Genomic DNA, 576716 nt, shown 5'->3' on the forward strand with positions numbered 1-576716 from the left:
TGCCGCCTCTCCCGGGTTCTCCGGATGGTTTACTGTTTGATCGAAGGGCTTTTCTAAAAACAGACCGTTCTCAGAAGCAAAGTTTGCGATGAAGCGCCAGATTAGCAGAGTGAGGTGATTATAGCTAGCCCAGTTCTCTTGGGAAGAATTAGGGAGGCAGGCACCTGGTGCGATGTCTTTTGCGGACCAGTTTTCTTGGGAAGAATTGGGGAGTCCAGCACCTGCTCTGGGGGAGCTTATGAACTTCCATAAAAGTTTTGTGCTGAAAACCTTCGGCGCGGTGTCAACTTAACTTCTGACTGGGAAGCATCATCGTCTCTTGATCCTGAGCTCCAAGCGGCCTGACGGTGCGCTTACTCTGGAGTAGACCGGGTGTTGGTTTACCTTCTTGCCAAGTTGGGACTGCGTTTCAGCTCCTGAACATCTAGTTATTGCCTTGCCCTGAAATCCTGATTTGGGCATTTATTCTAGAGGACTCTTCTTGCTTCCTGCTCTTTTCCCCACTCAAAACTCAGACGGAGTTTGAGTGTGTTTCTGTTTCTGGATTTTGAACTCTAATACTGGACATAAAACTTTATCTTATTGGACTAAAATTGATCTTTCCTGGAAGGTAAATTGCTACTTTTACTTTGCTGCTTATTTCCATTTGGAACTTTATTTGCTTTAATAAAGATATTATATTGTTATTGGCTTCTGTGTTGATTCCCAGTGTTCGCGCCGCCCAGGAGTGTTACACTACGACAATTGTTCATCAGCATTAGTGGGTGTATGCCCCCCCAGCCACATAAATGGGATTTCCCCCATATGTGTGACCTCAAAATACAATATGCATTGGCATTTTAAATGCCATTTGTTGGGGAATCTGAGCTGTTAGGCTCAAAATAACCCTCAGTTGGTGTGATTCCATCATAAATATAGCAGAGTACCAGAAGTAAACTTCACAACCAGCAGAAGCTTATGTGTGGTGAGCTACCCTGTTTCCCCTAAAATAAGACATCCCCAGAAAATAAGACCTAGTAGAGGTTTTGCTGAATTGCTAAATATAAGGCCTCCCCCGAAAGTAAGGCCTAGCAAAGTTTTTGTTTGGAAGCATGCCCACAGAATAGAACACCAGAGCATGCAGGATTGGGAAATGTACATACCATAGAGTGTTGTACATGGAAATATTGGTAGTAACAAGAAATTCTTGATAGGATTCACAGTTTGTCTGGTTATGCTGGTTTGTGATGACAACTACTGTACAGTATATAATAAATGTTCATTTTTTGTTCAATAATAAATGTGAATTCTTCTTCATGGAAAAATAAGACATCCCCTGAAAATAAGACCTAGTGCATCTTTGGGAGCAAAAATAAATATAAGACACTTTCTTATTTTCGGGGAAACACGGTAGGATAAGCGTCCATTCGTCAAAATGGTTTAGGATCATAGAGTTAGAACTTTGGGTTCAAAATATTTACTGAAGTAAAAGAAATACAGTCTTGATAGAAAAAGTCTTGGAGCTATCTAGCTTACTAAGTCTCATCTTCTAAAGAGCTAAAAGGATAAAAAGTTCATGCAGCTACATTTTGCTTAAAGAGAGGCAAAATGTGCTTCCTTCTCAGGTACCCTGTGAGGAAAAATAAGCCATAACAGGATTCCTAAGCATTTGAGCAATATAAGCCAAACCTCGAAAATAAGACATAGTGATAGCATAGAAGGTTGGCTTCTCCTGTCAGGTCCTGATCATTCTGCGCATGCTGTAAGCTGAGGCATAGAGGGAGACATAGAAAGTGAAAGTAAAAGTCTTCTCAGTGAAGTGAGGAGCAGGACGCTCTGCTTTAGATATTGTGTGTTCTCGGGGAAGAAGTAAAGCTATGGCTGCCGTTTTACTCAGCACTGTGGGTCTCTCTCCCTCAGCACCAACCTGCAATAGTCTGTGGATCTCTCTCATCCCCCACAAAATCAGTAAAGCTGCTGCTCCCCAGCACTGACCAGCAACAGTCTGTGGGTCTCTCTCATCCCACACAAACACCAGGGGATAGAGGAAAAGCTTCAGCAAGCAGGAGGAGTACAAAGGAGGGTACAAAATAAGATTATTATTATTATTATTAGTAGTAGTAGTAGTAGTAGTAGTAGTAGTATTTATAGATCATAGGATGGTTAACAGTCCAAAATAATTATCAAAGTTTCATTAGTTGTTTAGAATAATTCCTTCATAGATGTGGGATAGGTAAAGGCAAAGGTTTTCCCCTGACATTAAGTCTAGTAATGTCTGACTCTGGGGGTTGGTGCTCATCTCCATTTCTAAGCCGAAGAGCTGCCGTTGTCCGTAGAGACACCTCCAAGGTCATGTGGCTGGCATGACTACATGGAATGCCATTACCTTCCCGCCAAAGTAGTACCTATTGAACTACTCACATTTGCATGTTTTTGAACTGCTAGGTTGGCAGAAGTTGGGGCTAACAGCGGGAGCTCACCCTGTTCCCCAGATTTAAACCACTGACCTATCAGTCAGCAGGTTCAGAAGCTCAGTGGTTTAATCCGCTGTGCCACCAGAGGCTCATGTGGGATGTGTGTACTCAAACCACATACTCATCACAGCTGAAGGTGGAGAGCTGATAGTTGCATACTTATTTTTCCGTCTGTGTTTTGAAGACCAGATACTTGAGACTCAGAGGAATGTAGAGAAGAAAACCAAGAATTTCTTGCTAGATTTAGCTGATCCCAGGGATTGAACATTAAAACTAGCCAACAATATTCTATTGCCTGAGGCAGAATAGCAAGTTTTGCCCTTCATCCTAATTCAGGGTGCAAAACCCAAACCCAGATGTTTTGGCATATGGCAAAGAAAATCTCACAGCATGTCTCACAGCATAAATGAAATGATAACAAAATGAATAACTAATAATTTACTGTCCTTTCTTGATACTCCACATCTGGTGCCCAAGGCAATTGCCTCATCTGGTCAAATGGTAAAGCCAGCTCTGCCTTAAGGGGTGCCAGACACTCGATGTGGCATTATCTGCTTAGTGGGAATGCCTTTTTAATTCTGCTTCAGCTACTCTCCTGCCATTATTCTTGTTAATAAAGCAAAAAATTACCCTCTTTTATTCTATGTAATTGGAATCTTGCAACACTGACCCTAAAGCTTCTCGCTGTGCAGGGAAATAATATTAATATTCTTATTATGGTTTCTATAGAAGAAATCTGGATCAAATCAATTTTATACCCAACACTAAAACTACAACCCTCTCTCTCATTCACAACATTCACAAAGCTTTGTAGCATTAAAATGTATTCAGGATTTGAGTGTTTTGTCCAAAAGGTGGAGAAGAAAAGGAGGTAATAAATTAAATTGTTTTTATGACTGGGAAACGGTAACTTTTAGATGTAAGATTCTGACTTGGGTGATTTATGTTCAGCTATTTTCCCTGTACCAGATTTCCTGTGTAACTCTGAAATAATTTTTGGAAATTTTAGTCGTAATCTTTGGCTTCCTTTCTTAGATCCTGCAGTGGTATCCCTTAATCCACACTTAAACTTATATATCGGGACAGATGTTAACTACAATTTAAGAACTCACTTATGGCAAAGTTTGTGGGCTGTGCCTTTTCAGGATCCCCAGGTAGCCATTAAATGTTTTGTATCCATCTATTACAACAGGTACAAAGATGATGAGTCACAATTGTTGCTAATCCGTGTAATGGTACTGCATCATGTAACGGAGATGCTGGAGACAAAGCATCATTGATGAGGGCTTTTTATTGAGTCATTTAATCTGGAGAGCCATTCAGTAAAAACATTAATGCTTCATTGTTCTCTGGAGTGAGGAAGAGGGGAGGGAAGAAACAGCAGGAAAAAGCAGGACAGAAGCCATTGTAGTAACTCAGTGGGAGTGAGTGCTTTATAGGGGTGCTATGATCATTTATTTCACACTTGTTATAAATAAGGTTCATGATGGCAGGCGGAAACATTAACAGTTTTCTTAGTTTTGTTTTTTCTGTTTTGGGGGCAAAAGGAATGTGGGCTTGCTTTTCTTACATCACAAACTGAACTGGATCATAAATTCCTTTGATTTTCCATTTCTAGTAAGAAAATAATACTTTCACATTCCAGAGGAGTCCTTAGAACTTCATTGCACGAGCCTGCTATTCTCCTATAATCATATCACTGATGGTAGATAGATACAAAAATATTGAGCCCTCTTGATATCACACCTCTCTTACATGTGTGCCGATTTGCCAATTTGCAACTGTTGCAAGTTTTACTCCTGAGATTAGTAATTTTAAATCTTTTTCTTCTTTTTTATCTGTGACTTCCTTCTGTTATACATGTCTGTGCAGTAATCTTGTTAGTGTATGCCACTAAAGGCTAATGTTATTTATTTGCCGATTTGTGATCACACCCTTGTAACCCTACCTTCCTGCACTAGTGCTGTTTCTTTGTTTTAGCAAAATTGCACAATTCTAGCATTCTCATACATAAAGCCAAAGATAAAAATAAAAGGCAAGGAAAATAGCCAGCTTGTGAACAGTGAGGGGAAGGTGGAGCGTGTGGGGGAGAGGAATAATCACATACCTTGACATCACTTTAAGACTGGCATGCCAGGACAAAAACAGAATGGATCCATCTACCAAAGCAGGTGATGGAAACATTGCAGGATTGCAACTTATTGACAGGTTTTAGTCATTAATAACTATAAACAGGACAATAGGTGGAGGGAAGACTAGCAGTGGTGTGGTTTAGCGGCAGTACTGGGTTGTTTGCTTCATGTGATAAAGGTATTAAACAGGCAAGAGATTTAAGTACCGTTTGAATAAAAACTCTTAAACATATTATGCATATTAATATATGATTATTAAAATCCTGGTGGCGCAATGTGATAAAGCACTGAGCTGCTGAACTTGTGGACCAAAAGGTCCCAGGTTCAAATCCCAGGAGCAGAATGAGCGCCCGCTGTTAGCCCCAGCTCCTGCCAACCTAGCAGTTTGAAAACATGCAAATGTAAGTAGATCAATAGGTACCGCTCCAGCGGGAAGGTAACGGCGCTCCATGCAGTCATGCCGGCCACATGACCTTGGAGGTGTCCATGGACAACGCCGGCTCTTCGGCTTAGAAATGGAGATGAGCACCAGCCCCCAGAGTCAGTCATGACTGGACTTAACGTCAGGGGAAACCTTTACTTTTACTATTAAAATCCAGAACAACAACAACAACAACAACAATTTTATTTCTTGCTCCTCTTTCCTCATAGCTCAAGGTGGGTTACAACATTGCTAGAACACATAATCATTTGAAAACACTCTGCACAATACACATATTAAAACATATTTCCATAAAATACATATTAAAAGACACAGAACAAAGATTAAACATGAGATGCAACCTTAAAATTCATCATTAAAACTCAGATATGCTATAAGAGGTAGGTCATCCGTTGTATCTTAAATTCTGACAGCTGATTTAGCAGTCAGAGCTCTATCGGCAGGTTGTTCCACAGTCTTCGGGTGGCCAATGAAAAGGTCCTCTGGGTGGTGGTTGCCAGTCGGGTTCTGACAGGCTGGAGGCGACGTCCCTCAGACAACTTCAGTGTTTGGGTGGATTTTACGGGAGAACGCAATCCCGTAGGCAACCTGGACCCAAACCATGTAGGGCTTTACAGGTCAATACTAACACCTTATACTTTGCCTGGAAACTAATTGGCAGCCAGTGGAGTGACTTTAGGATAGGTGTAATATGACCACTCCTAGATGTTTCCGTAAACAATCTAGCTACTTTATTTTGAACCAATTCGAGTTTCTGAACTTGGCACAAAGGTAGCCCTATGTAAAGTGCATTGTAGAGGTTACCAGTGCATGCACTACCATCTTAATATCCTCAAAATCTAGGAAGGGGCACAGCTGGTGGATAAGCTGATAGTAAGTACTCCTGACCATCACATCTACCTGGGCTGACATTTGGAGAGACAGAGCCAGGAGCACTCCCAAATTGTGAAAACAGTCTTTCAGGGGGAGTGAAACCCCATCCAGAACTGGTTGGCGCACCTCCATCCCCAGATTAGGGCCCTTAATGGCACGAACCTCTGTTTTGTCTGGATTCAGTTAAAAAAAAGCAGCTCTCAGAAAGATAGATACTATTTGTAACCCTCCCTATATGCAGCCTTTAAAAACTGAACTAGAAACAAGTTAAGGCTGTAATACTTTTTCTTGAATGAAATTATAGAAATCTCTGTATAATTGAATATGTAACATGGTACATAGTTAAGGCAATTGCTGATATTGATAAGCTTACTCCGACAGTAATTAAAATCCATGTTGAACAACTGCTTCTGCTGATAAGCATTCTGAACAGAGAGCACAGGCTGTTGAAACAAAGACCCAGATTTTTCTTTATGTGAATGTAGTGCCTTCAGTCAATATATCCCTTTATGTTCTAATATGCCCACCTTAAATTCTCCCTCTTCTGACATTTTTGTATTCCCACCAGCATAACCTGGACAAAGTTCCCTTAAAACAGCTTTGCCTTGGATTGAGATAAATATGGGGAAAGCCTGAATCCTGACCCAGGATTTGGGTTTTCATTCGAATCAGGAGAGTGTGACAATAGTGTAAGTTCCAACTGGAAATGAACAGAGCTGCCTTAACTGCCATCCCACATTCCTGGGCTCAGGTGGCTCAGGGACACGGGATGGCAGTCTTCTGTTGATGGCTTACCTACCTTGTTCTTTGGTGCTCTGGCTATCCACATACTGAGTGGAATGGGAGGAGAAAGCATGGAAAGCTACTGATTGACCTTGGACATTTCACATTCTCTCAGCCTCAGATGAAGGCAAAGTCAAACTATCTCTGGACAAACCTTGGCAAGAAAAACTTTGATAGGTTCACCTTAGAGTCACCACAAGTCAGAAACAACTGTGAGGCACATAATAACAAGCAAATGAGAAATAGGACAATGGAACAGACTACTTCAACAGGTAGTAAACATGCTGCATGATCACCTTTTAAAGATACCTTTGATCTGGCAAACTTTGAGGAAACTTCCAATTTTTTTACATATGTGCCAGTATGAATGATTTTGCCTCCCACAAGGATGGTAAAACATCAAAACATCTGGGCGTCCCCTGGGCAACGTCCTTACAGACGGCCAATTCTCTCACTCCAGAAGCAACTCCGGTTGCTCCTGACACACACACAAAAATATTTTGCTGCATAGGCATTTGTAACATTCATTAGATTCATAAAATCCTGCTTTGTTAGCTTGTTTTTGTTTTAAGTTCATTTATATTTATCCTGCTCTTGAAAGCAGAAAGGAAAACTGGGAATGTATTGAAGTCACTTCTCTAAGAATGATTGTAGCAGAAATAATGCAGTGGCAATCATAAGACAGAATCTCCTTTATCTAATAATAATGAGAATAACATAAAGAAAAATAAGGTGTTTCTGCTTGAGGAAGTTTCATCTTTCAGATCTAAAACTATGTCCCACAGAGGATATCGTCTAAGCAGGGTGTTAATTTCATCTCTGTAATTATACACAACCTCATGAAATTTCCTCTGTCATTTCAATTGGATAAGGTATTCTTCATGGCCTATCTTAAGCTCCTGTGTAATATCATTGTGCCCTGATAGGCAGTTTCCAATATCTTTCCCCCTGAGGACAAATGATGAAGTGATCCTTTTGTGCATAGGTTTCCCATCCTGCTCCCCCATCCTTTACTCTGAAAGCATGAATCTCCCGAGGGATGGAAAGAATATTTGCTAGACATTAACTAAAAGTGGTTCACTGCATTCTCTTGTGATCCAAATGCATAAGCAATATCCTTACAACACAAAATCCAGGAAGCAGAGGTACAATTATCCAATATTAAGAGCAGCTTAGTTACAACAAAGAGAGAATAAAAATGGTTGATATTGATGGAGCCCCAGTGGCGAAGTGCATTAAAGCACTGAGCTGGAGACCGAAAGGTCCCAGGTTCAAGCCCCGGGAGCGGCGTGAGTGGCCGCTGTTAGCTCCAGCTCCTGCCAACCTAGCAGTTCGAAAACATGCCAATGTGAGTAGAACAATAGGTACCGCTCCGGCGGGAAGGTAACAGTGCTCCATGCAATCATGCCGGCCACATGACCTTGGAGGTGTCTACGGACAACGACGGCTCTTCAGCTTAGAAATGGAGATGAGCACCAACCCCCAGAGTCAGACATGACTGGACTTAACGTCAGGGAAACCTTTACCTTATTGGTGCTGGAGATTGTGGTACTAACCATTGGAGAGCCTCATTGATAGCTGATTAGTGAGTGGTATTTCAGGAGTATATTCTATCTAGAATATTTGTCACATGATATATATAGTGTGAGTTTACAAATAAACAGAAATATATGTCTTGTCTGTCTCTCTCTATATGAATAAAAACCCTAGTGCAAACACATTTGTATGGATTGAATTCCATTTACTCATCTATTGTATGGAGTTCCAAGGGAGTAGACTGAGGGACAGAGGTTGAGAGTCCAGGAGATGAAAAATGATTGCAGTGTTCAAGTGATTAGTTTCCTTCTGTTATATTGCCATTATTGTTTTTAGCAGAATATATTGCTTTGGCAAACTATTTCATATCTAATGAAGCTGCAGTGATTCGAGATCTGGGTCTTTATCACACGAGGCAGGCAAACCATCACTGCAGCTGGACCTTTGATGACAGTTCCTATCTCATAATGCTATGTCAGTCTGCCTCGTCCTCATGATTCTCCCATCCCTAGCTACTGATGGGTAAAAACCATGAATAGCTTCATCCCACAATGTTCACATGATCTAGCTTGGTGTGATAGATCCCTTCTGCTGCTATGCTGTTATGCTAACAGTAAAGTGATATCAGGTGATGACATTCTCTGTTCTCCCACTCCCTCTCATTGTTCCCAACTGGGTGTTTTTCTTTTATATTTTATAGTTATATTTGCCTTTTTTGTTTTTGTTTTTTACAGCTGGAATTCCAAAATTGTTTAAAAATTCAAAAAATGTATGGAACAGCAATAGTGCGGGAAGGCAGGGCTATTAGGGTATGTAAAAATATGCTTTTGGGACCACAAATTGCCAAATTGGCACATTTATGTGCTTTAAAAGAAAGGTGCTCAACTTGGTACTTATCTGCTATTAATGATAATGTGGCTGTAGTGGAAATAGTGGGTTATTGTGATGATGTCTTTACTTTGGTTTCAATGAATCACTTTTTTATGCTGTTTTGTGCAGTACTGTTGGTTTTTAGCACACATACAATCAACAATATTGCACATAAAAATAGTCACATAGAAACTACTCTTTTTGTGTCCGTAACTAACAATCTTGCACAAAAGACTGCTGGAATGGGGGTTATACAAAATATAAAACAATCTAAGAAAAAGTGTGTTTTTCATTTTTAAAAAAGCTTCCGGGAAGCTATTTTTGAGTACAGGTTTGCTTTTTATGTGTAAAAGAACAAGTAATTTTGCACAGAAAACCATGTGACTACCTAGAAATAGAGTTTTTTGTGCAACAAGTGTCTTTTAGTGCAAACATCCCACCCAATTATTTTCGCACAAAGGACTCATGTGTATTTCTGCACAGAATAACTTTCTAAAACTTATACAAATACTAAGCAAAAAGTATGCAAAATTCTGAGTCACCTCCTTTTCTTTAGTCAGAAAGTGAACAAATACTTAAGGAGGAGAGGGGGAGAGATATATTACTAATCTGATATGCTCTTTGCAATCTTACATCCTACAACATTTTACAGATGAAAACTGGGACATATGTGGCCAAGCAGCATCAGAATGTGGACACATTTATTAATGGGGGGAAACAAACAAACTATGGCAGGCTGCAACAATTTTTGTCCTCAAAATAACTCATAGAATGTGTACATGATGAAGTTTTTGGATCCCAATCATTCATCATCTAACACATCTTACTAGAATGTAGAAAATTATTCTTTGCACTCTTGTCTATAGAGTGAAAAGAATAAGAGTCCAAAAAGGTAACTTTTCCATGCTATACTACTTCCTACATCACCCTATGAAAAACCTTCAGATTTGCCTTCTTTGTATTCTTGCTTTATTTCATTCTCTTCCACAGGACAATTGTCTTATGCTTTTTTAATGTTGTTGTCATCTGTGCTTCATTTATCCATTGTTGAGTGCAGTGATCAATGTTAACATACAGTAAAAGTTCTTAATGGCCATCCGTTCCCATGTGAAGTGTCTGGGCCTTGCTTATTGAATACAACACAGAAGGAGGAAGTAATGCAACCTGCATTTTATTACTTTGAATCAGACACACTGGGGTTTTCCAAACTTCAAATTGAACTGAAAGCAGCTGTTGGGGGGGGGGATATCATTACATTATACCTTAAGCTACAAAACCCCAATTTAATGGTGACATTTTATTTTATTCAGATGGTCTTGTCCTTTCTTCTGTCGAAACCAGTAAAGCTGGTGGAAATTGTATCTGGATGAAATCATGCCAAGGTGAAAGGTCTATGACTGGAAACATTCCTCCAAGATTATACCAGGTTATAGACAAGTGAGAGAGCCACACTAACAGGAGCAAAGGTCCATATAGCAACAGGAAGTAATATTACATCAGTCAGCCTCACATGTAAGAAAACATGCTGACCTCTAACTTAGGGCCTGTTAGAAGTTGATTGAAGAGCAATGAACATAGAGGACTGCTTAAAATAAATACAAGTGTCAACACAGAGAATGTTTGGTGTTCCTCATCTAGTCAGAAAATCAAACTTGCAAAATGAATTAGATATTCGCTCATTTCTCACACGTTCTGTAGTAGGGGTGGGGAGTCTGCAGGTGTTCCTGAACTTCAGTGTCCATGTAGTCAATGGAGACTCAAAATGGGAGCTCTAGTTCGACAATATAGTACAGTAACATTGTACTTTGCCCGTTCTGCGCCATTTGTCCTCCCTTTCCAGGATGGAGTCCATATAACAACACACGTGTACTTCCGGTCAGGCTCCATCCAGAAAAGGGACAGCAAGTGGTGTATGCCACCACTGCAGCAACAGAGATCCTTGGAGTGTGGTGGAGTCTTCTTCTCTGGAGGTTTTGGGACAGAGGTTGGGTTGCCATCTGTCAGCTATGTGGCAGGGCGTTTGACTGGATGGCCCTTGTGGTCTTTTCCATCTGTATGATTTCATGAAATCTGTTTTATACAGTGTAGAGTCTCGTGGTAGGCTTTAATTTCTTTTAAGAGAGAAAAGGTGGGAGACAACAACAACAACAACAATGTTTTTATCTCTCCAGAATGATAGAACAGGAAGGGAGATAACTCCCAGTCCTCCCACAACACTCATGTATCCTCAAAATTGCTTTCATAAGATTTACATACCTTTTGGAGCAGATTTTCAGAATGTTGTGGGCAGGAGAATAGACTTGTGTGTGGATTTTCTTTGGTACATTCAGTACCTCAGGGAGCTCGTAACTGTAACTGCCTCCCGGTACAAAAACCCACCTGCAACAAAAGCAAGCAGGAGCCGATATGCAGGATGTATTTTCATTCACTGGACCAAATGTGGCACAAATACCTGATACACCCAAATTTGAATACTGGTGGGATTGGGGGTTTGATTTTGTCTTTTGGGAGGTGTAGTTCACCTACAATCAAAGAGCATTCTGAACTTCACCAATAATGGAATTGAACCAAACTTGCCACATAGAACTCCTATGATCAACAGAAAATACTGGAAGGGTTTGCTGATCATTGACCTTGAGTTTTGAAGTTGTAGTTAACCTACATCCAGAGAGCACTGTGGACTCAAACGATGATGGATCTGGATGAAACTTGGAACAAATACTCAATATGTCCAAATGTGAACACTGGTGGAGTTTGGGGAAAATAGACCTTGACATTTGGGAGTTGTAGTTGCTAGGATTTATAATTCACCTACAATCAAAGAGCCCCTTGAACCCTACCAATGATAGAATTGGGCAAATTGGGCTTTTGAATGGAGGATTCACCATCTGTTTCCAAAAAGGAAGAGAAGGACAGGCAAAGAGATATTCAGCCTTCTCTGCCAAAGGGGTTCCTAAGATCATTAGAAATATGTTTTCTGATGGTCTTTGGCAACCCCCCAATACCCCCTCACAACCCCCCCAAGGGTCCTGTCCCCCAGATTGAGAAACGCTGATCTAACATGTCTCAGATGTTAGCGTATATTACTGACTCAAATCAATTGTGTATTCAATCATGCTGATGTTGAATTAGTCTGTCTGTCTGTCTTTCTTTCTTTCTTTCTTTCTTTCTTTCTTTCTTTCTTTCTTTCTTTCTCTTTGAGACCAACTCACATCTTTATCTTTTTAATGATAGAGAGAATAATATGGTCATCTTCGGACTGGGAGTATTTAGGTTTTTGTAGAAATGTGGGGGAGGTATTTTATTTCAATCTACTTTTGAAGATTGTGCACAAAATTTAATGGCAATTTCTCTAACAAGAGCTTATTACTGAATCATAGTGTGTTGAAATACACCACAACAAAGACTATTCAGTCCAACCCCATTTTGCTATGTAGGGACACACAATCAAACATTTCTGGCATATGACCACCTGGTCTCTCTTTAACAACCTGCAGAAAGAGACTTCTCCAGAGACAATGTTTTCTACTGTTGCACAGCTCTTACTAAAAGGAAGTTCTAATGTTCAAGTAGAATCTTGTTGGCTTGCAGTTGATGTGAGGTTTAAAATGGGACTTCCCAGTTCCTTTGACTGTAAAGCCTCTTAGCTATGCTACCTCTCTCCCTCTCTTTTCATTGTGAACAAGTCTACTTTGTACTGTTTAGACAGATGAACATCAGGACCTTTAAGCAATATTTCTTATGTAAAAAAAGGGATCAGCCAGAGCATATTGTAATTGAGAATCATAGAAGCAGAAAAAATGCCTTAGAGGTACAAATACATGTGGAATTCAGAAAGGTTCAGCCTAGAGAATAGTGTTAAGGGAATTTCTTACAGAGGGAACTCTTTGGCTTGCTTGGAATAATAAGAGTGCTGAGACAAGTGAATTGTCCTGGAATCCACATTGATCCAGGCATTGTTTCTGTGGCTGAGAGTTCGGTGGAGTGAAGGGGAAAGATGACAAGATAAGAATGATAAAAGCACAGAAGAAATTCTACAATCATCATAAATGTTATAAATTAATTACCTCTCCTGCCTGTATGAAATGTCTAAAAGATATCCAGTGTTCAATCTGGTAAGGCTTTATGAGCTTGCTGTTTTGAAGTAGATCATAATCTAATTTGTTAAAATAAATCTCCTCCAAGAACTTCCTTGTATGGTTTTTGGAATTAGCCAATGAAGTACAGTTTTCTTTTTCATTCTTGTATATGCTGTCTTAGTAGTCTGATTTATAGACCTAAATGCTGGTTTTAATCAGAAGCAGGAGTGGAGGGAGGAAAACCTGTATCTGCATTCACCAAGTCTCTTCTAGTCATATACATATTGGGAAATTAGGATGAAATGTCATCAGGAATCACTCAGATATCAAGTCTAAGTAAATTGCGACCGATAATTCTGTTGTCGAAGACGTCAGCCACAGGTACAGGTGAAATGTCTGGAGAAAATGATGCTAGAACATGACCATACAGCATGGAAACCACAGAACAGCCCAACAATTCTGTTCTTAAGTGCTTTCTCTATATCTGTACGATATTTTAAGAAGTATCATCATACATGAAAAATACACGTTCAGATTCTAACATACAAGGGAAGCAATAAGATACCAAAAAGATAAATCTATAAACATATTTGGCTTCCTTGCATGTCACAATTAGGGTAAATTATATTGCATCTACAGCAAGGGTGGGGAACCTTTGATTTTCCAGAATCTTTGGACAAGAGTTCCGATAATCCTTTTTCTTTGGTCATGTTGGCCATTTTAGGTAGTTCTGAAACAGTAGTCAAAATATCTGAAAGTCTATCTGAAAGTCCAAAGGTTCCCTTCCTTACTCCACAACAACTGACTATTAGACAGACCTAGTTTATACTTATATATGGAGCAGAAAAAAAGTAAAACTTTAATGAACCAGTGTTTCGTGATTCACGTGAGAAGCTGTTTGCCTTCACCCCACTATCACCTTAGCTTGTGAGACAGCAAATGTTGTCTTAATTCTACATGGGATATAATTTTGTTCTTGACAAACATGGGATATAGCTTTGTTCTTGAAGGACAGTGGGAAATTTTTAGTAGTTTTATCCCTATGGTGAGAAAATCTGTGAGACCATCATTGCCTTCGGACTATTTGCAGTTTATGATTTATTAAAACTGGAGGCTGCTGTCTCAGCATTGAGGGGGGAGATAAGAACATCTTTCAAGTTTGTTTAATCTCAAGGTTTTGCCATTCAAAACACAGTAACCATGAAATACCTTGATTTCACTCACCCACGCCTGAGAGGAAATTATCTCTCTGGGCATTTTCTAGGTCCTCCAGCTAATGGGCAGCATGCTGACAGTACTGAGAAGTGGAGAGAAACATCCATGTGAGGAGGTGGTCAGTCATATTCATGGTTTCATATAACCACAATCTGTCCAGGAATGTATCTCCCACATATGTGTTAGGTTTGTTTGATCTTTTACCAAAGGAGCTGAAACAAAATTCTTACTTTACTCTAGAACTGCCACATATTGCAATTTGAAGATGCATTATCTGGTCAGACTCATATGATACAGTTTAACTGCATTGAACTGCATTATATGAGTCTACAATGACCAGGGAGCCCCCAGTGGCACAATGGGTTAAACTCCTGAGCTGCTGAACTTGCTGACTGAAAGGCCAGTGGTTCGAATTTGAGGAGTGGGGTGAGCTTCTGCTGTTAGCTCCAGCTTCTGGCAACCTAGCAGTTCGAAAACATGCAAATGTGTGTAGATCAATAGGTACCAGTCCAGTGGAAAGGTAATGGTGCTCCATGCAGTCATGCTGGCCATATGACCTTGGAGGTGTCTACGGACAATGCGGGCTCTTTGGCTTAGAAATTGAGATGAGCACCAACCCCCAGAGCCAGACACAACTGGACAATGTCAGGGGAAATCCTTTACCTTTACCTTACACTGACCAGATAATGCAGTTTCACACACGGCAGTGAAGATGCCCACATGGTGAAATAGACCATACTGGAAAGTCCAAGCTAAAACTCAACCCCCAGCTTCTCCTATGACACTGGTTAGATAGATCTGGCCATGACCATATTGGTCTTCTTAACTTACATGAGAGATTTTCTAAAGAGAAATAGTCCCTGTACTCTGTCCATCCTGAACTTTTTTTGGGGGAAAAGATAGGTATGTGTTAAAAATAAAATTAAAAAGCAAATACTTTCAAATGCAAGTGTGAGAATAGTAAAAATAAAGGCAGATTTTTGTGGAGTCAATTTCCTAATGTGCTGCAGTTCCTCACAATGCCCCATTGTTGTTGACAGCAGGTGTTTGCTGTTAGACACATGTGAGTGTAGAAACTGTTTTATTCTTGAGATCAAGCTTTTTCACTCTGGGAGCTGGAAAGCAAATTCCTGTTTGCCATCACCATGCTTTTGAAGTGGCATGAATAATTCCCATCTCATAGTCAATGGTCACGCAGTTCCAGCTGTGTGGCCATATTAACGTGATATAGTGGCCCTACATGTTCCAACGCTAACATCAACAGTTGGAGGGGAGCATATGACAGTGGGCAAAGATTTACTTCCCAAAGCATGCTCCTTGTTTGCTTGCACAAAAGGCCACAAAGGGTGATGAGTGACCTGCTGCTCTCTGCTCAGACAAGTTACAAAAGAAAAAAAGAAAAATGGCACACCCGGTCATTGGCAAATGAACTCCGCATTCATCAAGTAAAAGAGATGGATGTTTTGCTACTGTCATCTACAAGACTTTGCAGTGCAATTATGCTTTGCCTAGAAGGGAGAAAAGAGAAAATTCCAGCTGTTCCTCCCCCCTCAGGTATTTCAAATAATTCATTCTTGGTATTAATACATTGCAAGCAAGTGTTATTTATAGTGCATTAGTTAAAGGCAGAACATTCCTCCAAAACAACTTTATAGATCAACCCGCAGCATAAACAAAAAATGGCAACAAACTAAAAACTTTATAGCTGGTTTGGTTTAATTAGATATGTAAAACCAAAGTACCACTACTATGTTGCAACTTTTAATTTTTTATGTTAAGATTCTAAGCAATTCTGTTTATCTATAGAAACGGCTGTGAGTTCTATTGCTATTAAAATTGTATTGCCTACTAAGGACCTTATCACATGGACGTCTTTAAGCCAGGAAACAGAGGGAACATCCAAGGGACAGTGGGGCAAATCCATTGCGCAGCATGGTAAACCATCAGGCAGTGCCACACATTGCCCCCTTACCATCACATGTAGAAGCACATCTGTCCCTGGCTTGATCCCACGCTGTCCCAGGTTTATTCTATGAGAACACACGGATGCCCCTTAGCATGTTGCCAAGAAGCAGCATGCATGGAGCCAGGATAGAGCCCCGCTGGAAGTAGCCCTGCATCATATGATGGGCTCTAGTGGGCTCCATCCTGTCTGGTCTCATCAGTGTCCTAGGATGGGGCTTTTTGCCCATGTGATGGGGTCCTTAAGGTGCTTCTACACTGACACCATAATCCAGCTTGAAGCCAGTTCAAACAAAAAGAGGTTATTTGATTTACAGGCTAAAACTGGTTTAAGGCCAGGAATGTGACTACATTGAATGTGGAACTTTCCCTGAAATCACTTTGCAGGTTTTCCCCCCATTTCCCAAAGAGATGCACATCAGTTCACCGGAGGCATAGGGACTGGAAAAAAAGGGAAAATGACAGGTGGAATCAGAGGTAATCAATTACAATGCCCAGGGGGTCAATTAGCCCCTACTCTAGCCATGCCCTTGGGGGCATTTCTGGAAGCCCCTTTTGGGGATCTTTTACTGCCGCTACAATGCATTTTTGTCTTCATGTAGACTTATCTGGGACTTTTTAAAAGGTGCTGTATCACCCTTGATGTATATTGCCATGTGTATTACCAGTGTGCATTATGTGCACCACGGGCTCGAGTCAGCTTTGAACTGTGTTATAATGTCAGTGTAGAAGGGCCCTAAGAAAATGTGAAGTCAATACAGACCCATAAAGGAAGGCTAGTCAGGGGGGCAAAAGTGGAATAATAGCTTTCGACAACACAGGAGGAGCCAGCCAGCGAGTGGGTGAGCGAGGAGGACTTTTGGAGCCCTCCTTGCTCACCCACCCACCCGTGCCTCGGCTCCCTCGCCATGCTGGGGCCAGCAGCACCAGCGCCCAGCATGGCGGAGGAGCAAGAGAGCGAGCCCACCCTCCATCCTTCCCTCACTCACTCACCTGGCTGGGTTCTGGCAGCACTGGGATCTGGTGGGGTGAGTGGGGGGGGAGCAATTTGGCTCAAATTGCCCGGACGCTCGGACAAGCGGGGCTCGATTTAGCGGGGTTTTACTGTATTTCAAGGAGACTCATTTGCATTGCTGAAAAAGAACTCTATTAGCTGCTAGATTCAAACTACTGACCTGAGCAAGTTCCACAGCTCAGCAGTTTAACCCATTGCAGCCCCTACTCAGCTTGAACAAACACAATATTTGCCATGCCCATAATATTGTAAATAACAGTATATACGAGTGAATATGAATACTACAATCTATCATTTTTATTTTTTCATTGCTCCTCTCAATCTGCTTATAATTTCAATAACAATTGCTAAAAGAGTCAAACTATGTGGCTCATTTTTTATCTTTTATGAACATTTCGCAAGCATACTTCTGTTACATTTTCTAATGATTTGCAAAGCATTGTGCATATAATCTAGTCAGTAATGAAGCAAATGAGATTTGCTATGGTCTAAATCTCTTTTTCTGTCCTGAAATTTAAAAGGGCTGAAGACTGAATTCCCTCTTTAATTTTAATTTAATAACCTTAGTATAAATATTTTCTATATTGTTAATGTTTTAGGGTCTCTTAGAAGATCGTCAGCTGGCCTCTATGACTTTGTTCATATTTAAGATTTAAACAGGATATGTCTCTATTTAATTAGAATTGTATGATGAATTTAAATTAGTTTAACTGCTGGTTTACTATGAAAATATAGTCCAACTAGGCATGCAAACTATATGAAATCTCATGTGAGAAAGAACTTTTACAGGAAATTCCTAAAGTATTATACATTTCTCCAGATTACTATTAGTTAAATTACTATTCAACTAATAGTAATTTGGAGAAATTTTTGCAGACATCTTTAATGAGGGTCTTCATTTCAGATATCAACAAGAAGGTTAGAAGATTTCAGCTAAATGTTATAGCAAGCAAGGTCATCTATTTTTTATCTTCCTTTCTATATTATCTAGTTTAATTTACCTAACACCAATGGCAAAAGGAACATTATTTTAGGGTCTCTTAGAAGATCATCTAGGAGCCCCGGTGGCAAAGTGTGTTAAATCACTGAGCTGCTGAACTTGCAGACTGAAAGGTCCCAGGTTCAAACCCTGGGAGTGGCATGAGCGGCCGCTGTTAGCTCCAGCTTCTGCCAACCTAGGAGTTCGAAAGCATGCCAATGTGAGTAGATCAATAAGTACCGCTCCGGCGGGAAGGTAACGGTGCTCCATGCAGTCATGCCAGCCACATAACCTTGGAGGTGTCTACGGACAACGCCAACTCTTCGGCTTAGAAACAGAGATTAGCACCAACCCCCAGAGGCAGACATGACTGGACTTAACGTCTTCTTAGAAGATCATCAGCTGGCTTCTATGATTATGTTCACATTTAGCCACCTTGAGTCCCCATGGGGATCAAGGTGGGATGTAAATAAAATAACTAAGTAAATTAAAAGAGGGCAGAGGTGAGAAGAAAATGTACAACAGATCTTTTCATTATACATTTTTTTTCAGTGGGATATTGAATGTGTGGCTCACAATCCACATGTAATTCTAAAAGTGTCAAAGACAAGTGGTAACTTTTAGGCCTGTGTGATCAATGGAAAATATTTCAATACTCATTATGAAATTAGGGAGTGGGGTGGGAAATCATTTCTAAAGCATTTCTGAAATTTGGCGGGATCTGTATTGTAACTATAATGAGTTAATCACATTTTTGTTAATTGTACCAATGGGAAAACCTCAGGGGCTCCTTTCTCCATCATTGTTAGAGTTATTTACATGAAACTTGCTACAATTATAGAGCACATTAACCACTTTTAGGCCACCAAAGTTCAGAATGTCTCACACATCCATAGATTTTTGGGGAATTTCCAAAGTTTTAACAAACAACATTTTAAAGAAACAACAACTACAAGAGCTAAATCCTTGAATTCTCTATACAATGACACAAGGTAACAGGGGATCATTCCCCCCAAGTTTCAGAAATATTCATACATCTACTGATTTGGGGGATTTTTAAAATTTTAACAAAAACATTTATTTTAAAAAAGCCACAACAGCTATCTCATGGAATGTCTTTAACCAATATAACTTCAATTTAGGGATTTCTTCCCAGCCCAGCACAGATTTACTGACTAGTATTGAAGTATCACTCAGTCCTCCTCTTTGCAGATTCAACAATTTATTGGAATTCTGGCTCCTTCTAGGAGAGACAAATCTCCGTGCTTTCTCAGTCTCTTTCCCAGCTCACACAACTTGTCCTGCCCTGGTGCTTTCCTCTCCTCATGGCAAGATCCAGCCTATCTCTTCTTAATTTAAAGACGAATAGCAGCCTTTTTGGCTTCTCTTTGCTTGCACTGAAAATTTATTTATTTATTTATTTATTTATTTACTTATTTATTTACAGCATTTACATTCTGCTCTTCTCACCCTGAAGGGGACTCAGGGCGGATCACATTACACATATAGGCAAACATTCAATGCCTTTTAACATAGAACAAAGACAAGACAAACATAGGCTCCGAGCGGGCCTCAAACACATGACCTCCTGGTCAGAGTGATTCATTGCAGCTGGTTACAGCTGGCTTGCTCTCCAGCCTGCGCCAAGCTGACTTCCAAGCATTACAAAATTCAAATGAAAAAATATTGGGTGAGTTTTAATTTTTATTTTTTTGCATGGGCACCCCCATGTTTCTTAATATATATCCGTATATACAAATATTACGAATTAGATACAACTAACGATTTAAAAACAAAGATTTGCACACCTCTAGTAACTTGTATGGTACACAGAACAGGAGAATTTATATAATATATTGCAGTGCTGCAAACTCTGGCCAGGTTAGGTTCAGATTGTACTCAACTGTAGACTCGGTCATGTTGTTCATGAAAGATTGGAAACCACAATCGACTTTTTGCTCTGATGTCTGAAATTTTTGAAGGGCATTTGAAATTTTGATACCGTATATACTTGAGTATAAGCTGACCCAAATATAAGCCAAAGCACTTAATTTTACCACAAAAAAACCTGGGAAAACTTGTTGACTCGAGTATAAGATGAGGGTGGGAAATGCAACAGCCACTAGTAAATTTCAAAAATAAAAATCGATACCAATAAAATTACATTAATTGCGATATCAATAAGTTAAATGATTTTAAATGTTTACAAATTAAGAAAAGACTGTCCAACTCTGATTAACTATATACTCGAGTATAAGCTGACCCGAAAAAAGGGCTGAAAAACTTGATTTATACTCAAGTATATGCGGTAAGTTTTTATTCTAGCTTCACATTGAATTTAATTAGTTTATAGCTGCACTTGGCTCATGATTCCTTTATCAATGAATATACAATATACACATGACAGGAATGTAATATACAGCATTCTATATCAAAACATACACTAAGGAATACATGATTTATTTCTCTGTCAAACTGAAATATATCCCATATATACAATGTGTTTCTTTTGTACTGGCTGATAACTGCCTTAATTCTGTTTTCTTACTTACTTCTCCCCCTAAGTTCCGTAGTTCACATATATTTGTATGAAATTTCTACATAGTAGTTTAATTATGATGCATATCCCATTTGGAATGGGTTTGTAGTCTAATTTTTAATTGGGAAAAAAGACAATATGGATTTCTGACAATCCATTAATCATCAAGATGGAAATAAATACTTTAAAATGTAGAGATGTGTTAGCACTTTGGCTACTGGCAGAGGTTAAACAGTTTTAAGAAGAACAGTTTCAAGATGTGGAGTTGTCACATGAAAAACAAATATAATGGTATGTTTATACATGGAAAGATTCCTGCCCGTCTGCCTCCCCATTGTAGCTTTATCATTCTGATTCATTTCTTCTCATGCTTTTGATTCACTGTTAGATTGTGGAAAGGAAGGAATCCTGGGAGCGTTCTCTCCACCTGAAAACGGTTTTCCCAATTTATGAAAATAAACAGAAGGAAGAAAAGAAAATACAAAAGTGATGTATTGTAACTGTAACATGGATAGAATAGCAAAAAAAAAGAGAGATTTGTGTTAAGGAAGAAAGGAATGGATATGTTAAAGCTCTTATACATGAGAAACAGTGGTATTGAGCAAACTGTACTTGAACCACTTGATTTGAGCACTTAAAGCTATGTGATTTAGGGAATAAATAGGGCTGTTTTGTCATCTCTGCTGTTTAATCTCCTGTAGGCTCCAGTTCCATGCTGCCTAGAGTTTGCAAATTTGGGGTTTTTTAGACCACAAGTCCCAAAATCATCTAGGAAACTGGGACACGTGGTCCAAGTATGAAATTTTGTTTAAACTTTGCGACTGTCTATCCAGTGGAAGCCTAGTGGACATGAATAGGCTTTTCCTGTGATCTGGGACAGTGTTTTTCACCCTCTCATTGTTTTCAGTTGCATGGGCCTGAGTTCTAAATTTTTGTCATTATTTCTGATTTATGGCAACTCAAGGGTTGAATATAACACAGGGTTTTTGGGCAGAACCTGTTCAAAGCAGTTTTGTTATTGCCTTCCTCTGAGGGCACATCCAGACAGCACCTAAAGTGCGTTCCCTCTCGCGGGTTTCCCTGGGGTGTCCAAACGACACTTCAGGTAAAAATGGCAGCTGAAGTAATTTGTCAGCTGGAAAATCCTGGGTATTTCAGAAAGCACGGGTCTTTCAAGCTGTGGCTGCTGTGTGGATGGGGACCAGGGATCATGTCGCATGATTTCAGGTGCCCATCCACACATCTGTCTCAGGTTTCTGTGGCTTGGGTTTATTGGGTAGAAATGATGTGCCAGGAGAAGGGAGGAGAGGAGGAAAATCTCTCCTGCCCCCCCTTCTCCTGGCGAGTCATTTCTACGCACCAGGAGAGCTCCAGAGAAAGGGGAATGGTGGCCGGGTAAGTTATTTTCCTTTTTAAAGGCTTTTCGCGGTGGGCGGGGGTGTTTCGTGTCCCAGTGTCCTGGTCCAACACTTAAACACTGTGTGATACTGGCTCATTTAGAAATATATAAAGTTAATCCCTGAAGCGTTATCCTGTATACATTGTCCCAATACCAATGAGTATGTTCTAAGCACATTTGTTGTTTAAAGAGCTTAATGAAAATAGTATATTCAAGCTGGATTCTTTCAAACAATCTGTAGAGAATAAGCAGGGCAGTTGTTTAGGACAGTGACAGGGATTTTGGATATAGTGAAAATATAGACTAATTCGTGTGTATTTATTAACGTGATCGCATATGCAATGGATGGTGCCATGGAAAATGGACTAGAGCTATACACTAAGTGAGCTGGAGTAGAACAAAGTGTTGAATTTGAATACTGGATCTATGTTTAAGAGTCTTCTTTATTTGTTTACTGTCCCTCTCTTGTCTTGGCTCTTCTTAGAAGAAGGATCTGTGCCTTCCTTTGAATGTTCTTGTATGAATGTGGTTTTAATACCATAATAAAATGAATGGGGCCTAACAACAGATTCTAAATTCAAGGACCATATAGTGTTGTCAAGGAAGAGAATAGAACTTGGACAAAAGAGAGCCCAGAGAATTACTCAGCCAGTGGCTAGGAATTGTTTGAAATTGTAGTTCAAAAATAACTTTTCCAAGCTCTAGAATAGAAAATATGTATGGTGAACTTTGCAATCCTCAGGTGGTAATTCATCATGTCATCTGCAATTGTGCTACAAAGGTACAGGCAGTATGAAGCATTCATTCACATTTGACTGTTATAGTAATGTAGTGCTTGGAAAATGTACACATGGATGTATGCTAAATTGATGAAACAATTTGTACTTAGTTCCCCTGACTTCCTGTTCTCATGTGCATGTAGAATTTATTTTATTTATTTACAGTATTTATATTCCGCCCTTCTCACCCCGAAGGGGACTCAGGGTGGATCACATTATACACACATAGGGCAAACATTCAATGCCCATAAACACATCAAACAGAGACTGAGACAGACAGACGCAGAGGCAATTTAACTTCTTCTGAGGGGATGTTCGATTCTGGCTACAGGGGGGGAGCAGCTGCTTCATTTCTGCATGGTTGTTGAAAGGCCCTTTACAGACCCTTTATTGTGAGGTCAGTTCCGATTGGTGATTGATGGATCAGATCCAGGATGACAGCTCTCCAGAAATTGCAGAAGCCATCCAGTTCAGCTCCTTCTGCCAGGCAGCGAGACATCATCCAAGGCCTCCAGCAGACTCCCGTGTCTTCCTTCCTAGTAGAATGGGGTTGGATGCAAGCCAGGATTGGTTGAGGGAGCAGGAAGGAGGAAGCAATCATGACAGCGGGGTAGTGTCACCTCTGCTTTGAGAGGCTTCCTAGCTGGAGAAGTCACTTGAGTTTTGAGCCAGTCACAACGAACAGCAAAAGTCACTGCTGCTCCAGCAGCAGGAGCTACAGCAGGCAGTGACTCAAGGGCTGGAGGTCTACCAGGTCAAGGTAAGGGACAAGCTCTCTCTTTACCCAACCTGGTTCCCATCCTGTAGTAAAAACGAGCTTCTAAAGTTCCCCCATTGTCACCAATGGGAAAAAAACTAATGAAACAAAACAAATCTTCCAAAATTTGGACTCAAAACAAAATGGACCCCTTAAGATTGTTTAGAAACACGAGATGAAACTGGAGGCATACAATTTTCATATTTTGAAGCTAAATTGATTTTAAATTTCTCACACATCTACCAGTTAGCATTACTCCAGGTGATGACCAATCATCAATCACCATGTCATGCCAGCTGTCCACTGTCCACTGTTATGCCAAGAATAGGAGTGCCTTCCCATGTCCCTGGTTGGCTGAGCCCAGGGAATATGGGATGGCCATGTAAACAGCTATGGATGTTTCTATTTTGGAACCGACTTACAAGGCCAAAAGTTGTGGTTTGCTCTGGATTCTCAAGGATAATTTAGAGCAATCTGCAACTTTTGTCAATGTCTTTCAAGACTACATGAAGCAGGCTTTGGCCCACATTCACTCAAATCAGCTTCATGCATCATCTAGCCACCATGGAGCCGATTCACCTCCCTTTTGGGATAGTGGTTCAGTGTAAATGTGTCCTAGGATATAATCTTGACATACTTGCTGGGATATATACATAGAGAACCTCAAAGGCATGAAATCTGGGGCAGGTTTATTATTGTGTGTAATCTTGATTCATCCACCATCCCCACCCACCAACATATACTTGTCTGATACTATAAAGTCTCAGTTTTTCAGCCATGGTTACCTATAAGCAAAGTCTGAAACTGCTACATAAATTGTGACAGTAATAAACTATCTCAACCAAAAGAACAGCATGCATCATATTCTTTTCCCCCCTTACATCTGGATCCAACTCTCCTTTGGCATATTTGTTTCTTCTTCAATAAAAATTACCATCTAAAACTAGCAATGAAAAGATCTTTTATTAAGCCAGAGCTGAACAGAGTGTTTACAGTATCAGCAGCAAAAGGACAGACTCGCTTTAGAGTGCCTAAATTATTTATATTCTGTTGTCACTGGGTTTGAAGAATGTACAGTGACTAACAATTATTTGTAAACAGGATGGATGATAAAGACCTTTGCAAGAAATACAACAAGACAAGTTTATATAATCAATTCCCAATTGGACTTTTTGTGGTACCATGCAAAGAATGGCATGCTGTACAATTAGTAGACCAAAGCACTGCTGACACATTGCTTTGGGAAGAGGTGGGGCATCTCAGTATAAATCATACTATTTTGATGTAAAAGAAAACATCATTAAAAGTTTTGCTCATGCCGAAGATCTGCAGTTGTGAACTGGGCAGATCCCTGACTTTCTTCGCAAAGATCAAGTTGTACAACAGATAATTGCCTAGAGTTGAAATTGTTTCAATCTGGTATTCGTTAAGCAAGTCATCATTTTTCAGATACAGTTTCATGTACCTAGGTCTTCTTGAAATTAAGATTTAAATTACAAAGACACGTTTGAATGTAATATGCATACTATTATTGTTCTATTATGCTATGCAATATTGTATTATTTTGTGCAATACATATTACCAGTAGCTCTCAACCTAGGGTCTCCAGATGTTTTTGGCCTACAACTCCCAGAAATCCTTTCCAGTTTACCAACATTTAGGATTTCTGGAAGTTGAAGGGCAAAAGCATCTGGGAACTCCAGGTTGAGAACCACTGCATTACACAAAGAAGCTGAGTTAATTTCCCACTGCAACTCCAATCCATAAATTCTGGCTAGCACAAACTGTCTGAAAATCTATACTAACAGTGGCTGTAAAGAAAAAGGAAATTGCCATTCCTAGTTCCACTGATGAAAAAAAAAATTCTTCAGGTGATGAATTCATCAGCTTACATATTTATGCTTCCTAGTCTTCATTTTTTTTTTTAAAAAAAGAAACATTTGCATGAGAAAAATGTATAGGAATATATTCATGAATGTTCTAAGAGTCATCACCCATAGATTATTTGAAGCATAGCCAGAGATCTTTGCCCTTTCAATAGCACAGTAATGTGTCTTCAAGTCTTTTCTGACTTATGATGACTTTATAGCAAACCTGTGATGGTGATTTTTTAGCTGGTGGTGTTCAGAGAGGGTTTGCATTGCCTCCCCTTAAGGCTGAGTGTGATTTGCGGAAGGACACTCGATGGCCTTCCATGATTGACAAGGTATTTGAACCTTGATCTTCTGGAGTTGTAGTCCAGCATTCAAACCACTAGCTGGACTTTAAAAATGTACCCCTAAATTGTTTTGAAACGTTTCTCAAATTCAAAAGAACTTTTTCAAGCAGTTAAGGTAACTTAGTTTGAAAATTTCCTATTCAGATATAGTGTACAAGGCTCTCTGACTTCAAAACACTGCCTTTAGATGGTGGTATATCATTTGAGTAATAAGAAGAGTCAAAGTATTCTTTGGTCCAAGATGAGGAAGTTTCATTTCCGTACTTGATAAAAAAAATCGAATGGCACGCCTGCTAGAGTGTGAAAAGATTACATCTCACATTTTTCTAATATGATTTCCTTATGTAGACAAAGAGGAGGATAGTATATGTCTGGCATGGCAAAAAACTAATACAATGCAAAAAGGATAGGAAATAACCCTCACTCTGAAAAGTAAAATTAAAATGAATGCATTGCAAAAAGGTTAGGAAATAGCCCTCACTCTGAAAAGTAAAATTAAAACTGTGACAAAGTTCAGAGGAGCTAGATAATTCTGGAATATTCATGGTATGTATTTGAATGGTGGAAAAGTCAACATTCCCTTGAGCACATATGCACCACAATCCTATGGATATTGTCATGTGGATTCAGGGTCTAAGGGATTTCTTGTTGGGCATCTAAGAGAAAAGGATAATTGCCAGAAGGATTTAGGATTACTGGACCACCCTCTTATTACTGAAAATGCCTTCATAGTGCCAGCTATATACACAGTAAAGGGCATTGTTCAAGCTCTGTTGTATGATTTCCATGACATTGCTGTTTAAATCAAGGATAAAGACTGCCAAGTAAACTCAGCACCAGATGTATCCTGCTAATAGGGCTGAAGTGTGTCATGAAAATTTAGCCACATGTTGGGTTCAGTTCTTATACTATTAACTGCATAGTCCTGTGTAGTACCCACTCTATCTAGGGGGAAAGAAGGTTCATTTGAGAATTGCTAACTGTCTTTAAAAACATGGGTGAATTCTGGAGCCATCATTATTTTCCAGAAACCACTGCCTTGGTTTCCAGCTCTAGGATTATGAAAAAGGGAGAACATTAATTTAAATGGCAGAAGTTATGTGGCAGCGACAATAGTCCAACAATGAACACAATGTGAAAAGATTCAGCTGACCATTTAGTTTTCTTCTATATGGTGAGTTTAGGTGTGGAAGGACATCTTTGCCATTATTCTGAGGCAGCACAAGGAACCTGGAAGGGTTACAGTAGAGGTGATGTGGTGTTTGTGTGGACTGATGGTGAAATATTATATTTTTTGAGTGTCTTTTCTCTTGATGTAACATAGTTGATACTTTTTATTTTTTAAAAAAACTCCTCAGATTATGATCTATGCAAGAGAAATTGCACCATACAGTTTAGAGCAAGGGCCAAAAAGTAACTCTCCCCTGATGGTAATGCAATGAACCACACAGCATTTGGTTATAAATGCAGGTTATAAATGGATACATTCTTGAAGAAATGCCAGTATTTCATACAAAATAAGACCTTTTATGCTTTGATTTAAGCAACAGAACAGATATGGTATGAAGAAAAGTAAAGAGATGGAATGTAAAGGTCATCCCTCTTGTTCGCTCTGAAATTGTTATAGATTTTCAAGAAGAAGAAGAAGAAGAGGAGGAGGGGAGGAGGAGGAGGAGGAGGAGGAGGAGGAGGAAGAGGAGGAGAAAGAAGAAGAAGAAGAAGAAGAAGAAGAAGAGGAGGAGGAGGAGGAAGAAAAGAGGAAGAATTTTTATTTTTTATTATTATTATTAAACTTTATTTGTACCCCGCTAGTATCTCCCGAAGGACTCGATGCGGCTTACAAAGGCCAAGGCCTCAACACACAATATAACAATACAAAACAAAAGGCAAATTAAAAACAATTAAAACAGTATAAACAACAAGCAATAAACAATACGCTAAAACACAATAAAACTGGGCCGGGCCAGAGTAATGGGTACAAGATTAAAAGTGCTGATGTGACAGGTGATATATAAGGCTTATAGGGCAAGTGCAGAGTACGATATACGATCTTAGTTCTAATAAAGTGCTTATGGGACTTGGTATTACAGATTTCCTATTAATCTGGGAAGGCACATTGGAACAGCCAGGTCTTCAAGTTCTTTCTGAAGACTGCCAATGTAGGGGCCTGCCTGAGATCCTTGGGGAGGGTGTTCCAGAGTCGGGGGGGCACCACAGAGAAGGCCCTGTCTCGTGTCCCCACCAACCGCGCTTGCGACGCAGGCGGGATCACGAGCAGGGCCTCTCCAGATGACCGAAGTGAACGCGTGGGTTCGTAGACGGAGAAGAAGAAGAAGAAGAAGAAGAAGAAGAAGAAGAAGAAGAGAGAATATCTTAGAAGGGTTGGAGAAATTTTGAAATCAAAGCTCAATGGAGGAAATACAATAAAGGCAATCAATATGTGGGCTGTACCTATAGTACACTACACTGCAGGCGTAATTAATTGGGCACAAGCTGAATTCGACACCCTGGACAAGAAAACATGAAAAATCATGACCATAAATCAAGCACTGCACCCAAGAAGTGACATGGACAGACTCTACCTAGCAAGGTCTGAAGGAGTAAGAGGGCTGCTCCAATTCAAAGAAGAGAAAAGGGGCATGAAAAAATACATCTAAGAAAGCCAAAAGCCAGCACTGAAAGAAGTCCATAAGGCTGTGATGCTGAAAGCCAAAGAATCAAAAGAAGAGTACAGAGCCCAACAGTTTACAACATGAAAAGAGCAGTGGCTAAGCAAGCCACTCTATGGGCAGTATTTTAAGAACATTGAAGGAAAGGTTGTCAGCAAGAATATATGGGAGTGGCTTAGAAGGGGTACTCTTAAAAAGGAAAGCGAAGGCCTGATTTTTGATGCACAAGAACAAGCCTTACAAACAAATGCAATAGAAACAAGAATTGAACAGTCCTACAGCGACCCAAAGAGAGTGATGAGTCTGTGGAGCACCTCATTTGCAGTTGCAAGAAAATAGCCCAGACTAACTATATTGAACGTCACAACAAAGCAGAAGCTATGGTGCTCTGGAAACTTTGCAAGAAGTAGGGCATACCCTGCAGTAAAGCCTGGTTATTCGTATAAGCTGGAAAAGACCATGGAAAATGAAGAAGCAAAAATACTCTGGGATTTTAGAATCCAAACAGATAAACACCTGCTACATAACACACCACATATAACGGTTTTTATTATAGACATTGCAGTGCCAAGAGACAGTAGAGGACAAAGAGTTGGAAAAGATTACGGAATATAAGGACTTACAAATTGAAATTGGACTACTATGGCAAGAAAGAACAACAGTTGTACCAATAGGGGTTGGTGATCTTGGAGGCATTCCAAGAAACCTCAAAATGCATTGGAAAAGCCTTAATTTTGACAGAACATCAATCCACATGCTGCAGAAGGCAGAACTGCACACATTTTACAAAAATCCCTCTAATATCTTAAGCCTTTGAAAAAAGCCCAATATTCAGAGACGAACCACAGACCCTTGGACCTAATGTGCATGTGTGCTGTGTTCTTATGTACTAAACTACTACTACTACCACTACTGCTACTACTACTACTACTACTACTACTAATAATAATAATAATAATAATAATAATAATAATAATCGATTTATACCATGTGGCTCAAGGTGAAAAAAAAATTATTCAGTTTCTTAAATTCTTTTTAACTATTCCATGGTGATCACTTCAATCATTTCTCAGCACTTTACAAAAAAAGTTCTCAATTTGTTATATTATTGAAAGAGGAGAAACCAAACCACTACATTGTGCCCACTGTTTGGACCCTGAAAGAAGCCCTGTGAGGACAATGATTCATCTCTGATGAAGAGGTGCATTTGTGGCTTGCAGCTCAGCCTAAAACATTTTTAGTAAGGGAATACAACAGCTTGTTGACAGATGGACAAATTTGATTGAAAAGCAGTATTTGTTTTCTCTGAAAGTTGATTAAAATAAATTCTACAGCCAGAATGTGGATAATGTTTGAAGTAATTTTTTATTAGACAAAACATAGAAAAGAAAAAGAAAAAAGAGAGAAAAGGGATACAAAAGGGGGATACATTTTTTCCCTTAAAAAGACTATTAATATAAAATATTCCTGAAAGGGGAAGGGAGAAAACATATGGGATAAACAGGACAACAAACAAGGGATAGTTGTTGACTTCCAGTCTCTTCTTTTTGGGATTAGTCCTTGGTAGTCTTTCTTTCTTTCTTTCTTTCTTTCTTTCTTTCTTTCTTTCTTTCTTTCTTTCTTTCTTTCTTTCTTTCCGTTCTTCCTCTTACTAATACGTTCTTAATCAAATAAACATTTTTCTATTGTCCTGTTTGGTATATTGTTTGAAACATGTCCAATCTGTTTTTCTGATCAGATTTACTTGATATTTTTTTAAGTGATAGGTCAAGTTATCCATACTCATAATGTCCACAATTGTAATTCAATTTTCCATGCTAGGAATTTATTTTTCCATACCTTTGCATATTCTATTCTTGCTGCCATAGTAAGATATGTAAATAATTTATCTTGAATTTTATCAAATGTCAAATCTGTCATTCCTAATAAAAAGTATTCTGGTATCATTGCAAACTTCACATTTAGGATTTTCTGGATTCTTTCGTGTATATTTCTCCAAAACCTATTTGTTCTTTGCATGTCCACCATTTTTTATTCACCTTCGTAGAAAAGAAATATAGAAAATTACTAGTATACATGAACACTGCAGAAAGAATCACCTGTGCTGAAAGATTAAAAAAAAAACCCAGATATCCCAATGCAAGAAGAATGGCTGATGGAGATAATATCTAAATTAGTAGAGAAAAGTGATATTAAAAGTAGGAGGGCAGAAATAATGTGACATTTAAAGGGAGTAACAAGTAGGAAGTTAAAATCAGCAGGCAATGAGTGTGAGTCTCGTAGATGTGTTTAAAATGTTCAGATGTATGTTGTAGATAAACTTGTTCTAGCTGTTGTAGTTTGGGTTTATATATATAATGAATCATCTTTCTTGTTTCCGGTTTTTATGGTAGTGTTTTTGCTTCATTTCTCTTTGTACTCTTAATTTTGCTTTTAAATATACTCCTTGTTTTGTAAGTCTGTATTTTCTGTTATATGCTGGAATAAATATTATTTCAAAAAAATCAATATAGATTTATTACACTGACCAATATGCATTTTTGTGCCTCAAATGTTAGTCCTGTTTCTGGGTATATTTCACCTGCTGATTCAAAAAAATGGAACCAATCCCCTCCCCACAATCAGCTCTAGTTTTTGTGATACATAACATATGTCATCCAGCAGTCACCATCTGCGTGTCCATATAAAACCATGATGGCCATAGCTAGCTGATGCTGTTAATCCAATGCAATTTTCTGAATCAGTGTCCCATAACCCTAGGAGTAGTCTTAAAAACCAAACCACCAAGAAAACATTTTTCCTTGGGTTGTGTTATAGATATAATATTTGAAACCACATCATTTGAACCTCTGGAAAAACATTTGAGCTTGTTGACTAACCTATCTGAACTATTCACAGCTGTAGAATGGATAGGCAATTAATATGTTTGGACTCAACGACCTTGCAATTGAATTTAATCTTGATTGTTAATTTATTTTGGGTTTTGTTTCTATGCTTTTCCATAACTGTATTCAATATGTGTATTCCTAAAAGTTAAAATAAAAATTTAAAAATCATGTGTATGGAAGGTAAGGTTGTCTGTAACCTAGTGGAAATGTGAATTCACATCTCCTAGAAACCTCTAGGGGAGATAATTTACACCTTTTGTGTCTTAAAAGAGAATGTGAAAGGGTCAAAAGGCACAAAAACAGCCCCAGGGTTGTATTCCCTAATATAGATGAAAACAGCTTGTGCAAACAGGCCCCCAGTGTGCTTATGTTATAGATAAAATAGTTTATTGTGATGTTTGTCACCTGTCTAATATGCACATTTATTTACTAGTATGGTGCTTTGTGTGACTGCTCCATAAAAGGAACTTGTTTCTACCCCAGAATCTGACAATTCCCTTCAAGGGCAAAGTGCAGGGGAAACAGATGTTTACCAAGGTGCTTTTGGTCATGTTAAGCTCCTTGTGGCAGGGCTGTGTTTGCTCATGACCTTTTCTAGTGTAAGAGCATGCTGTTTCTGTTTAGGAAATAATAAATTTGCTATGAGGGACTCAATCCAAAAATGTGTGTGTGTGTGTACACACACAGAGAGATATATACATATATATTTAGAGACTTGGGCCCCTTCCACACCGCTGAATAAAATCCCACATCATTTTATAAATACTGTATATAAATAAATAAATAATCTGCTTTGAACTGGAATATATGGCAGTGTGGACTCAGATAACTCAGTTCAAAGCAGATATTGTGGGATTTTCTGCCTTCATATTTTGTGATATATGGCTGTATAAAAGGAGCCCCGGTGGCAAAGTGGGTTAAAGCACTGAGCTGCTGAACTTGCAGACCGAAAGGTCCCAGGTTCAAACCCCGGGAGCAGTGTTAGCTCCAGCTCCAGCTTCTGCCAACCTAGCAGTTCGAAAACATGCCAATGTGAGTAGATCAATAGGTACCACTCCGGCTGGAAGGTAACGGCGCTCCATGCAGTCATGCCAGCCACATGACCTTGGAGGTGTCTATGGACAACGCCGGCTCTTCGGCTTAGAAATGGAGATGAGCACCAACCTCCAGAGTCAGACATGACTGGACTTAACGTCAGGGGAAACCTTTGCCTAAAAGGCGCCTAGATTAGAATTTATATTAATTCCAAGTATACCTTTAGAACTACAAATGCTCAGTGTCTTAAATCAGGACTGCCTTCATATACTTCTTTTTTTTTTCTTTTAATCCTTTCATCAAAATTACTCTTTTGGAAATAGTTTGGACCAGGAGCTCTAGAAACTGTAACAAGCATCTTATTAAGAAAGGAGGATAAAGATTAGGAGCTTTGTGTCCAAGTGGTCAAAATCCCCTTCTTTTATTCGCTTCCTCTTTAAAATATCACAGAACCAAATCTCCCTCCCAGGAGCCGGCTTCAAGTCAGGGGCTTTAGGGGGATTTCTGAATGACAGGCTTTGTTCTGATAAATTGTTTCAAAAAGTTAAAAAATACAATTCTTCCTCACTTCCCCGGGTGTTTTCAATGACAATGTTTGCAAACTGTCACAGTGTATCAGATTCCTGGCTTTTTAGCAATGCAGTCCACCATGGAGCAAGGCAGTGCTCCTCCTGGTTTCGTTCCCCAGGCTTGTATTGTGCTATGGCATAATTAGCAGCCTTGCATGAAGACTAATGGCAAGGAATGCCACTGTGCCATTTACTTTAGCCAGTGTGACCCTAGCTGATCCTGATGGACGGTGGGTGGGTAGAGGACAAAAACCTTTTGACCTTTTGCTCTTCTTCCATGATCCATACATGTAGTAGTTAGCACACGTTCCTCCCTGCTGGTCTTTTCATCGGCATGCTTTTAAAACCATTAACTTCCTTTGTAGTTTTAGCAAGACATACATTTTTAGTCTATCACCGAAGAAATCTTAGAAGATGCCTTTCAACGTACACCAAATATAGAGTATGTTGAAAGGTCGCAGGAATTGGGAGACCTTTCTGGTTTCTTTAATGACAAGCCGGGGGAGGGGGGAGCATTTAAAGTAAAATGGTTTCTGTTTCTTTTGGTGTATAAGTTTGAAAATAAATGTGTTAGATGGCAAGATTTTACAACAAAGCTATGATTGACTAACTGCTTAATTCATCTGGAGAGGTGGTATTCCTATGCATACTTAATAGAGTTTCCTCTAAACATAACAAAATATAATGCTGAATAAACATATTCAGGGATTTTGTTGTAAGACTATGGTCTGAAAATAATTTTCACCCCATGGTCTGAAAATTCATATTTGGACACTTCCAGACAGTGCAAAAATGCAGGTTTAATAGGGAGAACAAAAAAATCCAGGACCTGAGAGAAGGTCCCCACACAGACCTGTGGGTCCCAGGATTTCTTCCCCTGCCATCCCCACAGGTCTCAAAACAAGATGGAGGGCAGACGGGGGACATCCAGCGAAAGTCTTTTTTTTAAAAAAAAATAATCATTCCGTTATGTGCTGAACAGTATATAGGTAAAGGTAAAGGTTTCCCCTGATGTTAAGTCCAGTCGTGACCGACTCTGGGGGTTGGTGCTCATCTCAATTTCTAAGCTGAAGAGACAGCGTTGTCCATAGACAACGTCATGTAGCTGGCATGACTGCATGGAGCGCCGTTACCTTCCTGCCGGAGTGGTACCTATTGATCTACTCACATTTGCATGTTTTCGAATTGCTAGGTTGGCAGGAGCTGGGGCTAATAGCGGGCGCTCATTCAGCTCCCGGGATTTGAACCTGGAACCTTTTAGTCTGCAAGTTCAGCAGCTCAGCGCTTTAACACACTATGCCACCATGGGCCCTAAACAGTATATGCGCACTTGCAAATATCTTAATATAAATATAAGCAGGTTTGCATCTGCACATATGTCCTGTTTTGTCTTTCAAGAACAGCTTTAAGACACTGTGGTAAATAAATGAAAACTGCTTTACTTCAGCAAAACATAAAGTACAGCACACTCAGTGGAATAATACAAAAAGAAGCAAGGAAGTCTTAGGGAAAATGCAGTTCTTAATCTCTGATACAGTCCCAAATCAAATAACAGTCTTACTTCAGACAAAGAAACAGCAATAAATCCAGATGCAGACTCGGTGCAGGCACACAGGGAGTGAAGGCATTAGAGTCAGTTTCTTACCCCCAAGAGCTGGCTGCACCTGCTTCTGCTGTATAGCTCTGAGTCCCCTCACAGCTGCTAGGGCAGTTCCTAATTACTCAGCTGCATTTCTGGCAGCTATACTAGCTGAACAACGTCTCTGCTCTGTTTCCTTTAGCCCAGGGGTCCCCAAACTAAGGCCCGGGGGCCGGATGCGGCCCATCGAAGCCATTTATCCAGCCCCCACAGCACAAGGGCAGAAGGGGGTTGGACTAAATGACCCAAGGGGTCTCTTCTTCTCTTACAACCCTTTATTATTATTATTATTATTATTATTATTATTATTATTATATTGTATGACACAGCAAACAAGATAGATATGCTGGATTTCGTATCACAAAATCACATTATTATTATTATTATTATTAACATTGAGGCTGGGTGGCCATCTGTCAGGGGTGCTTTGCTAGTGCTTTTGGTGCACAAAGGTAGAAGGGGATTGGACTCAATGGCCCAAAGGGTCTCTTCCAACCCTTATTATTATTATTATTATTATTATTAACATTGAGGCTGGGTGGCCATCTGTCAGAAGTGCTTCGCTTGTGCTTTTGGTGCACAAAGGTAGAAGGGGGTCGGACTTAATGGCCCAAAGGATCTCGTCCAACCCTCTTTATTATTATTATTATTATTATTATTATTATTATTATTATTATTATTAATAAACATTGAGGCTGGTTGGCCATCTGTCAGGGGTGCTTTGCTTGTGCTTTCGGTGCACAAAGGCAGAAGGGGATTGGACTCAATGGCTCAAAGGGTCTCTTCCAACACTCTTTATTATTATTATTATTGTTGTTGTTGTTGGTGTTATTTATTATTATTATTATTATTATTATTATTATTATTATTATTATTCAGTGGCCAACTATAGTCCGGCCCTCCAACGGTCCAAAGGATCGTGAACCGGCCCCCTGTTTAAAAAGTCTGGGGACCCCTGCTTTAGCCTCTCCTGAAAAGTGGGTACTTGCAAAGTCTCCTCCTCAGATTCCAACACACCCTAAGATTCATGAACACTTTCCTGCTCCCCTTCCTCTTCGGAAGAAGAGGAATCCCTAACAACATATGAGGTTCAGCACATAATAGAGTGATTTAAAAAAAAAAACTTCCGCTGAATTTCTCACTATTTATTCAAGTTCTGTTTAATATTATATAGTTAAAAATAAATAGTTCCACAGAGTTCTAATTGCTCTCCATTCACGTTTCCTTTGAATCAGTTGTGTGCCCATTTCACAGCCCAAACAGCTGATCAGCTGTTTTGGGCTTTTAAAAGTAGACTTGTACTGGAGCTGTCTCCACAGGGGGGAGGGCAAGAAATCACATGTTTTTCACAATTGCAGGGATATACAGTGATGCAAATATGTACATTTTTGGCAATAATTGGGATAAAAGGGGAACTTTTTATCCTGTGTTTTTTGGCTATTGCAATTAATCATCACACATTCAGCGTGCTTTACGGAACTGTCCCGTGTTTTAGATACTGCCTGGATGAATTTTGCTAGGGAATATATTTCACTGCATACTTATTCTGGAGGAGCAAACTACAATATTTTCACACATTTTTAGAAGACATGTTTTTTCAAATGGCGAAAGACTTCTCTTTGTCGTAGCAGATGCTTATTTTCCTCTCTGTATTTTGTGTGCTTTTGCATTTTGCATTTAATAACTGGAAGGTAAATGTGGGCTGAACTCACTAGTCTGAATTTTAAGGCTTGTGAATGCTACTAATGGAGGGCAAAAGATAGTAATCACAACAAATAACCATTCTTATTTATAATGCATCAAACGTATATCAAGAATATCACTGAAATTAGATGGGATGGAATGGAGAGGTAGAGTTTGACATCATCACCACATAACTAATGCTGAACCCCAAATCTCCAGACAAGCAATTTCATGCAGATAATTAATTAAAGGAGTGATGGAGGCTCCTTCTTTGGAGGCTTTTAATCAGAGGTTGGATGGCCATCTGTCGGGGGTGCTTTGAATGTGATTTCCTTCTTCTTGGGAGGAGGTTGGACTGGATGGCCCATGAGATCTCTTCCAACTCTATGATTCTATGAGGAATCCTGAGAAATGCCAGAAAGTTAGACCCACTTTTTTTCTAGTTACTTTACAGGAAAAAATGGATGAAAAATAAATAACAAATGGTAAATGTATCATTGGTACCTGTATTTATCTGATATATTTGTCCCTTTGATGTTCCATTAATGTCATTAACACTTCTACTTCTTGTAAATTGGGGCCCATGGCTTTAGAAAACGGTAGTGTTGTGTAATGATTTGAGTGCTGGACTCAAGGACCGGGATTTGATTCCAGGGTTTGGTCACTATACGCCAGGTAGGACCTGAAGGCAATCAACAAGAATTTAGAAACTCTTTTTTTGGGTTTTTTTTTTTTAAAAAAAAATAGAAATATTGATGTCCTCACTGACGCTACTCATTGTTTCAGACACAGTCACTTGTTCTTCCACACATACAATAAGAATAAGAAATTGTGCTTGGGGAGTTATGGGATATTTTACAACGATGGAGAGATTTATGGTGTTCTTGTGGTCTTGGCTAGAAACATCTCCTAACACACATGTGCCTTGTTCCCAGAACATCACGACACGTTTCAAACTCAGACTGTTACAATTGATATAATGAGCAAATTTGTGTAATGTTTGGCCAGAACAGCCACACATTTCTTGCCAATAACCTTATTTGTTTGGGTTGTGTACTACAGATGCACAAAAGCAGCAGAACATATTATTGAACATGGCCCCATTATAAAGAATCAAAATCACATTGTTGTACATTGTTTTCATTATCTTTACAATTTGGAGGGTATCAGACATAGATCCTCCTGAAATAGTTTCTAATGTAGTTTGTGGCAATATTACAGTACTTCGCCGAAGCTTGGGAAAATGGCCTTTTAGCTGCAACTCCCAGAATTTCACAGATAGTGGCTATGTTAGTTGAAGATTTTGTGAGCTGTTGTCTAAAATTAATTTGTCCAAGCTCTTTTACAAAAACAAATGAAATGTTTGCTTCTTGTACTGGGAAAAGGGCAAACTTTACAATGGCCATAACTGTGAACTACAATTTCAGCCTCTTTCCCTGACTAGTATAAGATCATGCTTTGGGCCATGTAAATGAAACTATGCTTGTTTATATGCAAATTGTCTTAACAGGACACAGGAGTTTGTGGATCTCTAGCAGTTTGCAGAGAATTGCAGTCTAAAAACATCTGGAGATGTATAGGATTCAGCCTTAGTAACCAAGCAAGATTTGAACTATATAATCGACTAATATGGTGCTTGCAACTTCTCTTTCACAAAACCCCCCCAGATTTTTAGCATGTATAGGTAAATGAAGCATTGATACCTTATCTCCAGAAAAGGCTTTGCTTCAGTTATGGGCTGACTACTACACAATTGTACATTGTTTCTACTTACCTTTCTTATCACACTGGAAAACTGAAAGATTACTAGAAAGATGTACTCTCTAATAAAAAAAAATGTTGGTGTTTTTATTCATGGTTTTTCCATTTTCTTGGGGGCCCTGCACCCTAACCCAGCTAATCAAACACTACGGAAATCATAAAGCAACATTTTCTGTATAAAAAGAAATACTGTAAGTATTAGCCATCCCAGATTCCAGTGTTGAGAATAAGGATCATGTCTCCACTGCCACTTTAAGGGATTTCATTGGTTTCATTACTTGTTTTAGATTTGTTTCTAAATAATGAGCCACACTGAAAATCATATATGGCATATAGGCACAGACGATTTTGATGGGTTTGGGTATTGATTTTTTTAATTTTAATTTTTACTCCTTGACCTCTTTAGGATCCAACTGGACTCCCCAAAAAAATAAAGAAATAGACCCCATAGGGGTTTCATATTTTGAAAAATGTTTTCTTAGAAAAAGCTTTGAATTAGTACTGAAATACTTCTAATTAACAGGAAAGATTTTCCATGAAATCAACTAAACACATTAGAAACATTAACAAGGACCACCTCCATAACCTGTATATTTATAGATTCTTCTATTGATAATAAGAGTGCTTTTATATTTATGGTATCTTGAGGTCATTCTGTTCTGTGAAGATAGATCTTCAAGAAATCTGGCACAGTGTGACTTCAGCCAAAACCTGATCAGATACATCCAAACACTCACATTAAAGCAGCCCCAGAACACTTAAATCTACATAACTTTATCCATGTGAGAATACATTTCTGAAGGGCTTCTAAATCCAGAAATCCCAACCAAATCCTGAAGCCCATCTGTCACTTTACAAACTTGCCTAGCATAGCTCAGCTTTGAAAGGTGCGTATTTTGAAAGTTTTGGGAGTGGCGGGGGGGGGGGGGGGGTACTAATTCTAAGTCTATTCACAACCATGAAACAAAAGAAAAACAGTCAAATGAAAGCAACACCCCCCCTCCCCCGAAACATAAAAATTCTGTTTTTTCAATGTGAATGTAATTGCAGGTCTGCAATCATTCTTAGGAAAACAATCCATTGTAATGGAGTATGTTATTGGAATTATTCATTAAAAATGGGCTGTTTCTATTGAGCACAGGTGGTAAATCTATTTCTCTCTTCCTCTCGTTCTCCCTCTCTCTCTTATTATGCAATGCCTAAAACGAGTGAGTTCTGGCAAGCAATGTGTAACAGTGTCATTAAACTGATTGTATGCATGCCTGTTGTGGCAGATGTGTGCTTTCTTTCAGCCCATTTCCATTTAGATTTTTGGTTAAGATCAAACACATGCAGACAGAAAAGTCAGAATTCTGTTTGTGAACCGATCAGAGCACAGCCATGAATAACATACCCAGACCGCATTCTCAGGTCCAGTGTCTGTCCTCATTTTCTTTGATTAGAACAAAGCCCGACACATTTCAATTCACCATTTGAAACAAGCCAAGAGATTGTGCATTAAGTGTCACTAGGAGGAAATTTTTCAACAAGCCAGACAAGGTCAAGAAATATGCAGACTTATAGCAGCTCTTGTGTTTGTATATGTAACATATATACTATGTATATACATATATATGTGGTGACCTTTTGGTCTCATCAAAAAATCTTGCTATCTGTTTGAAGTACAATGGCAGGCCTCCCAATGATTGTTTAGACTGCCACACAGAGAGAGACACACCACCTGAGGCATTGTTGTATTCCAGATAACTCATTACTTTCCCACACAGTGATAGCACAATGAAATTGTCATGGAAAAGATGGTTGAAATTCATTTTAAAAATGAATTGCATGATGACCAAATAATAGGAGGGCTCATTACACATTTCTAATTGAAAAAGCATTGTTTGATGATATGAAATAATTCATTCTTTGGTACTGTTGATTATCACAGAGAACTTGGGTCAATTTTATATACATGGCAGTATAAATTTGATTTTCACTGATATAGGCCAGGGGAATTCAAGGCTGAATCCATCCTGTTTTTTAATTAACTTATGTGAAAGGAAAAAATCAAGTATAAACAAGCTGGATGAAGTGGTGAAAGACAGGCTACATGGCACATAGCTCTCACTTCCAGTATTTTGATATTGTGTGCCTTTGCATGTGCTTCCCAAGGAAATATTCTTACTCTGCCATTTGTTGCCTTGGTATGTTTAATATAAGCTTTGTTGCCTAAATCCAGTGTGTGTGTGTCTTCATGTTGCCTCTTGGCTTATGGCGACCACATGAACTTAACGGGGTTTTCTGTGACAACGAATATTTAGACGTGTGAATATCAGCACTCTCCTCTGAAATACAGACTACAGTATCTGGTATTTTTGGTAGTATCTCATCTAAATACTAATTAGCCCTGACTTACTTAGCTTCCAAGATTAGATGGGATCTGGTGCTTTTAGGGTAGTCTAGCATATGGTAGAGATGTGCAAAATGGCAGAAGTCTCTTCTGTTCTCGGTCTGTTTTTAGGTGTGCCCCCCCCCCCCCCGGCTCTGTTTTTGGGAAGATTCCAGGAGATTAGGAAGGGGTCCGTTTGGATTCGGGATCCAGAATTCCATTTCCATTTCAGGAAGAATCATCCTGAAAACAGAACCCGGGGGGGGGGGGCACCCAAAATTTGAAATGGAAACAGACTTAAAGCAGGATGGATCTCTGCCATTTCTTACACCCCTAATATTATACAGCCACCTCCTGAAGGATAATCAAAGTATAACCTGTTGTGAATTTGCACAAGAGACTAATCTTTCTGTGGGAATGGTGAACACAATTGTTCATAAACATTTGTATTTTCTAAAACTTAGCACATGTTGGACAAAGAGCTTCTTAAAGATCAGCATTATAGCAATGATGACAAAGTAAAACAGGCTGTCCTAGGATGGTTCAGGCATACTGATAAATCTTTCCATGTCAAAGTTTTCCAAGTGTTAGTTAAATGATGTGATAAGTGTATAAATGTAGCAGAGGAATATGTTGAAAAGAAAACTCAGTTTCCACTCCTTGAAATTTGCTCTTTTATAAGCTCAAAAGTCCTTCATTAGTTTGAATATCCCTCATAATTCCCTTACTCCAACAGCTCCACAGGCACCCCCTGTAAAGCCCTATACAAGCAGGTCAAGACTATTTAACAGACCATATCAACAGGTATGAGCCTGTGTGAATCAAGATCCTTAGGACCGACAATTCTTTCAATCCCACCACTTTTGCATGTATGGTTGGTGGGATGATGAAATACAGACTTCTTGGTAGCTATTCCTAGATTTTGGAACTTTTCTGTAGGAAGGATAGAATCACACTCTCATTACTGTCCTTTTGTTAGCAGAAAAAGATTTTAAAATAGATTTCATGAGGAAATGATTTTTATGAGGGTGTATTCATTTTTTAAATGCTACCTTTTAAAAAAGTATATGATTTAATATACCAGCATAGTATGTTACTGGTGAGAGGGGCCTTCAGCTGGTGCAAAGGAGACAAGATGGAATAAGAGGACCTAGAGATTCTAAGAGTTGTATTCTTTCATGTAAAAAACTGGGATTTTTTATTTGCATTTTCCACTTTTGTTGCTGCCCTGAAGCCCTAACCCCAGTGAATGTGGAGGACTGGCTTCATGCTAATGACTGAAGCATATTGTTAAAAGTTGGCTAGATTTTTTTAATGGTTCACATTAATTAAAGTGATTTTAAAAGAAAACTAGAAAAGATGAGTCCATTGTGTTTAGCTCATTAAATGCAAGTACATACCACATTGACAGAATTTGAAAATACACAGATTCTTTAGCTAATGCCCTTGTTTACAACTGTAGATTTTGAAACGAAAGCCAAGAATAAAATGCCAAATAAAATTGATAACTTTTAATAGTTCTGAATGTTTTTCTTTCACTTCATTTTATGTGCATTGTCCTTACTTGGCCATAACTACAAGAGACCTAATAAAAGCTAAGCTAGAGCTTTGAAGTCCATTTGGTATCCAAATGGGACAGGCTTGTTTTATATAATTCGGAGCACAATGCGTCTCTCTCCCCTCTCCTGTTGCCAATATTCCCACTTCATTCTAGCTAGAAGTTACAATCTGTGGCTTGTGCTGTGGCAAAATAGTTCAAGGTGATTTATGCTACACTACTTCTGCTTAACTCACACAGTTACACTGCATTTCCAGACAGAGAGATAAAGATGCTGGCAGAAGGAAACTTATTTGATGCTTCTGAGGGCGCATCTACACAACACCTAAAACACGGAAGTTACCAAGTTAAAAGGGGGAGAGGGTACATGACGCTAGCAGTAAATCCATGCTGATTAGCTGCAACAGACGAAAAAACATGGTAAAAGTTCTCCTTTTATCTCGATTCCAGTCAGAAAATGTGCACATTTGCATCACTGTATATCCCCACACTCGTGAAAAATATGTGATTACCTTTCCTCCTCCTCCTTGTGGAGACTGCTCTAGCACACGTCTGCTTTTTAAAAGCCTAGATCAGCTGATCAATGTGATTCCCATTACACTGATTTTCAGTTGTAAAGATGTGAGTAATGTGTGATAAGAGATAGGTGCTCTGAACATGATTGCTTGCCCATGTTCAGAGTTCCCTCCTTTCAGGACATTTCAGCCTCTTTTTAACCCTGGAAGATATGATGAGCTCTATGCCTCTCCATGCTTGAAAAGAGAATGAAGTGTCCTATCAGGATGAAATTTCTCAATGTGATGAGGTCGATTATTTATTATTATTTATTATTATTTACAACATTTCTACCCTACCCTTCTCACCCTAGGGGACCCAGGGCGGCTTACAACAACTGGCAAAATTCAACGCCAAACAATCAATAAAAACAGCAACACATCTAAAATCATTTGCAATAATCCATAAAATACAATAATCAGTATACCAGTGGTTCTCAACCTGTGGGTCCCCAGATGTTTTCTGGTGTCTTAGAATATACCAGTGGTTCTCAACCTGTGGGTCCCCAGATGCCTGGCCTTCAACTCCCAGAAATCCCAACAGCGGATAAACTGACTGGGATTTCTGGGAGCTGCAGGCCAAAACACCCGGGGGACCCACAGGTCGAGAACCACCGGAACATACCAAAGAAACACTGTATATATGTCTAGAGCAGGCCTGGGCCAACCCGCCCCCCCCCCAGGCGCCCCAGTGTTGCCAGTGTTCTCTCCTTTCAGGACATTTCTGCCTCTTTTCAACCATGAAGGGTTATGCATGACAACCAGAAGTAGTTTAACTCATGTGATGAGCTCAGTGCCTCTTCATGTTTGAATAGAGTCCTATGACTGGAAAATGTCTCAATGTTGATAAGGTGGTGAGAGAATATGATTTGCCCAAAGTCACCCAGTAGGTTTCCATTGCTGAGTAGGGATTAGAGTCCTAGGCCAATACTCAAACTACTGCACCACAGTAGCTTATAAATTGTACTAGTAAGGTCTTTTTCACAATAATGCATTCCACTTCAAACACAGATGAACTGGCATTAATTAAGTGAAATTTATTCAAAGTCTAGGCTATCTTTCTACAATCATGATTCCAATAGTTTGCATAAAGAGAGAATTGTAGAGATACTTCTCTCACTAAGTAGACAGTCTAGCAACAGCATATGTTAAGAGCAATAGTTTGGATGCTTCCAACTCACATTCCCCTTCTCCTTTTTGCAGGGGAAAGAATAAAAGGAACCAGACATATGCAGCTATGCTTTATCGTTGGTCCTATCATATACTCAGTGGGAGGCACACAATCCTGAATTTCTGATATATGTTTGGAATGTCTGGTTGGCAACTGTTTGAAGTTGGGCAGAGTAAGACATCCATCTTCAATTCGTATGTAGCTCTTAGTTTGCACCATAATTTAATAAAGGTATTGGCCCACGGTGAATATTGTAATGTTTGTAAATCAGATATTTCTGGTTGTGTTTTTGAAACTCAGCTAAGATTGTGCCTGGAAATCATTATTCAAATACATCATAGAAAACAAAAGGAACTAGGCTAAACAAAAATCTTTTCCATAAATCTATCGCAGTTGTCTAAAACATTTTAGTTATGTATGACTTTTTATTCCAGAGATCTAGATGCGGTTATAGGAAGACATGTTTCCTTCTCTCACAATTTTCTGAATGCCACACTCTTCCAAATGTCCATATTCAGGTGACATCTTCAATTTATCCGGAACTGCAAAGTTGTGATTAATGTTATGGAACATATTGTACTTCCTCTTTAACAGAGAAACTAATATTGTGCATTTTTCCACAAAAAAGGGTTTTTAATGCCAAATTCTTTAGGCAAACAGCTGCTCTTCATATGTGCAGCAGACTACTGAATGTTCAATTCCAGGAATGATGTATAAAAAGCAAACTTTGAAAACATGAATCATTGTTAATGTCACCTGTATCAGGACTGGGGGTGATTTCTTTCAGCTCACTGCATGAGCAGGGAATACAGACACAATAAATGGCTTTGGAATATCTTGGCCACACATGGCGTTGGCACCTACTTTGAAGTAGATGGTATGTTTTTATAACATTCTGCTCCCATTTTCTCCTTTAGAATGCTGCTTTCAAATACCCACAGATATTAGATTTTTTAAATTCGTCCATTGACCTGATCTTAATAAATGTGTGATATTTTTTTAGTGCATCTAATTAAATTAGTTCTGTGTCTGAATGTTAATATGTGGATATCCTGAATTGGCCAGGACTGTGACTGCTTCTCCTCGGAGGCTACACCGCTTTCCTCCACACGCGGGTTTACCTCTCCTTCCGAGGATAAGCAGCCACAGTCCTGGCTGGTTCTGGCTGTTCCTCCTCGCAAGGAGAGATCAACCCACGCCTTTTCCTTGAGCTGACAGGAAGGGAAAGGCTCAATGTTTTGATTCTTGAGATCTTGCGAAAGAAGCGAAAGAAGCGAGAGCGGGTGTTTTGCTTGCTCCTCCCTCCTGCATTCATTCTTCAGCTGGCTGAGTTTCATTACGCGGCGGGAAACTGCAGAGGGTAAAAAGTTTGTAAACTCATTAATAGTTCTGAAAAGGGCCTAATTTTGAATGGGAACTATGTTTAAAGGTACTATTGAAGTATGGCTTTTAACTGCATATGATAAATATTTTATCCTATACTTCGTTAATTTTTAATTCCAAAACGTAATATACTTTCTGGATGGCCCTCGTAGTATAAAATAATAAGTTTCAATGCATAGGATAGGAATAAGAATGGGAGGAGAATCCCAATGCGTCCTGTGCCTTTAAGAAGCAGAAGGAGCAGGATGATTGGAAAGGATGTTCAAGCCCTCTTCCTTCCCTCCCACCCTCCCTTGTCCTGGCACCAGGAGCCAATCAGAAGCCTCTGGGACAAAGGGAGCATGGCCAGGACAAAGCCTTGTCTCCGAAGGAAGAAACGGCAGCGCAGCGGCAGCGATGGAAGGTTTTTTGAGCCGTGGCTGGGGGACAGGCAGGAGGCAAGGCAAGGCCAGCCAGGGAGGCCAGAAAGCAAGCACTCTCTCTACCTCCCTCCCTCCAGTGCGTATGAATGCTGCTTCTGCCCTTCAGCCATGCTTCCCAATGGAACTCTGCTGCAGCCTGGAAGGTCCCATTCTTAGTTGCTAGGTCTTACTTTCAGGGGAGGCCTTTTATTTGCCAATCCCCCCAAACCCCTACTAGGTCTTATTCTTTGGGGAGGTCTTATTTTAGGGGAAACACGGTATGTAGGTCATGGCAGGTGGAGCCTCTTTAGACTTAAGAATTTATTGCATGAAACTGTTATTCCACTACAGTCACACCTCAATATTGCATCTTTCCTTGTTAGTACAATTGCATTGATTCACCAGTCAGTGGTCTTGTGATTGTTTTTCCAACGACCCTCATCACCTTGCTTTACTCTACTGCTGCTGTTCCGTAATTTATTTGTTTCCTTTTTTGTGCAACTGCACAAGTCTAGCATTTAAAAACACAAAAATAGAGAAAATGTAATTATAAAATACAAAAGGAAAGGAAATCAGAAAGTTTCAAAATAGGGGAGCGGAGGTGAAGACAGTTCCACCCCTGAATGCCAGCAAAGAGGCAGAAACATTGCGGGACAGAAGAATTTCAGAAGGAGGCAGATTGGGAGTGGGATTCACATAGTATTTTGTGATAGGGACCGTAGCTGAAATATATGATCCTGCTGCAATGGTCATTTGTGTGCCTCATGTGATAAACTCCAAAGGACTCGCTGTGTCCCAAGGAAGGACTAGCCCTGTTTATGTTTTCCCAAGTCCCTCTTCTATTGGGCTCCAGTTTTTAGAGCCATGTCATCAGACATTTCTCTGTACTCTGTTTTCTTAGACTATAAACACCTGGTCAAGGAATTTGCATCAATATTTCACAATGAGCTCAGTTTGTATTGTGTTAATATGAATGAGCATAATTTTATTTCCTTTATGTGATAATGTGAGTCATTTTTGTCATACATGCCCTATTACTTTGAGATTGCAAAATATTTCCCAATCAGGAGTTCTTCCAAAGCTGTATTTATGGTTTGATGTGAACTGTAGTAACAGTTTCCTAAGAACCTGTCACTAATCAAAACCGAATGTATCACAACAGGGTACAGACAGAGGCCTCAAATGGAAAGAAAGGAAATTATCTGCTCATTTCTATTTGTTTGTCTTGGTTACTACATAATGTCAAACAAGAGAGTCTTACAAGCTGTGTCTGCATTAAATGCTTACAGAAGAGAAAATATTTTTTGCTGAGGAATCATCAAATAGGTTATTTATCTTCATGCTTTGAAGCTCAGCGTAATCTGCAAATGAATTTGGGTGAGCTATGGATATTGAGGTGAGAATATTTCTCAGAGCCACGCTCACCATAATTACATAGCATTCATTTCATAATTAAGAACAAATGCCTGACTAATATAAATAAGCAAGACCTTTGGATTACATTTTTGTTTCTGGAAAAGCAGAGTTGGTAGGATGAGTCAACTAAAATTCTGCAATGTTCATCCAAGATGAAATCTGAATATTGTATTATTTTTCTACCCTTTAGAATAAGCATTTGTTATGTTAAAAGTTTGGGGAGTTGATTAAGGAAAAACCATTCAGCAGAATGTCATCTGACCTCACAATTATGACCGTAGAAGATGCAATATATTGTGTGTCAACATTGTATATTGTGTGATGAGACAGTATATTTTTTGAATTAATACATTTTAATTATTATTCATTAATAACACATGTGGCTACAAAGACTACTAGAATAGATACAATATTTTTCAGTCATCATGAGTTTTTGGCTGCAGGATAAATATATTCCTTGTTTTCCTTCAGTTTCTCCTGTTAACAGTATCCCATTGCTTTTGTTTGGGCAACGGCAGTTCTTTGGCTTAGAAATGGAGATGAACACCAACTCCCAGAGTCGGACACAACTAGACTTAACGTCAGGGGAAAACCTTTAACTTTACCCAAGTTTTCTTGTTTCATAAATATTTTGAAATAATACCATCAATGGTTTTGACCATTCATGTCACAAATGCCATATTTCTGATCATATGGTTTTATTTCAAGAATGTAAAAAATTCTGATTAAATAACTAGATATGCACAGTGGGATAGGATTTCAGGAATGAAAAAAGGAGGGAGGAATAAGGAAACAAACACACTCATCTTCTGGAGTATACAAATTTTCCAGAGCAAGTATATAATGAACAAAACAAAACAGAAAAGCTTTCTTTCAGCCTTTGTTTTGAATCTAGACTTTCCACTTCACAATTTGGAAGACAGGCAGTCCTCAGGTTGCAAACATCCAACTTACAAATAATTCATAGTCAAAAACAGAGGTGAGACAATAGGAAGTGAGAAAAATCTACCCCTCAAAAGGAAAATTCATTCCTGAAAGAATTATCATGGGGAAAAGGTGTCTCATGTGAAGCTTTCTCTCCAGTCCTTGTGTCCACAACAAGCCATTTCTTCAAAAAAAAAATTAACACTTAAAAAGTGTACCTGATCCAACTTATATACAAATTCAGCTTAAGAACAAACTTATAGAACCTATCTTATTCAATTAATTTGAGGACTGCATGTATTTGACAACATATATTTAAATTTAAAGAGAGGAAAAAGAGGCAGGATTGGGAGGCAAGTCAAAGTCAAAAAGTAGGTCACCTTGGATCCAAACATCAGAAATAATTTCCCTCCAATAGCTTATCATGGGAAGAATATAGTTTTAATTGTTCAAGAAAGTAAACTAGGAGAGTGAATACTTCTTTTCCCTCACTTCCACTAGGTTTTGGATACATTTGGCACTCCTTGAAGTATTCTGATTTAAAGGATACAACTGGCCAGTTCACTATTTCCTAATTAAAGATGGACTGAAATAAATTAGATCATATTTAAAACAAAGAAAACAAGAGAACAAGGAGGAGAAAAAGAAAGAAAGATGGAGTTCTGTATGCAAGGGGAAACCAAACAAAAGGTCCTGTCTCATGTCCCTGCCAATTTGATATACTTGCATTTGGGTCTGTGAGTAGAGCATCTATGGTAAATCCCAACCCTCAGACACACTTGGGGAGATCCACATGGGTCCAAATGGCCCATCAAGGAAACTAGGCCAAATCATAGCCACCACCATAACGTGTGCTTTCACAAAATACGACAAATTCAAGAAAATCCCAAATTGGAAACCTCAGTGGGACTGCAAGAAGCAGTCAAATTCTTTCATCCAGATTAAATGGTGTCTGAAGTACAACAGTATTCCTGTCCCTTTTCAACTGCTTCATGTTCCAGAAGAACTATAAAAAAATGTTGATGAAGTGTGGCCTCTAGATGTTTTAAGAAAGTTTGACAAACTGTGGCCTTTAATGGACTCCAACTCTCATCATTCTTCACAATGGCCAATGCTGGAAAGGGCTACCAGAGTTTGTTACTACACATTTATAGGGCAGTGCTTTTCCTACTCTTCTTTTAAATTTTTGACTATCTCATGAAAAATAACCTTATGGTTTAAATTACCATAAGAAATGCATGTTTAACCTATGGTATCTGTCATGAGTATGCTGTTGATCCTTTAATTTTCATCAGTCTGCCAGTTAACAGAAAGCAAAACAAATGCTTTTGCTTACACAGGATTGTCTTGACAAATAAAGTGACATTTATATTTTGCTTTATTTCATGAAAAGTGCTGGTCAATTCCACATACAGATTTCTGAGGTTAATGGTTATTTTTTAAAAAAATTACCATTCCATAATTTTTATTGGATATATTTCATTTCATTTTTTTCCTGGCAATATCACAAGTGAATTTTTCAAGGCTAGGTTCAGTACTTTCCATCTCAGAGACTGTCCTTTCCACACAGAAGAAGACTATAAACATGGTGATGATGCATGGTGGAGAAGTGATGTTTTGCTTTTGTTGCATTTGGCAAAATTACGATTGCTTTTGGTAGTGTTTCTGACATAAATGCAATAATTTATTACATAGATCTTGTTTTACTATTGCTTATTCCCTTGCCCTTCCACGCATTTCAACTCACGATATTATTTCCCCTTTACCTATTTAGTCAGCACTTTCATTTATTTTTCCTCCTCTTAAATCCAGGTTGTCATCAAATCCTATCTGTTATTCATTTATGGCATTCATAACATCTGTCATCTTCTCCTTCCTTCCAACTTGCAGATTAGGCAATACTTTGGTTCTTCTCTCATCCATCCTTTTTGGGCCTCCACGTGTCTTACATCACTATCACACAGCCTCTTTGAAAGGCTACAGCAAAAAGTCACCCACAGAAAACCATACAGTTTTGTCTAATCATCATATTTCCAGACTGCTGTCCACACAATCAACCTATTCATTTAGATAGTCCTTCTGGTTTAAGACTCAATGCCTTGGTTTAGTAGACCTTAATAGCTTTATGTTACCGTTTTGCATATAAATGTAATGTGTTGAAGCCCATTGAGAGCTATTGTGGTTTAGAAGTTAGAGTTTTGAAACAACAAATATATCTAGAGAGATCTCAGGTTCAAATTTCTAACTTGGCCACTAACCAGGCATGCAGTTACAGGGGTGAGAGGGGCAGAATATAGACATTGCCTCCCCAGTAAGAATTCTGCTCACCCAAATGATTTTTTCCTTCATTCTCCAAATTTCTAGCATTGCAGAAATTACAATACTAAAAAGTCATACACAACATTATTCTTCTATTTACTGTGTTTGTATTGCTGGTTCAGGGGTGAAATGGCCTACTCATAAACTGGACAATACACTCAAGTAAAGAAATTGAAATTTATTTGGCCACAACTGCATTGATAATTACAATAATTAGATTAGTCCACATCCAGGCATCAACCAGCTGGCTGATGGCTGATGAGCACAACACTCTGGTATATTGTAGTGAAAGTGATTGATAGCCTCACCTACACAAGTCCCATGCCAACCCCAAGGCCTCCTAAGTACCCCAGATGGAATCCCATCACTGTTCCATCATAGCCGGAATTGTCTATCCCAGATGTAAGGCCTTTGCCCAATCTCCACAAAGGCACCCCTCCACCTAAGAGGGGAGGGGGGATATTCTCTCCAAAAACTAAAGTTCCAACCAATTATACATACGTACATTCCAGCATAACAATCACTATCCAAATGCCATGCTACTAGTTCTCCCCAGTCCTAAGTTGAACGTGATATATTATAACATCCCAACTGCTGAACTCCCCTCAGTCTAATTCACCACGTGGCTTCCCCCTTAAGACCAATGCTTTGTGGATAGTCCAGAAATTTATCAGCCTTCCTACCTTGATTTTGTGATGTTCCTGTTGGCCTTCCTTCTGGCTCCTGTATGCATGCTACTACTTGCTGAAAATGGTTCTTCCTATTCCCAAATGTTTCACATACCTTGCCTCCATTCCTTTTCCATATGACTATGTTCATTTTGCAAACATCCACACCTAGTTCCTTGGCAGTTACATATACAGAAAAAAATGGGTGTGTTAGTTCCATATTTTTTATTAACCACATATGTTTTCCTATAAAACCCAATTTTGCACAAGTGGGGTCATTTATATATAGCATACTAAGAGATTTTACTTGCATGGCCTTTTAAATACATGATGAAATTTCTCTATCTATGTACAAGCAAGACTGATCGTAACAGAATGTATAGATGGGTAAACATTTTATTCTCTTTATGTTTTTTTTTTAAATATGAGTGTTCAGAAATTCCCTTTTTGCATAAACATGATAGAAAAGATTGTCAATATTGGGGAAAAAAATGAAAGAGACAACAAAAGTGAAATATTTGCCCAGGCCTATGCAGAAAACTGTGGGCTCTTAGTTCTGAAATGCCTTCCATTGAATCCTTGAATATTCCACCAATTTTATGGTGCTGAATTGGACTTCTCACTTATTTTATTTTTGTATACTTTTTATTTTTAATGCAAATAACATGGCATCTGGTCTCATGTGAGTGCCAGGGATGGGAAAATTTGTCAGTCACAACATGTTCTTCACTATGTTGGGAACAACTATGCATACAGAATTTGATCAGTACGGATGGGTGAAAAAAGTTTTTGACTAAAATTGTGACTATCTTCATAAATATGATGGAAACATTTTAATTTTTTTACAGAATGAATGAGGAAGAGAACCACCAGACTGACAGATTTTTTCCATCCCTTAGAGCCAGATTTCCAGGACCACATTTTCTCCCAACCTACTACAGTTTTCTATACTTTTCAAGTCCTCCAAACTCAAGAGCGGTTTTGGGGATTGTGGGAGAAAGCCTGCTATATGGGAAGCTTATGTGAAGAAGAATAAATATAATGACATGCCAATGTCATTCTACTGTTTATTTAGGAATTGTGACATTTTGAATTATATTCATTATTTATAAGTAAGTTTTAACTGCAGGATTGGAATAAATAAGCTGAAATGCTCTCCCTTAATAGAAAGTCAAAATAGATAACATCCATTGCTTTGCTGGTTATTTTAAGTGGTATATACATTTAAAGCGGAGTGGAGCGGAGTGAACGTCCGCTGTTAGCTCCAGCTTCTGCCAACCTAGCAGTTCAAAAACATGCAAATGTGAGTTGATCAATAGGTAGCACTCCGGCGGGAGGGTAACGGCGCTCCATGCAGTCATGCTGGCCACATGACCTTGGAGGTGTCTACGGACAATGCTGGCTCTTCGGCTTAGAAATGGAGATGAGCACCAACCCCCAGAGTCAGACATGACTGAACTTAACGTCAGGAGAAACCTTTACCTACCTTTTAACCAGCTCTGTAAAATATCTGCTTTTCTTGTAACATTATCATACAAAGTTCCTAAAACAGGTTTTGCCATCTCAAACTCATGTTCTTTGAGTACATCTCCCTCTTCTTATTACACCAAGCCTAAAAAGGGTGCTTTGGAAATCTCAAAACACATTGACAAAACTAGAGCTACAGGGATGTACCTCCTCTCAATCCATGCATTCCTCCTCTTTGTACATACTCCCCTTTTTATGTGAGAATTATGGAGCTCTAGGAATTTAAAGGTTTGGAGCTGCACATCTTTATATTCATATGAACATTTAAAATATCAATTAAAATAAATTAATTAAATTACTTTTTCTATTGTGCTAATTTTGCAAGTGGGAGGTGCAATTTTCACTTTGCCAAGTTGCCATGTTGAAATAAGACAAGAAATTCATGTCAGCTCAGTGCAGCCATGAAACTATGAAGTTGTTTTGGGGTTTACAAAAAGGAAGTGAACAGGAGCAATAAGGAAGAAAGGGTTAACAACTTGTTTTTCATCGGAAAAAAGGACCACCCACAACATACTTATAATATACATCACTGGCCCTAAAACTCTCTACAAAAGGAGGTTCAGGTTACCACTTGATGGAAATTGCTTTGGAAAACTCTTTGCATTTGTGTTCAGAAACCTTAAAATGGAATTATACCATTTGCATAAAGGATTGACTCAGTGCATATTGAGGATTGTTCTGCAGTGAGTTTAGGATGATGTATTGTGATGATGTCACACGATGGTATTTTTTAAACATTTATTTATGACTAGGGAGCCTTAAACGTGGCTTAAAGCCTCATGTGGTAATGTCCTTGGTAATATCCGACCACCCTATTAGACATATCATTCCAAGTCTGGGGTTTAGAAATATTGCTTGTGTTGAAGATGTTTATGTGGAAACATTAAAAAATCAATGAAAAATGTGACAGTTTTCCTTGGTAGGTCTAAATAGCAGTTATGATAGACAGGACACTGACTTTACATTTCCATTTGCTCAAGCCAAAAAGGGAGGGAAACTTGGAAGAGACAGAGCTGAAGCAGACTGTAGATTTAGTTCCAAAGCTTTTCAGAGTTGATGAAAAAACATCAGGCATTGATCCTTAAAATTACAGAACAGACTAGGAAAAAGTGGTGGTGGTGGCTGAATAAGAGCTCTTTTCATTTGTAGCCCAGCTGTTTGGATGGATTCCTGCCTTTTAGAAGTATCAATAAAAACCCTCTGCTTCCTTCTGAAACCTTTTTAGAGATCCCAATTTCAGCCTATCAACTGAAGCAATTATATGATTCTGACTTTAATCTGCTTTTCATTTCAGCAAATATATTATTATACTAAATGTATACATCTCCTTGTTTCAGTTCCCTGATCCTGTAAAACAGCTGTTGGTTCAGGCAACCAGTGAAATATATTCTTACCAATCAAGCTTGAAAGGCTACCTCATTGGCCATCAGGCAACTATCAAGTATCAACTGAAGAGGGCATTTTCAGTGATAACACGTTGATTGTCTTTTTCAAATAGAATTTTGTAGTTTTCCCCCAGATGCTCCAACCTCTATGAAATTTCAAATTAAATTCTTTACCTCAGCATTTCAGTTACTTGCACGCATATTCAATTGATTATATCCTGCAGGTCAACAGCTGCAAATCCAGGCTCAAATCCAGTATAGTGAAGCAGAGTACCAGCTGGCTCTTCAGTTGCAACACCAGACAAGCATAGGATGGGGGGGAGGGGAATTGTCAGAGGGTACACAGACATTGTCCCTACCTTTTATCCTCCAACGATCTGGAAGCCAAGTCCTATGTGAAGCAGCTTAGGGAGCTGGGAATCTTTCGCCTGGAGAAGAGGAGGTTAAGAGAGACATAATATGTTGTTGAGGCTTTCATGGCTGGGGTCACAGATGTGGGCGAAACGTCAGGAGAGAATACTTCTGGAACATGGCCACACAGCCCGAAAGACATACAACAACCCAGAGACATAATAGTCATGCATAAATGTTTGAAAGACTGTCACACTAGGGAGGAAACAAACTTGTCTTCTATTGCTCCAGAGACTAGGACATAGAGCAATAGATTCAAATTTCAAGAAAGAAGATACCACCTAAACCAGTGGTTCTCAACCTATAGGTCTCAAGTGTTTTGACCTACAACTCCCAAAATCCCAGCCAGTTTAAAAGCTGTTAAAATTTCTGGGAGTTGAAGGCCAAAACATCTGAGGATCCACAGGTTGAGAATCACTGACCTAAACATTAGAAAGAACTTCCTGACCAGAAGAGCTGCCTTGGAGTGTGGTAGAGTCTCCTTCTTTGGGAGTTGTTTAACAGCATCTGGATTGTCATTTGTTGGGAGTACTTTGTGTATTCCTGCATGGCAAGGGTTGGACTAAATGGCCCTTGTGGTTTTTTCTAATGCTATAAGTGGCTTTCCTATAAAACTAGCTGTTGATTTAGTGCTAATTTTTTGTGCAAAATTTAAGGTGCTTCTGTGACTCCATGTTTTGGTCTCGCTCTTATTCCTTCCACCCTCCTTCTTTTGGAAAAAAAAATCCATTGTGTGCTCATGGTAAGATAAATCTGCTGGGAACAAACCATCCTTTTATGGCCCATTTTCTTGACTGCATTCCTTTTGAAGTGGAAATGCGCTTATTGGAAATAGATTGTGCAAAAACATTTAATGAATCAAAAACTACATCAGATTGTTGATACAATCATTGAAAGGAATTCTTTGGTGTTTAGAGATTTCATTGTTTTAGTAATGGCTTTAGTAGATGCCAATTCCAGTGGTGATTTGCAGTTTATTGGTTCAATATTCACTGATTTGTATATTAGAATGGATTTTCCAACCCACATATGCTTCCAACCAAAGCTGACATACTAGGATGACAAAGGATTCTGGGGAAGAAATAACAAATCATTCATACCATCTATTCATATCTGTACTCATGAGTCCATTCTATCCTGTTTCTGCATTTGTATGCCGTAAAAACACAGATAATTTAAATATTTATTTAAGAACATATTTTATTCCAAAATTACATTTAAATGTACTTTTTATGTTGAAATCTAGTCAGAATATTCAGGAAACTCATTGATTGATTGATTGATTGATTGATTATCAATCTATCAACTTAGTACAGTATATTCCAAACTGCACATTTGATTGAGAGGTTAAATCAGAATATTCAGGAAACAGATTAATTAATTCATTCTTAATCTATCTAAGTATTACTATATATTTCAAACTGCACATTAGATTGAGAGGTAAGAACTGGGTCACTTTCTGCCAGTATGTGCAGATGTTGCTCCTCAAGTATCCATATTCTATGGCTTTGCCCCATTTCCAGAAGAAGTAATGTGGGCACTGGGCAGAACCATAGCAAGGAGTAGGCTTCTTATCTTAGCATACTAATAGAAGGAGGTTCCATGCCAACTCTCATGCCACCAATGTACCATAGAAATAAGTTTTCATCTTTTAAGGCACTCTGTATCGAAAAGCACTCTTAGCAACTGAAAAATATATGCACATTTTCTGAAATGTTGTGGAATCTCAAATATTTTAAGCAGAGGGCCTTCAGATTGTTGGGGGGCAGTCTATAGAACAATAGAAACTGTTCTCTGTAGTCTTGGTTTGGGTTAGGTAAGCAAAGGTGTAAGACTAAGATGTTGTAGAGGCATGGCTGCCTGTTTCTGGTTTAGGGGCTATGCAGAAATGGACACATTCATGCAAACCTACAAACAAACTTTTAGTGTGCAAGAGTACTTGAAGTCAGAATGGAAACTGGGCTCCAGAATGCAAACCGAATTTAGAAATATACTCAAGCTACAAACTTTTGTCTTTAAGGAAGAGTTTAACTCCATCTAAAGAAATCTTAAATATATTTCCATTTCTGCCTTCCAACTGGACAGGAGCACCTTTATCTTCTCTAGTTTAATATTCAGCTTGTTTGCCCTTCCTCCAGTCCATTACTGATGATATTAGTTTAGAGCCAAGAAAACCTTCTTGGCTTGATATTATTATTGATAATTTAGAAGTCATCCATATAACTCCAGATGACATTTCCTAGCAGATTCATGCATATGTTTAATAACATACCTGAGGGGCATCACATCCCGGTGGTTCAACCATAATTCCCCAGTGCCAACTTCATTGGCATGGGACTTGCCAGCTTTCAGGGGCAAACTCAGAAGATAGTGCTGGATTGCTCATCTTAGGGCCCTTCCACACAGCCATATAACCCAGAATATCATGGCAGAAAATCCCACAATATTTGCTTTGAACTGGGAAATCTGACTCCACACTGCCATATATTCCAATTTAAAGCATATATTCTGGGATTTTATTCAGCTGTGTAGAAGGAGCCTTAGGCCTCTAATATAGGTTTTTTTTAAAATGGGGTGTGCCAGAACTCTGGGTGTATGGGAGTTTGGTGGGGATCCATATCGAACTTCATCATAGGGCTGCATATGGCATGCAGTTTATACAATCCCCATCCCTAGATAGAAGTCAGTGTACAAAAGATTGCAGCTGTAGGTTGAAATCACTTCGGTGATATATGCTACATATTCAGATATTAAGCTTATCTGTATCATTTTTGGTGACATTGAGGGAGGAGGTATTCAGCACCTCCTTGGGCAACACCTCCCCAAACTTCAAGGCAGAATCTTATTTTCTGCACATGTCAACACAGTAATTTAATTGTTATGGAATGTGGCAGTGCCAAACAGTTCTACCAGGAGTTCTGCACAGACAGTATAGTATAGTTCAAAGCCAGCTTGAGGATTGGGTGTCCACAAACTGTACATCCCCAATGTGTTCTGTAGTGCAGATCAAACCACAAAGAGCATTTGAGAAACCAAATAATGCCTTGCAGTCGATCAGAGTATATCCCACACAGTTCTCAAAACTGGGGAGAGCAAAGACACGGATATGCACATTAATGCATCTCAATGAACTGCTTAAGAAAATACTGAGGTTCCTGGGTTCATTTATGATCTATAATCAGTAAATACTGAGGCCATGGTTCCAGCCACAAACCTGTTCTTGGAGTGTTTGTGTAGGTGCTCCAGTTTTATTCATCTTCCAAGTATCTGTATAGAACCACCCTGTTCTACAATGCCCAGAAAAGAGAAATATTCAATGTGGGGGAGTTGTTTAATGGAACTATAGGTTAATTATACCTTTCCAGAATTCCAAATTCCAAAATATTCCAAAATCGAAATGTGTCCACATGAACAGGGGAGATACTGGCATGTTAGCTTGCCAATGGTTCAGTGTACACAAATCATGTTTCATGCACAAAATTATTAAAACATATTGTGTATAAAATTTGCTACATGTATAAGGTTTACATGAAACATAAATGTCTGTCATGTTAGAACTAGAATCCCATCTCCAATATATGCAAATACTAACATTCCAAGTTAAAATATTTTCTTTTGTTTTATATGGTTCTTATTTTTATGCTGAATAAATCACTTTAATTTTTTAACAATGATAATTATCTGCCTAATCACCAAAAAGCAAAGCATTGATTTATAAACAAGGGCACCACTGATATTAAATTTCCACAACTTTCAAAAGGTTAATAAATGTCTAACAGATGTTATGTCCATGTTTAATAGCTTGCTATTGCTCTCCCGATGTGACAGAATGTTGTAAAGAATTTTATGGATGTGAGTAACACATGTTTATAGTCATGTGACCTCTAGTGAAAAGCATTATTTAGAAAGTCATGATACAAGTAAAGTTGTTGCTCAGGCTTGTAACTTCTCAACTCTCAATGTGTACCTCTACAACCCATAACGTCTGCTATGGGTGAGGTCAACATTTTGGCTCTCTTAATTTTTCTTTTGTAGCCTGGAAGATGCTATCCCCGTCCAATTTCCTCATCCATCCCCATTTTATGGGGTTCCTGCTTAAAGTTTCTTGGAATGAAATTATTTTGTATGGCTCTTTCCCTTTCATTTTTTTCCCCCTTTGTTTTTGTCCTCATTTTCTCTTATACACTGTACTGGGGCCAAATAAAAATAAGGATTTTAAAATGATTACTGATAGATGATGATGATTAATAGAAATTCAGCTTTATAAGCTTAGCTTTTTGGTATAAGTTTTCTTTGTTGTTGCTTCAAGTCAACTCTGACGTCAAAATGATCCTATCATAGTGTTTTCATGGGGGCGGGGGAGGAATCAAAACTGGAGGTTGGGATTGATCTTTATTAGTCCCAGCTGGATTGGCCTTGAGATGAAGGGTCTGTGTAAAGGCTCTCTGAGCCAACAAATAGAAATAGAAAATCTTGAACTATGGCAATTCTGTTGTGACTGCGCCTTCAGGGACTGTGGATGAGAGTGGTGGGATCAGGAGAGGAAGGAAAAACCCTCGTGAGGAGGGCTCGTTGGAGGATTTGCACAGAAAGAGAATTAGGGACCTCAATGGGGAATCTTCTATGGAAGATTCAGATGGGGAGTCTGTGGAAGAAATGGATGCTGGGGAACAGGTGTTGGCTGAGGAAGTGGGCACTGACTGGGCACGGGCACCGGAGATGCCTGGGGAATTGGGGCCCATGGATACTGCTGAAACTTGGGTATCTTCAGAAACAGATCCCACTTGGTCTGTTTGGAGGAGGGAAGATGGATCCACAGGTGTGCATGGTGTTGGGCGTGGGCAGGATGATTGGAATTCTGATGAAGAATTAGGCACACCCGATCCACGAGCTTTAGCTGTGTGAAGTTCTGATTCAGATTAAGGATTTGGGACACCTGCTCTTTGGGTGTTGGTGTTTGGACACCCAGGGAGAATTGGGATAAATTGGGAATGTTTAGTCACTTCACTTTGCATGTGGCAAGGTGTTGCTGGGCCCATTGGGATTCCTGTACGTGTTAAAGAAGATTGGACTGGGACTTTGCTTCAGATGTAAGTTTATCTGGGTTGCTCTGCAACGGAGGGCTGGAACTGTGTGGGTTTTCCTGGACTACACTGTTATTACTATTTTTAGCTGCTGTTGCCTCCGCTGTCTTGGCTCTTTGTGCCATTTTGTGGACCTTGAATTGATGCCTACAACCTCTGGACCTTGGACTGGAATTCGACCCTGTTTCTGCCTTCACTCTCTGATTGTTCTACCCATGGCTCTTAACTTCTGGCTTGCCTCCTGACCCTGCTGCTGTCTCCTGTCCTGACCCTGGATCAACCTGACGACGTCTCTTCGCTTTGTCCCTTGAGCTCCTGGCATTATCTGCACTCTCGAAGCGGTTTGCTGGTGTTCCTGCTATTTCAACTCCGGACCGGTTTGACGACATCTTCTTGCACTGTCCCTTTAAATCCCCAAAGCCTGTTGCTTGCTGCAGTAAGGGCTTGGAGCCATACCTTCCCCTTTGCACCGGCTCCAAGTTAGTTTACAAGCTCCTTTGCCCAGTTTTGGTTTCTGTTTAGAGCTTTGTGTTAAAACTGCTAGCTTGTGACTCTTGGGAGTTTTTTGGGAGTTTCCAAGTCTTTGTTTTGTTTTGGCTGCTTTTCCAAGCCAATTTAGTTTGTTTAGAGCTGAATTGAAGCACCTTTTGTTTAATCTGGATTATTTGCTTGGATAATCCGGTTTGTTTGCTAAAGCATACTTTTTGATATATTTTTGTTTGGACTGCTTTAAAACACTGAAAGTTAAGTGTTTAAAGCCATCTTTTGTGTTTGTGTCTATTTTTTTGGGCTATCTCTTGAATAAACTCTGTTTTGCTCTCAAATTGGCGTCTGACTCTTGACAAATTCAATGTTTTCATTGTCTATTTTGAAGTCTTGTAAATCATCTCTAATCATTATTATGTTTTTTTAGAAATATTCTACTGAAAACTTGAATTTGTGCTTCCTTGATGCCTCATCCAAACCATGCTTTGAAGCCTTGATGCCTTGATGCCTCTTCCAAACTATGATACCTCACATAAAATGGCATTGTCCTAGCATACAGTATCTCTGTCATAGGCAAGAGATGAATGAGTGTTGCAAACAATAGCACCGAGTTATGAAAGAAGAAGTTTTCAGTGTATATCTTCTTAAAGATAATTGGACCAGATACACTACAACAAGAGAGAAGTGAAACACGAGAATACAACAGCAAATTCTTACTGCTCTTTCACAGAAAAAGAATGTTTATTGCTTCCAGAAGACATAATATTTGTTTCCATCTCCTACACCTGGTATATGGCTGTTTCCCATATTCTATACCCAAATGTGATGTGGGTAAACTGTTGTACACTGTCTTTCCCAATTAAATAAAACAAACCAACTTATATTTGGCTAACAACTAATCTTATTATAGCATAGTAACTGCCACATACCCCTAGGACTGTTGCTTTTGAGAGCTAAAAAAGTCTTGATGAGAAAAGCCAGGCCTTTCTGACAGTGCAGTAATTAAAACAAAGCTGTCCACTTAGTTGAGATCAGAAAAAGCAAAGTTTGAAACCTTCCTCTAAGGAATAAATTGGGGGAAATTGCTTTTCAATTGGGTATTGTACTAACCTTTATATACCCTTGTAATAGAGTGCCTCGGTGGAATTGAGGATTGAAGAATAGCCTTGTCCAGCTTTGCTTGCTGGCAACCTGAAGTGAGAAAGACAATAAGCTCTCTCATTATAAACACCAGTGTTTCAACTGGCCTTGTGAGATATACTGAGGAGCACATGGCAGACAACCAAGGCTTGCAGTAACATAATTGCTAACTCCAAACTTTCTGACTCTTTCATAATTGCTTTGTGGGGGTCCAGATTTCACAATTAGTCAAAACAAACTAGGATTCCTTATCTGTCCACTTCATGAAACAAGGTAATATCTTTTTTGATAAAACCTATATGTCTCAACAACCTTCTGTGCCAAGCACTTTATATCTCAGTTCTTTCCTCCCCCCTCCAAACATTCACTTCATCACCTCAAAAAAAAAAAAACCCAAAAAAACCCAGAAAGTACCACCACATAAGTAAATAGAAATGAATATGGAGTTAGTGCTGTCTCTGCCATTAGACATGGATGTTTGTAGATGTTGGGATGATGAAGAATATCACTATGTGACAAACAGCCTTTACTGTGTACCCTTCACTAGTCTGTCCTAATGGCATACTAGAGTATGCTGTCCAATGACACATTGCTGCAATAACAACTGCCCTCTTACCTGATTCTTCTCAAGGCAGAGCACAACACAGTTAAAATACATAATTATAAAACATTATGTAAAATGCATATATTAAAATATACAGAACAAAGATAAAAATGCAGTAAACACAAGACATGAGTTTTCTAGTTAAAATTCCCAGTTACAAATTGACTGGGTATTCCTGCCAGAAGAGAATACCCAACAACTGATTTAGCTGCCAAAGTTCTTCTGGCAGGTTATTCCACAGTCCTGGGGCAGCCGATGAAAAACTATTCTAGATTACTGTCAGCAGTCAGGTTCTGGTAGGCTAGAGTAGACATAGATTATATGGGAAAAGCAGATTGTATGGGAAAGGCGATCCTATAGGTAATTAGATAGGTAACCAGGATGCAAACCATATAGGGCTTTAAAAATCAAAACTAACATGTTGTACTTTGCCTGGAAACTTATTGGCAGCCAGTGCAGTGACTGTAGTATAGGTGTCATATATAATGGTTGTGGCAAGTGTGTTTCTTCTTCAGGAATGCAAAATATAGTTAATCATACATAGATGTATAGTTGATAGCTCCCTCTGTGGGTGTTTTGGATATACATTGCGGATTTCATTATATAAATGATTTGTTTTGCATGGTATGACAGCTGATGATCTTTGACTATGAAGAGTTAGGCCTGGCTCAATGACCAAAATCTCTAACTTCAGTGTAATTACATTACACACACCAACTCAGGCTTAAAAGAGACCTCTATGAAAAACAAGAGAATGATTGGCTGTTGGATTGTAATATGCAACCTCTGAGAAAGTGCAATTGTTTGCATAATGCTTTTTAATATTAATTTGATACCCCAACAAGTTTCTGGCTGGTATTGCAAAAGTGAATACATGGTTAACATCTAACTGTTCAGTCAGTTTCCCTTCTACAACTAGGATATTTTCTTTTAGTTTTATTTCATTAATTAGAATTACTGGATGCATTTAGGCCTGTAATACTTCATTTCATCTTGACAAAGGAAAATTCAGATTGGCCAGGCATTTCCTGAGAGGCCCCAAGCAATTCCTGACTTCAGTTGTTCTAATGAAACAAAGCACAAAAGACAGAGGAGGATGTGGAGGAGGAAAGCTGCACCTAGAAGGGCACAACAAATGGCACCAAGTCAAGTTTCCACATTACAGAGTTTGATCTCTTTGAGGAATATATCTCACCATAATCATTCCCCTGGTAGATCATTATGTTACCAAAGGACAACACTGTCAGAATTCTCGACCCCAAATACTTTTTTTTTTCGTGTCAGGAGCAACAGGAGTTGCTTCTGGAGTGAGAGAATTGGCCGTCTGCAAGGACGTTGCCCAGGGAACGCCCGGATGCTTTGGTGTTTTACCATCCTTGTGGGAGGCTTCTCTCATGTCCCCACATGGAGCTGGAGCTGATAGAGGGAGCTCATCCGCACTCTCCCCGGGTGGGATTCGAACCTGGCAGCTTTCAGGTCAGCAACCCAACCTTCAAGTCACGAGGCCTTTATCCCCTAGGCCAGCGGAGGCTCCGAAATACCCCAAATACTAGCAGAGCATTAATACATAGTCCACAATCAAGCCAATAATCCAACAGAGGTGCAAACATTAACAGGATCACACAATAAAGAAGCCGAATGTCAGTTCCAGTGACGTAAGCAAAATATCAAAATGTCAGAGTGCGAGGTTGAATCAGAATCTGAAACCCAGGTTCAAGGCAAGTTTAGGGTTCAGGAAACATAAGATAACAAAAGCTTAAGGGCATAGCTTCTAGAACTAACATTGCAGCCAGCAATAAGGTGCCAAGCTTGAGTTCCTTAAATCCTATGTCCACAGGTGTTATGTGTTGTTGGCTCTCTTCTCAGCTAGTCTCACAGACCTGTGCATCTGAGACATCTCTCTGCACAGGTTCATGAAAGCTGAAATAGTTAACTCTTCCTCAGCCTGCCCAGAGGAACTCACTTGCATTTGTTTTGTAGGCTGTGAAGTAGTAGCTCCTTCCATGGGTGAGTCTTCAAAGCTTGGACAAGGGAGCTGCTAGGCACTGCTGGGCTCCAGCTTGACCACTGAGCCTTACACAGCATTTCCTCAGCCACACTTACCACCTCGTCACATTTACCTTGGGAGGTATCCTACAGCAGTTCCGGTCCAGCTGGAGGACTGATGGGCACGCTTTCCCCATGTAATGGGAAAACTGTCACCAAGAGACAGCTGCACGAAGGGTGACAGATTTGCCCTGCTGTTCCCTCTTTTCTCCCAGATGCCAAGCAAAATCAGATGCTTTGTCGAAAGATACAGAAGGATGCACTGAGCAAAGGGGAAAAAAATAAGGGGAGTACAAAACAACTTAGGGCCTAGCATGCTCAGTTGACACAGAATGCTCATTTGTAGGAAACAGTGGGAGGGGAATAGAATATACTAGAAAGAAACATGTTAGGACAGCTTAATACTGAACAGGATCACTCCACATTACATTCATTTGCCACTTCTAGTATAATAACAAAGATTTCCTTACCCACCTTACCCAGTCTACTTTTACAACCTCTCCATTTTAATCCATGTTTTTATTAGTTCTTGTCATTTGTTTTTATTGGCTAATGTTTAAAATTTTATAATTGTGCATGTTTTTTGTCTATTGTTGTGTTTTATATTGCTATTGTTTTTATTCAGGCTTGGCCCCATGTAAGCGGCCTGAGTCCCCTTTGGGGAGATAGAGGTGGGGTATAAAAATAAAGTTATTATTATATTATTATTATTTCACTTCAAAGTTTGTGAGAAGTCTGATTTTGATTCAATAATTCGTTTTCCTGATTATGAGTCCAGATTCATTGATACACATAGGTCTAAATCCAATTGCAAGTCTCTACTGGAGTAGACCTATTGAATCAACTTCACAATGTTAAATAAGGGCTTATGTAAATCCTATTACTTCAGTGCGTCTATTATAGTTACGATTTGCAGTTGGCTTTAGGACCATGTAAAACCTTGCATTATATTTTTGCATATAATGCAACTGCTCCCGTCTTCAAAATGTCTTTATTTATTTAGGATAGGTGACTTAGGGTCCTTCCACGCAGATAACCCAGAATATCAAAGCAGATAATCCACAATAGCTGCTTTGAACTGGGTTATCTGAGTCCACACTGCCATATAATCCAGTTCAATGTGGATTTTAAACAGCTGTGTGGAAGCGGTCTTACACTGCCCTTATGCCCCAGGATATGATCCTAGCTTATCTGCTTTGAACTGCCATATAATCTGGGATAAGCAGATAATCTGGGATATAAGAACAATGTAGAATGTAAATGCATCTATGGTTAATTATCTCTTGACTTGTTCAATCTAATTAGCCACTTAATAATTCATAACCTTTGTTAAAAATCAAAACTTGAATATTCTTTCTCCTTCTCTGTCTTTCTCTCCCTCCCTCAGCAAACTTGTTCTGATTTATCACACATGCTCAAATATAGCAGAAGTCAACTGGGCCACTGGTTTTCCTTCAGGATTACAATGGCACAGATTAGAGCCTATAAAAAGTAAAGTGATTCAAAGATGTGCAGTGACCTTTTTAAAGTGTGCAGTGATGTTCCGGGAATATGCACGCATGCTGAATATTTCAGAGTGCTTTGCTGTCCATTTCATAGAATAACAATATGGAAGTTTCAAAGCATAGCCTGTGTTTAAAAATGAGACATGGCAACAAAGAGGGTCAGTGTATAAACCCGAAAGTCACAGCACATGGTAATACATACCTCAGGATAAATCTTAGGGAGAACATGTTTTTACTTCTTTTGCATTCTGGACAGGATCCACATAATTGCCATCATCATCATCATTAGCAATTTTTTCATGTCTTTTCATTTTTTTTCAATTTTTCTCTTGGAAATACTGCAACATTTCTGAAAGTTTACATCAGCTAGCCGTGGTGACTCTAGACCTCCTACATGAGAGGTCGGACAAAGCCTGACCAGTGGTTGGAAGAACCAGTCCTGCAAGCTGTTCTCTTTATAAGAGTCACCTGCATGCCTCACTCTGTATAGTTAAATGTATGTAGGGGCCATTGATGATATGGCTTTTTGAAGTCAAAACCTTAGAGATCCCCTGACAACATTTCATCCTACAGACTGTTCAAACACTAACTTGAAATTACAGTGACACACGCCTTCACACCAAATTCTAGCACAGTGGTTTTCAACCTATGGGTCCTGGAATATTTTGGCCTTCAATTCCCAGAAATCCTAACAGCTGGTAAACTGGCTGGAATTTCTGGGAGTTGTTGGCCAAAACACCTGGGGACCCACATATTGGGAACCACTGTTCTACCATCATTAGAGCTAGACAATTTCAACAGAAAAATGAGAAACAGTGAAAATGAACAAAATCTGGCTAACAGGATTAAAAACTCTAAAATCAGAACAGTAAATAAGGAACAACACTCTGAAAACAGAGGAATTCCAGACATGAATCAATCAGAGGTAGCTAACACCTCAGAAAAAATGAATCCCCCAGGCAGGAATGAAGCTGGCAAGACCATTAATGCTAATCAAGGTGATTACGACATTCACACTGTCCTCCAACAGACAAGAGTTCTTTCTCCTAGACTGAACTTTCCACAGATACATAAACCTTCCTTGCTTAGTTTTTCCAATATACCTCCCAACCTCTGAGGAAGCCTGCCATAGATGTGGGTGAAATGTCAAGAGAGAATGCTTCTGGAACATGGCCATACAGCCTGGAAAACTCACAACAACCCCATGATCAGAGCTATTATTATACTTTCCTCAATTGTTTCTGAAATATCAATTATTTTTCATCGGTCATGAGGTTAGGAGGATGGCTTTAAATGCATACAGATGTAATTTCCTTTTCCTATTTCTGATAGTACAGAATAAGTTTACAATCTGTTCTTGGAATAAAACCATGTGCAAAAGCATGCAAATCCATCTTTTGATGATTTTTTCCAGAAACAGTGAAGTTCTGAAATATAATGTTCCAGAAACAATAGCAGCATCGGATTCTTGCTGAGTGCTCCTGTTGTTGCTTTTGTTGATATTTGGCTTTCTCCGTTAAAACAGCTTTGCAGGTAGCTTTGGAAACCCTGTGTTGATGTCAGACTTTATGAGTTTTGCTAGTCTCAGCCAATAAATATGTACACAGATGTTTTATCACACTGTTCATGTGGTTAGCCTTGTCTGCATATTTTGCTCTGACAGTGCAGTCATTTGGGAAATGTGTCATATGACACATGTTTTTTGAAGATACACCTGTTGTTTTCAGCCATTAATTTGAGACGGGGCACTGTTGCAATTGCTGAAATATTGTACTGATTTGCTTCCATGGAGATTTTGGCTCATATCAGACATTCCCCAAACATAGATGTCCTTAGTGATGCTCAGGGGCATGCAACATCTCATAGTAGGTAAATTGAGCACTTAATGATCCTTGAGAAGTAATATTCCCTTTTATACTCAGTTTTATTGAATTTTCAAAAAGATACAACCTAAATTAATCTGAATTAAAAATAAAAAGTGAAAAACGTAGTCAGAGGTGTCCACAGGTATTTTGCCTCAGTAGGCAAAATAATATTTGCCGCCCCCCGCGCCACGGGAGGCATGGTCGGGCGATGCGGGAGGTGTGGCTAGGTGACACGGGAGGCATGTCCAGACCTAGCCCTGCCTCCCTCGCCATGCGCCCTGGCCAAGCCTCCCAAGTCGCGCAGCCACACCTCCCATATCGCGTAGCCATGCCTCCTGGCGGGGCAAGGGCACGTGGGCCACAGCAGGAAGGTCCAGCCAGCCTGGCTGGGCCAGGCCACATGGTGTGGTGCAGGACATGGGGCCAGACCTGGCACACCTCCCACACTGCATGCCCTGGCCCCACTTCCCGTGCCCTGGCCCCACCTCCCACGCTGGACGGGGCTAGTGTGCGTGAGCCAGGGTGCGTGGGCCTTCTCCTTCAGGCCTGGATGGGCCTTCCCACCGCTTTGGGAAGGCCCAGGCCCGAAGGAGAAGGAGGCGGGGGATGGAGCCATCCTCCTGGGGGCTTGACAGCACCCCCGGGACCATGGCGCCACAGGCAAATGCCTCCCTCCCCAGGTGGTTGAACCGCCTCTGAACACAGTCACTAAAATGAAAATAATCAAAACAATACTATAATAATCCCTCAGTCCTCCCTCCGGATGGTTTTCTTCCTACTCCCCTCACCTCCTCTTTTTAGAAGGAAGGTATAAATGAACTAATAATATAAAAAGACTTCTCCCCCACTCCCAAAACATTTTTGGGCTTTGAAAAGCCTGGAAAAGCAGAATGGCACCCACCCCCTCCCCCCAAGCCCCAAATCTAGCCCCCCAAAAGTTACTTACAAGGACTCTGGCCGCTATAAAGGTTATCTTTGTGTCCCTCTAGTGCCACAAAATAATGCATGAGGAGATGGGGTGTGTGTGGAAGGATTTTCCCTCCTCTCCCCATCTCCTCACGTATCATTTTCTGGCTCCAGGAGGACCCAAGAACCATTATGGTGGGCAGAGACCTTGTATATTTTTGAGGCTAAATTTGGAGCTTGGGGGTGGCTTCAGGCCATCCCAATTTGTCTTGGGATGGTATGTAGCCACCCCCCTCCAGGAAAGCCTGAGGCTTGAGTGGGGGAGTGGGGACAGGAACCCGTGCCAAAGTGGATTATTTAAACCCACTTCAGTGTGGGTTTTGGCACTGTGTGGAAGCCCCCTTATTTCTCACGATTGAAGGGGGGAGCTGGAAGAACTTGATGATAGTACTTCTCATACAAGTGAGACCAAAAACACAGTTTGTACTTTTCCCTCCCCTCCTCACTGTTAATTTTTTTAAGTGACTTCTTCAAAAAGCTGATGATATCAATTATGAATGCCACAAGATGTGGTGTGTCAATTTGGCTAGGTGTTTTGTATTATGGAATATATATTAACTACCGGCATTACATCTTTTCAAAAGACTCACATACACTCAACATATAGGTTGGTGTGAGTTGGGATCAGCCACAAAATGCAGCAGGCTGATCTGGTTAACTTCAAGAAACCTACTTAATCTGGCTGCACCATGGGTTAAAAAAGACTGGGGGAAGCCCAAATCTTGTAATAATCCTATGCAGAACCAGCTACTGGTATTCCCACAGCTGTCCTGCACTTCTCGGACTCAAGCACCCACATTATGTAGCTATGTAGAACTGCCCTAACTTGACGATCACAGAAAATTAAGTCACTGAGAGTTAGTTCTGGTGTGCTATTGTGTGTATCTTTTAGAAATCAGTGTCTTACCCCCTACACTACTAAGTGTTTCAATATTTGTTTCATTCACCAAAATCACACTAATCTTCTATATTTACCTACATATGTTTAGGTGAAAACGAAGAAACAAACATGTTTATGGCTAATTAAATGTCATGGTTTCTGTAATTTCGAAAGCAAATGTTAGTATTGGTTTGGGATAAGCCTGTGAAAAATATATTGCAATAAACCGAAGAGGAAGAAAAGCCATACATGTCTAGATGGAAAGAGAATATAGGCAGGAAGATAAAGAAGGAGGAATGGCAGGAAATATGGGAAAGGAAATTAAAACATAGTTATTCAACAGACTTAAAGGAAAACTGGTTTAAGATGGCCTATAGGTGGCATATGATGCCCCAAAAACTAGCAAAATGTTACAAGAATGTAAGAAATAAATGTTGGAAATGTGAAGAGAAGGAGGGCTCCCATTACCATATGCGGTGGACATGTGGAAAGGCAAAAGCATATTGGAAGAAAATAAGAGATGCACTACAAATGATATTCAAAAAAAACAATACCAATGAAACCAGAACTATTCCTTTTGGCTATACATGACTTGAAAATTGACAAAAACGAAGATAAATTACTCTTCCTCCTAACTACAGCGGCAAGAATATGTTATGCTAGCTTATGGAAGAAGAAAGAGATTCCGGATGAAGAGACATGGTTGAACAAAGCGCAAGATATAAGAAACATGGACAGGCTTACCTTCCTATTATCTAAAAGTAGAGGTACACCAATGAAAGAAACAGATTGGAGTGGAATATCAGAATATTTAAAAAGGAAAAATTACAAAACATTTATATAAACCCAAAATCTAAATTTGTAAATAAATAAAATATAAAGATAAGAGATATTGGAATATAATAGAGTGTAGAAAATTAGGGAATTAGAAAATAAACAAATAGTAAAGAAGATAAAGACGAGATCCAAGGACTCAGGAACAAGGAAAGAAGTCAGGAGAAGAAAAAGTTATGAAGCAGGAATGGATGAAGGAAAAGAAGAGAAATCATATGGAACAGTCCCAGGAAGTCAACGCAAAAGGAAACCAGATGTTTTTTCTTCTTTCTTTTTCTTTTCTTTTTTAAAAAACACTTTTTATCTTTATCTACTGAGTACTTTTGTGCAAATCTTTTCTTTCCGTTTCCCCCCCCCCCCCCTTCAAATCATACTCTCTTTATCCAACATCTATACCTTTCTTTTTCTTTTTGGCTCTTTTTCTTTCTTTTTTTCTTTTAACTTGCTTTTTAAAAATAATTGTAAAATTATAATAAAGAGTATTTCTAAAATATATATATACTGCAATATATGTTAGAAGCAACATGATTTTCAAAGGCATGGGATTTCATCCATAAAATACTGAAGGAGAAGTAAAACGCAAGGCTACTTGAAGCAACACAGATTTATTCCACTGGGCAGATGCGACTCCTTAACACAAGAAAGAGCAATAAAATACTGGTTTAATTATTGAAGAGCTCTTTGCAACTGGGAGTAAACATCACCACATTGTACATACCATGTATTGGCATGTTATTCTGAATTTTATTCTGCCACATTCTTTACAATAACATATCTAGTGAGAATATAGTAGCTTCTGCATACTGAAGCTATCTTCAAAAATCATCCCTCTCTTTCAAAATCCTGGCTGTGCCACATTGAAACTATCCAGGAAAGTAAAATGAGGAGGTCAGAAGAGAAGATCTTCATTCTCTCTTTGTTTGACTTTTCCTAAATTATTCAAGGTTTGCAATATCTTGGGGACGTGGAAGCCACATGTTCTGTCCTTCCTTTCTGATGATTTAAGAAACTCGTAATCATGTGGGAAGAGCCAAATGGTGGAAACTGGGATTAGAATTGATCTTAGAAAATTGGGTATAGTAGAGCCCAAGAATTAACTCTATTCAGAAAGTTAACATGTGTAATAAAAAAAGAGGTTACAGAACACAGAAAGCATTGATACAGTGCACTCCTTAGATGCCTTGCCATCATCTTCCTCTGAAGGTTTATATGATGTGCCATGACAACCAGGGGTAGATTACCCCTTGGTATGACTTACTGGGAAGCCTGGCTTGTTAAAGGTACTTTGGAAAACTATGTCTCTCATGTATATAATTTGCCCTAAATGTTCCATGTTTTTTTCCTATTTTTCCTATTTTGCCTTTATGTTGTGTTAACCTAATGTTTTAGATGAATGGTTAGAAGGCACGATCATCAAGTTTTCAGATGACACCAAACTGGGAGGGATAGCCAACACTCCAGAAGAAAGGAGCAGAATTCAAAACGATCTTAACAGACTAGAGAGATGGGCCGAAACTAACAAAATGAAGTTCAACAGGGACAAATGCAAGATACTTCACTTCGGCAGAAAAAAATGGAATGCAAAGATACAGAATGGGGGACGCCTGGCTCGACAGCAGTACATGTGAAAAAGATCTTGGAGTCCTTGTGGACAACAAGTTAAACATGCGCCAGCAATGTGATGCGGCTGCTAAGAAAGCCAACGGGGTATAGAGTCTAGATCCAGGGAAGTCATGCTCCCCCTCTATTCTACCTTGGTCAAACCACACCTGGAATACTGTGTCCAATTCTGGGCACTGCAGTTGAAGGGAGATGGTGACAAGCTGGAAAGCGTCCAGAGGAGGGCAACTAAAATGATCAAAGGTCTGGAGAACAAGCCCTATGAGGAGCGGCTTAAAGAACTGGGCATGTTTAGCCTACAGAAGAGAAGGCTGAGAGGGGACATGATAGCCATGTACAAATATGTGAGGGGAAGTCATAGGGAGGAGGGAGCAAGCTTGTTTTCTGCTGCCCCGCAGACTAGGACGCGGAACAATGGCTTCAAACTACAGGAAAGGAGATTCCACCTGAACATCAGGAAGAACTTCCTCACTGTGAGAGCTGTTCGGCAGTGGAACTCTCTCCCCCGGACTGTGGTAGAGGCTCCTTCTTTGGAGGCTTTTAAACAGAGGCTGGATGGCCATCTGTCGGGGGTGCTTTGAATGCGATTTCCTGCTTCTTAGCAGGGGGTTGGACTGGATGGTCCATGAGGTCTCTTCCAACTCTACTAGAATAGAATCATAGAATCATAGAATAGTAGAGTTGGCAGAGACCTCATGGGCCATCCAGTCCAACCCCCCGCTAAGAAGCAGGAATGCTATGATTCTATGATTCTATGATTCTATGAGATCTCCATTCCTTCCCTTTGAGGGAAACCTTGTTCCTGAACCCAATGATGTCTTGCATCCCACACAATTGTATAGCCTGGGGAAAAGAAACCAAGCTGGGAACTTCCTCATCAAGTTCCCAGTTTCACCTTTTTTTGGGACTTTATCTGGACATTGCAACACAATACTTCTATTCAGGTGGGGGAAATCATCTCTCCCTGCCCTTGGGGAAGACCCAATTTCACCACCCTGTGCCTTTGATGAACGGGACACTCTCATTGGAAGGAATCAGCATGTCTACAGCCAAACCCCAACCTGTCATTTTGCATGATTATGTCAGAAAATGATGTTTTGTTTCTCTGGGGTCTGGAATCGCCAGGCCAGTCCTATTAATGGGCCATGTCATGTTCATCTCATAAGACAATAGCATTCCTGGGTAGGGCCAGAGACGTCCTCAATCATTTTGTTATTTTTCCTGTTTAATAAAAGGAACCTCATTTATCGACACTTAATCATCCCTTGTCCCAGCCCATGCTGGCCAGTGAGCCAAGCCCCTCTCTGTGACTGGTCAGAATGAGAGGCTTGGCTGCAGCCTGCCAGCTTGTGTATAAAAAGGGCTGTGAAACTGTACTCTGTATGCTATCTACTTTGTGAATGAATCACTAGCCAGCATCTTATCTGCAGATAATAAAATCTTCCTTGGCTGAACATCACCTTCTCTCCTTGCTTGCTGGCTAATTTCAGTTGGGCCTAGTCTGTATGCTCGCCATAGCAGGGACTCACTCAAAATGGGCAGCTCAGGCTGATCACTTGCCTGGGTTTCTGCCAACAGGATTCTCCCTGGTCTCATTGCCAGGGGTTGCCTCCTAAAATGGGACCAACATAGTGATGGAATACAATGGAGCCATGTTATCACTTTGGGTTGCATGAACGTGATGTTATGACATCACTGGTGGGGTACAAAGAGAATATATTCTATGGTGTTCTCATGCCACTGCAGTAAAAACAAAAAGATGCACGTTTCTTAAACATGAAGCTGTAGCAAAAAGCTGAAGTCTGAATAGTTCATTGTTATAAATAAGGAAACCTCAAATGAAATGAGTCATTTCTTCTTTCTTCCTTGAATCTTCTTTTCAAAAGAGATTCACAGCAACAATAAAGCAGAAATGACACACTGGGTACATAGGAATATTGATCACATAAACTGAAATGTAATAACACTTCCACAAAAGTGACTTGTGATATATTTGCTCCACAGCAAAAAGAAAAGAAAAAGAATGACACAATGTTGTTCTGGAAATTGGAGCTGGCTTCTAAACCATCCCCCCAAAAAACGAAACCCCAGTGGGCATTTAGGCTTTATGACAGAGTCCTTAACTGCACACATTAGAAGATATGAAAAAAAAACTTTTAACAAAGAGTCCTAAATGCTCTGAATGCGCCAGATTCCATCTTGTTTTAGAAGTTAAGCAGGGTAAGTTTACATACTTCAATGACAGACCATCCACTGTATTTCAGAGAAAGACCTTGGCAAACCACCTCTGAGTATTTCTTGCCTTAGTATACCACATTAAAGTCATGAGGTCACTATAAGCTGAAGTCACATATACCCATATTCAGCATAGAAGACAGAGAAAAATCATTGTGTTGTTGAAGGCTTTCATGGCCGGAATCACTGGGTTGCTGTGAGTTTTCCAGGCTGTATGGCCATGTTCCACAAGCATTCCCATGCAACAACCCTGTATGGCCATGTTTCACAAGCATTCCCTCCTGATGTTTCACCCACATTTATGACTGGCATTCTCAGAGGTTGGGAGGTCTGTTGGAAACTAGGCAAATGGGGTTTATATACCTGTGGAATGTCCAGGGTGGGAGAAAGAATGAACAAAATCTGGCTAGCAGTATTTAAAACTCTAAAATCAGAACAGTAAATAAAGAACAACACTCAGAAAACAGGGGAATTCCAGGCATGAAACAATCAGGGTCAGCAAACACCTACCAACAAAGGATTCCCCCAGGCAAGAAGCAGTTAGGCTTTGAAGCTGAAAGACCATTCAATGCTAATCAAGGTGGCCAATTGCAACATTCACACTTTCCTCAAAGAGTCAAGAGTTCTTTCTTCCACCCTGGACATTCCACAGATATATAAACCCCACTTGCCTAGTTTCCAAAAGACCTCTGAGGATGCCTGCTATAGATGTGGGCAAAACATCAGGAAAGAATGCTTCTGGAACATGGCCATACAGCCCGGAAAGCTCATAGCAACCCAGAAAAAAATCATTCTTTCCCCCAAAAATATGATGAAAAAAATCCTGTCTCCCCTTTCCATTCAAAATATAGTGTTCCTCCAAACAATGCTTATAGGCTTCCAGTGTTAGGGTTCCAATATACTTCTTTCCTGCTTATATTTGACAGCAAGCAGCCATGTGCTCCAAATCAAAAGGAAGAGCTAATGAGAATCAACTCTCCTCAGATGACAAGTGAGAGAGATTCAATTTCCTTCAGTACACCACAGAGGGGAAAAAAATCTCTTGTGCAGTTAACATACCTATTATTATATCACAGTGGGTTCCATCTGAATGCACATTGTTGAAGTTCTTTGCTTCATGTAGATTATATTAATTTCTTCTGAAAAAAATCTTGTCCCGCAATGCCTTCAGAATCCAGATGTGTTAGTAAAACATATACAAATTCAACCGTAAATAAATACACAACTTATTAAAATTTAATAGACTGTTTGCAGACAAATCTTATACTTGTTCTTTCAGAATTAAGTCCACATATGACTGCGGTTGCCTGTAAAATAAGTCTTGCTTCCATTCTGTCCTGGGATAAGTAACAAAAGCTGAAAGTCTTTTGTGCATTTGGAGCTAATTCAGTGAATCCAATTATCCCTCTAAGGCAAATGAGGAACAAAAGAGGCTAGGGTTTTACCAGATGATGTATGAGGAAATAAGAAGTGTTACTGCAAAAAATTCTGAAGAACAGGCAGTTCCTGAATTACAAACATCCAACTTACAAAAAACTCATAGTTAAGAAAGGGGGTGAGACAATGGGAAATGAGAGGAATCTACCCCTAGGAAGGGAAATCCACTCCTGGAAGAGTTATCATGGGGAAAAGTATGTGTCCATTGAAGCTTTATCACCAATTCTTGTTTTCACAAGCCAAATTTTTATAACTCCAATTCTCATTGGATCAGAAAGAAAGGTGAAATCTTCTGAACAGGAGCACAGACAGCAAAACAAACACCACAAAGTGTTAACCCTTCCCTATGCTATCCAGAACTAGATAGATAGATATGAATTAGTCTCCACTGTTAATATTGTAATTGATGTTTTTATTGGATAACTGTTTTATTGCTGTGTTTTGATATTTGATTGTTTTATTGGGCAAGGCCCCATGTAAGCCGCCCCGAGTCCCTTCGGGGAGATGGGGCGGGGTATAAAAATAAAGTTATTATTATTATTATTAGATAGACAGACAGACAGACAGACAGACACACACACACACACACACAATGATCTTGTCGTATCTTGGGGACTGCCTGTACTGGAAACTGTGCAGAAATGTTCATCTATTTTTTGTGATATTCACCAAAAAAAGAAACCAATAGTCTTCAGTTGAAATTTACCAACCTTTGATTGAGTCTGAAGACTATTATCAATCTGATTTCAGGAAAGCATTTTTAAAATAAGAGCCATGTAAGGCTAAATTAGAATTACAGACCTCTACAAAATTACCTGGAAGTAAGCCTCGCTGAATTATTTAAGATTTACTTTTGAGTGGATAGGCATAAAAATGCATTGTTGGTTTGCATTAGAATCCAAAAAATGGTTTATGGGGTTTCATGCATGAACTGCCATACTTTCAGGTCATCTCAGAATAATCAATTTATCCCTGCAAATGCTTCTGAACGTTGGAACACAGCACAAATTTGCCTGGAATGAGAACTAGAAACTGTTGAAGGCCCAGCTGAACATATGCTCTGTATTGGTCTTATCACATGGGGTAATTGAAGTGTCCTAGGACAGTTCTGCCTCCGTTCACGCATGGAAACTGGGGCTTCGGGGGCAAACTGGGGTGGCAGCATGGTGGGAAGCTGCTGCTGTCAACAGAGAAACCACTCAATGTTTCATTAGAAAAAATTGGGCTTCTGCGGAGTGGTAACACTTTCCCATGTGGGATGGGAAAGCATCAGCTGGAGACCAGGGCACCGGGATTGCCTTCTGTTGCCTTGATATTGCCCCAATTTGCCACAGAAGCTGGCAAATCACAATGCTGGATCTCATCAATGTGATGACATTCTATGTGTGTCATGCACATAAACATAAATTTTGTTAGAAGCAAGTCCCAGGCCCCATCTACACTGCCATAGTATGTAAGTCTGGAATGCAGTTGGACTGCTTTATGTGGCAGTGTAGACAATTATAATCCAGTTCAAAGAAGTTATGCTGCATTCTGAAACTGAAATATGTGACAGTGTAGATGGGGCCCAAGCCATACAAATATTTGCATTCCTATGTGATTTTGACCCCAAACAGACTGTACACAGTGCTCCATGCCTTAGTTACATCCAGACTGGATTACTGCAATGCTCTCTACGAGGGGCTACCCCTGAAGACGGCCCGGAAACTTCAACTGGTTCAAAGATCAGTAGCCAGATTTCTAACTGGAGCTGGCTATAGGGAGCACACAATGCCCCTATTAAAGCAGCTCCTCTGGCTGCCGATAAACTGCTGGGCCCAATTTAAGGTGCAGGTTTTGACCTATAAAGCCCTATACGGCTCGGGCCCTACCTATCTCCGTGATCAGATCTCCTCCTATGAGCCAGTGCAGACCTTGAGATCATCTGGGAAGGCTCTTCTTGCACTCCCACCACCGTCTCAAGTGCAGCTGGTGGGGACGAGGGAATGAGCCTTCTCAGCAGTGCCCCCCCCCCCCCCGGCTCTAGAATGCGCTGCCAAAAGAGATCAGGCAATCCCCTACATTATCCGATTTCCATAAGGAACTGAAGACCTGGTGGTGTCGGCAGGTTTTTGAGTAATTACATTGGAATACCGCCGATTTCTGGGCCTGAATATATAGCACAAGATTTATCTAGCCTAAAATGATACATTTTAATATATTGGGTTTATGGTTCCTGTCCCCTTGATCAGGTCATGTAAGTGTTATTTATCTATATATATAAAAGGGTAATGAAATTTTGGCCTAGGACAAAACAACAAAACTACACATCCCAGAATCACTAGACTTGGCAGCACAACCCCTCATCCGTGCCTCTACGTTCATACAACAAAAAGCTCCAGCTACTCCAGAAAACGGCCAGGCTTTGAGACTGCAAGGCTATTCACTGCTATTCCACCTGGCCAACAAAGGATTTCCATAAGCCACAGCAGCGCGTGGCCGGGCAAAGCTAGTTGCTATATAATTGTATTGTTTTACTTTGCTTAATAATGTGTTATTATGTTGCTATGTAATGTTTGTGTTGTTATTATTATTGGAAACCGCCCTGAGTCCCATCTGGGAGATAGGGAGGTATATAAATAATAATAATAATAATAATAATAATAATAATAATAATAATAATAATACTAAAGTCCAGAGTCTCAATAAATGGGATTGTATCACCAAAAATTCATACCATGTTTTGTGTGTTTAAAAACATCCACCCACATCAAATTAATCAGTTAATCTGGTTTCTTAAGCATCCCATGTTAAAGAGTTTGGAGTGGTTGAATAATTTTTAAAATTAAAAAATAGCCACAATAAAAATAAACATGAATCTAAAACTGCATTTTGCTTTCCATCCATGCAGAACTTTATAAATTAAGGAGCAGAAGTCATTTTTGACTTCAAAGCATTTCATCAGACGTACTGTAAAATAGACATTTCCTCGCAAGGACTTCCTGGCTACATTGAAGGTGGGCAATTTTAGATACAGTTGCTTGTGGCTTGTTTTAGAAAAGCATTATGACTTCATTATAAAGGATCAAGTTGCAGCTCAGTAAATGATAGGAACTGGTGTTGTAATTGCAGACCAAACAATAATTATATATGCTTTCCTGGAGAAGAAATCTAATTTAGTAAATTAACAAAGATTGGGAAATGCTGAATGCTTTGCCATTGAGATTACAGCAATGCCTTTCTGTTTCTCCATTTTAGACACATGTTCCAGGGTTTTTTTTCTAAGTTCATTGGATCTGGCAGATAACGGAATTCCAAAGGAGGCCCTGAATTTACTTTATAGCCGTGACTAATAGAAAATCCAAGCTCCATCTAATAGAAATATTGAGTAACCTTATGCTAATCATGTCTGCATGCCAGCAGTGACTAACTATAATAGCCATGGTAAGACCACTATCCCTGATCTATTTTCTTCTTCCCAAAGATTTGTCTTTGGTGAGGAACCACCCTAGAGATTCCCCACATCCCCTGCTGCAAACTAAACTGGCATGTTAGCATTTTAAAACATTATTCATACCCTGTAATTTAAAAAGTTTTGACTCATGGTGACCAATGTTCAACAAGCCATCAGTGAAAAATGACTCAACATTTCTTCCACAAACCATTTTATATGTTTATAGACAATTTAATGTATTGGTGTCCTGATAATTTATATCGTAAAGAACCTATAAAATTTATTTTCTCATGGATTCTGCAGGATTATAGCATTATTTTAAATACTGTTCAGAGACAAGCAGGAAATAATATTTAGAATGACTGGATTTTATTGTGTGTGTGCATATTCACATGTGTGCATTCAGAAACACATTTAAAAGGAAACCAAATGAACAACAAAAGCCCCATCTACACTGCCATGCAATGCAGTTTGAAAGTGCATCATACAGTCGTCAGCGTAGTCTCAAATAGCATATGACCACATAATGCTCTTTGACACTGACCATGTGATGCTCTTTGAACCTACATTATATGGTAGATAGGGCCAAAATCTTTCAACAGAAAAATTGTAAAAAATAGGTGCACGATCCAACTTAGAGAAGCACATTTCCCTGCATTTCAGTGTTTCTCTAATAGTAATGGAACAGATGTTCATGACTTTTTCACACTTTATCATTGATAGTGGATATTAGGCATGTCCGATCGATGAAAAGAAGTTTCAATTCTCGTTTCTAAAGTAGGGGGTGTTGGTGCTTCGATATAAAAAGTATTTCCGATTTTTTCACCCAAAAATTTCAGATATTTCCGAAAATTCGTAATGATTCTAAATGTTTCTAAAATGGCGGACGCGCATGCGCAATAGCCAAAAAAAAAAAGGAACCGGGGGAGGGGGGGACTTTTACAGGGCTCTCTTGCCCTCATTTCTTGAGCTATCCCCATCAAATTTGCAATGCCCTTGCAAGTTGTGCAAAGATACTTTGAAAACTAGAAATTCCCTTGCTATATTTGTAAGCAAGTAGGACTGGAAATCAATGGTGTCTCTGGCTATGTAATCCCACAAGCCTCAACCCAATGCCTCCAATTAGAAATGGACCAGTGACCACTACGCCAAATAATGCCCTGGCAAGGAGTGTAAAGATACTTTGAAAACTAGAAATTCCCTTGCTAAGAGAAAGAACCAGCAACAAAACCCTAAGCCTTTCTCCAAACCCCTCTGTGGGAACAGCCAGACTGGGCCCCTTCACCCTCTCTCTCTCCCTCAAGAGGCTTGCTTGCTCTCCGTTTGCAGACCGCCACCCTCTCCGCACAAAGCCCAGCCCTAGAATGGCTCACCCGGGCTACACAACGGGCTTGTATGGCAATCTTCCACATGGACGCAGAGGACCCTAGCCCCCACCTTTGCATCCATCATGAAAGCTTCTGATTGGCTGGAGAGCAGCAGCCATATTAGGCTGCGCTAAGCTCCCATTCAAGGTAGATTGCAGAAACAAATTTTTTTTTTTAGATATTTTAAAAAATATATTTAAAAAAATTTTGGGAGGGGAAAAAATTAATGAAACATTAAGAGACAATTAGCGAATGGGCCAACAATGGTTCGAATTACATTGCTGTTTGCGCTGTGATACAATATCTCGGAATGTGTATCAAAAAGCGAGAACAATCCGAAATAATTCCGATATACGATTCAAAACGATTTTTTGGACATGTCTAGTGGATATGGATACATCATATACTGCACTGAACACCCTTGATATCATAAGTCTTTCCATTAGCTCAATTGTGCTGATTCACTTTTCCATGGCCCTTTGATTGTACTTCCACACACCCCTGTAACCCTACCTTCCCACACTAGTGTAATAATATTAATAATAATAATAATAATAATAATAATAATAATAATAATAATAAACAACTTTATTTTTATATCCTCGGGGTGGCTTACATGGGGCCAGGGCCAGGTAAATACAGACAGTATAACAAGCACAACAATATATAAACAAATCAATAAAACATATTAAAATCACATTTACAGTAAGACATACTTGGATAAAAACCTGGGTAGGCTCCTAAAAATCAACTGGGCCAGATAAAGTGCATATAATGTAGAATGTAAACTGGGGGGAGGTAGATACCCGGAACTGTTATCCAGATAAGGTACTTGGGAAGGTGGAAACACAAAAACTAAAACAAGAAAATTGTAAATTGATAATATAATAGTTCATCAAACAGGGATGGAGGAGCCAACCAATTGTCTCAATATAAGTCTTTTTCTTTCCTTTCCTTTTTTAGGACAGAAAGGACACAATGGAGAATAGATAAGAAAAAAGATAAAAGAGCACAGTAGATATTGAGAGATTAATATACGAATCAACACACAATAGATGGAAGTCAATTTTATGTATTTTTGTTGTATGTATGTAATCATGACTTAGACCAGGGGTCCTCAAACTTTTTAAGCCGAGGGCCGGTCCACAATCCTTCAGACTGTTGAGGGGCTGGATTATCATTTGAAAAAAAAAATACAAACAAATTCCTATGCATACTGCACATGTCTTATTTGTAGTGCAAAAACAACAACAAGAACAATGAAAGAACAATACAATATTTAAAAATAAAAACAACTTTAACCAACATACATTTATCAGGATTTCAATGGGAAGTGTGGTCCTGCTTCTGGCCAATGAGATAGTCAAATTAATTAGGGTTGTTGTTGTTGTTGTTGTTGTTGTTGTGTGCCTTCAAGTCATTTCAGACTTTGGGTGAGCTTAAGTCTAAAATTTATTTATTATTTATTTACTGCATTTATTTTCTACATTTGTATCACACCCTTCTCACCCCAAAGGGGACTCAGAGTGGTTTACAAATTATATGTACATACAATATATTATATTATTAGCATAGCACAATATTAGCATTATATATTACTATATTGAACTGTACCACTATACTGTAATATTATTAGTAATATTATATGTAATATAGAATATATAATTAATATTATTATATGGTATTATTATTAGGTTATATTGCATTACATAATAATATTATTATCAATATTATATGTATATACAATATATTATATTATAAAACTGAGGGCAGGGGCCAGGTAAATGACCTTGGAGGGCCCCATCCGGCCCCCGGGCCTTAGTTTGGGGACCCCTGACTTAGACCTTCGGTGGTTTTGTTTTGTTTTATTTTGGGGTTTTTTCTTTTTTCTTTTTTTCCCTCTTTTTAAACTCTCTTTTTAATGCTATTTTTTCTGTCTTTGTTTTCTTTTGTTCTGTCACATACACGTCTATGTTACAAACCAGATGTTATGGTTTTCGATGTCTCACCCATTTCCCCGACAGCTCCCTTTCCCTCAGTGATAATGATTGTGGCAACTTATTTTCCTGTATAAATATTTTCAATAAAAATTTATTTTACAAAAAAAAAGCTATGTCCGACTGAAGGAATGGAATAAAGTGCTACAGAGATGTTGTATATATGTTAATATTTTTTGAAATATTTTTATTTTAGTACAATTGTGCAGTTCCATCATTAAAAGAACAAAAAGGGGCAAATATGAATATAAAATAAAAGGAAAGCAGACAAATTGGGAATAGCAAGGGGGAGGAAGGAGTGGGAGGGAATCCCACCACCTGATGTCATTTTACCGCTGCCATTCCCACATGGAAGCAGAAGGGACTCAGGTCATCAAGGTAGCTGACAGAAATGTTGTGGGACTGGGAGCTATTATTTATGGATTTTACCCATTACTAGTTAGAGGGGAGAGAGTCATGTGGGGCGGCGAGACAGACCAGCCACAGGATGCATATAGCATCAAGTGAGGAACAGCTGCAATGTTTAACTGCATAGACTGTGCCTTGTGTATTTCTGTTTCAAATAATTTCCTTTCAGTATAAATCTGTAGAGTTAATTATCTATGCAGTAATCAGTTCTGATTTATGACAAAGGATGCAATCCTATATGCATTTACCTGGGAATGCAGCCAATTGATCTCAAGTGAACTTCTTAGTAGGCATGCATGTAATTGAGCTGTTTCATAATTCTATGCACACTGTCCTCACTGAACACAAAGTAATATGCTTCTGAGTAAACATGCATTACATTGGGAGACTGCATTCCTAAGAAAAATGTATCTTCCATCCAAATAAATAAGGAATGGGATATATTACATTATGTGCCTTCACTTCAATTGTGCCTTTTGATGATAGTTTCTAAAAACATAGGGTATTCATGGCAAGAGTTGTTAGAAGAAAGCTGCTCTAGCCTCCCTCTGAGGCCCCATCTAATGTATTGAACTGTATTATACTAGTCTACATAGACCATATAGTCTGAAATTGCATTATATGGTACCGTAGATGAAAATATGATTTGCCCAGGATTTCTCTGCCTGAGTGGGTATTCAAACCCTGGACTCCAGGAGTCCCAATTCAGCACACAAACCAATACATCATACTGATCTTATACACAGCATACAGCTGCCTATATTATAGATGATAGAACACTGTAATCATTTGACTTTTTAAAAAAGGAAGGGAGGACAACAGTTTGTAGATTAATGACATAGCAAAACATATTCTATATATATATCATCTTTGCTACTACAGGAGACTCTCCACTTTCATCGGGGGTTAGAGGCACAGGATCCATGCAAAAGTAGTAAAACCATAAATAAAAGTTTTGGATCTGGTAAATTTGCATGGGAAGGTTCTTGAAGTGTATGATATTTTCAATTATATCATTGTGGAAACATACCATATTTATGTGTGTATAAGCTATTTTCATAATTCAAGGATAGGTTTTGAGGCAAAAAATAATGATTCACCACCACCACCATCAACATTTTCTGGCCCAGGCATTCAAAAATGCCAGAGGGAGTCCTGTGGCAGCAGATGTTCCAATGCTTCTGGTAAGTTCTCTTGGAACAGTCTAAATTCTCATTTTTTGCCACTCTTTTCATGATGGTTCCATTTTGGATAGGAGTTATGGTATTGTACTTACATTAACATGTGGATAAGTCAACTGAAGTTTCTGGTCAATATTTGACTAAAATTTCTAGACTTATACATGAGTATATACAGTATGTAATAAGTTAACAGAATAGGAATTAGTATAATTCAATAGAAAGAAGTAAACATAATGAGCAACGACTTTTGTTATTTGAAATATTGTTCACCCAGACTTAATGAAATTAATGCTCAAATTCTTGGTGATCTCTGTTTCAGAGAACCATGTATATCCAATATGGTAGCAGATGCAAATGGAAGACAGCTTTACTAAACATGCAGAAGTGGAAATTTCAACAGGCATTTTGTAACCTCTTGGTGGTGAATTGTGTTGTGGCTCAGCCTTTGCCTTTGTGTAATTCTGAAGTGCCTTTGCATGAGCCTTTGCCTTTGTGTGATTCTGCTGTGCCTTTGCATGACTCTGATGAAGATTCTGGGTTATATGTGCATAATGATGGGATTCAGGATGAATTTGAGGATGACTCTGATGCTGGGAATTATAGGAGCGTCCCAGCTGTGGGAAATGAAGAGCAGGGGGTTGTTCCCATGGGAATAAATCATGATGTTGTTCCTAACGAGGAATTTCAGGTGCAGGGAGTGGAAAGGGAGGATAGCGCTTGCTGCCTGATACCAGTAATGAGCTCAGTGGCCTTGACTCGGGGGATCTCGATCAGGCTACGAGACTGGAATTTAGAGGGTTGCGGAGAAGCCTTCGTATAGCCAATAAATGAGAGTTCAAAGGCCAAAGGAACACTTTTATGTCATGCTTTTAAAACAGTTTGCTCGCAGAGAGCTCTCTGTCAATGCAACTCCATTGCTTGATCTAGAAACAAGTCTGCTTACCTGTGCCAAGTTTGCCTTCCTGTAATATCTCGTGGATATATTCTGTATGCTGGGACTTTTGGGCTTCCACGAAAAGGACCTTGTTCTATGCTCTATGTTCCTATGGACTTATTGCTTACAGCCTTGGTTTTATACCTATCTTTTGGAACTGATCTTTTACCCTTTTATGAACTATTCTTTGCCTATTTTCTAAATAAACTACAAAAGACTACTTCTTGTGTGTGGCTTGGTGTCTTTATCAAGGTGAAGCTAACCTGAGGTGCGATAAATTGAACCTACTAATCTTCCTTTTTTTCACACAGTAATTGAAGACAAGGAATTCTTCCCTTCTTCTTTCTCTCCTTTTCCCTTCCAGTCATTATGGATGGAAATGGCTTTCTAAAGGGAACAATATTTTACATAACAAAACAATTTATCCCATTCTCTGCTGATATAATGTTCAAGCAGCAAATCTAGAGAAAATGCCAATTTATTTCCTGGAGATATCTCTTTGCTTGCATTAATTTCATGTATTTTCTGGAGACAGAGATTTCTGTGGAGGAAATGTTGCCAAGGAAGAGATTTATAAGGGATAGTTAGCAGGTGAGAAAAAGTTTAAATAAGGCTGCTCTTTAGTTCTTGCTTCCAAATGTTCCACTTGCTGACGTTATCTCATGTTTTGGAACTTCTGGAGTTGACACCTTGTTCTTCCTTAATTGAATTGATTTCTCAACAAATATTTTAAGCTTATTTATTATTGCCTGGAACAAATAGCTAGGATTGTGCACAGATTCATTTTCAAAAATGGTTTTTGACTGGCCCAGCTGGTTCGGATACCCGTAATGGTATAGGCTCCGTTGCGATCTTTTTTTCTGGCCGCAACAAAACAGTGGCTACTGAAAAACAGCTGCTTTCAGTTTCTTTCGGCTACACTTGGAATGTGTGGAGGGAGAAAGCCACTAGAAGGGTAAGGATCCCAGGAAGAATGTTCTCTTAAGCCCTTGCTTTAAATCCAGGTCCCCTTGAAAGACAGAAGGACAAACATTCCCAGAAAGAGTGGTAGCTTAACTCTGGTGCTTTTAATTCAGTTCCTAATGAAGGACATAAAGACAAATGATGCCTAAAAGGGGAGCCTGGGAAATCCCCTCTATTGCCGCCAATGAGTCGGATTGAAAACAAATCTTGGGCTTCCCAGATCAAAAACAGATTTCTGTTCTCCCGTATTCAGGAAGCTCCTAAAAAAAACAAATTGGGACCCCCACCGAATTCCAGGATACCGAAACAGATTGCACTATAACTTTTCTGTTATAGTGCTATTTTTCCACTTTAACCATCATAGCAACATTTTGTGGAGCTCTGGGGTTTTGTAGTTTAATGAGGCCCAATAATTCTCTATCTGAGAATATTAAACTCCCCCTGTAAATTGACATCTCAGTTTTTAGTTTAAGTGGAAGAATGGAGTTATAACAGTATATGTGATATTGCCTGCAGGAATATTTCCTGCAGGAATATTTCAAAAGCATTTTATTTGTAAAGAAACTCAATTATCTCATTTACTTATCCACCCCAGCAGATTCAAATATTAAGGTATATGGGTATTTACCACATACATTATGTAACTTGTATGTAATCTCCGCCTCTAGGAGGAGATGAGTTGTACTTGAGTATCTATCATTTTTAATGAAGTGATGGAGATTCACTTTTTTAGAAGAAAATTGCATTTACAGTTCACATGGAAAACTGCAGAGAAAAAGCCTTGTTTTAGGACAGAGAAGTCAGTAATATTTATAGTCATGACTATGTTATGTGGTGACATTTAATGATTCAGCTCTTTGACCAAGTCAAAAGCTGGCTGGCTGAGTCCAGATGGAGATTCTGCTGCTTCCAGTGTGGGTAGTAAAATGTTGTGATATGTGAGGTGTGTTTGGAAGGAGGGCTTGGATGTTGCTATGGTTTTGTTGTGGAGAAGAGATCAAATCATTGAATAGTGTACATTTAGTCAACTGTACTCCTCATAAATTCATTGACAGTCATGTTAGTCTGGATCAATGTGCAAAAGAATCTTGTAGTACTTGGGTTTTTTTTAAAAAATGATTATGTTCTTAATGAAAAACAGAGTGTAATTTTTTAAAAGAAAAGGTTGTCCTTGAAATACATTAGAGGCAGATTCACTTTCATTAAAAGAGGGGAGGCAGCTTATTTTTAACTTCTAATGAAAGTGACTTGCACTTCTGCTCCCTTATATAGTGTAGTCCTGATCCCTCCCTGTCACCACTTCTTTTTAAAAGAAAAGAATTCTGTATAAATATCCACACATAGTATATTGCCTCATTTGGTCCACAGGTAATGAGCATTTGCTATTGTGTAAATAGTATTTGATTCAATCTGTTCAGCATTGCATGCTCTTGAATCTCATGGCAAAGGAATAATGATCAGCTGGGTTACAGTTTCTCATGTCGCTCCTGACATGAAAAAAAAAAGCTGGTTGCTGTGTTTGGTTTTCAAAGAAAGAGAAGCCCAAATCCAACGGAGGCCCAAATCCAACAGTGAGGCAGATTAAATCTTCTTAGCTCAGTATTGGTTTTAAGCCATGGATTTGCCAGGTTTAAGTTTGGAGGTAAAACAAAACCTGTGGGTTGCACAGGGTCAATAATCCCATATCTACAAGGGTTGGTGGTTATGACTGGCCAATGAGACAGACAGGATAATATAACCTCAAGCAACATTACCCCAAAGCTAGTCATCTTATTTACATATTATAATTTTATATTTATATTAAAATTAAAACATTAATTAGAGGGTTCATGCAATGATTACAGGTAAATTTCTGATGTAAAAATCAAATCAGTACTTTGTGTCTCCATGGGAATTTGTGGCAATTTTATCTAGCTCTCTATTTATATTTTACAAGAGAGTTCTGATTTTCATTTGTCGGCAAAGGTTTCAGAAATCTTTTTCTGGGGTCACTATACAGGGAAAAATTGAGCATGTAATTTACAATGTCTTCCACCTGACATTAATTACAAATACATAGTCTATTTTCCAATAGCACCTTATTATCCATCCAACACTGCAGAGATATTACTTAAAATCATAGTTCAGGAAAGTTCATTAAGTAGAATGGCTTAGGTTTGACCAGATATCTGGTTCTAAAATGTTCAGTCTTCAAAAAGGAGAACCATGGAGAGAATTTTGAAAATCTAATTGACTGTAAATCTCTTATTGAATCAATCCAAAATAGCCAATCCCTTATTTGTCTCTTAGGACCTCATCACATGAAGGTCCTTGATGTGGGGAATCCATAGGGCAGCAGGGCAAATTGTGGGTCACTCAGCACCCCACATTGCCCACATCACCTGCTTGCCTATCATATGTCAGAAAGGATATCTTTCCAACTTGCTTCAGCATTTTCAGTCTGAACACTGATAGTCTCCTGTATTTAGAGTTCCCTGTCGTAGAACAGTTCATCAACACAGCCAGCACGGAGTCCTGCTGGAAGTAGCTGTGTGTCATGTAATGGGATCTGGCCAGCTCTGGCTGCGTTTGCAAACTGTTCTACGAGGGGGGAATTTATCAAGAGAATTAGTATTGCAAAGCTTGTACATGGTGTTCCCTTTGTCATCCTGTGCAACTTTCCCTCAGTTTTCTTAATCTTGCTACCCAGTTTTGAAATGTATCAGATTGTTTTCTTTTATTTAATAGTTATTGTTGTAGTGCTCTCAATTTTTTAAATTTAATATCCTCCATATCATCAAGGTCACAAAAGGATCCTGATGTCAGGTTAGGATTTTTTTTTCTTGTTTTTGTATCATCTCTTATTTTGGGGAAGACTCTCTAAGTATAAATTTAAGTCATTAATTAACATGATTAATTAGACCAGGTCAAAGATAGAACAGGGGCCTTTGAAAATATTTTTATCACTCAAGCTCTAGTAATCATAAATAATCCTCTCAATATGGATCTTTAGCATTCATTGTAATCATTTGATGATAATTGTCCTACCGTACTTATCTCATTTCCAAAAGAAATACCTGGTAAGAAGAACTGGATTAAAATATCTCCCAGTTTTTTTTCCCCAAAGCTTTATATTCCTGGGTCACTTCTAATACATTCTACAAAATATCTCAAACTGAGATAGTAAACCTTTATTTATTTATTTGAAACTGAGTGTTATACAGAAGAAAGGCATTCTGATTTCATTTTAAAGAGTTGTGCTGTTTTTGAGTGCTTAATGACCCTTCTTGCCACAAGCAAATTGCATGAATGTACAGACTCAGAGTCATTCATGTTTTTTCAGTTCATCCACACCCTTCATTATTAGAAGTGAAAAAGTGCTGAATTGCCTTATTTACTCCCCAAAAGCTTGACTACATTTCTCTAGAAAATGTGATTTCTATCACCAGTTGTGGCATATATTAACATTTAGATATTTTCAAGCACCATATATAAATCATATTTAATAAATAACTCAATTTTAATTTGAAATAAGTATAAATAATGGATAATTATTTCCCCAATCCATTCTCAAGACTTTATAACACTGGGATATACTCTGTGTTGTGGCCCAGCCTCCATTTGAGCTGTCAGATGATCCTGACGAAAGGCCTGTTCAGTCTGTGATTACTCCTGCACCTGCCTTGCCAGAGGTACAGCCAGAGTTTGTCCCTGCACCTGCCTTGTCAGAGGATTCTGGATTTGGGCCTGAGATGCAACCAGAATCTGTTCCAGTGGATTCTGGGACTAGAGACAGAATGGTTGCAAGTAGACAGTTTGAACCGCATTACTCTAAGCAGTCAAGGCCAGGTCTTCTGATGCCAGATGGACATTTCAGTTCGGATGCTGAAAATGATAACACGGGAAGGGCTAATGAGCTCGACAGGAGAGGAGTGATAACTCAACACCGGACAGACAGGGAGTCTGTGCGAAGGAGTAGACGGCTGCTTTTGAAGTGAACTAATAAGAACTATTCTCATGGTTTGAGGCTTTGAATTTCCTTTAAAAAGGTTTGCTTTCTCTGACACAATCAGAAGTGGCAACATTGCTAATCCAAGAGAGAAAGATCTTTGTTCCATGTTCCTGTGTATTCCTGCAGCCGTGTATCTTGCTTTAAGTTCCAGCCTTGCTTCGGCCTGTGAATCCAGTTGAATGTTCCAGTGACTTTGCCATTTGGATTTCTATTCTAGCCAAGACCCTCACCTTGTGTTTCAGCATTGACTTCATACCTTGGACTATCTTGGAGTTTGATCCTGCATTCTAGTCTTGTTTCCTGTGTTTTTTGTTTGACTCATGCCTTGGAATTAATCTTGTTTGGACTATTCTTGATACCTTTCTTGGGACTTGGGACTTTCTTGGGACTTACTTTGATATCTGGTTTGGACTATGTTCTTTGAGTGACTTTTATAGACTCTTGCTTTGAGATTTTCAAGTACTTTGCTCTTGTGGATTTAAACCCATTTTATTGACTCTGAACTTTGATTTTGCTATTGCTTGCATATAACCTTCGATAAACAGCTTGTTTGCCTATATTCTGGGGCTCCAGTGTGGTTTTGAGGTACCTACATAGCCTAGGAGTGCAATTCAGAATTGGTTCTATCACATGACGTTTGCCCTACCCCATCAGTAATCCATTGGAATCCAATCTGCAAAACATTGCAGAAGCAGAGTAATTGCACACTCTAATCATGTTTTAAAAAAAGATTAACACAGTTCTGAGGTGTTATTTTTACAGGTGTTTAGAAAATCAGGAGGCATCCTGTCATGAAAATGGTAGTATGAGACTTCCAGGCTATGTTACTGTGCAATATTAGGAAACAAAAACAAAAGAAGTGTCATAGGGAGGCACTTGAATGGATTGAGAGGAACCAGTCTTCCATGGTATGATGAGTCAAAGCACAGTACTTTCAAATTGTAAGAATCATAATAATCGGGTGAAATGGGGAGAGTATGCATCCCATCTGAATACGGTATACATCCAGTTATTTAAAAAAAATGGGATGCACACTGATATAAACAGATTATATCCCTATGGGATAAAGTCTTCCATCTGCACTTTAATGTCAAACTTTGGTATTTCTAACACCTACATGAAGAAAAATATGTGTATGGAAAAAAGCTTTCATTCCATTCAAATGCAGGGATGCAGAATAACTTCCCATGTTGCTTTTCTGTCTATCCGCTAACAATATAAGAAGTTTGCCAGAAAATAGTCAGCAGTAATTCAAAACTGATTCAAGTTAATAAAATATTATCCCTGGGAGATGAATATTTAACCATCTTGAGATCTTATGATATAGGGCAGGATACCAAAAAATTTAGAAATAAATAGCTGCTGAGGTTGCCATTCCCTTGATCAGTTAGCCTCTTGTACTGTTTCTTTTTACAGTAATCCCTGGGAGGCTGGGACCAATGAGTCCAAATTAGTCCCAGATGAATGTAACTGTGAACCAGTTAAGGACTACTGATGATGAGTGATACCTGACTATTAAGAAGGTTCAGGAAGAAGCAATTTTTTCCCATGACACTGCCCATATTACCTTACGCATGTTGCATTTTGAAACCAGAACTCAGAAAGCTACGTTTGAAAACTAATTAGTTCTGTTATTCATTACACTGAAAACGTTACCTATTCCTGTTACTCATTATGATGATGAAAACAGTTCACATTACTTGTTGAACTGCGCATTGTTACTTTCAAAAAATACATTTCCAATATAAATGAACAGTGAAATCTATTGCCAAGGCAACAAAATTGATTCCGACAACAAACAATATGCAGCAATACATTTATTGTAAAATCTTTGTGATGCTCAGTCTATTTTAATACTAAGAGGCCGGGGAAGGAGCAAATTTTTCCACAGCAGGTAGAACATCTATAACAATTCTTCCAGACACTAGTATGGTGCAGTGGTGATCTCGGTTGATGTGAGTTTGCATTTCCAAATCCAATAAAAGTTTCCAGGAGTTTCTGCTACTTTTTGAGGAGAAGGTATGCTAGCATTGATAAAGAATGGCACAAATCCTACACAGTGTAAAAGCATTTAGAATTCTGGAAATAACAAGAATGTGTTACTTACATCAGAAAAGTAAATTTGCTCTTACTTATTGTATTACTTTGGGAATTTTTTTGTTATATTTGTTACCCAAAAAGGAAATTTTGAAAAGTTGCAATATTTCTTTCTTTAAAGAAAAAAAGTCAAATACCTTGTGTTAAATTATCCATATGTGGTACCAGGTAATTGGAAATAAAATTAGTGTTTTATTTTGTTTTAGGAAAAAAGTGATCAATCATCCTGGATTGTATTTTCATGGCAATTAATGCATTCTGTCTTTGGGAGTTTAAACATGTTTACAGTTATTACCATGCCAATATTATTTCAGGGTGACTGGAATAATGCAGGGTGCTTTAAAAATAATAATAAAAGTTGCTGCTGCTCAATTATTTAGTCGTCTCTGACTCTTTGTGACCTCATGGACCAGTCCACGCCAGAGCTCCCTGTCGGCCATCACCGCCCCCAGTTCCTTCAAGATAATAAAAGTATAGCTTCAATTTCAGTGTATAACAGAGGTGAGCATCAGTTTTGCTCGCCTGTGGGTTTGAATACTATTTGTGCTGGTGGGTTGGAAACTGCAAAATAGATATGGCTGTAGCCACCAATATACAGGGCTTTTGGAAGACTTCAACACTGTCAATGCCAGCACCTCCTTTCCCCATCCCCTCCCCATTCATTCAGAGACAGGGTATTTTGAATGATTATGAATGACATAATCATTCATATGTACCAATCCAACAGCTTATGAGACCATGATTAGCAGTGGGATTCACAGTAGTTATCAAACCCATTCAGGCTGGAGTGAAAATTTCTAAGAAGTGCATATAGTCCCATTCTGTGTGCTCCAATATTAATGAGGATGATGCAAGGCAGAATAGTTTTGAGGTGTCTGCTGAATTTTAGGAAACACAGTAAATGGATGGCAAATGGCAAGCATTTAGGAAAAGTCTGATGTCTTCAGTCCTTGACACAAGGATTTCAGAAAGAAAGTGGTAGACTAAGGACCTCATTAAATGGACATGAAAATTGCAGACGATAGTTGAAGGATTTGCCATGGAACATGACGAATCTGGCGGGATGCGTGGGAAACCCATTGATTCATGTCCCACATCACTCCTTACTTCATCCCACAGGGGAAGCATCACCACCATCCCTCCCACCCCAGTTATTCTCTTCTTTCTCATGTTCTCGTTGTTGCCTCTTATGACAGTTTAACCTCACTTCAGGGATGGAGCCCTGCCGGAAGTAGATCTATGTCATCTGATGGGATTCGGCGGGCTCCATCCCTGAAGTGAGTAAAATTGTCATAAGACGGGCAATTTTACACTACATTTATTTTACCCATATGTCATCTGTTTACTCTTATTTTAAAAAGTCCCAAAATTGTTATTAACTTATCTATATTTTGCTTCTTATCTTTTAAAAGAGACTCAAAGCAGTGGAGAGACCCAAAATGGCAACATGGTGCCAATCCCCAATAAGTGATCATAGGACAATATATCACCCGTCCTCACAGATTTGGGGGTATTTACTTGCTAGTAAGTTATAAGTAGCACTTTACAGTATGTAGAAAATTGTCTTTTACAGCCTTTTATAGCCTGCCCCTTTGTCACCTGTCATAAGTTAATTTCATAAACTGAAAACTAATAAGGCTAGTCAACTTTGCCATGAGCTTGCTGCTGATAAAACATTTTAGTTGTATTGTTTTGTTACTAAATATCTCAATAATATATCCCTATCCTGGACCAGGTGAAAGACTAATCTATCCCAGTATTCTGTCACTGGCAGTAACCCATTCAGTTTTCTTGGAACAAGTCGCAAGCACAACCTTTAGTATCCAGAAATGTACTCCATCTAACCATGCCTTTGAAAAGTTACTCTTTTCAAATTACAACTCTCAGAATCTCTTTACATGTTTTCCGAAGTCTCTTTCTGGATATGTTTACATACCTCTGGTTACCATGGTTAATTACTATCCTTCATGACTTTGTTTGAAAGTCTTGTGAACTTGAGCCTGCCACCACAACCACCTGCTTTTATGTATCAGGACAACAAGTTCTGCTGTATTTATTTATGTTTCATCTAAATTGCCCTCTGTGTACTAATAAAATGAGTCACATTTTAATGAAGGGCATTTCCCAAACACTAACTTAGAATGTTTTTAATTTATTAAAAGTTGTCGTCATTTCCCCCCAATTTGATTAAAACTCTTTAGTGGTCATTGTAACCTTTAGATATACACCTGCAAGATAAAAAGAGAGAGGTTAAAGTCCAATTTCCAGATAGCAGTGCTTTTAAAAACATCCATATGGCCATGAGCATTAGGTAAACATAATGTTGTCGAATGTGGCATGCAGAGCAAAAACATTGAGGAAACATCTGATCTTATTGTGCTGCCAAGTCATTTCCTATATGCAACTATAGAAGCACCGCCTATAATAAAGAGCCATGTGTTCCTGGATCTGCAAATGACAAAATGTTGTAGAAGTAAGAACTTTAGTTTATCATTGAGTCCTTCTTATGCATTTAGGAACTTCTGGATCAGTGTGGGGAATCAAAACCTAAGACCAAAACTAATCTACCCTGACAAGAGTCTAGTTTTCAAGAAGGGATCAGTATAGAAAGTGATGAGCCACATTACAAAATTGTCAGTTAGAATCATAGAATTAAAAGGGACCTGATTGGCTATCATGTCTAATCCTTTGCTCAATTTGAGATTTCTAGCTAAAGTGTCCTTTTCAAAGACATGTACTTTTTTTAGGCAGTTAGTTTTATTGCTGAACCACTCTTTCATGAAGTTCCTTCCAACGTTCAATTGAAAAGCTACCCTCCTGCAAATTCAAACCATTAGACTAACCCTCTGGAATAGCAGAGAACAGGTTTGCCACCATCTCGTTGTCATAGTTCTTTTGTATTTAAACAGTGCAATCATGACAACCCATAGTCTTCTCTTCACCAAACTGAACATGTCCAACTCCTTCAACCTTTTTTTTCTTTCTCATTGCCCTTCTCTAAAACTAATCCGGCTCATCCATATATTTCTTAAAGTGAAAGAAAAACTACAATACCTTTATTTTTCTGTACACTTTTTACAGCTTTGGATCCTATCCTGTGAGCAGAGTGACTACATCTTTGGATTAGCAATGGAAAAGGAAATAGGATCTTTGTCTTAAACTTTATAATACTAAAGAGAGCTTGAAATAACAACTGGGGGAGTAGAGAGATCGGATGGAAGTATTTTTTTTAAAAAAATCACTCTGCTATGCACTGGACCTCATTGCGTACATGCAAACATGCTTATATTTATATTAAGATATTCACATGTGTATACAGTCCAGCTCATAATGGAGTGATTTGTTTTTATAAAAAAAAAAATCTTCCGCTGGATGTCCTCCATCTGCTCTCCATCTTGTTCCAATACATAGGAACAGTCATGTAGCCGGGGAGGGGGCGGCTTGAGGGGCTTCAGCCCCCCCCCCCCCGAAATTCTCAGAGTGGTCCGTGAGAAGGCCTTACATTTATTATTTAAACTGTTATGTTTATTCATACCATGATCCGATCGCCATGCTCAATATATCCCATATGTATGGGGGCATTTGGATAACTATACAAAAGGTTTGCTAGGGTAGATCCTCTCCCACCCAGACTCAGCCACCCCCCCCCCCCCCCGAAGCAAAATCCCAGCACCCCTCGAATCAAAATCCTGGCTACAGGCCTGCATAGGAACATAGGAAGCATATGAAGATGGAAGGAGATCCAATCCCGGGACTAACAGGTCTATGTGGGGACCTGCAGTTAGGTCCTGGGATTTGCCCCCATTCCATTTAAAACACAGAATTTGGCAATGTAAGTTGCCTTAAAACACAATAAGCTGCCTTATACTAATTCAGACCAGTGGTCCAAGGCTAATGCCAGAGTCATGGTTTCAGTCAGGATTCTTTCCTAGTCCTTGTACTCTCCAATGTTGTCCAACCCTCCGACTATTAAATATGTGTGATTGATTTAACTTCTAATATCAGGAGACAAAGTTAGTAAACTTAGGTTGGTATGGTGGTATATAGTATTTAACTGTATATATTTAGAAAAGAGAATTACAAAAGACATAAATTATCACCAATGAATAAGAAAATTTATGCTGGTTCAAATGTTATTCTTTATAGAAATATATAAACAAGGAGATTTTGCCCTCTTTTGTATCTATTCAGCCTGTCCATACCTAACAGAAAGTTTTGTGTATCGGGATCTGTTTGTAAATATACATAAAATACATCCTGTCTCCATCTGTCCTCCTGTATCCCTAAAGCCCGCAGGAAGAAACAGACTTAGTTTCTGAATGGACGTGTTGTTCCTGTCGGATCTAGATCTAACCATTCTAGTTGGGACTCTATGTCTGGTTTAGAGATATAGCCTTAATAATGCTGCCCAATGGGGCTTATGTTGATATGCACAAAATAGGGTGAACCAAGGTCCAGCTGATTAAGAGTTGCTGTGCTATAAAGTCTTTCCCAGATGTTGAAAAATTAGTATGTAATGAACACATTGTACTCTTGGGAATTCTGGCTAGCAATTAGTGGTGCTCCTATAGACTGATAAGGCCATTAACATGCCAGTCATGACACTTACAAAAAGCATAGTGAAAGTGAGAAAAGAGGTGGACCATAATTCACCCATTTTTCTGTTTTTACTAGTGTAAGATGATGATAATTATTATTATTTTTATAAACAAATGTTATAGTTTACACAGAATTGTAAAACTATCCTCAAAATGGCTGTGCCTAACAAAGAAACCCTTAATGTGGATATCTCACCATGAAGAGTACCTATTATGCATATACATGTGAAACACGATGTGGGAAAGTACACTAAAAGAAAAGTTCCTGTTAAAGGCTCCAAAAAAGGCATTTTGCTCATTGCCATGTGGGTTTTTTTTCTTTACAACTCTTCTTTCATAGTTGCTGAACAATTTTCATTGTATTTTTTTAAAAAACATACATTCACTGTGAAGCCCCACTCAGTTCAGTGGGACTCAATAAGAGGTCAATGTATATTGCAATTGCAGACTAATAAGTAGGTGATCTGTTAAATGCTTCATTCTCAAAAAAGTAAATATCATTTATATTACAAGATAATATAATGTTACATTAGAGTCATAGCTTTCTGAAAATAATAGTTTCTGATTTTAATTATATATTCAAGTGATGTCATTGCTCATTTTTTTTTCCTTTGCACTATTTCCTTTGTGTGGTCTTGGACCAAATTTAGTCTTTGGTTTAAACCTTCTACCAACTAATTATTTAAATCCTTTGCAAAAATGATTTCAACATCTGCTTTGAATGTCCTAGCTGCTTTGGGTCTCCTTGTGGAGAGAAAAGTGGGATATAAGTAAACATATATGTAATAATAAAAAATAATAGTTATATAACTTCAAAAGATTGGATAACTCAAAGTAATACTTGAGAAAATAAAATTTTCTTTTGATGTTATACAAGCTATCTGGTTCTTCATACACTTGCCTTTTATTTCTGTAGGGATCCACATGCTTTGAAATCTGAATTGGACTATCAAGCCTTTTAAGGAACTGAAAACAAAATAAACTTCATATTTTCTTAGATTTTTTTATCTAAGCACTTGGTTTGAAACTGATAGGCAAAAGGTGGGGAAATGTTTTCAACCAAGTGTTGTGAAACCAAGATCCAGCTTGCAAACAAGAGTTTAGTCAAAACAGCAAACAGTCCAAGTTCAAACAGAAGAATCCATCTGAAGAGACATAAATTGAAGGAAAGAACACAAGTTGAACCAATAGTCTGTTATACAAAAGCAGATTTCCACAGATAATGAAGTCTAAGTTTGATCCAAAATCCAAATGCCAAAGTCTAGGAGACAGAACAAAGTTGATGAATTCCAGTATCAGCAACAGTCCAGGGCTACAACTCCAAACACCAACGTTACTGCCAGCAACAAGATGAAACTCTTGAAAACCTTTTATGCTAGGTTCTCAGATGTTGCCTATTGATGTCTCATTTTTCAGCTAATTAGGTGGACCTGCAAACTTGAGCAGGTTCACCCAACTGATTAGGACAGGACTGGGGAGGAATGGCAATGATTTCATGCCAGAATGTAGCCTTAACCAGAAGTTTTTTTATTTACTCATATATAAGTCTAGAAACTTTCATAAAAAATGGAGCCCAGAAGCCTGGGTCAACTAATTCATGTGTCAATATAAGTAATGTACCTTAACTTTTGACAAAAATAAGAAAGAAAACAAAGCCACTCCCATCTCTGAGTAGAGTGACAAAAAACAAAACAAGAACTTAGTTCAACCTGTGGGAACCTAAAGACGCACCAACCCACTCTTCTCTCTGCTTAGATCTGGATAAGGAGACTGTTATGTATTTACAATCACCTGGTCTTTTGGTACCTCTGGTGTTTTTTCTATTGATTTTTTTCTTTGAACTACTGATCACGTCACATGTTGTATCACAAATGTGATCTTGCTCCATCAGAAATACAATATTTTAAAGTCTTACCTTGAATATCTATTTTTGGGAATGTATTTCCCACAATATCATTTTAATATGAAATTACACATAGAGAGTAGGTAAGCCAGGCTAAATGCTCAGAGTAAGGCTGAAACCACATCATAAAAAAGGGAGTGATTAAGTACATATCAGCATTGTCATCCAGCACAGGCCAAACTAATTTTATTCCTTCATTATATTTGCTTCTGTATTTCTTCAGTATAAGTAAAATCTAGAATAGGACTTGTAAAGAAAGAATGTTTTTGAAGAAAGTCAATTCTTGTAACCATTTTTAGGCAGAATGTGAAACAGAAGGCTATCTCACAAGGAAAGTGTTTGAAGTGCGTTCTCCCACTAATTCCAATCACAACAGAAAAGGCTTGAAACATGCCAGGCCTACTTGGTTTGTATCTCATCTAAAATCCAATTTGGTTCATGTCAAAGCTGCATGAACAGGGCAGAACTGGCATCTAGGCTCTAATGTTTCATTTTTAGTTAATGTTTTTGTTTTGTTTTTTAAGTGCCAGAAGCTTGTTAGCCAAGCATAAGCACTGCAGTATGCTGTTTGCATCTGGGCTGAATAAGGTACACTCAAATGACCGGTATATCCTCTGGATTAAAAAAAATCTAAATAATGCATCAAATTCTACATTCATAAAAACCTGGATATTGTGATCTGTCTAGCTTAAGCAGTATTGCATTTTCCTTAGTTCTTTGTATTATACTGAAATATGATTCCACACAGCTAATGATATATGCATACTATTCTCATCCTTTCTTCTTCCTAGATTTTGGCTAAGATAACCTCCACTGTGAAATGCCTGTTGTAAGACTCAAACTAGATACAATAATTAATTTAGGACTGTCCTATATTGAGTTATTCCCTTTTCAATAACTTCTTCGCAAGTTCACCTTTTCCAGTCCAGAAGTCCTATTGTCATAAGCACTATAGAGGAAGGGACGGTTGGACATTAGGTTGGCCTTCTTAGAAATCTCAAATCAGGCAGCACCTTTTGGAGAGGACTTAGCAAGGCAAGTGGGAAAGGCCTTTAGCACAAGTTGGGTAAATGCAGATGTGTGAACCTTACATTGAATCTAATACAAATATCCAGGATACCTTTAACATCCAAATCATCAAAAACACTTAATCCCAATTTTTAGAGTATTAATCATTTTGACTAACAATATTAATCATTGATCTATTTTTTATATTCAAGAACATATGCATATATATAATCTCTGGGGTTGGTAGGGGGATAAGCGGGCCCTGGGGCCGGCGTACCTGAGGGCCCGCTTATCCCGCTACCAACCTCAGAGATTACTTCGGTCCAAAGACCAGAATTTGCTTGAAGTCCCTAACATACGGAATTATCATTTGTCTTCTACTAGGCAGAGAGCCTTCTCGATTGTAGCCCCTCAATTATGGAATGCCTTGCCAGTTGAAACCCGAACTATCTGAGACCTGCTTGCCTTTCGGAAAGCCTGCAAAACCTTTCTCTTCCGACAAGCTTTCGATGGGTGAAAAACTCAGGGCTATGTCTGTTTTTATGGTTGTTTTTATTGTTGTTTTTATTGTTATTTTAAAGCTAATTGTATTGTTTTAATCTATTTCTGTAAACCACTCCGAGCCAAACTGGGAGTGGCGGTATACAAGTCTAATAAATAAATAAATATGTTTTAAAAGATTTATAATTCTTTACAGAAATCCTGAACTGTCATGGATACTGAACATTTTTTGTCAAAGTTGGTGAAGGACCAGATATCCTATTTCACAAGAATAAAAAATGGTCACGATTTTAAGAATTGGATGTAACACAATAAAATGTTATATAATGTTTTCCTTTTGCCCTCTATACCATTTTCCTCACCCTACCCCAATCGATTTACTATATATTTGGCAAGATTTAATTTACAAACACTAATACGAGTACCCTACTATTCCCTTCACTCTACCATACCCTTTGGAAAAAAAAATATTTGGATATGACAAATAAATAAGATTTTTTTTAAATGGTTACTATTCCTTACTTCTACATGTCTAAATGCCCAACATTCAGCTGTGTGATCCTGGCAGCTAAGCAAGGTCAGCCCTGGTTAATTCGTGGATAGTAGACCACCAATGAATACCAAGCATGTAAGTTATATTTTAAGGGAAAGAATTGGGAAAGCCACCTCTTAGTATTCTTTTTGTATGAAATACATGGAGTTGTCAAACACTGACTCCCAACTTGAAGGCACATGCACATTCCTTTATTTTATACCTTCTGTAGAATAGATCTTGTTCTTCCCAAGGATCTTTTTCTGTCCAAGTTCTCTCACTTGTTCAGGCTGTGCAGTGAGTATGACTTACCATTCAGATGATAAAAGTGCTCAGCATCAGGCTAGAACGCTGCCATTTTAAGGCACTCAATGGAAAGAGGAAACAAACTGGAAAAGTTAAACACAGAAAGGACACAAGGGCTCTCTTTTCAAGGAACGTAAGAGAACAAGTCAATTTTCTGTGGATCTGTCCAGGGTTCTGAAGGACTTGTTCTTGCTCTTCTGCATCTTGGTTGTTGATGAGACAGTTTTCATCTATCTGTTTTCTGCTCTGAACATCATCTCAGAATCACTCGTTCTTTTCCACTTCATTTGCTAACCTGCTGATATATTAGCTTACTTATCTAAGTATTATCTATTATGTCAATATATTTACCCCCTTGGTAATCATATAAACAACCAGATCAATCTACAAGTAAAATCAACTGAAAATATTATAAACTGGGAACAATGAATTATGTTGCTTTCTCTTTGAACTAGCTGCAGATCGCATACTTGATGAGAACACATCACAGTTTCACATATTTGGTGATAACATGACAAATTCTAATTCAGGGCTTTCTCTATTTTATTGCAGTCCAATTCTGTCTACATGAACACTTTCCCACTGTTTAAAAAGGCTGGTTGTTGCTTGTTGGTTTTTAGAAGGTGCAATAGTATTTCTAAAAGTTCTCTTCTTATTGACTCAGCCATTGTTTTGTTTAGAGGAGACAGTTTTATCTACACACATATGCATACAAGCAGTTGTAGTTGACAAGTATTCTGTGCTTGCAGTGCATAACTGCAAAAACATTAATACATCATGCCACTTCTAATTTTCTCTTATCTCCCCCATCATCCCACTATTTGTTTTACCTTTCAAATATAAATTACAAAAAGCAGCATTCATTTAGTTTACCAAGTTGGTCATCTAAACTGCAGTGGCAATGAAGGTTACAAAGGACATGAAGAAGGGATTAAAATAAAACCACAATGCAAAAGGAAATAAAGATTGATTTCTTTCTCCTTATTGAGTACTGCAGTTAGGTAAGCTGATTTTGCAGTGAGGTCATCAGTCACAATTGGACAGTAATTTGAAAATGGATTAGTTCAAAGTAGCAATTTCTGCTCCATAGATTTTTCAGCAGAAAGCAATTCAGTGCTGCAAGAGATCTCATAAGAAGGTGAAGTCCAATGATCACTTAATGTGGTGTAATGTATTGGGCTGGGCACACACTTCAGTGACTGCAAAGGCTTGCATATATATATATATATTAGCTGTGCCCGGCCACGCGTTGCTGTGGTGTAGTATGGTGGTATGGGAAATAAAGTATTGAGGAATTGGTGGTAGTTAAGGTCAAGGGTAAAGTTTTTCTCCTGACATTAAGTCCATTATAAATGGGTTATATAGCTGTGTGGAAGGGCCTTGAGTCTACACTGCCATATAATCCAGTTAAAATCAGATAATCTGTGGAAGAGGCCTAAGTGAGGCCTAATTCTGCCTGTCCCCTGGGCTGAGTAGGTTGCTAGGAGACCAAGTGGGCAGAGCTTAGCCTTCTAACTGGCAGCAATTGGATACAAACAATTATTCCTCTCCCTCTAATTAGGACTTTATTTTTCTTTTCTTTTTGTTGTATGAACGTAGAGGCATGGATGAGGGGTTGTGCTGCCAAGTTTAATGTTTCCGGGATGTGTAGTTTTGTTGTTTTGTCCTAGGGCGAAATTTCATTACCCTTTTATATATATAGATGTGTTCTCTATTGTCAGTCCACAGATACTATGTGGTGTAATTTTATTTTAGAAGACAAAACAAATCAGTCCAAATTTCTTTTCAGGAAGGCTGCTTGGCTTTAGAGGACTTAAACAGAAAACAGCTAATGCAAGTTTTGGGCAAATCAGTTGATCTAACACCTCAATTACTTCACAGTTTATTTCACTCCTTTCTATCAAAGCTATTCCCTTCAAAGAACTCTATTTAGGAAGGAAGCTTAGATCAGTTTAAAATCTAGTGCTATAATTTAGCTACCTGAGAGATCTGATCATTAAATAATAACAATATCGGGAATACACGTATATATGCAATTCCTTTCAGGCGAAAAGATTGAAACAAAACACAATTGTGCTATTAGGACAAACAGTGATGCATTATCTACATTCTGAAGTTTTCAACTTCTGGATTTCAAGATGTAGCAGATGCACTATTCCTCACTTTACCTTTTGCAGAACAGATCTAAATATACTTTGTACCTTGTTTGTCCATGATACCTTGTATGCAAACCTGTTGTATCACTGCAACAGCTGAGGTCCCATTAGTTGCCATCTGTACAGTTTACCTACATAATGCAAAACTTTGTATATCCAGATTGGTTTGGTTCTGCTTGTGTAGTTCTACATATGAATTGGGGGAAGGGTGGAGAAATTATAAAAAAGTAATTTCTTTTGTACCTCTCTTCTGGCATAAAAAACAAGGAAAGTTGTCTGCCAGATGGTGGACACTGTTCTTCGTGTACCTTTATTTATTTGACTGTCACTTAGCAATTAGGGAGACTGTCGTTATTAAACTCTGGCTTTGGATACAAACTGTTTCAGATGCCAATCTTATTAAGAGCAGTAAATTCTACTTCTTAACTAGCCCTAGGGAGATTATAGCGGGGAGGGTAGAATAATTAGAAGCTGTTTGTAATGCTTTTGAGAAGACTTGCTTTTAATTGAGAACAGAATTTAGGAACTCGAGAGCTCACCTGCCACTGCTGAAATCGTACAGCTCAGGGCTGGCTTTTATGGCACCAGGGGACTAACCTTGTCAAGGGACATAGAACAAAATCTGATTCCACCCCAGACCTTTATGTCCTTCAATTTGCATCTAATCTGCTAATGATCATTAAACATGGGGTTTAGATTTGCCTTTTTAAAGACTGCAATCAAATGTCTACATCTGAGTTAATAAACGAAGCAACACTTTATATTTATTGAATAACAAATTGCAACTGAGGTACTATTTCCTGGCTTATTGAAAAAAATAGCAACAATGTTTAAAATATTCTATAGGTGATCCTTTCTTCTGTCCTTCCTCCCACCTCCAACCCTGGGAAATGAAAGTGGCTGCTTAAAGGATTTTTAAAAATGAAAATTGGATTATGTGGATCATAGAGGAGAAAGCTGGGTGACGTGTAACATGGCTTTTATTCAATCACACAGTTGTTGGTTTCAATAGTTATGACCTCCAAGGGGATCAGGGAGAAGATTTTTCTTCCAGAGGTGACTATCCCTTGCCTGTAGATATATCTGATATAGAAGACTGGTTTAAAGGGTTCACCAAGGAGACTGGATGACCCCGGCAGTGGCATCACTAAGGATGCAACCGCCAGGTAGGCAGCCACCTTGGAGCAATAATAATAATAATAATAATAATAATAATAATAATAATAATAATAATAATAATAACTTTATTTTTATACCCCGCCCCATCTCCCCGAAGGGACTCGGGGCGGCTTGCATGGGGCCTTGCCTGATACAACAATCAAATAACAATAACAGAGCAATAACACAATTATCCCAATAAAAACATCATTAAAATCAATATGCAGCATACAACGTTAAAAACAGGAGACTAATTCATAGATCCCGAGCAAAGTGCAGAATGTTCCGAAATGGGGAAAGGTAATTTCACAGTTGAAATGAACAATAAAGTGCAGTATAATAATGGCAACACATCAACAATGGGGCTATTATAATGAGTGGTAACTGGAAGAAGAGGAAAATATCCAGGCTTGGTTGTCTCCTCCTACCTGCTACACACACACACACACACACACACACACACACACACACACACACAAACACACACACACTCTGAAGCACAGACAATGGCAGAAGCTACCCCAGATATACTCTTCCAGGAATCTCCCCAACCCTGCAGAAGTGAAGGAGGGAAGAGCATGGAAGATGAGAAGGCGGAGTATGCCAACCTCCTTCCCATACCTGCAAACAGTTACCAATGGTGAGTCGACCCACATTTGTGATGCATAACCCTGGGGAGAGAGGAGAAGGGGAGCGGCAGTGGAAAGAGAAGTGATAGCAGATGGGGAGGAGTATTCCCCTCTGCCTGTCACAGCTGCCTTGCACAACACTACCTCTGACTTTTCCTCCTGCTGCCCTGCCCTATGCTCCTTCCATCACCACAACTTCTCAACATAGTCGCTATTCAAATCTAGGCTCTTATCATAGCGAGGAATGAGCTTGGAAACTCCTCCCCCACCAAACTCTGCCACTTGCATCCTCAACCAGCCGGTCTCCCCTTCCAGCAGCTGCGCATCATCGCCAAAACACTGCGTTGAGGACGCAAGCGGCAGAGTTTGGTGGGTGAGGAGTTTCCAAGCTCATTCCTCACTATGATAAGTACCTAGATTTGAATGGCAACTATGTTGAGAAGTGGTATTTGGGTGTGGCTTTCAACTGCATATGGTAAATGTTTTCTCCTATACTTTGTTCATTTTAAATTCCAAAATGTAATCTACTTTCTTGATAACCCTCGTACTAGGAGTGTGCAGTTTGGGAAAAACCCATCCTGTTCCGTTTCTCAGGAAGTCCCTGAAATTGGGAGGGGGGAAATGCCATTTCTCAATCCAGGGGTCAGGACCCATGGGGGGGGGGTCATGAAGGGAATATCAGAGGGGTCGCCAAAGACCATCAGAAAACAAATATTTCTGATGGTTTTAGGAACCTCATTTGGCAGAGAAGGCTGAAGATCTCTCTGCCTATCCTTCTCTTCAGTTTTGGAAACAGACTACGAATCCTCCCACCAAAAGCTTTCTTCCTGCTGTGATTGGCTGGCCTCTCAGCCAAGGGGAGTGTTGGTTCTGAAACTCCAAGCAGAGAGGGGAGAGTTGGGTGCACATTGCTCTGTTGATGTGGGCGAACTATAAATCCCAACCTCTGAGGTCAGTCCCCTCGAAACCACACCAGTATTCAAAGTTTGGCATGTTGGGTATGTGTGACAAGTTTACTAGTTCTATCATCAGTTTGGTACAGAGTGCTCTCTGAGTGTTGGTGAACTACAACTCCCAGAATTCAAAAACACTCCCCCCCAACCCCACCAGTATTCAATGTTAACCATGTATTTATTTATTTACAGCATTTATATTCCGCCCTTCTCACCCCGAAGGGGACTCAGGGCGGATCACATTACACATATAGGCAAACATTCAATGCCTTTTTAACATAGAACAAAGACAAGACAAACATAGGCTCCGAGCGGTAATGTGCCAAGTTTGGTGCAAATCCATTATGGCCTGAGTGCTTTTTGATTGTACATGAACCCTAAATCCCAGAAACTACAACTCCCAAATGACAAAATCAATCCTCCACAACTCCACCAGTATTCAAAATTTGGCATATCGATTATTTGTGCCAAATTTGGTCTAGTGAATGAAAATGCATCCTGCATATCAGATATTTACATTATGATTCATAATAGTAGCAAAATTACAGTTATGAAGTAGCAATGAAAATACTTTTATGGTTGGGGTCATCACAACTTGAGGAACTGTATTAAGAGGTCACGGCATTAGGAAGGTTGAAAACCACTGCTTTAGGGAAGGGTGATTTGATGGACTTACACTATATATACAAAAGAGACTTCTGGTACTTGTTGCCCTGCTCTTGGTCTCCAGAGTGAATTCTTTATTTTGTTAAGTGGCAGAGAGCAAGCCCAGCACAACTACAGCATAACAAATTCTACTTGTCTCAGGGAGACCCAATGTGATGCTATGGTTGGACTTTGGGATTGGATCTTGGGAGTTCTGGGTTCAAACTGACCCATGAAACTCACCCCCAACTTGACCCTATGCCACAGAGGTTTTGTGTTGATTTTATGGGGATAGGGGAGTCACACACACACTGCTTTATGTATACCCTATGCATACTGGCAGAAAGAAAGAAATACAGGCATATCTCAATGATGTGAACTTCTTGGTCATTACCTCTTGCACAGAAAATTTGGATTCAGAAATGTCATGGAAATCATAGGAATGTTTTAAAAAGAAGAACGAAATCAAGCCTCTAGCGTAAATCACAGTCCTAACTCTTCTTGGCACTTATTTTTCTGCCTAGAGTTATACAGCATTTTGGAGTCCATGTTTCCCTTCTGCAGTAAAAAATATAGCTTCTATAGATCTAAAATATATGTGTGAATATGGGTACTGTGGGCTTTTCAAAAAGCTGTTTTTAATTCAGCCAAGATTAATATATGTTGTATCCAATGTAATAGAAATTTGGCCTGTGTCTTGCCCTGAAAATGTTGCTATTATCATTACAACATACTTGTTCTAAAACATTTCACTTGGAAGAAATTCAATATAATTTCTCTAGCTCTTTTAAAATATACTTTAGGATATTACATTTTTTAACACACCCAAGTGGAATGAAGCTTGCTTTTATTTTCAGTGCATGTAACAGGTAACATAATCTGGAATTTAAAAGGAAGTTTTCAATGCAGTCTATTATCCAAAACTTTCTTAAACTGGCTTGGTTTAATGCATCTCCCTGGAACTTAACACCTGTTATTTCATCATGTGCACTATATGGAATATACTTTGGTACTGAAGCCACTGATGAAATGAGAATTACAGAAATGCAATCTATAATAATAATAATGTTTTCTCTCCCTTTTCCAAAAACCTCTATTTAAGAAAATGGCAATAATTATATTTTAAATCTTTAAATGATGTGAAACATAGAAATCTTAAAAAGGTATTCACAGTTTTACATATTAATTTCAACAATTTTTTAAAAAACAACCCTAAAACAAACATTACTAATATCAATTTCTGTGGGATTGCAGAAAATTCTGTTCTGTTTCTTGGAAGTACTTAAACATTTATTTTATAAAGTAATGACAAGCTTATAGTGTAAGTAAATGTTTTATGCTGCTTTGTTTAGTAAAAATCTCTCTATAAAAAGAACTCATTTGATTTTACTTTGTGAATGTTTTACATTTCTATAAGGTATAATGAAAGTCCCTATGCTCATGTTAGGAAATGGTGATAACACAGGTTTATATGGAATAAATATTTACTGACTGGTTCACTACTATCACAAAGGATAAAAGTGCAGTAAAGGTTAATACTGTGAAAAATAATAATAATAATAATAATAATAATAATAATAATAATAATAATAATAAAAATAATAATAATTTTATTTCTTACCTGCCTCTCCTCATGGCTTAAGGTGGGTTACAACATAGCCAAAAATGCCTGATTATTAAAATACACATGTTAAAATGTATTCCTACAAAATACATAAATTAAAATATACAGAACAAAGATTACAATATAGTGAACATAAGTTGTGTATTTAAAATTTGTGATTATAACTGGCTAGATAGGCCTGCCAGAAGCATTGGGTCTTAAATTGCATTGAAAATCCTGACAGATCATTTAGCTGTTAGAGCTCTTCCAGCAGGTTGTTCCACAATTTTGGGGTGGCAGATGAAAAGGTTCTCTGGTTGATGGTTGCCAGTCAGGTTCTGGAGTCCCCAGATGGCGTAGTGGACTAAGTGACTTGAAGGTTGGGTTGCTGACCTGAAAGCTGCCAGGTTCGAATCCCACCCGGGGAGAGTGTGGATGAGCTCCCTCTATCAGCTCCAGCTCCATGCGGGGACATGAGAGAAGCCTCCCACAAGGATGGTAAAAACATCCGGGCATCCCCTGGGCAACGTCTTTGCAGACGGCCAATTCTCTCACTCCAGAAGCGACTCAAGTTGCTCCTGACATGAAAAAAAAGTTGTGGCAGGCTAGAATAGATGCCCCCCCCAGAGGACATAAGTGTTTGGGGCAGATTATGCTGAAGAAGGTGATCCTTTAAGTAACCTGGACCCAAACCATGTGGGGCTTTAAAGTGCAACAGTTTGTACTTTGCCCAGAAAATAATTGGCAACCAATGGAGTGACTTTAGTATCGGTATAATCTGCTCAACCCTGGAACACTGGGAAACGGAGCCCTAAACCCATGAGATTAGTTCCTTATACATGAGTATATAGGCTAAATGTTTTAAAGGAATTTCAAATAAAAACAATAAAATAATTTAACAGAATAAGAGCACATCAAATAGGTCACCAAGGAAAACAACAGGCAAGACTGCATGCTTCTGCATGCACAAACATCACTAAATTTCCACTGCACTACTGATAATTATTTTATTTTTTATTTTATTTTTATTGTGCAAGTTGTTGTCTATTGCTGTGTTTTATACTGCTACTGTTTTTATTCGGGCTTGGCCCCATGTAAGCCGCCCTGAGTCCCCTCCGGGGAGATAGAGGCGGGGTATAAAAATAAAGTTATTATTATTATTATTATTATTATTATTATTATTATTATTATTATTATTATTATTATGATTGATTAGTGACGTAAGCCAAGAGCAGCAGTCTATGAAGGCCTAAGGCTCCTTCTTTGGAGGTTTTTAAGCATAGGCTTGATGGCCATCCATCAGGAGTGCTTTGAATGTGATTTCCTGCTTCTTGGCAGGGGGGTGGACTGGATGGCCTATGCGGTCTCTTCCAATTCTATGATTCTATACACTGCGATAACAATGCATTTTAACTGGGGGAGGATTGGGTCAGAGCCACAAGTGATGTCATCTGATGGCTGCAATGGTGCTCTGTCCCCGAAGCTGACTCTAAGCATCCTAGGATGCTTATTTGAAACCATATTAAAAGGTCATTAGACACTTTAACTGTCATGTATCAATGCTGTCAAATCATAGGAGCTGAAGTTTGTTAAGGCAGAATAGCTAAAGACCTTGTACAAGTCTTATGATTCCTTAGCATTGAGCCATGGGAATTAGAGTAGTGACAAACTGCATTCATTCTACAGTGTAGATGCACCCATGTTGTTTCAATTTCTTATATTCTTACCTTTCTTCTTTTGGACTTCTTGCACTGGTAAATTTTGAGTGTCAATTATTATTATAGATATAGATCATTTTTTTGTTTATGTTCTCTTGCAAAACTTTATAATTATAGGCATTATTTAATGAATAGCGGTAACAGAAGTCTCACTGTGATGACACACACTGAGATAATTGATAAACAAAGAGCCTTCAATAATAATAATAATAATAATAATAATAATAATAATAATAATAATTTTATTTTTGTATGCCGCCTTCATCTCCCCAACGGGGACTTGGAGCAGCTCACACGGGTACAAGCCCGATACAATCATAGGTGAAAAAGGTTTCCCCCTGATGTTAAGTCCAGTCGTGACCGACTCTGGGGGTTGGTGATTTTATGATTTTATGATATTGTATGATTGCCAACCTAGCAGTTCGAAAACATGCAAATGTGAGTAGATAAATAGGTACCACTCCGGCGGGAAGGTAACGGCGCTCCATTCAGTCATGCTGGCCACATGACCTTGGAGGTGTCTACGGACAACACCGGCTCTTTGGCTTAGAAATTGAGATGAGCACCAACCCCCAGAATCTGTCACGACTGGACTTAATGTCAGGGAAAACCTTTTTTTACCTATGATTGTATTGGGCTTGCTCCCGTGTGAGCCGCTCCGATATCATAAAATCATCAGTTAAAACATCAAAGAATGCATTTAAAAACAAATTAAACAAGTCATGATTTAATTCCTTATTTTTTAAAGTCATTTAATATGGCACAGAAATGCTTTAAATATTGCTGATATAGTTTTCAAAATAAGCTCTCTGTACTGAATGCAGTTTTCCTGTGCTAAGTGCTCAGTTGTAGCTCATTCTCTGGAGTCAAAAGTCCAGCATCTGTTACTATTCTCTTGGTTTTCAATTGCTTTTTTCTTTTCTGGTCTTTTTAACCCAATGAGCAATGCAATGAGTTGTTTTTCTGTGTTAAGAGCTCGACTGGAAATGCAGCCTTCCAAGCATAAATCTGTTCTTGCTGCCAACACCCTGAGTGAGCCAAGCAGTCATAGGCCCAATGCCAGGTGAGAAGGGTTTTTAAAATCACATCTATCATCTCTCAGGCAACAGAGAGACCTTTACTTCTAAATGTGACCCTTGCTTAGCATCATCTATTGTACAACTTAATAAGAAAATTGCAGTGTGGCAATCTTTTTTATTGCACACTTTTTCCATTTTGTACTTACATGCAGAGCAAATAATACGTTAGTTTTGTGGTGATTTGAAGGAATACTTGGCATACTCATTATTACAAATAAGTGGAATGGCTGCATAGAGCAAATTTAAACATGTGTCGGGTAGTCATGGTTCGACTGGAAATCTTTTGGTGTTTTTGCCACAGTGAAATTTTCTAAGAATAGTGCAGAATCAAAATAGGAAAATGGCTTATCCGACTGAAATTGCATGGGGAATTTAGGTAAACACAACATAATTACCAACTTAGGCATCTGGTTAAGGAGTTAACACGCCTATTCGTCTAACAAATGCCAGGGGACCTTAAATAGCTACTAAGCATTTAAGGTTAAGGTTTTAGGTTTCATCTGAAAATGCAGGTAACTCAAGACCATTTCTCAGTGAAAGTCTATCTATGTGTTAGAGAAAATGTTTGTAGCATGTTTAATTCAGTTATGCTTTGCACCATAAAGAGGTTTGAGAAGTTGAAATAGTTGAAGGGTGCATTGCAAGAAAAAAAAGTCACTGTGATAAAAGAGGGGGGCACTTTATAGTAAGTGGCTTTTTATATGTAAATGCTGGTGCATGGATCAAATTAAAGGACCCTCTATTATAGCATCTCTATCTGGGGGGCCCTGGTGGCACAGTGTGTTAAAGCACTGAGCTGCTGAACTTGCGGACCGAAATGTGCCAGGTTCAAATCCCGGGAGTGAAATGAGCGCCCACTGTTAGCCCCAGCTCCTGCCAAACTAGCAGTTTGAAAACATGCAAATGTGAGTAGATCAATAGGTACTGCTCCGGTGGGAAGGTAACGGTGCTCCATTCAGTCATGCCTGCCACATGACCTTGGAGGGTGTCTATGGACAACGCTGGCTCTTTGACTTAGAAATGGAGATGAGCACCCACCCCCAGAGTCGGTCACGACTGGACTTAATGTCAGGGGAAACCTTTACTTCACATAGATTTATCAAAATGCTATGTTAACTGGGAGAGGGGGATTGAGCCTTATTAGAAACATATTGTGAGCCCAACATCATTCCACAGATTGATAAAACGATGTTTATATAATTTTTAACGATGCAATCATACACTTACCTATTCAGCCATGTACACTGAGCCTTTTGGTTCAATGAAACTAACTTCCAGATGTTAGCAGACTTCTTTCCAAAATTTTATTTTTGATCATATGTAAAACTCAGTCCCCCTTGTCCCTGGAGGCTATGGGAAGTGCGGTTCATCTTCTTTTTTTCTGGTTTTATGCGGGACGGGAGTTATTGGTAAGCATCCAGATATCGTAACCATTGTACAGCTCCCTGTATTTCTCTTCCTTTGTCCCTGAATATGTACTGATTGTGCTCTGTTTTATTTTGTCACATTCTTTTTTGACCTAAACACCAATCCGAGAACTGCTTGGCATGCATGCTGCCACAATAGCCAGTGTACAGCTGAATGCATCATGCACACAGGTGTTCCAGTCTATATCCTCTGCCTCGCCAGCAGTTTCTTTTCCCTCCTCAATTGGCAATCAAGATTTTTGGCAATCTCATTTGGATGGTTCACAGAAATGTGGGGAGCAAGTGTGGCCCACCCACTGTGAATGAATGAAGGCTCATTCAGCTTTCCTGCCACTTCCTGGTCATTCTCATTCCTGACAGGATACGTCAAAAGGAGTACGTGAATCATCTTGGAAATATTTCCAAATTAATTTTGTAGGATGGGGGTAAGCTGATGGTGAGAGGATGGGGGGTGATTTAGCTAGAGAAGTGTCATGAACAAGAGGCATGCAATGAGCAGCCTGTTTTTGTAAAACCCCATTTGTTTTCTTACACAGCAAATTGACATTCTTTGTGAAGGCATACAGAAGGGTCAAATGACTTCCTCAAGGTCAATATGAATCAATGCCTGCATTCACATTCAATATCCAGCAGCTGGTTGGCTTCTGATCCTTTGTCCTAACCACTGAATCCACGAAAAATTAATTGGCAGAGCCAACTAGCACATGACAGCAAATGCTTTCTTTAATTGCTAGTGACAGTGTGTAGACCATGTTTTCTCATCACATAAAACATGATCTACATATTTAACATGTTGGCGTGGAACTGAAATGAAGGATAGCATTGTAGAGATTTGAGGTAGGACCACAGATAAGAAGGTCCGTAGTTGGTGAGCTTCCACTAAGCCAGATCAGTACAGGTTGAGAACAAGAGCTCTAGGTTGAAAGCAAAGCTTCAGAGGTTTGTTATGATTTGGCCAAATAGGATGCAAGTACGAGCACTAGGGAGCCCAAGTGGCGAAGTGTGTTAAAGAACTGAGCTGCTGAATTTGCAGACCAAAAGGTTGCAGGTTCAAATCCCAGGAGCGGAGTGAGCGTCCGCTGTTAGCTCCAGCTTCTGCCAACCTAGCAGTTTGAAAACATGCCAACGTGAGTAGATCAAGAGGTTCTGCTCAGGCGGGAAGGTAACGGCGCTCCATGCAGTCATGCCAGCCACATGACCTTGGAAGTGTCTATGGACAACGCCGGCTCTTCGGCTTAGAAATGGAGATGAGCACCAACCCCCAGAGTCAGACATGACTGGACTTAACGTCAGGGGAAACTTTACCTTTTTTTACAAGCACTATGCTTCAAAAGGTACAAGCACAAATTCATAGAAAAATACATGACATTTTATATAGTTCTGACATCTATTCAGTCTTCCTGCTTCTTCCCTTATTTGCTGAAAAGAGAGGCAGGCTAGGATCCATGCCAGGATTGCCCAGGGGTTCCCCTGATGTCACATCCTACAGGAGGAGATTCCTGTAGCGGGAAGAAAGACAGATGGTAGTTAGTCAACTTGAAGAACCACTTTATTGCAGAGACATCTCCTGGGAAGATGCAAACCTGGAGGAAGCGGTGATGTGGAGCCTTTGGATATGCAGATGAATCTTTGATTAACTCAAGTGGATTGTGTTGTTCTTTCATGGTTTCTTTTGGGTTGTTTTGTTTGTTTGTTTGTTTTTGCAGTGCAAATAAGATATGTTCAATTTGCCCAGGAATTCATTCATTTTTTTCAAACTATAGTCTGCCCCCCCCCCCCCAACAGTCTGGGGATCATTAACTGGCCTTCTGCTGAAAACGTTTGGGGACCACTGCTTTAGGATATATCTCTGATTATTTGAGAAAGGGAAAGAGTCCCCTCAGAGAGATAGGGTGGAATACAAATAAAGATGATTATTATTATTATTTATTTATTTATTTATTTATTTATTTATTTTATGACACAGCAAACAAGATAGATATGCTGGATTTCATATCACAAAATCACAAGTCGAACACTTCCCAAGTGTCTAGGACTGTGTGATGTATTTTCGGATGATGCGAGCAGATCCCAGCAGGGTGGCCTTTTGCAGTTGGCAGATCGTGATTTTGTCAATGTCTATTGTTTCCAAATGCTGTCTGAGATCTTTTGGCATGGCACCCAGTATGCCGATCACCACCGGGACCACCTGCACTGGTTTCTGCCAGAGTCTTTGAAGTTCAATCTTGAGGCTGAGTTTTTCCTGTTGTTTTTCGTCAATGCAACTGTCACCTGGGATGGCAACATCAATGATCCAAACCTTTTTCTTTTCCACAACTGTGATGTCTGGTGTGTTGTGTTCCAGAACTTTGTCAGTCTGGATTCGGAAGTCACACAGTATCTTTGCATGTTCATTTTCCAATACTTTTGCAGGTTTGTGATCCCACCAGTTTTTATTAAGAGTACAATGATAATTGTTTATTGCTGTCTTGAGGCAAGAGAATGAGGATCATATTTCCTCTTCCGACTTTAAACAGTATTGTATCCTCATTACACTAATTTCCAGTAGGATTACCAAAGTAGTGCATGCCATTTTACAATGGGGATAGCTTTCAGAAATATTTTACCCAAGGGAAAGGAAGTCTTATATCTTTATTGACATGTAAATAATTGACTTGCTTGCACTTTCATTTGAATTCCTCTGTTGCCAATAATCAAGAATGCTACATGTCTGCAACCTTGAGCCATAGACTGGTCTATAGGTTACAAGGGTGAGCGTTTCATTGCACTGTTCAGCAATAAAAAGGCCAAATGGGTTTCTATATTAGCTGTAATTATCTACTGATGATTCTAGTTTGCCAGCAGCCTTCTAGTGTTAATCAGAGTTCTCCATGAGTTGCAGTTATTCAAGATATTCTCTTCAGAGGAAAATATCTGTATGTTACACAGAAGATTACATGATTGAAAATTGTATATCAGAGTCTTTTTGGTCTCTGTGTTATTTGGCTGTACATTTTCACTTGATCAGCAGCCCATTCACCCTACAGAATTATAGAATATTATTCATCTTAATCTGCTATGCATTGATACTACAAAATCCTGGGTTTCTTTTGGGGGCATCAGTTCATCCTAATGTATTCTGCAAAACATTCCTTAAACTGAAAAATCCCAGGATTCTTTAGGACAGAACCATGGCAGTTAAAGTGAAATAATAGCACTATAGTTCTATAGTGTGAATGGGCCCTAGGTCCTATTCTCACTGCCTTTCTTAGATTCCCACCAGCATTCCTATTCTGTTCCAATTTCATATCCAAGTGTGAAACTTCATTTTAAACATGCCCTTGTGAGTGCCTATGAATATTCAAATAGGAAAATTTAAAATGTCTCACAGTCTTTATATTTAGATTTTTTAAAGGGGGAGAATAAGGTAACTGGGCTATCAGTACATGATAATTCAAGGAAGCTTGAATATGTAAAGACGGATTACGCATTAGATGGAAGTCAGCTTTTATGTTCACACAAAGGGTTTGGAGTTGTGTTTGTGTTTCTGTTTACAATGTGATATATATACATATATATATACCCACGTTTATATATAGACACGTATATATATATGTGTGTGTGTGTGTGTGTATAAATATATATACATCCTTGTGTATCTATTCATAGGATACCTTAGGCAATCCATTCTTATTTTATATATCTGTCTATCTATTTACACATATAGATATATATATTATCTCTTTTCTCTCTTTTTTTTACTGTATTATTATTATTATTTATAATAATACTATTTCCTCCCCTCACCCTTCCCCTCTCCTTTTTTATGTCACTTGGGTCAGCACTACTTCAGTTTGGTCGTCATATAATATGTAGTCTTGTCTGTCTCATTGTCACTATGTTTGTATATCACAACTGTAGAAAAGCACTAATAAAGACATTTCAAAAAAATACTTAGATTTTTTAATATATGAACTTTTGCATTTAGTTTTTCCCACTGACTAAATATATTTGGGTGGACTTTTCAAATGCACACATTAATAGTCTACTCAAATATTCTACTCATTTCCCTCTAAAAACAATTAACAAGCTTCAGAAATGTATAGATTTTCAAAGTGAATAATACAATCCATTCTGTTGCCAGTCTTGGCGAAGTATGAAATGAGAATTTCCATTAGGAAAGGCAACCCGACAGGTTTCTTTTCCTTCCCTATTTCAGAGGATAAGCATTTGATTGCTAGTCCAGTACTAACTACGACATCAATGTTTTTAAGTTACATTGAATAATTATAGTCTACAGTAAAGTATTGGGCTTCTTAACATACAGTAAATAAATCTTGTGGTCGGGTTACTCCTTTACTTTTCTTTGAAGTCTTGTATGTGGTGTGTTGGAGGGGATGAAGTTCAATAGGAATCTCCTTCATTGGCCATCAATCATCAAATGCCCATTTTGCAAAGGAAGTGAGGTGCCGGTAATGGAATGACACAGCTTAGCAAGCAGCACCTGACCCTTGGGAGTATGAAGATACTCTGTCCTGAACTTCTGAGGGTAAAGTTATCACCAGAGGCTCCCACCCCCCAAATATCTTTGCTTAAATGAAGTGCTACATATGACTGCACATGATAAGGGAGTTGGAACAGATTCTTTGCTGACCCTGAGCTAAGGAGTGTTGACAGGCAAGACGTAGAAACTGAGGTTTGAAAGGAAGGGCACAGAGCGTATCTTCCACATCAAGATGGCAACAGCTGCTCTGCTTATCGGGCAGCAGCATTAAAATAGTCAGTGGGCCTTCTGTAGCAGCCAAGTCACAACACAACATGCATGGCTTTGAGATCCAAGGTGTCTCTAAAAAAGAGGATGGCAGATGTACTCAAAATGTTCTGTCTGTGGTGCTGACATAATTAGACTATCACCTTTCTGGAGTTACATCACTTGGCTGGCTTCAGCTGTTGTTGGTTGTTCGAACACCAAATACTTTTATCAGTCTTTGGAAACTTATTCAAAACTTTTAACATCCTCCAAGCTATCCATCATCAACTCCGTTAATAATCAGGAAACATTCTCAACCTAAAGATACAACACATGGATCACTTTTAATGGTTTTACTTTATAGTACAGGCTGTGTATCCCTTATCTAAAGTGCCTGAGACTGGAAGCATTTTGAATTTCAGATTTTTGGGATTATGGAATAACTGTATTTGAATATACAGTAGAGTCTCACTTATCCAACACTCTCTTATCCAACGTTCTGGATTATCCAATGCATTTTTGTAGTCAATGTTTTCAATATATCATGATATTTTGGTGCTAAATTTGTAAATACAGTAATTACTACATAGCATTACTGCCTATTGAACTACTTTTTCTATCAAATTTGTTGTATAACATGGTGTTTTGGTGCTTAATTTGTAAAATCATAACCTAATTTAATGTTTAATAGGCTTTTCTTTAATCTCTCCTTATTATCCAACAAATTCGCTTATCCAATGTTCTGCTGGCCCATTTACGTTGGATAAGCGAGACTCTACTGTATGTACATAATATTTTAGAATGAGATGCAAATCTACACAAAATTCAGCTATATATATGTCTTCTACACATAGCATGACAATCACTTTGAACACTATTTTAATCATTTTGTGCATGAAACAAAGTTTGTGTCCATCAAACCATCAAGAAGCAATTACACTCTCTATGGTCGTCTTGAAATTTCATCACTTTGCAGGCTTCAGTTATCTCAATCCCGCGTGAGGACCATGTTAGATTTTGGAATTCCAGATAAGGGAATTATTAACCTGTATTTACTAGGCATGTCTGATCAATGAAAAAAATGTTTCAATTCTCGTTTCTAAAGTAGGGGGCACTGGCGCTTGGATATAGAAAATATTTCCAATTTTTTCACCCAAAAATTTTGAATATTTCCGAAAATTCGTAATGATTCTAAATGTTTCTAAAATGGCAGAAGCACATGCGCAATCGCCCAAAAAAAAGGAACCCGGGGGGGGGGACTTTTACAGGGCTCTCCCGCTCTCATTTCTTCAGCTATCCTCATCAAATTTGCAATGCCCTTGCAAGTTGTGCAAAGATACTTTGAAAACTAGAAATTCCCTTGCTATATTTGTAAGCAAGAAGGACACTGGAAATCAATGGTGTCTCTGGCTATGTAATCCCACAAGCCTCAACCCAATGCCTTCAATTAGAAATGGACCAGTGACCACCACGCCAAGCAGTGCCCTGGCAAGGTGTGCAAAGATACTTTGAAAACTAGAAATTCCCTTGCTAAGAGAAAGAACCAGCAACAAAACCCTAACCCTTTCTCCAAACCCCTCTGTGGGAACAGCCAGACTGGGCCCCTTCACCCTCTCTCTCCCTCAAGAGGCTTGCTTGCTCTCCGTTTGCAGACCACCAGCCTTTCTTCGCAAAGCCCAGCCCAGAATGGCTTGCCTGGGCCACACAACGGGCTTTTATGGCAATCTTCCACGTGGACACAGAGGACCCCAGCCCCCACCTTTGCTTCCATTGTGGAAGCTTCTGATTGGCCAGGGAGCAGCAGCCATGTTAGGCTGTGCTAAGCTCCCATTCAAGGTAGGTTGCAGAAACAAAAAAAATTTTTTTAAATATTTTTAAAAATATATTTTAAAAAATGGGGGGGGGATTAATAAAACATTAAGAGACAATTAGAGAATGGGCCAACAATGGTTCGAATTACATTGCTGGTTGTGCTGTGAGACAATGTCTCGGAATGCATATCAAAAAGCGAGAACAATCTGAAACAATTCCGATATACGATTCAAAACTATTTATTGGAAATGTCTAGTATTTACCATACTGAAAATATAGAATTTACATTTTAAAATTCTTTTCCAAAACTAGAAAAATACAAAGAAGGGAATTTAGCCATAAAGAGGTATTCCTCCTGCAGATCCTTTTTGCATGAAATGTCATTTACATTTCCTCTCTCTCTCTCTCTCTCTCTCTCTCTCTCTCTCTCTCTCTCTCTCTCTCTCTCTCTCTCTCTCTAAGTGAACTTTCTCTCTTTTTACATTTTTCTAACTTTCACTCCATCCACCCTTCATTCTGTCTCTAAACATCAGAGACCTATATGTGCTTGACTTCAGTACAAGGCACAGGATTTCATAAAATGCATCACATTGGTTAAAGGGGAATCAAAGGACCAGTCTTGCATAGTGTTAAAGACCATTTCTCTTTCTCTATTTTTTATTACAAAAACAAAATTCTAATACAAAATACAGTGTTGTAGTGCTACTGATATATTCATACCAGGTCTAGATGTGATTGGCAGTCACCTGTCTTTTCATACCCAGGTGCTCCAGTCTCCTCAGGTGAGTTTACTGCATATCTGTTTTGAGGCTGGAATGGTAACCAAAGATCAAACCAATTTATAGATTGAATCAAACACAGGAACCGCAGTATCTGCAGCTAGACAGCTGCCAGAAAATGTAGGATTGGTTTTTTTCTTAATCAGTCTGCTAAGATGTGATGATGTGCCTATATTTAGGATTAGCACTGGACCATAGCATGTCCCAAGAAATGATAACAAAGGGGTGGAAAACAAGAGTTTCCTTAGGAATTTCCTCTCCTTATTCTTACCCAGAGGTATTTATCTTTTGGCCAGCCATATTTCTGTGTTTTTTAAAGTGCTTCAGTACTAGTTATGTCCTGGCAAGCACTCCACATTTTCTGATTCTGGTTTTGAGCCATGCATAGGATATACTATGATCAGCTGTAGTGCATAATCTGGATTGATACATCCAGACTTCTAGACTTTCTCATGAGATTTTATGCACCATTTCTGGCTTGATACATGCAACACACATTAGTGGTGTAAGTTTTATGGACATCCCACCCCCAAGTTAGCTTCAAACTGCATGTATATGGTCTGTGTAAGAGGACCCATTGTACATTGACTTTTTTGACAATGTGCTCAGGTCATTGTTAATATAGAAATGGGAAGGTCACAAAAATAACATTGACCAGGCATAGAGAAAGGACAAATAATATCCTTTGGAATTGATGCTATATATGCACTTTTAAAAGTACATATTTTAGAATTCAGAATCTTGCATGTTTTTGCTGTCATATTTAAAAATATAACTGCAAGCTGTTAGCCATCTGTCATTGTCCAGTTTGAGACTTCAAGACTATATAGTTACAAGGCTTCTTTGAACTTGAGATGAAAATCTGTATTTTGCATTCTAGATCAAATCAGAATTGAAAGAACCTGTCACTGCTACACTGTAATATGTATGTTGTGGCATTAGTTCTGCACCATACATTATGCCAAATATTGCCCTTTTATGACAGCTGTAGAGTTTAATTTCCTTGAAGCAGTTGTAGTTGCTGTTCCTGGAATATTTTTTTAAACACACACACCTTTTTTGTACATGTTTTTCCTCAAAGTCACCAGGGAAAAAAAAGCAATGACAAGCATCAGGCCATGGATGAACACCTTGTGTAGCACTGTCCTAACATGCTAGATTACCCCGTTAACACTATCATTTAATATATGTTTTATTGACTGGTTTGTTATAATCATTTTAATTCATATGGTTTCTTGAGTTCTGATCTAGAGGATACTATGAAGAATATGATGGTGGTGATGATGCAGAGGAAGAAAACCTTGCCCATTATATTCTTTCTCATCCCATCCTTCTCTTTCTCTTGTTACTTTTTCCCTCACTTGCTTTTATTATACAATTAAGGTAGATGAGTATAGAGAACAGTTGACTTGTTAGTTCCTTGATAATTTAAACTGAAGAGTTCATAGCTTCAATTTGAGATCCTTGGTTAACAAACAAGCTATTGGAAAAATGAATGACATTTCCATGATGTTATAAGGAAGCAAAGATCAGAGAAATGAAGATCAAATGAAAGTTTTACAATGAGATACGATGCTTTAGGACAGCCTTTCTCAGCTTGAGATATCTCAGACCTGTTCAATTCCCACAATTCCCAGGCAACCATCGTATTATGTCCATGTAGTAAAAAATTCTAGGTTTGAAAGGACAACACTCATTTTGAAAGGACAACGGTGACACCTTTGAAGCAACCAATGATAAAATGTATTGTAAATACATTGTAAAGTCTATTGTAAATCCAGTGAAGTGTCTACAATTTAACACAGTCAACATTGAGTTAACAAATGATAACCTAACAAATTAAACTATGTGGAATATTAGTGTTGTTTCCACTGAATTATTTTCTCAATTTCTCATGTTTAATGTAGTCACATCAATAATATTTCAAGTTTTGCTAATATGCAACTTTAAAATTTGTACTAAAATTTCACATCATTCATGCTAAAGCTACTTCAGAGTCCCATTGTGCCTAAAGGAGATCTCCATCTATCTTTCAGCTCTGCAAAGTAGTCTTCTTTATCCATTTCAAATGAGAAACAGGAAAAGAGACACAAAAGGGGGGAAATTTGCAACAGCTATCAGTCTTCTTTCTTGAAAGCAAATGGGATTACAATACCAAAAGGGTTTATTGCTATTGCCTGCAATGGAGGTAGTTCATCAAAGTAATTTTTGTTTTGTTGAGAACAGTAGGCAGGAGGTTAAAATGAGGTTAAACTGTATTAACATAAATGAAAGCAGCCATACAGCTGTGAGTAACATGTCTTTGTTTCTCTTTCAGTGCAATCCATAAACTGATCCAAAAATGGCTTAAGTCTCCACTGTAATTCATTACAATTAATGGGATTTCTCTGGTGGACTTCAATGCCCATCTTTAAATCCTTCTTAAAGCCTACCTTTTTGGAGTAGGCTTTGGCTTAACTCTTTAATCTTTGTCCTCGACTGAAAGAAGGCCAAAGTATTGGCAGCAATATTTGCTCCTGTTTATCCTTCATCCCTTGTTAATCCTGACCACTCAAATTTTAGCCCAAAATGCTGAATGCATGACCTACAGCTGAAAACTGCCACCATGTGTTTAGATTCCTCAGATCCTTGGCTCCCAACGTTGGGCAGAGGCCTCATTGGGGGGGGGGGCAATTTGAGAATAAAAGTGGGGTGTTTCTTTTAAATTTCTTCTTATGGTTCTTGAGGTCTTTTACACAATATATAGTATATATTGTGACATACACATTTTTAAAAATTAAAATCAGAATGTCCATGGTGGTCAGCTGATGACAATGGAGAGGGAGAAAGCCTGCTAATAAAGAGGAAGGAACTGGTAGAGCATAGAGTGAGTAGAGAGTGTGTGAGCACAGAAAGGTGAAACATCTTTCATTCCAAACACCCCCACTCCTTTCAATGTTCTTTTAACATTACAAGCTATATAGATAAAGGTTTCCCCTGACGTTAAGTCCAGTCATGTCTGACTCTGGGGGTTGGTGCTCATCTCCATTTCTAAGCTGATGAGCCGGCGTTGTCTGTAGACACCTCCAAGGCCATGTGGCCAGCATGACTGCATGGAGCACCGTTACCTTCCCGCCGGAGCGGTATCTATTGATCTACTCACATTGGCATGTTTTCGAACTGCTAGGTTGGCAGGAGCTGGAGCTAACAGCGGCCACTCACGCTGCTCCCGGGGTTTGAATCTGGGACCTTTCGGTCTCCAGCTCAGTGCTTTAACGCACTTCACCACCGGGGCTAATATAAACAAGCTATATAAATATATAAAAATGTCTTCTTGTTCTGCATTTAATGCAGTGAAAAATCTGTGAAAAAAATCCAAAGTACAATTATTACTTTCATAGCTAAGTCACTATTTTTGTATGAAATTTTTTGAAAAAAGATGTAAGAAAATGAATGTCAGGTGACATAATCTTCCCACAATATTCACCAAATACACATTTTAGTTACCCTGAATTAAATGTAGGTTATATTCAAATCAATTGTGCCTTTAATATCACTACTGCCCACATGATCATTGTTTTATTTCATTATTTAACTTTATCAAGTGCAAATGTTTTCATTAACAAAAATCTGTAGCTCGCATTTTCCATTCCTGTGGATTTTTCCTGATATCTTTTTGGCTACTTAAAATACTTGTGTTATTATTTAGGGAAAAGAACATTTTGAATAGATAATGAGCATTAAATGAACGTGCATTGACACATATTAGCAAATGACTCTGACCATACTGTCAGAAAACCATAAGCTGAATTTTTGGACCTGGCTTCACTGCCTGTCTTTATGACAAAAGAATATCAAACATGCCATCTACTTAGTAACAAAAAAGGCTTCCACCATGTGAATAGGAGTTTGCTTTTTGAATAATAAGAATTATATGTCTTTTTTTTTTGGGGGGGGGGGAGAGAAAGAGAAAGCGAGAGAGATAAGGATTTTACAAATGCTTAGGTGGGGCATGGCCAAAAAAAGATTGGGAACTACAGCTCTAGATGCTGTCATAATATCTACTTGTCATGGAATTAACCAACCCGAGTTTAGGTTATATTATTTCAGATTGCAGATAGAGGCTTGTGCAATTTTCTTTTCAGGGAGGGTATTTGGTTTTCCCCCTCCACAATTTATTTTTACAGCAGTTATGTGAGGTAGGCCAAGCTGAAAGAGTGACTGGCCAAAAGACATTTTTTAGTGAGGGCTAAACTGTGGATTTCCCATATCCCAGTCTAACACTCTTGACTACTATACCATGCTAGAGTTGTAGCTTTACAATGCCTTTAGACTTCTCTGTCAAATAGTTCTGGTCTCTCAGCAAATTATAAGTGTTATCATTCTTCAGCATGGAGCCATGACACTTAAAATGGTGTTGAGCTACTGCAGTTAAACATCAAAAAAACCAAGATGATGGCAACCAGACTGACTGATAACTGGCAAATAGAGAGAGAAAACGTGGAGGCAGTGACAGACTTTATATTTCTAGGTGCGAAGATCACTGCAGATGCAGACTGCAGCCAGGAAATCAGAAGACGTCTACTTCTTGGGAGGAGAGCAATGGCCAACCACAACAAAATAGTGAAAAGGAGAGACATCACACTGGCAACGAAGTTAAAGCAATGGTATTCCCTATAGTAACCTATAGATGTGAGAGCTGGACTATAAGGAAGGCTGAGTGAAGGAAGATAGATTCTTTTGAACTTTGGTGCTGGAGGAAAATCCTGAAAGTGCCCTGGACCGCAAGAAGATCCAACCAGGAAATAATGCCCGACTGCTCACTGGAGGGAAGGATATTAGAGGCAAAGTTGAAGTATTTTGGCCACATCATGAGAAGACAGGAAAGCTTGGAAAAGATCATCATGCTGGGGACAATAGAAGCAAAAAGGAAGAGAGGCTCACCAAGGGCAAGATGGATGGATGGTATCCTTGAAGTGACTGGCTTGACCTTGAAGGAGCTGGGGGCGGCAACGGCCGACAGAGAGTTCTGGTGCAGACTGGTCCATGAGGTCGCGAAGAGTCGGAAACAACCGTGTGATTAAAGAAGAAGACTTGCCATATAATCTGGTTCAAATCATATAATCTGGATTTTATATGGCAGTGTACATGGGGCCAAAGTAGCCCCATAGACCAAGACCCTTTTATCCCCCACTCCTTCCTTATTTTCTTTTATTGCAAGTCCAAAATAGAAAAACTGTCTTCACCACCTTATCTTTACAACAAGTTTCAACAGGCATAAATACATTTGGATTGTATTTATGTATTTGTTTGTTTATTTATTTATTTATTTATTTGAAGTCTCACCTGAAAATGGTTTGCAAGACACGTTGTGCCACAACAATCTCAAGTATTTATAAGGAGTGCACAAAACTATTTGATGATCAGATAATTAAGACTGGAGTAATCTACTCTTCAAGAAGCTGTTGCAGTCTTTTTTCCAGATAGGTAAGTTTCAATAAACATCTTGTCAACTTTTGTTTATAGAATTAAAAAAAATTCCATTGTATTCTTCTTTTAAACATTCCACCTTTACAAGGGAAAAAACTTCTTTGATCTATTGCCTCCCTCTCCTTTCTGCCTAACAGCCAAGGCCCTGGAGGGAATTCAATAAAGCTTCCATTTAGAGCCATAATATGCCAGTGTTCACACTTTAAGTGAAAGCTGTTTATGCGACTTCCATTTTTAGAAAGGCAGTGGGAAATTAAACCTTTTGGAGGATAAAATCCCACCCCTCAGCATATGATCCAGGTCACTCCAAGGCCAGTCTTGACAGTTTAGCTATGACACTTGGGGTGAAGAATGTAGGGAGATCCCTTGATTGCTATAATTTTTATTCTTACTAAGAGCTGGTTTTACGTTGCTCTTAGTACAGGTCTTCCACAAGAATTCTGCCTGCCTTTGTAAAAAAAAGGGTAACAAACTCAGAGCTTTGGTTATACTGCCAGCTCAGCAGAAGGCTGACCTTTTTGGGGAATATCGCAAGTTTGCAAAGTGATACCATCAGTTAGAAATTATGCAGGCTTGACAGACTATTGAAGATGTATCCAAGAGGGCAGCTAAAAATAATCCCACCACCTCTTAACAGTCAAGGTATACTTGATTCTATGGATACCATGGCTGAAATGGAAAGCCGTGTTGGATAATTCCCAACCGCTTACATTGTTTCTTTTCATTTAATGTCACACTGAAAATGACATTCTGCAACCTTTTATAATCTGATGTCAAAAGGGTGGGAGTGGACTACAATCCTAATCATTTCCAAGAAACACAGCCACAGGGTTGTAAGACTCACATTATGACAAATGTGGAGGTCTTCTACTTTATACTCAATTGGGAATAAAATAGATTGAAATTAATGGCGATGCCTTTATTTATTTATTTATTTATTTATTTATTTATGTTTTGCCCTTTCCTCAAACTGGAACTCTCTATGGCTTTAAAAATGCAATCCTAAACATATTGTTAAAAACAAACAAAATCTCTTCCCCCTTGTTGATGATTTGCATTTAAATGCTTCTACCATATGTCATTCAAGCATGTGTAGACTCTTTCCAATCTGTCCAACAGCATTGCATAGCACTAAGGATTCCTGAACTGCCTAGTAGACCTGTGCAAAACTTTGGATTAGATAGGAACTCGGATCTGGACATATGATTTTGGACATATGAAGGTGAGTTCCGAAGCATGTGGGAAAAGTGGTGGTGGTGGTTGTGGGGATTTAGAATTTGAATCACTTGCTCATTTTTTAAAAAATGTTCTGTAATGTTTGGATGTCTCCCAAGGTCAATTTAATTTTCACAACCATTAAGCAACTTTGGTAAAGCCAAGGAAACTTAAAGTAAAGCCAAGGGAACTTTTGAAATCTCATTCTTTTGGCCAAAGAAGGGAGGCGGTGGGCATGGCCGATCACATTCATCTTAACTGTAATTTGAAATGGCCAGTCCCCCCAATGATAGAGATTGCAAAAGGCCTTACCATAAACTACATGTCCCAGAATGCAAAGCTACTCAGTAGCCAAATGATGGCTGAAGGACCCAAATAACTGGCTGTAGCAATTTCCATTTATAGTTAGTCTAAATATAAAATAAACTGATTGAATCTGCGAAGAGGTCTAAAGCAAGCAAGCAATAAGCAACTTTTGCAAAACCAAGAGAACATAAACTGTTTTAAAAAAACCAATACTTTTACTTTGGCCCAATTGTCATGAGCAAGACACTGTGGGGGGCAGTCAACCAGCCGTTTAGAGTCAGTAATAATAAAACAAAATGATTGAATCTGCAAAGAGATCAAAAAGTAATAGTATAAATCTGTGCTAAGTTGAAGTTATATGGTGCTAAGGTGAAGTTGTTGTGTGTGATATAGACAAACATTCAAGGGGATTGCTGTTGTCCCTTTTTGGGGGGATAATTGATTTGCTCTAAGCCAACCTCTGTGTTGGGCTGTAAAAAAAGCAATGACCTATATGGATATCAAATGAATATCAGAAGAGTTTGGATGGTGCCTTTTTGCCTGGAAGAAGGGTGTCAGTCTAGATGTCCCTTGATGGTTTCTGTACTATGAATTCTGTTCTCCACCAATATAACACAGTTTATGCCACAAAAACAATGTTTCTGGAGTAGAACAACTACTTTCAAAGTAAAGACCACACAATTAAACAGAAAATAACACTTTCAAACGAGATTTTCTTTATTATTAAAATTGTTTTCATAAAAACTTTGAAAATTCGCCAAAACTCCGTGGATAAGTCAAATGTTCTGAAATTTGGTGTGTTAACAGTGGCAAATGTGTTCTACCGTTATAGCAAATTTCATCAGGATAGCTCAAAAATGAGAGAGAGAAGCCCCTGAAGTTTTCCCATTGACAATGATGTTTTCCTTAATGTACATGAGTAATCACCATTAATGAGTTACTTATAAAGATTTGTAAGTTTCGTTCAAATTTTGAAATTTTTACCCCCAAAATTCAGAAGGAACTTTAGAAATGAAGTGCCAGCGCCCCCTACTTTTGAACACAGTTTAGAACCATTTTTAATGGATTGCACATGCCTACTGCCTAGCATTGATCAACACCACACATATAAAAATTTATTCTCACTGAAAGTACATCCATTTTACCCTTTGCCATGTAGGTCATTGCAATTTTTGTCAGGTGGGAAATAATGGGGACAGGATTTCTCGTCTTGTCTTGTTTCTACATCAGGTGGCAAATTTGCGAGAATGCTGACATTTGAAATGAGGATATTGGTTTTGGTGGTTGCCCTGTAGCCTGAGTATCGAGCAATTCTGCTTTATCTTGGATTTATTCTGAGCAGACAAAACTTCTTACTTTGTTGGAAAGAACACAGGTCACTATACTTCAGACCAATTATACTTTGCTTTGATATACACTGTGAAAATAACAAATTGCACCTGTTGGGTGGAGTCCTACCATAAACTGCCTCTTAGTTTTTATGTCATCTGTTTCAGAGGAAGAAAAAGAATATGGAACTTGAACTTCACTCCACTCCCTTCCTGACAAAACTCTAGCTTGAAACCACAAAGTCTGCAATAAATATTTTAATCACAACCCATCTCTGTCGATCCTTCTGATCTCACCCAGCTATAACTCAGACACATGTAAAGGTTATAACCTCCGTTTACTAGCATTTCTTTTTTTTCTTTTTTATTATCCAAGTCCAAAAATTCTTCAACTGTAAAAAAGACACACATACATACACATATGGACAGATTGTTTCCAGTAAAATATAATTGGAATTGCATTTTACTTGGACTGACAACCAGATGCTGAGAAAAGCATGGGTGCAATTGGAAAATGTTTCTCAGAACATTTAGTGTGTACAGAACTATCAAGAGATAGAATAATGAAAACGTGGGATCTCATCACAATGAGGTCCTATTGCATGGGTCAGCAGGAGGAAAACATTGCCCCGTGCCCCATATTGCTCACTGTATCCCTTACCCCCATTCCATGGGAGGGGGGTTCTCATGTTCCAGGGGAAGCTTCCTTCACACTGTCTGCTTCCTCCATGGAGTCACACCAAAAGTTGCCTGACGTCTTGTGATGCCATCTGGCGGGCTCTGAGGAGGAAGCATCCTGGCAGCATGCTAGGACTCTGATTTTCTACATGTGATGAGGTGATTAGAGTTTGAAGACACCACAAGGGCCATCCATTCCAATCCGCTGCCATGCAGGGACACACAATCAAAGGACTCTTGACAGATGGCCAGATGGAGGGGAGCAAGTAAGACACAAATAGAAATGGTGGAGTTCATTCTAAGAACTTTATTGCACAAACCCGCTACTCCACTGCCATGGCAATGCCATTGCTAACAGATGCATACTAGGTTGAGCACTTTTGATAGCACATCACTCTCTTCAATCATGCAGTTGTGCTAATTCAAGAATTCATGGTCTTGTGATCATATTTCTGTATATCCCCATAACCACACCTTCCTGCTTTGCTTGCTGTTTTGTCATTTTTCCATTATATTTTTGTTTTAGAGCAAATTTGGGATTCTAATTTTGAAAAACAAAAAAGGAATATAACAATTAAATATACAATGTAAAATAAACAGGGAATGGACAGCTGGAAATAGCAAGGAGTAGGTAGAAGAAGAGAGGAAGAAGAAAATCCCATACACAGTGTCACTTTACTGCTGGCACAGAAGCTGAAGGGACCGGTTATACCATGTAAGTGATGGGAATGTCGCAGTACTGGAAAATATTTATGGGCTTTATCCATCAATAGCTAGGAATGCAATAGGAGCTGTCATCAAAGGTAGTACTCCAACTGTAATGCATCATATGATAAAGTTTTAAGTTTGACTGTTTATTGTTTATGTTTTGATTTGCACTTGTATTTTATATGCCACACCTTGAGTCTTCTGTGAGCTCACCGAGTTCCTTTGGGAGAAGGTGATGAGATATAAATAACATTTTATTATTTTTATTATTATTACGTTATTATGATCAGAGATCAAGTGTTCACTCTAAAAATTGATTGCAAATTATAATACTGGATCATATTCTAAGCCAGAAAAGAATACTCACCTGATTTATGCTCCATTGTCTCTGACATGGTGTAGTGGTTTGATCATTGGATAATGACTCTGGAGACCAGGGTTCAATTCCATACTTGGTTGAGAAAACCAGGTAGATGACCTTGGATGAGTCACAATCCTCAGACCAGAAAATGTTGTGATAGCTTTATGGTCACTATAAATGAAAAATATCAATGAATGCAACAATGTGCCCCATAAATAATCCCCACCATTCCATCTCCACCACAAAGATCTTTCCTCTTTCCATTTTTTAAATAACTATGGTAGTATGAGTAGTTGCAGAAGCACATGGTATAAGGAGAAATTACATGGTGCATTTTTAAATGAAATATATAAGGAATGAAGAGCAGGATACACAGCAGCTTCTACATCAACTACCTCTTTCACAAATTGATGCTAGCCATTGCAAATCCCTTCTGCTAATCACTATTGCTAAAGTTGGGACCACAGTTAACCCAGTGCAAGAGTCTTGCTCCTTTAATCCAGGTGCAGGCACAAAAGCCTTTCCACTTGATTCTTGTTGAGTGTATTGTATAAGAGCTGGCATTAGCTACTCATTCCATTTGGGCTCGAGGGGGGAGGAAGCCCCCATCTGACCACAATTGAAAGATTCTCTGTTCATGCATGTTTGACCTAAAGCTGCCCTTAATGCACATTTTTGCCTGCAATGAAATCTATGAGCAGAGCTAACCACAGCAAAATGAAAGAGTACAGTTAAAACCCTAAGTGGAATTCATAGACCTTGGGTGAAATTTCTTCCTTATTGTGCAGTTTGCAGTTTATGTTCAGCTCTAATGTTTGACTTCTCTTGGCAGAGGAATGTAATATGTGCAAGACTTGCTGTCTTTATTCCTCCTCTCTCTCTTCCTTTTTTTTCTTCCTCTCTTGGATGGCTGGACCTGCCCAGTATATGTTGCTTTCATGACATTATTACTAATCTTTTACATACACAGAAGGATGGCAGGACATTTGATGTTGTACTCATCCATAACATAATGAAATGAGCAAAATATGTGACTTCAGCTGAGATTTTTGTGAGGATGAGATAGCAAATGTCCCAGTGGATGTCTTTTATCCAGCTTGAGAGAGACATCTGAGGACAAATGTGTATAATTTGCAAACTCTCTACATTCTGTCCTATTCACACATGCACACATTAGAAAAAGAACTGGTTTACTGAAAGGGTCTTCTTGAATAGCAATGTATGCAATGTTTAGGTATTTAGATTCTAAAGTTTAGAGTGATGCTGCTGCCATTTTCACCAATCATGATAAACTTCTTGCTAGCATTTGTCCCACAAATTTGCAGAGTCCGCTTGTTTACTTGTTCCTATCGGTCGCATCTCTCATTGTGAGTCTTGCTTCAGCCAGGTCACGTTTTAAACTGTTGAGCCAGTGTGTTTTAGGTAAGCTGCATGACCTGACACTTGCAACTTCCATATTTAGCATGGTTTTAACCATGGAACCCTCGTCACTTCATTGTACATGTCCAAACAATCTCAGACAGGATTCCTTCATCTTCTCAGTGATTGGAGCAACTCCGAAGATGGAGTACACTTTCACAATAAACTACTGATCAATATTTTTGTATAACTGTTGTTATCAAGTTAAGAACTTCTTTCAAAGATGCATAATTCCAAGTTGTATGTGTCAGTCTAAAACCAAACATTGCCCTCACTCTAAGGATTGAGATACTGGTTGATTTTAAATCAGGTGCCAGAAAAACATACTTAGATCTTATTTGTTTCTATGTGAAAGTAAAGCGTTGCCAGAGCCGCCCTAGGTATTTTTCAAGTGTAGGAGAACAGAATTTTGGCGCCCCCCCCCCAAACCAATAACTGAAAAATAAAAGCATTGGATAAGCGAAAATGTTTGATAATAAGGAGGAATTGAGGAAAAGCCTATTAAACATCAAATTACATTAAGATTTTACAAATTAAGCACTAAAACATCATGTTTTACAACAAATCAACAGAAAAAGCAGTTCAATACCTTGTGGAGGCAGGCCGCAGGAGACAGGAGTTGCCTCCATGACGCCCCCAACAAGATGGTGCCACAGGCAACTGCCTAGTTGGCCTGGTGGTTGAGCGTTGCTAAACTATATGCACTCTCTCCCAGATTTCCAACTCACATTTTGCTTATAGATTAATCTAGAATAATTTTTGACAATGAAAAAGGATTTTTGGTTTTATCTTATACTCTACTGCATTACTAGAAATAGGAAGCAAAATATGTCTTAGGCAATTATGAATATATGCCAGAAAAAGGGTAGAGAAGTGTGCACAGTACCAAAGAGATGTTCTAACGCTAACTCTGCCAAACCATCAAACAACAGTTTGTCGTGAAGCCAAAAAAGCTCAAGCAAGTGCCAGCTTGGGAAACTACCCACCAAACCCACTGGCAGATTTTCAAATAAATCAGTGTTTCCAAAATTTGATGGCCAAGATCAGCTGCTGGTCCCACCCCAGCAAAGGAGAGAATTGCAGCTCTTTCACTTGCAGGGAAAGCACTGTGCACAGATGGCAGTGCCATCAATATTAATCTGGAAGGCTTTCCTTTGGAAAATAATATGAAGACTTCCAAGCCCAGATGACTTATTTGAGGTTTGGGAAATGAAGTTGGCAAGATACTCATGCACTGAGTCAAATTTGTTTGTACTGCTCTTTGCTGAACATATTGGTTTAGCTCTTTGGGTACAGCGAGTCTATTATAAACAATTTGCACACACACTGAGCAGAATTCAAAGTCAATTAAGGCTGATCAAAGCTGATGTGCAGCCTTAGCCTTCTAGCACTGTGGATAAAAGCACAAAAGGCTCAAATCTTGAGGATGCAGTGTCATCGGAATTCCGCGTTTCCTGTCTTTGACTTGTATTACAACATGTAATTTTCATTATAGCTTTTGATTTGTAAATGCTCTTCCTTTAGGGATTTGCTTTAATGACAGCCTCCATGAAATACTTCCTGGAATGTTCAGAATGTATATTTAAGGTTTGTGTCTGTGAAATCTGCATTTCATTTTTTAGGTGTGCAATTCCACATGTCTCTACTAATAATTCAAATTTGTACAATAATGCAGGCCTTCCCTGCCTCTATAATTTATATTACATAATTGCCTGGAGTCCTCTAGATATGCAGCATTAATTTCATTATGCAAGACTTTTCAAAATGATTCCAAGAAAAACATGCCAGCATTATGAAGCCCATACTGGATTAAAGAAGTCATCCTTCAGAGTTAGCCTCTGGTTTCCAACAGGACTCAGGTATTTTTGGGAGGACCACAAACAGAACATGAAGACTCCCAGGTCTCTCTCTCACATGCACACATCAGCATAGCATCGATATTTCATGCCATGGTATTCAAATGTTGATGGCTCAAAATGCAGAGGTTCATGTCATGAATGGAGAAGGATACATCGATGATTTTTGTCTTCTCACACATTTGATTTGTGTGTGTGTTTTAAAAAAATCATTTTCAATCACCTGTTTAAAGAGAAGGTTTTTTAAAAAATATATTTTTATTGATATTACCTTATATTTCATGTTGTGAGTATATTACACTTTTAATACAAACGTTCATACCTACAAATCGTTTATCTATTATCGCATTTCTCCTCTTCCCTTTTATATTGTCTACTCACATATCTAATATATCATCATTCTATTCATTCTTTTTCCCCCTTTCCTTCCCCTCCCCTCCCCTCCCCCATCCCTACCCCATACCACAATTCCATTTAACTCCATCCATGAGCACAACTTTTCCCATTTCTGTCCAATAGTTATATTGGCTTTGCCTCTTTTTATCCAATCCGAGTATATTGTCCAATTGTCTTTAATTTTCCTCATTTTATCTAGGAGAAGGAATTAGTTAATCTTCATTGGTCTTCTAAAAATACATAATCAGAACACCATTTTATCATCAGAATTTGATTTATTATCACATATGTTAATTCTGAAAAAGAAGAGAGATACCATGCATCTATCACATAAAGATGAAAGTATATCCAAAATCAGAGATGTTGACCTTAAATTGCAAATGGACAAATTATGGATAATTCAGCCATTTACCACATCAGAAGAAAACAGGCATAGTATTAGTAAATTTGTTTATTTCTCGTGTCAGAAGCGAACCGAGGGTACAAGTTGTAATGGATTTGCAAACACAGAGATTTTTTTTAAAAACTTGGCATTAATACTAAATGTCTTTTGCCCAGTAACTGGCCACTTGAAGTGCCTCTGGTGTTGCTGTTAGAAGGTCCTCCATTGTGCATGTAGCAGGGCTCAGAATGCATTGCAGTAAACAAATGGTATAACAAAATCTTAGAGATTATGAACATGGATAAACTAACTTATCTGCTGTCACAAAACCAAGGTAAACCAAAAAATCTAACAGATTGGGAAATAATTAAAAACTATTTTAAAAAGAGAACTATAAAATACTGATATGATTAATACAACAGCGAGGAGTGAACAGCTAAATACTTACCTCAGATCAAGATGCAGAGACAATATTAAAGAAGAAGATAGGAGACTGAAATATAACAGGAGAATATTTCTTATAACACCATACTGGAAGTCATTTTTTATGTTGTTTTTTCTTTCCTGTTTTTTTTCTTTTCTTTTTTCTCTCCTTTTTCCTTTTGATATGTTTTATGTTGGATTTTGAGTGTGGGGTCAATGCTTTTGGGCTCAATTTTCTTATGTGAAGTTTTTCCCCGCACTTCCGGTTTACCTATCCACACGATAGGTTTCGGCCCTCCTCACCCTTGTTTCCCCTGAATGTATTAGCCTCTATAAATAAGTTCTGTATGTTTTTTTTTCCTTCGTTTTGATTAATGTGTTTTTCTTTTAGCAAAATCAATAAAATTTATCTTAAAAAATGCATTGCAGTAGGTGGTCTGTAGTAAATTTGTTATCATCATAGAATAATCATGGTATACTCTAAATCTGCTTTTCAAATTTTTTGCATATCTAAACTGTTATTTCAAGTTGCAAAGTGCATTGACAGAAAGAGTATAAAATAAGAGACGGTGTGTGTGTGTGTTAGAAATATTGTCTGCCAATGTTCAAATGACAACAATGTTATCAAAAGATGGGTGACAGTTATTTATCATTTTCTCACTAGAAACTGTGATCCGTCAAATGCTCTGGTTGTGTACTGTTTGCTGAAATTTGAAAATGTTAGCTGTGCCAACCTGTACAATCATAGCAACAAAGGTTAGACTTTCTTACTAAGACACAATCTACTTTGTTGAGAATACCATCTGGAAATGAAATCTCTCTAAAAATGTTCTAGTGAAATCCCCAGTACTGACAACACGAAAGTCTGGTTTAGAGTCTGCATGTTGTTTTGAAGACTAGTTGGTACAAATTTCAGCAATTTCCTCACCAGTTCTAATATGCTCCCATTGGAATAATCCGACTGCCTGTTTTGTTTGCCTCTTAAATATACTCAAAGGGTGGATTGCTGTATGACTCCATGAAGTGTCTGAGTAATGCATAAATGGGGATGTTATCAAAGTGCCTAGAGAGTAATTTCCAGTCCTTGTGCTGCAATGGGGAAATACTTGTAACACTATGGATGACAAGTCCCTCCTGTCCCAAAGTACACTGAGCCAGTTTGTCTGTGAACTTTCTCATAGATCATCATCTGTCAGAAAATTCAAGAGGTGGTAATTTTGCATCCAGAGTTAGCTTGCTGAGATTGCATTGAAATCATTTGAAACTTGTCCATTCAAGATTGCAGTCTGCCTGCCTGCAGCATAATTCTTTTCAATGTGACTGGATGGGTTGAGATTTAAGTACAACAGGGAACCTAATAGCACACACATTGAATTTTATATACTCAACAAATTATGTCCCCCATTTTAAAAATAAACTCTTATGGAAAATGAAACTTACAGTGGCTTGTAATGATTTCTGGCGGACCGATAAACACTAGCAATGTGTGAGGACTCTGCTTCTGCAGACTCCTTCTTCTTCTTTGCAGACTTTGAAAAATCCACACTCCTCAGGTGGTCCATGAAGCAGATGCAGTTTGCATTTCATAAGCCACTCATGCCCATTGATATGCAATTGTTTGAAAAGGTACACTAGAAAATGTTTACATTGCAAATGCATGTAGAACACCATTTAAACAATCGCTAGGCACTAGACGGTATGCATTCAAGAAAAGAATATCATTTGGAGTCTACAAATAATCATGGATATTGCTGAAGAAAAAGGGATGGATTTCAACTCATTAAAAACCAAGTCAATTAGGGTCTGAATGGCTTTGGGAAAAGAAGAAGAAGAAAGTGCATTCGTGTGCACTAGAGATGTGTGTGAAAATCTTTCCTTTGGTTCCTTCATGCTATTGTTTTGTGTTGACCATTTGTCTACACAAAACGAATGATGACATTTTTGTACGAAACGCTAGGCAACACAATAATGAAAGGGGCACAGTCATTGTGCTAGCTTTCGTTTTCAGCCACATGGCCTCCATGCCTGCAATAATAATAATAATAATAATAATAATAATAATAATAATAATAATTCACTTCCTAATGTGTCAGAAAAGGAGGCAGGGAGGAAGTGATCCTTGGCCAATCGGAGGCCAAGGAATCACTGAAGTGGTCTGGGCAGGGAGGGGGGACTGCCCCCAAAGTAGCCATTGCTGCTGCTGCTGCTGGGTGCTGGGGCTGGCTGGTTGCTGGTTGCTGTGTCTCCATTTGGCTTGTCTTGCTTTTTGCCTTGCCTTGCCTAGCTGCTTGCCTTGTTGGTGAGGGCACTGGTGGGGACTAGGATTTTGGGTTCGGGGTTTTCTTACCCACCCAAAGGAGCAAAAAGTTTTTGAAGGAGTTGTTTGATGATGTAATATTATTATTAAGAAGTGAAATCTTGGGGCTAGGCACTGAGCTGTCTGTGTGGTGTTTGTGTGGACCATCTTTCCCATTTGGCTGGCAGCTCCCCTGGCCTTCCTTCTGCTGCTGCAGAAGTTAAGAGCCAGCTGGGAGGAAAAGAGAATGCTTTTATAGAGGATTTTATTTCTCAAAAGGAAAAAAATCGCTAGAAATCGAGGGAAGACCCAAATGTTTTAAAAGTTGGTGGGCTAAAAGGGTCAATATGCTCTCTGTGTGTGGTTATTTTCACCCCTCTAGCCCTAAATCTGAGTGGGGAGCGAGCCTCTGAAGCCCTCCCATTGCCACTAATGGCACAAAAAAATCATTTTTTTCATTAGCGAGACAAAAATTCTGTTCGTATAGGCACCCCATTTTCATTAGTGGAAACATATACGGAATTAGACAAGACAAAGCAAACAGCAATTTCATACAAATGCACAACACTAGTGTGCACCTCCGTAGTGTGTCTGCATTTGTCATAGTAACCACAGGCCATATCACAGCCAATAAAAACCTACCAAATCCTCTTTGTAATGTTAAAAGATGACAAAGAGAATTCTAAAAGATAAATGCTTACATCAGCATTTTAATACAACCCACCTCTGAAATCAGGAATTTATCAATAATGGAATTTCATATGCTTCCCTTTATTGGCTCATAAGCAGGGACAGAGCAGAAAGGTCCAAGATGGTACACCAAGCAAGTGGAGCAAAGATACCTTAGTCTTGACATAATAGTCAAGTGATTGACATAATAGTATTGGAGCAGGGATCTGGTGGCGGCTTCTTTTTAAAAACCAAAATAGCGCCTAGGCATGGGGGAATTTTTTAATGGATCTCAGAGAGGCAATGAAATAATTTCATAGGCGAATACTCTGGTGATTAATTATAGAAGAAATTATAGTAAATTACTTTCCAGTTTGAGAAAAAAATGTTCAAGACTTATTCTGCATAAAATACAATTTTTTGCACAGTTAAAGAAAACTGTGAATTTTGTGAAAAATGAGTCCTGAGCAAAATCCAAGACTCATTCTTGTCAGTTCAGGATTCTCTACATCAGTGTTTCCAAACATTTAAGAATCACATTTTCCACCACTTTCCAGTTATTTCCAATTATTCTTTCCATCTCTACTTCATAGCGATGTAGAAAATGTTGCTCCCTCTTCAATCTTATTTTGCACTATTTCTACTTTGTCAGGATGAGATTATAGGACATGTTTAATTGGACCTATGTTTCCTTGAAGATGATGGAAGGGTGATTTTGTTTAGCACATCAAGTATTCATACACACACAGTGCTAGGGCAGTCCTGTTTTTTAGAACAAAGGACTGGAGCCAACTTAAAATGTTTAAAGCATCTTTAGAACTGCTGTGCAAGTGGAAGCTACTGAAGTGCTGCTGAGCCATTCTCAGAAGTTGTTTGGCTTGTAATCTATTAAAGTGACAATAGCAATCTCTAACTAGGCACAGAATCAAAAGTTCCTCTCGTGAAATTGCCAGGATCAAAGGGCATGTATAATAGCCTTAAAGCCATCTCTCCTTACACGGAGCACTCTTAGTCCTTCTGTTGGCCTTTGGGGTAAATTAAGCACCTTAGAGTAAATGTTGAATAAAACATGAATTTACAAAGGGTTAGATGAATTACTTGGATTTAAGGCAAGGAAATAAAGAGCCTGGGAAAATATAAGGCATTTACATTTTTATTTTAATAAATAAAAAAGAAACAATGGTGATTATGATATCCAGCTTTGAAATTATTTATCCTTTTTTCAGTCTCAGTTCTATAGTTGTCATATAAGACACTAGCTGCTGTTAAGCTAGACTTTCCTGTTAAATGTCATTTAGAAGTATTCTGTTATACACTTGTTAGAGGGTTGCTATTGTTATTATTTTTAAGGGAAAATGAAATAGAAGCAACAATTTAGACAAATTGCAACCAACCACACTAATCCAGTAGTTTTATATCCACATTTAAGCACACACAAGGTTTCCTTGGAAGACATGAATACTGCAGATAATTACTTCTATGATTTTGTTGAGTAAAGTGCCCACCCAACATTTACCATTTTGGTATTCACTGGTAGTCCTGGAACCAAACCCCAGTGGAGACCAATGACTCATTGTATGGAGGAAATAAAAAATGATACAAGTCTTTCCAAGATCTGAGCATTTAACATATCTGAATCCCTAGGTATTCAACTGAACTAGGGATGATGCTTCTTTTTATAACATCAAAGATCATTTAATACCAAAATAGTAGGGTCTGTTATGCCTACTGGTAATATATACCAAATTTGGTCAGAGAAAATTAGAAATAATTTTGTATCAGATTTGGGGAAAATATTCAAAAATCTTCATTTAGTGGTTGGAAAACATTTGATTTTTTTAAAAAAATGAAATAAAATAATGTAATTTAGGAGAGAATGAAGCCAAAATATTCTCTATTGATGCCAGACTTCATGACCTTTTGGATACAGAACAAACTGAAATAGCACTTTTCCTGGTAAATGCTTTTGCAGCCCAAAATATGGAAATTGGCAAACAGCTTAGCCTAATGACTGTCAAAGTCAATGAAAGGGTTCTTGTTGACATCCACTTGACATATGATGTCAAGGTCATGTGAAAAGAGGAAGGGGTTACCAAATTCCAATTAGTACCAACTGGAGATGAGCATGTTTTGGAAGGTTTGGAGAAGCTCTTGTCAATATATTCAATCCAAGTCATTTCTAACATTCATTAAAAGTGCATTTTTTTCACACATACTCACTACAAGGAAACTGAAGAGTAAAAAGACAAAGAAAGTATACTTGGTGCAGTTAAGGAGCTCCATATGGCAGTGAGAAGCTTATATAACTGATATTAATTTATTTTCTGCCATTTACTAAATATTTCTGCACAGAAAATGCTCTTTCCTATATAGAAAAAGCTGTTTATGAACCAAACAACCAAGCGTGACTATTGCAAAGGAAATGTCCCAAACTATGAATATTCTGTTTGTCCAGGATTCTTCCCATTAAGATTTCTCAACATGAAAAAAACATACTGTTTCCATCCCTAAACCTGGGGCAGAGCAGAAAATGCAACCATCTGCCCATTGCTCTATGTACACTGCCATATGATACAGTTTCATAATGCAGTTTAACTTTATTATATGGCAGTGTAAACTCATATAATGCGGTTCATTGCAATTACTGCATAATGACAGTGCAGATAGTGCCTAATTTAAGTACCTATCACAAAATCATTAGAAAAATGTCTCTCTCCCGCTACCTGCCAATAAAAAATACAGTAAAATGAGTAATTAATCCCTGACCTTTGATAAAATGAAAACTATGATGTTTGTGAAACACCCTTCATGTTGTACAAAAGTATGATTGGCCTTGAAATGCCTGCTACTTTTTGCAATGTTTATTCAGCTTATTTCATTTCATTTCATTTCATTTCATTTATCTTGTCTTTCCAAAATATTTTGTGTCTACAATTTATTTATTCACATCACTTTTACCCCGCCTTTCTCTCCGAGGAGACTCAAAGCGGATCTTTTCTGCTTTGTGCAGATCTTTTCTGTACAGTTCAATGATAGCAAACTATCAATAAGCATGACCAGTAGGCACTCATCTTAAATATCAGGTTAATAAACAGCCTTGGATAGATGCTTCTTTCATTAAACATTCTGATCTCTCAGGGAGAGGTTTCAGGAAGTTGTTTGCAGTGATTGAAAGGGTTGTGAGCCCCCGGGGCCTCTTTAACAAATAGAAGCACCTAGATATCACTAGAAAAAAAAAAACAAGTGTACATTATTGCCACAGAATCTGGGACTGTCTAGCATGAAGCACAAGTTTAGGCTGGCATAAAATAATGAAAATTTCCATCTGAGAAATCACAACACATAAATAAGTCCTTTTAAGTAACTTGGAATGTTCTTGTTCTGTCAGATTCAATATCATTGATACCAACTGTGTTCCCAATCATCAGAATAGGAAAGACATATTTAAGTTTTTACAAATGTTGGGTCCCTCCAGGGGCTATGCTGGGGAGAGAATAAAACCACTTCCTGGTTCTAGTACAGTTCTGCATTCTTTCCTGCTGGTTCAGTCCTTTATTAGTTAGGCCTCTTTTGTTCAATTTCTGCCTCTGTTATCCTGAGAATGCAGGCATTGGATGTTTTCGTAACATGTCTTTATACTTCAATATTGTTAGGCTCCAATTATCAGTAACTCTAGACATAGGCAATGGTGTGGACTGCTGAAAGTGACATTGTTGGCTCATGTTTAACTTGTTGTCCACAAGGACTCCAAGATCTTTTTCACACGTACTGCTATCGAGCCAGACGTCCCCCATTCTGTATCTATGCATTCCATTTTTTCTGCCGAAGTGAAGTATCTTGCATTTGTCCCTGTTGAACTACATTTTGTTAGTTTCGGCCCATCTCTCTAGTCTGTCAAGATCATTTTGAATTCTGCTCCTGTCTTCTGGAATATTGGCTATCCCTCCCAGTTTGATGTCATCTGCAAACTTGATGATCATGCCTTCTATTTATTTATTTATTTCCATCATTTCTATCCTGCCCTTCTCACCCGAAGGGACTCAGGGTGGATCACAATCTGGCAAAATTCAATACCAATATACAATACAAAAAGATAAAACATAAGCAGTTAAAACAATTAGATAATTTAACAAAATACAATAAATAGATTTAAAACCATACATTATAAAATACTTGAGCCATTGTCCATAAGACCTTGTCCATAAACCTTAATCCGGGCCGAGTCGAAGCCAACAGAATTCACTCATCAAACGCCTGCTCACAAAGCCAAGTCTTTACTTTTTTCCTAAAACTCAGAAGGGATGGAGCCTGCTGGATATCATTGGGGAGGGAGTTCCACAGCCGAGGAGCCACCACTGAGAAGGCCCTGTCTCTCGTCCCCACCAGCCACACTTGCTCCTTTGTCTAATCCTTTGTCTAAGTCATTAATAAAGATGTTGAACAGAACCGGGCCTAGGACAGAACCCTGTGGCACTCCACTCATGACTTCTTTCCAAGATGAAGAAGATGCATTGGTGAGCATCCTTTGAGTTCGTTCACTTAGCCAAATACAGATCCACCTAACCATAGTTTAGTCTAGCCCACATTTTACTAGTTTGTTTGCCAGAAGGTCGTGGAGGACTTTGTCGAAGGCCTTACTGAAATCCAGGTACTTTACATCCACAGCGTTCCCTGTATCGACCCAACTCGTAACTCTATCGAAAAAAGAGATCAGATTAGTCTGGCATGACTTGTTTTTGGTAAATCCATGTTGGCTATTAGTAATGACCGCATTTGTTTCTAAATGTTCGCAGACCACTTCCTTAATGATCTTTTCCAGAATCTTGCCTGGTATCGACGTAAGGCTGACCAGACGGTAATTGTTTGGGTCATCCCTTTTTCCCTTCCTGAAGACAGGGACCACATTTGCCCTCCTCCAATCTGCTGGGACTTCGCCTGTTCTCCAAGAACTCTCGAAGATAATTGCCAGTGGTTCTGAAATAACTTCAGTGGTTCTAATTTTGGCAGCTGGTAGTCTGGAAAGTAAGACAGATTCATAATGGAATCATTACAGATAAGAAGTAGAAGATCTCATCAGATGAGGGAAGAATTGGCAGCATGCTCCACTTTGCTGCCCCTTTAAGCATGGAGCCCCCTGGCACTTATTACATGACACACTACTGGTGGGTCTCCATGCTTAAAGGGGCAGTGAAGTGGAGTATGCTGCAGTGGTGACAACATGGGAGGCTTCCCATATTGTCTTGGATCAATGGGGGAAGCCAACTGGTTGATGCTTAACCTTGTGGAATCACTCTACCAGTAAGCTGGAGTTATTTCAGAATGGCAGTCACCAGATTTGCCATGATGCATGGCGATTCCAGTGGCCAGTGTGAAGAGGTCCCTAAAGGAGAAACTCACACTGTTACTGGAGATAGGCAAGGAGCAAAGCATTCTTTGTCTAAGGCTTTTAGGATCCCTCTATACAGCCCACAAAATCTGGGGCTGGTCCAAAGTGGCAATGCACCAAACTGGTTCTGGGGGTTATAACACTGCCTGGTTCATCTCTCTGTGACAGCAGGATGTAGTCCCAACTGTTCTATCAGGCCAAACAGGGTTCAGCCCATTGGATAGTCACCCTTACTGTACTTTATAATCTGCAGCTCCAGCAGTCACCACAGAGCTCTAGCGATCTCCTGTCTGTTTGCTGGGTGCCTTTGCTGATATCAGTAAAGGTGCCCAGCAATAACCAGGGCTCTCTGGAGCTCTGTGGCTCCCACTTCTATAGTGGCAAACAACAACAAAAAAGCAAGTACAACACCCTTTCCCCTGTACCACAGAGTGGTATCACAGACTGACAGCACTAGCCCCTGTGAATAGTTGGGTCAGTTTGACTTAAAACATCAACTCTAAGGTATGGGGCTGCTCTAGAACTTCAGGGAAACAGCAGAGAGTTTCCTGACATCTGCTAGCATGGGGTAAAATTAGAGTAAACAGTTTCATCCCTCATTAGGAACTGGGAGTTCTTGGATATTAGTGATCCATATAGATAAGCCCTTAGTGTGAGTTTTCCTATGTGAAATTTGTGTATTTACATCATCTGCTTTTTAAAAAATGATCCAACAATATCTGAAGGGTCAAGTGTCCTTCCCCCACCACCACCACTATCAGGTTTATAGCACTGCAAGGAAAGGAGAGATTGGCAAAGGACAGTATAGTGCTTCACCTCAACACAGTTGAAGCAAGGCAATTCAAAAATGAATCAAAATACCCTTGCCATCAAAGGAAGCATCCGTTCCTTTACCACTCATATTAGTTTCAGTGGTACAAGCTGAAAATCCATCACAGCTGTAGCAATTTCTTTTGCAATTATTATTGTTTGATGCTTGACTATCCACCCCTTACTTTTGACAGTTTAACATTCATGCCCCTGCTGTTTTGATTCAATTTAATGTGAATCAGATGCCCATTAATTGAAAGTGAAAAGAAGAATGACATCTCATTTATGCCTTTGCCATTGTCTCATTATAAGATTTGTTGCAATGTCAACATATCAAAAATGTCGAGGATATTTGTGTCTGAAATATTGTTGGTGTGTCTGAAAGTTGTTCCAGCTATTATATATTTTCTGGGGAGTTGGTGGGTTTAGTTTTATTTATTTTTGAACACGACTGTTCTTTCAAACTTAGTGTGAATTGCTAATTATAGAAATTTCGTAGTAAGGTTTATTGATCGAGTGTCCTTGTATTCCAAACATGTATAAGATATTTCTGGATTCTTTATGAATGCAGTGTTTATCATACTGCTCAGCTCAACATCCATTTTTGAGATTGCTCAGTATAATTCAAGAGCATGTGTTTGACCTCAGTTCATCTAAGTTTTGGAAGGTTGCTTAGGCAGTAACAACAGCATTTATTGGACACAATTTTAAATTTTTCTCCTTGTGGCTTAGTACTTAAGGAATCCCAGATATGTTCTTCAATCATAGTGCTATATTTAAAACTGTATGGTTGTGAGGGGGATATTCAAAACTAAACTAAAACTTCTTTCTAAACTAAAACTGAAAGTACACCACTTTTAAAGCAAACCTTTCCTCCAAAGTGTAAGAATGTAGACAAGAGAATGAATTATCTAACTTTAAAGGGGCCGGGCTGTGGCGCAGCTGTTGAGCAGCTGCCTTAAATCACTCTGACCATGAGGTCATGAGTTCGAGGCCAGCCCGTGGCGGGGTGAGCACCCGTCAATTAAAAATAAAAAATAGCCCCTGCTCGTTGCTGACCTAGCAACCTGAAAGATAGTTGCATCTATCAAGTAGGAGATAAGGTACCACTTATAAAGTGGGGAGGCAAGATTAACTAATTTACGACCTGGAATGAGGAAGTGCCGTCAGTGTGGATGATGAAGCAGCTGCTCCCCCCTGTGGCCAGAATCGAACATCCCCTCAGAAGAAGGTTAACTTGCCTCTGCGTGTGTCTCTCAGTCTCTGTTTGATGTGTTTATGGGCATTGAATGTTTGCCCTATGTGTGTTATAATGTGATCCGCCCTGAGTCCCCTTCGGGGTGAGAAGGGTGGAATATAAATACTGTAAATAAATAAATAAATAAATAAATAAATTTAAAGTATACCCTCTGCGCTTTTGTAAAACAACTACGGTACCTTGGCTCAAACTAAAGGCTTCTTTAGTTCAGTATTATCTTCTCCACAGTATCCAACCAGATCCATATGATATATCCACAAGCAGAACAGGAGGAGAGTCTTCTCCTACTTATATTCACAAGTGGGTCAGGAGATTCCTCTACTACTGTTATTCCTCAACCATTGACACTCAGAGACAGGAATCTCTCTTGTGGCTTTGGATATTGATTCAAAAAAGATATGTACATATCAGTGACTGATACATACAGACAATGGGCTAATCCTTGTGAGGATGGGTGAATTCTTAGGGCTCAGTTGCAACTACACTAAACTCTGGGGCCAGTGTAGACTAGAACTATTCTGGAGTGGTCTCGGGGCAGTTACATTCTCCAGGTTCATCCTGCAGCAGTGACAAGATGGAGCCCAGACCATCCATTGGGGCTAAAACTGATTCAACCCTGCTAGACTATGTCTTATCTTTTCTCTCCCTGTTGTGGTTGCCGAATAGCTCTAGAGCTCCTAGAGAACTCTTGGCCACCTATAAGTATCTGCAAAGCAATCCCACTTCTTTTCCCTAGTTGTATGGACAGTGGACACCTTTGTTCTCTGGAGCTCTCTGTCCATCTGCAGTGCTAACTCATGCTTACAGTGGGGCAGTTCAGATTAGAATCAGCCCATCTGTCCTGTCCACACTACCCCCAACTGTCTGCAGTTGTAACAGCCCTAAGTAATTAACATCTAGGAAAATTTCTAGTCCAATGTGGGAGACAGGGTCAGTGTAGATAAGTCCTGAATCACATTTCTTACGAAGTTGAAGTAGAATCACTATGTGAGGAGAAAATTTACTGTGATCATTCATCTTTGTTAACTGGTCAGCAAAGGATGTAGAACAGCACTGGACTACAGTGTTCCCTCACGTATCGTGGGGGCCACCCACAATAAGTGAAAATCTGTGAAGTAGGGACACTATTTTTATTTTAATATTTAAACATTATTTTAATAAGTGGCCTTTTTTCCCCTTGCAAGCCCAGGGGAGAGTGAAGCCATTTCTACCAGTGCCAGTGAGCCCCTTGCTCCATGCCTGCCATGTTGCTCTGGCAGCCTCTGCTCCTGCAGCCAGGGAAGAAAGAACGCTGCTCCGCCTGGTGAGCAAGCGAGTGAGGGTGGGTGAGAGAGTGACAGAGTGAGAGTAAGGGCAGGTGGCAGTGGCAGCAGAAAAGGAGCCTGGAAGAGGCGGCCAGGTTCCTGTTTCTGCAGCCGCTCCAGCCGACCACACCGGGAAATGTGGAGGACTCAGGAGAGAGGGCAGGACTCGTGGAGGACTCTGCCCCCTCTTCCAAGTCCTCCATGTTTCCTGGCATGGCCGGCTGGAGCAGTGGCAGAAACAGGAGCCTGGCCGCCTCTTCCAGGCTCCTCTTCTGCTGCCGCTGCCGCCTGCCCTCACTCTCACTCTGTCACTCTCTCACCCACCTTCCCTCGCTTGCTCGCTCACTCACTGGGTAGGCACAAAGCAAGAGGGCAGCCCTGAGGAGGAGAAGCAGCAATGGGATAAATAAATAAATAAATAAATAAATACATTTCCTGCAAACCAGCGAGTCTGCGATAAGCAAGCCACGAAGAAGCGGGGAACACTGTACATTATCTATCTACTCACATAATCTGGTCTCATTTTGAAGCTTTTTATACCTATGACTTACTGCCTTGCTGTTAATTACTTTTTCCTTCTGGATACTAGGAGTGTATTTCCAAAACATTTCAAAGAAGCTTCCCAATCTATAACTCTGTTCAGTGTAACAGTCAAAGCAGGCTGTCAGTAAACAGGTCTTGGGAAGAGACACTTCATTCCTCCCACTCAAAACATGGCATGGCATTGCGTAGGAGGACATAAGGTGTGTTGCTGAGACAGCTGAACATTTTCTCAAGCATTTCTGAAAACAGAATGTGTGTCTTTACTGTATTGATTTATTTTAGTATTAGTGGGTTTTTTTCCCATGAAGCTGAAGATGCCCATCCTATTTATTTTCATAACTACTTTGCAAAGTATGTTAGACTGAGAGGTAGTACACCTTCTTTGCTAAGTGACTTAATTTCATAAGACTTCATTCTGAAGCCTTGTCTGGTAAGCAAATAATGGAATTACTGCTTTAGTTACAAAGGGTCTCTCCCACATGAGAGTGAGTCTGTGTCTACCTACACTTACTGAAAAATTACAGTTTAAGGAGTTCCAGAGTGTCTCCAGAGTGTTTCTGTTGCAGGTCCAGGATCCCTTTGGCCATTCAGAAAGCTGGCTGGACAGGTGGTGCAATAGGGCTGCCAACTCTGCTGCTGCCTCACCACCAGCAAACTGCTGCTTCCCAGAGGTTTGCTGGAGTTGTAATATTTCTTGTCACATGGTTTGACACCTAGCATGACCTTACCAGAAAGATGATGTCACCAGCAAAATTATGGGGGAAAGATGCTTGTAGTGGTTAGGCAGTGACAGACTTTGTGGTGTGGACAGATGATCAGACCAAATCCAGCCTGAGCCAGTTATATGCTTCTAATACTGCTGGATCTCTGAAAAGCTTCCAAGAAGCTCTGGAGTAATGCCTGTGCTACATTATGATGGAGTAATAACTGGATGCAGTGGGTGTGATTCACATCTGGCCTGTGTATCATATGGACTTACCACGACAGGATGGTGAGTCCACATTATTTGGGCTGTGTATACATGGCCTGAATAATTCCAGTCTTGCAGATATCAGATGAAAGAGAGTGATTTCTATATCATATGATATGAGTCTTAAATATACTTGCACTGAAATACTTTATTTTCAACTCCCATCATGAGAAGCTGCCCAAAGAATGGAAGTGAAATAGGAAAACAAATAGATCCTGTGAGATAAGCCTTGGGGCAGGAAGCAAATAACAGGGTGCTGAAGTAGGTAACAGGGACTTGGCAACATTCATTGTTGTTGTATGCCTTCAAATTGTTCCTGATTTATGGCACATTGGTAAGATTTGTTCAGAAGGGTTTGCCATTGCCGTCATCTGAGATCTAATATGAAATGCCCAATGTGACACAGTGGGTATTCATCACCAAGCAAGGATACAATTTCAGGAGATGTAAAATGATTAGTTTCAGCAGCAATATCATAATAACTGAAGTTTGTTTATTCTTTTCTATGTGAAATGATATACTTAATTGTAATGCTTCTGCAAATTAAGTATTTTCACAAATGGGAAAAAATAATAAAGGATTGGGCGAGATATCAGAGAGGTGTTCTACGCTTCCTTGAACTAGAGCACTCCAACTCCAAACACTTCACCAAGGACAGATTCCAGGAGTCTGTATGTTTGGCACATGACAGTTAAAGGGGTATCAAACAGTTGTAATTGCACAGTTTAGATATGTTATGATTATAACAAACAGGACAGACATATGAAATGGACTTCTAACTTAATGGATGAAGAAAAAATAGATAACTGGCCACCTACAGGCCTTTATAGTTTATTCCAACACAGCCCCTATTATAAGTACAGTAGAGTCTCACTTATCCAACATAAACGGGCCTGCAGAACGTTGGATAAGCGAATATGTTGGTTAATAAGGAGGGGTTAAGGAAAAGCCTATTGAACATCAAATTAGGTTATGATTTCACAAATTAAGCACCAAAACATCATGTTATACAGCAAATTGGACAGAAAAAGTAGTTCAATACGCAGTAATGCTATGTAGTAATTACTGTATTTACGAATTTAGCACCAAAATATCACAATGTATTGAAAACATTGACTACAAAAATGCGTTGGATAATCCAGAACGTTGGATAAGTGAGTGTTGGATAAGTGAGACTCTACTGTATTTCTCTTTTATACTTGGGTTGCTTCCTCTCCCATGAGCTAAGAAAATTGCTTTTTAATATTCTTCACTCCTTGTTCAGATCAATTTATATGAATACCATCCACAGAGAGTGAAACAAATCTTCTCATTGTAACATGTAAAATATTGTGAATAAATGCAAAAAGTAATAAAGATTATTTCCCAGTAGGATTTGAAAATAACCCGACAAAAAAACCCCTTTTCTTCAAATATTTCTTTTCTAGGATTCTATGTTGACTTGACTTTGGTCCCATTCACAAATATTTCACTTCAATTGTCATGGCAACATCTTATAGAGTCTTGGGGCCCTTTCACATTACATATAACTTCATCATGCAATCAATTTTGAGTTTCCTAAAACACTTTGCCCATCAGACAATGCAGACAGAAAAAAATTCCATATATATTCACTTTCTTCTGGTGTTGCCTATTGTTTACACCTTATTAGTACTGTTCTCAGCCTCTACTTGTGTCCATCTCTTTTCCACTTTTTCCCCTTCCCTCTCCCATTCACCCCCCTTTCCTGGAGAAATGTGATACATTTCTTCCATTGTTCATTCTGTTTGTTGGATCGTAAGGATCATCTGGTTGAATTTCTTATATTTTCAGTTCTTCCCATTTCTCCTTCCATTTCCATTAGTATATGTTCTATTTTGATATAGACACTCTTTTTATCAGTTTGATTGTTTGGCCATTTATGTCCATATTGGACCCTTTAATGCTGTGGATGATAGTTTATATTTTCTGCTCTCAATTATGTTTTTTAAACTATGACCTGTTTAATTTGTTTTTAAATGTGATGCTTGTTGTTTTAACTGTTTAATTTTATTTTATGTGATTTGTATTGGGCTTGTCCCCATGTGAGCCGCTCCGAGTCCCCGTTGGGGAGATGGAGGTGGCATACAAAAATAAAGTTGTTGTTGTTATTATTATTATTGTTGTTGTTGTTGTTGTTGTTGTTGTTGTTGTTGTTATTATTATTATTATTATTATTATTATTATTATTATTATTATTATTATATGTATTTTTCCTGTCCAAAATGTAATCTTGAAGCATATCGTCTGCTAAATATTCATACCATTTTTGTGTATCCCATTTTTTTATGCTCTTTCCATCCCAAGGCGACTGTGATTGTGTCACAGTTAACATGTTTTGTCATCTCAGCCCAATCTTTATTGCTGCTGATCCCTTCCAATTTCAGGGTAAAAAATGTTTCTTGTTCAACCCTATTTTTTGCCATAATAATTCCTTAATTTCTCCCTTTATTTCCTATCAGCAGAATACAGATATTCATTTTGTAATATGGCTAATTGCTGGGAAGTTCTATACCATTTTGTCAGTATTTTCTGTTGTATTTTTTGTATCTAATATTCTTATGGGAGTCTGGCTATTTTGTTCAATGGGAATTTATTTTGCCATTTTTTCCAACATTCAAATGTTAAAGATAGTGGGCCTACTTTTATTTTTTTTTAATTTTGTGATTGTTCATTCTTTTCTTTAGACCCAATAGTGGTCCAACACATTTATTGATGTCTCTATGCTTTTTGCATCTTTTTTTTTTTTTGCATCATCATAATCTAATTTTAGTAGTTTCACTAGTTTGCATACCTCAAAATAACTTTGTAGGTTTGGGGCTCCCCGTCCTCTGTATAATGACAAATTATATATTCTGCTACTATTGGCTCCTACCACTCAGGTTTTGATTGAGGTGTCCCATTTTATTATTATTTTATGTGGTATGTTGAATGGTAAAAGCTGGAAGAGAAATAGAAATTTTGGAAGAATCGTTATCTTTACTATTTTGATCCTATTTGTTAAATCCCAGTTTCATTTATTCCAATTTTGAATTTGTTCATTAACGTGTTTTCATAATTAATTGTAATTTATTTGTATTATATTATTTAGATTCTTGGGATGTAAACTCCCAAGTATTTAAGCTTATTTTCCCTCAATCTTAGCCCTAGGATTGTTTGGATTTCTTTTAATTCTTGCCAAAAAAGATTTTTATGTATAATTTCTGATTTTTCAAGGTTTATTGCAAGACCTGATATCTATTCAGACTTTTAAATTATATATACTACTTCCCTTATGGAATTCCCTGAAGTCCCTAATATTATCATGGCATCATCTGCATAAAAATTAACTTTGAATTCTTCAGTTATGACAATTGAGGCAGAATCTAAGCACTGTAATTGTGCAATGTGAAATTATTCCTAAGGTTTATAGTTAGTGAAGTGGTAGAGTTCATTGCCAAACATTCTCAATGGCCCTTTGAACTGCCAATTCAAAGACTCCATGGGATGTTTCCATGGCAGTTAAAAAGTAACATATCATTATATCTGCGTACAGTGAATGGGCTTATTGATAAATGTAAAACCTTAGGTCTCAGTAACCTTGCCTATGGCTGAAAGATATGCTCAGAGCTGTCAATTTACAGATATAATGGAGGAGTTGTCCATTTCATCTACCTAATCTGGTTTAGATATCGGATCTCCCCTACTTTGATCCAGGTGCTTAAATAAGCTATCACAACTGTAATAATGAATGTCATTGTTATTAGCCATTAAGAGCATGGAAAATACATTCCTCCCCATGCCCAATGCCCCACCCCTCAAAAACTGAAGATTGCTGATCCATCTTCTTTCAAAACAGCCTGCAGCTAATGGTATTAATTTTTCACATGCCACTTTTACCAAAATTGCTTCATATATGATTCTAATATTCCACTACCATGCTTACTAATACTTTGCCCAGTCCCTGGAGGCAAAATACAAATATATTTGGTAGGGAGGTCTCTGTAACTGGGATTGGGATTTGAAGCAGGTTTCTGGAAATATGGAAGCAGCTTTAGGCAGTTGAAGAAAGATCTAAGCAGTAAGCGTAATGTGGAAAATACAGAATAATGTGGAAATTCTGGAAATGATTTCACACTCTGAAAAGTATGTACAGAACTAAATAACAGTTTAACATATTGCCACGAAATAAGCTTACGGGGGGGGGGGGGGGGTTAATAAAAATTGACAGGTAAAATATAGCCATTTGTGCAGATTCCCCTGAGTCTGATTCGTAATTATTTTATTGTTAAGGTGTTAACTCACCTATCTCCTGACAGGCTGCACCCTATCATACTACATTTTTTCAACTGTACCTCAAAATTTCATTTAGGGTGCATCTACATTGTAGAATTCATGCAGTTTGACACCACTTTAACAGCCATGACTCAATGCTATAGAATTGTGGGAGTTTGAGTTTGGTGAGGCACTAGCATTCTTTGGCAGAGATGACTACAGAACTTGTAAAACTGCAACTCCCATTATTCCATAGCATTGGACCATGACTATTGAAGTTGTGTCAAAATGCATGACTTCTACAGTATAGGCAGGGCCGGCCCAAGGAATTTTTCAAGTGTAAGCGAAACAGGATTTTGGTGCCCCCCCCCCCCAAAAAAAAAACCAATCACCGAGAAATAAAAGGTAGAAGGTAGAGGTGAATAGAATGGATAAAAGAGTTTACCTTACAACCAGAAGTTTATTAACAACATTATGTTCATATAGTAACATTACATAGAATTAACACCAATCTTGCATTTTAATAAATAAATATTTTAATAAACTTTGCAACAATTTTAATTTTTTTGTTATTTCTAGTCTACAAGTACTACACAAAGGTTTCCTGGTCATGATATCTCTTCAGAAGATTTTTCAGACTTCGGACTAGCTTCAGATCAGTTTTGTTTGGGAGAACGGAGCCCCAGGAGAATAGACACTTCCTTTCTCAGGAAGTGAACTCTTGTCCTTCAGAAGTGCCATGCCAGCGTGGACCATTGTAATGGGTGCAGCAAAGCAGGGGAAATCCAGTCATGAATCAATCAGGGCCAGCTAACACCTCCCAACAAAGTATTCCCATCATCAAAGTCTGGTAAATCCTCTGTTTTCTCACGGCCACAGACAGAAGTACATACCATATCGCAAAGAACACCACTCTGAAAACAGGGGAATTCCAGACAGGAAACAATCAGGGCCAGCTAACACCTCCCAACAAAAAATTCACTCAGAGAGGAAACAGCCAGGCTGTAAATCTGAAAAGCCATTACATCCTTATCATTTTTCCTAATTGCAGCATTCATACTTGCCTCTAACAGACAAAAAAAATACAATCAGAAATATTGTATATTCACAACCTTTAAGAAATAATATCCCCTGATGGCACAGCATGTGAAAGCGCTGAGCTGCTGAAATTCTGGACCGAAAGGCCGCAGCAGGTTTGAATTGGGGGACCAGAGTGAGCCCTCACTGTTAGCCCCAGCTTCTGCCAACCCAGAAGTTCAAAAACATGCAAATGTGAGTGCATCAATAGGTACTGCTCCAGCGCTCCATGCAGTCATCCCACATGACCTTGGAGGAGTCTACGGACAACGCTGGCTCTTTGGCTTAGAAATGGAGATGAGCAACAACCCCAGAATCAGACATGACTGGACTTAATGTCAGGGGGAAAACACTTACCCTTTAGGGTTGTTGTATGTCTTTCGAGCTGCGTGGCCATGTTCCAGAAGTATTCTCTCCTGACATTTCGCCCACAACTATGGCAGGCATCCTCAGAGGTTGTGAGGTATCCAGAGGTTGTGAGATTCTCCATTAGTTCCAATTCTCCATTAGTTCCTGGACGCAGCCACAGACCGCCCTGGCGATCTGCGGCCGCGTCCAGGAAGTAAGGGAGAATTGGGCGATCTCTGCTGTGGTGCTACGGGCTGCTGTCGACGCCTCGACAGCGCCCCTAGCGGCCAGCGCCCGAGGCCGCCGCTTCAGCAGCCTCATATATTCAACCGGCCCTGAGTATAGGTGTATCCATCTTTGTTGTCAACTACCCTTCTTTGATTTGTCTGGCTGCCTTTACCTCCTCTGCTATCACCTCTTCCTCACCTTGCTTCATTTCTGTTCCTCTATTGCTTCCCTTTCTCAAAAGAAGTGCTTACATGTCTGATATAATCTGAGAACTCTGCCTGCTGCCTGCGGTTCGTGAAATGTTTCATATCCTTTTAAAGACTTTTTGGCAAATATTAGTGATGGTAGTCAACTTCAGTTATTGAATTTTACTAAAGATGTGCAAACCTGACTTATATTGCAACCAAGTGAGCAGTAGGAGGGGAGCACCTTCAAAACATTGTGGTTATTAGGAGACATGTTGATGACAGATGCTAGACTAATACTTCTATTCTGTTTTTAAAAAAAAAAAAAAAAAGTTTAAGATCACTGCATGATCAGAAACAGCTTATGAGTCACTTTAAATTGAGATGTTAGTCCCAGGTAGGCTATACCTTTAAACATAAGGGGATTCAGTAAATCGGCACATAACATTCCATTAATTCAATGGTTCTATGCCAACTGGAAATAACAATTGGTTATGGCCTTTATTTCCAAATGAAACCAATGTATTTTTGCAACAGCTTCCAATAATATTTCCATTGCAGAGTTGTACCTGGATTTCTTTTCCTTTGCTCATCAAGAATTTTGTTGCAGATAGACAAACCAAGAAGACTCTGATATTATTGAATAGAAATCTGTTCTGCTTTTGTTCTGTTTTCATTTAGAATTTTGGGTACCCACCACCCTTTCTGTTTTTGGGAAGATTCTTCCTGAAACGGAACTCCAGATCACAAATGGCCCCCCTCCTAATCTCCTAATCCACCCAAAAGCAGAACAAAGGTGGGAGAATTCAAAATGAAAACAACAAAAACAGAACAGATTTCTGCCATTTCTCACACCTCTGTTTTACATTTTTAGATTTTATAATCTGAAACCTATGATCTAAGAAACTGTATAATCTAAAAAGTGCTTGTTAAGCATTCACTGGCAATCAGAGGAGCAGTGTAGATGTAAGAAGAGGCAGGTAAGAGATTTATTATTATTATTATTATTATTATTATTATTATTATTATTATTCAGCTGATAACTACATACTACATAAATGTAATTATGTTTTCCCATCTCTATCCTCAGATTAAAGGGATGTATCTACAAGTTCAAGAATTGGAGTCTTAGGCTGCATCTAAACCAGGAGATGTAATCTTGTGTTACCTGTTTTGAAGCTGGTCAAGATATATCATGTACTGTGGTACATACTGTTAAAGAAGTGTCCCAAAGCCATTTTGCAGCCAAGACAGTCCAACAATGTGTTGGAACTAGTGCAACTGATACTGTTTCACTAGCCAGAGGTAGTTCCTTGACAAAGGCTTGTTGGTGATGTCACTTCTAGTGATGTCACTTCTGTTGTTTTTTTTTTTTCATGACAGAGAACTGGCCATCTGCAAGGACGTTGCCCAGGGGATGCACAGATGTTTTTGATGTTTTTACCATCCTTGTGGGAGGCTTCTTTCATGTCCCCGCATGGAGCTAGAGCTGATAGAGGGAGCTCTTCCTGGGTGGGATTCGAACCTGGCAGCCTTCAGGTCAGCAATCCAACCTTCAAATCACAAGGCTTTAACCCACTATGCCATTGGGGGCTCCTTGTCACTTCTGGTGAGGTGTGGAGAGTGCAAACTGTACTGGGTTGGGGGGGGGGGACACACCCAAATAACTCTGTAGAAAATGCTTATAGTTTTTCAACATAAATTTATTTTTTTAAAATAAAAAAATCCCTGTCATTAGATATAACTACAAAAGCATTTTTCATGAATCTAATTTACATCTACTGTATCAATTTATCCTATTAGGTTTGAAACACTAATTTATTTTTTCAACTTTCTAATGTTCATGCACTTTGGGTTGTTGTATGTCTTTCGGGCTGTGTGGCCATGTTCCAGAAGCATTCTCTCCTGACGTTTCGCCCACATCTATGGCAGGCATACCTCACAACCTCTGAGGATGCCTGCCATAGATGTGGGCGAAACGTCAGGAGAGAATGCTTCTGGAACATGGCCACACAGCCCGAAAGACATACAACAACCCTGTGATCCCGGCCATGAAAGCCTTCGACAACACGTTCATGCACTTTGATTGGAGCTGTGATTATTACCTAATTAAAGTGGGGGCCCTGCTGGTGGCGCAGTGTGTTAAAGCGCTGAGCTGCTGAACTTGCAGACCGAAAGGTCCCAGGTTCAAATCCCAGGAGCGGAATGAGCGCCCGCTGTTAGCCCCAGCTCCTGCCAACCTAGCAGTTCGAAAACATGCAAATGTGAGTAGATCAATAGGTACCGCTCCGGTGGGAAGGTAATGGCACTCCATGCAGTCATGCTGGCCATATGACCTTGGAGGTGTCTACGGACAATGGCGGCTCTTCAGCTTAGAAATGGAGATGAGCACCAACCCCCAGAGTCGGTCACGGGGAAAACCTTTTACCTAAAGTGATGCTTCAAATCATGTGGCTTCATTGGCATGTGTTACAACCATACATTGTTTTTTGTTTTGTTTTTTGCTGTTGGTTTTTTATAGTAATTGATTTTATCAAATTTTCTGGTATTTCTGCTGAAATATTATAGTATGGTTCAGCATGGAAGGAAGTCCATGGTGATGGCACCATGGGTTACTGCACTGAGCAGTACCAATCCTAGTGATGCTACTGTATGCATATCCAACTTTGTACTTGTGATTGCAATCACATATTTTTCTGGTTTGCATAAAAAGGTCTCCCAAGTACCCTATAATAGCTGAGCATCCCAGATCAAACCATGGATTTGTCAGAGTAATTCGCAGCATAGCAGCAGTTGTATGTTGTCAATGGAGCGCAGAACGAAGAGATGTCAGAAACGATGTTAAAAATATATATATACAAAGCTTTACTTTACAAGACAAACAGAATTGCAGATGAACACAGGCTTGGCTTTCACTCTAGGCAGACACAAACTCAGAACAGAGCAAGATCTCAACTGACACAATCAGTAATGTACAAACACACTTGAGTCTGGATACTCCCCAGGTTCCAGCCACACATATCAAGGTCAACACAGCTTCTCAATCATTAACTCTTTACAGACTATAGCATACTCTGGATGATGCAACCTGTATGCAATACATGCTAGACACAAATTTCATTCAAACACTACTAATACACAAATCCCACATTAACAGGATTCACCACACACCAAATACAGAGACCACCAGTGGTCTGTGAAGTTTTGACTGCTTTGCTTTGGTAATCTCAATAACTAGTAGGTAAGCTGTATTTAGCTTGACATGTTAGATGTTGTGCTGAGCTGACCCTAAATGGAAATGGCTATTAGCTGGAGGCAATAATTTAAATACAGATCAAAATTGGGTATGTCTGTATGGGTGCCTTCAGATAAATTTATTGTTTGACCCTTCCTTTTAGCCATAAAATTATACAGTATTGCATTGTGATGATCATATCAACTCATACTTTCTTTCTGGCAATAGAGTGATCTCTGGCATTAATAATAATCAATTAGGCATTGAACTTGCTCCTTTGTGGCAAGCTTTTTGTAGAATCAAGAATGTGTGTGTGTGTGCATGGACAGAGAGAGAGAAAGTGAGTGCATGATATATAAACATCTCTATGCCATGGGAACATTTTTTTTCACTGATATAAATTGAATCTTACTCTTCTCCTATCTTAAGGTATTTGCTGAAATACATATCTGACCACATAAAACTCAAAACCCGAGGAGGGTTGTTTAAACATCTTGGAAATTAAATAAAATAAGAAATACAGGGCAAACCCACTCTGCCTTGGCAATTTTCAGCATTGGGGGCAAATACTACAGATTGTATTTCTGTCCAAGAAACTAGAAATCCTGATGTTTCTTATTAGATTTTTTTCTACTTTAAAAATGTCTTTGCATTTCTGTCAAAATATTTAGATCCAACTGACCTGTGTTGTTCTATGTGCTAGAGGGTACAACATATATGATCCCATATTAAAGCTGTTTCGCTCAAATATTTTTAACCATACACACATACTCTCTAAACATATGGTGATTTTTATACCTTTACCCTCCTTCCAATGCCCTTGAAAGACTAAAGATCAGCTATCTTCTATGCTAGAAAAAAAAATCAATTTCTAAGGATGTGTCATTTTTTGTCTCTCTTTAAACCTTGCTAGTGACCTCACTGAAACATCTATATGTCATTAATTCCAAGCTGTCAGATGATATCAGCTTTCTCTCTGGGGGAACCCAATTCCTCATCAGAACTGGAACATCCTTTAGTTCAGTGGTTCTCAACCTGTGGGTCCCCAGGTGTTTTAGCCTACAATTCCCAGAAATCTAAGCCAGTTTACCAGCTGTTAAGATTTCTGGGAGTTGAAGTACAAAACATCTGGGGACCCACAGGTTGAGAACCACTGCTTTAGTTGAAGTCACTTGCACAAATCTTAATGACTTCAGGAAAATTCTACTCTGACCTTTTATTTTGTGTTTTCTCATCCAGAGTTTCTTTCTATCACTAACGGAACAATATTATCATCAAAATCTGCTTTGACTAAGGCAGAGTTCCTCAAACTGTGCTCCTCCAGATGTTTTGACTTTAGCTCCCACAATTCCTAACAGCTGGTAAGAGCACAGTTTGAGGAGCACTGGATTAAGGTATCTAACCCATATAGGGTGTCATATCACTTTTGGCACACACGTGATACTTTCCAGCCAGATAATCTAGAAGCAGATGTGGCTAACCTATCTATTGCTTATCCTTTACAGGTCAGTTTTATGAAATTATGTCTTGTCTTTTGACTTCTCGGATTCTTGGAAACAAGAATCACTAGTGGAAACACTACAGAATTAATACAGTTTGACACTAACTGCTATAGATCAATGCCATAGAATCATGGAAGTTGACATTTTACAAGGTCTTTCACCTCTGCTGCCAAAGGATGCTGGTACCTCACCAAACTACAACTTCCTAGATTCCATAGCATTGAGCCATGGCACATAAAGTGGTGTCAAACTACACTAATTCTACAGTGTGAAGCCAGTCTTGGAAACAAGGAGGCACTACTTCTGTTGTAAAGAAAGACTGCAAAGCTCTTGTGATGTCTTATTACAGGCTATATATTATCTATTTAGAGATTCTGAATATTTACTCTTGTGTTCTGCATGTAAAATACATTAGTAAACAAAATGATTTTTTAAAAAACATAGTAGATCTCCAAGACTGTAATAAGCCCAGTCCAACATCTTACTTTTTCACATAAACAGGGTTTTTAAAAAGTAGGCTGGGAAAAACAGACTTTTATTTCTTTAATTGTAAGAAAATACAGCAAGGAAGATGCATTTATGATCTTCTGTAAGAAGCTTGTCTCATTACATTAGGGTCATTGTGAGAGTCTTACCTTACTCAACTTTTAACTTCTTCATTGGTGGGATACTAAGTTGCATTACCCATCAGGATCTTTGCTAGTAGAAGGCCTCATTGGAGTGTACTGGCTGTAAAGACTCCAAAAAAATTAATATTTGGTTGAAAAGGTATTAAAGCTCTGGAAACAGCAGAAATCTGCGAAAGTTGTTTCAGAGCAGTGTGGTAGAATGGACATACAAACCATTTGCAGAGAAGTCTTTATAACACAAGTTGAGTGTCCCTTATGGAAATACTTGGGTTTATTTTTTTCAGATTTTGGAGTACTTGTATTTGCATATATATTATGAGATATCTTAGAGATGAACCAGCACGAGCATTGAGATCTGCTGGGGAGGTCCTTCTCTCAGTCCCACCACCATCTCAAATATGTGGGGACGAGAGAGATGGCCTCCTCGGTGGTGGCACCCCAGCTCTCGAATGTCCTCCCTAGAGAGATCAGGCTAGCCCCTTCACTTCAGGCCTTCTTCCCCAGCTTAAAAACATGGCTTTTAAAGCAAGCTTTTGATCCTATGCAAGTTTTCAAGGGTTAGTCCGAGGACTTACTGTGGGCATCATGTCAGCACTGGGCTGTGTCAATCAAAACAACTTGTTTTTATCTGCAGCTATGACTGCATTTTATGAATTTTAATGTTTTACATTGTAATCATGTATGTGTGTGATTGTAATTCTGCAATTTTATCATTTTAGATTTATGTATTGTCTATATGCGGCATTTTGCTGTATTTTGTTAGCCACCCCGAGTCCCTTCAGGGAGATGGTGGTGAGGTAGAAATAAAGTTTATTATCATAGAATCATAGAATTGTAGAGTTGGAAGAGGCCTATGGGCCATCCAGTCCAACCCCCTGCAAGAAGCAGGAAAATCTCATTCAAAGCACCCCCGACAGATGGCCATCCAGCCTCTGCTTAAAAGCCTACAAAGAAGGAGCCTCCACCACTGCCCGAGGCAGAGAGTTCCACTGCCGAACGGCTCTCACAGTGAGGAAGTTCTTCCTGATGTTCAGGTGGAATCTCCTTTCTTGTAGTTTGAAGCCATTGTTCCGCGTCCTAGTCTCCAGGGCAGCAGAAAACAAGCTTGCTCCCTCCTCCCTATGACTTCTCCTCACATATTTGTACATGGCTATCATGTCTACTCTCAGCCTTCTCTTCTTCAGGCTAAACATACCCAGCTCTTTAAGCCGCTCCTCATAGGGCTTGTTCTCCAGACCCTTGATCATTTTAGTCGACCTCCTCTGGACGCTTTAGGTTTATTAAGTTTATTATTAAGTTTATTATTAGAGATGGGAATCAAGTCTAAGCATAAAATTAATTTGTTTCATATAATCTTATTTCCATAGCCTGAAGGTGATTTTATACAATATTTTAAATAATTTTGTGCATAAAACAAAATTTGTGTACATGAACCATCAGAAAGCAAAGGTCTCGATAACTAAGCCACCAATGTGGACAATTTCAGATTTTGGACTATTTTGGAATTCCAGCTAAGGGATGTTCAGGCTGTACAATTTCCCACTCTTTTGTTTCAAACAACTATGTGGGGATATCACTACAGCAGATGATAGGAAATCTATGAACTCAATCTGTTCTTCTCTGGCTAATAAACAATTCTCCAACATTTTGCTGTACCAGGTTTTTTTGCATCGCTTCAATTTCTTTATTTTTGCTATCCAAAGATTTCTGTTGATATTATTCAGTTAATTTTTCCATAATATGAACTAGCAACATCTCTTCAAATCCATTTAAAAGTAAGAGAAGGAAGAAGGGGGGGGGATTGTTTGGAAACTCCAAGAAAACTAGCACTTAGTTGTAATGATTTCCATACTCAAAACGTCTGCCCTGATAAAAACTGCCAGAAGTGAATAACTCTCATCAACATTAAATGTACATAAAATTTAAAAGAGAAAGTGGTCACAGCCAACTTTTTCACTTAATACAGATTATAAATATGCTATTAACCATCTCTCTAGAAGTTATTTTGCTTTATGAAAGCAAATGAGTTCAAGACCCTTTATTTGTTTTGGTGCTAACTGTAGATAACTGCCATCAGGTCCTGGCTGCCTAAACTTGGCTACTGAGAGAAAGAGCGCATGATTTAATGGAATATATGCTCCATCCAATTTCAAGATTGCATCATTTGTTTCCAAAGTTAAACTTCTTTGACTGTTGTCTTAATCGGTTATATCAGTAGAATTGGTGTCACCCAGTGTAGTCATTTATGACGTCACCCACATGGACCTCCTCCCATATTAGATCACACCATAATATTATAGCTAAAATATCATAATTTTGTATCTATGACCCAGGTCCTTTTGCATTCTGACATTGTACTCATGCATGTATGTGCACATGTATGTTTGGCAGCCAATTCCTCACTCCTGATGCTGCAGCAGTAGTGGAATGAGGCCAACTCATGAAGATCAGGGAAGGAGCATTAAAAATTCTGGCAATTCAAAATGTATGGCTAGTATAAACAAGCCAATGGATGAAAGTCAGAGTTTACAAACAATACATTGTATACATTAGCCGCCCTGAGTCCCTCCGGGTTAGGAGGGCGGGATATAAATGCTGGAAATAATAAATAAATAAAATACATATTTTGATTCTGCATCTCTAATAGTTTATCTGACAATTAAATGAAAGAGAATACAAATGACAGTCACTGTGGTACAGAGGATGAAGTACTGAATTTCCACTTAAACTTGGGATAAGCCCAGGATTCATATCCCCATTGTAGCTATCAACATGGAAAACTACATTTTGGGACGAAGGTGCATTCCCTGAATTAATATGTTTTTTATTAAGCAACAGGAAATGTGTCTCTACACAATCAGAACGGCACACAAAGCCCCTATTGACCATCACAAAACAAAGCATACTGCCAGTATCTACACATACACCCCATGCACAAACATTTACCATTTAAAATAGAAACAACCATTAGGAGGCCACATATTACATTTTTGGTATGCAGCAAGGGGAAAATAAGTGGCCATTGCTGGAGGTAAAAGTAATTTTAGCAGCCAGAGGAGTAGTGAGGTATATGGAGCCTCCGATGGCCTAGGGGATAAAAGCCTCGTGACTTGAAGGTTGGGTTGCTGACCTGAAAGCTGCCAGGTTTGAATCCCACCCGGGGAGAGTGCGGATGAACTCCCTCTATCAGCTCCAGCTCCATGAGAGAAGCCTCCCACAAGGATGGTAAAACACCAAAGCATCTGGGCATCCCCTGGGCAACGTCCTTGCAGACGGCCAATTCTCTCACTCCAGAAGCAACTCCAGTTGCTCCTGACATGAAAAAAAGTGAGGTATATGCCAGGGAGAAGGAGAATAGCTGGAAAATAAAACTGAGGGAAAAGTGTGTTTTTTCATATTAGTTGATTAAAGAAAAGAGAGGATGTTGATGGAAAGGAAGTGTAATTGAAAAGAGGGGAGTGACTACAAGGAAGGAGGGCATCTGAGCATATATCAGGGGAAGGACTAAGAGAATCTCCTTGGCTCCCCCTGCCCACCCACAGCCTTCAGAGAGCTAAGGGAGGAGGGAACACATATCAGAGGCAGCTTGCTACCTCATCAGATGGGCTACTTGGCCCATTGTACGCTGATTGTTCTCCCCTTTCAGGACGGATCCCATTACATGATGTATATGTACTTCCAGCCAGGCTCTGTCCAGAAAGGAGGGCACAGGTGGCTTATATGAGTACTGCTGCTGGTGCCTTCCCATGTTGCCTTACCAGCAATGGGGGAAGCCGGGTAATGACACTCCCCCCCCCAATGTGATGGGGGCAGGGTTTTCCACATCACCCACCAGGAGCCCATGAATTCACTAATCCATGGGCCTTTGTGATGAGGTCCATAGAATTCCTCAGTTGCTTCCCCTTCCACTTTGCCCATCTCTATCCTAACTGGCACAGTTGGTGTCTGATGATGTCATCTAATATGGCCCAACCCCACCTGGTGATACAACTGGTCTTAGTCCCAGAGCTCCATATGATATATATTCACATTGTTGTGGTAATCTCTGAGCGGTTAGACTCAATTTAACCCTCTCTGGGGGAGATTCCACCAAAAATCATCAGAGTAGCAAAATCAAAAGCTTTCAAGTGCAGCAGTTACTTACACGGGGCGAGCAAAGAGAAGCCTTTGTCCATTTAGTATTGCAATGGACTGCAGAGTCTCAGTAAAAGTTCAAAAAGTATTTATTCAGGTAAAAAGAACTCCATTATAGATAGAAAGGTCTGGGAGCTGTCTAGTCTACTCTAGACTGGTTTCTAAAGAAAAATAAGAAAGGAAAAATAACAAACATCTAAATAGTTACATCTTGCCAGGAGAGACAGCAAGATGCTTCTTGTTAGCTAGAAGAACAAAGGGAGAAGAGTGAACCAAAATGGTTTCAACCTCATGGTCCAGTTTATTGGGGCCATAAAAGACATTCTAACCAATGAGAAGTTAGTGTCCCCAGAGATTCACATTTCTACTAACTTCAAAGTAAGGGATGTGACTTAAACAGGATAGAGTGAAACACAGTAAAGCCTATCTAGGCATGCTTTGGAAACAGGGAAAGGATTCCCTCAATCTAACTCTATCATCTATCTAACTACATCTAGACTTGAATAGTCCAGGGTGATTCCCAACACACATAATGGTGTGTCTTTTTTTTTCTATTGCAGAAGAAGGTGTTCAGTACCACTTCACACAATGTAAGAGAAGGCAGTTTCCAAGTGCCAGAGTGTGATATCATAACCATTGATAGTAGGATGAACCTGGGCAATATAATTCCAACAGGGCTGACATTGCCTTGTCATGTTTTTTGGTTACCTACAATTATAATTATTTATTTTAAAAATGTAACCTCCTTGGATCTTCTTTTTTAATGAAGAACTTTAGAAACTATGTCAGTGATAGACATCAATTTCTATATTTCAGTCCTGTTCATTCTCCAGTCAAATTGGAACATATGTCTGAATGAGCCAACCTAAAACTGTAATGCAGTTGACCTATAACTGTCCCACAATGAAACCAGTTATTTCCAAAAGCTGTTTGCTCATTTTATTCTCACACAGGGGATCTAAAGTTCACAGAATTTTTCAGTTTTCCACATTTTGTGACTTTGAAATTAACACTTGATTTCCACAAAAATAAAAGGTCAACCCCCGGGAGCAGCAGGAGCGGCCGCTGTTAGTTCCAGCTCCTGCCAACCTAACAGTTTGAAAACATGCCAATGTGAGTAGATCAATAGGTACCGCTCCGGTGGGAAGGTAACGGTGCTCCATGCAGTCATGCTGGCCACATGACCTTGGAGGTGTCTACGGACAACGACGGCTCTTCAGCTTAGAAATGGGGATGAGCACCAACCCCCAGAGTCAGTCATGACTGGACTTAACACCAGGGGAAACCTTTACCTTTACCTAAGAGTTGTTTAATACATTGGCAATACCTTGGATGACTTGTTTGGTTGCAGATGAACTTCACAAAAGTCAGGCGACTGTTAACATTAGGACTCCATCGTCAGGCAGCATTAACAAAAGTATAGTTATGAATGTGGCAACATCTTTGATTTTGATTAAATAGTTCTTACACCAGTTGATTACAGCAGGCTCTGAACATTTTCATCAGAATGAGCATATTTCTCTGTGATTTTCCTTCTGCCTTTAAGAGAAAATGGGACTTTGGGGAATAGACCCATTTGCAATTCTTGAAATGCGTAATCAGAAGAAGGTGAAAAAACTAAGTCTGAAACTGACGTTTAAAAAATGAACAAAGTAGATCTCAGTTTCCAGAGATCAAACCAACATCAGAAAAATAAGGCAATTACAGAGCCATTTCAAATGCATTAAAATGTTCTCTTTTATTCTCTCTCACACACATTTTACTTGTATTTGCATAGGCCCTGGAATGTAACACCACTATTTCCTATTGGCTAATAAATGTAATAATGTCACTTTCACTGAAAATACAATTAAAGTTATTATGCCAAAAAAAGAATCATTTCTAAAGAGTATTTTGAAGTGTATTAAGCAGTGCCAAGCAGGGATGCATATCTTTGTAAACCTCATTCTCTTGGGCAATAATGGATTCTTTTCCCATGTTCCCCTCCATTGGGACAATATCTTTGGAAATTGCTGTTTTGGTTTTTATCCCCACCCCCCCACCCCCAAAAAACCCTCCACACACATGCAGTTCTTTCTTTGTGCAGAAATGTGTAGAATCATGATGATCACGATGATTGTATATATATTCCATTTTTTCTCTTAACAGAGGATTCTTTCAGACAGACCTCAATCCTGGGAGGAACTGGGATATTTTATCCCAGTTCCTCCCTGGATTGAATCCTCAGGGTCCTTCCAGATAGGCCCTGGATCCCAGGATCTGATCCCAGGCTGTTTTTCCCAGATTATCTGGCAGTGTGGACTCATATAATCCAGTTTAATGCGGAAACCCTGGGATCACATCCTGGGATATAGGGCCTGTCTGGAAGGGCCCTTAGACCCCTTCTACACTGCCATATAAAATCCAGATTATCTGCTTTGAACTCATAGACTCATATAATCCAGTTCAAAGCAGATAATGTGGATTATGAGCCCTGGTGGCACAGTGTGTTAAAGCGCTGAGCTGCTGAACTTGCAGACCAAAAGGTCCCAGGTTCAAATCCCGCTGTTGCTCCAGCTCCTGCCAACCTAGCAGTTCGAAAACATGCCAATGTGAGTAGATCAATAGGTACTGCTCCTGCGGGAAGGTAATGGCACTCCATGCAGTCATGCTGGCCACATGACCTTGGAGGTGTCTACAGACAACGCCGGCTCTTCGGCTTAGAAATGGAGATGAGCACCAACCCCCAGAGTCAGACATGACTGGACTTAACGTCAGGGGAAACCTTTACCTTTTATCAAGGCAGAAAATCCCACAATAGCTGTTTTGAACTGGGTTATCTGTGTCTGCATTATAGTGTACTCATCAAATATTTGTATGTTTCTATCATATGTATATTTTTATTGTATAGGATTAAAAATATAAACATGAAAGTGACAAAAACAGGAAGGGAGCACAGTACCTCACAGTATTCCCCACATATATGGGGCTGGGGGAGAGAATATGAGTTAATAAATAACAGAGTATTCTTTCTTTATTCGAAGATGTGCTGGCTGAAAGGAGTTGGAAAAAAGCTAAAACCTCTTATGCGAAAAGCTCTTAAAATGGCCTAATCCCGGTCTGTAAGAGGAGATCAGAGTTCAACCAGGAGATGGATCTGCCAGATGAAATGAATCAAGAAAAGGGAAGAAAAGGGAGGTTGGAATGATAGTCTATCTGGCTATATTATTCATAATCAGCTATTACTACTATCACCTCCACCTGACACAGGGACAAAGCCACAAAGGTAGGGCAGGACCAGAATAGCTTTAAGAATTTCCAGCATCCCTAGGCTCAAAAGGGTTTGGATTTGATACAGTTCATTTAGTGTTGGCTCAGATGGCCCTTTGACAACTTGATGAGTCAGAATTGTACTCTAAATTTAAAGGGACTGAAGACTGCACTAGAATGGGATAAAATGTATTGCAAAACACTGCACATATTGGAGGATCCCAGTCATATTATGACATCAATGTATTGATTCATTTTGAGCAGAGGCAGAATTGTTCTATTTTGTTTTAAAGGTGTATCTCACAGGTTGAGCATCCTGTATCTGGAATTCTGGAATAAAGACGTATCCAGAATCCAAAATTATCCATATGGGTGGCTGACACTTTATTTCATGCATAAAACTACAGTAGAGTCTCACTTATCCAAGCTAAACGGGCTTGCAGAAGCTTGGATAAGCGAATAACTTGGATAATAAGGAGAGATTAAGGAAAAGCCTATTAAACATCAAATTAGGTTATGATTTTACAAATTAAGCACCAAAACATCATGTGATACAACAAATTTGATAGCAAAAGTAGTTCAATACGCAGTAATGTTATGTTGTAATTACTGTATATACGAATTTAGCACCAAAATATCACTATATATTGAAAACATTGACTACAAAAATGGTTTGGATTATCCAGAAGCTTGGATAAACTAGGCTTGGATTAGTGAGACTCTACTGTATATATAATCTTCAGGTTATGTATATAAGGTTCATCTCAAGCATTAATAAAGTTGAGTTTAAACTTGGGTCCCATCTTTCATTATGTACTTATATGCATATGAAGGTATTCCAAAATCTACATAATAATAATAATCTGAAATCCAAAACATGTCTGGTCCCAAGCATTTTGGATAAGGGACACTAAACTTGTATTATGTCCAATTATATTCCATTCTTCTATGCAGGGCCAGAAAAAAACATGGTGAAACAGTAAACTGTGTCAAGATCAAGATGGTCAGGGTACAAGACATACACACATACCATAATCTGATGTTCCTCATAATCTGAGGCCAAAATTGTAGATTTCCTTGTTTGTGCTTAAATCCAGCATTGCTTACATGAAACTGTCACTTTCATCAAGCTTTCGATCATGATCCAAATCTTCCTATAACATCCAAGTCTTTAAACAATTTCCTTGGACTTCCAGACTGAGTTTTGTTTTCATGCAAGGGAAATATGAGCCTCTCCAGAACAAATGTTCAGCAATTAGAAATTTCCATGAAGTCTCCAGACAAGGAATTGAAAGTGACTTGCAAAAAGATCTCTCTCAGCAGGAAGAGCAATACAATCAACATGTGTCCTAAAACAACAGGCACTACAGAATATTTATATCAATTTGTTTCTACCCATCTTTCTCTCAGGGTAGGACCTCAAAAATGCCCTGCACTGCAGTTGGATCTACATTGTCCCAGGATCTGAACCCAGATTATCTTCTTATCCCAGATTATTTGGCAATGTATAATCCAATTCAAAGCAATCAGACTGGGATCAGATCCTGGAATACAGGGCATTGTAGAGAAGTTTCATAGGGAAACAGTGGGAAATGTTTTCTGTTTCTCATAGCAAAAAGACTGTGGCGATCTCATTCCATTCTAAGAAGACTTCAAGTTAGGCAAATCCCATAGTTGTTTGGTTTTAAGAGTTCAGGCAATCTACCTTGCCTATTTTTTGTCATTTCAAGACTCACACCTTGGAAGCTGAAAAGCCAAATAGGAGCCATTTAAGTCTCTTTAGCTCAGGTGTTTTCACTTGACCCTCTTCCCCGACTTCTCATTCACTAGCAAACAAAATTCATTTGGCCTTTTCCCTAAAGAGATTGAAAAACAAGATCTTTCTTGAAAAATTCACCTATAATTAGTTCAGAGCAGGTGCAGCATATAATTTGATCTTTGGCATATTCACACAGACCATGAGATTTCACTGTGATATCATTCAAGAATGTTGCATTAGTGGGAGGACTGGGAAAGAGGGAAAGTCAGTCACCAAAAGGAATGGCTTTCAAATAAAGTTATATTGTATCATGTGTTAAATCTTTGTTTGAAATGTTAGAGTAAACTTTAGCAAAACATTGGGGGGAAAGGATAAAAGCATAATTATGTGGGAGATTTTCTTAAAGAAATTATTTCAAATGAGACAGTCACCTTCATATATGCAAGATTAGTGCCTCCAAGTCCCATCCCAGCCAGGCAACCCAGAGGGATACCATGGGTATGGAGAGAACAGAGAAAATATTGATGCAAAAAGTGTTTATAAATACCATATTAATGGATTTTCAGGTTTTTCTAAAATATTTTATTTAAAATAATTATGATGTCGAATTTAAAAACTTCTTTGATCAGACTGTTCATATTATTAGAAATACCTGTCTTTTACCTTGCCAGGAATCTGTAACATAAAATAGTAAAACAGTGGTTCAAAAACTATTAAAGCTTTCTCATGTGAGTTATTCACTAGGAGTGCAGTCTTTTGCACATTTTGCAGAAATTAAAACCAATTGAAGATAGTGGGATTTCTAAGCAGACATACTTAGGACCACGATTTAAGTGAAACTTCAACTAAGGGAGTTTTGGAGGAATGCAAGACACTTCATTCTCTTTGAACAGGTAAGGATGACACTTTTTTGTGAGAGCGTATAGGCAACTTAATCTCAGAGAGCATCCTTAAATGAGAAGGTAAACTTGTTGCCAGTGAAGGGTTTACAAATTAAATAACGCTCCATGGTTCCCTGCATTTTTTACAATAGATGAGAGGATGTTCACAGCCTTTCGATGTTGAAGAGCTTTGCTTTGCATGAATGCAGCACAAACTGTTGACAAATGCCTCTGCCCTCCACGATAAGAACCTTGACAATTCCCCAAAATGACTTCTCACTTCAGTCAAATTGGTAATAGAGATTAAACCTAGAGAAAGATTCTGTTTAGTATACAGGCAGAAAGCTAAGCAGCTTTGCAGCTCTTTCCCCTATCCTCTCTGAACAACCCCTTTTAGGAAGTGATTTCAGAAGGTTAGCAGTGAAATAAGGAGTTAACAATTCTATACTGGTAGTTCAAAGGAACTGCTGAAGTGAAATTAAGGTGGTAATAGTAATCACATGTATCTATTTCTTTCAAGAGACCTTGTAGGTGACAGCAGCACAGTGTGAAGCCACAAAGGGGAACATTGTCACACAAAGAGGAAGAACAGCAGGTTGTAAGAGATTCAGAGAAAATACTCAAGAGAGATTGGGTAGAAGACATGATTGAAGCCAGAAGCTGTTAACAAGTCAACTGTAGGGTTGCCAGATGAAAAAAGGTACAGAGACATGTAGAAGAGGGAACTTCAACTGATGAAGTTTGTATGAAGCCGCCCTGAGTCTCCTATTGGGTGAGAAAGGCGGGATACAAGTACTGTAATAAATAAAATAAATATGGCCAGCAAAACCTGCAGAAATTCATTCTTTTCAATTAATAATGTTGGAAGATGATGCTGTCAAGGTGATGCATGCCATATGCCAGCAAATCTGGAAAACACAAGAATGGCAATCAGATTGGAAAAAATCAATTTATATCCCCATACTAAAAAAGGGAAATGCAAAAAGAATGCTCAAACTTTCATACAGTGGCACTTATTTCACATGCCAGTAAAGTAATGCTCAAGATCCTGCAAGGTAGACTCCAGCAATACATGGAGCGAGAGTTGCCAGATGTACAAGCTGGGTTTAGTAAAGACAGAGGAATGAGAGAGCAAATTGCCAATATCCGCTGGATAATGGAGGAAGCTAGGGAGTTTCAGAAAAACATCTATTTCTGCTTTATTGACTATTCTAAAGCCTTTGACTGTGTAGATCATAATAAATTGTGGCATGTTCTTGGTGGTATGGGGATACCAAGTCACCTTGTCTGTCTCCTGAGAAATCTGTATAAAGACCAAGTAGCCACAGTAAGCTCAGATCACGGAACAACAGATTGGTTCAAGATTGGGAAAGGAGTACGGCAGGGCTGTATACCTTCACCCTACCTGTTCAACTTGTACGCAGAACACATCATGTGACATGCGGGGCTTGACAAATCCAAGGTTGGAGTTAAAATTGTTAGAAGAAACATTAACAATTTTAGATATGCAGATGATACCACTCTGATGGCTGAAAGTGAGGAGGAGCCGAGGAGCCTTATCACCAAGGTAAGAGAAGAAAGTGCAAAAGCTGGGTTGAAGTTAAAATCAAGAAAATCAAGATTATGGCAACCAGACTGATTGATAACTGGCAAATAGAGGGAGAAAACATGGAGGCAGTGACAGACTGGACCATAAGGAAGGCTGAGCGAAGGAAGATAGATTCTTTTGAACTTTGGTGCTGGAGGAAAATCCTGAGAGTGCCTTGGACCGCAAGAAGATCCAACCAGTCCATACTCCAGGAAATAATGCCCAACTGCTCACTGGAGGGAAGGATATTAGAGGTAAAGATGAAGTATTTTGGCCACATCATGAAAAGACAGGAAAGCTTGGAAAAGAGCATTATGCTGGGGAAAGTGAAAGGAAAAAGGAAGAGAGGCCGACCAAGGGCAAAATAGATGGATGGTATCCTTGAAGTGACTGGTTTCACCTTGAAGGAACTGGGGTGGCAACGGCCGACAGGAAGCTCTGATGTGGACTAGTCCATGAGGTCACGAAGAGTCAGAAACAACTGAATGAATAAACAACAATGTTGAATAACCCCCCAGAGATCATCCCTGCTCTGAATGGAATGTTCTTGTTGTGAATTCACATATGGAATTCAGTTAATTGTGCATAGGCTGCTGTATCCAGTTCCTTTATTTTCTCGATGTTGTTGTGTGCCTTTCTGATTTAGGACAGCCCTAAGGCAACCGTTTAGCTCTTAAAATTTCTTTCCCATGATATTCTGTGCAGACAATAACATTCCTTTCAAAAGCAAACCAAAATATGCTTGGCAGACCCAAACTTGAATGAAAATATCTGAGATATTACTCTAAGCATAAACAGTAAGTTTGGTAAAAAAATTATTTGCAAATGTGTATTACTAAACAAACAAACAAACAGAAATCTGAATCGTTTGATCAGGAGATACCAAACTAAGTGATGAATTGGTTCCAAATCCTTTAACAATAATATTCATTTTGGTTCTATTATGTAGTATATTAAGATTGACATTTCTGTGATCAAATCTATGGTTTTGTATAGCATAGCAAACAGATGGTTTAAATTATAGTATAGACCTTATTTTCCATAAATTCCAGCCATCTTCATTTCAAGGATAAGAAGTCTCAGGATTGTCTCAGCATCCAGATAGATGCAACCTACTACTGAAAGTATCCATTACTGTGCTTTATGAACCAAGGATCCAATTTTGTTTCAACTAGTTTCCAGATATTCACATAGAAATAAAATAAGATTGCTTCAAGGTGACTAAAGTTTTTAAATCTTCTCTGCCCACCACTTGTCTTTCTTCATCTGTATTCATCAGATGCATTTTTTCCTCCTCATTGCCTAGTCTGTATTGATGTGTACAAGAATGGAAGTTTTGTCTCTCGTGAGTGTATTCTTGTTCTATTTCACTAAAAAGTGGAGATAAATGTTTTTTAAAAAAATCATTGCGAGGTAGTTGTGATTTAAAGGAAAAAATACAGAACACTTTCTGATATGTAGTAACTGAAGGATGAGTGTGCTTTAAATGGCAGGAAGAGTAAAATAAAACATATGCAAAACAATTTTATGTGCATGTTAAGAGGCTGTCTATAAATTATGAATACTTAAAATACTGATTTGTGTAAATATGTGTAAAAATATAAATCTTTGTAAAGAATGTGCTCAAAGTGCAGCCTTTCATCTGAAATGTTGGATTATAACTGTCAAAATCCATAATAGTGGCTGTATTAGTCTAGCACAGTGATTCTCAAACTCTAGTCTTCAACGTGTTTTGGATTTCCAGAAGCCACAGCTACTTTGGCCAAAGATCAGGGACTCTGGGGGCTGAAGTTCAAAACAACCAGAAGACCATAGTTTAAGAAACACTAGCCTAGCATATCTTGAGAGATTCATAATTGAGGTGGTATGTCACAATATGCTCCTAGATAATTTTAGATAGGATACCAGATTGTGAATGGAGTACACTATGAAAATGTCACACAATATCTATGGTTACCAGTAGGCTTGAGCTCGGATGTTTAGCCTTTTCCTTTAGCCAATCTGGCTTCTTCGGTTTGCTCAAGTGGCCATAACGGCAAGGGCCCGGTCATCACGGATTCCCATCCAAAATGGGACCACGTAGCTCCTCCTTCCCTATTCTGCACCACAGTTTAATCTTGTTTATTTTCCTTTATTTTATATTCTTTTTTATTTAGTGGGACTGACTGGGAGTTGGGGGCATGTAGGGATGGGTGGGTGGGTGTGCACACGCATTTGAGAGCTTGAGAGTAGCCCCTTTAGCTTTTTTCTCCTCCCCATCCTCTCCTTCAAATACTTCTAAAAGATAATAATAATAATAATAATAATAATAATAATAATAATAATAATAATCCCCAGCAAACAAAAGAAAACCCTCTTTCTCTGAAAACTACTACCACCTAGTTACCTTTCCTCTAGAGTAGATAGTAGAAACAGCTTTAAGGAAGCATTAAATCCAAAGCAGAAAGGAGATTGAAGCATGCCCACACCAGACAGGTCCTGCAGTAGTCAAAAAAGAGGGTTTTTAAAAGAAAGCGCAGGGAGGATAGCTCCAGGTCATTCCTTTTCCTTCCCCTGGGCCTCCTTAAAATGCCTTGGAAAGCTGCATGATGTGCTGCAGGGAGAAAAAGTGCACGCCTGCCTGCAGCACCTCTCCTCTAGAGTAGAAATAGCTTTTAGATTTTTTACCCCGTTGCTGACACCCAGGCTTTGAAGGAAAAAGGGAAAGACTCCCAGGAAGGGTGCTTCCTTAGCACCATTGCCAATACCCAAGCTCCCTTGAAAGAAAAAAGGAAAGGCTCCCAGGAAGTGAAAAGGGAATCTCGTAAGTTCCCCATTGCTGCCAATGGGTTGGATCTAGCCAGAATTTTCAGCTACGGACCGAAAACGGTTATCTGGCTACCCACCCATTTCGGGAGGTGCACAAAAATGGATGCAGGGGCCTTCCAGTATCCAAACAGCAGAAACAGATCGAGATTCAGCCAAAATGCACAAGCCTAGTTACGAGGTCAACAGTATCTTATTCCCTGAGATTTGGGGTTCAAACCATGATATAAAGTGATATACCTTTATGATCTCATAGGAGATGTTTCCTATGTGAAAGAGATCAGATAAGGGTCAGGTGATAGTAGAAATTGGCATGAGGCTAATAGCCACAAAGTTTGCACAAACCAGGCAAAGAACTCAAAATTGTTTGTAAAATATATTTCAATGGTCAGGCTGGCAGAAAAATGTGTCAAGTAGTTGCAGCAGTTGCTAACAATCCCACTGGGGCTCACAACTCATGTGGTCTTACCTATAACTGTTTGTTAAGACTTTGCTCAATACTCTCATACATAGAAGCCTAATGTCCTTCTCCATTTCTGTGGCTGTAAACATGCATACGTGTATATATGTATGTGTGTTGTTTAACATACACACACATAAAGATTGAGGATGTCACAGATAGTCTCAGAGTAGCATTTCTAAACTCCCAACTCACTACTCAGTAAGTATGCTCTGCAATTCCTTTAATGAAGGCCATTCTTTAAATTGTTGAAACATGCCTCAGGGAAGGAATTCCAACACACCACACTGCTAGAATTTGCAAGCACTGATCAAATTTGAATAATAGTCTTCCAATCATAACAGTCATTATATTCCCTGGGCATTCCAAGAAGATACAAAAATACCCCCCTTTTTCCTTAGTCATAGTGGTATTGCTGGAAGGATCATAGCAGCTGTGCTGATAATTTTGTCCCCTGAAAAAGCTATGACTGGTGTAACAGAGTGATGTGCAAATACGAGTAATCAGTGGTGTAACTCTTGTTGATTGAGTCATCCATTACTGTAGACACCAGAACAGGATGAGCCATTCATAGTTGCCCTCCAGATTGGCAACTTCATACACTTCTTACTGTTTGCTAAGCTAGGAAGAGTTGGTGAGGCAATATTTGGAGAGTCACAGTTGTCCATTAAAGGATTTTACCATAATGTTTGGCAGAATGTTACCTTGGTCAAAATATCCACAGAATCCAAGAATTTCTAGTTGAAAAGGATGCTATCTAACCCAACCCCTACTCAGCACAGTGATGCATGGAACTATGGACAATAGTGAATTCTATTATTTTCAATGGGATGAATGATGAAGGTACCAAGTAGCTTGTACACAAAGGCCTAAATCAGTGGTTACCAACCTGTGGGCCACTGCCCACTGGTGGGCCACAAGACCTAAAATAAGGTCTGCAAGACATGCGGGGAAAATCAGCTCTAGATTATTAAATATGGTTTTCTGTGGGCAAGCAGATGGGTGTCATTTGTTCTGAATCAGAAACTCGCACTGATGTGGCCTATCCAGTGCAATTTTTTGAATCAGCACCCCAAATAACCAAATGGCATCTAAAGTTGACCAAAAACTGATTTTTAACCCTTTTGGTACTAATGTTGGAGAGTGGTCCTTGGTCAAAGTGGTGCCTGGTCAAAGTGGTCCCAGGACAAAAAAAAAAAAAAAGTTGGGAACCACTGCCCTGAATAGATTATTATTATTATTATTATTATTATTATTATTATTATTATTATTATTATTATTTTATTTTTATACCACGCCCCATCTCCCCGAGGGGACTCGGGGCAGCTTACACGGGGCCAAGCCCAGGCAACAAACAATATAAAACTCAACAGTAAAAACAAATCATAAACAGATAAAATCACATATACCAATACACAATAAACATATAAGCAAATAAGTGAAATTGTTTGTATCTAGTCAGAATCATATTATATATTATTTTTGATGTTTTTATCTGGTTTACATTTTGTCTGTAAGGTGCTTAAGCCATTTTGTTTTAAAGAAAAAGCACCCAAGAAATTAAAATGACATATGTTAGTACATGGCGCCCCTGGTGGTGCAGCAAGTTAAACCACTGATCTGCTGAATGGTCAGTGGTTTGAATCCGGGGAGTGGGATGAGCTCCCGCTGTTAGCCCCAACTTCTGCCAACCTAGCAGTTCAAAAACATGCAAATATGAGTAGATCAATAGGTACTGCTTTGGCAGGAAGGTAACAGTCATGCCGGCCACATGACCCTGGATGTGTCTACAGACAATGCTGGCTCTTCAGCTTAGAAATGGAGATGAGCACCAAGCCCCAGAGTCAGACACAAATGGACTTAATGTTATGGGAAAATCTTTACCTTTACTATGTTATTACATAACTATGTTGAAACAAAATTTGAAGAAAATGTTCCTGATTTGAAAGTGTTATTTTCTGTTTAAATGTGCAGTACGTTCTTTGAAAGTAGTTGTTATACCCCATAAACTTCGTTATTGTGGCTGAGGTTAGTACTTTTTATTTCCTTCAGTCTAGGCACTTCATTTGTAACTTTCCTTAATGAATGTTCAGACCACAAAAACAAAGTTTTTGCAGTTTAATAACCCTTTTCCATGTTTTTATGATTGAACCAATTAGGAAATGACATTTATAACCCAGGAACAAAAAATCATGTTACATAGTGTAATTCATGACAGAGGTTTATATGACAGCTGCGTAAATACTTCTAGTGAAAGAGAGCCCATCTTCAAGAGTCCAAGAGTGCTATGCTCCACTCTTGGATCATTCTTACTGTTTCTTGGTCTTTTTGGAATACACAATTGTAATATTATGATTCCATTTCAACCCATCAGATGTTTGTATATAGCTATTATACTTCTGTTAATCTTTTTTTTCTTCTGTCTTAGTGTACTCACCTCTTTCAACGATTCCTTGTGAGACTTGATTTTCAGGAGCTGTCTTCTGTATTCAGCAAACATCTTCTACAGTGCTTGATTATTTTAAGTACATACTGTGACTTTACTCACACTACCTGCAACTTTCTCATGTTTGTAATAATGATTAGGAGCAGAAATTGAACCTCATGTGTCCAAACATAGTTATATGCTCAACACAGCCAAAAACATGGCAGGAACATGACCTAATTATGATTTTTTTTAAAAAAAATCACAGAGATCTTTGCAACTCCATTCATATATGAAATATTTCTTTTTCTCGTAAACTCTGGAAGTCATAGGCAGAGGAGGTGGGTATATGCCCATGTTCACACTTTTGCAAAAACTGCATTTCAAGCATAGGATATCTGCCATTAAAAAGGGGGGTTAAACTGTAGTTCTACCCCTTCTTTCTCAAAATAAAAAGCAAGCCTAACTGAACTCAGTAGGACTTATCTGAGGCCCCTTCCACACTGCCCTTAAATCCCAGGATCTGATCCCAGATTATCTTCCTATCCCAGATTATCTGACAATGGAGATTCATATAATCCAGTTTAAATCAGATAATCTGGAATTGGATCCTGGGTAGAAGAGACCTGAGTAATCATATACAGGATAGGGTTGTCAGTGATGATAGTGTTATTACCATTTTTTCTCCAATTAGCAAAACCTTAAACATTAATAAATCTGATATAAATCTAGCATGTAGGTCATTTTCTAAATGATTTTGCACACACATTTCTTTTTCTTTACCCTTCCTGTTATATAATATACTTGAAAGAAAACCTGTATTCTTTTGTCACTACAGTAGAGTCTCACTTATCCAACACTCGCTTATCCAACGTTCTGGATTATCCAATGCATTTTTGTAGTCAATGTTTTCAATATATTGTGATATTTTGGTGCTAAATTCTGTAAATACAGTAATTACTACATAGCATTAATGTGTAATGAACTACTTTTTCTGTCAAATTTGTTGTATAACATGATGTTTTGGTGCTTAATTTGTAAATCATAACCTATTTTGATGTTTAATAGGCTTTTTCTTAATCTCTCCTTATTATCCAACATATTCACTTATCCATCATTCTGCCAGCCCGTTTATGTTGGATAAATGAGACTCTACTGTATTTGTTTCCAATATCGTGACCTCTAGTGGTGCCAAGATTTTGTTGCAAAGCCAATCCAGTAGTGATAAAGCATTTCTTTAAGTTTTCTCAAATCTAGAAGCTGCTTACTGAGAAAGGCAAAGGCAGAAATCGTGTCTTATTATTTATGTCTATAGCCGAGCTTGTATTCTTTTTAATCACCCTGTTCTCACTGCCAGCCTACAAGAAAACATCAAAAAGTCAAATTATTAAAAGTTTGCTTTGAGTTCCCTAGAAGAGTCATAGTCCATGTAACATTCCTCCCTTTCACTGAATGCCTCTGTAATGATTAAACTCCTTTCCTTTGCTTTTTAGGCATCAAAATAACATGTACCAACTATTTCGCTCCTATTTTTTTGTAAGATTTCTTTTTTATTTTCAGCAGAACATTGTAAACAAACACCCACACATACACTATGAAGCAGAATCTTGTTTTCTAACTTTCTAAATCAGAAAAGACCTCATTAAAAAAAACCACCCCTCCCCTTGCACACACACACACAAACACACAGTAGCCTGGGAAGGCAAGTGACTGGAGCAGATAGCCACAATCCTGACAACCTGTTATTATAATCTTGTAGTACTGTTTTTGTTACATACTAATGAACCACTCAGAGGTAAAAAAAAGTGTGTGTGTTGGGGGGGGGCATATAAACGGTAATGATAATAGCAGATGTAGTGCTGCAATTCTCCTGTGGATTTAGTGTACAACCTGTTTGCAACATACCTCAATCATTTCAGAGACTTTTAATGAGTGTGTGGCATGGGCAATAGCATTAGTCTCCGTATTTTTTAGAAAATTCTATGTCTTAAAGGAAGGCACTTATCAAAAAACCACTTTTGTGTATTTCATGCCTAAGAAAACCATAAGAAATTAATGGGGATGCCATATGTTGATGGGCAAGTTGAAGGCACTCTCTCTCTCTTCCCCCCCCCCCACCAAAAAAAAAGTTTTGGGGAGAAATCAGGGCATATCAAAGTAAACTGAATGTTGTATTTTCAAAGGCTTTCTGAATGCTGCTGGAACTCCTATCCTTGGAACTGAATTGTCTGTGGCATGAGCAATAAATATTGGAGTCCAAGAAAGTGATTCTGGACCAGATTGGATATGTTGTTCCTATTTTTCAAATTTAATTACAGGTACATGGGGAATTTCCCAATGGTGCATCCGGGGAAGAAGTTTGTCCTCTCGTCCTTCACATTGCCATTTTCCGAGCTGCTGTTTCCTTAGCAATAAAAGCTCTCATTGGAACTAACTGAGGGCAATTCCACACAGACACTAAAACTGAGTTAGGAAGTGGATTAAACCAAACTAGTTCCACCATGGAGCACCTACACAATCGCCTTAGGAACCAATTTGAGATTAGGACAATGACTACAGTATCCTCGGAGTATGGATCAGAACAGAACTCAGGAACCGTAATATTCATGAACTGCCTGAAAATGCAGAGGGTTTTTTTTTCTTACTCACTGTTGCACATATCCAAATTTGTTCAAGATCACTTTAGGTTACAGCCTTGCTTGGAATATACTCTGATGTGCTGTGCCACACTATCTGACCTATTCTGGACTTTCTGATATGTTTTTAAACGTTGTTTCTGGTTTGAGCTGTGCTACAATGTGCATTGAAAGTATACATCTTGTGGACACTCCACCCTTGAGCTGGCTTTGAACTGGATTGTAGTGCTTGTAGTGGAACCATGCTGAGACTTTCCTTCCGGGGCTAAAAACTGCTGGAGAGTAGTGTTCATAGCTGGGAATGAAAAGGTTAACATTTCTTATCCCTACATAATGTAATCCTAAGAAAAACAAATGTCCTCTTTATTCACAAGGTTCAAAGAAGCTGTCATATACAAAGAAAATAGGATGCATCCATTTATTCCTGTTCTGTGTACCCTTTTCTGGATATCATTTGTGAGCAGAGTCCTCTCCCTGAAGAAGTTTAAACCACGGGAGCAACGTTGTCTTAGATATGGCTCCAAAACTCATTAGTAAGTTTAACCAAGTTTTGTACATGGGCTATTTCATTGTTAGAAGAGAAGGGTCTTGTTAGTTAAATAACTTATGTTACCTTTGTCAAACACCCTGAATGTAGCAAAATACACAAATAAGCTCATTTCATGATGCAGAGCCTGAAACCCAAAAAATAAAATCAAACCCTGGTGGTGATGCAGGGTCTTGATCCCTTTCTTTTTGCTTTCCTTTCCAACTCCCATATTTCATGTTGATAGCATGGTGCTAAAATAGCTGACAGATTCCTTATCTCTAAGAGGTTATCTTTTCTTCAAAGAGAATGTGGGAAAGCAATTGGGAATGATTGCCCTGATCCCTTATTTTCTAAAGCCACTGCCCTAGTTACCTTACAAGCATGTTTGAAAACGTTTGGCAACCAACTGTCCTTTGTGTAGCCTAATTTGGAGCAGAGCATCTGCTTAAGTACTTTGGTGTTGTGGGGCTGAAGAAAGAAAACTTTCTGCCCCCCTGTGGTCTAAATTGTTTGAAAACTAAACATAGGTTATCTGTGCTCCTTTGGCATACAATCCACAGCTATTTATTTAGAGAAAGAAAAAGGAGCTTCATTTGGTTTTATGGAGGAACAAAATGCTCCGATGTGATTTTGCCTCATCTTGCTTCAATGGACTCTTCATAAAAGCTGGCATCTTTTCCAAACCAAGGCTTTGAAAAAGAAGATGCTAAACCAGTGAAAAAAGTTTTAAAGTATTTGGTTTTGAAACAACTCTGATACTTAACATGGTATCAGGAACTGAAACAGGTTTGTTGATGTGAAAGGAAAAGTTTTCTCACCAGGTTATTCAAATACTGTGAAGTTGCTTTTACAGGCAGTCCCCAAGTTCTGAACAAGATTGATTCTGTAGGTTTGTGCATTTGTATGTAAGTTGGAACAGACACATTTTAAGTGTAAGATATAAAAGGTAAAGGTTTCCCATGACATTAAGTCTAGTCGTGTCTGACTCTGGGGGAAGATGCTCATCTCCATTTCTAAGCTGAAGAGCCGGCGTTGTCCGTAGACACCTCCAAGATCATGACTGCATGGAGTGGCATTACCTTCCTGCTAGAGTGGTACCTATTGCTGTATTCCCATTTGCATGTTTTTGAACTGCTAGGTTGGCAGAAGCTGGGGCTAACAGTGGGAGCTCACCCCACTCCCCAGATTCAAACTTCTGGACCTTTCGGTCAGCAAGTTTAGTAGCTCTGCAGTTTAATCCACTGTGCCACCAGGAGCTCCTTTTTAAGTGTAACTCCAGCCAAAAATATAATTTTAAAGCTTTGTATAGCATAAAGGTAAAGGTAAAGGTTTTCCCCGATTATAAGTCCAGTCGTGACCGACTCTGGGGATTGGTGCTCATCTCCATTTCTAAGCCGAAGAGCTAGTGTTGTCCGTAGACACCTCCAAGGTCATGTGGCCGGCATGACTGCATGGAGCACTGTTACCTTCCCGCCGGATCAACTCACATTTGCATGTTTTCGAACTGCTAGGTTGGCAGGAGCTGGGGCTAACAGCAGGTGCTCATTCCGCTCCCAGGATTTGAATCTGGCACCTTTTGGTCCACAAGTTCAGCAGCTCAGCGCTTTAACTCACTGTGCCACCAGGGGCCCCTGGTTGGATAGCATAGGGAAGGGTTAACACCTCTGCGGTGTTTATTTTGCTATCTGAGCCTTTATTCAGAGGATTTTACCTCACTTTCTATCTCTGTGATATCTCTTCAATGGAGACACTTTTTCCCCATGATAACTCTTTCAGGAGTGAATTTCCCTTCCTAGGGGAATATTTCTCTTACTTTCTGTTGTCTCATCCCTGTTTGTAACTATGAGTCTTTTGTACGTCAGATGTTTCTAACTCGGTGATTGCCTGTAGTTCTTTTTACTTGTCTCTGGGTAAGAAATTAAAACTTTTGGCCGGATGGCAAGGTACAAAAACTCCCCACCCCAATCACACCCTGTTCAGACCATCCATATGTATCCCCCAATGAACAAAAGTTGAATTAAAATTATGAGGCAGGTAATGTTAAGGAGCCATGTTAAGGACAATGGAAAACCACGTTTGAATCCCCACCGAGCCATGGAAACTCACTGGGTGACCTTGGACAACTCATTCTCTCAGTTCCGAAGAAAGGTAAAGGCAACCCCCATCTGAATAAATTTTCAAAGATATTGTAACACAGTTCGGGGCAGGCTAGCCTCCTGTGGAAGAGTTTCACAGACTGCTTGTTTCCTTGCACCACTGAAGAAATCTCCAAAGAAGATGCATGAATTCAGTGCAAAGAACTATATGTGAGTTTTGTTGCTTCAGATGGACTGAGTTAATTTGAAGCTGCTTGTTTAATTTTCTCCTTAACTCTGCTACTTAAGAGTAAACTTTGATTTTTCAATTTTCCTGGCTTGTTTCTTTTGCTTGTTGTGGATGCACAACTGGGGCTGCATAAGTCTGGACAGGACTGCACACAGTTTGTTTTTCTACAAACCCGTAACAGAGAAAATACTGAGGCTGTTGCTTCATTCTAACTAGTGGTAGGGCAGATTCTGTGGCATACACATATTGAAGAATATCTAAATAGGTGTAATGAAAGTTCCCAGCAAGGCAGCTTGAGATTTGGAAAGCAATGTGTGGCATAAATCGGATGTTTTGAAATCCATGGAATTCCCTGAGTTAGTGTTGTGGGAGAAGCTGACCTCTGAACCACAAAATCTTATTTCACAATCGACTTCAGCTAGGACTTCTCCAATAAGGCAAGCCTCTTATTCATCCACCTGCATGCCCCTCACCTATAATATGAGAATGGTAACTCTGGCCTACCTTATAGAGTTACAGGCTAGATTACTTAGATCAGTGATGGCCAACCTATGACACGCGTGTCAACACTGACACGCCTAGCCATTTTTGCTGACACACTGCTGCATGCAGATTGATTGGATGACTATGTCTCTTGTGGCCAAATCTGGTGTGATTGGTCCAGTGGTTTTGTTGTTTACTCCATGGGAATTATGCACATTATTATTCTATTATTATTGTAGTATATTATCCTTTTATTACTATATTATTATTATTATTATTATTATTATTATTATTATTATTATTATTATTATATTAATTATTCATGACTACATTGAAACTAGAATAGAGATAAATCAGCGTGGAAACTGCAAGAGGTACCACAGATTGTTAAGTCTGGATTCAGCACGCTGATTTTGCATGCAGTCAGTATCAGCATCCACTAATTCTATCACAGTTGCTGTATAGCAATTAACACATGCTATTATCAATTAGGACTGTAAAAAATGTTCATCGGATCACCCCCAGACCCATTTTTGATAATTTTCCTGTTAGCATTCCAAATTGCCTATATTCCCATTGCATTTCAATATGACTCCTGCTTAATTATTTTCTAGTAGGGGTGCCCGGTTGGCCGCCGCCCGTAGCGGTACCTGGTTGACTGCCACCCGTAGGGGTGCCCGGTTGACCGCCGCCCTAGGGGAGCCCGGTCAACCACCGCCCGTAGGGGAGCCCGGTCGACCGCCACCTGTAGGGGTACCCGGTTGACCGCCGCCCGTAGGGGAGCCCGGTCGACTGCTGCCCATAGGGGTGCCCGGTCGACCGCCGCCCGTAGGGGTGCCCAGTGCCTGCCGCCCGTAGGGGTGCCCGGTGCCCGCCGCCCATAGGGGTGCCCGGTAGTAGGGGTGCCCGGTTGACTGCCGCCCGTAGGGGGCCCCGGTTGACCACTGCCTGTAAGGGTGCCCGGTCGACTACCGCCTGTAGGGGTGCCCGGTCGACCAGGCACCCCTATGCGTGCAGGGTTCCTGGTCGACTGCCGCCTGTAGGGGTGCCCGGGTGCCTGGTCGACCACTGCCCGTAGGGGTGCCCGTTCGACCGCCGCCCATAGGGGTGCCCGGTCACCCGCCGCCCGTAGGGTGCACGGTGCCCGCCGCCCGTAGGGGTGCCCAGTGCCCGCCACCCGTAGGGGTGCCCGGTGCCCGCACCCGTAGGGGTGCCCGGTGCCCGCACTCATAGGGGTGCCCGGTGGCGTTCACTGCTTTGCCTCGCCAGGAAGTCATTCGGGGCTTTGCAGAGCAGAGAAGTGCCGCTTCTCTGCTCCCCAAACCGCCGAACGTCTTCCTGGAGAAGTCTTCCCTGCAAGGCCTTCCCCTTCTGCTCAGCACTCTAGTGAGCACTGGGGAGCCCAGCACTCACTGGGTGGCCCTGCACTCGCCACAGTGCAGGGCCTCCCGGTGCCCGCATCAGGCCTCCCAGTGCCCTCACCGGGCCATGCCCTCTGCCCACGCGGGGAGGTGCCCGGTGCCCGTGCCGGGAGGTCCCCAGGAAGGGCTGTCAGGCAGAGAATACAGCTCTTCTTCCTGCTGTGGTCTGTTGTTCTGGCACTCCTCTTCCATCATCACCAAAGGTCCCTCAGGCTACTTCTTGCTTGGAGAAACGAATGTAACCAACATTATTGAGATTATTGGGACAATTTTTGTCTTCGCTGCTCTTTGTAAGAAACAAAAGTCCTAAAAATGCAGGTGTCTGAAACTTAGGGATATGGTTTACAACTCTTCTATCTTATAGGGTTAATTTTGTGTGAATTCTGCAACAATATCCTATCTGCCTGGTTAGTAGACCAAGTTTAGGTGAACACTTTTAAAGACTTCCCCAATGCACACTACATTATTTCTGAATTACCTAAACTCCGCTTTCCTATATCAACATTTAATGAATATCACATACCAATATGTCATTTAGTGAGTTTAATCATTCAAAGCTGATTGATTAATTGGCAGGGGTGAACTTTAAATTAGCAGGACTGCGAGTTAAGGACAGATTTATGTTTTTAGGCTTTTATGTTTTCACTTGTTAACATAACTGAAAATAAAATTGATGTTATTAACAATCTGCTAATAATTAGTAATAGTTAAGGTAAAGGATTTCCCCTGACGTTAAGTCCAGTCATGTCTGACTCTGGGGGTTGGTGCTCATCTCCATTTCTAAGCCGAAGAGCCGGCATTGTCCGTAGACACCTCCAAGGTCATGTGGCCGGCATGACTGCATGGAGCGCCGTTACCTTCCCGCCGGAGCGGTGCCTCTTAATCTACTCACATTGGCATGTTTTCGAATTGCTAGGTTGGCAGAAGTTGGAGCAACAGTGGGCGCTCACGCCACTCCCGGGGTATGAACCGGCGACCTTTCGGTCTGCAAGTTCAGCAGCTCAGTGCTTTGACACACTTCGCCACTGGGGCTCCTATAATAATTAGTAGTAGCTTTTCTTTATTAAACTGTGACCTACTGCACACTTGCTTCAGTATAAGCACTAAACTCAGGTATTGGCAATACAAATATATTACATCAAGATAGATTATTCATAACATTAAATGCTTCAATTGGTTGGTTTAGTTAATCAAAACTGTGCCATGCTATCCAATTTATAGTAAAATCACGGCCTTGCCTTCTAGGGTGCAAATTGTTCCCAGTGGGCAAGGAATACAAAAATCAATTCTTATGCAAATCAATGGAGGGATATTTTGATACTTATAATGTACACATAGGGCCTAAATATCCCAAAAAAACACCAGATCTCTTCTAATCTTGGAAGCCAAGCAGGATCTGCACTGGTTAATAAATGGATGGGAAACTGCCAATGAATACCAAGTGCTGTAGGCTATGTTTCAGAGGAAGAAACTGGCAAAGCCACCGATGAATATTCCTTTTGTAAGAAACCCCATTCTTGGAGTTGCTTTACATCAATGAGCTACTTTAAGACATACATACAATGAACACTTGCTTTTGAATTATTGAAACTTAGTTTTCATATCAGCATTTAAGTTGCTCTATCAAGATGAGCTGGAATATATCCAAAAGGTTCAAGACTTGAATGCCAGTGGTCCCATAGTAGGTAATGAGAATGTTGTGGGATTGGGAACTATTGATGAGTTTGACCATCAATAGCTAGTGACAGGATGTTTGTGAGCAGGAGGCAGACTAGCACTGGGATGCACACTGCATAATGCAATAGGGTCCATCACCAAAGGCGACTGACTATTCAGCTGCAATGCCAATTCTCTCGCCTCATGCAAGAATGAAGACTAATTGCTTATATTATGCTATACGAATAATATATTGTATGTACATATGACTTGTAAGCCACCCTGAGTCCCCTTTGGGATGAGAAGGGTGGGATATAAATGTTACAAACAAACAAACAAACAAAAAAATAAAGCTGTCAATGAGTACTAGTCCTGGATTCCTGAAATGTGCAGGAGGGTGCTGTTACACTCATGTCCTGCTTTTGAGCTTTATAGAGGCAAATAATGAACTGTTTGAGAACCCTGTAATATATAAGGCTTTTGGTTTCATCTGCTATCCCTCTACTTGTATTCTTATAAGATGCCCTCTATGGATGGGAGTCACATCTGCTTAGTTTTCAAGGCTCCCCTGTCTTGCTTAAGACTGACAAGTGTCCGGGTAAATGCACTCACAGTTCACAGGCGAAAACAGTGGAAAACCAGGCAAATCTCAGGTCATACACATTCTGAGTTCCAAACTGGATAACTAGTCCTAAACAGGTCTAAAGTAAAAATGAGAGCTAATCAAAAGATGAATCCAAGCTGCATGCTTATGTTCAGGGAACCATAAAACCAGAAAAAATAAGGGAACGTTAGAGTGATTTGTTTACTGCAATGCAAGTTGGCTGAGCTATTTTGACCGGGGACCACTTTGACCAGGGCCCACTTGAACAGGGCCCACTAGGCTGCAGTAAAGCCGCCTAGCCAGCCCTGTTACTTCAGCATCTTCCTTTTAAAGTTGAGTAGGGTATTTCCTGACACTTTGCAACTGGAATTTTAATGTATGATGCTCTAGTGCAGTGATGGCCAACCTATGACACGCGTGTCAACACTGACACGACTAGCCATTTTTGCTGACACACTGCCGCATGCAGATTGATTGGATGACTATGTCTTTTGTGGCCAAATTTGGTGTGATTTGGTCCAGTGGTTTTGTTTACTCCATGGGAATTATGCACATTATTATTCTATTATTATTGTAGTATATTATCATTTTATTACTATATTATTATTATTATATTATTCATTATTCATGACTACATTGAAACTAGAATAGAGATAAATCAGCGTGGAAACTGCAAGAGGTACCATAGATTGTTGTACATGGAAATAATGGCAGTAAATAGTTTTTGATTTATTAAATACAGTTATATATTACAATTATATATTTTTGTTATTTAAACTATACAAATTGCAAAATTATGGGTTTTTTCTCGAAGTGACACACCACCCAAGTCATGCTAGGTTTTTTGGTGAATTTTGACACACCAAGCGCAAAAGGTTGCCCATCATTGACTTAGATGGAACATGCAAAATGCTGGGAATACTAGAAATCAGTGGCTTTCACTCAGAAGAACCCTGATATTCATTGAAAGCTTGGCAATCATTTACTAAAGATAGAAGGATAGACAAAGTTCTCTAAAAGTCACTTCCACTCCATGGGACTGTTGGTTATGTTATAAACAAGACAAAAAGAGCAGTGAGTTTCAGAGTGAAAATGCATTGAAGTAGCCTGAATGCAATGAAGTTGGCCAGCAAAATTTAATCAAAACAAGCAGAAAAGTACATCTATTTATAGAAGTTGAGCTTTCCTTATCCAAAATACTTGGCATCAGAAGTTTTATCTGATTTTGTAATACCTGAATTTTTATATACATATGACCTCATCAGATGGGGGAAGAATTGGTGGCATGCTTCACTTCACCACCCCTTTAAACACGGAGCCCTATAGCTCCCATTACATGACACACAACTACTCCATGCTTAAAGGGGTGGTGAAGTGGAGCATGCGACCACCACAGCAACGCAGGAGTATTCCCGTGTTCTGCTAGGTAGACACTACATGGTCGACACTTCCCCCCATGGGATGCTCAGCTGGGTGAGTTGGGCAATGCAAGGTGAGGGGTGATGGGTTCCCCAATTTCCCTTATGTGCACTGCTGGAATCACCACAATGTGTGGTGGTTACAATGGCCTTTATGATGAGGTCTCTAGTAAATGAAAAAATTGGGTGTACATTCAGCACATACTGTGTTTTTCTTCAAGGACTATCAGCACACTCTCCAACCTTTTAATAAGATAGCTGGGAAGAGAGGGTAAAATCCACCCCTCCTCCTGTGAGTCTTTTTCATTCTTTTTGGGTTGGATATAGTTGGCGGATGCTTGGGTTACCACCTCTGTGGCCCTTTCCAGCACAATCACCCCACCATTGACTAGATGGAAGATGAGAACTGAAGCATATGGTATTATCTACTTTTTACAAGGGCCTGGTGTAAGCAGAGGTCTATCTCCCTTTTTACTTTTCTCTTTCCCTCATCAGGTCTCCTTGAGGAAAACACCGTACAGTAGAGTCTCACTTATCCAACATAAATGAGCTGGCAGAATGTTGGATAAGCGAATATGTTGGATAATAAGGCAAGATTAAGGATAAGCCTATTAAACATCAAATCTATATATATAAAAGAGTGATGGCATCAGGGCAGCGGACAAAACAACAAAACTACAGGCCCCCACAACCTCAAAATTTGACAACACAACCCATCATTCACGGCTCTAGGTTGATACAACAAAAAGAAAAGAAAAATAAAGTCCTAATTACAGGGAGAGGAATAATAGTTTTTATCCAATTACTGCCAGTTTGAAGGCTAAGCCCCACCCACTTGGTCTCCTAGCAACCTACTCAGCCCAGGGGACAGGCACAGTTAGGCCTCACTTAGGCCTCTTCCACAGATTATCAGATTTTAACTGGATTATATGGCAGTGTAGACTCAAGGCCCTTCCACACAACTATATAACCCATATAAAATCTTATATTATCTGCTTTGAACTGGATTATCTTGACTCCACACTGCCATATAATCCACTTCAGTATGCATACTAAACATAAAGACAACCATACAACAGACATTCAATACCACCACTACCTCAACAATTTCTCACCAACACCACCAGACAACGCCACAGCAACGCGTGGCCGGGCACAGCTAGTTAGGTTATAATTTTACAAATTAAGCACAAAAACATCATGTTATACAACAAATTTGACAGAAAAAGTAATTCAATATGCAGTAATGCTACGCAGTAATTACTGTATTTACGAATTTAGCACCAAAATATCACAATGTATTCAAAACATTGACTACAAAAATGCATTGGATAATCCAGAATGTTGGGTAAGTGAATGTTGGATAAGTGAGACTCTACTGTAGCTGCTTTCCTAAAGGTTGTAATTGGTCAGCTGGAGGTAAAAGGTTTTGGTTTTTTGAGGACTTTGGATTTCCAGATAAGAGAGAATCAACTTGTATAATTGATCAGTTGTAGACCACCACTGGGAAATAAATACATAGGCAGGAAAAGAAAGATTGTTTACTGAAATTTCATCTGGGATAGGATGTAATATCCCCTCCAAGGGTTTTATGATCTTGATATGTTCTGGGGTAGTCTACAGTTAGGACCAATGACATGTTGACTAAGAATGATCGGGTTCTAATTTAGGTCATTTCAGGTTGTGAAAGCTGTTTTAGTTGGTGTGGAGTGCCAATAAAAACCAGTAGGTCTGGCCATCTGTACCTCATGTGACTCAAGTACACACTGGAAAGATGTTTGGTACAGTTCCATTATCTGGACAGACTTGAAAAGGGAGCACTAGACAGAGAAAGATAGTCCATTTTTGGGGGGGCGGTTTGAAGTAGGAAAACAATTTTCCCCGTTTTCACAGGTTATTCACCACCACCCCCTTCCCATTTCATAACGGCCGCTGTTAGCTCCAGCTCCTGCCAACCTAGCAGTTCGAAAATATGCAAATGTGAGAAGATCAATAGGTACCGCTCCAGCGGGAAGGTAACGGCACTCCATGCAGTCATGCCGGCCACATGACCTTGGAGGTGTCTACGGACAACGCCGGCTCTTCGACTTAGTAATGGAGATGAGCACCAACTCCCAGAGTCAGACATGACTGGATTTAAAGTCAGGGGAAAACCTTTACTTTTTATAGATAAATAAGTGTTATTTATAGAACATTAATCTTGATCAGCTTCATTGAGCAGTAGTGCTGGAAAATACTATACAAAATATTTTTGAAACATATGCTAGCACTGCAGCCTAAATCTGATGGGTCCTCAGTTCAGGGAAAGTCCTAATTGTGTGTCATCTTTGGCGTTTTGTTTGCATTGTATGCCTGATTCAAAAGTGTAATTCACTGGGCCACCTCTCCAAATAATCTCATTGTGTCAAGGGGTTGCTCTGTTGAACAAATGTCTGCAGTAAGTAATCCATGGAAAACAGACAGGCGTCTCTTGTCATTTTGGAGTGTTAATCCATTGCCCTCAGAGCATGAAAGTCCACAAGGATAACAAGTGTGGGAATGACCAAAACTAACATTATGTTTGGATCTTATTTTCTCAACAAAGGCACAGATCAATGGAACTGCTGAGTGTGTCAGATAAGATGTGGCAGGATTAATGAATTAAGCTCAGGAAGCAACAGGGTTTGTTAAACAGGCAAAGGGAATCTCCCTTTTTATCTTGCTGGTGTGCTGTCCTGTTCAGGGATGAAAGTGGCAGGGACAAAATGCTTAGCTTGTGCTTCATAACAAGGTTAAATCCTGATTTGGCAATTGAGAAAATACTTCAGTTTGTACTTGGAATTTGGGAGCAAAATAAACGAACCATGTCTGCTATATGGGAACTCCTGTGACATCATAGAAAAAGTATGCCAACAGCATGGTAGCAATGTGTGATACAAGTTAAACATGTCAAGTTCATCCTCTTTTGGTTTGATTTTAGATTCTATAATTTTGAACCCCATTATAAAGAAGGTTCTATCATATATCTTATTATGCAAGATCTTGGAACACCTTTGAGAGTAAGTGAGAGAAAGAAATCAGTAGCATAATCTTTTGCTGACTTAAGTCTACTTCCTCAGATATATGGAATGAGTGAACAACTAGTAGAATAATTGAGAGAATATCTGAAAAAAAGAAGTTGGTAGCATAAGCTTTTGTAGTTTTAAATCTACTTTCTCAGATACATGTGAAATACTCCAAGGATATAAAGGAGTAGTAGACTTAAGTCAAGAAAAGCTTATGCTACTAATTTCTTTCTCCCAGTTACTCTCAAAGGGTCTGCAAAATCCCTTGTATAATGATATTCTAGATTAACTGGACTATGAGTGCATCTACATTGTAGAATTAATACAGTTTGACACCACTTGGCTCAATGCAATGGAATTACAATGGTTGTAATTTGACAACACTTTTAACCTTCTCTGCCAAAGGGTCCTAGTACCAAACCAAACTACAGCTATTATGATTCCATAGCATTGAGCCATGGCAGCTAAAATGATGTCAAACTGCATTAATTATATAGTGCAGATGCACTCTATGCCTTTTAATTCTATCATATATGTGCATTAGTCAGCCTGCCTTAATCAAAGCCTGCTCCTGTGGTGAAAAAGGGCCACTTTTTCATGTGGAAAGTTACACTGGAGTTATCTTTCAAAAATGTCCCCTTAGTTTGATAGTTTTGTTGTTTTGGGGCATTTCCAGCTGTGGAAACTGATGCAGGGATTTGAATTTAGCATATCATGATTATCTTGAAAATTGGCGGGCATTAAGATGCCATCCAGAACAAAGAGACACACACCTCGGATGAAAGTTCAAAACTGGAATTATGATTTTTTGGGGGTTGCTGTATAATTTTACTCTATGCAGTCGGTCCCAAAAAAACTAACACTCTCAGAAAATACTTGTATCAAATCTAATGTGAGGAGAGTGGATACTTGCCTACTGAGGAACATGCTTTGTGGAAATTACTTTTTGGACCATGATGGATGAAGGATTTAGAGATCTGTCATCCAAATATAACTTTTCCAAGCTTTCACTTGATGTTAACAGAAGGGACCTATCTCAGTGACAGAACACATAAATCTCATGCTTAAGGTTATTTCAATGTTCTCCATCTCCAGTTAGAAGGACCTCTACTTATCATGGCTGGGAAAAAATCTATGCTTAAGACCATGGAAAAATTCTGCCAATCAGAATTACACTAAAGCTGTTGAAAAGATAAAGTTAATACTCATGTAAACAAATGGAAATGAAGCTTTGGCCAAAAAGACCAGTTATTTCTCCCTATCTTAAGCAGTTAAAAGCAGAAATGTTTTATTTATTATCTATATTTATTTATTTATTCATTTCATTTATATCCTTCCTTTCTCATAAGCTCTGGTCTTCTGGCCTTTGCCTTCTGTCCACACAACAGGGCATATTGAGCCCAGAACAAGGCATGCCTCCTGAAAAACTGAAATGCCTAGAAATGAAATGTAGATCTTTACGTTTTGTTTTTCTTTTTTCTGTTTTTCATTTTTGTATAGGTTTTTCATTTTATGGCTTTGAGGTTGTTTGCAAGACCGCACAATGCAGAGGAAAAAAAAGCAAAGTAACAGAGCTTTTAAAAACAAACAAATAGAGGTTCTCACTTATGTAAATAACCTTGTGAACAACGTAACGTCTCTGTCCTTGCATTGACTAGTGTAAAACATATGTAGATTCTGGAACCATTTGAAAGACTAGAGGCGAGGAGCAAGGAACCATAAATGCTTTTGGACAACAAGCTTGTTTAGAAAAGGCTGGCTCCTTATAGATTTGATTATATCGTATATGACATGGGAAATTTGGAAATGCAAAATAGGAAGTTCTGCATGAACATTCCTACACAAAACTTTCTTCCGGAAACCAGATGTCTTTATGAAGATATCCTCTATGGTATTCATGATCTCTCAAATAGGAGATCCTATGATCTATCAGAGTTGGGTGCCTCAAGCACAGTGCCCACTTTTTTTTGAGAAACTACAAGTTGCTTCTGGTTTGAGAGAATTGGCCATTTGCAAGGACGTTGCCCAGAGGATGCCCTGATGTTGATGGTAAAATCTTTATAGGAGACTTCTCTCATATTCCACATGGAGCTGGAGCTGAAAGAGGGAGCTCATCTGCACTCTCCCTGGGTTGGCTTCAAACCAGAAACCTTCAGGTCAGCAACCCAGCCTTCAAGGCATCAGTCCTGCCAGCACAGGAATTTAACCTATTGCACTACCCGGGGCTCCTTATAGTACCCACTAAATACAAATAGTGCCTACTAATTTATATCAATCATGCATCAATTTTACAAAATTGATATGTATTTTCAGCCTGAATAAGTTATAAATTAAATTGAAAGCTGTACTAACAACACTTCTTGCCACAGAGGTACTTGACTAGATCCAAGACTACTCATATATTTATTTTGATTTATTTCCAACATTTATATCCCGCCCTTCTTACCCAAAGGGTGGCTTACAACAATGGCAGTAATTCGATGCCTACACAAAATCAAAATCACACAGTACATAAAATCAATTAAAACTATTAAATACAGTATAAAAATTTTAAAACATATAGTCAGGTCAATTCTTCCAAAAAAATCTCGTGCTTTAGCCATAAGTTAGTCCATGTCGTCTTTGCCATTATTATCACCATCAATGACTGCAAGTCACATATAGACATTGCTGGTGTGGGAATAGCTATATGGGAAGGACAACTGTGCCGTTTGGACAATTTAAGAGCCATTCATTGTACAAAATAATATTTGAGTTTATGGTCCAGTGGTTCTTTCCTCTTTTGTAACCAAAATTATCTTTCCAAAACACCCAGGAGGGATATTTAGGCAGAGTTAGGTATAAGAGCCAGCATGGACTTAAATATTACACTATAATTCTTGGCCAAGAAAATCCATTGAGTGACCTTGGGCTAATCACAATCTCTCAGACTTTAAAAAATGGCAAAGGTGTTGAACAAATCTTGCCAATTCCTCCCATTATTCAGTAAAGACTTGAAGGCACACAACAACAACATAGTTCTTGGGGTGTTGTGTGGTTTCCAGGCTGTATGGCCTTGTTCTATCAGCATTTTCTCTTGATGTTTTGCCTGCATGTTCATCTGAAGATTCCAGCCACAGATGGTGAACTGTCAGGATTAAATGCAGCTAAAACACAGCCATACAGCCCAGAAGCACCCCAGTGCTTCTGGCCCTGAAAGCCTTCAACAATATGTTGAACATAATTCTTGTTGATTGGTCCAAAGTTACCTAGTGAGCTTCAGGCTGAAGCAGGAATTTGAAATGAAGTCATTCCAGTCACATATTGCTTTTTTAGGAAACATAAAATTGATTTTTAAATCCACCTCATCACTAAAAAAGAAAAATACCCCTACTTAAGAGTGTCCCAACTTAAAAGCATTTTGCTTTTGCTCGGTCCAGATTTTGCTTTGACATAAGAGCAGCATTTTGAGCTAAGAACTAGTGCCACAGGGAGTGCTAACATGAGAGTACAGGGTTTTAGGGCTTTAAGGGAGCAGCCTCTGTGCCTTGTGCTCTTGTCCGCTTTGGGAAATTGCTGACCACTTTGCCCTTGTCTTCTTTGAAGAACTTTGAATTAGCTGATTTTGTGTGGTTTTTATTCCTGATATGTTTGGCTTCATTAAGGGAGAGCAAGAGAGGAAAGGAGAGTAGAATGAGTACAGTATGAAGAAAATGATGCTTCTGCCTCTTCGCTGTGTGCTTCCTTGCCACAACATTGTGCTTCTACCATTGTGAAGTTGATCTTTCTTTTGTTATTGTTCCACATGAATGTGCATTTATACAGTATTTGTTATTTAAAAATACAAAATTTGGTATTAAGTTCTAGTAATGGTTGTTTTTGGAGCCTCCAGTGGCTCAGTGTGTTAAAGCTCTGAGTTGCTGAACTTGCAGACCGAAAGGTCCCAGGTTCAAACCCGGGAGCGGAGTAAGCGCCCACTGTTAGCTCCAGCTTCTGCTAAGCTAGCAGTTCAAAAACATGCAAATTTGAGTAGATCAATAGGTACCGCTCCGGCGGGAAGGTAACTGCACTCCATGCAGTCATGCCGGCCACATGACCTTGGAGGTGTCTACGGACAACGCCGGCTCTTCAGCTTAGAAATGGAGATGAGCACCAACCCCCAGAGTCAGACATGACTGGACTTAACATCAGGGGAAACCTTTACCTTTACCTAAGAATTGTTTAATAAATTGGCAATACCTCTTTTGGATGACAATCATGAACACAATCATGAACAAAATTAACAAAAATAAAAGGAGTAACACAACATAATAATAAAGTAAATAAAGAATAATACAAAATTAATTTTAGCTGCTTGGTAAATCTCAAGGCTCTCAGCATGTTAATGAACCTCAGAGTCATTTTGTGTGTGTGTGTGTTCTTCCTCTCTATTTAACAGGCATTGGTCTTCCTTTCCCATTTGGAGGCAAAGGTGTGGTGGGAGGAGGGGGGGTTCACTAATGGATTTCATAAAGCCAGACCCTCTCCCTGGGGAGGCAGGCAATGGATATTTTTAACCTATTGGAGGAGGAGACCTTGAGAGAATCCCCTGTATAATTTATTACTCCCATCGGACTTTTATATGTGTCTCAAAATGGAGGAATTTCTCTCGCTGACTTGGAGGTTTCCTAACAAGGCTTTAAATTCAACTCTAGTCGAGGAAAAAAGTTAACTTGATGGAACAACCTTTCATTTTATTTTTTGAAACATAAGCAAGTAAATAAAATGAGTAGGAATGGATAGATAATTACCCAAATACTAGGGCTGTATGATCAATAAAAAAATGTTTCAAAACTCAGGACAAATTTCGGCAATGCTGGTGTTTTGTTTGTTGCAACTGAAATTTTTGTTATTATAATGAGAGTAATAATTTTTTTTTACTTTTCTGTTCTTGTGCAAGCGGGGCAACTTCAGGGGCTTTTTTCTCCCTCATTTGTATAATGACTGGGGCAAATGGTTGCTGAGAATTTTCCAGGATGTATACAATATTCCCTCACTTATTGCTGGGGTTAGGTTCCAGGACCATCCACAATAAGTGAAAATCCGCAAAGTAGGGACACTATATTTATTTTAATATTTATACATTATTTTAGTAGTTATACACTATTTTAAGTCTTTATCAACCAATCGTGTGTTGATAAATCACCTCCTTCTCCTCCTGTTGCCGCTTGGACTCCTTTTCTCTCCCTTTGGCTTCTCCTTCCTCCCTTCCTTAGGCTGTAAATTGTAATTTTTTATGATTTATAATAGTCTTTTAGAGTTCTTGAAAAACCGCGAAACAGCGAATCCGTGAAAAGTGAACCACGAAGTAGTGAGGGAACACTGTATAGCCATGTTCCAAAAGCATTCTTTCCTGACGTTTCATCTGCATCTATGGCAGGCATCCTCAGAGGTAATGAGGTATGTTGCAAACTAGTCAAGTGGGGTTTATATATCTGTGGAATGTCCAGGGTGGGAGAAAGAAAGAACTCTTGTCTTTTTGAGGCAAGTGTGAATGTTTCAATTGGCCACCTTGATTAGCATTGAATAGCCCTTTGACTCCAAGGTCTGGCTGCTTCCTGCCTGGGGGAATCCTTTGCTGGGAGATTGATTCAAGTCTGGAATTACTCTGTTTTCAGAGTGGTGTTCTTTATTTACTGTCCTGATTTTAGTTTTTTTTTAATACTGGTAGCCAGATTTTGTTCATTTTCATGGTTTTCTCCTTTCTGCTGAAATTGTCTATATCCTTGTGGATTTCAATAGCTTCTCTGTGTAGTCTGACATGGTGGTTGTTAGAGTGGTCCAGCATTTCTGTGTTCTCAAAGAATATGCTGTGTCCAGGTTGGTTCATCAAGTGGTCTGCTATGGCTGACTTCACTGGTTGCATTAGTCTACATTGCTTTGATTCGTGTCTAGGCAATGCTGTGATTGGTGGTCCCTATGTAGACTTGTCCACAGCTGAATGGTATACGATAGACTCCTGCAGAGGTGAGAGGATCCCTCTTGTCCTTCGCTGAACGTAGCATTTGTTGGATTTTCTTCGTGGGTCTGTTGATTGTTTATAGGTTGTGTTTCTTCATCAGCTTCCCTGTGTGTTCAGTTGTTCCCTTGTTGTATGGTAAGAACACTTTTCCTCTGGGTGCAGGCATGTAGCTGGGGGGGGGGGGCTTGAGGGGCTTCATTCCCCCCCCCAAAAAAAATTCTCTGGGTGGTCCGCGAGAAGGCCTTACTGGTACTGTCATGTTTATTCATATCATGATCTGATCACCATGCCCAATATATCCCATATGTATGAGGGTACTGGGATAAGGATAAAAAAGGTTTGCTAGAGTAGATCCTCACCCCTCCCCCCAAATCAAAATCCTGACTACTGGCCTGTCTGGGTAGATCTTTGTTGCTACAATGCTAGAACACATTGACCACTGTTAGCCCGTCAAGTTTCAGAACAGGGTTGTTGTATGTTTTCCAGGCTATATGGCCATGTTCCAGAAATATTCTCTCCTGACGTTTCGCCCACATCTATGGCAGGCATACTTAGAGGTTGTGAGGTATGGAGAAACTAAGCTAGGAAGGTTTATATATACAGTAGAGTCTCACTTATCCAAAATTCACTTATCCAACATTCTGGATTATCCAACGCATTTTTGTAGTCAATGTTTTCAATACATCATGATATTTTGGTGCTAAATTTGTAAATACAGTAATTACAGTAATTACTATTGTGTATTGAACTACTTTTTCTGTCAAATTTGTTGTCTAACACGATGCTTTGGTGCTTCATTTGTAAAATCATAATCTAACTTGATTTTTAATAGGTTTTTCTTTAATCCCTCTTTATTATCCAACATATTTGCTCATCCAACATTCTGCCGGCCCGTTTATGTTGGATAAGTGAGACTCTACTGTATCTGTGAAATCCACAAACATGTGGACAACTTCAACAGAAAGGAGGAAGCCATGAAAATGAACAAAACCTGGCTACCAGTATTAAAAAAAAAACTCAAAAATCAGAACAGTAAATAAGAAGCAACACTCTGAAAACAGAGGAATTCCAGACATGAATCAACCAGGGGCAGCTAACGACTCTGAACAATGGATGCCCCCAGGCAGGAAGAAAACCGTGAGGTGAAGCTATTCAATTCCAATTAAGGTGATTAACTACAACATTCACACTGGCCTCCAACTGACAAGAGTTCTTCTCTCACCCTGGACTTTCCACATATATATATATATATATATATATATATAAACCTTCCTTGCTTAGTTTCTCCAGCCCGGAAAACATACAACAATATTGACCACTGTTGGCCCGTCAAGTTTCAGAACGTTTCACTTATCCACGGATTTTTGGAGAATTTTCAAAAGTCTTGTAATTATTTTTTTAAAAAATACAAGAGCTATGATACGAATTTAACAAAGGTTTGTTGTAGGTTTTCCAGGCTGTATGGCCATGTTCCAGAAGTATTCTCTCCTGACGTTTCGCCCACATCTATGGCAGGTGAGAATACTTCTGGAACGTGGCCACACAGCCCGGAAAACATACAACAACATTGACCACTGTTGGCCTGTCAAGTTTCAGAACGTTTCAGTTATCCATGGATTTTTGGATAATTTTCAAGAGTCTTGTAATTATTTTTTTAAAAAAATACAAATTTAACAAAGGGTTGTTGTATGTTTCCAAGGCTGTATGGCCATGTTCCAGAAGTATTCTCTCATGAAATTTCGCCCACATCTATGGCAGGAGAGAATACTTCTGGAACATGGCCATACAGCCCAGAAAACATACAACAACATTGATCACTATTGACCCGTCAAGTTTCAGAACGTTTCACTTATCCACGGATTTTTGGAGAATTTTCAAGCGTCTTGTAATTATTTTTTAAAAAATACAAGAGCTATGATACGAATTTAACAAAGGGTTGTTGTATGTTTTCCAGGCTGTATGGTCATGTTCCAGAAGTATTCTCTCCTGACGTTTCGCCCACATCTATGGCAGGAGAGAATACTTCTGGAACATGGCCATACAGCCCAGAAAACATACAACATTGACCACTGTTGGCCCATCAAGTTTCAGAACGTTTCACTTATCCATGGATTTTTGGAGAATTTTCAAGAGTCTTATAATTATTTTTTTTAAAATACAAGAGCTATGATACGAATTTAACAAAGGGTTGTTGTATGTTTCCAGGCTGCATGCCCATGTTCCAGAAGTATTCTCTCCTGATGTTTCTCCCATCAAGTTTCAGAATGTTTCACTTATCCACGCATTTTTGGAGAATTTTCAAGAGTCTTGTAATTATTTTTTTAAAAAAATACAAGAGCTACCCTGTTTTCCCTAAAATAAGACATCCCCAAAAAATAAGACCTAGTACTGGTTTTGCTGAATTGCTAAATATAAGGCCTCCCCCGAAAGTAAGACCTAGCAAGTTTTTGTTTGGAAGCATGCCCGGCGTCCACCAAACAAAACACCATAGCATGGAGGATTGGTAAATGTACATACCAGTTGTACAGTATATGGAAATAATGGTAGTAACAAGAAATTCTTGGCAGAAGTCACAGTTTGTCTGGTTTGGTTATGTTGGTTTGTGATGACAGTATAGAATAAATGTTCATTTTTTGTTCAACAATAAATGTGAATTCTTCTTCATGGAAAAATAAGACATTCCCTGAAAATAAGACCTAGCGCATCTTTGGGAGTAAAAAATAATATAAGACCCTGTCTTATTTTCGGGGAAACACGGTATGATACGAATTTAACAAAGGGTTGTTGTATGTTTTCCAGGCTGGATGGCCATGTTCCAGAAGTATTCTCTCCTGACATTTCGTCCACATCTATGGCAGGAGAGAATACTTCTGGAACATGACCATACAGCCCGGAAAACATACAACAACCCTGTGATCCTGGCCATGAAAGCCTTCGACAACACATTGAAATGTATAGATATTTGTTTATTATATTCCGACAACACATTGGAATTAACAAATTTGACTTAGAAAAAATTGCACACCTCTACCTCTAACAAATATCCAAATACCTCTAGCCCAAAGTCGGAAGATTCCCCCTACCACAAAAAAATCAGAGAGGAATGGAGGAAAAACTCAGTTCCATTGAAGGCAAAATTTATAGCTCCCTGCTCAGCGCTCAAAGCTTTTGACTAGATGCTTTTTGCATGTGTTTGGGTGACAGCAGGAGGAAGGGAAGTGGGCTGTGCTTCGCTTGTTTCTCCCATTGTCAGGGAGGGGGGAGAAAGGGAGGGGAGAGAAACTCTGCAGATTCCTGTATCATCTCTCTTTCTCTGTCTGAATGAGTACAGGAAAACTCAGGATTGCTGCGCCCCTCTCTCTCTGTCTCTCATTCTCTCCCACCCCTCTTTCTTTCTCTCTCTCTCTCTCTCTCCCTTCCTCCTGCCTGCAATTGAAGCCGGAGGGGATCAAGAGGACGGGATTGGCTTGTGCCAGAAGGCGAGCGCAGAGAGAACATAGCTTAAGAAGAAAGCCAGCCTGGAAAGAAGCAGCAGCAGCCGAGCCGAGAGAGAGCCAAGCTGCCTCTCTTGTCAACCGCTCTGGTCCTTTGATTTGGAGGAGAGGAGCGCTGGAAGTTTGCTGGTCTCTTTGCTTCTCTCTTTTTTTTCCCGGAGATGTTACAGACCTGGTCAAAGCTGCGGCCAGGGCGGTGCGTTTCTGCGCGCAACTGACCCGGCTCACCTGTTACCGGCTGGGTGTTCTTTTTTTTTTTTTTTCTGATCGCTTTTGGGAACTTCTGGACGTCGTCGAAGAGGCAGTGGAGGGGCTTTTGGGAGCAGCAGCATGGGCTGGATCGGCCGGATCGCTTGCCTTTGCTGCTGGGGATGGGGAGTCTTGCTTTTGGCCCGAGGAGCACACAGCCAGCATGCCAAGAGCGACGTGCCGCGGCTAAAACTGTCCTACAAAGGTGAGCTTCTCTCCCTCCTTTCTTTCCCTTTCCTTCCTTCCCTGCCTTGCCTTTCACTCATCCCGATGCGCCTCTCTTCCATGACTTGCTTTGTTGGTCGGAGAATAGATTTCTTTTTATAGATAGCAAAAGGGGAGCAGAGCCAAGGGCTGGTATATTTGGGTCCGAATGATGCGCCCATTTCATCCCGTTGGAAAGTCAACGCGGCGGCTGAGCCCAAGCGAGGAAAGGAGAACGAGCGTTAGGCGTTGAAAGGAACGACAAGGCGCTCTTCCAAGTTCCTTCTGCCGGGCACACCCCCCTTTCTCCCCTTCCCTCCCTCCTCCTTTCCTTTTGGGAGGACTTTAAAAGCGCAAGCAGAGCGGATGGAGCAACCCTTGGCTTTTGGGATAGGTCCCCAAAGAGGAAAAGTCTCCATTGGAGTACGGATGAGCAATTGTATCATTATCATCAATCAATAATAATAATAAAACAACAATGTTCATATTATTACTATTATTACGAACAATATTATTATTAATAATATTAATAATAATAATGTTATTAATATTATTAGTATTATTAATATTGGTATCACTAATATTATTGATATTATTAATAGTAATGATGAAAATAACAATGTTAATATTACAATTATTATCATTATTAATATTAGCAATAATATTATTATTAGTATTATTAATATTGGTATCACTAATATTATTGATATTAATAGTAATAATGATGAAAATAACAATGTTAATATTATTACGATTATTATTATCATTATTAATATTATAGGTATTATTAATATTGGTATCACTAATATTATTGATATTATTAATAGTAATAAGGATGAAAATAACAATGTTAATATTATTACGATTATTATTATCATTATTAATATTATAGGTATTATTAATATTGGTATCACTAATATTGATATTAATAGTAATAATGATGAAAATAACAATGTTAATATTATTACGATTATTATTATCATTATTAATAATATTAATAATATTATTGGTATTATTAATATTGTTATCACTAATATTATTGATATTATTAATAGTAATAATGATGAAAAGAACAACAATGTTAATATTATTACAATTGTTATCATTATTACTATTAATAATATTATTATTGTTAATATTAATATTATTAATATTGGTATCACTAATATTATTGATATTATTAATAGTAATAATGATGAAAATATCAACAATGTTAATATTATGATATTACTATCATTATTATTATTAAAATATTAATAATATTAATAATAGGAGCCTCCGGTGGCCTAGGGGATAAAAGCCTTGTGACTTGAATGTTGGGTTGCTGACCTGAAGGCTGCCAGGTTTGAATCCCACCCGGGGAGAGTGCGGATGAGCTCCCTCTATTAGCTCCAGCTCCATGTGGGGACATGAGAGAAGCCTCCCACAAGGATGGTAAAACACCAAAAACATCCGGGCGTCCCCTGGGCAACGTCCTTGCAGACGACCAATTCTCTCACTCCAGAAGCAACTCCGGTTGCTCCTGACATGAAAAAAATTAATAATATTAGTATTAATATTGATATCAATAATATTATTGATATTATTATTAATAGTAATAATAATGACAATAACAACATTATCAACAATAACAACAATGTTAATACCATGGCCACCTGTCGGGACTGCTTTGAATGGGATTTTCCTGCTTCTTGCAGGGGGTTGGACTGGATGACCCTCCAGGTCTCTTCCAACTCTATGATTCTATGATTATTAATTTTATTATTACTGGTAATAATAATAATAATAATAATAATAATAATAATAATAATTTATTTGTATCCCGCCCCCTCTCCGCAAGGACTCAGGGCAGCTCACAACAAAATCAAATCACAATAGATACATAAGCAGAAACCAAAAAGTTAAAATCTAACAAATATAAAAAAATTAGAAAATGATATCACAATAAATAAATGAATATTTAAATACATATTATTAATATTATTAATATTGATATTAATATCACTACTTATTCATATTGATATCACTAATATTATTGATATTATTATTAATAGTAATAATAATAACAACTTAAAGAGCTGGGCATGTTTAGCCTGCAGAGGAGAAGGCTGAGAGGAGACATGATGGTCATGTCTGAGGGGAAGTCATAGGGAGGAGGGAGCAAGCTTGTTTTCTGCTGCCCTGGAGACTAGGACATGGAACAATGGCTTCAAACTACAGGAAAGGAGATTCCACCTGAACATTAGGAAGAACTTCCTCACTTGGAGAGCTGCTCAGCCGTGGAACTCTCTGCGCCGTACTGTGGAGGAGGTTCCTTCTTTGAAGGCTTTTAAGCAGAGGCTGGATGGCCATCCGTCTGGGGTGCTTTGAATGTGATTTTTCTTCTTGCCAGGCGGTTGGACTGGATGGCCCATGAGGTCTCTTCCAGCTCTATGTTTCTATGATTCTATAACAACAATGTTAATATTATTGTTAATATTATTAATAATATTCATATTGTTATCACTAATATTGTTCATATTGATTCCACTAACATTAGTATTTGTTACATTTTTGTAACATCACAGCACACATGTGCCTTCAGTCCAAGTGTCTGGGATTCGCCTCTGAATATTGGGCTCTTCCCAAGGGCCCAGGATATTAGTGGTATTTTCGTAGTTCGGAGAAGTGCTGCCTTCTGCAGCATGTGACCTGATGTTTTGTCCAAATTAAGTCTTTCCGGTGCTTTTCGAGGTTTCTTGGAATGCCTCCAAGAGCACCAACCATTATTGGTGGTACCACTGTTGTTCTCTTTTGCCATAGTTGCCCAGTTTCAATGTGTAAGTACTTGTATTTCATGATCTATTCCAGCTCTTTATTATTATTATTATTATTATTATTATTATTATTATTATTATTATTATTGCCAGCCATCCCACTGTATTTTGGAAGTGGGGAGGAGACCAAGCTAGCCCCGGAAAATTGGCACTCTGGAGGATTGTGAATGATGAGCATATTATTAAGATCAGTAAAATTAATATTATTATTGCCAGCCACCCCATTGTATTTTGGAAGTGGGGAAGAGACCAAGCAAGCCCAGAAAGCTAGTGCTCTGGAAGATATAAATGATAAGCTGATGCTCTGGAAGAGTGCAAGTGATCAATATTATTATTATTATTATTATTATTATTATTATTATTATTATTATTATTATTATTGCCAGCCATCCCACTATATTTTGGAAGTGGGGAGGAGTCCAAGCAAGGAAAAGCTGCTGCTCTGCAGAAGTGTGGATGATGAGCTGCTTAATAATAATAAAATAATAATAATAATAATAATAATAATAATAATAATAATAATAATATCATTGCCAGCCATCCCACTGTATTGTGGAAGTGTGGTGGAGACCAAGCAAGCCCTGGAAAGCTGGTGCTCTGAGGACTGTGAATGATGAGCATATTATTAAGATCAATAATATTAATATTAATATTGCCAGCCATCCCATTGTATTTTGGAAGTGGGGAGGAGACCAAGCAAGACCTGAAAAGGTGACACTCTGGAGGAGTGTGACTGATGAGCATGTTGTTGTTGTTATTATTATTATTATTATTATTATTATTACTTGTCATCAATTTTTGTAATATGTCATTGATTCCATCACCAACAACAAAAATACATAAGATACACCTGTAATTCTAAGACACACCCCATTTCTTGAGATGTTTATATAAGGGACAAAAAGTGTGTCTTAGAACTGACGAAATACAGTATTATCATTTGCTAGCCATCAAAAACTGTATTTTAGAGGTAAGAAGGAGACGTAGCCAGTCCAGGAAAGTTGGCATTTCTTCCTCTGGGGGGGAAAAATAACAAATTTGTGACATGTTGGGTTATGTCTCTGTGTAGGATGTATGTACTTATTTATCCGTTCCATTCATATGCTGCTCTTCATGCTTCTCTTTATTTGATTTTCCTTTTTTTCTCGTTTTTTGATGTTGGATTTTGCTTTTCTTTGGTCTTGCGAAACAACCTGCTAAAGACCTGGGATGAATTAAGTCCTGACGCACATGGGGGTAGAAGTATTAAAGTGAATGGGGTGCCCTTGAATTACAGGATGTGGAGCAGGACATGTTAACTGCGTGTAAGATGACAAGTTAAGTGATGCCAGAAAGACGTCATTGACACCGCTTGGCTCAGCAAGTTAAATACATGGTGATGTTTTCAAAAGAACAATGGTATAAGTGCACATATACTCCAAAACTAGAGTGTGAGAGAAAGTGCAACACTGTAACAATGTTTCAATATGCTACTGAATTCCCTATGAAAAGATGTCTCAATAATTAATCAAAACCAAAAACAAACAAGTTACCTTTTGCTGTCTACTCGGAGGTGCAACTGTACTGTTAAGACTCATGAGATTCCCTAAATGGATACGTAATGGATTATGATCTAATTAACTTCGGTGTTCTTATTCAAATACAATTACACAGACCGTAAAGGGATTACGGTTGCTGATTGAAAACTTTTTCATTACAGCTGCAGTCCTATGTTGTGTATTGTGTTATACACAGTTACCTAGAGGCACATCCAATGGACTTCCTTCTAAGTCAGGCATTCATTGGATTGCACTGTTAGGCTGAAGTCCTATGTACACTTTCCTGCTGAGTCAGCTCCATGAAACATTAGTATTGGACTAAACCTTTGAGTCAAAATGCTCACAACTACACTGTTAAAACCTAATGGGGGCTGCATATTGTCCCCCTCAAAAAAACCCCCCATGTTAATGTATATTCCTTGGATCTGTGGTATGTAGTCTTGATAGGTTTAGGTGTTGAATTATAAATTAATACTGCTTTATTGCCTTAATACATGCTATTCTTTTTTTATGAAGGCAAAGGCCTAGATGATGATTTCCTGTTTCTGCTTTAATAGCCGTCAAATTAGACATAAAATTGAACACTAAAAGAGGGGTAGCATGACCCAGTGCGTACTATTTGCAATTGTAGTCCAGGATACTCGCTATCTAGTAGTTTATGACAAAAGTCTCAGTGAACTTTGTAATTGCTTCTCAATTTTGCATCTGACTCATCTAAGTATCTTTCAACACAGTGCATCATGTTATTCCATGTTAGTTGTCCAAGAATGAAAAAAAAATGGGGTAGATTAAAGAGGGAGAATAACAACTTGAACATGGCCAGGCGTTGAGCTCCATGGTAGAGTGGAAATGTCAAGTCTTAAGTTTCCTCTTCTTTATCCAAACCCCTGTCTACTACAAAATAAAAGCTATGAATCAAATTCAGATTAATCCAACAACAAAACTGACAACAAAAGAATCATATTTCCTAAAGCCTTACCAGAAACACATATCAACTAAAAGGAATATTTCAGTGTGACTTTAAATTTTAAATCCTGAATAGCAGTGAACACATGTTTTGAATACCTACAGTGCAATCCTGTGCAAGTCTACCCAAAAGTAAGTCCAGTTGACTATAGTGGAACTTATCCAAAGGTAGGAGTGTTTAGGCTTGCAACCATAATGTGTTAAAGAAGTAGGACTAAATATGAGTGATCTGAGTTGCATGCATACTTCTATATGGCTTTTGCTTAGTTAGGTTGTAATATCTGAGGCTCAGACTAATAGTTGGAGTGAGGGATTCAGTTTAGCAGTGGTGGCATTGCTATAAATATCTAGTTACCGGTGGACATGGGAGAAAAAGAAGGAGGGCTAATAAAACTTTGGATAATTAATTGTCCTTCTAATGCCTCATGCTGTGAATATGTCCTCAGTGAAATGAGCACAGCGGTTGCTTTAAGTGCTCTCTGTATATTACCAGAAGGATGTTTTGAGCAGCAGATTAATATGTTGTGAAGACCATAGTGAGTTTTCGCATGACAGCACCACAAGGCATGTTCACACCACTGGGAACAGCTCTGCTGAGGGGGTTGCTGCTGTTTTTAACTGCTGCACAGAACGTGGCAACATTGCCCTTTGGCAGGTTTCTTTTAGGGAGAGGAGGTTTGGTGATTTAACTAAATAAACTGTGAAATGAACAAGTGTTGGTGTGCCTGTGTGACCGTGTGTTTTTATAAAATGTCAAACCCCATTTTCCATTTCTTATTGTACCGATTGTCATGGTAGTTATGTTTTTGTGTTTGAGCAACTGGAATTGTGTTTTGGCTACAGCAAATGCTTTGCGCTCGATTGGCAAAATTGTCTTCCAAAGAATATTAAAGAATTCCTGATACAATGCCTTGTGTGCCCCTCTTCCATGGTGTATCATGACAAATTAGTGGTCGAGGGAAGTTGAAATAGCAAAGAAATAGCCTTTAAAACATTTTGGGGAGTGATTAATGAAATGTCAACCCGTCATTTTCTATGGTCACTTGTTTCCAAAAGTTTGCCTTTAACTCTGTCATTTGCAGGTTGATAGACAGTAGTTTCTCTGGCTTTGCATTTCTTGAATACTCCTCAGTTCCTGTCACTTAGCCAATATACCCAATTAGAATTGCTCTATGTGATGTGAGGAACTGTGAACAACTTCACATTGAGAGGATCTTTCTTCTTGTGAGCAAAGAAATATTTCCTGGAAAGGCAAAGGAAGTGGGCAAGAGCCATGTTAATGGGTTACCCTAAACCTCCACACTTGTTCTTCCCATTTCTAAAGACAACAGGTTCACTCACCACATCCCATAGCAATATATCTGTGTAATACAGATGTGGAGGCTGTAACCAAAGTCTTGTTCAGACATTGGTGTAAAAATAGCTGTACAAGTATTTTAGAGGTCATTATAGGTGACATGGAGCCTCTGGTGGCTCAGTGTGTAAAAACGCTGAGCTGCTGAACTTGCAGACCGAAAGGTCCCAGGTTCAAATCCGGGGAGCGGGGTGAGCGCCCGCTGTTAGCTCCAGCTTCTGCCACCCTAGCAGTTCAAAAACATGCAAATGTGAGTAGATCAATAGGTACTGCTCCGACAGGCATTCCATGCAGTCATGCCGGCCACATGACCTTGGAGGTGTCTACAGACAATGCCGGCTCTTCAGCTTAGAAATGGAGATGAGCACCAACCCCCAGAGTCGGACACGACTGGACTTTAATGTCAGGAGAAACCTTTACCTTTACCTTTACTACAGGTGACAAGTGTATACATTGCGCTTTCTCTTCATTTTTACTTAATGAATAAGGAGTAATGATCTCTGGGTGAACTCGAGGCCTTGGTGTCCTTTGCACAATTGGGATCCAAGGACATATTTACACTAAGCTAAAAGTATATAGGGCCTTGGCTTGCTACTACTTCAAAGAAAACAATGAGGCAAATAGTAAAAAAAAAAAAAAGTCAAAATTGTAGTCCAAAAATTCTGTGTCAACTTATCCACAAGTCAATATGCATAGCATCCCTTTTTTTGAGTAGGGTGGTGAAAGACAAGAGTTGAGTTGGTTCTGAGAGAACCTGAGAAAAGTACCAGTCTACACAACAGGCAGTCCCCAAGTTACAATCATGATAGGTTCTGTTGGTTTGTTCTTAAGTTGAATTCGTATGAATACACACCTGTCATACACACATGTATATTATTGTTCCAATCGAAAGCATCTTCACACACATATATGAACTTTGGATAGCATAGGGAAGAATTAACATCCATGTGGTGTTTGTTTTGCTGTCTGTGCCCCTGTTCAGAAGTTTTCACCTCACTTTTTATCCCTGTGATAATTCAATTTGGAAAATTTTGTCTTGTTGTGGAAACAAGGATTGTGATCAGAGGCGGTTCAAACGCCAGGCAAACTAGGCAGTTGCCTGTGGCGCCATCTTGTTGGGGTGCCATCAGGCAACTCCTGGCTCCACTGCTGTGCCTGCCTCCGCAAGGAAGGAGCCAAGGCATTTGCTGGTTTGCGGAGCAGTTGCCGCTTCTCTGCTCTGCAAAGCGCCACCAGGAAGGCGTTCGGCGCTTTGCAGTGCAGAAATGCGGCAGTCTGCTCTGCAAACCGGTGCCTTCCTAGCGAGGCCTTCCTTCCGGGCCAGCCCTGCCTCCCCTGGTCACCTCCTGTGCATGCGCCATGTGGAAGAGAGGAGAGCCATCCACAAAGGAGAAGGAGAAAGAAAGAGAGAGAGAGCCCGGGCGCTTCAGTGCAGGAGCCAAGCCGGGAAGAAACACGCTCGATCGTTTCCTCATGTTTCCCTCCCTACCTCTCTTTCCTTTGAAGCCTTTGCTTGACAAAAAACCGAGCTGGAAAGAAAGCGGTGGGGAAGGAAGGAAGGAAAGCAGAGAATAGGGGAAGCGCACTGCTGACAAGCAGAAGAGCACGCTCCCCAGGCTGAAGCCGGAGACCTCTCGCTTGGGTCTGTTGAAAGGAGCCATTGGCGACCAGGGAGGCTTAAGTTCATAGGGAGTCATCCCCCTGCCACTTCCCGCGTGCGTGTGCCCGTGTTTAAATCCCCTTTTGCTGGCGCTGGCCTCCTGCCCTCCTCCTGGCTCCCTCTCTCTCTGCCTCGCTCAATGTTTTAAATGTAAATAGGCGGCGGTGGGGGAAGAAGAGGCCTCATCCCCTCTAAGCATATTATCGATGCAAAAGGGCTCCCAGCTTTCCCTCTCCCTCCCAGGCAACACACACACAAGTACAGGCACACAGGCACGGAGTGAGAGGCCCCACGGTGCTCAAAGAGGCTGGGATTGCAAAGGAAAGGAGCCCTCAGTTGGAATGAGGATGATGATGATGACAATAATAGTTGAAATAATAATAATACCCTGTTTCCCCGAAAATAAGACAGTATCTTATATTAATTTTTGCTCCCAAAGATGCGCTAGGTCTTATTTTCAGGGGGTGTCTTATTTTTCCACAAAGAAGAATTCATACTTATGGTTGAATTTTTTTTTAATGAAAATTTATTATCTACTGTACAGTAGTTGTCATCACAAACCAGCATAACCAAACTGTGAACCCTTTCGAGAATTTCTATATTATATTTTATTGCTATACTATTTTTAAATTACTGTTTTAAATTTCTGTTCGTATGTAAATTTATGTTGTTGTTGGGCTTGTCCCTGTGTAAGCTGCCCTGAGTCCCTTCTGGGATATGGAGGTGGGATACAAGAATAAAGTTATTATCATATTATTATTATTATTATTATTTCTTGTTACTACTTTTATTTCCATGTACAACAATCTATGGCACAGTAGAGTCTCACTTATCCAACATAAACGGGCCGGCAGAACGTTGGATAAGCGAATATCTTGGATAATAGGGAGGGATTAAGGAGAAGCCTGTTAAACATCAAATTAGGTTATGATTTTACAAATTAAGCAATTAAAAGAGGCCTGAGGGAAGAAGGAAGAGAAGAAGGAAGGGGAGAGAGAGAGAGAGAAAGAGGAGGAGGAGGAGAAGGTAGGCCAAAGCATGCCTCTGAGCATGGGCAGCGGGGGAGGGAGGTACTCTTTGGGGCCTAGCCACTCCACCTGGGACACTCCACCTTCACACCCACTTCCTGCCATGGAGCACACCCTACCAATCATATATATGCATTTCAAAAGTATGGCATTTTCTTTGTTTTAACTCAGGCCTTCTATAATAATAATGATGATGATAATAATAATGATATAATAAAATAATGATATTATAATTACAAATTAAGCACCAAAACATCATGTTATATAACAAATTTGACAGAAAAAGTAGTTCAATACGCAGTAATGCTATGTAGTAATTACTGTATTTACGAATTTAGCATCAAAATATCACGATTTATTGAAAACATCGACTACAAAAATGCGTTGGATAATCCAGAACGTTGGATAAGCGAGTGTTGGATAAGTGAGACTCTACTGTATGTACATTTACCAATCCTGCATGCTTCCAAACAAAACCTTTGCTAGGTCTTACTTTCGGGGGAGGCCTTATATTTAGCAATTCAGCAAAACCTCTACGAGGTCTTATTTTCTGGGGATGTCTTATTTTAGGGGAAACAGGGTAGTTGTTAAAGATCCCTGAAAGCTGACAGAGCTTGAAATATCTCAGGCCTCTCCTTTGGATTCCCCCAAAGTGTTCCTAAATCTGAGCTCAACCATGGAGAAAGTGCAGAAATGGATGAAACTGCGACATCATCACCATTAACTTTATTTTTACCTTGCCTTTCTCCTCATAAAGATTCAAGGCAGCAAACATCCTCTGCTGGGCCTTTGCGCGGCCATTTTCCCCTCAGAGAGACTTTTCCCAGCCAAACAGGGCCCTTCAGGGGGCGTGGCATGGGGCGGGGCTTCACTCCTATCCCCTCCCCTCCCTCCCTCAACTGTGCATGTGCGCCCTGGGCCTAGCCCTCCTGCATGGAAAAGAAGCCTGAGGGAAGAAGGAAGAGAAGAAGGAAGGGGGGAGAGAGAGAGAGAAAGAAGAAGAGGAGGAGGAGAAGGTAGGCTAGAGCATGCCTCTGAGCATGGGCAGAGGGGGAGGGAGGTACTCTTTGGGGCCTAGCCACTCCACCTGGGACACTCCACCTTCACCCCCACTTCCTGCCATGGAGCACAACCTACCAATCATATATATGCATTTCAAAAGTATGGCATTTTCTTTGTTTTGACTCAGGCCCCTTCTATAATAATGATAATAGTAATAATAATGATATAATAAAACAATGATATTATAATATAATATAATAATATAGTATATAATAATAATATTACAATAATAATAAAACAACAACAACAATAATAATAGAACTTTATTTCTATTCTGCCCTATCTCCCCTCAGGGACACTTTATAATATATTATACAGTAGAGTCTCACTTATCCAACATAAACGGGCCAGCAGAACGTTGGATAAGCGAATATGTTGGATAATAAGGAGGGATTAAGGAAAAGCCTATTACACATCAAATTAAGTTATGATTTTACAAATTAAGCACTAAAATATAATGTTTAACAACAAACTTGACAGAAAAAGTAGTTCAATATGCAGTAATGCCATGTAGTAATTACTGTATTTACGAATTTAGCACCAAAATATCATGATGTATTGAAAACATTGACTACAAAAATGTGTTGGATAATCCAGAACGTTGGATAAGCGAGTGTTGGATAAGTGAGACTCTACTGTAATACTATAATAATACCATATAATATTATATAATATATAATATCATAATATAACAGTATAATAATAATAATAATAATAATAATATAATGGTTGTATAATAATATAATGTTGTATAATAATATATAATATTATAATATCAGAATATTATATCATATATAATAATATTATAAAAATATAACAATGTGATAATATAATGGTAATGTTATAATATGTAATAAAATAATAAACCTTTATTTATATCCCGCTTTTCTCCCATAAAGGGACCCAAAGCGGCATCCAGCTTGTTATAATGCGATTAAATGCAAAATACAACCAACAACAATCAATAACAAATGCAATATAAAATCAACAGCAATCAATAATAAGCAATTAGTAAAACATAAATAGAATCCTACAGTTGGAAGAGACCTTGTGGGCCATCCAGTTGATTCGGCCAAGAAGCAGGAAAATCTCATTCAAAGCACCCCCGACAGATGGCCATTCAGCCTCTGCTTAACAGCCTCCAAAGTAGAAGCCTCCATCACACTCCAGGGCAGAGAGTTCCACTACTGAACAGCTCTCACAGTGAGGAAGTTCTTCTTAATGTTCAGTTGGAATCTCCTTTCCTGCAGTTTGAAGCCATTGTCCTGTGACCTAGTCTCCAGGGCAGCAGAAAACAAGCTTGCTCCCTCCTCCCTATGACTTCTCCTCACATCTTTATACATGTCTATCATGTCTCCTCTCAGCCCACTCTTCTGCAGCCAAAACATGCCCAGCTCTGGATTATATGGCAGTGAGGAATCAGATAATCCAGTTCAAAGCCGATATTGTGGATTATCTGACTTGATATACTAGGTTATACAGCTGGGTGGAAGAGTAAAGGTAGGTAAAGGTTTTCCCCTGATGTTAAGTCCAGTCATGTCTGACTCTGGGGGCTGGTGTTCATCTCTATTTCTAAGGCAAAGAGCCGGCGTTGTCCGTAGACACCTCCAAGGTGGCTGGCATGACTGCATGGAGCGCATGGAGTGGAAGAGTAGGCAAGGATTAAAATCACCACATTGCAGCCAAGGCAAGCAGAGCATCGGTCACTTAAAACCAACAGACAGGTTTGTAGCAAGACTTATCATTAAACATACTTGATCATTAAATCTACTTGTCCGAACGTATCTCCTCCTATGAGCCAGCAAGATCCCTGAGATCATCTGGAGAGGCCCTGCTCTCGGTCCCACCTGCCCCGGAGGCGTGGCTGGTAGGAACGAGGGACAGGGCCTTCTCGGTGGTGGCTCCCCGGCTGTGGAACACCCTCCCAAGAGAGATGTGTCATGGCCAGAAACACTGGGTTGCTGTGAATTTTCCGAGCTGTATGGCCATGTTCCAGAAGCATTCTCTCCTGACATTTCGCCCATATCTATGGCAGGCATCCTCAGAGGTTGAGGTCTGTTGGAGACTGGAAGAACCTACAGCCCAAAAAATCTACAGCAATCCAAAAAATACACTGCTTTCTCAAAAGTGGGGCCCCTGGTGGCACAGTGTGTTAAAGCACTGAGCTGCTGAACTTGCGGACCAAAAGGTCCCAGGTTCAAATCCCCGGAGCAGAATGAGCACCCGCTGTTAGCCCCAGCTCCTGCCAACCTAGCAGTTTGAAAATATGCAAATGTGAGTAGATCAATAGGTACCACTCTGGCGGGAAGCTAATGGCACTCCATGTAGTCATGCTGGCCACATGACCTTGGAGGTGTCTATGGACAACGCCAGCTCTTCGGTTTAGAAATGGAGATGAGCACCAACCCCCAGAGTCGGTCACGACTGGACTTAATGTCAGGGGAAAACCTTTACCTTTACCCTTCTAAAGTTTTAATTTGTATTTATTTTACTCTTGGTAACTGAGGATGATATATACATTTTAGGACCTAAGTACCCTAAAAGTACCAACTCCCATCTGATTTTGGAAACTAAGCAGAGTCAGCCATAGTTAGTACAGTAGAGTCTCTCTTATCGAACCTTCACTTATCCAATGTTCTGGATTATCCAATGCAGTCGGCCTCCCACCCGGATCCACAGCTATTTCTTTAGGCAGCAAGGACTGAAGTTTTTACGGATTTAACTTCTGACAATGTTGTTACTGCAAATTTATTTTATGCAATTCTATCTTTATTTGCAGTCAATTTATTAATAGCCAATGTTTTTGTAGTCAATATTTTCAATACATTGCAATGTTTGGTGCTAAATTCGTAAATATAGTAATTACTACACAACATTACCATGTATTGAACTGCTATTTTTGTCGATTTGTTGTAAAACATGATGTTTGGGTGCTTAATTTGTAAAATCATAATGTAATTTGGCATTTAATAGGCTTTTTCTTAATCTCTCCATATTATCTAACATTTTTGCTTATCCAACACTTTTATTTTTCAGTAATTGGTTTGGGGGGAGGCGCCAAAATTCTGTTTGATTACACTTGAAAATTACCTAGGGCCAGGAAACTTATATTTTCTCTATATATACTCATATACACTCTGTCTGTCTGTCTTTCTATCTAGTATGTCCACAGATGTAGTCCCACATATTGCTATTGATACACATATAGACATTCTATATCTACACACATTATATATCCACACACACGCACATGTAGACCCACATGCACACATGTGCATACTGTGTTAATAATAATAGTGTATTATTGTGAATAATAATATATTATTCATAATTGTCTCATGTACTGTTATTAGTGTTATGAATATGAATATGAATCACTAATATTAGTGATAATATATTATGAATGTGTTAATAATAATAGCATATTGTTGTTGTGATAATATATTATTAATATTTGTCTGTGCACATATTATTAGTATTTTTTTGAGTGATTGGTTTGGGGGGAATTTGGGGGGGGGGGCAAAATTCTGTCTGCCTACTCTTGAAAATTACCTAGGGCCGGCTCTGATTGTGATAAAGCTTCAGTGGAGACACCTTTTCCCCATGATGACTCTTTCAGACATGAATTTCCCTTCCCTAGCAGCAATTTTCTGTCACTTTCTGTTGTCTCACTCCTGTTCTGTAAGATGCATGTTTGTAACTCAAGGACTGCTTGTATTATCTCTCCTGTAGCATCATTTCTGGCCTTTTTCAATGCCTTGATGAGAAAACAGTAAGGAATTGTTTATGTGTGAATGCACTTCACTCGGTTTGTTATCACTGCAACTTGTTTCAAACCTGACTGTGAACCTATCCTATGAACTGCATTGCATATTAGAAAGTAAATGTAAAGGTTTCCCCTGACATTATGTCCAGTCATGTCTGACTCTGGGGGTTGGTGCTCATTTCCATTTCTAAGCCGAAGAGCCAGCATTGTCCGTAGACACCTGCAAGGTCATGTGGCCAGCATGACTGCATGGAGTGCCGTTACCTTCCTGCCAGAGCGGTACCTATTGATCTACTCACATTTGCATATTTTCGAACTGCTAGGTTGGCAGGAGCTGGAGCTAACAGCGGGCGCTCACTCCGCTCCTGGGATTTGAACCTGCGACCTTTTGGTCTGCAAGTTCATCAGCTTAGTGCTTTAACACACTTCGCCACCGGGGCTCCCTGCATATTAGAAAAGCTAATATGAAAAACTTCCCTGTGTGAGTTTCGGATCTGGTCCAAAAAGCTTGCTACCTGAGACAACAGATTAAGGACAACTTCCACATGCACAAGTTGATCACCAGGCACCAAACCTCACTTCAACAATGACAGTGGCAAAGTGGTGATTTTAATTTTAATCATAGGAGTTTTAATAATTGTCCTATCCTGTATTATTGTTTTTAGATTAGCTGGATAAATTTTATATGTATTTATTGACATGTATTTTGACTGATGTGGTGTATATTGAATGGCATCAAATGCCTGCCATATTTTAGTTGAGTCCCCCAACAAGGGAGAGAAAGTGGGATATAAATCAAAGGAAATAAATAAATAAATAAATAAATAAAGTATCTTCTCCATATGTAAAGACAAGCAGACAATTTGGAGCATGCATGAGAGGCTGGGAGACACAACTTTGCCCTTGTAGGGCACATTTACGCTGACCACTGATGTAGGTGTGATAACAGATCAGCCCTGTGATGGCATAACACCACACAAGGATAATCTGTCTTAACCTGGGGAAAGGCCACCTCAACACAACATTCACTTGAGTTAAGATAACTTGGGGAAACATCTGAATCCTGCAACAGGATCCAGTTTATCCCCTGAGTTAGGGGTTGTCAAAGCAGTTGAGCTGGTTCCTGACCAGGAACTGTGGCAGCTGTCTTGACTGTCATCCTATGTCCCTCTTGTTGCTGCTGAGCTCAGGCTGGTATCCTGGATGGTGGATCAGGCCTGCTTTTCTAATCAGTATAGAAGGACCCTTAGACAATGATTATCAAACAACCTGATGTCTCCAGAGTAGGTTTTTTTTCCTGCTCTAAGGGCCAGAAACATAATTGTTCTTACTGACTACAACTGTTCTTTCTTTTCTTGAAACTTGTTGCAAACCAAGGGCCAACAATTTGAGGCCTGGCACTGCTTCATAGACAATCGCTTCCAGTAACACTGTTCTAAGAGACAAAAATACCAAGGGAGGCTTAGAAGGAACATCTGTGTAGGCTTCCAGTGCTTACATCTGTCACCTGAGGTAGCCCCATCTGGCTCTGTTCCATACTGATGTTTATCAAATGATGAGCATATCCTTGTCAAAGACAACTTTCTTGCTGTTAATTCGACATATGGTCACCATTTGAATAAGAGACCTCCCAGATACCCTAGTATTAACAGCCTATTTCAGGTCTTTAAACAATGAAACCATGGCAGCCTGGATTGATTTAATGCAACTGTGTTGTGGTCCTCTTCTTCTTTTTCTATTGCCTTCAATTTTATCTATCACTATTGTCTCAAGAAGTGTTTAAAGTATGATAGCCTTCATTTAGTCATTTTGGCTCAGAGGGGGAATTCAGGCTTAGGCCCCTTCTACACTGCCATATAAAATCCAGATTATCTTCTTTGACCTGGATTATATGGTAGTGTAAACTAATATAATCCAGTTCAAAGCAGATAATGTGGATTATCTACTTTGATAATCTGGATTATATGGCAGTGTAGAAGGGGCCTTTGACAGTCCAATATATCTAATGGAACTTTCCTCCTTGATGATTACCAATTGAACATGTAAGCTGCAGCAGTGATGGAATTTTCCACTTGCAGTGACCACTGTGGAAGTTCTTTCTCTTGTGTTTTTCTGCAATGCCTTGTTTTGAAATGCTTCCCATTATTACTACAACTCAAAAAGCAATAAGTAATATTCTATATATATATGAGAACTGGGACTGATTGTTCATTGCTTTTTTCCCATTGATCCATTAAATAATAAATTTCCCAATTTTTTAAAATCATCATTAAAGTGTGAAGAAATAGGACAATAAATTTCATCTAGTGCTTCTCATCCCAACACTGCACGTGCAGTGAATATTTCATGCTATTCAGTATCATTGTGAATGTTTTCAGTTCTGGCATAGATTAAATTTCTAAATTCAGCTTTAATATCCTGCTCAAAGAGGGTTTGTGCAAATGCGGTGGTGGCTTTTTCACAGATGTGATTAAAAGATTAGTACCAACTGCTGCTTTTTCCTATTACCTCAATTTCAGTCTTTTTATTTCTGCTGTTCCACCATGCCTGGTTGCTTTGTAACATCTTGTCTGATGAAGAAATCGGATCTTTTCCCAGAACTTTTGAAAGTTTTAGTCCTAAGCATTTTAAGTATGTGGATATTAGAATTTCCCTTAAATATAGTTAGAGTATATGATTGTTAGCTGGTGTTAACAACTCTTGCATAACTGTACCCATTCATTAATGTTTCATTTAACAAGGAATTGGTGGTGTCTCATGGCTTCCATGTCACTTGGATGGTGAATCTGCTTTTTTTGTTTTAATCCACACTTTAAAACTGCTGTCCAAAGTGCTGAATATATTAGGGCCGTGTAGTGGAATCATGAATTGCTTGTACTGTGGAACTCTTGTGTTGAATGGTTCTGTTGTATCACTGAATATATAACTAAATGAATACCAGTGTGGATAACTATGTTAAGTTCATCTGCATGTACTTTGGGACAGGACCCAACTCTGCTTCTACAACTTTGAACTGCATGTAAATATTCTGCATCAGACTATAATGCAGAATCTCTTCTATAGGTGGAGTTATGCTAGCACAAGGCACCAATATGGGAATCTGATCAGTGCCTTGTATAGGTTCTTTAAAGATTAGGCTGTAAACTGAGAGCAGATTTAGAAATACACACAGCACATATCTTTACAAGTGCCCTTATAGAGATGATAGGTGAGAAATCACAATCCTGTTCTAACCTAGTAGCCACAGTTAAAACGAAGCCAGCAGCTCCTTTCATATGCAAATGTACTCTTCACCATCCTGGAGATGTTGTTGTTAGTGCTGTCAATAACACAGAGGGTTGTTTTATCAGATAGTGACGTGCCAATTGATAGTGACGTGCCAATTGAATGAGTGGGATTCTATTTTGTAAGTCTATTCTTAAGCATGTACATGGTAAATGAAACAAGACCATATAATGGAAACATGGTTGGAAAGCTAGGATTAATTGCAAATAATTATATCAAATATGTATACTTTCTGTAGGACTTTTGAGATTTGTTTTTCATACAAAAACTGTTCAGTAGCAAAACAATAGAATTATAAAAACAAAACTGATACAGAAAAAAGATCATCATAAGTTCTTAGAGATGCTAGTTACTAGAGCACCTACCTGAATGCTTAAAATTTATAATATCTTAACTATCAAGGGTGAGCAAAGTGGATGATACTGAGCTTCAGCTCCCAGTGTTCTAGTTACACTGGAAAGAACTGCTACCAATTACAGTCCAACAAGATCTTGGAAGGTTGTGTCTTGCCCACTCCTGTCATATATTCCATCCTTATTCCCTGTTCAACAAAGCAAGTTGCTAGAAATTGGATTCTGGGATAAATTTTCCACTGGTCTGGCCCAATATACTGTAGCTGTTTACAAGGCTGATGCAAAACACTGGTGGATCCCATATGGCAGAGGTGTCCAAACATTTTTGCAAAGAGGGACACATTTGGTGAAGTGAAAATGGGTGGGGGCTGACCATTCAGCCTGACATTTTTTAAACCATTAACATTAAATGCAAAGAAACTATTTTATGAATTTTTTTTATTACAAATAGCATACTTTCCCCATTCTTTGCACAGAATAGAAATAAATCTAAATGTTGTAAGTTTATTTTAAGAGAGGAAAAATCAGGATATAAATATCATCTATAATTTATCTGTGTAAGTACATGTGCATACACACACACACACAGAAACATGCACACATGTGTGAATTTTTGAGTTGTATTTTAAAACAGGAAAAATAGGAATCAAGCACCACCTTTGAGACTTGTTCATTTCAGCATGTGCTTCCTTGGCCTTCAATCCAATCCTTGGACATATTGGTAGAGTTAATATTAAAGCATCATGAGGGATAGAAGCATAATAGCACACATAAAGACACAGACAGTGATCATACTAAAAACATCAAATATTTGTATGAAACATTGATCGGTTGAGCTTTTAGTAATCTTAAAATTTGAAAATGCCTAACTAATATGCATACCTAGAGAGAGTTCCCTGGAAGATTGTAACTACAATGGGGAGAATTCACTTGTTATACCTGTGGGTTCACTCTTTACCCCTGTGTTTAGCAGAAAGCAGGGCTATGAGTGAGGGAGCAAATTGGGAGCAGCTATTTGAGGCTCTTATGGTTGGGAGAGCTGGACCATAAGGAAGGCTGAACGAAGAAAGATACACGCTTTTGAACTTTGGTGCTGGAGGAAAGTCTTGAGGGTGCCTTGGACCACAAGAAGATCCAACCAGTCCATCATCCAGAAAATAATGCCCGACTGCTCACTGGAGGGAAGGATATTAGAGGCAAAGTTGAAATATTTTGGCCACATCATGAGAAGACAGGAAAGCTTGGAAAAGATCATGATGCTGGGGAAAATGGAAAGAAAAAGGAAGAGAGGCCAACCAATGGAAAGATGGATGGACAGTATCCTTAAAGTGACTGGCTTGGCTTTGAAGGAACTGGGGGCGGTGACGGCCAACAGGGAGCTCTGGTGTGGACTGGTCCATGAGGTCACGAAGAGTTGGAAACGACTATGCGATTGAGCAGCAGCATTTGAGGCTCTGCCAGAGAATGTACGTGAAGGTGGTTGAGGGAGCACATGCGCACAAAAGTGGATAGCGGATGGTTGGCTGGTTAGTTGAGGAATAGAAAGGAAAAAGGAGGCACTGACTGGCTTGTGTGCCCTCTTCTGGTGAAATATAAAATAGCTTTTTTGTACACATGTACTTTATATTACGTTTAAAATATTTTATAGCTCCCATTGTTAGCCTCAGCTTCTGCCAACGTAACAGTTCAAAAGTATGCAAATATGAGTGGATAAATAGGTACTGCTGTGGCAGGAAGATAATGTCACTCCATGCAGTCATGTTGGCCACATGACCTAGGAGGCATATACAGAAAATGCCAGCTCTTCGGCTTAGAAATGGAGATGACCACCAACCCGCAGAGTCGGACACGGCAAGACTTAGTATTGAGGGAAAACCTTTACGTTTTTATTTTATATTGTGGTCAACAGTGCTGGCGAGCCGCAGGTTACTGATTTTATGACAGAGGTTGGGGCCAATGGAAATTTGAACAAGGGCTGCAATTGAACCCTAGTCCAGACTTTGGACAGGCCTGCCATATAGTATCTGTGGGAACCTGCAAACCTGTCAGTAGTTTTTTGATCTATGTTGTAGAACAAGATACTAGCTGTGGTATAAACCAGTTGAAAAGCTGTAACCATAGCCGAACCAACCTTGGCAGCGGTGTTTCCATGCCTATGTGTTGTTTCCTCTCAGGCTGAGAGAGGCTGACATGCCCAAGGTTACCCAGTGGGTTTCCAAGACTGAGCGAGGAAACAAACCCTTTCCTAGTATACTAGTCCAGTTTTCAGACCACCACACCCTGCTGGTTCTCTCCATGCACAAACCAGGAATGAATACATACGAATTGTGAGATTATCTATATATAAAAGGGTAATGAAATTTTGGCCTAGGACAAAACAACAAAACTACATATCCCAGAAACACTAAACTTGGCAGCACAACCCCTCATCCATGCCTCTACGTTCATACAACAAAAAGCTCCAGCTACTCCAGAAAATGGCCAGGCTTTGAGACTGCAAGGCTATTCACTGCTATTCCACCTGGCCAACAAAGGATTCCCATAAGCCACAGCAACGCGTGGCCAGGCAAAGCTAGTAGCTTTATAAGAGACTGTTGGCTTCCAGTCGAATAGCATCAATACTTGGTTCATGCTAGCCTTCGCCTGACATCTCCATACAAGCCTATGCCTGGATATTTTAGTTTTCTCACTTGAATATGAGAAAAAGAATGAGCAGATGATGCAGAAAAAACCAGTGAGATTTATGAACAGAGAGAAATAAGATTTTGTAATATTTCCCAGCTTTTTCTGACTTCTCTAAGATTTACATGCTTCATCTGCCTCACTCCCATGTCCCTGGTTTAAAAATAGAAGTGTGGTAGTAGGTTATATATTAATTAGTGAAAATTAGCTGGATTAAGTAATTAACTGGGCAGCTGATGACTTGGAATCCTGGAGATCTCTAATTAATAGGGTCACAATGAGTTGTAGTTGACTTGATGGCAAATAGGAACAAAATTGGGACTTTTATCCCTAAGGAATGGAGTAGAAAGCTTCATATTCTGACATGGATGAAGTGGTTGTAGTGAGCATTCCAGTCGTTGTCTGTAAGTTTACTGTCTGAAGCATGAAAAGTAAAAGACCCTTCTCTGTGTCCCTTATTCTTAAGCAGTCTAAAAAGAGCATCTGTTTCCTAAACCTGCAAACTGCCTTTGCTGTAGTTGCCAATATTATGTAACTTGATCTGAGCATGTAGGTTTCTAAGCACACTCATAATTCTCACATAATACCAAACAGATAAAAATCAAACTTAGTTTGAGGATTGTTTACCATGGCACATATATATGTTTTCCATGGCAAAACATACTTGTGTCAATATTTTTGTAAAAGAATGTATAGGGAAATGGCCCCAGAGTGTTCAGTCCAGTCCAATATATATATATTTAAAAATTAACATCACAAAGGTAAGATGAAAGAACAATATAAGACCATAACTAATGGATAAAGGAGACTACATGCTTCCAAAAGTTTTGCAAGTTATTTTCAAAAACTAATTGCTTGCAGCTGTAGTTTCAAGGATCTAGAAACAAAAGTCTTTATTTCCTCTGGTCTCAAAAGTAATTATAAATCATGTAGTTACTTTACAAAAAATCTGTTTTTTTTTTCCATTGAGCAGTATGAGAGACAGCACAAGAAAGAACTTGAACTATGCAACATTCCTTCCAAATATTGTTGTGACCATGTCCTCTAAGTATAAAAAGAAATAATTACAGTTACATTGCAAAAGGAAGTAAAGTTGTTATTGATCATGCATAAAAATAATCAACTGATAACAATCAAATTGTATTCATTACAAGAAATTAATTACTTGTGATTAGGTAGAATTCCTGATGCTTCCATATAGAAAAAAAAAACCAAAAAAGAAAATGGGTTCCCTGGAACTACAAAGACAAGTATCCACTATTACAGTAATACAGAAATCATTAAACCTACATTTAGTTCAATACATCAATATGAAAACAGATACAAAAGGCGTTGCTAAACAATCAAACAAAGGACAATACAATATTTTTCTCTTGAAGGATGAACTTACTCCTCTTCTCATAAACAATAAATGTTTTTTGGTTCTTTAATTGTTTCACATACACAAATTGAGTCCTTTTCTTATATATAATGATTGTTCTTGTTTCTTTGTTATGGATAGTAGACTCCAAAACCACAACCGGTTTCAACTCAAAAGAGTTTTCATCAGGTGGATTGTAGTCCTTTTTTCAGTTGTTTTTTTTAATGTGGATCAGAAAGATCTAAGTTTTAAACACACATACTCTGCAAACAGTTTGATTCCAATGCAAGTAAGATGATTCACTTGGGTTTCGTGTAAACTATTTCTCAGTATGAGGTGGGCTATGGTACAAGATAAGCACCGTCTGCTGCCAGAAAAGCTGCCCCCATCTTGACTCTGGATGGGAAAAACAGGTGAAACCATGCTCAATTGTCCTCCTTTTTATTTCCCCATCACCTTTCATTTCACATGTAATGGAAGGATTATCCAGGAGCTCAGACATAGCAAGTTATAAGCGACATACAAGTATTTATGTCTAACCAGTTACTTTGGGAGGTTAACAAAATCACGATAAAGTTGCATTTCAGAGGAAACAAAGGGAAATGGGTTCCCCATGCCTTCCATCAAGGGCCCATGGATTTGCCACAATGTGTGGAGATTCTGGCAGCCAATATGAAGAGGCCACGAGTGAAGAGAACAGCATCATGTTACTGTCTGAACACTATTTTGAGTGAAAGGAATGAATTACCAAATGGATTATTTTAAAAGTAATTTTTCATGTGCTGCCGCTGAGTGAGGAAAGAGGTAAAGAATGAAGATCATCCTAGTAGTCACCTTCCTGGGTCCCCTGGTATACAAAGCCTCTTTGTTCTGCAATTTACCAATGGAAAATAGGGCTGTTTCTAGGCACATTCTGTCCTTCTGCTGATACTCCATGTTTAGATACACAATGCAAACCACATTAATAATAATAATAATAATAATAATAATAATAATAACAACAACAACTACTTTATTCTTATATCCCGCCCCAGCTCCTCGAAGGGACTCGGGGTGGCTCACATGGGGACCAAGCCCAGCAATACACAATAAAATACAATTACATAAATACATTTAAAACATATAATCATAAAATGATAAAACATATAAAACATTAAAACATACTCAAGCAATAGCTACTAGTCAGACGCAGTGAACATATTCCATTGGGGGTAAAGACAAATGTTGTTCAAAAACAAGCAACATATCTGCAAGGTTAATGTAATATAAGGCAGTTCTTAGGACAATCAATTATTATGTGTGTGTGTGTGTGTGTGTTTGTGTGTGTGTAAGTAATTACTTCTAATAAGGAAATTATCAACCCATCTCTTTCTGTTTTGTAATCCCTTTTAAAATGATACATCTTTTTGAAGGATTCTTTTAGTGCTGCATCATGCTACATTTTCAACATGTATGTATGCATTCTTAGAACTGACTTTTGTTAGTTGCTTGAACATTCCAACGCTAATCTTTTTAGCTGCTACAGGTTTGTTTTTCCTGACTGCGGGCATCTTTCATTTCCTCTTTGGGTTCTCTATTGGTTTCTCTCTCTTGCTTGTGCCCTGGAGGAACCTGGTGAAAACAACAATAGAAAATCAGGACTGATATTTTAAATCAGCAATGGCAATGGCTGTAGTCTTGTGGACAACTCTGTTCTTTTATCGAAAATTTTGCAACACTGAGAAGTGCCTAGACATTTGGATTTACATACATATTGAAGACGATTAAATGCCACAATCTTGAAAATTATTTAGAAACATCAGGGGTGAAGGGTTTTTTTTTCTTTAGGGCTTCATTTAAAGTCATTTGATCAAATTAATTTCTCTCTTTATCTCTCTTTCTCCACCGCACCTCATTATGAGCCCCACTTTAAAATCATCATGAGTTGGAAATGATTTGAAGGCACACAACAACAATGAAAGTTAGTATTTAATAATATTCATGCCATTCATAATGGTGTTACATACATGATTATTTCATTGATCGTTTCACTAGATCCAGTTTTTTTTATCTGCATCTAAAGAACTTTCTCATGTCTCAGTGCTAGTTCTACACTGCTACACTGACTCTTTCCCCATAAAACATTGGTCAAACTAAGAAACTTGCCTTTCCCATACTACTTTTATAGAAAACCATCACAACACTCAGATTCCTGAAAACATATGTTTTACACATATGCTAGAAAGAGTTCCACACCCTTCACCAGATACTTTATTTGCCTTTTCTCCTCTATAATGGCAGCACAAATTCATTGATAAAACAGTTTAGACTGAGTTTACATTCCCAGATGAAACAGATCCAGATTCCTCATTAATTCCACACATTTTAATAGCAAAACTATATGAGGAGCTGCTTTCTTGTCATTACAGATTCAATAATTAGTTAAAATTGCCCCTAGAATCCTTCTTTTTGCATGGGCATTGTTGTTCCATGCCCACCTCTCATTTGCCTCAGCTTTTATTTCTTAGTGCCAGATCATTCAAAATTATAACTGCCATTCCTCTAGACCAGTGGTTCTCAACCTGTGGGTCTCCAGATGTTTTGGCCTACAACTCCCAGAAATCCCAGCCAGTTTACCAGCTGTTAGGTTTTCTGAGAGTTGAAAGCCAAAACATCTGGGGATGCATAGGTTGAGAACCACTGCTCTAGACCTTTCTATTATGTGAGGTAGTGTTTGGACACTAAAAACATCAACTGCTATGATATTTGGATAAATAGGATAACTGGGTGCTGTATACATAGGAGATGCAAACATTTAACCCTACAAAGGGAACAATCCCTTGCCAATGTGTATGCTTGCTGATTGTTCTGAAGTTGATGTCTGAAGTATCTGGGAGACCATGGCACCCCATTCTTGGTTTAGGATTTGGCAATGTGATTTCTATACTTGCTCTCTTCTCTTGCTTGTTGTCAAATTTGGAGACATTTTTCTTCAAATAAGCACACCACAACAGCATCCTAGAAACCTTAGTAACAGGGAACAAGGTGTCTTTATGTTTGCCGGCAATTACTGAACTTCTCATTGAAGAATTCTGGATCATCTTCCAAGCATCCCAGAATTCTAGGAACATAGTATGAGAATCACTGGTTTAGAACTAGAGTTGCCAGGCCCTGAGAGAGGAGAACCAGTATGAGAGATTTTTTGTAATGTGATGTTACAAGAAGTCCCTAGTGATATCCTTAAGCATGATCCATTAAATGTCAACCACAATAATTTAGAATGTGTCATTTTTTTAAATAAAAAACAAACAAACAAACAAAGCAAAACAAATTCATATGTACACAAATACAGTAGAGTCTCGCTTATCCAACGTAAACGGGCCGGCAGAACATTGGATAAGCGAATATGTTGGATAATAAGGAGAGATTAAGGAAAAGCCTATTAAACATCCAATAGGTTATGATTTTACAAATTAAGCACCAAAACATCATGTTATACAACAAATTTGACAGAAAAAGTAATTCAATACACAGTAATGCTATGTAGTAATTACTGTATTTATGAATTTAGCACCAAAATATCATGATGTATTGAAAACATTGACTACAAAAATGCATTGGATAATCCAGAACGTTGGATAAGCGAGTGTTGGATAAGTGAGACTCTACTGTACACACATCCTAAGGACTAGAAAAAAGGCTGGAGGTCAGGTCCTAAAATCTGAGAATCCTACTTAAATCAGGGCTAAAACCAAATCAAAACAAAAAATCTAATTCCTCCAACTCCCTCTTAACCTCTTTAGTAACGGAGCAATGCAAGCTTATATTAATTGGGACTCTAGCCTATTCAGTTCATTATTGTTAATGCAAGTTGAATATCCCTTATCTGAAATTGTTGTGCCCAGAAGTGTTTTATATTGTGGATTTTTCCAGCTTTTTCTATATCTGTATGTGTGTGTAGACACACACACACACACGTATAAACATACACATACCTACACAGACACACATAAGGGGACATCTTGGTGACAGGACCCATGTCTAAACACAAAATACATGTGTGTTTCATATACACCTAGTCTGAAGATAACTTTATACAGTATGTTAATAGTTTAGTGCTTGAAATAAAGTTTCTGTACATTGAATCATCAGTAAAGTATTTTGAAATTCTGTATAAGGGATGCTCAACCTGCACTGATAATAGCTTCCCAGATTTTCATGCAGAATTCAGTGCTATCCCTACCTGGAGGGATTAAACCTGGGACATCTGCATGCAAAGCATGTGCTTTTCCACTGATTTGCCATCACTCTTTAATAAATTGTTCCATTTTCTTGCCCTTCAAGGAACCTTCCTAATTGATAACACCCCTATTCCATGTTTATTAAAAGAAGTAAGGAGGTGGGCTATTAAAACTATAGGCTATAACGGAAGTGGAGGGTGAATCGTCGCATATCTAGCATATTTCAATGTATTGTGAACAAGTACTTGGTTTTAGCTCTGGGAATGAGTGCTGCACACGCCTGAATGAATATAAAATGAATAGCTACACTACCTGAGCAAGGTGTCTATGTGCGTGGGAAGTGCTACATTTTTTCTTCCACAAATACCTGATCTTTCAACAAGTACCAGAACACATCTGTCAGAAAGGATCTATTTTAGATATGTAGGAGGGGAGCACACAATGAAATGCTGCAAGATTTCCTGTCTGTACTAGCTGAAGTTTTCTCATTCTCAGAGTCACCAGAGAAATGCTTTTTGCTTAATAGTTGATTTATTTTCCTAATGATTATAATTTTTAATGCACCCAGTCTAGAGTTATTTTAGGCTGGTTATTAAAAAGTTTACCTTTTTAAAAAATTTAAAAGGGGAGACAAATGTCAAGATTGCAGGAAAGGTTATCAAAACCCATTTCATTTTTGATTGGTATGCAGATTTATACTTGATGCTTTTCATGACCTTTTCATTTGCTAATTCCATTTATAGAGATAAAACATGGCTTTGGAAGTTACAAATTTCAGCAAATATAAAAATAGGAAAGCTTCTTACTGAATCCATGACATCTGGTGCAGCCAAAACTCAATCCTCCTTCTTTTACATGGCAAAACATAAAAATTGTGTACACACACTCCACACTAGATATTATTATTCTGGTATGTGGAAATCTTGTTGCTCGCACACACACACAAAGGTTACACTCACATGCAAGTCATTATTTGTTTTTAAAAATAAATAATGTTAGAGAACCCATTAAATAACACAGTATTACAATAAAAGAAAGCAATGTAAAGCATACTTAAAGTAATACATTATTAATGTGATTCTGTAACAGTCATTTCTCATATATGCATATATCTAGAAATTATGAGGATTTCTCTCAGGATGATATTTTTTGTTTCCAAAATTGGCATTAAATAACACCTTGTGCTATGTGTTGTTCCGATGAATTCCACATCTTTGTTTCAGCTAAGTGCTAATTTATTTCAAGTATGGGAAGAATAACTGGGGGGAAAGTCATTTACAATGATAATACTGAGAGGCAGCTGTACACTTTGGTGAAAGCACCTGCTTTGCAGTAAAACTGGAAACTCGATCTGGTTTATGGTTCCACAGCTTATTTAGAAATGTGAAGTAATGAAGTCAGTAATATTTTATAATACTTTTAGCTCCTTTTACAAATTTTGCTGTTATTTTGGAGTTCTTAGAGTGAGGAAAACCCATGCAATGTTCTTATTATCTGCTATCAAAATAGTACTGAGAATCATGAAAACAGGAGCGCAGTGTTTTAGTTTTTAGGAATCATACTCTCCCCATTTCCCCATTAAGTGCATTAGCTGAAGAAGATTCTGGATTTTTTCCTTCAATAAAGACTTATGTGTTGCTGGACATTACTTCTTTAACACAAATGTTGGTACAAGAACAGAACTGACATGAACAGAGTAGAGACAGTTTCCTAAACCTCAAAAACATATTTCAGCAAACTTAATGATTCAAAGCTAACAATATACACATGTGAAATGGAATATCCAGGTCTGATAAACCTTAAGTATATAACAACTTTTAAGACCACCTGAAATTCTTCCAAAGTGCACCCTTCAACCTGCAGATGCTGTCTTCAAAATGTGGCTTCAAGGTAGAGATCTCAAACCTTTTCGGCCATGGAACCCTTTTTGAAGCAAAAGTTTCTTGTGGAGCCTCAAGAAATGTTTATATATTATATTATATATAATATATATATCAGGGTAGTGGCAGATGGATTGAGAGTGTGTGAACTAATTCACCCAGTGCAAAAAAAAATACAATATCTAAAATGAAGAATTTTAACCAACATAAACTTAACAGTCCAACCCCCTTCAGCCATGCAGGAAAAACACAACCCAAGCACTCCCAACAGATGGCTATCCAGCCTTTGGAAGAAGAAGAAGAAGAAGAAGAAGAAGAAGAAGAAGAAGAAGAAGAAGAAGAAGAAGAAGAGGAGGAGGAGGAGGAGGAGGAGGAGGAGGAGGAGGAGGAGGAGGAGGAAGAGCAGAAACTCCAGAGGATGTGGGACACCCACGGAGCCTCTGAGCACTGCTCATGGAGCCCTAAGGGCTCCCCGGAGCACAGTTGGGAACCGCTGCTTTAAGGAAATGCAGACTATTTCTTTCGGGACTCTAAGCATGACCGAGGAGTTATAAGACAGGTACAGGCTGGCAAAAAGTATATGTCTCTTTCTACTAACTTGAAGAATAAACACACTCTTTATGTGTATTGTTCCTTCCTGGATCAGGACCAGGATTACACAAATTGTGAACATAAGCACAGATGAAGATTCATCCAGCATTTTTTCTCACAGTTGTCAGTTAGATGTTTTTGGGGATTTTCAGGGCAATGGCACCCTCTGCTACAATTTCCCAGCAACTGGTACTGAAGACTTCCGACCTTGTCAGATGGCTGCCATCATTGCTCCGCTTTGTAGAGGAGCGTGGGGAATCTGTTTCCCCATGTCCCATGTCCCATGTCATCCCCATGTCCCATGTCATCTGGCTCCAGACGAGGGTGATCAGATGGGGGAAGCATAAGTGTGTGTGGTGCATGCGGCTTCCCCCCATAGATTATATGGCCACATGGGAGCCCTCCCATATTACCCTAGCAGTGGCATGAGTTGGCTCTGCCTTCCTTCACCCATGGCACCATGTTGGCATCATGTGATGGGAGCTGGACAGTTTTGTGGGTGACCTGGGCTAAAATCAGCACATGCCACTGATTTCAGCCCTTTCTGAAGAGGCAGTTTATTGCTTTCCCCCTCTCAATCTCCAACTAGCCATTCTTTTATTTTATATTTTATAGTTATCTTTTCAATTCTTGTTTTTAAGAAACTGGGATTTTTTCAAATGTGCTAAAATAATTTTTAAAAATAAACAGCAGTGGTATGGGGATGTGGAATTATGAGGTAGGTGGACAAGCATGGGCAAATCGATACAATTGGCAAATCGGCACAATTGGTGAATTGGCAAATCGGCACAATTGGACTACTCACAACATTGAAGGTACTATATATCAATTATAGTGTAACTGTAGTGGAATACTGGGTTCATGTGATAAACTCCTAGGAAACATGATGATTCGAATATCAGAGAAAGGAGAAATCCATAACTAGTAGCCCATGAGTACCCCCATGGAGCCTCCGGTGGCCTAGGGGAAAAAAGCCTCGTGACTTGAAGGTTGGGTTGCTGACCTGAAGGCTGCCAGGTTCGAATCCCACCCGGGGAGAGCGCGGATGAGCTCCCTCTATTAGCTCCAGCTCCATGTGGGGACATGAGAGAAGCCTCCCACAAGGATGGTAAAACACCAAAAACATCCGGGCGTCCCCTGGGCAACGTCCTTGCAGACGACCAATTCTCTCACTCCAGAAGCAACTCCGGTTACTCTTGACACGAAAAAAGTACCCCCATTTCCCAAGATGTTACTTAAGTCTCTTTCAAAACTAATAATTGCTGGTCTCATTACTACATCTTGTGCAGTAAATTTTATAGTTTGCGTGTATGGTGTTTCCATGAAAAGGAATAAAGTAAAGGAATATGTGCATACCTGAAGGAATTGCTCCAGTCCCATCATTATTTGAATTGCTGTTTTCTGCACGAAACTGGAAAGATAGTATCAGTTCCAGGGGACTTCAAGCTTTTCCAAATTTCCCTGAAGCATTTGTCAGTTATGGGAGGAGGAGCACTAGCAGCATATTGGCTTTGTATCTCAAACAATTACTCTCCTTAGGTTTGGACTTTCTTAAAAGGAAAAAACTGGATGTATTTTCATATGCACTCGCCTCATATCCTGCAGTGTGGTGTAACATTCAAAATAATATTGTATGCTACAGTAAACGCATTAGCTTTCATGATCAGTTTTAAACACAGATAAATAAAAATGAACAAAGCAGCCAAAGATACCATATTTTCTGGTTTATAAGACAACTCGGCACATAAGACGACCCCCTTCCACAATTGCCTGATAGCAAGACAATCGATTCTATTCAATGAGGCGTCTTCTTGATCTCCCCACAACACCTCCTCCGCACGGCACTCATGTCACACAACTTTCCTGCCTTCCCCCTCAGCAGCCGAAAGTTCCCTTTCCCCTGCAAGCAAGTCAGCGAGCGGCATTGCTAACCTCCTGAGACATCTCCTGGCTGGGCCAGGTCCCATCTTCCCTTTCCCTTCAGCATTCCTGGCTGGCTACTCCTTTGGGTGGGAAGCTGGGCCTTGGTGGCACTTCTCCCATTAGGTTCTCATCCCTGTCCCTTGCGAGGCGCTGGAGGGGAAACTGGGCGAGGCGGTTTGCACTTGACAAGTGGGCTTGTTTTCTCCGCGCAAGCTTCCCTCTCGCCTGTTTTCTGCCAAAAAGCCAAAATATATAACCGTATTTTTCCAGTGTATAAGACGACTGGGCGTATAAGATGACCCCCAACTTTTGAGAAGATTTTCCTGGGTTAAAAAGTCATCTTATACGCCGGAAAATATGATATCTGTCATATATGTCATTCTTGGGGGTGGGGGGGAATTCTATTTATGGAATGAGATTTATTTGCCTATTTTCAAGTAGGATTTTATTATTTTAAATTCCTTTCAAAATATGGCCAATGCATGTAACAGTGCCACAAGTGGCTTGCAATGTGTTTAGACTCTAACTAGTGCAGCTATTGAATAGCCTCGAAAAAGAATTTCAAATGTGAGACTTGTTTTTAGACAGTGACAGAATAATCACTGCTTCTGCTTAATAATATTATTTTATTCTTGTATCCCGCCTCCATCTCCCCGTGGGGACTCGGGGTGGCTTACAAATGCAGAACAAAAGTACAATAACATCGGGAACCGAACAACAACGTAAATGAAAATTTAAAAAGATATAAATAAAATGACAGCCATTAATAAAACATAGGTTAAAATACAGCAATAGAATCATAAAAATGGACTGGGCAAAAGTCCATACATAGGCCCCTTCTACACTGCCATATAATCCAGTTCATAGCAGGTAATATGGATTTTATATGGCAGTGTAGAAGGGACCTTCCACTTTTTAAAATTGTGACATCTCAAGTTATCCTTATTTTGAATTGAATTTTTCTTTGAATTTGATCATCAGTGGCTTGTATTTGTCAAGGAAACTGCGTAACCACATAGATCATGGACATCCTCAATGATGTATACATATATTAGTATTTTAATCTAAATAAATCTGTATTTATCAAGTACCATAGCAAGGGATTGATCTTGATGGCCTTTTTGGTTGCTTCCAACTCTATGACTCTAAGTAACGCATGCATATTTTATGATAACATGAATACTATCTTATCCTCTTTTTTGATGATGCATAAATGGCTATTCTGCTGCCTATATAGTGACAAAGACAGAGAACCTTTGATAGTACCTTTGAGCTCCATAGATTACAAGCCTACTTGCAGCCTGGTAACATGCCTTGGCTGCAATTTGGGAATCAATGGCATTCCCTGACTGGCACTGGATCTCCAGAACCTTAATCACGCCCAATCCATCTGAATTGCATTAATGGAAGATGTTGGCAGCAGAACCACAGGTCTTCCTTTTGCAAAACATGTGCTTTAGTGCTGAGCTATGGCTCTATTTTCTGTAAGAGAAAACACTTCTAATGTCCTTTTATGTATCTGCACATGGAGTTTGGGGAAGAGCTTGGATTTCATTTTACATTCTCCATGACCAACCCAGCCTACTATTACTGTGAATACACATTAGCCATTTTACCTTCTGCCAAAACATATGGGGATGATCAATGCATGGAAATTATATGAGAAGGTGAGTGGAAGGAATTGCTAGGCAAGGAAGTATCTGGTTATAAGACTTTAAAACCACACCAACAATAGGACCTTATATTTAAAGGCCTGTGTTTTTCTTTTCTTTTCTTTAAAAAAATATTAATGACGAGTTCTTAAAACAATGAAATGCTGTGGCGCTTTAAAGAGGAAGACATTTATTATGGCCTAAACTGCTGTGGACAAGAACCATTTTCAGACAAATCTGGAAAAATGGTCTCTATGTTTTAATATCTTCTGCTTTGATACATGTGGTAATTTTAAGGTGCTACAATACTTTTTGCTGTTTGTGTTTTAGCTGTTTAATACTATTGCATCTTTGGAACTGAATCAATGTATTTTTATTAGTTAACATATATTTGTTATGTTTCTGTTTCTGTCTCTGTCTAAAAAAACACAATACTGGAAATGATAAATGCAATATAGTATGAGTTGTAGTAAAATAACTCTATCAAACTCTGCTAAATATTACACTCAGGGTAAAAAATTAGAAATCACAAAAAGCAAGTTAGAAAATGCAACGTGAGCCAGATAATTCTTTCATTGTTTATTTCCACTTTGATCAGACATCACCAGCTTTGATCAGATATCACCAGAAATACTATGCAGTTCTGGGTACCTCAAATCAAGATAGAAAGAAATCAAGTTGGAAAGAAGGGTCTTTAGAAAAGTGTAACAAAAATGGTAAAAAGTCTGGAAGCCAATCCCTATGACAAGAAGTTTAGGAAGCTGGGTTTGTTTAGCTTTAAGAAGAGTGGGAGAGGACATGATAGCCATGTTTAAGGCTCTCATAAGGAAAAGGGCGAAGTGTGTTAAAGCACTGAGCTGCTGAACTTGCAGACCGAAAGGTCCCAGGTTCAAACTCCGGGAGCGGAATGAGTGCCCGCTGTTAGATCCAGCTTCTGCCAACCTAGCAGTTCGAAAACATGCCAATGTGAGTAGATCAATAGGTACTGCTCCGGCGGGAAGGTAACGGCGCTCCATGAAGTCATGCCGGCCACATGACCTTGGAGGTGTCTACGGACAACGCCTGCTCTTCGGCTTGGAAATGGAGATGAGCACCAACCCCCAGAGTCAGACATGACTGGACTTAACGTCAGGGGAAATCTTTACCTTTACCTTTAGCACCTGGAACAGAGAGCAGCAGAATCAAATTGTAGGAAAATAGATTCCACATAAATGTTAGGAAAAACAGTAAGAGTTGTTTGACAGTGGAATATGCTGCCTTGGAGTGTGATGGAGTCTCCTTCTTTGGAGATTTTAAAACAGGGCCTGGATGACCATATGCTATGGGTGCCTTGATTGTGTACTACCACCATGCAGTCTCTTCCAATTCTATCATTCTTTATCTCATCAGAGTAGTTAATTTCTCAGGATCATCCCCATCTTGAAGATTGGGCCGATAAGGAGAAAGACAACTTTCCACCTTGCTTTGGACCCCAGAAACAATTCTGACAATTCAGGCAGGGAAGCCAAATGCATCTTTTTTGCGAGTTCTCAAATTGATTAGATTGCTGAAGTGTACTTTACATGGGACTGTCTTGAAAAACTGTTCATAAAAATTGGTCCAGAGTGGAATTGAAAAATGAGCAGCTAAGACACACTTCGGTGAAAATACTGCTGGATTCAGTGTCATACAACCTCATCAGATGGGGCTGAATTCGGCACACACGCCAGTTCTCCTTCTCTTTTGCCACAGAGCTTGCCAGCAACCATCCCACAGTGCACAGCTACTTCCGACAGGGTTCCCTGGTAAAAGAGAAAAGGAACCTGCTTATGCTGCCATGGTGGCAAAACAGGAGGCTTCCTGTGTTGCATAGCACACTTCCTCCATGGGATGAGGTAAGGGGGAAGCTGGGCAATCCGGGGCGTGGGACGACGGGTTCCCAGACCCCAGGCTGGGCACCACCGGATTTGCCATGATGTGTGGTGATTCTGGCAGCAAATGAGAAGAGGTCCTTTGTGAGCTTAATAAAAGCTGCTGGGGCTAGGTGATATGAGAGCTTATTGGCTCTGAATTTTTCATGTACATGCTTTTTTGGTGGAGATGTTCAGAGAAGCACCTGGCTAAACATGCCCAATACCATCATTTATTGAAACCTCCACAAGACCCTGGTAGATTACTGTGGAAGATGCCCTCATTTTGTGGCTGATTATTGGAACACAATATTTCCCCAACTCTCCATAGTGTGGCCATTGGCAGAATGCTGAATCCTAGGACTGGCGGTGGTGGGGGGGAGAGCATCATGGAATTCTGCATATGAACCCCTTATGCTGCTCTCAGCCATGTAATATCTTCAACATTAACTACAGCCATAATGATTGATGGCCAAAATATGGGAGTTATAGTTCTGTAGAAGGACACAGATTAATTACCTTGTTTTAGATAGAATGAATGTATAGTGAACAGTAGCTCACAGATAATAATTAGACTTATTGATTTTAAGTTACTGTTTAAACTGAAACAAGGGAAGTTTTAATTTCAGACAAGATGAAGAGTATGAAAATAGGAGGCATGGGACAACAGGTTTTTTTGGATTTCAAGGTGATTGGTAGGTTATACAAAAATATCAAATTTATGAAATTCTTGATTTTCCTGTATGCATCATTTCCCAACAAGTGAATTTTGTAGAAGTTCTGTCATAGGGACAGTTTTAATAATAATGGAATTCTCTTTTGCAATCTCTAAAATGTTTTCTAAGAAAAAATGCCTTTCTGATACAGCCATGATAATAATAATAATACGTTATTTTTATACCCCGAAGGGACTTGGGGTGGCTTACATGGGGCCAAGCCCAAATAAAACAATAAAACATAAAGAAACATCAAAATACAAACACAGTTATTAAAATCCAACATTCCAAACAAAACAAAAGAAATATTAATCATGTTAAAATCATATTAAACGTGGATTTGGCACCCATATAAAAGGATAAAAATGAACTGGGTAAAGTGCAATGATCTTCTATCTTATATGAAGAATCCAGTAAAATCCCTCTCATTCTAAAAATATCTCCTGTAAATCATTTATAGCAATTCTCTCCATCCCTCCTCCATTTAGTTTGTGTGATAATTGTCTTACCTCTAAATCTGATTGAATTAAATTATGTTGAGATAAAAATGACATAATAAAGGTTTATAAATCAATATACAGCATTTTCAGTCTAGATCAGTTTCACGCATGTTCAGTCATTGTCTTTTACAACCTTTTTATCCAACAATCTTTAGTTTTTAAACAGTTTGTTATAAACATATTAACAAACCCCACTTCATATATATTTTTTCCATTCAGTGTTCTGTCATATATAGGAAGAATTGTGTACATGAAGGAAATGCATATATGTTTTTTTAACACATGTATCATAACTTTTGTGGGAATGCAGAGTTTGTGTTCCAAACTGAGTCGTATAGCCTTATCACACAGGGCAAAAAAAGTGTCCTACGACGCTTTTGCCCCAGTTCACCCATGGAGTACCACACCGCCCATCACGTAGAATTCAAGAAAATATAATTTGCATTAACAAATGTTTAAAGGTATAGTTTGGGCAGTCTAAAGGGCTTGAGGGCCAAGGATACACTTTGTCTATTTATGTTCATGGTCCAGTGCTCATAACACTATACCAAATCCCTGCTTATTCATGAAAACCCACTGAGTGAGCCTAGGCAAGTCACACAGCAAACACAGCTCTAAAAAAGTTGCTAAGAAAACCCTGTGGTAAGATTGACTTAAGATCACCATAGATCATAAATGACACTTTTTTCATGTCAGGAGCAACTTTATAAACTGCAGTGGGGCCCTCAGTGGTGCAATGGTTAAACCCTTGTGCTAGCAGGACTGCTGACTTGAAGGTTGGGTTGCTGACCTGAAAGTTGCCAGTGTGAATGTGGGGAGAGCATGAATGACCTCCCTCTGTCGGCTCCAACTTCTCATTTGGGGACATGAGAGAAGCCTCCCGCAAGAATGGTCAAACATCAAACATCCAGGCATCCCCTGGGCAACGTCCTTGCAGACGGCCAATTCTCTCACACCAGAAGTGAAGAAATGACCTGAAAGCACATAATAGCAAAGTTGTAAAAGATTGCTATTCAAAGTGGTGATCCATTGATAGGTACTAATTCACAAGCCATTGGCTATTGTGTCTTTTAATCATGTGTTGGTATAGAAATATATCTTCAGTAACAGTACTTAACTAATTTCTACAGGAAACCACATATACTATGGCTAAGCATCTTGCTGCCACTGTGATGATTTTATGATTCCCACAACATAATTTCACTCCTTGAGAGAAGATTAAAACAATGCAACTATTTTCACTTCAGCTGGAAGCAGGACATGAACATCTTTATTCTTTATTTCTGCTAAGGGTAAACTTGGCCCTGAAACAAACTGATTTCAGTTATAACAGATCAAATTAGTGAATATGACACAAACCTTTACACAGAGTCAAAGATAGTTGTGGGTTTCTTTAGGGCCTTTCTTTCCAGATGTCACATAGATGAGAGCCTGTGCAAATATGTTTCTTGTTGGATTTTGTGTCACAGGTAGTTTGGGTTCCCATATCTAACAGAAAACTTACTTTTCATTCTGTCCATTAGATGCCTTTATCATAGAAAGTGATGGTTTTATGGTGAATGGATCCTTATAGTGTAAGAGATTTGCTGCCATTTGTTTCTATCAGATCAGCTGTAATAGAAATATCCACGCAAAAGGATCCATGTTTGATTGGCCAGGAAATGGGATGCTTCTCTGGCTTCTTTATTCAAGGCATCCAGAAACTTTCTGCAGGCTGTCTGGAACACATAAGCACATGGTTTTTTACTCCATTATTGTCTGGTGTTTGAAAGAATGCTGGTATTTCCTTGATGGTTTATTTAGAAGTTGTTGGGGTTTTTTAGAGCAAGCTCTTAAAATCTTAAGGAAGCTGGTTTTATAGAGTTTCTGCTGTGAGGGGAGCACCAGAGCTGCTCTCCAATGAAGTCATCTGTGAAGATCTGGCCACGGTGAGTTTTCACGTTCGATGAACAAGGCTGCCCACAGTAATGGGTTTTTTTTTTGTGTTAAGCAGTTCTGCAGACCTGGAAACAGCTCTCCAAACGGCCAATGAAATAGTGGTTGAAACAGAATCCATACATAATGGAGATATCAGTATCATTTTGCTGATGTTGCCAAGTGGCAATGAGAAATAATCCTGGTCTCTTGGGTATTTGAAAACACACACACACAGGATTGAGAATGTATAGTTACATTAATATTCTAAATGGAAGAAAAAGAGAAATGGATTAGGATGAAATATGAATTGAATCTTTCAGTACTTAAAAAAAATCAGTCTTGCTATGTTATTCTTATATATGAAACAAGCAAAACAAAAGGTCAGTTTATCACTGTGGATTTTGAATGTTCACACTTTATGCCAAGACTCTGGACCTCTTCACACATCTATCCCCCTTGTGCCGTTTCACTGGCAGTTGCTGGCAAAACGTCAGGTGAGCAAGGCACCTTTCAGAGCCCCATGTGACCTTCCTTCTTCCCCCATCACACTGGGGGAACGGGGCAAGACACTTTGGCACCCTGTCCACATCAAATGGGTGAAAGGGTCGCAGCACACATTGCTGCATTGCCCTTTCCCCCATCAGATGGAGGAAAGAGCAAAAAATGCAGGGAGCTCTGTCGGAGCTACCCAAAATAAAATTCACCTTTTGTTATGGCTGAGGAAGCATCTTACTTTGGCCATCAATGTGGCGGGGGCCAACTGAGTGTCATGGGATGGCACTTGGCAAGCCCCATCCCAGAAGTGGAGAAAGGTGCCAATTTGCCCCATTGTGATGAGTGCCTAAGATCAGATACGACTAGAGCTGAAATTTTATTCTGATATAGTGGCTGTAAGCTGAGAACTAGAGATAATTCTTGGTTGAGAGACAGCTGAAATCATTTTGCTTCCTGGCTCAAAGCAGCAACTCGTGCTCCTATACACTAAGGGTATTATCATATCACTCTGTTATACTGTCAGAGTGATGCATTAGTCCTAATTTTGCACCAGCCTTAACACACAACATAATTGCGCTCTAAACATTGTTGCATTGCATAATCATTGTAAATGGGGAGGGGATGACACTGGAAATTATCTATTTATGATCCCTTTTTTCCTGCAACAGTTCAGTAACCAGTTTGGATGTAGGTTTCTCAGAGTGGTTTCTTGCATTAATGATTCATTAATGGGTGTTACCATGTTGCCTCTTCCTCAAAGATTCCAAATGGAATCTCTGGAATAGAGGTCCCAAATAACTTCTGGTGCTAAGGTGGGGAAGATTATTTTTGTAGCATATTAAAGCCCTTTTAATCATCTCTTTTGGTTTTTTATCTTGTTTTGTTTGCTATCATATCATGATAATGTAATAACATATCCTAGGTAAAGGTAAAGGTTTTCCCCTGACGTTAAGTCCAGTCGTGACCAACTCTGGGGGTTGGTGCTCATCTCCATTTCTAAGCCGAAGAGCCGGCGTTGTCTGTAGACACCTCCAAGGTCATGTGGCCGGCATGACTGCATGGAGTGCTGTTACCTTCCTGCTGGAGCGGTACCTATTGATCTAATCACATTTGCATGTTTTCGAACTGCTATGTTGGCAGAAGCTGGAGCTAACAGTGGCTGCTCATGCCACTCCCAGGGTTTGAACCTGGGACCTACTCTCATATATTTTTGCTATCACTATTACATCTACAATGAAAAAAAAATAGATGGACCATAAAGCAAGGGGTGGTGTACAGAATTGGCAATGATGTCCTTAATGGGGATGAAATACATGCAAATTGTACTGTGAAAGCCTAAATGTGGCAAGGGTGTGATCAAGGCTATAGCCAGAAAAAATATTCGGGGGAGGGGGGGGAGGTGTTGAAACTTTTTTTTTTTTAGCAAATCATGAAGAGTAGTTCCATAGTGCAAAGTAATTTAGAAATCAGGCTCCATCGATAAACTTCAGTGGACACTCAAGACAGATAAACTTCTGTGGACACTCATGGGGACTTGGTTAATCAATTAAAATTTTCCTGAGTAAACCAGGTTTTTTTTAACCTGATTTTTTTGGGGGTGGGGGGGGGGGTTGAACCCCTAACCTCCCCGCTTTGGCTACAGTCCTAGGTGTGATAGAGAACAATTAGCTCTCTATACAAGATTTTTTCTGAAGATTTCAAGCAGTTTAATGTGGCATAAAAGAGTGAAGTGATATGGCCCTAAGTCAAGGGGTACAGCCACTAACCGACCTGAGTACCATCGGGGAGATAGGGCAGGATATAAATGATGATGATGATGATGATGATGATGATGATATCATCATCATCATCATTATCATCATCATCATCATGTTGTGTTGTTTCCAGAGACTGAAAATCCACCAAGCATCTCCCGAACTCTCCTTGATATGTAAAAATAAAACATCACAGCAAATGCCTAATATTTTTATGTTTTCTTATGATATGTATATTATGGTTGTTTGCTTTTAAAAAAAAAAAAAACTCCAGTTTTAATGACATTATACTCTAAATTCTGGCCTATATTTCCCAGAGATAATAATCTGATCAAAATGGGAAAGTGTGTTAATGAGGAAGAATATACAAGCTATAGCTATAGAAACTATAGCTGTTTGATTTTTGCCTGCATCTACAGGAAAGGGTTGGAATCCACTTTTCCTCTCCTATACCTTCAGAGTTAATTGGTATGAACTATTTTTCCACTTTGAATTTAGGAGCCCCTGGTGGCACAATGGGTTGTGCCTGCAGGACTGCTGACTTGAAAGTTGGGTTGCTGACCTGAAGGTTGCCAGTTCGAATCTGGGGAGAACACAGATGAGCTCCCTCTGTCAGCTCCAGCTCCCCATGTGGGGACATGAGAGATGCCTCCCACGAGGATGGTAAAACATCAAAAAACATCCGGACATCCTTTGGGCAACATCCTTGCAGATAGCCAATTCTCTCACACCAGAAGCAACTTTCAGTTTCTCAAGCCACTCCTGACACGAAAAACAAACAAACTTTGAATTCATTTTGCAGTCATTCAAAAAGCTGAAGGGAAAGAGTAGGAGGAGATAATAGAAACCGGTACATTTTAAAAGCAGTTGAAAATGGGACATTCGAGAATTTATCAGGACAGTCCCTGCTGAATCAGAAAGAACAATGGGAACTGCTCATCTATTATTTTATCTTTCTCAGTGTTTTCTATGGGGAACTGACATTCCTGCTCTGGAAGAAATTTGAAAAATGATGTGTACAATCCTCAGGTGTAACAATGGCTATACATCCAATGTTGCAAATCTATACATATATAGACCAATAAGAAAAATACATAGCTCAGGATAATTTAGCTAGGCAAAATCCATTCTGTGTTGATTTCCTCTTGGCAACCTATTATGGGGAAGCTGTGATAGTAAAGGCATATCATACATGTTGTTGATGGTCCTGTTTAATTTGTGGAGAGTGAGATGACATACCTCTTCCTCATTTTCTTCAAAGCAGCAAGCAGAAAATCCATCCAAAAGGCACTGTTTATCTATTATTTAGAAAATCATATATTTTGAAAGTTAAATTGGAGGGTGAATTATGGGTTGCTCTCTATTAACAAGTCACACAACACTTTTCATTAACATCATGACTCATATAGGTATTGCAGCCCCTTGACACTTGAGTTATTGACATAATAACACATTTCTGCAGAACTGTGGATCTTTGCCATATGCAAATCCATCTGTCCATCTATAAATCAATGTAGAAAACAGAGACAGAGTGGCTGAGGGACAGGTTATGGTAACTAGAACCTTTTGCTAGAAGGTCATACATAGGTCAAGATCTGACACTCGTCGTGTATAATGCTTCCTTTGTCGATAATGTGGAATGCCTTTGCTCAGTTTATATTACTCAGTCTACCACAAGCATCTAGTAGGTTTCAAGAATAAAAGAAGTTTGGACTTTTTTTACCTTATACTTGTGTATAATCCAGAAGTCCAGATTACACGAGAATGATTTGTCAAGTGCAGATGGATATTTTTAAAATTTATATTTTACTTTTAACACCAGTGTGGCAATAGTAATGGCGTATGTCAAATGAAGTGTCCTGAGGATTCGGGATCTACTCTTAACTGGCCTAGGGTGATACTGAGGTTCTTCTTGGGGTAACTACAGTTATTTTTCAAGGTAATGTAAAGTCAGGGAGGTCAACATGGAACCTATAAATTGCCTGCAACCCTCCAAGGCCATTTCTGTAGTGCCACAAGGAACCTCACATCCAAATGATACCACTGAAATGCAGCAACAGAGGGCTATAATCTATTGTTTTAAAACAATGCTTTCCTGATATTTTTTCCACTGCTGCAATGTTCCCAGGCATTTGAAAAGGCAAGAAGTGGTATCACAGCAGAGGGAATAGAAAGGATTGTTGCTTCTTTTAGGTTTTCCTGGTGTGGACTAAGGTCTCTCCTTTTGCCATTCTATTCATAGAATGGGATGGTTTATTTTTTGATAAGAGTTGAATTACAGTACTTACACTGACCCATGGATAAGTTGACTCAGGGTTTTTTCAGTTGATTTCTTGACTTGCTACCTCATCACATGGGCCACTGAAAATGTCACATGTCGTGGTGAATCTGGTGACCATAGTTGGGGGTCATGGGGAAGCTGTCACCCCGCAACCCACATCGCCCGGCTTGACAGGAAGCCGATCTTACAGGGGAAAGTGTCAACCACATGGCTTCTCCCCATTGCAATGAAAAAATGTCCCAGTTCTGACTTACAAACAAATTCAACTTCATGACAAACCTACATAACTTGGGGACTGCCTGTGTGTGTGTGTGCTTGTGTGTATACATACACGTATCTGAGTGTATGTGTATGTATGTATGTGTGTAGGTATGGTATGGTATGGTAACACAACTGTAGTGGAATACTGGGTTCATGCAATAACATTCATAACCATTGGTGTAACTGACTAGTTTTCTCTGCCTCTCTCCCTCTCACTTCTCCCACCCTGCATATATAAACCTCCCTTGCCTAGTTTCCAAAATACCTCACAACCTCTGAGGATGCCTGCCATAGATGTGGGTGAAACGTCAGGAGTGAATGCTTCTGGAACATAGCCATACAGCACAGAAAACTCACAGCAACCCAGTGATTTCAGCCATGAAAGCCTTCGACAATACAAACTGTTCTTTCTCTGCTTGTATAGAGGGGAGTCTCTTAAGCTCATCAGTGGTGGAGAACCTTTTGAAGTGTGTAAAGAGTAGCTCAGCAATTCATTGTACTGGGAAGGCCTTGGTTATTTTTTTCCCTTCATTATGTACTCAGCAGGCAGCCTGAAAGCATAATTCTATTCATCTCTGCTCCTAAATAGGTCCCACTGAGTTCAATTGTCTCATGTAGATGTGTTTAGGATTGCAGCCTAACTTAAGCTAATCATCGGCAGCCTTTGTTCCCTGTCATCATCAACATAGGGATAATCATCATCATAATGCTGACTTGCCTTATGGGATTATTTTAAGGATTATGGAGATAATGTATGCAAAATTCTCTTATCAGTAAATAAAAGTTAGAATTTTGGGGAAGTTATAGTCAGCAGGAAGAAATTACATTGTTGTGGAACTTGCGAAATTACCTTTACATCTCAATAAGTTTTTAAAGTAACTGAGTACTTTTTGTGTTGTCGAAGGCTTTCATGGCCGGGATCACAGGGTTGTTGTATGTCTTTCGGGCTGTGTGGCCATGTTCCAGAAGCATTCTCTCCTGACGTTTCGCCCACATCTATGGCAGGCATCCTCAGAGGTTGTGAGGTATGGAGAAAACATACCTCTTTTCTCCATACCTCACAACCTCTGAGGATGCCTGCCATAGATGTGGGCGAAACGTCAGGAGAGAATGCTTCTGGAACATGGCCACACAGCCCGAAAGACATACAACAACCCCTTGAGTACTTTTTGACCATAAATGTCCTTGGGAAACTGTTTGTATTGGAAATACTAGGTTTTTTAAAAGGCTGCAAGTTTTTTGTGTGCTTAAGAATAGCAATAAATTTGAGCCACCATATGTAGAATATTGGATTACTCAAGAACTGCTATTATTCCAAATAAGATGTAAAATCCCCTTGGTTCTAGCATAGCCCTCTTTGCTATTCTTAGATGTGGAAAGCATTTCAATTTTTTATACACAGACATACACATATCCTATATTGTGTGTGTCTGCTCTTATGTTTAAAGAGATCTGCTTGTTCAAATGAATTAACCTTTTCAAACAGTTAAATTTTGAACAAAGATCAAAAAATCCTACATTTTCCATGTGGAATACCAGTAAAGAATTGTTCCTTGACTTGAATTACACTCTTCAGGATTTATGCCTTCAGAGATATAGTGCTTTACTTAAGTGCTGTGCATTTCAGTAATAGCAAGTGACAAGCTGTGTGTTACTTTAAAACAACTTATGTTATGGTTCACCTCAAGTCTTTGGAGACCCAGCTAGTGTGTACCACCAAATGCAAGGGCATGAGTGCTCTCATGTATGAAACTTTCAGGCTGGCTAACAATGACTGAAAAGACCAGCATAACAAACCCCGTTAGATTATTGGTGTGAATGCTGTTGGTTGGGAAACTGTTTGCTTCCATGCCACACAGCCTCTGAGGATGCCTGCCATAGATGTGGGCGAAACGTCAGGAGAGAATACATCTGGAACAGCCCGAAAGACATACAACAACCCTGTTTGCTTCCTGTTTGCACAAACTGTACATCTGCTAGCATACCTCTATGGTTTCAAACTGCATAATCTATTAAATTGTTCTGGCTGCATACGTGATTGAGTCCTATCTACTCAACATTTGTATCTTACCTACTTGCATATATACTTGGTTCCTATTTACTCAACCTGAACACCTGCAAATGCAGTTGAGGCATCATTCCACTCAACCACCTTTATTATTACTATTATTATTATTTTCATCGTGTAAATTGTCATTATCTTGGCATTGCTATCATCACAATTTGTGGGAAGCAGTTGGCATGTGTCCTGGATCCAGGAAGGCAATTACTAGGGATGTGTGAACCATTAAAAAATGCTTCAAAAGTTATTACAAACCTGGGGGACACTGGCACTTTGTTTCTAAAGTGTTTCTAAGGTATACCTAGTGAAAATTTCATTATTATAATGAGAGTAATGAAATTTCATTACCGTTTCGATATAGTAATTCCACATGCACATAATTAAATTACTATAATTGGGGAAAATTCAGAGGCTCCTATCTCCCTCATTTTTAAAGCTGTTGAGGTGAAACTTGCTACAATGGTAGAACACATTTACCACTGTTAGCCCACAAATTTGAGAGCATTTCACTTATCCACAGAATTTTGGAAAATTTTTCCATTTTTATAAACAATATTATTAATAATAAAGAAAATCTGTTCCTTCTTTCAAAGTGTTATTTCCTGTTTAGTTATGTAGTGCTTACTTTGAAAGTAGTTGTTCTACTCCAGAAACTTTGATTTTGTGGAAGAAGCTTTGCTAAATTGATGGAGACTCAACGAAGTGATATATGTGCTATAGGACAATGTCTCATGCTCAGTGACAAAGTTTTTACAGTGTAATAAACTTTTGCCATGTCTTTATGACAGAACCAATTTGGAACAGCCATTTATAACCCAGAAATAGAAATCATAGTACAGACACCATCAAGGGTCATCTAGACTTCGTCCGGACAGAAAAGCACAATCCAAACTCTCATGACATCCAATTAATATGCTTTCCCTATTGAGTTGGAGGGGACCCTCAAGGGAATTTAGGTCATTATTTTTTTCTAGCCCAGCACAGAGATTGGCTTACTTATTAGAGAGAGATGTATCAGTCAGTCCTCCTCTTTGTAGATTCTGTTAGGGAGGGACAGAGCTTTCTCTCTGCTATCCTGATTGGTGCTTTCTGATGCTGATGCAGTCTGAAAAATATAGTTTAGAGCAGGCTTATGGCTCCTTGCTTCCCAAACTACATTTGAGCATGCACATAATTAAATGACTATAATTGGGGAAACCTCCTTCCTCCCTCATTTTTAAAGCTATTGGGGGTGAAAATGGCTACAATAGTAGGAAACATTTGTCACTCTTTGCCCATGAAGTTTCAGAATGTTTCACTTCTCCATGGATTTTTGGCAAACTTTTAAAGTTTTTATAAACAATATGTTTAATAATAAAGAAAATCTGTCCCTAGTTTCAAAATGTTATTTCCTGTTTGATTGTGAAGTCCCTACTTTGAAAGTAGTTGTTCTACTCCCAAAACTTTGCTTTTGTGGCAGAAATTTAGCTAAATTTTAGAATATTAACAAATGTTTTGGAACTCGACTGGGAGTGGCTACAGAGAATTAAAAGGGGTCATTCAGGGGACATAGGTAAGGAAGGTAAGGAAGGGTAGGGGATTAAGGGATGGGGAAAGGGTTGAAGGGGTTGGGGTGGGAAAACGAAAGAAATAGGGAAGGTAAGGGGAAGGGGTGAGTATGAAAGGGTAGGGAAGGGAATTTGTTTGGTCTTCCATCCTCTTTGTCGTGGGGTTATTGCAAATTATAGTCTATATTTATTGTTTTCCTGGACTCTTTCTCCATCCTTCATTTCAAGTCTCCACACTTATTTTTCTTCTTCTTTGCACCTTTTCATGTATTCTTCCAACTGTTTCCAATCCGTGGACCGGATTTTTGTTCTCGCAGCCCACTTTTGTGCTGTGGCCCACAGGTTGACAACCACTGTTGTAGAAAGAAAAGAGAGGTGTGGACAGCTTGCAACTGATGCAGTTGTATGATCAAATCCCATTCTTTAGGACAGCCTTCACCAACCTGATGTTTTCCAGTTGTGCTGGACTCTCAGGCAACAATCTTGTTATAATCTTTGTGATCCATATGTACAAAAATCCTAGGCTGGAGGAAAACAGCTTCTTTTAAAAGGACAAAAATATATTTTGGAGATGCCAGTAACAATTTGTAGGTCTTTAAGATTAATAGTGATTTCTTCTATGTCAGTCAAAAGCTTTCTAATGAGAATTGAAGATTGATTATATCTAGGGATATGCATGGCTGGAGGATTCTGGGCATTGTAACCTGAAAAGTAACCAGTGATTCTGATGAAGAGTGCTTATGCTTGAATAAAGTATGAAAACATGTTTTCCCATCCATCTTCTGCAACTTGCTGCCATATGTGCTCTATCCCCTCCTTTTTCAGTGGGCCCTTCGATCTCCTGGAGCAGCTTTTGCTTGTGTTTGTAGACATTAATAAAGTGCAGCCTTAGTTAATTGTTTTTGGCTTTGAAGAATGCAGGACGGAGTGTTCAATTGACGTCTAATTATTGTACACTCACAGAGGATGACATATCCTTGAAGTGATTGCCAATGGCAGGCTTTAATTGAAACTGCACGGTTGCATGCCTACGTTCTCTGAAACTCCAAACAGTATTTCTTAGTACTAAACCCTCAAAGCAGACTGAAATATCATGGATACATCTGTCCTGGAATCCTGCTTCTGAAGTGTGAGCATGTAGGGACAGGCTGCCAATGAAAGTTTGACTAATGTCCAACTGAATTCACTGGGACCCACATAAATTTGCATGGGATTGATGCCTTAGTTGAGCACCTTTCCCTTGAACTGAAGCTCACTAAGCACAATAGGACTGATTTCTGCATAAACATGTATAGGTTTGCATTCAAATTTTTAAATGTCTTTACTTCTTTATATCCTGCCTTTTTACTGGAACATGACTTAAGCCACTTGCATTAGAGAGTAAAGCAAAGTACATTAGATCACTTGCTGGACTAGTGCGGAGCTTTGGCATAGAGTGCTACCAGTATGCAGATGATACCCAGCTACTCTTTCCTCTTGAACCTGGGACAACCACGATTCCTGAGAACTTTAAGCTGTGTTTGGAAGCAATGATGAGTTGGCTGCGAGCGAGTAGACTAAAAGTGAATCCCGCAAAACTGAGATACTCTGACCTGGCCAGCCACCAGAGTTAACCCAGTCACTGCCTGATGTGTTGGACTCATCGCTGACGATGGAGGCCCAGATCACTGCCATAAGTAAGCAGACCTTTTTTCATCTTCATCAGGCAAGGAAATTGGCATCCTACCTTTCGACAGAAGCATTGGCAACAGTAATCCATGCAACAGTCACCACTAGTTTGGATTATTGTAACGCCTTATATGCCGGCCTTCTGAAGACAAAAACCCAGAAGATCCGAATGGTCCAAAATGCGGTGGCCAGGCTGCTAGTGGGATCATCTATAAGATCCCATATTACACCGATTCTGAAACAACTGCATTGGCTACCAATAGAACATCGGATTTCTTACAAGATACTGATCCTGACATTTAAAGCTCGAAATGGCCAAGGACCATTATATCTTAGGGACCGCCTCATTCCTTATTTCCATCAGTGGGCACCTCGATCAAATGGTCACTGTTGAATGTTTTTTAGGTTGAATGTTTTTATGTTGAATGTTTTTATATTGTGGAATGATATTTTAAATTGTAAGTCGCTCGGACCACTCTGGTGGAGAGCGACTAATTAAGAAATAAAGTGAAGTGAAGCGAAGTGAAGTAAATGATTAATAAAATGTGTTTAAAACATTTAATCAGAAATCTGATTTACATACTAATTTAAAACAGTTTCAAATACATTTTATGACATAGAAATAAGGTAAAAATTCTACACAGCTGTCTAAAAGAGTTCTCTGCCCCCCCCCCCCAAAAAAAATCCTGCTGACAGCAAGAGAGAAGAAAGGGGGCTAACCAAGCTTTCTGTGGGAGGGAAGCTGTTCCAGCAAGAATCCAGCAACATTTTGAATCTGCTGAAGTTCTCAGTTTTGAAAGGCAGCCCCATGGATACACCAAACATGATATAATCAAGACATGTTTTCCCATAACCAGATCTGAGATCAATAGGAATGGATGCTGAAACCTGAGATTCCAGGCTCAGTCTTCAGCCCTATTTACGCTTGGTTTGTAAATATTGATGTAGATGAGGATCAGCCCCACAGCAGCCAAATACCACAAGGGGCTGATCTGCAGTAATGTTGGGCAAGGCCACATTAACACGGGCTTTCCTCCAACCTAAGGCTCGCAGCAGATGTCATAAAATATTCACATGTTGAAACTAGCCTGTCTCCTCTTGAAATGCAGACTATTCATTACAGTCTTCATAGTTCAGAGTGTCTTAATTTTTGGGGTTATCTAGAAGCATTGCCCAAAATAGAAGAGTCACACTTCCAACTTTATAAAAAAAATGAGTGAGGGAGGAAGTCATTTCCAGTGAAAAAGTTGGTTTTTAAATCTTCTGGTTCGGTTTAAACAGAGATGAATGGAATTAGAAAAAATGCCTTCAATTTGAAGAGGTTCCCAGTGTTATCTCTTCATTTATGTTGATTTTTATTGCTGATGGAAGGATGTTTTATCCTGGAGTTCTTCTACTTTGTAGCTATGGAAAATTTCACAGAGGGCTGAAATACCGTAATGACCAGAGCTTCTATCTTATCTGTGACTCCTATCCTTCAGGGCTCACAGATCATGAATGAAAAAATATTAGCTCTGGTGGATCATCTTTCAATGTCTTTTGTATCTAAAATATATAAACTGCCACTTTTGGAGATCTAGTATCATTTTTATTTCTCATTTCAGTTGATTCTTCCTCACAATGAGACACAGTAAGGGAGAACTTTCAATCCAGGCCATACCCCCAAAGTCCCCCTGATCTACCTTTTGATTAACTAGGAGTACCTCTGTTTTGCCTGTTTTCTCTATAGCCTGTGAAATATCTCATATTACTTTTCTGTAGTTTGTCTGACTGTCAGCATTTGAAAAGCATCAACGAATCTATGTGTGAAGTTTCATACTGATCTGAGAAAGGAATGCAACATGGAGCAAATACTGATTTAAAGAGATTCATTGTTTTATCATTCAGTGCGATACCAATATTCTAAAACTGGCAGTCTAATTTATTTCTTACACCATCTGTTCTTCTTTTCTGTTTCTTCTTGTCTGTTGAGGGGAAAATAAATGAATTCTACCCACTGAGTTGAGCTTAACATTGAATATTTGTATCAAGCCAGTTGCTTCTGTTTGTAGTACATCAACTTAAGTAACTAGTTTTTGTATTGGTTATTGTTCCTATGTGCTACCATTTTTGTTTACATCAGTCCAGGCAGATCATGGATTGTACCCCTGTACATATCAGGACTTTATCATATGATGCATGCAAACCAGCATTGTCTGCAGCATATGATGACCCCTATCACACGACTGTGTGTACATCCTGTTACCAGCTTGCCTCCCCTCCCAACAATAGTTCCAATCCTACTGCATTTCCATCATTCTGAGCTGATTGTTTTTTCTATTTTCTATATATCTTTGCCTCTTTTTGTTTTTAATGATGAAATTTCACAAATGAGATTATGATGATGATGATGATGGAGTAGTGCAAGAAGATAGAGTTATGATGGTGTGTAGAAGTATGATTGTGGGTGGGACCATGGAACAGTGAATCAATGCAATTGGGCTACTGAAGGGAGGTGTGATATCAAAGATGCTAAATCCAGTATGTATCCATAATCTCAACTGACTGTAACAGCATAGCTAATTGGTGTGATAAAGTCTTTAGCTTGTGGGTTCCAGATCTGGTTCACTGAGAGAATTACAAGGTAGAGTTGCAGCTGTCTCCAAGTTCACATGACACAATCAAACTTGAGCAGTGTTACTTGATGAGTTTAACTGAACTCTCTGCTAGCAGGAACATCCACCAGCAGGATTCCTGTAATGCCCTGGAGAACTGTGTTTCATCCCTTTCCCCCATTGAAACTGGTCGATTTGATGTTACTAGTTTTGCAGAAGCATGTGAGCCCCTTTTTCATAGTGTCTGTTCTTGAACATTCAGGTTGTGGGAGCCAAGCTGTCTCTGTGTATGTTTTCTTTTAATGATAATGGCCCTGAAGGCTTCTTTCCCTTTTGATGTTACAATGCAAACTTTTATTTACGCAATATAATTTAAAAAATATATATGATTCTGTGCATGTTCAAGTGCAGTGCAGCTTGTTCATTGCTACAAAATGAAGCTGGCCCTCCTACTCCCAATGACTTGTCCATTCTCCTCAAATTTCTTTATACTTTTCAAAGGCTGATTTTTTAATGTTATTGAGCAGCCAAATGAATTGAAAGATCAAGAAAACAGATTAGAATTGTGTTTGCTGTAGGATCTCAGTGACCGTAGTACTATCATAAATATATCCTTGTTTCAAAAATACATTAGTATGAAAGAGGCATTAGTATGGAAATATTTTTAAAATCCAAAAGGCAAATCTTGATTTTATATAAGAGACACCATTTCATTACGCTTTTGTCTATAATGGCTTGAGCATCCATGGATTTTGGTATGCACGGGAGATCCTCAAACCAAACCCATGTGGATACTGAGGGCTCCCAGTAACTTGGAATTACAAAAATAACTACAGTGTTCCCTCACTTATCGCTGGGGTTAGGTTCCAGGACCTCCTGCAGTAAGTAAAAATCCACGAAGTAGGGACACTATATTTATTTTAATATTTATACATTATTTTAGTAGTTATACACTATTTCAAGTCTTTATCAACCTGTGTGTTGATAAATCGCCTCCTCCTGCTGTTGCTGCTTGGGCTCCTTTTTTCTCCCTTCGGCTTCTCCTTCCTCCCTTCCTTAGGCTGTAAATTGTAATTTTTATGATTTATAATACTCTTTTAGAGTTTATTGAAAAACCGCGAAACAGCGAATCCGCAAAAAGTGAACTGTGAAGTAGTGAGGGAACACTGTAAACACAAAATTATACTTGAAAAGGAGTGAGGTTTTTGATAACTTCTCTCTTAACATCATGGCCATACTATAAGATATTCCCTTGATACAACAGAAAATAACAGTTACAAGTAACTTGGTAATAACTTCAAAGTTCAGCTATATTTGGAAGGATAGTTGCTACAGCAAAGGCTGGCAGATTTCAGATCAAATAAGATGTGTTGCCATCCTTACAAGTTCTTCTCATTTTGAAATATCTTACATTTGTTTGTGCCCATCCTCTCAATACAAATGGGGCAAATGGAAGGTTATGTGTATTTCTTTATTTATTAGTGGATTTGTAAACTGGTGAATAAGGTTCTGGGGATTGTCAAGAGGGAATGTATAATTATCATTGTACAACTGTCTAAGGACATTTTCCCACCAGCATTATAGAATAGAAACTATAATCTGCCAATCATTCTAGTTGCTTCTGCAGAATTCTGGGAAAAGTAGTTCAGGACAGAGCCTTTGGAATTCTCAGCTAGAGAGGCCCTCAGCTTCCCTAAACTACATTTCCGAAAATTCTGCAGGAGCAGATCAGACAATGGGAAGCACTTATAAAACTTGGGTTGCTGTGAGTTTTCCGGGCTGTATGACGATGTTCCAAAAGCATTATCTTCTGACGTTTCACCTCCATCTATGGCAGGCATCCTCAGAGGTCTGTTGAAAAACTAGGCAAGAGGAGTTTATATATCTGTGAAAATTCCAGGGTGGGAGAAAAAAACTCTTATCCGTTTGAGGCAAGTAATAATGTAATTACAGTAGAGTCTCACTTATCCAACACTCGCTTATCCAAGGTTCTGGATTATCCAACACATTTTTGTAGTCAATGTTTTCAATATATCGTGATATTTTGGTGCTAAATTCGTAAATACAGTAATTACTACATAGCATTACTGAGTATTGAACTACTTTTTCTGTCAAATTTGTTGTATAACATGATGTTTTGGTGCTTAATTTGTAAAATCATAATCTAATTTGATTTTAATAGGCTTTTCCTTAATCCCTCCTTATTATCCAACATATTCGCTTATCCAACGTTCTGCCGGCCCATTTACGTTGGATAAGCGAGACTCTACTGTATTAGCCACCCTGGTTAGGTTTGAAAGTCCTTGTAGCTTCAAGGACTGACTGCTTACTACCTAGGGGAATCTTTTGTTAGGATTGTTTTCTGTCTGGAATTTTCCTGTTTTATGAGTGTTGTTCTTTACTGTCCTGGTTTTTTTTTTTTTTAAATACTGGTAGCCCGATTTTGTGGACATGTGGACAATTTCAACAGAAAGGAGGAAATGAACAAATTCTGGCTACCAGTATTAAAAAACCGAGAGAGAGAGAGAGAGAGAGAGAGAGAGCGAGAGGGGGGGGAGGGAGGGAGGGAGGGAGGGAGGGAGGGAGGGGGAGGAGGATGATGATGATGATGATAGATAGATAGATAGATAGATGTATGATAGATAGATGAACCCATCTTACCTAGTTTTCAACAGACCTCACAACCTCTGAGGATGCCTGCCATAGATGCAGGCAAAACTTCAGGAGAGAATGCTTCTGAAACATGGCCGTACAGCCCAGAAAATTCACAGCAACCCAGTGATTCCATCCATGAAAGTCTTCGACAACATTTATAAGCCCAAAACTACAAAGTGGACTAGGGATCTCTGGTGCTTAAGGCAGGATAAACCATGATGAATCCTTTGAAGAAAGTTGTGGAGTGCTCTGGGGTTCACCAAACTATGGTACGGTCTCAAACTTCAGGAAAAGTATGGGTAACAGGCTAGCTCTCCAAAGTGAATCTGTTGTCCATACAGGCCAGCACTATTATCTACATTTCCTGGCACTGTTAAAAATATAGTTTGGGCCCATGTTAGCACCATTACTGCTGCAGATGTCTGGAGATCTCTGGGCAGATCCTGTCCATAATAGAAACCCTGTTCTCATCTCCTTCTCCTGGTTGTGTGGGTGCCTTTGTTAATGTCAGCAAAGGTGCCCATGATGGCCGGGCACACTCTAAATTTCTGTGGCCAACTGCTAGTGGTAATGGCAACAGGAAAGGAAAGGAAAAGGAAAGGTTGACAAGCCAGCCAAATTGGTTTCTGTTTGGCATTTGTAGATGAGCTCCACTATGTAAGAGGGCAAGGAGTAACACTAGGAAGTTTCGCAAGCCCTTGGTGGTCTGTCAAATATAACTGTTAGGCTTTATTCAGCTCTATAAGAGACATAGTTTGATGGGAAAGGAGGTAAACTTAGTCACCCCTTCTAAAGGCTTTGCTCTCAAATTCAATCCTTGATAATCCCTTACACCAGAGAGGGTCAGAAAGGACTCTTGGCTGAAATCCTGGCAAAACAACAGCTGTTCGCTGAAGATCACAAATTATTCAAGCCTGCACTACAGAAACAGAATGGTGACTAGTACCCCTCTATTAAAAGTTCTGAAACCAAATGTAACTTACAACATTGTGTAAATTGTGTTGTTTTCACTTGGAAATTCTATTCGGTGTCCCAGACAGAGTGATGAGATTTCTCCATGCTTCCTGTAAATTGTGTCTTTGTTGCTTTTTCTTTTATCATATATCTTCCCTGATATTTTTGTTTCTTTTATGAGATTAGGTATCCTTTGTTAGATCTACAGCCGCCAGAAAAAAAATGAGGGGAGGCCTTCACAGACTCCTGTAATGGATGCTCTGTGTTCTGTTCCACTGAACATCTTTTAAAAAGTATTTAATATAAGCAGTTCAGATAAGACCTTCAACATGAAAGTCTGACATGCAGATTGTATGACATACAAGATCCTCTCCATCATGTAGGGCCATCAGATAAGATAAGATTAGATACATGTCAGTGAAACTATGGGATAACATTAATTATCAAATGTATTAGGTTTTGTAGACATTTGTGCATCAACCCCCAGAGTCAGACACGACTAGACTTAATGTCAGGGGAAAACATTTACCCTTTAATTGGTTTTTATCAGAGGCGTTGGTTGAATACCACCTGTAAAAACCCAGACAGGACCCAGGATATGGACCTGTCTGGACGGGCTCTAAAGTCACTTTGGAGGGTATGCACAAATGTTCTCTCAAATATTCAATATATTCTGTTTGATGTAAGTATTTTTCAAAGTTTATGCTAGGAAGTAAAGTTCAAATGAATGGGAATGAGTGAGAATTACAGTTCATTTAATATTGGATAAGAATTTCCAAAATTCATAGAATTCTTTATATTAAGGATAAAATGGATTGAAATTTAAAACAAAATCAAACATGAAACCACAAGTGGTAGAATAATCCATCCTGCCCAGTGCTTTGAGTGCTTAATTCTCTAAAGTTTGGCTTTCAGTGCCTTTGTATTTCACCTAAATGAGTGAAAGCACCAAATCCTATCTTATCTTAAAAGCCAAGTGAGCTCAACCCTGGTTAGTACTTTGGTAGGAGTCCATTAACAAATAGAAGGTGCTGTAAGTTATATTTTAGAGGAGGAAACTGGCAAAACCATATCATTTTAAATGTATGGAGCTAAAATAAGTCAACTTGCACATGGTGAATTGGGATTGCTATCACCTGGTGGTGGCGCAGTGTGTTAAAGCGCTGAGCTGCTGAACTTGCAGACCGAAAGGTCACAGGTTCAAATCCCAGGAGCAGAATGAGCGCCCGCTGTTAGCTCCAGCTCCTGCCAACCTAGCAGTTCGAAAACATGCAAATGTGAGTAGATCAATAGGTACCGCTCTGGCAGGAAGGTAAGAGCGCTCCATGCAGTCATGCCGGCCACATGACCTTGGAGGTGTCTACGGACAACGCTGGCTCTTCAGCTTAGAAATGGAGATGAGCACCAACTCCCAGAGTCGGTCACGACTGGACTTAACATCATGGGAAAACCTTTACCTTACTTATCACTTTTTTATTAAGAGGATTTATACATAAATGCATTGAGATACAACAGAGCGCTTCTCATGATAAGAGCAGCCATATGTTTTTGTGTATGGGCAGTTTAATAGAGGATATTTCATTTTGTATGATTTGTTGTTGTTACATTCATGTATATCTCACCCTTCTCTACCAATTGGATTCAAGAAGGCTAACAACATATTTAACAACACTCACTGAAACAACACTCAGTGAAAGCTATATACAAAAGCATTAATAAAAGTATAAATGTAAGATTTAATAAATATTTAAACAATTTGTTAACTTAAAATAGTACAGTGTTCCTTCCCTACTTTGTGGTTCGCTTTTCACTCCCTCACTGCTTTGCGGTTTTTTCTGAGAGGTGCATATGCGCAAAAGGTGCTAGTTTCCCTTTTGCACATGTGCCCTCCCTCTCATCGGCGTCCAGCTGGGCCACTCTGGATGCCAATGAGAGGGAGGTGCATGCACAAAAGGGAAACTGGCAGGCTCCAGAGAGGAAGAAGTGCAGGAAGAAGGCTTGCAAAGGGGAGAAAGGCCACCTAACTACTAATATAATGGGTAAATATTGAAATAAATATAGTGCCCCTACTTCGCGGAATTTCACTTATTGTGGTTCGTCCTGGAATGTCACCCCCGTGATAAGTGAGGGAACACTATACACAGAAAAATATCAAAATTCATTGAAAAATTATATATAAACCAGTACTGCACAGCATTAAAAGCTCAACCCTGTCAGTTTGTAAAAGCATGATGGCATAAAAATATTTTGACCTGACAATGGAAGGAAATTAACGACTTCATCAGATGGGCTGCCAGAATTGACCCACATTGTAGAGAATCTGGTGGTGCCCATTGGCGGGCATGGGGAACCTGTCTCCCCACGCCCTGCATTGCCTGATTCATCCAGTCTCTCACCCCATGGGGGGAAGTATCAACTGTCCAGCACCCCCCCCCCCCCTGTTGACTTCTATTCAGTGGAGGAAGCTTCCTATGTTGCCACGGCAGGGACATGAGCTGGTTCACCTATATTTTTACGGTGGAGCCATGATGGAAGCTGCTCTATGTCATGGGATGGGAAGCTGGCAGCATTTTAAAAGATTGTCATCAAAAGTATAAAACAAAACAAAAGCAAAAAAGACCTTGTTCCAAGAACCATCAGTGTACATGCACCAGAATTCTCAGAAGCTCTTTTCCAGATGGCATGGAAGCTAATGAATTCTGACCTGTCTCTAAACCAAGAGAAGGTGTGTTGAAACATTACTAGTCATGTGAACTGTAGCAATTTTTTAAAAGGGAAAACAGCCATGCTTTTGTTGCATTCAACGGCCGTTGCAGCTTTGAGGACCTTTCACTTAGAGGTGATGAAATATTTAAAGTGGTGAAAAGTGATTTTGAAATGCGCAATTGTTAAAGTGGTGAAAAGTGATTTTGAAAAAAATGTATCTAAGAATGAAAGTTGTAGCCAGGACCCAGTGGCATACATCAATGGTGGAACTGCTCCACAGTAATAGAAAAGGGTAGATCCACTCCATCACCGTATGTACCCCAGAAATCTGTTCTGGAGGACTAGAGAAAGCTTTGGACTACATTTATAAACAAATCTAAAGGCTGGGGTAGGAGACAGGTGAAGGAACAAAATTCCATCATGTTTTCGCTACAGTGCCTATATAAAAACAGGAAAAAATCACCTTAGTAGTGTGGACAATATCAATAATCTATTTGTAGTGGTCTTAATAATAAAGGTCCTCTGTGATCTACACAATGTATGTAAGTCCGATGCCCTGCTTTTAGGCTTACAATTTCAGAGACTGAAAGGAGAAAAGCGACTGGAAAAAAACTTTTTCAGTATTGTAGTTTTTTCCACATGTGCCAGATTAAAAACAACTGTGTTACCTATGGTAATGGTTTAAGAGTTGATATATCTGCAGTGTATCTTTAATAGGAAAGCTGGTACACTCAAGTAACAATGGGCACCTGGCTAATAGCAACATTATGTGGGCATTGATTTACATCTGAACCGGGGCGTGCGCTTTCCCCCCGAATAGTGTTTTTGTTTAATGTTGTTTGTTTCCTTGCTGAGGCTGCTGCGAAAGTATTAGGATGTGTATATCAAAAGTGGGTCACACTCAATACATTCAGGCAGAGTCCAAAGGTTAAATGAGGGGTCTGGGTTCCTGGTGTCAGAATAATATTTACCGGTCCCCCCAAACAGCTGGTAGCACTTAATCGGGAATTGGATAATAGAAATGTCCATGTAATCAGGTGATCCAGGGGGAAATGATTTCATGCAGTGCATTTAATGAGGTTTCTCTTTTCTGTCATGTTCATGTTAGCCCTGAGCCCTGGTCTGAACAATAAAGGCAGGCAGCAGTAGAAGTGTGCCTGTGATTATTACACTGAGGGAATATAATCCCAATGTCAATATTTGTGCAAAGCTCAGAGAATCAATTTTATATGTTTCTTTCTCCTTCTCATGGAGCTTTGATGGGATCCAGGCAGTATTTCTTATTCAATTTACCAACAGCTTTGAGACAATAATGCATTGTTTTGTGTCCCTACCAACACCTCATGCTATAAAACAATTTAGGGACAGTTTTTAGGTTCCATATGAGGAGCACTGGAGGCTTTAGTTTATTGTCCTGTGCAGGGTAAATAGAAAACAAGCAGATATACACTACTAATCCTAAAGCAGCATTTAATGCACTGAAATGAAACATCTTAGCAACCTTCTCTTAGCAGTTCAAAAACAGTAATGATGTATGTGTTTTCCTTTTGCAAAATGTAAGGTTGTTCCTCTTGCAGCTGGGATATGACTCAAAAGGCAGTGGTTTGGAGCAGCCATTAGGCATTAAAAGCCATGAATCAGGAGGAATATGTTGTCCACCTGTACATAGTGGGCCGTCCTCTGACACAGGGAGAGAGGTAGGCATGTTATACACTCAAATAGTATTGTTTTAGTAGGATTCAAAATAATCATCTTTTGTTGTGAGACCTGTTTAAAATTGCAATAGCATTTTGTAGAAAATTGTAGAGTGCTGCAAAAAATGTAGAATAGATCTGTAGAGGAATCTCTTCTTTGCATTCCTATGCATACTTATGTGTGATTGTGGGCCACTGAACTCAAGATGGGGAAGAATATTTCATTGAACATGATACTCTTCACAAAAGCAGTATTTTCACACTTCCTGAGACTGGTTGTGAGACAATGTGACTTTCACCACAAGCATTTGCACTTTTACAAGACCTGGATTGTATTCAAAGAAGTATTGTGTGTGCAAGAGAATTCACAGATATTAAAATGCAAATAGCTAGATTCCACAGAAATGTGATCTACTTAATAGGTGGAATATCATGTAAATGATATGGATATTTAAAATATATGCATAAATGAGGAAATTGTGCAATAAAAATTGTGCACATTTCAATGTGGCTTCTTGCAATTTTGTGCAAAATAAAAACAGATTCAGCAACCATGAATTCCATCATCTGTAGCTTGAAAACATTTTTAAAAGTCCAAAAAGGAAACCTTGATTTCCATTTTTTATATAAGGGGACTTTTTTTTTTACTAAACCACTCTACATAATGGGACTTGAACATCCATGGATTTTGGTTTCCACAGAGAGTCTTGGATCCAACTGCTAGCAGATAGATATCAAGAGCCTAGTGTATGGGAGTGGAATATGGAACAGATTTAGATAACCCCTCCCCATCACTCAGACATAAAAATGTAAGTCAACTTACCTTTGATTTTCCAGATATAAGGGATAGCAGTACTCATAACCAGCAATCAGTTTTGATCAGCAGATTATGGGACTTGCAGTCTTCATATTGGTAGTGCACTAGATTGCAGGAGGCTAATGTAAAATATTCTGTTTGATTACTTAACTGTGCCTTTCAGTGTTTCATTGATGGATCACACAACACTGTAACTGTAGATCCAACTGCAACTCTATTCATCTGAAGGTTGAATAGAAATTTTGACAACCTTCTGTATTTAAAACTGTCTGTTGATCTTTATTTCTACAAAACTGTTCAGAGCTATTTCATTCTGCAGTTCTGTAAACTGGCACTTGCAATACTATACACTGTTTTAAATTACTCTTTCATAAGTACATTGAATGCGGGGTGGTTTTTTATTTTATTTTAACACTGAAACTTTTTCCAGATAAGACAGAGGTTCTCCTGATTAGTTAAAAGGCAGCTCTGCGAATGGAGATTCAGCCTGTACTGGATAGGGTCACACTACCCATGAAGATGCAGGTCTGAAGTTTGTATGTACTGAACTCCTGAATTCAATCTTGAGCCTGGAGGCTCAGGTCTCAGCAGGGGCATTTGCATAGTTGAACCTTATGCACCAGCTGTGGCCATTCCTTGAAACATGTCTTATTATATCCTATTTGGATTGCTGTAACATATTCTAGGGACCTTATCACAAAGGACTATGGATTTGCCATGCATCATGGCAAGTCCATGGGGTCCTGTGGCAGTGGGGGGTAGGGCATGGAGAACCCGTCGCTCCATGTCCCACATCGCCTGACTCACCTCTGCCCCCATCTCATGGGGGGGCATCACTGCCCAGCTTCCCCATTGCTCCAAAGTCAGCATGAAAGGTTTCCTGTGTTGCCGCTGTGGCAGCGTTCACCGCTTGCCCTCCACTTTCACCATGGAGCCTGACTGGAAGTCACTGTGCATGGGCTCCATAGTGAAAGGAGAGAACAAGTGGTGAACAACAGGCAATTCAACCCATCTGATGAGGTCAATATGTATGGCTGCCTTTAAGAGAGTTCAGAAAATTTAGCTGCTCCAAAGGGATGCAGCCAGATTGTTCACTGGGGATGGATACAGGAATTTCACCTCTCTTGTTACAACAGTTCCATTCACTGCTCATTCCTGAGCACAATTCAAAGTGCTAGTTATGAGCTATATTAAAAACCTATACGGTTCAGGTCTAAATTTTAGAAATAACGTTATGTTCCTGTATGAGCCTGCTCCTGTTTTATGATGCTCTGGGAAGGCCTTCCTATTTATTTATTTCTTTATTTACTACATTTATATCCCGCCCTTCTCACCCCGAAGAGGACTCAGAGCAGCTTACGAATTAAATTTACATACAATATTATATTATTAGCATAGTACAATACTGGCAATAAATTACTATATTGTACTATATCAATTGGGGCCCCTGGTGGCACTGAGCTGCTGAACTTGCGGACCGAAAGGTGCCAGGTTCAAATCCCGGGAGTGGAATGAGCGCCCATTGTTGCTCCACCTTCTGCCAACCTAGCAGTTTGAAAACATGCCCATGTGAGTAGATCAATAGGTTCCGCTCCAGCGGGAAGGTAATGGTGCTCCATGCAGTCATGCGGGCCACATGACCTTGGAGGTGTCTATGGACAACACTGGCTCTTCAGCTTAGAAATGGACATGAGCACCAACCCCCAGAGTCGGTCACGACTGGACTTAACGTCAGGGGAAACCTTTACCTTTTACTATATCAATATATTGTAATATTATTAGTAATATTACATATAAAATATAATATATAATTAATATTATTACATTGTATTATTAGTATTATATCATATTATTATCATCCTATCTATTCCTCCACTTGCTCAGAGGGTGTGCCTTTTCCCTGGATGCTTCTAGGCTCTGGACGTCCTGCCTATACCGTGTTTCCCCGAAAATAAGACAGTGTCTAATATTAATTTTTGCTCCCAAAGATTCGCTAGGTCTTATTTTCAGGGGATGTCTTATTTTTCCATGAAGAAGAATTCACATTAATTGTTGAACAAAAAAATGAACATTTATTATATACTGTACAGTAGTTGTCATCACAAACCAGCATAACCACACAAACTTTGAATCTTATCAAGAATTTGTTGTTACTACCATTATTTCCATGTACAACATTCTATAGTATGTACATTTACCGATCCTGCATGCTCTGGTGTCTGTTAGGCGGGCATGCTTTCAAACAAAAACTTTGCTAGGTCTTACTTTCGGGGGAGACCTTATATTTAGCAATTCAGCAAAACCTCTACTAGGTATTTTCGGGGAAACAGGGTAGGCATTAGACTGCCACTCCCTGTCTTTCCATAATCAAACGAAGACATTTTTATTCAAAAAAGATTTTGAGAATTTATTTTGTAGGGGACAATACACTGGATTTTTATTTAATGTATTTTAATGGTGTCTGTTCTGTTTCAGGGTTTTTAAAGTCATTTTAACTTTACATGGTGGTAAATCTCATCTATGGTGAGGTCTGCACAGCCAAAATAAAGTGGATTCACCACTCAGCTGCTCTGAATACCCTTTGGCCAAGAAAACTCTATAAAATACATTGGGTCATCATAAGTTTACAGGCAACTTTAAGGTGCACACAGACACACAGAAATATATAATCCATATATTTACACATCCTGGAGCTATTTTAAAATGAAGGGCAGTTTTCAAATTTTAACAATTATTATAGAGTGTGTGTTTACACATACGTACATATGCATTCAGTTCTTGCACCATATTAAAACAAGTCATTGTTTTGCATTCCCCGATCCTCTGCCTTCTCCACAATGCTTTCAGTCCCAGGAGAGTACAACCAGTTTCCTTTTTTGAGCAATGTCACCTCAGCAAAGCAATTGTATTTCTACTATTTCCAGCATTGCTTGAATTAGTGTGTAAAAGGATGGATCCATGCGGATTGTCATGTGAAAAGTGTCTGTAAATGCAGCAACAAAGCTTTGAAATTAGTGTATATATTGCAATTATGCAGAAGGTATGATGGCAATTATTCTTATCCTGATATGTTTCTGTTATCTAGGATTGTGCGATTGCTGTGAAATAGCTTTGTGCATTAAAGTCGTAAGTCATTTTTTTTTTTGCTTCAGAATTCAGGAGTGCTCCAAAACAATCCATTTAAATATCCATTGAATAAGTGTTTTTTTTTAATATTATTAAAGCATGATACTGTAATTGTTAACTCAGAGATCTCTGGCTACATCTAGCTGCTGCTTATAGGGGGAAATGATCTTGGTCACAGAATATATTGAGTAAAATGAAATGGGTTTAAAATATGAATTGCCTCCTTGTTAGTGACAGAAACCTTGAGGCTACTTTCATAATATAAACATCCTATTGACATTAATCTAATAAAAGTTCTATGGTAGAGTGTTTATTTGAAGAAGGAAGCTTCTTATGATGGTGAAGCTATGTTTGCACTGGGGGAAATATTGTAATCGGTTTTGTAATTTGCTTCATGTTTTCGAACTATAGAAATTGGGTCATGTTACAATAATAAAATTTTAGCTTTGAGTTAAAGGGAGAGTCACAAATGTCTGTTTGGGATGTTTCAACAATTAAGAGGTAATTGCCTATGAAACAGACATCATGGCATAGTGGTTTGAATGCTGGACTATGAGAACAGAGTATGAATCATGCTCAGGCATGGAAATTCAAACAGTGAATCACATTCCACTTTAGAGGAAAGCAAAAGCACCCCCCCACACACACACACATATTTTGAACAAATCTTGTCAAGAAATCCCAAGGATAGGTTCATCCTAGGGTTACCGTAAATCAGAAACAACTTAAAGGTACACAACAATAATAACATCACTGAAGCATAAAAAACATCACTGCTAGTATAACATGTAGAAGAAATAGTATTCTGCTACATATTTTTATTCAGGCTACATAATATTTCATGACCCCTGCCATTATTGGTTAGTGCTGACACTAGTTCTTGTCCAAAAAGCTATAATGGCCCTGGTTGGGAAAGAATGTATTGATAGGGGATGAAATAGGGCCCTTCCACACAGCCATATAACTCAGAATATGAAGGCAGAAAATCTCACAATATTTGCTTTGAATTGGGTTATCTGAGTCCACACTGCCATATATTCCAGTTCAAAGCAGAAAATGTGGGATTTTATTCAACTGTGTGGAAGGGGCCTTATTTCAGTTAAAAATCTTTCATCAAATGGCTACAGTTGATTGACTGTGGGACCTTCCACACAACCCTATATCCCAGAAGATCAAGGCAGAAAATCTCACATTATTTGAGAATTGACTCAGATAACATAGTTCAAAGCAGATATTGTGGGATTTTCTGCCTTGATATTCTGGGACATAAGACTGTGTGGAAGGGCCCTATATGCTACAGTGACACTGTGACTTCCAGGACATACTTTCTGAGTGGTTTGAAATACCAAAGTTTGGCAAAGTTATTTTTGTGGATTATAGTTTTGGAGGAGGGATTGCAACTCTACTGGTCAGGCTGGGTTCGGAATTCAGGAAGTTGTAGCCACGCAGTGAGGCCCCTTCCACACAACTGAATAAAATCCCACATTATCTGCTTTGAACTGGGATATATGGCAATGTGGACTCAGAAATTCCAGTTCAAAGCAGATAACATTAACATTTTTGGCAATTATTCTGTTGGAGTTCAATTATAATAACTTCAGTATAGTTCTGGACTTTCATTTCCTTAGAGTACAGGTATTAGAGGCCTTCCAGACAGCCCTATATCCCAGAATATCAAGGCAGAAAATCCTACAATATCTGCTTTGAACTGGGTTATTTAAGTCCACACTGACATATATTCCAGTTCAAAGCAGATAATGTGGGATTTTATTCAGCTGTGTGGAAGGGGCCTTAGTCATTATTTTCACATGGAACCAAAATGATCATACTCTAAACAAGCCTCAATATGGAGCTGGCATGGCTTTGCTTCTTACTATATCAATGTTGTTTGCTTTAAGGCAGGGGTCCTCAAACTTTTGAAGCCGAGGGCCGGTCCACAATCGTTCAGAGGGGCCAAATTATCATTTGAAAAAAAAAATACAAACAAATTCCTATGCACACTGCATATTTGTCTTATTTGTAGTGCAAAACAACAACAACAACAACAACAACAACGAAAGAACAATACAATATTTAAAAATGAAAACAATCTTAACCAACATAAACCTATCAAGATTTCAATGGAAAATGTGGGTCTGCTTCTGGCCAATGAGATAGTCAAGGTAATTGGGATTGTTGCTGTTGTGTGCCTTCAAATCATTTCAGAGTTTGGCCGAGCCTGAGTCTAAAATTATTTATTTATTTATTTACTACATTTATTTACTACATTTATATCCCGCCCTTCTCAGTTGGGGACTCAGAGCAGCTGTATATACATACAATATATTATATTATTAGCATAGCACAATATTAGCATTATATATTACTATAGTGAACTATACCACTATACTGTAATATTATGTGTAATATATAACATATAATTTAATATTATTATATTGTATTATTATTAGTATTCTATTGTGTAACATTATAATATTTTTATCAATATTATATGTATATACAGTACAGTAGAGTCTCACTTATCCAAGCTTCACTTATCCAAGGATCTGTATTATCCAAGGCAGTCTGCCTTTTAGTAGTCATTGTTTTTGTAGTAAATGTTGCAATGTTTTGGTGCTAAATTTGTAAATACAGTAATTACTACATAACATTGCTAGGTATTGAACTGCTTTTTCTGTCAATTTGTTGTAAAATATGATGTTTTGGTGCTTAATTTGTAAAATCATAATGTAATTTTATGTTTAATAGGCTTTTTTTCTTAAGCTCTCCTTATTTTCTAAGATTTTCGCTTATTTAAGGTTCTGCCGGCCCATTTATCTTGGATCATAGAATCATAGAATAAGTGAGACTCTACTGTATATTATATTATTAAAACTGATATAAAAATATTATATTATAAAACTGAGGGCGGGGGCCAGGTAAATGACCTTGGAGGGCCGCATCCGGCCCCCGGGCCTTAGTTTGGGGACCCCTGCTTTAAGGCATACAAATTCAATAGGAATCACCAATGGGATCTATTGAATAATGGTCACAAGAGGTAGAAATTTCATAGCTGTGCCATATTATTTATAATGAATATAAGGCTAGTTCTGCTTAGTATTTAGAAAATATATAATTGGAACCCTGACATGGAACTTCTGCTATGTTGCAATTAATCCAAAGTCTGGTGATTTTAAATTTTTATTGTTCCCACTTATTTAAGAATTGTGCTGAAAATGATTATCACACTACACTTTTGAAGCACTGTTACTCTACTTTAACTGCTATGGCTTCCTCCCATGGATTTCCAAGGTTTTTAGTTTAGTGAAGCCCAGACTATTTTGGCTTAGAATTTCAAAGACCCTACTGAAACACCAAATTCCAAAGTTTGTCAGGAGGCAACCATAGCCATTAAAGTGGAATAACCACATTTTAACAGTGTAGTGTGATAATCTCCTAGAGGTCTTACTATACTTTTGTTTTAAAAAAAGGAAAGAAAAGACAGGTGTTCAGAATTAATTATAGTACCCTTGCAGCATCTTAACATATTCTATCTTACATAACATATTTTTTGCCATTTGAATACATTAAATAAATTATTAGAAAATAGGCTCAATATTATGGAGCTTTTGGCTGTAGACCTACGCAAGACTATTAATGAGCAACTAATATGGGCACAGTGCCTGAGGAAGAGCTGGTTTTTTTCTTTCTTTTTTTGCTGGAGTGAATTTTCTAACATTGCTACAGAAAGTTGAATGAACATACACAATAGTTGTAAAATAAGCTGGCTGATTAGACAATTCCCAGAGCATTATTGTAGAAATGGTTATAACATCGATCAGTTCTGAAACTAAATAATGTATTTGTACTTTCCTTTAAAATTTTGGTTCATTGATTTTTTAAAACCATTTTCCATATTTATAAAAGGGAGATAATTTTCAAAATACTGCTTTTGCACTGAAGGGAGATCTCAATTTGAACTGGAAGAGCCAAAAGTAAGTGTTCAAGCAGAACAAAACCTGGCTGAGTTTCTACAGAGACCTTAAAATATTCTTCATTTTTTCTGCTGTGTGATAGAAACATAGGTTTAACAAACATGAATTAGAACCAAAAGCATGACTATAATTATTTTGAGAACTCAATATAAATCAATTGAGCCAGAACATTTACCAAGATAGTAAACTGGTGAGCTGAGAAATTTCACTAGCTTTTTATGTCTCTTTCTAATAAAGTGATCAGTCAGCAAGAAAACACTCAAAAGGGCACTATAAGTTGTGTAGAACCATTTAAACAAAATGCCCAACTGAGGCACAGTTCAGGATTATGTGCAAAAGAAAGATTCAATGTCTCCCTTCTGATAAATATGGAAATGTTACCTTGAAAGTTCAGAAACAGTGTTTGGTTAATTTATAGGTCCAATTTAGCACTTTCAGGTAACATGTGAACATGCCTTAAGGCTGAAAACAAGGATTTATTTTCAGATTTCTTAATCATGCCAGTCCCTTGTGAGTATTTAGGGAGAAGAGATGTTTTACACAACTTGACAAAGGCAGCTAGGGATGTGTAAGAACTTTTCCCTGTTTAGGTTTATTTGGGTTTTTAAGAATGGATTTATCTAATTTACCTGAGTTTGCAAGACCTAGCCAGGGCTCTTGAAGGTCTCTTAATTACAGGGTTGCCATGAATTAAATTTGACTTGATCACAAGTAACAACAACAACAACAAGAAGAGGTCCGAACAGTAATGGATGAGCTTAGCCAGTGCACTTTTATGACCTCATCAGACGGGGGAAGAATTGGCAGCATGCTCTACTTTGCCACTCCTTTAAGCACGGAACCCACTGTCTCCCATTACACAACACACTACTACTTCCAGCGGGGCTTCATGCTCAAAGGAGTGGCAAAGTGGAGCATGCTGCCATGGCGGAAACATGAGAGGCTTCGATCAATGGGCTGAAGTCGAACCATTGATGCTTCTCGTAGAGAGATCTCCCTGCCAGGTGATGCCAGGTGTGGGGCGAAGGGTTTCCAATGCCTCCTGATGGCAGTCACCAGATTTGCCATAATGCATGGCACAGCAACCAGTGTGAAGAGGTCCTAATTGTGAACATCAGACAAAGATCTTTAAAATCATATAGGAGAAGAAAACTTACAATGTTAGAATCACAGTCCTTCATTTTGTCCCAGATGTTACTTCTGTTGTCAATTGAGGTAGTAATTTCAATGCAGGCAAAGGCCATTCCGCTTCTTGGCCATATGAGGACTGGAGGCACAGTCAATAAAATGTCAACTCTATTAGCAGCAGCAGAGTAACTTCTCTTGAGACCCAGGCTGCTCTGTCTTGTGCAAAACCAACTACATATTTTTAAAGCAGAGAACATGCAGTTTCTCAGAAAGTCCCCATACGGTTACATCTGGAAAAGGTTTATTACTGCACAAACAGAATGTGACAATTGTGGTCCACATGAAAGAGATTTCACAATTGTTACACAAATTAAAAAGACTCTTTTTTGAAATCTAAATCTTAATGGGGGGTATTCATTTGTTTATGGGCCCCTGGTGGTGGCGCAGTGTGTTAAAGCGCTGAGCTGCTGAACTTGCAGACCGAAAGGTCCCAGGTTCAAATCCCGGGAGCGGAATGAGCGCCCGCTGTTAACCCCAGCTCCTGCCAACCTAGCAGTTCGAAAACATGCCAATGTGAGTAGATCAATAGGTACCGCTCTGGCGGGAAGGTAATGGTGCTCCATGCAGTCATGCTGGCCACATGACCTTGAAGGTGTCTATGGACAATGCCAGCTCTTCGGCTTAGAAATGGAGATGAGCACCAAACCCCAGAGTCGGTCACGACTGGACTTAACATCAGGGGAAAACCTTTACCTTTACCTTTTTTGATTCATTTGTTCCACTATGGCTAAAGGGATGCTTCAAACATCCTTCAAATTAGGAAATATTTCAGTTTAGCACAACTTTAACCACTCTTAGAGAGGATCTACACCAGGCATGGGCAAACTTTGGCCCTCCAGGTGTTTTGAACTTCAACAATTCCTAACAGCCAGTAAACTGGCTGTGATTTCTGGGAGTTCAAGTCCAAAACACCTGGAGGGCCGAAGTTTGTCAATGCTTGATCTACACTGACCCATTCCATGACGTCGATCCAGAATGCTGAATGTCAGCTCAGTCCCAGGTACAGTCCCCACATTGACACCTCCCATGCTGCAGAGGTAGGAAGGAGTCCCCACTACCCGTGGGCACACAACGTATTTAAATACTCTTGGGCAGTCATTGTAACTTGCTCCCCCCCCATCATCCTTGTCACTGAAGTCTCTGATTTCTACACATTTTTGCCATTGAATGCCCTGACATCAAGCAAAGGAATTGTGTTTCCCCAATATGTGTTTCTTCACAAAATGATTCATCTGCAAAACTCTAGGATTTTCAAATGCAGAGACAATAGTATGGAGAAAAAAATCAATCTTCTTCTGCCACAAAAAGAAACATACAGTAGCTCATATGTGAAACAGTCAAGAATAATCATTTGTGGGCTTTACTACTTTTGACTGCATAGGCAGAGGGAATAATGTCAGTTATATAAAAAAGAAATCCCAACATATAAAAAGAGAAATGCTATCATAACACGAAGTGCTAATCTAAAACAAACTAGTTTCCAGTACAGGTTGAGTATCCCTCATCCAAAATGTTTAGGACCAGAAGTATTTTGGATTTTTACTTTTTTGGATTTTGGAATATCCATATTTGCATATACATGAATAAGGAGATATCTTGGGAATGGGATCAAAATCTAAACATGAAATCTGTTTATGTTTCATGTGTACCTTATATACATAGCCTGAATGTAATTACATAATATTTGCAATAATGTTACATATGACACAAAGCAAAAAAGAAAGCAAAAGTGTCATGATCTGCAGACATTCTTAGATTTTGGACTACAAGCAATCCTTTTTCCAAAATGGTTGGAACCAGAGGTGGTTTGGATTTTTTGTTTTGTTTTGGTTTTGGAATACAGTACCTGTATTTGCATATTAATACATCTTGGAGTTGAGACTCATGTTTAAACACAAAATTCATTGATGTTTCATAGATATACCTTATACATAGCCTGAAGGTTTTTTTATACAATATTTGTAATAATTTTGTGCATGAAACAAAGTTGGCATACAGTGAGCCATCAAAAAACATCCATGTAGACAATTTTGGATTTTAAAGTGTTTTGAAATTCCACATAAGAAATCCTCAACCTGCATTTTAAATAAATAAATCCAAACACTCACTTCCTTTTTTACTTTTACATTCTGAGGGGATGCCGTCAAGTCATAGACACATTGCCTGAATTTGGTTCTCATATGTTTTGGCTTCCACTGTGTGTAAAAGAATATGGGTCAATTTGTTCTCCTAAACATTTTATGTGCATGTAGTCTAATGAATGTTTCAATGTGTAGGTGGGCTGCTGAATTTAATTGGGTGGTCTTTTAATCAAGATTTTCTTTTTAATCTGAATGTTATTATTGTCATCTGTGTTTGGAGACATTTTAGGTTGACAGACAGAAAATAAAATATTCTGTTGGAAAAAGAAGTAGTGGTAGTAAAGAATTATTGATCAATCACAAGCTCAAAAAAAAAAGGAAAGGGAAAATTTCCAGCCTGTTTGAGACCCATAATGCATATGATGCAGAAAGTTTGTGGTTAAACTGTTTGTAGCAGATCGTCTCCCTAAACCAACAGATTTATTATCTCATCTGTCCTCCATTTGTGGTTCCAGTTTTGCACCCTGTCACATCATTGTGCCAAACTTTTTTGTAACAAAGACTTGAGCTGAGGCTTCAGGGTTTGAAACTCGGCTGTTACGAGAAGACTGTGATTGTAGAAAAAATGTCCAAAACAGTGCCATTCTTTTGTGAACCGCAAGTCAAGTGTATTAACAGAACAGAGCAAAAAGGCTCCTCTAGACTCGGTCAATGCCTCCAGTCTCTCCAGCTTTGACATTCATCCAGATTTTCTCTCACTGTAACTGAGAATATACAGAGGCCATTGGAAGACCTGGGAGATGTAAATCTCAGCTGGCTTTCAGTATAATTAAAAAGGACACATTCTCAAAGTGCTGGATATGTGATCAGAGAGCAGAATGGCTATTGTTGAACCAAACTGAAACCTAGGAAATGGTGCTGATAGCAAGGTCTTGAAAGGGGGAAGTATGAAGTCACAGGAATACACCCAAGGGAAAGAACCTGGATACGAGCCATCTAACCAGCTGGTTTACTGAGGACAGTGATTTACCTACACAGCAGATGAGTGGTGGCCGCTGTCACTGGATGGACTCTGTGAATGACTCTCAAAGAGTTTTGAGCATGTGTGCTTCATCCAGGTCCTCGCACATCATTTTTTTTACAATGGAAACAAGTCATCATTTTGGAGAGAGACAGAGAGAAGAGCTATGCTCTGAGCATTTGATTAAAATTCCAGACAAATTCCAGTCTATTACTCTTATTAGCTAAATAATAATAAAAAGCATCTGCACAGCCCTTAAATACATTTTAATGTGATTTTACAAAAAGAGCTTACTAAATCTAATTCTTTTTTTGTATTTGGGGTTGCAGTGGATCTCTAATTATTTTTCCTTGTTATTTTCCACAGGGGAACAATTCATTTAGGCAACCAGCTGGTAAAAATGATAGAATTTCTAAACTTATAGTAATTATATAAACGGTTGCATTTCATAAAATGTAGCTTGTTGGTAAGTTTATGACTTAAAGTTGTAACGATCCCATGAGCCACTGTGCAAAAAGTTTCTGTGCACTGTGCCAATTGCACTTTAAATATCTGCTACCTAGTTCTGTGAAATGGTTATTGCCTTGTTAAAGGGAATTTTAATGTATTGGGTGGATTTTATTTTATCATTTTGGTCAATCAACCATTCCTTCTGTATTAATTTGTGTGTGTGTGTGTGTGCGTGTGCGTGTGCGTGCACGCGCACATATGCTTCATTTCAAAAAGGAAGAAAGCACTTGTTTTGCATAGAACATTCTTGTACAGGTTATAGAAACCTTGATTTTTAAAAAAGTGGAGGTGAAGCCTCCCATAAATCTGGAGACATGCCAGCCACTCTGAATGAGGATAAGAAAATAACTTTGTGTCCCACATGTATTCCCCCCTTGAGCTTCTTGGTGGAACATTAGGATATAAATACAATAAATAAACTGAGCTAGGATTAAGTATATGAAGTGTAGCTCACATTTTTAAAAGATAAATTACAAAATGTTTTCCATTTCAAATGACATGATATATACGGTATACATGAATGTTCCCAAGAATCCAAATTCCATGTTTTGTGGGAGAATTTTTGGCCAGCCTTTTCTAGCTGATCATTGTCCTTTTACCAATTAGACTTGGCTAGGTAGACTAGGATTATAGAAGCCCTATCTCTTTTTTTCCATTTTATACAGGCCGTGTCTTCCTTATCTGGAAATTTAAAACACTCTAAAAAAACAGACATTTTGTCACCAGCCACCTACTTCCAACTTTGGGGAAAGGGGGCTAGTCACATATCCAGGACCCATTGCACTTTCTGCAAGAAGCCCTAGCAAAGGAAAGAAAAGAGGACAGAGGGGGACACTGCTTACACAAGATCCTTGTAATAATAATAATAATAATAATAATAATAATAATAATAATAATAATAATATACTTTATTTTTGTATCCCGCCCCATCTCCCTAAAGGGACTCAGGGCAGCTCACATGGGGACGAGGCTCGTTACGTCATAAAATGCAATATCAAATACATTTAAAACACAGCACATAAAACAAGCATATAAAACAGCATATAAGCAGTAAAACATGGTAGCAGTAAACAAGGCACTGTCCAAGATACTTCTGTGCTCAACTTATGCCTAGCCAATAGCAGGCTACATGCCCTTGAAATGGCTGTAAAGATGAGTGTGGAGCACTTTGGCTACTGTCTAAATCCAAACCTGAAAGAATTAAAAAAGACTAGGGGCATTTTCTTCTTCATTCCCTGTTACTTTGCTTAAAGGGCAGAAACTGTACTAATGGCCCATGAGAAAAAATTTCAACAGGTGCTGTACATGTGACTATTCCCTTTCCCACCCATCTCTAATTTACTATGTATATGCACAGAAAAAGATCAAGCATTCCAGGTAAATGAAACTCAACCTGTATTTGACTGGTACCAATAACTCCTTTCAGTTTTGTACTATTTCTTTGATATCCATGAAGCATACTACATTCAATTGCTCATTATTTCTTTGCTCATGATAAATTTTAAAAACTCAATGTTAAACAGATACTTTTTTAGTTGTGGTTCTTCGTTTGAGAGCAAAATCAACTTGAGTTGTGTTTGTTCTCCTCCCCCTCCTCCTTGTCCTCCTCTTCCTCCTTTTTTTTCATGACTGGCAGAGGTGATGATAAAGTGGGATGAAAGCAAGGACTGATTGCACAGCTGCAAAAGGTCTATCCCCCATTGAATTTACTGGATGACTGATGAGATTATTATCCCAGATGGACTTTACATCTTTAGAGTGTATTGTAGAGCAGAGAGAGTATAAATCCAAACTTACTAATTAGCTTTCAGCGTTTGTCTATAAGTTACATGTCTGTAACCCTTTTAAAAATAAAAATTTAGGATAATGACCTAAAATCTGTTTTCTACTTTGCTCTTTCTCCATTCATTCTACAATCATTTCACATTCCAATGTGACTCCGTGGCTGACCATTTTTGTCTCATCAAGCATTGACCCTGAATTTGCCCCTACATCCCAGTTCTATCCACTGCAGTTCTTCATCTCAATGTCAGAGGAGGGAGACCTTAGTGCAAATCTTTATTTAACAAAGATAGTTCCTGTTGTCTTGTATCCAACCCTAGTATGTGTACGAGTGGTGGGATGGTGTGAGATATTGTTAGTCTTTATATATTAACAGTCTCCTTGTGAAGAGAAAAAGCACGGTATGAATGATGATGATGACAACAACAACAACAACAACAACAGTATCAGGGTTCTTTAGATTTTGGTCTCCTCTAAAGCTTGAGTTAACCCTGGCCTTGTCTTTCTCAACTGCTGAGTACGCCTGTCCTGTCTGGCTAAAGTCTGCCCATGCGAAGCAGGTGGATATAGCACTAAACGAAACATGCAGAATAATCACAGGATGCCTTAAACCTACATCTGTTGATAAACTTGCCCCTCTGACGTGCAACGGGAAGTTGCTGCTAACTGTGAGAGAAATAAGGTCGAACATTGTGAAAGCCACCCACTGCATGACTATCAGCATCCTCCCACCAGACTCAAATCAAGGAACGGCTTCATGAGAACCACCACTCCTCTTGATGTTCCTCCAGCAGCAGCAAGGGTGTCTCTCTGGGCAGCTAAACCTGGCAATTCCAACTGGATGGCCCCCCATGAGGGTCTTCCTCCCAGGGCAAACCAAGAATGGGCAACTTGGAATCCCTGAACAGACTCAGAAGCGGAGTGGGCAGATCTAAAGACAACTTGGCGAGGTGGCACTACCTGGAGGAATCCTCCACCTTGTGTGACTGTGGAGCAGAACAAACAACTCCGCTTATGTATGCTTGCCCACAATGTCCTACCTCATATACAGAGGAGGAGTTGCTTAAAGCTACGGACAATGCGGTTGCTGTTGCCCGCTTTTGGTCTAAAACTATTTAGTTGCTTGTGATTTCCTCTTCTTTTTTTTCATCATTTTTAATATGTATTTGTTATGCAATGCTTTTGAAACGAAATAAAATCCCTTTAATGTGTGGTGTGTTCTTGGGAGGGGAAGTTAAAGGTGGGAAAGAAATGTAGTACACTGTGTTAAATCTTTTATATATTGTATTTTAACATGTTATTTAACTATTTTAATTGTTTTATTATTTTATTGTATTATGATATACTGGTAGTGATCCTGCCAGTTGTGTAAGCCGCCCTGAGTCCCCTCGGGGAGAAATATCAGAAATAAATAAATAAACACAGTATTATATACAAAAAAATATTATATACAAAAACTCCTTCCATTCTTGAAGCATTATTTTGCTTCAAAATCAACTGTCTGCTGCTCCTCAAAAACTCCCTTTCCCTCCTCTGCTGAGTTATCGCTATCTTCCTGTCAAACTCATTATCTCTCTCAGCTCCCACATCCAAACTAGAATGTCCACCTGGCACCCGGAGATCCAACCTTGACTGCTGTGAGGACTGCGATTCAAAATGAGTGCTTGCAACCATTGTGTCTCAGTGGTCCCAGAATCCACTGGGACAAACTCTGGCTGCATCTCAGGCCCAAACCCAGAGTCCTCTGGTAAGGCAGGTGCCTCTGGCAAAGCAGGTGCAGGGACAATTACCAGCTGAATGGGGCCAATCTCAGGCTGGACTACAACAGATGACTGTGTGGGATAGTTTTCAGCCTATGACTTAATATTGTTGTAAACCACATTGTCTCCTGAAATTCCTATTGGGATGTTAATTTCCCCCTCCTCGTTATTTTCATATGCTTCACTTGAAAAGGAGTCATCAGTAACTTTCTTCAGAAGCTGGTTGGTTTCCTCAATACACAGTTTTCCCACTTCTTTTGATAAGGGGGATTTGTTTGGGTGGCATATCTTTACTGTCCTTCTGTTTTATTTTAACTGGTTCATGGCAGAGTATGGGTGATACTTTAGGTTTGGCATTTTTTCTGGTTCCATTAAATTCACTAGTTTGGTTCCCAGATTGTGAGCCTGCCTGCAAATTGGGCTTTGAACTGGGGATACTTGAACTGAAAGAACTACTGCTGCTTTCCTTCTGTACGGGTTTTTCTATAGATCAGTGTTCATTGCTCTTATTAGTCGGGGAATTAATGTATTCCCACTCCCAGGAGAGTTCTTTCTACAGGTGAGGTGGAAGTAATATGTTAAGACCACTTTGGTGGAACGAGTTCTTCCTGTCATATCCAAGAACTTTAGTCAAACTTTTCAAGACGATGGAGGAGGGTTTGCGTAGTTGGAGTCTGAGTTCTGTTTTATCATCTCAGTGTGGTGAGAGGTTACTGTCAGAGCTTTTTGAAATCTCAGTCATTCTCTTCATAGGCTGTTTAATTCACTGACTGAGGGGCAGGTGAGTAAGGCCCTTGGAATCTCACATTAATGTGGAATATATAGGTCTACTGACCTGAATACTAGCTGCTCTTTCTCTCTCTTGTTTCCTTAGCCCCTTCTTCCTTCTTTGCAACTCAACTGACCTCTGCTTTAATTTTTTCTGTTCTTCAGTCCTCTTTTGTCACTCTGTAGATAGTTGTAGTTTATGTTCTTCATTTTTCCATTGCTGTTGCTTCAGCTGCTGCCAATGAAGGATCTATGAGCATTATTTATTTGCAAGTTGAAACCTCTAAAGTCCCTTCTTAATATTAACTCACCAGGAAGGCTCTCCAGAGTAATTTTCCCTCTCTTGGTGTTCATTTCTACTGTACTCATAATCAATTTAATTTTTCTCTCCACCTTTTTCCACAGTCCTGTCAATATGATCCTTCAGTTGAATATGCATTTATCATTTGTTAGACTCGTCTCAAATAAATGGGTGCTTCATCAATTAATCAATGGTTGGCCTCTGGCTATGATACTTTACTTCTCAGCCTTCAATAATGGGATATAATCTTTTTGACAATTTCTTTGATTTCAACCTGAGAATTGGGCTTTAGGTAATGACAGACAATGGATGCAAGTCACAGTCGTTCTTTCTGTCTTTGTGACAGCTGTTACGCACTCACATCTTCACTGTTGCACAACCACGGACTCTTAGAAGGTGGTCAGGGAAGAAGACTAAAGGTGCCTCTGCCAAGGAGTCTTCCTGGAAGTGGGTGCCCAGGAGATGGCATGACTTTCTACTCAGGCCCTGGATGATGAGGCTACTTTGTCTGTCTTTAGTAATCTTTAGTAATATGACAATCAGATGTTATTAGGCATGCAAATCTTTAAAAAGTGATCTGTAGCTTTCTGATGAAAGGTGTTAAAATATCTAAGCAGAGTTTCTTTTGATTTTTTTTGGTGCACTTCATTATATGACATATGATCCTTAATGCTGCTTACTTTCCTGAACTCAGCTTAATACCTGACATTTCTTGTTCTACAGTGGCGATCTTTGTTGGAGAACTTCGAACATCACTTTGCTTGTATGGGAAATTAATGCAACGGTAATGTGGCTACTGCAATCTCATGTTCTCTTTCTTGGGAATTGCAATGTATATTGAGTGTTTCCAATCTATGGGCCTTTGTTTTATTGGTATGCCATCTTTCCCTTATGATGTATTTCTCCCAAGTCTTCTTGAGTGCAGTTTCTGCGTAACTTTCTGAAATTGAAGGTTCATCTTTAAATGATTCTACCTTAAATGAATTGTCATCTTTTTACTTGTACTTAGTCATGTACAACACTAGCCTGCAGGTTGTATAGCATTACCACTCTTAGTTTAAATTTCGTTTGATTATTTTAATCTTGTGAAAGAGGCCTCTTATTCTTCCTTTTTTTTTTGTTATCACCTTCTATTTCTCTGTTGGTTATGTTAGTAATTCTACTTGTCCCTGTACACTTGTCACAGAACAGTTTTATTCAGAGTTCTGATTATTTTATCCCCTTTTGCTTTTGCATCTTTTCTGTCTTCAAGTGCATGAAAAATTTCATCTGTCATTATTTTTGGCTGCAGATCACATATTTTTGCATTCCTCCCTGACAATATTCTTGCTATCAGTCAACAGTATTTTAGTCTCTCAACCAATTAAATTTAATAGTGCAAATCTATTTTTTACATTATGTTTAAATTCTATGTTTTCCAGCTTATATGAGGATTCTTCAAAAAGTTTCTACTCTATTTATTAAGAATTTCAAAACAAATTACATCACTTTTCTACATAGTCACCTTCCTTTGTGATGCATTTTTCCGAGTGTCATTCCTACTTTTTAAGGTTGTCAGCAAAAATGTATTTGGTTGAATGCACAGCCATTGATGCGCTGCTGCTTTCTCATCATCATCACATGAAAATCTTCTTCCCCTTAAAGTTTCTTTGAGTAGTCCAAAAAGGTGGAAATCAGATGGCACTAAATCTGGACTATAAACTGAGTGTTCCATAATGTCCCATTTCAATTGTCTGAGGGTTTCCAATGTGTGGACTGCAGTATGGGGCAAGCATTGTTGTACAAAAGTGCCACTTCCTTAGACAGGCTTCCTCTTCTTTTAGAGCCGATTGTGGGTATCAGTTCTCTGAAGTATGCCACATTGTGTCACAATCCACTCATAGCCTACTCTACAAAAGATAACTTTATTCCTATACTGCGTTCATATGTGGAGATGAATTTGTGCTCCTGGCACACCTTCTACCCACAAAAAGTGCATGACAGAATGCTGTTATTCTTTGGTACAATTTATAAGTTTCACACAGCCATCTTCACCACAGCATGACAACTCTTATACTAAACTTGCCAGACAGACTAGCCACATAGCACTCACAGACATGGACAATTACTGATACTTCCACCCTCTCTGTTTCCAACAGAAATACAAAAGTGCAGAAACATTTTGGAGACAATGGTATTTTGTCATAATGATTGGTTTAGTGTCTTCTTTAGTTTATTTTAAGTATTAGCAGTTCCTGATTTAGCTCCTGATTTTGTTTTTGCAGAAAGAATTGAGCTTCTCCATGTTCTGTTTTTGATTATTTGTTTGCTTGAAGAATGAGTTTTGATTTTAAAAAAACAACAACTGTTGGGCTCACAAAATGTAATCAGACGCACTCGTGCTTCATTTTTCAATCCTAAAGCAAAGTTTCCTATCATCACTGATTTTACAGTTTCTACTTTTGCATCCCAGTCAGCTAAGATTAAAGCTCCTGCTAAATATCTCTCCTCAGTTGTCTTTGTATCTACTTTTACACTGAAGGCTTCTTGTTATAGCAACCTATACTCTCATTTTGTTTAATGCCATTCACTTAGATTGTGTAATAATTTAAGAATACATTTTTTGTTTAATAATTATGATTTCATCTTCTATGACTTTCAGTATTACATAAAACTAAGATTTACTTGTAAAGTAAGTACAGTTTTGTGATGATATTAAAATGTTTCTTTCTTCTTCTTTTTAAAGAGCAGACATAAAGAGCAACACAGAAATTATTATATTAGCAAGAGTTGCATTTAAATTTTGGGTACAGTATGTAATCATTGTGGGATGATTGCAATTTCTATATGAGTCTGAGAGGTAAATCTTTGCCTAAGAAATGGGATCATACATTAGAAGATTAGAGGGGCTTGCTTTGTGATCCCACAGCTGCCGAAGAGGTTTTTATAATCGCTTAGGCCCCTTCTACACTGCTATATAATTCAGATTATCAAATCAGATAATCCACATTTTAAGAAAGTTCTTATGAAGGGTATGAAAGAAAAGAGTGGTGGAGGGGAAGAGGAAGTGGGATAGTTATCTCCTGCAGATCTTTCCATCTTGGAGTTAAGCAAATGGCCAGAAAAGTTATGAAGTCTAATTTACACCTACAGAAGGAAGATCTAATTTTCTGACAAAATGACAACTTGTTAAGCTAATTAAGTGTCTATAGCTACTAGTGCCCAGCAGAAACACTGGCACTAAAGAAAATTCCCAGAAACTGAAGGGGAAAATGAATTAAAAATAACAAAAGCAATATGGGAAAATCCCATTGAGATTTATATAATTCAGTTTCTTAACTGATCTTTTTTCATTGTTAAGAGAAACATAACAATGACCCAATGCCACCTGAGGCAAATTAGGGAAAATGAAGAAATTCTTAGTGCAACCAACAGACAACTCATTTGGGTACTAGGCAGGTTCTAACACACTACACCTATATCTGTATCTGTATCTCTGTAAATCTGGAAGACTAACAATAATAAGAACTGGGACCTATCCAATTCTTGTTTAAGATAACATAGAAAAGAAATTTACTGTGTTGGCAAGTAGTGGAAGAGGAATGTACACATTATGTTTTTACATACTACACTCAACAGAGCACAAAAACAGTCATTAAATAGTAGCAGAAACATGTTTATTCAAAGCTGGCAAACTCCAAACCATTTTAACTCTTTGAATCATCAGAGATTGATGTCCTATCAGTCTTTCATCAAAGCAATTTTGGTTCCAATGCCTTTGGGCCAAATGAAACAGTGCAATAGTGGGTGCATCTGCATTTTAGAACTGAAGTAATTTGACACCACTTTAACTGCCATGGCTAGAGCCTGGCTTTGTCCAAAAAGCAGAGTGGCAGGAGATTAAAAACAGGACAGGTTGAGGCTCCAACTATACTGCCATATCATGAACTTGGAACTGCATAATATGGTCAGTGTTGACTCATGTAACCCAGTTCAGTGCAATATGGTACATTGCAATGCTTTAGCATTTGCTACCACAAGATATGTTGATAGCCAGATACTTGTGGAAAGGGGAATTGGACAAATATGTGGTGGACAAGGCTATCAGTGAATTATATTTATATACGTATTACCTCTAGTATAGGTAACGGTACAATAGATTTCATGTGTTGGTTGAGGGCTTATTACAGGTATCTTGTTTACTATTGTAGGTGAAGATATTAAGCTACATAGAGCCTTTATTCTTTTTATGTTACCTCTGCGAAATCATACAGGTATTTTGGTGGTTTAAAACATAATTATCCAAATTCCTTTTTAATGTGGTAAACATATGTGGTACAGTGGAACCTCAACTTAAGAGCATTCCAACTTAAAAGCATTTTGAGTTAAGAGCCATTGCTCGGCCAGGCGTTTGCTTTGACATATGAGTAACGTTTTGAGTTAAGAGCTAGAGCCAGAGGGAACGCTAGCAAAAGAATACAGGGCTTTAGGGCTTCAAGGGAGTAGCCTCTGTGCCTTGTGCCTCCGTGCCTTGTGCTCTTGTCCATGTTGGGAGATTGCTGTCCGCTTTGCTCTTGTTCACTTTGAGGAATTTTGTGATAGTTGATTTTGTGTGGTTTTTATTCCCAGTATGTTTGGCTTCATGAAGAGAGAGAGGGAGAGAGAGCAAGAGAGGGAGGGAAGCTGGAATGAGCATCGTATGAGGGAAATTCTCCTTCTGCCTCTTCACTTTGTGATTTGTGCTTTTTTGCCACAACTTCATGCTTCTACCATTTTAAAGTTGATCTTTCTGTTTTTATTGTTCCATGTAAGGGTGCATTTTTAATTTAAAACATATAACAAACAATGGGGGCAGAGTGGGTTTAGGTGGCCAGAATGGATTACAGTAGAGTCTCACTTATCCAACATAAACGGGCCGGCAGAATGTTGGATAAGCGAACATGTTAGATAATAAGGAGGCATTAAGGAAAAGCTTATTAAACATCAAATGAGGTTATAATTTTACAAATGAAGCACCAGAACATCATGTTACACAACAAATTTGGCAGAAAAAGTAGTTCAGTACGCAGTAATGCTATGTAACAATTAATGTATTTATGAATTTAGCACCAAAATATCACAATATATTGAAAACATTGACTACAAAAATGTGTTGGATAATCCAGAACGTTGGATAAGTGAGTGTTGGATAAGTGAGACTCTACTGTAATTACAAATTTGCTTTGATAAGAAGAATTTGAGAAGAAGAAGAATTAAGAAGAAGAATTGATAAGAAGAATTAAGATCCTGGTCATGGAACGAATTAAGCTCACTGTATCACTGTATTAAGCTCACTCAAGTATCACTGTATTTTTCATTTCTGTAGTTAATAGCAGTGATTACAAGTCCAAAACCATCAGGGGCCAAGTGTCAGTTGGGTTGTACTTTATACATTTCTCATTCCATCAATGCAAGAGGGCTTAAAGAAGATTTTTCTCTCACCCATTTGATGGAAACCTCAAACAAGTGACTTACTCGCCATATTACTATCCTTCCTGCTATTTCTGCATGTTGCACACTTGAAGATATCTGTGTGCTGGAACAGCAAGGCTTAGAAACAGACTTTCAAGTGTTAAAGCATTCAATTTGGATAAATATATTCCCTGTTTGTGGCACAAAGTAGTATTGTTTCTGCTGTAAATTTTATACTGTTCTGATTTTCAACTGTTAACAGATGGTGTTTTGATCTTATACAGTTATGTGATTATATAAATTATTCTGTTTGTGTCTGGCCTTCATGAACATTTTTGGAAAGCTTCCTTTTTGAAAAATATCAGCTGATAGTAATGCCAGCCTTTCACAGCTTTGGGTCTCCAAAGTTGCAACACCATTCCTCCTGATTACTTACTATGACTGCTTAGGATAATGGCAAATGTGGTCCAGCATCTGGGAAATGCTTAATTTTCCCTGTACCATCTATAAACCTACTCAGGTTCTGATGTAGACTAAGAAATAAATGAAGTATTTTATTTGAATCATGATACAGAAGAGTCTCGCTTATCCATCATAAACGGGCCAGCAGAACGTTGGATAAGTGAAAATGTTGGATAATAAGGAGAGATTGAGAAAGAGCCTAATAAACATCAAATTATGTTATGATTTTGCAAATTAAGCAACAAAACAACATGTTTTACAACAAATTGACAGAAAAAAGCAGTTCAATACACATTAACGTTATGTAGTAATTACTGTATTTATGAATTTAGCACCAAAACATTGCAATGTATTGAAAACATTGACTACTAAAAGGCAGACTGCATTGGATAATACTGAACGTTGGATAAGAGAAGGTTGGATAAGCACGACTCTACTGTATTTGCAATGTATTAAACAGATACTGTTATAACACTGTGTTGTACAATCAGATCTCCACTAAGCTTGTGTAATCTAGGTAAACTGCGATCTGTTTTGGTGTCCCGAATTTCAATGAGGGTCCCAATCTGTTTTTCAGGAGCCTCCTGAATTCAGGAGGACATAAATCCATTATGGGGGGTGGGACTTCCCAGGCTCCCCTTCCCATCATTTTAGGAATTATTTGTCCTTATATCCTTCATTAAGACCTGGATTAAAAACATCTGAGTTAAGATGCAATCCTTTCCCTTCTTTCTGTAGAGGTGACTGGATTTAATGCTTAGTTAAAGCTGTTTCTACTCTAGAGGAGACAGGCACTGAACTCTCTTCCTGCAGCACACAGCTTTCCATTATTTTAAGGAGGCTTCCCCACTTCCCAGGGAAGGAAGAGCAATGACCTGGAGCTATCCTACCATGGGCTTCCTTTTAAAAGCCCTCTCTTTTCTCTTGATTTGCAGTCCCTGGAGTGGCCCCCTTTCCCCCTCGTGCTTTTCCTTCTAGCGGCTGCCTCTCTTCCACATCCCACTTAACAGTCACTGTTCTGTTGCGGCTGAAAAAAAATTGAGGTTGAGCCCTTACTGTTACGACCTTCCAAACTAACCAAATAAGCTATATTGGCTGAAGGGAACAGACCAATCAGAATCTGTGCACAAGTCTCTACATTCACTTGGATTAGGGGTGCAGGACCCCATAAAAGTGGAAAAATTGAATAAAAATATTTTGGGTTTTTGTTTGTTTGTTTTTAAAGTGAGATATCAGCTCTCCAGGACCTCCAGTAAGCTTCTATGGTCAAGCTCCGACAGAAGTTGACCATAAACTCACACTGCAGGACCTAAAGGTTCCCAGAGATGTCATATTAATCAATCTATAAAGGGTAACTCCTCCAGTATGGAGGGTCGGCTGCATATCTATACACATGAATGAGCTTCATTGTGTTCAGTGGTGTTTTCTTCTCCCCTAGATCTGCATAGGATTGTACATATGGTGTACAATATGATAAATGTCTACCCAGAAGTGTAACCGATTAAGTTCAATGGGATTTGCTCCAGATTATGAGTCATATAATAAAGCAAGACAATTTTTTATGGTGTGGAACTCTTAAGTTCAGAACATACATTTTGTTTCATTTTGACATTGATTTTTATGCATTTTCATAATAAAGTATAATTGGAAATAGATTTATTTTTAACACTGAATAATAAACATCTGTAAATCTAAGTTATCTCAATACTCTAAAAAGGGGCATCTGTAAGGAGTGCTTTGTTAAGTATGAAAATTATGCCAATCAGGTTTTGGGCTAAAAGGAAGATTAAACGACCCAACCAAAACCTTTTATTTGGCAGATTCTCTTTCTGTAATGTTTGTAAAAGAATCCTGTTGACCACTGCATAGTAACCACAGAAAAGTTGGAGCAAAGAAGAAAATTGTTGAAAGCATGCAGCAGGGAGTGAAATGATCTTTAAACCAATATTCAAAATACAATTCTTTGTCTAATTGTTACAAGTGGGAGAATCAGGTTAAAATCACTGTAAGAAAAATAATTGGGGAAACCATGCAGGAATCAAAAGCATGATGAAGCAAACAGATGGTTAGGGTTATTGTTTGTCCAAGTCATGGTCACAGCATGTCTCCATCCTTAAAATGAGCATGTCTACATCCCTGCTTGTAGAACATTGCTATTAATTCCACTTATTATGTTAATTAATGTTCTTTTAATCAATCTGGGTTTTCTTTAAAGGACGTCTCTCAGTACAAAAAATATGTCCTTCCCCTAGTATTTCAGCTATACTTTAGTACTGCTTATGACCCCACAGAAATAAACAATCAGGTTTGAATAACAAATGTGCTGAAACTAATTTAATTCGGGAGGAAGAAAATTAAATTTGCATTGATTAAATCAGTGTCATTGCGATGCTCTTCAGTTGCTCTTCATGGATGCTCTAGCAGTCACTGATTGCAGTGTTATGCTACAAAGAAAAAAAGGTGAAATCCTTATGAGAATTAACGTATCATTGGGAAAGAGATCAATGGGAAAAATGTGGAACTCAAGCAGTCTCAAATCTTGACTTTACCAACAATTGTCAATTCCTTGAACCCTTTGAAGGACCAACTTCCTAAACAATGAGTATATTAAAAATGGAACTTAGCTGTAATGGAGAAATTGATTTATTACATCAGACAAGCAAGAGAAGAAAAAGACAATACCACATTTGATATAGATTGATTTCCTTTTATAGATAACATGACCAATATAGAGAAAAACCAAAGATGCATGCCAGTAACACATGCCTATGGACAGAACTATTATGTAATCTATATTGAAAACTGGTAATAACAATCTCCCAAATTGTATTCTTGAATATCATCATCTTCTTCAATATACATATTGTTATCATACATAGTTCTTTACAAGAAAAACAATGTTTTCTTGCAGTATGTTTGTAGACCACTAGGTCTTTTGATGTGTTTAAATGTCTTCCATACTATCAGTGTGTTTTGTTCTTAACAAAAATGCATCTTTTAAGGATGCTCTAATGTTGTATTCATACTAAGAAGTTGAAAACCAATCTATTGGATCTTGTGATTTCTTGATTCCTTACCAGGTCTTCCCTTTTCTTGTTCCCATCCCCTTTTTCCAGGGCTTCTTCAAATGAAATAACCTTTACATTGAATAAACCTTTTGATAGAATAATTCATGCATTTTTATGTGGGAAAGGAGGTGCAATACTTGTAGGGCCTTATCACAGACACCTCAGAAAACACATTAGGCAACTCACTTTTTAAGGATGCTAGATGAGGACTAGATATCTGGCAGAGCCAGCCCTAGGTATTTTTCAGGTGTAGGCAAACAGAATTTTGGCACCCCCCCCAAACCAATCACTGAAAAATAAAAGCGTTGGATAAACAAAAATGTTGGATAATAAGGAGGGATTAAGGAAAAGCCTATTAAATATCAAATTACATTAAGATTTTACAAATTAAGCACCAAAGCATCATGTTTTACAACAAATCACCAGAAAAAGCAGTCTCGACTGCGCCCCTGTATGTTTTGTGCCCGAAGCGACCGCTTAATTCGCCTCATTGTTGGACCGGCTCTGATATCTGGTCACCCATCTCACAACTTGTTTCCTTTCCATATCTAATAAAATAATGTGTGTCAGTGATATTATAGCCGAGAGATGACTCCTCCCAAACCATTTCATATTCCCTTATGTCACTGTCTTCCTTTTTCTTTCTTTTTCTGTTTTGGTGGATCTTGGCCAACCACACAGTTTATGAGCTCCATCATAGTGGAGAAGTGTAAAAACATATTTTTGTTCCTACAGAGCTGCACAGTTCCAAAATTTAAAAAATAAACTATAAAAGGAGACAATGGGAAAGCGGAAAATGTTTATGGTTTTCCTTATAAGCTTTCTCTGACTGCCATTGTAAGTGTGGGATGAAAAGACAGGGGAGTCAAACACTCCCTGAAAGACACATCACTGGCACAGAAGATGAGATGCAGACGAGTCTACCCATCACACTTAAAAAAAAAAAAACTTCACTTCTGGCATGCACGGCAAAAATAAAGATGTTTAAAGTTGATTTTTTCCCATTTTTCGAAAAGTACTTATGGTAGATTCTTTACCTACAAGTGTCTATGAGTGATTGACAAAATGTACCTTTCATTCTCCACAGACACCAGTAGGCAAAAAGCATCAGAGATGGAGTATAACCGTGTGATAAGGTCTCTAGAGAACATACACTTGCAAAGGGAACTGACAGTCTGCCATTGTTTATACACATAGTGAGGAAAAATTTACATTTTAGTTTTCCTGACTTTCTGATTGGGTTTAGAGGTATTGTGAATTCATTGCATGAAGAAGGGAGATGCTATAGATAAAGAGAGTCGCCGTGTTAACTCTCTGTATTTGGTTGGGAGTTTTAAATGTTTAATGACATTGTTAATTTATTATGGCTGGGTTAAATCAAGACTAAACTAGTTATAATAATGGTCCAATCTATTATCATATCATCATGGTCATCAGTGGCATCAGCAGGTAAAAATACAAATTGACAACCAAAACAAAAATCTAAAACAGCAATTTTAATACAACAGCAAGATTAATAGTTCAATGCAATATTCTAAGAAAAGGCACCTCAGTTTGGACATGCTGTTAGATGGTCTTATCTGGGACCAAGGTTTCTGTTCATTAAACTATTATCTGAAACTGTCTTGTCTTTCCTCTTACAGAAATGTATGAATCCAACAATATAGTCATGTTCGATGGATTGGTTAATAGTTCCACTTACCACACATTCCTTTTGGATGAGGAGCGGAGTAGACTCTACGTTGGAGCAAAGGATCACATATTTTCTTTCAATCTAGGGAACATCAAGGAATATCAAAAGGTAGCTTTAACCACTTTTAAAATTCTTTAAATTCTTAGATATATAGGCTGAGATGGCCCAAATTTAGGATATTTGACTATGACTAGTTCTTGTTGTTTCTATCTTCACTGTGGCCATGTCACACTGTAAGTTTGCTTGCATAATGTAATACTCTTCATTAAAAGGAAAATAAAAGGCATTCCTGTGTTTTAATCCTATTAAGCATGTTAAGCATAATGAAATGGAGAGTTGTTGTTGTTGTCATTATTATGAAGAAGCATTCAGTCCCTTGACTCATGAAGTTTATTCTGAAATTTCGACACAAGTCTAGCAATAAAATAAGAATAGTGTCTACCTTTTTGGAATATAGGGATTTTTATATAGCATTTTACTCCAGGGCTTAACTAGGATATTTGTTACAGAGCTAAGCTTGGGACACATGAAATTGGATCCAAAGCATGTTAGTGACACTTTAGCTCCAGTCACTAAAATGAACTTGCCCCATTGATTCCAACTTGGTTGAACCATGAATTATTTCATTTGGATTTAGTTCATAAATTGTCCCTAAGTAGAATCGGTTTCTACTATGATTGTCCATAGACAACTATGGACAATCATTCAACAGAGATTAAGAAATGGATTTATCAATCAGTGGCCACTGTTTCCAGATGTTCTTTAGTCCTGTTGTAATAGCTTCTTTTTAGTCTTCCAGCTTTTTTTTATAATGGACATTAAATTTCAGTTTACTACCTTACAGTGTATGATGTGACCTACTTGGTAAAAAGAGTGGAAGATTATACTGGTAAAAATAAAGTGCTATAATTTCATCAATGTCATTTCACATATAATTGAATTTAAGATTGTTTTGGATAGGTTCCCTTAAAAAGAAGTATTAGTGGAAACCCTCCATGAATGAAGAATCCATATCAGATTTCTTTTTTAGTTGCCTGGCATACCCTGTTTCCCCGAAAATAAGACAGGGTCTTATATTAATTTTTGCTCCCAAAGATGCACTAGGTCTTATTTTCAGGGGATGTCTTATTTTTCCATGAAGAAGAGCTCACATTTATTGTTGAACAACAAAATGAACATTTATTATATACTGTAAAGTAGTTGTCATCACAAACCAGCATAACCAGACAAACTATGAATCCTATCAAGAATTTCTTGTTACTACCATTATTTACATGTACAACAATCTATGGTACCTCTTGCAGTTTAGGTTTCACAAGGTTTCCACGCTGATTTCTCTCTATTCTAGTTTCAATGTAGTCATGAATGATGAATAATATAATATACTATAATAATAATATAATTATATACAATATATTAATGAGATAATATAATAGTAGGATATAATAATAACAGAATATGATAATAATATGGTATTAATTTGATAATATAATAATGGGATATAATAACAGAATAGCATAATAATATAATAATAATAATAGGATAATATAATAGAATAATAGAATGGAATAGAATGATATAAAATATATTAATAGGATAATATAAAATGGAATATAATAATAAAACAGAATATGCTAATAATAATAAAATAATAATATGATAATATAATAGAATAATAGTATAGAATATAATGATATAAAATATATTAATAGGATAATATAAAATGAAATATAATAATAACATAATAATAATATAATAATATGAAAATATAATAGAATAATAATAGAATAATAATATAATAATAATTATTATAATTATATTAATTATTATAATTACAATATAATACTAATAATACAATATAATAATATTAATTATATATCATATTTTACATGTAATATTACTAATAATATTACAATATGTTGATACAGTACAATATAGTAATTTGTTACCAGTATTGTACTATACTAAGATAATATTGTATGTAAATTTAATTTGTAAGCCGCTCTGAGTCCCCTTCGGGGTGAGAAGGGCGGCATATAAATGTAGCAAATAAATAATAAATAAATAAATAAATAAATAATGATATAATAATAATAATAGAAAAATATAATATAATGATATAAAATATATTAATAGGATAATATAATAATGGGATATAATAATAGTAACAGATATGATGATAATAATATGGTAATAGAATAATAGTATAAAATAATAAGTTTCATGGCATAGGATAGGAATAAGGATGAGAGGAGAATCCCTATGCGTCCTGTACCTTTAAGAAACAGAAAGAGCAGGACGAGTGGAAAGCCCTCTTCCTTCCCTCCCACCCTCCCTTGCCCTGGCTCCAGGAGCCAATCAGAAGCCTTGGGGGCGAAGGGAGCAGGGCCAGGACGGAAGGAAGAAACGGCAGCACAGCAGCAGCCATGGAGGCTGGGGGACAGGCAAGGCAAGGCCAGCAAGCACCTTCTCTCCCTCCCTCCCTCCGGTGTGTATGAATGAGTGCTGCTTCTGCCCTGCAGCCATGTTTCCCAATGGAACTCTGCTGCAGCCTTAGTTGCTAGGTCTTACTTTCAGGGGAGGCCTTATATTTGGCAATCCCCCCAAACCCCTGCTAGGTCTTATTCTTTGGGGAGGTCTTATTTTAGGGGAAACACGGTAGTTGGTTTAAAGATAAAAAAACAACCAACAAAACTCCTTGACATATACATAGATCTCTGTCATGAAAACTAAGAGTAGTGCATTCACAATTAGTATGTATTCGAATGGGGCCAGTGTAGACATGACCTCTGTTAATTCTGTTCAAAGAATCTAATTCCAATTCATTAGATATGGAAATGGCCACATTTATGGAGACTGGGTTCCTTTGTCCCATCCCTTGTGCATTTCAGATGAGGCTGGATTGTAGTTTTTCTGTTCATAGTTTGAGCTTTTGTGTGCAAAGGTAATGCAAGTGACTTTTTGCCTGTGGACCTTTTGCTACAGATGTGTCTTGGCTTGCACTTTCTAATAACAATGCATAGATTGCACTGTAAGCTATGCATGGTTAAGTGAAAGTAAGGGCTTAGTGGGACTTTCCCCTTATTGACTTATTTATTTTATCTTCTGTTTTTCTGTCAGCATGGGATCTAAGGAAGCTTTTCAAAATGTTGAAGCAGGAATTTTAAATGGATATTTAAAATTAAAATACAATATAAATATGACATTCAAGTTTTTAAAAAGAGTAGAATATGACAATAAAATGATAAATACAGCACACATATACCATAAAATGTGAGTTCCTTCAACAAATTAATCATTAAATGTCAATTTAAATAGAATGTTTTTTTTTCTTTGCCAGTGAAAAATGAACATAGAGGGGGGCAGCCTAACCACACGTATAAGGGGATTCTATATTCTGGAAGCAACTACCAAGGAAGCTATCTCTTCTATCTTCACTGGACCCATCTGTGACAGTGGTCGGGTTGAGATTGTTTTCTTCAAGGCTTTAGCAGGATCAAATAAGTAGATGTTATCTTTTAGATAATCTAAACCTAAACACTATACGGCTCAATAGTAAGTAAGTAAGTAACTTTATTTTTCTATCCCGCCACCATCTCCCGGCTGGGACTCGGGGCGGCTAACACGGGACAAAGGCCCGGAAACAATGACCAAAGTACAATTAAAACATTACAAAGAGTAAAAACACAATAAAACGACATTATGCAGAACAATACATCAATCCATAAAAGCTCATTTAAAACATAAAATGAGTAACAATATAATAAAATAAGATGCATCACCAATTTGGTGGGGGGGGGATAACATGGAGGGTCATAATAGGTCATAACTAGCGCTTTAAATTATGCCCAGGAATAAAATGGAGGCAATGAAGCTAATAATAATAATAATAATAATAATAATAATAATAATAATAATAATAATAATAATACATCATCACACAGTCCTAGACACTTGGGAAGTGTTCGACTTGTGGTTTTGTGAAATGAAATCCAGCATGTCTATCTTGTTTGCTGTGTCATACAACGTCGTTGTGTCAATAATAATAATAAAGATTGAACTTCAAAGACTCTGGCAGAAACCAGTGCAGGTGGTCCCAGTGGTGATGGGCACACTGGGTGCCGTGCCAAAAGATCTCAGCCGGCATTTGGAAACAATAGACATTGACAAAATTATGATCTGCCAACTGCAAAAGGCCACCCTACTGGATTCTGCGCGCATCATCCGAAAATACATCACACAGTCCTAGACACTTGGGAAGTGTTCGACTTGTGATTTTGTGATATGAAATCCAGCATATCTATCTTGTTTGCTGTGTCATAAAATAAAATAATAATAATAATATTTATTTGTATACCGCCCTATCACCCTGAATGGACTCAGGGTGGTTTTCAACATGTATGGCAAACATGAATGCCAAAAGGGAAGACATACACTCAGATTACATCTGGACAAACCACATCCAGCAATATAAAAACAACCCAACTTAAACATAATAACAGATAAAATAATTGACAGTGAAAACTTAAATGACCCATACAAACATAACGCTTAATATAAACTTAAGACTAGATAAAAGCCATTTCCATAATGGAGTTATGAAATTATTGAAAACAGTCAGCAGTCTAACTGCAGGATTTTGGCTCCACCAAGTTTTCAAAATAGTGTCCAAAAAGAAGTATGACTATAGCTTGACTGACATCTTTTGGAACACACACAACCAGCTCCCTATCTTAATTGTGCAAAGACACTCCTAGTTGCTGCTAAAACATGAGCATCAAGTTTCAGGACTGAGTTTGGGAAGATGTCAAAACTATAATCCTGGGACTTTAGTGGAAGTTTAACTCCATTAACATACAGTCTTTTATTATCAGTCTGTCTTGCAACTGACCACCTCATTTAGGACCCCATCATATGTGCTGCCAAAATCGCCACACATGGTGCTGAATCCAGAAATGCCCATCAGGGGCCGGGGAAACCTGTTGTCCCGCACCCTACATCACCCGGCTTCCCCCTACCTCATCCCACCGGGGAGGGGGGGGAGCATAGATCCCAATGTAACACAGGAAGCTGTGGTGCCTCGACCATGGCATATGCTGGGTCCTCTTTAATTTTGTGACAGAGCCCCAACAGAAGTAGCCATATGTCCTGGGATGGGAGCTGGCATTGTTGCCAAAGTTCATTCCCATCCAATTAATTTAAACATGTAGTTTTGCAGTCCCCAAGTTACGAACAAAGTAGGTTCTGTAGGTTTGTTCTTCTGTTGAATTTGTTAGTAAGTCAGAATAGGAACAATTTACAGTATAGCTCCAGCCATATATATTTATATAAGCTTTGAATAACATAGGGAAGGGATAACCCTTCTATCGTGTTTGTTTTGCTCTCTGTGTCCCCTTCAGAAGATTTCACTGCACTTTCCATCCTTGTGATGCCCGTGATAACTCTTTCAGGGGTGAGTTTCCCTTCTGAGGCATAGGTTTCTCTCACTTCCTGTTGTCTGGTTTGTAAGCCGGATGTTTGTAAGTCGGGGACTGCCTTTATATCCAACTCATATTGTTTTTGTTAAGGTTCATTCTCAGTTAAATGTGTGTAGGATTATTAGTTTAGAATAGTAGCTGCAGTCCGCTTCCTTAGATTTTAAATAGCTAATTTTGGACAACCTGCACAATCAGATTAATCAGAATGGCTACTTCCATAAAAAGTCTTTGAATGCTGATTTTATTCTCCCTTCCATGGTACTAGATACTTTCCCGCAATATGTTCCTGCTATTAATAAAACATAATAGATAGGACACTAATAGCAGACTGACAAATTGATAAAAGCTTTTTACTTACAATGGAAGGCATGGTTTTCACTTGAAGGTGCAGACTCAAATCAGATGTTGGTGCACATTTTAGCAGTGCACCTTAGTAGATACGTTTTTTAACCTAAAGAAAAGTGTCCAGCATTGAATGTGTTCCTGTAACACTCACTTAAACTGACATGTGAGCATCTCTGTGTGTGTTTATGCATAAAAGAAACAGGGAAATCATGAAATCTGCATTGTTTGTACACTATACCACTGTGACTATCTCTATCTGATAGTAAAAGGAAGGTTTTATGGGCACAGTGGCTATAAAGAAAGAAAGATAGTGAGGGCAAAGGGTGTTTGGAGATTTTGTTTTCCTCCCCAACACTAGTATCATATACTCATAGGAGTCCCCGGTGGCACAATGGGTTAAATCCTTGTACCAGCAGGACTATGGACTCACAGATTGGCGGTTCAAATCCAAGGAAAGTGGGTGAGCTCCGTCTGTCAGCTCTAGCTCCCCATGTGGGGACATGAGAGAAGCCTCCCACAAGGATAGTAAGAACATCAAACATCCAGGCGTCTCTGGGTAATGTCCTTGCAAAAGGCCAATTCTCTCACACCAGAAATGACTTGCAGTTTCTCAAGTTGTTCCTGACATGAATATGTGTGTGTGTGTGTGTGTGTAATATACACACACACACAGATACACACTCATAGGATTCCAGTTCTAATCTATATATGAATTCTTGTGTGCTTTCAAGTGGTTTCTGACTTATGGCAACTCTAAGTCAACTATCACAAGGTTTTCTTGATAAAACCTTCTTGACAGTTGCTATTGTTTCCTCTGAGGCTAGAGAATGTGTATTGTCCACAGTTAGGGAGATTTCATAGTTGAGCAGGGATTCAAAACTGGTCATAGGGTGTATCTACACTGTAGAATTAATGTAGTTTAACACCACTTTAATTGTCATGGCTCCATGCTATGGAATCATTGGATCTGTAGTCTTACAAAGTCTACAATCTTCTCTGGCAAGGAAAGTTGGTGCCTCACCAAACTTCTATTCCCTTGAGCCATGGGAGTCAAAGTGTTATCAAACTGCATTCATCCTGCAGTGTAGCCATACTCCTAGTTCAATACTCAAACCACTAACCAATATCAAATTACAAAAGAATAATTTCATTCTTCTTGATATTTCTTTCGGTTGACTCCTGTTTAGGACAATATTACCATAAGGTGTTCATGGTTTATTCAGAACAATTTTGCCATTGCCTTCCCTTGTGGCTGGGACAGTCTGACATATTTAAGGTCAATCAGCTGTTTCCATTGTCTCTCAAACCTTGTCTCCTGGATTTCTAATCCAACACTCAAATCATTGAATCGCACCAAGTTTGAACTGAATTCCCAATATAATTCTGACCACTGAAAACTATCTCTGGCTTATTTAGCATCCTTAAAAGATGACAAAGAGCACTTTAGTATTTTGCAGTGAATGAAGAGAGAATAGTCATTTGTATTCTCCAAGGATCCAGATGAAAGCAAAGCTGGTTATTTCCTGTTCTCTTCAACAACCATAAAGAAAAATGAGCTATTTGTTTTGATGCTGTGTGAATCTTAGTGTAATGAAGAAAAACATCTGGATTTTTTTTTTTAAAAGAGTGCTCCCACGTAGGGACAAAATCTTCTGAGCTGTGTGAACTTTTGAATAGTTCACACATGGACTGTGAGCAATACAGAATTATCACTGCTGAGTGATGCTTGGTGACAATTAAACAGATTCTTGAAGCAGCTTTACATATGGGTTTAAATCTAATGCAGGATGCAAGGAGGATTCTGATTTAGATTTCCTAGATAAATGTTGGAAAAAGGATCTTGATCTGCTTGTAGATTTGAATTCACTTTGGAGGAATCAGTTTCTATGATTATGATGAATCATTTAATTCAGAATCTTGTTTTCAGTGGTTGCAAAGTGTCATGTACAAACTTGGACTGACATCAAGTTTCTAGTTCAAACTAGAATAAATCTACTGAATTAAATACTGAATGGCATGTCAACACTTTTTAAAGAAAATCCCATGAGTTCAATGGATGCCAATTAGGGGTGTGCAATTCAGGTAAGCTCTGTGCCATTTTCGGGGACTGATTTTTGGTTGCTCCTGTTCCATTTTTTGGGAGCTGTCAGAATTCAGGAGGACAAAATGCCATTTATGGATCTGGCAGCCAGAAGATCCATTTTTTGCACCGGGAACATCTGGACCATTAGTGGCAATGGGAGGACTTCTGAGGCTCCCTTTCTGTATTTTTAGGGCTTTCAGAATGAAAATGGCCACACTTGGGGGACACATTTACAACTTCAAGCCCCCCAAGATTCAGGACATTTGGGTCAACCACTAATTTTAAGGAAACTCTTAAATTTTTTAGAAATAAAATCTCATTTTAAAAAACTCCAAAAGTTATCTATCCCCTGGAATTTCTCCACAGTGACGGTATAGGAGCAGCAGCAGGGCACCATTCCTGCCAACTCTCATAAGGATCCACACACCTCTCAATTTATTAGAAATTTTCAGTTTTATTGTTATATATTTCTAGTTATTACTTTTTTATTGGGGAGGATAGGCACAGGCTTGTTGTGAGAGAGAAGGGAAAGGGAATAAATGAGTTAGTCAAAGAGGTGGATGAGAAGAAGTAAGAGGGTTTTTTTTGTAAAATATTTTTAAAAATATTTGAGGGGGAGGAAGGTGCAGAACAGAGTAAAAATAAGAAGATAGATAGGTCTGGGGAGGGATTGAATTCTCCCTGTGGGGAATCAAGGGAATCAGGCTATCCCCTCCCTTTATTAAGCCACCTGAATATTTAAACAAAAATGCCCTTTCACAGCTCCTCACAAAACCATGCCCACCCTCACTTCCCTAGCAAAATAGTAAAAAGAAGGGCTGAAATATATTAACTAAGAAAATGTAATTAAATTGCCAAAGGAAAAGATTGGAATTGCATCCAAAAGCAAACACTCCTAAGCAGCGATGGCACTGAGATAGAACACAGAGCTAGTTAGCACACAATCTCTCTCTCTCTCTCAAAAGCCAGGACGCCACAGGAAAATGGAGAAGCTTGCCCTGGTAGATATAAACCAGCTTGGCAAAAAGTTATTTATTTATTCATTTATGATATTTCTATCCTGCCTTTCTCCACCCCGAAGAGGACTCAAGGCGGCTTTATGTGTCGGCAGCTATTTGATGCCATAAGAACAATACAAAATTAATACAGACATTAAAATAGGATAATAATAAAATACAATTAAAACAATTGGAGACATTTAAAACCAAACAATCACAAATAATCACATAATCCATGAACATTATCCGAGACTTTCCTATGGTCAATACACGTCAATCCATATCTATTTATTGCACAGATTCCCCAAAGGCTTGGTCACAGAGCCATGTTTTTACTCTTTTACGGACACATGATCTGCTTTCTTTCTCTGATTGACTCATAGAATCATAGAATTGGAAGAGACCTCGTGGGCCATCCAGTCCAACCCTCCTGCCAAGAAGCATGAAAATCACAGCAAAACTAGGGGGTGGAGGGACCCACATGCATGGTTGCTGCCACGGTGCAGCCAAAAGGAACCAAAAACAACCGTTTTGCCCACCACGTGGTCTGTTTGGCTGAGTAAATTGGAGCCCTGTCACCTGCCCCATTTGCAGACATTTGCTTGCTGGATCTACAGAATGTCCCGGATTTCACTTTGAAAAATGGCACCATGCACACCCCTAATGTCAATTAAGTTTCGGTGTTGGAAACCTGCAACCAAAGCAGAGCCAGCCTCTGATTTCAGGGTTCTCTGAGCAATGCAGTGGCTTAAGTGTTGGACTATGACATCAGAAACCAGAGTTGGAATCTCTGGATTACCTTCAGTCTCAGGGGAAGGCAAAGGCAAACCACTCTGAGCAAATCTTGCCAAAAATGCTACAATGATTGCCTTAGAGTTGCCATAAGTCAGAAATGGATTGACTGCACACAACAAATGCTACAGCTAACTATGTAATTATTGCATTTTATTTTAGCAAATGTGGCAAACTTTTGATATAGCTGTTTCAAGTTGTTCAGTCTTTTTAAAACTATGTAAATCTGTGACTATCTTTAGGTTCCTCCAGACTAGCAGTTTCTTTTGATTTTTTAATTCAAACTATTCATCTTGCATTTTGCCTCTTCTTCTCACTCTTTGATCTTCCTTCCTTCCTTCTGTCTTTCTAGAAATAAAAGGGCAATGTTGACGAGAGGGTGAATAGGGGAAACATCAATAAATTTTTCCTTCATTGTAGCAATTCAAATTCCTACCTGTTCCATCTTTCCCTCCTCTTTTCTGTTGCTCTGTTTATTATTCTAATTGCTTTGGACTTTCTGTAGACCATTAGCACAAAAGCAGTAGGCCTCTGGTTTCCAAAAGATCGCTACACATACACTCTAGTGAGAACTCAAGTGGAAGAAAGGTTCTAGTGATATGCATTTATTTTCTCCCTTTCTCATTCTTATACTTTTAATGCTTTTAAACATTTAGTACTAAACCTTTGGAAAACATATGAATAAAATAAAGGATATGGTAAGGTGCAAGACTAGGAAATGAAAGAAAAGGAAGATGCCATTGGAAAATTCCTCCCCTTATCAGATTAAAGAGGTTTGATTGTTCTAATTTTGGACTCATTAGCTGCTTGGACGAAACAGAAAGTAACTGTTTAAAGAAGTTTGGAGAAGAGGGAAATAGGATGGAAATGAGGAAGAGGCAAGGAGATAAGAACACCACTTAAATTGTCATCACTTAAATTGATGCCCAAATTAATTAGATTTTAGCTAAAGACTGAAAATCACATTTGGAAATGCAACAAAGAAGGAGAAATAACCAAGCATCGCATCAATAGTTAAACATTCTCTGAATTAAAAACATCGACAATAACTGGCAACAAATGCTACCATCTCTTGATACATATACCCTCTTCTGGGAGCCAATTGTGTGGCTATAGGTATACATTTCTTTCCATGCTGAAGAGAGAATTCAGCCTGTACAATAAGAGTGAGTAAGCTTAAGGATGGAGGTTAATATCAGAATTGATTGAAGATGTGAAGAAATAGGTTTACATGTGTGTGTCCTTGATAGGTTAAGGAAATGATTTTGTTCCAGGCCAGGATTCATTCACGTTTGTATGCCTCTTTGTTTACCTGTCTCAGTAATGTTTAAGTCAACAACAGAAACAAAAGGCATTAAGACAGTTATTTCTCATGAAAAATCACAATGCAGCTTTCTTGGCTTACATGACCATTTTCTTTGTATTCTAGCTACCAGGAAAATTCAAACATGAATGCTTTTATAAAGAAAGAAATTAAAAGACCAAACTTTATTATAATCTCTTCCTTAAATTTACCTCATTCTATCATAATTTTTCTAAGTAAAAAATCCCTCTGCTTTATCAGCAAAGTGCTTTAAAACTAAGGTTACAATTCAGGCAGGTTGCCATTCATATTGCATTATCAAGGCTCCCAACTGAATGTTAGCTTGGCATTATTTGAAAATCATGTTTTATTCTATATGCAATTCCTAAAAGCTTTTTGAAAGACATGAATAATTCACTAAGAGGGTCTTTGGGCTTTTACTGTAGAAAATGAAATGGATGTTCCAGGATAACTAATAAATGAACACAATCTGGGGTGTGACTGTGAATTTCCACAGAATTGGTGGCAGCCAATGTGTTTTGTGATCAAAATCTTGGAATTGCTTTCATGTAGGGATGGGGATTATAGCGTTGAGGCACTATAAACAGCACTATCAAGAGCATTGTATATTGACCATACTGGCTGGAAAAGGTAGAAACTGAAGTATTCTACCTGTTCCAACACTGGAGAGATCACAGCTTCTCACTCCTGCTTTAGTGGTTTAAATGGGGGAAACATTGTTGGATTAAGCATTCTGTTTCCAAAAGAAACCAATTTATCTGCAGGAATCCTGCTAGCAGGGCATGATGAAGTCAGTAGCCCCACTGACAATCTTATGATCTGGGTTTCCCTCTATACATGACTTTACCAATGGAGAACAAAAATAATGGAGGGTAGCTTTATTCCAGTACAAAGGGAGCCAGCTAACCTATGCTCAAAATATACTGTTTTGCTGAGCCATCTATGAAGGACTTTGATGCAGACCTTCTGTGTTGGATGGTAGAGCCAATTTCCTGATTCCACAATGCCTTTGGTTGCTGTGGAAGCCTATAAAAACAAATGAGAAATAACAGTATATTCGATAGTATTTTTTGCTACGCATCCTCAACATCAATCCAATGTTGCCAAATATAGACAATGTTGTAGCATAACAATATTTCAGCAATAAAAAACCCCCAAAAAAGCATTTTCAGGGCATTGCATACACATTCAAATTGTCAAAGCATAAAATGACATAATATAATTTTTATTTTGTATCTTTAGATTGTTTGGCCTGTATCTCATACCCGTAGGGATGAATGCAAGTGGGCTGGAAAAGATATTCTGGTAAGTACAAATCTTTATGAGCCCCCACCCACATACACACTCCTTTTGTAAAGCTAGTCAATATTTCATGAACTCTCTTTTTAAATTTTAAAGCTTTCAATTCTTTCCTCTCTTTTACTTATGAGTTATTTGTCAGAGTTGGTTTCAACGTAACATGTTTTTTTTTTCATTTCCTCCCATGAAAACTTGTGTGGCTTGGTTTACATGTAAAGGAATGAGTATATAATTTCCTCCTTATTTAAGGGCTCTTAAAAGTTTGACCTCATTTCTCTAATGACCAAGGTCTTCAATTTGCAGGGCATGCTGAATAGACAAACCATTGTGAATGGAATAAGCCTCATTAATGTCAAGAAGTTGCTATGAGGCCTCAGGGGTCTTCTCTGACAAGAATACATTGATGCCTAAGTGATGTTAATTTTCTCCCTCCTGTTGTGGTTTATGAAAGGGGGGAGCATTGAAAAGAAAACAGTTATTTTATGCATTCTTCCTCTTTCTGCCACTCTCTCACTCCGAATACCTTCACTTTTTTCATGATGTACTGGGGATAAACCCAACTGGAAACTGGAAATGGGATGAGAGTGGAAAGAAGGATGTGAAACATTTACTATTCATATAGAAAATGAATACATTCCATATTGGCCAAAGGGGAAATCACTGTGCTTGGAATAGCAGGGATAGAATGGAACTAACTCCCAAGTGTATATATCAGTGGCTTTACATTCAGAGATGGTTTGCTAAAATATTCATAATGGCAGCTGCTGAGGTCTGTATCCTAATACTGTTTCAGGTCATAAGTGAAAATGGGTTCACTAACCGTAATCTAGTCCCCAGAGAACTGTTGAGTCTCTTCATACGTGAGTGTGCGAGAAAATATATGTTTAAAATAAAAGAGTTGATTTATGTCAGGAGGAAAAGGGAAAAGAGATAACAAAGTTTGCTTGACTAGAGGTAGGAAATCAGAATTTTCATATACAAGACTATACCAATACTATTAAAATCCTTTACTTGAAATATTCATCTATTACCTTGAACATCATTTCGTTATAAGATTTTTCACTGAAATACATAACAGAATTTAGGTATTTGAGGTCTGGCTGTACTTTAAAAATATTGGGACAATACCCAATTTTAACTATAGGCTTGGTTCTTTTTAAAAACCAGGGTAAAATAAAGATATTACATTTTTTGTTTCTCACTACATTGCATGTATTCTTTACTGTTGACAAAGCTTCAAAACGTGACACTGGTGGTCAAGAATATATCAACAAACCTTAGTTAAGACCTGAAATGGGAAATAGTCTATAATGACTATTCCATATAATATGAATATCAGGATATTCCTCTCATGATAGCAGATATTTCAAATTGATGATGGCTTGGAACTTCATAAATCAAAATTGAGGGGTGGGGGTAACCATAGTTTTTATTTGAACTCTGCAATTATTAATCTCAAGACACAACCAATTCCACACTGAAAACTCAAATTCCATAGCAAAACACCAGCTGCAACAGCTGCATTGCTTATTTGAAATGTATATTAACTGTATGTAGCTTATATGAACCCCACTGGTAACCTCAAACATGACCTAAGACTAAAGGTTTCTTTTGTAACGATACTGGAGCGTATGCTATATTTGCTCTCAGTCGGAGTCTAAATGAATCCCTCTACAGTGATGTCAATCATGCAGCGCCATGAAACTGATATAGTCAGGGGTCTCGACATTTGAAGTGGCAAAATCATGCTACAGATTGATAAATATGGAAAACCCAAAACATCTCAACTTTCCTTTTGGAAAGCACAGAGGAAAAGGTATGAAAAAGAAAGTAAAAGATGTTACTTGGGGATTTGGAAAGTGAAAAAGCATGAACATGCTTAGTGTCCAGAAATTAGAGAAACCATAATCTGGAAGGGCATCAAATGTACAAGAAATAAACTTAATATCTCTGTAGTACAACCTTTGACCTCACTGTATTGTGGGAAATTTAATGCACATGGGCTTCAATCCAACCAAAAGTCCCAACTAAAATGGAAGAATTGAATCAATTAATGCAAAACTTCTTTGGGTCCCACTTTGGGAGAAAGATACAATGGGATAAAAACAATTTGCTCAGCAGCAAATGTAAGTTAATTGGTCTAAAATTAATTGGTCTAATCTTTTTGGTACTAGCAATTGAATTTAAATCATAGTGTGTTCATCCAACATCTAACAACCAGGAACAAAATGGGACATGGGGTAATATGCTATTTGAAGACTTATAGAGAACTGAGCAAATTAACAAGAATGGCAAACAGAAAATTAAGATATCAAAAAGATGAAAAGAAATAATAAAAAATGAACAACTCAAGAGTGACCACTTAAAGGACAATCAACAACTCATCTCATCTTAGCTTCGTGAGCTTCTTCTGCTAGCGAACAAAGTAGCCCCCCAAATTTACATTGGCACTATGCTGAGTAGCCAAGCAGACAAAGATGGGACAGATCAAGCTCAGCCATTCAAGTCAGGTAGTTGATTTATTGTAGGCTGAACTGGCAGTAAATGACAGCACCAATAGACCAGAGGGCATGCTTATAGGACAACACAGAACTTGAAGAATGGGGAGAGGACGAAAAGTTGGATTAAGTTTTAAATATACAGAGTGCTCCTCACCCTCCTTTTGACATACAACCTTGACATCTTATAATTCTGGGAATTATAAATCTTATAATTCTCTCTCTCTCGCTGTGTGTGTGTGTGTGTGTGTGTGTGTGTTTTAACTATAGGCTTGATGATATTATATTTACTTTGTTTCTCACTATATTGCATGTATTTACTGTGGATAAAGCCTCAAAACTTGATGCTGGTAGTCAAGAATGCCTCAAGTGACTAGCCACTACCAAGTTGATCTGGGGCCCTTCTGACTTAAATGTTCAATGCAGATGAGCCCAAAGTCAACTCAGCAGTCAAATTCCATCAACACTATGGATGATCCCATTCTGCCTCCTGCTCAGGGATGCAATTTTTCAGTAGTTTTCTTCTCAAAGGGAGCACTATTTAATTTTAGCAATCTTATTTCTGCTGAAAGAAAGTCTTTAAAAAGCCCGACAACATTAATAAAGCTTGTATATAATTCAGGATTTATTCTGTGCAAAATTCACACAGTTTTTTTGTACATAAAAAAGCATTGTTTACATAGGAAACAACACATTTTGCATAGGGAATAATTTTCTGTGCAGAAAAAGCAGTTTACTGTGTTTTCTCTGCAAAGTAACTATGCACGCATTTTATAAAGAATAAATTTGGGACTGCAGAAATTGTAATCGGTCAAGGTTTCTTCACATCAGCATTTTTATTAGGGTTGTGCATGGATTTTGTTTCCCCCGTTTCCTTCTGTACCTTTGGTACTTCAGGAGCATGTAACGGTAAGGACCATCCATGCCCAACACGAAAGCAAGCAGGAGCCCATCTCTTCCCCTATTCGGCATCACAGTTTAATCTTTTTTTATTTTCCTTTATTTTCCTGATTCTTTTTATTTAGTGGGACTGAGTGGGAGTAGGGGACTTGAGGAACATTGGGAGGGGGGTACATGTGCCTGCATTTGGGGGCTTGGAGATGGAGAGACACACTTATATCTTCTTCACCTTCCCTTCATCTCCTTCAGAAAATACTTCTAAAAGATAATTATTATTTATTATTAATAATAGTAATCCCAGCAAACAAAAAGAGAATCCTACTTCTCCTCTAGAGTAGAAGTAGAAACAGCTTTAAGAAAGCATAACTGACAAACAGAAAGGAGATTGCAGGCATTGAAAACAGGGGTGATTTTTAAGATAGTCCAGGGAGGATACAGGCCATACTCTACTGAGCTACAAACCATAGCTCTTAATTCCCTGAGCCTCCTTAAAATGCCTCTTAGAAAGCTGCTTGGCATGCCTGCCTCTCCTGCTTCTCCTGCAATCAAATGCCTCTCCTCTAGAGTAGAACAACAGCTTTAAACAAGAAACCTCCTTAAAGCGTGCTTGCCTGGAGTTGAGTGCCTCTCCTCTAGAGTAGAAACAGCTAAGAAGCCTCCTTAAAGCATGTGTTCCTACCTGTCACTAAGCACCTCTCCTCTAGAGTAGAAAAAAACTGTTTAAATTCCTAAAATGACGGGAAGGGGAGCCTGGAAAGCTCCACCCCTATAATGGGCCGATAGAAAATGTATCTTTTGGACCCCCAGAGCAAAAACAGATATCTGTCCTCCTGTATTCTGGAGGCCTCCAAAAATGGATCAGGGCCCCCACCAAAAACAGAGACACAAAACAGCTCGTGGTTTACTCGGATTGCACAACACTTTTATACTCAGAGCCCATGGAAAGATTGGGCCAAATTTCCTTTTAACAAAGATCAAAGCTTTGGAAAGGGTGGCTGGACCATGAGGAAAGAGATCTGCCATAGTTTTGGGAGGAATGATTGGGTGCAGATCAAATCCATAATTACATTCTCCTATATCTATCTTTCCATGCTCTTTCAGGGTTAAACCCCCCCCCCACCCGCCCGATGTCTCTACGCTGCTATAGATCCCAAGTTAAAGCCCCATAGAAAAAAGGAACATGGATTGTTTTGATTTAATTAGTGCCATTACACTTTACATGTTTCATGTTGTATGAAAATCTCATTTAATGCTTGGATTATGAATGAACTGTATTATCAAGCTTGAGAATAAAAGATGTGCTTTTCTGTTTATGGATTTTTTTTTCTATTTGTGCGAATGAATATGGGGATTTGTTTCTTGGAAGACCTCACATAAATTAAAGTCCTTTAAAAATAGGAATGAAGCTCTGCATAAAATCCTACCACTAGTGTTTTAGAGATTATTCGGGGTTGAAAGAAAGCTTTAAAAAGCAATATTCTTTTAAAAGAACATTAACTGTGGGCCTTCTGTATTCTCTTTTATTTCTATTTGCTCTATTTTTATCCTGCTTTTCTCCTGATAAAAGGACTCAGAAATCTTTTAGCTTGTTAAAAAAGGATAAATTGCTTTTTCAATTTTATTTTTGTGGCTATATTACACTGAAAATCGCAGTTCTATACTAGTCAAATGTCTTCCTTCCTTTCTTAGACCTTCCGTACTACTCCCAGTATGATATAATTATTTCTACCTATCCAGAGGTGGAGGTCTAGTTTTCCATTAATGCAATCAATTAACAGATGCCTATTTTCTGTGGCTTTATCAGTTTAATAGAATGGCATTTCTGCTTGTGCCAATCAATAGTATACATTTCTTTTTTTCCTTTTTTTATTAAATTTTTTTATTTATTTATACTTAAAACTTATACATTCTTAAACAAATTTGCAATACAGAGTTATGTATATCAAGCTCATATAGTATTTTCACTCTCTATATTACATACTCATATTATTTACCTTTTATTACCCCTCACCTAGTGGTATCCCTTCACTCCAGACCAGCCAATTACAATATTTATTTCCAAAATTCAATTGTTTCTTTTACAGGTTTTTTCCCCTTATCTTCTACATATACAAACTCTATAAATTTTCCCCATATCTTCCCAAAATCATCCTTTTTTAATATCTCTCTTTTAATTTTAATCTTACATGTCAATTTATCATTTATCGCAATATCCCACATCTCCTTATACCATTCTTCCAATTGGCACTCCTCACTACCTTTCCATTTTTTGGCTATTAACAATCTTGCTGCTGTTAGCAAATTGGCAATTAGTTCCTTTAACTCTTTTGATACTTGAATATTATCCATAAATGACAACAGTGCTATTTCAGGCGTTCCTATTATTTCTGTTTTGGTGATTCCCTTTATTTCTTTAAAAACGTTCTCCCAAAATTTTTGAACATATTTACAGGACCACCACATATGTATATATGTACCATTTTCCTGGCAGCCCCTCCAGCACTGCTTAGAGTATTTCTTATCAATTTGATTTAATCTAATTGGTGTGAGGTACCATCTCCAAACCACTTTATAATAATTCTCTTTTATTCTTATAGACATGTTTTTTAATATACGCATATTCCACATTTCTTTCCAGATTTGAGGGTGTATTTCCTTATTGCAATCTAACTCCCACATTTCTTTAAGGTGATCCTGCTCCTGCTCTTTATCTATTAGCAATTTGTAAATATCACTTGTTATACCTTTGGTTCTTTCTTTTCCTTCCCTTCCCCCCCTTTGACTAATCATCTTCTCAAATTTTGTAAGTTCTCTAATAGTATACATTTCTAAATACTAAATTCCTCCTCCTCCTCCTCCTCCTCCTCCTCCTCCTCCTCCTCCTCCTCCTCCTCCTCCTCCTCTTAGAAAAGCTTCAGGCAAGAGGTTACTTTAGGTTCTGTGCCTGTCAAAGGGATTAATAATTTCATTGCACATATCCAGACTTTTGCAAATTTTTCCTAAGCATGTTAATTAAGGAAATCTTGGTAAACAGATGGTAGTTATTTTCTTGAAAAGCAACAGAATGTAGGAAAATCCATGAAACCAAAGACTTCTTCCCAACACAGCAGCCCAGAAGCTAGTGTAGTTCTTATGGAAAGTTGAGAAGAAGGCCATGAGGAAAATAGCTCTCTTTCAGCTGTGTTATTGAGCACATGATATTCACTGGCATACCATTTCTTATCTTAAAGCAATTGTTGATGAGTGTAGACACTGAATAAATTCCTCTAATTCCCTTTAAAGTCATTATAACTAGTGATCATCACCACATGACATGGGATCAAATGTCTTATTTATATATTTGTCTGTCTGTTGGTTTATTATGTTTTTTTCTTCTTCTGGTATTGGACCTAAACCATCTTAGAATAAATTAAGAGAAAGTACAGATAAAACCTATTTAGTACAAATGCTGTTTTTATAAAATAAAATAATTCTGTTGAAACACTAAATAAAAGTGTATGTATGTATGTGTGTGTGTGTGTGTGTGTGTGTGTATATATATATACACATACGTACATACAGTAGAGTCTCACTTATCCAAGCCTCGCTTATCCAAGCCTCTGGATTATCCAAGCCATTTTTGTAGTCAATGTTTTCAATATATTGTGATATTTTGGTGCTAAATTCGTAAATACAGTAATTACAACATAACATTACTGCATATTGAACTACTTTTTCTGTCAAATTTGTTGTATAACATGATGTTTTGGTGCTTAATTTGTAAAATCATAACATAATTTGATGTTTAATAGGCTTTTCCTTAATCCCTCCTTATTATCCAAGATATTCGCTTATCCAAGCTTCTGCTGGCCTGTTTAGCTTGGATAAGTGAGACTCTACTGTGTGTGTATATATATATATCTATATATATAAAAGAGTGATGGCATCACAGCGATGCACAAAACAACAAATCTACAGCCCCCCCCAAACTCGAAAATTGGCAACGCAATCCATCATCCCCGCCTCCAGTAAGATACAACAAATTTACACATAAAACACTATCACAACACCAAAAAATGCCAAAACTAGGTACGCATGCGCAAAAACACCATGCTTCGAACCTTTATGGCGCTCGCGCGCGCGCACACACACACAACTGTCAAAGCCTCCCTCACCCTCTCTCGCGACCTCCACTGCCGCCATCTTTGAAAAAATAACATCACTACAGATCCAGACGCCATTACAAAACAACAAAAGTAAAGGCCCCCCAACCTTGAAATTTGGCAACATAACCCATCATCCACGGCTCCAGTAAGATACAGCACAATTAGATGCCAAACACAATCACAGGGCCAACAAAAGCCCAAAAAACACAACAGGCGATCTGCGCCTGCGCGCACACCGCCCTCTCCTCCCTTCCCGCGCGCACACACATCATCCTTAGCCCAGGAGGCCTCACAAACACCTCGCCTCAGAGCTGGGCCTGGGCTGAAGGAAGGAAGGCAGGCAGGCAGGAAGGCGGATTCCTCTCTGCCCTCCCCCCCCAATCTCCTCCCCCCTCAGGGCCCATGGAGGGTCGCCGAGCAGGCCCCCTCCTCCAGCCCCTCTCCCCTCCCCTCAGCGCCAGGAAGGCCCCGCGGACCCCCGCCTCACCCTCTCTCCTCTTCCCGGCCTCAGCCTCGGCCTTCCTCCTACCGGGCCCTCCACAGCGCCGTCTACACCCTGGTCCGCCTCAAGGACTTCTTCCCCGGTTCTTTGAGGACTTCAAGGTGAGGGGGGAAGAGGAGGGCATGGCCCTCCAGCAGGCCTGGGCCTCCCCTCCAGTTGTTTTGGGTGCCAACTCCTGCCCTTCCCAGCCTCAGGCCCCTTCCTTTTCCCCCTCACCCAGTTAAACGGCTGACAGGGGGGGGGAAGAGCCTCAGACCAGGAAGGGTGGAAGTTGGCACCCAAAACAACTCGAGGGAAGGCCCAAGTTGGCCCAGGCTCAGCCCCCCCCTTTTCTGTTGTTATTGCTGTTGTTGTTGTTGTCACCCACAAATCACAACCCCCTCCAATGCCTCAGCAGCCCCCCTTTTTTCCCTCTGAAGCCCTATCGCCCTCACCTTTCCCTTCCCTGTCAGTAATAATTATTATTAATATAATAATAACTGCTCATCATTTAAGAATGTAATAATAACCAATAATAATAGTAATTTATTATTGTTATTATAACAGTAATAATCATTCAACAATGCAATAATAACTAATCATAACAAGTTATTATTATTACAACTATAATAAACATTCAAGGCTGTCATAATAATAATAATTATAACACTGATAATCATCCAACAATGTATTAACAATTCAAAATAAGAGTAAATTATTATTATTATTATTATTATTATTATTACAGTGATAATCATTCACAAATGGAATAATAATTATTATAACATTGATAATCATTCAACAATATAATAATCACTAATAATAGTAACTTATTATTTTTATAACACTCTGAAATCAGGAAAATTGGGAATGCCACAAAACAAACTATCACAGCCAGCTAACACCTCCCAAGAAAGGATTCTTCCAAAAAGGAAGCTCACAATGCAGTGAAGCAGTGTGTATTACCAGACTCATTATTAGTGCTATTATTATTATTATTATTACTATTATTATTATTATGTTGCTGTGAACCTTAAAAATGAATACAATCTGGCTCCAAATATTCAAACCAATAAAATCAATATATAAAAATTACTCTGCTATAATAAAACAGAACAATACAATCTCTAAAATCAAAACACTACATAAAGAACAACAATCTGAAAACAGGGCCATTCCACACAGGAAACAATCAGGGCCAGCTAACACCTCCCAACAAAGTATTCCCATCATCAAAGTCTGGCAAATCCTCTGTTTTCTGAGATCCACACACAATAGAAGCACATAAAATATCGCAAACAACACCACTCTCAAAACAAGGGAATTACAGACAGGAAACAATTAGGGCCAGCTAACACCTCCCAACAAAAAATTCACTCAGCTAGAAAACAGCCAGGCTTTAAAGCTGCAAGCCCATTACATGCTAATCATTTCCCCTAATTCCAACATTCATACTTCCCTCTAACAGACAAAAAACAATCAGAAATATTGTATATTCACAACCTTGAGAAAATAATCTCCCCTGATGGCGCAGCGTGTTAAACCGCTGAGCTGCTGAACTTCTGCACCCAAAGGTCGCAGACGAACACAGCCCCCACTATTAGCCCCACCTTCTCCCAACCCAGAAGTTCGAAAACATACAAATGAGAGTAGATGAATAGGTGCCTCTGCGGCGGGAAGGTAACGACGCTCCATGCAGTCATGCTGACCACATGACTTTGGAGGAGGCTACAGACAACGCCGGCTCTTCGCCTTCAAAATGCAGATGAGCACCAACCCCCAGAGTCACACACGACTGGACTTAATGTCTGGGGAAAACCTTTACCTTTACCTTAACTACCACCAATTCCTCAATACTTTATTTCCCAGACCACCAGACTTCGCCACAGCAACGCGTGGCCGGGCACAGCTAGTATATATCTAAAAGTACACTGTAGCCCATGGAGGCTATGTTTCTGACCTTACTATGAAAACACAAAACACTGGATAACAATGAACCCCATTAAAATGAATGACTTGCACTAGAAATTCTCATTAAGAACCTGGAAATTTACTAAGGGTATCTTCTATAGTAATTTACTAAGACCTCCATGGCTACTACATAATAACATCTGGAGGAGAAATGACATAGAATTGCCTTGAAAACCTAGAAAATCCTATAGATGACATATTTTGTCAGATGTGAGTAGGAGAATGGGTATCAGTCCCACAGGTATAGGATTTTACCATATAGCATGCCCCATTTAAAAATATAATTCTGTGATAGTAACCTATGATCCAAAGATCTGACTAAGTGAAAAAAAAATTTCTGTGCCAATGGAAAAGTACAGGCAGGTGGCTAGCCAGGTTTCCCATGTTGAGAGTAGCCACTAGGAAGGCTCTCTTCTACATTCTCACAAAAACACACCTGTGATAAGTGGAAAATGTGAGGGAAGCTTTCTTCTAAAGATCTTAAAAGTATAGAAAGCCCATAGCAGGAGATGTCATGTTTAGACTGCTGTGTGAAGACACACTTCCCTTTGTTTGGTCTTAACCTCTGGCCAATCTGTTTTCATTGGATGGCCTCTAGTTCTGGTATTTTAAAAATGGAACAGAAAATGTTTGTCTATTCCAAAAACAAGTCATGCAGACTAATCTGATCTCTTTTTTCAATAAAGTTACAAGCTGGTTCAATGCAAGGAATGCTGAGGATGTAGCGTATTTGGATTTCAGCACGGCTTTGAACAAGGTCCCCCATGACCTCCTGGCAAACAAACTAGTCAAATGTGGGCTAGGCAAAACTACATTTTGGTGGATCTGTAATTGGTTAAGCGAATGAACAGAAAGGGTGCTCTCCAATGCTTCCTCTTCATTATAGAAAGAAGTGATGACTGGAGTGCCACAAGGTTATGTCCTGGGCCCGGTTCTGTTCAACATCTTTATTAACGACTTAGATGAAAGGTTAGAAGGAATGATCATCAAGTTTTCAGACAACATGAAATTGGGAGCAATAGCCAATACTCCAGAAGACAGGAGCAGAATTCAAAATGATCTTAACCGATTAGAGAGCTGGGCCAAAACTAACAAAATGGAGTTCAAAAGGGACAAATGCAAGATACTTCACTTAGGCAGAAAAAAATGAAATGCAAAGATGTGGAATGGGGGATGCCTGGCTTGACAGCAGTACATGTGAAAAGGATTTTGGAGTCCTCGTGGACAACAAGTTAAACATGAGCCTACAATGTGATGCGGTGGCAAAAAAGCCAATGGGATTTTGGCCTGCATAAATAGGAGTATAGTGTCTAGATCCAGGGGAGTCATGCTAAGTCATGAAGAGAGATGTTGACAAGCTGGAATGTGTCCAGAGGAGGGTAAAGGCTGAGAGGAGACATGATAGCCATGTATAAATATGTGAGGGGAAGTCATAGGGAGGAGGGAGCAGGCTTGTTTTCTGCTGCCCTGGAGACTGCTGCCCATGCTCCCCCTCTATTCTGCCTTGGTCAGACCACACCTGGAATACTGTGTCCAATTTTGGGCACCACAGTTGAAGGGAGATGTTGACAAGCTGGAAAGCGTCCAGAGGAGGGCGACTAAAATGATTAAGGGTCTGGAGAACAAGCCCTATGAGGAGCGGCTTAAAGAGCTGGGCATGTTTAGCCTGCAGAAGAGAAGGCTGAGAGGAGACATGATAGCCATGTACAAATATGTGAAGGCAAGTCATAAGGAAGAGGGAGCAAGCTTGTTTTCTGCTGCCCTGCAGACTAGGACACGGAACAATGGCTTCAAACTACAGGAAAGGAGATTCCACCTGAACATCAGGAAGAACTTCCTGACTGTGAGAGCTGTTCGACAGTGGAACTCTCTCCCCGGGGCTGTGGTGGAGGCTCCTTCCTTGGAGGCTTTTAAGCAGAGGCTGGATGGCCATCTGTCGGGGGTGCTTTGAATGCGATTTCCTGCTTCTTAGCAGGGGGTTGGACTAGATGGCCCATGTGGTCTCTTCCAACTCTACTATTCTATGATTCTATGACTAGGACGTGGAACAATGGCTTTAAACTACAGGAAAGGAGATTCCACCTGAACATCAGGAAGAACTTCCTCACTGTGAGGGCTGTTCAACAGTGGAACTCTCTGCCCTGGAGTGTGATGGAGGCTCCTTCTTTGGAGGCTTTTAAACAGGCTGGATGGCCATCTGTCGGGGGTGCTACGAATGCAATTTCCTGCTTCTTGGCAGGGGGTCGGACTGGATGGCCCACAAGGTCTCTTCCAACTCTATCATTCTATGATTCTATGAGGCTGAATGTCCATCTGTCGGGGGTGCTTTGAATGCAGTTTTCCTGCTTCTTGACAGGGGTTGGACTGGATGGCCCGCGAGATCTCTTCCAACTCTATGATTCTATGATTCCATTAAACACACACACACACACACACACACACAATGGGATCTGGTCTCCTGAAATTCTAATCCTGTCTAACACTTGTACTTCATTAGTTCAGTCAAATTAATTACAAATCTGTTCCATTTTGTTACCATAATGTTGGTAATTTCAGTATGGCTTCCCCTTTGGGGGGGGGGGGGGGAGAGAGAGAGAGAGAGAGAAAGAAAGAAAGGTGAATCTGACAAAAAATACCCTGTACAATTTTCTTGTTTAATCTCCAGTATTGATTTCACACTTTGAATCTGTTAATAGCCCTTTGCTGTGTGAAGAAAAAGGCCATTTAGATTTCTAAGGAGCTTCTGTAACAAATATGGAAATATGACAAGGCAAGCAGTGTAAATTGATCCTCCTATCTACTTTCTGGCAGAACAACTTGGTCTCTGTTGTAGCAAAACCCACTTATTGCTTCCTCTTACTTAGATGGCCCTTCCTGATGAACTGATTTCCATAGTTCAAGATCCCGTAAGGGTGTCAGAGGTTGTCTTTGAACAGGGAACTTGGCAAGTTCTGCTCCCACAATTGATACTTTGTGCCAAAATTTAATTGAAGGGAAATTTTAGACTTCCTATAGTGAAGGTGCTTCATCCTAACATTTCCTCTGGGAGAGAAAGAGAAAACAGAATCAAAGTAGCTTAAAAAAATTGAATTCCTACAGCGAGGCACATGGAGTTTTGTAGTCTGAGCTTCTGGGGTATGTTTGTTGACAACATATACACATTGCTAAGCAACTGCATCTTATAGTTCCAGCAATCTTTTGCTTCCTTTCAACACTTCCTATGCATGTGTTCCCTTACCACTTTTGTCTGAGAACTCTTGAAGTACATTTATCAGAAATGGCTCATCTGGAAATCTTTAGAGGATGCATAGGAATCTAAACTAGGACTTCAAAGATTAGCTGATTGATATGGAAGTGGTTCATAAGCATATCACAGACTGGCAAAATTGCCCCATGAACATCATTTTGTTAGCAGGTAAAAAACAATATTTCATATTTATCTGTGATTTACTGTTCCACCCAGACATGATGAAAATGGGACTTGGGCCAGAGCAAGATAGCAATCACCTGAAGGCAAATTTCAACATGCATTTTGTTCAGCTTTTCTTGGAAGGCAAGTTGGAGAAAGGGCTGAGGTATACATCAGCACAACATTTTAACATGTTTGTTAATATGCTAGCCAAATAGCAGGGAGAGAAGGATGTGGAACTGTGCATTTCAGGGACTGCGTTGTGCATTTGTGTGTCTGTTTTCATGGGGAAAATAAGGCATGCCTTATTTACAGAGATGTTGTGTGCTTTCCATCAGTGGAGACTGAATAAAACAATTCAGAGCAATGGGAAGATTGGTTCAAAGTCCTTTTTCTTATTCCTTTGTTAAGAAGCACAAGGCTGTATTCATGCTCCTCCCCCTCTATTTATCCCCAAAATGACCTTCTGAGGTATATTAAACTGAGGCTACATGGCCAAAATAATCTGAACTCATCACTACGTTGCTGTGTTGAGTCCACATGACACACAGGTAGAGCTGGCCCTAGATAATTTTCAAGTGTAAGCAAACAGTAAATTGATGCCCCCCAAACCAATCTCTGAAAAATAAAAGGTAGAAGGTAGAGGTGAATAGAATAGATAAAAGCGTTACCTTACAAACCAGAAGTTTATTTACATCATTCTATTCATAATGAATATAGCAGCTGAGGGAGGAAAGGAAGGGGCATGAGGCTGTTAGGAATGGTGGGAATTGAAGTCCAAAACACCTGAAGGGAGGGCCCAGCTTTGCCCATGCCTGGTCACAAGTCACATCGATATTCCAAAAAATATTTACCAGTATACATACCCTATCGATATCCCAAAACCTGAGGCAGTGTTGGAGGGGAGAGACAAAGGAAGTGGCCTGATTCCAAATTTGCATGAGAAGGAGAAAGGAGGCCAAGGTGGAGGGGAAAGGGGGCTAGAAGGAGAGAGGCCTCTGACCATCCTCGGGGCAAAACAGTAGGGGAGAAAGGCAACTAAACCTAGGGGCCTGGCGCCTTTCCTCCCTCCCTCCCTCCGTGCACAGGCCTCGATTTAGCTATCCCTCAGAGGTGGTCTCACCAGTTTCTTTTCCTTCTAACCCGAACTCACTCAGTGCAACACCCCCAATCCTTCCCTCCCCGGTGCTTCTGGTGCAGGCCCCGCCCACTCACAGCCTCCTTTTCCCTCCGCTGAGGGTGACACAGCTGTCCATCAAAAAGGGAACGCGGAGGCCCATCCCTTCACCGCGGTCACAAACAACAGTGGTTGCAAGCCGAATGGAAGGGGGAGGTGGAGAAGGGGAGATGCTGACACGCATTCACGGCACGAAGGAAGGGTGAGGATGGGGATGCTTTGCCAAAATCACCTCAGTGTTTCCAATAGCGAGCAAATTAGATTTAATTTAGCTGAAGGCTCTTGGTCGTTTTTGTGTGTGGGTCTGGGAAAGTATTTTTGGGGAGGTGCTCTCGCTGATTTTGCGCCACCTGCAAAAGTGTAGCTAGCGTATATCTTCAGCTGCCCCTGCACACAGGCTAGATGCATAGCACATGATAGCAGAAGACTGAATTTAGTCTGGAACTTCCTGAAAAGCTCCAGAGTGTTTCTTCCGTGTTGGAGATATGGACAGATGGATCAGAATTGATCCAGCATGATCTGTTATCAGTGCCTATACCACCATTTGTCCACTGATGCTTACCATAACTAGTTCTCTCTAAGATTGTGTGCCAAGCCATGTGGCTTGAAATGTGACATGACCAGCAAGTCTCTCAGAGAAAACTGCTGCTGGTGATGGGAGAGAAATTGTCAACCTGATACGTCCTTGGACCAGCCTGTCATATGAGCAGCTCTGGAGCCTGTCATGTGAGCATTGGAGAAGTTCTAGAGCTCTTCAAACTGGAGTTTTCTGGTATGGAGTCACCAGAGTGATTTACTTGCTGAAGATCTCTGAGTGAGCTTCATGGCTAATATTAGTCTGCCCGGTCATACTTCAACCATCTCTCCCATAAATTGCATCAGATTTCCCTTCTAAGGACCAAAGCAAAAGCTAAATAAATGCTGACTTATTTTGTGCAGGATTTATTTATATATTTACCAGTATACATACCACTATATACCTATAGATGTCAGGGTTGTTGTTACTTGCTATCAAGTTTATTTTAACTTGGGAGAACAAGAACACTATTCATTACCAGATCTCACAAATTCAGGGCCTTAGGGCAGCCACACACACAATGCCAAACCCTTTCTGACACCGTGTTCATGTCCACACAATCCAGCTGAGCAGAGAGCACATTGACCTCATTGGATCATCACCTCATCTTTTGTGTTATCATCACGTAATAGGCATCCCATATGACAACTTGAAAGGTGCCTGCATGATCAGGAAGAAAGAGGGAACTGAACTCCATCATCTTCTCCCTGGTCTTGCAGGTACCTCTGTTGATGTCAAAATGGAGAATCTGTAATGGCTGGGTGCTTGCACAGAGCTGTGTGGTCAGATGGTAGAGGTGACAGTGATGACACAGCCACAATCCACCCCCTTTTGCCTGTGCTGTTGAGTGCAGGGAAAGGGTGATAGTTGTGTGTTTCATCTGGACAGTGGATACTCTAGAGTGTCAACCAAACTCCAAAACATTCCCTGGTTGGGTAAACCCAAGATAAACCACGTTGCTTACCAGAAATACAAGAATATTATGAAAACAGCTAGGAGTCAATCCAGGTTGATTCCAGTTTTTCATGCCTTTGTAGACTCATCTTCAGGGCTGTGGCTTCTTTTCAGTCCACTTATAATTTAGTATTTCTCTTTTTCTACTGCTTTCTGTTTTACCAAACATTAACAGCTATTTCCAGAGAGTCAGGTCTTGTCGTGTTCTGTCCAAAGCATGGCAGTTAAGTCATCTTTAATTCTAATGGGAGTTCAGGCCTGATTTCCTCTAGGACCCATTTGTTTGTCTTTTTAGCAGTTTCTGGTAATACCACGTTTCTCCTTCACCACATTTCAAATGAGTTGATTTTAACCCTGTAAGTTTGCTTCACTCTCCAGGCTTCACACATACTATGATATTGATCATTTTGATTTTGGTATTCAATTACACATCTTTACAATCAAGGATTTCACCGAGTTACTTCATTGCTGTCATTCCTAATCTTGTTCTTCCGATTTTTTTTGCCTATAGTCTCCTTTATGATTAATGACTGAGCCAAGGTATGGAAAATATTGAATTATCTCAGGCTAGTTGACAATAAATGAAATGGCTTATGAAAGTAACATGGAGGGTTTTCTGAGCAAAAATCACTTTGTATGCAGCAATCAGTATTCCTTCTGGACATTTTTGCAATCCCAAAAAGTCCCAAAATACATGTCAATGGATAGCATTTCTCAAAGTGATGATGAGTATATTATTATTTGTTTAGCTGATTTTCAGAATCACACAACCTTGGCTGGTGGCTCCCATATGAATGGGATATTGAGAATGCACGTTGGAGTTAGTCCAAACTTTAAGTTATCCAAAATATTGAACCTGTTGAGAGTCTCCTTGGATAGCTTCTGAAAAGTCTGGACTGTTCCAGAAGCAAATTTATTACCCTATGAACAAAAACTACCAGCATGGTAGAAGTAGACATTTGACACCCCCCCCCCCCAGCTGTGATCCTAAACAACAAACCTCACTTGCCTGTGTATGATGCTTGGGGAAACAATTGGTACTAAAGGAGCTTTCTTCTTAAGTTCAAAAAGCTCAAGGCAGTTGACAACATATCTCAGCATATTGAGATACCCTTTCCCATTGAGGAAGAGGTCATGGCAGTTTTCTGAGACACTGTCTGTGAGAAAGGATTGTGGAAAAAATGACATTGTTCCAAACATACATTGAATGTTCCATTTAGTTTGATGCAAAATCATTTTGCAATGTGTGAGTTGTAAATAAATCTATACTAGAGATGTGCAATTTGGGAAAAACCCATCCTGTTTTCAGTCCTGTTTTTGGTTGGGCTCCCATTCTGTCCTTCGGGAAGTTCCAGAAATTTTGGGGTGAGGGGGGGGATGCTATTTCTTGGATCCAGCAACCAGAAGCTCCATTATTGCTTTGGGAAGATCCGGCCCATTGGCAGCAATTGCCATCATTTTTAGGACTATCAGGACAAAAATGGCTGCACTTGGAGAACACATTTACCACTGCTAGCCTTCCAAGTTTCAGAATGTTTGGGTCGTCCACAGATTTTTAGGAATTAAAAAAAATGTCCAGCGCACACCCACCCATTCCTCCCTAGCAAAATTGCTAATAAAATAAAAGAAGGACTGAAAGATATTTAACTAAGAAAATTTAATGCAGAAGAAAAGGGAATTCTCAAAAAGTGATCCACTGGCACTGAGACACACGGAGGTAGCACATCTCTATCTCTCAAGTGCAGCTTTGCAAAATAACACATGATCTGCTTTTTTTTTTCTGATTGGCTCTGGCAAGGCTAAGAGGGGTGGGGAGGAAGAACCTGTGCGCAGCTGCTGTTCTCTTGTGGCAGCTGACTGCAGCCAAATGCAATATAACCGATACAGCCTCCACCCCTTCCCATTATTGCTGGTCTCCAGCTACCCCGTCCACCCCATTTCCAGGGAATCAGCTGCCAAATCAGCCAAATCCTCTGAATCTGGAACAGCAATCCGATATTGCGCATACCACTAATCTATACAATTGAAATCATTGTGACATTGACATGCTTAGTCTGGTTCAACTGAAATTTAAACAATGAATTATTAAAGAAACTGACATATATTACTTTGAGACAAAGCACCCAGTCTTCAACACACTTTAAAAAAAAGTAAAGGTTTCCCCTGATGTTAAGTCCAGTCATGTCTGACTCTGGGGGTTGGTGCTCATCTCCATTTCTAAGCCAAAGAGCTGGCGTTGTCCGTAGACACCTCCAAGGTCATGTGGCCGGCATGACTATATGGAGCGCCGTTGCCTTCCCATTGGAGCGGTACATATTGATCTACTCACATTGACATGTTTTCGAACTGCTAGGTTGGCAGAAGCTGGAGCTAACAGCGGCTGCTCACACCGCTCACGCACTTTTGTGGGGAGCAAATTAGAATCTGAGACAGTAAAATGTATGTTAAGATTGGGATGAGAAAAAATAACCTATATATCTTCATAGGATTGTGTGAAATAATCTGCAACTTAAAACTCTGAATATTCCATAGGTATTTTCATAGACTGGTTCTCTCTTTACAAAACAGTTTTATAGTTGTATATGATAGCCTACTTGGGGAAAAGAAATCTCCCATCTTCCCATGACCTCTGTTATATCAAGGAATCAGAAAGATAATTTGAATCATTCTGTTCAGTAACACTTATTCAGAAAGATAGCAAGACTCCAATGGGATGTTGAGCTACCAAAAATACCTTATCAGCATCTACACCCCATCAGCCACTTTACTCAGGATATTCCCAGGAGATGTTCCAAGGGAAAGAGGAAATCTAATTTTGTGGTTATCAGTTCTCTTACTTCCCTTTCTTCCTGAGGTTGATCCCCTTACTGACAGGGGTTGAAAGTTTTGAGCAATCTCTACAATGTGCTATATCCAACCGTAAATTTAATTTTAGATAACTGTTTTAGGAGTTTCTGAGTAGTACAAGCAGATTCTGAGAGATATTTGTAGTGAAACATTGTTCAGATGATACTAATATATACATAATCCGGACAATGATCAAATACCAATATCATTCTCCACTACTTGTTAAAAACCTAATTGCTTCCCACGCATGCCTTCCTCATGCTGAATTCATGTTAGATTCTGTAGCCAAAAGGCACTTTAGCACATTCTCTGTCACAATCCCAACAGGGGATGAGCAAGATAATTTGAGTATGGGGAAGGACAGGGACAAGAATTGAGGGAAGTGCAAAAAGATTAGGGCATTTCAGCTTCTAGTTTCATAGATAATGACACCAATAACATCTACTAATGTATTTTGATTTGAAAATGACTTATGAAATTGCTACAAACATAAAATATATTTTATAAACTAAATAGCAATGACTAGAAATGAAATTCATATTGCGCAAGCCCTTCTAAGATAAGGATTTGAGATGTTAATAAATTCCAATGCCCTCTGATTTCTTTGCAAACTTGCAGAGAAACTCTCCACTTGAAATCCCTTCAAGCATACTACTTTCAAAAGCCAAAATTACTAATCCTGCTTTTCTCTGATGAAGCATTGAATGCCTGTACAGTGCTCAGCACAAAAGTCAAAGTTGGAGATGGATTTTCATACACAGCTGCAGATACACCAAACATGAGTCCAACATGAAGCAAATCATGGAAAAGGCCCCTTGTATCCTGCACACAGATTTTGCAAGTGTGTGAGGTATTTTGGGGGTTGGTGGGATTTTGAGAATTCTACCATATTTTTTTCTTTGAATTTCTAAACTATATTTCTAAACACTAAACTGATGTTTTAAGTTGCTGTGACATTAGAAAGGTAGTGATTGAAGTAAAAATTCTTTTTGGAGCAGAATTCTTACCCACATGAGCAATGTCCTTACTCCCCCCTCCATCAATACATTCCTCTGTCTAATTTAGTTATTACTGAGATTATAAACCTCATTCAGTTACTGGTGGAGGCTCATATCTCTACCACCTATTTCTTATGGCAATTGTATACCCCCATTCCACTGGATTCTGATGCTGTGACAACAAAATACCACTGTTGGAACTTGCCCTAAAGGTGTAATTTCCAAACGCATACATAAAAGGTAATGATTGGAATCTAATGGAAACACAGAAGTCATTTTTTCTTTTTCTTTTCTTTTCACATGCAGAGCAGGTGTTTTGACAGATGGTGGAACTTTATTTTTGTAACAGCATAGGAAAAAAATCTGCGTAATACAAAATAATCAGGGTTTCATATCTGTTACATTTGTTCTTTAATCTTTTTGTTTTTTGCTCCTATAGTTTTCTTTTATAGAACATTTTATTGCTTCTCTGTTTAATAAAGAAATACTAAAATCCATTCACTAATATATTTAAAGGTTTGCTTATAGATGTGGACTATATGCAGAAGAATCTAACACTGCAACTTTTCTTTAGATTGGTTCTAGTTTTTTCAAAAGATGAGTGGAAGTTTTGTATTTGAAACACATATAGCTTTCCCACCACATTTGTGGGTTTCACTCTTGCAAATTTGATTATTTGTGAATTATTTGCTGCTGTCTCCGCTACTGCCCTATGCCATCTTTACAGGGACTTAAAGCCTTGAGAAAGTGAGGGAGACTGAGAATGCATGAAGAGTCTTGTAAATCACTAGATCAGGGGTCCCCAAATTAAGGCCCATGGGCCAAATGTGTCTCTCCAAGATCATTTACCAGCTCCTGCCATAAACTTTAGACTTAAGCTCACCCTAAGTCTGAAATGACATGAAGGTAAGGTAAAGGTAAAGGTTTCCCCTGACGTTAAGTCCAGTCATGTCTGACTCTGTCTGACTCCATTTCTAAGTCGAAGAGCCGGCGTTGTCTGTAGACACCTCCAAGGTCATGTGGCCGGCATGACTGCATGGAGCACCGTTACCTTCCCGCTGGAGCGGTACCTACTGATCTACTCACATTGGCATGTTTTTGAACTGCTAGGTTGGCAGGAGCTGGAGCTAACAGCAGGCGCTCATTCCGCTTCCGGGGTTTGAACCTGGGACCTTTCGATCTCCAGCTCAGTGCTTTAACGCACTTCGCCACTACAACAATTGTAATTAACTTGACTATCTCATCAGCCAAAAGCAGCCTCACACTCCCTATTAAAATACTGGTAAATTTATGATGACTAAAATTGTTCTTCATTTTAAAAATTGTATTGTTCTTTCATGGTTTTTTTTTTTGCACTACAAATAAGATATGTACAGTGTGCATAGGAATTAATTCATGTTTGTTTATTTCAAACTATATTCTGACCCCTCAACAGTCTGAACCAGCCCTCTGCTTAGAAAGTTAGAGGACTCCTGAGCTAGATAATGCATGAGTGTGGAAGGCACAGAGAAAGGCATGGAGACATCAGGCATCATGGGTGGAGGAAGGTAGTGAGCAATTGTGGAGGTGGAGAAACAAATGGGTGCTTGGTTCCTCAATTCCTTTGCCCAGGTGAAACAGAAACACAACATGCTCAACATCTCCATGTGCACCTTTGCAGCTGAAGAAAGAGACAGCACGAGGAGGAAGAGGAGAAAAGTCAGGACAATGAGTAAGCAGGCAGAGAGAATTGCTGGAGGGGGACAGACAGTGGAGAAAAAAGACAAGGGAACCAATTCCTTGGGACCACGATAGAAAGCCCCCACAGGGACCCAACAATGACACCTCATCTCCACCCCAGCTTGCCAACGTCCACAGAGATATTTACAGTTTTTCCACTTTTGTTAGAAATAAAAAAAATGGATCACCCTGTGAATCAAGAAATGACATGCCAAAATTTTCAATAGTTCACCCCCTTTGACAATTTGGCTCTGATTAACACAACAGCGTATTTCTTGAAATTGTTCAATCTTGACATTTGGCTTTGGTGATGGTCAGATCATGAGAAGCCTCCTACGACTGGATTTTGCATTCATGTATCATTGAAGCGCAATTGAAGGGAGATGTTGACAAGCTGGAAAACGTCCAGAGGAGGGCAACTAAAATGATCAAGGGTCTGGAGAACAAACCCTATGAGGAGCGGCTTAAAGAGCTGGGTATGTTTAGCCTGCAAAAGAGAAGGCTGAGAGGACACATGATAACCATATACAAATATGTGAGGGGAAGTTATAGGGAGGAGGGAGCAAGCTAGTTTTCTGCTGCCCTGGAGACTAGGACACGGAACAATGGCTTCAAACTACAGGAAAGGAGATTCCACCTGAACATCAGGAACAACTTTCTCACTGTGAGCGCTGTTGGGCAGTGGAACTCTCTGCCTTGGACTCTGGAGGCTTTTAAGCAGAGGCTGGATGGCCACCTGTCGGGGGTGCTTTGAATGAGATGTTCCTGCTTCTTGCAGGGGGTTGGACTGGATGGCCCATGAGGTCTCTTCCAACTCTACGATTCTATGATTCTATGAACGATACAAGGATTTTTTAAAGAAGTGGAGCATAAGTGATGAAAACATCTCCAGTAAAAGCTCCAGTATGCATTCCTTCTCATACAGGAAATGGCATCATTTGGATATAGAACTCTGATTGGACCTGGAAACTTTTGTTCAAATTTTCACTCAACCGTAAACTATGCTGACTGACCTTCAGCCAACTCTGTTCACCAACTGTAAAAACATGGCTCATGCTGTAGGCTAAGTTAAATTAAATAATAATAAAGAAAAAGATGGGGATGCAATCTTATCCTGATTTATCCTTTTCTTTGTGCAGAAAGCATTATATAATGATAACGCATATCAATGAATTATGTTCTTTCCCTCCTGTAGTTTGAAGTGTGTTCCATATGTTGTAAATCTTTAGCTGTTTGCATAGATCCTGATGTATATAATGATGCCTAAATGATTCCTGTAAACTTAGAATGCATCTACTATCTAAAATGAATGTACTTTGACATCACTGTAACTTTCCTGGTTGAATACTATGTGATCCTGGGATTTGTAGCATGGTGAGACTATCATTCTTTGGCAGAGAAAGCTAAAATCTTATAAAACACCTCTTCAACGGCAATGGCAATTGAAGAGGTGTCAACCTGCATTAATTCTAGAGATGAGCTTTTAATGTGTTTCAGAATTCTCATTCATCAGCCATTAACAATAATACTCTGTCTGCATGCATGGGGTATATGCCTTATACATACGTGCACACACACACAGAGAAAATGTGGCCATGTTTCCCAACATCTTACTGTCTTAAGAACACACACAGTCTTTAACCACTCAGTACTATTGGCTCTTATTTCCCCATTAAGAACAAATATCCTGCCGGCCGGAGGGTAAGGCAGCAACAATGAGCTGCTGCCAAGTTGGACAAGCCCAATTTGAGACAGGCTAAGTCATTCCAGGCTCAGAGCCAGACATGTGGGAGAAATGGCTTTGCATTGAAGTTGAGGCACTTTGTCACCAGTTTGGAGACTAATAATGCATGCCAAGTTTCACAGCTAAGACATCTCTGAATGCCATCATACCAATGCTCCATGGAGGGCGTTGTAGAACCCTAATAAAATTGGCAGAATATTTCAGACTTGGCTATGTCATAACAAACCTTCTGCCCACAGGGAGGTTTCCTATACTATTTGGCAATCATTTTACAAATGCAAATTTAATTGCGCTTAATAGCAGCGTGCCTCTAAGAGATCTTTGTAGTAATGTGGATTTTTGGTTGGCACTTCCTGTTCTCATTTGAGTATGGTTGTTGATGTGGCAATTGATTCAAAACATGTTTGAATTCTCTGCTTGGCCATGAAAACCAAACATGTTTGAATTCTCTGCTTGGCCATGAAAACCCACTGGATAATTTTAGACAGCTCACACTCTCTCACCTTCAAAGCTCTCCAAACAAATCATGCCAAGAAAACTCATGATAGTCATCTTAGGATTGCAGTGAAGTAGGTATGATACAACAACAAACATGGACTATTCCATATAGATACAAAGTAGTGGTTTGGCACAGCCAAACAGAGACAAAAGGTGATGGTTTGTGCATGTAAAACATCTGCTTCATGGTTTTGACACCGAAATGTTGTTTTCAGACAGGAATTGAAAGTTATTGTTAAGTGGTCAATCTACTTTTCCTCGGAAATGCAGCAATAACATCAACTGATATAGCAAAAAGCAAAAATAATTATAGTAAAACCTGTACCCTTGGGATCTTTAACTGTTATTTCACCTACTCGCATCTGAAAAAAAAGATGTTCTCTCTATACGTTTTCTAGATCTTCCTGCATGATTCTATGGTATGCTTTCATGGGAAACTGACCATATAGTTGTGCTCAATGACATAAAAATACTGGAGAGGTGTTCTTTCCAGGCATTTCTAGGTCCCACAACACAATTGTATGGTATAAAGGATGGGAGCTGAGTGGAGAGGAGAGGCTCCTTCAGGCAGGGGGGAATCTTTTTTAATCCCACCGCTGCCAATATAATGAAGTGCTGACACCAAATATATTGGACACCTCTCCACTCTACTCACACACATGCAAGCACACGTATGTGAGAGGTGAGGGTATACCATTTGATTTTAGATTTTCTTTTAAAATGGTAGCTGCCACCAACCTAAAATGTCTTTAGGATTTTTGTTGTTAAATGTGTCTCCCATTCCCTGCCCACACTGTTTCTACCCCTGACTCCCAAACTGGTGTTCACTGAGGCTTTTCTGTGGTATTTTATTGTTGTATTGCTGGAACTTTTATTAAGGCTTCTTGATGGAAAATATACACTGTGGAGGCTTTTGAAAATTGAAAATAGAATAAAACTTTGTTTTCTTAAAAACAGGTTAATGGTTACTGCAGAGAGGTTCATAAGCGTAATCGGTTACAGACGTTCTTCAGCTTAACATAGTTGTATGTTTCAGGTTACTTCACTTAGCTTCAAACAGTTCCAACCAACCAATCTATCTATTGGTCACAAAAACCCTTGCTCTATTTGCTGAGAATAGTCACGAGTTCCCCTGGGTTGTTAATTAACTCTAATCTAGAGTCCTATTAACCAGTCCAGTAGTGAGAGCCAATCCCTTGAGTTATCTTCCCCCCAAGAGATCCAAACTGCCTGACCTAGCTTGTCAGTTTCCACAGCTTTCAGTTCTCTTTCACACACACACCCTCCAAACTCCAAAACCAAACTGCTCTCTTCAAACCCCAAAACAGAACTGCCTGGAGCTCTTTTTTTTCTCTGCACTCTAAGACTTGGCTCCTCCCATCTGCTCTGGTTGGCCAATCCTAGGAGTCTCTCTCTAAGTTCCTCCCCTTTCTAACCACACTCAAGATGGCTGCCTGGCATTCCTCTACAAAATGGAGGCTTGCCTCACTCACTGTTACCCAGGCTTCATTCCAGGCCTATACTTCTGCCAAAAGTAATTCATTTCAATAGGGTTCACTATTCTTCCTGTTGAAATTCATTTTGTTACTTTGGACCCAGCTCTCCAATCTGGTAAGATTATTTTGGATCGAGACTCTGTTCTCTGGGGTATTAGTTACTCCTCCACATTTGGTGTAATCTACAAATTTGAAAAGCATACCCCCTGTTCCGTCATCCAAGTCATTGATAAAGATGTTGAATAGCACTGGTAAAGAAACAACAGCTATCTATACTCTGGAGATAGAGTTTGCTGTCTCCATTGAATGCAAAACCATAGCTGTGAGACATTCAAATGTTGTACAAATGTGGAGCATGTCAGAAGTTTAATAGAAGGTACTTACTACATGGGTTCATTATTTTATTGCTTCATATAGTTTATATGAGAATTTCATTTGATCCAGACTAATATGAAAGTAATGAGCACATGCCAATATGCGTTCATCGTGACTCAGGCTTAAATGCTGCACTCATATTGAGCCTTATATTTTTAAAAAATGTGTTCTTCATAACCATGCATAGGAATTGGCTGGATCATCCCACTAAAGCAAATAATCCTCAACATTAGCTTGATTTCATGGGGCCATAATTGTATCTACCTTTTACAGGATTGTACCCTATAAGTTTTATTGTATCAAATAGAAAGTAAAAAAACTGCCCTTTTAAACTCTTTTCCTTGGTGAAGATGAATCTTTGCCATCATTTTAAAGTCATTTTCTGTGGTTTAATTAATTTCCTCCTACTCTTTTTTATATCAGTTGCATGAAATATATTAAACAACCCAATCTGCTATGGCTGTATATGATTCTAACAGCTCAGAGCATTTTTGTAAAAAATAAACTTGTAAACTATTGCTGCCATTGTAGCTGGAATGGAAACTTTCAGTGGTTAATAAATGTATTTTATAGTTGAAAGTTTATTGCTTTTAGTAGCCCCTCCTAGTATTCATTGCCTCTTTTTTTCTTCAATAATCCTCAGTTAAAATACGATGCGTTTTAGATGAGAGGCAAATTAAAAATATTTTTATGGCATCAATTTGGACCAACTTTGTTGACATTAATAGAACAGCACTCTCTACGTCTGAAAGAACTGATGGAAGAATTTAGCCTTAGGGGTCTATTCTCATACCACTTAATACTGCCTGTCATCTTTTTGACTTATTTGTAGGTATAGAAATGTAAGTGGTCTGCTCTGCAAACCGCTAAGTATTCTAAAGGCAGACTAGCACTGAACAAATACTTTTTTTCACTGGAGAAGTACAAAGTTAATTTTAATGGAATAATTGTGAGTTTCAGCCCTTGGAATTGAGAACTAACTATAAACACATAATTTATGACAGTTTAAAGGCAGTATGTGAAGCATGTGGTAGGGCCTTACTAAATTTATTATTTGAGAACAGTGTTGGGAAAACCCTCCAAGAGCATACCTGTAAACTAGGGTTGTGCACAGTTTGGTTTGGCGATTTCGGATTCAGGAAAATTCAGAGAGGTTTTTTTCTCTCTCTGTTTTTTACATTTCTTTCTCAGCCAATCAGAGACCTAGTTGTCCCCTCTTGTGGCATGCTACTTGGGACTTAAATTCCCAGAATCTCCTCTTGTGGATTTTTTTTTAAAAAAAATGTTATGGTAAAAATTTTAAAATTTTCCCCAAAAAATTGGTCTACAACTGAGGCAAGTTTCCATCCTGATAGGCCTAAAAATGATGAAGACACAGCCCTTTAAAATTTCTCCATTGGCACCAATAGACCGAAGCTTATCAGAATGAAAATGATACCCCTTTCCCAATTTCAGGGATTTTCCAGTAAATGAACCGGGGGAAGGTGCAGTTTTGAAAACGGGACTGAAAACTGAACTTTTTTTTGCTGAGTCCCATACCCCTACTATAAGCCTTCCAGTTATTAGACATATTGGGCTAACTAATGAATAATGTACACATTTAAATTTTCTGAAGTATGACTACTGTATATCAATTTGTAATCCTGTGTGAGCAAGAAATGTAGAAAGAATAAAAATATTTGAGAAATGGTAAAAGAATGTTCTTACCTGTCAAGAAACACAATATGAAATACAGACTTACATTTGACAGTTGGTACCTATTCTAGACAAGTTTGACACATAATTGTTTCACATTTTTTTAAAAAAAACAACAACAGGATTTTCTTTGCAGAAACAGCATTTTTGAAGCAGAGAAAGGCTTTTCTGTAGAAAGATTATTTTCGGTACGGAAAATGTTTTTTTTTTTTTCCCGGCACATAGTAAAAGGTAAAGGTTTCCCCTGATGTTAATTCCAGTCATGTCTGGCTCTGGGGGTTGGTGCTCATCTCCATTTCTAAGACGAAGAGCCAGCATTGTCCGTAGACACCTCCAAGGTCATGTGACCGGCATGACTGCATGGAGCGCTGTTACCTTCCCGCCGGAGCGGTACCTATTGATCTACTCACATTTGCATGTTTTCGAACTGCTAGGTTGGCAGAAGCTGGAGCAACAGCGGGCGCTCACTCCGCTCCCCGAATTTGAACCTGGGACCTTTCGGTCTGCAAGTTCAGCAGCTCGGTGCTTTAACACACTTCGCCACTGGGGCTCCTAGGCACATAACATATGCAAATTATGTACAGAATAGATCTTGAGTTTTAAATACTGTAATTCACTGCTTAATAGTCACCACTGCATCCCCATTTTTCTGTTCCCTAATTTTTGTGGTTTGCTTTCCTTGTATAACAGTCTCAGCCTTGATTCATTGCCCCAACGTACTGCTGGCAAACAACCAGCATACAGTGTAGCCAGCGGAGGAAGACCGCCTCCCCAATATAAATAGTCTAGCTAAAATTTTCTTTCTACATGTCTTGCTGTACTACATCAATAACAATGTCAACCACCTACCTGACTTTCAGCTGCTGTGCTTCACTACACACCTGCCTGTGTGCTCCCCACCCCCTTTCAAGTATGGCATTTCAGCCACCCACATGTCCATCTGCCCTTCAAGTACAGTGCTTCACTCGCACACATGCCCACCCCCTTTCAGCCACTCACCTGAAGTCTGAAGGCAGTGGGTTAAAGAGAACCGGTATTGTCACTCTCTTCATCCCATTGCTATCTAAGTCAGCAGTGTGAAGCACCATAGCTGAAAGGAAGCAGGCAGGTGCAGAAGTAAGTGGGGCACTGTAGTTGAAAGGAGGTATTATTTTTTCATCATGTAATAGTCGTGGCCACTTTTTTTAGCCAAAAAGAAATAAAAAGTGTGACTATTATGAGATATAGTAGTCCTCATGTAGTCCATGTATGTGTTTGTAATTATACCACAATAGCCAGTATAACTCTAGTTTGAAATTAATTTAATTAAATCTGGGACTTTATTGCTGTCAAGGGAAAATGGCAAATTGGTACATTCCATTGTGATCAGTCCAATTCATCCATCATGTTTTTACTTCTGAAATTGACAAGTGGGGACTTGGTTCAGTTTAACTGACTGACATCTTTGCAAGAAAGTGTGCGCATCATTAGGACCACTGTTCTAGGAAAAACAAATTAAAATCATTACACTTGTTGACTAGCTACCAAGCTTGTTCTGCTAGATACACTAGATCATGTGCAGATGTCTTTTTTAAAAGAATTTTTATTTGCATACATTGACAACATACGGTAAAACTGAACAAAAACAATGAACGTTTTACAGACACATAACCCCACCACCAGGGCCTGAACAAGTATCATTTCCTTTACCATAAGATTTATAAGTGAACCATTAAATAAATGTCATATCCAAAATTCCTGACCAACAAGGTTGTATTGTTTTTCTTTTTCACTCTCTAGGACATATTTAATGAAAACTGACCAGTATAAATCAAAATCAGATCTATTAGTTTCCCCCCTGAACACCCTCATATCCATTGATAATTTATCATACCTCCCCATACCATGCTTCCAGTGCGAGATTGGTTACTATCTTCCAGTTCCTTGCAATTATAAGTCTCGCCACTGTGAGCAAAATGATCACCAATTCTTTCTTTTCCATTTCTAAATTCAGCTTTGTGATGTCCAGTAATAGTGTTAACCTAGCATCCGGGGAGATGTTTAATCCTATAATGTTATTGATTTCTGTAAATATGTTATTCCAAAAACTCTTCAACTTGGGGGCATTCCTGCCATAAATGAAAATATTTCCCTTTATACATGCCACATCTCCAAAAGAAGTTACTTTGTGTCCTATCCATCTGGTGCAGTTTAACCGGCGTGGTATACCATCTCCATATGACTTTGTATACATTTTCTTTTAATCTTATTGACAGATTCTTAACCACTCTCTACTTTAGAATACTTTTCCAATCGAGATCCGTCAGGGGCCCTAGGTCTCCTTCCCAGACCTTTTCTAACAGCTTCAGCCCTATTTCTTCCCTTATTAATCCACTGTATATTTTCCCAATTAATCCTATGTGCAGATGTCTTAACTTCAGCAAAAATTAATATGTTCAAGGAGTGGGACTTCCAATCACTATTTTTGCTGTTTATCTCAACACTTTTGGGTCTTTTGCAGAATACTTTTGAATGCCTAAATGAATGCTGAAACAGACTATGCAAATACAGTTCAGGCACACACACAGGCTTGTACGGAAGACTCACAACAGATGGAAGTCAGCAAAGGGCCAATCAGCAAAATCCTGTAGTTGTGTGTTGATAAACTTGGCTTCAAAAATCCTAGTAGTCTAACAGATTGGGATAATGAAGTATTACTGTGCTCCAGCACTATAAATGTAGGGTTAGAGTGAGAAAGTAAAGTGAAAGCTTCATGACTCAATTCAAAGATATGCTGAAGTGAATTGATGCCATTGAAGTACATTTCCTTTATCTACAAGTGATGTGAAACCTATGTTTGAAGCGCTTCCACACATGGAAGTTGTCACTTAATCCTGTATTCAACAGGTGATGCATATGCATTTGTCAACCCAACAGATTGAGTTTTGTAAGGGAAGTACTATGATTAACCTGAAATTATTCCCGTTTTGTTTCTCTTTGAGATTTACGAATGTGCTCTGAAGGCTGATATTGTTTCCAAGTGCTGCTGTGCACTAATCCAAGGGGCAAATGTATGAAGAAGAGCTGCTGCTTATGCTGGTAGTGACATGCCTCCAACTAACATGTTTGAATATTGCAACCCCACTGCAACTCTTAAATTGACATATTTATACAACTTTCCATATGATGACACTGTTGGAGCCAATAGTTCAGGGGCCACATATCTGTATATCACTTGATTCCCATCACACACAAGTGAATGTGTGAAGTGACGGTATGAAAGATGAAATTTGAACTGTGCTGCTGAATTTGGATATACAGGGTTTTTGAAAAAGAACTCCCTATTCACCATTTAATTTCAGTGGTGAATAGGGAGTTCTTTTTCAAACACCCTGTATTTTGCCACTTGGAGGGATAGAAAGACATCAACTAGAGAAACAACCTTGTAGCAACAAAATGTTGTTATAGCATTATCTTTTATAGACAAGAGTCCACTTTTTTACATGTATTCATTGGGGACAAACAGGTTTCCCAAACAAGTTATACTTAGCATAAACCCAAAAATGAAACTTGACGTTGTTTTTCTTATTTGTTTTCTTCTGGGATTTTTTCCACATCCCAATAATCACATGTTATTAAAACATTTTTTTCAGAAAAGAAGCCAAACCTGAAAAACAGTGTTAATGTTGTGCCTTACTTCAAAGAGGAATTATTGTTTTATTTGGATAGAATTGTTTGCAACTTGTCTGGGAAATGACCTGAGGCATCCCTGAGGGTTATTTTCTCACCTGCCCTGACAAATCAACTGCTTGAGCTTGACACTCCTCTCATTGAATGTTGAAATGTTGGAATTGAGAGAAACTGAAAGAAAATGGGTGGAGGAGAAAACTCCAGAATCAATGCCTAAGGGGAAATGGGTTGATTGGGGTGGGGGTGGGGGGCAAACTTCACAAAAATATAAGAGGTGCTGATGGAGATGGAGCCAGAAGGTCTTTGCAGGTGGTCACCCCCAAAATTGTTTTCCCTTTCCACTGTGCATGATTTCCCGCAGTGAGGGATTTGCTAGATTTAAAAATAATTATTATCTTTGTATCTCAGATTAGACATCACTTTCTGTATGCCTCTGTCTTGATAGCCATGTATAAATATGTGAAAGGATGTCATAAGGATGAGGGAGCAGTTTCCTGCTGCCCTGGAAACTAGGACTTGGAGCAATGGGTTCAAATGACAGGAAAGGAGATTCCACCTGAACATTAGAAAGAACTTCATGACTGTAAGAGCTGTTCAGTAGTAGAACTCTTTGCCTCGAAGTGTGATGGAAGTTCCTTCCTAGGAGGCTTTTGGACAGAGGCTGGGTGGACTTCTGTCAGAGGAACTTTGATTGTGTTTTTATTGCATAGCAGGGGGCTGGGCTAGTTGCCCCATGTGGTCTCTTTCCCCCCTGACGTTAGTCCAGTCATGTGTGACTCTGGGGGTTGGGGCTCATCTCCATTTCTAAGCCGAAGAGCCGGCGTTGTCTGTAGACACCTCCAAGGTCATGTGGCCGGCATGACTGCATGGAGCGCTGTTACCTTCCCATCAGGTACCTATTGATCTACTCACATTGGCATGTTTTCGAACTGCTAGGTTGGCAGGAGCTGGAGCTAACAGCAGCTGCTCATGCCGCTCCCGGGGATTGAACCTGGGACCTTTCGGTCTCCAGCTCAGTGCTTTAACCCCATGTGGTCTCTACTAACACTATTATTCTATTATTATATCGACCTTTTCACATGGGGATAAAATAGCCCCATTTTGACGCATTTGGCTGGGCCTGGATGGGGACTGCCGAGCGTCATCAGATGACGCATGGCAAGCCTTGCCCACATTCCTCTCAAAGTGGAGTGGAAGCACCAGAACGCACTTCTTCTACCATTATGGGAAGGAAAGTGTATTTCCGAGCTACTCACACTTTCCTCCCCTTTTCCCCATATGATGGAGAAAAGGGTGGTGGGGCAATATGTGTTGCTGCTCATTGCTGCCCTTTCTCCCATCTAATGAGGACAGGGATAGGGTGCCAACACACCCTGTCATATCCCCACCATATGATAGAGAAGGAGGGATAGCACGCAGGGCACTATGACTACCATGTGAAAAGTTCCCAAGTCTTCTCAGTCTGGACAACTGTGATGAGGAACATTGCTCTGATTGATTTTGAAGATGGTTGGTTCCTATGGCCTTTTTTGAGGATTGAAGCTCTACTTATTCTGGAAGCTTGTGACTGTTCGAAGTAAGCCCTTTGGCCCTCTTTTGTAGATTTTGCTTATGAACCTGTAAGTTCATATTGTGTTTCACTTTTTATTGTTGTTGGAAGCCTTGATGGGAAATATATGCAACGACTTGAATTACCATGAGTATAAGTCAGCTGCAATTCAAGGACAGGTTTTTTTTTGGGGGGGGGGGGGGGGATTATGAATTTCATTCATACCTGTGGATCAGTCAAGGGTCATTCCATGACGATGGGAAAGTACCAGCAACACCTCAGGGGGGCAGCTACTACTGTTGGCTCCATTTTCCTCCCCAGATGTTTAAAAGATCAGAAGCACCACTGCAGTGAAGACAGTAGAGGGTGTGGGTGCTTCTTTTAGGTTCTCCCGAGACAGAGTAAGCTCTCACTTTTTGTTACTCTACTTAGTGAAGGATTTTTTTCCTTTTTCCATGAGAGTTAAAGTACAGCATTTACATTGACCTGAGGATTATTCAACCCAGTGTTCTGGAGTTGATGGTCATAACTACTTATATAATCTGTGGAAGAAATGCAGCTGTGAATTGTAGGTATGCAATATATATGCTTGCTTAATATATGCTACTCTCTTTTAAATCTTTATAGAAAGAGTGTGCTAACTTCATCAAAGTGCTGAAGGCATATAACCAAACTCATTTGTATGTCTGTGGAACTGGAGCTTTCCATCCTGTGTGTACCTACATTGAAGTTGGGGGGCATCCGGAGGTAAGTACTTCTATGCTCATTAACATGAAACAAAAGCACAAGTTCTTTGACCTTTTGCTATGACTTATTTCAGCTGCTAAAATGCATTCCATGTTGATGCTATATTTATTGAGTGAATTAAATGTTGCTGGTCACCAGTATGAATTTATATGTGTGGTATTTAATTATCCATAATTGGCTGGATCACACTTTTAAGATGTTCAGTATATATGGGAAGAAGGAAACTAATAAAATGGGGGCTAAACAATATTTTTGTTAACTGGATTTGTAATTGGTTAAGTGACTGAACTCAAAGAGTGCTCACTAATGGTTCCTCTTCATCCTGGAAAAAAAAAGTGACTAGTGGAGTGCCGCAGGGTTCACTCCTGGCCCAGTACTATTCAACATCTTTCTTAATGACTTAGATGAAGGTTTAGATGGCATGCTTATCAAGTTATCAGATGACTCCAGAGGACAGGATCAAAATTCAAAATGACCTTAACAGAAGAGAGAGCTGGGCCACAACTAACAAAATGAATTTCAGTACAAACAAATGTAAGATACTATACTTAGGCAGAAAAAAATGACATGCAAAAATCCAGAATGGGTGATGCCTGGCTCAACAACAGTCCATGTGAAAAAGATCTTGGAGCCTTCATGGACAACAAGTTGAACATGAGCCAATAGTGTGATGCAGCAGCTAAAAAGGCCAATGGGATTTTGGGCTGCATCAAAAGGAGTATAATGTCTAGATCAAATAAGTCATGGAGCCTCTCTATTTTGCTTTGGTCAGACCTCACCTGGAATAACACTGTGTCCAGTTCTGGGCACCACAATTTAAGAGATATATTGATGTTGGCACATGTCTAGAGAAGAGCAACTCCTTGGACCATCCCCTATGAGAAGCGACTTAAAAGAGCTAGGCATGTTTCGCCTGAAAAAGAGGTTTAGAAGAGACGTGATAGCCATGTTTAAATATTTGAAAATCTATCATAAGGAAAAGGGAGAAGGTTTGTTTTCTGTTGCTCTGGAGATTAGGACTCAGAGCAATGGGTTTAAATTACACAAAAGGAGATTCCACCTGAACATTAGGAAGAACTTCCTGACTGGAAGAGCAATGCAACAGTGGAACTCTCTGCCTCAGAGTGTGGTGGAACTCCTTCTTTGGAGGCTTGTAAACAGAGGCTGGATGGCCATCTGTCAGGAGTACTTTGATTGTGCCTTTCCTGGATAGCAGGGAGTTGGACTAGATGGCCCATGTGGTCTCTTTCAACTCTATGATTCTTTGAGTCTGTGATTTTATGTGTATATAAGTTTACCTGCCTTGTTTACAATATCACGTGCTTATTCTTCCTTTTCTGTTCATGACCAAAGTGCCCAAAAGTCAGTTTCTTGGTGAACGAACTGTGCTTGCTTTTTCCTAGGGTTTGCCCAACAGACTTTGCTACCTGAGACAGAGCAGCAAATGACTCTCCCTGTTCAAGTCAATATGCAAAATACCTACAGGCATCCAGATATGGCAGAAATTCCCACAAGTTCCTCTCTATCTGTCTAACAGTCAAAATAAAATGAGAAAAAAAATTAAATATAGAACAACCCACAGACCTTCCATAACACCCTATATCTGCTGCCTGAGACAACCCCCCTCACTGATAGTTGTGAGATATATCAAGAACTAGGACTTCTCTCATGGCTTCATTTTCTGTTGTTTATTTTTCCAGTGTGCAGTAGTGTTATAGTAACACACTTATGATCTAAAAAAAGGAATGCTTCCCCACCCCCCTCCTCAATGTGACTTTCGCTGTTACAGCTCCAAGGACATATCAGATCTGTGAAACAGATTTTCCCGATCTTTTCTGAGAAGACATGCATTTAATTTATGGTGATGTTTTTCAGTTGATTCTTCTATTACATTTTCTTGCTCTGATGTCAGAAGCGCATTTACTAGGAAGCTGCCTTAAGAATTCGACATTCAAGATGGTAGATTGCCATAAAAAAATAAAGACATCGTAATTTCAGTGAACAGCTACACTTAATTGTTTAAAATCATCATGTAGAAAAAAATTAATATTCCTCCTGTGATGACTTAGGACTATGATGATTCCCCATACTTCTTCATGTAATAAATCTCTCTCTCCCCCTCTCTCCCCTCTCTCTCTCTCTCTCTCTCTCTCTCTCTCTCTCTCTCTCTCTCTCTCTCTATATATATATATATATATATATATATATATATATTAATTTCTAGGCATTCTGTTTTACCTAGAAAGGAGATTCATACACATTAATACAAGATTGTTTGATGTGGAAAGTTAGGGGAAAATACTGAAATGCTTTTTTCAACACGTATTTTTATCCGTTATCAATTGTCTCTAGACCACACACACACAAACACACATACACAGTATGTCACTGCTTACTACATTAAACAGATTTTTGCTTCCTGAGGTTCCTTGGGGAATTGGTAGACATATTAATTAACCCTGTTCCGTAAAACGCATGTCAGTCAATTATTGGAAATCTTCCAAGAAGACAGTCTGTAGATAGATGGCAAATATGAGATCATTTACTTTTTATAGTTTTATGAGCAGGCAAGATAACCCACACACAGACACATTTATGGAAAGAGAGATCTGAAATGAGAAGCTGGCATAAATCTTTCTGCCAAACATATACTGTAGTGCAGAACTACACAATATTATCATTTTAACTCTCTCACTATCTTTTTAATCTCTTTATGTTTACAGTACAATTATAGCAAGAACCTCTGTGAAAAATGTTAGGGCTGGAAGTTTTTAATCAATTAGATTGTATATTTCTCTTTATGTCTGAGGTTTTTAATCAATTATCTATATATAAAAGGGTAGTGGAATCATGGCACCGGACAAAACAACTAAACTAAATGCCCCACAACCATGAAAATTGACAGCACAACCTCTCATCCACGCCTCTACATTCATACAACAAAAAGAAAAGAAAAATTAAGTCCTAGCCACAGCAACGTGTGGCCGGGCACAGCTAGTATTGTATATTATAGCATTTTTACCACTGTTCACTGATTTGAGTTTTTAAGAGGAAAAAGCTTCAAATAATAATAATAATATTCCAGTGGACCATTGGTGACCACAGTTGAGGTTTCCTCTCCTGTAATTTTTCATTGAGACTTACTTGTCATCTGAAATTCATTTTTAAAGAAATTCTAAGCCCTCTGCTTTCAGTTTTGAGACCTCTACCACTTCTGTTTTATGCTTCTACCTCTCTAGGGATTTTTCTGCGTTGTTCAAGATGACATTGTTGTAATGTCCATGAAGGTTGCATTTCAATAGGGTTTGCTATTTTATGAACATAAAAGCTCACGTCTCATCTAGAAAAAGTGAATTTCAGTCAGAAAAGTTGTTCACTAGAATTTTGCAACATCTTGAATTTGGAGGAAGCTCAAATTCTCTTATCTGTTCAGGGTAGATACCTTTTCATAGCCTTCCTTGCAATGTTATCAGCAAGTGTGGATTGATAAGGCTGCATTAACATTACTCATATTTGGCTGGCTTGCTCTAATGAATGATTTGTTGCAGCTTCCTTCAGTTGCGTCCAACTGATGCAGGCTGATTCATGTTGCTGCTAATTTCTCTTCTCTGATCAATAATAAAATAGTTTAAATTTATGATGTACATTAAACCTGAAGCTATTGCCTCTGAAATTATGTAATATTACCCTTATTACATTTTTTTACTGATCCCTTTTCAAAATGTTTCATACAGCTCTTAACATTTGGCCTATCGTGTCTTCCATGATACGGTGTCCCATACTTCATATTAAATGAAACACAGAGTTCTTGTCCTACAAAGTAAAAATAACCATCCTACTCCAAACTTCCAGATTTGTTTTATAGATTACCAGAAATTGTAGAAATAATACAATTTGTATTATTTGTATTGTAACTTGTAAAATTTGGGATTCTAGGGTCTGAGATGCAAAAATACCTTTTCCCCAAACTCTGCATCTGATGAAAAAAAAAGCTGAATCTATATAAAAGATCTTACATCTCCAAATCTGGCCAAATTAAAGTGTTGTAATCTCATAGTCGTATTTAATGCACTTGTAGATAATTGAATTTTTTGAGCTACCAGATTCCTCTGGTTTACAAGATTATTCAGAATTGGTGATCAATCTAGTGATTGATATGGATATTCAGGTTTTCATTTTTTGAGTTCTGACCTGATGTTTTTCATTATACATTAAGGTTTATATATTTCAGGTCATGCTAGCATGCTTTTTCTCATGTTTAGGTATTTGTGCATGACATTTATGGCACTCTTCAATAATTTCAATAAACAGGTAATTTTAACAGCTCAAAGATGAGAGGATGCCATTCAAGAACAAGCACATTGTGACATTTTGAGTTATATATAATTTTTGAGTATACTCAACAGAAGAGGCCAACCTAGTTTTAATTTTGGAATTTCTCTTCACTCTGTTCATTATGATAATTTATGTTTAATTTTGCTAAGAAACATATAGCATAATTCTGTACATGAGCTGTATTTTCATCCCTTTTGGGGCCAGAAAAATCTAGTGGCATAAGCTTCTAACAGAGAATGTAAGTGAAAATTACAACTCCACTCCCCCCCCCCCCAACCCAGGTACCAAATCACAGCTTACATGACTAGCTGAAGAACAGGCTATCAAATCTCAAACTTTGGCTGGCAAACATCTGGTGGCCAACATGTGCAGAACATCTTGTGTTGGTACTCAAAAGTGGAATTTAGCAGTCTCAATGTACTTGTAGTTCCTTCTGTAGATAAGATGTACTTAAAAAAACTTTGGCTCTTATAGCAAGATTGCAGAACATAAATCTCTATATACAGGGTTTTGTGCTAATTGTGTTATGTGATTCATGTTTTCAATGGTAATCCAAGTCAGCTAGAAGTACAGAAATCGCAAGCAAGTGTACAATCAAAACTGTGAAAACACAATTGGTTTTTGATTGATTAACTGAGTGTGCTTTTGGGCAACTTAATAACAAGCATTTTCAGGCTGATGTAGAATTTGGGATACAATGAGAGTCTTTTCATGATACAATGAGAGTCTTTTCATGATACAATGAGAGTCTTTTCATGAACAAAATCCATGTTTGCACATCAGTGCAATGTGGCAGATTAACTGGGTATCTAGTTACCATGAGCATAAAGCACTACAGCTCACCTAAGAGCAACATCTGTGTTCAACTAAGGGCACTTCCAGACAGCACCAAAAAAGCACAGTTAACAAACCCGGGACTTCAGATCAGGTCCCCACACAGACCTGCCAGTCCCAGGCTTTCTTCCCTCACCATCCTCACAGTCCTTCTGTGTCTTAGGATAAAATGGAGAGCAGACAGGGGCCATCCTCTGAAAGTTTTTATTAAAAATCACACAATTATGCACTGATGCTTATATGCACACATGCGAATATCCTATTAAAATATGGAGTGTGTCCTATGCACGCATATAAGCATCAGCACATAACAGCAAGTTTTTAAAATAAAAAATGCCACTGGATTTCCCTCTTTCCTCAATTGCTTATTCACAATCTATTTAATATTATCAAGTTTGAAATAAACACTTTCAGAGACCTCTAATGGCTCTTTGCTTCTCCACTCTTGAAATCAGCTATGTCTTTGTGGGAACCCAAACAGCTTATTGGCTGTTTTGGGCTTTTTCAAACTTGCACAAGCAGGAAGCAGTCTTCAAAGAGGGTAAAGAGGGAAACTGACAAGGCCATTGTAAGTATTGACCTGCCTTTAAAACCAGTGCCGAGCATAGATAGGGGAAAGAGTTCTTTCTAATAGCTTAACACTGGGGCAAAGAACATCTCCGGATTTCTTTGCCACTGGAAGAAGCCCTACCAACTTCGCCTCAAAAACTAGCTTTGAGCTTAGATAGTTATAGACCTTTTTGATAGCAGCTCAGGGCTAGGGTAAAGAGGATCTCAGGATCTCTTCACCTTTGGTGGAAGTTAACCCAGCAACTAAAGGGGAAAAGCAAGAAAGGAACATCTGCAAGGTTTTATAAGTTGACTGTTTTTATTTGCAACCTTAACTACGTGTGCCAAGTCTGCCAAGGACTTTGTGAAAATAAAAATTTGTTTGATTGTTCTACTTGAAGTTGCTGTGGTTACTGGGATTTCCAGAGCTTCTAAGTAAGGCCCCTGCAGTTCACCTGGGCAAAGGAAGAAGCACATCCTAAAGCTTTAAAAGGTGCCTGGGTGTGACGGCATAGAAAGCTCATTATAAAAGGTAGCATGAGAATTATCAAAATATGAACCTCCAACCATGACAAGATCTGGTACATACTCCTTTAATTATGATGCAGTGTAGCAAAAAGTAAGCTAAGATTGCTTTTTTTTAAAAGCAGGGTCCGTGAAAATATATATATATATATATATATATATATATATATATATATATATTACTACCACCAGTGTCTTCTTAATGCTACTCTACCTCAACTCCCGACCGCTGAGAAGTGCTTGTTGTTTACAACTACATGTTGTATACAGTATATCACAGCTGAATGACTTCCATGAATGAAAAACAAAATCCAGTCAACAGCCTCATTAGGTTCAAAGAAACAAACCCCAGAACTGTGGGAACATTTTTGTTCAGGCTGATGAAAAGGGGGAAGGGAGAAGGGGAAAAAGGGGGAGAGGTACTGCCACACAAGTGAATTTACACATTGAGGCACACACATTCATAGGGCTAAACCTTTTCACTTCATCACATACTGTGCCATAGCTGTGTGTGTCCTTGCTTCACTACACTCCCAGAGTAAAAAATGGTTTATAGCTAATAATAGCTACATATGGAAAGCACATGATATAGAAAATGACAGCAATTCTTTACCATTCCTTGGGGAAAAAATATTGTGTACTTTTGTTCCCTGCAAGTATAATTCTTTCTCCTCCAGTTGCTTTACCTCTTTCAGGCTCCATAGTAACCAACTGAATAGAAAGACACAATCTCTCGCTATCTTTCTTTTTTCTTTCTTTTGTTACATCAGATATAGAGCTCAAAATGTTTAGCTGTAAGCATTTTCATCTCCAATACAACTGGTGTTTAAAATATTTGTGGCTCTATCTCTCTTTTTTTAAGGAAAAGACAAAAGCATATATTAATCATCAGCAGATTATAGAATGGTGTCTATGCTGTATTTTTAGGATTATCTCACAATATAACTATTGTGTGTTGTAACTCTAGATAATAATGTAATCATTCTGCATAATAACATAATTGATTATATGGGTAGGTTCCAGTCTAATTACTTTAAATCTCCGTGGTCCTTCAGGGGCAAACATAATACTAGAAGATTTTACAACACAAGTCATATAATTAGCTAAGTGAGATTCACGCATCGTGTAATGGTATGCAATATCTAGGTTTAGTATATGTAGCAACTTCATGAACACCATGATTGCAAAGCAGTTACATCTTCTGATCCTCAAGAACTGCTTGACTAGTACTAAGGCAAAAGATGTAGCATGGAGATACAGAACGATTTAGTAGTATGAGTGTTCAACTACAATTCTAGAGATACTCACTTGGTCATGGAAACATACTGGGTGACCTTGAGCAAATCACAGGCCCCTTCTACATTGCCATATAAAATCCAAATTATCTTCTTTGAACTGGATTATATGGCAGTGTAGAAGAGGTCACACTCTTCCAGCTTCAGAGGAAGGCAAAGAAAAGTCCATGATAAGGGTCACCATAAGTAAGAAATTACTTGAATTGAAACAACATTACCAAGCATGACTGAAACGAAGAAACTTTGTCTGAGTGATATTACTTTCTTTGTAATTTTCTATATTTTCACAGAAATGTTCCTTTGACTTTGAATTACATGTGATGTACAAAACCTTGTCTCTCTACCATATGTAGATCTTGGGTAATCTTTGCTATTCACAAAATGTAGCACTGTCAATTCAGAGTGGAAAAAGTAATTGGAAACATTATTCCGGTCTTGTTCTTGTACAACATATGCAATGTTTCATCTCCCACACCTTAAGAACATTGCAGAGGAACCTGACTCATCTCTTTGATCTGCAGAAGAAACAAAAGACACCCAGAATCTGTTGAACAAGTGATTTAATGTGAAGGCAGTGATACGATACATGGGCAGGGTTTTTTTAAAATATCATTTTAAATTTATCTTGGGCTGATGGGGAAGCACCTGCTTTCTGCTTTCTATTTTCTGTTAGATGAATCCTTTTGACTGTGTTGTCGTGGAACACATATCTTTTGACTATCTTCTCCAGAAGGTCTTTAAAATACATTATGAGTGGAAATAATTGGTTGTGAACAATGCGGTGCATTAGAAAATAGGGTGGTGTGATTAATAAATAATAATAATAATAATAATAATAATAATAATATAAATTATTTTATTTTATTTTATTATTGGCCCAGACAGTTTCTTGACTGAGGTCTATCATGTCTCCCTGCTTTCTCAACACAATGACATTAGTTAAAGGAACAGAAACATCCAAGGATAGATACTTTCACTATCTTACTGAATGGGAACATCTCAGGATAGGTAGGTAAACTCATTATTGCACATTTCTGCAGTAGAGCTATGGGGCTGGTTTGGTCATCTATGGTCTGTATTGTCTCTTCTGCGCTCCTTTCATAACAGTTCCTTCCTGCCTTATGCCCTCTAGTTATGTCTTTTGGGGGGTATTTATTTTACTGCAGTTGCATAATTATACCTATTTGAAAAATAAAAAAATAAATGGAGTTCAAACAGATTGCTTGGGGTGGGAGTATAATCATGCCAACTGACACCCCATGACAGCTAGCATATTAGCATAGAAACAGAAGGTAAATAATACTATCAGGCAACAATGATAGGTTTACCCAATACCCATGTATGCTACAATAATGAATGAACTGCAAAGCAGCAGCAGTTGAACACAATATTGTGAAATAAGTGCTGTCCAAACACAATTCTACTGCAATTCTACTTTGCTCACAATGGATGACAAAGTTACAGGACAGTAATTTTCCAATGGCTGTTTGAAATCAAGGCTGGATCTACACTGCCATATAAAATTCAGATTGGCTGATTTGATAATTTGGATTATATGGTAGTGTAGATGCATACCAAGTAAGGTAGCTTCTACACTGCCCCATATCCCAGGATCTGATCCCAGATTATCTGCTTTGAACTAAATTATATGAGTCTACATTGCCTGGGATAATCAGATAATCTTTGGAGGAGTTTTTGTTTGTCTGTGCTTTATTTCTGAAAGCAACAGAGCCTTTTTCTATTCAAAACTTTACACATATTATGTAATTTAATCCTGGAATCATTTGATGGATCCCAGTGAAAAAAATCATTTATCAGTTTATCATTTATCAGTAAAAACTAGTGCACTCTGCAAATGAAATTTACTTTGCAATAGTAGTTACTAATAATTACCTTGCAACCAAGCCAATGCTTATATTAAAGCACTCAGGGAGTGTCAAAGTGCAGGACAATGATGCATGTCACAGATATGATTACTCTTTAGTTGCTAGAGGTTACTTAGTTATTTAATGGTTATTGTGTAGGCCTCTTCATTTCACTGATGCCTTCCCAATGCATTTATTTAATGGAATTACTATTAGGTCTTTAGAAGCCAATTTGTTACTAGGAAATTCAGTTGAGAATACTAAAGAGCAGAATGGAAGAACTTAGATTTATTCTTCTTCATTCCTTTGATAAGGCAGATTAACATCAGACTTTCAAAAATGAGGTTCTTCACCTTCTGTTAAGTGGTTTGCAGGCCATACAAGGTAATCTGAACTTCTCCAATGAGTCTCTCTGAGTCCAACCATTCCTCTCCATTCACATTGTGCCTGCATCTTGCTTGTCATCTTGTTTTCTCTGCCATATGTTTCATTCATTCATATGTGAAAGAAAACATGGCATAAGAGGCTAATATAAAATCTGAATCTTAATAACCACAAGCATGAACTGTTTTTTATCCTGTTCACCTTCAAACAAGATCAAAAAGTTCACAGTCCTGCCATTTTAGATTTGAGGCAAGATGTCTCCAAGGTCTTGTGGCTGCATAGAGAGGTGGGGGGTGGTGGTGTAGGTTTTGAATAGCTTGGGGAAGAGTTCACACCCCTGGGGTGTTTTTTTGGTTGTCTGTGCTCCTATTCAGATCACCAATAGAGAGGCTTGGAAAAAGAACAGAGTAATTTAAAACCACTTCCTACGATCACTAATTGAAATCCTGGATGGACAATGGGAGGAAACAAATCTCTACAGTGTGATGGCAAATCAAATGGATAAATCCTAAAGAAAGTGGAGAAAATGAGAAGATGTGATGGGGATAGGAAAATCATCCATTTAATTTCCAAACAGGTCGTTGCGATGCTTAAGGGAAAACCAACCATCCCAAATGCTTTACGTATCCCGTGGGATGCAGGCTGCAGCCAGGAAATCAGAAGACATCTACTCCTTGGGAGAAGAGCAATGGCCAACCTCAATGAAGAGCAGAGACATCACACTGGCAACAAAAGTCTGCATACTTAAAGCAATGGTATTTCCTGTAGTAACCTATGGATGTGAAAGCTGGACCATAAGGAAGGCTGAGCGAATGAAGATAGATTCTTTTGAACTTTGGTGTTGGAGGAATATCCTGAAAGTGCCTTGGACCGCAAGAAGATCCAACCAGTCCATCCTCCAGGAAATAATGCCCAGCTGCTCACTGGAGGGAAGGATATTAGAGGCAAAGATGAAGTATTTTGGCCACATCATGAGAAGACAGGAAAGATTGGAGAAGTTCATGATGCTGGGGAAAATGGAAGGAAAAAGGAAGATAGGCCAACCAAGGGCGAGATGGATGGACGGTATCCTTGAAGTGACTGGCTTGACCTTGAAGGAACTGGGGGCAGCGACGGCTGACAGGGAGCTCTGGCGTGGACTGGTCCATGAGGTCACGAAGAGTCAGAAACGACTGTGTGATTGAAGAAGAAGAATCCCGTGGGATGAAGTCCTATGAGTCATTTGTAAGTCAGATGTTTGTAACACAGGAACTGCTTGTAATTCCACAGTACAGATACATTAATTGTGAAAGATTATTAGAAGGCTGCATAAATCTTGCCATTTTACAATGCTGGACAAATCAAAGCAGATGTGGTGGAAGTTGGTTACTTTATCCCATCTGAGTTTGCTTCATATGAAGGTAAGGAGGCTCAGTGAACTAAAACTGGATAAGTCAAAACAGAAAGGTCAGTGGAACTGTCACTGCATCATGTAATCAACCTTTTTGTTTTCTCAAGTAGAAACCCACTTGGAGGTATGGTAGAGACAAAACAGATAGAAAAGAAAGCAGATGGCCACAAAACTCCTAAAGGAGGCACCAGATGCTCTTTGCATATTGAAGATTTTCTTTGGAGATTAAATCTCACCCTTAGCATATGATTTTCACACACCTCCTAACTTGACAGAAGAATTGAACGCACAGGCTGCAGTTTTAACTTTGTGGAACTGCTGGGGTTTTTCCTTTCCCTCAGGTATTTTTAGCTGGAATCATGAAAATGTCTGCATGGTTTCCTTTATACTTCTCAAAAAGGAAATGAAAAAGTGTTGTTGCACCATAATGGCAAATGGTATTGATTATTTCCAAAGCTGCTACTCAATAATGATACCTTTTTATAAGTCTACTGAAACATGTTGTTACAAACATGGCATCACCACTGAAACCTGGAAGTATTTTACTATTTGCTATACTCTGCCACCAATGTTTATTAGCAACTGATCTTTTTCTTCCTAAAAAAAATGAAGGCTATGTGATTACACTTATAATATAAACCATGTGTTAAATAAGTACTTTATTGTCTCCATTCCATATTGTTCCAACTTTCTTTCTGCTTGACTAGGTGTCATTGCTCAAACAGGTAGTATGCTAGACATGCACTGGGAAATGGAAAACTTTTGTGTATTTTTTAATTCACTGCTACATTCGCATGATGTTCTCATTCTTTTTGGGATGATTTGTGCAAGCATGCATTACCCTTCTAATAATAACACTATGAAACATGGTTTTTGTTCCTGGATTATAAATTTCCTTTCCTAATTGGTTCTATCATAAAAACATTGAAAGAGTTTATTAAACAGCGAAAAACTTCGTTTTTGCGGGACATCCTGCAGCACATTTTGCTGTAGTTTTTCAATGAATATCTCATTGAGTCTCAACCAATTCAACATAATTTGTGGCAGCCACAGAAATTAAGTTTCTGGAGTAAAACAACTCTCTATCCCATCTTAAGTCCATCGAATTGTTAAGGAATGCAGGAACCTGGTGAAAGTAAAAAAAAAAAAAAAAAAGTGAATAACTCCAGTATAGCCCCTGTGTGCTACAGACTACAGTAATGGAGGGAGGAGTTTAAAATTTGGTTGGAGCTTTGATGCGAAGGGGAGAAATGGAGAAAGGACTTTAACATGGGATTTTTATGGAAATATGGGGAAGGGAGTGAGGGACTGGCACTTTTGGCATGGCAGCAACAGAGAGGAGGGGCAGCAGAAAGTTTGAAGCAAGGAGGTTAAGTCAGTTAAGCAGTCACCACAAACTCAGAAATAATCAAATCTGCTCAAATGAAACCCACAAATGTGGAAGACTGAATAAGCTACCTGTTTCCCTTTGTGGAATGTGGTTGCTCCGTGGCAGAAAATCATGCACGCTGGACAAGGGCAGGGGGAATGTGTATCACACACAAGGTAAACTCAGTTGAACCTGTCATAATAAAGCTGCCTTTTGTAGTGTACGCTTAGTAATATGTAATTCTGAGAATGGTGCTACATAATAGCTGTAAAAATGCTTTATGGGGTGTAAGAAAGGAGGAAAATAATGAGTTCTCCCATATTACAAAGAAAAGCTGGAAAGGTAGCTTCTATAGGTTAACATAATACACATTGATTTAATTTGTCCCCTTCAAGGATAAACTGAAGCTGACCAATTTGTAATAGAAGGAGCCAAGAAGAAATAGTTGAGTCAATATGTGGTTTTGAGTGTAAAGAAATTCACAGCTTTTATTACTGGACTTACTCGTTTTTTTGGAAGTCTTTGCCGGAAATTAGAGACGGGGAAAACTACTGATGCTTTTGTATTTGCTGCAATATTATCCTAGAAGCAACTATGTGAGCATTAACATTTTTAGAATGATCCATAATGAAAAATACAGAGTTGAATTTGGAGTGTGTGAATCTTTTTGTTGTTGTTGCTGCTTTTTAAATGGATCTTTATTTCAAAACTTCCAGGTGTTAAACATAGATAGCCAAGTGAAAGGGTGGGAAAAAGGACATGTTGTGGATGAGTCTCTGAGTAGTAGTAACAACAGGGAGTTGGAGGTTAGGCAGGCAAAAAGGTCTACTCGGGAGCAAGACTCTATTGAAGAGCAACAGCAGAAGAGAATGCGGCAAATACTTACTGAACCCACTGAGGAAGGGTTTGATGTGGATGATGGGTTGGGCAATGAAGCAGTTTCTATGAGAAGTGATGGGAGTGACACTGATGGGACTGGGGATGAGATGGATTGGACAAAAGTAGCAGAAGTGAGAGAAGTGTGCGAGGAGCCTACAAGTAGTGACACATTCAGAGGGTTTGTTGGAGATGGAACTTGGAGGGAGGATGATCTGTCTGCTGTTTGGGAAGATGTAAGTAGAAGCAGGAGAAGGGCTGCTTGGCAGACAATCAAAGAGAAGCTCGGGCAGCACAACTTCGTGGATCCTTTTGGGACGTTGCTACTGTTTCGGCTGGGACCTTGGATCACTTCTGGAATCGCTTTCGCTCACTGGCCCTGACCGTGGACTGGATGTTTGACGTTGTTACTGTAATCTGTTTGCTATGGATAACTCCTGGACTGGCTTGACTACGACCTTGTTACATCCTGGAACAGGTTTGCTGAAACGACAGCAAGTGTCTTTCCTTGCTGTGTATTTTGGTTAGTGGGTTGGGATTTCTTAGGATTCTGGGACTCTTTGTTTTGCCTCCATTTGGACTAGTTGTTTGTGTTTTGTTTTTGGAATACTATTTTGCTGCTGTTAAGCATTTTAGATTCTTTTGAGCTGTACCTACAATAAACTGTGGCTACTTTACACTTGGGACTGATTCGTGGCATCTGTACCTTGACAGGACAAGGGTTGTTGTTTTTACATACGTACAGTATTAAATTGTTTTTGATTCGGTTGTTCTTTTCTATAAGATAATATTTTCTCATTGTGTTTTAAACTGCAAATTATGATGCTTTAATTATATTTTAAATCATGCCATGATAGTAAAATTTTAAAAATACATAATGAATAAATCAATAAAGTGGGAGTTCTCTGTCAATACTTTTCATCATTTTGAAGTGAAGGAACAGAGGAGACTGTGTCAGCAGCATTTTAGGTGCCTTGACTCAATGTTGTGTATTATTTATTTACCATATTTATATCCCACCTTTCTCTACCCCGAGGGGGACTCAAAGCGGCTTACAAATGGCACTTATACAGTGCCTTGGGCATAAAACACAGACATGCAATAGAATTAAAAAAATTAAAACAGACAGAAAACATAATTAAAATACATTCCAGTATGAAGACAGGCCATCCAAAGGCAAGGCCTAAGGCCATTCCAAAATCCATTGCACGATTTCCAGGTTTAAAAAAATTGCACTGCGCTATTTATCAAAGGCCTCTTCCCAAAGCCAAGTTTTTACTCTCTTCTTAAAGGTTAGGAGGGAGGAAACTGATCTAATATCGCTAGGGAGGGAGTTCCACAGCTGGGGGTCCACCACTGAGAAGGCCCTGTCTCTCGTCCCCACCAGTCATGCTTGCGAAGGAGGGGGGATCAAGAACAGGGCCTGCCCAGATGATCTTAAACTCTGAGGTGTAATCCTGAGAGTTGTAGTTTGGAGAGAAGACTAAAGATCTTGGAAAAATACAGCTTTATTAGCAAAATATAGCAGTGTGAAGAGAGCAACAAAATGAATGAATATGATAGTTTGTGTGATTGTTTAAGTTTCATAGAGGTTGCCAGTACAAAAGTTATATCTGATTGCTCATTTGAGACTCTGAGAACCTATCCTTCATCCCACTTATGGGAACAGGGACCGATTACTGATCAGAACAGGGGTGGGAACTTTGTGATACCACATATATTTTGGATTATAAATCCCAGTTTTGTTTGCTTTTTGCTATGTTGGGACTTGAAGTTCAATATTCCAATATCATCTGGAAAACACACAATTCAGACACCAGAATTATAAAATAGATTACAAAATAGCAAAAAAGAAATAGTTTAGAGCAGGGGTTCTTAATCTTTTTCAGTTGTGGTACCCTTTTTGAAGCAAAAGTTTCCTGTGGAACCCCAAGAAATGTTTATATATTACATATTGTATTGTATTGTATTGTATTTATATATATCAGGAATCAGCCAGGCAGATGGATGGAGAGTGTTTGTGTGAACAAATTCACAGTGCAAAAAAGTAAAGAAAGAACAATACAATATTTAACATGAATAATAATTTTAACCAACATAAACTTAACAGTATTTCAGTGGAAGACTCCCAAGGCCTTCAAGTCCAACCACTTTCTGCCATGCAGGAAATCATAATCAAATCACCCCGAACAGATGGCCATCCAGTCTTTGTAATTATTATTATTATTATTATTACACAAACCCCAGAGACCATCCAGTCCAACCCCTTTCTGCCATGCAGGAAAAACACAATCAAAGCACCCCATGAGCAGTGGGGAGGAAATAGGGTTTTGGAAGCAAAGAAAAATAGTCTGGACAGTGATAGAGGTGGGGGGAAAGGGTCTGGATGGCAAAGAAAAGAGGCTGGATGGTAAGGGAGGCAGCTCAAAACTTTAATTTCCCTGCATTTCTCAGGAGGAGGAAAGAGGAGGAGGTGGGAAGGAGCATGGAATGACTCCGCAGAGCACAGTTTGAGAATCATTGGTTTAGGGAAATGCTTTATGAAAAAGCAAGGATATGGCTCTTTCAAATGTAAATGAGATAATATCTTGTCTGGTTTGATTCCTAAACATATTGCATCAGAGGTATATTTTTTGTTTTTGAAAGCCAAGTAGAATAAACAAGAAGATAGGCTCACAAGCGCTTACAGATGTAGCAGAGTACATTATCTGCTGAAATAATCCATCTTGCAATAGATTTACATTTGCTGGCTTACTGCTATTCTTGGCTTCTGGAAAGGATTTATTCAGCAATATCAAGTTGTTCTATAAACAACTTATAAACTAAATACTATATGAAGTCAAAATGTACTATAGATATGTATAGTTAGAACACTGAACATCTAAAGAAGCAATATAAACTTATTTCTTGGCTCAGATCTTATAAAAGGTAATGACTATTTTTAGACTCCAGATTATAGTTGGCCTTAATAAATATAAGGTATTATCCAAATATGAGCTCTGTGAGGTTCCCCCTCCTTCTCGTGGACCACCAAGACAGCAATCTTAGCCTAGATATTAGAAAGGAGATTACATCCACATGGCAAGATCTATGGTGACTTAAATGCCATTATGGTGAAGTGATGGGTCTTATACTGGCAATTTTTTTTTTACTATAGAAAATAATTTCTGACATCTGACAAATAAACATCTGAATGATTGTGTCTAATAATCAAGCTAGACATATTTCAATTTTTCTCTATAAAGGGAATGAAATTGAAGAGAAAGATGTGGAACCTATCTCTTTTAGAAAGTGCTGAACCCAGCCAAATTATATAGTTTTATAAATCACTATTTCATTAAGCCAATAAGCACCTTCAGGTTCTTTGTAGTTACATCAGAAGAATACCCCAAAACAGCAGGAGTAGAATGGTTAAATTATGAAAATTATGATAGTTTCCTACCTTTCTGTGATGTATTTTCACAAATCACTTTGTCTGTGCCATTCTTCACTTTATATGCATGGCTCTAATAGTATAGACCTGCCTATCTCTGCGATCACCTCCTCCCCTACGAACCTACACGGGCCTTAAGATCATCTGATGAGGCTCTTCTCTTGCTCCTGCCCCTGTCTCAGGTGCAGCTGCCAGGGACAAGGGAGAGAGCCTTCTTGGTGGTGGCCCCCTGGCTTTGGAGCTCTCTCACCAAGGAGATCAGATTAGCTCCGTCATTGCCCATCTTTAGCCATCAACTGAAGACATTGATGTTCCAGAGCGCGTTTGAATAAATAGCCCATCTGACTTGGTATCTACTCTATGTTTACAACCTTAATGGCACTTTATCTTGCTCCTCACTTTACATGCTATAGCACTTTAAGTGAAATTGTTCCCTTGTTCCTTCTTTACTCATTTTGATTCTATTCTTGGACCTGGTGGAATGATGTATCAATCACCCTCTGCTGTGCAGAACAATTTGATGTTCCTGTTTTTAAAGTAACTATTACTTTTTTTAAATCTTGTATTGCATTGTTTTAAATGTCATGGTTTTAGTGGATCGTGTATATTGTATGCTATGTTGTTGTCATATTCTCATTGTAAGCAGCCCCGAATCCCTGCGGGGACATGGTGGCAGGGTATAAATAAAGTTGTTGTTGTTGTTGTTGTTGTTGTTGTTATTATTATTATTTTGGTCCCAAGAATCCAAAGAACAGTTAGTCATTAATTGAATATGGGGAAGGCAATTCATTTATAGATGATGGATAGCCAAAGTTTCTTGTTTTGGGGGCTGCTTCTACACCTACCCTGACTTACTTAGGCGATTCCTCATAGCTCAAGGATGATGGTTCTCCAAGTGTAGTATCTTGGTGGTGGATGCGTAGGTGGTTGTGGAGACCTATTCTTGACCCACATGTTCTTCCACAGTGAAGACATTGGTTTCCAGACAGAAGGTGGTCCCGGTCAAGGTTGGCTTGACGTGCCTTCCTCTTGGCACATTTCTCCCTTAAGCCCTCCACTAGTGCCTCTTCAAATTCTGAAGCGCTGTTGGTAACAGTTGACCTCCAATTAGAGTGCTCAAGGGTCAGGGCTTCCCAGTTCTTGGTGTCTATGCCACAGTTGTTAAGATTGGATTTGAGCCCATCTTTAAATCTCTTTTCCTGTCCACCAACATTACATTTCCTGTTACACGTCAACCCTTTTCAAGGGTATCAATGTACTGGGGCTGCCACCACCACTACCATACCACCAGCTAGAAGCAGCACCCTAACAGAGCCTTGATGGCATCATCACTTCTGACAATGGCCACATCAGAATAATCAGCCATGTGATTAGCAGAATCAACATAATCAACAAGGCTCTGCTGGGGAGCTGCTTCTAGCTGAGGACACAACAATAGGTCTTTTTGACATATGGACACTGGATTAAACTGAATCCAACCCAGTCGAGCTGTCCATGCCTGAAAAACACTAGGATCACTCCAAACTATTGAAGCTCTGGAGTAAATTTTGGTTCCGCTTGTGTTGGATTAAAGGCTGAAGCAGAGCTTTTGCTTCAAAACCAGCCATATGTTATGTTGATTATTTGCAGCAGTTGCTAGATGAGTCCATTTTATTTCACACATGGTTGGAAAATATAGTTGGGATGACAGCCAGCTATTAAAAGAAATTACAAGACATGTTTTGGTGAGGTTGTACTGTCAGGTTAGTATTGTTTGGCAAAATGTTAACTTCTATTGAGAAACTCAGAAATTCTTATCAGAAGAAGACAGGGTGAGAGGTAGACAACATATGCATTTAGCTACACCGAAACAAGGCCTTTATTGTGAGATGAAACTATCCCAAGCATTACAGATATTTCCAGACCTCCCATATTTCCCTATGTTTCCTCCATCTTTCTTACCAGTGCAAAGCCACTTTTTGGGGGGGGGGGGGGTGGAGAGAGAGAGAGAGAGAGAGAGAGAGAGAGAGAGAGAGAGAGAGAGAGAGAGAGAGAGAGAGAGAGAGAGGATGGCTGCATAACGCCTGCACATTGTGGAATATAGGAACCCTCTATCTGGAAAGAGCCAAGGAACAGCTGAGTAGTCAGCCCGCATATTTTTCTGCACTATAGCTTTACAAAGAACGGCAATATGATAGAAGTAAAGGGTATGGAATTTTAATATCAATAAACTCATATTGCAGAAAGAGGGATAGAAAAAGCACTCTTATATCTTGGGATATGTTACGTCATTCCCCTAAAGTTATTTGGTTGACCTACGATAATCAGTTCGGCACTTGTGTGATTTTTTTCTATGTTCTGTATATATGAAGAAGTGTCAGACATAATAAATACTTTTAAACAGATGTCTGAATACTGTTGGAAAGGCAAGGCTATAGGGAGTTAAAGCATTCATGTGCGCTTGCTCTTCCCTGAATAGAACCCTTCTCAGTTACACTCATAAAATATAACTTTGAGTTCTGAAATCTTCACTATATATACTCTAGGAATTTTGTGAATTATTATAGTAAAGTAAGAATTTTTTACAACGTGAATAAGACTACTTCAGTATCAAAGTTTTTGACAAGGCTTTATTCGCATTCAAATAATGGTAGGTGTAAATGGACTAGTTTATGTTAAATCTTCCAGGCCCCAGTTTTTTTCTATGTGTATCACACAATGCCCTCATGTTGAATTTGTTGTAATGTTAAATAAATAGGAAAATTATGTGCAGGTGAAGGTAAAAAAACAACAACTTTCTGCCCAAAAGTTAAACAATAGAAGCAAGTATAACAATAGCACTAGACAGACTCCACTGCCCAGCCACCTCAAACACAGTTCAGTGCAGCTGGGCAAGGACCTTAACTGCCACCACCTCCTGCCATGCCATGATTCAGCCATCTCAACAATCTGTAACTGTTGAAGAATTACTCTGATCATAGGAATGGCTGCTTTTAAATGGTGTTATATACTGGTTTTAGAGGGCCTTATAGTCCCTCTAAAACATAAATTATGTTTTGAATTTATGTTTACATTATTGTGCTATTTTGTTTTTATTAATTGATATGTGATTATTGTCTGTGTTATATTACTGTATTTGTTTGTTTTATTGTAAGCCTCCCCAAGTCCCTCCGGGGAGAGGGGGCAGGATATAAATAAATAAAGCTTATTATTATTAATTCAGGAGATAGCCTGACTCCTGCTCAGGAGTTGTTGTTTTTTTCTCCCAAGTTGGCTTAACCCAATGTGAATGCCACATTCATCTGGATCAGTTCCCAAGTGTTGTTTAGCCACCGAGAAGATGATTGCATCACACACTGCCCTAAGTGGTCAGTGTAGATGTGCCTATAAAGTCAAAAGGCTTCTGGGAAAAGTTGGACATGAATTCAGCCATTTTGAGGATGTCTTGGTATCCTAAGAGAAGATAAATGGGATGGCTGAAATTCTTGGCATACAGATAATTTTAGAGTGGAAGGAAAGATGGCACAGTATATGTGTGACTAAATGTAGCTGAACACTGATTCAATAAAAAGTACTCAAAGTACTTAAGAACTTTATTGCACAAAGCTGCTATTCCACAGAAAGACCCCTTCCACACTGCCCTATACTCCAAGATCTGATCCCAGATTATCTGCTTTAAACTGGGTTATATGAGTTCTCATTGCCAGAAAATCTGGGATCAGATGCTGGGATATAGGGGCAGTGTGGAAAGGGTCTAATGATGCATGATTGTAGATATGAACAACAGATCCATGAACAGCCCTAATAAATAAACAGAAGAAGAGGAGGAAGAAGAGGAAGAGGAAGAAGAGGAGGAGGAGGAAGATCTTTGTTATCACATGTCTCTTCATCTCTGCAACTGCTTTGAATTGCCAGCTTTTGGTCCCACAACCATATATCTGCATACCATGATAGCCTTGCCTTCCCACACTTCTGCTGCTTAGTTATTTTTATGAAAATTACAGCAATTTCAACAATAAAGGCAAATATAATGCTAAAATATTAAATAAACACTACAGAGACTGCATGAGAATAGTGAGGGTGAGGTGGAAGAGGGGAAGAGGAGGGGAATCCCGCTCAATGCTGGCATACTGGAAGAGGCCCATCACATCAAGGTAGATAACTAGAACACTGGAAATAGAGAACTATTGATGTGGTCTTCCTGTCAATAGCAGGGGACTGTTTAATTGCAGTAAAGTGGTAAACAGCAGCAGGAGATACAGAGTGTCGCATATCAGTACAGATATGCCTGCCTTGCGCAGTAAAGTCCTTAGTGAGTTTGACAGTTTAGCAACTACATACTACTAATAAAGACATATGTTTCTGAGCATCTCTTATGTAGTTCTTTTTTTTGTTTTAACCACAGAGTAGCTACAACTGTTCCTTGCACATTTACAGTTTAGGGATGATACATTTCATGGCAAAAATGTGGGCTTTAAGACAGAATTCAGCCACATGACTTCTTTGAGAAATCCAATCTAATTTTATGCTTATGCTGTTGAATTTTTAAAAATGTAACATCAACAACAACAACAAAGATTTATTTATATACCGTTCTATCTCCTGGAAAGGACTCAGGGTGGTTTACAACATAGGTAAGCATTCAATACCATATAGAAACATACAACACCACTGTAATAAAACATAAACATAATAACTATTAAAAACAAATATACCCGTTTAAAATAAAACCAGTGTCAAGACAACTCCATTGGGTGATATTCGGCTACCAATGGACAGACTTCCAAGATGAGTCAAGACAACTGTAGGGACTGGATTAGGGCTCATGCAGCAAAGTAACATAGAGCCAGGAGGTGAAATAAAGAGCAACCGATGGCAAGGAATAGAGCCTGGGTTACACAATTCCAAGGTCTGCTGAGTAGCTATAGGGCAGCTAACCTAGTGCAATGACATATCGAAGGGCCTTTAACATAAGTATGTTAAAGGTGTTTTCCTTTATGCTTATAAAATATATAAAGAACTATGTGTTAAAATGAAACTTCAGTTTGTAATAGGATGACTTAATAAGTTCTTATTAAATAGCTAATTGTCCTCTTGGCAATTAAAAAGTGACAAATGTTGTTAATTATGTGTTTCCCAAGAGAGCACAGATTAGACAGTGAATGATTTTCCCGTTCTAAATCCATTACGGAAACAGTCAGACAGTGCTGTGTGGCAATAAAATTAATGGCAGCCTGTAATCTAATGAAAAAGAAAACACATTGGAGTTTCCTAGTAACATCTACATATATTTAAATTTTAAGTAGCATTTTATAACTGGGTGAAGTCACAACTAAATTATTGTTAGAGGGGGTTGTACTAAACAAGATGGACCCAAATCAATATGGGGCAGCTTACTATGTTCAATATAAATATGATAAACTCTTCAGAGAGCCTACAATACCCATTATCTCCGTGTTACTTATCTAGCACATTTGAATGTTTGTGTTTGAATTATCTTCTGTTTCAACCTCCGCCTTTATCTTTCTGTTCTGTTCTTCCCACTAACAGCCCTGTCAACTCTTACAACATGATAGATGTGAGATCTCTAGGGGAAAATATCAAAGTGCAATGTAGCAAGAACAGATAATTATGTTCCAGCTGTTCATCCTTCCAATTTGTTTCAATAGATTAGGTTTTAAAATAAATGTTGAACACAGGAGAGAGCTTTTCTTTCAAGCACTGTGCAACAATGTTTGAGGCCCAGCTGAATTAATTTGGCTCCGGCAAGCATCCATAGAAATAATTTTGAAATAAATGGAATATCTGTAGTTAAGTTTATCAAAATCAACGTAGGAGTATACATCACAGATTAAACATGACTTAACAGACATACCCTCTCCCCAAGGAAGTACTTGGTAACTGTAGTTCTTCAAGGAAAATTAAGGATCTTTCATACAAAATTACCTGCATCCTATACCATCATGAAATAATATTCCCAATATCATGGTTTATCTGGAATAAAGCTGACGTGTAATGTACAGATGTTAAACCTCTACCTTTGTTGGCAAGTCAAGCTTTTGATTGCAAGTTAGACTGTGTCTACACAGCTAAAATAAAGTGGTTTTGGCACATCTCAGCTGCTCCAGGGAGTCTATATACTTACTTAAGTGATCCCTCGTAGTTCGAGGATGATGGTCCTCCATTTCTTGGAAGACGCCTGTGCGTGATTTTTTTTTAATGTGTGGAGGTCGGTGCACGGCTGGTCAACACACAGACTTCACAGATTGAGGTCCCAGCAGTGGTGTGATTAACACAACGAGAGTGGCTTCTCAGTCTGTTGCAGCCTTCTTCCGCCTTCACAGCTGTTGTAATATGTACCATGTTATCCTCCGCCTGCTCCGCCGGTGAGGTCTTTGGGTATTTGGATTGTTCTTGGTCTGGATCCCCCCCGTGGCCACTCCGGGGAGTGTGTGACTCCTGTGGTTGTGCCCGCAGGTTCATTGGAACACGTAAGCCCCCTCACCACGTCAAGGTGACAATCCATCGAGGGGGGAGTCTATACAATATACAGCTGAATGCACAGCAGAGATGCTACATCCAGTCGTTAATCCTGTGCCAGGGGCATATGATTTATATTATTATTTACATTATTACTGATGTATTAACTAATGTTTTATTACCTTATTGTGTTTTAACCTGTGTATATTGTGCTAATGTATTCATGTTACTTTTGTGAACTATGTTGACCGGGCCTTGCCCTATGTGAGCCGCCCCGAGTCCCCGTGGGGAGATGGTGGTGGGGTATAAATAAAGTTTTTTTAATTATTATTTTATTATGATTTACTCTGGAGTTTCCAAGAAGCTCCAAAGATAGCCTATTGTTTTGGAAGTGTGGACAGTTGAATCCAGTACAAGGCAGTATCCATAAAGACCCACTGCATTGCTGGCCACAAGCAGCGTCCTTGCAGGCCCCAGTTACACGTGTAAAATCCAAAATGATGTAGATTATAAGGGGGGGGGAGGCTAGAAAGCACACACCCCTAATGCATGCACTCACATGAGAAACACATGTTTAAAAAGTTAGGAGAAATTCCAAAATTGATAGTAAAATGTCTTAAATCAAGATGTTTTAATTCAATGGCTTGTTTAATTTTTAGTACTTGTTTAGGTAAAGGTAAAGGTCCAGTCGTGACCGACTCTGGGGGTTGGTGATCATCTCCATTTCTAAGCCGAAGAGCCGGAGTTGTCCATAGACACCTCCAAGGTCATGTGGCCGGCATGACTGCATGGAGCGCCGTTACCTTCTTGCCGGAGCGGTACCTATTGATCTACTCACATTGGCATGTTTTCGAACTGCTAGGTTGGCAGGAGCTGGGGCTAACAGCGGGAGCTCATTCCACTCCCGGGATTTGAACCTGGGACGTTTTGGTCTGCAAGTTCAGCAGCTCAGCGCTTTAACGCACTGCGCCACCACCATCAGTTTTTTAGTTGCACGTGCTTTAAACTGTGTTGTAAGACACTTCAGGTCCCACGTCACAGAAAACAAGCATTAATTAAACAAAATAATAGTGGAGCCCAACTAGCTAAGAGAAATAATGGCATTCTGTATCCCTTTGAAGTACTAATACCATTAAATCACTTAATATATCCCATGATGAGCCTCCAGACCTTTCTTCTTCATCCCATTTCAAGACAATGACAAGAAAAATTGTGACGTAAATGTCACGTACACTTTCCTTCCCCTCTCTGTTTTTGTAACATCTTGCCTGTTAAAGATATCTGAAGATCTTCAATGTCTGCATACATCTTTCCTCTCATTGGTATTGTACGTAAAAGTATAACTGCAGTAAGGATTTTGGTTGTTGTTGTTTTTTTAAAAAAAAATTAAGGCCAGCAACCTCTCTCTGTTGCATTTTAGCCCTACAACAGTGATTTCTATTCTCTAGTTTGCATGAAAAATATCTTCTTCACAGAGATAAAGTTTTGTAATAACGGTGATGTCCCTTCTAACACTAACTCTTGTTTTTAAAAAGGCAACAACAACTGGAGGCTGGTTATGCATGCAAGTCCATGAAAATACTATTGGCCCTTTTGGAATGAGTATAAGAACGTATATGTGCCTGAGATGGGCCTTGAATTTATTACTAACACTGAATAAGAAAAAAATGGGTTTCTGGGGAACAGAGAGAGAACAGGAATTTAGGGCCCATATATACTGTCATATACAATCCAGATTATCTGATTTGAACTTGATTGTATTATTCTACACTGCAATATAATTCAGTTCAAAGCAGATAATCTGGATTTTGCATGACAGTGTAGATGGGGCCTTAGTAAGGTAAAGGTTTCCCCTGACGTTAAGTCCAGTCATGTCTGACTCTGGGGGTTGGTCCTTATCTCCATTTCTAAGCTGAAGAGCCAGCATTGTCCGTAGACACCTCCAAGGTCATGTGGCCGGCATGACTGCATGGAGTGCCGTTACCTTCACACCAGAGCGGTACCTATTCATCTACTCACATTGGCATGTTTTCGAACTGCTAGGTTGGCAGAAGCTGGAGCAACAGCGGGTGCTCACTCCGCTCCCAGGATTTGAACCTGGGTCCTTTCGGTCTGCAATGTTGCAAAATGGAAGCAATGACAAGCAGAGCATCAAACATGGAAGTAATTAATCTTTATACATTGATGAAATCGTATAGATGAATAAAGGAGAAGCAACATTTGAATTGACTATACTATTTTCTCAAAACAGGTTTTTTAGTGCTGGTGTTATGGTTTGTTTCATTTGCAGTGTTCATTCTGGAGGGAATTAATTAACAAGTAGAACACCATATTATTTCATGAGTAGCAAGTGAAGTAGATTGACTGATGTTAAAAATAAAGTCAAGCCTGACAGTTAAGATTAGGATACTAGTCTCACACAATTCCGTCAGTGCAGAAGAAAAGCCTTCAGACCAAACTCTGTTATTTTTTCAGGCATTTGCATGTATATCCATCTGAGGTATTTGTTTTGTTTTTGGCATTGTCCTAGACATATGTTAACAATGTTATGCCAAAGTTAGATTTTACCATATGGTGACTTGTGTGCTAGATAGGAGCTCGGGATGTCGATACCAGACCATGGGAAAAACATACTGGAATCAACATGTTAATCGTTAATTTATTCTATCATTCAGTCAGTGAGCCTATACGAGGTCATCTTTCCTGTTTATGCTACTCACTTGCTTGTATAATAAATAAAAAGGTTTGCCTCATTATATTTGGTTTGGGGGTCTGGAGAAATTTCTCTCCCAATCTGTTTCGACTAGAGCAGTAAAAAGTCTGACAAAGAGCTTTTACTGTTCTTATTTTTGATAGAAAACGGATTAGACATAAACATGTGATCAAGCTACATCCAAGTGTACTCAGGATGGCAAAAATGAATGAGGAAGGATATGCAGCCTAGGAGGGCTGCAACAATTTGCTTTTACCAACCAGGGAAGATAAGGATCTTTGCCTCTGCTGACATAACTGAATGCAAATCAGTTTTGTACTTTGAACTGAGTGTGTAGAAATGGGACTAAGCCGAGGACAAAAGGGTAAAATGAGGAACACCAGGAAAGGCTGATGGACCTTTCCTGGTTCATACAGACAATTGATTGGGCTGAAATTGACCCAACCCAGTTGTCTGGATGATGGCAAAGTTTGACAAGCATTGGAGTGAGAAAAGCAAATTTGAGTTACATGGGTGGTAAGGGTGTGAGTTAACCTGAAATGAAAGTGTTTGAAAGAGTGTTTTAAATGCAATCAATAAATAACCCACTGTGTTATGTTCCACTTGTATTAAAAAAGGATGGGTTTTGTTTTTATACATTTTTGTCATCCAATAATGCTATCTATCTAGAGCTTAGATTCAAACAAGTTAGCTATGGCGGCAAATTTGCAGAGATCCTTATATGTACTTTGAGGGCATTTAAATGTTCCTTATTATTGGTGTCACAGAAGTGGGAAAGGGGAAATCCTTACCTTGTGACAAAGATGGAAATCACGGAGAGAGTCATAATTGCAATGAGTACCATGAAAGTATTCAAAATTTGTGGTGCAAAGGGTAGATATCCCACATTTGGTGGGAAGACATGTTGCCCAAAGCTGCTGCTACCAAGGAGATTATGTCTTAATAAAAGCCAAGTTATAGAAACTTCAGATGACAGGAAAAACTCCTCTAGAAATGACAGGGACTGGTGATGATGGGTAGACAAAAGTGCTGGACAAATCATGAATGTTGCACCCAACTTCATTATTGTCATATAATTTTCTCAATTTCAGTGACTCTAATGTATTTTGTCATGATTTCTTTATCAGAGAGGGAAGACAGTCCAATATTAGGGTTAGCTACTTTTTAAAAATAGACTTTATAAATTACCCCTTTAATACTTAGTATCAGGTATTAAATGCACTTTGATACTTAATCTTATCCACTATTCATTATTGCTGTAACTTACAGAAGCACCAAATATAAGTGTTGTAAGTGTCAAAAGTGGCCAGTGCTTTTGTGACAGTCAGGATGATCCTATAGCTCACAAGACACTTAGACACATTTCTGGGACATATGGTCAGCTGATAAAACCACTTGTCCATAATATAAAATCAGATTGCAGCCCCTGTGACTGAACATTTGCTTCCACTTTGCTGGAATAATCTGAAATACCAGATTTATGATATTTTAATGTCTCATGGCTATTAAGTTAATTGAGCTAGCTTTTCCAGGGCTTTTGATCACCGAAGTTCATATATTCAGAAGATAATGTTGTCATTGCTTGGATGTTGAGAACTGCTATAAATTATCATGTAATGAATTCTCATGGATCATTACCTCCTATCACTTTGAGGGATTAATCGTGTGAAGGTGGGAGATCACCATCATGGTTTCCCCAGATTGTGTAACAGTTTCTCTGTAATTAAGGAATGAATTTAGCTGTTGTATATAGGCTTATTGATATTCGTCTTATATTAATTGCAAAACAGAGTGTTTTAAATATATTTAAATAGTTCTGCATTTTGTTTCGCTCCATGGTACATATTGGATTTGTAATAGGTATTTGATTATTCTACCAAGGTTAATTCATTAAGCATTTGATACACTAGAAAAGGTGCTTTAATTAACTTGCCAGCAGACTTCATTTGCTTTTCTGATAAAATTATTTTTAATGCAAGCACTGAACAAAAACTGCAGATGATGAGCTCTGTCATGAGAAAGGCATTGAGCCTTCTTTCTTGCCAAGGAAGGGGTGTATATTGTAATATGCAGTTTCCTGAAACACATCTGTGCATAGACTAAGATCAGGTTAGGTGTGAGTTTTGCTTAAAAACTATTATTTTTCCACATATGCAATTGCTAGTCCCATGATAGTAAAATAAACAGTGAAGGATCATAGCTTCTTTAACAGGATGATAGCTCTAAAAGGTTTTTTTTTTTCGTGTCAGGAGCAACCTGAGTTGCTTCTGAGTGAGAGAATTGGCCGTCTGCAAGGACATTGCCCAGGGGATGCCCGGATATTTTGATGTTTTTACTATCCTTGTGGGAGGCTTCTCTCATGTCCCCGCATGGAGCTGGAGCTGACAGAGGGAGCTCATCCACATTCTCCCTGGGTGGGATTCGAACCTGGCAGCCTTCAGGTCAGCAACCCAACCTTCAAGTCATGAGGCTTTAATCCACTAGGCCACGGGGGCTCAAAAGGTTATTGATATGAGTGTCATAAGTGTGTGTCATTATTATTTGCAGTCTATGCTATTATGATTGATTACTATAGTCATACAATTTTATATAAGTAGGACAGCAGACTGTAAAACTTTTCCCAGATTCCCTCTCTCTTGGTTACGGGTATGTCTGTAGAGAGTGCTTGGAGGAAAGTAACGTGTTTGGGAAGGGTGGCATGTTTGAAGTTTACAATACATTCAGGCACCCCAATAAAAAAGAATGAAAGAGGCTCATCTGGAAATGATCCTACAAATAACCTGCTCTATTTTAGGATTTTAAAGGTTAAAAGCAGCATTTTGAATTATGCTTGAAAACTTTGGCAACCAGGGCAGTTAGTTCCCAATCAGAATGATATTTTCAGGCTTCTTGTTCAACCCCATTATTTATGCAGCTGACAGTTTTACCAGTGGTGGCTTCTAGACGATTTCCAGAGGAAGATTTTTCTAACATGCATTAAAGTAGTTCATTCTGAAGAAAACCAACTGAAGATAAATCCAACTCTTTCAGATAGGATGACATCCTATCCAGAATTCATAATCCAGAAAGTATTCCTGTCCTAACTCAATCACAACACTGTGTCGATTTGCCAGCAACATAACTAACAAAACTTATGTTTTTCCCTGGATTTAATTTTACTATGTTCTTGCCCATCAGTCCAGACAATCTGGGTCCAAATTTTAGCCCTATCAAGCATCGATGGACAAATTGATTTGTTTCTAGTCTGCCCATTTCAATCATTAGGTTGATCAATAATTTATTCAGTCCATTTTCCACGCCAGCCTTTGATTTATATAAATCATAAGAAATTTTACATTTTTATATGCACATTTTCCTTAACATACTAATTTTTGTACACAACTTTTCCTCTTAGATTGATTTTATTGTAAAATGTTTGAGTTGATAACTATTTTAAAGTTTGGATAACTATGTAATCCAAAGGATAACTGTGTTCTTGTTCACATAATAGTTCAAAGGGTATAGATCAAGTAGATATTAAGATGAACAAGATTTTGCTCTTATTGAAACTACTTAAAATTGTTAACAATGCAGTCTTGTTTTCACTGTCCTCAAACAGAACTGCAACATTGTGTTATTTTTGGTTTCATTCTACTTTATTAATTCTTAAAACAAATTTTATTTCATTTACTTGTAATTAGATGAATTTTGAAAATTCCTCACCTCCATCTAAAAGCACCCCTTTCTGCCTCTACATACCTTTGAGCAAACTTATATCCTTGAAAGTACATTACTTTTAGTGAATTAAGTGGAAAGAGATTTAGTCCTTTATTAAGAGTCATGAATTCGTAAAAAGCTGGAACTAGGAATAAGTCTTGCCATTATTTCTTGTGATGCCTAATGCCTATATCATCTAAGAGTGCAGAGGAAATCCAAAAAGCAAATATAGTAATTTGAATGCTAAAAATTATAGAAAATATTTGTAGTCTATACCAGTAAGGGACCGCGGTGGTGCAGCAGGTTAAACCGTTGAGCTCCAGACCTTGCTGACCGAAAGGTTTGCTGTTCGCATTCACGGAGCGGGGTGAGATCCCGTCATTAGCCCCAGCTAACAAAAACATGCAAATGTGAGTAGATTAACAGGTACCGTTCTAGAGAGAAGGTAACTGTTCTCCATGCAGTCATGCTGGCCACATGACGTAATATGTGTCTACGGCTTTTTGGCTTAGAAATGGAGATGAGCACCACCCCCCAGAGTCAGACTCGATTAGACTTAATGTCAAGGGGAAACCTTTACCTATACCAGTAAGTTATTAGCATTCAAACAACATCTCTGTTAATATAATACCAATTGTATGATTGGCTTTAAGTCATAAAAAATTGAAGAGTATGGTTGCATTAAATTAGAAGACAAATAGGCTAAGCATGCACTTGAGCTGATTTTTAGGTTATGAATCATATTGGTTGCACATGCAAAAGACTTAATAAACTTTTTGAAAAGACAGTCATTGAACAGCATAACAATTTGGTTTTTTCTTTTCTTTTCTAAAAGTCACTCTGTGTACACCAGGCAGCAATGTAGGTGATATATTATACATGACAACCCTGAATGTTGCTACACGAAGAGATTCCAATTCTCTCTGTCCTTTGAGAATGGTTCAATATTCTTGATGGTATCTTGTGTCTGAAATATCAGAGGTAATGGCATTGTGGACGTCCTTACTAATCTGTCAAGGATAACATGACATACACTCCATTTTTGGATTGCTCCTCTTCTGCTAAATAACCTTGAGCCCACAGATAAAAGAAGTAAAAAAAAAACTTTGGATGGCTGTACAATCTATTTATCTTTTAACTGTTATTTTAAATGCCTACCCAGATCTTCATTATTTAAACATTGTATCCAAAGAAATTTGACAAGTTCAATAAGAAGCCAACAGTATATAGCAATAATCAAATATTTTGATTATATGAATTGCTGAGGTATTCTGCCTGCCTGCTCGGAGACTAATTAATCACTTCTGCTTGTCAAGTTCTTCTCCCCAACTGCTCTTACTTGTGGTCAGGAAAAATATGGTCTGAATTCAAAGAATGTCCTATAGGGATCATGGAAATAGCCACTCTTCTGTACACACCCTGGAATTAAGAAATAAGACACGTACAGAACCAAAGAAGACCACAATTTTATGAAAACATACAGAGGTCTGTCACAATAAAATTACTGAATTCATACTCTAACAACATTCCTTAATAGTTAAGATTAGAACTAGGAGGGCTCCCACTTGGATATGGTCACCCTGACTCCAAATGCCATATCGGTTTGATCATTGGGGTGCAGATTTAATTTATCACTGATATTAAAAGCGAGCAAATACAGCTCCTCACAACTTTTGCACACTCCTAACTCACTGAAAGTCTTTGCTATGAAGAACCCACTTCCCATAATCTCTCAGCTACATCAGGGTGTTCACCAAACTACTTCATCACTTACCTGGTAGGTTACACTGAAATGCTCCATGAAAGGCATCAATCTAACCCATTGTAGGAAGAAAAAGAAACTTTAATGATACAAAAAAAACACCAAAACAATTCATGCTAATTCCCAAAAGACACGTGGCCGATCCCTTAAGGAAAAAAGGGAAAGAGCAAGCATGTGTAACATGGCTTACATTGAGAGAGGTTGGTCCAGTAGCCACACAGCACCTACAGGTTGGTAAACCCTTTACTTCACCATATGAAGGATGGGTGTCTGATTTTCATGGAGTGCTGACTAGGGATTGACCATCTCCAATAATTTTGCTATGTGATATGAGAATAATAAAGAATCTTACTACCAAGTAATGTATTAAACCAAAGAGATCCCTTCCACTATGGATCTCCTGCAGACACACCTATAATTGATTAGAAAAAAAAGTTAAGCCACAATAAAATTGTAAAACTTTATGGTGCCATCTCATTCATGGTTGTTATTGTTTTTCTTCAACCTTATAATTTTGATTTGGTCTTCAGAAGCTTGGCACGGTTTTTTTGTTGTTTTTTAAAAGGTCTTTACTCTGTAAGCCTCTTTGAATTCAAATTTTAATGTGGACACAAGTCCAATTCTCAAGCCTTTTCTTTCTGATCCAATTCACCTTTTGGGGGTATCTGAATAAGTGAATCCTGCTGTTCTCCTAATGACATGGATAAACTGAATTAAAGGAAAACATAAATTCCTGGAATTTTATGTCAACCTAAACAATCTTACATTACTCTCAGGCTATGCAAATTAACCTTGCACTATGCATATGTTTTCCCACAGCTATTAATGTGAACAACTGCGCTTTTGTGAATATTGCCCTACATTCCCTCCTTGCTATTTCATTTCTGTTATTGCTATGCTATAGCTCCCATAATTCTATAAAACCATAGTGATAGATTAGTGCAATCATGCATAGGAGACTATGGATGTTGGATGACCTCTGTGAAAATAATAATTTGAAGTAATTCATCATTGTTAACCAGTTTCTTCTGGGTTAGGAGTTTTAGTTGCAAATTATTAAACAATTGTATAAAAACGAATAAGGTCTAATCACATGCTCATGGAACAAGAATGTGTCATGTATGTGGTGAATAAAGATTGAAAGAATATTTGCTAAATATGAAAAGAATCTTGAGCTGTTTTTGTGCATAAAACAACATTTTTGCACAACACAGATAATGTTTGCTTCGAAGAAAAGGCTATTTGCTGGGGGAAAAAACCATGCAAATTTTGAACAGAATACATTCTGAATTGTAAATAAGCCTCAAAGCCTGTAATTTTTAAAGAGTTTCTCATAGTGGAACAAAATTTGATAAAATTACTAATTTATTTCTTTGAGAAGAAAATTTTTAAAAAATATAATCCGTGATGTTCAACTGCATGTGGTGGATTAGCAGTTGAGTCCACTAATCTGTGTGCATTAATAGCACTATCATTGTATCATTACTTTGTTAGAATATTTGTTTTTCCCTTCTTCTTCAACAGGACAATATTTTTAAGCTGGAAGATTCACATTTTGAAAATGGCAGAGGAAAAAGCCCCTATGACCCTAAACTGCTGACAGCTTCTCTTTTAATAGGTATGTAACTATGTAAAATGAGCATGTGTATGTGTGTTATCTATAGTTACTGCCTTCTTCCTTTTCCTGATAGTTATCAGAGTTCCTGTTTCTTTTTCTTTTAAAAAAAATTACAAGAAGAGCTGAAATGTGGTTTTATTCAACACCACTGAGTTGCAAGTTCAGGCAGGTATAATCCTACATATCCGTATCTACCCATAATTTCTATTGATGAGTTTGTAAATTTGGAATTTCCAACACTAGACTCGTGTGAGTAATAAATTTGAACTAAATATGACTTGAGATAAATGTGTGCAGATGATGATTCCTACACACATCAATCTCAAGTCATATTTTGAAAGTAGCAAAAACCTTGCCTGATTCAAAGTTTGATATCCACATGAGTCTAATGCTGAAAATTCCACATTCATCATGGTAGGAAACATCAATTTTTAGCATTAAAAGTTATTCTTAATTAGACTAATCTTCAGTGCAATAGTTTTCCTGTGAATAAATATAATTTTTGGTTGGGTCACAAAGATTTATGATCTCTTTATTTTTCTTCATGAGCGTCACTTTCAATGTTGTTAGCATTCGGTACAGAAAAAGTATGTTTTCTGGCTACTTTAGTGGCAGTACCTTTTAGAGCCACCGTGATCAATGAAAGACTTATTGACTTTTCTGCACTGAGCAACTCCACTGGATTATAGCCATTCCACTGTGGTAGCATCCATCTTCCTTCTTCTGTTTCACCACAAAGCCTCATGTGAGTTCTTGACTTTCAAGGCTACCTTTGCTGTCATCAACATGGAACACACACACAACCAACATGAAGGTGGGGAGATATTCTGTCTCCTTCTTCAGGATTTTAATGGCAGAGGAAGGAGGAAGGGGAGGGAAAAATTGCTTGGTTACATGGGTCCTTTGCCAATGTCAAAAGAAAAGAAATCCCCCTTCTCCTTCACAATCAGGAAGGAGGAGGGGGATTTCCACTATCTTCATGCCGGTTGCACAAACATGCCATTCTGATGTTAGCAGAGGTGTCCGTACTAGCATGGAACTCACACAGAGTTGCATTGCTGACTAGGAGAGACAATAGCTACATGGCTACAATCCATCCATTTTCCCTGCACTGCTGAGAGTATGGAAAGGGCCATGCCACCGGTGTCCCATTTTGACAGAGGATTGGGCCAAATCAGTCCTGATCAAGCTGTCTAGACAGCCCTGAAGTCACAGGTTTCTCAGAAATTTCCAGCAAACTGGGAAGCGAGACAAAGTCAGTTTAAACAAACATACAAAACACCCATAACAGATTACTCAATGGAAGTAGTAGTATGTCATGAAGCTTTTAATTCATGGTAATCCAGGGATCTTAGCTAGTGTATACATTGTTTGAGGTTGTTTTGTTTTTGCATTTTCAGTAAGGGAGAAGGGAATAAGCCCTTTCAAGTCTTAAAAAAAAGTGAATTCATTTATCAGGACAGCATTGAAAGGCATGCATTGAGACTTTAAAAAAAGGTTTGCTAAGAGACAATTACAAGTGGAATCAGTTATATCCCCAGAGATCTGGACATACATTTCTATCCCCAATACCACTTACGGTAGTTCAGCACTGACTCCGGCCCTTTCCACACTGCCATATAAAATCCAGATTATCTGATTTGAACTGGATCATAGATCAGTGTAGATTCATATAATCCAGTTCAAATCGGATAATGTGGATTATCTGTTTGATAATCTAGATTATATGGCAGTGTAGAAGGGGCCTCTGAAATCAGGTTAGGTAGTGGATTAAGCCAAACTGGTTCCCTGGTGAATGCTTACCCAAATACCTCAGAAAGTACTTCAAGGCTGAGATGTGACTGCAATTTCCACTGTTTGTGGGTCAGAAATAAACCCAGGAATTAATTTTATTTTCTTAGTCAGTCTACTGAAATGTGCTGATGCGCATCGCCATGTCTGTTCAGAATTAGCTCTGGACCATGTCAGGACACAGGAAATAAGAACAAAGGATCTGAAAGCAAGAATCCCATTGGAACTGATGTAATTTCCCTTCTGAGGGAGTACTTGTTTACCTTCCAACCTATTGTGTACTGGTGTTTTTAAAAATGCGTCATCTCCACATTTTCCCATCCCAGTTTTGAGCCCTGCATGGGATATACTTTGGCTGGTATTGGCAAAAGCATTGTTTTGGCAAAAGCATTGTTTGCCTTATTCTGAACTTTCTTGTGAGTCTTTCTAATGTGCTGTTTCAGGCTTAATGCAAGCTACAACATGCATTGGGGTTGTATGTTTTGTGGAGACCCTGCCATTGAGCCAGATTTTCCCTGCATTGTAGTGTCTGTGCAGACCAGTAAACAGTGAAGAATAGTAAACTTCTGTGCCAAAATGGTAAACTTCTGCTTCCAAAATTCACCTCACTTCAAGAGTAGCAAGACATTAGCTTTTATGAGTGATAACTTACAAAATTAGAGTTTTGATATCACATACCAAGATTCTCCTCTTAGTGTGCATCTGCACTGTAGACTGCATGCAATTTAACACTATCAATAGTCATGGCATATTGGTATGAAATCATGTGAGTTGTAGTTTTACAAGGTCATTACTCTTCTCTGCCAAATAATGCAGGTGTATCACCAAACTACAAACTATTAAAGTGGTATCAAACTGCATTCATTTCATATTGTAGACCCACCCATAGTTGAACAAGAGCTGGCTTCATTGAGCATAGCCCTGCTCTCATCAAACTGTTGTAGTTTTGTGTAAGATTTCTTCCAAAAAAGTGATGTAAGGTCCCTCAAGCCCTTGGGCATTGTGGTCTTTGGATCCCAGTCAGTGTTTTGGACTTTGGCCACCTCTCATAGAAAAGATGGGTGTGGTGGCGCACTAACAAATTTAACATTTCAATATGAGAGACTGTATGACATTATCAGGAAGGCATAAGGAATTAAAAAAGTGATTGATTGCTTAATTTTACTGGAGCATTAAGGAGAGACTTCTGTAAAAATGCCCTCCAGATGTTCTTCAAAAGATGAAAAGTATTTTAACATTTTTTAAACTAAATGAAAATAAACCAGTTTTATCCAATCCTTTTGACTTTTAAAACTTCATGCGGAGAATGTAAGGTTGAATACCTAGATCACCTGACTGTAGAAATCCAAATAACCAGAGGTAGATCCCCTTCATTCACTTTAAAATATAGAACCATTCATTTTACCATCATTGGCATTCTTTATTTGCCCAAAACAAAAATGAGAAAAACACATCTGAAAAGCGTAGTGTATACACTGGAGTTACATGACATAAATTTGGGATGTCCTTGTCTAATAGGTTTACAGTGATATTTGTATGAATCTTCCATCAAAACATTAGTACAAAAAGGCAGCATTTTGCAAACCTTATGGGCTGTTGCCAAATAATGTCATCAGCGTGTAGTTTCTCACATTCCATTTTTGTATAAACTTGCAGTTACAGAATTATTTTGTTTCCTTTGGCATGCCCTTGCCTCTAAAACACATAAACATACACAACTTTTCTTCTTGAATGAAAGGCAAAAGGGAATTGGGAAAAAGGTGTGAAAGAAATTTGATCAAGTTGAGGAGAAGGACGCAATGTCTCTTAATACTATTTTGCAATGTAACAGGCCATTGGTAAGACTATACTGGACAGGCTGGATCAACACACTATTCCGAATGGCAGTGGCTACCCAGGAAGAGTCTTTCTATTCAGCAAGTACCTGATTCATTAAAGTGGAGACAGTGGAAGATGAACTATGGACCATTTCTTTTAGTCATGGTTCCTCCTACTACTTGTTTATATCTTACACTCCCACTTTAAGTCAATGAAGGCCCTTCTACACTGGCCCAAACTTTTATGAAATCAGTATTTAAAGCCCCAATTTCATGAGAATTTGGTGCTCGTGCAGGCGGCCACAATCTCTGCCGTACTCATTACTCATTATGTGCTTTCTGTAAGCTGCCCGAGTCCTTTTTGGGAGATGGTGGTGGAATAGAAATAAAGTTGTTTGTTGTTGTTGTTAGTATTATTATTATTAGGTTTTAAATGTAAATCAGCATATGATTTTAGCCTTGTAAGATCAGGGCACATCTACACTGGCACTATTCATACTGCAGTTTGAAACTGGTTTCAATTTCCATGGCTGGAATTGGTTTGAGGCCAAGATGGTGATTGCATTGAGCACAGAACCTGGCTTCAGACCACTCTGCAGGTTTTCCCACCCTACGTTTCCAAGAGATATGCACCAGTACTCTAGAAACATACAGGATTTTATGGCTTCACTCAGACTTCACTGTGAATTTTTGTAATGCACCAAATCCCCTTTAATGTGTGCTGCATTGTGCATTGGCAGTGTGTATTTTGTGGTTGCTGCAGTTTTCAATAAATTCATTGTCTGGTTGTATCTAAATGGAGTAATATTTTTATTTAAAAAATAACAAAATTCTACTTAAACACTGCATATTTTTTTAAAAAAATTAAACAGTCATTTTGTTGTCTCCTAATCTAATGATTAGGGTGGCTCAGTGTGTAAAAGCGATGAGCTGCTGAACTTGCGGACCAAAAGGTCCCAGGTTCAAATCTGGGGAGCAGAGTGAGCGCCCGCTGTTGTTCCAGCTTCTGCCAACCTAGCAGTTCAAAAACATGCCAATGTGAGTAGATCAATAGGTACCGCTCCAGTGGAAAGGTAACGGCACTCCATGCAGTCATGCTGGCCACATGACCTTGGAGGTGTCTACAGACAATGCCGGCTCTTTGGCTTAGAAATGGAGATGAGCACCAACCCCCAAAGTCAGATATGACTGGACTTAATGTCAGGGGAAACCTTTACCTTTACCTTAATCTAATGATGGCTTCTGGCACAGTTTTCACCTCCTACATCATACTAGTAACATCATTGACTGTGGTAAAACCAACAGGGACAAACTATGTTCTTATATATCCCAGAAATATTATCATGAAAATTATAACTTTGTGCATGCACATCTTTAACAAAGACACTGCAAACAGCACTTAACCACACAGCTTCACACATCACTTTAACGATGCTGCCAGACACATAGGTAACAAATTCTGCTATGTGACTAGTGGATATTGTATGATAGTATTATATAATATCAAAGGAGTACCTTAGGCAGACTTGTATTCAATTCTGCAAGACTTTGCAGCTTCGCAGTATGTGTTCCCTTCTGATGTTGCAGAAAATGCCATGAGCTGAATATGAAACAGTTTTTTTTGCAGTCCCTCAGAAGTAATATCCTAAGCTAACTTCCATATATGGGGGAGGAATAAATTGCTAGCATGAACTAATATGGCCTTATTTATTATAAGAAGTTCATATAATTTCACCTCACAGTAAAAAAAAAACTATCAGGAGTCTTGCATGATTAAAATAAAAGAAATGACTCATTAAAAAGATTAACATCAAAAACAGATTAAAAAGGGAGGATGGACAACTCTAAAGCACTTTGAGCAAGCCTGCACAACCTGTGTCTCTCGTGGTGTTTGAGCCTCCAACTCCAAGAAACCCTAGCTAGCTTGTCCAATGGTCAGCAATACTCAGAGCTGAAGTCCAAAAAAAAAAAAAAATGGGGAGGGGGCACAATTTGTGCAAGCCTGCTGTCAAAGACAGAACGCCAGCAAGTGAAACAAAACTCAGTTTATTGAGGTTACAGAACTAAAAAACGCCCGTAGGAAACAAAGAACAGGGCAAACACTTGACTTCATTGTGATAAGTAACCAAAAAACAGCTCAGTTTGAGCTTAAACGGTTCAAAGGAATAAACCGGGTTAAACAGAAGTATAATCCGGATTAAATCAAAGTGCTTACTTCAGCCTGGCAAACAATGCAAACAAAAGAGGATCAACAGGAGTCAGAATGTAAACAACAGACTGGTGGCAGATTCCTCTCTGCTACTCAGAAACAGCAGGGGAAGTAAACCAGGCTTGTTTATCCCTTCCTGCAGCGGACGAAAGTGTGGTCGTAGTCAGGATTCAGTTTGAGGTTCAGCGGTCAACAAAATCTAGGTCCAAGCACAGCGGTCAGGGTAACAGCAGTCAGCGGGGTCCCAATCCGGTCCAGAGGTCTATAGCCAAGAGTAGTCGTCCAGAAATCCAAGAGTCTCACTGATAGCCAGCAAAAGGGATAATCCAGAATCGAAGTCAATCAGTCCAGCGTCAATCCAGTAAGTAGGTATTGCCTGTCAAAAAGACGACGGAGGTCCAAGCTATTGAGATTAAACACAAGTTGCACAGAGAAAAACCCCGCACAGTTCCTCCCGCCGTCAATGCCCAGTGTCCTTGGTAAACTTACGTATCCAGCAATGAACCACACCCGTCTTCAGGAAGTTCCCCAACAAGAGCCCAAGCGTCCGTCCAGATTACCTTGCCCAACGCAATTAGACATTGATCCCAAACCCCATTTTATCCCAGTTCAAGCTCATCATCGCTGTCAGCTGCCATCCCAATTCCAGACGCCCCAACATCATCATCCTCATCAGAGCTTAAGCACCTTTGACTACGCCCCACAGCATCCCCAGCTGTGGATCCCGCTCCATCCCTCCAGCCAGTCCATGGGTCTGATCCTGCAACCCGCCAATCACCTCCCATGCTTTCATTGCCTGTTTCCCCAACACCCAAATCATCCCTCACGCGAGTCCATTCCATGTCATCCTCCTCCGAGCTGGCCATCTCTTCCTCCAAGCCCTGAGAAAAACCCTCAAATGATTCCTCATCTGTCGGGTCTGTAAACAAATCCCGGAGCCGCTTCCTTTCACGCTCCTCGAAAGAGTCTGACTCTCGAGGAGTCTTATGACCCCTTCTTCTATTACCGGAGCCCGAAGGCTCAACCATGACACCTGCACTACAGTGTTCAAGAAATTCAAAAATGCTTTCACCTGATTCTAATTAGACAACATTGGTATATGGCAAATATCTCTGGGAAGATGTTTTACAAGTTGTTGTTTTTTGCACAGAAGTTGAGGGGAACCAAACAAAAACCTTGAGACATGATAATACTCAGGCAGATTGCTGCTAGGGTTACATGAGGAATTCTTCCCCAAACTGAAATAATATGCATCAATATGAAAGGTCTGCAGGGTGATATGTACCTGTTTAGTGGACGTTTTCATGGCTGAAACTACTGTAGGTTCCTGAAAAAGAGAATTTGAAAACATACTTCCAATATCTCCTTTCTTAAAGATAGACCCATAGAATTCGAATAGACCACAGGGGCCATCCAGTCCAATACTTTTCCACGAATGATCCCTTTCAGTCTGAGAAAATTTTATGTGACCCCGGGTACATAGGTCTTTAAATTTTTTTTTTTACTAATAACAAATCAGCATTTGAAAAGCTTGTTAAACAGGCTGATTTTCCTTTTTATGAAGTACAGCTGAAGTCTTCTGTAAACACTGCACAACAGATTTGTGGTTAAATCAGCCACTAGGTGATTTTCAGAAAACTTTTGCTGTTGACAAATTTTTCAGGATCCAAGATTAAACCAAGGGGTCCCCACTTGGTGTCAGGAACCACAGTTTAAGAAGCAATGCCCTACTACCTCATCACACACAACACTTAAATTGATGGGTATCGCTCATACAGGGAGCTCCATCATATTTTTTTTTTGGGGGGGGGGAGCCTGTTTTTGGGAGCTGGACCTATCGTCTACCATTGTCTGCTCTCATTTTTTCAGCGGCGGCAACCATTCAGTCACAAAGCCGCCGCGGAAGTAGTTCTCCGGTGTGTTATGGGAGCCATCAGGCTCCATGACTGAACTCTAAAAACCCCATTGTCTCTGCTGAAAAAGGTAAATTCAAAGAAGTCCTTAGAGGCCTTGAAAGTACAGGAGGAAGCCACCCTGCAGGTAATGTAGACTCAAGCCATATCGGTAGTTAATATCACTCTGTCATCACATCTCTATCCTAACGTGAATATTTACACATTATTAGCTAAGGAGGGGAAAGTATTCATCGAGATAATGCTCAGTTTGCTAACATAAACATTTACTAGTATCAGCTATATAATTCTGAAGTTAACTGTACCTTTGACTTTGAGCTTTGACTTTTTCTTAAGCCAGATATTAAACTTTAAAATATATCTATCAATATGCTTACAGGCTGAGCATACCTTATCTGGAAGACTGGATTGCTGGAATCGTGACACATTTGTTTCTGATGGTTGAATGCATAAAATTACTAAATATTGCTTGAAAATACATTCTGGCTAAATGTATAAGATGTATAATAAGCATAAATAAAATTTGTGTTTTGACTTGGATCCCATCTCCAATATATTCTTGATATACATACATGCAAATGCATGTACTCCAAAATCTGGGGAAAAAAAACTGAAATCCAAAATGCCTCTGGTCCCAAACATTTTGGATAAGGGATACTCAACCTGTAGGTAAAGGTAAAGGTTTCCCCTGACGTTAAGTCCAGTCATGTCTGACTCTGGGGGTTGGTGCTCATCTCCATTTCTAAGCTGAAGAGCCGGCATTGTCTGTAGACATCTCCAAGGTCATGTGGCCGGCATGACTGCATGGAGTGCCGTTACCTTCCTGCCAGAGCGGTACCTATTGATCTACTCACATTTGCATGTTTTCGAACTGCTAGGTTGGCAGGAGCTGGAGCGAACAGTGGCCGCTCACGCCGCTCCCGGGGTTTGAACCTGGGACCTTTCGGTCTGCAAGTTCAGCAGCTCAGTGCTTTAACATACTTTGCCACCGTGGCTCCTTTCTCAACCTGTACTACTATACATTTCATTTCTTTCCTATTAAAATATTGGATTCTTTAAAAATAAATACTTCAGAGCAATTGTTATTTTAATTATCTTAAATGGTGCTTAATCTACTTGTAACTGATTTTCATTATTGCAAAGAGCTATTCATTTATTATAACTGGTATCATAATTAACAGTACCCAGCTGTTACTTTAGTGCATTAAACAAACTATGCCAATTGTGGATGAGGTCTGAACATCACTTAGTTGCTATTCATTATTAATGAGCTGTTCAAAGCTCAGGTACTATGTGTATGCCAATTTACACATTGCAATAAAAGCTTAAAGGCTAATCCAGCCAGAGTGCTAGAATTTGTTTTAAAGACTGAAAACAATGAGAAAAGCTAGTATAATTTGTAAATGCCACTTTTGTAATTGATGTCATTTATTAATGAATACAGTTGAAGTTCTGCTCTGTAATCCTAATTATATAATCAAGGCTACTTTTCTGAAAACTCATCAAAATGAACTGATGCTTAGAAAGTTATTTTCCAATTTCAATTTAATATCAATGAAAAATGTGTAGGACAACAACAGTGAATTATATCCATACAGATTAGCATATTTTACTGTTAGATGTGTAGTAACATAGTACATATCACTGAAGTTTCTCCTACATTTGCTTTTTCCTATATTTAGATTTTGGCAGATTCTGATTTTTAAAAAAAACAACTGAAATGTATTTTGGGGATAAATATATGTGTTTATTGCCTTAATCTGAAATAATCAAAGCCTAGAAGTTTGGCTGTTAATTTAGAATCTGTCTTTTTAACAGAGAAATTAAAAACTGTCCATTTCACACGTTGTAGGAAATGTCTTTGAACTCCATCTCCTCCTTTCTGTCAGTGTAAATAAAACTGCTTGCAGGGATTCTTTTCTTTCTCTTATTTCTATTCATGCAATAAAGTTAGTCTACTGCCTCAGCACACCAGATCATGGATCCACTTTAAATCCGGTTTCTGCCTCCTGCAGAATTCTGGGGTTTGTAGTTTGGTGAGGCCCAGGACCTATCTGGCTGAGCTGTTTAAAGGTCTCTCCCTAAAGTGGATTTAAAGTGGATCCAAGCTCTAGTGTGATGAGGTCTCTAGTATCCTGTCATTCTGTAGAACACAGTTCTCATACTATAGTTCCAAGAAAGTGTTGAATTAAGAACTTGACTCACCAGTAATCCACCACTGTCTGTCTCTATCACTTATCCAATCTGTATCCTGGGTTTTCTGGATAAAGTAATCATTTTTACTTGACTGTGGTCACAGTTTAAAGAAGGATCTCCACACCTGCAACATACTCTACCAAAACATAGGATGCACAATGTTTACTTCTTTGAGGTATATTCCCTTCTTTGAAGAGATCTAGGGGTCATCTATCCAATTACTAGCTAAGTCCAGCATTCTTTATCTTCTATAAAAAAAGATGTGATGAGATGTTATAGTGGTATCAATAATAATACCATATAGTCTGCCCGAAAACCCACTTTACCCAAATTTAGGTGGAATTATCTGGAAATTCCAAAGCATCATCCTCAAACGGATGCCCATGGGCCAGATAGAACCCTCTAAGATCATTTACCTGGGCCCTACCCTAAACTTTAGACTTAGGGTCACCCTAAGTCTGAAACAACTTGAAGGCACAACAACAATAATTCTAATTGACTTGACTATCTCATCAGCCAAAAGCAGTCCCACACTCCCCATTAAAATACTTGTAAGCTTATGTTGGTTAAAATTGTTCTTCATTTTAAATATTTTACTGATCTTTTATGGGGTTTTTTGCACTGCAAATAAGATGTGGACAGTGTGCATTGCAAATAAGATGTGGACAGGAATTTGTTAATTTCTTTTCAAACTATAGTCTACCCCCTCCTGCCCCCTCCCAATTGAACATAGTGGACATATATTTCACACACACACTATAATAATGTCAGCCATTTCTTAGCACATTAAACAACATTCAGAAACCTGTTCTTAAATGCTGTGAAATCATGATCTACATATATGTTTTAGGCTTTCTGAATCTCTTTTACTGGATGACCTTTTCTTTCCTTTCAACAGCTATGGAATAAAAGTAGGCTTTTGTCTTTCCCTTGATTTATATTGATTTATCCCAAATCTCTTGAGACAGGCTGACAAGGAAATGGAGGTAAAGTTAAGTAAAGGCTAACTGAGGCATCAAAGGCATTTTCTCAAGCACAGTACATATTAAGGACTATAATTAAGTGATTGTCTCTCCTTTTAAAAATCGCAAGTGGCAGATGAGACAGAAAAATGATAAATAGGTAATTAATGTGCTGTTCTTTTTGACTAGATTCTGATTGTTCCTTCTGCTGGGCAGAAGAGGTCTAGTTGCTTTTAATCTTCTTCTCATTCCACCCATTTCCACTATCAGGTTTTTTCCCCTCCTGTCGTTTATGATACACGGTTCTTGCAGACCCAGTTGAAATGCTATGCTTTTAGCCTTTCAAGGGAAGGCAGTTGAACTTTCCCAGCAGGCATGATCAGACATGGTTGCCCTGCCATGGAAATAGCTTCTAAAATTGGCATGGAAAATCAGAACATGCTTTGGAATAAGAAGCTTGTTTCCAAAATAATATTAAATTCTATCTAGGGTATTCACTATGACCATGACAAATTGAATACCTGAAAACAAGCAGTCAATTCATCTTATGATTTATGGTTTGAAGAGACAAGGTTCCTTATTGAATATTCTCTGGACTCTATAAAAGGCTGGAATAAAACCTTTGGTTGGTATATTCACTGCAATGTTAACTGCATTCCTCATATAAGAAAAACTGTACATTCAGATGTGTGCCACCACGTTCTATCTACAACTTCATCAGTTCAAGGACAGTTCTGAGCATTTTTGTAGTCACACTCACTCTTCTAAGCCTGCTGTGGTTTGGTGTCTACATGGTCCAACCAGGGCTAGACCACATCGGCACCATCTTCCATATCATAGAATCATAGAATCATAGAATAGTAGAGTTGGAAGAGACCTCATGGGCCATCCAGTCCAACCCCCTGCCAAGAAGCAGGAAATCGCATTCAAAGCACCCCCGACAGATGGTCATCCAGCCTCTGCTTAAAAGCCTCCAAAGAAGGAGCCTCCACCACAGTCCGGGGCAGAGAGTTCCACTGTCACCATTGCCACTCCCAGCTTGCCACGGAGTTCCATGTGAGCTCCTGAATTTCATGAACACTCTATCCTTAAATCAGCAAAAGCACTTGTGAAAGCAGTAATAAGAAGGGAGCTGATCTTCCCTCCTTCCTAGTCTCACGGACACTTCCTTTGGTGTCTGAATGAAGCTAGGGACATCATCACACTAAGGTCAATAAATTGGATGGCAGCAGGGAGATTCACCGTGCAGCATGGCTGGGGGTAGCAAGGGGAAACCATTGCCCCAAACCATAAATTGCCTGCTGCACCACTTTATCAACACATGGGGGAAAGCATCGCCACCTGGCTGCCCCCCATTCTTCTGAATTAGAACACAGGAAGTCTCCCATGTTCTCTGGGAAGCAACCTAGCACACAGCCAGGATGATTACTCTATGGAGCCCCACTAGAAATAGCCTTAGGTTGTGTGATGACATCCAGCAGGCTCTGTCAAGGAAGCATTCTGGAAGCATCCTAGGATGTTTCCCTTTCTCAATGTGGCTAAGTGGTAAAACTTCACATAAAGTTCTTCAGCTAGCTGGGAGCAGTGAAGGCAGTGACATGGGTATGATCCATTTCATTTTTCCTGTGTTGATAAGCTACCACCAGAAGTGGTTCAACCACCAGGCCAACTAGGCATTTGTCTGTGGCGCCATCTTATAAGGGGTGCCGTTGAGGTGCTCATGGTGCACATGCATGCATCCGTGCATGCATGTTGAGGTGCACGCAGGAGCATCTCAACGGCGCCCCCTACAAGATGGTGCCACCTTCCAGCCGGCCTGGGCCTTCTGGGCAGTGTATGCACTCTCAACCTGCTTCAACCGGCGGAAGGAAGCTTCCTTCCGCCGGTTGCAGTGGCTGGAGAGTGAGCTTGTCACCTGGAAAGCGGGCCCATGTTGGCGTGAGCCCGGCTTGCGTCCCGGCGTGCGCCTGGCCTGCGTGCCGCCGTGCGCCCGCCCTGTGTGCCAGCATGCCAGCATGCGCGCTCTACAGGAAGCTGCCACTGCCTCGCCCACTGCCGCCACCGCCTCCTCCTCCTCCTCAGAAGTGAAGAATTGCAGCGATTGCTTGGGGGGGGGGGTGCAAAAATTATCTTTGCCTACTCTTGAAAATTGCCTAGGGACGGCTCTGGCTACCACAGCCCAGCCATCTCTTGTTTATGATTATATTACTTTCACTTTGGGGGATTAATCAATATAGGTTTAAATGCAGTTGCTGGTCATAAGCAGAATATGAATAAATTGTTTAATGATGTCAGCTCTTAATTAAATCAATGAGTATACTCTAATTAGGACTAGCATTCAAATGTACACTCAACACAACTGATTTAAATGCTTGCTAGTCTGTTTAACCTGTATGTTTGTAATAAAGCCACACCACCTATATTGTTTTCAGCACTGTGTCCTCTGAGGGAAAATCATGCTATAAAAGGTTACAGAGAAAGTAGCTCTGGCCTAAAAAATATAAAAATGAAAGTTCCTGAAATTAAAGGCAGGTGTAGGCTAGATTTCCAGTCATGCAAATAACTTTCAGTAGGAAGTATATGTCACGCATTGGCATTCTTATTCGCTGCTCTATAATACATTGCTATGGCGAGCTCACTGACTCATACTAAGGGCAATTTTATGCAATGTTACAGATGGTGAACTTTATTCTGGAACAGCTGCAGACTTCATGGGCAGAGATTTTGCCATTTTCCGTACACTGGGACACCACCACCCAATCAGGACAGAACAGCACGATTCCCGGTGGCTTAATGGTAAGTCAGGCATATATTTTATCAAAATTCATTTTAATTTTTTAATTTTATTTATTAAATAAGTAATTAAGGTTAGCACGCACTGCAATTTTCCTTTGAGAACTACTTGTAATGTTTATCAGCTTTCCAACCACTCAGCGCCATCCTGTTATTACCACAAATCAATAAAACTAATTGGGATTACAGTAGAGTCTCGCTTATCCAACCTTTGCTTATCCAATGTTCTGGATTATCCAACGCAGTTTGCCTCCCTTCCATATTCACAGTTGTTTCTCTAGGCAGCAAGGACTTACCTTTTTACAGATTTAACTTCCGACAATGTTATTACTGTAAGTTCATTTTGTGCAATTCTATCTTTATTTGTAGTCATTTTTTTAGTAGTCAATGTTTTTGTATGTCGAATGTTTTCATGGCCAGAATCACAGGGTTGTTGTGTGTTTTCTGGTCTGTGTGGCTATGTTCCAGAATGTCTTTGTAGTCAATGTGTTCATAACATTGTGATGTTTTGGTGCTAAATTCGTAAATACAGTAATTACTACATAACATTACCATGTATTGAACTACTTTTTCTATGTGTTGTAAAACATGATGTTTTGATGCTTAATTTGTAAAATCATGATGTAATTTGACTTTTAATAGGCTTTTCCATAATACCTCCTTATTATCCAACATTTTCACTTATCCAACATTCTGCCGGCCCGTTTATGTTGGATAAGCGAGACTCTATTGTATGTATATGTGTAAATTTGTAAAATTTGTTTTGTCTTACATTGTAGCTTTAAGACAGAGATGGTCAACATTTGTAACTTTTGGTGGCTGCTGTATTTTGTGGATACCAGACTGACAGCCAGAAATATATTCTGTTGCAAAAGGTGATTCTCCTGCTCTCAATTGCGGGATCTGGCTCTGTAATAAAACGAGCACATCTGGAATCAAGATCTTCCTGACTGTGGATTATAATCAGATGTTTCAAACAATATGTGCACCCTACTTCTCCAAGTGGTGAGAACAATACTTACCGGGATGCAAATTTCCTTCATGGAATAAAGTCACTAGAGACTATGTCATTTTGTAATATTTGTTTGTCTTTTTTGTAAGAGTCAAGCTTGATACTCCAGCACACAATTCAATATCTGCTGCTTTCAAATCAGATCTAGTAGGGAAGCAAGCCACATGTTAAGATTATTACAAAAAGAACTCTGGCCTTCTCAGATCTTCTCAGTTTCAGGATGAATCTTAAACCAATTATGCAATTATTGTTTTGTGAACTTAGTTTATTATTGTTTTATTTGTTATGTATCTTGCTGTATTTTGTGTGTTCTTCACTATTGTGTGCTTTTTGTGAACCTCTCCGAGTCCCTTCGGGGAGATGGTGGAGGGGTACAAATAAAGTGTGTGTGTGTGTGTGTGTGTGTGTGTGTACGCAAATTAACTACATTGGATTACATCAGACTACACTGCCCTATAATACAGATCACTGCAGTTAATCCACACTCTGAAACTAGATTATGGGGCAGTGTAGATCACGATGAATAAAAACTGCCATTTCTTCACATATGCACACTGGGCTTGGTCCCAGTTGAATTTTTAATTTTAAATTGGCTGCTGACATTTTAAAAAAAATGTGAATGTAGATAATCACAAATCAGTATACCCATAAATCCATTCATCCAACCGTGAAGCCAACAAGAAACTGAAAGTTACTTGGGATGGCCAAGAGCTCGAACACTGTTTCCATCCTAAATATCTTGGTGTCACCTTAGATCGAACATTAACATATAGGAAACACTGCATGAACACCAAGCACAAAGTAGCTGCACGCAACAACATCCTGCGGAAACTGACTGGCAGCTCATGGGGTGCAGACCCACAAGTGATAAGAACATCAGCCCTGGCCTTGTCTTTCTCAACTGCTGAGTACGCCTGTCCTGTCTGGCAAAAGTCTGCCCATGCGAAGCAGGTGGACATAGCACTAAATGAAACATGCAGAATCATCACGGGATGCCTTAAACCTACACCTGTTGATAATCTCTACAAGTTAGCTGGCATTGCCCCTCCTGACGTGCGACGGGAAGTTGCTGCTAACGGTGAGAGAAATAAGGTTGAACACTGTGAAAGCCACCCACTGCATGACTATCAGCCTCCTCCCACCAGACTCAAATCAAGGAAGGGCTTCATGAGAACCACCACTCCTCTTGATGTTCCTCCAGCAACAGCAAGGGTGTCCCTCTGGGCAGCTAAACCTGGCAATTCTAACTGGATGGCCCCCCATGAGGGTCTTCCTCCAGGGGCAAACCAAGAATGGGCAACTTGGAAGTCCCTGAACAGACTCAGAAGTGGAGTGGGCAGATCTAAAGGCAACTTGGCAAGGTGGCACTGCCTGGAGGAATCCTCCCCCTTGTGTGACTGTGGAGCAGAACAAACAACTCCGCATATGTATGCTTGCCCACAATGTCCTGCCTCATGTACGGAGGAGGAGTTGTTTAAAGCTACGGACAATGCGGTTGCTGTTGCCCGTTTTTGGTCTAAAACTATTTAGTTGCTTGTGGTTTCCTTTTTTCCCCCCATCATTTTAAAATGTATTTGTTATGCAATGCTTTTGACACGAAATAAATAAATAAATAAATAAATACCCATAAATCAATATTAGTGCACCTCCACATTTGATATGTTATCAGAGCCGGTCCAACAATTAGGCAAATTAAGTGGTTGCTTCGGGCGCAAAACATACGGGGGCGCAGTCGAGACTGCTTTTTCTGTTGATTTGTTGTAAAACATGATGTTTTGGTGCTTAATTTGTAGAATCTTAATGTAATTTGATGTTTAATAGGCTTTTCCTTAATCCCTCCTTATTATCCAACATTTTTGCTTATCTAACGCTTTTATTTTTCAGTGATTGGTTTTTTTTTGGGGGGGGGGGCGCCAAAATTCTGTTCGCCTACACTTGAAAAATACCTAGGGCCGGCTCTGTATGTTATATTATGCTTATTTATATCTGGATGGCCCTCTGTCAGGGGTGCTTTGAATGTAATTTTCCTGCTCTCTGGATGAAAATTCTGAAGGCCCCTCTTAAATTGCAACATAGGATGTTGTCATAGCAATTAAAGTAGAATCACCATACTATAATTGTATAGTGTGAAAGGGCCCTTAGATGTTGAGAAGTAAAGAAGTCTGTGTGACTGACACCTGCAAACTTGAAGCCCCTGTTTTTAAAAGTTCGAAGCGTTTTGGAAACCATAATTGTCCTTTTAACCATGTGGGTTTGATTTGCTTTATATGACATATTTATGTAAGTGCTCAAATGGCACCGTTTGGTCTCTCAGAAACTCCAGATGCAAATGTAGAAACTGCAAAAGCTTGGTCTTTGAAAACCAGTGGTTGCCTGCTGTTTTAAAGAAATTCTACAATGGCTTTGGGCTTGTCGTGTAAACTGAAAGAAGAAAGAAAAGCGAGGATGCTTTTTAATTAGATGGGCACCCAGTGCCAGACATAACGATTCGCTGATTGGGAACCCTGTAGGCGCTAACATAATGTAAATAACAGCTATGAACCTCTGCCAAACATATGGCCCTGCTTGATGTTAGTACCATGAGAACAGCCCTGTTCAGTATTTGTATGTTTCTTTTGTGAGAGAAGTATCAAAATATTTAACTTCTTATTTTATCCCCAATTTTAATCAAGGTAGTTGGACTTCAAGTGCAAAGGTTTTGTCATTTCTGCCCATCCTTTCTGTGAGCATGTAATTATAGAATCTTCTGCAATAATCTCTTATTCTCCAACTGATTAATCCTAAGGATAACCTGGTCCAAGCAAAGTAGAGGTCAGTCATGCAAGTAAAAGCGGCTTTTGTGCAATAGATCCCTCCTCTGACAGCTGAGTCAGGAGGATTTATGCAGATACAGACCACAATCATTGTCCACGGTCCCCATGGCTCATGGCTGACGCTGTGTCATTCATCTATCTTTTTCTTGAATACTCTTACCAGTCTCTCAGTACTGAATGTGAGAAGAGAGCTTCTTAAATAATCACTAACATACATATGAGAGGAGAAGGAAATGAAGCAGGCTGAAAGTAAAGGGAGATACATTTACACAAAGAGAGCTGGAAAGCCTTTGAGAAATAAAATATTCTCCATGAAGCTATTATCAATTTGAATGTGTGTGTCTATAGGATTTTCTTAAAAGTTCAGACTTTGCATTATAGTCTTTGAACTTTTTTTACCCATTTAGTAGCAGCCATACATTCAGGAGATTTTTTTACATGTCACTGTGTCTGCCATGGAAACCCAGCACACTTTGGCACATTCTAGGTGCTTTCTGAGGGGCACATTCAACCCATATCAGGCACCAGCCAGTCTCCCGGGTCTCAAAAATGTTGTCAACACAATTAGTTGCAGGAGCCTTTCTCCCTGAAGAACTCCCATACAAATTCCAGGAAGTGAACTACTTTCTTTTTGAAAGAATGGGAAGCAGATTCTTCTGTTTCTCTACCACTATCATAGGGAGATAGGTAGGTTGATTTGCGTAATATTTACTTTGGGGCAAAAGAAAAAACCATCATTTTTCTATCTCATTAGTAGGGTGAGTTTAAATGTAAAAACTGAACCTTGTTTAAATTCAACACTATTGGCAGCCACATTTCATTTGCCTATCCCCGTTTTCATTCAAATGCAATAGCTTTTTCCTCTTTATGTGGAATGTTATTGAACCATATGGTGTTTGTATGGTTGAATAAGGAATCACAGTAGCATTTTAGCATCCTCTTTGCAGCTTAACTTTTTTAAAGTGAGAAAATAGCCATGCAGAGTTTCAGGAACATAGTGGCCTCCATAATCTTTATGGTTACATAAGTAACTAGGCAGTAAAGAAGCTGAGTGAATATTCAGTTTTAAAAGAAGAAGAAAGCATACTGTGCTATACTGTAGGTAAAGGTAAAGGTTTTCCCCTGACATTAAGTCCAGTCGTGTCCGACTCTGGGGGTTGGTGCTCATCTCCATTTCTAAGCCGAACAGCCAGCGTTGTCCATAGACATCTCCAAGGTCATGTGGCCGGCATGACTGCATGGAGCACCGTTACCTTCCCGCCAGAGCGGTACCTATTGATCTACTCACATTTGCATGTTTTCGAACTGCTAGGTTGGCAGGAGCTGGGGCTAACAGCGGGCGCTCATTCTGCTCCCGGGATTTGAACCTGGGAACCTGGGATTTGAACCTTTTGGTCCGCAAGTTCAGCAGCTTAGCGCTTTAACACACTGTGCCACCGGGGGCCCCTATGTGCTATACTGTACATTCTTTAAAATAGAAGTTATAGATTTTATCTTTCTATAACCATTGTATAGCACTTTCAACCCTTTGCTGTTAGCTTCTGACTTCGATGACTTAGAATGTCCCCACACTGGCTATGTTTTATGAGCCAGAAAAAAGAATTTTCCACAAGGATTATATATCACAACATTGGAGACAGAAATGTGTAGAAATAATATCATGAGTTAGACCATTATTCTACCTAGTCCAGTATCTGTGAACTGGGGATGGGTTTTTTTCTGATTTTATTCTGACCAGGCTTGTATTACTGAGGCAGGGAGACTGTTGAGTAGCAATACCTCCTGGTTGGTATTGAAAACCACTGAGAGGTCCAGGAGAACCATAAGGGATACACTCCTCCATCTATCTCTCTTCGTAGATCATCCGCCAAGTCGACCATTGCCTTTTCAGTTGTGCGGCCAGGCCTGAAACCAGAGTGAAATGGATCCAGAATATGTGTCATCCAAGAAACTCTGGAGTTTTGAAGCCACTACCTTCTCTAGAACCTTGAGTAAAAAGGGAAGATTTGATACTGGCCTGTAGTTGTTCAGTTGATCTGTAGAAAATTGTTTCCTGTCAAGTACAAAAATTAAGTTAAACAAAAGTAACCATTTTTGAATCTGGTGCAGAATACATCCTGAATTTTTTATCAATCCAGGACTCTTCTCATCAGGGCTTCCCAACACTTAACAAAGGCTGGATCTGCACTGCTCCCAGGATTTGATCCCAGATTTTCTGCTTATCCCAGATTATCTGGCAAAATAGACTCATATAATCCACTTCCAAGAAGACAATTTGAGATCAGATGCTAGGATATAGGCAGTGTAGATCTAGCCAAAATGGTTTTCTTTCCCATAGGATTCTTTCTTAGGCCCCCTCTACATAAAGCACTTGATATCCCAATGTACATTCCAGTGAAAGTAATGTAGTGTGATTCAGTAACAAGTATATTTGCATATATATTTAGATGTATTCTCGTATACAAATAAGTACATCCAGATGTGTGTACCACTTCATAATACTGACTAACCCACTATGGCCAGTAGAATATTAACATGGTCAGATAAGGAGCCTCCGGTGGCCTAGGGGATAAAAGCCTTGTGATTTGAAGGTTGGGTTGCTGACCTGAAGGCTGCCAGGTTCGAATCCCACCCGGGGAGAGTCCGGATGAGCTCCCTCTATCAGCTCCAGCTCCAAGCGGGGACATGAGAGAAGCCTCCCACAAGGATGATAAAACATCAAAAACATCCGGGCATCCCCTGGGCAACGTCCTTGCAGACAGCCAATTCTCTCACTCCAGAAGCAACTCCGGTCGCTCCTGACACCAAAAAAAAAAAAAATGGTCAGATCAGTCAGTTAGTTAAACGTCAGGTGTCCATTCCTGTGTCCTTTGACATTTATGGTTTGCAAATGTTATACACCAAAAATAGAGGAAATGCAAGTACAGTGTGTGCATGAAAAAGTATTTCAAGAATTTCTCCTCCTACTGACAAGATATTAATGAATGAGAACTTGTTAAGGAGCAAGAATCTAGTGCAGGGATTGGGAACTTTTTTCAAAGTCTAACTTCTATGCCTTTAACCGCTACAGTAAACAGAATAACAAGAGTCTTGCCATTTTTTAAAAACACTCTAAGGAAGATAATCCCAATTTTACTTTCTGTGAATTCTCTGACAAAATATTACTTCAGAAGGGAAAACGGTAAGATGAGCATAATACATTGTCTTACCTTGTGTCTTGAATGTATACTCTCCCCATTTCCTCTGTGACAATTAGTTTAATTACTGCTAAGCCTGTCAATATGAATTTCCTCCTTGTTCTGAAGGGGAACCATATTCAGTGTCTGGTGAGTATTTAAAGATTTACTGTTGACTGCATAATTTAAGTTCATGTGTGTGGTAAAAAACAAGTGAAGAGAATTGCAGAGAAAAGTGACGCCCCAACAATGCATGTCACCGCAGCATGATCGCCTCTGCTGACACGGTTCTCAATAGCTCTCCCTCTGTGAAAATAGGAACTGTTTGCAAATTAATTAGTTTCTGGCAACAGCTTGATTGTTGACCTAGAGTTTGTAGAGTGGAAGAACAATCAGATTAGTGTGTTCACTACAAAAGCCTACTGCGAAGCTGGAGTGTGGTTTGCCAAACACTGCTGGGTCTGAATGGAGTGAAGCAAATTCTTTTTTGGAGGCACCATGGCAAAGGTTAAGTGTGATGTGACTGGGGCACATGGACCAAAAGGGAGGGGTAGAGAGGATTGGAAATGTTCATTTGCATAAAGCCTGTTAATGTTAATTGCCTCATGGAGTGTTGGAAACACAATACCTGAATGAGTAAGAGGCTCCGTTACAGCATAAAAAGACATTCCAATTAATCATAAGAATGAACAGAGATCCAAACTGTACAAATTCATCAACATTTAATAAAATTATGAATAGTTTTAATAGTTGTACTAGTAGTTTATTAATGCTTAGAATATAGACCATTCATAACAATATAAAAGTAGTAGATAAAGCACGTTACCACATGGAAGCCACTATTCTCTGGCATTTCTGTGACATGGGATAGTGGCTATTTACTAGCTTTATGTTGAGGGAGACCACACAGCTGCAGGCATCATCCGACTGCAATACCTCTACATTGTGGAGCCACACTTCTAGGTGGACGGTATAACTCCAACTGTGATGCTTCAACACAGAAACTAAAGTGGCAGTTACAGAACTGCACTGGAAATGTGAATAACAAAATGAGTGATTGCTGATTTATTTGGGGTCTTATGGGGTCTGAACAGCCTTTTTGTTTTAGCATACAATACGATTTAAATTACAGAATGCACAGAGATGTGTCATGGGACTATAATCCTTGTTTCCTAAGTATTTATAGTTCAGTGAGTTTTAACTTCTACAGTATTGAAAATTAAAATATGCCATGGCTGATGTCAAACTGATAGCGGGTATGATATTGCTTAAACAGTTTCTTGCATTTAAAGTGTTTGAATGTAAGGGTATCACTCAGCAGTTGCCCTATGAAATTACATTTCAGCAATGCATTACAGCCTAGTTGAAATGGATATTAATTGAAACGAATCATAAATGTATCCTTGTAAATTTCACTCTGTGTTGTGAGATTAGCCACAGTTTGGGTCAAATGGCAAGGTAATTTTTCCATGCACAGAAAAAAAAATGTGGGGCTGTCCCTTACTCCATTTCAACATTTGGGATTTTTTCCCCCATTCCTAGTGATAGCAATGGACCTCATGGTAGCATATTCAGTTGGTAGCATATTCTTCCCAGAGTAGAGGGAGGAATAGCCAAGTCCCCCTTAAAACCTGAACCCAGTCAGCTTGAGGCTTGAAGTGAGAAATAGCCAGGTCATCTCTCCCTTAAAACCTGAACCTGGGTGTGAAGAGGCTGAAGGAGAAAGGATCCCAGAATGGATGGTTTCTTATGGGCTCTTCCACACAGCCATATAACCCAATATCTCCTTGAACTGGGTTATCTGAGTCCACACTGCCATATGGTTCAAAGCAGAAAATGTGCGATTTTATTCAGCTGTGTGGAAGGGTCTTAAGTCTTATGCCTTTAATCCAGGTTTTATTGAAGGATATAAGGAGAAAGGATCACAGGAATTGTGGTTTCTTAAGACTGGTGCCATAAAAATGATGGAAAGAGGAGCTTTGTAATTTCCCCATTGCCACCAATGGGCCAGATCTTCCAGGATCTTTTAGTTGCTGGGTCAAAAAATTGGTTTGTTTTTTTTCAAGACCGAATTTGGAAGGCTCTCGAAAAACAATTCTGGGGGTCCACTAAAATCCAGATTCCAAAAACAGAACAGGGTTTAACTGAACTGCACACTCCTGTTGCAAAGTTGGTAAATAAAGTAACTTAGAGTTTAGTAGATTAAAATGTGTCATGATGCCAGGGCTCTACCAGTACTCAGGCAGAGGTGAACCAAATCACACCCAATTTGTGTCAAACTGTTTAATTACAGCACTTACTGTCTGGCTGTTTTCATAGTCCATATGTAAAACATAAAGATAGCATTCAGCCACAGAATATAAAACCAAACTGATAGCAAGCACCGATGCAGGTTCAAGAAAACACCGTAGTCAAAAAGGTCCAGTCCAATAGTCAAATGCTGAGAGTTCAATGAGTAAAGTCCAAGGATCAAGAGTCTATATCATAGTCAATTATCAGTCCAGAGATTCAAGGTTCCAAGAGTTCAGGAGACAGGTCAGGATATCGAAAATCCACAAACCTGGGGAAAAAACCAGCAGCATCCACAGCCAGAGTAGAACAAATGGTTTTTCTCCCAAACATCGGTCTCCAGACTAGCTCCTTATAACCAGTTAAACCCAACTGCATCCTATCTCCTGCAAGCCTCCACCCTTAATTGCTTTCTCATGCAAATTCTTACTTATAGATTACTCTGCCCTTTAGAACTAGGACCAACACTAACCCCTTCCATCACCAATTGCTAGGCCTGACACTACCAACCACCACCAACTGTGGAACACGATACATGAAAAAAATGAGAGCTCTACTACCAGACATTAACATATTAGGCTGAAAACTACTGAAATTTAACTGTGCATTTTCCATTACAACCTAACACGTTTGCCAACGATAATGCTGTCAGAATTATGTACGTGATGATTTATTTCCTTGCTTACACAGCTTGTCTTTATTTTGTAAAGAAAATGTATTTCCAATTACTTTAACAGCAAGATAGATGAGGTGGAAGGATACAACGTGAATACCAATCTTGAGGAATATTTTCATTTAAGTAATACGACCCCCATTTATATTCTGCATACAGCTACTTTTTCATGTACATAAATGCCACAACAGAGGCTTCCATCACGAATTCATAATGTTCTCTGACATGTCATCTAAATCTGTAATTTATTTTATTTATTTTTGCATATTCTACACTGTAGAATTAATGCAGTTTGATGCCATTTGAACTGCCATGGCTCAATGTTATAGAATCATGGGAGTTGCCAGGATTCCATAGCACTAGGCACTGCCATCTTCCTGCTGAATTTGGCAAGATGGTATAGAGGATTGCTTTCAAAATGTAGAGGATTTTTCAAATTACGAAAATTGTAGAGGCTTTGATTTCAACTGCCACCAAAAATATGGAGGATTTGAACTTGCTACCTCAACTAATGCTGCCACCAATGTTATATTCAGGAGCCTCTTCTATGTTAGGATATTGAGAGAGTCACACGAAACACTTTATGTGAGGAAAAACATAAAGGAAAAAAGATGGTTTTAAAACTTGAATTCTGTGGACATATGTTCCTTTACACAGGAAACAAAAACAAGACAATATAAACTTTTAAATCCACTTCTCCTGGGATTGAACATCAACACTCTAAAGTATAGAGTTGTTGTGGTTCAGTCTGATGATGAAGAGGAATTTCGGTTTATGCAGGCGGACCATGGAAATATTGATGAGGGAAATGTTGAAGCTCTGAATTGTTAGAGAGGTCGCAGACTATCAGTGAAGCAGAAGTTTGTGATAAACAGACTAGCAGTGAAGCAGAAGCCAGTGATAAGGGTGATCTTTCACAGGATTCAGAACATCAACAAGTCCCAGGTGTTTCTGGCAGTGAGTCAAAGGAGGAGTCTTCCTTAGATAGGGATACAAGGTTAAGGTTAAAAGTTCATCGTCCCAGACATTCTCTTAGGATAGCTGGTAAGCGTGTGGGAACCCAAGGGCAAAGGAATGCTTCTTTGGCCTGTAAGCATGGTTAAATAAGGGAGAAACAGGGAAAGATTTCAGACAAAACAACGTTGGTTTTGGAAGCAAAGTTCCTGTCTTGTCTATGCTCATGGAAAATTATTCTTGCTTTTGTTCCTGCCTGGATCTTGTATTTTGTATTGTGTTTTGAAGTTCCTGCTGCCTTGTTTTCAGGATCGATTTGCTATATTGGAGACTTTGAACTTTATTCTACAGACTGCCTTGCATTTGGATTATTGCCTTCTATTGACTGCCTTTGCATTTGGATTATTGTTTTCTAATGACTGCCTTTGCAATTGGATCATTGCTTTCTTTACTGCTTTTTATTTAGACTTTACTATCTTTTATCAATAAACTGTTTTAACCAATCCTGTTGTGGTGGACTGTGTGTTAAGAGCAAGGTGAACCAGCGCTGAGGTACAACAAGAGTCTCAATATAGTTCTCAGCCCTTCCTTCCTGAAGGCTTTAACTATATTCCTCAAAGAGGTTTCTTTTTGAAATCACAGTTTCCAAAACCTATCTCTATCTTTACACTCCAAACTCCAACTCTCTAACGGACTGAATTCCAAACTGAATTGTATTCTTCTGCTGCTGCATAGCTCCAACTGTCACTTTGGCTCCGCCCATCTCCAGTTGCTAAATAGCTCTCCCATTTGCATCAGCTAATCAGACAGCACTTACTGTAATGTCTGTCTGATTGCTCCTCCTCCTTGTTCTGCTTAGCTTTTGCAAGCAAGGCCTGCAAGGTAGGCCATTCACCAACCCTGTAAGGTAGGCAAGATCCATTACAGTCAGCATTAATTCTACAGTGTAGATGTACCCAATGCCATCCTGCTGTCTTTGCACAACATCTGTATAGCGACAATGAATGGGTGTTACCACATACTGAGAAGTATAAAAGTAGAAGCTGATTAAAGATATCTGGTTTTTGTAATAATATTCATACTGTTAATATAATTCTAGTCATGACTACACAGATGTAAGTCCCTTTTAGGTATGTGAAATATTTTCACACACCTGGCACCTCAGGATATTTTATCAGGAAAATGGTTAATGTCCATGCAGTATTTTCCACTTGTAAAAATACAGCTGTGATAACCTCCAAAATCATTTCAAGAGTTGTAGCAATACATATTAAAACTGAATTTCATACCATGCATTTGTGCAAATGCTTCACAAACTTTAGTGAACTGGATTTGACCCTTAAAGTACAAAGAAAGGAAAGCTCTCAGTTACTGACAAGAAGATGGACTCTGTGATCAAATGAGTTTGTTTCTTTTCATTTCTTTCCTCTTTGATTCCGACACGTTTTGTCCCTCTCTCTAATTTGCTATTCTTTTTTTTAAAAAAAATAGCAACCAAAATATCACTTCAATGCTAAGCTCATAAATAAATTGCTCTTAGCCAAAATACTAGAGTTTACTGTTCACATTTTCTGTTGCTAAATTAAATTCAAAATTACACATTCTAAGCACATGAATATCAAACAGGGCTGTCATAATTGATGTGATAACGCTGAATACCAAAAGAGGTAATGAAGAATATTTTTTTGTCCTCTGTTCTGCCAACTGTTGTTTCAATGCATTGATGAATTTTGTGTTATTTCATTAACATGACAGGTTAGTGTAAAAAAAAAAAGCCTACTACAATCATTCAACCAGTGCTTATTTCAAACTTTACTGTGGGACAGATTTAATTTTCCTTTAATAGATTTTGTGTCAAGTTTGTCTCCTCGAGCTGTGAAAGTTAATTATAAGATACACAAAAATATATTCAATGTGACCCCAAATTTGTAGCTGTCTCTAAATCTACAAAATGAAATCAAGTGTTTAAAATACCATTGTAAAGGAAGGCTAGTGTTTGAGAAATGAAGATAAGTAGAACATAAAGAAAATAATTAATCTCCAATAAACAAATGCATTGGTATGTATGTGTTTGGAGATAGATGAACGATGATTGCGTTCTTGAGAGCACATGAAAAACTTAGCTGCGTTTCATCATTTAATATACCAAATCCAATCTGAGTATAGCATTCAAAGCTTCCCAGTGATGAAAGTGGTAACCAATATCTTCTATTCTAAAAACTCTGAGAAATTGCCAAAAACTATAATGTGCTCTGAAGGCATTGCACAAGTGTCATGTGTAAGCCACCTTGAGACCCCTCCAGGGTGGAGAAAGGTGGGGTACAAATGGGGCAAATAAATAAATAAATAATGATTCATGATAGAAGAAACTGTGTAAAACATGTCATCAATTATTCCATTGAAGACCTCTTGTTTTAGTAAATCCATGGCTGTAGAGCCGAATACTAACTATGATTTTGGAATTTTATATTTTTACTGACCTTCCCTATTCACCCTCACTTCTCAATTTAAGGACTTTATCACACCAGCCTGTAGTCTCACTACTATCATATTAATGTAGGGAATAAATACTTCCTGATTTTAGATACAATTAAAACCAAACAATTATATGAATTTAATGTAAATTAAATCCCCACAGCCTTGTAACCTGTAATTCTCCATGCAAGGAAGCGGTCACCACTACAAGGCTTCTTTTGTTTTACCCTCTCTTCTCGGCACTCATGCAGTTTGACCATGGTGGTAGGTATCTACTTGTTCATGCAAACAGGTGGACACACCTAAGTTAATTTCACTGTAGGAATCTGAAGTGATAATTCATCTTTTTCAAGTTGAGGATGTAATTACTGAGAAACCTTACTGGAGTCACCATAGACATCATAGAAGTTCAGCCTACAGAGAGAACTGTGCTAGTCTAACCACCCTTGCAAACCTATGATAAATAGCAAGTGATGAACTTGCATATGTAAGCCTAAATATCAACTTTGCATTTTATGGTGTAATATTGTTTAGTTAGGCATGTACATTCAGATTATTATTATTTTAATGTGTTATCCAGTCTAAACTTGGTTATAAAAGATAATTACCTCTATAAGAATAAACAACCTATGCAGCTGATAGGGGCTGTTTTGTAAGAGATCTAATTTACTAGGAGAATTACAGTATAATTTTGCTGAACTTCTGTGTTCATTTTTTACTTCATCATATAATTAGTCATTAACAGAGAATCAAAGCTATTGTTGTCTCCTTAAGAACAAAGGCCTTGGGAACTGATAATTATATCACAGCTCAACAAATTGTCTTTCTTTTTTTCTTAACAAGCTTTCTGAATGTAAAGTATTTGACAGTTTTCCAAACCAAAAAAAAATTCCCTCAGAGGAAGCATAGAGTAGTTGGGAAACCTTCTTTAAGGGCCAATATGAAAAACACAAAGACTTTCTCTTTCACATTGTCTTAGCAAGGTCATCCACTGAAAGGGATATAAGATATTATTTTCCACCATAGCTTATTGATTTCTTAGTTTCTATCCTGCCTATTATTATTATTATTATTATTATTATTATTATTATTATTATTATTATTATATAGGATGTATTGAGGTCTCCAAGAGAGAAGTGATATTCCTTATTCCTGCAGAAATATGCCTTCAATGTTTCATTTAGATGGTTACCTAATAGCTAGAACTGTATATTCCAGGACTTGAAAGTAAAGTTTAAATCTATTTTAATACTGCAAGCACTCATTTTCACAAAAGTGTCAACAGTTTCGCAGTTTGTTTTTTATTATTTGCTGCCAAGTCAAATTTGATTGATTATGCATGTATGAATGAGAGATGTCCACATTCAGTTTCCCAGTCCTAAATTACTCTGCCAACTCAGAGCCATGTCTTCCTTAATTGAATCAATCCCCATGTAGTGGGGTCTCACTCTTCCATTGCTTTCCACTTTATCAAATGTTATCAACTTTCTCAATAAATCTCACATAATCCAAAAAGCTCAGTTTGGTTATTTTTGCTTCTTGTGGAAATTAAGGCCTGATTTTATTTTCTACCCACACATGTATCTTTGTAGCAATCTATTCAAACTGAGGTGCTAGAGAAAAGTTGCATGTATTCATTAAAAAAAACATGTGGTGTCATAGTTCAAATGAGGTGATTTCCCTCCTGTTAGTTTTCTTTACTGTTCACTTCTAAAACCATATATAGAGATATGAATTATTATGGCCTGGATGAGTCTGACACTTATATGTGTTTATACTCCTTTATGGCTAAGGATCCTGTATAGTTCCTTCATGGCTGCATTTCCATATCTTAGGCTCAGAGGGTTGCACAAACACAACAAGGACCAAGTAGCAAGAGCACAATAAACCCAAATAAACGGCTCAGGAGAAGGTCCCAGGGGCCTACATGTCTTTACACTAATGCACAGAGCATTGGAAATAAGACAAACACCAACTTTTAGCACAACACCATACTTACGATGTCATCGGCATCACTGAAACCTAGTGGGATGACTTCCATCACTGGAATGTAGACATTGAGGGCTATAACCTCTTTCACAGAAACAGAACAAAGGGGAGAGGAGGGGGAGTATCCTTATATGTCAAAAACAGTTATACCGCAGAAGAGATGCAAGACTGCAATCTGGGAAATTAGCTTGAAAGCATCTGGATAAGAATAAAGGGAACCAGGACTCCAAACAATCTTGTTGTGACCATCTACAACAAACCTCCGAGCCAGGCTGAAGAACTCAATGAAGCCTTCTGTCAACAGTTGAACAAACAGCCACAAAACAAACTCGGCCAAGTGTACAAAGTCCAACCAATTCCTCACTTGCCTTGCAGACAATTTTATGGTCCAGAAGGTAGAAGAGGCAACAAGGGGATCAGCTACTATCAATCTCATCCTAACAAATGCAGAGGACCTGATCAATTCAGTTGAAGTGGTTGGATCCTTAGGGGCAAGTGACCTTGTGCTCCTGCAGTTTGCGATACAAAGGAAGGCCAAAACTAAGACAAGTCAAACCTGCATTCTGGACTTTAGGAGAGCTGACTTCCAAAAAATGAAGGAAATGTCCCTGGCAAGCCTGAAGAAATTGTGTGTGAAGAAATTACAGGCTGTTTGGTTTTCCCATAGACAGCAATATGGGACAATTCATCAGACAATTATGAACCCTAGAAAGCACCAGAGCTTGGAAGCATTGCTCTCAACCAAAAACAACTAAAGCATTTGACAGAGCATTTACTATCCTCTTTCATTTATTATTATTATCCAGCCAACATTGCTATAATGCATATTCTTATTTTCTTTTCAGATCCTAGGTTTATTAGTGCTCATTTGATCCCAGAAAGCGACAACCCAGAAGATGACAAGATATATTTTTTCTTCCGTGAAAATGCAATTGATGGAGAACACTCTGGAAAAGCCACACATGCCAGAATTGGACAGATTTGCAAGGTAAAATTTGACCTAAAGATGTGAAAGTGAACCTCATTGTCTTAAACATTTAAAGGACATGCATTCCAATGATTTTTCACATTTTAGATTTTTGTCATTAATATATTTATGCCAAACAAAAGTTTTGTTTACAATTCACTAAAACATTGGGATTTATTTTTTGTTCTTCAAAAATATCATATGAAAAATGAATTGTTTCAACAAACATAAAACAACCCAACATTACACATGGGAGCAGGGGATACAAGATAAAAAGCCATGGTCTTTTTTGTTCTTGCTGAAAGATGACACATTTCCTGATGTCTGACAATTTATTTCAAAGATGAAATATCCATGCATATCAATGTATAATGGAAGAAAAAGCAAAAAATAATAGGTTTTTGACTATTCTCTACTGGTAAACGATCAGCACTACGTAATACTAGGACATACTATAACATATTTTCAGATACTACATGTTTGTTTGTTTTTGCTATGTACAGGAATCCAGAGTAACATTTCACTCAGGCCCTAACCAGAATAGAGGCTGTATCTAATTGTGGAGTTTCATAATGTAATTATATTTAAACTACAGTTCAAAAATACAGGTCAAACAATGAGCGCAAGAAGAATCTTTCCTTTAAGGAAACAGGCAAATGAGCTTGGAACTACTGAGTGCATTTCAAAAGTAAAATTAATATGTAACTGCAACTGTGGATATTTTATGCTTTCTTATTGACCGGTCTCTCTGACCATTGGAAAAAGATAAATCCTTTAAAAAAATAAAGCTGCATGCCATAATCCATGTATATCAATGGATAATGGAAGAGAAAGCAAAAAAATAAGGTGCAGGCCAATGTATCCCTAAAGTAAGAATCCTTAGAAATGTACCCAGGATTCCCTGATGAACCAGAAGTATTTATATCTAGTCCCAAAACTCTGTATTCTATTAAGAAGTCATAAAATGATTCAGGTCACACTGGGTCTCCTCCCCCCCCCATTAATTCATAGACTCATATCCATCCACAAATAAGATGCTTTGTGCTGTAAATCAATCATTACATTAATGTCATAATATGAATTGTTCCTTTTGTAGAATGACTTTGGTGGCCACAGAAGCCTTGTCAACAAATGGACCACTTTCCTCAAAGCACGCCTGATGTGTTCTGTGCCAGGACCCAATGGCATTGATACTCATTTTGATGAACTCCGTAAGTAGTCAAATTGTTTGTGTATGCAAAGTCACACTCTGGCTAGCTGCTGATTCATACTAATGTGGCTAAGATGCTTTTCTTTCTTGCCCCTTCCTTATTTTTCTTTTTTGACAGAGGATGTGTTTCTAATGAACTCAAAAGACCCTAAAAATCCAATAATCTATGGAGTGTTTACAACCTCAAGGTAGATATCATTTTACTTATATTGAGACATTTTGGGAGCTGGCTGCTTTGAAAAGCTTTCTTTGTTACGGTATAGCCTTTTAAGAGGGAAAGTGTTTTCTTAACCTTTGGACTGACTGCATAGCAGTAGATGCAAAAGGTTATTGCATTGGAGTCTTCTTATGAGCAAGATATATTTTCACTCTCAAGCCAGTGGCCACAAAGTTTGAAAGAACATGTTTGTTTTTTTCTGGGTTAGCCCCTTTATTGACCATTTTATGTCATTGTGATATGAGATATTATGAGAGATTTTTTTAATGATTCATGTTACTCCTTCCGAAGGCCAGGAAGCTGAGTCACATATGGAGAAATCCTTGAGTGACATGAAAAGCAACATAGAGGCAGCTCCACCACACTAACTAAATGGAAACAGCACCTCATCTATATGATTTGGGAGACCTAGGCCCCATATACACTTTCCATTTAATGCAGTTTCAACCCTGTCTTGAAGAAAGTAGTTTGGATGTGCACATAATTACATAGGAAATCCTAGAACTAATCTGGAGTCCAAATGGCAATGACACAAACTACAGAACACTGTTTCATATTAAAGGAGCTCTTCCACATTCTTTCATCTGAGTTTTTTGTCTGACTGGTGCAGTTTAAAGTTAGTTCTGAATTGCATTAAATGATCAGTATGGATGGCGTCCTAAGAAGACTGTGGTTCTCATAGAATCATAGAATCATAGAATAGTAGAGTTGGAAGAGACCACATGGGCCATCCAGTCCAACCCCCTGCTAAGAAACAGGAAATCTCATTCAAAGCACCCCCGACAGATGGCCATCCAGCCTCTGCTTAAAAGCCTCCAAAGAAGAAGCCTCCACCACGGCCCCGGGGAGAGAGTTCCACTGTCGAACAGCTCTCACAGTGAGGAAGTTCTTCCTGATGTTCAAGTGGAATCTCCTTTCCTGTAGTTTGAAGCCATTGTTCCGTGTCCTAGTCTGCAGGGCAGCAGAAAACAAGCTTGCTCCCTCCTCCCTATGACTTCCCTTCACGTATTTGTACATGGCTATCATGTCTCCTCTCAGCCTTCTCTTCTGCAGGCTAAACATGCCCAGCTCTTTAAGCCGCTCCTCATAGGGCTTGTTCTCCAGACCCTTAATCATTTTAGTCGCCCTCCTCTGGACGCTTTCCAGCTTGTCAACATCTCCCTTCAACTGTGGTGCCCAAAATTGGACACAGTATTCCAGGTGTGGTCTGACCAAGGCAGAATAGAGGGGGAGCATAACTTCCCTGGATCTAGACGCTATTCCCCTATTGATGCAGGCCAGAATCCCATTGGCTTTTTTAGCTGCCGCATCACATTGTTGGCTCATGTTTAACTTGTTGTCCACGAGGACTCCAAGGTCTTTTTCGCACATACTGCTGTCAAGCCAGGCGTCCCCCATTCTGTATCTTTGATTTCCATTTTTTCTGCCGAAGTGAAGTATCTTGCATTTGTCCCTGTTGAACTTCATTTTGTTAGTTTCGGCCCATCTCTCTAGTCTGTCAAGATCGTTTTGAATTCTGCTCCTGTCTTCTGGAGTGTTAGCTATCCCTCCCAGTTTGGTGTCGTCTGCAAACTTGATGATCGTGCCTTCTAACCCTTCGTCTAAGTCGTTAATAAAGATGTTGAACAGAACCGGGCCCAGGACGGAGCCCTGCGGCACTCCACTTGTCACTTCTTTCCATGATGAAGACGACGCATTGGTGAGCACCCTTTGGGTTCGTTCGCTTAGCCAATTACAGATCCACCTAACCGTAGTTTTGTCTAGCCCACATTTTACTAGTTTGTTTGCCAGAAGGTCGTGGGGGACTTTGTCGAAGGCCTTACTGAAATCCAGGTACGCTACATCCACGGCATTCCCTGTATCGACCCAACTCGTAACTCTATCGAAAAAAGAGATCAGATTAGTCTGGCATGACTTGTTTTTGGTAAATCCGTGTTGACTATTAGCAATGACCGTATTTGTTTCTAAGTGTTCGCAGACCACTTCCTTAATGATCTTTTCCAGAATTTTGCCTGGTATTGATGTGAGGCTGACCGGACGGTAATTGTTTGGGTCGTTCTTTTTTCCCTTCTTGAAGATAGGGACCACATTCGCCCTCCTCCAATCTGCTGGGACTTCTCCCGTTCTCCAAGAACTCTCGAAGATAATTGCCAGTGGTTCTGAAATAACTTCCGCTAGTTCCTTCAGTACTCTTGGATGTAGCTGGTCTGGCCCTGGGGACTTGAATTCGTTTAGAGTGGCCAGGTGTTCCTGGACAACTTGTTTCCCTATTTGGGGTTGGATTTCCCCCAATCCTTCGTCCATTCCATGTTGCTGAGGTTGAAGATGGCTTTCTTTTTGTGAGAAGACCGAGGCAAAGAAGGCATTAAGTAGTTCTGCCTTTTCCCTGTCCCCTGTCGCCATCACCCCATCTTCTCCTTGCAATGGCCCTATCGCCTCCTTTTTCTTCCTTTTTCTACCAACGTAAGCAAAAAAGCCTTTTTTGTTGTTTTTTATGTCCCTGGCAAGCCTGAGCTCATTTTGCGCTTTAGCCTTGTGAACCTTTTCCCTACAGGTGTTGGCTATACGTTTGAATTCTTCTTTGGTGATTTCTCCCCTTTTCCACTTCTTGTGCATGTCACTTTTGAGCTTTAGCTCAGTTAGAAGTTCTTTGGACATCCATTCTGGCTTCTTTGCACTTGTCTTATTTTTCTTCTTTGTTGGCACTGTTTGCATTTGCGCCTTGAGTATTTCACTTTTGAAAAACTCCCATCCATCCTTAACTCCCTTGTTTTTTAATATCGGCGTCCATGGAGTGCCGCTCAGTAATTCCTTCATTTTTTGGAAGTCAGCTCTCTTAAAGTCCAGAAAGCGTGTTTGACTTGTCTTAGTTTCAGCATTCCTTTGTATTGCAAACTGCAGGAGCACATGGTCACTTGCCCCTAAGGATCCAACCACTTCAACTGTATTGATCAGGTCTTCCACATTTGTTAAGATTAGATCAAGAGTTGCTGATCCCCTTGTTGCCTCTTCTACCTTCTGGACCATAAAATTATCTGCAAGGCAAGTGAGGAATTTGTTGGACTTTGTACTCTTGGCTGAGTTTGTTTTCCAGCAGATATCGGGATAATTGAAATCGCCCATGACTACTATATCTCTTCTTTGTGCCTGTTTGGTCAGCTGTTGACAGAAGGCTTCATCAAGTCCTTCATCCTGACTCGGAGGTCTGTAGTAGACACCCAAGTCAGGATGAAGGACTTGATGAAGCCTTCTGTCAACAGCTGACCAAACAGGCACAAAGAAGAGATATAGTAGATGGGCTGCCTTTCTCATATCAGAAAGGTAGCCCATCTACTGCAAGTTTCAACCCAGAGTTTAAAGTACTACTCCAAAGCGTCAAACCTTTTCCACAAAATAGACAGATTACCAGGAATACCTTCTTTACAGTTCAAATTTAAATCCAGACTCGATTCACCATAGTATTGGAAAAGATAATGCAAGATCACAGGGAATAGAGGACAGGAATAGCAGAACTGCCTATTTGAAATATTTGAATTACATCATACTTGCAAAGCTTTGAATTGTATTGAGTTTATGTGTGTGTGTGTGTGTGTGTGTGTGTAAAGGTGGCTATTTCTGAAGCTGACTATCCTTAAAATAATGAATTTATTCCTCTTGAAATTGTCTGCTTTTTCCAACACTAGCAATATCTTCAAAGGATCAGCTATCTGCATGTATACTATGACTGATGTGAGGCGGGTGTTCCTAGGTCCATACGCTCACAGAGATGGTCCTAACTATCAGTGGGTTCCTTTCCAAGGAAGAGTACCATATCCACGACCAGGAACTGTAAGTGATAATACTGTTCTTATCCCGGTAGACATTACTCTTAACAGGATATTCAAGGGGGAAAAACAAATTGATTTCAGCAGACCAAAATTCGAGATTAAATTAAAGTTTGTCCAATATTTGTTAAATGCACAAATTGTGTCCTCTACCCCAACTCATTTTTAAGGAGTTATCTATGTGAGACAGCCCACCTCACCTCACAACCTCTGAGGATGCCTGCCATAGATGTAGGCGAAACATCAGGAGAGAATACTTCTGGAACATGGCCATACAGCCTGGAAAACATACAAAAACCCTATGTTATTTTATACAGATGGAAAGTGGTCCGAAAGGAATCTGATTTCTAGAGCACATGTTAATTGCTTGTAGGATGTGATAAAGAAAATGCTACTTCCATCTATCTAGGCCTTTAGTAGATGTCATTCAACTCATAACACAAGATTCTTTCAATAAACAATCTATGTGTACTTTTGTGTATCCTGATTTTCCTTAGAGAGATTGAAGAAGATCAAATGGATCTCTAAGCCAAACTCAAATCAGGTCCACAGTCGTTCTTGGTTTTAACAATATTACAGTGAATATTTAAGGAGTCATTTTAATGTGGATAGAATGAGAAACCTCACTGGTATGAGTATATGGATTAGAAAGACAAAAATTGACTCAAGTTGTTGGCCACACAACAGACAATTGCAGAATCTGGCATGCTCACAGAATCAGTTGGTAGCTTCCAGTTCTCCTATGTGCTAAATAGTGGCTACCTTGGATTATGGTGTAGGGAGCAGAGATGTGCCCTGGGAAACAACTAGCCAGTCTGTGTCACCATATCTTTTGCTTGAAAAAACCATTTGCAAAAACAAACATCAGATGCCTGCCTGCATTAGGCTGTAAAAATATACAGCAATTTATGTGTTATACAAATGTCTTTTCACACTATAAAACTATAGCATGAAACTTCCATGACTTCTTCTTATCCAATCATAAGATTTTCAGTTCAAAGAGACCCACTTAGAATTCTTAGCCACGGAGTTCTAGTGTCTCATCAAACCAAAGATTCCAGGATTCATAAAATGCCAGCATGGCACAAACCACCTCGTCAGACGGTAATTTTAGCATCCTAGGACACTTCCACCCCATCTGGAGGACTGATAAACTAGCTGCTTATCAGAGAACACAGTGGAGCTTCCTGTGGAAGCCCTGCTCCCAACTTGGGTAAAAGCATTGCCAGACACTTCCCCGACAACACTGGAGGCTTTCTGTGTTTTCCTCGCTCTAATGGAGCTGGCACAGGGATTCCTCACAATGTGATAGGGAAAGCATCATGGAAAGGGAGCTGTGCAACAGATTCACCCCACTGCTCCCTCTTTTCTTCACAGAAGTTCGGCAAAGCAGTATGTTTCATCAGGGCTTTATGATAAAGTTGTTAAAATGAAATCATGTTTTTCTATAGTTTTCAATTTGTATTGTGTTTCATAAGTTGTAAGGTATCTTGAGCTGGATTATTGGGGAGAAAACAGAATATAAATGAAACAAGTAAAATAAAAAAATGAATGAACCATTGTGCTATGATTGCATAGCATGAAAAGGATCCAGAAACTGCATAACCACAGTACCATCACTGGATTTTTCTAGTCCTTCCAGTTCCCAGCCATTTTTCCTGATCTATCAGAAGACAAGGGAAGCTCTATTGCTGTGTGTATATCACACAGAGATTGCTCACAATATTATGCTTATTGGTGAACCCAAGCATCTTCACACTGGAATAGGCATGTTACTGAAAGAAACATGGTACAGAAAATTAAAGTTCAGTGCATTATTTTCAACAGGATAGGCCTTTGGATATTCATTCAGGTGAAATGGCCAATCATCCCGATTGCCTTCAAAGTTGAGACATATTTTTCACCATGGTAAACAGACTGAGGTGGGTTTGCACTTTAAGAAAGACATGTCCAAATTATCAGAACTCAATTTGGGCATGCAGGGAAGAAATTAAAATATTTGTCAAATAAGCTTCTCATTTTTTGACTCCTCGCTTATTGCCGAGCTTTGGATAAGCACTACTTTTTGCTGAAAGTACAAGGAAATGCTGGTCTTCAATTTACAGCTTTCATTTTAAACACAGGGAATGTAAACAAGAAATCAATATCGTGTATATAGTCAGGATTCTTTTAAAACCATTTAGCACTTAGCTTTCCTAAGGGATCACCATGCACAACTGAACTAAGGAATTTGAGAGGGAAAAGGCCCACGGAGCCCTTGGATCACGTTCATTCATTGTAAATTTGAGGTTTATGGATGGATTGGCTACTTAGAAACGATCAAGTCTCTCTGTTTAAAAAATGAAAAAGATTACTCACGTTATTCACATATGTTTTTGTGTATAAAGCCTTAGCTGCATTAACAATACTTAACGCTTCTGAATTATTTTCCTTGTTCAAAGCACTTCATATGTATTATCTGATTAATCATTATCTAATTAATGAAAGTAATCAAGATTGCTCTCCATCTCGAAAATTAGGAACTAGCTTGGGAATGTGAATTCATTTAATCACAAAATTGCTATAGGCTACAAAAAGGCTATTGCCAATTGTTGGTATTATTTAATGGGTAGAATGCAGGGCCGGCCCTAGGGAATTTTCAAGTTTCAGCAAACAGTATTTTGGCACACACACACACACACACACACACACACACACACCCAAATGCAGTGAGAGTGGAAGAAGAGAGCCGTGAAGATAAATTTGCTTCTTGAAGAAGAATCACTCAATTTGTTGTATTCAGAACAGTATAATAGAGTTGGAAGATATAGATATGTGTATTAATGAAATAAAAATATATCTCTTGTTTGCACTTGTGTGTCTTGTACCGTTAATCTGTGTTGTGTAATGTTTCATGTCTTTTAAATTTGTTTTAATGATTCTTTTGTATGTTTAATTCTATTTTAATGCTTATAGTCTGCTTTGGAATATTTTAAGAGGGAAAAAGTGGTATACAGTATAAATTAATAGTAATATCAAAAATAAAATATAGTATCCTAATAATAATGCTAATACTACTATAATCAATATAGCACAACTTCTAGTTTTAACAGCATTTTCTAAATTGTTGCTATGTTAATGCTTATGGTCTGCTTTAGAGCATTTTTAGAGGGGAAAGGGAATATACAGTATAATTAAATATAAGTAAAAGGTAAAGGTTTTCCCCTAATGTTAAGTCTAGTTGTGTCCAACTCTGTGGATTGGTGCTCATCTCCATTTCTAAGCTGAAGAGCCAGCATTGTTCAGACATCTCCAAGGTCATGTGACCAGCATGACTGCATGGATCACTGTTACCTTCCTACTGGAGTGTTACCTATTGATCTACTCACATTTGCATGTATTCAAACTGCTAGGAAACCCGAGAGGTTTCCTAAGGAATCATACAATCCTAGAATGGGAGAAAGCCCCACTCTAGGATCCACACAGTCAACAGGTGGCCATTCGGCTTTTGCTTTAAACCGGGCATGGGCAAACTTTGACCCTTCAGGTGTTTTGGACTTCAACTTCCACAATTTCTAACACAATTTCTAAAAGTGATACCCACTTTTAATTGTGTTTAAATTCACTAAAAGTGGAGGATACTGAAATTCTGTTGCTAAGAAAAGTATATAATGAAATTATGATTGCTATTGAACAAAACTAGCACTCAAAAACTAATGACAGGTTATTGAAAACTCTCTGAAACAAGCAAGAAACTCTTTTAAAGCATTTTGTAGATTTCAGAAGAAATTTGGCAATTGAGAATGTGACTCACAACAGATCCTGAATATTCAAATATGAGCCCCCAAAGCCATTCAAGGAAAACACTCTCTTGACCATTCTCTATTTTTTTCTCCCACTAGTGTCCAAGTAAAACATTTGGTGGCTTTGACTCAACCAAGGACCTTCCAGATGAAGTCATTACGTTTGCAAGAAGCCATCCTGCTATGTACAATCCTGTGTTCCCTATCAACAACCGCCCCATTATGGTCAAAACAGATCTGGATTATCAGTTCACACAGATCGTAGTTGATCGGGTGGATGCAGAGGATGGCCAGTATGATGTCATGTTCATTGGAACAGGTAAGGTTCTAGCAATTTCTTATAAGCAGAATGAAGAGGAGTATATATGATTCTGGAATGAATTTTTTGAACGGTCAGCCACTCAGAGGAGAAAGTTGTTCCAGCTGATGCGTTCTTGCCAGGCATTGTAATAATTTTCATAAGAGATCTGAGGTTCCGGATCAATGATTCCAGAATGAATCTCATGGTTTGTTGAATAAAGCGAAATTCTATTTTTTGGTGAAAAAAAGGATCTGTCAAAAAAAATTAAAATCCCCATAAATTGGTAGATGTATGTATGATACATCTTAAAGTTGAGGGGGGGATGATCCCCTATTGCCTAGTGTCCTTCTCTATAAGAGAGTTTGCTCTTTAAAAAAAAAAACAAAAAAAAAACAATCATCTTTCCTCCTCTGAAAGCAGTGAGGCTTGCTTCCTGACTCACCGCTGATCTGTGGACCTCATGCGCTCGCTCGAATAAGTCGGTCAGGAAAGAGAAAGAAGGCACCTGTTAAACATAGGACTATGCTTCTCAGCCAATCAAGGCTGATAGAGGAAAGAGGGGGAGGCAGAAAGGATCTCTAAAAAATGCATATTTTAAAAGCTGTACTAAAAAGCCCCGGTGGCGAAGTGTGTTAAAGCACTGAGCTGCTGAACTTGCAGACAGAAAGGTCCCAGGTTCAAACCCCGGGAGCGGCATGAACGGCCGCTGTTAGCTCCAGCTTCTGCCAACCTAGCAGTTCGAAAACACGCCAATGTGAGTAGATCAATAGGTACTGCTCTGGCAGGAAGGTAACGGCGCTCCATGCAGTCATGCTGGCCACATGACCTTGGAGGTCTCTATGGACAATGCTGGCTCTTCCGCTTAGAAATGGAGATGAGCACCAACCCCCAGTGTCAGACATGACTGGACTTAACGTCAGGGGAAACCTTTACCTTTACCTTTTTACTAATTCCTAAAATTCTGTGCAAAAGTGAAACATTATGAATTTCATTATGAGTTTCAGCCACAAAAACAAAGTTCCTGAAGTAGAACAATGACTTTCAAAGTAAAGACAACCCACTGAGACAGGAAATAACACTTTCAAACCAGGAACAGATTTCTGTAATTATTAATTTTTTTTTATCAAACTATGGAAATTCGCCAAAAATCAGAGGATAAGAGAAACGTTCTGAAATTTGGTGAGCTAGCAGTGGTAAATGTATTCTATCACTGCAGCAAGTTTGATCAGGATAGCTAAAAAATGAGAGTGGGAGAATCCCCTAAATTTCACCCCAGTGCTGTTTTTCGCTATTGTGCATGCGAGTCTGCCATTAACGAATAAACTACGAATATTTGGAAGTTTCGGAAAGTTTCCAATTTTTTGCTTCAAAATTTGGGAATGACTTTAGAAATGAAGCGCCAGCACCCCCCCTACTTTCAAAGAGAGTTTAGAACCATTTTTTCCTGGATTGCACATGCCTACTAACTAGCTCTGTGTTCTATCTCACTGCCGTCACTGCTTAGGATTGCTTTTTGAGAATTTCAATATTTTCTTCTGCATTCTATCATTAAAATATCTTAGTTAGTATCTTCCTTTTTATTTGTAAAACTTGGCTATTTTTGTCCTCATAGTCATTACAATGACAGACAGAGGAGCTTCACAGGTTCCTTCATTTTATCAATGGGCTGTATCTTCCTGGAACATAAATGGAATTTCTGGCTGCAATGCAATGGAGGGCACAAAAAACAGGATCAAATACAGCAGGATTTTTTGGCATCCCACACACCCCTACCAGATTAGCACTGTAAGACTCAAGTATCACCATTTCCTATCCCATTTGTACAACAATGTATGATGTTGCCAAAGAAACATGGGATTGTGCATTGTCATGGTGTAACTGAATTACACGTTACATGTTTAATTGAAATGAGCTGCATTATAAGAGTCTACACTGATCATATAGTGCAAGTATAAACCACATTATATGGCAATGTAGATGGGACCCATGTGGCTTCAGATTACAGGTTAGAGATCACGTGTTCAGATTCTGTCCTATCCTGAGAAAATAGAAAACTAGCATGTTGTATAGCTGTTCGGGTCAAAACTTTTCTCCATGATATTTCCATAGTAAACAGTAATCATATTTTTTAATTTAAAAAAATACAGGTTTTTGATGGCTATAATAAACATTGGCAGGGCAGGTCTTTGCCTGTATACTTAGAAGTTACTATTGTGTTATTTTGGTAAATGTATTTTAGGATGGGAACCTAAAAATAACTTGTTCTCTCTAGAACATGTTAAAACACATATTTTCATATATCTGTCTACACTCTTAACTTGATTTGAAGTCGGAGGAGAATCATTTAGTGCTCTCTGAGTCCATCTGTCAGTAAACATGTATTAATTACAGTAATTTTATCTTTCAAACTGCATTATTCATTGAAGCTTATGGATCTGAAAAGAGCCCAATTCAATTTGTGTAAAATTTGTTTGAAATATTACTCCACAAAAAGCTGATCTTGAATGCTGATAAAACTTTGCTTTGGGTGATTGGGGCTTGTTCAGAGACTGCAGCCTTTAACACGTTCTACCTTTCACATCAAAGGCTTTATAAAGCACTAAATGACTAATCTTGATAGGATCCCATTAAGAAAGAACTATTTGTTTTAAAGATTTGTAGATGCATGGTGGCTGGCTGCCAGGACCCTTTGCCATGTTCCTGTTTCTTTTTTCTTTCTTTCACAAATCTTTGTTGTCTTGAATTGTAGTATTCATATATTTTCCTGTGTGGCACCAGTGAAATCCCATTTCTTTGATGAGCCTTAGTTTTCAGATCAAAGTTTTCCCATCCTTGTTGCTAATATATTAGATAGATTTCCATTTACAAACTATGATATCCAAATTGGATTCCAGGTTATTCCAGTGGCTTTTATTGATTTTTAAAGCCTTAGCTATCTGAAGTGATTTTTTAAATAATCTTCCACCACAGTTAAATTATTCTTTTTAAAAAACAATTACAGTTAGAGTAACTCTTATCCAAAATGCTTGGAACAAGAAGTATTTTGGAAAGATAGATAGCTAGATAGATAGCACTTTGGAATATCTTGGAAATGTGAAAACTGAACCATCTGAAAGCATAGATGTCACTGTGTTAGACATTCATACAGACAATTTTGGATTTCAAAGTGTTTTCGATTTTGGAATTCCAGATAAGGGATTCTGAACCTGTATCTTTGTCATATTTTTTTCAAAATGTATTTATAGCATTTTATGTCACTCTATAAATGAAGCTCTTTGCCTGGCACTCATTAAAAAAACATCATGACGATGTGATTATAATCTAAACCCCATAATAAATATTAGACAATAAAAATAAAGAGAATGGTCCACATTAACCTCAGTAGTATTTGTTAAGGTTATTTGTCTAATAGCTTGTGTGCTGATCAATTTTAGATGGTTTCCTTTGGCCAATCTGGCTCTTTTGGCTCTGCTGGTTGGCTGTAATGTCAAGGGCCCAGCCGTCATGGTTTCCCATCCATAACAGGACCATGTGGCAGCCTATCATAGCTCTTCCTCCCCTTTTCAGGAGCATGCAGCACGCAAAGAGGCTGCTGCCACATGTTACTCCCTGCATGCGGTTTCGCTGTGAGTCCTGCCTGTTGGACCAATTGGAGCAGAAGAACACTGTGATGTTTTTTACGCAAACTGTGTGGGCGACTGCCTCCATTGCTCTCAGTTGTGTCCTCGTGCTTCAGTCCGATTGCCTTGCCTGGCTGCTGCTCAGCTTGATTTTTTGGCTTGGCTTCTCCCTGGAATCTTTTTTTGATTTTTCTTTATAAAGGCTTAATAATAATAATAATAATAATAATAATAATAATAATAATAATAATAATAATACTTTATTTTTCTATCCCGCCACCATCTCCCCGGAGGGACTCGGGGCAGCTAACATGGGGCCGAGCCCAACACAGAAACAAAGTATAACAATTTAAAACACATATCAATAACTAAAAACAATAGTACAACAATCAAGTAAAATAATCGGTTAAAACATAACATACAATAAAACATAAAATGACCAAGCAAAATGAAGTAATGATACAAACATCAACCACTATGGATAAAAAGGGTCAAGCATAAGAAAATACACAATTTCAAGGGCTTTTGATAAAGTGTCAGAGAGTCGGCTGGGATAATGCGAGGTAAGATAAATAGGAAGGAAATAAAGTGCTAGAAAGTAATGTATCAGTGATAGGGGTCTATCAAATTGGTGGTTATTCAAACGCATGCAGGCAGAGCCCAGGTGTCTTCCTCTCTCAGGTGTCCTCCTTAAACCAGGTGTCCTCCTCTCCGAATCCATTGCTAGAACCTTCCGTAGCGGACTGTGATGCCTTTAATAACCATTTCACAGAGAAAGTCTCTTGCATAAGATCTGACTTACACACTGCCATTGGAGCAGAAGTCAACAATGAGGTGTCCAGAAACACTGGATCAGTTTCAATTAGCAAGCACTATCGATGTAGACAAGCTGCTAGGGCAAGTAATGAGAACAAACTGCTTAATTGATTCCTGTCCCTCTTGGCTGGTCATCCAGGGAGGAGATGCAATTAGATCTCAAATACAACAAATCGGTGCATCTCTTAGGGAAAAGAAATTTCCACCTTGTTTAAAAGAAGCAATCATTAAATCACTGAACTTTAATAACTACAGACTAGTATCTTACCCTCCTTTTTAGGGCAAGGTGATTGAGATGACAGTTGTTCTCCAGTTCCAGGAAGTCTTGGATGATCTACACATCCTTGACCCATTTCAAACATGCTTCAGAGCAGGAAATGGTTTGAGTTGTACTTTTCAAGCAGGTTCCAGATGATTGTGCTTTGGGATAGCGGCTCCTCAAAAAAAAGGAGCTGTTACATGATATCCCACAGGGTACAATTCTATTCCCAATGCTTTTTAACATTTACATGAAACAGCTGGGAGAGATAATCTGCAGGCATGGGGCAGGGTGCTATCAGTATGCTGGTGACACCCAAATATATTTTTCCATGTCTTATTTATTTATTAATTAATTTATTATTACAAGCATTTATATCCCGCCCTTCTCACCCTCAAGGGGGATGTTGCACCCCAAAGCAGCATGAGCACTTGAAAACCAGACAAGAGCCAATATAACACACAATATCTTTATTAAAGCAATTGTATATCCAAAGGAAATAGGTATAGAGTCTGAGTAAGGAATAGTTCTTTTTAGAAAGTCAATTATAGTTCCAAATGGGTAAAGGAAAAGGTCCAATATTATAATCCACAATGAGAACTCAATAGCCCTTTCTAAGGAAGATAGATTGTCCAAAGATTGAGTCAGTATAACAGAGTTGCAATAAGCAAAGTTCAGGTCCACTAGAAATGCTTCATAGTAATCCAAGGTAGCAAAGTAACAAGGCTGAGACGAATCTTGAATCAGGAACAAGGAAACAACTGGATTGAAGTCCAGGTCTACTTGAGAATCGTGGCACAGCAACAGCCCGACTGGAACTGGAAACTTGGCATGGAAACAAACAGGAGCTGGAGACTGGAATCCTTTCTCAAGGAAAATCAAGGTTGACACCGCAAGAAAACTACTGGGCGAAACACTTTTAACAGATTTCAGAATGTCCACAATTAGGGAGTACGAACTCCCAGAACTTTCTCATGGGAACACTAACCATTATCCCATCTGTTCACTAATCTCTGGCTCTGGCGGACCCCCTGTTTTGCACTTCTCTCTCTGGTCACAAAATCTGTACGATTAAAATTCGCATTCTCTCAACAACATCTGGCTCTATCAGCGAGGAAGGAGTAGAAGAATCCTCCTCAATTAGTGAGTCTCTAAAGTCAATCTCTCCGGGCACCTGCAGCTGCAGAGGCCCCTCCGTAGAGGGGGAAATGTTAGTACAATCCGCAAAATCATCTGTGTCAAAGTTCATATCCCTAATCACTGCAGGCCCTGGTGCCATGGTTGGCTGGGATCTAACAAGGGGACTCAGGGCAGCCTTACAATTAGCATCATTAGATGCTTTACTTTGGGCAATCTCTGTACCAAATTCTGAAACTCCAATTAGTTCAAAACAAAGCATCCAGATTGGTCACAGGAACATTTAGAAGTGAGCATATTAGACCTATCCTAAAGTCACTCCACTGGCTGCCAATTAGTTTCTGGTCAAAGTAGAAGGTGTTTGTATTGACCTTTAAAGCCCTACATGGTTTGGGTCCAGATTATCTGCAGAATCACCTTCTCCCGTACAATCCACCCTTACCACTGAGATCCTCTGAGGAGCATCTGCTCCAACCAGCCAGAACCCGACTGATAACCATCACCCAATTGACCTTTTCATCAGCCACCCCAAGACTGTGGTATGACCTGCTGAAAGAGCTTCAACAGCTAAATCAGCTGTTGGAATTTCAGACACAGTTGTAGATCCATCTCTTCTGGCAGGCGTTCCCAGTCAGTTTTAAGCTATGAATTTTAATCTGCATTTCATTAGTGGATTTTAACTTGCATTTTAACTCTTGTGTATCTTGTTGTATGTCTTTTAATAGTGTTTTATCTCTTGTTTTAATAATGTTGCATCCTGCCTTGAGCCACAGGAGAGGCAGTTAATAAATTCATCATCATTGTGTTAAATTGCATTACTGCATATGTTCAAGTATAAGACTCCCTCATGTATAAGTCAACAGCAAGTATTGGGACCAAAAGTATGGATTTTGATACAACTTGTGGATAAGTCAAAGGTTAGTCCATAGAGAAGGGAAAGCACTAATGCACTTGAGATGATCAGCTGCCACTACCATTTCCCCACCCAGGAACTCAAAAAGGCCAGAAACAAAGAGATTAGTGAATGTCAATGCTTCTTAGTTCTCCTGGGATGAACAAAGCTCTTATCTTCTACTCAGAGACTAAAGAAAATGGTTCATTTTTTTAATAAGAGTTAAGGTGTAGTACTCACACTGACCAATAGATAAGTCAGCCCAGGTTTTATTGAATTGAATTTTGTATAACATTTCTAGACTTACATATGAGTTTATACAGTAATTCTACTATGTCTTACCACCCTGCCTTAAGAATACCACTACCGTACCTAATCCTCTTTTTGAAACACAATTTTAATATGAAAAAATGAAATGTCTGTTGATATATAACTTCTCTTATTGGAAAAATAACTTATCTTTTCTTTCTTTCTTTCTTTCTTTCCTTCCTTCCTTCCTTCCTTCCTTCCTTCCTTCCTTCCTTCCTTCCTTTCTTCCTTTCTTCCTTCTTTCTTTCAGATATTGGGACAGTTTTGAAAGTAGTTTCAATTCCTAAGGAGACTTGGCATGATTTGGAAGAAGTCTTGCTTGAAGAAATGACAGTCTTTCCGGTGAGTGCCTGCAATTTATTTTTGCTGCTTTGTTTCCACCATGCTTTTCAGACAGTTTTACACTGACTATTTTTTCAAGGTGGATGAAACCAACGAACCTTCCTAATTAACTTGTCAATAGTCACTAGCCAAAATAAATCTAGGATCTTTCAGTACAGTTTGAGCTACTAAAAAAGAGAGACTCCTATAACACCCACCCAATAGCTCCCTCTCTCACACACACACACTGCTGCTGCTGGACCATTCAGACCAATAGATACAACTGTTTGCAATTTACAGTGATAAGCATTGGTATATTTGAAAGCCTTCCTGCTTGTCTTCAAAAATATACAAAATTAATTCTACATGTAGGCATATGTCACTGTGTGAAGGGTGAAGGGAAACGTTTGTTTTCAGATTTGAAGGGGCTCACTAACATGACAAAGTTAATTTTGATAAAGTACACAATGTGATTGTCTTAAAGTGAAAGTTGGCATGGATTGAGAAATTAATTTCCAACGTACAGTACTTTGTTTTTGGTAAATGAATCTTGCCTCCCTTAGGATCAATGTAAAATACGATTTTTTTAAGTGTTAGGTAAATCTGTTCATAAGACTGCTTTATTTTTTAAAAGAAAACAGAATTATTCATTTATTCAAAATATCTCACAATCATCTGCCAGATTTCTTTAAAAATGATTTTTAAAAAGTTCTTAATCTAAAAGAGGCATTGGTTTCTCTTTTTCTTTCTTCAAAGCAAGCCTCTTCTAAAAGGGTACCTCCTACTACATGTCAATTATTATAAAGAAACTAGCTATGCCCGGCCACGCGTTGCTGTGGCATTGTCTGGTGGTGTTGGTGAGAAATTGTTGAGGTAGTGGTGGTATTGAATGTCTGTTGTATGGTTGTCTTTATGTTTAGTATGCACACTGAAGTGGATTATATGGCAGTGTGGAGTCAAGATAATCCAGTGCAAAGCAGATAATATAAGATTCTAAATGGGTTGTATAGCTGTGTTGAAGGGCCTTGAGTCTACACTGCCATGTAATCCAGTTAAAATTTGATAATCTGTGGAAGAGGCCTAAGTGAAGCCTAACTGTGCCTGTCCCCTGGGCTGAGTAGGTTGCTAGGAGACCAAGTGGGCGGAGCTTAGCCTTCAAACTGGCAGCAATTGGATAAAAACTATTATTCCTCTCCCTGTAATTAGGACTTTATTTTTCTTTTCTTTTTGTTGTATCAACCTAGAGCCGTGAATGATGGGTTGTGTTGTTAAATTTCGAGGTTGGAGGGCCTGTAGTTTTGTTGTTTTGTCCGCTGCCCTGATGCCATCACTCTTTTATATATATAGATATAGGGATTTTTTTCCTCCTTGACAATGGGTTACACAGCAGTTTCTAGAAGATATGTTTAGCATGATAAAGGTCCCAAGTTAACTCTAGTATTTCTAGCCAGAGCTAGAAACACTTTTGTGTGAATTAATGCCAGTTGTTGTAAAAAAAATACTGAGCAAGGCAAGTCACTTGTTTGGCTTGGTATAAAGTGGCTTCCCATACTTTTTTTAAATGCCATGCAAATATATCGGTTAAAAGTAGAGATAGAAAAGTATTATGATGACCAAGAATGCTTCCAAAATCACTTATTTCACACTTCCCAAAACTCATTGCAATATAGAGTGGACTATGCATTAAAAATGGGTATGTTTACAATGCATGTAGTATACTTCATGTGCACAAAATCATGCATATGTTTTAAAATACAGACAAGTAGCATGGGTACACTAGAAACATGAACGCACTTTATTAAATGAGCAAGAAAAATGTATCCTTTAGAAAAAGTGTAAAAATGTGTTTCTTAAGGACAAATGTGTACATAAAATGCACATAGATTTTCATGTGGGGATTAAAAATTAAGACTCATAAACAAAGAATGATATAGAAACACCGGTCGGATTTGATGAAAGGCAAGAACATTGATTGACACTGAGAGTTTTTCAAATCCCTAATTAAAACCTAATAATTAACTGACTGAAATTCCTCTAATTAGATGATGACAGCCTATATCCACATCCTTGTAGACACTATGCCTAAGTTTCCAATTATCTAGGAAACAGTATTCAGCAAAATGAATTTTTATTCTAATTTGTCTCTTCTTGTTTTGCATTGCCATATTGTTTGGGTAACATATTGTAACATGGGCAGCAGAATTGTTTGCTTTCAACATTCTGTGCTTTAAATAGAAAGTAAAACTGTTATGTGAATAAACAATTGACCAAGAGACCTGTGTAACTTGTAACTTTGCTAGACTGTCTGAAAAGCTGAAAAAAAGAGATATAAATAAGGAAAAGTAATTGATGGAAGCTATTATTCCTTATACATTGTTCAAGTGTGACTGAGAGTTGAAACACTTAGCACAACCCCAGATCTCTTATCAGCTAACATAAAATATTTTGACCTCATTTTCATTGCAGGTGCAGATGAAGTGTGATTGCTTTTTAAAAAAATGTCAAAGGAGTTGAGTCCTGTATCAAACATTGATATGGAATTTCAGTGTAACCCATATCATTTGAATTTTCACATATCCCTTGGGTGGATGGATTTAATTTTCTGTCACCAAAGAATGAATTTAACAGCCTGGGCTGCCATATGCCAAAAACAATGCTTTTCATTTACAATTCCAGTTAAACTGAAGGCATTCCAGATGTATTACATTGATAACAAATGCCATTTAACCTGATTTGTGTAGTGTCTCTCTGAACAGCTGAGCAAACATTTCAAAAGTAATCTGTAATTGATGCCTTACAATGCCAAGTTTAATAACCCATTTGCAGTGTACGTACTTAGTATCCACTGAGCCATATCTAGCTCTCCAGGGGATCATTGGGGTAAACTGTGTAAGCTTGGAGGGTTTGTAAATTTCGAAGAAGGGGCAACCTGCATAGCTTCAGTGGAATGTGAACACATGGCTAAAAGTGAGAAGGGAAGGAAGATAGAATATTTGAATGGAAGGGGGGAACAGTACATTCCTCACCTTTTGTTCGCAGGTTTCAGGGAACTTGTGTTAATTCAGTATTAAACCTTTGATGATTTTATTGACGCATGGACATACCGACTCAAATGTGTGAGATTAAATATATTTAATTTGAATGCATCCATAGCAATAATAAAATATTGTCTTAAAATCATTCAAAATAATTAACTGCAAGACTATCATCATGGAATGCAATTCTAGGCTGCATCAATAGGAGTATCATGTCTATATTTAGGAAAATATTAGTAGCACTCCATTCAGCTTTGGTAGCACCTCACCAGTTCAATTCTGAGCACCACAATTCAAGAATGATGCTGGTAATCTGGAAAGGTGACCAAAATGATCAAAGGTTTGGAAACCAAGCCCTATGAGGAATGGCTTAGGTAGCAGCTAGGTATGTTTAAAAAGTAAGGTAAATGTTTTCCCCTGACGTTGGCATGACTGCATGGAGCCCCGTTACCTTCCCGCCGGAGCGGTACCTATTGATCTACTCAGATTGGCATGTTTTCGAACTGCTAGGTTGGCAGGAGCTGGGGCTAACAGCGGGTGCTCATTCCATTCCCGGAATTTGAACCTGGGACCTTTTGGTCCACAAGTTCAGCAGCTCAGCGCTTTAACACACTGTGCCACCAGAGGTATGTTTAGCTTGAAGAAAAGAAGGCTGAGCAGTGACAGAATAGCTATGTTTAAATATTTGAAAAGACATCTCATTGGGAGGGAGCAGGCTTGTTTTCTTAAACATTAGGAACAATTTTTAGTTAACAAAAGCCATCTTCCTCTGGAAGTTTTTGAGCATAGGCTATATGGCCATCTGTCAGAAGTGGTAGGGGTTGGACTGGATGGCCTCGTGGTCTCTTCAAAATGGCTATTGAAAGCATTTTTTATAATTCTCTTTTCCAGGAACCTACAGTGATTTCAGCCATGAAAATTTCCACTAAACAGGTAAACTCATATCATCCTGATGACTACATATGTATCCATATTAGGTATTATGCACCATTATATATATTAGAAAACTTAACCCTTTTCTCTTAATAGATACCAATGCCTGATCTTTCCCACTTCTATTCATAAACATTACTGATTTCTCAAGAAATTCTAATAGGCAAGAAAAAGATAAAATCCTTATTTGTCATTTCCTAGCAATGAAGAAAGTAATGAAATGCAAATGTATTCTCTCTAATAAGCATACCTGTTTCTAAATCTAGAGAAGTCCTTGGCTGACAAGGAGGAATTCCCTCTTCTCCAAAGCTGGCAGGATAACTATAGTCAAAGCCTTTCTTCCTTTTCTGTCATACATATGCAAAATGAAATCACTGTCTAATCAAAGATCTGGCTAAATGTCCCACTGTTCCAAATGGGAATGTTGACCTATTCACAAAAGAAAGGAGAGAGTAAAACTATTGGTTCATCTAGCTGTTTTCTCCATACAACTGGCAATGGTTCTCCGGTGTCTCAGACATGGTTTTAGGAATTGTTATTTAGGACTTTCTACATGTAAAGGAAGTTGCCTGCCCCTGGGAAGATAGGAGTAAGATCATATCAACCCAATAAGCCCGGTACTATCATTGCTGGGAGCAATGATTCCCTTTCAGGCAATATTCTTTGCTCTCTACCTGGAAATCCCAAATAATCATACCTGACCTTCAATTCCATCCAAAATAAGATATGATTTTGTGCTCAGATTGTCAGAGTGGTATAAAACACTGAGCTATTGAGCTTGAAAGGAAGATGCAAATATACTGAATAATTCCATGAACTAAATCCGCCAAGAAAGGCAGGTTCGAACCTGACTCCCAAGTGCCAGGTGGAGACTACTTGGTACTTGACAAGAACTCCCTGAACTACCTCAGTGGCAGCAAGGACTCCCTGTTTGTATACAATGCCATAGCTGAGCCCTATTGTTTATTAGAACAGACCCATTGAACCAATAGGATTTACATGCATTCACTTGCCATTCACCAGTTAATTCGCTTTTCTAATCTCACAACAAATCCTTTGTGATCCTTTGTATTGTATTTTAAAAGGAAATTAAAACAAGGATGTATGTAATGAAGGTCGTCGATACAGCTTTTGATGGGAAAAGACGTAAATCGACTTCTATACAGTCCAGCTGGAAACCTCACTGTATATTGGAAATTTTCCCAAAATGAACATGTTTGACATGAAATATTTTGTTTGGGGCCTCTTCCCTTGCAGTTTATCACCTAAAACAACAAAAGGGAGGGGGGGGGGAGAGATGTAAAATAATGAGAAAACTATTTTCAAAACAAAGCTGTCACGTTTTATATATACGCATGTTTAAATGGTACCAGAATGCTCTGCTTTTGATTATTTTTACAAGTATATTTTTTAAAAGGAGCTGATCACAAGTATAATGAGCCATGCATTTCAGTACAACTTCTCGATCAAAGGCCTTTTTATGTTTTCAGGAGGGATTACAATTCTGCCTGATCCTCTGGAAAACAAATTTACAGTATTAACGTTCTTTCCAGCTAAGAAAGCTCAGGTTATTCATACTGAGAGAAGCCTATGACGTGTCTGTCTAGCCTTGAGTTAAACATATGGGTCTGTGGGGGGACAAGGAGTATGTGTGAGACACTGACAAGCTGCTGGCATGACACATCTTTGTAATAAAGGTGTTTTTGAGAGCATGTTGATTCCTGATCCTGGAGCACTCCCATCTCCTCATCTTAAATTCATTGTTCTTTGTGTACTGTGAAATTTGGAGTCCTCATAGTATAAAGTGATTATCTTTATACCCCTTGCAGAACAAAGAATTACTATCAAAACAGCTTCCCCAGATTTTCCCTTTTGTTGAAACAAAATTGCTTCCCACCCAACATGAGTGAACAGAGGAACTTGCAGTGGCAGATTTTCTGTGTGAGCACGGGGCTCTTAAGTCTGGAGCCTTTGTGTTTTCTTCTCTCCTTTGCTAGTCAGGTAGACAGTCCTTTTTGTCTAACAAGCTCTTAGATATCATGGCCGTCCACATTCATTCTGGTAGAATAAGTGGTAGTTTGGCATCTGAAAAAAATATCTTATTTGACAACGTAGAGAAAATAATAATTTCTATTGCTACTGTAATGAACAGCATCACTGTACATCCAATCCCCTTTCATGAAGACCCCAGTTCACAAGATGGATGGATGGATAGATAGAAAGGCAGTGAGGCAAGTAGATAAATGGATATATGGACTTGGACTATTAGAACATGTGAGCTTCCAGACCATCTACATCTATGGATTCAGGTGTACATGTTCAGCTGCAATAAGGAAAATTATTCTCAATGTGCAATAGAAATGACACATTTTCTTGTGGAAGACATATATACATTCCTTAAAAAAAAAGAAATAGAAAGACAAGAAAAATATATGTAGCAAGATTGAGCAGAAGCTCCAGTGACTACAAAACTATCAAGAGCTTTCATTTTTTTGGTTACATAATTATAATGATCAACTTTTTCATAGATATAGAATTATAATGATGTATCCCCTCCCCCAGAAAATTGCTGTTCTACTTACCTTTCCTTCTTCTCTCTGCTTACATAGCAACAGCTCTATATTGGCTCATCTATTGGAGTCTCACAGCTTCCCCTGCACCGATGTGATGTCTACGGGAAAGCATGTGCAGAATGCTGCCTTGCTAGGGACCCATATTGTGCCTGGGATGGCTCATCATGCTCCCGTTACTTCCCCACTGCCAAGAGGTAAGAGAAGATGTAAATATCTTCTTCAACCCAATCTCCTTCCCCATCTGTTTCAAGTCCATGGTGGCTGGTTGCTCTATATTAGCAGAATAGTGAATCCACTGTAGTTTTAGCCTGAAGAGGGTTCAGTACTTTTAGTTGTTCCTTTCAAGTTTAGACTAAAGTTTAGAAAGGATTCACTACCCCATTAACATGAGAGCCACCAACTTTTCCAATTTTGCGCTATCATGATATTGCTGACTGTACTGAGTATAAAGATGTAATCAACTAAATAGCATGTTGTCAAAGGCTTTCATGGCCAGAATCACTGGGTTGTTGTGAATCTTCCGGGCTGTATGGCCATGTCCTAGAACATGGCCATACAGCCCAGAAGACGCACAACAACACAACTAAACAGCATTCAGTTTCTAATAGTAGCTCACCAGATGATCCTGGGAGCTCACAAACCAGGCAAGATAGTCAGATTTTAGTGTCTCATAGGGATGTATTTTTTCTGTATATATTTAGCAATAACATCTAACAGTCACTCAGAAGCCAAGATTTAGATGCACCCCTTTTTTAAAAACATCAAGTTTTGTATAAGTCTAGAAATATTAGTCAAAAATATAAATCTCCCAATACTGGGTCGACTTACCCTTGAGTCAGTGTACTACTGTACCTTAACTGAACCATTCCCTTTTCTAATTAGAGTCACAAAAGAGGAGAGCTTAGTCCATCCTAGTAGAACCTAAAAGAAACACAGACCCTCTCTCTCCCATGATGCTTCTTCTGGCCTTTTTGCAGGCCTGGCTAGGAAAATGGTTGGTGCAGCTCTTTGACATGTCCACTCAAAGAACTGTTCTTCTGTGATGGACTAATCTCTTGCTTTTTTGTCATTCTACTCAGAAAATACTTCTTTTCACTTTTTCTTTCTTCTTTTCATTTTTGAAAAAAGTTAATACTGTCTCTTAACTTTTATCAAAAAGGGAACCACTCCCTTCTCAGAGTAGAGTGATGAAATGTCTCTTTGAATGTATAGGTTACAAAAGTGGTGACGGTTATCAGAGGTGGCTGACTGCGTAATGCTGCACTAGGACGTTCCCCTCCAATTTATCCACAGATAAAATGATCCTCCATTTATCCATGGATCATATGAGAAACCACCAGTTTGCCCCCAAACATGCAACTGACTTATAAATGAAGTCGACTAATAGAGAAGTATATACAGTAAGCTAATAGTGATTTTGTTTTCATTATCTGAGGGTGCTTCCAGAGAGTGCCAAAACATGGGACAAAGAAGTGGGTTTTTAAAATGTGAGACCTCAAATGGAGTTCAAACACAGATCTGTTAGTCCTGCTGCATAGTCCCCCACCATCCTTACAGCTGTTTCTTTTTGAAGTGGATTAAGATGAATTTTTTTAAAAAAATCACTCAAGAAATCTGCATATGAGATTCAGTGAATAACCGAGCAATTGTTTTTAAAAAAACTTCCTTTAGATCTCTGTCTTCTCCCAATTGTTAATTCTAGCTCTGTTTAACATTACAAAGTGTACAAGACAGAAGTTTGAAAGAGTTGTATTTGCTTTCCACTTGGAAAAGTGTGTGTTTCTCAGAAAGAATTGGGTTTAAAGGGCACCTTTTAAACATGTATTTTCCAGCCCGTAATCTAATTCCTCCTGTTTCCTCCCACACTTTAGCTAAATGTTGTTTAGCCACCCACCCACTTCTTTTTAAGCTGCTTCATCTCAGGCTTTAATGTATGTGTAGAAGGAAGGGTGAGTGGTTCTATAAGTGAGTCCTTTTAGCCTTACTTTTTCATTTCATGCAATTCTTGTTTATCTCAAACACCAGCTTATTGTGAGATAGAAATACCTTGTATCTCTTGGCAAACAACTTTTAAAGCTAAGGGAACTGACAGGGGTTTGCAAAATGATTTAGTCTTGTATTAGAAACAGGCTATTAATCCATTCTTAGATGAATAAAGGTAATGCCAGCCTGTGCTTCCTGAAATGGCTAGAGCAGTGACAGCAAGAGAATCCTTTTCACTGCAGTTTGCAAACTCACTTGCAGCCCAAGAATGAGGTTGTGGAAAGATTGCCAGATCCTTACCAGGATGCAGCTCTATACCTTTTGTTACTTTAACAGCTTGCAAAGCAATGAGGCATAAATGAGGAGCCGCATTCCCGAGATTGTGTCTTTTCACAACCTCACTGTGAAATCTAGCTTATTTTTTAAAGTATTATTCTCAAACTGAATACTGTTGATTCCCCCCATCAAAGGAGAGCAGCTGAATATTTCATAGCAAATCCTAAACTCAGATTGATTAGCATTTACATTCAGGAAAAGAATGTCTGAATGTAAGTAAACAAATGAAGAGAAACCTTTGGCTTAAAAATCATTTGAGTAGGTCTGTTATTTATTTGTATTAATTTAATTCCAAATTATATATAATTTATCAATTGTAGGTTTCAAGAATTAGTAGAACTAGGATATTAGCTTAGAAAAAGTTTGCTTGTTTGGCAATTAAAACCACTTATCTGGAAAGTAGGAAGTTATCTGTATTTTCCCCTTATTATTTTATTTTAGTTGTGTAGTCAGTTTTTTCTTGTTGTTGTAGTGTGCTTCTGTATGGTAGGTTTCATTTTGGTTTTTGTATTTTCCCTTACATATAGTTTTAATGTAAATTAAAGATTTTGTGATATTGAAACACACACAGACGGACATTGTATATGAGATCTTTAAAGCCAAGATTCTCCCAAAGTGACATATTAAAATGCATATATCAGATAGCAATAAAAACATTATGGCATTAAAATAGCAGTAGTGGAAAAATCATAGACTTTCACTTATATTGCAATAATGTACACTTTAACTTATTTGAGTGCTGAAGTGGGGGTTGATTTCTCCTACACTTTTGGGGAAAGGCATTTACAGATTGATTTCATTGGAGTCAACCATGATGAATTTTTAAAATTTTATTTTCAAGATACTTTGTTCTTTTGTGATGAGAAATGTTTTAGACTTACACTATGCTTTTATTTTTTAAAAAGAATAATTTTACAACTGAAAGATGAGTATTATAAACACCTGTGACTGAGTCTTTGACTTTTATTCACGTGATTTCAGGATCTGGAAATCTATTACTATGCAGTCCTCTAATCCTCTTTTCTTCCTCCACCCCCTTGTCTTCTCATTCCTTCCATGTTCCCTTTCTTCTTCAAATGAAGTGTTCAGCCTCTAACAACATCTTTGTTTGCCATCTTCCTTTCTTCTACTATGAATCAGTATGGATTGAAGTGGGGGATTTGTGCTACTGCTGTTTTGTGACAAAAGAAATAGACAAAGGGAAAATAACAGTGGTAATCAGACCAAACACGCACCAACTATTCCAAATGGTTGTGTTTTCTATAAAATGTTTTTAATGGCACCAGCTAGACAACAATAAGAAGTTCAATAGAAGGTATAACATTGCTCAAGGCTACATTACAATAGATTATATTGAGATATTGATAACAGTTCTAACCATTATTCTAACTTTGAATATAAACGTTTGGAATGTTCTGATCAACACATATTACATATTCCATTTTGTGGAAAATTTTGCTGCAGTTTTTTGTTTAGAGAGCATCTGAGATTTAACTTTACTCTCATTATTATTAAGCTTCTACATCAGAGACATATGGTGGCCTAAGTTTGTCCCAATGTTTATTACCAGTTTTAACTTTCATGGTTATTCTCATGGAATTCTGAGATGTCTACATTCAGAAAGATGCCAATATCTGTCTCTTAGGAATTCTCAAATGCCCCATTTACAAAACTCTAATTACTCAATTAAGCTTTTTATATCGGGACAAATCTGATGTACAAACTTAGTTTATTTTTAGATTAATTGTGTCTTTAAGAAAGTTATATGACTGAGGACAAATTGAGTTTATGTTGAACCTTCATTGATCCAAATACCTAGAAATCAGACTGTTAAGTTAATCATAATCAATACGGACTAAAGGTTTTACCCAGATCATTCACAATGACATATATTTGCTTGTGTTGAAAGTAGTGATTATTGAGTGTAAAGTCATTGAAAGGAAATGATGCTTAATGTGGTTCACAAATGTTCAACTAGTTCATTTAGAAACTCATATCCTTAGCTTAAGTTGAGTCAAATCTCTCTGAATAACTTCTTACTTTAGCCATGCTTTCTTGCCTTGATCTAACACAGATAAAGTTAGCAAGTAAATGTTTAAACATATATTGTTCACAAGCTAAATTTCTGTTGCTCAGGCAGTTTTGTAACTAGGGAAAAAAACTAAAGGGCATCTTTACATATTGTCCGAAACTCAACAGATTAATTCAATGAAAGCTTATCAGGGTTTTTTTTCTAATTTATTTTAGACGTACTAGACGACAAGATATACGAAATGGTGACCCCCTTACTCATTGCTCAGATCTACAGCATCATGGTAAGTTGTAGTTCATCCTGTCCATTATGTTGCTTCACAAAGGGAAAGGTTAGGACTGGGATCAAAATATTTTATTTCCTACTCTATCCACTGCAAATCCACTCCTCTCCTCAACAATAGAATCATCTCAATAGATTTTGCAGATTTTCTTGGTAATCATTAAGAAGGGTGTATCATCCTGTAAATGTGTTATAAATATGGCCCATTACACAAAAAAGTAGTATAGTTTTTGCACCGCATATAGAAAACATCGGGCAGATCTACATGTGGACATAACTTGGACCTATCTGTCATGCTGGGTGCCAAATTGTCCCTGTTATGGTAACTACAGAAATTCCCCCAGCTTCCGCAGAGGTGGCAGGGAGTTTTCACTGTCTGATGGCACCAAACACAATTTGGCTCTGTAGGATGGCCATGATAACTGTCCCCCTGCCCCCCCCCCCCATCATAGTGGTTTCTTCCCATAACACAGCATCTGTCCTTTCACTATCATATGGCATGACATCAGCTGGGGTGATGGGGCACTAAAAGAAATTGGAGGGCGTAGAGAAGGAATAGTTTTCCTCCCTCCCTCCTTCCTAGCACTCCCTGTTGTCCTAGCTGATGTTACAGAATGGAACAAATAGTACCCATGTCATGGAAGAAGACTGACATGAAGGACAGTGGGAGAGTGGACTGCTAACCTGTATCCATGGTCTTCCTGAGCCCAGGAAATGCTGGATTGCGGCGGAGACAGTGGCAGCTATCCTCACAGACTCTAAATCAGGAAAAAGTCTGAATTCTGTGGTAGAATTTCCACTTTTCTCCAACTTTAGCTAACATGAGGCAAGACCGCATTCAGATGGCCTTGCCACATGTTATCCCGGATCAGTCTTGTTCAGTGTTTGGCCTCTGCAGGGCTGATCCTCCTCTACACAATTCTAAGCGTTCTGTGTAGATGGGACCATAGTTGCCCAGTTGTCACATCATTTCCGGCTGACTCATACTAAATCTGTGTGTTTTTTCCAATCACATCCGAGATGAGAGTCAAGTACTAGTACTCTTCTCACAATTGTCTATTCCATCTATGATTGCTGGGATCTGTGGTTTGGGAATATTATATATGTTATCCATCAGTTTTGTGTATCTCAGTAAACTGATGATATCTTTTTTTGATTTACATCTTTTTATGCCTAAGGAAGAAGTAAACTTCAGAAAGCCTTCATATTTTGTTCACAGTCCACATACTTCAGAGCTGCTCGATTCTGACAGCGTATGGCATTTTGTTTATTTGGGACTGGTTACAAAGAAGCGTTTTCTAAATGCTTCAAAAGGTTCAATTACAGCATTAGCTAAACATAAACATAGCATAAGCTGAACCATTTTATTTTTTCTGAATCAAAACATAGGTAAGGTCACCTATAGACTATCTTCAGTGAATTTCCAGGATTTCCATTGAAAAGCAGGCTGGGAAAGATCTCTCTGTGTGAGATACTACCTGTGGCAGTACCTGATTATAGGGACCAGGGCCGTAGCCAGAAAAAAATTTCGGGAGGGGTTTTGAAAATTTCGGGGGGGGGGGGGTTGAACCCCTAGCACATACCCCTCCCCGCTACAAACCTGTCAATATCTGCTTGAGATAGTGCCTGGAGGGACTCTTAATGTTTTGCATCTCATAGACTTAGCATGGGGATTTGGTTAACCAGTTAAAATTCATGTGTAAACGAGATTTTTTTTATAACTTGAAAAATTTCGGGGGGAGTTTGAACCCCTAAACCACCCCCCCCACCCTCGCTACAGGCCTGATAGGGACCAGTGATGTGCCTCAGCCTTTTTTTTGTTCATATGCCGTTGCTGAATCAGTTTCTACAATGAGTATTGGACTTGCTTTGAACACATCCAGAGAAGTGATAGCTCTCAATGCAGTGAGACTGAGTAGACTTTCCAAATGCATACTTTTTCATAAATTGAGAGAAAGAACTTGAGATTTAAAAACATTTTACCAGCAGAAAAAATTGCAATGAACAAATGTATTCATCCAGGTAGAAACTGTAGAGATTATATGTTAAAACATGATCTGGAATCCTATATCAGCTGTTTAGTTAGGTGTACTTAACTCAGGGTCATCTACATTAGACTATTAATGCAGTTTGATGCTCTTTTAACTGTAATTACCTACTCCTTTAACTGTAATTACTTAGTGGTATTATATTTCCACCAGGTTTTTTTTGGGGGGGGGGGGATAAGGTGGTATGGCCAGGAAAGGTTAAGTCTACATAAATAAGTAGCTGATGTCAGATTCCAGCCAGAGTTTAGAATCTCTTTTGATTCAGCTATATTTGCGAGGTTGAGTTAGGGTGTCAAATCTTTTTTCCGATGTATTCTTTACCTTTTAAATGGCTATATAGCTACAGGTTCAACAACATTCTGTCCATGCTGAAAATCAACCATAACTATTAAAGTAATGAAAAATTATGTCCTATTTATTTTTCAATGAGAACTTCTTGAAATGTGCACATTTTATTATCATTTATTTGAAAGAATAATACTTTCAGAAATGTAAATATGGGAGAAACTAAGGGCACATCTATGCTGACCATTTAATGGAGCTTCAAATTGGTACTGAAGAAAGTGGTTCCTCTGTACAGATGATTACATAGGAAATCCTGCAACTATTTTGTGGCTCGGATGGGGATTACATAAACTACAGAGCATTGATGCACATTAAGTGCTTTCTTTTGCATGCTTTTGTGTGTTTTAGGAGTCTAGCTGCCACAGTTTGAAGCTAGTCTGAAATGAATTAAATGGTCAGTGTAGATGAAGCCCCAAAAAGGTTATTTCATTTCTTTTAGCTCAGCTATCCTGTTGACATTTTGAAGCATAAAAATATTGCTTCCAAAACAATGTATGTATTGTGTACTCATTTTAAACCCCATCAAATTCAGTGTGGCTAACTCACAGATTAGTGGGCATAGGACGTGAGCTAAAATGACTGTCAGCCAATAAAAATTAATGAAGTCTTTAAACTGAAGGATCCCGCTAAAGTGTTTTCTACATTATATTTATTCACCATGGATGTAAACAGATAAGTGCTTGCCTCGCTTCATGCAATTTGTATTAACACTGTTAAAAAGCTTTTCAGGGAGCTATTTGTTAGCTGATTTATTAATTATGTGGTTATTTATTAATGACCAATCCAGACATAAGATGGCACATACATTCTTCACCCTCACTTTTAGATGAGCACATTCCATTACAGCAATGAAAAATGTAGCTTTGACTCTACAAGAACACTTATACAGCACTACCCTCTACTGGAAATAAGCAGTCATTGCCCAATTTTGGTTCCTTTTGGTTGATTAAAGTGTGTAATGTTCATAATAATCAGACCTAAGACAATTAAGTCAATGAATAATTATATGTGACTTATATATGGATCAAGAAAAAGAAGACAAAGAAGCAGAGAAAGAAGAGGATTGCAATTGATAAACAGTGCCTGAAGGATACAAAACCAATTGTGATTATAGTAGGAGCATTTCCAAACAAACTTATAACATAACTGAATTGAACTGTCATAAAATAGAATTAAAACCACAACAGTTACAAAAAGTGACACTATTTGGAACATGCCAATTATCCAAAGATATCACATGATTTCTCAATTTTTGGAAATAATTTGAATCTCTATATACATCTCCAGCCACTAATACCTGGGAGGCTATGAAACTGAAAGATGATGATGATGATGATGGATGGCCATCTGTCAGGGGTACTTTGAATGTGATTTTCCTGCTTCTTGGCAGGGGGTTGGACTTTATGGCCGATGAGATCTTTTCCAACTCTATGATTCTATGACAACAACATCCACAGCACCAACAGAAGCACTTTGTCCTTCTGCCCCAAAGCACTTTATAACTATACTATAGCACTTTAGTTCAAATGGTCCCTCTACGCTATTCCCCTCCACTAACCTGGTGGTCCATCTTATTTTATTTTTACTCATCATATGTTTTAATCGAGTTTTTATGGTTAATGGACTGTTTTGCATATTGTTGATTTTACTGTGTTTTTATCCATTGTAATACATCTTAATTGTTGTAATTTGCCGATTGTTTTGGGGCCTTTGTCCCATGTTAGCCACCCCAAGTCCCTGCTGGGAGATGGTGGCGGGATAGAAAAATAAAGTTACTTACTTACTTACTTACAATATGTATATCTTCCCCTATGCATAGTCATTTATCTGAGTTGCCCAAAACAACTTGTAAAGTCTGAACACCCCTTATTCAATATCCAAAATACTCCAGTATCTAAGATTGGCCACATGTGATACTGAGATAGTGGCTCCTTTGCTTTTTGATGGTTTAGTGTATTATTATTACTACTACTACTACTATATTTATACCTGATTTGTCAGCTTTAGCTTCCCATGTGGGGACATGAGAGAAGCCTCCCACAGGATGGTGAAGCATCTGAATATCCCCTGGGCAATGTCTTTGCAGAGGACCAATTCTCTCACACCAGAAGTGACTTGCAGTTTCTCAAGTCACTCCTGACACACACAAAATGCTTTTTAATAATCTTCCTCAAGGGGGACTCAAAGCGGCTTAACATAAAAACGTTAGCACTGCATTTAAAATATGCAAACATACAATTATTAAAACATAGTTAAATATAAACAGTATTAAAAGATTCACAGTAAAAACATTCAAACATATTTGATGCCTATTCAAAGCTTTAAAAACACATGAATGACTAGGTGTACCCAATTATTTCTTTGCCCTCAGGTTTTGTGTATAAGGTATATATGACATACATTAATTTTGTGTTTAGACTTGGGGGTCCTATTTTCTAGATATTTCCTTATGTTTGTTTATTCAAATACAGATCATCCAACTCCCCCCCCCCCCAAAAAAATCCTATACACTTCTTGTCCCAAACATTTCAAATAAAGGAGACACAAACTTTACCTGGGCAAAGTCAACATTTCCTCTATTGGGAGTTGAAACCTTTTTCTTCTTTCTGGTCATGTGGTCACCTCCACATATATCATCACGGGATGTCTACTAAAGCCAGAAACGTCTGGCAGCAACAATGACAGCAACATGTCTCCTTTTCCCTACAATACGGTCTGAAAGTTCCTGAATGTCATAAAAGGACCTCATCATGATAGTGGAGGGATTAGCCATGCAGCATGGTGAATCTGGTGGACAGGGTGGGGAACCCGTTGCTCCACATCATCCACATCACACCTTACCTATTCCACGGGGGGGAAGTGTCACCACCTGGCTTCCCCCTGTCTTGCCCCATTCTTCTCAATAAGAACACAAGAAGCCTCCCATGCTCTCATTGCTGTCCCTTATGATGATTTCACCACCATTGAGGGAAGGATCCATTGGGCTCAGGGTAAATTTACCCTTCTGATGTGGTCAAAAGTCAGCCAGAACCAGCTACACAATGAATGTGGAAAATAAGGCCCATGTACACAAGCTCCTAGAAAGCACCTACCTTAAGTACATGCAATCATAGTGGCTATTTTCTCTTTTTGAGTATTTGATGGCAATGGATAAAAATATCTCTAGAGCAGTGGTTCTCAACCTGTGGGTCCCCAGGTGTTTTGGCCTACAACTCCCAGAAATCCCAGCCAGTTTACCAGCTGTTAGGATTCCTGGGAGTGAAAGGCCAACACATCTGGGGACCCACAGGTTGAGAACCACTGCTCTAGAGGAATAGAAACATGCCTCAACACAATACAGTTAGGTAAAGGTAAAGGTTTCCCTTGACGTTAACTCCAGTCATGACTGACTCTGGGGGTTGGTGCTCATCTCCATTTCTAAGCCGAAGAGCCAGTGTTGTCCATAGACATCTCCAAGGTCATGTGGCTGGCATGACTGCATGGAGCGCTGTTACCTTCCCGCCAGAGTGGTACCTATTTGTCTACTCACATTGGCATGTTTTCGAATTGCTAGGTTGGCAGGAGCTGGGGTTAACAGCGGGCGCTCATTCCACTCCCGGGATTTGAACCTGGCACCTTTTGGTCCGCAAGTTCAGCAGCTCAGCGCTTTAACACACTGTGCCACCGGGCCCCCCCACAATACAGTTAGTCATCCACAATTACCATATTTTATTGATTCTAAGACAATTGTATGATACACCCTAATTTCTAGACCTGTGCAATCAATGAAAAAAGTTTCAGTACTCATTACTAAATTAGGGGAGTGGGCAAATCTGTATCATAACTATAATGACATAATGGAATTTTTGTTAAAGTTTTGTTAAGTAATTATTCAAGGGACGAAGCTTCTGGCACTCGTTTCTCCCTCATTTTTAGAGCTATTGGGATGAAACTTGCTACAATGGTAGAACACATTTATCACTGTTATCCCTCCCCCCAAATTTCATAATGTTTTACTCATCTACTGATTTTTTAAAAATGTAAAAAGTTTATATGAACAACATTTTTTTTAAAAAAAACCCACAAGAGCTATCTTCTTGAATTTCTATTTTCAATTATACAGCATAATCAGGGCATCGTTCCCTGCAAATTTCAGAAAAAAATGCACATCCAATGATTTTTAGGGAATTTTAACTAACATAAGCTTAACAGTACTATTTCACTGGAAGACCCCAGGGACCATCCAGTCCAAACCTCTTTCTGCCAGGCAGGAAAAGCACAGTCAAACCACCAGATTAGAAAGTTAGCCATTTTTCAAAGAACAAAAAGTGACTCACCCTATGACAGTTTGCAGATTAACAATTTTAGTTTGGCATAAGAATTTCTGGGCTACAGTTCAACATAATGTGCCTTTGTAAATTAAAACAAAACCACAATGACATTGCTGCAGTTTATGCAAAGATAGGTTTAGCTAAACTAATTCCAAGTTAGAAATGTTTATCTTGCAATAGCATTACAGTGTTGCAAAGTTTTTGGATTTACATGGCAGTTGCTTCAGAGTAGAAATACAATGGTTTGGATCCCAAACCAGTAAGCAAAAGCTAGCACCAATAGAAAAACCCTGTACAAAATTGCTATAACAGGCAGGTTCTATGGTTTTCATGGTGTTACCAGAATTTTGGAAACATTACTTTTAGAGATTTTAAGTTCCAGAAGGAATCTGAGAGTTGTTAAAAAAAATGTAGCTTCTCTGGATTGTCAGCATGACTTCTTGAACAAATCACTCTGACACCAAGAACACTACTAGCAGATGTGAAAAAACATTGAATTAAAGATATTTACATATTTTTCAGAAACAGAAGATAACTTCAAAACATGAAAATTAAACTGTGGCTCCAGTTCAACAATATGTTGTTCACTTTTTCTTGAAAACATGCCCTCAGTAATTGTAGTTTTGCTACACCCTTGCTTTGAAAGAGTTAAAAGGAAATCTTGAAATCTTAGAGCCTAATTCCTTTGTGACGCTGGATTAGAAGCAACTGCCATATAAATCCAAAAACAATTCAACATTTACAGCCAATTGATGAATAACTAGGAAACAATATTGTTATAAAAAGGAAGTAATTTCACTTTCCTTCACTTGTCCACAAGGCCTCATTACATTTCCATAAATTATATGGTTTACAAAAGGAAATGATTCATGGCATGTTGTTTCCACAATAACAAGATTTGTGGACATTAACAACTGGTACAACACATTGTACCATCATACAATCTAAATGTGTTTTAATACCTTTTGAAGGCTTTATATTATATGGTTGTCTATTAAAGTATTAGGATCATAGATCTCTTGGGACATCATTAAATCTTCAAAGACCACACTAACCCTTGTTATTCAATACAAAGCCCACATCTTTAAAAAAATCTTTTAAAAATTAAGTTGAGTGCATTATTTTTTCATTTTTCAATTTTTCATTTGTGCGTTTTCGGTATTTGATGTTTTTGTATGTATACTCTTTTGCATTTGTAAGCCACCCTGAGTCCCTGTGGGGAGATAGAGGCGGGGTACAAGAATAAAATTATTATTATTATTATTATTATTATTATTATTATTATTATTATTATTATTATTAACCTAAACTTAAATAATAATAAGGGACCAGAGGTTTCAATGTAATAATAACTCTGTTGTGTGTGTGTAACAGGTTATTGTCTTTTCATTTTTTAAAAGAAATCCTTTATTTAAAGAAAGTGCCAAATCATGTTAGACTGCAACTCCCAGCATTCTTCACCTTTGGCAGTTCTGGCTAAGTCTGCTAGAACTTTGCAGTCCAATAATATTTGGACAACTGTATGATTACCCACCCTGGATGGTTTTACCATTCATTCTGGATGGTTTACCATAGTCAAAAAATGTGGAAAAGTTTATCAGGTCATGCATTCCCCACACTAATTTTGTGGCAGAAATTCTGGGAGGTCATAGGTTAAGGAATACAAATTCTCATTACTTGTTCTAAGTGCTTTCAACATAATCCCCTGTTTAGCAGTTCTCTTTGTTAAGCCCTAGCAACCATACTTCCCATTTCAAAAAGGAAGCGGAAATATATACATTTTTGAGTGTGTTTTCAGCTGGTTAATCATTCTAAGCAGCAGGGAATGTTACTACTTTACGCCCATCTACACTGTCACTATATTACAGCTTCAAGATGATTCAAAACTGTGACAGCCACAAAACACACACTTAAGACTATACAGGAAAGAAAGTTGCAAAAAAGTCCAAGTTTGTGCTGCAGCAGATTCCAGTGTATCCCAGATTCCAGGGTGAAATCAGCTCCATAGAATTTTTAAATTTTATATTTATATTTGTATATCTGTTTGTATTGTGTCATGTTTGCTGTTAGCCACCTTGAGTCCTTACATCAGGAGAAAGGCGGGATAAAAATTAAGCAAATAGAGTAAATAAATACTTAATTAACTGTCATTTAAGTTTTTTAAATCTATGCTTAAGAATGTTGATGCCCATCTTGCTTGGAAATTGGGGGTGGGGACCCTCCACAAGGCATTTTGAAGCAAATCTTTATGGTGAATGTAATTATTCTCCTGGCCTCAAACCAGTTCCAGACCTGTCAGTCTAATTGCCCACACACTGAAACCCATATCTCCCAAACAAATTTCAAATTTCATTTTAATGTCAGTATACTGTATATGTGTCTCTGTGTTTCTCTAAAACAAAACTGGCAGTAATATTCAGTAGGATGAATTCTAATTTCAAATTATGTGTTACACCCCAAGGCTGTGTGAGCACTCGAAAACCAGACAGGAGCCAATATAACATCTAATATCTTTATTAAAGCAAATATAAATCCAGATGAAAATAGTTATAGAGTTTGAGGTGGAAATAGTTCTTTCTGAAAAGTCAAATATAATCCCAGATGAGTAGAAGGAAAGATCCAATATTATAATCCACAATAAGAGCTCGTTAGCTCTCTCAAGCAATCAAGTCCATGAAATGCAACAAGGAAACAAGGCTGACAAAAACAGAGTTCAATCCTCAGGCGATGCTTCTTAGCAATCAAGGCAGCACGATGTCAAAGCGGAGGCAATCTTGAAACAGGAACAAGGAAATAACAACCGGAGTAAAAATAGAGTCTACTCGAGTCGTGGCTCAACTCAGCCCGACTGCAACTGAAACTGGAAGTACTTGGCTTGAAAACTGGACCAAATTACGGAGACACCTTTCTCCAAAGAAGCAACGTTGACACCGCAAAGATTCTACAGTGCAAAACGCTTTTAAGGATTCTAAACTAAAACCCAAGTAAGAAGAGCAATACTCCCAAAAAGTTCCCATGGGAAACTCTAACCATTATCCCCTTGGGAAGCCAGACATTGACTTCTATGAAGATTTTGTTTGAAACTCCTCTCCTGACTCACAAATTCTCTCCGATTAAAACCCTCATTCTCAAGGGAACCGGGAACATCTGGCCCAGACAAGGAAATCTCCCTTCCAATTAGCGGCTCCTCCTGGCTGATTTCTCCAGGCACCTGGAGCTGCAAAGTGGTTTCCGAACTGGGTGAAAAGGCATAATAAGCCTCATCTATGTCAGAGTTCAGCTCCTGATCAGGCTCCAAATCCAAGGCTGGCGGGGTATAACATTATGGTATTTAAAATAAAATATTAAAATATAAGTTCAATATTTTTGTAAATCTCAGTAAAGATAAGACAATCCCCCAACCAACTATTGTGTAATGTCCAGTCATTTCAATCTCATTTTGAAGAATTCATTATTTACATTACTTCTTTCAAGAGGCACACAAAGTCTTCCAGTAATGGGTAGCTTGTTTCCCTTTATTTTTCCCTACAGAAAATCCAAGTGGACCTGGGTTTGAAGATAAAATTATCTACGGGGTAGAGAATAGCAGCACTTTCTTGGAATGCAGTCCAAAATCTCAGCGTGCTCTCGTCTACTGGCAGTTCCAGAAACAAAATGATGACCGAAAGGAAGAGGTACAGTTCCAAATGGTCTTGAGCTTAAAAACTGAACCAAGAATTAGCAGTTAACATTCATTTCTCAGACTTGGGGTGGATCTACACTGCATAATAAATGCAGTTCCACACCACTTTAATTGCTATGGCTCAATGTTATTGAATCCTGAGAGTTGTAGTTTTGTGATGCACCAGCAAAACTTAAGCTACAGTTGTGAATTTGTTAAACTGCTGGGATAGTATTCCAGGAACCGTAGGTTTCATGGGGCATTCCCATTATGGACCTCATCACATGAGTGGGGGGAAAGTGTGAGACAGTGAAGAGAACCGTCTTACTCTGTTTCCTCCCATCAAAGTCCATCTTCTGACATCCCATGTCCTTTCTTTCCCCCACTTTCTGCCATTCCAAAAGGCATTCTGGGCTCTGTTTTTCTATGCTGCCAAGGGAATCCCATAGAATTCTGCCAGAAGTTGCCTTGTGTCATGTGATGGACTCTGTGGGGCTCTGTTTCGGCAGCATAGAGAAATGAAGAGAAGATGAAGACTGCATCTAATGAGGTCATAGATGATACTAGAGCCATATTCTGGTTGTCCGGGCTACTAAAAAGCCACTTTCACGGAATGCTGGTTAAAGGTTTTAGCCTAATTTTATTTCTTCATGACATGCAGCACATTCAAACAGCCTTGCTGACAGCAAAGGGACTGTGGACCTCATCACATTAATGAATTTCCCTGTCCTATAACAGTTTGCACAGCTACTTCCGGTAAGGCTCCATGCTGGCTGCATCGGCAAACTGTTCTAGAATGGGGAACCCTGAACATAGAAGATTACCCATCTTCAGATTGAAAATCCTGGGAACAGAGCAGGAGCAAGCCAGAAAGATATGCTTTCCGGCATTTGATGGGCAAGTGGGTGATGTGAGCAATGCAGGACACTGGGCAATGAATTCACCCAGCTACCCCAAGATTTGCCCTGTTCCCCTTATCAAGGACCTCCATGTGATGTGGTCCTGTGCCAATGCATGTACAGTATCTCAGAAAGGGAAGGGGTTTTTTTTGTTGAGACAAAAGTGAGAACATTTCCACAATCACCAACATTAGGAATAACTAATAGAGCAGTTTATGAATGAGAAACCTTGTAAGTCCTTCCGGGGCCCAATATTTAATGTATACACTCATGTACAAGTTTTGAAATTCTAGTTAAAAAATAATCCAGAAAACCTGTGTTAACTTATCCACAGGCCAAAATCAGCATTGTTCCTTACATGTATAAACAAAGGAAGAAGAAGGAACCTTTCCCTTCTATGACAAGAGTGGCAGAAAGACAAGAGTCCATCCCAAGAGAACCTAAAAGAAACACTGATTCCCCTCTTTTCTCTCTGCTACACTATTGCTTCTGGCCTTGTTGAATGCCTGAGTGGGAAAATGCTGCAGTGGTGGTCAGGGACAGCTGGCTCTCTTAGGTGACACTGGCACTTTCTTCTCTCCATGAATGAATCATGCCACTTTAAAGCAGTTTAAATATACAGAACACATTCATTCATTATTCAATTTATGTTCAAACTGGATGACAATTAATTAACTGTTTCTTGGTGTACTCCCCATTTGCTCTCTTAGCTAGGCTACAGGGAAATTCAAGTTCAATAATGTTTTAAAAGCTGTCCATCCCAACCCTAGCCCAACTCCTAAGGTCTAATTGCATTAATGTTTATGTAGTTTGCCACTGGATGTCTTTGGACCTTTTCATATGGGATCCCCTTATATCAATGTTGAGGTCCCAAACAATTTGGCAACAGTACAGTTCTGAACATCATCTAAGTGGCTGTTTAGACATTTACATAGATATGTTGTGTAGCGTTTCATGGACTCCGCAGAAGATGCTTCAGTTGTACTCCGCAAAAAGGAAAACCAGCCTTGCAAATGCTGATTTTTTTATAAGTAACTGTTTGGTTTTTACACCTATTTTATATACCTATATACACGGGTGTCACATAAAAATTTCTCAGGCCAAAGAGGGTCCAAGTGGAAAAGTTTAAGAAACTCCACTCAAACTGACCATAAGGAGTGGGAGGCAAGCAGTTTCATTTCCTTTAAGTTTTCACTTCTAGTCAGATGAATGATCCCTTTCTTGTCATTTGAGAAAGATAAAGGTTTGCTACCAAAGGCAAATAGTATAATGAATGTCAAGTGCAACTCTGTCCTTAAAACAGGATCTTAAGCATCATGGTTTTCAGTATTTGTTTACTCTGTGATTCCAGCTGAGAAGCCCAAAGCAATGACCTCATAATAGTTTGGGATAAGACCCTTGCTATCCCTTATAGCAGCAACAAAAACCAATCCTTAAGAGGGAATTAAAAGCTGTATCCAATTGCTTATCCCAATTAGAATAGTTATCCTGGATTAAAATGCTAAATCGTAAGACATAATAAAACCCCATTGCCTCAATGAATCGATTTTAGTTGAGCCTTAATATCTAAACTTTCTAATATAACCTCGATGGGAATAAAAAACATTCTTTGCCAGCATTAGATGGAAATTTTTGAATGATGACATTGGAGTCCCCCGCCTCCTTCTGCAGTTACCTATAGAACAACATGCTTCTATTTTTCATTTCCCCAGGTGCTCAAGAGGATTAATAGAAATGTAGACATCCTCCTAGCTTGCAGGGTCACTTCATCACCTCATTTTTATGGCAATAACCTTTCCTCTGTTGGCTAGACAGTTTTACATGAACCAAGAGGGAGGGAGGGAGTGGAGGAAAGAAAAATAAAAAGAAGGAAGAAAGGAAGGAAGAGGAAGCAGAGAGTGAGACTGATGGAGAAAGAGAGCCTTTTGATGAAAGACATTTAAATGGTATTTCACATTAAACGTCCAAGGGAGAGGTGTTATTCATTTCAATGCCATAGCAAGAATTTTCATAAACATTCTAAAAACGCATTATGAGATCTCTGTATTTTTAAAAAGAAAGAGGGACTAAATCATTCACATCCTGGCACAGTTTGCATAGCATTTGCCATTCTTGTACAACATGGATAAATTGTGTTAGATGTATTTTTTTAATTATTTTGTGACAGAGTGTTTTGAATATTGGGATAGGACTCTGAGAAATAAGAGTTAAATCCTATTCAGCCATGGAAACACATTTGGTGATATTGAAAAAATCACATTCTCACAGCTTCAGAAGAAGAAGAAAGGAAAGACCCTCTTGCCAAGAAACTCCCATGATAGGGTGCCTTGAGATAGCCATAATTCAGAAACAACATGAAGGCAAACAACAACATCAGCAACAAAAAAGCATGAAGTAGTTCCTTCCCACTTTGAAGTAGGTTAGAACAGCTGTGTAATAAAGCTCATGGCTCAGCATGCTTTTGAACTCAAGTCTAGCTGGTACAAATCCAATAAAACTTTCATAAACTATCTACTTCATCAGATTCAACTTGATCAGAGTGTAAACCTAGTCTACAGAGGCTTATACTACCAATCTATTCCTCTAAAAAGGTGGTTCCCAACCAATTTATCTTTATGAGCCTACTCAGGTTTTTATCTTACTATGTTTTATTATAAATGTGATTTATAATGGACTTGGCCCCATGTAAGCTGTCCCAAGTCCCTTCAAGGAAATGGAGGCGGGCTATAAAAATGAAATAATAATAATAATAATAATAATAATAATAATAATAATAATAACTATTATTATAGGTCTCTCCAGTGTTTTGGACTTCAGCTCTCAGAATTCCTAACAGGATTTCTGAGAGTTGAAGTCCAAAACACCTGGAGGACCAACATTTGGGAACCACTGCTCTAAAAGGTATTACAAGATCCCTTTGCATACTGGTACAAATCCAACCCCATATGTCCTACAGCTGTGATTCTTGGATTATCTGATGGGAAGAACCAATCTGTATCAGATTCAGACCATACTTGTGTCTTTTAGTTGTTTCTTTCCCTCTTCCTTGCAAGTAATATATCAAAGGACTGGCAGATAGTGGATCATGGACCAACTCTGACCCATGGTCCACCAGTTTGAATATCACTGGCCTATACTATGTTAATGCATAATATTGAGACTTTTAAAAGCATTATTATTGTTGTTGTTGTTGTTGTTGTTGTTGTTGTCGTCGTCATGATCTTAAGAGACACTGAAAGATGGTGATAATTACTTAAATGTGACCCCTTTTATTTTCCAATGATCACAGATCAAAATAGATGACCGTTTGATCCGAACAGAACAAGGTCTTCTGCTACGAAGTTTACAGCGGAAAGATTCGGGAGTTTATTTCTGTCATGCTGTAGAACATGGCTTTATGCAGACTCTCCTCAAAGTAACACTGGAGATCATAGATACAGAACACCTTGAAGAGCTGCTTCATAAAGAGGAAGATGGAGATAGTTCCAGGATCAAAGAAGCTTCAAACAGCATGACTCCAAGCCAAAAAGTCTGGTATCGGGATTTCATGCAGCTCATCAACCACCCCAACCTTAACACAATGGATGAGTTCTGTGAGCAGGTGTGGAAAAGGGACCGCAAACAACGCCGACAACGACCTGCCAATGCTCAAGTGAATACAAACAAGTGGAAGCATCTACAAGAGAATAAAAAAGGCAGAAACAGGAGGACCCATGAGTTTGAGAGGGCACCACGGAGTGTCTGAGCTACAATTACCTCTAGGAACTTCATCTAAGTAGAAACTTGCATAGACAAATAACTGGAAATGAAATGCAATATCCATTACATTTTTCCCCCTCCATGGCATTTATGTGGATGTTTACAAAGAGCCAGAATGCTCAAACAACTTCCATCTGGTTTAAAATGAGCCCACTTTGTTAGAAAATTCCCATTGGACATGTCCCACTGATTCTGAGTTTTTCCAAGGGTGTATGCTCTCTGAAACTAACTTATTGTTCCATGGATTCTGCATTGAGACTGAGTCAGCATTTCACTTTGCACTGGTGTGCAAGATTGTCACCCATCATTCTGCCATTTCAAAAATAAATAAAAGGGGAAGGGGCAAAAGAACTCATCAGCTATGTGACTTTTCTTGAACTTCCTTAAAAACTGCATGGACATTGTAAAGCTGATGAACACCTTTACATTGGGTTGATCACAAGACTATTTCTTTTCTTTATTTTTCTCTTTTTCTTTTCTTTTTCTTTTTGGTCTACTAGTTTTCTTGTTTATAAATGTACTGGAAGAACAAAATCAATACTGTATGTAATTGCATATTTGAATCGGGCTACCATCAACCGTTGATCTGAAGCAAAGGCAACAAGTGGAACATGCTGACCTACTACTGATGACTTCTCTAACCCTTGACTTAAAGATGTATTTTATTAAAATCATTATTTAAGTATACCACAACCAATATGCTGTCAAAGATAACTCTTAAAATAGAATAGGCTTTTTGACTGAAAATATTCTAATACTTTAATTCTAATTTTTTTAATAGCGACGAGGCTCTGCCTTCTGTTTCTCAATTTCAATTGTTTTAAAATTTGTCCTTAAACAGTAAGCAAATTCAGCAGGCATGCTGTATAATGAATAACTCCCACCTACTCCCTTCAAATGGATTTATTCTGGTAAAAAAGTCTCTGTTTGCATGGACATATTTCTATTTCCTTGTTTCTCCCTAATTGTTCAGTATGAAAGACTTCAACTTGTATAATACTTTGATACAAAAAGAAATGGATTGAAACAATGAAGGGAAACTCAGTTGACTTAAGCTGTATATTTTCTTTCTCATTTCAAGAGACTGTGAATACTAGTATTAAAATATTTCATCTCCTTGTTACCTATTATATGGATGGCGAAAACTGAATATTAGGATACAGAATCTAATTGATTTATTGATAGTTAATACCAGAGTTTTCAGAAGGTGTTCTTGGAGAAATCTCGTGTGCTTTGAAAGGTCATCACAGGTACCCCGTGAAATCAGTAGCCATAGAGTTCAAGTGCATTGTGAGATAAGTTTATGACACAAAGTTAATTCTTGCAAAACAATAATTAGACTTAAGAGACTCAGTCAGTGTACCACATTAGATGACTGAACAGTCCCCAGTATAATGTTCCCTCACTGATTTGGATCACGGCTTCTTTTGGCTCTAGTTTATGTGACCAATCATGAAGGATCAAGAGGGTTGAAGATCATATTAGCTTGGCAAAAGGTGAACATGCCCTGAGTCTTTTACAATATAATATGGATTGCAGTCCCCATGAGATCTTATAGAAATTATTCCCTGGACACAAAAATCTAAACATCATCAAGAAAAGCATAAAAATTGGCATATAGCAGCATGGTGCATACAGAATATCCAATGCATATTAGAGTATTAAAGAGTATATGTGTAGTTATGAATAAAGGCTACACGCACATTATTTCTAGGTGAAGATTTCTTCTTTTTACTTGGCATGGTGGTGAGAACAAACATTTTATTTTCATGAGCAAATCATGTTCCTTTGATCAAGGGATGTACTTAGAATTGTGTTTCAGAATTTCTTGCATTACAAATGTAGGGCTCATGGTTATTCAAGGGTTAAGTATCCAAACCAGATATTATCTAAATTGTACTTAGTATATTCGAGCAATAGAAAAGCTTTGCCTGGAGCTCTTCATGTAAGCGAATGAATTTTGAAATGAAAGGTTTTGAACAGAGAAAGTATCCTTTAGACAACTCAGTGAGTCTTCCATTGAATGTAAACATGAAGGGAGAATTGTATATGCAGTATATTTATACCCCAGTAGGGTTTGGATCTTACAGTGGTGAAATTCTGTATATTTTATTGTATGTTCATTTACACAAAAATCCAAAAGACAATTTCCAGGTGGCTATGCTGAATTAAATGAAATTCTGCATAGGGTTGTGACATATCAGCACTGGAGGCGTTATCAATAGAGTAAGTGAGCATTAACTATGCCACCAGCTCCAAAGCAGATAGTGATTGGTTTATATAATCTAGAATGCATCTTACAGGGGAAAATAGCAGGACAATGTAAACTTGTCAGACACCCAGACCTCCTACAAAAACTGCCTCACAATATCATCATGTTTTGTTTCCAATAAAAGCCAACAAAACCTTGTATTATATTCAATGTCATCAGAAGGACAGTGCCCTAATAACAAATGGGTTTCTGAGGCACTGCAGATCTATAGATTGGAAATTGTATTTGCAGTGCTATACCAGATCATAAGGTACAAGAGGACATTATACAACTCTTCCTTTCAATGTGCTTAATGTCTGGAAAAGTGCTGCAAATCTCATTTCAATGCACCCATTCTGCTGTAGAAAACTTTTGACTGAGCTGCTCCGCAGCTAAAAAAGTAAGGATTGCAGGTCACATTCCATTTTAACAATGACATGAATCCTCACATTATGAGACCCTAAAGAAAGTTTACGATCTTATAACTACCAAACAGGATATCAACCATTGCTATTTACACTTCTCACAAACTGTACATCAGAAAGATGAGACAAAAGAACAATGCATGCATTTTTTATGAATGCAGACTCATCTGAAAACTATATGAAGTTCTAAATGTGATTCCCTTCCTGGAAATTATTTTTAATCTTCCCATAATACACTGCACTATGGACCAGTTCACTCATCCAGCCAAGGGTAATGATTCCTTGCCTGAAGGAAGGGTGAAAATATTCCTCATTGTGTGAATAAGGGATCACATGAGTTTAGGATCATGTATCTTAGGTTGGTGTGATCTCTCACCCACCAAGAAATGCCTGAACCAAGCCTCTTGTATGTAGCCACTGAAAAATGTACAGTAAAGGCTGAGTATTTGAAGTGTTTGGGACCAAAAGTGTTCTATATTTCTATTGTCCCTTTCTTTTTTCATTCTGGAATATCTGCATATACATAATGAGATATATTGAAGATGATTCCCAAATCCATGCATGATATTCATTTAGGTTTCACATATACCTTATACACATAGCCTAACAGTGATTTTATACACAATATTTTAAATAATTTTGTTCATGAAACAAAGTTGTGTACACTAAAACGTCCGAAAACAGAGGTATGACTATCTCAGCCACCCATATGGACAACTTTGAAATTTCAAATAAGGGATGTTCAACCTGTATTAAAATGTATTCAAATGAAAGGAACGATTGTACTCATTCCCTGTCTTATGTCTGGGGAAGTATGGACAAGGGTTCAATGTTTTGTGCTCTGCTATCCATCACATCACAACTGAATATAAAGCCCCCACGGTTATGTGCAAGTCCAAATAGGATGTTATTAATCCATGTTATCCCATGTGATGGTTGCAATAAGATTCATATTGAATATAAGTACAGGCTGAGTATCCTATATCAAATGTTTAAGAACAAATCTTCTGGATTATCTATACCTATATGGGTTTCAGAATACCTGATTTGCATATATGTCAAGAATGAAATAACATGGAAATGAGACCCAAGTCTAAATAAGAAATTCATTTATGTTTCACCTGAAGGTAATTTTGTACATAATATTTTTATGCTTTTGTGCACGAAACAAACATGGCGTACACCAAAGTATCAACGTGCAAAGGTGCCACTATCTCAGCCACTCATGTGGAAAATTTTGGAGTAATTTGGATTTCCAGATAAGAGATGTACAACCTGTATATGTAAAGCTACTCTTTCACTCAGTCACTGAGTACAGTCATGTTTGGCACAGCATAGAGTAGGACCTCCTGCATCATAAAAAGCAGGTAGGATCAAATATACATTTATACTTTATTAGCAGCCATACAATCACAACAGTGCTCTGGGGCAGCCAGCGAATCTCAGGTTTTGATTTCATCAATTCTCATTGGTTACCTCCTTATGAAGCTTATGAAAATGATCATGTTGGGAGCAAAGGCTGTGTCTCTTCAAAGGTGAGTTTAGGAAGGCATCATAAGGAGACATTGCTATGGAGAAATAGGTAGGTGAAAGTTGTATGTCTCCTAATATAGGATTCCAGCCATTAGATTTACCTAATTAGTAAAAGGATGCAGTTAAATAATTTCTTAGTGAACCATACAGTTTGTACTATGAACTATGACATATGTCAATAAAGCAATGTGAGTCTGGTTTAGCTTGTAGTACTTAAAATGCAATTTTGAATGGCTTATGACCATTTTTTAAAAAAACATAAACCCTTGGAAGAGTATTGAAACAATTTTTCAATTTCTAAACAATATGCTTACTTGTTCATCTGAATTGTGAGAGAACCAGTTAACAAATGAATGGTCAATAGTTTTCAAAGGTACAAAGACTCTAGTCATACTGAGCAATAACTATTAATAGTAAATACATAAAGTTATTTTTTTTCTCGATATTGAATCCTATATGTGTGTTCTCAAAAATAGTTTCAGTTGAGGCGGGTGATGCTTTCTCTAAGATAAGTAGTTTGGAAGTGTCACATTTTAAAATGTATTTTTTTCTTTAGCCTCCCCAAAAAGCTTCAAGCCATGATCCAGCCAGATTAATGCAAAAGTACAATCACATCTGTGCTGATTTGTTTTTCTGCATACAACTGAATCAACTAAATGAATCAAGGTTCTGTGTGGACCAATTTCAAATGAAGAATGCAAGGTGAGGTACTGCATTTGTTTGTTTTTTATCTCTTAGTCAACAATGTTAGGAATTTAAATATTTCACCAGCTGAACCCAAGTCAATAATGTATTTATTTATTTATTTATTTACAACATTTATACCCCGCCCTTCTCACCCGAGGGGACTCAGGGCGGCTTACAAAAATTGGCAAAATTTAATGCCCAAATTGCGATCATAAAAACAAAACAATATAAACAGATCTGTTAATAACATTGTTAAAACACATTATAAAAACCTTTAAAACATATATATAATTAATTCCATTCATCAGAGATCCTCATGTTTCATCCTTAAATCAGGCCATGTCAACTTTGTCATTTACTCATCAAAAGCTTGGGCACATAACCATGTTTTCACGGCCCTTCTGAATCCCAGCAGGTTAGGAGCCTGTCGGATATCTCCAGGGAGGGCGTTCCACAGTCGGGGAGCCACCACCGAGAAGGCCCTGTCCCTCGTTCCCACCAGCCGCGCCTGTGAGGCAGGTGGGACCGAGAGCAGGGCCTCTCCAGATGATCTTAATGATCTTACTGGTTCATAGGAGGAGATACGTTCAGACAAGTAGATTGGGCCAGAACCGTTTAGGGCTTTATAGGTCAAAACCAGCATGTAATTCTAGGATGCATCATTAGGAATATAGTTTCTAAATTAAGGGAAATAATAGTCCCACTCTGCTTTGGTCAGACCCCACCTGGAATACTGCGCCCAGTTCTGAGAATCACAATTCAAGAGGGATATTGACAAGCTGGAAAGTGTCCAGCGGAGGGTGACTAAAATTATCAAAGGTCTGGAAACCATGTCCTATGAGGAGCATCCTAAAGAGCTGGGTATGTTTAGCCTGCAGCAGAGAAGGTTGAGCGGAGACATGATAGCCATGTTTAAATATTTGAAAGGATATCACATTGAGGAGGGGCAAGCTTGTTTTCTGCTGCTCTGGAGACTAGAACACAAAGCAAAGTATTAAAATTGCAGGAAGAGAGATCCCATCTAACATTAGAAAGACTTCCTGTTGGTCAGAGCTGTTCAACTGTCGATTATGCTTCCTTGGTGTAAGATGGAGTCTCTTTTGGAGATCTGTAAACAGGCTGGCTGTCAGGAGTCAGGAGTGCTATGATTTTGTATTCTGGTATAACTTGATAGTTTTTGTGGTCTCTTCCAACTCTTTGATTTTTCAAGTCTATGATTCTCATTACAAAACTTTAGAAATATATATGTTCAGTTATTTTGTTCACACATAAAATAATAACGAATTTCCAAACTTTTATACACATAGAGCAAAGTTATACCTATTTTTGCAAAAATTTCAGTGATTTATGTTATGTTTGGGGTTTTTCTGTGGAAAAACCTGCTTTTGCACAAAAAATAACTTGTTTTCTGCACAAAACATTGGGGGTTTTTAAAATAAATTTTGAACGAACAAATAGTACAGTTATTATTTTATATAAGAAGTCCTGGCATGTGAAAATTTTGCAGCTCACAATTTTTTACATATGGTGTCTCAATGTAATAAGACATTTTTAACTGAGGATGAGAATGTTCTTTACATCTCTAGTAAGTATGTGTCTGTAAGCAAGAAAGTGCAGGGTTGCTGATATCTATTCTTATTCTATATTAGTGTATTATAGACTGCTCAAATAGAAGATTTTCCCTACTAATTTAATTGTTCCATTCCAAGAGGCACATTTCTTGGTGCCTAGTAAACAATTCCATTTTTCTATTTATATTGCCTAACTCAGATAGAAACTAGAAAATCAGAGAGGAGAGAGGAGAAATATAATGAAACTGCTGCTGTAAATTATTTCTTTTAGAATGTATTCAGTTGTTAAATAAACATTTCTGCAAAATATTTGAAGTTGGCTGTCTTGACTGTTTACATGGAAATGTTCTCTGTAAACTTTATAAAGTGTGGAGTGCATTACTGCCAATATAATTCTGTCACTTTTCTTTTAACTCTCCATATACTAAGCCAAAAATGTTTGCTTTTAGTTTCTATATTGATTATATTTGGAATACTGGTCCAGCATCACTAAACCAAAAATGGAGAACTCGCACATTCTATGTCTGAATTTATCTTCCTTTGTGGGCCTAGGGAAGCAACTTGTTTTAATGATGTGTTAGATATGTAACAACAACTACTAACAAAAGAAGTACATTTGGTAAAGCACATGCGAACCACAATTTAATACTATTATGCTGACTAGTACATTTAAAATTTAAAAATTTAAAAATGATTTGTTTCATACCATGGGTATAATTTTTGAAAAAAGAAAGCTATGAATAATTTTAGCATTTTTCCACACTGGAAGAAAAAATTCAAAACTGCAGTTTTCCAAGAGTATTCACATTATAGCACTTATTCTGCACAAAAATTGTATGTAGGGAATTTTTGCATAGGAAACATAGAGCAGAAATAATATTTTCTATGCAGGAAATGCTGGTTTGTGCACAGAAAACTGCTCAGTGGATTTCTATGCACAAAATGTACATTTTCAATGTAGGAAACAGCATTTTCTGTACAGAAAATGATATTTCCTACATAGGAAATGTTGACTCCTTGTAAAAAGATATGTAAATTTCTCAGAGAATATATCCAAAACTATCAGGATTTTCATCTCACCTCAGTTTTCTAACACTTGTGAAACATATTTCTCAAGCATTTTTCAATATTTTCAACATAACACATTTTTACAAGCTTTTTTTTCAGAAGACATTCAGATAATGTTCTAAGTTAAGTAAAGGACTTATATAATCAATCATACTTGGACTTATATCTATGGGGAAAATAATAGAGCAGCAGTTCTTAGACTTTGGTCAACAGACTTCCAAGGATGTGATTTCCTCTAGAGGTTCAATGAAGTCTTGAAATGTTATCAGATTTTTCAGTGGAAAGATGGAAGGAATAAAGGAGATAGACAGAAAGGCTATAGATCTAAACATACATACAGTTATGTAGCATAGGCTGAGTCTCCACTTGCTGATAAAACTATAGCCAGTCCAAATAGGCTGTTGGACCATCAACGCATCTTGCGTGTTGTCATTGCTGCTCCCAGCCAGACACAGAACTCCATGTGAACTCCTGACTCTCATGAGTGATCCATTCTGACATCAGCAGAGATGCCAGTGTGACCAACAAGGAGGAAAAGGCTGGTTTGCTTTCTTTCTTCATGATTGTGTGGATGGCTCTATTGGTATCAGAACGGGTGCCTATGACAGCCAGGAGCTTGCCTAGAGTCCTCTGGTCACTGGGAGTGACAATAGTGTCATGGTCTATGCTTTTTCTATGCACTACTGAGCATAGGGAAATGGTAATGACAATAGTGTCCCATGTGAACAGGAGACAATCCTAATCAGAAGTAATCCAGCAATCCACACCACCCCAAAACTGTGAGATAATTTGGAGTTTCCAGCAAACCACAATTCCCTAACTTTGCCTGAAGCAGGGCAAAGCTAGTTTAGCGCAGGATACTCTGTGATAGTCACTGGAAATACAGGAATGCCTTAAGATAGCCAGGAGTCAACTCAAGGGGAGTCGGGGTTTTCATGACCATAGGCTGTGATAGAGGTGTCCAGTAATTATATTGCTCTTGTGTATATTTCAAAATACCTAAGCTTGTGGTTCAAAATCAGGCTTTTTATAAGACACTACTGACATTATAGTTCCAAAACCCTGCTTATACTAGGAAGCCTTGATTAGCTGTGGTTCACTGTGGGAGTCTCACTGTATGCTTACAACAAGAAACACTTATATAACACTGATGATTACCATGAAGCATCTCTGAGGAGCAATTGTGGAAACAATTGTAATGTGTGTGGTTCTATGTCCCACCATCTATTCAATTGGCAATTGGCAATGGAAATAGCCAATTGGACAGTTCTTTTCTATTTTCTTGTTGATCATTCTGTCATCACAACTGGTATAAAAATGCTCCCACTTAGCCAATTCATTGTGGTTTGGCTTAGTCAACACCTGGAGCAGCTCAGTAATTGTTTTTCTTGAACTGAGTTCTAAACTTACAGATTTAGAATCAAGGATCAGTTTCTGGCCCAACATTAAGTGTCCAAGACTCACTGGTTTCTTAAAGTATCATTGTGGCTAATTAGGGGATCAACCATAAACACCACAGTACATGTTGATGATTGTGCCTCTGTCTTTGATGTGGTTTGTCCAATGAAACATATGCTATATCTCAGCACAGCCCATATAGTGCTTTCAGAGCAACTATATTTTTGATGGCAGACAGATGTTTTGCTCATGTTGACTTAGTTGGGGATGGAATACAATGGGGATACCATTGGCATGGAAAGCTTTACCTGCATAGTTTCATTTCTTAGCAAGATTGGGAAACACACACATCTGACTATGGATGATGTGATTTTAATTTTTAATGTTTTCAAATGTTTAATAATGTCTGTTTTTAATGTAATTTAATCTTAATGTATGTATTATATGTTCTAAGGCATTGAATATTGCCTCCATGTAAGCCGCCTTGACTCCTCTTTATGGTAGAGAAAGGCAGGGTAGAAATAGAGCAAATAAATCTGCCTAATTAGAGAGTCAAGCCAATCTATGTAATTCAGATTTTCCCAACCAGGTATCTTCCAGATTTTTGAATTACAATCGGGAGTACACTGCCAATTGCTCTGGTCCTCATATGTAAGGAGAGTTCATAAATTGAGTTAGTATCACTGTATTATTGTCAATTGATTTATATCAAAATCCTCTTAACCTACCTGCATAAATTTCATAGGAAGGGAAAAGCACAAAATAAATTCTACCGGTGGTGTCTGAGTGAATAGACTAAGTCTACAAAATCTTATGCTACAGCATTTTTCTCTCAAAGATGCAACAAGATTCTTTTGCATATTTACATTCCGTACTAACTTGAATGTGTCTTTGAATTCTACTGATGGCAAACCCCTTTTCATCAAGCCCAAGACAGTACTCATAGTACCTTAGCAGTATGGAAACATTGGCAATTTTTGATATTGTTTTATTTATAATCTTCCTTTTTTCCTCCCACAACCTAAGACAGTTTGCACAATTATGTTCTTCATTTGTATGTTATTTTCACATGAGAGGAGGTGTAGGCTAAGAGTCAGTAATTGTCTCTGACATTAAGGAGACTTCATTACTGAACAGGAACTAACACTTAAAATTTCCTGAATCTTAGTCCAACAGCAAATTCCATGCTACTCAAAACAAGCCAAAGTATTTTGAGGGCACGTGTAGACATTCGTACTCGTGGATGAGAGATACCAATAGTGGGTATTCCCTGATGTTTTCCCTTTCATCTTTTCTCTTCTGCTGCATGAGGATTGAAAGTTCCATCTTTCCTTTAAAGACTATGCTAGATATGAGCCACACCAGGACAATTTATTTTTTTGCACTAAAAAGATAACATCTGTATTGAATGGAACATAAGAGAAATAGAAACAAAAGAAATAGAAATAATTTATCTATTTTTTTTAAATCACCTTTGAGAATGAAGGGTCTATCTATACTAGCATTTTTTGATAAATGACATAGTAAAAAAGCCATAAACGCTATGCCAAAGAAGTGCCATTATCTTTTTGTTAACCTAGAATAATAATATAGTATAGTTCTGTGAAAGTGAATTACAGTTTTAATTTCCTCCTACTCTTCTAAGTGATTTTTCAGGATTCTGCTGGTGAAATTCCAAGAGATTGGCTGCATGATAGAAGTAAGAGAAAACATATATAGACAACTCAAAACTCCTACCTCATAACCCTTTCCAACATTAGTCTTTTTATTCTCCTCACTATGTAACAGAAAAAGCTAGTAATTCTATAATGTACACCTCCAACTGTTATAAATAAGACATATTCCCCCAAATCTCTCTGGTTCCTTAATTGTGTGGTTGTGTTTCTTGGAGATTTAAATAGGCGTGCCATGGAAAATTAAGCAAAAGTATCAACTTTTCATGTAAACAATCACCTCCAAGAGTCTGAACCTCAAGAATTACCAAGTAGGCTATTTTCCTATCATAAAAAGGGCTTTGTCTGAATTTTAAACCAATCTGGAATATATTTTCTGCTTCTTTCCTGAAATTTAGTTTTATAGCAATATGTGAATGCACCAATGCACCAATTACTTCATCAACCCAGCTGTCCATCTAGTCCAGGGTGCTGGTTTTGGTCAAGGGTAACCAAAACCAGCTATTATGATCTGTTAAAAAGAAGTCCTGTAGCATAACCACAACCCACAAAGGAAGTCTATCCTTGGGTTGCCACATTTCACTTCCTTGGTTCTCAGTTTCTCACATTGTAATTATGTAAATGATCACAGTTCATTTTTTTCTACTATTGTTTCAAACTTCATGCCATTTTTATAATTACAACTGATTTGAAGAAACTAATACAGATTAAAAAGCTGAACTTGGAAGAGTGAGATCCAAGTTCAAACCTCTGCTTGATTGAATAATTTACCATTTGATATTGTGCCGCCATGCCTCTTGGAAACTTTACTTTACAAGGTTGTTTAAGGGAGACAATAACTATGTAAAGTTGGCATGTACATTTTACAGTAGTACAAATAAGGTAAGAGTTATAACATTTTCTTTAAAAAATCATGCCCATGTATTTCTAGCAGCATTCATTTTTCATTGCTGGAAAAATCCTACATATCCATAAAAATACTACCAGAAGCCTTTGTGGGTAATAATTACCATGTGATAATTACCATCCATTTACAAAGTGAGACAAGAGATGGATCCTTGCACTCTGACAATCATACAGCTAATTTTCCCCTGCTACTCCATCTCTTGTCTCACTTTGTAAATGTATACCTTTCTTGCTTCTTCCACCCCACCCCTTGCACAACCAATTCTCTCCTTCTTTGCATTACCTCCTTTGCATCATCATGTACCATTGCAATGTGTCCTTCCTTGCTTCTTGCACTCAACTGCTTGGGCTGATCATTTCCACTTTCTTGTTATTCTCTCCCCCACCTCATCTCAGGCTTGATCTGCTGCTGCTGCTGCTCAGTCGTTTAGTCGTCTCCGACTCTTCATGACCTCATGGACCAGTCCACGCCAGAGCTACCTGTCGGCCGTCACCGCCCCCAGTTCCTTCAAGGTCAAGCCAGTCACTTCAAGGATACCATCCATCCATCTTGCCCTAGGTTGGCCTCTCTTCCTTTTTCCTTCCATTTTCCCCAGCATCATGATCTTTTCCAAGCTTTCCTGTCTCCTCATAATGTGGCCAAAATACTTCAACTTTGCCTCTAATATCCGTCCCTCCAGTGAGCAGTCGGCCATTATTTCCTAGAGGATGGACTGGTTGGATCTTCTTGCATTCCAAGGCACTCTCAGGATTTTCCTCCAGCACCAGAGTTCAAAAGCATCTATCTTCCTTCGCTCAGCCTTCCTTATGGTCCAGCTCTCGGATCCATAGGTTACTATGGGGAATACCATTGCTTTGACTATGTGGACCTTTGTTGCCAGTGTGATGTTTCTGCTCTTCACTATTTTGCCAAGGTTGGCCATTGCTCTCCTCCCAAGAAGTAAACGTCTTCTGATTTCCTGGCTGCAGTCTGCATCTGCAGTGATCTTCGTGCCTAGAAATATAAAGTCTGTCACTGCCTCCACGTTTTCTCCCTCTATTTGCCAGTTATCAATAGGTGTAGTTGCCATGATCTTGGTTTTTTTGACGTTTAACTGCAACCCAGCTTTTGCACTTTCTTCTTTCACCTTGGTGATAAGGCTCCTCAGCTCCTTCTCGCTTTCGGGCATCAGAGTGGTATCATCTGCATACCTAAGGTTGTTAATGTTTCTTCCAGCAATTTTAACTCCGGCCTTGGATTTCTCAAGCCCCGTATGTTGCATGATGTGTTCTACGTACAAGTTGAATAGGAAGGGTGAAAGTATGTAGCCCTGCCACACTCCTTTCCCAATCTTGAACCAATCTGTTGTTCTGTGATCTGTTCTTACTGTGGCTACTTGGTCTTTATACAGATTTCTCAGGAGACAGATCTGCACTGCCATATAATCCATTTTCTGAATCCAATTATCTGCCTGAACTGAATTATAGGAGTCTACAATGCTATATAATGCAGTTCAAAGTAGTTAATGTGGATTCAGAAACTGGATTATATAACAGGGTAGATGGGGCCTTAGACTGTAACAAAAGCCCTTTGTCTGTTTCTCTTCCCTCAAGTCTCACCCTTACCTCCTCTTCTGCCCTTGCAATGTGTCATGTTGGTTGCATCATTAATTAGGTTTGTGCATTCGGGGTAAACCTTGCCCTGTTTCGTGTCCCGGCTTCTGTTGGGCCCCCCAATCCGTTGCTACTGCCAGATGGTCTCAGAGCTTCAGGTGTACCTTGCTTTAAGGACCACAAATCATCTGGACCTCCAGATTTGATTTATGGTCCACTTTGAGGTAAAGCACAAGTTTAGACAAGTCGTCATTCATATATGTCTGGCAGCAGTCACTTTCCCCCATGGAATCCAGTTTATCCGTAAGCTAAGCCTTACGCTAAGAGACTCATGGATTAATTGAAAAGATAACATGCAGCATATTTCTAGGAGCAATCTGACCATTCATTTATTTTTGCATATTTCCTATAAAAAGCCTGTAGTTGAATCCCACAATTCATCTTGTCAATGCAAAAGAAATGTAAGTATCATTTGGACTTCTGCCTTACTAACAGGATGCCAGTATCTGTGTATGAATGAGAGTGGAATAGGGATTGTGTGTGTAGATGTGCGTATGTATGTGTGTTGACACAGGTGTGGGTGAATGTATGCAAAAGTATGTTTGTGTGTGTGAGGGAGAGGGAGGGAGGGAGACATATGCACATATTGATCAATAAAGAAAACGAGAATAGTTCTCAAAATAAAGCCCAAAATGTAGAAAGTAATGATGGAAGGAAAATATTTATACAGTAGAGTTTCATTTATCCAACATAAATGGGCCGGCAGAATGTTGGATAAGCGAAAATCTTGGATAATAAGGAGGGATTAAAGAAAAGCCTATTACACATCAAATAACATTATGATTTTACAAATTAAGCACCAACACATCATGTTTTACAACAAATCCAAAGAAAAAGCAGTTCAATACACGGTAACGTTATATAGTAATTACTGTATTAACGAATTTAGCACCAAAATCTTGCGATGTATTGAAAACATTGACCACTAAAACATTGGCCACTAACAAATTGACTATAAATAAAGATAGAATTGCATAAAATGAACTTACAGTAAAAACATTGTCGAAAATCAAATGCGTAGAAAGTTCAGTCCTTGCTGCTTAAAGAAACAGCCATAGATCCAGGTGGAAGGCAGACTGCGTTGGATAATCCAGAATGTTGGATAAGGAAATGTTGGGTAAGTGAGTCTCTACTGTACAATTGATTGGCATCGGCACCAAAGAATATCTTTACCACAGCTTCCAATCCTAGTATTTATAACTGAAATAGATGACGCCATCCATCATGATAGAAGACAAGAAAATGCCATGGGCACCAGAGCATGCAAAACTTCAAAGGTAACAATTCCTGTTTCAGCTGCTATATCAGGAAACACACACACAAGGGATGGGAAGAATATTCTAGAATATTTGGAAAATAGAAATATCTTTATTGAGTGTTGTAAATCTCTGAGCAGGAGACTCCTTGACTGATGGAAATCTTCACAATTTGGGACTTGTTCTGCACATTTTTGTGTGTCTCAAAGACATTAGCAGTACAAAATTGTTATATTCTGCACAAAAAAAATGTGAATTTGGAGGTTGAACCAATCTGAAATATGAATAGTACTCGAAAACTGAATGTTTCTTTTTTAAAAGAAAATTGTAAAAGAATAATTTTTGCTTCCTTGAAAAAGCAAAGAATTATGTATACCCTTAACAGGCACACAGACATCGATAGGTAAAGGTAAAGGTTTCCCCTGATGTTAAGTCCAGTCATGTCTGACTCTGGGGGTTGGTGCTCATCTCCATTTCTAAGCTGAAGAGCCGGCATTGTCCATAGACACCTCCACGTTCATGTGGCCAGCATGACTACATGGAGCGCCATTACCTTCCCGCCGGAGCGGTACCTATTGATCTACTCACATTTGCATGTTTTCAAACTGTTAGGTTGGTAGGAGCTGGAGCTGACAGCGGGCGCTCACTCCGCTCCCAGGATTTGAACCTGGGACCTTTCGGTCTGCAAGTTCAGCAGCTCAACGCTTTAACGCACTTCACCACCGGGGCTCCCGGGCACCGATAAGGGGAGTATATTCCCAGTTGGTAATTGCTGTGTGACATCCTTTTACTTTTATCACACCTGGATGAAGAGATTAAAGACTACTTTCATGTCATGATGACAGTGTTTATCTCCCACACAAACACAACATTTATATTTATTTATTTCTTTTTTTAAAAAAGACCTCATGTTGTGTTATGCTGTAAGGTCCTGATAATGTAGTTATGTTACGAAGACTACAAAGCATAAAGTTGTTTTCAAAATAGATCCTCGCTTCCTACACATAGCTTATTCTGGTATTTTGTACAAAATTGTGGATTTTGAAAAAAGCACAAATTTCACAAAAAGCTTCCAAAATGTGAAAAAAAGTAAAAAAAAAAACCCCTCTTTTTTGACAGATTTCTCTACTTATTGAAACACCTCTCATTAAGGAGGTGAACAATTTATGAATATTTGTTATATCTCTAATTTGGAAATACATGTGTACTTCTAACATCTGCTTTAAAATCTCTGGACAGACATCTATCTTATTTGACTTTATCTGAATATCAACATTCATGTTTCATGGGTCAAGATGATCGAAGACAAACCTATATTGTACCATTTCAGATTATGATGTGAAAAAGCTCAAACACACAGCAATCAACAACTCATAACCTTCACACATTTCTCCACATGTGCTATTCATATTGAGGTAAGCTGTATTCCATAAGTCATTTGCTTGGTCTATTTCTTTTCAGAAAGAGAGAGAGAAGGAATCACGATGTCTCTTAAATTTTCATATATTTGGTATGATTACTCTGTTTGAAAAGATATCATATTCCATGGGTGAATTGACTCTGTGGTATGGGCTAGGGCCAACTCTTTTCCTTATATTGCACATATTTTATGGGCTTGAGAAATATGTTTGATCAAACTGAGGCAAAATATGATTTTTCCATATGCTTTGGTTTACACATGAGAGGGTTGCATTTTTCTTCAGGGGGATGTAAAACAGCAAGGCAGTTAGAGTAGCTGCAAACCACAAAGCTGGGGGGTCAGGTGTCCAAGTCCATTTGCACATAGGATCTCAGTGAAGGTCACGTTTTGTGATGAAGTCTTAGAAATGTCAAAATAATCATATAGTTGTTCCTCGCTGTTGGATGACAAGGATCCCCTATTGCTCCCTGTCAATCATGGTGCAAAATGCTTGCTCTGTTTCTCCCATTTATTGCAGCCTTTTAAGTGTTACTAGGGCATGGCATTTTTTTTAAAAAAAAAATCATCTGGAATATGTGCAGTGATCTTCTACCATTTTCAGTGGAGAAAAAAGAATTCACTCCAGCCTATGTCATACCTATGTGTTATAAAAAGACAGTTTCAGAGTGCAGTTGAACTACATTGAACTGGATTGTATGACAGTGTAGAGCCATATAATCATATGGCAGCATAGTCATAGATTCCAATTCAATGCAGTTAAACTGCATTCTGAAACTACATTTGGCAGCCAAAGTAACTTGCTTTAATATAATTAACCATAACGTGAATATCACAACACAAATGTGAGGCAGCTATTAAACAGATAATATCAGATGGAATTCTACATGGGCTACTTAGTTACATATGTATAACTAATGTTTCTGGGGAGGAACTTCCCCTCTTCCAACCTAATTTATCTTCGATGCATTTTCTATGCATATATTTTGAATCAGTACAGGAAACCAGTTAGCAAAGAAAGCCGTTCCCCTTCCACAATGTTCCTATATCCTCAGATCTGATCTCAGATTATCTTCTTATCACAGATTATCGGGCAGTGGAGAGTGATATAATCCAGTTTAAAGCAGATAATCTGGGATCAGATCCTGGAATATAGGACAGTACGATGTGCTGAAAATCACCCAATGAGTTGCCATAGTCAAATAGTGATTTAAACACTTGTGACAGTTTTACACTGACCCAGCAGGTGAGTTTGACCTAGGGCACCAGATTGAGCCTGCTTGGTGACCTGATAGAGAGTCCTGAGCAACCTCGATGGTGTCAGGGAGTCCCAACTATCCAGCCATGACAAACACAGTTTGGTGCCATGGGTAGGCTGCCATCAGAGCCGGCCCTAGGTATTTTTCAAGTGTAGGCGAACAGAATTTTGGCGCCCCTCCCCAAACCAATCACTGAAAAATAAAAGCGTTGGATAAGCGAAAATGTTGGATAATAAGGAGGGATTAAGGAAAAGCCTATTAAACATTAAATTACATCAAGATTTTACAAATTAAGCACCAAAACATCATGTTTTACAACAAATCAACAGAAAAAGCAGTCTCGACTGCACCCCCGTATGTTTTGCGCCCGAAGTGACCGCTGAATTCGCCTCATTGTTGGACCGGCTCTGGCTACTATCAACCTCAAATGGACTAACTATGGCATATGATACCATACCACATCCTTGTTACCTAATGACATATATTTTCATATATTTTAATAACTTACATTTCTAGCATTTTAGATCTCCTGAACAACTGATAAGACTATATCTTATCAATTTTTAGGATAATATACCTTTTCTTTACAGAGCTTGCTGCACTGACACATTAAACTAGAGAACTGGGAAAAGGAAATTGCATGTTGGCAGGGTTTACACAAGACAGCAAAGGCAAATCTTTTGACTCCTTCAGGGTAAGAGGTTTTCATCTCTCACTATGTGCCTTGAAGTACTTCTAGATAAACATTAAGTTCCTCTGAATGTGTTATACATAACATAGTAAAGGAAGGTTTTTATGAGACTTTCGTATATTTGGAAAAGATTAAGTGCACCTGCATATTGCAAAACCTCTCTCTTCATGTGAAGGACAAGCAGGAATCCATTCTTATTTCCTAGCACACACTTGAAGAATATGTGATGACTAGGCTCTTCTTATAATATTAGAAGGTGTATGGCTGCCACCTAGTGGATATTCACAGCTGCAAAAGTGATGTAAAAGTATCTTTTAAATTGTTTACTAAAAGCATTTCCAACATTTACTTGGGACGCTTTTGCTGTGCTTTTATGCAGAAATGAGAGATTTCTGTGAATAATTTCATCCAATGATTGCTCTATACTTATGGGTCAATTAGTCAATCCAATGGAGATGCAATCCGTCTTTACTGTGCCTTTCCTCCTCATTCTAGGGCAAGCTTACATAACCTATAGCCCTCCAGGCATTTTGGACTTCAACTCCCAGAATTTTTGTCCACCGCACACATATGGCTACTGCTTCTGTGAACTGGAGTCCCAAAATCTTGGAAGGACACATGTTGTGCAGGACTGTTCTAAGGAATCTAAAGTGACATGGATAGTAACTCTGGGCTCACCTCTGAGCTCAATCTACACTGCCCTATATTCCAGGATCTGATCCCAGATTATCTGATTATATGAGTCTACACTACCAGATAATCTCTGATAATCAGATAATCTGGGATTTGATTCTGGGATATAGGGCAGTGTAGATTCAGTCTAACTCTCCCATCTTTAGTTATAGCTTCCCTTCCCACTGCTTTCCCACTACCTACCTTAGTGTGATGAGTCCCATCCATTTCTGTACCATCTTAGCTTTCTCGGTGGAAATACATTTGTTCTCTCGAACTGAAATCAGTGAGGACTGGCATTACAAGTCCTCTTACTGAGTCCAGATTCTACCACATTGTTGAGTTCATATGTTACCCACTTCCACAATCCTTAGAATATCTCTCCTGCTAAAGCTCTTGTGCATTTCTTCTTAAAATAATTGATTTGGGGGACCAGCATTTTCTAATTTCAATGTACGAGAGACCAATACCTTATTTATGACCATCTGCTACAGTTATTTCTTTCTTTCTTAGAAGCTCTGCATGGATGGTGGTAGATCATTTGGGGACCGACACAGACCAACACTTTGAGTAAGATTGTTCTACGTATAGTACAGTTGGAATTATGACATATTCTTCCTATCTTTATCCTTCCCCCCTTTTTTTCTTTTTAAATCTCTGTTGTTTTTACCTTTCAATTTTGTACTTAAATTTGGGATCTATCAATCCTAGGTTGCTGTGAGTCTTTCGGGCTGTATGGCCATGTTCCAGAAGCTTTCTCTCCTGACGTTTCACCCACATCTGTAGCAGGCATCCTCAGAGGTTTTGAGGTACCTCATAGCCATGAAGGCCTTCGACAGTACCTGTCAATCCTGTTTTCCCTAATATGTCCTGCAGATAGATAATACACATATAATATTGTTGATGACTTTTTGACATAATTTTAACATTTTGTAGGCCAAATGGTCAATTTTAATTAACCAAGTATCTCAGTTTTAAGAGCTGGATTCCTTCATGGTGCAACTGAAATTGAATTACAGCCATATTGTATTTCTGTCTTTTTGCATGAATCACTGGATAAGAATAAGATTGTGAAGTCAAGCAGCTTTTAGATTGTAAGGCTGTCTTTTCCATCAGTGAAGCAAATTCATTTCTTCAATGTTACCAAATGTGGAATGCCAGTGTGTTCTCATAGCTCTCTGTGTGTGCTTTGAACAAAGGTGCAGGAGGTACAATGCAGCCTTATCAGTTACAATAGGCTCCCCAGCCTCTACACTTAGTTTGATCTGGGTATGTATACGTATATTGAGGCAACAGAAAACCATTGACATTTTTCTACAGGAAATCACTTGTGACTTTGATAATAAGATAGATAACAGAATAATTTTTCAGTTCCATAAAGCTATACACACACACTTCCTATAGAGATAAGAAAGAGCCAAGTTGGTTCTACAGAGATGTAAATATGCAATACAATCCTTCCTATACACTCAGAACAGCATGGGAATAATTTCTGTATCATCCAATTGCTCTTTGGTACAAATTGCAAAACTATTGGATAAGGCTGTAAACTATGTCACATTCAAGATATGGGTGAACTGCAAGAATAGGGATCCTGGTTTCCACCTCATTACAAGTCTTCACTAGGCCTCTACCTCCATCCAAAAAGAGTGCAATGGCAGTGGGGATCCAATTCCAACATCACACGCTGCTGGTAGTTAATGTATATATGCCCCCACTGAAGAGGAAACCACAGATCAGAGCCCAGTCGTCTGATCTGGAAATGCATGTTGCTGATATAATGCAGAACCCAAATGCTTCTGTCATTTTGGAGGAGACTTCAACCTTAGGATGGGCCCTAATGACATCTCGCTTTATAGACATCATAAGACCCTCCCTCCTGAGCCTATGATCTATCCCTCCTTATGCGACAAACAAAAGATCAGAATTTGAATTTTGCAGGTCTATGCCTGGCTCAAACAACTGCTAGGTTAAACCTACACATATTAAATGGCGCTCTGGAAGGTGACCATCCAGCGAAATTCACCTTCCTCTGGATATAAAATGAGTGCCATTGACTATATCAGCATTTCTAGGGATCTTTTACCACATGCTGAATCTCTAGAAGTCATACCAATTTTGAAAATGATCATTTTCCAATCCACCTCTGACTATTCACCCCCATCCAAGAAGTGGATTGCTATCAACCTCAGCTGCTTCCAGCAGGAAAAACCTATTGTCAAGCCAAATGGATTCCAGGGTTGAACCAAAGAGTTACTGAGCTGTTGGCTTCAGAACAGTTACTGTTCTGTTACAGTAACAGTTACTGAACTGTTACAGTTACACTTACAGTTTCTGAACCTAAGGACCAGCTTGACATCTGCTACAACTCCCAGTGTTCATTTGGGGAACTACAACATCATAACCCAAGAGCTCAAGAAGCAACTAAGATGCACCAACACAGCAATGCAGAGACAACATCAACACCACTCCAAGCCCTGGTTTGACAAAGAATGCATAAATGCTAAAAAAAATCACTCGCTTCCACTTACCAGGCTTTTCTTTCCAATAACTCAGCAACAGCTCACAAGAGATGCTACAAGCTCCTGCTGGCTCAGAAAAAAAAGAAGACACAAAAAACAATTGGGTATGGCTCATTCATGCTGTCCAAGCCAGAGACTCAGCTACCTTTTGGCACATCATGCACACAAACCTATGCCCACCCCTCCATAGAAGTCTATATCCCCCAAGAACATGGGAAGCACACTTCCAAGATTTATACATAGATCACTCCACTGGGAATACCAGTTTAACCCTAGATATTGAAAACCTTCATGGCCTCATGTCACATTGACAAAGATTAAGAACCTTGTCAGCCAATTAAGACAAGAGAAGCCCCCAGGGGATGATCTGATTCCTTTGGAAATCATCATGAATAATCTGAACTTTTGGGCACCCATTCTAGCATTACTCTTTAGCTGCATTGACAAGTACGCTCAAATTCCTAAGGATTGGTGGCTGGCAATTATTGTCCCCATTTACAAAAAGAAAAGAAAGGGATGATTCAGCTAACTATAGACCAATCAGTCTACTTAACACCATCAGCAAAATATATGCAAGACACTTAAAATGAAAACTACAGGATTGGATGGAACAAAAAAGTATATTAGCTCACAAATAAGCTGGATTTAGGGAAGGTCGATCTACCATAGATCAATGCCTAGTGCTCCAACATCTGATAGAAAAATATTCCATCAATAGCAAAACATCACTGTATGTGGCCTTTATAGACTTTAAGGCAGCCTTTGACTCTATCTCTAGGACTAAGCTATGGGAAAAATTAGAAGCCACCTCAATCGATAGATGGTTACTTCATCTTACCCATCAACTTGACGAAGAGAGTCTCTCAAAATTAGATGCAACCCACAAGGCCACCTCAACAACGCTGTTAGAACAGAGAATGGTGTAAAGCAAGGCTACATTCTGGCCCTATTATTATTTAATCTTTACATCAACTCCATGTTGGACCACTTGCTTAATATGGATTTCCATCCACCAAAACTGGTGGGTAGACTAGACATATCTCCATCCTATTTTATCTGGATGATGCTCCTCTACTCTCAAGAACACCTATTGGACTTAAAAGAGCATTGAGAGCTCTGGAGCAATGTGAACCAGTTGCAACTCAACTACCCAAAACCTAAAATCACGGTGTTTGCCAAAAGACTCAAGCTTCACACCTGAAATATAGATGGAAATAAAATCGAGCAGGTTCCATGCTTTAAATTTCTGGGGATAGTCCTCCATTCCTCTAGCAATAGAAAAGACCATGGAGACCATTTGGCTGAGATTGCTCAAAGAAGCTTGTCTACTATACTAAAATATCTCAGGTCAAGAGGGGGACACTACATACCCGTGGCACTCAAACTATTTGATGCCAAGGCAGTTGCACAACTTCTATACGGGGCCCAGTTAGGCCCCTTTTCTGACTGCACCCCATTGGAGAGTGTACAATCCAAATTCTTAAGATCAGCCTTCCAGGCATTAAGGTGTGTCTCCAACACCACTCTGCGTCTGGAGACTGGCTTCCTGAGAACTGAGACCAGGGTGTCGGTGCCTATACTAAATTATTGGCTTAAACTATCCCCCTCTCCCCTTGGCCTTGCACTTCTTACTATGTCGGATGACTTTCAGTCCAGGTGAAGAATAGCAATAGCTGCCAAAAATTCATCCTTGGGGTTCTCTCCAGGACTGCTAACCAGTATGGGCTTTGACCAAGCCAAATCTCTGATTAAGCAATGGATAACTGATATTGAGTGACAATTAGATTTAGCTAATGCCCTTCCCTTTATTATTGATGGAGTCAGTAGGTTCTGTACCTCCCCTATGAAATATCTAACAATGCTAGAGGTTTCCAGGCATTGGAGGGCCTTCACTCTGGCACATTGCCAGACCCTCGCATCTGCCGTATTGGAAGATCATTACCAGAAGACTCCATATGTCAAGAGAGTTGCCCCTGTGATTCAGGACACATAGAGACAATGGAACATGTGCTTCTTCGGTGCTTTTTTTCATGTCAGGAGTGACTTGTGGGAGGCTTCTCTCATATCCCTGCATAGAGCTGGAGCTGATAGAGGGAGCTCATCCGCACTCTCCCCAGGTTGTATTCAAACCAGCATGTTCTATAAAGATATTAGATCCCGCCATGGCTATACAAACACCCAGGATGCTCTAGACAATTTTACATCTCCCTCCTGCTTTCAGATACAAACTCAGTTATAACTTAAAATGTCCCCAAGTTCTGCACCGCAGTGATTAAAATACGGCATTCAATGGCTATTAGCACAAGTTAGTACAAGTCAAGATTTCTTACTAGCAGGAAATTGGGATTATAGTCTTTTAATTATAGTATGGATGTTTCTCCCTTCTCTGTTTGACTGGACTTCCCTTCCCTGTGCCATATGAGCACCCTAATTCCCTCCCTTCAGACTCCCTTTTTTAATTCCACTAATTGTATTGGGTTTTGATATAACCCTGTATATGGATCTAGCTTAGATTCTTGGCTTAATTGTCTTGATGTCCTGGCAATGTGCTTATTTTGAAATTTGAAAGTTTAATATTTCCCGACCCTTAGACCTGACATGTTTGTGCGGGACTATGTCCCTCTTCTTATGAGCTGGTCATTGGCCATAATAAAGTGAACTTGAAAGTTGAAGCAGCTCCCATGAACCAATAATGATGGAATAATGGCATTTAACTTAAACAAGATCTCAATAATACCATAGTCTCTACACATGTTGTGCAATTATCTCCCATCTGACCATGGTTTTCTATTCTGTCCCACAGATAATAGAAGGGAAAATGTTAGAGTCATTGGGGTTGGCTGCATGGAGAAACGTCAATATTTTACTGAACCAATATATCAATATACAGATCCCAATATAGATGTGTGTGTGTATATACTTCCAAGAATAAATGTGCAACCATAGAAATGTATTTTGTTTTATCACTATCCTTTCAACTCTACTGCTGTAATGGGTGTTTGGCGAGGTTTTGCTTCCTGTAACTCCAGATGGCTCAGTTTGAATTGACAATTTTTATGACTGTCTTCATTTAACTGAAGCTATTTCCTTATGACTTAAAATAAGAGAAGTGTGCATTAAAGGAATGAAAGTTGTCAGCAGATTTTAAATGCAAAATAACCCAAAAGCATTCCAAAGCAGGGTGCTTAACTCCCACTGAATTAATTTAATAGCAAAAATTCTTAGCTAGTGGTAGGATAATGTGATGCAATGCTTTGTGTTACTTAATAATTTTTTTAAAGAACTCAAATCTTGTAATAACAGGGGACCTCATGTGGATTTTGTAATTATGGTGGTGCCCCCACCACCACTTCCCAATATCTATTCCGATATTTTACATGATTTTGTATATCTACAACATTTGTGTATCTAATGTAACATTAAATATATATCTAGTAGGCATGAGCAAATTAATCAGAATCATTGTAAATCAGAATAAAATCGTAATTTTTCGTATTTGTGAATGGGGTTCCTACGCGCATTCGCATGTTGGAATTAACCAGAAATTTCGAAGCATTGGAGCTCATTCATTTAATGGGCTCATTATTTGTTCAGATATATGAGAAAGCATTTTGGAAGCAACCAAACTTTGTTTGCAGGAAAGAGCAGCTTAGCCTGGGCTTGCCTCCCTGACCAATCGGTATGGATGTTCATGTAAGGGGAGGGGTTTGGATGTCCTCCTTCAAAAGCATTTGCTGCAAGCCATGAGGCTCATTCTGGACTGGGAAGTTGGAGTGAGGAGGGTGGCTGCCAGCTGGTCTTTTGCTGTCTGTGCCTGCCTGGCCTGTTGTTGAAGGGGGACCTAGGCACTGGGGCAGCCACTGAAAGAAGAAGTCGACTCTTAACAAAGAAGAAAAGGTATTTTTGTTACATAGTATTATTGGGATGGAGACTAAGGGGGCTTCCAGACAGGCTTCAAACTTGCTTTGGCACAGATTTCAGTCCCCATGCCAGCCCAAAATCCCCGGGCTTTTCCAGGGGGTGGCTACATGCCATTTAAATTGCAATCGAGATGGCATACAGCCACCATGAAGCACCTCAAATTCGCCGCTAAAAAGTAAATAAAATGTACCTGGCCACCATTACATTCCTCCTTGTGCCCTCCTGGCACAAGGAAATGACCTGCCAGGAGACTTGGGGGCGGGGAAGGAAAATCCTTCATCACCCCCCGATCTACTGCTGCATCATGTTCTCATGCCAGGAGGGCATGAGGAGGAATGTAATGGTGGATCTACACTTCCATAAAATCCAGTTTCAGAATGCAAATTAACTGCACTAAACTGGGTTATATGGCAGTGTAGACTTATATAATCATGTTCAATGAAGTTTATCTGCATTCTGAATCTGAATTACATGGCAGGGTAGATCCAGTCTCAGAGAGAATTTTTAGTTAAGTTGCAGTCTTTTACTACTAGATAAGCTTTTCTGCTATAGGTGTCTTCACTGAATTCTAATAGTTCATACTTGCAAATTTGGAATATGCTTTCCAAATGCTGATGGACTAAGACAATCTTCCTCTAATTTCAACTACCATCCCTCTCCTCAGATCCTGGGAAAGATTTGGTCACAATGAAAGAGACAGTTCTACCTTAGAATTGGTCCACAACGGCATGGTGAGCTGATGACATTGTCCTTTGATCCTGCTCATTTTGGAATCAGTTGACTGCTGTAGCACCCAGAAACCCCACGAGGTTTACCTGTCTTTGTGGACAGAGATTGGCACTTGCCTCTGAACTGCTACTGGACTCCTTTGCTAGCCATTTTCTGCATCCAGAAGTCTAGTTCCAGTATTTTGAGGACACAAAGGAATGAGGATAGGAGGCAGCCCTTGAGGAGTCTACAGCTATTGAGGCGTCTTAAGGTTCCTCTGATCCTCATAATGAGATCTTTTACTATTTCACAATAAGGGCAACATGTGATATTATGAAAACAACATTCCAATTGACTGAATAGCCTGAGGCTTTGTCTATATGTTTAGATCAATGGATATTTAATGGATGAAATTATGTCCTATTTCTTAATGCAAACTAAATTATCTTCTAATCTCTCTAATCACTGGCTGAATGGTGTCTATGTTTTATAATTATCTTTTTTTTTAACATTATAACAAATTAAATCCGTTGCACTGTTAATGAGAAAAATAGATCAAGTCTGTGATGAGCTGGAATGGTGTGGGGAGCAGGGTGATAGAAGCTCCTTTCATTTGCTGGTTCAGCCCCAGCAAATATAAGTGAAAAGAGGACCCCTGAAAGGGTAATAAAAAATTATTACCATTCCTAATAAATATGGCATATTTAGATAGATTGACTGATCACAAATTTTGTTCCTGTTCTATGCAGATATATACTGTGTTAAAATAAACAGTGTATAAAATATATACACTGCCATATATTTACTTTGACCTGGGTTATATGGCAGAGTGGATTCATATTATCCAGTTCAAAGCAGATATTATGGATTATTTGCTTTGAAAAATAGGAATATATGGCAGTGTAGATCCAGCCTACCATAGAAAGCTGATATAAAAAATCTGTGACCATGCAGAAATAAAATATATTGGTATAAACAAAATTGGTTATGGCTCTCCGAAATAAAATTGAAAAGAAGAGGAACAAAAGCTGGGTCTTTGTACTTAACCTGGTTGCAACCTATACTTTTGCAATACATTTTGGAGGTTCTAAGGAGGCCATGGAAGTCTGAGAATGGCCTTAGGGACCACATGCCAAGTTTTGGACACAGATTTTCCAATCTTACCTATGACTTTATTACCCTTTCTACAGCAATCTCCTGTCTATCTAAACCATCTCAATGCTGCCAGATCTGTTCTATTGATAGAGAACCATGATTGAAAATATATTGAATCCAAAATCCACAAAAGAATACTTTTACTGATCAAACAAAATGCACAAATTAAATCTTTAGTGTTTTCAAAACTTTGCTAGCTTCAAGAAATGCCATGTGACAATGTTAAAATCAAAAGCCTACATTTTGTCTCTGATATTTCTTCTATTTTCAGTTAGAACAGCCTGGAGGGCTGTACAAGCAAAGGCCACTCCTCTTCTTAGGTATGTAGGAAATAGAGATAAAAGAATATTTAAAAAGACAATACAATTTCAATTCCATTAGCAATTGAATGCTAATTCTGTGGATTTTGCATTTTGGTGTATTTTCCTGCATGGCCAATATGGCTGTTACTGAACTTATTTCTTGAAGATATATTGGTTTGTTACAAATATCCACTAGAGTGCACTGAATCCATGGTGATTGGTTACTACTAGGTAGTTTTAAGGACCATCCAGAAATGATGGGTTGAAATGATGTACTCAGAGCTTCAGAATAAAGCCATTAACTTTCTTTCTGTGATATACAAGTGTTGTGGAAATCATCATCATCATCATCATAATCAACAACAACAACAACAACACCCTTTCCAACAAATATAGAATGAGAAGATATGTAGTCAGTGTATGAAAGATCATTCTGTTGCATTTTCAATCTTTCATGACAGAACTATAACAACTGCTCACACACCTCCACTGTAATATATCCATAATATCACCAGGCCATGATAATAGCCCTCTCCATTAAAACTTAAATTGACTTATCCACTAACCCAAAGAGAACAGAGGATTTCTTTTCATTTGCAGAACATTGCCCAGACATTGTTAGAGAACAGGTCTCACACATTCTGTTTCCAGAGGGAAATAACAAGGGAAAGCACAACATCTATTTACTCTCTATGAAGTTTCTCACTTCCAAAGGCAAACACTCCATCACTTAATGATATGCAATTACAAGAAGTGGCAAGTCAGACAACAGTAGGTGTGGTTGAGGCATCATCTCACACAGAGCATACTGTAAAAGTTTCTGTTCTGCAGTCATGATGAGGAATTGTCGGCATGGACTTCAACATGAATCAAAGTATGGCAGCTGAGAAAAAAATGGTCAAAGGGGAAAGATCAGAAGCCTGAAAGGATGGGAATACTGGGGGAGGGGGGGCAATGGGGGAATGTTATATCACAAAAAGCAAAACAAAGTTCCTTCCAAATACTGAAGACAGATGAATTACCATTGACAATGTTCTGTAGTTGCATGGTAGAGCCAATAAACTATTAGCTAAAAACAAAAATGGTTCATTTGACCCAGGTTATCCATCTAGAAACATTTCCAGGGCTGGATTAAAGTGTATGGGGCCCTAGAGCAGCTCCAAAATTCTAGCTCCCTTTCTGAAAATCATCCAATACATTTCTTCTAAGCCTCTTAAAGAAAACGTCAGGCTATTCTACACAAGCCCTAAAACTCAAAGACACTCCAACTGTTACCCATTCCCACTCCTCACAGTAGGTTTTAGTAAGTATTGTGTGGATTTTCAATATTTAGCAAAGTTGGGGAATGTTTCAAAGTTTGCTAGGTACTCTGGAGTATCCCAGGACTTGGGGTAAATCCTGATCCAGACTCAACACCAATGCATCACCCTTTCCCTACAATACTTGTAGCCAGTCATGAATTTTCATCTGAGCTCCTGGCCACCACAGGCACCTCTACTGATACCAGAATAGAGTGTCTGTGTAACCAGCATGAAAGAAAATAAGGAGATTGCCCTCCTCTCTTTTCCTGGTTGCACGGGTGTCTTATTCTGACATCAACAGAGATGCCTGCAGTGATCAGGTGATCAGAAGGAGCTCTGTGGCCAGCTAGGCTTGTTGTGGTGACATGGAGGAGGTGACAGTGAAGCAGATGTGTTCTCAGTCTGTCTAGACAGTCAATTCAACACGAGTATGCGGAATTTGGTGCTCCAGGGCAGACTGACAATGGGCTAAACTGCCCATTGCAGATGTTCCCTTACTGGAAGTGCACATCAGTTGGACTCTATGTTTACCAGATTTTGAGGCTATTTTGAGACCTTTTCATTTGCAGTTCTACCAGCACGTGTGTGCTCAGAGACGCATTCCACTGAGAACTGTCCCTTATTTCTGATAGTCTCATGTTCAGTTACTTGCATCTCAGAGCTGAACAAGTTTATTCAAGAGATGTCATGCATAGCCAAACTTGGTTCTGTGTCCACATATTGTTCTATTTTTTAAAAGTATACCATTGGCCTAAGTTTAGAAGAAAAGAGATGTATAACATGTACTAGAAAGCACCTCAGTAAGATCTGATAAACTGATTAATATCTGCATAATTTCAGTTTTTGATTTAGGGTAAATTACCATATTTACTAAAATCTAAAGCTCACTTTATTTGGATGAATTACATTGCCAAAATTGAGGTGCACATTAGATTCAGTGGTGCATTAGAATCACACACATAAAACCACCTGTGTGAAAAAGCCTAGGGGATCCTGGTGTCAGACAGGGAGGCTGTGTGTGTGTGTGAAGAGGCTGTTTCTGGTCTTAGTCTCAAGACTTTGTGGCAGCCAGTGGAAGAGGAGCACCCAGCTGATGACTAATGATCTTATCACATGGGAGAGGCTCCCCTGTGCTATTTCACCAACATGTGTGGGGAAAGTGTTGCTCAAACAGGCTCTTGTGTTTTGGGGGAAGCATCCAAGGACATAGTCACCCCAGTTGTGGGTGGAGCCATAGTTGTAAGTCACACAACTATGTAGTGTGATGGCTGCTGTGAGGGTCCATCTCCAAAGAAGGCTCTAAGCATCCTAGGACACTTTTTTTTGTCAATGTGACGAGGTCATAAGTCATTCCTGCAGCTTAACCATGGAGGAGCTGAAGGGCCTTCAGGCCTCTTTGGCAAAAAGAGCAGGAAGCATCACCCTCATCTTCTCCATTTTGGCCAGGGCTTGGCTTTGAGGGGGGAGGTTTTGAAGGTCTCATGAATGAGGCCAGTTGCGAACTGTGTGAAGCTGGCAAGTGTGCCAGTCTGGGCCTGATGAAGGGGCATGGCTTTCCAAATGCTGCCTGCCTCCTTGACATGCTATGGCTGCACCGTTGGACACATTACATTTGATGGTCTTCAAAAATGAGGTATGCATTACATTTTAAGGTATGTTAAACTTGAGTTAATACGGGTAATTTAATATTGATTTTTGATCAGGAGTTATTCAGTCAAGCATTTGTTTTGGATATTTTCTTCTTTCCTCTATTGTAAAATAAAGTCAACAGTCAAATACAAGCTATGTTAGGCAGTGGCAGTGAATTCAGGTGAAGGGAGGCAATTCTATTCCTGGAGAAAATGAACTAAAGAATGTCATACACTTGTATAATTGTTCAGATGTTCCACATCTAAAAGGACAGTTCTCTTCTTGTTAAAGTAAGAGGAAGTAGTTTGAAGGATTGCCTGTGCAGTCACTATGGCAGAGAAGTAAAAATGTAACTAGCAACATTGAGGCAACAGATGCTAGATCTAGGCAACATATTTAACAGCAGGAAATAATCAACAGCCAAAGAGCACTCTCTTTCCACTATATGTGTCAAGGGCTTTAGAGGTAATCCAGATAAGTGCCTCACAACAGCAGATCATATTCTCTTAGTGCCCTTCCAGATAGGCACTATATCCCAGGGTCTGACCCCAGGTTTTCTGCTTTAACCTGGATTATAGGAGTCCGCGCTGCCAGATAATAAGGGATAAACAGAAAACCTGGGATCAAACCCTGGGATATAGGGCCTGTATGGAAGGGACCCGAGATCCCATCTACACAGGCATAGAAAATCCAGATTATCTGCTTTGAACGGGATTATATTAGTCTACACTGCCATATAATCCAGTTCAAAGCAGATAATCTGGATTTTATATAGGAGTGTAGATGGGACCCCAGAATGCCATCCCAGGATTTCATAGGATGCAACTATGGCATTTGAAGTGAGATTATAGCATTACAATTGTCAAGTATCTGAAAGTTGGGGAAATGATCCCCTGTTAATCTTGTGTCATTGAATAGAAAATGAAAGGAGCTAGCTCTTGAGGTTTTTTTAAAAAAATTGTTTTAAAATCTTTAAAAAAAATGCCAGAAATTTATCGATTATTCAAATGTTCTAAAATTTGGTGGGCTAACAGTGTTAAATGTGTTCTACCTCTGTAGCAAGTTTAATTAGGATAGCTCAAAAAAGAGGGAGAGAGGAGCCCCTGAAATTTCCCCACTGGCAGTGACGTTTTCCCTATTACACAATCGTGACTGCCATTAATGAAGTACTAATGAAGATTCGTAAGTTTCATTAGAGTTTTGAAACTTTTACCCCAAAAATTCAGAAAGAACTTTAGAAAAGAAGCACCAGCACCACCTACTTTTGAACACAGTTTAGAACCATTTTTAATGGATTGCAAATGCCTAATATGTGTGGATGCTTGAGAATGATCAATATTCAACTAAGCTCTATTGCCAGACTACTTGTTTACTTTATCAGTTTGTTGTTTGTCCAAGCAGAACTGAAGACGTGTCAAGAAATTAGTTGTCTCTGCACAACATTGCTTATTGTCCAGATTATGAAAGATTTCTGCACACTGCATGGAAATTACCACACACACAGGGGATTGTTATTTTAAAAACAAAACTTGATTGCAAGATCTGTAACACATTCATTCCTTAGTGAGGGTGTGTGCTATGAAATAGTGATAGCTTTGAGAGGGCAAGAATGTTTTCCCAAGTTACTTAAACAACAAAAATCATCCTTAGGAAAACACTGTCTTAAGTGCTAAGTAAATCTGATTTATGGCAGTAATTCCTACTGGAGCACTACTGAGCATGCTGAAGGATGCTTGAAGACAAATCTCTAATATCATAGAAATGACAAACCCATCTCAGCAAATATATTTAGATCCCTGCCTGCTTGGTTTTAAATCCTTCTTAAATTGCATTGGGAAATTTAAATTTTATCCTTTCCTCTTTGGCATTCTCATTAAAGTAAGTCAGAATCAACCTTTGGGGTAGAGTTTATTTCAGCTTTTTCTCTCTCCCAAAAATGTTTGTTAGAAGCTTATAAAACTCATGTTTGTGTTTATACGCCAAGCATTTTTCCAAGACAAGAGTCAGATCACACAAACTTAAAAGATGCAGACTTCCTTTAATAGCCTCTTCCTTGAGAAGAATCACAGGCACATTGTACTGAACATAATACTTAGACCAGGACATTTTAGCATATTTGCTGTGGATCATGTGAATCTGCAACAAACATTCCAACCAGCATAATTTCAAGCTGGGCTTCTTAACCTGCGTCCGTAGCCACTAGGGCTTCATAGACGGCCACCAAGAGGTCTGTAAACCAGGTACAAAATTGATTCCTCCCTTTGAATTTCTTGCTGTTATTTTGACATGGTCTTTGTGTACTGTACATAACATCATTAAGGTACTGTTCCACTCCAAACAAGTATAGGGTAGCATTGAAAATTGCTTCACTGGAAGGATAACATACCATCATAATTACCACCACATTCCAGGAAGAGATACATAGGTTTCATCAGATCCTCTGAGAAATCCAATACCCAATTATTTAGAACCACCATTTTAACTATTATATTATATATATAAAGACAGGTTTTTGGGAGGTTGGGAATGCCCATCATCTAGAATACTTCCTAATTTTTCATATACAATTCTGATGCCTTTCAGATTGCTCACAAAAGATATGAGCTCTGAATCTAAACATGGACAATACACGATGAGGCCCTATCCTACCTGCTCACATACAACCTCATCACATTGATAAAAATGAGCATCCTGGTATGCTTAGAGCCTTCTTTGGGGATGGAGCCCCATGGCAGCTATCACACGACATTGCATGACTTCCAGCTTTTACTCCGTCCCCAACCAGGGTCATTGGATGCTTTCCCCTAAACATGGGAATTTTCCCATGTTGTGCTGGTTCCAATGAGCCAGCATGTTTCTGCCAAGTTTGGGTGACACTCCGTCCATGTGATGGGGGAAGCGTCACCCCTTGCTCCTGCCATTTCGCTACACTTACAGGTGAAACAGCACATGTAATAAGGTCATATGTCTATTTTGCATTGTGAATGTTTTTAGACTCCAGAAGTTTTGGATAACAATTTTCAATACTTTTCCTTTAACTATGCTGGATGGTATAAATATTTCCGTTATAGTATCATTTAGGCATTATACAAAACACATCTGGAGCCAATGGTACAATTCTTTAATTCTGAACATTACAGGCCTGTTTAAACCTTTCATCACACCTAGTCCAATAATTAAGATCATTCCCACTGGCGTAGCCAATGCCATGTTTGGGAGGGAGCTTCATTTGATGGCCTCCTGCAAGTTGAGCCTATGTGCTTTATGTCAGGTACCTGGACCCGAAAGAGAAGGGCAGGACTTATAAAGTCTATTTAAACATATGAAGCCCACACACCTAACGCTCTCTTGACTTCTGGAGCTTGACCCACTCACCTGCCTTTGCAGCAGGGGCCACGCTGAAGTTCTCTCCCTTGTTGGAAGGCTTTATTCACTTACCCCATACTGTCAGCTGGGGAACTGGATAGCTGGCTTTGGATGTGGTCTGTAAAAACATTTTGCTACTGGCGGGGAGTTAAGGAGCAAATAGAATTGGTGAACACCTATAGCACCCTTTTTGGATGAAAAGAAGACCATTTGGATGAAAATGAGACCCGTGTTTTTAGTTCATAGAATTGGTGAACTCTATAGTACTCTTTTTTGATGAAAAGGAGACCTCTAGAACTGCATTTTAGGTCACAGTACTAAGGAGTCATGGAAAGTGAGTTTTTTAGATTAACCCAAGCATTTTGTCCTACAGACTTAGGGCTTGGTTAGGAGGAAATCTCAGCTGAGCCTTCTACGTGTGGGCAGACCTAGGGAGTAACCCAAAAAAGGATTTATCTCAGGACTCAGGTGTCTTTGAGCAAGGAAAGTGGTGGAGGAGATTTTATAGGTTATCTGCTTCTGATAATTTTCTCACACCAGGACATTTCTCCTTTTTGTTAGTATAACTCACACTGAAATAAGAATTAGTTTAATAAAAGTGGCCCAATTTACCCAGTTTCCATGTCTGGGCTCATTCTTTCACAGATTGGTCATCTCCTGGCATGGAAAAAAATAGAATTAAAGCAGAAAAACACTGCAAAGCTCAGAAAAGCTATTTTTTGGAGAACAGCTCCCAGAACCTTCATGCTAGCACTGCTGTCTGAGGAATTTTGGGAACCTTTATCTAAAAGTTAACTTTCCAAACACTGCAGTATGAACTGCAGATCAATGACCTTTAAAAATTAAAAAAACCAGGAGTTTATTGATCTCTCTCTCTCTCTCTCTCTCTCTCTCTCTCTCTCTCTCTTAGAAGGTTTGTTTTTCTAATTAACTTCATAGCAATGGACACATTATTTTTTTCTCACATGCACAAACATGTTTAAATTGTAATATGATATGAAGCCTTCTGTCCTTGAGACTATGGTAATAATATTTGATATTGTTTAGTTTAATCCAAGCTTTTCTATTTTTGAGGTGTTCTCTGAATTTTATTATTTTGGTAAATTAAATTACGTTTAAACAGTGAATACTGATTTGCTATAGTCTGAAATTTGACTCTAATTGTCTATTCATTCATTATATGTACTACTTACAAAAACAAATGTTACAAAATGCAAAGCTACCTGCTTAATAAAAGGGATTCCTAAAGTTTATATATTTTTTTCTAACTGGAGTAATGGAAAGCAAATGTAAAACAGCAGGATGGCCGGTGACCAAATGTTTCTTTAATAACAAGTAGCTAGAAATGATCAGATTGCATGTTTTACCTGAGTGAATAACCCACAATTTCCAAAGTAGCTGAACACGGTGTTATATATCAGTTCCGGGATACTACTTTCTAGTAAATATGTCTTGAACAATTTAAAGCACAACTTCTGATTGTTATATTTTGGTCTCACACCACCATACAAAAATTCTATTTCAGAATTATAGCAGCCAGGTCAAAATTTCATTGGTTTTCATTGACTTCTATGGAACTCAGAAAGAAAGCATAGATTGTCTTGTTGACACTATGCAATCTATTATACTTATTACCATAAGTATGGTGTAGTGGTTTAAGTGCTAGACTAGAACTCTGGAGACCAGGGCTGTGGCGCAGGCTGTTGAGCAGCCTGCTGCAATAAATCACTCTGACCATGAGGTCATGAGTTCGAGGCCAGTCCGTGGTGGGGTGAGCACCCATCAATTAAAAATAAAAAATAGCCCCTGCTCGTTGCTGACCTAGCAACCCGAAAGATAGTTGCATCTATCAAGTAGGAAATAAGGTACCACTTATAAAAGTGGGGAGGCAAGTTTAACTAATTTATGACTTGGAATGAGGAAGTGCCGTCAGAGTGTATGATGGAGCAGCAGCTCCCCCGTGGCCAGAATCGAACATCCCCTCAGGAGAAGGTTAAATTGCCTCTGCATCTGTCTGTCTCTGTCTGATGTGTTATGGGCATTGAATGTTTGCCCTATATGTGTATAATGTGATCCGCCCTGAGTCCCCTTCGAGGTGAGAAGGGCGGAATATAAATACTGTAAATAAATAAATAAATAAATTTAAATTCCCATTTGGCCCTTAAAATCCACTGGGTGACCTTAGGAAAGTCACACTCTCTCAGCATCAGAGGAAGTCAAAATAACCCAGAACTAATCCTGCCAGGAAAACTCCATGATATGTCTGCCTTAGGGTCACCATAAATCAAAAATTAGTTGGAGGCACACAACAACAATGCAATCTCTGTAGTGTTTGAAAGCCAAATGTAAGAAGCGCCATTCTCTTTGTAACAATAAGACTCAGAACAGATTTTTGAACAGGCTATGAAATGCCAAAATAAAAAAGGTACAGCTCGAGAAGAATTTTAAATCAATCATACTGCCAAAACATAATCCAAAAAATATCTCTGTAGAATTTGAGGACCATGTAAAGAACAGATTTGTAATCCAAAATTTAATTGATCAAAAACCTGAAAAACTCTGGACTATAACCAGGGATATTGTTAGAGAAGAATGAAAAAAAAAAGACAAGCTGTCACCAAAAAGAAATCAAAGCCTAGCTGAATCTATATATATAAAAGACTGATGGCATCACGGCGATGCACAAAACAGCAAATCTACAGGTCCCCCAACCTCCAAATTTGACCACACAACCCATCATCCACGGCTCCAGTAAGATACAACACATTTATATGACAAACACAATCACAGGGCACAAACGGCCAAAAACTGCAACAGGCGATGTGCGCCTGTGCGCACCCCCCTCATCCCTTCCCGCGCGCGCACACACACCTCGCCTCAGAGCTGAAGGAAGGAAGGCAGGAAGGCAGATTCCTTGGTGGGCGCGGGATGGAGGAGGCCGCGCTGGGAGGTGCGGGCCTCACGTCGCTCTCTGCCCTCTCCCCCTCAATCTCCCCCCCCTCAGGGCCCATGGAGGGCCCCGGTCGTCATTCAGGCCCCCTCCTCCCGCCCCTCTCCCCTCCCCTCAGCGTGAGGAAGGCCCCGCGGAGCCCCCATCTCACCCTCTCTCCTCCTCCCTTCTCGGTTCTTCTCTGAGGTCTTCAAGCTCTTCAAGGTGAGGGGGGAAGAGGGGGGCATGGCCCTCGAGCAGGCCTGGACCTCCCCTCGAGTTGTTTGGGGCGCCAACCCCCGCCCTTCCCGGCCTCAGGACCCTTCCTTTTCCCCCTCACCCGGTTAAACGGCTGACGGGGGGAAAAGTCAAGAGCCTCAGGCCAGGAAGGGTGGAAGTTGGCGCCCAAAACAAGTCAAGGAAAGGCCCCAGTTGGCCCAGGCTGAGCTTCCCCCTTTTCTGTTGTTGTTATTGTTGTTGTTGTTCTCACCTACAAATTAGAACCCCTCCAATGCCTCAGAAGCCCCCTTTTTCCCCTCTCAAACCCTATCGCCCTCACCTTTCCCTTCCCTGTAATAATTATTAATATAATAATAACTGGTCATCAGTTAAGAATGTAATAATCACCAATAATAATACTAATTTATTATTCTTATAATACTGATAATCATTCGAGAACATAATAATTCATAATAATAGTCAGTTCTTATTATTATAACACTGACAATCATTCAACAATGTATTAACAAATCGTAATAATAGAAAATTATTATTATTATTATTATAGTGATAATCATTCACAAATTAATAATTATTATTATAACATTGATAATCATTCAACAATATAATAACTAATAATAAATAGTAAGTTATTATTTTTATCACAATGATAATCATTCAAGACTATAATAATAATTATTATTATAACAGAAGGCGCCTCATATAATCCACTTCTAAACAAATAATAGCACATTATAAATATACACTAGAATCTCACTTATCCAACATAAACAAGCCGGCAGAACGTTGCATAAGTAAATATGTTGGATAATAAGAAGGGATTCAGGAAAACCAATTAGGTAATCGAATTAGGTAATCATTATACAAATTAAACACCAAAACATCATGTTATACAACAAATTTGACACAAAAAGTGGTTCCATGCGCAGTAATGCTATGTAGTAATTACTGTATTTACAAATTTACCACCAAAATATCACAATACATTAAAAACACTCACTCCAAAAACATTGACTATTAAAAGGCAGACTCCATTGCATAATCCAGAACATTACATAAACGAATGTTGGATAAGTGAGATTCTACTGTAATATGAAATAATTACTGTGGTACAATAATACACAACAATATCATCTCAGGACAGTAAATAAAGATCAACACTAAAAACACAGCTATTCCATCCAGGAAACAATCAGGGCCATCTAACACTTCCCACCAAAGGATTCCCCCCTTCACACAGGAAACCACCCACGCTTTGAACCTACAAGGCCATTCCGTACTCATCACTCTCTCATCTCAGCACAGTAAATAAACAACAACAGTCTGAAAACACACAAATTCCATCCAAGAAACAATCACACCCAGCTAACACCTCCCACCAAACGATTCTCCCCCCCCCCCAGGCATGGAAGCAGCCAGGCTTTGAAGGTACAAGGCCATTCCGTACTCATCACTCTCTCATCTCAGCACAGTAAATAAACAACAACAGTCTGAAAACACACAAATTCCATCCAAGAAACAATCACACCCAGCTAACACCTCCCACCAAATGATTCTCCCCCCCAGGCATGGAAGCAGCCAGGCTTTGAAGGTACAAGGCCATTCCGTACTCATCACTCTCTCATCTCAGCACAGTAAATAAACAACAACAGTCTGAAAACACACAAATTCCATCCAAGAAACAATCACACCCAGCTAACACCTCCCACCAAACGATTCTCCCCCCCAGGCATGGAAGCAGCCAGGCTTTGAAGGTATAAGGCCATTCCATACTCATCACTCTCTCATCTCAGCACAGTAAATAAACAACAACAGTCTGAAAACACACAAATTCCATCCAAGAAACAATCACGGCCAGCTAACACCTCCCACCAAACGATTCTCCCCCCCAGGCATGGAAGCAGCCAGGCTTTGAAGGTACAAGGCCGTTCCGTACTCATCACTCTCTCATCTCAGGACAGTAAATAAAGAGCAACACTCTGAAAACACTGGAATTCCATCCAGGAAACAATCAGGACCACCTAGCACCTCCCAACAAAGCATTCCCCCCCTCTAACACACGGAACCATCCAGGCTTTGAAACTACAAGGCCATTCCGTACTCTGGGGCCAATTTGCAATATATTAATATATATAATAATACAATACATTGTATATACATATAATACTACTAATAATATTATAATACACTACAATATAATACTAATAACAATACAATATATCTACTAATATTGTGAAATAGTCGTATACTATTATATGTTATAGCGTAATATCCTATCATATGTCTTAAATATAATAAATGAATAAATAATACTGTATAATTTTTGTTGACGGTCACAACAAAAATAAAACCCAATGTAGATTAACCAACACCACTAAAAAAAAGCCACAGCAACGCGTGGCCGGGCACAGCTAGTGACTAATAAAACCCTTTCAATGGTTAAAGACAAGCAAGAAGAAAAAGTAAAAGGTGGCAGAAACAGGATGAGAACCCTGAATGCAACTGTTCGGTGACTTAGGCGTAGGGACAAAAGTAACTATTACAATAAACAACACAAAAATAGAGGATGACAACAAGAAAGTTAGAACAAATGTCCACTTTCATAAGATCTAATAAATTAAAGGGAAATTTAATCCATAATTAGAAATCATCAAGTAAACATGAAATCCAATAAAGGTGTTTAAAACTACAGAGAATGTTAACAAAAATCTGCCAACAAATATGAAAAACTAAACAATGGCTTTCAGGCTGGAGACACTCAATATGCGTTCCAGTTCCCAAGAAAGGGGACAGTAGAGATTATAGAAACCTCTAGGCCAGGGGTCCCCAAACTAAGGCCCGGGGGCCACATGCGGCCCACTGAAGCCATTTATCCGGCCCCCATGGCACAAAGGCAGAAGGAGGTTGGACTAAATGACCCAAGGGGTCTCTTCCAACCCTCTTTATTATTATTATTAATATTGAGGCTGGGAGGCCATCTGTCAGGGGTGCTTTGCTTGTGCTTTTGGTGCCCAAAGGCAGAAGGGGGTTGGACTCAATGGCCCAAAGGGTCTCTTCCAACCCATTATTATTATTATTATTATTATTATTATTATTATTATTATTATTATTATTAACATTGAGGCTGGGAGGCCATCTGTCAGGGGTGCTTTGCTTGTGCTTTTGGTGCCCAAAGGCAGAAGAGGGTTGGACTCAATGGCCCAAAGGGTCTCTTCCAACCCATTATTATTATTATTATTATTATTATTATTATTATTATTATTATTATTATTATATTGTATGACACAGCAAACAAGATAGATATGCTGGATTTAATATCACAAAATCACAAGTCGAACACTTCCCAAGTGTCTAGGACTGTGTGATGTATTTTCGGATGATGCGTGCAGATCCCAGTAGGGTGGCCTTTTGCAGTTGACAGATCGTAATTTTGTCAATGTCTATTGTTTCCAAGTGCCGGTTGAGATCTTTTGGCACGTCACCCAGTGTGCCCATCACCACCAGGACCACCTGCAGTGGTTTCTGCCAGAGTCTTTGAAGTTCAATCTTGAGGTCCTGATAGCGGCTGAGTTTTTCCTGTTGGTTTTCGTCAATGCGATTGTCACCTGGGATGGCAACATCAATGATCCAAACCTTTTTCTTTTCCACAACTGTGATGTCTGGTGTGTTGTGTTCCAGAACTTTGTCAGTCTGGATTCGGAAGTCCCACAGTATCTTTGCGTGCTCATTTTCCAATACTTTTGCAGGTTTGTGATCCCACCAGTTCTTTACTGCTGGGAGGTAGTACTTGAGGCATAAGTTCCAATGAATTATTATTATTATTATTATTATTATTATTATTTATTATTATTATTGCTTGGTGGCCAACTATAGCCCAGCCCTCCAACGGTCCGAAGGATCATGAATTGGCCCCAGTTTAAAAAGTTTGGGGACCCCTGCTCTAGGCCATAATATTAATGTCTGATCAATCAAATTGATGCTTAAGATTTTCCAACATAAACCAGTTTAATGCTATTAAAAATACATTATATGGATCAATACTGACCATATAATGCAGCTCAAATTGAATTATTTGGCAGTGTAGGTGAAGCCAAAGTCAAATTCAGAAATATAAGTGAGACTAGGAACCATACGGCAAACATACTTTGATTAATGGGGCATGTAACCGATTGGCCTACCTTGCAGGGTTGGTGTGTAAAGGCAAATCAAGCCTTTGCTTGGAAAAGCTAAGCCAGGCAGGGAGAGGAGTGATCAGGCAGCTCTATATTTGGAAGTGCAGTCTGATTGATTGATGAAATTGGAGGGAGTTGCTTAGCAACAGGAGGTAGGCAGAGCCAGAGAGACAGTAAGAGCTATTTAGCAAGAAAGTTAGTCAGATAGGGTTTGGTTTTAGAAGAGTTAGGTAGTGGAGTTTAGAAGAGGAAGGAAGAGTTTGGGAACTGTTAGTGAGAAACCTCTTTGAGGGAAAGCCTTGAGGGAGAAGTGCTTGTGTTTAGAGCCTCTGGAAGAGAGGACTCAAAGTCCTAAAAAGCCTGTTTATATTCCTTTCTGAGGGAATATATTTTTAAGGAACTCAAGTTAAAAGAACCATTCTCTGTTAAAGCAAAACCTGTTATTTTATTGAAACCAATACGCAACCTTTCAGTTCAAGTACAAATAAACATATTTTTGTTTTTACTTTACCTCAAGTGTTCGTGGGTCTTCCTGTTAATCATAAAACAAAGGTGGCCTATTTGCTTATTTAACCATCACTCTATAAGAAAGAGTTTCCCTCCATTGGGTGTCTCTGTGTGCTGGCTGTGATGAGAGGTGGCAGATATATGTTATAAATGGTAAAAAAAGTATATTTAAATCATAACTGGTGGCAGCTAAGAAATAAATAATGTATTTTGGTGGCAGTTCAGCCACTTATTTATTTATTTACAGCATTTATATTCCACCCTTCTCACCCCGAAGGGGACTCAGGGCGGATCACATTACACATATAGGCAAACATTCAATGCCTTTTTAACATAGAACAAAGACAAACAAACATAGGCTCCGAGCGGGGCTCGAACTCATGACCTCCTGGTCAGAGTGATTCATTGCAGTTAATTGCACTGGCTTGCTCTCCCGCCTGCGCCACAGCCCGGGCCTTCCTTCCACAGGGCACACAAAATAATTTCAGAAGAAAATCATCTGTGCTATAGGTTATATCAAGGTACTTGACTGTGTAGATCATTGAAGAGTGTGGGTTGTTATTAAACAGAAGTTGCAACATTTGATTGCTCTGGATAAGAGGAAATTGCAAGGAAAGAAAATGGATGAATAGAATGATCTCTAGTAGTCAAGAGTGCATTTTGTCCCCCTTTCTGTACACGTGCAGAACTTATTGTAATGAAGGAGGGATTCAATTTGGAGAAAAGAGGAGTGAAAACTGGAAGAAGAAGCATCAACAATTTATGGAATTTATACCACAATAGTAGAAAACAGCAAAAACATGGAACAACAAGTGTAATAGGAAGAAGGTGTAATACTACTTCCCTCAAATTGGACACTATTTGGGGTGTGCAATGTAGTTAAACCCCATGCTGTTTGTGGTGTCCAGATATCTGTGCCCTGCCCAATCCATTTTTCAGGAACCACCCGAATTCAGGCAGGAAAAATTCCATTTTTAGATTTGGTAGGGCCCCTGGTGGTGGCGCAGTGTGTTAAAGCACTGAGCTGCTGAACTTGCAGACCGAAAGGTCCCAGGTTCAAACCCCGGGAGCGGAATGAGGGCCCCCTGTTAGCCCCAGCTCCTGCCAAACTAGCAGTTCAAAAACATGCAAATGTGAGTAGATCAATAGGTACCGCTCCGGCGGGAAGGTAACGGCGCTCCATGCAGTCATGCCGGTCACATGACCTTGGAGGTGTCTACGGACAATGCTGGCTCTTCGGCTTAGAAATGGAGATGAGCACCAACCCCCAGAGTCGGTCATGACTGGACTTAACGTCATGGGAAAACCTTTACCTTTACCTAGCCAAAAGATCTGTTTTCACTCTGAGAAGATTCGGCCATTTGGCCCATTGGCGGCAATGATGGAATGTCCCAGGCTCCCTTTTCCATCATTTTTAGGGCATCAGTCTTAAGAAATCACCTTTTCTTGGGGTGGTTCCCTGAATAGCCTTTAACTAGACTTAGGTTAAGGCATCAGGCATAAGAAATAACTTTTTCTGGGGTCCTTTCCTCTAGTATTCTTCATCTAGTCCTGAGTTAAGGTATCAATCATAACCACCTATTCTCGGGTCGTTTCCCCAAATATCCTTCATTAAGTACTGGGTTAAGGCATCAAACTTAAGAAACCATTTTTCTAAATGCCCTTCCACAGCCCTCCCCCAACAAAAAAACACACACACATCCTCACTTTCCTAGCAAAATAATTAAAAGAAAAGAAGAAATGAAAGATATTAAACTAAGAAAAATAAGTGAAATTGCCAGAGAAAAAGATTGGAATTGAGTCCAAAACCAAATGAAGCAATCCCAAGAGCAGTAAAAGCACTGAGACAGAAACAGGAGCAAGTTAGCATGTGAGTGGCTTTCTTCTTCTGGTTGGCTCAGGCAGGCAGCAGGGCTCACAGCCTCACATGGAAACCCCTGCACAGCTGGCTCTCCACCATTGATGCAATGGTACCGCATCTAGAGAGGGTTTTGTATAACCCTCCTTAACCCAGTAGGGGTTTCTCTTGGGTGAGAAACATCATGAGAAACAAAAGCCACTTCATGCCATCTTCCTCGATTTGATCATGTCCCTCATGGAGGTATTTGATACACATTATGAAAGCATGCTGTTCCTGAAGAACTGGTCAACTGTGTCTGGATTCTGTACAGCAATCCAAAAGCAGGGTGAAGGCTGCTGCTGGCACATTGTTGGAGTTCCCCATCACTGTCGGTGTACATCAAAGCTCAGCCTTCTCTCCTCTTTTTCATTGTTGTAATGCACATAGTTATTAGAGATCTACAGAAACTGGCATCTGTGACTTTGCTATATGCTGATGGCATAATGCTTACTTCCGAGGACAAGGAAGAACTTGGATGTCAAGTGCAAGCATGGTTTGATCAGTTGGTGCAATTCAGTCTTCACCTCAACATCAAAAAGACAGAGTCACTGATGACTAACGCGGAAGAGACTGATACCATCCAGGTAGATGGGGTGGATTTCCCAAAATCTCGAATCGATGATAACTTCAGATGGCAACCTTTTTGACAAATTCACCACATGGATTAACATGGCTTGGATGAAATGGAGCTCAGTAGCAGGTGAACTCTGCAATAATAAGATGCCCAAACATCTGAAATAAATAAAAAAAAACTATCGAACTGTCTTAAGGCTTAGGAACTGAATCTTGGCTGGCAACAAACAAAGCAGAACACTGCCTTGGTGTTAAGGAGATGAAGATATTATGACTTACAGCTGGTGTCACACACCTTGATCACATCTGCAATTATGACAACCAGCAATGGTTTGGCATTGCCCCAATTGCTGACAAACTATGAAAATCATGCCTTAGATGGTATGGTCATACTCTCCAAGGCAAAAACAAGCCCATTCACAAGATTGCTCTTGATTTAGAAGTACCTGACAAAAGACCAAAGGGACAATCGAAGCAACACTGGCTGGACACATTACAAAATGATTTGAAGACTGCTGGCATATATCCTGATCAGGTGCATGGCTGAGTGAAATGGCACCAACAAATCAGTAAAGCTGACCCCACCATCAAGCCGGACAAATGCTGAAGAAAAAGAAGAAAGATACACAAAATAAATACTATACTGTATTAAGTTATTATGGTATGCAACATTCATCCAGTTTTGGCATACAAGAAAAATGACATTTTTTTTTGTCTTCCAGTAATAGCCTATGGGACACTTTGCACTGGTTATTATTTAAAAGTGCTAATCCTTTCTTGGTTTTTCTTTTTAAAAACCTCTTCCTTCAGGAAATATTTTAGTTAGAAACTAGGAAAATAAGCAACACTTTCTTGAACAGTCTTCCCATAGCAGCAGCCTTTGGACATTAAAAAATAGTCTGAGAAATAAGCATTGGCTTAGAGAAGCAAGTATAAAATAAAATCCAGCTTTTACTTAAAGCCACAACGGAAGAGAAACCAGCTCTGTTGCACTAATATTTGTTTAGTTCAGGCCCTTTGTTAAAATGAGAAGGGAGAGAGAAGAGTTTTAAAATTACATTTTTTTTCAGTCTGTTTTGCTTGGAGAAGAATATACTGCAATTTTCCTGTCCACCTAAGAAGCAAATAATCAAATCAATCTGTTTGAGAAAAAGAATTCCTCAAAAATAAGCAGCTAGTAAACACAAGTCAAAGAGTAAAGATGAGAGAATTGGCTGTGTTTTCTTAACAGGAGGGGAGGATGGATAGAGTAACTTCTGAAAAATCCTTCCAGGCCTATTGAATTCTGAAGCAGTCCTATTCCTGATGCATATTTTCTCTTCCCTGCAGCAATATAGAAGTTGAATATCAGTTATCTGAAATGCTTGGCATCAGAAATGTTCCGTACAGTATTTCAGATTTTTTAAAAAACAGATTTTGGAATACTTGCCTATTCATAATGAGATATTTCAGAGATGGGATCTAAATCCTATCTGAAGGTAAATTTATACACAATTTTGTACTTGAAACCAAGTCTATATGCATTAAGCCACCAGAAAGTAAAGATGTCCCTATCTCAGGAGATTTCCACAAAGACATTAAAATGCAGTTTGAAGCCATCACGAGGCAGGGGTATCCACAAAACACATGCAGTGATACTTTGAGTTAAGAATTTAATTTGTTCTGTGACTAAGCACTTAACTCAGATTGCTCTCATCTCAAAGCGAATTTTTACATTGTCAGAGTTTTATATCATTTCTTAAGTGAAAATGGGTAAGTGATTGTAAGGATCATGACCAATCACTGTATGGCCAGCAACAATCAAGCCACCTGCTAAAGATGGAATACTACTAATAGAGACTAAGTACATTATGTTACTCAAGGTTTGAAGGTTGGAGAGAGTTTGGAGCTCGAGGTTGGAGCATGGAACCTGAGGTTGAATGCTGAGCTGGAGTTGCTGGAGATAATTTGTACAAATTGAAGTTGCCGGAGGTGTATTGTTGCTGCAACGTCTGAAGAACAAGACTGTGGCGTCTTATCTGGAGATAAGGACTTTGTTTACAAGTCATCATGTGGAAGCAGCTGAATAATCCAAGGACTCTGCTGTATTTGTAAATACCTTTATATAAACCTTTTCTTTGTTAAAGAGACAGTTTGTTTTGGGTATTCTCCTTAACCAAAGGGCAAAGCTTCTGAAGAAAGGGGGTTGCAAATTTAGAACCCCAATTGATGGGTGCGACATATATCCCATGCAAAGCTGGACTTGAGACAAAAAATGCAGAGCACTCATCAGGACAGAGCTACTTCTGATCCAAAAACACAGTTTGCTGGAAGGAGACACATCCTGTTTGTAAGGGAAACTACAGCCTTCTCATGGGAATGCCTGCTTTCTGCTCCTTTGTTGTGGTGTCCTGCTTTGATCTAGTGTTGATCTCAATCAGACATGCTGCCACCCATCAGCGCATCTGACAGATGAGGTAAGACAAAAAGAATAATGGGTTCAGATGAAGAAGATCTTTATGGCCTCCAACCTATTCCTGGGGTGTCTGTGTAGATACTTCATAATGAACCAGATCTCTTTAATCCATATCAATGCTTGATTTAAATGGTTGTGTAGAACCGCTTTCAACCACTCATGTAGACAATTTTTGATTTTAAAGTATTTCAGATTTGGGAATTCTAGATAAGGGATAAGTACAAAATAAGATAGTGTCTCAACCAAAGTTTAATCCCAATGATTGGATAAGATAATGGACATGTAGGGAAGATGGCTGTTACAGTAGGTTAGCTGGTTGGTTAGCTGGATAGAGATGGTGACCAGTGTATTCTTCCTTCCAAATGCTCCCACTTCCTGCATCAGGACATAGTTCTTATGACAGCAATTATGGCAAGTACATGGCTTTTTCTTCAAGACCATGGTTGCCATTTTATTTTCCCTGGAAACATTCCAAATTGTGGACCCTGTTTCATTACATAATTATAGCATTTTGATCCCTCTTTACTGCCAAGACTGCGTCCTAAGCTAGCAATTTTTCCAAAGACCCTCCCATTTATTTAGTTGTTGTTGTTGTCGTGTGCCTTCAAGTCATTTCAGACATATTGCAGCCTTCATGCAAACCTACCACAGGCTTTTCATTTGTTCAGAGTTGATTTGCTTTTGCCTTTCTCTGAGGTTGCAAGAGTGTGCCTTGCCCAAAGTCATTCAGAGGGTTACCCCAGTTGAGTAATAATAATAATAATAATAATAATAATAATAATAATAATACAACTTACTTTATATCCCGCCACCATCTCCCCAACGGGGACTCAGGGCGGCTTACATGGGGCCATGCCCAGAACAATACAATATAACAGAATATAAAAGAACAACACATCATAACACATTGAACAATACAATAGATAATAATATACATTACAACACAAAATCAGGGGAACAATAAAAACAAGGGCGGGCCACATGAACACTAAGTTAAAACACGGGATGAGAAAGAAATAAGAATAAAAGCCACAAAGACCAGGGTCATAAGATAATGGTGCAGTCTAGAGGATAGATATTGGAGGGGAGCAACAAAGAAGTATATAGTAGTTACTCTCCAAAAGCACAATGGAAGAGCCATGTTTTCAGATCTTTCTTGAAGGCTACTAATGTGGTGGCTTGCCTAATCTCAATGGGCAGTGAGTTCCACAATCAGGGGGCCACAGAAGGAAGGCCCTCTCCCTTGTTCCCACAAGGTGGGCCTGAGATATCCGCAGTGGCAACAGGAGAGCCTCCCCTGACGAGCGAAGGGATCGGGCAGGTTTATGATAGGAGATACGGTCACGAAGGTAGGTGGTTTTGTTGGGTTTTGTTCTCCAGAATTGTAGTCCAATATTCAAGTCACTCCACCATGCTGACTTCATAGTATTCCTCAGCCAGCCATTCCATGATATGCACCTTGTCTGTTCTTGTTTGTTCACATTCATATTATTGGGAGGGTTGCATTTGTTATACAGCAGAGAATTTACTCAGAAACAACAGATAAAGCTTTGGAAGTGTTAAAAGGCACATTGTATGGTATTTGGAAATGCTGTTTTTAAAATAATAATTTTAAAAGATTAAAATTTAAACTAACTACTGTATAAGTTGATCTCATGTATGAACTGAGGGTAGGGTTGGAGGCCAAAATTATGGATTTTGAAAAGACATGAGTATATAAGGTAATATGTTACAAATTTTTGATGAACTATATACTCTAATAGTTCCTTGCCTTTTACCAAGTGAGAGTCCTTGAAAAAAAATGCATGAAATCTAGTTCTGATCTGATTAAAGTGTCATTTTCCTGTGTAATTGTACCAAGCAGGGTTAATATTGAAAGTTAGAATCTGTGACAAATAGTAATTTAGTTTGGGAGATCTGTAATTAAAGCAAATTGATGATATCTTCATGGTCTAAATGAGTATAATCAACTCCTGCTTGAGTTGAAAGCACCCAAAATGCCTGGTGACTAGCATTTATTGAGGTGGTACAGCTGTGTGGGCTATGATACTTTATTGTGTAATGGGGACTCATATAGTTGAATATTCCTCAATTCTATCACCCTCAAAACACAGAGATATCAAAAAGTGATGGTGAAGGCTTGTAGACTAATTATCTTCATGACAAATTGGGTAAACTTTCCATTAGCAGTTTGTCGGGTGTGATTGGAGTAAGCACATAATTTTAAATTTCCAGTGGAAATACACAAGGAAGCTACAGTTAACTATATTTCCCTGGTCTTTGTGTCTGAGTGTTTATGGAAAGAGGTTTTCCCTTCAATGTGTGAGGTTTTTATTTTATTTTGGGAAACACAAATAGCCAAACAGCTTTATAAAATCTGACATGTCCTTGATTGTTTCATGATGCAGAAAATAAGAAGCAAACAGATTTACACTGATAATGACTATCATAAGTACAGTTGTTCCTGTCAACTTTTTAATGTATTTCATTTTTAAAAAGATTCATTTACCCTCTTTACTTGACTTCAAAATATTCTTTTTAGAAAATAAAGCTGTGTTCCTGATGTGGCTTCATGTTATGAGTTGGACTTCTGGCTATCATATGGGACACAAGATGTCCATGGCTAATCTTGGGGAAATAGTGAAACACTATTTGGTAGCTGGCGGCACTATTATTTTTTATTAGAAAACATATTTTTCATTCCAGTTCAAAGATGTTATGTTTTCTTTGGAAACTTCATATTGTGACTGTATATTAAAAATCTGAAGATGACTTTTATGAGAACTGCTGACAATGAGAAAAAGAGAACTGTAGCGCTCCTTTGAGATGGTTTAGAGGGTTTCTTTCTAAATTGTTCCTCACAATGTAGATGCATTCAGACAGCACATTCCCGAGACAGACAGACAGAGACAGAGAGAAACATAGGCCCATAAAATTGTTTGAGCTAGGAAAGGTGTGGAAAATTGTAAATACAATTTCTGAGATCACATTTGGGACAACAGGAACCCAAGCTTAATATCTGAGAAAAAGGCTGGTGCACTGGTGACTAATTGTCCAGCTTGAAAGTCTAAAGGAAAGGATTAGGAGGTGACCATATTCAAAGACTGAATATAGCAGAGCTGATCTGCTCATATGAACAAGTGTAATCTCCCTTTGTGGAGATTCAGATTCAGGATTGCTTGTTCCAGATCCAGGATATCCAATGCTGAAAAAGGAAACATCTTTTTGAATCCTCTCAAAAGTACATCCCTTGGAAACATCTCAATTCCAATTATGAAGTATAAATGAATTTATTTATAATGGTCACAGATCAAAAGTTTGAAACATTAAAACATTAAAATCAGAGGTTTTCAAAACATATAAAACCAGAAGTTTAAAACATTAAAAGCAGAAATTTCAAGATTCATTTGAAACATATCCACAAGTCTAAAACATGGTATATACAAATCCATGTGGAGTCTGAAGCATGAACACTTAATTAAAACCTGTGAGAATAGATATTAAAATGTGTAGATTAAAACACCTGCTAAAATATCTGCAATCTGACTCCTTAATTTTATAGCTACAGCACAAATCATAGCCACTATTAAAGTGATCCAGTTTATAAAATAGAGAGCTACAGAATGTTCTCAGCCCTAGTTTATGACACTAAAAAAGAAGTCCAGATTGCATCTTTCTGAATTCCATCTAAACTGCAATCTAGCGTCTGTGTTAGATATTTTGTGATCAGGCCCATTCGTGTAGCCAGACTTCCTCCCGCTCTCCCTCCCTCCCACTAAAATACAGCATACATTACCAGGTATTCTTTGGCAATCTCCCATCCACCTACTAACCAGGGTGATCCTTGTTTAACCTCCAAAATCAGATGGGATCTGGTGATCTTGGGTTATTTTGGTGAAACCAAACAAACAGGAATTTCATGTGACTTCAAATAAAACTTTTAAATGAGTCCACATATTCAAGTTTGAAATCAGTAAGGGAATGTCAAAATTGATATTCAGTCAGGTCTGAACTGGCCCTATGGTTCTTGCACTTGATCCCTGTGCCAACATTTTCCAGAAGGCAAAAGGGTAGAGCAAAGTAATGATACTTACTGAGTTTCCACACATTCCACATTGATTGTTACAACTCCTTATTTATGTATCCCTGCTCATTATGTCCCCCAATCCATATGTTATTACACTGCTGATCAAAATAATGAAAAAAATCTGCAATTACTCAGGTTCAGAATTTGGAGTGTACTTTTACTAACCTCGTTCCTTAACACAGAATTAAGTCTGCTTGCCACCTGAAACACTCTTGGTGATGGTAATGATGATGATAGTGATGGTGAATTGGTTGTCTTGCCTACACCCCGAATTAACCATATGGGGGGGGGGGGGGTTGCCTATAGTCTCCTATTGAATTTACAGCTGAGGTAAGATTGAGCTTTAGAATAGCCCCTTGGTCACTCTACTTCAGTATGCCTTCAAGTCATTTCCAACATAGTGTGAAGTTATTATGGTGTTTTCTTCGCAGTTGTTCAGAGGCCTTCCTCTGAATCAGAGAGTTTTGGAGTTGCCCAAGGCCAGTGAGTTTCCATGAGTGAGTGGGTTTGAAACCAATGCTTTATCTACACTGACTCTTGTTTTGGGCCTAATACAACATAGTGGACATTGGTTGAGGCATGAAAGGAGTCTGCACAGGGACTCCCTGAGTCACCACGGAGGTGGAAGAGAGTCCCCACTGCCAAACAGCATTAAACACATTTCAGCACCACTAAGTGGCCACCCTAAATGTCCCCTCCCTCACTTCATGTTAGGGAGGTCTCTGGCTGCAACACATTGTTTATCTTTTCCCCATTACTCCTCATGACATCAGCCTTGGTGATGGGGAAGTGAGGGAGTTGGGAGGGGGAGAGGAGGAAATCGTCCCCCTCTCCTCCCTTCCTTTCCAGTGCTTCCTGTTGGCACAGTTGACATCAGGGGCTGTGTCAGAGCTAGAGATCACCATGTCATAGATGATGGGGAGGACGACTGCTATCCTTTGTCTTTGGGCCACCGATGCCCGGGTAATGCAGGATGGCAGTCAGGACAATTCTGTTTGGTAACTGGACCAGCTGTCTTCCCTGCACATAAGTTGTTGTGAGTGGGTTATAATTTGGGTTTTCTCCCACCTTTGGATAACATGGGGCAAAGTCGTGGTGAGATAACCTTGTCCCACATTACTATAGATGAGTCTCATATGGTGTATAGATCACATAGGGCTGAACTAATTCTGTGTCAACCAAAGTACTCAGTGTAGCCGTGCTTCTGGTCTCCCAGAATCAAGTAGTTATATCATCCTAGCTCTCGTATATAGTAATACTGTTTGTTAGGAGCAGTTTATTTCTGGTTTTTTCCCCAGTTACCCAGCTAATATTTGAACACTGAACTTTATTTCCTAAAAAACTTAAAAAATGATTGACAGCACTTCTGTGCCTCATAATTTCAACATTTTATTCCTGTAGTCCAAGTTGTGCTCATGAAATGTATCTGACACACATATCTGATTTTAAGGATCATAGTGGCTTGAAATAAGATACCATATCAGAATGTGGTAGGTACACGTAACTAGTTCACTCTCCAAATATCTGATGTTTTATTACAATGAGAAAGAAAACCAATCTTTCACTTGTGCTTTCATATACAGATCAAAGAACTATAAAGAAGACCGCATGTTAGGAATTCTAGCATGGCAAACTTAGATAATGTGTGTGTATTTGTTGATTTCAAATAGGCGAATAAGCCATGGTTTTAATTTCAGATTGGAATGTACTTTGTATACATATCAGCTGCTAATAATTTACTATATCAATGTGGAAGTGTGCACAAAAACTGAAATGATTATAACACTGAGAACTGTCCAGTTTCTGTTGGTTTCATTGTCACTAATTTCCATCTGCCTCATATGTCAGCCCAGACAAATATATGGTTTGTCAAATCAATTTAATATCATTTTACTTGTCATAGGAAGCAAAGGAGCTAAAATGAATTAAATCATCAACCTGTCTAAGGACAGCTGCCTCTTTTTTAAATTATTCTTTATTGCTAATATTTAATACAGAATGATAAATGAAGCATTCATGCTACAATGTACTCATTTTTTATTTTAAAAAACCCTGATATTTGGTAAAGTTTTATATATGAAATATAGGGAAATGTTTGGATGCTTAAAATGTGCCTATTTGAGACATGTAAGTGTCTGTGTGCCTCAAAATCAATGTATTTATTTGACTATATATTAAAATTGGAATGTGTTCAACAAATTGAAGGATGGAGAGAAAGGAGAAGACAGGTGACATTTATCACACAATCTCATGAGTATTCACTCAGAAATAATCCCTATTCAATTCAGTGGGACTTCCAGATAATCATGAATGAGGTTATGGCCTTGAAAAAGGGTTCTTTGTTACATATGGTTTGTGATGGAAATATAATGCTATACTACTTCCAGGAAAAGCTTTTACTCTGAAATGCTTTTTGCTTCTCTTCTCTTGCTTTCCCCTTGCCCATTAATACCGATCAAAGTTCAACTGTACAGCATGTGAGTGCTTCAAAGGCAGGTTAAGCATCAACACTGAAAATAATGGTTTGACCTTATGATCTGCTCAAAGATTGGATGTCACTTTGGAACATCAGTTGGGATTCTTACTTATTTTAGACTTCCTTGAGATGATGGACAATGTGGAGGGATGCTTCAACAAAGTTTAGGCCTATTATCTGATGAGAGATGGGGCAGCCCTTCCTTAAAAATATGTATTACTATAGCCTAGGTAACTGGCGATGCCCAGGTTAGAGATTTCGTAAGGATAGACATCAGAAGTAGTCATTGTTTAGTTCTGTTAAACAAATCATTTTATGTGGCCTGTGAGGCTTTCAATGCCAGGGCAACACAGTTATATTTATACAGTCTTACAATTACAAATGACCCTTTGAAGTCAACCATTAGGCTGAAATGGCCCTTGGTGAAAATGTGTTTGACACACACACCTGTCTTAAACCAACCCATTTTGACATTGGTCTCTGCAGGGGTAAGAAATCCAATATTGTTTATGAGCAATGTACAATATTTGCAAAATGGTTGTAGATGCAAATTAGTCTTATAATAGTAATTGCATTCCCGGAAATTTCTGAGGGAGATGGTTTAACTCTCCAACATGAGAGCTCAATTCATGAGGGATGTCAATGGTTTTCATGGCCCACACATTTTTTTATTCTACATGTTGCATTTCTTCTCTGCTTATATGTGGTTGAATTAGGAATGAGAACTTAATGAATATCTAAAAGCCTGAGTCATTAATCAATCTTGATTATGAGGTTCCTGATTTATTGCAATACATGTGCTAGGGGATTTGGAAGGTGAAATGAATATTTGAAAATGATAAATATCTGGTAAAAAAAAGATAAAATAGATTCCTCACATGTCAGGAAACTAACAACTCTGACATGACTGGAATTTTTGCAGTTTGAGTCCTTGTCCTGTGCAAAATTGTCACATTTTTTGTGTGCAGAAAAACAGCATTTTCTGCGTAATACTGTTTTCTGCACACTCACACATGTTCACATTTTACACAGAATACTCTCCCAGCTAGAATGTATTTTTGTACAGAAACAACAGTTTCTGCACTGAAAACAATAGCTTCTGCTAATAGAATAATATCCCTGCAGATAAATATTATTTTTAGCATTTGAAAAAAAGCCTTTTCCTTCACAGAAAATATTTTTGCCTATGCCAGAAAAACCCCATATGTTAATTTTGTGCAGAATAAGTCCCAAACTGTTAATTTGTCTCTGCAAACAAAATATTCTGCACTATAGTGTATTTTGGCATTGCAGTTAATCTAATTTTGAAGCAAACATCATTAATGATAAATCCAGTTGCCTTTCATGAGCTTTATTCTCCTCCACATGCATTTTTAAGAAAAAAAATGATCGGGTAAGTCAAGGTCAAAAGATGAACATCTACCCTCATTACTTTGTCCATATGCTGGAATTGCAGAGTTTGTCTCAAAGGATGGAAGTCTGTCTTGCTGCTCCCATTGCCTGCTCTCTATATGTGGATTTGTTAATTGAGAGAGGCAGCCTTTCAAGCCTTCTGTCACATTTCCTCTCACAGCAGATCTTCTCCATTTCTCTATTGTTGTAATGTATCCTCAAGTTGTACTTCAGGGATCCACTTAGCAACTACTCAACAGATTTATTTTATAGGTATCAGTCATTTACTAACAGGTTTTTTTTTCTATTTTTCCATCCTCGTTCATTCTGGTACTGTCTGCTTTAACTGTTGAGAAGCTTAAGCAGTGCCTCTGAATCACCAGAACCAACAATAGGAAAAGAGACTTTTTTTCTTCATGAAATGCTTGGTAAAAAAATGTTAATTTTAATAGCTGCAGTCCCTAGGAAAGAAGAGGTATGTATGGAAGCAGTCTTCCAAGTCTGCATACTATCAGTGCAAATGCAGACTAGGGCTGTGCAAAGCTTTGGAGACTCGTTGCATAATTCGGAGATTTTTATGATTTGTATTAACAATCTCTGAATTACTAATAGGAAGGGACCCCTCTGAAGCATTAAAAAAATCAAAACAGAAAGCTCTCAAATAGTTTGGAGAGATTTGTAAAGATTTGTTGTTTTGGAGTGTTTTTTCAATGTATGGAATAATTTCTGCAAAAAAATACATCAGGTACCAAAGGTTATACATTTAAAATAGTGTATGATTTGAACTGACATTTTATATTATATTTACAACATTAGTTTAATTGCTTCTTTCTAATTTTATGGTTCTATTTTTGATAAGCTTGTATTGTTTAATTCTAGAATCACCTTGAGTCTCAAAAGAGGCAATACATACAGTATAATCTGTGAAACATGGAAAACTAGTGATCCTACTTCATTCTTTAATGTCAGTGATGAAAGTGGATGTTTGTGTTTTTGCTGATACTACAAGGAGTGATGCGTCTGAACAACTCATGGTCCAAAAAGAGATATGGTGAAATGCTTGGTAATCCACCCCACCCACCCTCTCCCAAAATGAATTTTCAACTTGTCTGGAATCATATGCCTCATCCATTCGATAATCATGTCATCTGCAACTTGACCATTTCACTAGGAAAATAATTGCCAATTATGTATTGCAATTTTGATTATATGTGCAGCTTATTTCAGTAATTACTTGTCTAGGAGAATAGAACTGATTAAAATTAATTTCTTATAAACCTCTCTGATTCAGTGGGGGAGAGCTGCATTTTATTGAAATAAGTGAGATAAGCAGTCCTATGTATGTATTAATTCAGAAACCCTACCAAATTCAATAAATCTTATGTTCAATTATGTGTACAGTGTATTTCAGCCTAAATATTGCTGGATCATACATTATAGAATCATAAAATAGTAGAGTTGGAAGAGACCTCATGGGCCATCCAGTCCAACCCCTTGCCAAGAAGCAGGAAATCGCATTCAAAGCACCCCCGACATATGGCCATCCAGCCTCTGCTTAAAAGCCTCCAAAGAAGGAGCCTCCACCACAGTCCGGGGAAGAGAGTTCCACTGTCGAAAAGCTCTCACAGTGAGGAAGTTCTTCCTGATGTTCAGGTGGAATCTCCTTTCCTGTAGTTTGAAGCCATTGTTCCGTGTCCTAGTCTGCAGGGCAGCAGAAAACAAGCTTGCTCCCTCCTCCCTATGACTTCCCTTCACGTATTTGTACATGGCTATCATGTCTCCTCTCAGCCTTCTCTTTTGCAGGCTAAACATGCCCAGCTCTTTAAGCCGCTCCTCATAGGGCTTGTTCTCCAGACCCTTAATTATTTTAGTTGCCCTCCTCTGGATGCTTTCCAGCCTGTCAACATCTCCCTTCAACTGCGGTGCCCAAAATTGGACACAGTATTCCAGGTGTGGTCTGACCAAGGCAGAGTAGAAGGATAGTATGACTTCCCTGGATCTAGACACTATACCCCTATTTATGCAGGCCAGAATCCCATTGGCTTTTTAAGCTGCCGCATCGCATTGTTGGCTCATGTTTAACTTATTGTCCACGAGGACTCCAAGGTCTTTTTCGCACACACTGCTGTCAAGCCAGGCGTCCCCCATTCTGTATCTTTGCATTCCATTTTTTCTGCCGAAGTGAAATATCTTGCATTTGTCCCTGTTGAACTTCATTTTGTTAGTTTGTTATAATTATTCTGATGTAGTTCCATAAGTCTAAAGGTGTGTATGTGTGTAAGAAAAAATGGCATATATCAAATTATATTAAATATTCAAACATGCTTGAATGTTCAGAAGAACAGGATTTTCTTTTCCTTTAGGCAATGATATGCAAAGATGGAACTCTTGCTCTGAAACAAACTCTTGAGAGTGTTGTAAAAGTCACAAAGAATGTATTTCTTTCCTATAGGAGTATATTTTGCATTTCCAAAGAAAAGCTTAGATCAACCGAAGGACGGGTCCCTTTTAATAATCCAGGCTAGGCTGGAATGTCACGTCAAGAGTAGGAGCACTTCTATTAGTTTTGACAAAAGGGAGTACTCCCAAAAGATAAAGATCAAAGGGTTTGAGTCTGGACTGGGAGGAAAACTCAGATAAAATTCCAGCTGGAACCTAACATTATTACCTAGCCCAGCCTGGCAGTTTCTCTCTTGTCTTGCCTCCCTACTGCTTAAATGAAATATAGATGCAAGGTTTGCCTCTGCTTTGGCTGCTTCCTATCTCCTTCCAGGTAAATCTGTCTCCCTCCACTCTCTTTCAAAACACTTCACATGTATTCAATTCCTTGCTATCCATTCCTTCCACCCTGCATATTCAAAGGGGCCTTTGTCCCCTCTCTCACAGCTTTTTTCAGGCCTGTGCATGATTTATTTTTCCACAAACACTCAGACAGTTGCAGCATTACTGTAGTCCTGGCATCTGTTATGTGAAATATATCTCCATCCTCATATGCTGATATTGGAAACAGGGTGTTGAAATTTATCCTCTTTGTGTAAAATGCCAATTTGGAATGTCACACCAGTATATGAGAGCATTTATGCCTGTTTCAGATTAATTGGGCTTCTTTGCTTATATCAGTAGAAAAAGGAAGAACAAGAAGGTAATAGGGCCTCTGCAAGGAGAAGGTGGGGTAATGGTGACAGGCGACAGAGAAAAGGCAGAACTATTTAATGCCTTCTTTGCCTCAGTCTTCTCACAAAAAGAAAGCCATCCTCAACCTCAGCAACATGGGAAGGACAAAGGATTAGGGGAAATCCAACCCCAAATAGGGAAACAAGTCATCCAGGAATATCTGGATGGGACAAGTCCCAGCAGATTCGAGGAGGACAAATGTGGTCCCTATCTTCAAGAAGCGAAAAAAGGATGACCCAAACAATTACTGTCCGGTCAGCCTCACATTGATACCGGGCAAAATTCTGGAACAGATCATTAAGGACGTGGTCTGCAAACACTTAGAAATTAATGCAGTCATTGCTAATAGTCAACACGGATTTACCAAAAGCAAGTCATGGCAGACTAATCTGATCTCTATTTTCGATAGAGTTACAAGCTGGGTAGATGCAGGGAACGCAGTGGATGTAGCATATCTGGATTTCAGTAAGGCCTTTGACAAGGTCTCCCATGACCATCTAGCAAACAAATTAGTCAAATGTGGGCTAGACAAAACTACAGTTAGGTGGATCTATAATTGGTTAAGCGAACCAGATCCAGAGCAAAATCAATCCTGCAAAATTTAGAGTACATTGTAGATACTCACCCCTGCTGAATCACATTATAGACTCAGAACACAGGCTACCAAAAAGAATCCCGAAGATATGGCTGGGCAACAGGGGGATAATTGATCTCCAAGGGGATCAATTACTTGTCACTTCTTTTTGTTTACCCTGTATGCCTTTGGAGCACTGATGCACATCTCTGTGGTAAATGGGGGGAAATCCCTGTAGAGCACCTTGAGGCCAGGTGTTCTATTCTGACAAGCATATCAAGGTCATTTCTAAAAATAACCAACAACAGTAATATAGGATTAGTCTTTCCTTTTTCCTGAAGGCCCAAGCCAAAAGTGTTGCTGGTGAAGCAGAAGGACTGAGAGCTGTAATGTAGTCAAACATTCCATGGTCCAAACAAGGAGATATATCAACAATCTGGGCAATCCAAAACAATATCCAAACCAGGAGGACATGAGTCAGAGACAGAGGGCAAGGGAATTACAGCTCAATTGTCAGCAATAGAGAGTTGAAGTACAGCTGCTGGATTTATACTTCAGCCTCAATCTCTCAGCTGTTCCTTAACAGCCAAATGTTTGTGATAAAGGCATTAGGGCTTTTTTAGTCCCTTCCATTTTTGTTGACATTCCTGCAGCAAAGGCATTTCTGTGCTTTATTTCTGAGGCTGCTAGGAGTTGTTACTCCCAGATTCAGCTGCTGAAACTTTCAGCTCTGATTTGGATGGTTGCTGGGAGCTGTACTTCACAGACCCAGCAGCTAGCACCTCAACCTGCTCTTCCTCTTTGCTGTCCAATTTTGAAGAGCTGGGCATGACACTAGGTTCCATTGATAATGTAATCATTCTCCTGTCCTCAAACTAGTTCCAGATATCTAATCACCCACACAGCAGAACTGTTAGTGTCAGTTTGGTCTCTGACACTAGTCCTTTAAGGTAAAGGTTTCCCCAGACGTTAAGTCCAGTCGTGATCAACTCTGGGGGTTGGTGCTCATCTCCATTTCTAAGCCGAAGAGCCGGTGTTGTCCGTAGACACTTCCAAGGTCATGTGGCCAGCATGACTGCCTGGAGCGCCGTTACCTTCCCGCCTTCCCGGGGCGGGAGCAGCCTTTAGTCTCTGAAAAAAACTGCATTGCTTTATATGCAGAGAAAATAGTATTTTCAGTACAGAAAACATTATTATTATTATTATTATTATTATTATTATTATTATTATTTTATTGAGAAATACTGGGTATTTTTACAAAATAATTGTGAATTTGACAAAGAATAAGTTCTGAACTGCAAATATCCATAATTCTTGTAGGATTTTATTGACACTGGAAAAAACTCTTTTCAACCATTTTGAATATTTTAATTCTGAAATGCAATATGAGGGAGCTTTCAACATGTTTTGGAGTGATTTTCAGGCAAATAATCCATCAAAACGCCATCTCCCCAAAAAACAAACAAACATACAATTGGGTTGTCTTCAGCCTTTTGGTGGAATGTTTTGATGACCACAGAAGCGGGGTTCATGGGTTATATGTGGCCAAGAAGTGATACTTTTTTCACTAGCCTACTTGTTTGTTAAATCATTTCAAATTGGTTTATGAAGTCTGGTTGCATAGCTATCTTCCTGTCTGTTATGTTCTGTTTTTTTCTTGTAGTTTGTTGTGATTTAAATAAGATTGTAAATGTTTTATTGCATTTTGTATATTAGCTTTATAGTAGTAGACCGAGGGCAATGTGTAAAATATTTAAACCAACAAATAAATAAAATATATTCTCTTAAAGACAAAGTTTGTGGAAAACTGGAAAATATTGTAATTGCATTGTAAACAAAATAAGGACAATAATAGTTTCTGGAACAATTCAGTTCCTAATGTGATTTGCAGAAGTAAGAGGCTGCAGATGTATTAGCTGTATTTGCTGAGCTTGCCATGTTACATCCTATTCTGGCAATGTTTTAATTGCCCTTCTCTGAAAACAAAAATGCACAATAGCATATTTTGCTTTAACATGTAAAGCAGTGACAATATATTTAAACTAGTTTGGATGAGCAGCTGTTTTCACTCAATGGAAAAAAAAAACTTAGACATTTTGGGAACCAGTAAACCCCAATTACTAGGTTGTTTCAGCTTTGCAGTGTATGCAGCTCTTTCTGAAACTCTGTGATCAGCCTTTCTTTTCTTTACTTCTGAGCACCGTACACTTTGCTCACCAATAAATGTTGACAAAGTATTTTAAACACTGAGATATTTTCTAACACATCAGTTGATGCACACCTGGCCATTTTCTGACAGTTTTATCTTCCATTTTTGTTCTAATGGAAAACATGTTCAAACTGTCAATAACTGGCTGAATAAAATAAGGAATATAATGCTGATGTCTCACCAAACTACACATCCCAGGACTGCATAGCATTGAGCCATGGCAATTAAATTAAACATGATGTTCCTCAAGGAGGAGTTCCAAGTACAGTTCCTGAAGGAGCTTCCACTTTTGCTTTTGGCTCAGCACTAAAATTTCTGTATTACATGAATCTAATGTGCACCCTAATTTTGAAGAGGTAATTTAGCCAAACATTTCTCCTTTCTCCTGGATCAGTTTGTACAAGGATTATCCAGAAAGTAGATTACGTTTTGGAATTAAAAATGAACAAAGTATAGGAAAAAACATTTACCATATGCAGTTGAAAGCCACACCCAAATACCAGTTCTCAACATAGTTGACATTCAAATCTAGGCACTTATCATAGTGATGAATGAGCATGGCAACTCCTTCCCCACAAAACTCTGCTGCTTGCGTCTTCAACCAGCCGGTCACCCCTTTCCGCAGCTGCACATCATCACCAAAACGCTGTGGGGGAGGAGTTGCCAAGCTCATTCATCGCTATGATAAGTGCCTAGATTTTAATGGCGACTATGTTGAGAAGTGGTATTTGGGTGTGGCTTTCAACTGCATATGGTAAATGTTTTCTCCTATACTTGGTTCATTTTTAATTCCAAAACGTAATATACTTTCTGGATAACCCTCGTATGTTATTCACTGAGGATACTCAGTGAATAAGACAATGATACAAAACACCAGGTAACTGCTGGATTGCATACTGGATGTTTTTCACAGTTGCATCACATTCTGTTGAAAGAAGACTATCCATTTGAAATTCAATATGTCCCTTGATATGTGGTTCCTTGGAAAAAAGCATGTTTCAGTGACTTCCAAAGGATAAGGGAACATTGAGAGTGCACCTACACTGTTTAACTGCCAAGGCTCAGTGCTATGGAATCATGGGAGTTGTAATTTTCCAAGGTCTTTTGCCTTCTCTGCCAAAGAGTGTTGGTGCCTCATCAATGCTGATGCCTCATCAAACTGCAAATCACAGGATTCCTTAGAATTGAGCCATTGCATTTAAAATGGTAACAAACTGCATTCATTCTATACTGCAGATGTTCCCTGAGAGGATTTCAGCATACACACAGCAGTAAATTTAAAGCGCAATGCATTTGTGAGGAGGGTGTGTGGAAAAACTATCAGAACAGCCTAACTGGAGTGCCCACCTGCACTGCAAGGCTATATATTAGTTACCAACTACATCTCCATGAGTTATATATTTCTTTTTTTAAGAATGTCTTGAACAATTTCTCACAAACAACTTCTGGAACTCTGTTGCATTGATTTTTTTTCCTTTAGCTTCTTCTCCCAACCCATATGTGTTTATGTATATTTAGATTACAAACCTAAGTATATGGACTGTTTTATTATTGATCTCTGTAAGCTACCCTAGGAGCCGTTTCTGGATGGAGAGACAGATAAAAATGCTGCTAAGTAAATAATAAATAAAGTCCAAGTGTGAAGAGCTTTCCATTTGCTTTGAAAGCATTTCTTCTAAAAGAGAGTCTTCTCCATATATATTTGATTATTCAGAGACTAAGATTTTTTCATGAATGTGCAGTGCACAGTGCATCATATCTTGTCCCTTCACTATCAAAATAATAGTAAAGTGAAGGAAATGTTTCACCACTACACTGATTTTTGGGAAATGTTTAAAGTTTTCACCATAACATTTTAAAAAATCCCACAAAAGGGGGTTCTTGGAATTGAAGTCCCGACCAGTGCACACCACAAGAGGGGAGGAGATTGACACTTTCAAATAGGCCTCTTATTGGCTGAAAAAGAAACATGAGAAACAGAAAAACCTCAACTCCCATCATGCGAGTTCCCGGCAGAATTTCTCTGGAGGAGAGGCCAAGGGAATCTTTCTTGCCTTGTTTGCTTCAAGGAGGCACTCTGCTGGTGGAGGGGGCTTCGGGAAGGAATGGAGGAGGCGATTGGGGAAGAAAGAGGAGGAGGAGCCATGGCCAGGCACCCACTCTTGCCTGATTTGCGAGGCCGCCCTCATGCTGTGACCTCCCCCTCAGGTAAAGTGCCATTCAGCCCCATTGCCCCCATTAGCTGAAAGATCTGGCTGTTATGATCCATTTCCAGATGAGCCTTTGGCTGTCCCCACATGGGCCGTTTTCAGTGGTCTCACAGCCAGATCTCTGAATTGCCCCAAATCTGGAATTGCAAAATGAAATTGTGTATACCCTTAGTATTTATCTGATCTGCAAAATATTCCATTTTCAGCAGCCAGATGGAAATGGGATTGTTGTGTGTTTTCTGGGCTGTATGGCCATGTTTCAGAAATATTCTATCCTGACGTTTTGCCCACATAACTTCAAACTGACAAATCACAGCCCTGACATGATGAGGATTCCCCAGCCAATGAAGACCATAATTGAAACTAAGTCAGTTTCTGCATTGGCTACCAATAGAACATCGTATCTCTTGCAAGATACTGATCCTGACATTTAAAGCTCGAAATGGCCAAGGACCATTATATCTTAGGGACCGCCTCATTCCTTTTTTCCATCAGTGGTCACCTCGATCCTCCCAGGAAAATCTCCTATACGTACCGGGCCCTAGGGAGGTACACCTGGAAGCTACAAGGCATAGAGCCTTTTCGATCTATGCTCCAATTCTGTGGAATTCATTGCCTCCATATGTTAGAGCAATGTCGGAGTTGCGACCTTTTGTAAAAGCGCTCAAGACTTTTTGGTTGTGCATTTAAGTAAATCAGATCTAATTTGCCAAATAGTCACTGTTGAATGTTTTTATGCTGAATGTTTTTATGTTGTGGAATGATATTTTAAATTGTAAGTCACTCGGAGCACTCTGCTGGAGAGCGACTAATTAAGAAATAAAGTGAACTGAAGTGAATTTCTTGACAATCAGGGGAGGGCACATAGACTTTGAATAGCTGTCAAAGGAGATAAAACGTCTTGCACTGTGCTGCTTTTTTATGTCCAAATCCTTTTGAGTGGAGACTCTGTATCAGACATCCTTTCATGTCTGAAAATAATAAATCTGTTATTCTTGCCTTCTTACCCGGTTTGCATGTTGATCTGGTTCAAAGTAGCAGGGTGTGCAAGGCACTATATTCTCAGCTGATCCCCTTGGCGAGTAGAAGAATTTCAGCTTCGTGGATACAAGAAGGTGGTTAGTAAAAACTAAATTTGTGGATGCTTATTAATTATGCTAATAACTGCCATTTAAAATGATTACTTACATTTATGAAAGAGTTGTGACAGATCCATTACTGCTAGTATTTTTAATGTATCTGGTCTGGTGCTTATGAAGGACTCATCTATAGACACCTGAACTGCCCTTTGTCACTATAGCAACATACCATAGAACTCCAGAAAGCTCCTGGCTGTTGTTTGGCATCTTGGCTGACATCATCAAAGGTACCTAAATAACCTGCAAAATGCAGGGAGGCAATGGCAGCAAAGGTGCCCATTGATAGCCAGGAGCTTTTCAGTAACAAAGTATGGCCAGGTAAGTTCCATCCATTTCCCCCTGTACTGCAAGGCACAAGGGGAAAGAGATGGTGGCACTGGCCTATGTGAACAGTGGACCTGTTAAAATTATGGGGCTGTCCCCACAGTTTTGGGGAAATTGCATAATATTGATGTAGCATATACTATCTTGTGCCCCAACTGATTGTGCTTCTACAATCAGTGTGACTGAAAGAGCCCCTCAGATTGTGAGTGGTTATGCTGCTATGGAAGGAAGCAGTCCTTCAGGTATTTCGGATGGTTTGAACTATCTCTGGGTTCAAACTGCTGGCACTATGCGGAACAAAAATAGGTAATGAGTAAAAGAATGCATACTGCTTCTTCTTATAATGTGCCTATGCTTGAGAGGATCATTGTTATTACTGTTAATTATAATTTTCAACTTCAGCATGCATAGTGTGGTGGTCTGAATGTTGAGCTACAATTCTAGAGACTAGGGTCCAGATCCCAACTCAGCCATGAAACTCATAGGGAGACCTTGGGCAAACCACACTGCCTCATCTTTAAAGAAAGGCATTGAGAAACCTCCTCAGAATCAATCTTATGAATAAAACCCTGTAATATATTTGCCTTAGTGTCACCACATAATGGAAATGACTTACAGGCACACAACAACAACAACAAGAACAAAAAATGAATGAGAGACTGCCATTTTCTCCTATCATTCATTGCCTTGCTTAGATATTGCAGAATCAGAGCTGTGCTTTCCTTGAGTCTAGTCATCTATAATGCAGCCTCTCTCTTTTTATACTACCTTCTGGCTTCCCAAAAATTACTGTCTTTCTTTCTAGTGGGTCATTATTTTCTCATGATATTGCCAAAATTCAACAACCTCAATTTAGTCATCATAGCTTCTATTAATTAATTAATTATTTACCATATTTATATCCCACCTTTCTCTACATGAAGTAAGATTAAATTAAATTAATACATACATAAAACATAATTAAAATATATTCTAATGTAAGGAGAAATCAGGCTTGATTTGTTCTAGAACTCACTTGTTTTTTTACCAGTCCACAATATCTACAGAACTCTTCCTCAGCACCACACCTTAAGTGAATTGATTCTCTTCCAATCCATTTTTTCACTGTCCATCTTTTACAACCATACATAGAAATATGAAATATGATTCCTGAAAAACCCTAATTTTAGTGTTCAGTGATATATCTTTACATTTCTAGCAAATGTATATGTAATCCTATGGAATAATATCATTTTTAGGTTACTTGTATTTACTTACTTATGAGCTATTTGAACAGAAGGCTTTGTGCATTCTTATCTTTTTGTTCCTTGTTCAATAAAGAAGCCAATCAAGCATTTTGCTTCATTTCTGACAAACCCGCACAAAAGACTTTTTTAAAGTGCCATTTGATTCCACTGCACTGAACATCAGTAACCGAATTAGGAGAAATATCACAGGAAGTTCAATTTCCATGACAAATTAGAAAATTCCCAAGATCCTGATGGCAACAAAGAAACTAACAAATTTCCCACTTAGTTACACTAGCTAAAGACTTAGTCTCTCCAGAGAATGCAACAAAGCTTGAAAATTGTGGGTTTAAACAAGTGAAGCAGAATAGGGACATTTATTAGTTCCATTAGGGAAGATACTATGGCTAAAGCTCTCTTCTTTTTCTGTTTGTCTCTCATCCAACTCTGTTATTATTCTTTTAGATGTGATTTTGGAGGGTTAGACAAACAAATGCAGAGGTCATATCACAGGCCTAAGACTTTGGCAACATGTCAGGCATCTACTAATCCTTATTTCAGTTCATCTATTCTTGATTGTCAAGATCTGACTTAATACCCCTTTGGACCAGGTTGGACAGGCATATTCAATGTCTTGGCTCTGAACAAATTTGTGGAATGAAATAAAATGGTATAATATGACTTGACAGCAGGATTAGACTGTACTTTCTGGTCAAAAGATCCTTAACTAATTTGACAACTTGGATCAAAGCTTCCTTTTTTTCAGTCAGCAGTTTTGTTGACTGATTGTTATCATTCTCCCAACATATAGCAATGCAAACTGTTGAGAACTTGAAAAGTCTCAGAAAAGAATAATGGAAATGGTCAAGGGGATGGAACAATTCTCCTATGAGAAAAAGTTATAACCATGGGTTTTAGGGAAGATATGCCCTAGAGAAGTATTAAGCTTAGTATTCAGTATGTGGATAATTTTATTTGCATCAAGCCATAAGTCATTGCAATAACAGCAGTGAATAATATAATCAAACAAATTGCTGGGAGATTCACATCTGACAACAGAAAGCATTTTTCCACAAAGCACATGGTTGTCATTGCTAAACTAAAAAAATATGCCCAGGTGAAATAAAACAAGAACTTGGAAGAATTATTCTTTACACACAACATATAGTTAAACTATGGAATTGTCTACTTCAAGATGGCTCAAGTGATGGACAGATTGGACAACTTTGAACAGGGACTGTGATGACTCATGGGCCATGTAGTCCCGTTCCAAGTACTATTGTGGCAGATGAAGAGGAAAACTTGGGTTTCCCACCGTTTCTGCCAGATTTGGAGCCCTTGCACCTGCAAGATGTTTGCCCACAAGAAGACAGCCAAACAAGCCTTGAGCAGAAATCTCCCCCATTTTCTCGCCGGGTTTATTATAATCAAGATAGAAGCGCTCGAGAGGCGACTCGCCGGAGCGCCAGGATAGCTGCCAGACAATTAGCTGATTAAGTCTGCTTCCCTTGGGAAACTTTAAGGAGTCATGCATCTGGACACAGTATAGGTTTCGTTTCTTGTTCCCCAGAGAAAGTGTTCCTTGGCGGGAAAACAAGACCCTATATAGGTGTTTGGCCGCAAAGGAATCCTTGCGGAGTCAATTCGTCAGCTTCGGGAGTAGATTGTGTGTGGACTACGCTACTCCAGTTTCCAGGACCTTGCTCTCGTTCCAGCCCTGCCTTGTTCCCCGGACCTCGCCACGGATTTCGCCACGGACCCTGTTCTTGCTCCTCGCTTCTTGTTGCCTTGAATCAAGCCTTGTTTGCCAAGAATCTAGTTTGCTCCCCAGCCTTGCATCAAGCTCCATGGACTAAAGGACCTTGTCATTTCCCCTCACTTTGCTTGGCAAAGTGTGTGTTTCGGTTATTGGATTACAACTTTGGACTTTAATATCTCATATTGGACATTGTTTTCCTGGACTATATTTGACCTTTCCTGAAAGGTCTACTTCTGAACTATATTCTACACTTGTTTTTATTAACTTTATATATTTCCTTAATAAATATATTAGATAGATTCTGGTCTCTGCGCATGGTTATTGGTGTTCTGCAGCCTGGGTCTTGACAGGGACTACGCATAGCTTCTAGTCATAATAGGTGTATATTACTTCCAGTATATGTCTCTGTACGCCAGTTGCTGAAGAAACCTAATATTGTGGGCTCAGCAACAATCACAAGAAGAGCTTGTGCATTAACAAAATATAATGTTCAAGTAGGCTGCACATTTACTGAATTCAGGTGCAAAGGCATGGCATTGGTTCTATCCAGAACCTCATCAGAAAGCTGTAGTGAAGCATCCCACTTCCTTCACCAGGCTTCCATGAGGAAAGAGGGGACAATGGAGCAAATCTGTCACCCCATGCACAGCTCCCTCTCTGTGACACTTCCCCCATCAACATGGGATGCATCACATGGGGAAAGTGTCACCATTGCAGGAAGGACAGTAGAACGTGGGAAGCCTCCCGTGTTAAGGTGGAAGTGTCCGATGATGCTTTCACCCCAGTTGTGGTTGGGCCTCAGCCAGATGTCACACAACATTGTGTGATGTCTGCCATTGGTCTCCGTCCCCCAGATGGGGTGAAAGCATCCTCTGATGCTAAAATCACCTTGTCTGATGAAGATGCCAGACACTGAGTGACTTGCTATCAACTAAGGATCCAGTTAGGTAGAGGTGAGATTCTTACTAGTCAAGGTCCCCTGTGTGGTGGTTCTACCACTGAAGTTGGACTGAGCCACCTGTGAGTTGAACATTATGTCTGTTTTCTACACCCTTGTGATCCTATGGGATACCTTCAACAGCTATGAACATCTGACAGATCCCATATCCCCATAATGGTATTGGATCTATGAAATATGCATTAAAGATATGACAAAACATTTGGTTAAATGGTAAATAATTTAATCAACCAAGAATCACAAAATGTCATCACAAAATCAACACCAGGGATACCACAAACTACAATGACCACTGAAGGAAGAGTCAGTGGGATATACGTTGAAGACCAAACTTTTGCTGGGGGCTGTATAAATTATTTTTCTGCTTTCTCATCAAACTGGAGTGAGAAAATCTTTGGAGAAAAATACACTCAAACAACCAGTCTGCCCTAGCCAACATAGAAAATTGGGAAGACTCCCATATGTTACTTTTAAAGAATATCTGAAGAACACTTCTCTGTCTACTCTGGATTGATTTCATATGCAATCTTTCATCCGGAATATAACCTGGAGTGGCTTACATAAAGACTAAAATAAGTCAAGTGAAACATTTTACCTCATGCAAGTAAAAAGAAAAACTCATTATGGCAAGCAAATAATGCAAAATTAATTCAACTATACATGCTTTTCTAACACAGAGTACTCTGTCACCTTACCTTATTTTGAAGGTATTTGAGATATATGTAACTGTTTTCTTTTCTTGGACTAAACATTACCATATTAAGTTTCTGAAAAAAGGGTCTGAACAATGCTTTCCTTTTAAGGTTCCTATTAAATGAGTGTGGGAAGTCTGTCTAGACCTTTTTAATCGCATTCATACAGAAAAACCAAAACATTTTCATAACTATGTGTATTAAAGTTCCCATTACAGACTTGAAGAACAAATGTGAATAAAGTCATGAAAGGTAAAGGGCAGAGGCTAATCCATTCTAAAAATAATTCATGGTTCATATTTAAATTATTAAAACACTTCTTTGAAAAGTGTCACTGTATTCCATTTGGAAAACAAGTCATCCTTTTCCCCCCTGACATAATCTGACAGTAGCATACATTTTAGTGACATTGGCCATTATCTCTCACACTGAAATGTTTGGAAAAAAAACCTATTTCTAAAACAATTTCTAAAACAATTTTAGGTAGATTAAAATAGAAATAGAGATGGCAAGATGTAGTTGAGTTCAAATGATGAAACTCTTATACATTTATATATACTCATATCAGTTGACCTCATGCTTAAATTGAGGGCATGTTGAAGGCCAAATTTATGAATTTTGTAAGAACTTGTGGAGAAGTTAAGGGTAAACCTTAGTACCATGTAACAAACAAATCTTTTGTATCTCCTTTTAGAAATGCATAGAGGGAACATAGGAATAAGTAAAGAGAATGAAATGATCTATTTATTTTAGGAATTATAATGGGAGCGGATGTAAACTGCATCACTGATTGCATCAAATTATGGCAACCAGATTGGTTATGGCTACATTTAGAAGTGAGCATGCTACACCTATACTAAAATCACTCCACTAGTTGCCAATTAGTTTCTAGGCAAAGTACAGAGTGTTGGTTACAACACATTAAAGCCCTCCATGATTACTTTCTGTGTATATCGTTTATTGTATCAGTTTGTTTGATTGTAAGCTTCCCCGAGTCCCTCCGGGGAGATGGGGTGGGGTATAAATAAAGTTTATTATTATTATTATTATTATTATTATTATTATTACAGTAGAGTCTCACTTATTCAAGCTAAACGGGCCAGCAGAAGCTTGGATAAGCAAATATCTTGGATAATAAGGAGGGTTTAAGGAAAAGCCTATTAAACATCAAATTAGGTTATGATTTTACAAATTAAGCACCAAAACATCATGTTATAGAACAAATTTGACAGAAAAAGTAGTTCAATACGCAGTAATGTTATGTTGTAATTACTGTATTTACGAATTTAGCACCAAAATATCACGATATATTGAAAACATTGACTACAAAAATGGCTTGGATAATCCAGAAGCTTGGATAAGTGAGGCTTGGATAAGTGAGACTCTACTGTATATGATTTGAGTTCAGGTTAATTACAGCACTGCTTCTTAAACTGTGGGTTCTAACACTTACCTTAATGTCAGGATCCCGAAAAATTTGGCAGTTTTCTGAATGTCACCTAGTTGCTCTTTTCAACATTTACACAAATCTGTTCATGTAGTGTTTACAGTTGACTCTGTAGAAAATGCTTCAGCAAGCATGTCATAAAAAGGAAAGTACCTATCTCAAAATGTACATTGTGATCATAGCACTTTCAGACATTTGAATCCATCTATGGGGAAAACTTGCATACTCCTTCAGGATGCTAATTGTGTTGAAATAAGATTTGAATTTTTCAGAAGGGGAAAACTACTCTAATGTGCCATGATTATGCTGATAACCACATAGTCCAAGCAATGTAGAAAGTAAAAGAATCAAATTATTCACCCTAAGTCCAGCTCTAGCCATCTTCACAACACAGTGACTGCCAGTATGTATCTGGAATTTTCTGCCTTTAACCAAACTTCACTCTGCAAATTCCAGAGTATCTCCCAACTTTGTTTAGTGAAGAGCAAAGTTGGGTTAAAGGCAAAAAAATAACAATTGAAGGTATGGTGTTCTTCTGTGTTTTCCAGGCTGTTTGGCCATGTTCCAGAAGTATTTTCTCCTGACATTTTGTCCACATCTATGGCAGACATTCTCAGAGGTTGTGAGGTACCTTGTTATTGTAGTCTTGTCCGCAGAGGTCAGAACCGGGCACCCATACTATTAGCAAGAGGAGAGTTTGCTCTACCCTCTCCTTGCTGATTGTGCAGGTAGTCTATTATGACCTCCACAGACATAACAGGTGACAGCCAAACACTCACAGGGAGATCCATGTCTAGTGAAGAATGGGTCAGCAACATACAACTAGGAGCAAGCCCAGCAGTGCCAACGAATTCTCACCTTGGTTGAATCATCTGGACACCAATGTAGCACCACAGAGGGTTTGACCCAATGATTATGTCCACTGTCATAGTCAATCCAGGACCAGTTTAAAGCATAATGCCCTGGATTAAACAGCTGATGTAGACACGGCCTGGTTTGGCATCAACTACGAGATTTTTTTGGTTTTTTTATCTCTGGAAGTATGAATGTGAAAATCTAATGAAGATTTTAGTCAATCTGAATGCCAATCTGTGTATATTTGCTAAGGCATAAAAAAGAAAATTTGTTTGGTTGGTTATTTATTGGTTTTCAATTGTCATCTGGGTCAGGACCTACCTGAAAATCTCAACTCACCACGGGCTTTTTGGGTATATGAAATGTATTTAACATATCATGCTATCTAACCATATTCTCAAGCCTGTTCCAGTCCTTCCTGTGCTAAAACATATCCTACACCTTTAAATTCCTTTCTCTTGAATGACTGTCAAAAGCAGTAATTTCAAACTGTAAGTCAATGATTTTCCATCTTTGGTCCTAAAGAGGTTCAGAACTGCATATACCAGAATTTCTTACTATTGGCCATGCTGCCTGTGATTTCTGGAAGATGATATCCAAAGCATCTAGACAACCTAAGTTTGATAAGCACAGGCAAAAAATAGAGTTTTCAGATGTTTAGGGGTACCACTAGTTTTTTTCCAATTGACCATGCTAGTTCAGGCTCCCAAATATTGAGGTAGGAAACATCTGAAAAACGAAATGGTTTCTGCATGTACTTAAAATGTGTGAATTATTTGTATAAAAATTAATTGTTCATATGTTTTCATTACCAACCTAATTACTAATTTCTTATGTTTGTAGTTAATACTGAGAGGCAGTGTGGTGTAGTGGTTTGAGCACTAGATTAAGATTCTTAACACCAGTATTTGGATTCCTACTCAGTCATGAAAGCCCACCAGGTGATTCCCCTGAATCAATCTTGACAGAAAAACCCCATGATAAGTTCACTTTAAAGTTACCATAAATCAGAAATGACTTGAAGGTAGACAACAAAAATTAATATTATAAGAATATGAGAAACTAACCAAGTTAAGCTGCCTCAGACTTTCTCACTGGTCATAAAAATGGGAACTATGAAACAATTTGAAATATATCCTTGTGTTACATTTGTGAATGCATTTGCAAATAAGCATTAATGTCCCCAGGATCCATCCTAGGAACTGGAACCTAAAAGTGTTTAGATTCTATAGATTTCCTTTGTAATTATAAGAAAGAGAGTATAAAGACTATTTTGAGTGCTGTGCTAACATTTTAATGTTCTGTAAATAGAATTTTAGTTCAGCTGAACAAGTACTCCAGCTGACAAGCATTTAAGAATTTCCGAAAAGCCATTCAGCTGCTCAAAGAGTTCCTTGTATGTTATGGTACTGCGGTTACTTTCTGAACACTTCAGATACATTTGCGGCAACACTGTAAAAAGATAATATAGAATGTATTAGCATGATAAAAAGTAAATATATCCAGCAGATAGAATGAATGAGCCAAAGTGTTTATGAATCATTTACTTGACAAAATCTATGCCCCACCCTTGTGTGTGTGTGTGTGTGTGTGTGTGCACGCCTTCTTTTTTATATTGTGTTTCCTGAGTTAAATATTGATAGTCGTGATATGTAAAATAGTCCCAAACTGCTAAGATTTTCATCTGTGCATTATTCTTCTCATCAGGATTCTCAATGCATAAGAAACATGAGGCAGGGAGTTGCCTGCTGGGTTTTTTCAAAAATATTTTCAAATATTATTTTCATTTCCAGCGGAAAACATTTGTTTGGATCAGACACCCCTAGACATCCCCTTCAATATGTGGTATTGACTGTGAGCTTATTTGGATTTGGGGCATAATTGCTGATGGGTAGATGAGAATATAAAATAAATCATAACTCCACAGAAAATGAATAATGAAGGACCACAGACTTTTAAAGCCAGTATTTTTTAAAAAAAATGTTATGAAAGACTCAGAAGTGTTTATGAATAAACAGAATCAGTCAGAGCTAAGCTTATCTTCTTCTTGCAATTGATGAGTAAACTATATTAGCTTAGCAAGAGCTCCTTTTTACAGCACCTTTTGTAATTCTATTGATGTTAATTTCAGTACTTTCCTTGGGTAGTTAAAATTGTGAATTAAGAATAAGAATCAAGTATGCTTCTTGCTGTGACAGAGAATTTATTGACATTTGGAGAGGAAAATACTCAGGAGGATATTTTTTCATGACAATGTTTCATGGATTTATTGCAAACATCTGCTTGCCAGGTAAATGTGTGTTCCTTTTTGTGCTATGATAAAGAGGCAGGGTGTGCAGAGAAAAGAGAAGTATTGACTGGACAGTCAGAGTGCCTTTCAGTCCAGTGAACATACTGCTGTTATTGAAAAAAATAGTTTTCCCTGCAGAATAATGAAGGACAAGTGAAAATGGTTCCTCAATTATGCAAAGGTTTTCTCAGATGATAAAAAATGTGGGAGAAAAATGAAAGAGTTCATTGTTAATGTCTTCACAGAATGCAAAGCACAGTGATAAGTGGACTTTAAGCTCCACTGATTACTACAGAACTCTTTTCAATAGACTTGGACCAGATTGTATTGTTAGGTTTTTTCCTCTAAAAACTTTCTTGGACACATAAAATTGACTAATACTTTTAATTTAAGTAGCCGTTAAATGAATGATTTTATAAATAGAATCTAACACTTGTTTATAACTGTACTCAAGGCAGCTTTAATTGTTAGAAACAGCACAACATCCAGTCTCCATCTAAGAGAGGAGAACATTCTTTTGTGTGTTTTTCATACCTAAAACACATTGAAAAATATGCCCCCTCTCGCTCCTCCCAGACTTTTTTGCCAGTCACATGGAATGGAGCCAGGAAAAGAGATTGTTGACCATAGTAGAGCACTTGATGAACCAATCTGTACACAGCATATTACTTGAGAACACAGAAATGCTGGACCACTCCAACAACTACTATGTCAGACTACACAGAGAAGTCACTGAAATCCACAAGCATGTGGACAATTTCAACAGAAAGGAGGAAACCATGAAAATGAACAAAATCTGGCTACCAGTATTTTTTAAAAAACTCTAAAATCAGGACAGTACATAAAGAGCAAGACACAAAAAGCAGGGAAATTCCAGACAAGAATCAATTAGGGCCAGCTAATAACTCCCAACAAAGGATTCCTCCAGGCAGCTACCAGCCAGACCTTGAAACTGCAGGCCATTAAAGTGCTAATCAAGGGGGCAAATTCTAACATTCACACGTACCTCAAGCAAATTCTAACATTCACACGTACCTCAAGCTTTCCCCCCACTGGATACTCCACAAATATATAAACCTCACTTACTTAGTTTCCAATAGACCCCTCAACCTCTTAGGATGCCTGTCATAGATGTGGATGAAACGTCAGGAGAGAATGCTTCTAGAACATGGCCATACAGCCCGGAAGACTCACAATAACCTAGCCTGTAGCTGCCTGCACTCGCACTCGCACCGACCTAATGGTCAGTGTAGATGGGTTGTAAAGTAGTTCAGTGAGCAGACGCCGTATGAAAAACACTTCCATTGCAAGATTGCCAATAATATCTGGTCTCCCAGCAAGTGTAACATTTAAACTGTACTTTGACATTTTTATTAAGTAAACCTCAAGGTACATAATTTCCACCCTCCACAAAACTGTGGTTAAACAAATAAAAAACCATTTAATAGTGCTTCCTAATGCATGTTGATGCAGCAGGCAATGACAAGCCGTACATTTAGCAGCTAATTAAACTCAAAATTTCAATGATACATGATGAAAATAGTTTCACTTTGACTTTTATATACTACACCATTAAAAACGGCAACCTGAAATCATTCCAACAAAATAAAAGATAGGATTTCTCTTGGAATTCCATAGCACTGAACCAATCTTCATTGAAAATGTTGCTTAAGCCTCTTTTATATGTATGCTAAAAACCTAAATATATTGTAAAATGATGGAGCTGTAAATGTAGAAAAAATATGTGTCACACTAACGAAAGAAACACGGGAAATGATGAGAAAATCAATTTGTTACTTTTGCCATAATGTTGAACTAGGCAGACTCAGATTGAAGTTCTCACTTAGAATCATAGAATTATGAACTTGAAAGAGACCATAACAGTGATCCAGTTTTTCCCCCCTGCCATGCAGGAACACACAATTAAGACACTCTTGAAAGATAACCAGACTCTGTTAAAAAAAATATCATCTACCACACTCTGGGGCAGCATATTCCAATATAGAACATTTCTTAGGATCAGGATTTTTCCCCTAATATTTGGGTAAAATCTTTTTTCCTGCAGTGTGAATCTGTTGCTGTATATCTTAGTCTTGGAAGCAGCAGAAAGCAAACTTGCTACCTCCTCAATATAATATTTAAATGGCTATCATGTCATCTCATACCCTTCCCTTCTCCAGGATAAACATACTGAGGTCCCTAAGTTGCTCCACATGAGATACGGTTTCCAAATATTTAACTCTTTAGGTCTCCCTTCTCTGTCTATGTTACAGTTTGTCAATATCCTTCTTGAATAGGGCTTGGCTTCTATGATTGATCACCCTTCTCTGGATATGTCCTTTTGGAATTGTAGTGTCCAGAACTGGAGATAATATTCTAGGTGAGGTTTAGAATCATAGAATCATAGAGTTGGAAGAGACTTTGTGGGCCATCCAGTCCAACCCCCTGCCAAGAAGCAGGAAAATCATATTCAAAGCACCCCCAACAGATGGCCATCCAGCCTCTACTTAAAAGCCTCCAAAGGAAGAGCCTCCATCACACTCTGGGGCAGAGAGTTCCACTGCTGAACAGCTCTCACAGTTAAGAAGTTATTCCCAAAGTTCGGGTGGAATCTCTTCTCCTGTAGTTTGAAGCCATTGTTCCGCATTCTAGTCTCCAGGGCAGCAGAAAACAGGCTTGATCCCTCCTCCCTATGGCTTCCGCTCATATATTTATACATGGCCATCATGTTTCCTCTCAGCCTTCTCTTCTGCAGGCTAAACATGCACAGCTCTTTAAGTCGCTCCTCATAGGGCTTTTTCTCCAGACCCTTGATCATTTTAGTCACCCTCTTCTGAACACATCCCGGCTTGTCAATATCTCCCTTAAATTGTGGTGCCCAGAATTGGACACAATATTCCAGGTGTGGTCTGACCAAGGCACAATAGAGGGGTAGCATGACTTCCCTGGATCAAAACACTATACTCCTATTTATGTAGACCAAAGCAAAATGGTATTGTTACTTCCCTCGATCTAATAGACATTATAGCCTATTGATGCATCCTAGAACAGTTGTGATAAACTTCTGACAGACTGTCTAATCCACCACAAAATGGAAGCTAGTGATTAAAATTTTCAGTTAAAGACTCTCTTCAATGAAGAGAAATTGAAGTACATAGAAGAGGGAAAAGAAGGGGTCTGGTACCTCTGGTAGCATGGCTGAATATAGAGAAAAAGGAGGAAATGAAGGCAAGCCTTATAGCGATATGACTGAAGAAGCAGCAGAGCAAACAGGATAGATAGAAAACATGCCTGGATATACCAATTGCCTCTACTTCTGTCACCTCCTTGATACCTTATTATTTAGTGGGGAAACTGTCCAATTAGGCTTGGCTAAGTTTCCAAGGGCAACACAAAGTTTTCAATCAAACACAGAAGTGCATAAAAGTGCAACTCCTACTGACCTGGGTTTCAGCTGAGCTTTGCTCTTTGCTCCACCTACTCACATTTTCTTTTTTCTTTTGGTTTGTTTATTCTTGTAAAATGGAGTTACATTATGTCACAACTTTTAGTAAATTGGCATGGGATCAAATCTGGTTTATTGGAAAACTAGTCCTGTCTGCCTGTCATATTTGGTGTGGGCTCCATTAAGAAGCTTTGAGTGACATTGCGGTTTACAGCCATGTGACTCGCGCCCATTAATTCAGGGGGATTATCAGTATAGGTGATGGGACCACTTAGGCAAGAACTGATCAGGAATGCTGATTTAAAGATCTGATCCTCTTCAAGTTAAGTTTCCAACAGCTGTAACCCATAAAAGTTGTGTTCTTTCCTTTGCAAATACTTGTGAAGCATCACCTTCACAATTTCACCACTGGGCATCTTAAATAAGCTTGCTTCAACTTCAATAGGATATCCTTTGAAATGTTAAAAAAATTGCTATCATATCTGCTCTAAGTGTTCTGTCAACTAAGCTAAACATATCCAGATCACTAAGTCATTCCTCATAGGAGGTGGTCTCCAATCTTCTACCACATTTATTTTTGCTGCTCTGAAAGTACGACATAATAATTCAAAGGTTCTGTGGAAAACGCATTTGCTAAAGGAAAGCAAAGCAGAAATTCATAATAAATTGCCTTTACAGTTATTATCTACGGGTACATTTACAATAACCACTTAAGTCAGAAGGGCTCTGGATCAACTTTGTGGTGGCCAATTGCTGCTGGAGATGATCCATGACTATGCAAGGCAATTTTGCCTTAATGCAGCCTTGACTCACATGAAGGAAAGTCACTGGATAGTCTGAATTCTGGCCCAGAGTTCAAAATATTCCCTGACTTTGGGGGCCATGTAAACACTTGGACCATATCTGAGATGGAACTGGCCACAATTGTTTCCCCTACCATCCCATGGTCCCTAGGCTCAGACAGTCCAGGGACATGTATGGCACTTATCATTTCCTGCCATCCTCCTTGTCATGGTAGTTTCTGGCTGTGACATGTGTTCTATTAATTGGCTGTTGCCTGCATTGATGTTGGCCAGAACAATGGAGCAATCAGGTATGGGAGAATGGAGAAGGGAGAGGAGGTGTGGACTAGATGTAGTTGAACTAGATGAGGGGTTGGACTAGATGACCCATGTGGTTTCTTCCAACTCTATTATTCTATGATTCTATGATTATCCATTTCTCACATCCCTCTACCACCCAAGCTGACTTCATTACAGGTAATAGTCAGAAAGACCCTCGTTATGGCCTGGAGACTGACGTGACATGGTTGGGACAGTAAAGGTAGCTGTCCAGTGGTGCTGAACCACATTTGACACCAGAGGGGAGTCATGAATCTTTCTAGTGTCTGTAACAGCCAAAGGGATTCCTATCTGGCATCCCAGGGCCAATCCAGCATATGCCATGCCTGAGCAGCCCTGGGATAATGGGTCAGTTGGACTCAAAAGAACAACATTGTCCATGACCAATGATTTTGGAAGTCTTGACTTTTAAAAAGTAGAATTGGAAAATTTGTTACATTTGGATGAAGGAAACATTGGAACCTTAGAATCCCATAGGGTTTGCATTGCTACTGAGAGTTCATTCCCAACACCTTTGCATTGTCACCACCACAGCTGCTCCTCAAATTGCTTTAAAGAAAGTTATTCCATGTTTCAAAGTTTATCTTTTGTACTTGTGCTGATCAAAGTGGATCTGAGAAATGGGATTCAAAAGATCAAGATATTTGCCAAAATTGATTAAAAATAGTGTTCCCATTTGACACATACATATTGTTGGTAGAGTTATAACAACAGCAGCAATATGCATTTAATCTCTTCAAACGTGGAAAAGTAGAAGAGAGATAAGACTTTTCAATGCAACTACTCATTATTGGAGACAAAATTATTATTCTTTATTTCAGTGACCAACTGCTTCTCAATTAGCTTCTGGTTTCAATCATGCTTGAGTTGTTATCATAATAGCAAAATCACTTAAGAAAGAAACGATACTGGCTTCCTTGCCAACTCACCATTATAGTAATGCGTTCTCAAGTAGTTTATTGTTTGCCCTGGCAAAGCGTTCCCTTTTGATGCAATTCCATTGCTTATTGAACTTATCTTCTCCTTGGCAGCAAGAACAACTCCCACAAAAATGGGAAACAGCTACTTTGGCTGGGAAATGGATCATAAGTAGGGGGAAACCAGACCTCGGTGTAATCATTTTTCTTCATGGATTGCAGTCCAGTTGCTGTTCATGATTAAACAGACAGAGTCAAACAGAATTGACCCTATCCACTCCCATTTCTACACAGTAATGTAATTATTGTGAATGTACACAACACAGAAAAAGAAAAGGGCTTCCATTAGTAAGGTAAGTATTTATTTTCCATGGATAAAAATCTCGTGCATTTAAACTTTTGCTCTTCAACACATTTGTGCTCTGAAAGAAATATAACCACATATTTTCTCAATAATATATATTTTTGCAAAATCAAAACCAGAATGACACAATCCTGTAACGGCTACTCAAGAAGTAAGCCTCAATAAATTCTATTAGATGTACTCTAAGAGAAGTTTGACAGGCATTTTCAGATAAACATAGAAAAATAGATATTCAAAATATATCTAAGCACATATACCTTAATATGGACAAACTAGCAGCTGGATTCCTTCATATGTCTGGAATTCCTAAATCCTACTAATTAAATTAAGTAGATGAACCATGTGGAAGACTGCATCCTAAAAAAATACTTCACAAGGAGTTGAGAAAATATAGTTAGAAATTTAATATTCATATATATGTATAATTATTTCTTTTAAAGTGTTTTGATGATATAATAGAAGTTGTAAAAATTATCTTAAAATATGGTTAAGATCAAAATATTATTTTAGACATTCAACTTTGTTTTCACCAGATCTGCTCTAAGTGTATGCCTAGATCAAATGAAATCTTTAAACGAATCAATATTAATGCACAATTCTCTTTCTAAACCATAGAAAACATTTATGCTACTGACAATCTCAGGATACAACTAAACACCTTTTAATACGATCTTTATTCCAGACTAATCCCAACCTGCTGGATTTAGGGAAGTTTATGTTACATGCAAATTCCATATAAAGTAACTTTTGTTGTAAGCTATCATATTAGTTATAAATGTCTAGGTATTTTAATTTTTTGAATGAGAGATTGAAACTGATTGCAACACCAGAGGGAGCTGTGTAGGAAATATTAAGAATTTTAAAATATGTGGACAAAATTAAAATGTTTTTTAAAATTTCTGTTATCTGAAATGAACAGATGATTGGGAAAACTCACTGCTTAAATTCTGGTGTTAATCCCAGCTGGAGTAGAACTACTAAATCAGTTGGATTTACCTATGTATTGACCTACCATTCAACAATAGATTCCATGGATCTACTCTAGTTTGTACTACTCAACAGGATTCCGCCCCTCTTGGTTTAATTATCTTACCTGGAAAAAAACTTCTTCTGTAATTTAATTTTAGAAATTCATATAAAGTATAGATTGAGCTGCTTTACAAAACAATGACAGCAAAATCAATTATTACATACAATATAACAAACCCATACCTACCTTTCCATGTGAGTGTCCTTACCCAGTGAATGAACATACTCATACTCATGAACAACATACTCATACTCATGAACAACAGTGAATGAACAACTCATACTCATGAACAACATTTATAACCCATACTCTCTCAGTTCCAGTTTTCTTAATTCATGTTACAACTGTAGTAAAACATCTAAGCTTTTCAAGGAAAGTCCATCTTCAGTCTGCTTTGCAGAGCTCCTTGCAAAGACTATGCCAAAGCAAAGGAGCCAAGATGTGAAGGAGTGGGGACAGTAGAGTAAAAGCTAAAGTACAATTACTAGTATTTCAGGTTCCATGGAATCTGTTCCATGGACTTGCATGTCCTGGCAATATTAAGCATTTTGATAGTTACACACACTCACATATATAAATCAAGTTCTATTTTATATGGGCCATTCAAGTTTCTGCCATAGCTGCATGTTATTGCCTATTTCTCTCCACTCTGCCTTGCTTTCACTGCCCTTTCCACCCTTCTTGTTTATCTCCATCTCACATCTTTATAAGTCTTTATAAGTTCCCAAATGCCACAAATTTGGGAAACCAATTCATCTAGTATGAAATTTCAGGACATTCATGGTTGTATTTTTCCTCCCAGATGTTTCAAGCCTCATAAATTTTCAACAGTTACAGATGATATAAGAGATGCTATGTACAGTATTATTGAAAGTGTTGGATGTGGACCTAATTCAAAGCTATAGTTGCTTACTGAATTTACCATGTGATCTTGGGCTACTGTTATCTCTCAGCAAACCATTTTACCGGATGGTAGTGGGGATTAATAGGAAAAGGGGAATGGCATAAAGTGGACAAGAGCAATAATATTAACATTTTATCATACACAGTGTTGTGACTGCGCCTTCGGGGATTATGGTTGATGGGGATGGAATTCGAAGAGGAAGAAAAAACCCTCGTGATGAGGGTTCACTGGAGGAGTTGCGCAGGAAGCGACTTAGAGAGCTATATGGGGGATCTTCTGAGGAAGATTCAGATGGGGAGATGGATGTTGAGGAACAGGTGGTGGCTGGGGAAGCGGGCACTGAATGGGCACAGCCACCGGAGATGTCTGGGGATTTGGGGTCTATGGATACTTCTGAACCTGGGGTTTCTGCAGGAGCTGATCCCAATTGGGATGCTTGGAGAAGGGAGGATGGTTCTTTAAGTGTTCATGGGGCTAAGTGTGGGCAGGATGATTGGGACTCCGACGAATTGCTAGGTACTCCAGATCCACAAGCTCTAGCTGTGTGGAGCTCAGACTCTGAGTAGATTTGGGACACCTGGTGTTTGGGTGTGAGTGTTTGGTCACCCAGGAGGAAGGGGAATAAAATGGGAATGTTTGGCCACTGCACCTTGCGTGTGGCAAGGTGTTGCTGAGGCGCCATTGGGATCTCTGTGTTTCCATGAAGACTGGACTTGGACTATGATTTGAATCTGCTGTTATCACCTAGCTTGGCTCTCGCTGTGTCTTATCGTGGACCTGTTTTGGATGACTGCACCCTCTTCAGACCTTGGATCGGAATTTGACCTTGCTACTGACTTCGCCCTGTGATTGATGACTACTATCGGCTTTTGACAGATGATATAAGAGATGCTATGTACAGTATTATTGAAAGTGTTGGATGTGGACCTAATTCAAAGCTATAGTTGCTTACTGAATTTACCATGTGATCTTGGGCTACTGTTATCTCTCAGCAAACCATTTTACCGGATGGTAGTGGGGATTAATAGGAAAAGGGGAATGGCATAAAGTGGACAAGAGCAATAATATTAACATTTTATCATACACAGTGTTGTGACTGCGCCTTCGGGGATTATGGTTGATGGGGATGGAATTCGAAGAGGAAGAAAAAACCCTCGTGATGAGGGTTCACTGGAGGAGTTGCGCAGGAAGCGACTTAGAGAGCTATATGGGGGATCTTCTGAGGAAGATTCAGATGGGGAGATGGATGTTGAGGAACAGGTGGTGGCTGGGGAAGCGGGCACTGAATGGGCACAGCCACCGGAGATGTCTGGGGATTTGGGGTCTATGGATACTTCTGAACCTGGGGTTTCTGCAGGAGCTGATCCCAATTGGAGAAGGGAGGATGGTTCTTTAAGTGTTCATGGGGCTAAGTGTGGGCAGGATGATTGGGACTCCGACGAATTGCTAGGTACTCCAGATCCACAAGCTCTAGCTGTGTGGAGCTCAGACTCTGAGTAGATTTGGGACACCTGGTGTTTGGGTGTGAGTGTTTGGTCACCCAGGAGGAAGGGGAATAAAATGGGAATGTTTGGCCACTGCACCTTGCGTGTGGCAAGGTGTTGCTGAGGCGCCATTGGGATCTCTGTGTTTCCATGAAGACTGGACATGGACTATGATTTGAATCTGCTGTTATCACCTAGCTTGGCTCTCGCTGTGTCTTATCGTGGACCTGTTTTGGATGACTGCACCCTCTTCAGACCTTGGATCGGAATTTGACCTTGCTACTGACTTCGCCCTGTGATTGATGACTACTATCGGCTTTTGACTCCCGGCTTGCTCTTTGGACACCGCTGTTATCTCCTGACCTGACCTTGGAATCCCGGACGACGTCTTTTCACCATCCTTTTGGAGCCTTCGGCTTTATCCACATTGTGGAAGCAGTCTACTGCATTCTTAGTTAGTTTGTTTGTTTCCTGACCAATTTGGTGTTTTCTTTTGGGAACTGTTCCTTTGAAAACTACAGAGCCGGCTGGCAGGGCTTGGACTCAGAAAGTGCAGTTTGCACTAAGTTTGTTTAGCTTTGTTTTTACCTGCTTGTGTTGCTGAATTATATTTTTGTTTGAACTGCTCTTGAAGCACTGATAGTGAAGTGTTTCAAGGTTTTTTCTGTGTTAACATTACTTTTTGGCTTATCTGCTGAATAAACTCTATTTTTGTTCGCTAATTGGCGTCTGACTCTTGACACACAGACACTTCCCATGATACTGTCATCAGATCAAATTAGTTTTCCAAAAACCTTTCCCTGATTGAGCTATGAAAATATCTCTAGATGGTGTTAAGAGCGATTGCCATCTCAGTGAAGTGATATAGGAAAATGTAAGGACAAACCTGAGACATAATTCTTTGAAATTTTCATTTAGAAATGAAACAGTTATTGAAGATTTTGAATAGTTCAGTTCTTACTGTGAACAAAAATAGCACATAGGTTTTTCCAAATATTATCAAATGTTATTTCCATCCCTGAACTAATAAGCTGTAATCATGAGGGAGAAAACCATAGTGCAATCCTTTAAAAATAGGGATTAATCTAATGAGAAAATGTCCCAGCTTAATATTTTACCTATTCAATTTTTCATCACCATATACAACTCATCTGTGGTGGGATACTAGGGCCCATTCAGACAGGCCCAAAATGCAGGACTTGTATCAGTTTTTACAAGAGGCATCCAAATGAATTAATTTGCAATAAATCAAAGTTTTCTCGGTTTCCTTAGTTTATTCTAAATTAATTAAATACCTCATTAGATCCAGGCCTTCCTGAAAGGCCCAGGTCTAATGAGATATTGGGTCTGTGGGGACTAACTCCTGGAGTTGCGTTTTGCAACACTGGGGGTCAGTCTCCACAGCCATCCCACAACTTTTGGGTTTCTGGAGCCCAAAGGTCAAGAGGGCACCCGTTCCCTCCCCCCCCCCAGCCCCCAATTTTCCCCTAAAACTTACTGGAAAAGGAAGTTTTGGCCACCCTGAAGCCTCTCCTCATGTACTCATGACACAAGAAAATGACGTGTGAGGAGACCGGGGGGGGGGGGGGTGTCAGGTGTCACTTTTATCATGCAAGGAGGATGCAAGAAGATGCTTTATGGTGGCTTGGGACCCTTTTAGTAAGTTTTAGGGGAGAAATCAAGGGCTTTGGGGCAACTTCATGCCCAGGGTTTGGGTTGATGGGTGTTGACTAGAACTTGTGCTAAAGCAAGTTATTTTATCCCATTTTTGCATAGGTTTTAGTCATGTGTGAAAGCGCCCTTAGTTATTTTACCCAGTTATTGCTTTTTAATACATGTTAAAATAATGATAAATGATTGTGTGTTCTACACCACACCACTAATTTTGTCTCTCCCCACCCCCTTCAGCTGAATGTTGACTATTAGAGTCACACTGGAGGATCTAGAGATCCTTGTAGAGGTGTTTCATCAGGTTAAAAAAGTAATTTTCATTTGTGTTTTTTCAACTTTGCAGAGATCCTGCACCATATGGAGAGCTAACTGCATATTGTAGAAATGTGTTTGACTACATTTATCAATGAGCATATATAAAAGCCATATAGTGTGTAGACCCACAACATAAAGTCAACATATCTGATTAAAATTAAATATTGTAGAATTTATTACTTTCTAGTCATTATCTTCATTATTACAACTTAATTTTCTCTTTTAAATTTCTTTCCGACCTCCCACCATTCTTAGTTTTGCTCTGAAGTTTTGCTATTAATCAATCATTTCTTAATACAGGCATGTAGTAGTACCTGTCTGTCTCTGTTTCTTTCTCTATGTATCTCTCTCTTTTTCTGTCTCTTTCTCTGTTACATATACTCACACATACAGACCTATTGTGCTTGTCTTTTGTGTTATTTCCATTTGATACTGTGATGACTAGCTATATAATCTTACTTGTAGTGACTATATACAGTATAAAACGTTACACCACAGTGACAGGAAAATTACAGCTTCCAGGCACATGCTATTGAGAATTCTAATACAATATTACAGAAAGTATTTTAAAAGCCAGAGAATTATGTGATTCTGACACTAACTGTTTTTAGCTCTCTACCTTCAATTCAGGCTTGCACAAGAGAACTAGAGATGAAATTAATGTTGATATGCATCTATAATGTGATGTATTAAACTGTAAATCTTGAACTCTGAATTTTATAATTTTTATTTAATAACTATAAAACTTAACCATTTGCCTTCCAAAAAAGCAATACTTTTGATATATCTCACTAATGAATATGTAGAATACCGTCTCTTTTTTAAAACAAACTACAGAATAAAACAAAATTTGAAATCTATGAACAATATCCTTATTACAGAAGCTTGCACAGTATCACAGTTTAACAAAAAGCCAGACAGACTCATGTTAAATATACAGTGTTTACATCATAACATGCAATTCATTTGGGGGGGAGGTTAACAAGGGCAGCATAATTTTAATATTGTTTTATCTGAGTTGATGTAATTTACTTCTTAAAATACAGCTTTTGACAGATAATTGGAAGTTTCTTAATCATGGGAAGTGTCAATAAAAAAAACTAAGTTACCAATTTGCTTTTACAAATAATATTTTGACCTCTGAGAGTTTCCAAGAACTATACACTGATAATTTCAGTACGCTTTGTTGATGAGAAAGAGCACTACACAGTTATTTCAGTCCTATATTCAATAATACTGATCATACAGTCATTTCTTAAATATCACTTCCAGAAGGCAGAGTGGGAAAAGAACTGGTTTTCTGTTGGCATATGTAAACCGGACATTTATATCTAATGGCAAGCTTTAATGGAAAATTGAGGATTGTAACTTTCCAAAAAGAGTATACAAATGGATACGAAATGAATTTCCTGTCTATTTCGACAAGATGACCTTGGAAATTCATGAGAGACTATGAGAAAGAAGGAATATCCCATCTCTGAAGTCACCAAATTTATTTATTTATTAAAGTAATAAAAAAATCAGTGAGCTCAAGGCAGAATATTCCAATCATTTACTCTTTTATTCACAAAACAAACCAGTAAAGCAGGTTAGCCCGTGAGAGACTAGCTGGCTCCAGGTTTCTCAGTGAATTTCACTGCTGAAATAAATATATAGTTGAAAGCACAGTTGCCAGATCTCCAGCTGTTTAACCACTATTCTACATAAGCCAATAGTGAAGATTTAGAAGTTACATCTACTACTCGACATTATGGACTGTTTCTGTGCCAAATGGTAGATAATCTCAAATGTTTTGAAGAATATACATAGCTTCACTAATTGACCACAATTAGATTACAACTGGAAGATATTTTGAAACTGATGAAGTCATTCCATTGAGCTTATGATACGTTCTAGTGCTTTCTTCTGCTACTTAGTTAGGACACAAATTTAAGAGAGGAATATTTTCTAACTTGGGAAACAGAATATAGGCAATCCCTAAGTTATCAACAAGATAGGGTCTGTAAATTTGTTTTTAAGATTAATTTGTATATAAGTCAAAACAGGTACATTTTAAAGTGTGATTCCATCTATATCTATATCTATACCTATATCTATACCATCTATATATGCTTTGAATAGGATAGAGAAGGGTTAACACCATTGTGGTGTTTGTTTTGCTATCTGTGCCCGTTTGGAAAATCTCACCTCAATCCAACTGTGAAAGTTGGATTATGAAAAAATTGGCTTGTTGTGGAAACAAGGATTGGTGATAAAGCTTCAGTGGAGACACCTTTTCCCTATGATAATAACCCAGGAGTGAATTTCTCTTCTGAGGGGTAGATTTCTTTCACTTCCTGTTGTCTCAACCCTGTTCTTAACTATGAGTTGTTAGTAATTCGGATGTTTGTAATTCGGAGACTGCCTGGACAAGTTTAGTCTCCCTTACCTAGAAATCTGAAGTACTTCAAAAGCCCAAACTTTTTTTGCTGTAAGGTGCTCATTTTGCCTTTGGGAAAAGGAAGCTAGTCACACATCCAATGCCCATCAATGGCAGCACACAATGAGGAGAGTGCTCTGGAAACAGGCCATGAGTGCAGGCTGTTGCTTATACCTAGCCTAGAGAAAATGAAGAAAAATATGGGAGGAATTTCCCCTACTTCCTGGCTACTTTGCGAAAAGGGCAGAATGTACATGAAGAAACATCTACATTTGCTTTGTTTTACAGTGGTCTTGTGTAAGCAGAGTCTTCCCCTGCTTTCCTCACTTCTCTTTCTCCATTAGGCCTCTTTGTATTAAAATTCAGCAGATGCTGGATGTATGACTAGCCCCCTTTCCCCTATCACTACTCATTCACTGTACACTTGCAAATACAGGTATTCCAAAATAAAAAGTCCAAAACCAGAAAACTTCTTGTCCCACATATTTGGGTAAGATAGACTCAACCTACCCAAATATGTGGGACCAGAAGTTTTTGGAGGATTATCCAGGGCCAAGGAAGTGCACAGCAAGGCTTATTGGGGCACAGAGGCAAGAATTTTTGTTTTCTAGTTTCTACTACCTGTCAGGATAGCTTCTTGTGGGCATCCTCTGGAGTATGGCTGTGGAAAGAGAAAACTTCCAGTGGAAAAAAGCTAATAGGATAGTTCAGTTCAGTAGCCTTTACTTCGGTCAACAAACCATCGGCTGAAGTCAAGTGAAAGTAGAATGATGGAATACAACATTTGAATAATTTATGACATCACATATAACTTATAGTTAATGATAACAAGTATCTCAATTCGCTATCAGTTGGATGACTATCTTTGTAATCTAAAACAGGAACTGATTACTGATTAGTAATAAGTCTCTCGAGTACTCTTTGTGACACTCTTGGCACTTACAGATTTTTCGTGAAGCACTTGCGGTTTTTTGCCGCTGCAAAGAGAAATTTGGCCACCTGATAGGATAGAATTATCAGAAAGTACACTGAGCCTCGGTGGTGAAGTGTGTTAAAGCGACCGCTGTTAGCTCCAGCTTCTGCCAACCTAGCAATTTGACAACATGCCAATGTGAGTAGATCAATAGGTACCGCTCCGGTGGGAAGATAACAGTGCTCCATGCAGTCATGATGGCCACATGACTTTGGAGGTGTCTACAGACAACGCTGGCTCTTCGGCTTAAAAATGGAGATGAGCACCAACCCCCAGAGTCAGACATGACTGGACTTGTCAGGGGAAAGCTTTACCTTTTTTACACTGATTATATGTGGACATTTCCCTCTCTCAACTGCCCCAACTTGCACCAGTTTCACATGGAATATACCAGGTTAGGAAGCCTTTAGTGTCTACTTCTAACTATTTCTACTTCTATCTTTAACTGGTTATACATGTAGGGTTTGATATTGATTCTGATCCCATGTCAGTACATCTAAGGAGTTTCAGGCATATGAATTTGAGGCATAACTCTAACACATATGGATGTATGATGTACTGGGATTCCAAATGTAATTATCTGTCTTGAAGTCAGATGTTCATAGTTTCTCCCTACCCTACATGGGATTTCCGAGAATCTGAAATTACTCTATTCCATACATTACCCAGGAAGTCCCTTATGATCTGAGTTTAGTCCACACTATTTTCATATACATTTGTGTGAGAAATGGAACAAAAGCAATAATAACTGAAATTATGATGTTACCACTGGCTTTTAGCCCAGATCTGAATATCTCCTCTGGGATTGGGAGGAATTACTGTGAAGATGCCCTTTTCTTGCCAGTTTACACAAGAACGTCCATCACAACATCAAGTGATAACTTGCACGTGGAAACAAGACATCATACATCTAATACCAAGAGACAGAACCTTTGGATTCCTAAGTGTTGCAAACACATTGTTGGAATCAGATCATTTCTTTACTTTCAAGACATCAGGCTCTGCCTTGGCATTGGCTTTTTTACTACCTGGAAAGGAAGGGAAGAAATAATACCTTCAATCCGAATCCCCACCATTACAGCAGCCTTATTATTAGATGGGCTGAGACAGTCTCCGCAATGTGCAGGTTTGTGGTATATCATCATGTAAAGGCAGAAAACTGTTATTTTTATGATTATACCATAAGGAAAGAGAAGAGCCAGATAGGAAACTTTCTGCAGAGAATACCAAAACAACTGCCTTAGAAGCAAGGGGTGTATTTACTTATTCATTTATTTCCAGCATTTATACTCCGCCCTTCTCACCCGGGGGGACTCAGGGCGGCTTACAACAGTTGGCAACATTTAATGCCAGGAACATAATAATAAAACAAAAACAAAAACCAGTACACATCATCAATTAAAACTATAAAAATACATCATTAAAATACATTGTAAAACTTAAAACATATGTAAATTATATCCATTTGTCTAAAAACCTCATGCTTTGTAGACAAGCCTTCTCATAAACAGCAAACATACTTCCCCACAGATTCAGTCTGGTTAATGAATATGCATTTTTGAAACAAATGTTGGATCTAATTCTCACTAATGGCATACACCTGTGAATTTTAAACCTAGTATAGAATCATACAATACAAAAAAGAATGGCTCCGTGTCCATGACAAGAGTCAAGGAACCACAAAACTGATTAATGGCATCTTTTGAACCCATGGTGTAGTCAGGTCCACAGAGATGAATATTTGAAAATACTTGTGTTTGAAATGTGATTTTGCTATGCAATAAAGTAGGGATTTAGAATTATTTTGGAATAGACAAGCACTATAACTGGATGAAATCACATATAAACTTGTCATTGCATTGAGTTAAAAACAATTTAGGTTTCATTGGTCAAACCAAGCCGTCTCTCTGTCACATGGATAGATGATAGTAAGTGGTTAATTTTTAACTCAAATACTGTAGATTTTTGAGACAGTTTGAGACAGCAGGAGGAGGAGGAAGGAGAAGCAGCAGCAGTAACTCAAAACACCTGCCATGTTGAATCCAAGTTCTAATAGTGAATAATCTGAAGGGAAATACCTATCTTTCCAAGAAGGGATATGCAGCAATAATATGTTTGTTTTTCCACATATAAACCTAAGAAAAGTAGGGAAATTCCTAAGAAAGAAACTGTACTGGGTTATAATATTCTTTCGTTCCATTTATGTTTTGGAACAGAGGATAATATCTTCCTTCCAAATTGTTCAATGTATTGTGGTTCTCTGGGGAACATTTAGTCTTCTTTCATGTCGTATTAAATTGGCAAGGCTGGAGTAAGTTTATCCATCACAGCTGCTACCAATAGAATTCTCCGCTGTGCCCCCACTTTACAGGTAAGCACTTAAGTAGAAATTGCACATGTTTTACATGTTCAGGAAATATATTCTCCCAGCAATAGCCACTAAGGCAAAAATTTATGTAAACAGGATGTCAGAAAGAGACTACTGGTCCCTGTAGATATCCTTGGTTTTGGATTCTCAAATGTTGCAAGTTACGATAACATTCTAATAAGTATTTTGGAGTTACAATTTTCCACTTGGCAGAAAGACTACAATAAGGCTTTCATATATTCTACTCATTATGTCTTATTAGAATCAGACTAGTCAGCATAAATCTTAACTCAACTGGTATTAATAGGTACCCTGTTGGGTAATGGCTCTTTACCAAAAGACCTCAAGTTTTATTATATTTCTATGCCTGACATATTTCTGCTCTATGATAATAAGCATTCATGGATGCCTGAATAAATACACTGTGGAAAATACTAGATATTGTCTACTGTTTGAATAAATTAAGGTGTGGTGTTAACTCAGCTGCCTGTGGAATGATGGACCATGGTTCGATCACATGGCATTGAAGTGGGATAAAAACTGCTTCTGACACTGTTGAGTTTTGGGACAGTACAGAGCTTGAAGGCAAACTAGTTACAAGATATTTTTTCATGTCAGGAGCAACTTGAAAAACTGCAAGTTGCTTCTGGTATGAGAGAACTGGCCCTCTGCAAGGACGTTGCCCAGGGGCCACCTGGATGTTTTGATGTTTTACCATTCTTGTGGGAGGCTTCTCTCACGTCACGCATGGGGAGCTGGAGCTGACAGAAGGAGCTTATCTGTGCTCTCCCCGGATTCGACATGACAACCTTCAGGTCAGTTACCCAACCTTCAAAACAGCAGTCCTGAAAACAGAAAGGTTTAACCCACTGAAGTCTTGTAACTAGTTTTCTAAGCTTTCAACATTGTCTCAACAGGATGGAAAGGAATGGGATGTGATGGTGTGAAAATTTTCATTGGAGTAGGAAGAAGAGAATACAGTAGAGTCTCACTTATCCAACACTCGCTTATCCAATGTTCTGGATTATCCAACACATTTTTGTAGTCAATGTTTTCAATACATCATGATATTTTGGTGCTAAATTCGTAAATACAGTAATTACTACATAGCATTACTGCGTATTGAACTACTTTTCCTGTCAAATTTGTTGTATAACATGATGTTTTGGTGCTTAATTTGTAAAATTATAATCTAATTTGATGTTTAATAGGCTTTTCCTTAATGCCTCCTTATTATCCAACATACTCGCTTATCCAACATTCTGCCGGCCCGTTTATGTTGGATAAGTGAGACTCTACTGTAATAGAATCATAGCTGAGAGAGAGAATCATAGAATCATAAGCAAGGTCATCCTATTCAACCCCCTGCCATGCAGGAAAACACTATCAAAGCATCCCATCTAGCTTCTACTTAAAAACCTCTGGAGAAGGAAATGCCACAACCCTCTGAGGCAGCATATTCCACTGGTAACAGCTCTAAATGGTCTTCCTAAATTTTAGGTGGAATCACTTTTCCTGCAATTTAAATTCATTGCTCCAGGTCCTAATCTCAAGAGTAGCAGATAACAAGCTTGCCCCCAATGTGACACTTTTTCAGATATTTAAACATGTCTGTCATGTTTCCTCTCAGCCTCTTTTCTCTAAGATAGACATACCCAGCTCCCCAAGACACACTCCATAGGGCTTGGCTTCCAAACCTTTGATCATTTGGTTGACTTTTTTGGGACATATTCCAGCTCATATCTTCCTTGAATTGTAGTGCTCAGAACTGGACCCAGTACTTCAGGTGAGGTCTGACCAAAGCAGAATAGAGCAAGATTATGACTCTCCTCAATCTCAACACTATACTCCTATTGATGCAGCTTAGAATTGCATTGGATTCTTTATCTGCCAGATCCCGAAATTCTTTCATGTGTACTGTTTTCAAGCCAGGTGTCACCCATCCTATATCTGTGCATTTCATTTTTATTGCTGAAATATATTTTTTGCCAAAATATAGTACGATACATTTCTCCCTGTTAAAATTCATGTTGTTAGTTTTGGCCCAGTTCTCTAACCAGTCATTTTGTTAGATAGCAGTGCTTCAAGGGGGTTGTTAAAGGACAAAATGAAGTAGAGATGTTACAGATTTTTTTTTGAATTTGCTGAATCAGTCTTCACTGGACAAATTGTTAGACAGATATATATGTCATTTTTTGTTATTTTTCTAGAAAGAAATGGGCCAAACATAAGGAATAAGACCAGTCAGTTGAAGGCTTCCAATTAGGAAATTAAAAATCAAGTTTAGATTAGATAGAGCCTTGAATCTAAATTCACCAAGGGCACTTCCACACATCACGGAAACCCACATTGAAACAGGTTAAAGTAACCTGCTTTGGTGCAGATTCTAGTCCCACATCCTTCCACAACCCTGGGATCTCCCTCCCAAGGTGGCTATATCCTATCGATTGAAATCACCCCAAAGCTCCCGATTTAGCCCCTAGAACTTACTGAAAAGGTCCCTGGCTACTATGGAGCCTCTCCTCGTGTCCTCCTGGTGTAAGAAAATGACACCTGAGGGAAATGGAAGGGGTGAGGAAAAATCCCTCCTCTCCTCCTCACGCATCATTTTCTTGTGTCAGGAGGACACAAGAAGAGGCTCCATGGTGGGCAGGAACCTTTTCATTAAGTTTTAGGGGCTAAATCAGGGGTTGGGGGAGGGAGATGCTCTCCTGAATATTTGGGCTCCAGGATGCCTTCAGAAAAACCAAGACAGGTCCCGCATTTTGGCCCTGTCTGGATGGACCCTTAATCAATGTGCATTTGCTAAGTCAACAATTATATAAGCCTTCTTGATTCAGTGGGCCTACTCTTGTTGGACTAATAGATGTTGTAAGCCTCAGTTTTACGCAGCAGAACATTGTGTATATACAGTCCAAGCATATTCTTATGTTACTGTACTTTGAATGACGAAAAAAAATCTGGACATAACACAATTTACTAGATGTTCATTGATCTGATGAAGAATTTAGGTCTTCATAAGATGGAGTGAAAGGAAATGGGGGAAAGCAGAGGGAAAAAGTCTTATTCCATTTCATCCCAATTTTTCCCAGTCTTGTGGGATTGCCACGCATTCCACATTCTTATCATGTTGATGCCTGTCTTTCCCCGCTTTCTCCCATCTCAAAGCTGTTTGGAGTTGGATAACACTCGACTCCTGAAAACAGGTGTAGGCCTCCCCCAAGTTGGCAAATACCTGTATATTTGTATTTTATTTTAAGTGAACCAGATGTATGTTGTATTTGTATTGTCTGTGCTTGATCAGGCCAACTGGCTAATCAATAAATTGTTGTTGTTGTTGTTGTTGTTGTTGTTGTTGTTGTTTAGGCCTCCATTTCCAAGCACAGTGGAAACAAAGCCCCATTGTGTCAGACTGGAAGTGCCTTTATGTCATGTGATGACCTCTGTGGAGGATAGAAACAGAGCCCTACACTCATCTGATGAGGCTCTTAGTCAATGCTAATCATGAACAGTGTGATTAATGTAGCACTGCAATTAGATATGGAACTGAAAAAGAATAAAAATTTTCTTCACTAAGGTTGACACCTACTATTTGTAGTTAGTAAGGCTCATCCAGGCCGTTTAATTGAATACACCTAAATTATATTGAATTTACATTATATCTTACCCATATCATTCAAATTATATTTGTTCTGCACTATCAAACAAAAGTAAGAATAATCCAAAAGGACTTTAATAACACCTTTAAAAAAACAACTCAACATCTTCTATCCAGAAAGTTCTGAGATCGTAGTATTTTGAAACTATAAATTTACAATTACCTCATTGGTATAAGCCTGGACATGCAGAACTTGTGAAAGAATAGACATCAGATAGATGTTAAAGTTAATCTTTTTTTGCCTTTATCAGCAAAAATGAGAATAAAACAAGTTATTCTTTAAAGTATTTTTCATGTGAAAAAAACAAGGAGATATTTCCTACTTGCTATATATGACTCTGATATAATTCCTTTTGAAGTTCAAATACCAGCACAATGCCAAAACCCATTTTCAAGATGTGAAGCAAAGATGAACAGTGCCTTTTAATACCTTTCTTTAAGACAGAAATATTAGGCAAAGAGTGGAAGAGTGTCATATAACTTTTGAAAGTGGAGTCCACTTAAATTTAGATTTTCAATATTTAATAGCACTTCAGTCTAGGCAATTATTTTCATAAATAAATATACCTTGAATATGTGATTGATTAGCATTTAGGTAGACATCATGGAGTGGAGGGGGGGGGGGTGAACACATTTGTATTGATGAACAAATAAAAACCAATATAATGTTTAAAACATTTTAAATCATATTAAGGAGGAGGAGGATGACTAAAACGATCAAAGGTCTGGAGACCATGCCCTATGAAGAGCAGCTTAAAGAGCTGGGTGTGTTTAGTCTGTAGAAGAGAAGGTTGAGAGGAGACATGATAGCCATGTATAAATATGTGAAAGGATGTCATATGGAAAAGGAAGCAGACTCGAAACTAGGACTCAGAGCAATGGGTTCAAATTACAGGAAAGGAGATTCCCATCGAACATTAGAAAGAACTTCCTGACCATAAAGGCTGCTCAATAGCAGAAATCTCTGCCTTGGAGAGTGGTGGAAACTCTTTCCTTGGAGTTTTTTAAACAGAGGCTGGATGGCCATCTGTCAGAGGTTCTTTGTGCTTTTCCTGCATGGCAGCGGTTATACTAAATGGCCCATGTGGCATCTTTATGATTCTAAAATACTATTTGAAGCATCTAAAAGTATTCTAAAAGAAGTCATAGAAGGTCATGACCCCCTTTCCTGGTGTTGTGGGGAACCATGAAAGTAGGTCATGCCTTGGCCTGTAGCACACTTGAAGCAATGGAGAGCTGACCAGGATGGAGGGTCTCAATGGAAATGGGGTAGTGAAGGGGACGCCCAGGATGAAGGATATGAGGTGAGGGGGAAAGCAACTCTCAGATGGAACTTTGCTTGTTACTATACTGTATGCTTTGAGAAATAAAAGCCTTCCAGTCTGCCTGTGAGGTAATTTCTTCTCTAGAAAGCTGCAGAGCAGGACATAGAATAGTTTTTAAACAGCAATTTCAAACATTGAATTATATGTGGAACAGCACTGTTTTTGCTGTCCATCAGAAAATATGTGGCCAGCCTAATTTCCTTGGGTATGGAGTACCCAACCAGAGCCGGTCCAACAATGAGGGTAATTAAGCGGTCGCTCGGGGCGCAAAACATACGGGAGCACAGTCGAGACTGCTTTTTCTGTTGATTTCTTGTAAAATATGATGTTTTGGTGCTTAATTTGTAAAATCTTAATGAAATTTGATGTTTAATAGGCTTTTCCTTAATCCCTCCTTATTATTCAACATTTTCACTTATCCAACACTTTTATTTTTCAGTGATTGGTTTGGGGGGTGGGGGACTTCTGTTCACTTACACTTGAAAAATACCTAGGGCTGGCTCTGCTACTAACATAATGCCACCATGCTGGGATGTGCAATACGACCTCCTGTGAAGTTTACATATTCTGGCAGGATCATAAGGGAAGAGGCAGTATTTCAGATATCTTAGTTCGAAGTCATTTAGAGCTTTGTAATACCAGCACTTGAATTGAATTTAGCAGCATGTTGGAAGTACAGTAGAGTCTCACTTATCCAAGCCTCGCTTATCCAAGTTTCTGGATTATCCAAGCCATTTTTGTAGTCAATGTTTTTAATATATCATGATATTTTGGTGCTAAATTCGTAAATACAGTAATTACAACATAGCATTACTGCGTATTGAACTACTTTTTCTGTCAAATTTGTTGTATAACATGATGTTTTGGTGCTTAATTTGTAAAATCATAACCTAATTTGATGGTGAATAGGCTTTTCCTTAATCCCTCCTTATTATCCAAGATATTCGCTTATCCAAGCGTCTGCTGGCCCATTTAGCTTGGATAAGTGAGACTCTACTGTACTTGCAAGAGCAGTACTATATGGTCTATAAAACATACTACTCTTGTAGGATTTTAAAAATTTTCATCTGAGATATGTCTGCCTGCTGCGTTTTGGATGCATATAGGGATGGTTGATTATCTGATTGGCAGACAGGTAGACAAGGTAAAGTAAAGTAAAGGTTTCCCCTTGGCATTAAATCTAGTCATGTTCGACTCTGGGAGGTGGTGCTCATCTCAGTTTCTAAGCCGAAGAGCTGGTATTGTCTGTAGACACCTCCTAGCTACGTTGGGCTCCATGCTAAAAAGAAGAAAAGAGGATACGGGTAGTCATTAGAATCATTCCTCACATGCTGTTCTTCAATGAGAATATGAGTAGTCACCTGTATCTTCAATGAAGAGGACAGCGCACAAGGAAGCTGGGGACAGCTGGGAAACACTGTGAGATGGCAGCCCATGACCCACAATGGTAAAGGGATGATGTTGGATGCTGCCCCCAAGTTTTTCCTGCTGCCCACATTTTCCCTCGCTGTTTACCAGCTTTTGGGCCTAACTCTGATGAGGTCCCTAGTCACAAAGGCATGCTAATTCTAATGACTTCTGTTTGAAGAAGATCCTGGATGGTAAACTGGCAAATCCAGGATGTTTATTATCCTAAAGGGTTTGCAGAATATTTAAAACTGATACCCATTTTTAAGTGCTAATTCTCTCATGAAGGTTATTTCACTACCTTCTTTGATGCATCTTCTGTGAGTGTCAGATAAGGCTTTACAGTTGAGAGATATGCATAGTAAGGTTGTGCATGGATTCATTTTCAAAAATGGTCATCAGCTAATTCGGCTGGTTTGGCTGGCTTGGATGCCCGTAATGGCATGGGCTCCACTGCCATTTTTTTCCGGCTGCAACAGAACAGTGGCTGCCCAAAAATGGCTGCTTTCAGTTTCTTTCAGCTACACGTAGAGTGCAGGGAGGGAGACAGCCACTAAAAGGGAAAGAATCTTAGAAAGGGTGTTTTCTTAAGCCTTTGCCTTACATCCAGATCTCCTTAAAAGACAGAAGGGAAGGGATCCCAGGAAGGGGGTTTTCTTAAGCTCTTGCCTTAAATCCAGGTCTCCTTGAAAGACAGAATTGAAACGTTCCCAGGAAAGGTGTTTTCTTGAGCCCTTGCTTTAAACCCTGGTCTCCTTGAAAGACAGAAGTAAAAGGATGCCAGGAAAGGGGATTTCTTAAGCCCTTGCCTTAAACCCAGGTCTCCTTGAAAGGGAAAGGATTGCAAAAAGAGTGGTATCTTAACTCTGATGCTTTTAGTCCAGGTCTTCATGAAGGATATAAGGACAAACAATCCCATCAAGAATGGTATCTTAATTCTAGTCTTTTTAATCCAGTTCTTAATGAAGGATATAAGGACAAACAATGCCTAAAATGATGGGAAGGGAAGACTAGGAAGTCCCCCGCCCCATTGCTACCAATGGGCTGGGCCGAAAACAAATCTTTCTGCTTTCCAGATCAAAAACAGATTTCTGTCCTCCCATATTTGGGAAGCTCCTGAAAAACGGATTGGGGCCCCCACCAAAATCCGGAACACCAAAAGGGATTGTGGTTTATCTGAATTACACCACCATAATGCATATCTTCCTGTACCAGGAGAACTTAGAAGCACTTAGAACTTAGAAGAAGGTATATTTAGAGTTTGAAGGCTTTTGGGGGTGTTAACTCTTACCGGGCAACGTTGCATTGCTGATCCCAGCCAACATGATAGATTCCAAAGATATTATCTAAAATTGTAACTTTTCCAAGCTCTGAGCAAACATTTGGCTTTGCTTTCCCTGTCTAATATGAAACCTTGGATGAACTATCTGCACTTAGCCTAGTATATCTGAAAATTTGGTATGGGTAATAAGAATAGGTTCACTATAAAAATTGCACATGGCACGTAATCTCCTTCTTTTGTAGGGGTGGCAGTAAACTACGGATACCTATTTCAACTCTCTTATTGAAGAATAGAGCCCAACATTTCATAGTAATATAGTTATGATTAATACATTTTACTTGCATGAAGAATAAAACCAGAAGATGCCCAAAGATCCTGTCTTGCTGCTGAATTTATGAGTTTATTATACTTAAAAACAAGCATTAAAATTGAACAGTTAGATCGATTACACAGTTGATTTATTGCACTCGTAAGATAACTACAAAATACTTTGGGAGATAAATATGAGAGAAATGGAAAATATATATAAAAATCCAAAATTAATATGGTGGAGCTTCAATATGGATGCAGAAAAGAAAATATAAAATTCAGAGGTTTTCCTGGGTAGATAGGATGATCAAAATTAAGTTTTGCGTTACATTAGTCATTAAAGATGTGTAAGTATTCAAATTATGTAACGTAAATATCACTTGTGTTAAATCCATTATTACAGATTAGGAATATGTGCCAAGATAAAGGAGGAGTTTAAGAGATAAAAAGCTGAATAGAAGGAAGAAAATAACTCTGCTATTTCACCCTTGCCTTAGTGTTATGTTTTAGTTTTTGGGAGGGAAAGCCTGAAAGATGTTCAGTCAGTTGGTTTCCTTCTTCTCAGAAACAAAAATTGTTAATTGTCATTATGAGCACCTCTGGGAAATGAATTCAGGGAAGAACATAACTAAGAATTGGTCTTGGTTATTTAATACTATAGCAAGAATGTAATCGCTATTTCCCTCAAGGATAGCTCATATAAGTTTAAATTTCATTGGTACTTGTCTTAAAGTTTTCTGAAACAAATTTATAATCTCCAGGAAGACAAATGTTGGAGACGTTAGGCCCTAGGATCAGATATTGCGCATATTTTCTGGAATTTCCCATTGATCCATCATTTTGGAAAATAAATTTTTGAAAATAATAAAGTTTCCAGGTTACATACTGTTAAATTTGCTTTTACTTTGATAGTTACTAAATTATCACAGCCAGGGCTTTCAAGCGGGCAGCCCTGCATTTCTGCTGCCTGGTTCTCACCTTCCCAACTATATTTCCCAGAATTCTGTAGCCGGCCGTGGTGTGATAATGTCATTATACAGTACAATCTTGTAAATATCCACTCAGAAATAAAATCTCTTCAGTCTTAAAAATATTGCAGCCTTAAAATTATTTAGTTAGTAGAAAGCTAAACAGTTAGAAATTACAAACCTATCTCTTTCAGGAGGCCTACCCAGTCAACTCTGAATCGTGAGTTTTGGAATTTCCATTATATTACCACTATATGTTCATTTTGTAAACTGTGTTTAGTGTATGTTTTTTACAATGATGTGTTTTTATATAAATATTATATTGTACTAGCTGTGCCCAGCCACACGTTGCTGTGGCGTTGTCTGGTGGTGTTGGTGAGAAATTGTTGAGCTAGTGGTGGTATTGAATGTCTGTTGTATGGTTGTCTTTATGTTTAGTATGCACACTGAAGTGGATTATATGGCAGTGTGGACTCAAGAAAATCCAGTTCAAAGCAGATAATATAAGATTCTAAATGGGTTATATAGATGTGGAAGGGCCTTGAGTCTACACTGCCATATATTCCAGTTAAAATATGATAATCTGTGGAAGAGGCCTAAGTGAGGCCTAAGCCTTCCTGTCCCCTGGGCTGAGTAGGTTTGCTAGGAGACCAAGTGGGCGGAGCTTAGCCTTCTAACTGGCAGCAATTGGATAAAAACTATTATTCCTCTCCATGTAATTAGGACTTTATTTTTCTTTTCTTTTTGTTGTATCAACCTAGAGCCGTGAATTATGGGTTGTGTTGTCAAATTTCGAGGTTGGGGGGCCTGTAGTTTTGTTGTTTTGTCCGCTGCCCTGATGCCATCACTCTTTTATATATATAGATGTAGTTTATGTTCATTTTTTATTCTATTGGACTCCACCTTGAGTCATTAGGAGAGATGTTTAACAAATAAAATGTTTATTATTATTATTATTATCATCATCATCATCATCATCATCATCATCATCATATTGTATGACACAGTAAACAAGATAGATATGCTGGATTTCGTATCACAAAATCACAAGTAGAACACTTCCCAAGTGCTTAGGACTGTGTGATGTATTTTCGGATGACGCACGCAGATCCCAGTAGGGTGGCCTTTTGCAGTTGGCAGATCGTAATTTTGTCAATGTCTATTGTTTCCAAATGCCAGCTGAGATCTTTTGGCATGGCACCCAATGTGCCAATCACCACCGGGACCACCTGCACTGTTTCTGCCAGAGTCTTTGAAGTTCAATCTTGAGATCCTGATAGCGGCTGAGTTTTTCTTGTTCTTTTTCGTCAATGCGACTGTCACGTGGGATGCCATCAATGATCCAAACCTTTTTCTTTTCCATAACTGTGATGTGTGGTGTGTTGTGTTCCAGAACTTTGTCAGTCAGGATTCGGAAGTCCCACAATATCTTTGCGTGCTCATTTTCAAATACTTTTGCAAGTTTGTGATCCCACCAGTTCTTTACTGCTGGGAGGTGGTACTTGAGGCACAAGTTCCAATGAATCATTTGGGCCACATAGTTGTGCCTCTGTTTGTAGTCTGTCTGTGCGATTTTCTTACAGCAGCTGAGGATATGATCAATGGTTTCATCGGTTTCCTTGCACAGTCTGAATTTTGGGATTATTATTATTATTATTATTATTATTATTATTATTATTATTATTATTATTGAAACAGGGAGATATATAAATGTCAAAGTGCATACATAAATGTGCCTTGCACCAGAATACTCTACTGTATTGCAACCAAATAACCCACCACTCTTCCAGAACACTTTGTTAAAAATACATACAGACACAGGGCTATTCGCAGTGGGCTATAGACAAAAGGAAGAAGGAAATAATGTCCCAGAACTACAGTAGAGTCTCACTTATCCAATACTCACATATCCAATGTTCTGGATTATCCAACACATTTTTGTAGTCAATGTTTTCAATACATCATGATATTTTGGTGCTAAATTCGTAAATACAGTAATTACTACATAGCATTACTGCGTATTGAACTACTTTTTCTGTCAAATTTGTTGTAAAACATGATGTTTTGGTGCTTAATTTGTAAAATCATAACCTAATTTGATGTTTAATAGGCTTTTCCTTAATCCCGCCTTATTATCCAACATATTCGCTTATCCAACATTCTGCCAGCCCGTTTATGTTGGATAAGTGAGACTCTACTGTACCACAACCATAGTATTAGATTAAGCCCTATGTTCCCCTCTGCCTTTTCATTTTTGCATGATGGCCATTCTATACTACACAGAACTAGCAGATCTAGAGATAGCTCAGCAATCATTCCACATATTTTGCATTGCTCAAATACCACCTCAAAACTTACCACTTTGCTGGTGTTTGACATAACCCCCTATTTCCCTTGACCTGTAGCAATTTAGTCTGAGCCCAAGTATGTGTAGATGAAATAATCACATTTTCACTTCCAGTTGCCTTTCCTTCCTCTGTTGTTTTCCATTTCCCCAGTTTTACACTGGGTCAAGGTAGACATGCATATGAATGTTGGTGCACATGTATATAAATAAATAAATTATTATTAGATGCTAATTGTTAGCATTAGAATATTGAAAGAGGAGATGGAAAAGGAAAAAGGAGGAGGAGGCGGCATCTAAAATCAATAAGGTAGGAGAAAGACTTCCTGAATTCAGTAGAGCTTATCTTGAAGGCAGGAGCTTCAGGATTATAAGGTGAATTTTCCCTATGAACATTATTGCCAAGTTCTTTTTTCATATATTTATGTATTTATTTATTTTCACCCTTTCTGCATGTACTAGTAAAGGAATTTTCTCAACAACAATGACAAAAATATAGCTAAATTGGCATTCACCATCTGTTCATGTCTTTACTGGCAGGTGCTAATTGGCATAAACAAAGAGACTTGGTAATCAACTGTTAGCTCAGCCAAGCCAGGCATGGTATTCATCTGTAAAAACAAAGTTCTTTGAACTTTCCGGGTTGATTGAGAAATTGAGTTCTGCAAGATATCAAATGCTTAGCTTTGTACCATGGCTTGAAAGCAAAAAAGCTTGCAAGAGTCAGGGACCAGAAAAAATGTGGAAGCTTGCCTTCATGATAAGCTTTGAGTGGGGGAAAAAACTTCAGTACTGTTATATATTTCAAGCAGTTGATTTTTCTTTGCTTTGCTTTACTCCTAAAAGAGAGAAAATCCAGAAAATGAGAACTTATTCCAGCACAGGCTGGCCTGATGTTAAATGGCCTAGTTATCTTCTGGCTCCTTACCAGAACTTTAATTTCATTGCAAGGTTATATGATGTAATAAACTATAACACTAACAGCTCAGACCCCTGCACGTGCATTTGGAAATAAGCCCCACTGATATATTTATTTCTTTTATTTCCTTTAAAATCTCTATCCAATATTTTGACATATAAAATGGGAGCTCAACGCTCCATAAAATGAAAGATATAAAATGTGGGCTGGTTTTTAAGGTGCTATTCTGTGCACTTTATATAATGAGGGGAATGTTTTCCATCAACCCCCACCACCACCACCTCTATCCTTGTACCATATCCCACTGCAGTCCTTTGGAATAGGGGCAGGAGGTGCAAGTGCCTATTGGGAACTAAGGAAATCCTTTTTCCATAGAAGTTGGTTCTATTCTGTCCCTGAAAGGAAAGTTGGGATCTAACTCCTATATATTTATTAATGTAGAAGCCAGGCAAAGTTATACACTTTCTAAGTTCACTGAAAATTGAAAAAGTATGATGCAGTGGTGAGAGCTGAGCTAGAATTAAGGCACCCAGCAATTTGGCCTAGATATTATCAACCTTTCATCTGCTTCCCTAACCCTAATGTCGCTCCATGCAGTCATGCCGGCCACATGACCTTGGAGGTGTCTACAGACCATGCCAGCTCTTTGGCTTAGAAATGGAGATGAGCACCAACCCCCAGAGTCAGATATGACTGGACTTAACTTAATTTTACCTTTACCTTTCATCTGCTTCAGATTGTCTGCTTCAGACATTTGGCTAGATCTTACTGGTTGATTTTTATTTTTAGAAGACCAGCATTGTGTCATTGGTTATCTTTTGTTTTGCTGTCCCTGGAGGCCAAGTTATTCTACATGATACTTACATTCTTTGCACCGGTTGAGCATCCTTTATCTGGCATTCCAAAATGTTCCAAAGTCCAAAATCCTCCACATGGCTGACTGAGATAGTGACACCTTTGCTTTCTAATGATGCAATTATACAAACATTGTTTTATGTATAAAGTTATTTTAAAAACATTGTCTATAAAATTACCTTTCCAAGGACATCAGAACTATTGAACAAGGCTGAACAGGGTATAGGGTTACAGCCTGTGCTGGCTTGAAGGTGTAGGTTCGAAGTTTGGGGTCCTCCTGGACTCATCGCTGAGCCTGGAACCTCAGGTTGTGGCGGTAGCCAGGGGGGCTTTCCCACAATTAAAACTTGGGTACCAGTTGCACTCGTACCTTGGGAAGACATTTACGATATGTAAGAAATCAGTTAATGTGTGTGTCAACTGCAAAATAAGATGCATGAAGCTGATTGGTTGAGCCATGTCTGGAGAGCTGTTAAGCCTGGGAGTTTTTGATATTGCAATTTTATTTAGGCTTGAGCTAAGCAGGTGCAGAGACCGTTTGAAGAGTGAAGCAGAGAGAGACACACAGACTTTGAAGTGTGCTCTGGCTTCATGAGCTGCTGGAAGGAATTTATCCACATGGACAAAGGAAAGACTATTTTAAATCTCTCATAAAATGACATTATGAGAGTTGATGCAACTGAGCATATTGTACATATGTTGTTCTGGGTTTAAGAAGAATAAACCATTTGTTGTGTTGTCAAAGGCTTTCATGGCCAGGATCACAGGGTTGTTGTATGTTTTCCGGGCTGTATGGCCATGTTCTAGAAGTATTCTCTCCAGACGTTTTGCCCACATCTATGGCAGGCATCCTCAGAGGTAGTGAGGTATGTTTGTTCTTTATTGTTCATCTGCGTGGTACATATCTTCTTTCTCTGGCAAGGTAGTGCGTGGACTACACATTTTGATTTTTCATTACGTCACAAGTCAGAGTGGTCCACACTCTCGTTACAGCCAAAGGATAGACTACTGCAACGTGATCTACGTGGGGTTCCCTTTGAAACTGTTCGGAAGCTTCAAATAGTCCAATGAGAGGCAGCCAGGTTAATAACTGCATACAGGGAGAACACAATTCCCATGTTACGTCAGCTCCCCTGGCTGCCTGTTTGCTACTGGGCACAATTCAAAGGGCTGGCTTTGGCCTATAAAGCCCTAAACAGCCCAGGCCCAGTTTACCTGTCCAAACGCATCTCCCTTTATGGACCACCATAGAGATCATCTGGGGAGGCCCTGCTCTTGGTCCCACCACCGTCGCAGGCACATTTCATAGGGATGAGAGACAGGGCCTTCTCAGTGCTTGCCCCCAGGATATGGAACTCTCTTCCTGGTGATATTAGATCAGCCCCCCTCTCTCCTGTCCTTCACAAAGGTGGTAAAGACCTAATTGTGGAACCAAGCCTTTGGGGCAGTACAGTGAGGCAATAATAGGAAACCTACTCCGCTAACCAGTGTCTTGAGTTGGTTTAAACAGCTGATTTTAAAGTAGATATAACTGTGGTGAAGTGTGTTAGAGCACTGAGCTGCTGAACTACCAGACCGAAAGGTCCCAGGTTCAAATCCCGGGAGTGGAGTGAGCGCCCACTGTTAGCTCCAGCTTCTGCCAACCTACCGTGTTTCCCCGAAAATAAGACAGTGTCTTATATTATTTTTTTACTCCCAAAAATGCTCTAGGTCTTATTTTCAGGGGATGTCTTATTTTCCCATGAAGAAGAATTCACATTTATTGTTGAACAAAAAAATGAACATTTATTCTATACTGTACAGTAGTTGACATCACAAACCAACATAACTAAACCAGACAATCTGTGACTCCTGTCAAGAATTTCTTGTTAGTACCATTATTTCCATATACAACTGGTATGTACATTTACCAATCCTGCATGCTATGGTGTTTTGTTTGGCAGGCGCCGGGCATGCTTCCAAACAAAAGCTTTGCTAGGTCTTACTCTCAGGGGAGACCTTATATTTAGCAATTCAGCAAAACCTCTACTAGGTCTTATTTTTTGGGGATGTCTCATTTTCGGGAAGACAGGGTAGCAATTTGAAAACATGCCAATCTGAGTAGATCAATAGGTACCACCCCGTCAGGAAGGTAACAGCACTCCATGCAGTCATGTCGGCCACATGACCTTGGAGGTGTCTACGGACAACGGCGGCTCTTCAGCTTAGAAATGGAGATGAGTACCAACCCCCCAGAGTCAGACATGACTGATTTAACGTCAGGGGAAACCTTTACCTTTTACCTATAAGTGATTTTAATGTTTGTGTATATTTATAGTTATTTTATGTCCTGGCATGGAATGCATGCCATATATATTTTGTGCCCCGAGTCCCCTTTGGAGTGAGAAGGGTGGAATATAAATGTTTTAAATAAATAAATAAATAAATAAATAATGCCAGCAGCTACCACTAACATGACTAAATAAAGTCTTTCATTTAAAACTGGATTAAAAAGATAATCCTAGTTAACATGTTTTTTCTCCCATCTTTGATTCCTCATATGAATGTGTAGAAATTCTTGCAGTGGACCTGCTGGTTAGAGTATCATAGCAGATATTTAGCCTGCAGAAGAAAAGATTAAAAGGTGGCAATCCATCTTTTGCTTATCTTTTGCACTCCAAGGCACTTATCATATGGAGTGACATTGGCCTGGGAACCAAGGTGCCACAGAAGAGGGAAAGAGAAGGGGAGAGAGAATTACCTCCTCCTCTCACCCCTGCCTTCTCCGGTCACCTGGCACCTGTGATAATGAGAACGGGAGGAGAATGGTGAATGCCATTAGGTGTCCCTGGGGCACTTAAAGCTATGGAACATGAGATGAATGTGTAAATGATTGCAGCCAGTTTCATCTTGGAACTGGCTCAACTATTTGCATGGGCCAAAGTTACAGTTTCCTCTGAATTCAGAGCAACTTTGGTTAACATGGTTCAAGGATGCATTAAGCAGCTTTGGACCACATTAACCAGGATCGGCTCATTTCGTCACCACAGAGACAATTTGCTGGCCTTTCAGGATAAGTGGTCAGTGTAATGGAGCAATTTATTTCTCACCCCGAAGGGGACTCAGGGCAGATCACATTATATACATATAGGGCAAACATTCAATGCCCATAAACACATCGAACCGAGACAGAGACAGACAGACACAGAGGCAATTTAACCTTCTCCTGAGGGGATGTTTGATTCTGGCCACAGGGGGGAGCAGCTGCTTCATCATCCACTCTGACGGGACTTCCTCATTCCAACGTCGTAAATTAGTTAAACTTGCCCTGCCCACTTTTATAAGTGGTACCTTATTTCCTACTTGATAGATGCAACTATCTTTCGGGTTGCTAGGTCAGCAATGAGCAGGGGCTATTTTTTATTTTTAATTGACGGGTGCTCACCCCGCCACAGGCTGGCCTCAAACTCATGACCTCATGGTCAGTGATTTATTGCAGCAGGTTGCTCACCAGCCTGTGCCACAGCCCGGCCCCACAATGGTCTCAAACTGCAGGGAAAGAGATTATACCTGAATCTTGGATAAAACTTTCTGATGGGAAGAGCTGTTTGACCATGGAATATGATGCCTCTACATGTGGAGTCTCATTTGGAGTTTTTGTTTTTTTAACAAAGGCTACATGGCCATCTGTCAGCAGTGCTTTGACTCTGTATTCTTGCATGGCAGGAGGATGGACTGGCTAGCACTTGTGTTCTCTTTCAACACTAGGATTCTATGAATCTATATCTGGAGCCCAGATACCCTCTGAAAGAAATGATTTTCTGTTCAAATTGAATATGTTGTGATTAGACTCTGTATTCTGTCCTCTTTGGAGGGCAGTTCACCAAAGATAAACATTTTGTTTCTTTTCGGATTTACAAGTACCATCGTAATTGCAATGTTGCCAACAGTTTTGCATTCCAAACTTATGTAACCAGTTTTTGTTTTTGATTGAGGTCACAGTGAAACAAAAGAAATGAGATTCTGTACCATGGTCTGCTACACAAATTATTTAATGAACTGAGAAACTATTGCCATGACAGAGCTACACTGTAGCATAAATGCAGTTTGACACCACATTAACTGTCATGGATAAATGTTATGTGGTCACAGGACCTATGGTTTTACAAGGTCTTGAGCCTTCTTTGTCAAAAAGTGCCATACCAAACTGCAAATCACATTGCACTAAGCCATGGTAGGTAAGTGATCAAACTACATTAGTTCTACTGTGTAGCTGCACCCTTACTCTCCATAATATGTATAGGAGAATCTCAGGCACTTAATAGGAACAGCCAGGAGCATTCCTTCTTTAAGTAATGGAAGATTTATCAGCAAAAATTAAGAGATAACTAACAGGAAAACATTTTTCCTAACAAAAATTAATTTGAAATCCAGAATATGGAAGACCTACTGATATCCTAGGCCTCTTCTACACTGCCATATAAAATACAGATTATCTGCTTTGACTTGGATTATATGGCAGTGCGAACTCATATAATCCAGTTCAAATCAGATAATGTGTCTTTCTCAACTGCATATAAAACATCTGTGTTTTTTCTCTTTTAAATCTTCTTCCATCAACTACTTATATTTTCTCTTTTGTGAATATCCTGAATCGTCAACTTTTAGATAGTGAGGGACTAATCCAATTGCTTTAAGGCAGGCACAATCGGGGAATAACATGGAGAAATTTGAATCAATTGCTAAAATTAAAGAGATAATAAAGATTATGCAGGGGCATTTTTTCTGCTATAATAACCAAATTCCATCTCTTGAGGAAAGGCTTAATTTTTAGCAGTTTTATAACAGAAGAAATGATTAGTTACTTTCTATTTGTTATATGGCTATCTAGTCTCATTAAGGAGCCCCGGTGGCGAAGTGTGTTAAAGCACTGAGCTGCTGAACTTGCAGACCGAAAGGTCACAGGTTCAAATCCAGGGGGAGCAGAATGAGCGCCCGCTGTTAGCTCCAGCTTCTGCCAACCTAGCAGTTTGAAAACATGCCAATGTGAGTAGATCAATAGGTACCGCTCTGGCGGGAAGGTAACAGCGCTCCATGCAGTCATGCTGGCCACATGACCTTGGAGGTGTCTACGGACAATGCCGGCTCTTCGGCTTAGAAATGGAGATGAGCACCAACCCCCAGAGTCAAATATGACTGGACTTAACGTCAGGGGAAACCTTTACCTTAGTCTCATTTTAGTCTACTTTCACTTTAGAACATGTTCTTCTGATTCAATGGTTATCTCTCTGCTTTATTTTTTGGCTTGGCTTGGCTGGCTTGACCTCTCTCTGGAATCTTTGTGATTTTCCTTTATTTTCTTGATTCTTTTTATTTAGTGGGACTGACTGGGAGTTGGGAACTTGCGGGATGAGTGTGTGAAGGTTTGGGGGGCTTGGGAGAGTCACCCTTTTAGCTTCATTTTCTCCTTCCCTCCTCTCCTTCAGAAAATACTTCTAAAAGATAATAATAATTATTATTAATAGTAATCCTAGCAAACAAAAAGAAAAGCCTGATATTTCTCAGAAAACTACTACTTTACCTACCTAACTTTAATTTCATTCCTTTGCAAACAAGTTCTCTTTCTCTTTTTCTTTCCCTCTCCCTCATTCTCTCTCTCTTTCTATATATATATATATATATATATATATATATATATATATATATATATATATATGTTCTCTGCCTTCTGAATTTCAAGTACTACTACTACTAATAATAATAAGTATAAGTATTGGCTGACTGTTGCTACAAGAACAACTTACTGCAACACTATTTGGGCTTCAATCTGAAGCGAAACTTTGCCATTTGCCAGGCCAACAGAAGCAATAATTTCTCTCTCAGCTCTACTGCCTCGCCTTTCTGAATCAGTGAAGCTGATGATGACTTGCTCTGAACTGCTAAGACGTAAAATAATATGCTCCAAAACCATGTTTTTTCCCCAAACATAGCTAGATTTTTAACAATACATTTTGAAAATGATTTTTCTCCCAAGGAGTGTTTTTCTAATAAGGGGACAATGCTTGCTATGCTTGCTGCTGCTGGGCTCTTCCAGTATGTTTTGTGAGAACAAGAAATGCAAATTGCAAAAGCTTTGGAAGATCATGGTTCAACTGAAATGCACAAACCTACTTTCAAGTCTCCCTTTGAGTCAGGGACTCGTGATCTGAATTATGTTGCACTCTAATACAAAACAAGAACTGAAACAATTAACACCCATCTGTAATCCGAATTTGGCCTTCTCAGAAATTTTCAGATGCAGAGTCATAAAACTGGTGCACACTTAATATTAGAATATAAGGCTCATCCAACATTCCTGCTTCATTTTTGTGGGTTCAAGAAGAACAGCTGTAATATTTCAATTTCTGACACTGCTCACAGTGGTAGATCACTCACGTAACAGCATTTACAGGAGGAGGTCAACTGCATTAGTCTACATTGACTCAGATTAGTGTCTCAGTGCTACTCTGCTAACCAAATTGCACAGATGCAAATATTAGTATCAGACTAGGTGTTCAATCCCTTTAAATATTGTCTTCATTTATGATTATGTGAGGTTAACCACAGAGATCATGCTTATTTTAGGAATCATTAGAAACAAAACCTTCTGTAAATTGAAATCTGGAGTCATAACTATGAATATCCTAATCCCAAGCCACCTAATCATCTCTACCCTCTTTCATCTCCTTCCAACTGTCAATTGACAAAAACAACTGTCACTTCATATTCCTTCCCTATCCCCACTTACCTTAACATTCTATATTCTTCTACACATAAAAATATTATTATTATTATAATTATTATATTTATACTCTGCTTTCTCTCTCTACAAAGGAGACTCAGCACACTTCATTTATAACAGTAATATCTGTTATGATTGAGCCTCATGGCTCTGCTACTGGGAAGCGTGGGCGTAAGACTCCTCGAGAGTCAGATACTCTCGAGGAGCGAGAAAGAAAGAGGCTGCGAGATATCTTTGCAGAACCATCTGACGAGGATTCTTTTGAGGGGTTTACAGAGAGAATGGAGGAAGAGGTGGTGAGCTCGGAAGAGGATGAGATGGATTGGACTCGGGTAAGGGAGGAATTGGGTGCCACTGGCAATGATGGGATGGAAGATGATTGGGGACCTTCAGGACTAGACCCATGGACAAGCTGGAGGGATGGGACGGGATCCACAGCTGGGGATGCTGTGGGGCGTAGTCAGAGGTGTTCCAGCTCTGATGAGGAAAGTGATGAGGAAACGCCCGGGTTAAGGAGGGCAGCTGATAGTGATGAGGACTTGTAACTGGCATAAAATGGGGTTTGGGAGCAATTGCAAATTGCATTGGGCAAGGTAATCTGGACGAACGCTTGGGATCTGTGTGGGACGTTTTCCTGAAGACGGGTGTGTTTCGTGTGCTGACTACGTAAGTTGTTTTGGAATTTGGGTTCAGATGGCGGGAGGAATTGTGTGGGCTTTTGTTTGTGCAACCTCTGCTTAATCTCAATAGCTTTGACCTTCCGTCGTCTTCTTGACGGACGCCATCTGCTACTCTGGATTTACGGACTGAACTGACTACGGGCTCGGATTCTCCTACCTGGACTTGGTGAACTACAAACGTCTGCTTCTGCCTGACGACCTTCGGAAAGAACTGGGACTACGCTACTGCTTCAATCCTCGGCTGTTGTGTTTGTATTGGAACCTTGCCTGCTGTGTGGAGGAGTAACTTCTAAGTTACTCAAAACATAGTGCTGGCAGCAGAGAAGCATCTGCTGCCAATTAGTTACGTTCTTTTGAACTCTTTGTTCACCAGTTTCTGTTTTGTTTATTCTCAGGCTGAAGCAAGCTGTTTTGATTTTGTCCGGATTAAACTCCGGTTTAATCCGGTTTATCTTTTGAATGTTTTTCTTGCCCCTTTTTGCTTTTTAAGGCCAGTGTTGCCTAGCCCTTGTCTTTTACGGGCATTTTGAGTTCTGTAAATCCAATAAACTCTGTTATCTTTGATCCTGTGGCGTTCTGTCCTTGACAATATCAGTGGATTATATGAATTAAGTGCTCTTGAGAATGAAAAGCAAAGATTAGAAAGAAAGATCTGTGAAGTGATATGGTAGCTCATAAGCTACCTTGTCATTTTGTGTCATATGGGAGATTTAGAAGGCAAATAATACATTCATAGGGAGAATGTAAGGGGCCTCCGGTGGCGTAGTGTGTTAAAGCGCTGAGCTGCTGAACTTGCGGACCAAAAGGTCACAGGTTCAAATCCGGGGAGCGGAATGAGTGCCCGCTGTTAGCCCCAGCTTCTGCCAACCTAGCAGTTTGAAAACATGCAAATGTGAGTAAATCAATAGGTACCGCTCCGGTGGGCAGGTAACAGCTCTCCATGCAGTCATGCTGGCCACATGAACTTGGAGGTGTCTATGGACAACGCCGGCTCTTCGGTTTAGAAATGGAGATGAGCACCAACCCCCACAGTCGGACATGACTGGACTTAATGTCAGGGGAAAACTTTACCTAGGGATAATGTAAAGTGGTCTTCTGGTGTTTCCCTTTATGGATATGAAATAGGGCTTACTTACTTACTTACTTACTTATTTACTTGCTTATTTATAGATAGATAGCTAGCATGATGTTCCATGTCAGCTACCTACCTCCTGCTAATAGTTACTAGCATTATTGCACAAAGGATTGGAGGTTTGAAATGTGATGTAAACAATTTACATTGTGGAGAAACCATTAGAATGTACTTGGAACTGCACAGTTTTATGGCATGCATCATTTTGGGAACACTCAATCATTTGGTAGTGCATAGCAGTTTGATACGAAAGAACAGGGTAAAATAGTCCCTAGTTTCATGTATTTTAAAAATTATATCATTCATTTCTTTTCAAAGATAAGCCAAATATAATTTGTATAAAAAGCTCCTTGTTCAAAATTGGTCAATCAGATTATTCCTATAGAATATTTCATTTTTGAAGAAAAGGAAATGATAAGTGACCTATTCTACAAGCAAAACTTATACATTGCTTTTTGTCTGAAATATTTTCATTTTTTTATAAGAATAAATGAACTATACTATTTTATGGAAGATATGGATACGTAAGGAATTCCATGGCAATTGAGACAAAGTCAAAATTTATCTCCAATCCAGAAGTGTTTATTTTCATTTATTTCTTCATCTTTCTCCTAGAATTTCCATAGGGTGATTGAGTTTTGTCTATGGATCCAGTTGAACTGGATGGCCCTTGTGGTCTCTTTCAACTCTGTATTTCTTTGATTCTATGAACTCAGAATGTCTACCTTGAAGATAACTAGCTGGTTGCAGTGTTGCAAACTGCGAGGCAAGAGACTAACACATGGATAATGTAATTGTTGTGGAAACAAGACTCATAACTAGATTATGAATGAGTCATTACTGACCAAATATCATAGATATGACTTTCATGTCACCTCACATCTTGAGAGCCACAATACTTTGTCTTGACATTCACACCATTCCTTGTAATGTCACAGATGAATGTGGCATGTTTATGCAAGTCAGCTAAGGACCTCATCACAAAGGCCAGGTGAAGCGTCCCGCTTCACCTGGCTTCAGAGCAAAAAGAAAAGAGCAACAGGATGGATGTGTCATTCTGCATACAGTTCCATCTCAGTAACGCTTTCTCTATCACATGTGGGAAACATCACCGTTCTGCAGAGGATTTACACAGCACAGGAAGCTTCCTGTGTTTTGGAGAATGTGTCCAATGATGCTTCCACCCTGGTTGGGGCAGGGCCTCTGCCAGAAACCACGTGACATCATGTGATGGCCAGCATAGGGCTCTGTTCCCAAGATAGGCTGGAAGCATCAGAAGTGATATAGAATCAGTCCAGAAGATACATGAAATAAAAATGCCCTAAAGTCTTTTGGACAACTGGAATTTTAATTAATATGAAACCTCAGTTCTGGTATATGCTTATCTGTTCTCTTTCAAACTCCCTTTAATTCTGATTGTTTGTCCTGTTTATTATGAGATCTATTAATCATTTCCCAGTACCAAAAATACAGTCTATCTATGAATTGAATGTCTGGCAATAAGAAATTCCACTTTTGGCGAAGTGTTTATATCTCAGCCCAGCAAAGGTGGTAAAATGTCATCTTCTCTCTTGTAAATTGTAGTGAGGTGTCAGAACTGAACAAAGTTTTTGGGTCTTCTGTTTTATTTTTCTTGAGCTTGAACAGCCTGATCAACATTGCTGCTCTCTGGGTAGGAATTGGAGCTTGTGATGGAATTGAGTAAGTGATATAAATCAAAACCAAAAAAGGTCATTCTTTGTGCATGATTAATTAATTTAACATCTCCTGCCAGCAAGGAAGCAGTGGGAGGGAGGCCTGGCACACCCAACTAAACAACTGGAGAGCCTTCCAAATTTATGCCAAACCTTCAGGAAATAAGGTCAGCATCTGATCTCAGCTTTCAGGGCATGAAAACATTAACAAAGTAATAATTCTTGTTCTCCCTTCAAAATGACAGCCAATAATTAATTGGAGAGAGCAGGCTGCAACTTATGATCCATTATGTGCCCCTTCTATTGCCTTCTCCTTGTACAGCTGGTTGACAGTTCAAGCATGGTGTTTTATGCACTTTGAGTCTATTGTGCAAGAGACGGAATTAAAAACTTCATATACATCATCAATGAACAAAACAATGAACATTTTTCATTGCTCTAAGATTTAGCTATGTACAACACAATACACCTATACTAATACTGGGTTATTACCTTTAAAAGGTTTGAGTCAGGTTTACCTTCAAGATTACCTCTTCCTATACAATCTGCCTTATACACTCAGATCTACTGGGGGACATTTACTTCAACCAGACAGAGCTAGACTAGCAACTGTCACTCAGAGGACCTTCTGGTTGGCCATCCCAGGAATGTCCTACCAGAAGAGATTCAACAGCTAAACACAATCAGAATTTTAAACAGCAATAAAGACCCATCTCTTTTGGCAGGCCTACCCAGTTGATTTAAAACTATGAATTTTAAACCCATACATTGAAGTTTATGTATGAATGACTTAAATGTGTAATTGTTTGCGGTTTAATCTTGTGTTTATGTGTTTTCATTGATGTGTTTCAAATGGCATTATGTGTATTAGTTATATATATTTTTATTTATTTTATTTTTATTTAAAAAATAAAAATTTTAAAAAATAGTTATATATTGTATTTTCATTTATGTTGCATCTCACCTCTTAGGGAGAGGTAAGATCTTGTGTATATTATTGTTGTTGCTGCTGCTGTTGTTATTATTAATAATAATACATTTTAATATTATTAGTAATATTTTACACATTTCAACTAAGTGTGTGCAATTAATCAAAAAACGGTCCCGGTTTTTCTGCCCCCCCCCCCCCCATTCTGTTTCATGGGAACTTCCTTATATTGGGAGCGAGGAAATACCATTTCTCAGATGAATCAGCCAGAAGCTCTGTTTTCACATTGAGACAACCTGGCCTATTGCCAGCAGTGGGGGGACTCCCAAGGCATTTTTAGGGCTATTGTGATGGAAATAGTCACACTTGGAGGAAACATTTATCACTGTAAGTCTCCCAAGTTTCAGAACGTTTGGGTCATCCACTAATTCTTAGGATTTTTTTTTTAAAAAATCTATAAATAAAATCTCATTAAAAAAAACCACAAAACTGTATCCCCTGGTATTTCTCCACAGTGACAGTATAGAAGGTAGGGCTGGGAAGGGTATAGCAAAGAGACTAAGACTCAAAGAGGTGAAAAAGCTTTTTATTTATTTATTTCTTTTGGTGAGGGGAGCAACTTAAGCTGCTGCTGCTGCAGGACAGAAGCCAGAAGGTAGGGCTCAGGAAATTTTCTGGCAATGCAAAGGTGGGGGAGGAAAATCCCACATGTATGCAGCTGCTCTTCTCACATGGCAGCCGAAGATCAGCCGCCACCTGTCCCATTATTGCCAGTCCCCAGCTCCTCCACCGCCTAGCCGAATGCAGAATGCCAAGCCAATATCATACACACTCCTAATTTCAACTATGTATACCTGTTCACCAAAAACAGATGCTGGCACACAAACAAATAACATTCATGCAAAAAAAATGGTATGGGACTTTAGGAAAATCCAGGATTTGCAGAAGAGCCAAGCCTACAAACATGTTCTTGTGTTGTGACTCACTCTTTGTGTGACTCTGATGAGGATTCTGGGATGCAGTTTGAGGATTCTGGGATGCAGTTTCCAGATGATGTGATTCAGGTTCAGGATGAGTTTCAAGATGACTCTGATGGGAATTATGGAATTCAGGTGCAGAGTGTTCCTGCTGTGGGAGATGAGGAAAAGGGAGGCTTTCCCATGGGAAGGAATGTGGTTGTTAATGATGATGGTTTTCAGGTGCAAGAAGCAGAAAGGGAGAGCAGCTCTCAACCTCTGTTTGATAACGCTAACAAGCCCTGTGGCCTTGAAAGCGAAAGCGATGAGGCCATGTCTTTAGATTGGGCTAGTCATCTGGAATTTCGGGGGTTGCATAGAAGTCTCCGAATAGCAAGTAAGAGAGGGAGTTCAAAGGGCAAAGAAATGCCTTTATGTTATGCTATTAAAACAGTCTGTTGAGAGAGAGAAATTCATCAAAGCAATTTCCTCGCTTGAATCAAGAACCAAGTCTGCTTTTCTGTGTTACCTTATAGTCTGGATGTATCCATGTTTCTAAGACTTTGGCTTCATTTTAAGGACCTTGTTTCATGCTTAATGTTTCCATGGATTTGTTTCTTTTAGTCTTGTTTTTGTAACTGTTTACTGGAACTGAACTTTTACCTTTTATGATCTATATTTTCCTTATTTTCTAATAATCCACAAAAGACTACGTTCTGTGTGCAGCCTGGTGTCTTTAGCAAGGTGAAGCTAACCTGAGGTGTGACACCTTGGTCAATACTAGTTAAGAGTAGCAGCTTGATTTAGGTCCAAGTGCCTAATAGAGAGAAGCAATATGAACTGTGGGAGTGTTCTCCAATACAGTGAAACCAGTGTCTTGGAATGGTAACACATCACCATTATTTATGTATCAGTTTAAAAGTTATGAAATATTCCATAGAATGTGATATAATTATTTTACAACATTCCAATAACATAGTAAAGTATAAAGTTATAATGTCACAGTCATTTAAAGGAAAGCATCTGTAGACCATAAACCTCAACTCTGTGTGAGAGCTAAAACTTTTCACTGTGCTGGACCTAGGAGGAAAGCTGAAATTTCAGTTTATGGTGTGTCCTGGGAAAGAATTACAAATCTTGATGGTTCATGTGGAAATTTACTGACTGCTTTGAAAACCGGTATTTTCAACTTTCTCACTGTGAATTACTGCCAACACTGTGATTTGGTCCCATAATTAGTGCTAGTTCATAAGCAAGCACAATCTATTTTTAGAAAGCCTTTCATAGCTAGCTTTTCAGACTTCACTTCTTTTTCACATTTCCTCAACATTCAACTAAGTGCAGGCTTTTTTTTGGGGGGGGGCTCTATTTTCTACCTAGTGATACTTGATGTCTCCAAGGACTCAGCTACTTTGAATCTGACAAAATACACAATACATTTAAGTTAGTGAATATTCTTATGTAATTATCTTCAAACCACTGTGATTTTTTTTAATTTACTTGGTTGCTATTTCTGTTTTACCATTTCAGATCATTGTTGAGGAGTAATAGGTATTTCAGTCTTGTATTACACCTTTAATACAAGTTGTCACTTCCATTTTAGAATAAAAGACAGTGAATTAGAATATAAACAAGTCATTTTCCTTCATGTACAGAGATCTGTCAAGTTAAATTTAACTTTTCCTTTGAAGGAGGCAATTAAATCAAATATCTATTCTATCTAGCTTATGCTGTCCTCTGTTCTTCATGACTTTAAGTTAGGGTATTTCTGTTTCTTTGACCACAGACAATATTAGATGGAGAGGCCAGGATCTGAACATCTCACATATGCCAACCACATAGTAAATTTTGGAGGTCAATATCTTTTTGCTGCAAGCTGCTCCCACATTAACTGTAAACAATTGATTGTCAATGTGATCAGTATTTTCTAAGGACTTCATCAGACAGTGTTTGGGCTCCATTTTGATGCTCTTAGGAAATGGAGCCCCATGGGAACCCCATGGAGGCCATCACATGATGTAAGGGCACTTCCAGTGGGACTCCATGGTACTCAGTTTTCTAAGTGCATCAAAACGGAGCCCAAAGACCGTCTTCAGGAGCCAAGTGTTACTCGATTCCAAATGGGATAAATAGGGGAAAAGTGGGGAGAAGACGGAGAAAGGAGCAGAAAGGATGGGGTGTCGCTGGCCACCCCAGAAGATTTGAGAAGATAGTAAGGAACGAGGTAAGACAGTGCCCTCCACTCCCCCCCCCATCTGTCTGATGAAGTCCCAAGATTACCACCAACAAGTCTATCTGTAACTATTTATCAACTTTATCATAAAGGCCAGACAAAGTGACCCGCTTTGCCTGGCTTCTGGTGATGAGAGAGAGATCAGTGGGGTGAATTTGTTGCCCTGTGTGCAGCTCCCTCTTGTGATGCTTTCCCCATCACATGAGGAAAGTGTCGCCCTCTCGGCGAAGCCCCAAGCTGGCTCCATTGTAGCCAGCCAAGAAAAACATCTAGTGACACTTTTAGCTCGGTTGGGGGCAGAGCCACAGGTTATGTCATCTGATAGTTGCTGTGTGGCTCAATCCCTAAAGCTGGTTTTAAGCATCCTAGGACACTTATTTTGAGCCATGTGATGAGGTCGTATGTCTCCTGGTTGAGAACTGCATACAAAGAACGGCATGTATTTGAAGACATCCATATAAAATGCATAGCAATTTTCTTGCTGACTCTTTATTTTTAAATGCAAGCTGGTGTACAACCAGGACAGAATGGACTTCAAAAGATCTGGAGCTTAAACAAAACAGACAAGTTCATTTCTCCATAGTTTTGATTTTGGTTCACTGAAAACATGCCAACCCAGGTTTATTATTTAGACATAACACTAAACTCTAGTTAAATTAAAGCAGAACTTATTACTTCTCAGTTCCTTGGAGATGTGCAGAGAAAGGAATAGAGATTTCCATGAACCTGAAGCTTTTATACATAACAATAAAATCATAGTTTGGTTTATGTCCAAAGGAGGCCTTCTTTTGAGAGCCTAGAAGTAGCACACCATTAGTGATTATCCAACTATGTGCTTCAATACCATAGGTTACACTCTTTGTCTGCTTTATATGGCAACTGAGAAATCCATCTCAGCAAGGAAACTCTTATGAGATGGAAAATATCCCAATTCCAAATACATTTCCTTGAAGCAATGCCCACTGAAAGGAAAGGAAATTATTTCTTCATATAGAACTGGAGCTGATGCTTTACATAAAGTGTGGAACACAGGTACCTTTCATCCCACATTCTTCTGTTGAATTTCCATTTCAAATTAGAGTTAAGTACTTTAACCCTTGAAGCAGAACATTCCTATTTTAATGCCTCTTAAGCATTGTGGTGAGCCAGTCTTTATTGTATATTTTAAAATTAATATTTAGGTTTATCTAATATTGCCACAGGATAGGTTTACTTTAAACTTTCTTTTCCCACTTACAAAGCAGTGGAGAAGCTCTGTATAAAAGAAGTCTTGTTTCCAAAGGATTAATATTACGTTTTTGATGCAATGCCAAAAGAACTGTTAATTTGCACAGGACTGTTGGGGAGGTGGGGGTGAGGGTTAGAGATAATGGAGAAAATACATTTTAGTTTGGATAATATTCATGCTTAATGTATAGCTCTGAAGGGTTTCAGGTACTGACTTTGATGCTGTGCACAGACTTATAGAGAAATAGGTGTCAGTGATAATAAGTTTTGATTCCATGTCATGTTGTTGAATTTGAAATAGCTTTGGTATTTTGGTTATTAGAACTTAATTTAATTGGAAAAGGTGGTTTAACTTAATTATTTCCAGTACAATGGGTCTTTGGCATCTGCTGAGGTTTGGGTCCAGGACCCCTGTGGCTACTAAATTCTGTAGATGGTTTTTTTAAAAATCATATCAGAATCGACTTGAAAATGTACTGCAAGTTGCCTCTGGTGTGAGAGAATTGGCCATCTACAGAGACAAGGGATGTTCATATGTGTTATCACCCTGCTGGGAGGTTTCTCTCATGTTTCTTACAGTCGGGAGCTCACCCCGTCTCACCGATTCAAACCATCAACCTTCAGGTCAGCAACCCAACCTTCAGGTCAGCAGTCCAGCCAGCACAAGGGTTTAACCCATTGTGCATCCCATTATGTCCAATGGCATAATAAAACAATTTCCCTTGTATACCAATGGCAAAATCAAGGTTTGTTTTTGGGATTTTTTGGCGGGGGGGGGGGGGGGAGGAATATTTTCAATCCATGAATGCTTGAATCTGTGGATGCAGGAACTATGGATATGGAAGACTGACTATGCAATGAAGTTGCATTGAAGATGATTAAATGTGTACTGCATTTCTAAACTTAAGTTGTCATGACTTGACCAAAGTTAAACACTTTTACAATGCAATGCAGTTTTTCAATTATTCGGGAGTTGGCCCCACTGGATTTACTGATGTATTTTTGAGTAATCATACAATAGTGTTGTTTCGTTGATGTACATTGCCTTTGAGATACAATACGATCCTAAGAATGTTTAATTGTTGTTGCATGTGCCTTCAAGTTGACTTGTGCTTACCCCATCTTAGGGGTTTAATAGCAAGATTGGGGAACATGTAGGGTCTCTTGGCAAGATTCCACATGTCTTATTCGCATCCCAATTGGATTTACTCTCTGTTGAGCTGTTTTTAAAGAACATTAAGAAACTTCAGATGATCTAAACAAGTGCATGCAGATTTGTACTGGGCACATGGAGTATGCATTTCCCTTGTTTCAACAGCCTCATTGCCTGCCAGTCTGTTTCGAGGCACATTTCAAAATCGAATCATGATCTATAAAGGTATAGAGGCCTTGGGCTATCTCGAGGATCATATCTTCACATCTGAGCCTGTCAAAAATCTAAGAACTTTAAGGGGGAGCACTTCTCCCCTTCTCACCACCTTCAGAGTCCTATATGATGGGAAAGCTTCTTCTCATTGAACCTGCCTCTTCAGCAGCAGGTTTAGACCTTCTTAATTTAGAACATAATAATTTTTGAATTCTTTTTTTTACAAGAGAGGGACTATTTATGGTGCTGCATTGTTTGTTTCAAAGGCAATAGTTGTAATTCTGGTATTATTTAATGCTGGTTGAACTTTTTGTATGTTTTCAATACTGTATTTACTTTTATTGTAATTCTCTCTCTTTTGTAAGTCACCTTGACTACCAGTTTGGGAAAAATGTAGGATATATATAAATAAAAGGATGAGTAGATTCAGAGATTTGTCATTGCCTTACTTTTTGGCTGAGAGTTGTCTAAGGCAGTGTTTCTCAAACTGTGCTCGTCCAGGTATTTTGAACTTCAGCTCTCAGAAATTCCAGCCAGCTTACCAGCTGTTAGGAATTGTGGGAGCTGAAGTCCAAAACAACTGAAGTGCGCAATTTAAAAAACTCTGAACAACCAGTCCATTTGCAGAGCTGAGCAAGTTCAATCTCTGATCTCCCAGAGACCTAGGTCAACACTGAGGCCACTGCACCAGCCTGGATTCCTTTGAATCATGTTCCAAATAGTTTTGTGTGTATCAGCTAAGTACCATGAGTTTAGACAGGTTATTCCAACTCAAATTAATTAGATTTAAAATGATATTTAATGTGCCATGCCCAGTATAATTACAAACATCACAATATTTATATGTTGCACAATTTTCAGTAGACTCAAATGTAATGATACAAAATTAATATATATTTAATAATGTTTTTCAAATTTTTCAACAACATAGAAGAATTATGAAAACATACCTGTGTTTCTTAATCAAGCTCAGTATTTATCTTAATGAAATCTTGTTCTAACAGGGCTAGGTGGAGTAGCTAGTGTAGTTAATTCTCTGTGAAGTCTTGGCCACTAAATTGGAGTGGTTCTTTGGCTGAAGACAATTGTATACCTCCCAAAAGATGCCTTTAGAGTTATTACATTGAAAGATATGAACAAATTAATTTCAGAAAACTAAGACAAAAGACAGAATACCTTCTTTTTCATAAGACTGACATTTTAAAGTTGTAGTTCAGTGAGAAGAAAAGAATTTAAGGTGAGTGCCTGAGTCAGAAACAGAAGCATATTATTATGCAAATCTACTGAAATCTAGGGCTGGATCTACACTGCCCTATATCTGGGATCTGAACCCAGGTTATCTGCTTTGAACTAGATTACATGAGTCTACACTGCCAGATAATCTGGGATAAGAAGATACTTTGGGATCAGATCCTGGGATATAGTGCCTCAGTAAACCTCAGCTTAGGATGGATTTATACTGCACTATATGCCAGGATCTGATACCAGAGTATTTTCTTATCCCAGATTATCTGGCAGTCTAGACTCATGTAATCTAGTTCAAAGCAGATAATCTGGGTTCAGATCCTCGGATATAGGGCCATGAAATGTTACCATCGGTTAGTTTGGGAAGTATAAAGGACTAGCAGAATTTCTGTTTTTCAGTTTATACTTAGAGTTGGCAGATTGTAATTTTGTCAATGTCTATTGTTTCCAAATGCCAGCTGAGATCTTTTGGCATGGCACCCAATGTGCCCATCACTACCGGGACCACCTGTACTTTGTTGTTGTTGTTGTTGTTGTTGTATGACACAGCAAACAAGATAGATATGCTGGATTTTGTATCACAAAATCACAAGTTGAACACTTCCCAAGCGTTTAGGACTGTGTGATGTATTTTTGATGATGTGCGCAGATCCCAGTAGGGTGGCCTTTTGCAGTTGGCAGATCGTAATTTTGTCAATGTCTATTGTTTCCAAATGCTGGCTGAGATCTTTTGGCACGGCACCCAATGTGTCCATCACCACCGGGACCACCTGCACTGGTTTCTGCCAGAGTCTTTGAAGTTCAATCTTGAGGTCCTGATAGCAGCTGAGTTTTTCCTGTTGTTTTTCTTCAATGCTACTGTCACCTGGGATGGCGACATCAATGATCCAAACCTTTTTCTTTTCCACAACTGTGATGTCTGGTGTGTTGTGTTCCAGAACTTTGTCAGTTTGGATTCGGAAGTCCCACAGTATCTTTGCGTGCTCATTTTCCAATACTTTTGCAGGTTTGTGATCCCACCAGTTCTTGAATGCTGGGAGGTGGTACTTGAAGCATAAGTTCCAATGAATCATTTGGGCCACATAGTTGTGCCTCTGTTTGTAGTCTGTCTATGCGATTTTCTTATAGCAGCTGAGGATATGATCAATGGTTTCGTCGGTTTCCTTGCACAGTCTGCATTTTGGGTCATCAGCTGTTTTTTTAATCTTGGTCTGAATTGCCTTTGTTCTGATGGCTTGCTCCTGGGCTGAAAGGATCAGGCCTTCTGTCTCCTTCTTCAGTGTCCTATTTGTGAGCCATAGCCAGGTATTATTATTATTATTATTATTATTATTATTATTATTATTATTTATGTGTTTCTGTGCATTACTCCTATTGTACACATTTTCATATACAGTTACATAATATATGTATTTTCTAGAGGTAGTGTGTCTTTTTGACTACCCTGTTTCCCTGAAAGTAAGACATCCCCAAAAAATAAGACCTAGTAGAGGTTTTGCTGAATTGCTAAATATAAGGCCTCCCCCGAAAGTAAGACCTAGCAAAGTTTTTGTTTGGAAGCATGCCCAATGAACAGAACACCAGAGCATGCAGGATTGGTAATCATAATCATAATTTTATTTTTATACCCCGCCTCCATCTCCCCAGAGGCTTACATACTAGTTGTATATGGAAATAATGGTAGTAACAAGAAATTCTTGACAGGAGTCACAGTTTGTCTGGTTTAGTTATGTTGGTTTGTGATGACAACTACTGTACAGTATAGAATAAATGTGTTTTTTTTTGTTCAACAATGAATATGAATTCGTCTTCATGGAAAAATAAGACATCCCCTGAAAGTAAGACCTAGCACATCTTTGGGAGTAAAAAATAATATAAGACACTGTCTTATTTTTGGGGAAACACGGTAATAAATACTTGTATTTTTTCTGTATACTTTCTTCTAATGTGCTTATTTCAATACACATTTTTCCATCTTAGATATTAATTTGGAAAATGCAAGAATTTAAAGTACATTTAAATTCTCATTGAAATGTAACTGAACAAAATTCTATTCCCCTGCATAATGAATGCAGGGATATAGAACACATCTCTAACACACAAACAAAGAATACTGAAGATATGCCACTTGTCCAACCCACATTTCTATAAGGCTGAGCAGTTGCATCAGCAGATATTTTCAAATTTTAGCTTAATTGGTATGAACTATCTGTGCATACAAGCTAATTACTGCATTCCTTCAAATACCTCTAACACTGATAACAAGAGGTTTGGAATTTTAATGCAAGGTTGGCAGATCTCGATGTTGTGTGCCTTCAAGTTATTTTCAACATATGATGACCCTAAGGTGAACCTATCGTGGAGTTTTCTTTTTCTTTTCTCTGAGGCTGAGGTAATGTGGCTTGCCCAAAGTCACCCAGTGAGTTTCCATGGCTGAGCAGGGATTCCAACACTGGTCCTTAGAATCTCAGTCTAATATCCTAATCACTGCACTGTGTTCACTCTTTGTCAGATCTGACGCCTGTTATTAACTTCCAATAAATTGTTGTATACTAGAAGACATATGAAGGTTGGCATAATAAAATGCTTTTGTGGGGGTCACAGAAGAAGAAGTAAACAAGCACATATTGCTAGTTTTTATGCATGAATTGTTTCATTGTTGTCATCTTGGTGTTAGGAGAAATTAATTTTAAAGTTTATGGCAAAACAGCTCTTTTTGTATTGGGACAGATAACAATAATAATAATAATAATAATAATAATAATAATAATAATAATAATAATAATATTGTGTTGTGTTGTATTGTATTGTATTGTATTATTTATGTTGTGAGATGGACACAAGCAGAGCTAGACGATCTGGACAGAAAAACAAGAAATCTGATGACAATCCACTACTCATTACACCCGCGTGGTGATGTCAACAGACTTTACCTGCCCAGAAAAATCAGGAGGCAGAGGGCTTCTGCAAGTGAAACAAATGGTAGAAGAAGAGAAACATGCCCTGGAAGATTATGTGAAAGGCAGTCAAGAACCAACATTGAGGGAAGTCAACAGTAGTAAACTGCTTCAAGTGCAAAAGAAAAAGAGTGAATACCGTAAAAACACAATCCAGAGCAGAAGAGAAAACTGGCGAAAGAAGGCTCTCCATGGGCAGTTCCTGGGGAAAATTGAGAGCCAAATTGACAAAGAAAAAACATGGCTGTGGCTCACAAATGGAACTTTGAAAAAGGAGATGGAGGGCCTGGTTCTGGCAGCCCAAGAACAAGCCATTAGAACCAATGCCATCAAAGCCAAAATTGAAGTCGACAACAGATCCCAAATGTAGACTCTGCAAGGAAGCAGATGAAACAATAGATCACATCCTCAGCTGCCGCAAGAAGATCGCACAGACAGACTACAAGCAGAGGCATAACACCATTGCTCCGATGATTCATTGGAACTTGTGCGACCAAGAACTGGTGGGATCACAAGCTGGAAAAAGTTACAGAGAATGAACATGTCAAGCTACTCTGGGACTTCTGAATTCAGACCGACAGGGTTTTGGAGCACAATACTCCTGACCTCACAATCGTGTTAAAAAACAAAGTATGGATTGTCAATGTTGCAATCCCAGGTGACAGCAGGATTGAAGAAAAACAACTGGAAAAGCTGACACAAGCCAGTCAAGGTGGTCCCAGTGGTGATCGGCACACTGGGTGCTTGCCTAAAGACCTTGGCCTGCACTTAAACAGAATCAGCACTGACAAAATTACCACCTTCCAGCTGCAGAAGGCCACCTTACTGGGATTTGCACGCATTATTCGCCGTTACATCACATAGTCCTAGACACTTGGGAAGTGTCCGACATGTGATCCAATGCAACAGCCAGCAGAGTGTCTGCTGTGCACTCATCTTGATGTGTTTGAAATAATAATAATAATTTATTTCTTATAACCCACCTCCGTTTCCCTGAAGGGACTTGGGGCGGCTTACCTGGGGACGAAGACCCGAGAACAGTTTGACATAACAATTAAAACATAATACAAATTACAAGATGAAAATGCATAACAGAACAAAAATTTAAAAACATCTTGAAGTAAAATACACAACATATCAATTATAGGACAAAAGTGGAACTACTTAGGTGAACTGTAACTGCTATACCTGTCAGTTGACTGCCTTATAGCAAAGAGGAATGTCGATAATAGAAAGTCAACAGTGGCTCTTGCCATCTATATGCTAAGTATAGTATAACCCCTGTAACTACAGGTCTCAGATATTCAATTTCACTATCTGCTTGAGATGGGGGAAGGTAGAAAGAGGAAGAGCCGTTGTTGCCATCATTGCTAACTCCCAAAACCAAAGAGTGTTGGGTGCACATTCACACAACACAGCCTTGGGCTTTGAGGTGGAGGAAACAGGAAGGATCTCAACCACCCTTGCTAAATCACCAGGAAGAAGGCGAGGAAACCACCACACTTCACAACCTCTGAGGATACCTGCCATAGATGTGGGTGAAACGTCAGGAGAGAATACTTCTGGGACATAGCCATACAGCCTGGAAAACATATAACAACCCTGTGATCCCAGCCATGAAAGCCTTCGACAACCCACCACACCTTCTTCTGGGCAATGAAACAAAGCAGGGATTTAATCACATTTTGCAGAATTTTTTATATGAAAATTTAATATTTCTGCACAAAAATTCTGTTTTCCGTGATTAAAATGCTTTCTGCACAATAATATTTAGATAATATTGTTAAAGTAGCATAATTCTATGTTCTTGCCTGAAAACAATGAAATTTACAAAACTTTATACCTATAATCTTCAGGACTGGTAATGTTCTAGTCCAGGCCTGCACAACCTGGGATTAGGCAGGGGTTGGGACTAGACCAGGCCTACACAACTTGCACAACTTGTGGCTCTCCAGGTGTTTGGGACTCCAAATTCTAGAAACCCTAGCCAGCTGTCTAGTGGTCAGGACTTCTGGGAGTTGAAGTCCAAAACATCTGGAGAGCCACAAGTTGTGCAAGTTGTATAGGCCTGGTCTAGTCCCAACCCCTGCCTAATCCCAGACATCCGGCAATAGTCTTCTCACCAGACCAAGGTCATGATGATAAAATCCTTCCTGAAGTGGATCTTTACTTGCAGCACCGGCAATTGATGGAAGACTTTATAACACAAAAATGACAAGAACATGGTGGAAGCTGCCAGTTTATAACAATGTTTTAAGAGAACAATACAAGGGAAAAGAAAAGAGCCCATTTGATTATTCAAGATCTTAATTCCTTTTGTCTGTGGTATCATTATTGAAAACATAAACTCTGCAATGAAAGCATTGAGTGCAATGTAGAATTTCCAACTTCCTGTTTCACTAATATTAAAACGTATGAAAATTTGTCCAACCAGCTTTATTTCATGACAGCAAGAGATTAGCATCTCCTGAATAAGCTCTCTTTTAAAAGGTTTATCATGGTAGTAGTTCTGGCAGTTGCATGGAGTAATAAATTTCTGCAGTGAAGTGAAACCACTTATTGACACATAAATCAGGATATTTCCCCAAGGAGTTATATTTTGTCCATCTTTCTGTTTTTACCTACTCTTACCTCTCTATTTTAGTTCATAGCCATGTGTTTTGCATTAGGGATAGCCAAGACATAGCTGACTAAAGTGTAGTCTCTGTTTTTCTGTTTTAGTCATGTGTTCCTTTGGTGTTTGGAAGGAAAAGACCACTTCAGTACAAACACAAATGACTCAGAACATTGCCAACAAAATAATGACTTAAATCAAAGACGTATGTTTTTTTTCCTCCTAAAAATAAAATTTAGTTAAAATAACAAATTGTTCTAGACTGGATTGAATCATCTGTCACTATATTATAAAGAGACTGTTTTCTCACAATGGTATCACCTGCCATATCATAGGGCAGACCCAGGTCTGTATGCTTCATCTTCTTCCCATTTCTGTCCTTTCGATTATAGTACAATCTGTGTAAATGTAACTAGAGCCAGCCCTCCACATTCACTGTTGTTGGGAGTACAGGATGTCAGCAAAAAGTAAACGAATGTGTGAATAACAACATTGCTTCTTTTTTTAACCTAAGAGAACACTGCTTTAAGATTATCTACACTCCAGCATAACGCTATTGTCAATTTTCACCAGGACTTGACCATAGGTTTATACTAGAGGACCTAGATATTTCTCCAGTACTCTCTCTAGCAATATCTAGGTGCTTAAGAACAATCAATTTTCAGTGGGCCATAGATTAAAATTTTTAATCAAATTTGTGAATAAAATTAAATTTATATATGTGGAAAACTGACTGCACAGCCAAACAGTCTACTACCACTTTTTAGACATGGGATCCATTTTGGGAGCTGTTTAGCAAATGCCATACACAATATGCAGAAAGTGAGTGGTTGCTAAAATTCCAATTTAAGTCAATTGACAGTCATCTTAAGTTAAATGTAATTCATTTGTATTTCTTCATTAAAAATTCTGATTCAATTTGTAATTTAAATATTTGTAACTATTTGCTCCCTATTTCTGGTTGTCACACACAAAAAAATTGTCCCTTGGCATAAGACCTGATCCCGGCTGTTGAAATCCTGATTGGATTGACACAACTGTTTTCAGAAAAAGAGTCTACCTAACCCTTCTTATCTACTCTAAATATGAACAGTTCAAAGAGGAGTCCCCAACACATATGGATGCTTTTTTGTTGTTGTTCTCAGAAGTTAAACCTTGTTGACACTTAGAACCCGAAGAAAAATCTGATGTGGTAACCAAGGGAGAGGCTATGTTCACTCATAATTGTACCAGAAAACACATCAATAATCAATTGATTTATTGATATTCTACCTTTCTTCCAATGTGAGATCCAAGGATATAAGATCAAAACAATATACAGGCAGTCCCCAAACTGTGAACAAGATAGGTTCTGTGGGTTTGTTCTTAAGGTGAATTTGCATGTAAGCCAGAACATAAACATTTTAAGTGTAACTCCAGACACACACACAGCATAGGAAAGGATTAGCATCGCTGTGGTGTTTGTTTTCCTGCCTTTGCCACAGTTCAGAAGATTCCTCTCACTTTCTGTCCCTGGGACAATTGGATTTTGAAAAAATTGGCTTGTCGTGGAAACAGGGATTGGGGATAAAGATTCAGTGTAGACACCATTTTCCCATGATAACTCTTACAGGAGTGAATTTCCCTTCCATGGGGTAGATTTATCTCATTTCCTGTTGTCTCACCCCCATTCTTAACTAGGAGTCATTTGTAAGTCCTATATTTGTAACTTGGGGACCATCTGTACATAAAAAATGACTACAATTTAAAAATGTAAAAACTGTTAGATATCCTATTAAAAGTTGCACCAAAGTAAAACAGTCTAAACAGCTTGAAGGCATTTAGTGTAACAATGAAAATGAAAGTATAATGCACACTCCCACCCTAACCAGCCTAATGTCCTTTGGCAGCGAGTTCTGCAGTCTGGGAAAAATCACTATTTTATAAACATGTTATTTCTTTGCCGTTTGTAGAACTAGATTATAGTGGCATAATACTCCTGAATAAATAAGTTACTGTTAGTTACTGTTACTGTGTATATCCCTCTTTCCCCCTGCCCATAATTCTCCTTCCCTTCATTATTGATGGGGAAAACCTATCAAAAGCTCACAATTCCACCATGTTCCATCATTTACCCCTGTTCTGCAATGGTGTTGATGGTGGCAGTAAAGTGATGTCAAGGAGTATGATTCTCCTCCACTCCCATCCTCCTCATCCCTTGCTAATCCTGAGCTGTCTGTTTTCTGTTTAATATTTAAAAGTAATATTGACTTATTTGCTTAAACTGTTAAATTCCATAATTCTTTAAAAAAAAAAGAAAGCAATGAAAGTGGTTATGAGGGTATGCAGAAGTACGATTGTGGTAGCCTGGATTAAGAGATGTGCAATATTAAAGGTATTCTTCCCAGCCTTTATTCATTATCTATGACAGCATGACTGCCATGGAATAACAGCTTTGTGGGATAAATTCCCATATTTTCATTTACACAAAAATATTGTCTTTTATTTCAGATGTGCCAAGTATAGCTTTTAGACAACTGCAAATCATATTCATTTAAAATATGCCTCAGATACCAGTAGAAGTCCAATCTCTCTAAGTATTCAAATTATCCAATCGCACATCAAACAATGAGAAAGACAACTTTGGTATAGTAACATATCAGTGGTGGAACCAGAATAACATGTCAGTTTATTTCCATCCAATTGCACTATTGAAAGACGTGTAATTTTTTTCACCCAGATTTGTTTCTTTACCAGTGTAACAAATATCATTGACTTTTGCTAGTGTATTATTTTGAAATGTTGTCTTCACTTTTTATTCTTTGGTTCTGTGTCTCAGATTATGACACAGTGTGAAGTTTTTGAGAGGTGATGAGAGCTGGACTTCAGTGAAATACTCGGTGGAGTATAACTATTTTTGAAGAAAAGGAATGGAGCAATATTCATCATCCATTGCTGTTAATGATGTGAGTATTCTCAGCAGGGTGCAAACCAATTCTCTCAAGACAGAAGTGTTCAAATGTCTGGCAACTAAAGTAGGAGGTACAACCCCTTCTACATCTTTGCAAGGTCATAATTTAAAGGATTACTCACATGCTGTTTGATGTCTTGTCATATATCCTCCTGCGAGCAGCTGAAGTGCATGGATCACCACTAAAGCAACCACTGGATTTTTTAAAGTAGTAGTTAAATGTCTGCCCAAGTAAATATACATCTAGCCAGCTGATGTCAAGGGTAAAATGCAACAGTAATAACAATGATCAGCAAAAATGTTTCTGGTAGAACAATCACCCAGGAGAGGCTCTTTCTGACAAGTGATGCAGAAAATAAGAAACAACAAGTTGTACTCACATAATGCCTTCTGTCTGGGAGGAAATACACACTGTGCTCATAGCGGGATTAGTCTGGCAGTGTTTTTAATCCAATGATAATTCATGAGAAATATGGATTCACACCTCTGAAGATTATTCATGCTGAGTGCTGGAAAAGTTATGGATTTAAAAAAGATTGTTACTTTTCATTGAATCATGGAGTGATATTCTTACTTGTTTACGAACTATCAATCTATTTCATCAAAAAGAACAAAATGTCTTGTGGTGCCTTAATGCAGCAGTTCTCAATCATAATCCTCCACATGTTTTGGACTTTAGCTATCAGAAATCCCAGTCAGAAAGTCAATAGCAACTACTAACAAGAAATTAAGGGAGTGGAAGAGCAAAATTTCAGGAGCATCAAAGTTTGAGAAGCACTGCCTTGAAGGCTAGTACATTTATTTTGGCCAAAGTTCTATGGATCCAATTGAAGCTCTTATCAGTATAAACAACAAAATACTCTTTGTTGTTTATGCTTCTTGGATATCTTCAGGCAGAAATCTTGTTTGGCAGTAAGCATCTGAGGTCAAAATATGTCTAGTTACTAGACAGATAAGATCAATCTAAAGAGTAAAAACTCAAATGTCTTTAGGCACAACCACTGTTGCAACTCATAAGTACAGATGAGTCAGTTTTACTGACAGTGTAAAACTCCAGAACAAAATAAAATTTGAGCAGCAATTTCCAATCTTTGGTCCATCAAGTGTTTTGGACTTCAGCTCCCAAAATTCCTGGCAAGTGGCTAAGATGACTGGGACATCCAGGAACTGAAGTTTCAAATGCCTAGAGTAGGGGTTCTCAAACTTTTAAAGCCATGGAGTCCTTTTTGAAGGAAAAGCTTCTCATGGAGCCCCAAGAAACTTTTGGACACAGTGGCTGTATTGCATTTTAAAATTTGGCAGATGAGCCAGGCCAGTGGCAGATGGATGGAGAATGTTTGAGTGAACTAATTGAAAAAACATCAACAAATTCCTATGCACACTGCACATATCTTGTTGTAGTGCAAAAAGAAAGAAAGAACAATACAATATTCAAAATGAAGAACAATTTTAACCAACATAAACTCAACAGTATTTCAGTGGAAGATCCCAGGGGCCATCTAGTCCAATCCCCCGTATGCCATGCAGGAAAAGCATATTCAAGGCACGCACAATAGAAGGCCATCCAGCCTCTACTTAATAAGTAGTAGTTGTAGAAGTAGTAGTAGTACCGGTAGCAACAATAAGATCAACTCCAGGCAAGATCCAATCCTAAACTATCCCGCCATAATGGAAAATCACTATCAAAGCACCCCCAACAGGTGGCCACCCAACCTTTGTAACAACAACAACGGGCTGTCCAGGCAACTAAGGGCTCCATGGAGCACCGCTAGCCTATAGGATCAGAGGCTGGGAACCACTGCAAATAGGGGAACTGGAGAACATATGCTACAGAGAGAGCATTAAACATTGGCCTAGATTAGGCCTGCACAACCTTTGGCCCTTTAACTGTTTTGTCCTCCAACTTTCAAAATTCTTGGCCATTGGACAAGTTGGCTAGGGCTTCTGGGAATTGGAGGCCAAAACAGCTGGAAGACCAGGGGTTGTGTAAGCATGGCCTAGATTCTCCACAACATAAATCAGCATGCAGAATCATGCATTAATGTGTACTAAGATTGTGTTGAATGGCACATCTTATGCGTGTCTATGTGTACCCAGTAGGCTTGTGCAATCTGTGTAAACCTTGACCTGTTTTGTGTCTCGGCTTTCAGTGGTGGCCATGATCTGTTTGTTGGGAGCCTCCCAAATTCAGGAGGGCAGATGTCTGTTTTCACTCTGGGATGCCAAAAGATCTATTAGCCCATTATGGGGGGGGGGCTCCCAAGGCTCCCCTTCCTCTCATTTTAGCCATTTCAGCTTTTTTCTACTCTAGAGGAGACTGGCGCTGAAAGCAGGCATGTGCTTTAAGGAGGCTTTAAAGCTGTTTAAAGGAGACTGGAGAAGTGCTATAGGCAGGCACAAGCTTTAAGGAGGTTTTAAAGCTGTTTACTCTAAAGGAGACTGGACAGGCACTGCAAGCAGGTCTGCAAAATACTTTGGATTCAGATGGAGACCAAGTTCTTCAGAGCTTGTTAAGCGAAGGAGCAATAGCAGATGTGTAGTGACAAAGGATAGGTAGGACACACTCTTTTTGAGTCTTTTTATTTTCAGAGAGGAAAGAGAAACTATAATACTGTCAAAAATGGTGATAATAAAAAAATATTCCTGGGTTGTTCCTGGGGATTTGTATTGTGTTGTATTTTAGTGGCTGAGTCTAATATGGGGCAGCTAGCACAGGGTGTTTGGGCAAATGGATAGAATGTTCTTGCTTTGAATGAAAGCAAGCTTTCTGTAAGGGTCGTTAATTACCATCAGTTCATACTATTTTAACATCAAATAATTTGCACTTTATGACTTGGTCACTGTAGCACTTTAACTTTGTCACTTTATGATGAGTTCCTGTAGCACTGTAGCACTCAGCATTTTAACTGGCTCAAAACCCATGAACTTATTTCAGACCTGACTAGCACTTTATGGACTTTAAATTTGTTCTTCCATGCTGCTACTCAATCCTCTCGCATACTGTACTTTAAAGATCTGTATTGGCACTTTAATAATCTGGAGGCGGTCCTGGAGGGGGGGAGGCAGGGCATGTTGGGGAGGGGGGAGTTCCAGTAGTCGGGGGGGGGGGCAATGAGGTGATATAAGGGAGGCGGAGCTACAGGAAAGGGAGACCTGAATTAATTCAGCCTAGGGAAAGAGAGAGGATACTCATCGTTCCAAATTGGTCTCCTGACATGGTAAATTTAATTTCCAATAAGCCTTTATTGGCATATATGTATATCAAGACAGTGTAAAATGCAGAGTATATTATACAATTGAAAAACTTCACGTTTGTCAAACATTCAATTTGCAGACTTCATTTAGAAACCTTGCCATTGTGCGGCAGCAGTTAAAATCTTGGGAATTTAAAAGCATGGTTACTTTGTCTGGCTCTAATTGGTGATTCATAAAATCTATAGCTTGCAGTAGCAAGTTTGATCTTAGTTCCTGGTAGAGTGGGCAGTAGAAAAGATGTGGTAAAACTGAGTACCCAGTTACCTGATGTGGTAAAACTGAGTACTCAGGATGGCAGTCCCTCTAGATTAAAGGTGGTGCTCTTGAATGCAAGACCTGTAAATGGAAAAACAGCTATTATCCAGGATTTAATCCTGGAGAAAGGTGCAGATCTGCTGTGCATAATGGAGACCTGGCTGAATGAGGCTGGGGGTGCTAACCTCACCCAGCTTTACCCACCAGGTTATGCCGTGCAGCACCAACCAAGATCTGGAGGGCAGGGAGGTGGGATCGCAGTGGTCTATAGGAATTCCATCCCCCTGACTAGGTGTCCCATCCCGCAGTCAACCTTGTTTGAAGGTGTCCACCTCAGGGTAGGTGACCAGGACAGATTAGGGATTCTGTTAGTGTACCGACCACCCCGCTGCACTACAGTCTCCCTGCCTGAGCTAGCAGGGGTGGTCTCTAGGCTGGCGTTGGAGTCCCAACAACTCATTGTGCTGGGGAACGTCAATGTCCATGTTGAGACCACCTTATCTGGAGAGCCTCAGGACTCCATGGCCCCCATTGCAACCATGGGGCTGTCCCAACTAGTATTGGGTCCAACCCACAGAGCAGAGCACACACTAGACTTGGTTTTCTGCCAGGGATGGGAGGAACGTGGTGGTGTGGAGGAGCTGACCATCGCTCCGTTGCCATGGACTGACCATCACCAGATCAGGTTTAGGCTTACTGCACCCCCTAACCTCTGCAGGGGTGGAGGACCTATTAAAATGGTCCACCTGGAAGGCTTTTGGACCCAAAAGGATTCCTGATGGCTCTTGGGGATTTCCCCACCACCTCGGTAGATGATCCTGTTGATGCCCTGGTCTCTCTCTGGAATGGGGAGATGACTAGGGCAATAGACATGATCGCCCTGGAATGACCCTTCTCGAATAGCTGAGCAAAACTAGCTCCTTGGTTCAATGAGGAACTGGCAGTGATGAAGCGAAAGAAGAGGAAACTAGAGTGTGTGTGGCGTTTAGAGCGTAGCGAATCAGACCGAGCACTGCTGTGTTCCTATTTAAGGGCATATGCGTGGCAATAGATGCCGCAAAGAAACCTTTCTTTGCAGCTAATATTGTGTCCGCAAAGAACTGTCCGGCAGAGCTTTTTTGAGTTGTCAGAGGTTTGTTAAATCCCATCTCCCAAGATGGGAACCCTGACAACTCGACAGCCCACTGTGACACATTTGCTCGATTCTTTGCTGACAAAGTCGCTCTGATCCACTCCAGCTTTGACACCATATTAACAGCAGTCTCTGAGGATGTAACAGGAACATTTGCTATAGGGCTGTATCCTCACTACAGAATGATACCGCAGTAACTGCGGTATCCATGCTATGGAATTTTGGGATTTTTAGTTTTATGAGATATTTACCCTTCTCTCTCAGAAAGTACAAAGAAGTACTACAAGAAAGTACAAATCCCAAAATTCCATAGGCAGTTAAAATAGCATCAAACTGATATAATTCTGTATTGCATTATGGTCTATAAGTGAGATTTACTCTACAATCAAAAATAAGATTTTGGTTTGTTATTTTAGATCCATCCCACTTTATCACATATCTCAACAAGATATTCTGAGAATTGTTCGTGCAAGATGAAAATGTGCTATATGAATACGGATAATTTTGTAACATTCATGCTGGCTTTTATAGTTCAATCATATGTAGGTTTATTTATAAGGAATTATATTTCAAAATGGAATTTTGGAATGGAATGGATTTTATTTCTATTAAATATACTTTATTTATATTCCACTCTATGTCCTCAACTCAGAACAGATTACAGGATACATATATGGCAAACATTCAATGCCATTATACAATCCACAACAAAGACAGACGGTAGATAGACAGAGGCAAGGCTTTTCTCTTTTTCATCTCCGGCATCTAGAGGCTGTGCTTGACTCAGCCATGGGGAAGTGCTGTTGTTTCCACACTGAGGAGACTGTTGTCCATGGACACCTTCCTGATCAAATTATTGCCATGTTTTTCAGGGGTGCCTTTTACCTCCCTGCCGAAGCGGTACCTATTTATCTACTCACATTGCTGTTTTCAAACTGCTAGGTAAGCAGAAGCTAGAGCTGATGGCAAGAGCTCACCTTGACCCATGTCTTGAACTGCTGACCTTCCGGTCGACAAGATTTTCTGTAGCTGGTGGTTTAACCCGCTGTGCTAGCCACACCCTTAAATTATGTATTTAAGATTATAGCTGTAGTGTTTGCATTTGTGAAGAAGCCCAATGGAGTTCCTTTTCAATGTCAAATACAAATTTTACTATAATCAATATCATCACAATTTGAACTGTGTGTAATTTCCTCTTATTGTGATGTTGGAACATCCAAAGTAGATGTTACTTTCAAATATTCTAATTGAAAAAAAAATAATCAACTCTCAAGCTTATAACTAATTTAGATTTTATATGGTCTACATTTTACTAACCTCATCTTTAACACAACCTTTAACAAATGCACATTTGTCAAACTAATTTTAGATATGAAATAATAGGTTATGTTATCAAATATAAGTGTGCCTATCATCATTCAAACTCAGATTTTACCTTTAATCCTACCATTAAAGGGATCAAACACCCTTCTGTAGAAAAGGTGAAATGTGTACTTGAAAGAAAGAATTAGCCACAGGCATGTCCAAATAGGTTTTAATCATAGCCCCATTTAAAAATGAATTAACAGACATGACAGTGTGTCATAATTATGTTGTTGTTGTTTTGCTCTTGCTATTTGTTATCTGATCAATTATAAAGAGGGTTTCTTAGCTATGTTCTTTTTAAACAATAAATAACACTTTGAGTGTTATTATCATACATTGTTTTTTTTTATTGACCTCCAACACTGCTCTGGCTTAAAAAAAACAACCCTGAATTAGTCTTTTAAAAATAACTAAATTAATTGAAAGAGGGAGGTAGTCCTATTTCTAGTTCTGTATCAGGAGGGGTTGTATGTAACCTGCTAAAGTTCCGTTTTGTGGCATTTCACATACACCCTGAATCACTTTTCCCCACTCCCCAAATGTGTATTCCCTTTCGTGGAAACCTTCTGGAGATGTCATTTACATTAGAAATATAAAATCTCAATTATTTCATATATGTATTGTGAGATAAACAATTACACTTGTTTTCTCCCTGCTATGAAAGGAGACAAATATCTCTGAACAATATTCATCTCAAAGTGTTTTGCAGTATTTGTCTGAAGAGGAAAAACATGTGGACCTATTGTCTGTGCAGTAAACACATTTTTCTGTAAACTCTCTCCCATCATTTTTATGCAATCCTTGTCCCTTCCTGCACAGAAAAAAATATATTGGGAACAATTCCGGAAACCCAGAACAGATGTGCAAAAGTCTGACTTCTCTATTATTCTTCCAGTAGGGTTTCCTGAATGTTGGGCAACCCATTTTTACTAGGAAGCAGATAATAAATATTTTATTTCATCCCTGATTCAACTTGTAAATAGGTTGCATAGGCTCCCTCTTCCTTGCTTACTATTTTTTTTTTTAAAAAAAGAAAATACAATTTTTCAAGAACAGAAGTGATCTTCCATATTGGCTGCTGGACCTGGTGCGGCTCCCCATATCAGTTCTTTGATGACCAACCATGAAATGACAACTCCAGATGCATGACGTTGAAATAAACAAATGACTTTTAATTTAATCTATCAACTGTTTAGGAGTCCCGGTGGCAAAGTGTGTTAAAGTGCTGAGCTGCTGAACTTGCAGACTGAAAGGTCCCAGGTTCAAATCCCGGGAGCGGCGTGAGCACCTGCTGTTAGCTCCAGCTCCTGCCAACCTAGCAGTTCGAAAACATGCAAATGTGAGTAGATCAATAGGTACCGCTCCAGCAGGAAGGTAACGGCGCTCCATGCAGTCATGCCGACCACATGACCTTGGAGGTGTCTACGGACAACGCCGGTTCTTCAACTTAGAAATGGAGATGAGCACCAACCCCCAGAGTCAGACATGACTGGACTTAACGTCAGGGGAAAACATTTACCCTTATATCAACTGTTTAATATTTAAACCTGGAAAACTTGCTGGGAGTAGGAGGAGCCTGGTTAGGATCTTAGATGGTGTCTACCTGTGTCAAATCTCCCTGGTCTCCTTTTGGGCAAAAACCCTGATCCTGAGATGATCATATTTTGAAAAGACCCCAGATGCTTATATTTGGAAGGCAGAATTAACACCTTGCCACATACACTGCTGGAATGGTAGTGTCTCACCGCATCCCAGTCGTGCTCACTCAGGGGAGTGGGGACCTGTCACCCTCCTCCAATCATGGTTTCCTTTCTGCCTCTCACACAGAGGAAGCCTGTTTTGGGTGGCTCTACCCAACTTTCCTAATGGAAAGATGATGAGCCTGCCATTGTCCACCTCTGCCATTTTTTCAGTGGTGGTGGCAGTTCAGCCACGGAGTCACTCCAGGGGTAATTCTCCAGCATGTGATGGGAGCCATTTGGTTCTGTGGTTGAAGTCTAAAAACCTAGTTGATGCCACCAAAAAATGTAAGTGTGAAGAGGTCATTTGGGAACTCCCACTCCTCCAACAAGCCCTAGAACTCAAAAAGGGAGAGCAAACCCCGATATCAACACCATCAGCTCCCATTCTCCCCAAACCAAAGATAGCATTACAGAATTCTTCGCCCAAATGGTGCCACTGTGTACACCAACCTGTGGCATTCTCCACCAAATGCCAATGAAGCCTAGTTAAAGACACCACCCTGAGGCCAAATTTTCAGTTTCCCAGAAAAAGTATGGGGTTGGCAGCTCATCCCCACCCTCAAAAGAGAGGGAGGGGATTCCTACCTGGCTCTAGTAGACAGCCAGATAACAGGGAGATGAGTGGAAAATATCTGAAAGAGGGATATAAGAGAGCAGCCAGGGCTTTATAACCTCTACTCCCACATCTCCACTTGTCGTGCCTTGATGTGTACACACTGGGCAGCTTTTAATGTAGCTTGAATTCAAGGAGGCCATCAAAGATGTCCCCCCCCCCCCCACACATACACAGGACTTAGCACTATGCAGTCTTGAGTGTGAAATATTGCAGGTCCTATCATCATAGGGGCCCCTGGTAGCACAGGGTGTTAAAGCACTGAGCTGCTGAACTTGCGGACCAAAAGGTCCCAGGTTCAAATCCCGGGAGTGGAATGAGTGCCTGCTGTTAGCCCCAGCTCCTGCCAACCTAGCAGTTCGAAAACATACCAATGTGTGTAGATCAATAGGTACCACTCCAGCGGGAAGTTAAAGGCGCTCCATGCAGTCATGCCGGCCACATGACCTGGAGGTGTCTACGGACAATGCCAGCTCTTCGGCTTAGAAATGGAGATGAGCACCAACCCCCAGAGTCGGTCACAAATGGATTTAACGTCCGGGGAAACCTTTACCTTTACCTTATCATCAGAGTATAAATTCAAATACCCCTTTATAGTTCATAATAGGGGTAAAAGTTATTAGAAGGGTATATGTCAATTCCATGAGCATGCCATTATTTGAGCAAGCCAAGAGCTTCTTGGCTGTAAATGGAAGAGTAAATCCCTCTCTGTTCCTTAGCATCTATTGCTATTTTTCTCTCTCTTCAAGCTCTGGGTATTTTTGAAAAGACCCATAGGGATCCTTGATCATTGCTATTTTGACTATATGATTTTTTTCTCTCTCATTTTTTTGCTGTCAAAAAGCACGTGTGAATTCCCGTGTGCATTAAAGCAGCATGTCAGCCCAGGTATGTTAACTAGTGTCAGGACTTTCTGTACAATATTTGAATATTTGGCTCATTAACAACAATTCAGACCAGTTAGATCCACATTGTGTTATGCATTCTACATGAGTTTCCTCACACTGTTTTCCTTGTGCAAATGTTTAGGCATGCAGACATGTTTATGTAAACACACTCATAAATACAAAATAAACTAGATTCAGGTATAACTTTCAAGCATCATTATTTACAGGTAACAGAAAAGCTATATATGTTGACTAAATTACCTGATAGGTTATAAGATCAAAGTGTATTTATGGAAAAGAGATGATTTTAGTCTTGCTGACAAGCAGATCTGCTCCTAGAGCCATTTTAATCTAGAGATTCCTTTAACAAATAAGTAAAATTTGCAGCATTTTAGTATGTTTAGCAAAGTTGATCAAGCACATTCCTTTTCAAAAAATAGCTCCTAATCTGTTTGTATGGAGGGGTTTTTTTTGTATTTCTTCTTGGCGTATATACAATCTGTTTGTGTTTTTAGTCTCTCTTCTTGATGTAC

At 38.9% G+C, this 576716-nt stretch overlaps 1 protein-coding gene, 1 long non-coding RNA gene and 1 other non-coding gene across 4 annotated transcripts; 2 read left to right on the forward strand and 1 right to left on the reverse strand.

Annotated features, from left to right (window-relative positions):
* The first annotated feature begins 198887 nt into the window (after positions 1–198887).
* On the forward strand, positions 198888–438869 carry sema3a (semaphorin 3A). 2 transcript variants are annotated; one of them, XM_003221421.4, is made up of 17 exons: positions 198888–199570; positions 285330–285487; positions 297641–297703; positions 331027–331146; positions 364156–364249; positions 377814–377933; positions 394157–394299; positions 395375–395489; positions 395607–395676; positions 399389–399533; positions 403411–403630; positions 410896–410987; positions 414893–414934; positions 417544–417701; positions 422074–422141; positions 432375–432517; positions 436693–438869. In XM_003221421.4, exons 1-17 carry the CDS (start codon positions 199447–199449, stop codon positions 437146–437148), a joined length of 2331 nt encoding a protein of 776 aa, XP_003221469.2. In that variant the 5' UTR covers positions 198888–199446; the 3' UTR covers positions 437149–438869. The 2 variants fall into 2 exon arrangements, with proteins under 2 accessions (XP_003221469.2, XP_062837928.1); XM_062981858.1 differs by lacking the exon at positions 198888–199570 and adding an exon at positions 209664–209947.
* mir9577 (microRNA mir-9577) lies at positions 368077–368158 on the forward strand. The gene is given in 1 exon segment (NR_163056.1): positions 368077–368158. It is a non-coding gene; the product is annotated as a microRNA mir-9577 (primary transcript).
* Positions 415990–417650, reverse strand: LOC134299327 (uncharacterized). The gene is made up of 2 exons (XR_010006509.1): positions 417517–417650; positions 415990–416199 (listed from the first exon to the last, which is right to left on the reverse strand). It is a non-coding gene; the product is annotated as an uncharacterized LOC134299327 (long non-coding RNA).
* Positions 438870–576716: the final 137847 nt, after the last annotated feature.

The sequence above is a fragment of the Anolis carolinensis genome, chromosome 5 (genome assembly GCF_035594765.1).
Source record: "Anolis carolinensis isolate JA03-04 chromosome 5, rAnoCar3.1.pri, whole genome shotgun sequence".
In the NCBI taxonomy this organism is placed as follows: domain Eukaryota; kingdom Metazoa; phylum Chordata; class Lepidosauria; order Squamata; family Dactyloidae; genus Anolis; species Anolis carolinensis.

Excerpts from the sequence above, each read along its gene's own strand:
- sema3a (XM_003221421.4), top strand. The coding sequence starts at position 199,447 with ATGGGCTGGATCGGCCGGATCGCTTGCCTTTGCTGCTGGGGATGGGGA. Across the intron at positions 331,147-364,155 it reads AAGTTGGGGGGCATCCGGAG|GACAATATTTTTAAGCTGGA; the intron begins GTAAGTACTTCT and ends CTTCTTCAACAG. Across the intron at positions 414,935-417,543 it reads TGAAAATTTCCACTAAACAG|CAACAGCTCTATATTGGCTC; the intron begins GTAAACTCATAT and ends CTGCTTACATAG.